The sequence below is a fragment of the Sciurus carolinensis genome, chromosome 11, assembly GCF_902686445.1.
Source record: "Sciurus carolinensis chromosome 11, mSciCar1.2, whole genome shotgun sequence".
NCBI classification, from domain to species: domain Eukaryota; kingdom Metazoa; phylum Chordata; class Mammalia; order Rodentia; family Sciuridae; genus Sciurus; species Sciurus carolinensis.
In genome coordinates this window covers 9,329,626-9,862,367 of record NC_062223.1, presented here as the reverse complement: position 1 = coordinate 9,862,367, position 532,742 = coordinate 9,329,626, and the positions used below count along the sequence as shown (strand labels likewise).

General features: G+C 47.5%; 22 protein-coding genes, 1 long non-coding RNA gene, 2 other non-coding genes and 1 pseudogene across 47 annotated transcripts; 14 read left to right on the top strand and 12 right to left on the bottom strand.

Moving 5' to 3' along the window:
• Window positions 1-10,296: 10,296 nt before the first annotated feature.
• C11H11orf68 (chromosome 11 C11orf68 homolog) lies at window positions 10,297-12,508 on the bottom strand. Of its 4 annotated transcripts, none has more exons than XM_047516921.1 (3): window positions 12,336-12,372; window positions 11,944-12,043; window positions 10,297-11,666 (listed from the first exon to the last, which is right to left on the bottom strand). In XM_047516921.1, exon 3 carries the CDS (start codon window positions 11,663-11,665, stop codon window positions 10,910-10,912), a length of 756 nt encoding a protein of 251 aa, XP_047372877.1. In that variant the 5' UTR covers window position 11,666; window positions 11,944-12,043; window positions 12,336-12,372; the 3' UTR covers window positions 10,297-10,909. The 4 variants fall into 4 exon arrangements, with proteins under 4 accessions (XP_047372877.1, XP_047372879.1, XP_047372875.1 ...); XM_047516923.1 differs by having other exon boundaries at window positions 10,297-11,669; window positions 12,336-12,354; XM_047516919.1 differs by lacking the exon at window positions 11,944-12,043 and having other exon boundaries at window positions 10,297-11,669; window positions 12,336-12,508.
• A 215-nt stretch (window positions 12,509-12,723) lies between these two features.
• Drap1 (DR1 associated protein 1) lies at window positions 12,724-14,984 on the top strand. Its single transcript, XM_047519653.1, has 7 exons — window positions 12,724-13,000; window positions 13,243-13,315; window positions 13,401-13,494; window positions 13,774-13,893; window positions 14,003-14,096; window positions 14,326-14,414; window positions 14,760-14,984. The coding sequence occupies exons 1-7, from the start codon at window positions 12,959-12,961 to the stop codon at window positions 14,863-14,865; spliced, it is 618 nt and encodes a 205-aa protein (XP_047375609.1). The 5' UTR covers window positions 12,724-12,958; the 3' UTR covers window positions 14,866-14,984.
• Window positions 14,985-39,943: 24,959 nt separating this feature from the next.
• Window positions 39,944-51,303, top strand: Tsga10ip (testis specific 10 interacting protein). The gene is given in 11 exon segments (XM_047517485.1): window positions 39,944-40,053; window positions 40,134-40,389; window positions 40,391-40,652; window positions 40,655-40,864; window positions 41,027-41,062; window positions 41,065-41,142; window positions 41,145-41,163; window positions 46,898-47,068; window positions 49,799-49,898; window positions 50,108-50,232; window positions 50,724-51,303. Coding segments are annotated over 10 exon segments (1,320 nt in total). The 5' UTR covers window positions 39,944-40,053; window positions 40,134-40,197; the 3' UTR covers window positions 50,851-51,303.
• Window positions 51,304-52,079: 776 nt separating this feature from the next.
• Window positions 52,080-61,470, top strand: Sart1 (spliceosome associated factor 1, recruiter of U4/U6.U5 tri-snRNP). Of its 4 annotated transcripts, none has more exons than XM_047519049.1 (20): window positions 52,081-52,460; window positions 53,876-53,933; window positions 54,419-54,474; window positions 54,961-55,087; window positions 55,203-55,308; window positions 55,558-55,635; window positions 55,747-55,846; window positions 55,933-56,075; window positions 56,193-56,399; window positions 57,276-57,400; window positions 57,482-57,615; window positions 57,700-57,833; window positions 59,062-59,235; window positions 59,316-59,426; window positions 59,640-59,727; window positions 60,126-60,216; window positions 60,310-60,445; window positions 60,999-61,088; window positions 61,186-61,307; window positions 61,387-61,470. In XM_047519049.1, exons 1-20 carry the CDS (start codon window positions 52,148-52,150, stop codon window positions 61,403-61,405), a joined length of 2,412 nt encoding a protein of 803 aa, XP_047375005.1. In that variant the 5' UTR covers window positions 52,081-52,147; the 3' UTR covers window positions 61,406-61,470. The 4 variants fall into 4 exon arrangements, with proteins under 4 accessions (XP_047375006.1, XP_047375005.1, XP_047375004.1 ...); XM_047519048.1 differs by having other exon boundaries at window positions 59,047-59,235; XM_047519050.1 differs by lacking the exon at window positions 61,387-61,470 and having other exon boundaries at window positions 52,080-52,460; window positions 59,047-59,235; window positions 60,310-60,405.
• Window positions 61,471-80,787: 19,317 nt separating this feature from the next.
• Eif1ad (eukaryotic translation initiation factor 1A domain containing) lies at window positions 80,788-83,777 on the bottom strand. 2 transcript variants are annotated; one of them, XM_047519079.1, is made up of 6 exons: window positions 83,298-83,777; window positions 82,369-82,542; window positions 82,125-82,233; window positions 81,923-82,031; window positions 81,716-81,760; window positions 80,788-81,105 (listed from the first exon to the last, which is right to left on the bottom strand). In XM_047519079.1, the coding sequence occupies exons 2-6, from the start codon at window positions 82,453-82,455 to the stop codon at window positions 80,961-80,963; spliced, it is 495 nt and encodes a 164-aa protein (XP_047375035.1). In that variant the 5' UTR covers window positions 82,456-82,542; window positions 83,298-83,777; the 3' UTR covers window positions 80,788-80,960. The 2 variants fall into 2 exon arrangements, with proteins under 2 accessions (XP_047375035.1, XP_047375036.1); XM_047519080.1 differs by lacking the exon at window positions 83,298-83,777 and adding an exon at window positions 83,078-83,251.
• Window positions 83,778-83,805: 28 nt separating this feature from the next.
• Banf1 (BAF nuclear assembly factor 1) lies at window positions 83,806-85,462 on the top strand. Its single transcript, XM_047519083.1, has 3 exons — window positions 83,806-83,961; window positions 84,659-84,797; window positions 85,161-85,462. The coding sequence occupies exons 2-3, from the start codon at window positions 84,675-84,677 to the stop codon at window positions 85,305-85,307; spliced, it is 270 nt and encodes an 89-aa protein (XP_047375039.1). The 5' UTR covers window positions 83,806-83,961; window positions 84,659-84,674; the 3' UTR covers window positions 85,308-85,462.
• A 10,029-nt stretch (window positions 85,463-95,491) lies between these two features.
• On the top strand, window positions 95,492-97,095 carry Cst6 (cystatin E/M). Its single transcript, XM_047519082.1, has 3 exons — window positions 95,492-95,843; window positions 96,458-96,583; window positions 96,916-97,095. Exons 1-3 carry the CDS (start codon window positions 95,604-95,606, stop codon window positions 96,997-96,999), a joined length of 450 nt encoding a protein of 149 aa, XP_047375038.1. The 5' UTR covers window positions 95,492-95,603; the 3' UTR covers window positions 97,000-97,095.
• Window positions 97,096-130,197: 33,102 nt separating this feature from the next.
• Gal3st3 (galactose-3-O-sulfotransferase 3) lies at window positions 130,198-137,615 on the bottom strand. Of its 3 annotated transcripts, none has more exons than XM_047517653.1 (3): window positions 137,467-137,615; window positions 133,819-134,125; window positions 130,198-131,840 (listed from the first exon to the last, which is right to left on the bottom strand). In XM_047517653.1, exons 2-3 carry the CDS (start codon window positions 133,941-133,943, stop codon window positions 130,670-130,672), a joined length of 1,296 nt encoding a protein of 431 aa, XP_047373609.1. In that variant the 5' UTR covers window positions 133,944-134,125; window positions 137,467-137,615; the 3' UTR covers window positions 130,198-130,669. The 3 variants fall into 3 exon arrangements, with proteins under 3 accessions (XP_047373609.1, XP_047373608.1, XP_047373610.1); XM_047517652.1 differs by having other exon boundaries at window positions 133,819-134,122; XM_047517654.1 differs by having other exon boundaries at window positions 133,857-134,122.
• A 3,496-nt stretch (window positions 137,616-141,111) lies between these two features.
• Window positions 141,112-156,485, top strand: Sf3b2 (splicing factor 3b subunit 2). 3 transcript variants are annotated; one of them, XM_047519253.1, is made up of 22 exons: window positions 141,112-141,280; window positions 141,436-141,482; window positions 141,785-141,862; window positions 142,582-142,821; window positions 143,042-143,089; window positions 144,244-144,361; window positions 145,382-145,491; window positions 145,803-145,899; window positions 146,068-146,159; window positions 146,953-147,168; window positions 147,316-147,453; window positions 147,615-147,695; window positions 148,080-148,307; window positions 149,148-149,297; window positions 150,078-150,167; window positions 150,275-150,382; window positions 151,618-151,725; window positions 152,004-152,146; window positions 152,230-152,331; window positions 155,582-155,681; window positions 155,770-155,955; window positions 156,267-156,485. In XM_047519253.1, exons 1-22 carry the CDS (start codon window positions 141,151-141,153, stop codon window positions 156,336-156,338), a joined length of 2,682 nt encoding a protein of 893 aa, XP_047375209.1. In that variant the 5' UTR covers window positions 141,112-141,150; the 3' UTR covers window positions 156,339-156,485. The 3 variants fall into 3 exon arrangements, with proteins under 3 accessions (XP_047375209.1, XP_047375208.1, XP_047375210.1); XM_047519252.1 differs by having other exon boundaries at window positions 143,039-143,089; XM_047519254.1 differs by lacking the exon at window positions 143,042-143,089.
• A 1,368-nt stretch (window positions 156,486-157,853) lies between these two features.
• On the top strand, window positions 157,854-338,654 carry Pacs1 (phosphofurin acidic cluster sorting protein 1). The gene is made up of 24 exons (XM_047516147.1): window positions 157,854-158,438; window positions 304,113-304,200; window positions 311,324-311,413; window positions 312,080-312,205; window positions 315,543-315,687; window positions 315,949-316,040; window positions 316,123-316,203; window positions 318,670-318,729; window positions 319,564-319,724; window positions 320,090-320,183; window positions 324,898-324,978; window positions 326,989-327,104; window positions 327,249-327,384; window positions 328,309-328,413; window positions 329,040-329,146; window positions 329,769-329,923; window positions 330,109-330,219; window positions 330,967-331,069; window positions 331,515-331,557; window positions 333,661-333,703; window positions 333,957-334,092; window positions 335,659-335,885; window positions 337,094-337,213; window positions 337,299-338,654. The coding sequence occupies exons 1-24, from the start codon at window positions 158,089-158,091 to the stop codon at window positions 337,412-337,414; spliced, it is 2,886 nt and encodes a 961-aa protein (XP_047372103.1). The 5' UTR covers window positions 157,854-158,088; the 3' UTR covers window positions 337,415-338,654.
• On the bottom strand, window positions 176,907-176,980 carry Trnas-uga (transfer RNA serine (anticodon UGA)). Its single transcript has one exon. It is a non-coding gene; the product is annotated as a tRNA-Ser (tRNA).
• LOC124958331 (ubiquitin carboxyl-terminal hydrolase CYLD-like) lies at window positions 217,656-222,747 on the bottom strand (annotated as a pseudogene).
• Window positions 232,274-235,339, top strand: LOC124958274 (uncharacterized). Its single transcript, XR_007103862.1, has 2 exons — window positions 232,274-232,686; window positions 234,404-235,339. It is a non-coding gene; the product is annotated as an uncharacterized LOC124958274 (long non-coding RNA).
• A 9,162-nt stretch (window positions 338,655-347,816) lies between the features above and the next one.
• Klc2 (kinesin light chain 2) lies at window positions 347,817-357,388 on the top strand. 6 transcript variants are annotated; one of them, XM_047516477.1, is made up of 16 exons: window positions 347,819-348,038; window positions 348,769-349,007; window positions 351,325-351,555; window positions 351,658-351,727; window positions 352,377-352,599; window positions 353,095-353,182; window positions 353,292-353,393; window positions 353,481-353,654; window positions 353,769-353,868; window positions 354,495-354,544; window positions 354,641-354,708; window positions 355,157-355,265; window positions 355,358-355,516; window positions 355,591-355,715; window positions 355,931-355,988; window positions 356,393-357,388. In XM_047516477.1, the coding sequence occupies exons 2-16, from the start codon at window positions 348,780-348,782 to the stop codon at window positions 356,474-356,476; spliced, it is 1,869 nt and encodes a 622-aa protein (XP_047372433.1). In that variant the 5' UTR covers window positions 347,819-348,038; window positions 348,769-348,779; the 3' UTR covers window positions 356,477-357,388. The 6 variants fall into 6 exon arrangements, with proteins under 6 accessions (XP_047372435.1, XP_047372433.1, XP_047372432.1 ...); XM_047516476.1 differs by having other exon boundaries at window positions 347,819-348,070; XM_047516475.1 differs by having other exon boundaries at window positions 347,820-348,038; window positions 348,733-349,007; window positions 356,393-357,387.
• Window positions 357,389-358,161: 773 nt separating this feature from the next.
• Rab1b (RAB1B, member RAS oncogene family) lies at window positions 358,162-365,383 on the top strand. Its single transcript, XM_047516480.1, has 6 exons — window positions 358,162-358,279; window positions 359,905-359,977; window positions 360,244-360,339; window positions 360,435-360,530; window positions 363,844-363,975; window positions 364,068-365,383. The coding sequence occupies exons 1-6, from the start codon at window positions 358,266-358,268 to the stop codon at window positions 364,260-364,262; spliced, it is 606 nt and encodes a 201-aa protein (XP_047372436.1). The 5' UTR covers window positions 358,162-358,265; the 3' UTR covers window positions 364,263-365,383.
• Window positions 365,384-366,229: 846 nt separating this feature from the next.
• Cnih2 (cornichon family AMPA receptor auxiliary protein 2) lies at window positions 366,230-371,947 on the top strand. Its single transcript, XM_047517548.1, has 6 exons — window positions 366,230-366,583; window positions 370,010-370,078; window positions 370,497-370,544; window positions 370,789-370,901; window positions 371,003-371,146; window positions 371,319-371,947. Exons 1-6 carry the CDS (start codon window positions 366,503-366,505, stop codon window positions 371,344-371,346), a joined length of 483 nt encoding a protein of 160 aa, XP_047373504.1. The 5' UTR covers window positions 366,230-366,502; the 3' UTR covers window positions 371,347-371,947.
• Window positions 371,948-372,318: 371 nt separating this feature from the next.
• Window positions 372,319-376,764, bottom strand: Yif1a (Yip1 interacting factor homolog A, membrane trafficking protein). Its single transcript, XM_047517110.1, has 8 exons — window positions 376,501-376,764; window positions 375,636-375,847; window positions 375,378-375,482; window positions 375,168-375,246; window positions 373,457-373,514; window positions 373,142-373,297; window positions 372,617-372,710; window positions 372,319-372,521 (listed from the first exon to the last, which is right to left on the bottom strand). Exons 1-8 carry the CDS (start codon window positions 376,529-376,531, stop codon window positions 372,375-372,377), a joined length of 882 nt encoding a protein of 293 aa, XP_047373066.1. The 5' UTR covers window positions 376,532-376,764; the 3' UTR covers window positions 372,319-372,374.
• Window positions 376,765-378,870: 2,106 nt separating this feature from the next.
• Tmem151a (transmembrane protein 151A) lies at window positions 378,871-385,815 on the top strand. The gene is made up of 2 exons (XM_047515772.1): window positions 378,871-379,090; window positions 381,257-385,815. The coding sequence occupies exons 1-2, from the start codon at window positions 379,016-379,018 to the stop codon at window positions 382,586-382,588; spliced, it is 1,407 nt and encodes a 468-aa protein (XP_047371728.1). The 5' UTR covers window positions 378,871-379,015; the 3' UTR covers window positions 382,589-385,815.
• Window positions 385,816-396,040: 10,225 nt separating this feature from the next.
• Cd248 (CD248 molecule) lies at window positions 396,041-398,598 on the bottom strand. Its single transcript, XM_047517425.1, has one exon. It carries the CDS (start codon window positions 398,565-398,567, stop codon window positions 396,261-396,263), a length of 2,307 nt encoding a protein of 768 aa, XP_047373381.1. The 5' UTR covers window positions 398,568-398,598; the 3' UTR covers window positions 396,041-396,260.
• An 8,806-nt stretch (window positions 398,599-407,404) lies between these two features.
• Rin1 (Ras and Rab interactor 1) lies at window positions 407,405-414,662 on the bottom strand. Of its 2 annotated transcripts, XM_047517315.1 has the most exons (10): window positions 413,890-414,662; window positions 413,580-413,760; window positions 413,384-413,498; window positions 413,229-413,301; window positions 413,041-413,132; window positions 412,165-412,902; window positions 411,616-411,921; window positions 411,222-411,353; window positions 410,940-411,085; window positions 407,405-410,133 (listed from the first exon to the last, which is right to left on the bottom strand). In XM_047517315.1, the coding sequence occupies exons 1-10, from the start codon at window positions 413,970-413,972 to the stop codon at window positions 409,657-409,659; spliced, it is 2,343 nt and encodes a 780-aa protein (XP_047373271.1). In that variant the 5' UTR covers window positions 413,973-414,662; the 3' UTR covers window positions 407,405-409,656. The 2 variants fall into 2 exon arrangements, with proteins under 2 accessions (XP_047373271.1, XP_047373272.1); XM_047517316.1 differs by lacking the exon at window positions 411,222-411,353.
• A 265-nt stretch (window positions 414,663-414,927) lies between these two features.
• Window positions 414,928-422,290, bottom strand: Brms1 (BRMS1 transcriptional repressor and anoikis regulator). 4 transcript variants are annotated; one of them, XM_047517319.1, is made up of 10 exons: window positions 421,955-422,078; window positions 419,069-419,214; window positions 418,902-418,992; window positions 418,595-418,722; window positions 418,388-418,467; window positions 418,206-418,302; window positions 417,597-417,689; window positions 416,424-416,488; window positions 415,736-415,775; window positions 414,929-415,405 (listed from the first exon to the last, which is right to left on the bottom strand). In XM_047517319.1, the coding sequence occupies exons 2-10, from the start codon at window positions 419,205-419,207 to the stop codon at window positions 415,398-415,400; spliced, it is 741 nt and encodes a 246-aa protein (XP_047373275.1). In that variant the 5' UTR covers window positions 419,208-419,214; window positions 421,955-422,078; the 3' UTR covers window positions 414,929-415,397. The 4 variants fall into 4 exon arrangements, with proteins under 4 accessions (XP_047373277.1, XP_047373275.1, XP_047373276.1 ...); XM_047517320.1 differs by lacking the exon at window positions 421,955-422,078 and adding an exon at window positions 421,815-421,834; XM_047517318.1 differs by lacking the exon at window positions 421,955-422,078 and adding an exon at window positions 422,138-422,290 and having other exon boundaries at window positions 414,932-415,405.
• A 237-nt stretch (window positions 422,291-422,527) lies between these two features.
• Window positions 422,528-424,833, bottom strand: B4gat1 (beta-1,4-glucuronyltransferase 1). The gene is made up of 2 exons (XM_047517317.1): window positions 423,641-424,833; window positions 422,528-423,400 (listed from the first exon to the last, which is right to left on the bottom strand). Exons 1-2 carry the CDS (start codon window positions 424,694-424,696, stop codon window positions 423,209-423,211), a joined length of 1,248 nt encoding a protein of 415 aa, XP_047373273.1. The 5' UTR covers window positions 424,697-424,833; the 3' UTR covers window positions 422,528-423,208.
• A 433-nt stretch (window positions 424,834-425,266) lies between these two features.
• Trnas-gcu (transfer RNA serine (anticodon GCU)) lies at window positions 425,267-425,348 on the top strand. Its single transcript has one exon. It is a non-coding gene; the product is annotated as a tRNA-Ser (tRNA).
• Window positions 425,349-434,818: 9,470 nt separating this feature from the next.
• Window positions 434,819-444,018, bottom strand: Slc29a2 (solute carrier family 29 member 2). Of its 2 annotated transcripts, none has more exons than XM_047519242.1 (12): window positions 443,078-444,018; window positions 442,773-442,854; window positions 441,328-441,488; window positions 441,018-441,157; window positions 440,510-440,644; window positions 439,821-439,918; window positions 439,581-439,665; window positions 438,688-438,830; window positions 438,316-438,421; window positions 438,137-438,222; window positions 436,750-436,979; window positions 434,819-436,137 (listed from the first exon to the last, which is right to left on the bottom strand). In XM_047519242.1, exons 1-12 carry the CDS (start codon window positions 443,104-443,106, stop codon window positions 436,026-436,028), a joined length of 1,407 nt encoding a protein of 468 aa, XP_047375198.1. In that variant the 5' UTR covers window positions 443,107-444,018; the 3' UTR covers window positions 434,819-436,025. The 2 variants fall into 2 exon arrangements, with proteins under 2 accessions (XP_047375198.1, XP_047375200.1); XM_047519244.1 differs by having other exon boundaries at window positions 436,750-436,949; window positions 443,078-444,016.
• Window positions 444,019-497,280: 53,262 nt separating this feature from the next.
• On the top strand, window positions 497,281-513,511 carry Npas4 (neuronal PAS domain protein 4). 2 transcript variants are annotated; one of them, XM_047515795.1, is made up of 10 exons: window positions 497,281-498,933; window positions 506,222-506,382; window positions 508,452-508,811; window positions 509,550-509,701; window positions 509,876-509,978; window positions 510,097-510,370; window positions 510,552-510,661; window positions 510,982-511,117; window positions 511,244-512,682; window positions 513,375-513,511. In XM_047515795.1, the coding sequence occupies exons 3-10, from the start codon at window positions 508,637-508,639 to the stop codon at window positions 513,401-513,403; spliced, it is 2,418 nt and encodes an 805-aa protein (XP_047371751.1). In that variant the 5' UTR covers window positions 497,281-498,933; window positions 506,222-506,382; window positions 508,452-508,636; the 3' UTR covers window positions 513,404-513,511. The 2 variants fall into 2 exon arrangements, with proteins under 2 accessions (XP_047371751.1, XP_047371752.1); XM_047515796.1 differs by adding an exon at window positions 503,800-503,911 and having other exon boundaries at window positions 506,222-508,811.
• Window positions 513,512-519,939: 6,428 nt separating this feature from the next.
• Window positions 519,940-522,955, bottom strand: Mrpl11 (mitochondrial ribosomal protein L11). The gene is made up of 5 exons (XM_047518182.1): window positions 522,731-522,955; window positions 522,339-522,434; window positions 521,624-521,717; window positions 521,358-521,517; window positions 519,940-520,223 (listed from the first exon to the last, which is right to left on the bottom strand). The coding sequence occupies exons 1-5, from the start codon at window positions 522,851-522,853 to the stop codon at window positions 520,118-520,120; spliced, it is 579 nt and encodes a 192-aa protein (XP_047374138.1). The 5' UTR covers window positions 522,854-522,955; the 3' UTR covers window positions 519,940-520,117.
• Between the last annotated feature and the right edge of the window lie 9,787 nt (window positions 522,956-532,742).

Here is a 532,742-nt window from a genome sequence, read left to right as displayed (position 1 = left end):
TATTTACATGGTGCTGAGAATCGAACCCAGTGCTTCACACATGCGAGGCAAGTGCTCTGCCATGGAGCCACAACCCCAGCCCCTGCAGCCCAGTTTATCTACTTTCCCCTTGGGTGTTCACGCTTCCAGTATAAAATCTAATGATCAGTTACCAAATTCAAGATAATGAAGATTTATTCCTATGTTTTATCTCTTAAAATTAAGGCATCGATGAAAGTTTAGCATACGTACAGTAAAACACACATGTCCAACGTGTTCAGCTCAATGACTGTGTATAAGACAGGACATTTCCAGCAACAGAGAAAGCTCCTTGTCCCTCTCAGGGTCACCACTCCCCACCCACAGGTATATATGTAATTTATCTATTTATTTATTTTTGTTACTGGGAATTGAACCCGGGGGCAGGGTGCTTTACTGCTGAGCTACATCTCCAGTCCTTGTTTTTTTTTTAGATGTTGGTGGACCTTTATTTTATTCACTTATTTATATGCAGTGCTGAGACTCAAACCCAATGCCGACAATGTCTCAAGATAAGTTGCCCAGGCTGGACTTGAATTTGAGATCCTTCTTCCTCAGCCTTTCAAGTAGCTGAGATTACAGGTGTACCGCTGTGTGCAGCTTCAAGGGAGGTTTTTGTTTATTTATTTATTTTTAATTTTTTTTGTTGTTGTTAATGGACCTTTATTTTATTTATTTGTATGCAGAGCTGAAAATCGAACCCAGTGCCTCACACATGCCAGGCAAGTGCTCTACCACTGAGTTACATCCCCAGCCCCAAAGGGAGGTTTGTTCATGTTTTCTCCACCCCCCCCCCCCGTGGGTTACAGGTGCATACCACTGCACATGGCAAAAGCTTAACATTTTTTGTTTGTTTTTGTGGTGCTGGGGATTGAACCCAGGGCCTTGTGCATGCAAGGCAAGCACTCTACCAACTGAGCTACATCCCCCAAAAGGAGGTTTTTAAATCATGAAAATGCTCACAAAAGAATTTTAAAATTCTTAGGCAGGAGAATTGCAAGTTTGAGGTTAACCTGGGCAATATAGTGAGATCCTATCTTTTTAGATTTTTTTAAATTTTAATTTTCAAAATTTTTTATTTGCTCTTTTTAGTTATACAGGACCATAGAATGTATCTTGACATGTCATACATACATGGAGTATAACTTCAAATTTTCATGGTTGTATATGATGTGAAGTTACACAGGTCAGGTATTCATATATGAACATAGGAATATTATGTCTGATTCATAGCGAGATCCTATCTTAAAAATAAAAAGGCTGGGGATGCAGCTCCGTGGTAGAGGCCCACTGGGTTCAATCCTCAGTATGGCAAAAAAAAAAAAAAAAAAAAAAAAAAAAAATCTGATCATTTCACTCTCAACTTTGAATGCCTCTGAGCTGTGGCAACTTTAGAATTACCACACAAAAGAACCTGAGGCCTAGCCACAGTTTGCTGTGTCCTGTGTTCTTGTAGATTGCATGCTGATTGGGGGGCTGGGAGGGCAAAGAGGGGTTCCTCCTCACTGAGCATTGACCAACCAGGCATGTTCAAAGTAATTGATTTAATCCTGTGAAATAGATCATGATCTTATAACATGACACCCATTTTACAGATTAGGAAATGAAGGCACAGAAATTAAGTAACTTGCTAAAAGCCACAGGCCAAGGAGTGAAAGCGCCCAGAATCCTTCACATGAGATTTCAGGCCTTCTCAAACCTGGTGGACTTCCACTGACTGTGGCTCTTTAAGTTCCCACTCACACTCTGCCCCGGCCTTACTGCTGGACTGAGCTTCTCACCTTTGCACAGGTTGTTCCAACCACCCAGCTGCCCTTCCTCACCTCTGTGCGCCAATCCTCTAGCTCTGCACCCAGCCCACTTCCTCAACGAGGCTTTCCTGAGACCCAGCCTAGGTTAAATGCCCCAAGCAATACACTTCCCTGGTACCGTGGAGGATATTACTGTTTTCCCCCTGCCCAGAATGATTTTTAAGGGTTTTCCACTTTGGAGAGAAATATGTGTCTATCTATCTGTATCTATAATTTGTATTTCTCAAGTTGGTGATCATGAAAAGGAGGTGTGGAGAAGAAAGTATTTTGAAACATGACCTTTTGTTTTGTGTTTCTTTATATTTACAATTTTCAGTGACACTTCTTTTTTGACTAGGTAATACATTTACATATATCAAAATCCCCTTTGCTACAAGGTGTGTTGGGTTTTGTTTTATACGGGTAGCCTGTTCTAAGACCTGTTTTATTCCTTGCTTTTATCTCTCTCTCTCTCTCTCTCTCTCTCTCTCTCTGCAGTGATAGGAATTGAACCCAGGGCTTTGCACATGCTAAGCAAGAGTTCTACCACTGAGCCACACACCCAGCCCTGCTTTTGTGTTAGTGTATTTTTGTTTGTTTGTTTGTTTACTGGCACTGGGGCTTGAACCCAGGGGTGTTTAACCACTGAGTCACATCCCCAGCCCTTTTTAAAAAATATTTTATTAGATACAGGTCTTGCTGAGTTGCTAAAGGCCTCACTACGTTGCTGAGGCTGGCTTTGAACTTGAGATCCTCCTGCCTCAGCCTTCAGAGCTGCTGGGATTACTGGCTAGTAACCATGCCCAGCATGTTTTTGTTTGTTTTGAAAAGCTTACCACTTAGTCTGTATAGATCCTCTCTTAAAATTAAAAAAAAAATAAATAAATGAATAAATAAATAAAGGGAATGAGTCTTAAAAAAAAAAATCCAGTTGTGGTGGCACACACCTGTAATCCCAGTGACTCAGAGGCTGAGGCAGGAGGATTGCAAGTTTAAGGCTAGCCTCAGCAACTTAGTGAGTCCCTTAGCAACTTAGCAAAACTCTGTATCAAAATAAAAAAATAAAAAGGGCTGGGGATATAGCTCACTGATAAAATACCCTTGGGTTAAATCCCCAGTACCAAAAAAAAAAATAATAATAATAATAAAATAAAAGGTCTAGGCACAGTGGTGCTTGCCTATATAGTTCCAGTTTCTCTGGAGCTTGAGGCAGGATCACTGGACTCCAGGAGTTCAAGACCCATCTGAGCAACATGATGAGACTCCATCTCAAAATCAGTAAAACAAACAAAAACTCTACTTGGCTAAGGTTTGCTTTATAGTCAATGGAATTCATACTTTTTAGTACACTCGTTATGTGTTTTGATGGATGTATATGCCTGGGTAACCACGTTCCAATCAAGACAGAGAACATCTTCATCCCCCCCAAAAAGAGTTCTCTTTGCCCCTGTAGTCAGTGCCCCCATCCCAGGAAATCACTTGACTCATTTCCATGGCCATAGACTAGTTTTGTCTCTTCTAGAATTCCACACCAATGAAATCACACGGCACGTGCTTTTAGTGTGTGGCTTCTGGCTCTCATCATCAGGTCTGCGAGGCTTCTTCATGCTGTGTGTGGCCCCACACACGATTCCTTTTCATGACCGAGTAGTATCCTGTCACCTGGGTATACCACAGTTCTTAAACCCATTAGCCTGAATTAACCGAATGAAGAGTTGAATGGAGCCAGACCTGGGGACGGGGAGTGGAAGGGATTATAGAGACTTCATCCTGGCCCCCAGGCACTGAGAGCCCAGAGTGATCAGACACCAAGGAGAACAGTCCTGGGAGACGGCACTGGGGGCAGGAGCCAGAGAGCGCTTGGGGCATTCCCAGAGCACCCCCTCCCGCAAGGAAGGATTCTTTCCAACTGGGGTGGGGGTGAGTGGGAGAAGATTTCCTAGCAGAGGAGGCCTGGGGGTCAAGGGAGACATTCCTGGGATTGGCGACAGCGGGTACAAAGGCCTGTGGGTGGGCTGAGGGGAAGGCCTACAGTGGCTGAGGTCCAGGGTGTGCAGTGGAATGTGTGTTGGGTGATGAGTCGGGGGCTGGGCTGGTGGGGCCTAAGCCAGGGCCTTTGAATAGCTCTCTGAGGAGCTCGACTTGAGCTGGGGGATGAGGAAACCCAGGAGGGGTGTTTGAACAGGGTTGTTGGCTGGACTCTGGGGAGGAAGGGATAGAGCCTGCTGCTGAACATAGAAGGTCTTCGTGGCCTGGCCATCCAGGTTTTTGGTGGTCAGGAGAAGCCATACGGTAAGGACAAGGTGCTGCAAAAAGGGGCAATAGTGGCTGGGGTTGCTGTCACGACTGGTTTCATCATGGATGCAGACTTCCTCCCAAGTCTGCAGATGCTGGCTAACCACATGCGTCCAACCCTTTGCTGTCCCCTGAGCCTCAGGCCACCCTGTCATGAGGCAGTTGAGGATCTCCATTCTCCAGAGAGGGAAAGGGGCTGGGCCAAATGCTGCCAGGCATCAGAGCAGCTCTAGAATCCCCATTCTTGTCTGGGGCTCCCTTTTCTGCACCAGCCACCCTCCAGTCAGGGCACTGGGGTGTCTGAGATCTGGTCCCAGTCCTGGCTGGGTCTCCAATTTTTGTGTGACTTCAGTACAGTCCTTTCCCTCTGGGAGCCGCGGTGTCTCCTTTCTGCACATCAGTTGATCATACATACCACAGTCCCTCAGACCCAGGGTTGGAATGGAGCTCTACAGAGTGAAGGTGGCCAAAGGCGCTCACCTCTGCTGCAGTCTGAGTGGCTCGAGAGGCAAAAGGGGTTAGCAGCATGAGATAGCCTGGCCACATAACAGGGCTGCGGGAGCAGCTTCCCCAGAGAAGAAACCAGGGACCATAATCAGACTGAGGGCTGGACAGGGGCACCTCAGGCATCCTCTCGCACCCATTTTGTAGACGGGAAAACTGAGGCTCAGAGAGTAAGGGCAGACCTGCCGTGTGCCGGGCACTAACTCGCTTCGCTTCTCACAGCCCTCCTTTTGTTAATGAGGCTTCCTGGCTGGATAACCTGGACAATTCCCTAACTTCTCCAAGCCTCAGTACATGATTTTCAGGGTTGTTGGGAGAATAAATGAGGTGAGGCGTGGACAACGCTTAGCAGGGAATTCCCACGGTGAAGGAGCCCTAGATGTTTTCAAGCATTTTCTTGCTGTCATGTTTTGTGATATATGGACCATCTCCCCTGAAGACCTGTCTGCTATCAGTGTCCAGGATGGCCATGCCCATCTGTCCTGGCCCCTTTAGTGTCTTAGAGTGGTTTCCACTCACTGAAGACCCAGGCCCAGGATAACTGGAGCCTATCACCCAATTCTTGGGCTCCTCCTAAACCCTCAGACCTACGGCTGCCCCCCACTTCCTGTCCCCAGGCTCCTAGGAACCAGGCCTGCTGTTCCCTGAGGGTGCCAGCTCCTGCTCTGGGCCAAAAGTGGGATGAAACGATTGTCCTAGGATGAAAGGCTGGCGGGCCTGGGCCGGGCCAATAAACGGCCCCACCCGAGCTGGGAGGACCTCCAGGTACCGGTGTAAACTGAGTCATGGGGGGCCGGGGGTGAGTCATGTGAGCAGGGGCCAAATGGGACAGAGCTCTCCCTCATGGGCTCCTGGCCACACCCCAGAGAGGCACAACCCTCAGCTCCCCCCTGATACCCAGCAGGCCCCTGACCAGGGCAGAGGGAAGCAGAACCAGCCCAGTCTCCCTGCGGGACAGGAGCCTGGAGGCTGGATAATCAGGGTGCATGTGTGTGCATGCGAGTGTGTGTGGAGTGTGGTGCGTTGGGGGAGACAGGTGGTGAGACGAAAGGGAGGATCTGACTTGGGAGGAAGGGATTGGGTTTGGAAAGGTGTCGAAGTCCTGGAGAGACTGGGGTGGAGGGGATGACGCTCTGCCCTCTCCTGGCCTCTGAGGGTTGGCTGGCTTTTCTGTGGGAGTTAGCTTTCTCCCTTTGGTTGGGGAGGGGAGAGCCAGGACCTGGTGCAGGACTTATCTGTCCCCTAGGGTTCCCAGGGGACAGAGCTGGGGACCAGAAAAACCAATTCAGTCTTCGCCTCTAGGGGCTAGAACTGCTCAGGGCCCGGGGCAAAGCCTCCTGCTACAGAGGTGTGGATAACACTCCTGGGAGTGGTGGAGGCTGCCAGAGTATTTCTAACCTTGACCTTGGCCAAACATCTCTTGTCCTCAGTTTCCCATCAGTGAAAGGAGGGCTGTAAGAGTGAAGCGATTTAGTGCCCAGCACACAGCAGGTCTGCTCTTACTCTCTGAGCCTCAGTTTCCTCACCTATACAATGGGTGAGAAAGGATGCCTGAGGTGCCCCTGTTCAGCCCTCAGTCTGGTTATATAGTATCTTGTTTTCTTCCATGGGGAAACTGTCCCCAAAGGCCTGTCACCCTGCCTGACTGGCCCTCTGTCTAGCCTGGGGTTTGCTATGACTTACCGGGAGGCCAGTAACCAAGAAACCATGGGGTTGGTGGGCTTCTCAGCCAGGTGCCCTCAGGGGATACCTTACCCTTACCCTTGTTGCCTGGGGGATGCACGTCAGAGAAATGGGGAGTTTCCCTTCTCAGATGAATCAGCCTTGTGACCCAATCCCCATCCTTGCCAGGGCCCCTCCCAGTCGCTGGGAGTGGGGTGCAGCTGCCCCGCCGGGAAAATCCCCCAAATCCTGCCAAATCTCTGGCTGAGTGTCTCCAACTCTGTTTCCTGTCCTCCTTATTCTGCCCACCGTGTCCTGGCGGGAGACAGGGGTGGGGCAGGGTCTCCCCTTACTAGCAACCCTCCTGGTGCCTCCTCTCCAGGGCTGGGGGTTAGCAGAGTGTGGTAGAGAGGACTGTATGTGTGAGTGGGTGGCACGGAGGGTCTTCTTTTCCTGGCTTCAGGCATTTTCCCCTTGGTTTTGTAAAAGGGGCGTAGCACAGGGGCTTGTCCAAGTTTAGCCAGCCTACCCCAAGCCTAGCCTCTTCCCTACTCCACATTGACAGAACCCAGCCAAATAAAGCGGAGTCCCTTGCCAGCCTGAGCGTGGCTTCAGGGAGCTCTTGGCCTACAGAGGAGCAGTCCTTCACCATAGGCCCTGGGGACCCTTCTTGCCTGGTGGTTGCCTTTTCTGAACCTTAGTTTTTTCATCAGAATTAAAGGGAATCTCCATTTGTCTTTGCCTGTCTCCCAGATGTCTCTGAGGAACCAAGCTGGGTGCTTTACCAACTGATCCGAAGCCCTTGGCAGATCTCGTTGATTTCTGCAGTGCTCATTCAGTATCACTTTCATATAGCGAAAGCTCAACCATGTAGCAGGTGCTCTGGAGCACGATGACCGGGTCCACATCTTGGCTCTGACACCTACTGTGTCCTTGAATCAACTACTGAACTTCTCTGAACTTGTTTTCTCTTCTGCAAAATGGCCATAATAGCCAAGCCAAATGAAACTGTGTGAGGTAATCCAGGTAAACACTTGGCACAGTACCTGGCTCTTGTCAACAGAATGAGGACACTGAGGCCTAGAGACAGAGAATGACTTTCATTCAATCACACATTTATTGAAGAATGTTTATTGACACCCCCACTAGGCTGGGTGCTGCTCTTGGTACTGAGGATACCCTGGAGGATAGGTAAACTGCTGCCACTGTCCTCAAGGGATCCAGGACACACGAATGGGAGCCACAAAGCTAGGTGCAGTGGCACACACCTGCAATCCCAGTGACTTGGGAGGCTGGGGTAGGAGGATGGCAAGTTTGAGGACAGCCTCAGTAACTTAGTGAGGCCCTGTCTCAAAATGAAAAATAAAAAGGGCTGGCAATGTGGCTCAGTAGTAGAGTACCTCTGGGTTCAAAAGCCAGAACCAAAAACAAAAAACAAAAAAACAAAAATCCCTGTGTGTGGTGGCACACGCCTATTATCCCAGTGGCTGGGGAAGCTGAGGAGGATCGTGAGTTCAAAGCCAGCCTCAGCAAGAGTGAGGTGCTAAGCAACTCAGTGAGAAGCTGTCTCTAAATAAAATACAAAATAGGACTGGGGATGCGGCTCAGTGGCCAAGGGCTCCTTAGTTCAATCCCTGGTACCAAAAAAAAAAAAAAAAAAAAAAAAGATGGGAGCCACAGGTGGGTGCCTGTAATGGGAACCTGGGAATGTGCTATAGCAGTTGGGGTGAAGATAGGTGGCAGAAAGTCTGTGGAGATAACCCCTGAGCCCATGGGTCTGAGATGTGGAGTTAGCTAGGAAAGTGGGTGAGGAACAGGCATGCCCATCAGAGGATATGGCACGAACAAAGGCACAAAAGTGGGAAAGGCCAGAATGTGTGCAACAAAACCATATGCAGCTTACAATTCCAGAACAAGGACGAGAAGGGAGCGGGGGACAGAGACCGTGGGAGGGGACAACAGAAGCTGGATCTGAGTTAATTACTTCCCTTAATAATTCATGGAGGGCTTGGGTTGTGGCTCAGTGGTAGAGCGGCTGCCTGGCAAGTGTGATACCCTGGGTTCGATCCTCAGCACTGCATATAAATAAGTAAATTATAAATGTCCATTGACAACTAAAAAAGTATTTTAAGAAAACTTAAAATTTATGGAGAGCTAGACTCGGGGCTGAAATTAAGGCACCGTTTCTGGCTTTGTGGAGCGCACAATCTGGGTATATGACTTAGGGACACCAACCAGGTCTTGTGATCAGGGCTGCACAGTCAGTGTTCTAGTAGAAGGAAGGCCTGAGACCCAGTGGGCAAAGGAAGTGCCAGTTGGCTTTGGTGGAATGAGCATGGGCAGGTAGGGGTGCCTGAAGAAAGCCAGGGCACTGACGGCCTGATCGATGGCAGCCCAGGAGAGTGGACTCCTGCAGGCTGTGGGGCCAAGGAAGGACTCTGAGCAGTTCAGAGACATGGGCAACTGCAGCGGTGGCTGTAGACCTGGAGATGTGGGAAGACACGACGCAAACTACTGGTCATCGCCATCGTTTGGCAGAGACGGCGAGGAATGGGCCGGTGCAGGGCCATGGGGACAGAGGGATGGAGAGCAGGGATGAGTGTGACAAGCTTTCTTATGGGAGTGCCAGGGCTGCCCGCATCACTTGGGCATCTTTGTGGCACCCATGAGGGCCTGTCCAGAAACCCCCAAAACCTTGGCCCACTTCAATCAAACACAAAGCACTGATGGTCTGAGGTAGGCAGGGCACCGGGTTCCAACTCAAAAGCCAGTTCTGGGGACTTCCCAAGGTTGGATTGAGGGGGACCCAGCCCTGGGGAAGCTCAGGGTGGGGAGGAAGCTGGGGAGGGGGTTGAGCCAGCATCTCATGACTCAGTCACTTCCACCCAGTCAGCCCAGTGGCATCTCCGCTCCCCTGCTCCAAATTCCAACTTGGTGAGGCTGCTGGAGGCTGAGTCAGCTCCTGCACGGCACGAGAGCAGCATCCAGGACGGTTCCCTGCCAAATCCCCTGGCCCTCAACCAAGGCAGGGCCAGGCGCAGAGTTGGGGAGGCAGGGGATGCAGGAGCCAGGCTTCCAGAGGCTACAGCAGCTCGAATGGAGCAAGGTGGCCCATGAGATTGTGTGAGTGAATGTGCTTTGTGGGTTGTGAAGCATTAACACAGGCAAGATTTTCTCCTCTAGGTCCAAGACCACACTTTGCCTGAGGAATTCAGAGAACAGGACACACATCCCAGCTCTGCCCCACTTAATGGATTACCCTGAGGAAACTCCTTTCCCCTCTTGACCTCAATTTCCTTGACCACAGGATTGGTGGTCCCTTTAAAGAGGTCATGAGACTTAAATGATGTAGATGGAAATGCTTCACGAACTGGTGGCTTCTGTGATGGTCAGGATGATACAGATTAGGACACATGGCAAACCTCTGGAGACACCATCAATGGTTGTACAGGTTATTCACTGAGACCATCCAGTCCAGAGTGTTGAAATCCAGCACATCCTCTGCTTGCCAAATGGTGTGCCTCAGTCTGGGACTGCCAGAACCAAGAAAACTCTTTTCTCTAAAATACACAAATGCACCCTGGGGAGTAGGAGTGGCCCCTTGGGACTTCCGGATTTATGGAAAAACTGATTCTAACTTTTTAGGTGCAGAAGAATTAGGGCTGGCTTTACAGAAGTTCTCAGAAAGCGAGACCACTGTTGGACACAGTGGCACACACCTGCAATCCCTGTGACTCAGGAGGCTAAAGCAGGAGGATCACAAGTGCAAGACTAGCCTCAGCAACTTAGTGAGACCTGTCTCAAAATAAAAAAACAAAAAGGGCTGGGGATGTACTCCATAATGGGTTCAATTCCTAGTACTGGAGGGGGTGTGGGGGGAGAGGGAGAAGGGAGATCATTGTTGGCAGTGAGGCGTATCTTATTACTGGGCAGGAGTGGGTTACAAGGGGCAGTATCTCCTGGCCCAGCCTCTCCCCAGCAACCAAGCAGTTAACCACTAAGACAGTATTTTAAAAAACACTCAAGACACAGACCCAAGCTGGGTTTTATTGAAATGCCAGGAGCAGGCACATGTCAAGGTAGCCAGAAAAGGGAGGAAGGTGTGCAGGCTTGTGAGAGGGCAGGGAGGGCCAGGCCCCATGTTGTGGCCCTGTATCCTCTTTCTGCCAGGGGATCAGTGGGCACAACTACCCTCCCAACAAAACGGCATCTCAGTCCTGCAGGGTCCCTGCCCCCTGGACTATGATGGTTCCAAGGAGAGGGAATGGAAGCACTGTTTTCCTCCTTGAGAGGGAGGAAGGAAAGAAGGGAAGACTTCAGGAAGGGAAGGTGTAACTGGGGTCGGGGGTGGCCAAGGAAGGTTCTCTTCTTGAGTATCTGCACCCAAACTGTGATCCTGGGCAGTGATGGGAGCAGCATGAGGGCCTGGCCCTCAGGGAGCCAAAGCCTCCAGTTTGTCGGGGCTGGAGTCAGTCCTGAACAAAGGGCAAAAGTTCCAGGGGACTGAAGATGCAGGAAGTTCCCAAGTAACCTAATCCTCAGAGCTGCGGGGGCTTGGCCTTGGGACAAGGAGGAGGAAGACAGTTGAGTCCATCCTCAGCAGGGTGGGGATAGAGGACAGTCTCCCCCATTTGGCCCTATTAAGTCAGTTCCACATTGTTGGCACGGTCCAGCACCCGAGAGCCACGGGAACTGCCTCCAAGCTGGAAACGGCTCTCATAGAGAGTAGGGCAGAGATGCCAGCGATTGGCCCGGTAGATGCCCAGGTAGGTGTAGACATCTGGCTTGTAGGTGAGCAGACACTTAATGCCTGCCGCACGGATGGCCGAATCTGCCTCCAGTACACCCAAGCGGTCCGTAAAGTCATCCGTGTAAACACAGATGACCTGGCGCCCACCCTCCTTGGCCCGTGGGCTCACCTTGGCCACCTGAAGTCGGCCCTCAACCACAGCCCGGGCAATGCCAGCCCAGGCATGGTCCAGCTTGAAGCCAGGTGCCAGGTGAATCAGCCACTTGCCTGAAAGCACATGGTGGGTGATGGCCAGCTGGCGCAGGGTACCTGGTGTGATGGGCCGACCACTGTTCTGCAGAGCCTCCCAGGCTGCCTGCAGGCCCTGTACGTCACCTGAGTTGGGGATATAGCCCTGCCCATAGGCTGCAATCCAGCCCACAGGTTCAGAATTGGGTGAACCGGGGTCCCCATAGCGTGTGACTTGGGATGGTGGGTACTTGGCCAACCAGGCATCCAGTTCAGCAGCAGGTGTAGTTCGGGCATCAAACACCAGCCAGGGGTCCATGTCAGCTGCCATGGCCTCAGCAGCCAGGTGCTCAGCGGTGAAGCCATCCTCCCGGCCACCTGGAGAGTCCTCCTCCTCCAGTTCCTCACCTGGCTCCATCCTGCTATGAGGGAATCGAGTCAGGGCAGGTCTGAGACAACGAGGCATACTGGGTCCCGGTGGTACAAAGTACTACATAAACTGTGTGGCCTTGGGCAAGACTTAACATCGCTGTCCCTCATCTTACAATGAAATAATAACTGGTCCTGTCCCGTGGATTTGTTTTGAGAATTAAATGCCTGAGGTGGAGTGGGCCCTAGGTAAGCTACTGTTATTACTACTCTCACCGCTTACAGAATAGGTAAGCTCAGCGAAAAGGGACTTGCCCAAGGTCACACCTGTAGTGAGTGGCGGAGAGGAATGTGAATTCAGGTGTGGGAGCAAGCAGCCCCAGCAACACCTCCTGTAGAGACCGGCTGGGATCCAAGACGCTGCGATCTAATGGACAGAAGCAAAGAAGCGCAGGTTCACGCAGTCCCCCAGGTAGGCCCAGGAGGGCGTGGCCTCCGGGGAAGACGTTCTCGGGAAGGCTTCAAGACAGGGACATTGAGGCCCTGAGAGGCCAGAGTGACCTGTCCGAAACCAATGGGCGGTGCCCGGACTCGAACCCGGGCTGGATAGAACCTGCGGGAGAGCCAGGCTCCGGCCCTGCCACGCCCGCCGCCATTAGCGCACTCGGCCCGAGAAGTGCCCCCACCCAGCCCTGCCCCTCCCGCCGCTCCGCAGTCACCTCCGGCCTTCGCTGCGTTCGGCGCCGGCCCAGCCTCGGGCCCGGCTCCTCTCCTGCCGGGGCTCCGCGCCGCCGCCGCCGCCGCCGCCGCCGCCGCCGCCGCCGCCGCCGCCTCCGCCGCGCCCCGCCCCCGCCACGGCAGCCGCCGCCGCCGCCATCTTAGCGCCCCGCAGCCTCAACAACAACTTTATAGACAAGCGCAGCCACGGGGCGGGGCCACCGGGCCCGACCCGCCGGCTGCGGGGCGGGGCCGGCGGGAAGGGGCGGGGTCTGACGGGGGGGCTGACCCTGGGGCGGAGCCATCGCGGGAACCCAGGGAGGGGCGGGCCTACGGGGGGGCGGGGCTAACGTTCGCTCTTCTGGCTTGGGGGCGGGCCAGAGTGGCTGGTCGGTCGAGCACCGACGCGCACCGCCCGGGAGGCTCTGAGAGCCGGGCGCTTGGGCCCTGCGAGCGGCGTCTCGACAGGCGGCGCTAGGACCCCGTAGGGAGCGGCGGGGGCGGAGCGGGCGGCACCAGGACCCGGGGGAACCGCGTCGGGCGGGCAGCGAGCAGGCCCGGAGGCCCGGGGGCCGGAGGCTGCGGGCGGCGGCGCTGGGCCCGGCGCAGCGAGAGAGGCCCGGAGATGCCGAGCAAGAAGAAGAAGTACAACGCGCGGTTCCCGCCGGTGAGCACGTGGCTTGGCCCGGCGGGAGCAGGCCCGGGCTCTGGGGAGGCTCTGGCCCCGCCGGGCCGGGGGTGGGGGCGGGCGCCTCTGGGTTTCGGGACCTGAACGCCCCGCCCCCTTCCGTGCCCTCCGGGCCTCCGTGTCCCCCCTCCCGCCCCCTTGCTCCCGGGATCCCTCTCGTTCCCCCCGGCACCCTTTCAGGGACCACCGCGACCGGGTCCGAACTCTGCCCCCTTCTGTAGGCGCGAATCAAGAAGATCATGCAGACGGACGAAGAGATTGGGAAGGTGGCGGCGGCTGTGCCTGTCATCATCTGTATCCTGTCGGGGGCTGGCCGGGTTGAGGAGCCTGGGGGAGGGACCGGGCGCCTCCTTGCCGCGTTCTCCTTGACACCACTCAGCCCGGGCGCTTGAGCTCTTCCTGGAGTCGCTCTTGAAGAAGGCCTGCCAGGTGACCCAGTCCCGAAACGCCAAGACCATGACTACATCCCACCTGTGAGTGGCCACGGAGCTGAGAGGGACCCGTAGGAAGACTGTGTCTTGACAGGGAGGGGGGATGCTGCTGGAAGACCAGTAAGACTCAGAGACTGGTGGAGGAGAGTTTGGGTGTTCCATGCAGGGGGAACAACCTGAGCAAAGCAGAGAGGCTGTGGTGGGGTTGGGGAGAGCATTTTCTAGACTCCTCTCCTGACATCCAGGGCTCCTTGCTTCCCTGGCCGAAGGACTCCGTGTTTGGGCCCCACTGAAATGCCTTCCCCTCCCCACCTCTTCCAGGAAGCAGTGCATCGAACTGGAGCAACAGTTTGACTTTTTGAAGGACTTGGTAGCATCAGTGCCTGACATGCAGGGGGATGGAGAAGACAACCACATGGATGGGGACAAGGGTCCTCGCAGGTGGGGACCAGGGCCAGGTGTATAGGTGGGGAAGGCCAAAGCTACAGGTGCTGGGGGGCAACCAAAGAGGGAGAAGACCTCTGTGCAGATGAATTGTACCTTCCTGCAGGGGCCGGAAGCCAGGAGGTAGTGGCCGGAAGAATGGTGGGATGGGAAGCAAAGGCAAGGACAAGAAACTGTCTGGAACAGACTCAGAGCAGGAGGTGAGTGAGGCCTCAATCACCTGTTCTGTCCTGTGTTGATGAGAAGGGCAGCCTTGTGCCAGGTTGAGCGGACTGAAGGTCTGGTCTCATCCTCATCTGTGACTTCTTGTACCCCGTATAAGTTAGCTTTGGGGGTCTGTTCCTGTCCCTGCCACTCTCAGAGATCTGGGATCCCTGCTGATGGGCCCATGGCTTTTCTTGTCAACTCTGACCTCTGCTTTGCTCACAGGATGAGTCTGAGGATACAGATACTGATGGGGAAGAAGAGACACCACATCCCCCACCCCAGGTCAGCCACCCCTCTGCACACTTTCAGAGGTAAGCAGCCCAGGGCATCAGGGGGGAGCTACCAGACTCCTCAAGATCACTTGGTTTTCCCAGTGATCTTCCCTGGCCACTTGGTGTGTTGGTTGTAGTAGGATTGGGGGATGGGAAGGGAGCAAATAGGAGTGCTGAAAGGCATCAGACTGTTTTCTGAAAGGTCTTGTCCCTGCCTTGGTCAGGGGCAGCAGATGGAGCCTGGTCAGGGGCTGTTCTGGGCCCTTCCCTCCTTGGGATTTGGCTCTCCATGGTCCCAGAGGGTGGAGGGTGGGGTGGGGCTCAGTGGGTCAGGATGGGCATGGGAGCAAAGCCTGATTTTCCCTCCTGCTTTCTGCCCTGCAGCCCTCCGACCCCCTTCATGCCCTTTCCCTCTACTCTGCCTTTGCCCCCGGCCCCCCCGGGCCCCTCAGCACCTGACGCAGAGGACGAAGAGGACTATGACTCCTAGCACCCTCTGCCCCCCAGGCCATACCCCCTTTTAGTCCGTTTTAGTTGCTCTGGGGGGAAGAGATAAGATGGAACTGTTCTTAAATTTATTAAAAAATAAATAAACAAAAGGGAACATCAGTGTCTTCTCAGCCTGTGTTCAAGGCTTTGTGACTGTTTTCCCATCCACTCCATTGCCTTCCCACACTCAGGGACCTTGGTAGGTCAGGCAGTGGCTGAATTATGTACGTGTCAACTGGGGAGGCTGGAGGCCCCAGTTGTGCCAGGGTGGCACCAGGGATGCTGACAGGAGTGGGGAGGGTGGTCTAGTGCCCATGTCAGGACTGGATGTATTGGGGGACAGCCTATCTGACGTGCTGTGACCTGCTTTTCTCTGTACTGCTGTGAGGGGACAGGCAAGGCAGATAGAGATTGGACCTTGAAAACTGTGGGGCAGGATAAGGCAGAGGCACAGAGCTCAGCAGACCCAAGGCTTGTTTTGGCCTTAGACAAGACTTGACTTGGGGGCTAGAGAGAGGGAATTATTAAAGACAACTCCCAGTTTTTTTTCTGCAGCAACTTTGGCCATTCTCTAATGGACCTGTAGGACAGGTAGGAGGGAGGGACTGGGCAGGCCACCAAAGCAGATAGGAGCCATCAGGCCCACGGCCACCTCGCTGCTTCTGGAAGGAAGTGGTCAGCTACCTGATGCTGCAGAAAAGGATGTGGTGCCTGCAAGGTGTCCTTTAGCTTCAGGGGAACCTTCACCAGAGCTGCTTCAGTGCTATACTAATTCTTGACAAAGGAGCAGGAATTGAGATGAGAAGCTCTGGGTGAAGAGGGTCTGTGCTTGGGTCTGTGAGGCCACTGAAGGAACAGGGTCTGGGTTTTGTTTGTTCTTATTTTGGTGATATTGGGGATCAAAACCAGGAGTACTTAACTACTGAGCAACATCCCCCAGCCCTTTATATTTTTTTTATTTTGAGACAGGGTCTTGCTAAGTTGCTGAGGGTCTCACCAAATTACTGAGGCTCCCCTCGAACTTTCAATCCTCTTGCCTCAGCCTCCCAAATCACTGGGATTATAGGCATGTTCCACTGTGCCTGGCAAACGTCTATTAAGTAACTAAGGGGTGGGCAGTTTATACAGCATAGATACACTAAACAAAGGGAATATTCATATCCTGGACTGACTGGAACAGACTAATAGGCTATTCCGCGATGCTACTCAGAATTGTATGCAATTTAAACTTATTATTTCTGGAATTTTCCACTTAGTATTTTCACATATAGGTTGACTGCAGTAACTACCATCATGGAAAGAAAAACCACAGGTGGGGAGAGAGATGTTAATGTGCAGGATTTCTTGTGTGTGTGGGGGCAGGGGGGGCGGTACCGGAGATTGAACCCAGGGGCACTTAACCACTGAGCCACATACCCAGACCTTTATTTTTTATTTATGTAATTTATTTTATTTATATATTTATATATTTTTATTTATTTGTTAAGTTGCTTAAGGCCTCACTAAATTACTGAGGCTGGCTTTGAATTGGAGAGCCTTCCAGGCTGTTGGGATTCTGCTGGGATTACAGGCGTGTGCCACCAAACCCAGCAGGATTTCATGTATGACTTACAGGCCCCCTAAAAGTTTTCCAGTGGGAGTAAAAAAATCGAAGCTGGGATCTTAAGGTTTAGCAGCAAAAGAGGGTGATTCACATGTGCTAGGACCTTTAAGAAGAGAGACCTTGGAGATTTCAACAAATGTAAATAGATCAGAAGGAGTATAAAGCGGCAAGAGGGGATGTTTAGTGGTGAGTGAGTGCTTGCCTCACATGAAAGAGGCCCTAGGTTCAATCCCCAGCACAAACAGAAATGCTGGGCCTAACAGTGTTTTGTTTTGTTTGGTATCAGGGATTGAACCCGGGGTGCTTAACCACTAAACTACAACCCCCAGTCTTTTTTTTTCTTTTTCTTTTTTTTGCTGAGGCTGGCTTTGAATTTGTGATTCTTCTGCCTGGGCCTCCAAAGCTGCTGGGATTACAGGATTACAGGTACACCACCGTGTCTGGCTCAGTTTTTTTTTTTTTTTTTTTTTTTTTAAGATGGGGGAAACAAGTTTCTAGAGAGAGGGACTGTGAAAAGAGAATAGAATTGGTGGATAGAAGTGGTAGGCCTGAGGCAAACCCCAGTGTGAAGAGGGAGTTGGTTTGGGTAGGGCATTGAGGTGCCCAGAGTTTTTTCCTGATGGTGGCTGGCTGCTCTGTGAAATAGAAGTCAGGGTCACCTGCCTTATGTTAGGAGACAAGGTGGGCTGAGATGGCTCCAAGGACAGTGGAAGGGGCTGCAGCTTGAGGCGTGTTGGTGTGGCACAGCTGGCACCATCTCTCTCTTACCCCAGCATGGGGTGTGTGCAATTCATGCCACACCCTGAGGTTGAGAGGTGGGCAGGCGCACCAACCTGGACAGTCACAGCACCCTAGCACATGAGAACCCTGGAAATTGAGGTGGGACCACTGGGAAGGGGTTTTGACAAGATCACTGTCAAGGATGACAGTGGCGGTCACACTAGTGTGGCAAAGCTGATGGACTGGGAGCTACTGGAAGGTTGTGCCACCCCAAGGAGCCATCCCGCCTGAGAATGACATCAGTGCCAGGGACAGAGCTGAGACGTTCCATGATAGAGACTTCTGATGGCATCTTAGCACCCGGATCTTGACCCTTCAGAACCTTGTGCATCTGGACTTCCTAATCACCCACCCAGACACCAGAAACGGGAAAGTGACCTCACTGAGAAGATGGTGACAGAGCTCGTAGTGCTGGTGGGAATGTGTGGGGACAACCACCTTGGAAAGCATTTGGCTGTAAAATATAGGTTTTCCCTGTGACCCAGCTGTTCCACTTCTAGGTATCTTACCAAGAGAAGTGAGGGCACTTGCCCACTAAAGACATGGGGAGTGTTCATAACCCTGGGAACAGCCCAGCACCCACCAAAAAGAACATGAGTAGATCCATGGCAGCCCGTGTGCCAGAAGAGCAGGGAGGAGCTGACCGCTATTCCTTCAGCAGGGGTAAATCTCGCAGATGTTAAGTTGAGCAAAAGCAGCTCAATGCAGAGTACACAAATGATGTAATTCATTTAAATGAAATTGATGGTGACAGAAGTTTCTTTTTTTTCTTTTTTCTTTTTTTTTTTTGCGGTGCTGGGGATCGAACCCAGGGCCTTGTGCATGCAAGGCAAGTACTCTACCAACTGAGCTATCTCCCCAGCCCAGTATAGTAGTTTCTTAAGGGTGGGATTTGGCTGGGAGGGGGCACAGGGAACCTTTTGGAAATACTGTATCACTCAAACTGCATAGTGGTTATATAAAAAGTTACATCCAGGCATATACTTAGGATTTGTGCAATTTTATGATATCCTCGTAAAAATTTTATTCATTTATTCTATCTACCTACCTACCTATCAAGAATCTATTGCCTGCCAAGCAGTGTTCTACGTAATGGTGATTATTACAAAGTGTTCTTGGAGTACGTTTCTGAAGGGGAAAGACAGATGATAAAGGCCAGAAATAGCATGTCAGATGGAGATTTGTGCTGTGCGGAAAATAAAGCACAATAAGGGAGGCCTGGGGAGTCCAGAAAGGGTGGCCCAGCATCCTGTTCAGGTCCAGTGGTGGCTCGAATGAGATGAGAGTGAGTAGGAGATCCCAGGGTGAGGAGCGAGTGGGCTGCCCCAACCATCTGTGGGGAGAGGGCTCCAGGCAGAGGGAACAGCAAGCCAGAGGTTGAATGGGTGGTGGCTTCTGTCGGTTCCTCTGTGGTCTTCTTCTCCCACTTCCTCAGCCACCAGCCAAGCCCTACTCAGGGCCATCCTGGCTGAGGAGTGTCTTTGTGGTGCTGGCAGCCCCTCGGGGTCCAGAGCTTTGTGGAGGCAGGAAGGGTGTTGGTGTGGGACTGGCCCCTGCTTCACAGCTGCCCAGTGTGCTGCTTGTCCTTAGGGCCCCAGAAACGAGGGAGGAGGCAGAGGGAGGAGAGCTGAGGAGCAGTGACCTCACCCACCCTCTCCCTTCCCTGTCTGGAGGGTAGAGATCTCTTCCCCTCTGGGCTCTACCGTCTACCCACCCTTCCCCTGTGGCAGCAGCTCCTTCCCTGTGCTGTTAGATCCCAGGCCATGATGGGTTCTCCTTCCCTCGAGGGGAGGTGGCTTGGCAAAGAGGCAGACACCAAGCAGACTGTGCATGGACCAACATGCAAGGAGGTGGAGTTAACAACCTCTTCCCCACCCTCGGCCGGCTGCTGTCCCTTCTCTGCTCCAGGACATGGAAGTGACCAAATTCCCACTCTTGGGCTGTAGGTCTTGAGATGGTGAGTGGCACCCATGATCTAGGAGCTCCACCAGTGTCCTGATCCCCCTCGCCATGGTGCAGCGAATTTGGTGACAGTGGGTTAGGACTCTCTCAGGGGGCTCCTGATAGCTGGGGAGTGAGCGGGGCCATGTGACCCTGCCTCCTGTCATCAGGGTGAACCATCTTTATTCTGAATCAGTCTTCCTGTTGTGTGTGTGTGTGTGTTCAAATGTTGATTTTTTTTTTTTTTTTTTTTTTTTTTTTTTTTTTTTTGGTGGTGCCAGGGATTTGAACCCAGGGCCTTGTGCTTGTGAGGCAAGCACTCTACCAACTGAGCTATATCCCCAACCCTCAAATGTCGATTTTGAAAGCATGGAATAAGGGCTAAGCTTTCTGCGATTCATGGGGGAACTTGCAAAGAAAAGGAAGATCCCACAAGACAAAGTCAGATGAACCACTTGCCAGTGAGGAGGTGGTAAAGGCAGTGTGGCGTCTTGGTGGGAATGGAAATGAGTGGGATGCTGCCAAGGGCGGCTGGCACCGAAGTGCCCCCGGCAGATCCCCTCTTAGGTAAAACCTCTCATTCATAGAAAGATGCGTCGTAGGCTTGTTAGGCGAGGCAGAGTGGCTGGGGAGGTGGACGGCTGGTCCTTGTTTCCAGCTGAGGAGAACCGCAGGGAGAAGGCTAAGAGGCGTGGTGGTGTAGGGGACATGGAAGGAGATTTCCAGCCCAGCACCGTTTGCAGAAAGGGAGAAGCAGCTGTATGCGACAAGCCTGTGTGTCTGCCACTTAGTCTGTGACCTTGGGCAATTGACTTAAGCTCCCTTACTTCAGTTTCCTTATTTCTACAATGGGGACAATAAGAGCATCTCTTCCAGGGACTGCAATGGCACACCCACAGTGCCTGGCATGCATCGCCTCCGATCAGTGTGCTCCCAGTTTCCCACATGGATGTGAATCAGTGCCTAGAAGGCAGATTGGAGGTGCCTAGGGGGCGAGCCTGGGGGCACTCAGTGGTAAAGGCTTATCTAGGATGCATGAGGCCTGGGTGCCCTCCTCAACACCATAAGAGGTGGGTATACTTTGCCTGTGACCTTCAAGAATGAGCTAAACCAGTTTATCATCAGGACAGTGCCCCAGAAGGGCCCGGTAAATGGTGGCCCTGAGCACCTGCTCACACTCCTGGGAGGCAAGTGCAGAAAAAGGCATAGCTCCTCTTCTGCCTGCATGCCAGTCCAGCTGGGCAGGAGGTGACAGGCAGGTAGTGAACAAATCTCTAACCCTTAATGCTGGGGTGAAGAGTGCTGTGAAGGGCTGGGGGTGTGGCTCCGTGGTGGAGCGCTTACCTAGCATGTGCCAGGCCCTGAGTACAGTCCCCAGCACCAAAAAAGCAAATAAATAGAATACAGGCCCGAAAGTGCTGACCTATTTGTTCTGGTAACCCAAGAGGGCAACTGTGTTGAGGCAGCAGCACCTTTGGGGAGGCAGGGGAGGGGCAGAAGTTCCTGTTTTCAGTCACAGATCCTCTCCCAACCCTCTGTCCTGTTATCCAGGGCGGGTTTCTCCATTCCTCTGGTTACTGGTGTCCCCTCAATGCCCCCCGCAACTCCTGGACCTTGCTGGGAATCACATTCGACATTGCTGGGAGGCTGATCAGTTTCAGGGTAGGGGGACCCATTCTGGAGCAAGGGCCTGGGCCCTGCATCTGTCCTGGGAAGGCCCTGCTGCATGACTGTCTGGTCTGTTCTCCTCAGGGTTGGGGTCCGCCCACTGCCAGGAGGAAGCCTACACCCTGCTGAGTTTAGCCTTGGCATGGTACTCCTTGTATTTAATTCTAGCTCCACTCTTCTTAGCCTCGTGTCTCTAGTACCCCAACTCTCTCTTTCAGTTTCCTTGTAAAATGGGCATCACAATTTTCCTATGTCATAGTGTTGTCCCAAGGATTTTGTGATTTTTATAAAGATCTGTTGGCTACCTGTTGCATGCAGGGCTTCCTTCTGGACTCCAAAGTTCAGCCCTGAACAAACCCAGTCCCTGGAGTGTTTGCACCCTTTACATTTTTTTTAATTTACTATTTTAATCTTATTTTCTTTTTTCTTTTTTGGTACTGGGGATTGAACCCAGGGATGCTTAACCCCTGAGCCACATCTTCAGTCCTTTTTGTATTTTATTTAAAAACAAGGTTTCACTGAGTTGCTTAGGACCTCGCTAAGTTGCTGAGGCTGGCTTTGAACTTGTGATCCTCCTGCTTCAGCCTCCTGCGCTGGTGGGATGACAGGCATTATAGGCATGCACCACCATGCCCAGCTCATTTTTTTTTTCTTTTTTTATTTACTATTTTAATCATTTTTAAGTGTGTAGTTTGGTGGCAGAAAGTATATTCACATTGTGGTGTGACCATGGCCACCATTCATCTCCAGAACTTTATTATTCCAACTGAAACTCTGTCCCCATTCAACAATGAGTTGGCCACCCCTTTCACCACAGTCCCTCTTAACCACCATCTGCTCTATCTCTATGAATCTGACCATCCCAGGTGCCTCCCGTGAATGGAATTGTATTTGTGCTTCCGTGACTGGCCTGCTTTACTTGGCTTATCTTTCAGGTTCTAACATGCTAGAGTTTATGACAGAATCTTCTGCCTTGTTAAGGACGAGTAATATTCCTTATACATATATATACCACATTTTATTTATCTGTACATCTATTAATTGAGACTTAGATTGCTTCCGCTTGTGGGCTTTTGTGAATAATGGTACCATGAATATGGTGTGCAAATACCTGTCTGAGTCCCTTTTTATTATTATTATTTTTTGTGTGTGTAGTACTGAGATCAAAGATACCCAGAGCCCCTTGTGTGCCAGGCAAGTTCACTACCTCAACCCTGAGTACCTGCCTCCAATTTTCTTGTGCATATATAACCAGAAGTGGAGTTACTGGATCACATGATGATTCTATGTTTAAGTTTTTGAGGAACAATCAAACTGTTTCCCATGACAGCTGACTGATTTACATTTCCACCAGCGATACATGAGAGTTCCATCTAGTCTCTTCACATCCTCACCAACACTTGTTAATTTCTATCTGTTTCATGTTTTTATATTTATAGGGATTGAAACCAGGGGTGCTTACCACTGAGCTACATCCCCAGCGGGGGGCTTTTTTAAAAATTTTTTATTTTTTATTTTTATTTTTTTTTGGGTGCTGGGGATCGAACCCAGGGCATTGTGCTTACAAGGCAAGCACTCTACCAACTGAGCTATCTCCCCAGCCCCCTTTTTATGTTATTTTAAGAAATAGGGTTTCACTGAGTACCTTAGGGCCTCCCTAAGTTACTGAGGCTAACTTTGAACTCACCAGCCTCCTGCCTCAGCCTCCTGAGCTTACAGACATGTGCTACCACACCTGGCTTCACTGTGATTTTAATTTGCATTCACCTAATCGTTAAGGATATGAAACACCTTTTCCTGTGTTTATTGGCCATTGGCCATTTGTATAATCTTCATTAGGGGAATGCCTATTCAAATCCTTTGCCTACTTTTAAATTGGGTTATTTGCCTTTTTTATTGTTGAATTGTAAGGGCTTACATATATATACCTATGTCTATCTATCCATCTATCTTTCTGTAGAGAGAGAGGATGTGTGTTCAGTGCTTCTACTGGAACCCAGAACTCACACATGCCAGGCAAATGCTAGACATGCCCAGCCCCATGTTCTTTATATCCTTTGGATACAAGTCCCTCGTATGATTTATGATTTGCAAATATTTTCTCTGATTTTATGAGTTGTCTTTCAATTCCTTGATGGTTCAAAGCACAGAAGTCTTAAGTTCTGATGAAATCATATTTATCTATACTTTTGTCACCCATGCTTTTGGTGTCAAACCTAATGAACCATTGCCTGGTACAAGGTTGTCAACTTTTTTTTTTTTTTTTTTTGGTGCCGGGAATTGATCACAGGGTCTTGTGCATGCTAGGCAAGCACTCTACCAACTGAGCCATATCCCCAGCCCCTGGCACAAGGTCGTGAGGATTTAATTCTGGTTTTTACTGAGGGTTTTATAGTTTTAGCTCTTTTTTTAAAATTAATTTTTATTGTGAACAAATGGGATACATGTTGTTTCTGTTTGTACATGGAGTAACAGCATACCATTTGTATATTCATACATTTACATAGAGTAATGATGTTTGATTCATTCCGTTATTTCTTCCTCCCCCCCACCCCTCCCACCCCTCTTTTCCCTCTATACAGTCCCTCCCCTTCCTCCATTCTTGCCCCCCTCCCACCCCCCATTACGTGTCATCATCCGCTTATCAGTGAGATCATTCGTCTTTTGGATTTTTGAGATTGGCTTATCTCACTTAACATGATATTCTCCAATTTCATCCATTTGCCTGCAAATGCCATAATTTATTATTCTTTATGGCTGAGTAATATTCCATTGTGTATATATACCACAGTTTCTTTATCCATTCATCAATTGAAGGACATCTAGGTTGGTTCCATAGTCTGGCTACTGTGAATTGAGGAGTTGTGAACTTTTATGTGGCTGTATCTCTGTAGTATGCTGATTTTAAATCCTTTGGGTATAGGCCGAGGAGTGGGATAGCTGGGTCAAATGGTAGGTCCATTCCAAGTTTTCTAAGGAATCTCCACACTGCTTTCCAGAGTGGCTGCACTAATTTGCAGGCCCACCAGCAATGTATGAGTGTACCTTTTTTCCCACATCCTCTCCAATATCTATTGTTGCTTGTATTCTTGATAATTGCCATTCTAATTGGGGTGAGATGGAATCTTAGTGTAGTTTTGATTTGCATTTCTCTTATTACTAAGATGGTGAACATTTTTTTCATGTTTGTTGATTGCTTGTAGATCTTCTTCTGTGAAGTGTCTATTCATATCCTTAGCCCATTTGTTGATTGGGTTATTTGTATTCTTGGTGTAGAGTTTTTTGAGTTCTTTATATGTATTCTGGAAATTAGTGCTCTATCTGAAGTATGAGTGGCAAAGATATTCTCCCACTCCGTAGGCTCTCTCTTCGCATTGCTGATAGTTTCCTTTGCTGAGAGAAAGCTATTTAGTTTGAATCTATCCCAGTTATTGATTCTTGCTTTTATTCTTGTGCTATGGGAGTCCTGTTAAGGAAGTCTGATCCTAAGCCAATAAGGTGAAGATTTAGACCTACTTTTTCTTCTATAAGATGCAGGGTCTCTGGTTTGATTCAAGGTCCTTGATCCATTGTGAGTTGATTTTTGTGCAGGGTGAGAGAGAGGGTTTAGTTTCATTCTGTTGCATATGGATTTCCAGTTTTCCCAGCACCATTTGTTGAAGAGGCTGTCTTTTCTCCATTGCATATTTTTGGCACCTTTGTCTACTATGAGAAATTGTATTTATTTGGGTTTGTGTCCGTGTCCTCTATTCTGTACCATTGATCTACCTGTCTATTTGGTGCCAATACCATGCCGTTTTTGTTACTATTGCTTTGTAGTATAGTTGAAGTTCTGGTATTGCGATACCCCCTGTTTCATTCTTCCTGCTAAGGATTGCTTTAGCTATTCTGGGTTTCTTATTCTTCCAGATGAATTTCATGATTGCTTGCTCTATTTCTGTAAGGTATGTCATTGGGATTTTAATTGGAATTGCATTGAATCTGTATAGCACTTTTGGTAGTATGGCCATTTTGACAATATTAATTCTTCCTATTCAAGAACATGGGAGATCTTTCCATCTTCTAAGGTCTTCCTTAATTTCTTTCTTCAATGTTTTGTATTTTCATTGTAGAGATCTTTTACCTCTTTGGTTAGATTGATGACCAAGTATTTATTTTTTTTGAGGCTATTGCAAATGGAGTTGTTTTCCTCATTTCCCTTTCAGCTGTTTCGTCGCTTGCGTATAAAAATGCTTTAGATTATGTGTGTTGATTTTATAGCCTGCTATTTTGTTGAATTCATTGATGAGGTCTAGAAGTTTTCTGGAGGAGGTTTTGGATCCTCTAAATATAGAATCATGTCATCCGCAAATAGTGACAGCTTAAGTTCCTCTTTTCCTATTCGTATCCCTTTAATTTCTTTAGTCTGCCTAATTGCTCTGGCTAGAGTTTCGAGGACAATGTTGAATAGAAGTGGTGAAGAGGACATCCCTGTCTTGTTCCCGTTTTTAAAGGGAATGGTTTCAGTTTTTCTCCATTAAGAATGATGTTGGCCATGGGCTTAGCATAAATAGCCTTTACAATGTTCAGGGTATGTTCCTACTATCCCTATTTTTTCTAGTGTTTTGAGCATGAAGGGGTGTTGTATTTTGTCAGACGCTTTTTCTGCGTCAATTGAAATAACCATATGATTCTTATCCTTAAGTCTATTGACATGATGGATTACGTTTATTGATTTACGAATGTTGAACCATTCTTGCATTCCAGGAATGAACTCCACTTGATTGTGGTGCACAATTTTCTTAATATGTTTTTGGATACGGTTTGCCAATATTTTGTTAAGGATCTTTGCATCTATATTCATCAAGGATATTGGTCTAAAATTTTCTTTCCTTGATGTGTCTTTTCCTGGTTTGGGTATGAGGGTGATATTAGCTTCATAGAATGAGTTCGGTAGGGTACCCTCCTTTTCTATTTCCTAGAATATTTTGAGAAGTATTGTAGAACTTGGCTGAGAATCCATCTGGTCTTGGGCTTTTCTTGGATGGTAGGTTTTAATGGCTTCTTTTATTTCATTGCTTGATATTGATCTGTTTAAATCGTGTATGTCCTCCTGGTTCAGTTTGGGAGGAGCATATGTCTCTAGAAATTTGTCAATGTCCTTCGGTAATTTCTATTTTGTTGGAATACAGATTTTCAAAGTAGCTTCTCATTATGTTCTGTACCTCAGTGGTGTCTGTCGTGATATTTCCTTTTGCATCATGTATTTTAGTAATTTGAGTCTTCTCTCTCCCTCTCTTTGTTAGTGTGGCTAAGGGTTTGTCTATTTTGTTTACTTTTTCAAAGAACCAACTTTTTGTTTTGTCAATTTTTTGAATAGTTTCTTTTGTTTCAATTTCATTGATTTCAGCTCTGATTTTAATTATTTCCTGTCTTCTACTACTTTTGCTGTTATTCTGTTCTTCTTTTTCTAGGGCTTTGAGCTGTAATGTTAGGTCATTTAGTTGTTGACTTTTCATTCTTTTCTGGAATGCACTCCATGCAATGAATTTTCCTCTTAGTACCGCTTTCATAGTGTCCCAGAGATTTTGATATGTTGTATCATCGTTCTCATTGACCTCTAAGAATTTTTAATCTCCTCCCTGATGTTTTTTGTTATCCATGTTTCATTCAATAGCATATTATTTAGTCTCCAGGTGTTGGAGTAATTTCTGTTTTTATTTTGTCATTGATTTCTACTCTCAGTCCATTATGATCTGATAGAACACAAGACAGTGTCTCCATTTTTTTACATTTCCAAAGGGCTGCTCTGTGGCATAACATAAGGTCTCCTTTCGAGAAGGTTCCATGTGCTGCTGAGAAGAAAGTGTATCCACTCGTTGATGGATGGAATATTCTATATATGTCTATTAAGTCTAGGTTATTGATTGTGTTATTGAGTTCTATGGTTTCTTTGGTTGGATTTGTTTGGAAGATCTATCTAGTGGTGACAGCGGTGGTGTTAAAAGTCGCCCAGAATTATTGTGTTGTGGTCTATGTGATTCCTGAAATGAGAAGGATTGTTTGATGTACAGGGATGCACCATTGTTTGGGGCATAAATATTTACTATCGTTGTCTTCCTGATTTATGGTTCCCTTAAGCAGTATGAAATGTCCTTCTTTATCCCTTCTGACTAACTTTGGCTTGAAGTCCACTTTATCTGATATAAGGATGGAAACCCCGCTTTTTTACTGAGTCCATGTGTGTGGTAGGTTTTTTCCCATCTTTTCACCTTTAGTCTGTGGATGTCTTTTTCTATGAGATGAGTCTGTTGCAGGCAGCAGATTGTTGGGTCTTTCTTTTTAATCCATTCTGCCAGTCTATGTCTTTTGATTGATGAGTTTAGGCCATTAACACTTAGGGTTATTATTGAGAAATGATTTGTATTCCCAGTCATTTGGCTTATTTTTGGTTTTTAATTTGGCTTGGTTTCTCCTTTGAGTGGTTTTTTCTCTAAGGTAGTTCCTCCCTTTGCTGACCTACATTGTTGTTTTTCATATCCTTTTCCTGGAATATTTTGTTGAGAACATTCTGTAGCACAGGATTTCTATTTGTAAATTCTTTTAACTTTGTTTATCATGGAAGGATTTTATTTCATCTTCAAATCTGAAGGTTAGTTTTGCTGGGTTATAGGATTCTTGGTTGGCAACCATGTTCTTTCAGAGTTTGAAATATGTTGGTCCAGGCCCTTCTAGCTTTTAAGTCTGGGTTGAGAAGTCGGCTGATACCGGTATTGGTTTATCCCTATATGTAATCTGATGCTTTTCTCTCGTGGCCTTCAAAATCCTATGTTTATTTTTGTATGTTATGCATTTTCATTATAATGTGCCTTGGTGTGGATCTGTTGTGAGTTTGTGCATTTGGTGTTCTGTAAGCCTCTTGTATTTGATTTTCCATTTCATTCTTCAGGTTTGGGAAATTTTCTTATATTATTTCATTGAATAGGTTGTTCGTTCCTTTGGTTTGTATCTCTGTGCCTTCCTCAATCCCATAATTCTTAAATTTGGTCTTTTCATGATGTCCCATAGTTCTTGGAGATTCTGTTCATGATTTCTTACCATCTTCTCTTTTGGGCGACTTTATTTTCAAGATTAAATATTTTGTCTTCATTGTCTGAGGTTCTGTCTTCCAAGTGATCTAGTCTGTTGGTGATGCTTTCCAGTGAGTTTTTTTATTTGGTTTATTGTTCCTTCATTTCAAGGATTTCCGTTTGTTTTTGTTTTGTTTTTTTTGAGAATCTCTTTCACTTTGTTGAAATGATCTTTTGCTTCCTGCAGGTGCTCTTTCAGCTCATTGGTATTATCATTCATTGCCTGCATTTGCTCTCTTATCTCATCCTTTGCTTCGAGAATCATCTTAATCATGTATAATCTGAAGTCCTTTTCTGACATTTCTTCTAACATACTGTCATTGGATTCTATTAATATAGAATCTAGATTTGTTTGGATCATTTTCTTCCCTTGTTTTTTCATGTTGTTCATGTATCTTCCCCTCTACCAGTGCAGATCTGGGGTATTTCAGATTTCCCCCTATAGGATTATAGTGGCCTTATAGGTTTCCAAAACCTTCTATTTAAGAGGAGATCAATATTAGCAGTGCCCAATTCAGACACTATGCAATCCTAGACCAAATAGCCCCTATGGGGACAATAACAAAATTGTCATAATAAACAGAATGAGTTAAAATATTATCTTCAGTAAAACAAACAGATTTGCAATAAGGTCTGCAGTTTCTATGGAGGACAAAGAGGATGCAGAGGGATGTAGAATGTAGCTGTTAATGGGATAAGAAAAGAATATACAGAAGTTCTAGATAATAGAAAGGGTGAGAGTGTAATCAAAAGAAATTGGATGTTAGCATGCAAAAAAGGGAGAAAGAGATTCTGAGGGAACAGGTAAACAAAAAGAAAAGAGAGCAAGAAAAGTAAAGAAATAAAACTTAAACTTCTTCAATAAGGAGAAAAAAGAAAATCTACAGTATAACGGTCGTATAGAATGAAACCTCCCAGTCTTCAGTAGCCTGATGCATGATAGGTACCTGACAATGAGCTTCAAGTCTCCATTAGGTGGCTCAGGATGGGATTTGTCCCACCTAAAGATCGGAGTTAGGGCTTCCAGGATTATCCAAGATGGCCGCTCTGGCTTCCAAATGTGTTGGCAAATGGGAGCTGCAGCTCAGGGTTGGACGTGGTCAGCTGGAGGTCCTGGAGACGGGATGCAGTTGCCCCGGCAAGGGTCCTGGAGGTCGGGTGTGTCTGGTGTGGTTGTGGGATCCTGGATGCCGGGTGCAATCTGTCGGTCTGGGGTCCTGGTGATAGGACGCAGTCAGTTGGTCTGGGGGGTCCTGGCGGCAGGGAGCAGTCAGTCGACGTGAGGGCCCCAGAGGCAGGGAGTGATTGGTTGGGCTGAGGGTTCCTGGAGACGGGGCTCAGTCAGTCTGGCCAGGGGTCCTACTGGGCCTGGCTGTTGTCTCAAATGGGGGCAGCCACGTGTAATCAAACCTGCAGGTACTGTAACAGTGAACTTCCAGGCAGCAGCAGGCAGCTGGTGCTCCACTGGCAGTTGGCGATCAGTTTGCTGACTGTTGTCGGAGGATCGGGAGGTGAACCTTGAGCGTTTGGGTGGATGGATAGGAGTAAGGCAGGCGATGGACAGTCGAGGGGCAGGCAAATGGCAGATGATAGACGCCTGACAGTGATCATTCTGCTCTCGATATGCTGGCAGACTGCAGGTCATCACAGCAGACAAATGGGGTAAACCCAGGGGATCGATAAGCAGCAAAACTGCCTCATCGAGAAACAGATATCCTCTGCTTGAAACCGGCGTTACTGAGCGACAAGAAACGCAGCCTCCCTCTAGTTCGCCATCTTGGATCCTCCTAGTTTTAGCTCTTTCATTTAGGTCTGTGATTCATTTTGTGTCTATTTTTGTATATGGTGTAAGGCAGGGTCTAACTGCATTCTTTCGCATGTGGATATCTACTCTGAGCACCATGTGTTGAAAAGATTATTCTTTTTTTTTTTTTTAAGGGATAGAAGTTTTTTTAAAAATATTTTTTAGTTATTGATAGACCTTTATTTTATTTATGTATGGCACTGAGAATTGAATCCAGTGCCTCACACATGCTAGGCAAGTGCTCTGCCACTGAGCCACAACCCCAGCCTGAAAAGACTATTCTTTTATCTCTCTTGCTTTTTATTTTATTTTATTTTATTTCCGTACCAGGAATTGAACCCAGGGTTGCTTAACCTCTGAGCCACATCCCAGTCCTTTTTATATTTTATTTAGAGACAGGGTCTCACTGAGTCGCTTAGGGCCTTGCTAATTTGCTGAGGTTGGTTTTGAACTCACATCCTCCTACCTCAGCCACACCAGCCTCTGGGATTACAGGAGTGCGCCACTGTACCTCGTGACTATTCCTTTCTCATTCAGTAGTCTTGACAAGAATTAACCATACATGTAAGGACTCTTATTTCTGGATTCTCAATTCTATTTCATTGATCTGCATTGATCTGGATCATGGTAGTTTTGTACTGTTGTTTTCTTTCTTCTTTCTTTCTTTCTTTTTTTTTGTGGCACTAGGGATTGAACCCAGGGCTTCAAGCGTTCTAGGTAAGCACTTGACCAATGAGCTATATGCTCAGCTCCTCAGCACTTTTTTTTTTTTTTTTAAACAGGGTCTTGCTAAATTGCCCAGTCTGGCCTCAAATTTGGGATCCTCCAATTCTGCCTCAGTCCTCTGAGCACTGGTGCACCCACATGTTTGACTTAGCTTTGTACATTTTGAATTGAAAAATGTGAGTCTAACAACTTTGTTCTTTTTAAGGATTCCTGGGTTATTCTGGGGGCCTTTGAATTTCCACATAAATTTTAGGATTAGCTTATCAATTCCTGCCCAACCTAGCTGAGATTTTGGTAGGGTCTGAGTTAAATCTTTTTACAGCAATTGCCATCTTCTGATTTCATTTTTATTGATGAATATTTTCTTACTAAGAATCACATTTTTTAACATATACATATATATGTATAGATATATACATGTTTGGCTGGGTACCAAACATGTGAATTTTACATTGTTGATTTGAATTTTACTGAATCCTTTAAAAAGTTTTGGACTTTCTCTGGCACATTAGTCAAAATACTTGTGGTTAGTTTTGATCATTTCTAGATTAGTTTTGCGGAGCTTGGTGACACACATCTGTAATCCCAGCTACTCTGGAGGCTGAGGCAAGAGGATTGCAAGTTTGAAGCCATCCTCAGTGACTTAGTGAGACTTAAAAAAAAAAAAAAGTGGTGGGGGGCTGGGGATGTAGCTCAGTGGTGGAGTGCTTGCCTGGCATGCAAGAGGCCTTGGGTTCAAGCCCAGTAAAAGCAAGGCAAGACTTCCAGTCCTGTGTGAGCACTCAGAATCTTTATTTCCAGCTCTGTAGTAATTGTTCTTTTTCTGAAAGGTGTTCTTATCTAGCTTTCTGGGGTTTTAACCTTTGCCTTGTGTAGATTAGACTCCTCCTAACACAGGGTTGGGTGGGGGCCTGGCAGGATTTTGGAGCTCTGTTTAAGTTCCTCTTATGTATCCTGCCTTACAAATGATAGCTGCCCTATGCATTCCCAAGCTCCCTTCTCTCTCTCCCTAATTTGGTGAGACTGGGGGACCCCGAAGCAGGCAACTGATTCCTAGGCAGATGGTAGATGTACTCTGGACAATGCAGGGCTTACCTCTTTTCTTTTCCCTTTCTAAGGGCTCATAGTCCTGTGCCAGCTGTTGTCCGATATCTGAAAGGAGTTGTTTCCTGTACTTTGTCCAGGTTCTTTCTTGTAAGTGGCCAATGCGTTCTCTTATTTATTTATTACTTATTTATTTTTTTTGCAGTACTAGGGATTGAATTTTAGAGGTGCTCTACTGAGCCACATTCCAACCCTTTTATTTTTTTAATTTGAGATGGGGTCTTGCTAAATTGCTGAGGCTGGCCTGGGATTACAGGCAAGCCACTACCACACCTGACTCCAAGGGGTACTTTTTGTCCTGCTTATTTACCTATGGCCAGAATTGAAAGTCCTCCCTTCTTCCACTCCCCAAGTTCTTTACCTGGCTCTCGTCCTAGGTTCTTCGCATGCCATGATTGGATTGTGGTTGAGTGAATGTGTTTTGTCCCCCAGTTGGATTGTGACCGTCTACAGGGCAGGGGGCCTGTCTGTTTCATGCTTGTGTCTCTAGGGTGTGTCACAGGGCCTGGCACGTGAAAGTAAATGATGAGCATATCCTGTGTGCTGTTCTTTTCTGCCCCTCTTCCAGGCCATGGCAGATCACGCCTCTGTTTTTAGAGTGCTGCCCCCTGCCCACCCACTCCAACCACATGGCACCTCAAGGACTGTTGGTCAGGGTCCCTCCCTGGTTCCAGTAATTGGTCCAGGGGTGGCTGTGAGACTCAAGATAGGACATGTCAGAGTCCTTCCTGGGGTTTTTCTACCTGTAACCGAGAATACTCTGTCCCCTTTGGTGGCCAAGGTCCAAGCCTGCAGATGGCATAGGCAAAGGTTCTCAAGCCTCTTGATCTAGACAGAACTGAGGTCGGCAGCATTCTTGCCCTTTTCATCTCTGATAAAATAAAATAATCATTTATTTCATTGTTTTGGGCTTAATTTATTTCTGTCAGTTGTTTACCAAAGGTACCTGATTACTACAAAATCAGTACTGAATCTCCATATATTTGCTGAACGAATTGAATAAATTGCACATCTGCCTTTTTCCCTGTGCACCTGAGGTGGCTTCCAATAAAAAACATAGAAATAGTGAATTAAGAATGTGAAATATAATTCGAAAGAGGAAGTGAAGATTAGGATCAAGAGCCAGGTGCGGTGGTACACACGTGATCCCAGCAATTCCAGAGGCTGAGGCAGGAGGATTGTTGAGTTCAAGACCAGCCTCAGCAACCTTAGCAAGGCCCTAAGCAACTCAGTGAGACCCTGACTCAGAAAATAAAAGGGCTGGGGATGTAGCTCAGAAAGGCCCTCTGGGTTCAATCCCTAGTACCAAAAAAAAAAAAGAAAGAAAAAGATTAGGATCAAGAACAAAGCTATGTAATATGCAGTCCATAGAAGCTTGTAAGATGTTTTATTAATTGAATATTAAATTTGGCTTTGAGCTTCCTGGCACCCAAAGCAAAAAGAGAGCTATAATAATTTTCTTTCTTCTTTTTTTTCCTTTCTTCCTTCCTTTTTTTTTTTTTTTTTTTTTTTTTTTCAGAGCAAAGCAGACAGAATATACAGGTTCCTCCGTGGAAATTAAATTGTTCCTAGACTTTAGTGTCAAAGGCAAAGTTTAGATGGGGCTATGGAGGAGATACTGAGTGATGTGGTATACTGAGACCAACCCTAGCCACAGTCCACCAGCCAGTCTGTAATGAGTCTCCCACAGTGAAGTCTAGCCTAAAGAACCAGTAAGGTTGCTAAATTCAGTCATTAATTCTCAGTTGCCTTGCCTTGACCTCTCTTAGCTCTTGTCAGACTGGGTCCAGGCCCCTCCTGTTTGCAGTCTCTTCACTGGGTTGGGAGCCCTTACTCAAACTGGCTGTTCTTTTCTGTTCCCCATGGCCACATCTCCCTGACCTCTCCTGACCCCTAATAGTGTCAGGCCCAGCCTCCATCACCGACCCCTGCTCTCCTTTCCCTTCCTTACATCCGTCACCCAAGTCCTCCAGTCTGTCCTGGGAAAGTTCCTGGGACCTCCACTTTAATTTCTCCTTGTCTCTGATGCCAATCCAATAATGACACAGTTTTGAGAAAAAAGGAAAAAGGTGGTTTATTGCTTTGCTAGCAAAGGGTTGTGATTCTACCCGTCAGCCGGAACAGGGGATTTTTTAAGAGGTGATTCAGAGAAAATGAGATGAGGGAGGAGAGATCAGGAAGAAGTTTAGGGAAAAGAAGATCAGGGAGAAAAAAATCTGGGAGAAGTTTAGGGAAAAGGTTGGGAAAAAAGAAAAAAACACATGTAAGTTTCAAAGCGACAAGGGATATAGTCAAAGCATCAAGTGAAACCCTGTTATATTGGCAGTCAGAGAGCACAAGGCCATGACTGTGTCCTGCTTCCTTATAGTTCTATGATACAGGAAGTCAACTTTCTGTTTAACGAATTTCTCTTAAAATACCTGGTTTTTGTGCAATAGCCAAATCTCTGAACTTCATTTAGATGAAATATTCTCTACCTCCTTGGCCATTGCAGCCCCTGATGATGAGTAAGGGAAATCAGATCTGCCCAGTCCCTGCCCCAGATCCCCTCCCTGCCACAACCTGGAGAGTCCCCTTCCATTGCTGTGGGGGATCCTGGGGAGGCAGGAAGGAAAGTGGTGATGAGTGTTTATTTGATTGGCACTGGTGGAATGTGGTGTCTCTCTCCGGGTGGCTGTGTTTAAAGCTGGTTTCTGCCCTGTGGATGCTTTTAGGGGTTCCTAGAGCTCCTTCATAGATCCCCGCCCCCCATGCACTGCAACTTCTGAGAAACATCAGGGCCTCTGTTTCAACTCTTTTCTTCTGAGGTCAGGCACACCCAGACCCACTCTACTGGGCCCTCCGGCAAGACAACCAAACTCTGTGGACAGGACCCCTTTTTACATTATTACTGGTCAGTTCCCCACTGGGCTGCCGTGTAACTGCAGCGTCCCCCAACCCCCACAGCTTTCAGGCCTTTGTACCAGATCCAGGATGGGAAGGCAGCTCCCCTGTTTCCAGCTCCAGCCCCAGGACAGAGCAACACAGTTGCCCTAGTCAATCTCATTACCAACGTCCTCCTTCAAAATTCATCCTTGATCTCTTTATATTCTTGAGATAGATAAGAGTTTCAAGTAACAGAATGAGCTGGGCCTGGGAGTGCGGACTGGCAATCCCAGCTGTTTGTGTTTCTAAGGAAGGAGGATTTAAAATTTGAGGTCATCCTCAGCAATTCAGCAAGATACCGTCTCAGAATAAAAAAACAAATAAAGGGTTACGGTGGCTGGGGATATAACTCAGCATATCCTAGCATGCACCAGGCCCTGGGTTCAATCCCCAGGGACCACCTAAATAATAAATAAATAAATAAATAAATAAATAATAAATGGTTGGAGATGTGATAGGGCATCAGTGGGTTTAATCCCTAGTGCCACCAAAAAGAAGAAGAAGAGAAAAGGGGGGTATTGGGATGTAGTTTAGAAAGTTTATAGGCCCTGGTTCAATCCCTGGTACCACAAAATAAAATTAAAGCCCAAGTTTGAGGCCAGCCTCAGCAATGTAGTGAGACTCTATCTCACAATAAAAAGGCCTGGGAATGTGGCTCAATGGTTGAGTGGTCCTGGGTTTCAATCCTCAGTACAAAAAAATTTTTATTTTAAAGAATGGAAAAATGGATTCTGTGCTAGTTTTGCATGTCAACTTTACTGGATTAAGGATATGTAAAGTGAAGAGATCTCTCTCTCTTTTTTTTTTTTTTTTTTTTCCTACTACTGGGAATTGAACCCAGGGACACTTTACCACTGAGCTACATCCCCAAACCTTTTTTTTAAATTTATTTATTTTGAGACAAGGTCTCAGCAAGTTGCTGAGGGCCTTGCTGAGTGGCTGAGTCTGGCCTCAAATTTGTAATCCTCTTGCCCCAATTCCTAAATTGCTGGGATTACAGGCCTGTGTCATTGTGCCTGGTTTAGGTTCTGTGGCCTTGGATTTATACCAGTGGTCCCCAGGTTCTCAGGCTTTTGGCCTTGGACCTGAGTTGTGCCACTAGCTTACCTGCTTCTGAGACCTTCAACTTGCTCCAGCCATGCTGCCTGTGACCAACCAGCAGATGGAGGGTCTGTCGTGGAACTTCTGGTTCTGGATTGGTTCTGTCTCTCCTTCATACAGTTCCTTCTGTTTTCTTTAAAATGCTGCATTTTGGCCCCTGGCAGCTCATCTTGGAATTCCCGTTCATTCTACCTGGAGGTGGCAGTGGCAGTTTCCAATCTCTTGCTCTCCATCACCTTACAACAAACCCAGAGCCTGGCCCCATGGGTGGTGCATGCCTGTGTCCCAGTGGCTCCTGAGGCTGAGGCAGGAGGATCTCAAGTTCAAAGCCAGCTTCCACAACTTAGCGAGGCCCTAAGCAACTCAGCAAGACCCTGACTCTTAAATAAAATATAAAAAAAGGGCTGGGCTGGCGGGGGGGGGTGTTGCTGTGGCTCAGTGGTAGAACCTAGCAGCATGAGGCACTGGGTCCATTCTCACATAGAAATAAATGAATAAAATAAAGGTCCATCCACAATAAATGAATATAATATTGAAAAAAAATAAAGGTCCATCAACAACTAAAAAGTTTTTTAAAAAAGGGCTGGCGATGTGGCCCAGTGGTTAAGGCACCCCTGGGTTCAATCCTGAGTAACCCCCGCCAAAAAAAAAAGATAAACCCAGGATCCTCCCAAGCCTCCAGACCCTCTATAACCTGATCCTTGAGCCCCCAGAGAGGTTTAAAATACCAAAACACCAAAGAATATTACAAATAACTGTATATTAGTAAATATAAAAGCTTAAGGAAAGTGAATATGTTCTAGAAAAATGTAAAATGCCAAATTGGCACAATACAAAAAAACTTCAATAGATCCTTCACCAGTAAAGAACATGTATCTAAGACTCCAGTGTGCAGAGGCCCCAACAGACACTCTTAGAGGGACTTCCACCAAGAAGTACACGGAACAGATGACCTTATCTTATACCAGGTTTGTTCCAAAAGCCAGGGAATGAGAGAAGGCTGCCCAATTCTCATTTGATTCCTGAACCAGAAAGAAAAGAAAACAGCTTCAGGTTGTAGACATGAATGTTAAACTATAAGCTAATAGAATAAAATATAGGAGATTGCCCCCACTAGGGGTGGAAAAAGGGACTTGTCAAGACTCCACAAAATGGGACATAGTTCAGTGGCAGAGCAATTGCCTAGCCAGCACTGTCAAAAAAAAGTTAAGGAAAACCGCACCAATACAAAGCCTATCCAAAAATTTATGGATCTGACTCGATTGATATTACGAATTTCTGTTCCACAAAGACCCTCAGAGACAATGTGGACAAATGAGTATGATCCAGGGAATAAAGAACTACAAGTCAGTAAGTAAAAGACCAGAAATACAATAGAAGAGTTGGGGGTGTGTCTCAGTGGCAGAGCATGTGTTTAGCATGTACCAGGCCCTGGGTTTGCTCCCCAGCACTGCAGAAAACAAGCAAAAAACTGACAATAGAGAAATAGGCAGTGGATATGAACCCCAACTCACAGAAAGCTTGGCCCCCCCAAATTAATGAAGATGTGGTCATAGAAGTAATCAGAGCACTTCACCCGACATTACCAGCAAGAGCCAAGCACATGTATATGCCTGTAATCCCAGTGACTTGGGAGGCTGAGCAGGAGTATCGAAAATTCAAGGCCAACCTCAGCAACTTAGTGAGGCCCTAAGCAACTCAGCAAGACACTGTCTCAAAATAAAAGAACAAAAAGTACTGGGAATGCAACTCAGTGGTAAAGCACCCCCTGGGTTTCAGTTTTCAATGCCTATTACCAATGTGTTAATATATATAAAACATATAACATGTGTGTGTGTCTATACACACACACACACACACACACACACACACACACACATATGGCAAGATACCATTTATAATCACAGGGTTGGTAAAAGTCCACAAAGTGAATTATAGCTAACATTTGCAAGACAAATGTAGGCAGACAGAAAGCCATGATCACTTGGGCAGGGTATACAAAATGGTATAGCCTTCTCTGGAGCAATCTGAAATTTGTTGTCTGTTCATGCCAAGTCCTCACACTCTGGTCCCTGATAAATAAGCCAGGGAATTTCTCTTGCCAGTGTCCCAGAGAGGCGTGTATACAAGGTCCTTTTCCGCACAGTGTCCTTTGTGGTAACAGGAGTTTGGGAGCAATCCTTGGCATTTCCCATCAGGAGAGTGGACTAAGTGACATGTCACAGAGGAAAGCCAGAGAACTCTGCAATAGTCAGAACCAACACAGGCAGATGATTGAAAACACAGAGTAAGGAACAAAAATGAGATCTGTACCATTTATACAACTAAGAACACGTTATACCATTTATATAAGCTAAAAACATGAACATATAAAAACAGCTAATCATCTGTAACTGGGATGGGAATGGGGATCAAAGCTGAAGAAGAAAAATACAAACCAAACAAAGGGGTGGCCTTGCAACCCGGATGCTTGTGTCGTGCCATATGAGACTAAGGAAGAAAATGAACTCTGCTCTCTGCTCCTGAGGACCAAAAGAAAAGGCGACTGCAAAGGACATGAACAGGCTACTGGTAGAGAAAGCACAAGTGGCCCGTCAAGAAGAAAAGTACGACGAGTCTTACAATAATGCAGGGAATGCAAGTTACATAAGAATATTTTTCATGTATGTGTCAGATTAGCAAATATTTTGAAAGATTATAATACAAAAATTGAGGCCCTTTGCTGACTGATGGAAATCTTACATTGATTAAGCATCAGGCAGTAATTGGGCACTGTGAAACGTAAATTGCTTAGAGGTGCTATCTTGCAGAAATACCCTGTGTACAAAGACACATTTGCGGAAGGACATGCACAGCTGCCCTGCCTGTAGGAGGGAAGTAGTGGAGCTGTGCCCACGTGTGCCAAGAGGAGATGGTCAAGTACATTACGCTACTTATGGTATGAAACTCCAAGACGACGGTAAAGACGGGCGGCTCTGTGTGTACTGACATGGCAGGGACTGCTTGTCCCACACACTTCAACCAGGACGTTCTGCCAACCTCAACAGCGACAGTAACAGTTGTCATAATAACCCACTTTTACCTAGTGTGTCCACCTTTGTGATTTCATTTAGTCCTTGAAACACCTGAGCTGGGCTCATGACCCAGTTTTGTAGGGTGGAGAAGTGGTCACAGGCCTGATGGTTCCCTGGACCCTGCTGAACTCCCCACCCCCTAGGAAGTAGGCCTCACATACATACTGACCCCACCTGGCTGTGCTTTTTGACAAGCCTTGAAACTGAACGAGAAACTGGTGCCATAGAGAGGCCTGGAGGACAGTTCCAGGGCTGGCAGATGGAGTGGGGGATGGAGCCCAACATGCTAAACACCCATCAGCAGTTGGTCAGGGCCAACTCGGAGAGGCCCACACAGGACCTGGGGCCTAAGTCTCCAGAGACAGCCACAGGGGCTACTGGAGCTTCTGTCAGGCTTCTCCCAGGCAGAGCAGGTGAGGGAAGCAGGCCCAGTGGGAGACTTCCGGTGCCCACAGGCAGGCCTGGGCTGGTGTGAGGCTCTTGAGAAGCCAGGAGCCTGCAGCTGAGGTCTGGGTGACCTCAGGTAGGCCTGGGTGAGAGTATGGGGATCACTGCAGGGGGAGGAGGGTTTGGGAAAGAAAATTAATTCCTTCCATCTTGGCTGTAGGAGGTCCAAGGCCCTGTGGAACATTCAGGAGAACTGTTCTTCATTTTTTTTTTTTTAAAGCATTTATTTATTTTTTCTTGATTAATTGGTCCTCCTTTAAAATTTTTTATTTTTAAATTTTTAAAATTTTAACTGACATAATAATTGTACATATTTATGGGCACAATGACTGAATACATGTAGACATACTGTAATCAGCTTTCTGTCTCCTTAAACGTTTATCATGTCTTTATTGAGAATCTCAGACCCCTTGGCAGCAGATTATGACAAATCTGGACCTGGAAATAGCTCCATGAGTGGCAGGTCCTAGTTTCCACAACTTAACAAAAGCTGTGTGACCTTGCTCTTGGACCTCTCTGACTTTCTCCGATCTGTTTTCCCCATATGCATGATGTGGTGATAGCCCTTGGGAAGGCTGAATGTGTTGTTGCCACCCAGTACCCAGCACAGGGGCCTTGCTCACTTGGGCTGTATTTTATTATGAAGATGGGGGTTAGTCAGGGTTAGAAGGTAATGAGGCCAGCCAGCGTTCACAGAGGAGGCCCTTGGGGAAGAGCAGAATGATCCAAGAGGCTGCTCAGAGTTGGCCCCTCTCCTGTCCCCTGCCCAGGGGAACCTGGGGAGCGATGACGATGTGCCCAGGCAGGGCCGGCCACAGAGGTCTCAGAGCGCAGGGCAGAGGGCAAAGAAGGACTGCGGACCCCATGGGCGGAACAAGAAAGGACAAGCCTCCGCTGAGGCTGAGGAGTAAGAGTTGGGGATGGGGTGGGAGGGATGCTGGGGGCCAGGAGGATCCTCACCCTGACCCCTGCCCTCTCCCTCTTCAGTCTCTTCCCCACTCCTCCCCGGAAACCTTCCTTCCCCTTCCAGTGGGCCTGGGAGAACTTCATCATGGATGGCCAGGCTCTGCCTCAGACAAGCTTCCCGAGGACCCTGGCCACCAGGTCCTGCCCTCGTCCCCAGCAGTCCCCCAGCACAAGTCCAGGCGCAAAGTCCATGGTCAGCCTCCCAGAATCCCTTGATTTCTGCCAGAAGGTGGAGATGCAAAATCTGGAGAGGAGACAGCAGTTGGGGGCCTGGGGTTGGCATCCTCCTCCCTCCTGGCAAAGGAAAGAGCCAAGGGCTGGATCTGCCTGGCAAGTGTGGCCTCTGTCTGCCTGGGAAGAGCTCAGGATCGGAATCAGAATCTGAGGAGGCTGCAGAGCTGGAAGGCCTGGGTGCTGAGGAGGCTGTGAGGGGTCTGGGCCCTGGGGAACTGCTCCAGATCCCCAGGAGGGGCTCGATCTGGGAGGAGGAGCGGTTCTCAGAGGCTGCCGAGGAGGCCGAGCAGTGGGTTACAGCGCCACCCACAGGAGGAAGGGCAGTTCTCGGAAAAAGGGTCAGAATTCTGGAGAGGAGGCTTCTGAAGAAGGGGGGCTGCGGCACCAGGGCCAGGGGAGCAGCTCCAGCTTCAACAACTCCAGAGGGTCACAAAGGGGAGTGTCCAGGGCCAAGGAGCTGGAGGGGCCCTGGGACCTAGAGAAGCTGCACAGGCGCTTACAGCAAGAATTGAATTGTGGTGAGTGCACCTGCCAGACCTGGGGAGAAGGGGCAGGAGCCTGGAGCCCGGGGCCTGGGCCAGGAGTTCAGACAGGGCTGGGCCGTGCTGTGGGAGAGGTGGGGGACCGGCTGGCAGGCCGGGAGAGAGAGGGTTTCCCTGACATGGTTTTACTGCCAATAGGCCCCCAAAAGCAGTCCTGGAAGTCTTTCCGGACTGCCTCCAACCGGAGGGGAAAGCCCATGTCCTGGGAGACAATGGAACTTTCCTGTTTGCCAGTTTCCCTAATCGCACCTTCCACAACGACAGGAGGCCACCAGGTAAGGGGGAGAGCCAGCAGGTGGGAACCAAGGGCAAGGAACGGAGAAGGGGCCTGATCTCCAAAAGGTAGTCCCTGCCTACTCATGCACTCCTCATCCACCCAAGGATCAGCCTTTCTGCTCTACGGATCATCTGGTGATACATCACCCATCTACCCACTTGTCCGTTTTTTTTTTATTTAATTTTTTTTTTAATTTTTACACACTGCATTTGGATTCATTGTACACAAATGGAGTACAACTTTTCATTTCTATGGTTGTATACAATGTAGATTCACACCATTCATGTAACATACATATACCATAGGGTAACACTGTCTGTCTCAGTCTACTATCTTTCCTTCCCCCACCCTCTCCCACCCCATTTTCCTCTACACCATCCAAAGTTCCTTCATTCTCCTCTTCCCCATCCCCTGCCAGCCTCCCTGGTTATGTATCATCATCCACTTACAGAGAAACATTTGGACTTTGGTTTTTGGGGCTTGGCCTGTTTCATTTAGCATGATATTTCCAACTCCATTCATTTACCAGCAAATGCCACAATTTTATTCTTCTTTATGACTGAGTAATATTCCATTGTGTATATATACCACAGTTTCTTTATCCATTCGTCAATTGAAGGGCATCTTGGTTGGTTCCACAATCTAGCTATTGTGAATTGAGCTGCTATAACATTGATGTGCCTGTGTCACTGTAGTCTGCTGATTTTAAGTCCTTTGAGTATAAACTGAGGAGTGGGATAGCTGGGTCAAATGGTGGGTCCATTCCAAGTTTTCTGAGTAATCTCCATACTGCTTTCCAGAGTGGCTGCACCAATTTGCAACTCCACCAGCAACGTATGAGCATGCCTTTTCCCCCATCCACGCCAACACTTATTATTGTTTGTGTTCTTGATAATAACCATCCTAATTTGAGTTAAGTGGAAATTTTAGGGTGGTTTTAATTTGCATTTCTCTAATTACTAGGGATGATGAGCACTTTTCATATATTTGTTGATCACCTGTTCTTCTTCTATGAAGTGTCTACCCAGTTCCTTAGCACATTTATTGATTGGGTTCTTTGAATTTTGGTGTAAAATTTTTATGTTCTTTATGAATTTTGGAGATGAGTGCTCTGTCTGAAGTGTGTGTGGAAAGATTTTCTCCCATTCTGTAGGCTCTCTTTTCACATTGTTGATTGTTTCCTGTACTGAGAAAAAGCTTTTTAGTTTGAATCTATCCCATTTATTGATTCTTGCTTTTATTTCTTGCGCAATGGGTGTCTTGTTAAGGAAGTCTGGTCCTAAGCCAATGTGATGGAGATTCAGGCCTACTTTTTCTTCTATTTTCATTCAGTTTTTTCTTTTTTTCTCTTTTTTAGGTGGTGCCAGGATTGAATCCAGGGCCTTGTGCATGCTAGGCTCTGCCACTGAGCCACATTGTCAGCCCCCATCCATCTTCTTTTTTTTTTTTAGGGGGGTGCCAGGGATTGAACTCAGGGGCGCTCATCCACTGAGTATTTTATTTAGAGACAGGGTCTAACTGAGTTGTTTAGCACCTCACTACTGCTGAGGCTGGCCTTGAACTCTCAATCCTCCCACCTCCTGATTATATCCTCTGTTAGCATCCATCCCCACTGTTCATCCACCTGTCTGTGTCTGTCCACTTTGTCAACTGTCTATTGACACAAGCCACTTCCCACTCATTTCCCGTCTTTTCTTGTATTCATTCATTAACTAAGTGATTAGCTAGGTGATTAATATAACAGATATTGAGTGTCTACTCATGAATCCTCAGGATATATAGAAAGACTTGGCACAGCTGGGCACCTGCAATCCCAGCAGCTCGGGAGGCAGAGGCAGGAGGAGGATCGTGAGTTCAAAGCCATCCTCTGAAACTTATTGAGACCCTAAGCAACTCAGTGAGACCCCATCTCCAAATAAAATACAAAATAGAGCTGAGGATGTGGCTTAGTGGTCGAGTGCCCCTGAGTTTAAACCCTGGTACTGTAAAAAAAAAAATTAAAAAAAAAAGAAAAAAAGACTTGGCCCTGAGAAGCTCAAGGTCTGGGAAAGGAGACAGATGAGTGTTTACGTCAGTTCAGGCAGACAGTTCTACACTTGGGGTTGAACAAGAGGCCATGGAAACAGAGGGGAGAGACTGGAGGCTGACAGGGGGCTGTTGGCAATGACTATGTGAGAGATGGTTACCTGAACCAGGTAAGCAGGTGAATGGAGAGAAGGGAATCCACTTGAGAGATATATAAAGACTGGCTCAATGGGAGACTGGCTAGAAGTGGCATCAGAAGGCAGGGAAAATTCATTCAGCATTTTTATTAAAACACCTCTCAGTCCTTTTTAAAAAATGTACTCAGCTGACAATTTAAAATCATATCTATGTCTTTGAATTAGGTCTACACTGTGACATGACTAAGTCAAGCTGATTAAACTATGCATTATCTTACTATTTTCCAAACACTTAAAATTTACTCTTGTAGTGGTTTTCAGGCACACAATGCATTATTTACTGTAACCACTATGTTGCACAATAGATCTCCCCAGCCCTCCCTTACTCCCAGATCCCAGCCATTCCTGTCACACTCTATGAGGACAGTTTGTTGTTGTTCTTTTAGATTCCATATGCGTGAGATCAGGCAGTATTTGATTTTTCTAAACCTGGATTGTTTCACTTAAAATAATGTTTTCCAGGTTCCACCATGTTATTCCAAATAAAATTTCCTCCCTTTTAAAACTGTATAATATTCCATTATGTGTATATACCACCTTTTCTGTATCATTCATCTGCTGATGGACCCTTAGGTTGATTCCATATCTTGGCTATAATGCATAATGTTACAGTGAACTTGGGAATGCAAATCTCTTGACAAAATGATCTCCTTCTTCTTCTTTCTTTGTACAGTGGATTGGACCCAGGTGTGCTTAACCACTGAGGCACATTCCCAACCCTTTTTTGTATTTTTCTTTTTTTTGGGGGGTGCTGGGGATCAAACCCAGGGCCTTGTGCTTGCAAGGCAAGCACTCTACCAACTGAGCTATCTCCCCAGCCCTGTATTTTATTTTGAGACAGGGTCTTACTAAGTTGCTTAGGGCCTCACTAAATTGCTGAGACTGACCTTGAACTTGCAATCCTCCTTCAGCCTCATGAGCTGCTTGGATTATGGGCAAGTGCCACCGCACCAGGTTTCCTTTTGATATGTACCCAGAAATGGAATTGCTGGAACATGTGGAAATTCTGTTCTCAATGTATCTTAGGAATCCATATAGTGTTTTCCATAACATTTTACTAATTATATTTCTGCCAACAGTATGCAAGGTTTCCCTTTTTTCTGCACCCTTACCATCCTTATTATCTTTCATCTTTATGATAAAAGCCATTTTAACATGTGTGAAGTGATACATAATTGTGGTTTTAATTTGCATTTACCTGATAGTGATGTTGAACATTTTTTCTTTCTTTCTTTCTTTTGGGCAGGGAGGGTACTGAGAATTGAACCCAGGGACGCTCAATCACTGAGCTACATCACCAATCCTTTCAATTTTTTATTTGGAGATAGGGTTTCACTAAGTTTCTGAGGCTGACCTTGAACTTGTGATCCTCCTGCCTCAGCCTCCTGAGTTGCACTGCTTCTCCTGCTGAAAAGTTTTTCATATACCTGTTGTTTATTTGTTTGTAGTTTTTTGGGTTTTTTTTTTTGGTACTGGGGATTGAACTCAGGGGCACTCCACCACTGAGCCACATCTCCAGCCCTATTTTGTATTTATTTGGGGACAGGGTATCACTCAGTTGCTTAGCACTTCACTTTTGCTGAGGCTGGCTTTGAACTTGTGCTCCTCCTGTCTCAGCCTCTCAAGCCACTGGGATTACAGGTGTGGCCACCACACCCAGCTCAACACATGAGCTTTCTGAGAGACATTCCAGATCCAAAGCATAATATAGGGTTTGCCAATGTTTTCTCCCATTCTGTAGGTTGTCTCTTTACTCCTGATTGTTTCCTTGATTGTGCAGAACATTTTAGCTTGATGCAATCTCAAGTGTCTATTTTTGGTTTTATTGCCTGTCCTTGAGAGTTCCTATCCAAAATATCATTGCCCAGACCAGTATGATGTTTGTTTTCTTCTCATAGTTTTACAGTGTCAGGTCTTATGCTTCAGTGTTTAATCCATTTTGAATTGCCTTACGTATGTGGTGTGAGATAAAGTGGTCTAATTTAATTCTTCTGCATGTGGATATTTGGTTTTCCCAACACCATTTATTGGAAAAGATTGTCCTTCTCTCATTGTGTGTTCTTGGCATCTTTATCAAAAATCAATTGACCATAAATGCATGAATTTATTTCTAGGCTCTGTATTCTGTTCCATTAATCTATATGTCTGTTTTATTCCATGCTGGTTTTTTTTTTTTTTTTTTTGGTGGTGCTGGGACTTGAACCCAGGGCCTTGTGCATGCTAGGCAAGCACCCTACCAACTGAGCTATATCCCCAGCCCTATTCCATGCTGTTTTAATTACTATTGCTTTGTAGTATATTTTGAAATCAGGTAGTATGATGCCTTTATTTTTTTGTTTATTTTGTTTTTTTTTCCCCTTACAATTGTGTTGCCTCTCTGTCTTTTGTGATCCATATGAATTTTTATTTTTGAATTGTTTCTCTCTCTTTTTAACTAGGAATTGAGCCCAGGGGTGCCCTACCACTGAGCTACATTGCCAGCCCTTTTCCTTTTATTTTTAAATTTTGACAGAAGGTCTCACTAAGTTGCCCAGCATGGCCTTGAACTTACTATCCTCCTTCTTCAGTCTTCTGAGTACTTGGGATTACAGGCACAAGCCAATAAGCCACTGTGCCTGGCAGGATTGTTTTGTTTTTCTTTCTGTGATGAACATCATTGCAATTTTTTTTGGGGGGGGGGTACTAGGAATTGAACACTGTGTGCTTTACCACTGAGCCACGTCCCCAGTCCTTTTTACTTTTTTATTTTGAGACAGGGTCTTGCTAAGTTGTTTAGGGACTCCCTAAACAACTGGCTGGCCTTGAACTCGCAATCCTCCTGCCTGAGCCTCCAGGTGGCTGGGATTTCAGGCATGTGCTACTGCGCTAAGCATGTCATTGGAATTTTGATAGAGACTGCATTAAATCTGATTGCTTTGGGTAGTGTGGACATTTTAGCATTTGAAAAAGATCTGATTGATAGGAAGGAACTGGCCATGAGCTCTGGGGAAGAATATTCCAGATCTGTCCAGTGGCTATTTATTATACAAGCATCCACATCTTTCATCCGTCTTTCTACCCATTGATCCTTTCAGCATTTCATTCCTTTCCCATCCATTCATCCTTCTGTCTTTTGCCCATCCAACCAAATGTGCCTCAGACCTTATCTGGCAAATCCTATGGGATAAGGGGTCAGAGAGAGAGTGACATTGTCCCTTGCCTGTGAGGGAAGGTGAGCAATGTGGGAAGGCCCCAGGCTGTGTGTGAGTGGCTAGGCAGGTCTGGGCACAGATTAGAGTTGGGGCTTACTGCTGGGGTGTAAGGAAAGGCCTAAGCTGGGCCGGTGGCCAAATGGCCAGATGCATCCTCCCTCAGGTCTGACATTCATGACAAACTTGTTTCCTGGGACCTTGGCTCTCTGTGCCCCAAAGTCCTTCTGTCTGGCCCTCAAGCCTGGTATGCTTCCTGGCTTGCCCTCAGGTTCCTGGTGCCCGTACTTCTTCCCTCCTCCCTCTTCCCTACCCCACACAGAAGCCTGCTGCAGAGCTGGGAGCGGCAGGAGCAGGAGCAGCAGCAGCAGGCTGAGCTGCGCAGGACTCGGGAGCAGCAGGTCCAGCAGCAGGTCGCCCGCTGCCTAGCAGCCTACGCACCCCGAGGGGGCCGGGGACCCAGTGCCACCCAGCGCAAGGTGGAGGAACTGAGGTAGGAGCCAGAGAAGTTGTGCTGGGTGTCAGGTTGCAGGACCCCAGGGCAGCTGGCCAGGCCACTCAGCAGCATTTTACAGATGACTTTTTTTGGGGGGGTCGTGGTGCTGGGGATCAACCCGGGGCCTCAGGCTGACTCTACCTCTGAGCTCCATCCCCATCCCTGCATTTTACAAATGAAGATAGTGAAGTGGTGGGAGGAGGTGGGGGATCTTGGTCCAAGGTCAACTAGTGAATAAAAATAACAACCTTCATCTGTCCAAAGCTCAAGGTTAAAATGTTTTGCATGCATTTATTACACTTCCCAATCTTGTTCTGATTTCCAGTGCCAGATATGCTTATTATAGAAATTTGAATATCACAAAAATAATTAATGTAGAACTTGGTCCTACTCCTAGAGACAACTGCTGTGCATGGTCAGGTGCACTTTTATTCTCTTCATATGTTTTAACCATTTTTCTAAAAAGCAAGCTCATGAGTCAGGCCCATGAAGTAGGGAGTATCACTACCCACGTGGTCCTACAGACGAGGAAACGGAAACCCAGAGAGCTTAAATGATTTGCCACTCTTGAGTGAGCAGCAGAGCTGGGTTTTCGACCTTTGCAGTCATTCACCCACCCTGCTATGCTGCCCTGTGCCCAATCTTTAGGGTAGGGCACCAGATGGTCCCCCAAGAGCCCAATCTCGTGAAACAGAGACGGTGAACGGTTTGACCCATGCCACTGACCAGAGTGCCTGTGGGCTGCAGCTGGTGTCGGGGCGGTCCTTTTACCCCTCCTCTCTTGCCCATGGTGAGTGGGGTGCTGGGGAGAGGGAACAGTGTTCTTGCACTGCAGCGGGGTCACTAAGGACTCACCTACCCTCTGAGTCTTAGTCTTGTCACCACAGCCTTAGAGATGAGGAAATGGGCTGTGAGAAGTCAAGTGTTTTAGGGGTCCTTGGCCAAAGATTGCCAGGCCTCCTTAATCATTTGGTGTTCGGTGCTGTGGGAAATGTGAGATTCAGCTCCAAACAGCACATGCCTTTTTTTCTCACTTGAGAGATGAAGGCATAGGCAGATCTTTCCCTGGCTGTCTCCCAGCCTTACAGCCTTGGAAATGCTGTCTGAGTCAAACTGGGGACTCTACCCTCCCCAACAGGGGCAGGCACAGAAGAGGTGGCCTTCTGGCAGGGAGCTATGTCTTCCTGTCATTCCAAGATAACAGACAGAGGGCTGGGCTGTAGCTTAGTAGTAGAATGTTTGCTTAGCACGTGTAAGGCCCTGGGCTTGATCCCCAGCAGCACAAAAACAAGCAAAGACAAAAAAACAAGTTAACAGGCCTGACATCCACTGGCACCACGTCCTTTTCTCTTGGGGCTCCAAGACATGGGCTTCATGTCATTTCTACCAAAAATAGCATAACATATCTGGGGAAAAGCTGGAAGCTGTGGAGCAAGCCTGTGTTCCCAGATACTTGGGCCCAGGAGTTTGAGAGCAGCCTGGGCAATACGGTGAGACCCTGTTTCAGTACAACAATGACAACAAAATTTGCATTTTAAAAAGCAAGGACTGGGGTTGTGGCTCAGTGGTAGTGTGCTCGCTTAGCATGCATGAGGTCCTGGGTTCAGTGGTAGTGTGCTCGCTTAGCATGCATGAGGTCCTGGGTTCGATCCTCAGCACCACATAAAATAAAGGTATTGTGTCCATCTACAACTAAAAAACAAAGTATTTAAAAAAAAAGTATACAGCAAGAAAAATGCACACCACATCATGGAAAAGAGAGATACTTAATGCCAGCTTGTGACACCCCTCCCCACCAACTCGGAACTGCTATAATTCCCTCTTGAGTGGGGAAGACTCATTTTGCAGGAACTTGTGTTCCTGGCCATGTTTTTCCCAAATCCACATCTTTTTCTCCATGAGGGAAGGTTCCTTCCTGGCACCTGGCCCAGCAAGGCAGCCATGGGGCCAGAATACTTGCCAGAGAGCCCAGCTTGTGGCAAGTCTCGTCTACTTCCCTCTCCTGTCCTGTCCTATCCAGGGACTGCCCCCACATCCCGTGGGTTGTCTAAGGTGCTTTCCTGAAGGACACAGGGTTCCATGCGGGGTGTGACCAGAAGGCCCCTTCTACCAGGATGCTCTTCATGACAAGCAGTGACATTTGGCTAGTTGAGCAAATTGCTGACAAGTGCAAACCCGGCTTTTGTACATGGCAATGGCTATGCCAGTGGGGCCCCGATGATTCAGGGGTTTCATTTGCAACACATTTCTCTGGTTTCTGGACCACTTCCTGAGCTGTCTGCTTATAAGGAACACCGCAATCACTGCCAAGCCTGGAAGACAACGCAGAGCCCAGGAGGGGGACTCCTCAGTCACACGGCCAGCAATCACAGCATACTCCCATGTGAGAACAGAGGGAGAGGCTGTACAAGCAGGAGCTGGGAAGCCAGTGCTGGCCCCTTTCCCTTGCAGGTGGCAGGGACAAGGAGCAAGCCCTGGCTGCAGAGCCTAGTCGGTCCCTCACTTCCCTGCTGCCTAACCCTGGATAAGTCCTTGACCTTCCTGAGCCATCCAGTAAAATAGAGCAAGTAACTCCCACTGTGGCAGACCTGGGAAGGAGTCCAGGGCCAGGATATGAATAAAGGGCAGGGCAGGGAACTTTATAAAGTCATCAGTGTGGGCAAGCAGGCTGTGGACAGGAGATGGGTTGTGTCCATGATTCAATCCTGAGCCCTATATCCCCCACAGGCGCCAAGAGCGACAGCGCTTTGCTGAGTACCAGGCAGAGCTGAAGGGGATCCAACACAGGGTGCAGGCCCGGCCCTTCCTGTTCCAGCAGGCCATGCAGGTGAGGGCCAGCATCTGTCAAAGCAGACAGGTACCAGTGAGATGGAGCCAGCTGAGTGGGTGGGTAAGCTAGGTGGAAGTGGGGCACTCAGGTGGGATCTCTGGGCTGCTACCCCGCCCCCGGGAACCCTGAGACTCCCATTACTAAAGCTCTACAGTGGCCTCTGCAGCCCTGATGCAGAGAAGGAACCCCCACCTCTCTCTCCTCAGGCCAATGCCAGGCTCACTGTGGCCCGGCGCTTCTCCCAGGTGCTTTCAGCACTAGGAGTGGACGAGGAGGAGCTGGTGGCTGAGACACATAAAAAGGATACAATGCGAGCCTCCAGGAAACCCAGGTGAGGCCACCTGGATAGTCAAGGACTGGATCTGCAGAACTACTTGGGACAAGAAACCAAGAACAGCCTTTGGGCCCTGCAGAATCTCTTCATGTCACTTGGGAAGGCGGGGCCGGGGTTATTGTTCCCATTTCCCAATAGAGGACAGAGGGGCAGGGCCTTGCTTAAGGACCCAGGAGGGAATAAGCAGCCAGTCCAGTCTGGGACTACAGCTTTCTGAGCAGCTGCACACCAAACCCCCTGAGGGGCTGGTGCCACACAGGTCATCCTGTGCATACTGTCCCTTACACCTTAGAATAACCTGGTACGGAGCAGGGATTATGAGGCCCACTTTGCAATAAAGAAAATTAGACACAAGAAGGGGAAGTTACTTGCCCAGGGTCACTCAGCAAGCTAGCACAGGTGCTGGTTTTGAACCCACAGGGTTGGTGGTTTCCTTGGGCATGGGGTGGAGGCTGTGGAGCCCACTGGCCTCCATCTGTGTCTTTAAGGAGCCACAGGTCAATGGGGGTGAGAATGGAGCCCTCTTCTCAGAGCCCCCCAAAGACAGAACCCACCGGCAGCCATCCTGACAGGCACTCTTCCCCCAGCCTGGACAGAGTACTGTCCCCAAGATGAAAATTAAAGGTTTTATGGTAAATACAGTGTGGGATTTCTGGAGGAGCTGGGGAGTGAGACTGTGGGTTGGGAATAGGTGGCAAGTGGGTGGGGCAGCAGGCTTAGTTGTCCCCACATTCCCCCAGCAGCTCTGGCTGTTTTTGCTGCCCCCACCCTACACAATCAGCCCTGCCCATGCTTCTGAGTGGTACATCTCAAAAAGCAAGAGCTGAGACTTCTCCATCCTGTCCGTCAAATTCAAGTGTGAAAAGAAGCTGGGCGCAGTGGCTCATGCCTGTAATCCCAGCTGCTAGGGAGGCTGAGGCAGGAGGCTCTTGAGTTCATAAGCCAGCCTCAGGAACTCAGTGAGACCCTGTCTCTAAATAAAATATAAATATTAAAAAGGGCTGGGGATGTGGCGGTGTGGTTAAGGGCCCATGGCTCAATCCTCAATACAAAAAAAAAAAAAAAAAATTGGGGGGAAGGGTGTGAAAAGTTTAAAAGGTTCCTGTTTTTGAGTACCCACAGTGGGGATGGGGGTGGGGCTTTAAAAGGGAACACAACACATCCTAACATGCTGAGATGGGTCACATGGAGAGTCCACAAATGGAGTCACTGTAGGGACTGTGTGTATTGGGCTTTTAAGTCCCATTAATTTTAAATTAAAATCCTTCTCCTAAAGTTTAAAAAAAAAGAGAAAAATGAATTAAGTGCACACAGAGATGTGTCCAATGTTGCATTTAGTTTCACGGGGTTTACAGGTGCACAGAAGCTCATCTAGAGCATCTCAGCAGTTCACAGAGCAGGAAAAAAAAAAAAAAAAACAGTGAACGGGAGAGCAGCGTTTGCTGACAGTACTGGTATGGGGGTTCCAAATTGGGGCCTCAAAAGAGGAAAACATGCTGCGTCATCTAACACCCCAGGGAGCCCACTAGAAGGGCGCCCGCTGGTGAGGAGGGAGCAGCCTGCAGCTGGGGGAGTGCAAGCAGCAGGTCAGGAAAAGGTTTCCAGTTCGTGGGTTGCTGATTCACGAGGAATGTAGGTCCCTCCATCTGCGGTTCGGTATTCTGCTGGAGAGGCTGACTCCAGCAAAGAGGGGCATGCGCACAGACGGCCGGACCCAGGCGGGCGCTAAATGTGCAGTCGGCCCCGATTCAGACCTTCCCATGAGCCTTTGGGGCAGACTCCCATGCGAACGCCGGAAGCAGCCGCTCTTGGTTTCCGGCAATAGGACTGCGGCAGCCTTGCGACCCGGAAGTGTTCCCATTTTGCGTCGTCGGGGCTCGGCGGCTGCCCGGCTCCAGGCGGACGAACCACTATGGGGTCGTCAAAGAAGCACCGCGGAGAGAAAGAGGCGGCCGGGACTACGGCGGCGGCCGGCACCGGGGGCTCCACCGAGCAGCCGCCGCGGCATAGGGAGCACAAAAAACACAAGCACCGGAGTGGCGGCGGCGGCAGCAGCGGCGGTGAACGACGGAAGCGGAGCCGGGAGCGTGGGGGCGAGCGCGGGAGCGGGCGGCGTGGGGCCGAAGCCGAGGCCCGCAGCAGTGCGCACGGGCGGGAGCGCAGCCAGGCCGAGCCCTCGGAGCGGCGCGTGAAGCGGGAGAAGCGCGATGACGGCTACGAGGCCGGTGAGGGCGGGGCCTGCGCGGGGCGGGGCGGGGCCCGGGCGCGGCGGCGAGCGTGCGGGAGCGCGGGCGCGCGGGCGCGTACTCGAAGCCCGCCAGGCCCGGCGCTCTTCACCTGCGTTTGCTGAAGGGTCTTCGTAGGGTTGTGGGGATTAAAGGTTGATCCCCTGCCCTGAGCCCCAGGAAGACCAACGACTTCTGTTTCCCTCCTGTGTCTTTCATGACACAGGCCTTCAAACAAACGTGGGGTGGGGAGGTTGAACGATTGGATGAAGTGGTATCAGGGTGCACTGAGGCAAGAGAAAACCTGGTGTCGGGGATCACGTAGGACTCATGGTAGAGACATGAGGCAGTAAGTGGGCTGGGGTCTAGATTCGGAAGGACCCCATGCTTTATGCCCTGTCTGCTAAATGGTAGGGAGCCATAGATTTGAGTTGGGGACTGGATCAGTCAGATTCTTATTTTGTGAAGACCACAACATTGAGAACTTGATCAAAGACAGGACTGGAGGCCCAGGAGTCAGGAGGGTTATAAACCCACTAGGTGGGGACTGATGGTGGTCTAAACCCAGAATATTGCTCGGAGGGAGTGATCAACAATGTTAGACACCACAGGGAATCAAGCAAACCCAGAACTGACAAGGAGACAGGTGACCTTGGAGAGGGTGAACCCAGGGCCCATGTAGAGAGAGAGGAACTTGGGTGTGTTAAGTGGAAGTAGGCTGTGGGGATGGGGTTTCAGGAAAGGATGTGCTCCTAGTGGCAGCTGATAGAGGATGCTGCATCCAGTGGTGGTCAGCTTCTCTACATAGTGTTTAGTGAATTTGTTTGCTGTTTGTGACGTGTGAGGGAGGTCCAAGATGCTGTTATCAGTGTCCCAAACACATCACACAGAGGAGGCACCAGTGTTTTTCAGTTGCACGAATCACATAGAGGTTGTGGTCATGCTGCAGGCAGTTCCTGCTGTGTGGGATGAAACAGACCCAGCAATGATGGACTATGCTAGGGTTCATAGCAGAATGGTTAATTCTGATCAGTAATTGAACAGGGCTTCATGAAGGAGGTGATGTTTTGATCTTTGTATTTGGATAGGATTTTTGTCAATGAGAGCAAGTCCAGAGGACAGTTTAGGTTGAAGACAGAATATACAGAAGTGGAGAGGGCAGAGTGAGGGGTGCAGAAATTTGGACCTCTTGGGTCAGGAAGGGAGGGTTCATGGAAGAGACAGGTATCTGGCAGACAGAAACTTGGGTAGAGAGCTGCTGGGGAGCCCAGAGAGGAAGAAGCTGCTCCTGTTTTCTGGTGTTCCGCAGGCTCAGGTGCTGGCGAGGGCCCTCATCTTTGACCCTGCACCTGGGGTCAGTGATGCTGGCTTCCTGGCCCCGTGCTCAGCCCCTGCCATGCCTCTTATTGTTCCAGCTGCCAGCTCCAAAACTAGCTCAGGAGATGCCTCATCACTTAGCATCGAGGAGACCAAGTGAGTACTGTCTCCTTCATGCTTCTGCTTTCTTCTTCTGGGGCACCACATTGGATAACAGTCTCACACTAAAGCAGGCCAGGTGGAGTTGGAAGGGTCTTGTGGATCATCTACCAACCATTTGAGTTATAGAAGGAGGAATTAGGAAGCAGGAGGAAGGGTGGCATTCACTGGATGGGGGCAGTCAGGACTAGCACCCATATTCCCTGGTTGGGAGACCAGTGCCCTTTCCAGTGTCCAAGGCTGCCCAGGTCAGGGTCTGTGTTTAGGTTCCTAGAGTTACTCATTCCCATCCTAATTTCTACTTCCCGTTTGTCCAAAAATGCATATGGTGCCCCATTTCTTGTGAGTTTTGTTTTTGTGGTGCTGGGGTGGAAACCCAGAGTCTCACGCATGCCAGGCAAGTGTCTTACCACTGAACTACATCTCCAGCCTGACACCCTGTTTATTTGGCAGCCCCTAACTCTAGTATCTCTTGTCCTTAGTAAACTCCGGGCGAAGTTGGGGCTGAAACCCTTGGAGGTCAATGCTGTCAAGAAAGGTAAGCGTAGGGCTGAGGATGGGGCCAAGGGAGGGATGGCAGCCATCTGTAAGAGTCTGTGGAGAGAATGGTGTAGAGTATAGAGGCGGCACCACTTGGTGGTCGTGTGTGCATATTTGCCAGAGGCACCAGGCCCCTCCTTGCCATAACGGGTTCACTGTGGTATCTGCACTCAGGCTGGGAGGTGCTCTTAGACGGGCTGAGACTTGCACAATTGCTGCAGAGTGACTGGGATGTGCGAGATTGGTTTGTTTGTTAAAATAAAACCACGTGACTTGAGGGGCTCTGGAAAGCATAGAGGGTCCTGTCGTGCTGCGCAGGGTGACACAGGAGTGTGGGATGGAGCGGGGGCAGGGAGGTCAAGTGTTCTTCCCCCTCTCCTGGCCCCTTCTGGCCCCTGAGCTGGAAGGGGGCAGGGTGAGTGGCTCCCTCCTCTCCCCACCAGCCATGGGCGGGCATAGCCTCACGTCTGGGCCCCCCTTCCAGAGGCGGGCACCAAGGAGGAGCCCGTGGCAGCCGATGTCATCAACCCCATGGCCTTGCGACAGCGAGAAGAGCTCCGGGAGAAGCTAGCAGCTGCCAAGGAGAAGCGCCTACTGAATCAGAAGTTGGGGTGAGGGGTCCCCACCAGGGATGGGCAGAAGAAGCTGCCATCCTTGCTGCCTTGTGGGTTGGGGTTGGGGAGCAGGTGCTGGGTTCCCCTGAGCCTCACTCCCTGCCCTCCGCAGGAAGATAAAGACACTGGGGGAGGATGACCCCTGGCTGGACGATACTGCAGCCTGGATCGAGAGGAGCAGACAGCTGCAGAAAGAGAAGGATTTGGCAGAGAAGAGGGTGAGCAGCAGGGTAGCTGGGGGTGGTTGCTGGGGGTCTCTGGGGGCTGCCAGGACGGTGAGTCTGGGACTGAGCCTTGAGAGGTGAGATGGCTCAGAGGAGGGGGATTCATGGTCGGACATCTGTTTTAGATCATCTGCAGCTTGCCTGCGAGGCCTTCCCTTTTTGCACTCCCTCTTGTTAGAATCCTGGGTGTTTTCTGATGATACTGAATGGCTGAAGGTCACAGGCCACTCCTCTGTCCCACAGGCAAAACTGCTGGAGGAGATGGACCAAGAGTTTGGTGTCAGCACTCTGGTAGAAGAGGAGTTTGGGCAGAGGCGGCAGGTAAGGCCGCAGCATCTGGGGAGGGCAGGTTGGTGGTGCTGCCATCTTGGTGCTGGGATCCCCAGGTTGGGTGAGTTACTGCTCCTAACTCAGCTGGACCTTCCCCCTTAGGATCTGTACAGTGCCCGGGACCTGCAGGGCCTTACTGTGGAACATGCCATTGATTCCTTTCGAGAAGGGGAGACTGTGATCCTCACCCTCAAGGACAAAGGTGAGCCTGCTGGGGTGCTCTGGAGTGGGGCTCAGACACTCCTGAGCCAAGGGCAGGGTGAGTGGCCACTGCCTCTGCCCTGTCAGGTGTGCTACAGGAAGAGGAGGATGTGCTGGTGAACGTGAACCTGGTAGACAAGGAGCGGGCAGAGAAGAACGTGGAGCTGCGGAAGAAGAAGCCCGACTACCTGCCCTACGCAGAGGACGAGAGCATTGACGACCTGGCCCAGGCACGGCAGCAGGGTGGTGCACAGGGCGGGACCATTGGGCCTAGGGTGCTGAGGAGATGGGCTTCCTGGCTTATCGGGAGCCACCATGGGCCCCAACCTGCACCTCTTGCCCTGCAGCAAAAACCTCGCTCCATCCTGGCCAAGTACGATGAGGAGCTGGAAGGCGAGCGGCCGCACTCCTTCCGTCTGGAGCAGGGCGGCACTGCTGATGGTCTGCGGGAGCGGGAGCTGGAAGAGATCAGGGCCAAGCTGCGACTGCAGGCTCAGTCCCTGAGCTCGGCAGGGCCCCGGCTGGCCTCGGAGTACCTCACACCCGAGGAGATGGTGAGTGCCTCTGCACTTCGTACTGGAATGAAGATTCTTGTGCCCCTCAGGCTGCAGGCTGCCAGCTCGCACTCGGGGGAGGTTGTTGCCACAGGGCTGGGTTCCTGGGTGGGTGGTAAATGGCAGCCCTGCGGGAGGTGCTGGGTGTTGATGAACAGGGACTGTTGAGCCAGATGGACCTGAGCTTGTGTTCCAGCTCTGCCATGCAGCCAGCTTGTGCCTCGGGTGAGTCATTAACTGAGCTTGGGGTGCCCCTCTGGAGTGGTGATGACAGCAGGTGCCTCTCCAGGCTACTCGAATAGCAAAAATGTGAGTAGATGATAATTTTAGAGGCTCACGTGGATTTTGTACTTAGAGAGACTGAACAGAGGCAAACAGCTGGTGTGGTTGGCGTTTTGGCTAAGTGGGGAAGAGTCCTGGAGCCAGACTGCCAAGGCTTCGAGTCCTGGCTCTCCCACTTAGGATCTGTGCAACTTTGGGCAGGGTACTCAACCTCTCTGACCTCATTTCCCTCATCTCACAGTAGAGCGATAATAGCACCCACTTCAATGTTGTATATATGGGAAGTACTGGGGACCATGCTTGGTACAAAATAACAGTAAAAACGTGGTCACTGAGCTGGGCATGGTGGCAGACACCTGTAATCCAACAAGTCATGAGGCTAGGACAGGAGCAACTCAAGTTCAAGGCCAGCCTTAGCAACTCAGTGAGACCTTATCAAAATATAAGATAAAAAGGACTGGGGATGTGGCTCATAGGCAGAGCACCCTGGGTGCAGTCCCAGGTGCAACTGAAAAACAAAAAATAGTAGTCATTGTCAAGGTCTCGTGGAGGCCTGCCTTCCCCCTCCTCGCATCTCTCTCCTTTTCTCCTCAGGTGACCTTTAAAAAGACTAAGCGGAGGGTGAAGAAAATCCGCAAGAAGGAGAAGGAGGTGATGGTACGGGCAGATGACCTGCTGCCTCTGGGAGACCAGACTCAAGATGGGGACTTTGGTTCCAGGTGGGCTTAAATACAGAGGTGGGCTGTGAGGCCTGGGCCAGCCTGGGGCCCACACTCACTAGAGGGGCCTCCTCCTTCCAGACTGAGGGGCCGGGGTCGGCGCCGAGTGCCCGAAGTGGAGGAGGTAGCCCCAGAGGACGAGGAGAAGGAGCCTGTGCCCCAGCTCCCGCAGTCAGATGACACCCGTGTGGAGAACATGGACATCAGTGACGAGGGTGAGGGACTGGCCAGCAGCACAGGGCGGATGGTTTGGGGACCAAGGAAGTGGTATGAACAGGTGTCTTCCATCTTCCTGCTAGAGGACAGTGGAGCGCTGCCATCAGGGTCGCCAGAGGTGCTGGAGGAGGACGAAGCGGAGCTGGAGCTGCAGAAGCAGCTGGAGAAGGGGCGCCGGCTGCGGCAGCTGCAGCAGCTGCGGGACAGTGGGGAGAAGGTGAGGCCGGCGCAGCATGTCTGTGAGAGCCCGTCCCCGTGAGCACACGGCCTGCGTTAGCGGGCAGCACTGCATCCTTTCAGGAGTCTGCTTGCTCGGAGCCAGGTCGGGAGCAGGTTTCTGGCCTTGGTGGGGCTCCTGCCTCTGCTTTCCTGTGCTCACTGTTGGGTGCCTGCTGTGAGTGAGGCCCTGTTCTCAGGGCTGGGCTTCCTTGTCGAGCAGGACAGCCCCAGGACCCTGTTAGTGTGCAGAGGACAGCAGTGACCTTGTGAGCACAGAGGCAGGCAGTAGTTTCTAATAGTGACGAGAGCTATGCAGGGTAAGAGGAGGTAGCATGAGGCCAGTGCTCAGTGGCATTTGAGCCGAGGCCTATGTAACCTAAGGAAATTGAGACAGCAGATGTTCTCAGAAGTGACCCTGGAGTGCTTGAGGCCCGGGTGGACTGGGGCAGGGAGTGAGAGAGCTGAGGTGAGAGGTCAGCGGGGTCAGCTTGTGTGAGGCCATAGCCTTTCCTGGCCTTGCAGGGCAGTTGCATGAGGCCAGACTGGCAGAAGTGGACATGGTGGACATGCAAAATCTCTCAGGAGCTTCCTTTCCTGCAGGGGGCTGCAGGGTCAAGAGAGAATTTCCGAGAGGAGAAAGAGTAGGCGTGTCCTGTGTGTGTGGCCAGGCATCTGACTGACAGGAGGGAGGCAGGGGTGCAGGTCCCTGTGTTGGCTTGCTGGCTTCAGTGCCTGCACATTCATCTTCTCAAGGTACCTGCTTTCTTGGTGAAGCAGGAAATGAGAAGTCAAACTGGGAGTCAGAGGGGCTGTCTGACTGGCCTGGGGTTTCTGGAAGTGAGTCCTTGAAAGGGGAGTTGATTAGTTGTGGCGTGGGTGGCAGGAGGGACCGTGGAGGAAGGCACACAAGACTGAGGTACTGCACGAGGGCTTGGGAGACGGGTGGATACAGGCCTGGTGAGGAAGGCACATAGAATTTTGTGTGTTAATGCAAGGGGCAGTATGGGGTGGTCTGTGGATTTGGAGCAGAAGAGTAACTTAGTGAGATAGGTACAGAGTGGAGAATGGACAGATGAGGCCAAAGAGGAAGAGGAGACCAGTTGGACAGTTCAGTGTGGGCTGTGGAAATGGCTTGCTGCGGTACCCAGGGAGGATCCGAGGGTCCTGGGTCTTGGTGGCATCACCCCAGAAACTTCTGGGTCTGCCCACAGCTGCTCCCTCCCCAGGTGGTGGAGATTGTGAAGAAGCTGGAGTCTCGCCAGCGGGGCTGGGAGGAGGAGGAGGATCCTGAGCGGAAGGGGGCCATCGTGTTCAACGCCACCTCGGAGTTCTGCCGCACCCTGGGGGAGATCCCCACCTATGGTCTAGCTGGCAACCGGGAGGAGCAGGAGGAACTCATGGTGGGTCCCACAACCCCCTCTGCTCTCAGCCACAGGCCGGTGCTCAGGGGAGCCTGGGCTGACCCTAACTTCACACTCAGGACTTTGAACGGGATGAGGAGCGCTCCGCCAATGGCGGCTCAGAATCAGATGGAGAGGAGAACATTGGCTGGAGCACTGTCAACCTGGACGAGGAGAAGCAGCAGCAGGATGTGAGGATGGGCAGGGCGGGGCTGGAGGGGCACCGATGTCACTCATGCCCCAGGGCCCCCATCTCCTCGCCCCTGGAGTGGCTCTAGGGCTCCAAGGGGCTGCAAGGGTTTGAAGGAGCCTGTCCACAAGGCCCACGCCCTGTGGGGAGTGACCGGGGGACAAGGGCTGAGAGGAGCCCGGGTGGCTCACTCACGCCCCGCATGTCCTTCCAGTTCTCCGCCTCCTCTACCACCATTCTGGACGAGGAGCCCATCGTGAACAGAGGACTTGCTGCCGCCCTGCTGCTCTGCCAGAACAAAGGTGCGGGCTGTGCCCTGGTGGAGGTGGGGTGCAGCATTCTCTGGTCCCCTCTGCTGCCTCTTGCTCAGTCCCAGTGCCACAAGCGCTGGCCCTTGAGCCCCTCTCTGCTCACTTTGGTTCTGGGCAGTCAGGGTAGCGTCTTTCCCTTTGCTGTGCCTTCAGGACTCCGGGTCTCCTCAGGAAGGAGTGAGGCGAGACTGGGCCTAGATCCCAGCCCTGCCATTTCCCGGGTGAGGGCCTCTGCTCGCTTATGCCGTGGGCCTGGCCACCTCACCCCCTTCAGCAGGGCAGCACATCTCCAGTGCCCACATGCTGGGGCACCTGGCTGCTTCGGGCTACTCAGAGCTGGGCAGTCTGGGCGTGGGCAGTCTGGAGTCTCATAGCCCCTCTGTCCCCAGGGCTGCTGGAGACCACAGTGCAGAAGGTGGCCCGGGTGAAGGCCCCCAACAAGTCCCTGCCCTCAGCCGTGTATTGCATTGAGGACAAGATGTGAGTGGGAGCAGAGGGGTGCGGGCCGTCAGGGAGCACAGGGAGTGGGTGACCGACCGGTGGTTCCTACTGAGCCTCTTTGTTTTGCTTCAGGGCCATCGATGACAAGTACAGCCGGCGGGAGGAGTACCGAGGCTTCACCCAGGACTTCAAGGAGAAGGACGGCTACAAGCCTGATGTAAAGATCGAGTATGTGGATGAGACAGGCCGAAAACTCACACCTAAGGAGGTGCGCAGGCCCCTTTGCAAACAGGGCCTGGCCAGCGGCAACTGGGTCAGGGAGATGCCAGAGCGCACTCAGGGGCCTGTCTTGCTGCCTGCTGGCTGGGGTCCTGGTGAGGTGGTAGAGTGACCTAGTGAGATGGGTTTCTGGCCCTTGTAAGCTGAGCACAGCAGTCCCCTCCCAGCTGGCAAGAGGGTCAGACAGGCTCCTGCTGCAGCCGAAGCCCCCAGGCCTCAGGGCCGCCATCCTTGGGGGCAGTGTCCCGGCTTCTGATGTGGCTCTCCACCCTGACACTCACTGGGTCCAGCCCTAGCCCCACATAGCAAGTCTCACTGCAGATCCCCTCCCTCGCAGCAAATCTGTCTCCAAGACTGTGTCTCTGCTGGGTCCCTTGTCGTGCCAGGGTCTGTGCCCTTTTCCCCCTTCCCATGGCCAGGCCTGGCCCTAGGCTTCGAGATTCAACACCCCCTCACCCTCTTGGGAAGCTCCTCCCCAGTACAGGTGGCCCTGGCCTCACCTGCAGTCCCTGCAGCTCCTGGTGCGTGCCCTGTGTTCCCAGGCTTTCCGCCAGCTATCCCACCGCTTCCATGGGAAGGGCTCGGGCAAGATGAAGACAGAGCGCCGGATGAAGAAGCTGGATGAGGAGGCGGTGGGTGCCCCGGGACATGGGGACTCTGCATCTGTGGGTGCTAGGGGTGACATGTGGGCCTGTTTGCACCCCCGTGCTAATGGTCCCCTGCCCACAGCTCCTGAAGAAGATGAGCTCCAGTGACACGCCCCTGGGCACCGTGGCTTTGCTGCAGGAGAAGCAGAAGGCCCAGAAGACTCCATACATTGTGCTCAGCGGCAGCGGCAAAAGCATGAACGCGTGAGTGGGCGGCGTGTGGCAGGCGGGGCGGGTGAGGGGGCTGCTTCCCTGGAGCCTCACACCCCTCTTCTCCCTGCAGGAACACCATCACCAAGTGAAGCTGGCTTCCCCCTGAGCCCCTCCCCAACTTTAATGTTAAATAAAGTTCCCTCCTTATTTTTTCCTCCCTGGTCATGGTGCAGATTCCAGGGTTAGACCCAGGAGGAGGGGTAGTTGGTACCCTCAGGCAGCCTGGGCCGCTTGCTCACCATCAGCTGTGTGACTCAGGCAAGTGGCTGAGTCTCTCTGAGCCTCCAATTCACTCATTCCCCTGGAATTTGGGCATCAGCAGGATAGGACAGATCCCTGAACACATGAGACTTAGGGTCTGGCCTCTCTGCCAGTTAAGACCCAGTCATCAGATGGCACAACTAACTGAAGAGATTACAAGAAAGAACTAGCCTGGATCCTCGCAGATGGTCCTCTACCTGCTCTTGGCCCCAGCCAGCCAGAGAAACCAGTGTGTTCTCTGCCTTCTCTACTTGGTGTGGTGGCACAGGTCCTACTGCAGAGATGCCCTCACGCCTTCTTGGTGGGCACTTCCTGATACGACGTGGAAGGTGTTTTAGAGACTTGGTTCCCCAATGTCTCCAGGGCTGCACAAACCCTTGCCCTGTAATCTCCCTAGTTAGACGGTTCACAGGCTGGCCCAGGCCTGCCCAGCCTGGTGGGGCAGGGATTGAGTTCTGTGCAGGGTTGATGGGCCACTGCCTGTGTCCACTCTTTTGGGCCACCTCAGTCTGTGCCTTGTCCAGGGCCAGGTTGGCTGAGCCCAGGGCACTGGAAGACTTCTCGAGCACCATAGCTGCACCAGGAGAGGTAGGGTTCCTGCTGGGAGTGAGCCCTGGGGGGAGCCTAAGCCATCCACAAGGCACTTGAGAGCCCAGCATCCATGGAAGGTGACCCAGCTGCTACCTCAGGAGTCAGAGAAAGTGGGTGCCCTGCCCCCCAACCCCCCAGATACATTCCAGATGGGTCACAAATTTTAAAATAAAAGAATGAAACCAAAAAATAAATTGAAGAAAATCATGAACTTTAAAAAAAAATAATCTTGGAGTAGAAGAATGTAAGTAAGGGACAAAACCCAGTTGCCTTAAAATAAACCATTGGTGTTGGACAATGTGACTTCTGTGTTACAAAGACCCAAGCAGGCAGGCCACTTTCTTTCACCCTGTTTCAAACTCGGGTTCTGATTTACTTTTCCCATTGGCTGTCCCTCAAGATGGTGCCCGTGGGGTTCACCTGGTGGGTCTAGGATTGGGGGAATCAGTGCTTCCAGTGTTCAGGACTGACAGTCTGGTGTGTCTGGCTAGCTGTTGAAGTTCATGCCTTGTGTTCAGGAAATGGACCATTAGGCAGCTTTATCCCAGGCCCAGTCTAGGGCCAAGCTGGCTCCAGAGTAGAACTTTCTGGCCCTGGCCACTGGACAGACTAAATGGCAAGTCAGGGAACAGAAGGGCTCCCCAAGACACCCGAGGGGCTCCAGATTGGTGCATCCTGTGGCTCTTGGTTCCTTGACTGGGGACTTGATCTTTTTTGATGTACTCTACCCTACTCCCTAGGCTGTGCCCAGCCCAGGTGCCCCAAGGGTAGGAGGGGGCTACTGAACCCCTAGGGCAGGCAGGACCCAGCTCTGCTTCTCAGCATTTGAGCAAGGCTAGCAGTATTTCCCCTGAACCTCAGGCTCTTGGGTGCCGTGATGCTGGAGTGCTGGCCCTGGGAACGATGAGCCTTTGGGCAGGGATACCAGGTGAGCCCAGTGGGAACTAACATAAGCTTGTGCTTTTCAATTTACTACTGTTTGTTCTTGGACAAGTTACTCAGTTTCTGTAAAATGGGGGCCATGATTCCAGATTTTTCAGGCCGGTATACAGCATAGTTGAGAATTTTCATCTTTGTTAATCAACAAACATTTACTGCAGGACTGCAAACTCAGAGGAGCAACACTAAGGCTGCCAGGGCTCATGGGGCTAGGGCCTGAGGGGTGGGCAGCCCTTGAACAGGGTATAACCAGATGGGGTGGGAGGAGACCTAGCCCCTGCCTCCCCCATGGTACCTCACAGAGAAGGCAGGAGGTTGAAGGGACTCAGCCACATCACATAATACCCATCTCTGCTCTTGTGAGTCTTCGGGCATGGTGATGGGAACCCCAGGACAGGCCAGCTGGCCAACACCGGTGTGGCCTTTGTTCTTTGCAGCCACCTTGCTCTGAGATTCTACTCTCCAAGCTGGGCCTACCTACTGCCTAGTTCCCCCAGACTTCTTAAGTCCCACAGCCTGGGGCTCTAACAAGCCAGCTGTGACCCATTCTGTGTTCCCTTCTGGTTAAGAGACACTGTTTTGGTCAGTACTGTTACTGCTGTGACCAAAAGCCCTGATGATTTTAGGAGGAGAAATTTATTTTGAGGGCTTGCAGTCCTTAAATAGCTGACTCCATCCCCTGGGGCCTGAAGAGTGGCAGAAGAGTGAGGTGTAGGAAAGTGGCCAGGACGTGGCCACCATAAAGCAGAGAGAACGGGACAAAATATACATCCCAAAGGCACACCCCTACGACCCACCTCCTCCAGTCACACCCTCCCTGCCTACCGTTAACACCCAGTTAATCCTTGTCAGTGGATTAATCCACTGATTAGGTTAAGACTCAAAACCCAATCATTTCACCTCTAAACTTGCATTGTCTCACACATGAGCTTTTGGGGATACCTCATCGCTAAAACCAGAACAGATACTTATTAAAATATATACAAATAGATGAAACAGATACTTACTAAAATATTATACAAATAGATGAATGTGATGCTAGTTGGAATTTTAAAATCGCTCCAGTGTATCTAAATAAAACAAATCTGAAGGGGATTAGGGATATTAGGCAAAACTAGCAAGATGTTGATAAACTAAAGCTGGGTGACAGGCATGAGGGGATTCATTGTTCTATTCCATCTATTGCTGAGTTATGTTTGAAGTTTTTCCGTTATAAAACTTTGCTTAAATAGAGCAAAAATATTGACTTAGCAATAGAAAAATGTTCAGATGTTCAAAGATGTGAACAAGAATATTCACAACAGCACTATTTATAACAATCCCTGTCTCTATCAATGGAAAGATGGGTAAGTGTTGGATGTTCACATGTAGCAGAATTTGATTAATCTCACAGACACAGTATGGTGCTAACGAAGCCAGACCCAAAACTACACATGGTCTGCTTCCATTTAGTATGAGAATAGGCAAAATTATTTTCTACTATTAGAAATTAGAACAGTGGCTTGGGACATAAAGACCAAAGAGGCAGCCACCTAAGACTTGATTCTCCTACCCTCCTCAGATCCCATGAGTAAATCTAGAAAATCCCTTTTCTACTTAAACAACTTTCTATCATATGGAACTAATAATTTCTGTCTTGCTTTGTTTTTTCTCCTTTTTGAATGATTGTTTCCCCCTCTGATGCTAAAGATGGAACCCAGGGCCTCTTGCTCATGCTAGGCAAGCACTCTGCTCCTGAGCTACATACCAGCTTTTTTTTTTTTTTTTAATGATTGAGTTTTTTTTTTTTTTTTTGGCGGAGGTGGGGGTACCAGGGATTGAACTCAGGGGCACTCGACCACTGAGCCACATCCCGAGTCCTATTTTGTATTTTATTTAGAGACAGGGTCTCACTGAGTTGCTTAGGGCCTCACTTTTGCTGAGGTTGCTTTTGAACTTGAGATCCTGCTGCCTCAGCCTCCTGAGCTGCTGAGATTACAAGCATAAGCCACCATGCCTGTAAGTGGCCAGGGACCACTTTCATTCTCTGAGTTTATCTTCCATAAACCTCATGTTTGCTCAGTCTGGATGCCTTTCCTTGTTCTGGGTGGCCATCCTGGCTCACACGGCTGTGTTGAGGTTCAAAGCCGCTTCACCACCAGCAATTCTCTGAGGTCCAAACATCCCCAAGACAGAGTTGGCCTCACTCAGCTGGGCTTAGTTCTTCCTGCAGGCCCCACACTGTCCTCCCTGAACTCTGGACACCGCTCATGCGGTCAGTTCCTGCAGTTTTTCAAAGTCCCTCAGACTATCATTCAAGGTCTGGAGGCCTCTGGCCTTAAGAGACCTTTCTAGTTTCCTTCCTCCCCGACCCTTGCCCAGCCTGGACACAATGCCTGCTCTTTCTCAGACCCTGGGCTTTTTCCTCTGGGGTGGGAGGCGGTCACAGAGAGAATATGTGTCAATATGTGCTCGGCCTTGGGGAGGGATAAGCAGAGGAAGTGTCCCCCACATCACTGATTTGTCAGCTCTGGCCATAATGAAAGGGACAACCAAGAAAGCTGAGGGCACTTGGTCAACAGTCCTTGCTGAAGCCCTCTCAGCAAGACAGGTGTGGGTAGAGACTGCAAAGAGACCTCGATCACCAAATGCCAGACTATGGCAGACATAAAGCAGCTGGGGGCCCCATGTGGGAAGGATGGCACTGTCAGAGAGGAGACAGGTGAGGAGAGGCAGGGAAGCAGGAATCGGAACGCTACTGAAACAGTGTGGTGAGGAAGCCTGGAGAGGGGGAGGACCCTGTCAGAGATGGTGGTTCTTAGGTCTTCTCCCAACATGCCCTCCAAGGGACACAGAGGACAACTGAAAGGATGCATGCCATTGTCTGCTGCCATGAGTCCCCTGCACCCCAGTTTGGGTACAAACTGAAAGAAGTCCAGGCAGGACAGTTCCCTACCCTCCGGGCACTCCCCAGTCACACACTCCAGGTTCAAAGTGCTGGAGGGGAGGGTGTGTCCCCAGACCTTTCTGATCATGCCTTAGTAAATGAATTCCTCTTGAGTATGTGGAACTTGAAGCCAGTTGTAGAGTCTACCAGACACCCCCACTTTCCCTCTGCATACTGACCACAAATCACAGAGTGCTTTGACCATGCTTGACCTGGCCAGCAGCAGGGTGTCCCAGCAGGCGGAGCCCAAGCCAAGCCTCGAACATTCCCAGGTTGTTTTTGCCCAAAACACTGAAGGTGGTTTCAGGTTGGCATGGAGCCCAGTCCTTTAAGCCTTTCCATACACTCCTTTGTCCACTTGCTCAGTGGGTACAGAACCGGCACTGAGGAGTCTGACCACACCCTTTTGAAATGTAAACGCCAGGCTTCAGACATAAGGCCAGAGATGCCTGTGAAAAGAGCCGGTTTCTCTTACCACTTTTTGCTTCTGTAAATAGGCTTCCTACTAGAATCTCCTCCACCACCCCCACCCAAGGCCTTCTGTCATGGAGACTAGAAATTTTATGACAGAATAGCCTATAAATGTTATGAGAAACTGTGGATTAGCACTCAGCATTTGGAGTTTGCTCTCCTCTGGGCCCACTGGTGTGAAATTTGGAGTTCTGAGTGCTGCTTGCTGCTTCTGAGCAGCCTGTTTCCTGCAACAGCAGAACACCCTTGCCCCGGCTGTAGTGCCCTGTGAGCAAGGACCCTAATGGAGGTTTTGGACTGCTCACCCTGGTGTGTTCGGTTTCTTTTTGGGAATTCCAACTAGCCCCATCTCAGGAAGTTTTGAGGCACCCTTTGTGGAAATTCCCCTGCCACAGCTTTTGGGATGATACCACATTAGGGTTCAGCAGTTGCTGTTTGGGGCATCTGGACCCTCGGACTGGCCTGAGATTGCTGTTCCCTTGTTGCATAACGGGGTGGCATGTCGCAGACTTTGCTGGGCGGGTGTGTTTATTGTGGCCCTTGCTGGTTGTGTCTACTAATGCTGGCTGAATACTTTCCCAGAAACTGCTTGCACCTCCTCACATGGGCCAGGGTCACAGTTAGAACCAGGAGGAAAAGCCAGCGCTCTGCCCATGCAGGAGGCATGAGAGTAAAGGATACTCCACGCTATCCAAGTGTTAATGACCTGGACTGCTTAGTAACAAGCATATCAGGTGACTGGCACCTCCTGAGGCACTAGCACAGGTTAAATAACAAAGCAGACATTTTAGCATCATCAGAATCTATTACAATCACTGAAAGAATTCATGGAGAGGTTTCTAAGATTTTTTTTTCATATTAGAACTTGTAGCCAGTGTATTAACTACAGATATAAATGAAAAAGAACTAGAATCAGATTCAAAATCATAAAAAATGGCATTAAAAAACAAATGCTGAACAGGGTGTTATGGCTTGGATCTTGGGTCTGTCTGTTGCAGTACTGGAGACTGAACCCAGGGGTAGGTACTTCACCACTTCTCTACATTACAGTTCTTTCTTTTTTTTTTTTTTTAATATTTGTATTAGTTGTTGATGAACCTTTATTTATTTATTTGCATGCAGTGCTGAGAATTGAACACAGTGCCTCACACATGCTAGGCAAGTGCTCTACCACTGAGCCCCAGCCCCAGCCCCTCTTTTTCTTTTTTGAGACAGGGTCTTACTAAATTGTTGAGGTTGGCCTTAAACTTGAGATCCTCCACCTTAGCTTCTCAAGTTGCTGGGATTTGAGGCATGCACCACCATGCCTAGCTATGGTTTGGATCTTAATAGTCCATGAAGGCCATATGCTAAAGGTTTGGTTCCCAGCCTATGGCACTGTTGGGAAGTGGTGGAAGCTTCAAGAGGTGAAGCCCAGTAGAATTAACAACTTAAGTTGTTAGGTCATTGGAGGTTGCCCTTGAAGGGGATGCTGGTCTCATTTGCCACATGCTCCCTCTATGATGTACTGTGCTGCCACAGGCCCAAAGCAATGTGTCAAGTAACCATGGACTGAAAACAAGAGCTAAAATAAAACTGTCCTCCTTTTAAATTGCTTATCTCAGGTATTTATCACAGTGATGGAAAGTTAACACAAGGAGTTTAAAGGAAATTAAAACTATGGGCTGGGGACGTAGCTCAGTGGTAGAGTGCTTGCCTAGCATGTGCAAGGCTGTAGGTTCCATCCTCAGCACTAAAAAAACAACAGGAACCAAAGCAACAAACAAACAACATGCTTTACACCTTCCAGAGGGCCTTGGATTCTTTTGCAATATGCCAAAGGATCAAACTTAACATAATATGAGGCACTAGTGGTGTCCTTTTTGTCACACTCATGATACTCTGACAATGATGCTCCCCTGAGGAAAACTGCCCATGCTTCTTTGCAAACTCCTGAAACAGATAAGTAGAGATGGTTGGACTTGAAAGAAGACAAAATCTGGGGTCCTTGACCCAAGGAACTTTCTGGGGGATGCCTGGGCAACTACTACAAATCACGTGCTGACCTTCTGTCTCCAACTATAAAGGAAGGGCCTACCCATTTGGTTTCTTTGGATATTGAAGCCAGCATAGTCCACATTTAAGATTTTTCTAAAGCCTCTGTACTGGGCCACCAGACAAGAAGTCATGTCTAAGTGGACTGCTGTGACAGGAAGCCTTGGGAGATCAGGAAGCTGTAAAGCAGGCCCTACCACTGAGCCTTAACTCCCTTAGCCCTGTGGAATTATATTCTCAAAGCTGACTGGAGTCCTTGGAAATTATATGCTGCCAGTACTCACTGGCCCTGGAACTTCCCATGCTACTGAGAAGCATATAACCTGTAGAAGGACCCACATATATTCCCTATTCATATATATATGTGTGTGTGTGTGTGTGTGTGTGTGTGTGTGTGTATTTAGTTGGCAATGGACCTTTATTTTATTTATATGCAGTGCTCAGAATCTAGGCATGCGCTCTGCCACTGAGCCACAACCCCAGCCTTCCCTATTCTTGTAAGAGAATCTGAGCACACAGCAGATTTCAACAGCCAACACCTGCCACTCTTTCCTGGGTTTGAAACTTGAACTGTCTGCACATGGGCAGGTGGGAGCAACCCTGCAAAAAAGCCTGATGGAGGGATGGGAAACACCCTGGTGCCTCGCCTCTCAGGGAACCATCCCAGAAGGGCACTGACACTGGCTCCCAGAGTTCTCGGCAAGGAAATTTCCAAAAGTCAAAAACAAAAAACAAAAAAACAAATACAAGGACTTTTCTGGTAAGGTTGCCTATAGCTTAAACCCCTGAGAACTGAATTTGAGCTGAAATAAAGAACACGACAGACAGGAGCCACCACAGGAGGGCTATAGCTGAGGAATGAAAGAGTGAACTAGAGGACCACACAGAACATCTTGCAAGAGGAAGAACTAAAGATATGGAAAATGTAAGAGCAACGCCAAGAGACATCAAGGATAGAAGGCAAAGGTGCTAATATTCAGATAGCAGGAATTTTAAAAGGAAAAATAAACACAGAGGGAGAAAATAAACCCCCTGGATCAAAAAGGCAGAAAAAGTGCCAAAAAAGGAGATAAGAGGAATCGCCCACATCACCACATTACAGAACTTGGGAATATCAGGGAAAGCTTAGAGAGAGGGTGCCGCATACAAATGAAGGAGCAGGAGCTGACCTTAGGTTTTCCAGCAGCAATACTAGAGCAGGAAGACAAAGTTGTTTTTAAACCACTACAGGAAAAGAATTTAGAATCTAGAATTTTATATACACCCAAACTGTCATCAAATATGATGAATTAGTTCCAAAATGCCAATTATAACAATAAGTTAAATGGATTAAATTTATCAGCTAGAAAGATAAAAATAATGATTCAATTCTTAAAAATCTAGATACATCTAGAAACATCTCAAGCATGGGTGTGCCCAGATGAAAAGGGAAAGGATAGAAAAACACTTGTTAGGCAAAAAGTACTAACCAGAAGAAAGCTGGAGTAGCTGTACCAACACCAGATGAAATAACCAAACAAAAGGCCAGGAGCGGAGAAGCGGCTCCATGATCACAAAGGCCTCCATTCCCTGAAGGAGACAGCAACTCTTGACGTGTTGTGCTTAGTAAAACAAACTCAACTGCATTAAACAAAAGTTGACAGGCCACAGGAATAACTCAGTCAACCCACCACAGGATCCACGGCTGTGTATTCACTAGCCTGGCTGTAGTTGGAGCAATCAAACATTTGGCAGGAATCTTAGGAACTGTCTTAAGAGAAACTCTCCTACATTACAAAGAGAGATGTGCGAGAATGTTCACAATGGCAGAAGTGTAGGAAGAACACAAAGGTGGCAGCAGAAGAGTGAGGGGATAAAACATAAAACTGTCCCCCAAGGCAGCATTATCCCATCAAGACAAATGAATCTCAGCAATGTACAGCAATATGGAGTTACAGTAATATGTTAATGAGAGAAGCCAGCCCTCAAATGTAAGAGTAAATTATCTTTTTCATCAAGTTTAAATACAGTTTTTCAAAACTGTGTGTGTGTATGGTGCTGGGGATGGAACCCAGGGCCTCACGCATGCTGAGCAAGCGCTCTACCACTGAGCCACACCCCAGTCCTGTATATGTGTATTCTTTTTAAAGGTTTTTAAAAAATCAGGCTGGGGTGTGGCTCAGTGGTAGAGAGCTTGCCTAGTGTGTGAGGCCCTGAGTTCCATCCCCAGCACCACACACAAATACATATGTACATACAGATACAGAAAAAACATAAAAAAGAAAATGAGGGTAGATGGAATTCAAGAAGATGGTTACCTTGGGCCTTGGATAAGTTAACAGAATGGAATGGGTAGGGCAGGTGGTGGGTAGAGGACATGTTGTTGGGGTTATTGTTAAAATCCCAGTTCCCATGAAGGTGACTGCAACATTAAACATAACCAACTAATTCAATACAATAACTTATTATATTTAAATGTTTATTTATTTTAGTACCAGGGTTTGAACTCAAAAGGTGCTTAACCACTAAGCCACATTCCCAGCTTTTTTTATTTTTTATTTTGAGACAGCATCTTGATAAATTGCTTAGGGCCTCACTAAGTTGCCCAGGCTGGCCTCAAACTTGTAGCCTTCCTGCCTCAGCTTCCCAAGATGCTGGGATTATAGGAGAGTGCCACCACGCCTAGATATGTGTGTGTGTGTGTGTGTGTGTATACATATATTTGGGGTTTTTTGGGGGGATGTCAGGGATTGAACTCAGGGGTACTCGCCACTGAGCCATGTCCCCACTCCTATTTTATTTTTTATTTAGAGACAGTGTCTCAGTGAGTTGCTTAGTGCCTTGCTTTTGCTGAGGCAGGCTTTGAACTTGTGCTTATCCTGTCTCAGGCTCCAGAGCTGCTGGGATTACAGGCATGCACCACCTCATCTGGCTTATTATATTTTTAAAAAATAAAAAGGAAATCATAATGTAATTAGAAAAAATAATAAAAATTATTATGATTGGCTGAGGAAAGAGGACTGCAAATTCAAAGCCAGTCTCAGCAAAACCAAGGTGCTAAGCAACTCAGTGAGACCCTGTCTCTAAATAAAAAATACAAAATAGGGCTGTGAATGTGGCTCAGTAGTAGAGCACTTCCTTGGCATGTGTGAGGCCCTAGGTTTTATCCCCAGCACCTCAGAAAACAAAACAAAACAGAAACAAAAAACCCTGGATACTTCACATCCATCAAAGGAGTCCTTATGATAGTTTGTGTGTGCCTTGATTCCAGCTACTTGAGAGGCTGAGCCAGGATTATTTGAATCCAGGAGTTCAAGGCCAGACACAGTAAGACCCTGTTTCTAACAAATAAAAAGTCAAAATAAAGCCCCAATGTATAACTAAAAAGCACCAATAAGAATAAATAAAAGCCCAAAACAAAATAAAAACTCAAAACAAAATAGCATGTGTTGGGGGCTGGGGCTGTAGCTCAGCTGGTAGAGTGCTTACCTAGCATGTGTGAGGCACTGGGTTTGATCCTCAGAACTGCATAAAAAAAATAAGAAAGGCCAGCAGAAGCATTTTTTTTCTTTTTTAAATAGCACATTTTGTCAAACACATGGAGAAACTGGGACCCTTGTGCTCACTGGTAGGAATGTAAAATGGGGGAAACAGAGTGGTGATTCCCCAGAACATTAAAAATAGGGATGGGAGGTTTCTCGGGCCAAAGAGGAAGACTGAACCCAGGCCACAGTCACTCAAGCACTGATGCTCCTTCAACTCCACTGCCCAGAATCACTTTGAGAACCAGGTGGCAGAGGACAGCAACTCTTCCAGGTGGACAGTGACCTCCAGGTGCACTCGAAGGGATAACATCCTGAACCAGCTGACTGTGGTGCTGACTCGGTGGCACTGTCTACAGCTTGCACTGCCCTGGTGGGGTCTCCTTCCCCCTAAGAAGCCGAGCGGACCTGGGGGACTTGGGTAGGCATCAGTAAATGTGCAGACTTGGAAAAATTAAAATACAATTACCATCTGACCCAGCAGCTGCACTTCTAAATAAATATACACAGTCTTGAAGAAATGTCTGATGACCCATGTTCACAGCAGCACCATTCACAAGTCACAAGGTGGAAGCAACCCAATGGCCACCAATGTGGGAGTGGACAAACCAACAGTGGCCCATACATATAATGGATTACTCAGTCTTAGAAAAAAAGGACATCCTGACACAAGCCACACATGGATGAACCTTGAGGACACTGTGCTAAGTGAAATAAACCAGTCACAAAAAGACAAATAGCATGTGATGTCACTAACCTGCACTACCTAGTCACTCAGAAGCAAAGCAGAATGTGGGTGCTGAGACTGTTGTCAGTGGGTATGAAACAGTTCTGAAGACTGGCTGAGCCACAACACAAATGTCCTGAACACTACTGAATTATACACTTAAAAAGAGCTAAGATGGAACAAATTATTGTGTATTTTACCACACCTAGGAAGAAAACTAGAAATCAACACTTAAAAAGTGGCATCAAGGTAAACTAGCCTTTTAGCCTACAAGGGTTAAGACTGCCCTAGCCCCACAGGCTGCTTGGTAATTACAAAGGGAAAATAATAGTGCCTTACAGGTGTTTTAGTCAGCTTTTGTGTCGCTGTGATCAAAATATTCAACAAGAACAACTTAAGAGGAGGAAACGTTTATTTTGGTTCATGATCAGAGGTCTTAATACATAGGTGGTCAACTCCATAGCTCTGGGCCCAAGGTGAGGCAGACCATCATGGGGAAAGGGTGTGGTGGAGAGAAGCTGCTTCCCTCAAGGCAGCCAAGAAGCAGAGAGAAAAGGAAGGGTCCACAGGGAAGAGGCACCCTTTCAGGGCATGCCCCCAGTGACCCAGCAGCTCCAGTCACATCCTACCTGTCTACAGTGACCACCTAGTCTGTCCAAACTAGGATGGACTGATTAGGTTACAGTTCTTGTATCCCGACCTTTCACCTCTGAATAATCCTACATTAACAAGAGCTTTTGGGGGAATACCTCACATCCACCATAACATCAGGGAAACAGTCTAGAAGCCATCTCCTTTTTTCAGGTGATTAAAATCAGTTTCTCCTATAACCAGACCTCTCATCTTGGATACCACACTTTTATACCCAGAGGTGCAGTAAGACCTCGATCCTGTGCTGTTGGTGCCAGAAATTTTTATCTCAAATCTAAGTATGCAAAAGCAACCATACAAATCCAACACAGGATATTTCAGAAGGGTGACTGAACTTGTTGAAATAGCCAATTTTATAAAGAAAAAAGTTAAGGGGTCTGTTCCCAATTAAAAGCAACTAAAAAGATGTTAAACTAAATAACAACTCTGTGTGCACAAACAGAACATGGCAAAATGCTCTAAGCTGCTCACCCTGTTGAAGGTATACAGACATTATTTTACAATTCACCTTTTATTTAGATTTGAAAATCCTCACCCTTGGTTTGGAGAGGAAAAGCTGAACATCTAGGAGCTAAACATACAACCATAAGTGTAGGGAAAAGAACCACAGATTAAGCCCAAAGGGGTGCAAGTGGAAAAATAAGACAAGAGCAAAAATTAACAAAATAGAGAAAAGCTACCAGTGAATGAGAATGAAGGCTAAAAGTTAGTGCCTTGAAGAGACTAATACTGAACTTCTGCCAAGAGTGACAGGGACAACAGAGAAAGCGCAAATGATACTTGATGTGAAAAGGAAATAACTTTGTATAAATCAAATTAAAAACATAAGGCAAGTCTACAAATAACTTTGTGCCAGTGGATTTGAAGCCAGAGTTAAAACAAGAAAATATGAAAGTATTTTTCTTTGAAAATATAACTGACTCAAGAACAGGAAACCTTACTAATCTATCACCCTAAAAGTTAAGTTCAGGGCTGGGGGGTAGCTCAGTGGAAAGGCACCTGCCTGGCACGTGCAAGGCCCTGGGTTCCATTCCAGTACCACGAAAACAGAAATCTAGGTCAAAACCTAATCACAGCCTTAAGAAATGCCAAGTTGGTTTTACAAAGTTTAACCAAAAAATTTTAGAAATGCACAATTCCAATCTTTCTTTGGTGGTAATAGGGACTGAAACCAGAGCTTGTACATGCTAGGCAAATGCACTGTACCTGAGCTACATCTCCAGTCTTTTTAATATTATTTAACCTAATTTGCTTTGGTGCTGGGGATTGACCCAGGGGTGCTTTACTACTGAGCCACAATCACAGCCCTTTTTGTTTTTTGAGACATCATCTTGTTAAGTTGCTGGGGCAGGCCTCCCAAACTGGTAGGGTTACAGGCATGGACCACCACACCCTGCTCTCCAACTCCTTCCATGAGGTTGATATGAACTGGATGTTAAAAAGCAATCAAGGGCCATACACATCATGAAAAGCTTAAACTATTTCCCTTAGAAGTATTACATTTCCCCCAAGTATCAGGAAGTTGAATTCAGTAATATAGAACAGACAAAAAAAAATCATGACTATTTTTGCCAAGAAAGCAATGTTTTTTGTCTTGTTTTTTTGAGATGGGGGTCTCACTATGTTGCTCAGGTTGACTTGAACTGGTAACTCAAGCTTCCTCTCCAACAGCTGGAACTACAAGTGTGTGCCACTGCACCTGCTTATAAGAATGCTCTAACATGAGAAATGTCAAGAAATTTCACCACATTTACAGATTAAAGAAAAGCCCCATGTGGTATGCTCTGGCTGCTATTATACTCCTTGGTGCTTCTTCACAGGTAGCTGGGTGACAAAGCAGGAACATAAGCTTCCTACGTAAGGGAGACCACCAGGAGTGACCTGGTTGTAAAAGTTGTTCCTGACGTGATAAGAGGTACAGGGATCAGAGGCCCCAGAGTGTCAAGTACCATGCCAGGAAGGGCCAGGACCATGAGGCCACAATGCAGGGACTGGTCAAAGCTTCAGGGGGAAGGGGCTCTTAGGTCACTCAATGCATTCTGGGAGATCTAGTCAAACATGGTTGGATCCCACCACAAAGTTGGGAGAACAGAGGTGGAATTCAGCTTCAGAGAATGACAGAGAAAGCAGCACCCAGAATTCAAGGAGGTTCCCTCCATCAGGATTTTGTAGCTACAGTCTACAGGAATGAAATGTCTGATAAAATAAAATGGAGAAGTAGATAGTAAAAGAGTTTAGGGGGTGCTGGGAATGTAGCTCAGAGGTCAAGTGCTAGCCTAGAGTACACAAGAGGCTATTAGGTAGATCAGGAATCACCGAGCAAGCTGGAGAAAAAGTAAGATCAAGTGTATAGATATAACAGCAAAAATCTCACACAGACACAGCCTGTAAAGTGGGGAACAGTGGAGTAATTAAGAGGGAAAGGCACAGCCTCAAATACGTTAGAAAACTGAAACGCACTACCTATATAACCTGAGAAGCTAGAAACAAGCAGAGAAACTCAAAGAAACAGAAGGAAAAGGCCAACAAAAAACATACCTCTTGCAAAGCCAAAGAAAAACAACACAAAGAATCTGAAACAGTTGTTGGTTCTGCCTGCCTGAACCCCCCCCCCCCAGTCTTTTTTGGTAACCGTACTTCTCTATTCTGTGGGAAACACACCATACAGGTCAGGTGTGTTTCATTCTTCTCTCCCTGGTCCTGGCCACAGCAAGTGACTATAGCAATGTCAATCTGTCTTCTCTGATTCCCAAGGATCATCAAGCAAGGGCCTCTGTCTACAAGAGCTGTGTATAAACTCGAGCTTCCTACAGAAAACATCTGCAGGAGGCAAAGGAAATTCATCAAGCAGGAGCCAGAGACAACTGAGATGGCCCTGAGAAATACTGGCCTCAGAGAGATCTGCCTCAAGCACCACTCCTCAGACATCAGACCAACAGCCCTCACTAGCTTCTGCTAATGAATGTGATTTTGTCATTTAGGTAAGAGGTCCTAAATAATACAAATATTATGCATATTTTTCCCCAAAGCTAAATATTAATGAAATGTGCTATCTTAACATGACATAAATAACCAAAACTGACTCAGGATAGAAAAACTTCAGTGGGAAGAATGCAACAGAATATACTAAAAGGCAAAGGTCTGCCCCTAAAATTAAGGAATCAAGCCTGATTTGACACTCTGAACACACCTCATAAATAAGTCCTACCAAACTCTGAGGAAACAAATTCCTGTTCCATAAATTACTTAAGCCTAAAGATGATGTAGTGTCTCCAAACTCATTCTACAAAGTTAGCATAATGCTGAAAGCAAAATTCAAGAAAGAGCTCTTTTTTTTTTTTTTAAGTGAAATTAAGCCATTGGTTGTGGCTCAGTGGTAAAGCACTTGCCTAGCACCTGTGAGGCACTAGGTTCAATACTCAGCACCACATAAAAAAATAAATAAAGATAGCATATTCATCTACAAATATAAAAAACAAAAAGAAGAAATTAAGCCAGGTGTGGTGGTATATGTCTGTAATCCTAGCAAGAGGTTGAGGCAGGAGGACTGCAAGTTCAAGGCCAACCTCAGGACCTGAGCAAGGATCTAAGCAACTCAGTGAGACCCTGTCTCAAAAGAAAAAATAAAAAGGCCTGGGGATGTGGCTCAGTGATAAAGCACCCTTGCTCAATTCCCAGTACCCATCCCCCCTCCCAAAAAAATGCAATTGGCCCAGGAACACAAAAATCTTAAATAAGTAAATAAATAAATAACATACTGAATACTGCAAAACTAAGCAGATTTTGTAACTGGGCATAGTGGCATACACTTGTCTCAGTCCCAACTGTTCAGGAGGCTGAGGCCAACCTCAGCAACTCAGTGAGGCCTTGTTTCAAATAAAAGGGGCTCTCAGGATACAGCTCAGTGGTGGGGTGAACCTGAGTTCAATTCCCAGCACTGAACAATCCAAACCAAAAAATAAAAATAAGCAGGGTTGCTGGGCACGGGTGCACAGCTGTAACCCTAGCAGCTCAGGAGGCAGGAGGACTGGGTTCAAAGCCAGCCTCTATAACTTAGGCCCTAATCAACTCAGCAAGACCCCATCTCTAAATAAAACATAAAAAAGAGCTGGGGATGTGGCTCAGTGATTAAGGACCTCTGGGTTCAATACCTGGTATCAACATTAGGAAACCTATTAAGCGAGTTAGTACATTAACAAAATAATTTGATTATCTCGATATCAAAATTCATCACTGTTGGATAAAGTGGGGGAAAAACTTGTCAGTAAACAGAACAGAAGGAAGCCTTCAGTCTAATGAAGGTAATCAACCAGATGCCTGAAGCAAGGGTCCCATCTCATTATGAAACATGAGCACCATTCCCACTAAGAAACAATTAAAGGTGCCATTAGACACCTTGGAGGCCCTGGTGTCTGTGACTCACAAGGAAAGGAAACAAAGATAAAGGATGAGGTAGAGGGTTAAAAAAAAAGCTATTAGCAGTATGACTTGACTACCTAGAAAGCCAACAGAACCAACTGAAGAACTACTAGAACTAATGAGATCAATTAGATTCATGAAGTGAGGAACAAAGCTTTCCTATATGCGATAGTCAGAAATGTCATTTCAAAAGATTCCATTCATAACAAGTAACCAAGAATTTAACAGAATTTCTAAGACTAAATAAAATTAGAAACGTAAAAGGCCCATATGAGAACACCCACACCTTACAAAAGAACACATACACCTCAGTCCTGGATAGGAAGATTCAAAACTGCTAAGATAACTGCTTCTTCCTAAATCAGACTACATGAAACTATGCCAATGAAAATCCCAACCAGAATTTTACATGAAAAATTAGCAAGCTCATTCTGAAGTTCTATGTAAGAGAAAATGCAAAATGGCCAAGGAAGGGTCCCAAGCACATGGCAACACATGACACAAACACATGGATTCACAGATCAGGCGTCTCAAAGACAGATCCATATACACGCAGGAGACGTGGGTCTGTTTCCCAGGCGAGCCTCAAACTCACAATCCTTTTGCTTCAGCTTCAGCTTCCTGAGTGGATGGGATTATAAACACGTGCACTGCACCCAGTTTGCAGAAATTTTTTTAAAAAGTACTTCCAATGAGGAATCAATGATTCAATAAATTTTATAGGGACAAGTTAATCTTCTAGGGAAAAAAGGTAACTCTCTACAGCCTATAAAACACAAACTTCAGATGAATTTCTGTATTTGTGTACACAAATATAGCTTTAACTCATCTGGTTTTTGTATACACATGTAGATACATTTTATACATGTAAACACATGTGTATTTAAAGCCACACTAAACAGAAAGTGTGTAAGAAGCAGATAAATGAGGTGGAAGCTGGAGAGAATGTTGGGATCAGTATGGGTTCTCCTGGTTGCTTCAGAAATGAGATATTCTATAGCATGTGTTGCTAACACCTCCAGTCATGAGCAAAAAACCTTCCAAAAACAAAACAACAGAGTCCTTAAGGACCACTCCAGAGGACAAGGTCCACTGGCTTACAAGAGGAGGTAAAACAGGAGCACACTCGCAAAGCTGGCAAAGGCCACTGCTTCTCCATGAAGCATGAACCCATAACTAGTAGGGGAGGGGGTACTGAAGTTTTGAAAGAAACCCCAGAGTAGGGCTGGGGATATAGCTCAGTTGGTAGAGTGCTTGCCTAGCATGAAAAAGGCCCTGAGTTCAATCCCCAGCACCACCACCAAAAAAAAAAAAAAAAGGAACCCCAGAATAGACCTGCTGGGCAGTGCTGTGTCCAGTGAAGCTTGGAATGATGAATTTAAAGCATAACCAGTGAGCCAGGTTGGCTGCTTTCTGGCCCAAGTGCCTGCAGTTCAAGCAGAGGTGAATGATGGCAGGAATATTAGGTTTGGAGAACAAGAATAAAAAACTTTCATAGAGATAGTTGAGAAAGTAAGACAGGTAAATGTACAGGTATCTAAATTCTGAAAGAACTGCAATATTTAGTAATGTCAGAGGTTCAGGGAGTAAGTAGGGGGATAGGAAGCAAGCCAGAATAGAAGACTAGGACATTCATGAACCAGGGGCTCCATTGTGGGATATAAAAAATGACTCAACAGTGAAGACTGAGTCAGGATGTGGACTCTTTTATATAAGTATATTTTAGTTGCAGGCAGACACAATACCTTTATTTTACTTTTATGTGGTGTGGAGGATGGAACCCAGGGACTCATGCATGCTACGTGAGCACTTCACCACTGAGCCACAACTCCAGCCCCAGGATGTGAGCTCTTTGATGCCTAAGTCAATGCCAATCATAAGGAGGAAAGGAGAGCCAGAGACAAAAGAACCTAAGAAGTGGGATGACATGGTTTCCAAGAGGGTCAATGTCTACTAGGGAGACTGAGGCAAGAAGACAGCTCAAGTCCAGGAGATCCAAGGTCAGTCTAGGCAACACAGCAATGCCCATCTCACAAAAAAAAAAAAAAAAAAAAAAAAAAAAAAAAAAAAAAAAAAAAAAAAAAAAAGAAAAGAAAAGAAAAAAGGAAAAGAGGGTTATGGGGAAGTCAGAAGGAAGCCAGCAACCCTACTTTTTGGTGCTGATGCACAAAGGGTGAGGGTGAGGGTGAGAACACAGCCTCCATTTAAAAAGTTATACGACAGTCTGGGACACCCTGGTGTATTCTCACATTCCTGTAATTCTAGTTACTCAGGGAGCCTGAAGCAAAGGGATTGAAAATTTAAGGACAACCCCAGCAATTTAGCAAGACCCTGCTTTTAAAATAGAATTATACAGGGCTGGGATATAGCTTAGTAACAGAGTACCTGCCTAGCATACACAAGGCCCTGGGTTCCATCCCTAATACTGGGGTAGAGGTGTCAGGAGATGGTAAAAGCAGAGGTTTGCTGCCACAAAGCAGATGTTCTGGAGGTGACGAAAAGTTAAGGGTACAAGAAAGATGGTCTAACTGGGGATGCACAGCAGATGAGCAGTCCAGTGGTAAGGAATAACTAGAAAGGCTGGGGAAGAAGCTGACAAGGCACCATGGGATTCATCCAGAGCATCTACAGAGGCAGGCGGGTGGGCACTAGGTCCTTCACTGCAACCTTGAATGCTTATATCGGTGTTAACTGCGAGCAGGCTAGCAAGTGGGACTGTTCCTAATTGTTAAAAACATGCAAGGAGGCACAGTACAGGGCCTGGCACTTTCTAAATGCCCAATAAGCGTGTATGACTGAATCACCCGGGAAAGACTCAGTCAGCTCCCATGTCCTCCCCAGTTCTGGCCACTAACCACTGGCCTCCACCAAAAAGCAGGTTTGTACTTTACCATAAGTCTCCCTCCCCACAGAGAGTCACTCAGACACCAGTACAAGTCACCACCCACCAGGGGTTTAATTTTCCTAGGACAAAAGATCAGTTCAAGAGTGTCCTGCCTTGTCCCCATCCAGGGGTAAAGATCTGCAGGGCACCCTGGGAATGCCCAAGCCCAGAGAAGCCTGGGAGTAGTCCCTGAGCAAGTAGAAAAGTGGGTCCCAGAGTCTCAGGCCACCTCTTCCTCTTCACTCTCCTCCTCACTCTCATGATACTGTCTGCGATTGGTGTTAACAAAGAGGTCAGAATCATCTTCAGAGGCAGACTCTTCTCCTGACGACTGTGGCTCAGCTGGGAGTTCTGGCTGAGTCTGTCTGCATGGAGGAAGCAGAGTCAGTCCAACACCTTCTGGGAAAATCAAATCTGTAACCAAGGAGTCCCCCAAAAGGACCATTTGGCCAAGCAGTCACACGCGTAGGTGTTTGAAAAGGGAGCAGTCCCCATCCCCCACTCCCCCCCCCCAAAAAAAAGAAAAAGAGAGAAAAAGTTACTTAAAAACCACAAGGAGGGACAGAGTCAGAAGAGTCAGAGCCAACAGTGGGAAAACTTGGCCAAGAAGACAAACACTGTCCCCCACCCCCAAAATTTGTATGGCCATTGGCTTCAGTTAGGAATGAAAACAATTCTACTAATACTTACTAGGCCCACATTCCATACCAGGTACTATACTAAGCAACTTTACTTCTCACAAAGCTCCTACTTTATAGTCTTAAGTGCCTATAGTCACTTAGCTGTAAGTGGTAAAGACAGGCGTTTAACCCAGGGCATCTAGCATTCAAGCCATATTCACAACCACATGTTCTGTCACATGTTTAGGAATGCTCACCAGGTACCTTACAGAGGGAGAAAGGGAGGCTCCACTTTCTCCTGACACACGGGTGAGAACCCCTATTTTCTCTTCCTACTCTAAGGCGTGCTCCTCACCTGTTCCTGTTGTGTTTCTCAGCCACTTCAGAGAAGGCCTCAGGCCTGTGCCAAGAGAAGAGCCAGGTCAGAGAGGAGAGAGAAACCTCTCAGCAAAAGAGCTGTTTCCAGCTATCCCTGCCAGGGATGCCATGTTCTTCCCACTCCCAAGTCCCTAGCTAGGAAGTCAGTGCCCCCCAGAAACCACAAAGTCAAGGGGCACCCTACCAAAGGCCCTCCTTCTGCAGAGAGCGCACATGGTCCTTGCAGAGAACAAAGGAGATCTCAGCCTTCACCTTTTCTCCCTCTTCAATGGGGTCAACAATGAGAAAGTCCCCTATAGGTGAGAAAAGGCAAAATAGTCATGCCTGCAATGGGGAGCCAGGGTCACAAGAAATGGTTTTGTCTCCCAGAAGGCTGCCTTTCTCACCTCTCTTAATCCAGATGTTCTTGCGGTACTTGGATGGCATGCTCACCAGGAAGCGCTGCCCTTGGGCCGTCTCCACCTCATGCAGATTGTTCCCTGGGGTCCTGAGTACCTGGTCCAAGAAAGACCAAGAGACAGTCAGCTTCATCAATCACAAACACCCTCTGAGTTGCACTGCACTGAACCGCAGGGGTCCTATGGAGCAGAGAGGTTGGGAGCAGAGCATCCTGTGCCCAATGCCACTCACCCTCACGATCTGTTGCTGGTCAGAGGGCACCATGTGCTCCCCCAGCACCTCCTTCACCACATGCTTCCTCTTGGTGGCCTGAGACATGCTGGGTCCTGTCCCAGGGTGGTTAGAAACCAGAACACCGTCAGCTCCTCTTCCTGAGTTCTTTTGATGACAGTTTCAGAAGCCAGACTGTATGAAGATGGGAGGGGCCTTTTACTGGAGAGTGACAGTGTCCTGGTTAAGTATTCAAGGTCTCACTGCCTGAATTCAAATCCTGACTTGGCTATTCCCTGTTTATCATTTTAAAAAATTTTTATTTATTTATTTTTGATACTGGGGATTGAATCTAAGCGTGCTTTACCAGTGAGTTACATCCCCACCTCTTTTTCTTTTTTTTTTGAGATGGGTCTGGCTAAGTTGCTCAGGGCCTTGCTAAGTTGCAGACGCTGGCCTCCAATTTGGGATCATTTTGTCTCAGACTTTGAAGCTGCTGGGATTACAGGCCTGCTGCAGCAAGGGGTGCCAACTTTTCATTAACAAACAAACAAAACTGTTCGACTTCTCTATGACCCAGAGAAAACAATAGCTAACACAACACTGCTATAAAATGAAATAATGAAAATGCTCTCAGCATCGTGTATCTTACACAAGATGACTTCTGTTATCAGAAGTACAGTTGTGGTCAGAACTATACACGTTTCAGAGAATTTGAGATAAATTGTACCTTCCTCGACATGATTTACTACCACGACGGTCCAAGCCAGAAGGAAGTGAAAGGTCGAGGTGAGCAAGCTTTGTCTGCGGCAGTTGCTCCATTTGGGTACTCAGAAGACGAGAGCTTATACCGCCCAAAACTGATGGTTTCCAAAGGAAACTCCGACGTGCCTCTAGTTGCCATCTCCTGTCCTCCGCTCCCTTCACCCGGAGGAAAGACCCACACTTACTCGGTGGCCCTCGGTCCTACGAACTCTTCACAAGCAACCCTGTTTTCCGGCTGGACGCTGAGAGCGGCTCACTGACGACTCGAAATTTCAAAGCCGCGCCGACGAAAGCACAGAAATGGGACTGGCCGGTGATCACCCAGGAACAGCAGTTCTGGACTCCAGATCGCTGGCGTCCCCAATTTCCGCCAGTCCAACTCCAGGGAGGACACTCGTCCGAATAGGACCCTGCCGTGTACTTCCGGCGCGCTCTCAGAAACCTTCCGGCCGCCCTTCCCCTGCTTTGTCCGTTCCTTTAACTTGTCCTACCGCGAGATCTGTCAGACCTAAGTCCTTGAGTTCTAAGTACCGGGCAATGGAGAAAGGAAGTATCCTGTTCGGAAACTTCTCTCCTTCAGACTGGAAGAGCAGCCCCGAAAGCAAGACCACAGAGGGCAGCGTGCTTTACAGGAGGACCAAAAAGGAGCGGCTAGTGTGGACATGATTAGACCTGGGGCGCCCCAACTCTATGGTTCCTCAGCGGCTAGAAGTGCCCAATTGTTTTTTTTTTTTAAGGCGGGTCTAGAGGCGACCCGGAAGCGGAAGTCGAAGAAAGTTCTAGTGGCTTGAGGTATCGGCGGGAGCGGCCCATTGGAGAGAGCAGCCGTTACAGGAGCCGGAGCTGCCTGTGAGCGCAAACTTCCGAGCGGGTCCCCAGCTGGAGACCGGAGGGAGGGCGGGGAGGAGGGGAGGAAAGGGACCCCGTTGCTGTGGCGAGCCAGGGAATGCATCCTAGGAGAGGGTTCGGCCGCGCCGCGGGGAGGAGCGGCGCGTGTAGCGTGGGAACGGCGGCGCGTGGAGGGGGCGGGGCGGCGCGCGCTGGGGGCGGGGCGAGGCCGGCGGGGCGAGGCGTGAACCCCGCGGGGCCGCTGGGGCGGGGGTCTGCGCTGCGGGCCTGCGCCTTCGCACTGAGTGCCCTGTAGAGGGCAGGTGAGGTAGAGACCCTGCTTTGGTTTTTCACACCACGTGGCTGCCCCGGGCAGGGTCAGTGTCGTCTTCCCGCAGCCAAGGTCACCGAGAGGGTGACAGCTCTAGGGCGGGCCCTGGCTCCCGACTCTGGGTATCTTCCTCCTGCCCTGCGTGCGCCACCTGTTAGAGCAGGAGGGTATTTCTATTGGGACTGTACCGAAACCTAGGTCCCCCAGGGAGTGGAAGATATTCTTTTCCGAATAGTGGGCGGTTATCCCTGACCCTCAGTTTTCTCTGTGAAAGGAGGGGATTCTGATAAGCTACCGTAGTGGCCTGGTTTCGTCTTAATATGAGATTGCTTTCGAACCTTTGGGAGCTCAGGTCCTCAGCCCTAACTTTTTTCTTGGGATTCCCAGATTAAGCTCGATCAAGATGACAACCTCCCAAAAGCATCGAGACTTCGTGGCAGAGCCTATGGGGGAAAAGCCAGTGGGGAGCCTGGCTGGGATTGGTGAAGTCCTGGGCAAGAAGCTGGAGGAAAGGGGATTTGACAAGGTGTGGGTTGGCTACATGTACCAGGGGAGAGCTGGGGGCAAGAGACTGCGATTTCTCAGGGCAAACTGGGAGTGGGGGAAGCGAGGGGGGAGGAGTAGACAGTGGTGGATAATCTGAAGTGACTGGCCACCTGGGAGAGATGAAGTAGGGGCAGAACCTGTCCTGCTTTATGAGCTTGTGTGCTCTGAATGTCACAAAAGTGGCATTGCTCTCCCATCCAAGTACCCAGCAAGGTTAACCCTGCTGAGCTTCAGAGGCCAGAGGGGATGTGGCACAGTCAAGAGTGGTAAGGTGGAAGACAGCGGTCTTGCTCTTATTCCCACAGCACTCAGCAGCATGCCCTTTGTTTTGCCTGTTTTGCAGGCATATGTTGTCCTTGGTCAGTTTCTGGTGCTAAAGAAAGATGAAGACCTCTTCCGGGAATGGCTGAAGGACACATGTGGCGCTAATGCCAAGCAGTCCCGGGACTGCTTTGGGTGCCTTCGAGAATGGTGTGATGCCTTCTTGTGATGTTCTCTGGGGAGCCCTCTATCCCCAGCCCCATTATCAAGTCTCCAGAGTTTGCAGCTGAGTGGGGGCTCCTTGTCCTCTACAAAGGAAAAGATTGCTGTTGTCGTACTCCAGGGTCTTTGGGAGTTCTCTCCCCTCACCATTTCAATCTTTTTGGAATTTTTGCTCTTGCATGCAACTCCCTTTCTCTTTCCCCTGCCAGTTCCATGGAAACCATTAACCAGCTTTTCTGATTGGATTCCTGGCCCCTTCCCTCACCCCCACCTTTACCTCTGGTCTGTTTGATGCCATTTGGCACCTTTTTTTGGCATAACAGTCACTGTCCTTGTAAAGTTTTTTAGATCAATAAAGTCAGTGGCCTTCACGACTGGTGTTGTGTGTTGAAAAGTAAGTGGGCTGAGAATTGCCTCTTCACCAGGGGCTGACTTGTGTGCTGCTCTACTTATCAGTGCAGATCGAAACTGACAGATTGGCTTCCCACTCCTAGAGGGTAGCTCCCCTACCTACATGAGCCTTGGGCAGGTGGCTTGGAGTGTCCCAATCCCTGGATGACGTGGGAAAGAGTGTGGGTTGATCTCTTCCTGGGAGCCAGGTAAGCTGTGGTGTGCCAGATGTCACTCAAGTCAACAGCTAGGCAGCACCTGGTGGAAAAGTCAGTGGGAGTCAGGTACCAGGAAGAGGGTGGACTGGATGTGGGTAAGAGTTCATCTACTGATCATCACATCATTTCTCATGTCCTCAGAAGCATGGGCAGGGCTCTTGCTATCTGCCCAGCTGTCTTAGGGGGAAAGGAGTGTGGGAGTTACACTTGAATTCAGTATATTTAGGTCCTTTTCTCTCTTGTTTTCTTGTCTGGGGATTGAACACAGAACTTTTCATATACTAGGCAAGCACTTTACCACTAAGGTACGTCCCTAATCCATTTTATTTTATTTTTGGGTACCAAGAATTGAACTCAGGCACTTAACCACTGAGGCACATCTCCAAGTTCTTAGATTTTTAGACAGGACCTCACTAAGTTGTCCCGGTTTCAAATGGGCAGTCCTCTGCCTCAGCCTCCTGAGTTGCTTTGTGTGACAACATCACACCCAGCTTGGTCCTGTTCTTTCTTGGGACACTTATGCACCTGTCCTTAAACTGAAACTTTTACAGTTTTTTCCTTTCATGGTAATAAACCATTGTTTTCTTTTCTTTTTTTTTTTTTTTTGGGGGGTGCTGGGGATCGAACCCAGGGCTTTGTGCTTACAAGGCAAGCACTCTACCGACTGAGCTATCTCCCCAGCCCCCATTGTTTTCTTTTTTAGAAGTGAAGAGACTTGGGACTCAGAAGTTAATTTGCCCATAGACTTGTTGCTGGGAAATAGCAAGGCTAATACAAGCTTAACTTGGTCATGTCACTTAGTCACTCTGAGTCTCAGTTTTTCCACTTAGGAAATGAGATTGTTGTAGGGACCAGATGAAATGCTAGCTATATATAACCCATTTGTGCTTGGCATTCATCTCTTCAACAGACCATCATTGAACAGTGACTTACTTGCTGTATAAATAAAATGTCCACCCAATCTTTACTGGCTGAGGAGGCCCAAGTGATGGGCCTTAAAACAAATAGGTAATATGAGTTTTCAGTGATCTCAGGATAGTGAAAAATTAAGAGAAAGTTGACAAAAGTACATTGATATTAGAAATTCCATTTAAAATTGTAGAGTGAAGAGAGTGGAAAGGATATTTGTAAAATTATAAAGAAAGAACCTTACCCAGGGCACATGGAACTGTGGGCAAGAAAAAAGTAGAAACATTAGAAAAACTGGTAAAAGACATAAAAGGCAGCCCCAAGGAAATATACCCTAACATGTGATAAGACTTAATTTCATAGTAATCAGAAAAGCAGATGCCATCAACACCCACCCAATTGGCAAAAATCTTAAAAGCCAGACCATAACAAGTGTTGAGCAAATGGAGCCACAGGAACTCCTGTGTTGGTGGCAATGTGAATTACTGTGAGCACTCTGGGAAACACTTGGACATTATTTTGCAAAAACTGACACACCCTGTAAGCCAGGAATTCCACTCTCAGGACTGCTTCTCAGAAGCTCCTGAACACCTGCCCCAGGACATATGTGAATGTGCATAACTGTCTTGATTACAAGAGCCCCCAACAGGGTACAACTTGTGGCTCTCAGTGTGGGGGATCAATAAGTAAGTCAATAAAGCTGCTCTGTGGTGAAAAACCAACAAATCCCAAAAATGGGAAAAGGGGAAAAAAAAAAAAAGAGATGGAGTCCACTCATGAAGTTGAGTGAATTCTTGCTTAGGGATCCCTACATAGATGGTAAAGCTAGAAAGAAAATCAAGAAACTAGGTATAGTGGGGGCTAGGGAAATAGCTCAGTTGGTAGAGTGCTTGCCTCACATGCACAAGGCCCTGGGTTCAATTCCCAGCACCACAAAAAAAAAAAAAAAAAAAAAAAAGAAACTAGGTATAGTGATGCAGGCCTGGAGTCACAGCTATTTGGAAGACTGACTCTGGAGGATTGCAAGTTCAAGGTCAACCTGGCAACTTTTAGGCCCTGTCACAAAAATATCAAGAGCCATTACTGCACAAAAAAGAAAAAACCAAGGAATGCTTATAGCAAAAGTTAGTAGTAGGTCGGTAGTATAGCTCAGTGGTGGAGAGCCTGCTTAGCTTGTGTAAGACCCTGGGTTCCATCCCCAGCACGGGTGGGGGGGTTGGAGGGGAGTCAATACAAAGAAAAATCAGTGGGGGGGGGTTTGATAGGGGAAGGGCTTGGTAGTGGGAGTGGCACTTCCGTCTCAACCTGTGAGGTGGTATTGTAGACGTTGGCTATTAAATTGAGCAGGGGTCAGGTGTAACTCAGTGGTAGCGTTTGCCTAGTGTGTGTGAGACCTGGGCTTGATCCCAGCACTGCGCTGCAAAAAAATTATTTTACTTGAACATGTGTGTTCTTTGGTGCCCTTAATGTGTATCAGCTACATTTCAGAATAACAGAATAAAAGGAAAAGCAAAACTAAAAACCGGAGGATAGAACAATGATCCCGTAAGTGGCACACTATTGTCTATAGGAATGAGGGTCCAGTCGAGGCTGCATCTGGGCAGGATGAATAGCCCACTGTGGAAGAGGTACCAGGTGGCTGCAGTCAACAACAGTACAGGCAGAAGCACATCCTCAAGGCACAGAGTAAAGTGCAGCAGGCCAGGCCAGAGAGGTTGCTACCCAGGTGCCAGGTGAAGGGGGTGGCAAAAGCACAAAAGTACTTTTTTTTTTTTCTTTAAACAGGGATTGGACACAGAGGTGCTTAATCACTAAGCCACATTCCCCAGCCCATTTTTGTATTTTATTTAGAGACAGCAGCACTGAGTTGCTTAGGGCCTCACTAAGTTGCTGAAGCAGGTCTTGGAACTCATAGTCCTCCTGCCTCCACCTCCTGAGCCACTGGGATTACAGGTGTGCACCATTGCACCCAGCCAAGTTGACATTTTTATACAATGTTTTAAAAATGGATGAATGCCAAAATCCATAACAGACAAAATAACTGGATTTCAAAGAGAGGATCCAACCCTGTATACCAACTCGCCTCTGCCACCTCTCCCTGGTCCTTGTTAGACAGGGCTAGAAGGGATAGCAGCCATTCTTTCATATTGGCTCCAGATGCAGGAGGGTGTGCCCAGGTGGGTCTCAACCTTTTGCCTGGCCCAGGCCTCTGCCCCCTGCCTCACATCCCACCAGAACCCCTTTCCCACCTGAGGTCTGGGTCCCCAGCTCAGAGCCCTGCCTGTGCTTGGGGCAGGGGGAGACAGTGGAGGGAGGGGAGGGGGGCATCCAGGCCTGTTTCCCTGGCCCTCCTCCCATCCCTGGCCTTCTCCCCAGCTGGTGGCTGGCATCAAGTACTATCTGACGGTGGAGATGGAGAGCACAGCATGCCGCAAGACCGGGGTCTCTGGAGACCACGTGGACCTCACCACCTGCCCCCTGGCCACTGGGGTGCAGCAGGAGGTAACAGCACTGTCCCCAGTCCTGGCCCTGCACACAACCTGAGGCCCTGGGCTTGTCCATCCAGAGCTGGTCTGGCTGGCCAGGCAGAGACCTAGTTGAACCTGCCCTGCCTTTGGGTGACTCAGTTTCAGGCCTGTGTGAGGTGCAGGGAGGAGGGTTGGGCTTCCCTGTGTGTGGAGAGCTTGCTGGAGAGACCTGGGATCTAATCCCATCATCGGACTGTGTGTCCCTGGGGCCAGTGGTTGCCCCTTTCTGGCCCCAGAGTGACAAGGTAGGCAGAGGGCTGGCTCCTGGGAGGAGGCTGGCTGGGCTCAGCTCACCCCTTCCCGTGGCCTGGCTCTCCACAGAAGCTGCGTTGTGACTTTGAGATCCTTGAAGTCCCCTGGAAGAACTCTTCTCAGCTTCTCAAGCACAACTGTGTGCAGCTGTGATCTGCCTCCCGGTGGGAGTGGGTGGGAGTGGGCACATGGTGGAGGGCACCTCAGGGCCACCAGCCACATCTGCTACAATAAATCTCCAGCACTGCTTCTTGCCTTGGTTTCTTCTGTATGCTGCACTCCCCACTTCCCACCGAACTCCTGATGGCTCCAGGCATTCCCCAGCTGACAGGGCACCCATGGCACCCCAGGGGGGCACTGTCCCAGCCCAAACAGCTCAGCCCTTGAATCTGGGGACCCCCAACTTTCCAGCATCACAGACACAGGGAAACAAACTCTGGAGTCCCCAACCATAGACTCTCAGTAGCCTCAGGTGAGGGATGGGAGACAAAGTCACAGAAGCAAGATCATGTCCCAAGAGTAGCCCTGGCAACAGTGTCTGTGAGCACTCAGAAGGGCAGCCTGTGGCCTGCTCCTCTCAGCATCTGGGAGGAGCTCAGGTATGCATGTGGGGGGTTCAGCCCAGGGGGTCCTGGACACTGAGCTTCCTGCCCAGAAATGTTCCTGTGCCTAAGTGTGGCCCAGCATGGGCTGCCTGTCCTGCACAGCCCCTGCTGGCCAAGAAGCCATGAGGTCAGGACATGGCCTCTCACATTTTCACTGGTAGGACTCCACCACTGTGTTCCCTTGCAAGACCCCTGCAAGGGAATGGACGTGTAGCCCCAGAGAGAGCAGGCTCGGACCTGTTGCCCACAGCAGGGACAATTCCCACAGGAAGAAATAGGTTTGACTGAATGTCACTTAAAGAAAATAGAGTTGCAACAATTCTTGCACAATTGAATTTGTGACTGCAATGCATTCTCTCTCTCTCTCTCTCTCACACACACACACACACACACACACACACACCTATAACCCTCCAACCTGCAAACATTCACACCCATAAAACCACAGGACACACTTTCAGATGTTCCCAGACACTACAGACATGCCTGCAAAAGCACCAGTGCCCACCTAGAGACAGCAACTACCCAACAACGCAACCTAGCAACTCAGAAGCAGGCCGATCACAGAAGCAGCACCTTAAGGCAGCTTAGAGATGGGTGCACAGACCCCATCACTAGCCAGAGCCCCATGTCCCCACCTGGGCTGTTCCTCAGATGTGCCAACTTACACTCAGGACAGGGGACAGTAACCTGGTGCCTTGAGGCACTGGGTGCTGCAGTGTGAAACCCAGGCTGGCAGCACAGGGGTGGTGTGGGGAGCACCCCAGCAGCCACAGACAATAGGTGAGTTTCAAACAATATTGAACAAATGAAGCAAAATATACAATGGGATGATTCTGTTTACGTAAAGTTAAAAAGTAAATTCTTGCTTAGTGATCTCTATATAGGTAATAATACTAGAAAGAAAAGCAAGGAAATGTTTATTGCAAGTCAGTAGTAAGCCTGGTATGGTGGCAAACACCTATAATACTAGCTGCTTGGGAAGCTGAAACTGGAGGATCACAAGTTCAAGGCCAGCCTCAGCAACTGAGTGAGGCCCCGTCTCTAAATAAAAAGGCTGGGGGCATGTCTCAGTGGTACAGTGCTCGTCCAGCAGGCAAGACCCTGGGTTCAATCCCTAGTATGGCAAAGAATAATAATAAAGAAAAAGTCAATTGTGATTATCTTTGTGTGATAATGGAAGGGCTTGGAGGTGGAGTGGCATCTCCATTTCTTGACCTGCGTGGTGGAAATACATGCATTGACCCTGTAATTACTTGTTTAAAGGAACGTGTATCTTCTGCCCTGTTTTCTGTGTTAGCTACATTTCAGAATAATAGAAGGATAAGAGGAAAACCAAAAATAGAGAGCTGGGGATAGAATGATTGTGGGACAAAGTGGACAGGATTGTCAGTAGTAGGAATGAGGGTTCTTTCAGACTGAGTCTGAGCAATGTGTGGCTCAGCTGGCAGCTTCCAGGTGGCCAGAGCAGGGCCTACTGTGGTTCTGCTGCTTCCTGGGAGGAGCCCACTGAGATAGTAGAGCAGCCTTCTCTGGAGTCTGAGACCATACTACACAGTATGGGTCCAGGCACACTCACAGCCTCAACCTTCGTGTGACACTGTCACATGCCTGGTGTGCTTAGGCAGGGGTTTGGTAGGGCCACGGTCTCTCCACACTCAGCCATGACATAGCCAGCTTGTTGCCATTGAACAGGAAGGTGATGGAGACACTCTCCCGTTCCACAAAGCCCTTTCTGTGGCTCTAGCCCACACTGGTTGCCTCCCTGGTTCTGGCACTGGGACCCTGTGGGACCCTGTGCAACATGCTGTCTACCTTGTTTCCTCATCGTTTGCCTTTCCCTGGCTCACCCATGAGCTTTGTCATGTCTTCCTTGGGGCTTGGGTGGAGCTCAGGACAGATTGGTAGGCCAGGAGCCCTTCATCTGGGCTCTTTTTATTGTACCCTCACACAAGTTTCTGGATCAGTCTTAGGGCAGTAGGGGACAAAGGGCATCTAGAATATACCTTGTGACAGAGTGGACTCTCAGAGGTTCAGCTCGACTCAGTTAATAGGCCTCAGTTAATAGGACTCAGTTAAAGGGACCGAGGCCTGGCATGCTGGAGAAAGCAGGCCTGGTCGGGGAGGTTTAGGAGTCAGAGCTTCTCAGTCAGTGCTCAGGTTGGCTTGAACTCCTGCTAGCCTGGGGTCGTCAGTGGGCCCAGAAGTCAGCAAATATTTACCCAATATACCCCCTGCCACCCCCACCCTCTGCATCCAACCACAGCTTGACCCCTCAGTTGCTCTAGTCCTCAGTGCTCAGATCTGGCCTGGAGCTTAGGATGAACCCCAGTGTCCTGAGGGCTTCTTCCTGCTCTCCCTAGAAAGGATGGGACAAACAGCCCAAGACACCCCCCCCCCCCGCCCAGAGGCAGCCCAGATGGAGTGGAAGATGCTCAGTTGGTGCTTATGGCTGTGGCCCCCCTTCAGGGTTCCCCTCCCTGTAGGCACCAGGGCTCTCTCTGCTGCCATCGCTCCTGGCTTCGACTGATGATAACCTTGAAGAGCCAGCCAGGCGTGGTTCTGCACAAGATCTTCCCTTGCTCACCCAGTGATCTGGAGCCAGTTGTTCCACTGCTCTGGCTTCCGTCTCCTGGGACCAGCCAGTGAAGGGCTGTGAAGATTCCACCAGCTGAGGAGCAAAACCCCCTGGGCCCTGAGGGGAGCGCCTCCATGGAATCACAGGTGTCCTTGCCAGAAAGCCTTCTTTCCAGGATATCTGTGACAGGGCAAGGGGAGCAGAGCCCTGGGGAGGGAATGTCCTTCACCCAGCTGAAGCCTCAAGGAAGAGGGATCTGGGGCCAGCAAGAAGGTTGCCAGGGTAAGCCCAGGGTGAAGAGGTTGTCAGAGGCCTCCCTGGTCATCAAGACTCATCAAGCCATGGACAAGAGAAGGGTGCTGTGAGCAACCTGGGTTGAGATGCCTGGGCCACAGAAAAACTGGTGCCTGTGTCCCATGGCCAGTGGGATGGCCAATCTCAAGCTCATGCTTGGCCCAAGGCTTTTTCTGGAAGCCAGAGTGATCCAGACAGGATGGAGCCTGGGCTGCAGGCTCCTTTCCGGATGAGGTAGACCACCTTCAGGAAGCACCCCCACTGCAGAGCAGCCTGGTCTCAGCACAGGACATTCCTGGCATGTGGGTGCTACTCCAGGTCCTACCACTTCTCCTTTGACCCCTCATTTCCTCTTTATAGGAAGAGGTAATAATCACTACTCTGCAGAGTCACTGAGAATAAGAAGATGTGGCATAAGGCCTAGCATGTGGCAAGAGTCCAGTGATAGTTAGTTTCCCTCTCCTCCCCCTCTTTTCTCTCCAGACAGCATTTCTAGTCAAGTGATTTCAGATTAGCTCTGATTAATTCATCTGCAAATGAGGATAATACTACCTCAGAGTTTGAATAGCAATCAGTGAATGAGAGGTCCTTGGAAATTGCTAGACTGTAGTGCCAAAGACTCATTGGCATTAGCACAAAGAAGTGATGGATAGGGTAGGTGACAGTAATGGGGGACCCACTGGTTCTTGGTGGGTCAGAGATGGTGCCCTTTTCAAGGGAGCTGTGAGAGGTAAGCGTGACCATGACTGAGCTCCCTGGTGGGAGAGCAGAGTTGGGGGAGTCCAGGAAGCTCCCTGCTTCCTCCCACCTCTCCTGTGGGTTGTCCCATACCTCTCAACTCATGGACCCTGCCTGGCCAAGGCCTCCTCATCAAGCAAAGCTTGGGCCAGCTCTCCCACAAACTGAAGTCTTTCCCTTTAAGACCGAAACCTGAACCTGTGACAAACTTGTGACCCTTTCCTTGGAATCCCAGGGAGGTAGCAGTTTGTTTTTCATAGCTGGACAGAGGTGAGGAAGGAAGCACACTGACAGCTGGACTGGGCATTGACCATGCTCTGGCCTGAGAAATCACTTCCTCAATGGCCTTGGGATTCTAGAATTGGGGAGGGGGAGATACTAGATGTCCACTTATGATACTCATCACAATAATAGTGCTAGGGGGATGGCATACACCTGTAAACCCAGTTGTTCAGGAGGAAGCTGAGGCAGGAAGATCTTAAATTCAAAGCCAGTTCAAAGATCTTAATTTCCACAATTTAACAAGACCTGGTCTCAAAATAAAAAATAAAAAAAGGTTTTGGATGTATATCAATGGCAGAGCAACACCGCCCCCTCCCCCACTTCAATCCCCAGTAAGTAACAAAACCAAAACAATAATAGCTACCCCTCACCAAGCACCAACCATTTGCCAGGTACCATAAGCGACCACCTCCTCTGAGCCCCACTGCCAAGATCTCAGTGTCCCAAGGACGAATGCCCTAGCTCTCCACATGTATCATAGCATAAACTAGTAGACCCTAAAGCACAAAGGATTCCAACAAAGTCCAGGCCTGTCCTGTGTTGACTGCTTCAGTCATGTTTTTTCTATATTAATTACTGAATTCTTTCAAAAAGTTGTGGGATCCCTAATGTTGCTGGTACCTCTAGCACTTGCCCAGTGTGCCTATGGGAGATTCGGTCTGGAGACACTGGCATCAGAACAAACTTAGGAGAAAAAAGTCACCTTTTTTTCAAGATGAGGCTCTGGGATGTTGAGTGACTTGTCCAAGGTCACCCAGTCAGTAAAATGGCAGCAGGTATGACAGCCCCTCCTTCTGATCAGTTCTTACCCTTGGGACTCAGTCTGGTTTAGGACTACAGAGATCTTAGAGCTCCAGGGCTCAAAAGCCAGTGTCTCCATTTATTGGCGATCAGCTGCTGTCTGTAGGCAAATCAGCTGCTCCCTTCCTGTTAACTCCTCTGCAAGTGGAAACACTAGCAATTCCCACTTGGTGCTGATTGTGAGTTAAATTAACACAGGCTCAGGGCAGTAATGTCTCCTACTTACCTGCTGTTTGTATAACATCTGGCCTCTTCCAATTTACTTGTATTCGTTCAAAGAATCCTCACAATTCCCATTTTCCCAAAGAGGAAACTGAGGCAGTGAGAGGTTAAGTAACATCTCCAAGGTCACACAGCCAGGAAATGGTGGGACAGTAAGAGCTCAAACGTAGGTGCTTGTTGGTAGCTCAGACTGGACAGCCCTCCAGTGAACTGTTCCTACAGTGGCACTTGTCTCTGAGGGCCGTCGCTGTGCTCTCCCTTGCTGGAGGGGAGGGCAGTGCAGCATCCTGGCACACGGAGGTTCTCTGCCCCCTCGTCTCTGCCCGCAGGACCTGGGGGAGGGGAAGGCGCGGGCTGTCCCCAGGCACCCTGCCCGGATCCCAGCCGCGGGGGCGCCAGCCGGTGCGGGCGGCGGGCGGGGCCAGGCGGGGCCGCGTAGCCGGTAAAAGCAGCGCAGGCTTCGGTAGGGCACCGGCACTGGCAGCCATGGCACGTCCTCACCTCCCGCTGACAATGGGCCTGGCTCTGCTCGCGCTCTGGCTCCTGGCGCTGTCCCCCGACGCCCGCGCCGATCCGCGGGGCCGCAGGACCGGAGAACGCAGGGACCTGGCCCCCAGCGACCCGCAGGTGCAGAAGGCGGCGCAGGCAGCTGTGGCCAGCTACAACATGGGCAGCAATAGCCTCTACTACTTCCGCGACACGAACATCCTCAAGGCGCAGAGCCAGGTGAGCTTGGTGAAGGAACCCCGCCAGGGCAAGGCGCCCGCCCAGGCGCTAGGTGAAGGGGATGCCAAGGCCACAACCAATACTGCACACAATACTTTTTAAATTTTTCATTTATTCGTTTGTTTTTTGTGATTCTGGGGACCTGAGGTAGGGCTTTGGGCATGAGGTAGGGTTTTGGGCATGCCAAGCAAGTGCTCTACCACTGAGCGCACCCCAGCCTACTATGAGTGCTCTTAAAATTAAAAGAAAAATCCAACACAAACCAAATTTCAGAGTCAGAAAGAGTAAATACAGAGTTCCTTTCATTCATCTCCCCCTGGTCCCTGCCAGATGGGGGCAGAGGGGAGGCAGAGGGGACAAGTCAGCAGGCAGTCTCTCCCTGGTGACTGCCCCAGTTTTGGGAAGGTGTGGCCTGGTGAGTCTCAGCCTCCTGCTGGGCCCAGGCCTCTGCCCCCTGCCTCACATCCCACCAGAGCCCCTTTCCCACCCGAGGTCTGGGTCCCCAGCTCAGAGCCCTGCCTGTGCTTGGGGCAGGGGGAGACAGTGGAGGGAGGGGAGGGGGGCATCCAGGCCTGTTTCCCTGGCCCTCCTCCCATCCCTGGCCTTCTCCCCAGCTGGTGGCTGGCATCAAGTACTATCTGACGGTGGAGATGGAGAGCACAGCATGCCGCAAGACCGGGGTCTCTGGAGACCACGTGGACCTCACCACCTGCCCCCTGGCCACTGGGGTGCAGCAGGAGGTAACAGCACTGTCCCCAGTCCTGGCCCTGCACACAACCTGAGGCCCTGGGCTTGTCCATCCAGAGCTGGTCTGGCTGGCCAGGCAGAGACCTAGTTGAACCTGCCCTGCCTTTGGGTGACTCAGTTTCAGGCCTGTGTGAGGTGCAGGGAGGAGGGTTGGGCTTCCCTGTGTGTGGAGAGCTTGCTGGAGAGACCTGGGATCTAATCCCATCATCGGACTGTGTGTCCCTGGGGCCAGTGGTTGCCCCTTTCTGGCCCCAGAGTGACAAGGTAGGCAGAGGGCTGGCTCCTGGGCTCAGCTCACCCCTTCCCGTGGCCTGGCTCTCCACAGAAGCTGCGTTGTGACTTTGAGATCCTTGAAGTCCCCTGGAAGAACTCTTCTCAGCTTCTCAAGCACAACTGTGTGCAGCTGTGATCTGCCTCCCAGTGGGAGTGGGTGGGAGTGGGCACATGGTGGAGGGCACCTCAGGGCCACCAGCCACATCTGCTGCAATAAATCTCCAGCACTGCTTCTTGCCTTGGTTTCTTCTGTATGCTGCACTCCCCACTTCCCACCGGACTCCTGATGGCTCCAGGCATTCCCCAGCTGACAGGGCACCCATGGCACCCCAGGGGGGCACTGTCCCAGCCCAGACAGCTCAGCCCTTGAATCTGGGGACCCCCAACTTTCCAGCATCACAGACACAGGGAAACAAACTCTGGAGTCCCCAACCATAGACTCCCAGTAGCCTCAGGTGAGGGATGGGAGACAAAGTCACAGAAGCAAGATCATGTCCCAAGAGTAGCCCTGGCAACAGTGTCTGTGAGCACTCAGAAGGGCAGCCTGTGCCCTGCTCCTCTCAGTATCTGGGAGGAGCTCAGGCATGCATGCGGGGGGTTCAGCCCAGGGGGTCCTGGACACTGAGCTTCCTGCCCAGAAATGTTCCTGTGCCTAAGTGTGGCCCAGCATGGGCTGCCTGTCCTGCACAGCCCCTGCTGGCCAAGAAGCCATGAGGTCAGGACATGGCCTCTCACATTTTCACTGGTAGGACTCCACCACTGTGTTCCCTTGCAAGACCCCTGCAAGGGAATGGACGTGTAGCCCCAGAGAGAGCAGGCTCGGACCTGTTGCCCACAGCAGGGACAATTCCCACAGGAAGAAATAGGTTTGACTGAATGTCACTTAAAGAAAATAGAGTTGCAACAATTCTTGCACAATTGAATTTGTGACTGCAATGCATTCTCTCTCTCTCACACACACAGACACACACACACACCTACATCCCTCCAACCTGCAAACATTCACACCCATAAAACCACAGGACTCACTCAGATGTTCTCAGATACCACAGACATGCCCCCCAAAAGCACCAGTGCCCACCTAGCAACCAACTACCCAACAACGCAACCTAGCAACTCAGAAGCAGGCCGATCACAGAAGCAGCGCCCCGAGGCAGCTTAGAGATGTGTGCACAGATCCCATTACTAGCCAGAGCCCCATGTCCCCACCTGAGGGTGTTCCTCGGATGTGCCAACTTACACCCAGGATAGGTGCCTTGGAGGTTTTGTCAGCAATGTTCAAGCCCAGGGATGGCATGGAGAGGGCTCTGGCAGTCCCTCTCTGCTGCCCACAAACCCTTCTTTCCAAATAAGTCCTATATCCCACCTGTTCCTGCCTGGGCCTCATCCAGTGGTGGGACCTTAGGAGCTGCAGTGCCAGCTCCTTGCCTGCTGCTATGGGGGTCACACACGGGTGAGGATGGAGAGTTAAAAAATAGATTCTGCGTCCCACCTCATCTGAGTAGCTGAGGGCTTGACAGGGACATGAGGAATAACATCAGCCCTGTTCCTGCTGGACCCTGCCAGCTATGGCAGCCCAGACAGCCAGGGTTGTGTGTCTGGCTTGTAAATGCTCCATGTGACACCAAGTAGGAGGCTCCTACAAGGGGCCAATGCAGGGTAGGTGACAGGAAATGCTTGTTGAATGAGTTTGTGAGGTCCTGGGGTGAGGCAAGGCGCAGGGATGACTGCCTAGTGGTTTTCCATCCCTGGAATCTATGCCCTAACCCCAGATGGCATTCCTCTGCACAGTCTATTCCTGAAACTTGGGCAACCTGTGCCCTCTGCTAGGCTAGGGAGGGTGAGCTGCTTCTGTCCTAAGGCACTGGGGCTCCACCACTGTCTAGTCCAGCCCAGAGGCAAGGGGTGGTTGTCAAAACTGCAGCACCCTGGACTGACCTCTACTAAGAGTGAGATAGTTGTAGACAGTGGAAGACCCCAACCCTGGATGGGAGCCCCCAAATTCAGGCTTGACTTGAACTAGATTCAGTGCTAGGTCTGCAGCGCCCAGCACAGGCTAGCCCAGCCATGGCCACAGTCTGTCCAGGCTGAGGATATATGTAGGGGATTCTCCCAATGCAGCTGGTCCATCCCACACACTCCTGCCCCCACCTGCCCAGTCTCCTCCACCCTCCTCACTGAGGCTCTGTAGTCTAACCCCAGGCAGGGGAGGGGATGGCAATGACCTCTGACCCAATATCGCCAAGGTTGGTGTCCTTATACTAAATGCTCACGGCGCTGCTAGGTCTGAATTTCTGGGGTCTGAGCTTTATTCCTGGAGCCCATTGGTCCCCCAGGCCTTGATGATGTTGGGTTGTTCCAGCCTGTTCTTTTTCTCTTGACCTATGCACCAGATGGGCCTTCCTCCTCTAAATGGACCACTCCTCCCTCTGCCCCTTACCAGCACCACCAGTCCCTGAGCCTGGGCCACTTTCCGCATCACCCTCTGGCTGTTGCCAATGCCCTTCTGGGCTGAGCTGGGATGCTGGGCCTTGGAGAGGGTATCTAAGAACACCCTACATGTGCAACACGCATGCCCACCTGCATGCTCCCCTGAGGCATCTCACAAGTCCCCTTGCCTGGTGTTTTGCCCAGCCAATGAAGACACAAGATCATCTGAGGTTTAAAAACTCTATTGGGACCCAACTCCTTCAGGGCCCAGACAATCATTATGGCAGAGTTGGAGATTTGTCCCAAAACCCCAACCCTGGGAGGGGGCAACTTGCCAGAGGCTCTGGTCTGTATCTGGTGGCACTCTCTGGGGTCACTTCTTGAAGTCCTCCTCTCCAGCCTGTTGGGGGTAGGATGGAGTGCGAATGAGCCAGGGCCAGAGCCTGCCTTCCCCTACATCTGTGTGACCACTAACTACTCTGGGACCACTGCTGGCAAGAGTCCTAGGTGCCCCCTCCCCTATCCTGCTCCGTTCACCTCAAATGCCGTGTCGACAATCTCATCAATGACACACGCCTGGGAACGGAACTTCTGCTGCTGATGTTCCACCCCAGCCACCAGCTGCAGGAATTGAAACTGGAGCTCCCGCTGCCTGAGGGGACAAAGGGGAGGGCTGGCCTGGCCTGCTTGGTAGCAGGGGTCTGGGCCCCCAGTGCCTCCACATGGCTCTTCTCGCCAGTCTCCCCCAAAGCTTACATCACCCAAGTCCTCCTTTACTGTTTTGTTTCTTTTTTAATACCCCGAACAGCCCCAGGCCTGCCTGCCCCAGGAGGGTGCTGGCATTCAATGGCTCACCATCCCAACCATCTGATTACCCATTCCTTGACCCATCTGATGCCCCTGCATCTAACCCAAGCCTCTTCAGAGACCCACTTAACCACCCATCTAGCTATCCAATGCACCCACCCACACTCATCTACCCCTTCCCGACCTGGTCCTCCCTAGATCGCCCATCCATGTACACCTCGACGTACTGCGTGGTCAGCCATCCACCTAACACCCATCCCTCTACCCATTCACTCGCCAGCCCTTCTACCCCATTCATGGTCCACTAGACCTTACCCATCTATCCATCAAATACAATGGAAACAGTCACCTCTGTACGACACTCCAAGGACGGAGATGAACAAGCAACAGACTTTGTCCCCAGAGCCAGAGCACTGACCTGCTCTGGTTAAGTGTAAACACGGGGGGCCAAGCGCCCTCAGAGGGAAACCTCCCCCAGCACTGAGGGTCCAGAAGGCTTCCGAGGGACTGTCACTGAACTGAGTTTGGAAGACAGTTGGTATGCCAGGTTGGAGCAGGGAGCATGATTGTGGGGCTTGGGGCAGGCTTCAGGGAAAGATGTGGCAGGGAGCCGATGAGTTAGTTGAAGGTGCATCTGGGGGAGTGTCAAAGCAAAGTCAAAGGGGTCCAGAGGAGGAGGGAAAAGCCAAAATCACACCAAAGATCACCCTTGGTGGAAGGGACCAGTGGGGATGGTATCCCCAAGGAAAGTGTCTCAGGGGTACTAAAAGCCAGACTGGGGTGATCAGGTGCTGGAACATGAAGGATGAACAGGAGAGTGCCCCAGGAGATGACTGGAGCCAGGATTGGAACTCAAGCTCTCCCAATTCCTGGTCAACTGAGCCTGGCATCAGAAGAATCCAGAGAACATTCCAGGCAGAGAACAGTACAGGTAAAGGCCTACAGGTAGAGAAGTATGTGCCATGCATGGGAAAGAGTGTGGGCGAAGCAAGGTTGTGCCAGTGGGTGGTGGTGGCTGCAATGATACAAGGTTAGCAGAGGCCTCATCAGACAGGACCCCAGATGCCAGGTCATGGATCTTGGATTTTCTCTTGGGTGAGAAGAGCCCAGAGATGAGAGAAGGCAGGGCAGCACCTGGCTTTCAGACACAGTGATCTCAGGGAAGCCAAGTCTGAGAGCCAGAAAGCAAGAGCCTGTGCCAAGGACCCTAGTTCCAAACATGAGTCCCCAGCCACAAGTCCCCAACTGGCCTGGCCCAGCTAGCCACTCAGTGAGACAGGAATGAAGATCAACTGTCTGATTGCCAGGACTTTACCCAAGCTGTTCTGCCCACAATCCCTCCACCTGGCTTAAGTCTGTTCAGCTTCCAGGGTCCAGCATAGGTCCTTAGAGATGGGACCCTCAGGGACAGGAATAGAGTCGGTGTCTTCTTTGAGTCCCTGGAGCCTCACTGGACCTGGCCCTGACAAGGGTCCAAATGGTGCTTAAGTGAACAGAGGAGCAGAATCTCTGGGCAGGAAGGTCCCGCGGTGCAGGCAGCTCTGGTGGAGCCTGGGGATCACTCCTGGTCTGCACTTCCCAACTCTGTTCCACTCCCCTTGCAAAGGGGTGGCACTGTCCCTTTCCCTCCAAGCCTACTGCCAGTCCCAGACTGCCCCAGTTGACCCGAGGCCACCCCTCCCTCATCTTCTCACTTGTCGGTCATGGCCCCAAACTTGCGATCGATAAACTGCTTCCACAGGGTGGTCTCGCTCATTATCTCCTCAGGCTCTGGAGGAAGAGAAAGTGGGGTGGGGGGGTGAGTAGGAAGATACCTGGGTCTGCAGGGCGGAGGAACCCCAGTGTCACAGAGGTTCATAGAGCGGACTGAAGGTGTTTCCATCCCTGAGGCCCCAAAGAGGTTGCTTCTCCAGGCATGGAGCGTGTCCCTGTCCGGCTCTACTCCCTCTTATGTATGTTTGTGGTGCTGGGGTTGGAAACAGGGCCTCTCATGTGCTAAGCAAGTGCTCTACCACTGGGCTACAGCCCGGGCTCTGCTAAACGTTCCAGTTTTCCTGAGGAACCACTCTGCCCCTGGGAGGTTCATGTTGTCTTGCTTGAGGTCAGCCCTCCCCACAGTTCCAAGGATGTGTGAGTGCGGCCTGGCCAGTCGTAGGCTGCAATGATTGTTTCGAAACCAGGCAATGAGTCAACTGGAATTAAGCATGCTCATTTCTGGGATTTTGTTGGGACTCATAGGAGAAGACCACCGCTTTTTCTGCTGGGAGGGCTATGGATGTCTAAACTGTGAAGACTTGGTGCTACAGTTGTTGGTGGCCATTTTGCTACCACAAGGGACGTCTCACTCTAAAACAAACCCACACAGAAGACTATAGAGCAGATATAAAAGACCAAATCCTGATCATGGTTTGAACCCTGGATCAAGTCCTTCTTCTTCTTCTTTTTTTTTTTTTTGGTACTGGGAATCGGACCCAGGAATGTTTTGCCATGGAGCTGCATCCCCAGCCCTTTTTAAATTTTGAGACAGGATCTCGCTAAGTTGCTGAAGCTGGCCTTGAACTTTTCATCCTCCTGCCTTGGCCTCCCAAGTTGCTGGGATTATAGGCGTGCGACACTGCACCTGGCTGGATCAAGCCATTCTTGAAAACCCATGCACTCTCAACTTGTTAAGTAATTGGAGCCAGTTAATTTCTCTTCTCTTCTTCTCTTCTCCCTTTTTCTCTCTCTTTCCTTCTTTTTAAATAAACCACTCTAGACTATCCATTCTTGATAGAAAGCCCAGGTGAGGTGGCCCTGTGAATGATCCTAAGACTGGGATGCTACAGCTCAGATGTTAAAGTTCGGAGGAGGATCACACGTTCGAGGTCAGCCTCAGCAACTTAGCAAGGCCCTAAGTAACTTAGTGAGACCCTGTCTCAAAATAAAATACAAAAAAAAATGGCTGCTGATGTGGCTCAGTTGGTAAAACACCCCCAAAAATGTGGGGGTGCTGGGAATGTGGCTCAGCAGTTAATCCCCAGCATCATCATAATCATCATCATAATAATAACAATGATGAAGATGTTCTGAGACTCTTTCAGCAGGAAGCAAACCATCTGGCTCAAAACTAATACATCCAGGAAGTCATGTATGTAAAAATGAACACATATGGAAACTTCATTTTTGTACGTTCTCAATCTGGTCAAGAGAATCCAGACAAGTGTGTACAACCCTTAATGAAACCCACAAAGGCAGTTGAAACCATCCATGGAAGACTGACTTTTATAAACTTCCTAAGTTATTAATAGAAATGGGAGTTTGGTGAATCATAATTTGTCTTATTATTTGTTTTGCACATGGTTTTTCGAGAATGGACAATAGATTTAATTGGCTTTAGAAGATTGTCTCAGAGACCTTTGAACCCATATTCCAAACTCCAAAAGTCCTTCCATGTCATTAGGTTCTAAAACTCTAAAATTGAGTCTGTAATTCCGTGTCCGGCTGTGGAAGGAGGCAGAGTGGACAGAGAGACGGCCTCTGCCCCCAGGTGGTGCAGGGCCTGGGCAGCCGGGCAGTACCTGATTGCCTGAGCTCCGTCAATGAGTCTTCCAGCAGCTTCTCATGTACTCGGGCGGCCTTCTGGAGAGAAGAGGCCTCAGTCCTGCGGGACTCTCCTGCCCCATCCCTGCAGCACCCTGGGCCTCTCCTGTGTCCCAGGAGACCTGCCCCCCGTGTGGTACCTCCTGCTTTACTTTCTCCAGGCCTTTGAGCAGTGCTATCTGGAAGTTGTCCACGAGTACAGCGATCACCAGGCTGAGGAGGGGGACAGTGGGATGCTTTCAAGGGGGACACGAGGAGAGAGGTGTGACCAGGGTGAGGGGCTGGGGTGGGGGTGCCTGGGAGAGCTTGGCAGTGAGGCAGGGCCGCAGAGCAGGGTCCTCACTTGAGGAAGATGAAGTACTGGATGATGATGTATACCATGAGAATGGGGATGATGTACCAGGCGCCTACGGGAGGGGGAGGCGTGTCAATCAAGCAGTGCCCTCCCCTGGCTGCACCCCTACCAGCAGGTATCAGACGCCCCAAGTCACAGGTGGGGTAGCTGAGCCCTCCAGGTCTGCCTGCCCATCTCCTGCCCTGTGCCTACCCCGGGCCCTGTTGTCCATGTAGATGAGGGACCAGTCATCCAGGGTGAGCATGGTGAAGAGGGTGAAGATGGTGGTGAAGATGTTCTGGAAGCGCATGGGATCTGATTTTCGGAACAGTGCCCGCAGGACCACAGAGAAGAGGACTGGCCGTTTAGGACCAAACCAGGCTCCTGTTCCCTGCCCCAGTGTCCCCCCTTTCATCCCCGCAGCCCACACACTGCCCCAGGCCCGGGCACAGGATACAGAGGCAGGTAAACATGAGGGTGAGAATGGCCACGATAGATGGCAAGGAGTGGCCCAGCGTCCCTGTCACTTCCTGGAGGCTGGTCAGGATGCTGTGGGCAGAGGTGGAGAGGGAGGTGAATCAGTGGGAGTGGGAAGAGTTCTGGCTGCTGGCACCGAAAGGAGAGGGTCCCTGATTTACTGGTGACTTGGGAAAATCCTGTCCCTTCCCCAGAAAATGAAGAGATTGCTCCCAGGGATGGCTCCCACAGGAGGGTATGGCAAGCAGGCTGGGATCTGCAGCTGCCCTTGCCCCACGATTTGAGCAGGTCACAGTGGATTCCTTGGAGTGTTTTGTGTTTGCAGTACTGGAGATGGAACCCTGGGCTTGGTGCATGCCAGGCCACACTACCTCTGAGCCACATCCCCAGCCCCACAGTGGATTCCTTGGGGACCAAGGCCTGTGTCCCCTCTTCCACCTTCAGTGACCCTCCTCTCTCAGACCTGAGCCTCCGTAGTACTCGGATGGCCCTCAGGGCCCGCAAGCTCTTGAAGACCTTGAGGATGCGGAAGAGGCTGTGGTTGTAGAAGGAGAAGGAGAGGGAGTTGATCTGCATGAGCGCGAAGTCCAGCACGGCCATGAGCATGATGAAGAAGTCTGAGGTAGAGGGTGCGGCGTGGCAGTGGCCTCCCCGTGCCAACACCCGTCACTGCCCCTCCTTCCTCCTTAACCTCCTCCCCAGGCGGTTCAGTGCTGGCTTGCCCAGCCCCAGCCCCTACTTCACCCACCTAGATTGTTCCAGAAGTCGTAAAAGTATGCCAGGCCCAGAGCAATGATCTTGAGCAGGGCTTCCATGACGTAGATGCAGAGGAAAACGCAGTCCAAGACTAGGAAGTACCACTCTGTAGGGACACCAGGGGTTCGCTCAGGACCACCCCTAGACTCCCAGCTTCCTCCCTCTCCCTCTCACCACAGGGATCTCACACAAGCCCGAATTCCCAGACTCTTCCTGGCTCTGCAACTTAACCACACTACCTTCATTTTGTCTGTAAAATGGAGATAATAACAGGCTGCTTAACAGAATTGTCATGGCCATTAAATGCATTTCACAAATGCTTAGAGTAGAGCCTGGAACAATGACCATGTGGCGGGTTCTATCCTTCTTTCCGCTCCAGGTAGTTTACGCTCCATGTAGTTTCAGGGGCCAGCCTTCGCAGGCTTTCCACAGGCTGCTCCTGGACCTCCTTCTCCCAGGGCCACCCACACTCTGCCCACCCACAGCAGCATATTTAGAGCAGATGCGCCACCTGGTGGCTATATCTGTGAACAGCAAGTCTCCAGTTCAGTGGGTCTCCAGCTGACCTCAGCCATATATATATATATATACATATTCTTTCTGAATATATTACCTGAATATATCACCTGTCTCTAACACACTCGATGTCACTGACTTCAAAGGAAAGAGGATAAAGTGTGCTAAGTCATATAAATCTTCTGGCACTGGATGAGGCCCACCTGAGACCCTGGAACAACATCACTGGCTTCCTCCACGGGAACAGGGCCCCAAAGTTCTTACCACCCCGGATCTCCACTTCAGCAAAGGTCTGGGCTACAAGCATGATGCTGTTGAGGCAGACGACGAGGAAGATGAAGGTTTCAAAGGCCAGGGACTGGGTCAGCCTCAAGATCAGTCTCCGGAAGACCCAAATGAGGTAGCTTAATTTATCCCACAACCACTGGAAGAAGTCCGCAGTGTGCATCTTCTTGTGGGCCCGCGGGGTTCGGCCCACTGTAAGGGAGCCAGAAAGTTATGTCTCTGCAGGGGGCGGTGTGGGGATCTCAGGTTCCCTCCCAGACTGGTTGGGGGTTATTGTCAACCCTGCCTGTTGGCCTGTTGTCCACTCACTGGTAGCACTCTAGGGTAGTCCTGTGTTGGTCTTGGACCAAAGTCCTGACTCCCTTCACACCTGGATTTGGAGTGACGAGTGGATCCTGAGGGTTCCTGCCGCTAAACCTCCAACCTTTCTTTGCCCACTTTACAACTCATGCATGGAAACCCTGACTCTTACCACCCCATCTTCTTGGTGAGCCTCCCTCTCCCTTTGAGATCCTACTGAAACATCTCTTCCTCCTGGCTGCTTATACTGCCCCCATCCAATAAGATACTCACCTCTCTTTGCTGGGTTGTTGTAAGACTATTGCCATATTTATTGAACTACTAGGAACCAAGTCTGGAGATGGTGAGTTACCAGATAAGGTCCCTCCCTACCCTCCAGTGGGGCCCTCATTCAGGCACTGGTTCCCAGTCTCAGCAGCTCATAGTTTAGTGGGGGAAAAGTGGACACACAAATGCCACAGAGGTACATGTTGTGAAATGGAGGATAACAGGCTCCAAGCACTGGATGGCCTCTGGTGGGCTCGGTGACCACCCTCAGCCTCGGAGCCCCCTTGAGAGCAGGAACCATGCTGGATTCTTCCCTATCCTATCAGGACCCAGGCACAGTTGACAAGAGGTTCAACATATGAGAAGAAAATATGTGAGTGAGTAAAGCAGAGACTGAATGAAGAAACACCTTGTGGCCTGCAGAGGTGCAAAATGCACGTAATAAAGGGTGGGATGGTGAACGGTGAGAAGGGGGACTAGCTGGCCACAAACAGATGCAGGCAAGGGCCCAGCTTCCTGAGGTGTGCCAGGTCAGACCTGGCTGGTCTGGGCTGGGTGGTGGGGTCTCGGGTGGGGAGACCCAGAAGAGACTCACATTTGCGCTTCTGAAAATGCTCATCGTCGCTCCAGCTCTCTGTGTCTTTGACGCTGCCGGGGTGAACTTTGCTGGACTTCCGAGAAGGAGATGAGTAAAATGTGACATGGGACTGAGTCATGCTGTGTCCCAAGCTTCTGGTGTGTGTTGCAACAAGTGGGTGGGCTGCTGTATGAGAAAGGGAGGTGCCGGCCAAGCTGCGGGACTTGTGTGACTCTGCGGTTGGTGATGCACTCCACCTGTGCTCCCTGTGGTGCTCACTAGGGTACTCCCTGTGTTGGTAACCACCAAGAGGATGTGCACCAAAGAAGATGGACCCCTCAGAGGTGTGGTCAGAGAGGCTCTCTCCATAATAAGGATATCTTCCCTGCTGGTAATAGTCAAAATCGGGGGGCCAGCCATATTGGTGGAGTTCATATGGATAGGACTCTTCCGGGTAGAAGATGTCACTGGGTTGGTAGGGGCCACCAGCATAGAAGGGTTGTGGCACACCATGGGGTTGGTAGGAAGGCACAACATGGGGATGGAGGAAAGGCTCACCACGGGGATGGACGGAAGGCACACCATAGAGAAGGTGGGAAGGCTCGCCATGGGGATGGCGGGAAGGCACACCATAGAGATGGTGGGAAGGCTCGCCATGGGGATGGCGGGAAGGCACACCATGGAGAAGGAAGGGAGACTCGCCATGGGGATGGCGGGAAGGCACACCATGGGGAAGGAAGGGAGACTCGCCATGGGGATGGCGGGAAGGCACGCCATGGAGATGGTGGGGAGGCTCGCCATGGGGATGGCGGGAAGGCACGCCATGGAGATGGTGGGGAGGCTCGCCATGGGGATGGCGGGAAGGCACACCATAGAGATGGTGGGAAGGCTCGCCATGGGGATGGCGGGAAGGCACACCATGGAGTAGGAAGGGAGACTCGCCATGGGGATGGCGGGAAGGCACACCATGGAGAAGGAAGGGAGACTCGCCATGGGGATGGCGGGAAGGCACGCCATGGAGATGGTGGGGAGGCTCGCCATGGGGATGGCGGGAAGGCACGCCATGGAGATGGTGGGGAGGCTCGCCATGGGGATGGCGGGAAGGCACGCCATGGAGATGGTGGGGAGGCTCGCCATGGGGATGGCGGGAAGGCACGCCATGGAGATGGTGGGGAGGCTCGCCATGGGGATGGCGGGAAGGCACGCCATGGAGATGGTGGGGAGGCTCGCCATGCGGATGGCGGGGAGACTCGGCATGCGGATGGTGGGGAGACTCGGCATGCGGACGGTGGGGAGACTCGGCATGCGGATGGTGGGGAGGCGCACCATGGGGATGGTGGGGAGGCGCGCCTTGGGGATGGTGGGGAGGCACGCCATGGTGGTGGGTTCCACCATGGTGCTGGGTTCCACCATGGTGCTGGGTTCCACCGTGGTGCTGGGTTCCACCGTGGTGCTGGGTCCCACCGTGATGCATCCTACCACTGTAGTGGTGCTCATCATTAAATTGGTCCACACCATAAGAAAGTTGAGAATGGATGGTGCCATGGGGGGGACCCACACCAGGAGGTGAATAGTGGTGAGCCCTGCCGTGAGAGTGGGCCTCCTCTCGGTGGTGGGAAGGATAGGAGTAGGGATTTTCAGAGTCTGGATGGTGAGATCCACCATGATGATGGACTCCGCTGTGATGGTGGGACTCACCACGGTGGTGGGACCCCTCGTGGTGGGCTCCACTATGGCCTGGCCGGTGGTATGGGACTGATGAGTGGGGGCGAGAGAATGGATCCAAGTCATTGTGAGTCTTTTCAGTCATTGAGAGTTGATCCAAAACTGTGCTGGGGACCGTGGAATGAAGAGAGTTAAAGAGTCAGAACCAATAGGTCCCCTCCCTGGATTTCTCTTCTCTCCTAAGCTGAGCTCAATGCCAACTGTGGCACTAGACTTCTAGGAAGGCCTGACTCTTCTCTTGGAACTCCCCTCTCTGTGATGTCACTAACAGGTTTGGGCCTCATTTACAAAAACCTCTTCCTGGACTATTGTTCAGAATCAAGAATTATTATGGGGCTGGGGTTGTGGCTCAGTGTTATAGCACTTGGCTAGCATATGTGAGGCACTGGGTTCGATCCTCAGCACCACATAAAATAAATTAATTAATTAAATAAAGGTATTGTGTCATCTACAACTAAAAAAAATTAATAATAATAAAAAGAATTATGTCTAATGCCTTCATTGTAAAATAAAGAAACAGATCCAAGGTGACCTAGTCAGTCAATTACACCAAAGAAGACCAGGCAACGACATTGCTCCATCACTCATTTTAGATCAACTGCTGGCATAATGAACTTCATGAGGTGTTCTAGTTCTCATCCCACTTACAGACCAGTTGGCTCTGGGGTTAAGACTGACTCCCCTATAAGTAGATGTGTGACCTTGGGCCTATTGCTTAATTTTCCTATGTCTCAACTTCTTCCTCCATAAAATGGGAATAATAGCACCTACTTACAGGATCAAAAAAAGTTATGTAAAGTTTATGCTAACAGCATAATGAAAGTTAGTTGCCGTTTTAGTCATCTTTTTCATGACTATAACCAAAAGACTGGACAAGCATAGTTAGAGGAGGAAAAGTTTATTTGGGGGCTCACAGTTGCAGGGGTCTCAGTCCATAGATGGCCAACTCTGTTACTCTGTGCCTGAAGGGAGGCAGAACATAATGGCAGACGGTTGTGGCTGAGGAAAGCAGCTCAGAATTTAGCAATCAGAAAGTAAGGAGAGCTCTGCTCACCAGGGACAAAATGTGACTTCCAAAGTCCTACCCCCATGACTCGCCTCTTACAGCCACATACTACCTGTTTACTGTTGCCAGAAAATTAATCCATACCAGTGGATTAATCCACTGATTAGATTAAGGCTCTCATAACCCAATCATTTCACCTCTAAACTTTCTGGGATTGTCTTACCCATGAGCTTTTTGGGGACACCTCAGAGCTAAACCATAACAATTGGTATTATATTCTGTCCTTGATCACTGATGTTGATGGAAACAACTCTTTGGGGCTATTAGCAAAATACAACTTTCAGTCAATATTTGTTGAGGACCTACTTCACATTTAATTTGTGCCTCACAATTACCCCTCCTGGTGAATTTAGTCATCCCTTTTTACAGAGATATGTGCAGTGGCTCGGAGGGTATAAATTAGTTTCTTAGTGAAAGTGTAAAATCAGTGCTGTCCAAATCCAGAGTCTCTTCTCATTACCATCATGCTGTTCTGTCTTCTGCAAATCCACTGCACAGCTTGTCCTAGGCACTGAATTCACTTGTGCACAACACAGCTCTCCTGGAAGTTTCCAGGTCATTCTCTTGACTATATCTGCTTCCTGAGTGTTTGGTCGCAGCCAAGTCCACAGGTATTGGGTTCTGTGTGATGGAGGGACACTCCTCTCTCCTAAGGGAGCTCCCTGTTTGGTATCAGCAGCAGACCAGGAAAGTTTGTGGCAGAAATGATCACTGACCCATGAATCCCTTCTCCTCTTCTTCCTGGGCACAGTCTCCCACCTTGAGTGTGTACATGTGCCACGCACATGTGTGTTTTTGTTGCTGGGATGGAACCCAGGGTCTTGTGCATGCTAGGCAAATGCTCTACCATGAACTGTACCCAGCTCAGAACGTGTGCCATATACAGCTGTGGTTAACAGGCAAGAGCAGAAGCAATGCCAGCAACTTCCTGGTCTTAGGTTTGGACCACTGGGCAGGTGAACCTCTCTTTTGCTTCCTATGGGCTCAAGAACAGGTCTAACACGGAGGCAGGATCAACATTCTAGGGCAGGACTTCAATTGAGCATCTGAGGAACCACAGTATTTCCTGAGACATCTCTAGACTGAGGGTTTTATATTGTGCTTAGAAAAAAATAATATTTTCAAACTCAAGAGATGCAACACTTCTGGTGATGGACAGCCATGGAGCTACCTCAGAAACTATTTGCTGGGGATGGTTCAGCCCCGACAACAGGAAACAGTAGGAATGTCTCATTTGGTTGAGTCCTTTCTTGGTTTCTCATGAGATCAGACATCTGGTAGCAATCTGTGGACATGTGCTGCCTAGGGAGGAAATATTCTCACCCTCCTGAACTTCCTCCCTGATCTTCCCTAATGCGGGGATGACTGACTTATGGAAGCAAACTAACTCTATTGGTGTGAGAGAAAATCGGCAGAAAATTTCCTTCTAAAGCAATGATTTTACATGTGTGACTCAGTTGCCTCCCTACCACTTTGGCGCTGATGTCAACACAAGAAAACATGGATTCTGCATTATGGGTGAATTTTCTTGTGATGATTTGATCATTTTTGCAAGTTTCTTATTCAGTCATGCCTTTCTTTTTTTGTATCTGTGGGGTTTTTTTTTTTGCATTTGTTTTACCAAAGGATCTAACAGTTCAATGTGGTGATTTTAAAATGTAAGATGTAAAATGGAAGCAGGAGTTACTTTTTAAAAAATGAGCACAGTTTTTGTATATGTTTATGGGTACAGGCTGACATTTCAATACTTGTATACAATGTATGATGGTCAGATCAAGGTAATCTGTGTATCTATCATCTCCAACACATATCATTATATCATTTCTTTTTCATTTCTTCTTTGCTTTTCTTCCCTGTGTGTGTGTATGTGAACCCAGTGCTGCTTAACTACTGAACCACATCCCCAACACTTTTTCATTTTTTATTTTGAGACAGGGTCTTATTAAGTTGCATAGGGCCTTGCTAAGGCCTTTTAACCCTCCTACCTCAACTCTCCCAAGCCACTGAGATTACAGGTGTGCACCATTATGCCTGGCTGACACATATCATTTCAATGCATTGAAAACATTCCAAATTCTCTCTACTAGCTATTTTGAAGTATTCAATTAGTTGTTGTCAATCATAGTTACCCTGCAATAATATAGAACATTAGAAATTATTCCTCCTGTCCAACTGCACCCATTTTCCTATCAACCATGCTCTCTCCATCCCCTACCCTGCTCCCAAGATCTGGTAACCACTCTTCTATTTTCTACTACTTTAAGATCAACTGTTTAGCTTCCACATATAACTGAGAATGTATGGTATTTATTTTTCTATTCCTGACTTACTTCACTTAACATGTCCTCCAGTTCCATTAATGTTGCTACAAATGACACAATTTCTTTCTTTTTATGGCTGAATAATACTCTGTTGTATCTGTATTTTTTAATTCATTCATCTGTTGATGGACAACTAGGTTGATTCTGTATCTTAGCTATTGTTAATGGTGCTATAATAAACATGTGAGAACAGATTCTCTCTCTGTGCTTGGGATCAAACCCAGGGCCTCATGCATGCTAGGCAAGAGCTCCACCCGTGAGCTTCACCCGCAGCTGACACTTCTCTTGGACATTTTGATTTCAATTCCTCTGGACATATACTCAGTAGCAGGATTGCTGTATCCTCTGGTAGTTCTATTTCTAGTTATTTAGTAAACTCCATACCATTTTCCATAATGACTGTACTACTCTCCATTCCCACGAACGGTGGGTGACAGTTCCCATTCCTCTGTATCCTCGCCAACTGCTCTAGTTTGTATTTGGGATGTGCCCCAAAGCTCATGTGCTGAAGGCTTGGTTCCCAGTGAGCAGTGTTCAGAGATGAGAAGTGGCTGGATCAGGAGGGCTCTGACCCCAGCAACAGCTAAGCCAATCAGTGGTTCATGACTGATGGCATTTCCGCAGGACGTGGGCCCTGTGGAGAAAGTAGGTTACTGTGGTGTGCCCTGGAAAGGTTCTTGTCCCTGGACACTTCCTATCTCTCCCTGCTCCTGGTTGCCATGAGGTGTCTGCTCCAGCACACCCTCTCCACCTCTCTACCATGGTGCTCTGTTTGTCCACAGGCCCGGAGCAACCAGCTAACCAAGAACTGGAACCTCTGAAAATATGAGCCAAAATAACTCTTTGCTCCCTTAAGTTGTTTTTCTCGGATATTTTGTTGCAGTGACAAAAACCTAACTAACACACCAGCATTTGTTATTTGTTTTCTCTTTTATACTAGCCATTCTAATGAGGGCCAGATGGTATCTTGTTGTGGTGTTGATTTGCCTTTCCCTGAAGATTAGTGATATGAGCACTTGCCTATATGTTTATTGATTATTTGCATATCCTCTCTTTTTGAGGGGAGGCGGGTACCAGGGATTGAACTTAGGGGCCCTCAACCACTGAGCCAGTCTTATTTTGTAATTTTTAATTTATAGACAGGGTCTCACTGAGCTGTTTAGCACCTCGCTTTTGCTGAGGCTGGTTTTGAACTCATAATCTTCGGGTTTCAGCCTCCTGAGTCGCTGAGATTACAGGCGTGCACCACGGTGCCCGGCTGTACGTTTCTGTTTCTTTCTTTCTTTTTAACCTTTATTTTATTTACTTATTTTTATGTGCTGGTAAGGATTGAACCCAGTGCCTCACACATGCTAGGCAAGTGCTCTCCACTGATCTACAACCCCAGCCCCTCATGTCCTCTTTTGAAAATGTCTGTTCAGGTCATATTTCTCTCTCTCTCTCTCTCTCTCTCTCTCTCTCTCTCTCTCTCTCTCTCTCTCTCTCTTTTGGTACCAGGATTGAAACCACCAGTGTTTAACCACTGACCCACATCCCCAGACCTTTTTTATTTTTTATTTTGAGACAGGGTTTTGGTAAGTTGCTTAGGGTCTCACTAATTTGCTGAGGCTGACCTTGGACTTGCAATCTTCCTGCCTCAGCCTCCTGGGTCACTGGGCTTGCAGGCATGTGCCACAACGACTGGAAAAATCTTTCTGTTTTTCTGATGTAGGCACTAATTGGTATGAACTTCCCTCTTAGAGCCAGGCAAGACAGTGCATGCCTATAGTTTCCTGAATCTATAAAGTGACTTGTCTGTTACTTACCCAAGACTTGGAAAGTTTCCAAATAATTATTTAATTAAATAGGTTTTCTATGATTTTTCCCCCTTCTCTTCTCCTTCTAATAAAAGCATAATGTAAATGTTTGCTCATTTGATGATGTCCTATAAGTCTTGAAGACCTTCATTCTTTTTATTTTTTATCTGACTGTATTATTTTAAAATACCTATTTCTAAGTTCAGCAAGATTTTCTTCTTCCTGATTGATTCTGCTGTTGAGGCTCTTGACTGTATTTTTAAATTTCATTTATTGATTTCTTGAGCTCCCAGACTTCTGATTGTTTCTTTTTTATGATCTCTCTCTCTCTGCTGAATTTCTCACTCACATCATGAATTCTCTTCCTAATTTTGTTGAATTGTCTGCCTGTGTTTTCTTATAGATTGTTGAAGTTCATTCACTTGAATGATTTGTTGGGCAGGTCATTAAATTCATTTTCTTTGTGGTCTTTTGTTAGATAGCTCTCATGTTCCTTTTGAACACATCACACTATCTTGTTTGTCATGCTTCTTGTGTCCCCACATTTGTATTTGTGCATTGGGGGGGGGTCAGTTGTGTCTGCCAGTTTTATAGGGTGTCTTTCTTAGTAAAGACTTTCTGCTGACAGTGTTTCCTAGGGTGTTGATTGGTACATTGCTTTGTCTTTGGTCTTCGGGCACTTTAGTGTGGTCGCTTCTTCAGCTGTGATCCACGTTGGCCATGTCTGTGAGTTCTTCAGTGATCTCGGCTACAGGAGTTGTGGAACTGCACTGCTAGCGGGGATGCAGCTCCTTCAGCCAGGACAGGTTTGCTGGCATCTCTGGGTATGGTGCACCTGGCTATAGGTGTGGGGCACCCATCTGTTTCCATGGGTCATGTGAGGCAGGCTCAGTGCCCTGGGCCCAGGTGGGTGCAGCACGGTATGCCTGGAATCAGGGTGGGGTTCCTGCTCACGTCAGAGGCTGTGCAGGTGACTCTGCAAGGGCTCCAGGTGCCGACCTGCTCAGGAGGCCTGCCAGCTGCTCCCCAGGGCTGAGCGTGGGTGGACGGGGCCAAGTGTCCAATTCAACAGCTTCAGTGTGTTCAGCTTCTCAGAACAGGCTTTTAAGTTGCTTCTTGGGGTCACAGGAGGACATGGAGGGCCATCCAGTTGCTTCCAGGGGCCTTGGTGAGATTAGCCACTGAGGAAGGACTGCCCAGCTGCCAAAGCTGCTTTTGTTTTTGTTTTGTTTTTTTGTGGTGCTGGGGATTGAACCCAGGGCCTTGTGCATGCAAGGCAAGCGCTCTTCCAAATGAGCAATATCCCCAGCCCCCAAAGCTGCTTTTGTTGAATATAGAATAGTCTTTGGCAGAGGGTCGTATGACCCAAACTCCTGCAGTCCTGGTGTGATGTTTCTGTGCGGGCTCGCCAAAGGAACTACATGATGTCTTTGGCTGACATCTAAATCAGGCACCTTCTAACATCCAAGTGGTACAGCATCTTGCATCACAGCCTGGACTTTTGCAGAGACTTTTTAAGATCTTAACCTGACACCGTCAGATTTACAGGTTACCCAGTAAATGAGTCAAAACAGCATGACCAGCAGGCATGGTGGTGCCTACCTGCAATCTAACAACTCAGAAAGCCGAAGCAGGAGGGTCACAAATTCAAGACCAGCCTCAGGAACTTAGAGAGACTCTGTCTCAAAGTTAAAAATAAAAAGGGCCAGGGATGTATCTTGGGGGTAGAGAACCCCTGGATTCAACCCCAGTACCACAAGCAAAGCAAAACAAAGAAGCAAAAACAGCATGACCAAATGTGTACCTGTTGGTTCCAAAATCCAAAAGAGACACCACACATTGCTTCTCTTTCTTTGTGGTATATGGTGGAAGGACAGCTGGTCCTCACTTTAGAAATGATATTCCACATCCCCAAGATCTCTGCACCCCTAGAATGTTTCCTGATATGGCAGGCCCCTAACTTTCCCTGGATTCATCTCTGCTTCTCCGGCATGCATATAACTAAACCATCTAAGGGTACTTGATTAAAAAAAAATTTTTTTTCAGTTGTAGGCAATACCTTTATTTTAATTAATTAATTAATTAACTTATTTATTTATTTATTTTTGTGGTGCTAGGGATTAAACCCAGCTATATCCCCAGCCCTAATTTATTTATTTTTATGTGGTGCTGAGGATTGAACCCAATATCTCACACGTGCTAGGCAAGTGCTCTACCACTGAGTTACAGCCCCAGCCTGGGTACTTGCTTTTTCCTGTTCACAGAGTTCAGGGTTCCTCTGGACCTTGCAATTTGCAGGAGAATGGCATGACTGAGGGTTGGGGTGGGCAAGATACCAAAGGTGTACTGTTATCCCCACTATTTAATGCAAACAGTATGATTTTCCAGACCCATGGGACTTTTTACCACCAAGCCACTTCCCTGGACTTCATGGAAATTTTTTCCTCCTTTGGTACCAAGGATTGAACCAAGGGGCGCTTAACCACTGAGCCACTTCTGCAGCCCTTTTTATTTTTTATTTTGATATGGCGTTTCCCTGAGTTACTTAGGGCCTGGCTAAGTTGCTGAGGCTGGCCTTGAACTTGTGGTCCTTCTGTCTCAGCCTTCCAAGCACGTACTACCATGCACACCACTGTGCCTGGCTGCATATCCTCTTTTGAGAACTGTCTTTTCAGGTCATTTTTTTCTCTCTCTCTTTTTTCTTTGGTACTGGGGATTGAACCCAAGGGTGCTTTACTACTGATCTACACCTCCAATCCTCCTTTTTAAATTTTGAAATTGAGTCTCACTAAGTTGTTAAGGCTGACCTTGAATTTGTTATCCTCCTGCCTCAGCCTCCCAAGTTGCTAGAATTACAGGTGTGTGTCACAGTGCCCAGCTTCCAATAAATTTCTTAAAAATCAAGAATTACAGCTGTAATTGTCATCATCAAGTCACTGTTTACTTTTTCACCTTGAAACAGATGAATTATAAAGTGATAGAGTTGCAATAACCACAAGTGCACCTCTGAAGTCCTTGATGATATTAATTTCTACTGTTTCTCCAGGGTTATAGTATTGCTTTTCCTTATAATTTAGCAGGGGTGGGAGGTCAATTCTGGGATTTCTGCCTGGACTTTTTAAAACCACAATAGTCCACACTGCATTGTTGAGAAGTCAGTGGGAGATTCTGCCTGCTACTGAGTATTTATCTCACAATAAATTTTCAGACTAGGGAAATACAGCAGCAGCCTATGGCCCTTGGGAATTGGTATTTAATTTGTAAAGGTCTTTGGTGCTAATTGGTTTCTAGGGGTAATAATATTGAAATTAATTGCTGAAGCTACAGTAAATTTGTTCAGTGTCATGTTAACTAACTCAAACTATATTTCTTAGGATTCTCTTTGTTGTATAGTTCTGAGTCAGTGTGGGTCAAAGTGACATTTTGTACAAGGTTGGAAAGTGGAAATAAAACAGCAGTCATAGAAGCTGAGTGTGGTGGTGCATGCCTGTAATTCCAGCCTCTCTGGAAGCTGAGGCAGGAGGATCACAAGTTCAAGGCCCACCTCAACACCAGGAGTCATCTCTTTTTCTACTAAGGTTGATGTGGAGACAGCAGAAACAGGTGAGGCTCTTACACAGTGTTCCTTATTTGGCAGCTCACTTTGTTGGCATAGGGCAGTGGGTCCTCAGTTCTATGCCAGATCCTCCCTCAACTTCTGTGACTCTTGGTCCAGGTTCATGTTTAGCTCCATGCCAAAGTACCAGCTCCTCCTGCAGGTCTTTGAGTCATCAATGCTGGAGACTCAGCGGCACAGGGAGACTGATATGCATCTGGTTCACCCAAGGGTCCTAATATGTCCTCACAAGTTCCACCTCACATTGGTCCCAACTACTTACTTGCTGTCTTTAGGTTCCAGTACCAGATAAAGAGACAACAGTCTTATTCAGTGCTCGTACTTATGTATTATCCTGGTAATGCAACTTTTACCATATATAATCACCTCAGCAGTTTTGTTTCTCCAATTAGATCCCAACTAATACAGTAATTTTAGAAGATACATGTTTCAGTCACCACTGTGACTTAAAAAACTGACAAGTGAAAGCACCCAGAAACCACTCCGGACGCAGGAACCCATGCAAGAGATTTTATTAAGTGGACAGGCAGTGTCTCCGTGTGAGAGAGAAAGAGAGAGAGAGAGAGAGAGAGAGAGAGAGAGAGAGAGAGAGAGAGAGAATGGTGGGGGAGCCATTCTTTTTTTTTTGTGTGTGGTGCTGGGGATTGAATCCAGGGCCTTGCGCTTGCAAGGCAAGCACTCTACCAACTGAGCTATATCACCTGCAACCATTCTTAAGTAGTGGAATTTTGCGCACTAATAACAAGGGACCAATGGCTGGTGAGGAGGTTCATGGGCTAACAATCTGGGTTGTAAAGTGGTGTGGGGGAGGCAGAATAATGGTGGCAGCAAAATAGCAGATCTGATGCCAATAATAAGAGCAATTTTAGAGGAGGAAAAGTTTATTTGGGGGTCATGGTTTCAGAGGTCTCAGTCCATAGCCAGTTGGCTCTATTGCTCAGGGCTCAAGGTGAGGCAGAACATCATGGTGGAAAACTGTAGCACAGCAAAGTGGCTTGGGACATGGCCAGGAAGCAGAGAGAGAGAGAGAGAGAGAGAGAGAGAGAGAGAGAGAGAATATGTGCCCCAAAGGCACGCCTTCCACAGGACCCACAGCCACCACAGCCTCCAGCCATACCCTACCACTCAAGTTGCCACTCTGTGAATCCCTATCAGGGGATGAATTCACTATTGGGTCAAGACTTTCATAACCCAGTCGTTTCTCCTCTAAACCTTCTTGTGTTGTCTCACACATGGGCTTTTGGGGGACACCTAATATCTAAGATAAAACAATACATACATTATCATATTTCTTTCTTGAAGAGCCTTAGAATTTTCTCTCTCTCTCTCTCTCTTTCCCTCTCTCTTTCTCTTTTGGTACTGGGGATTGAACACAGGGGCACTTAACCACTGAACCACATCCCCAGACCTTTTTTTATATTTTATTTAGAGATGGGGTCTCACTGAGTTGCTGAGGGCCTCGCTAAATTGCTGAGGCTGGCTTTGAATTCACAATCCTCCTGCCTCAGCCTCCGGGGTTGCTGGGATCACAGGTGTGCGCCACTGTGCCCAGATTATTGATGTCTTGCCACTTTGTTCATAAAGGCAAATAAAGAGATGTCTGTGGTAGATGCCTTATCTTTTTTTTTTTTTTTTTGGGTGCTGGGGATCGAACCCAGGGCCTTGTGCTTGCCTTATCTTAACACAGTGTTTATGACAGGCGGGGCTTTGTGTTGGTTTTTAGCGGTGCAGTATGAGCACAGTAATCTAGAGCAGATCCTCTGCTTGAGAAGAGGAAGACAAGATGGTAGATTGATTGTAAAAATAGGCGCAGTTCTTCCTCTTCTCTGTCCATCAGCTCATTGTAATGTGACTCTGCAGCACCTATTTTTCCACCCCTCAAATTTGGACTGGCCTTGTGACTTCCAGTGTCCAATAAGCTGTGGCAGAAGTGATGGAGTGCCAATCCCAAGTCTAAGCCTCAAGGGAACTTGCTTACTTCCCCCAGCTCCCTTGGGTCCACACTTGGGCAATGAGACAGATTGCAGGGAGCACAGTTGCTCCTGAGTCATCTCGGGAGGGCCATCCTGAACTAGTCAGCCCCAGAAGACCTGCAAGCTGATTATGCTCCATTAAATTGGGTTTTGAAAAGGCATTAGGGTCAGAGGGGCATTAGGGGCAAAGAACAGAAGTGTGAATGGGCCTGGCGCCTGCTGGCAGTAGCATGCTGGCAAATGTTTGACATCTACCTCTCTCTGGCTAATTGTTACAGAAGTTGTTTGATGTTTTTGTTTTGGTTGATAAGGCATGTCAGAACTTCACTCATTTGTTGATGGTATGAACATCAATAAATGTTGAATCAAATAATAGTTTGGAGTATTGAAGAATATCACCCCCCACCCTCGTTTTGTGCTATTCACAAAATAATAGCTACAGGCATCACATACTTTTAAATTTAATCTGCATAATCAACATTTTCTTTAGTGGTTTTTTTATGATTTCTCAAAACTTTTTTGATTTTTCTCATTTTCTGTGTATAGTAACATCTCCTGTAACAATGTATTCACTATTTTTTAAAACAGGAGAAAATAGAGAATAGCCAATGTATATTAACCAACACTCCTAGAGAGAGTTTAAACATTCATGAACCAAAAACAAAATAAGGAAAGCTAATCTCTTCCCCATGATAGCTCAGAATAACCCCAAATAAACCCCAGAGAAAAGGCTAGGTAAGAAAAGCCCTTCTCATCTTTTTTTCTGGGGTGTTTAACCACTAAGCCACACCCCCACTGCATTTTTTGCATTTTATTTAGAGACAGAGTCTAGCCGAGTGGCTTAGGGTCTTGCTAAGTTGCTGAGGCTGATTTTGAACTCATGATCCTCCTGCCTCAGCCTCCTGAGCTGCTGGGATTATAAGCATGCACCACCGGGCCTGGCCCTTCTCATCTTAAGAACAGAACTGAGCTGGAGATGTAGCTCAGTAGTAAAGCCCATGCTTAGCATGCACAAAGCCCCGGGTTCAAACCCCAGTACCAAAAAAGAAAGGAAGAGAACAGAAAGTATACATGAGACAATTTTGGGAGAGTTCAGAAGCTTCTGGATCTTGCCTGAAAAGGAAAAGCATCTAAGGAGTATTTTGCAGATAAGGTAGAGAACAGTTCAATGGTGCATGAAAGAGGCTTGAATTTTTTAATGTAGAGACACTTCTGTGAGCAGTAACCAATTCAAAGCCTTCAAGTAGCTGCCAAAGGATTCTGGTTGCCCCCAAAGTCCTTGAAGTGAACTCCTCATTGTAACCACCCCCACAGGAAGCCAGAGGAGGTCTGTGCCTACCTGGTCACATCCTGTGTTCACCAATTCCTGCAGCACTTGGTGGTTTACTTCTGCAGCCATGGAAGTGCCTGATTGGCAAAAAGGCAACAGGGAGTATCTGATTTCCCTTAGTGCTTCTGATCTGCTGCTGCCTGGTGGCATCCTCGCTCCCCAGGACTTTGTCGTCCAGGGAAGCGTCACTGCTCGATCCCACAGGCAGACCCTGAGCGGAGGACTTGGATGGCTGCTTTTACTCCACATGGATCTCTTGTAGTCACTGCCGGTTATTCCCAGAATAAACTGTGGCAGGAAAAATCTTTGGCCTCATTGTTCGTCCAGTTTCCTTCGACCATAAATACAATCTTCTCAAACCGTTTTATTATTTTTTTAAAAAAGTCAATAGTAGCAGTTAATTGTAAACAGACTTTCATTACAATTTTGTTCTGAGAAATTTCTTTCTTCCAATTTTTGTGATTCCTATAGAGAACCTAAAATTCTCCAGAGTCTTTGTTTTGAAGACCACCCCTCTCTTCTGGGGCATGGTTTACACCTGCGGACTGGGAGACCAGGCGCTGGTGGCCCCACAGGAGGAAGTGATAGGTTTTGTGTATTTATGACCTTTGTTTCTTTTTTGTGTGACAAAATCTTTGATTTTTTTTTTTTTTTTTTATGTAGTGCTGAGGATTGAACCTGGTGCCCTCACACATGCTAGGTGCTCTACCACTGAGCTACAAACCTGCCTGTGTGAAAAAAAATCTTTATTTTTAAATGATTATCAATTCACCAAATTAGTAGTTCTTAAATTCTATTATCTGGTAATGTTGAGTAAGGTAAACTAAAAACAACCCAAACAAGTAAACTTAGTATTCGGTGTTCTTAACCCTTTGCCAGAATAGATGATTTCAAGGCTGACTTTGCTTCATACAAATTACAAATAACTATTTACTACCTTTGCATAGGTAAAGCCCTGACCTTCAAGAAAGTGTGAGGTAGCAGGACGTGGTGGCACATGCCTGTAATACTGGTGATTTGGGAGGCTAAAGTGGGAGGACTGCAAGTGTGAGGCCAGCCTCAGCAATTTAGCAAGACCCTGACAACTTAGTGTGACCCTGTCTCAAAATAAAAAAATAAAAAAAGAGCTAAGGATGTGGCTCAGTGGTAAAGTCTATGGGGTTCAGTTCCTAGTACCAACAAAAACAAAACAAACCAAAACCAAACAGAGTATATGAGAAAAATTCTTTAATCCCTTTCTTCAAAAATTACTTTTTCCTATTAGGTCTAAGAAAGAGGGCTAGGGATGGAGCTCAGTGGTATAGCACTTGCTTAGCAAGTGCAGGATCCTGGGTTCTATCTCCAGCTCTGCAAAAATAAAACTTCCAGGAAAAAAAAAAAATCCATAGGTTCAAGAAAGAAAAAGTCAATATTGACATGTATGTTGCTTGAACTGGAAAGCACAGGAAAACAAACCACAAGCACTCATTAGATTTCTAAGAAATATAAGGTAAAAAGATGAACATTTGGATAAATACTAAGTACAAAGAAGTTAAATGTGTTACTCTGTAGAATGTGGAGGAAACTACTGTATAACACACAGAATTAATTTGGTGCCTTTCATAAAAGTGGACCTTAGCTTGCCCACCAGAGCATTTAAAATGCCAATCACAGAACAGGTGCTTTTTTCTACTCCTGTCCTTTGATGTGGTAGCTGAATTTCTGGCTGATGGCACTGACCAGGGACAAGAGGTCTGCAGGATGGTCATCTTCTCCTGGGTCTCCTTCTCCTCTTCGGAGTTGCAGCTGCCATGGGATCCCAGGGCCACCACCTCCTTGGCCTGGAGCAGATGGCACTGTTCAATTTTAACCCGAGTTTCTTTGGCCTGCTTCAACACGTGTTCTTCAGCTTGCTGGTCTTGGACACTTCTGCCCCCACTTCTCAGTCTGTAGCAGCTGCTGGATCCCCTGTGACTGACTGGCCATGGTTGGGGCCACTTTTGTTCTTTGTTCCTTATTCTTTTTCCTTTTTTTGGTCTTGTTACTGGATTGAACCCAGGGACACTTAACCACTGAGTCACATCTCAGCCCTTTTTATTTATTTGCTTTTTGTGACAGAGTCTCACTAAGTTGCTTAGGGTCTCACTAATTTGCTGAAGCTGGCCTGAAACTCGTGATCCTCCTGCCTCAGCCTCCAGAGTCTCTGGGATTACAGGAGACTCTGGTCACCACGGCCAGCTATTTTTGTTTACAATATGATTTATTTTATTTTAAGATTATATAATTTAATTTTTAATAATGGTTGTGTTCAACAACCAGCTTGCAAGATTCAGCTTTAAAGAGTCAGGAAAAGTGTTTGCCTAGCATGTATGAGGCACTGGGTTCGATTCTCAAAAAAAAAAAAAAAAAAAAAAAGTCAGTAAGAGTCACACCTGACATATTGCAGCATTCAGGGGATGGTGGCGGAATCCTGTGTGGCTGTGGTCTGGGGGTAACGAGAGCTACAGGTGAAAGGTCTTTGGGGGTCAGATCAGGCTGGGCCTTGTGGGTATTTGATTTTGAATCCTGTGCCCCATGTCATGAGACATCCTATGAGATTGGAATGGGGGCGGAGCGTGGGGGTTGGAGAGGCCAGTTCTGTTCTGCCCTTTGCCCCTGGAGGTGCCGGCACAATCCTTGGGGAGAAGAGAGATGGCAGCCGGGCTTCTCAGATTCCGGCAGCACTGCTGGGTCAGAGGAGCTAATGTTGGGTCTGGGGGTTGAGAAAGGGCTGCTGCTCTCCCTTCCCTTCTCTTTCTCCCCTTCACTCCCTCATCTGGATGGGGCCAAAGGTAGCCCTTTCCTCAGGGCCCTGCCCTGTAGTCCCTTTCACTGCTCTGGCCCATTCTGGGAAGCTGCCCAATTGTGTTGGCAGATCACCAGCTTCTCTCTGTGCCCTGCCCTGCCCCAGGCTCCCAAAGCACTCTGCTCCCCTCCCACTCAGGGCCACTCTCAGGAGGCCTTTAAAGGACTGCTCTTTAATAAGGAGGCCGTGGGGACGGCTGGTTGTATGGGGGCCATGCAGTGTATTCTGATGGTAAGAACTGCCGGCAGCAGCTGGGCTGGGCATCTGAGCACTCTGGTTTCTGCTTCGGCTCAGTCTTTTCCCCTCCTGGGTGGGCCAGGGCACATTGTCTTTTAGCGCCTCAATTTCCTTTTTGGTAAGTGTGTGGGGGGGTAAAGAGTAACACCTAACTCACATATTGTTGTAAGATTCTAATATATTAAAATACATGCCCATAGAGAAAAGCACCCAGTACGTACTAAGTGCTCAATAAATGTTAGCTAATATCATTGTTCTTAATTTTTAAAAATATTTCTAAATTGTAGGTGGACACAATACATCTATTCTACTTATTTATTTTTATGTGGTGCTGAGGATCAAACCCAGTGCCTCAATGTGCTAGGCAGGCGCTCCACCACTGACTGAGTCACGGCTCCAGTCCTCATTGTTCTTATTTTTTTTCCCATCAACAACTTCTTTGTTCTTGTTAAAGGACCTTCTTCTGGCAGTGTGTGCAGTTTCTCATTTAAGGCCTTCCCCTGCCTCCCTCAGCGACTTCTCCTTATCTGTAACAGAGGGCCTCAGGGCACACTGCCATGCTAAAAACTGCTGCTGCTGGCTGAGATAGTGACCAGCTCAACTCTGGGGCAGCCTCCCTTGCTGCTCATCTCTGGTCATTCCACTTATTCCAGAACAATCTGAACTTCCTCCTCTCCCTCCTTCTCCTTCTTCTTCCTCAAATCTTTAAAATCTACCTTCAGATTTGGCCCAGCAAATGAAGTTGAGTGACATATGATGGCCAGATGAATAATACGTAGATGCATTCAGACACTATCAGGAGGGGGCTTCTTCGTCTGATGTGGGGGCAAGGGTAGACCCCAAGGTGAACAGGGGCTCTGGGACTCCTTGGTCCAAACATCTCCAGTGTCAGCTACAACCCAGGGAACAGGCCCAGCCCCTGGGGCCCCAATGCCCTGCAACAAAGCTCCTTCCACCAACACACATCTGGTGCTGGCCCCTCTGGGCCTACCCTGCAAGGTTCTAGAGCTTTAGAACCAAGGTGGAATGTGGACCCTGCCTCAAGGAACTCACCCTAGGTCTGAAATAATAACTGAATAATTTTCAGAGGAGTTCATCTGGGGTGGGGAGAGCCTCTGGGATCAGGAGGTAATTGACTAGATGAGGGAGATGGATTAGTGTGTTTTGCAAGAAGAGATGGTACCTGTGGCAAGAACCTACCCCAAAGTAAAGAATGTCTAAAATGTTCATGGTTCCTTATTTTACCTCAAAACATGACATTTATTCAAAGAATTTGTAAAGAGGAAAAAGAAATGACAAGATGTCCAAACCTAAAGAACAAATAACAACTCCTTAGCCCAAAGGATTAAACCCTGGCTAGGCAAAGTAGAGCAGGACAGCCCTTGTCAGGTAAGCCGGTGACAGCGAGGGACATGTCCTCAATGGAGGTGTTGTAGAAGGTCTCAATGTGTCCCTAAGAGTCCCCTTGTTTTCTGTCACCATATTAGTAGCAACATGCTTATGGCCAAAATGTCCACTGTATAGATTTCCTGACTAAAGAAAACTGCTGAGGCCAGGTGCAGTGGCGCCTGCCTGTGACCCCACTTGGAGGCCTGAGGTGGGAGGATTGCAAGTTCAAGTCCAACCTGGACAATTTAGTGAGATCCTGTCTCAAAATAAAATAAAAAGGGCTGGGGATGCAGCTCAGTGGTAGAGTACTTGACCAGCATTTATAGGTCCTGGGTTCCATCCCAACAAACCATAGGCAGAGATGGCAGGGAGGCGGCGAGAGGTTCACGTCATTAAATCAGTCAAGAGCTCATTCCAGTTATTCTCTCGATGATGCCTTTAGGTTCCACTGGAACAGGGCCATCATCTCTGGGCTGGGAATCTTGTCTGGCTGACATGACCCTTAGAAATCTTTCCAGGCATGGTGACATGCACCTGTAGTCCCAGCACCCAGAAGCAGAGGTGGAAGGATCATTTGAGCTCAGGAGTTTGAGACCAATCTGGGCAACACAGCAAGACCAAAGTAGTTAATCTTAACTTTCAAGCATGTCATTCAAGGTCTCTCATAAGCTGGTACTGGCCACTTAGAGGGCCCAGTGTGTAAGTTAACTGTCTGTAACAAAGGTGCTGTAACAGCTACCTGAAATAATCAATTTATAAAAAAGAAACCTTTATTTTGGCTCAACAGTGGTGGAGTTTCAGCTGTTGAGTGAGTGGTCCCATTGTTTGGGGCCTGTGGTGAGGCAGCATGTCATGACAGGAGTGTGTGGTGGAGCAGAGCTGTTGACCTCACACCTGGGACATGAAATACAGAGAGGAAGGACCAATGTCTCCTTTGAGGGCACACCCCCAGGGACTGGAAGATGGCTCAGTAGGCCTCATCTCTTAAAAGGTCTTCCACCACCTTCCAATAGCACTTGGGATTTGGGGGGCATTTCAGGTCCAAACTACAGCACCCACATCTCTGTCTCACAGTGCTGTCTTTCCCACACCGCGGCCTCTGCATAGACTGTTTCTTCTGTCTGGAGCAGCTTCTGCCACAGTGTGCTCAGCTGGATCGTCCTTCCTCCAGGGAGCCTCTCCTGACCTCGGACAGACATTCCTGTCCTTCCATCCTCCTGTTGTCCCCCACACTTTTTTTCAGGGAGACTGGTGATTGAACCTAGGAGTACTTTATCACTGAGTTATATTCCCAGACTTCCATTTTATTTTATTTTGAAACAGCCTTGCTAAGTTGCTGAGGCCAGCCTCAAACTTGTCATCCTTCTGCTTCTGATTCCTGAGTCGCTGGGATTACAGGTATGCACCCAAGTCCCCTGGCCCCATTCAAAAATCAAGTTATTGCTGGCCCATATTATGCCTTTGGGCAAAGTGGAAAAATGCACCCCTTCCTCAAAATGCTGTCTTCCAACTGCTGGGAAACTCCTATAACAGATGTGCCAACCTGTAACATCTACCACGTATTAAAACTGGAGGAACCCTGAGGTGGCAACCAATGTGCCAGGCACGGTGCTAAGTGCCTTATCAAATACTGTCCCCAGAATGCCCTGGGGGAAACTTTTATTTCATGGAGATTGGCAGGGTGAGGCTCAAATGCTGAGTTCAAAGAATGTAGCTACTAGTGGTGGAGCCAGGATTTAAACTTAATAAGTAATTAAGCACTGATGCTTCATTACTAGGCAAAGTCATATCCATGCAGTCATTGCCTCCCAGCTGGCTGTTCCTACAACTGTTCCAGACCTTAGTGTCAGCTCCTTGAGGCAGGGTCCACATTCCACCTTGGTTCTAAAGCTCTAGAACCTTGCAGGGTAGCCCAGAGGGGCCAGCACCAGATGTGTGTTGGTGGAAGGAGCTTTGTTGCAGGGCATTGGGGCCCCAGGGGCTGGGCCTGTTCCCTGGGTTGTAGCTGACACTGGAGATGTTTGGACCAAGGAGTCCCAGAGTCCCTGCTCACCTTGGGGTCTGCCCTTGCCCCCACATCAGACGAAGAAGTTCTCTCCTTCGATTAAGTTTCTGAATGCAGATATTTCTGCGTTCAGAGTAGTGATTGCTACAAAAGTGGAGCAATATAAAGGAGGACCTGCCTGCCTGAGCACCTGGGAGGGTCAGGGGTGCCATCAAAGCAGATCATACAGGCACATTTGAGTCTTCCAGGCAGACCAAGGCAGGGTGAAGGATGTTCTTGCCAGAGATGCCACCAGAGGCTATGGCTGGTGGAAGAGGGATATAGTAGTAGACACCTTCTGCGCTTGGGGGCCAAAGGACACCTATCTTTGGACACATGACCTTGAGTCTAGGACAATCCTTTATTTCTGCTGAGCATCAGAAAGCCAGTTATGGCCTTGTACACCTCTAATTATTGCATTTTCCAGAGCTTTACTGGTAAAAAGTCGTGTGCTATATGAAATACTCCTTTCAAGCCCAGGAAGTGTGCTATGGTTTGGATGTGGTTTACCCTCTCCAAAACTCATGTTGAAACTTGGTACCCAATGTAACAGTGCTGAGAAGAGGTGGGGACTTTTAAGAGGCGACTAGGTTATTAAGAGGGATAAATGCCTCACTCATGGGTATGTGTTCTTGCTCTTGGGGACTAGCTTAGTTACTGTGAGAGGATGTTATTAAAGTGAGGCCAGCCTTGTGTTTTGTCTCTTTCTCTTCTGCCTGCACCCACTTGCCCTCTGCCATAAAGGCCACTGTAGAAGCCAAGCGGATGCTGGTGCCATGGTCCCAGCATCCAGAATCCTGAGCCACAATAAACTTCTTTCCTTATAAATTCCCCAGTCTCAGGTTTTTTATTGTGGCAACAGAAATTGACTAAGCTACGGTGTCATATGGCCTGCTTGCCAACCAACCATTGCAATCTTCATTGTCCAAGCAGGTCAACTATATTCTCTGTGCGGGGGGAAAAAGCTGATAGCAACATCTCAGTTCTTCACTTTACATTCTTTCAGGAGGTCCTGGGAGTCAACCTAGCCTGTGCCATGTGACTATTTGAATGGCACTATGCACAGCACTTACAAGCACAGACTCTGAAGTTACGCTGTCTGGGTTCAAATTCTAGTGGCTACTTTCTAGCTGTGTGACCCTGATGTCACTTAAAATCCATTTTCCACCTGAAAAATGGTGTCTATCTCACAAATCAATACATGCAAAGCCCTTAAACAATGGTGGGCATACAGTGGACCATGCTAGCTACCATTTTTATTTCTTGTCCAGATATGTCAAGGTAGCCCTGAAGAAAGTTAATAGAAGTTCTGATTCTCTACTAGTCTTAAGGGAAGTTTCATTTGAAAGTGCTAAATCCAGGCCTGGTGCAATGGTACACTCCCTTAGTCCCAGTGGCTTGGGAGGCTGAGGCACGAGGATCGTGAGTTCAAAGCCAGCCTTGGTAAAAAAGTAAAGTGCTTAACAGAATGAATCAAACACCATTACCCTATGTAAATGTATGATTACGCAAATGGTATGCTGTTACTCCATGTACAAACAGAAACAACATGTATCCCATTTGTTTACAATAAAAATAAATTAAAAAAAAAAGGCAAAGCGCTAAAGTAACTTGGTGAGACCCTGTTTCTAAATAAAATACAAAATAGGGCTGGGGATGTGGCTCAGTGGTCGACTGTCCCTGAGTTCAATCCCCAGTACCGCCTTCCCCACCCAAAAAGAAAAGAGTACTAGATCTGGATATTTTTTTTTTGTTGGGGGGTGGGATACTGGGGGTTTAACCAGAGGGCAATTTACCACTGGGCTACATCCCTAGTCCCTTCATTTTTTTATTTTGAGACAGGGTCTTGCTAAGTTGCTGAGGATGGCCTTGAACTTGTGATCCCCCTGTCTCAGTCTCCTGAGCTGCTGGCATTACAGGATATGCCACAGCACCTTGCAGATCTGGATTATCTTTTTGCGCTGAAGAAAACTGAGGGAGGAACGGTCCTCCTTAGAGTCAGGGACTCACTGGGAGAGGTAAAATTGGAGGTGAACACCTCCTTATCTGAAAATGATCCTCCTCCCAGCCTCTGTTCTGCCTAAGGCAGTGCTGTGTGCTTTAACCCTTAGTCTTTAATCTTTGCTTCCATGGTTGCTCCCATTTCGTTTTCTCTGGTGAGCTCCAGGAAGATAAAGGCCCTATCTACCCTGTTCACCATGATCTTCAAGTTACGAGTGATGTTCAGTAACTGATGCCTAATAAATGGAAAGGGTTGATTTGAAAAATGAGAGGCACTGAGGTGATCGTGGTCTGTACTGATGAGCCCAGTCAATCAAAGGTTTGAGGAGGGGCTGGAATGTAGCTCAGTGGTATAGTGCTTGCCTAGCATGTGTGAGGCTCTGGGTTCAATCGTCAGCACCACATAAAAATAAGTAAAGATCCATCAACAACTACAATTAAAAAATATTTTTAAGAAACTTAAAAAAAATAAAGGTTTGAGGAAAGTTGTGGGCCTTTGGGAGGGACAACTGGGAGCTTGACTAAGTCTGGGTCCCCATTTTCAAGGTTAGTCACAGTGCCTCCTAGACATCTGTCTCGTACTCAATTATGGGGAATACGGCTTTCAATGAATGATATACTGCCTTCACATTTTAAAGATGTTTTATTAAAAAAAAAAAAAGGAAAAAAAAAATCAAACGAACAAAAAGCCCAACCCAGGAACTCTTGGTCCTGGGAGTCTGGGAGCAGCTTAGGTTTGTGGGGAGGGTAGAACCTGGAAGACAGACAGCACAGGGGCCTCTGCAGCCCTGGGAAGAGTCAAAGCCCAGCCACACTGAGAAACAGCACAGCCTTTGCCCGGGGCTCAGCCCCACTCTGGGGCTTGCACTCATCCACTAGGAAAAGACAGGTGGTGGGGGGCTCAGCCCCCAGAAAAAAGGCAGGGCGAGTGCTTTGGGACGGAACTTACACCTCTTGTTAAAGTCACCAACCAGTTGGGAAGAAGAGGGTGGCCCAGGGCTTGATCGGGCTCAACCCACGCCAGGGAGGCCGGCTCAGATAGGAAGATGGGCTCAGGTGGGGAGATGCACCCCAAAATTCAGCGTGGGGCTCAAACTCCTGGGAAAGAAAGGGCCCTGATGGGACAGGGTGTGGGCTCTGGGAGACAGCTCACAGCTCAGGAGCCCTGGGGACCACGGGGGAGCGCTCGGATGGGCCGTGGTGGGGGATTGTCCAGGACGGGTTCAGGCCGGGCCCGTGTACCACCACGGCGCTTCTGCTTGCGCAGCAGGTAGTTCGAGTACTGCACCTCTGGCATGGCCAGCTTCAGGCAGGCCTCGGTGGCTGGGCCGGCACCGCCGCCGGGCAGGTCGTAGCCCATGATGTCCACCTTGCGGCTGGGCTGCCACGGCTGCAGCTGCTTGGTGCGGATCTGCGCAGCCGGCCGCAGCACCGGGTCATCACCGAAGCAACGGCGCAGAAGGCGCTGTCGGGCCTCGCGCAGCTCACGCGCCTCGCGCTCCACGCATGCGCGGCCTGCGTGTGCCACGCGGCGCCAGAAGGTGGCATTGAAGTGGTCGTAGAGACCCGCGTCGAGCGCGTTCCAGGCGCGGGCGGCCCGCGCCAGTGCTGCAGGGATGGCAGCCAAGCGCGAGCTGGCAGCGCGTGCGTTGAGCTTGGCATAGAGCACGTCGTCCAGGTCCCAGGCCAGCAGGCGCCGCAGCAGCACGAGCGACTCGTCGAAGTACTCCGCGATCATGACGAGTGAGAAGACCTCCTCCACCTGGCGGATGAGGCCTGCCAGGTAGGCGGCGTCGTCGCGTGGGCTGCGCTCGTTGTCGCCGCCCAGGTCGTAGGCCAGCGTGTTATGCGCGAACATGGCGAAGTGCTCGCCCGCGCGGTAGTAGGCCTCGGGCGCGCGCAGGAAGGCCTCGAGCGACGCGTTGGGCACGCGCCGGAAGGCCGGGCAGTACTGGTTGTAGTAGCTGAAGAGCGACTCGAACATGGCGGCCGGCTCGCGCAGGATGGTGACGTAGACGGTGCCCGGCGGCATGAGCCGCTCCAGCTCCGCGCGGTCGAAGCGCAGGTGGCTGGCCAGCACGTGTGGCGGCCGCGTGGCCGGATGCACGAAGTGCGCCGAGAAGTTGCGCGGGTAGCAGAACTGGTGCTCGCAGCTCGGGTGTGGCAGGGCCACGGTCAGGTTGTGGCGCTCGGCGAAGCGGAACAGGATGTTCTGCACCGTGGTGCCCGCTGTTTTGTGCGTCTTCAGGAAGGCCACCGTCATATGCTTGGGGCGCGGCGGCGACTCCCGCAGGGGCGGGCAGCTCAGAGGGAATAGCTTGGGGTACCTGCAGGGTCCGGGAATGTGTGAGAGGAGGGTTGAGGGGGCACGGCTTGCCCCCCAGCCTCTCCCTGAGCTTGATGGATGTGCGACCAAGGGTCCCAGCCTGGGCTTTATCCCTGGAACAGTAGAGGGGAGGGCTGCCTCTAAGATCGGCCCCATGATACCAGCTGGCCTCCTGTTAGCGACACGCTAGTGTACTCTCCTCCTCTTAAGGTGACCGGACTCATTCACGCACATAAGGAATAGAACAGGGCAGAGATTATCGGATGTCACTTCAGGTTATATCAGAAAAAGGCTATGGCTTCTATCTTGGTGGGTTATATTCCCCCTCCCACTCTCTCTAGGATAACTCATTTTGGGGGTAGCAAGCTACCACATTGTGTGCAGCCTTACAGGGAAGTACACGTGGCCCTCAGTCCATCAGACTGCCCAAAGAATTGAAGCCTGCCAAACCACGTGAATTAGCGTGGAAGGGGATCTCTTCCAGTCAAGCCTTCAGATGAGGAGCAGCCCTGGCAAACTCCCTGATTGAACACTCATGGAAGACCTGAACCCTCAGAGGTACCCAGTAAGCTACACCTGGATTCCTGACTCACAGAAACTGAGAGAATAAATGATGTTTTCATCTGCTAAGTTTTAAGGTATTTGTTTATGCAGAAGTAGAAAATGGAAGGGACAAAGGCCCCTTAAGATCCTGAGGAATCCCACTTACAGATGTAGAAACTGAAGACCAGAAGACAACTCAGTCACTAAATCTAAATCCTCTTGCTATCTTTCTCATTTTACTCTTTAACTGGTTGCTCACTTTTCAGGTGGGGGACACTAGGGCTTTGTAGCAATCCATTTGTTACAGGTTTTTTTTTTTTTGTTTGTTTGTTTTTTTTTTTCCTTGCTGGGGATCGAACCCAGGGCCCTGTGCTTGCAAGGCAAGTATTTTACCAACTGAGCTATCTCCCCAGCCCACAGGGTTCTGTTAAGATCTCTGGAGCCTCAATCGTACATTCAGCAATTTTTTTGAGCATCTACTATGTGCCAGGTGCTCTTCTATGCTCAGGAGATATAACAGTCTACAAAACATACGATACTCCAACCCTTCATGATGTATTTATTTCTGTTCCTCCTTCCTGAAACAGGGGTGTTTGGGATGACTGGTGACCTATAAGGTTGCTGCAGGTTTTGATTCACTCACCTGTTTCTCCTCTGCCATTCTAAGATCATGTAATGAGGGCAGTGTGAAGCAGCTTAGAGAACACCATTGAGATTTCCTATCTGTGGCTGCTTTGGGCTCAGGATAATGGCTCCACACACATAAGAACAGCAAATCATTTGGTTCACACTGTTTATGCTACTCTCAGGGGCAGGCCATGTAGAAAATGGGAAATTGAGGTCTGGAGAGGTACAGGGACTTGTTGAGTTCACAGTAAGTCAGGAGCAGGGACAGGGTTCCCATCAGTCACTACATGGTACCTTGTATCAGGGTGACTAGGGTTGCACATATCATCATTCCCATTTTATAGGTGAGGAAACTAGGGCTCAGAGAAGTGAGTGGCTTTACCCAGAACAAGAGAAGTAACGAGAAGTTATGTGCTATCCACTGGAGCAGCACTCAGCTACCATGCTGTGGGAAGGGTTTGGGCTGAATTCATATTGTAGCTAACTCTGACTCTGTGACTTTGAACAAGTAACTCAATCCTTTCAGGGAACACCAGTCCCTGCCTTTGTGGCTACAGAGGACATGTATGGAAAGCACTTCCAGAGTAGAAGAAAGGAGCAAAGATTAACAGAAGGACTCTTTGGCCAGGTAGAAGAATGGGAAGCGGAGGCCCAGTTATTTTATTTTTATTTTCAGACAGGGTCTTGCTGGGTTGCCAAGGCTAGCCTTGAACTTGCAATCCTGACTCAGCATAGCTGGCATCACTGACCAGCACCCCCTTCCCCACACCCTTGGGGCCCTTCCTCTCACGGAGGCCCCGCCCACTTACCAGCTAAGCTGCGCCCCCTGGTGGATGAGAAGACTTACAGTGCTGCACCCCAGCACCAGCAGCAGAATTTTCCTGCGGCTCATCGTCTTGGTGGCCTGCTGCAGGCGCTGCAGGATGGGTGGCATGTTGGAGTCCCCAGCCCTGGACCAGCCAGGGCCTCGCTATCCGGGATTCCCTTCACTGGCACTCATGGGGGCTCATGGGGCTCTGGTAGCAGGGCCAGTGTTCCCAAGAAGCTTGGCAGGAGAAGGAGGCAGACAGGTTTGCAGTGGGCAGAGGAGATGGGCTCCAGGCCCTAGCAGGACTGCTGCAAAAGAGAGCTCCAGTGAGTGGGGTGAGCAGGCAGCCAGGGCAGATCAAGTTCCTGCCTCCCGTTAACAAGACCAGCCCCCTCACTGTGGCAGGTGAGTTGGTCTTGGGTGGAATTACAGGCTCTGGTGTGTGGCCAGCCCTTCAGACTGTAGGCACTCCTTAGCCCTTGTCTCTCCCTCTCCACCTGTCCCTAACTTTTCTTTGTCTCATGGCCATTTGTTTCTGTCTCTACAGCATGTGGCTCAGAACCCAGAAGTCTCAGCTCGAGTTCGGCCTTCCTCCAGGACTCCTAGCTTGATGGCTTCAGCTGAGGGATGGGCCTGGCCTCCCCAAAGACCAAGCCACTGACCTCCTCCTCCTCAAGCCTCAGTCAGTACTGCAGGCTTACTCTCTGCTCTATCCGTTACATATGCTAACTTAATTCTCACTACTGTGCTAACATACGTATTAAACTTTATGGATGAGGAAAGTGAGGCTCTGAGAGGTGATGTCACTTGTGTGTGGTCACATAGCTGGTAACAGCAGAACTTGGACTCTAACCTACTCTTTGTGGCTTCAAAGTCCATGTCCTTCAACGCAATAGTGTGCTGTTTCCATAAAAACTGATTTTTCCATCCCTGCTCTGGTTCTGGCATTTCTGCACACTTCTGAGCCCTAAGCTCTCCTGGCTGGGCTCCTGACCTGAGGGCCCAGGACCAATAAATTCACAAGGGAAAGTGGGACTTGAATCCTGGAACCCTATCTGGATTCCATCCCCAGACACCTGAAACCCAGGTGGCCCTATCAGCTGTCTGCAGTGGAGGTGCCCAGCAAAGGCAATAGGGTGGCAGCCTGGGAATTGGTAGGGGGATGGGGAGCTCAGAAGTGGCTCCTCCTTGTCCCTCTGCTAATAATCTTCAGCAGGAGGTGAGCCTTTATCCCAGGTGAGCCACAGGAGTGAGAGGCAGTAAAAAGACCTGATTTCTGGCCAATCTACTTTCCCCGCACAAATGCTTTGGCTCAAGGGTAGCACAGCTCTTGGCAGCCCAGGTGGAAAGTCAGCTTCAGCAGTCATGCCTATCCCCAGGCTAGGGTGGGTCTCTGTCTCACCCCACAGGCCTGTGTCCAGGTTCAGGTTCAGCTTCAACCCTCACACACACCCCTCTGTAAAGGGGAGGGGCAGCCTGAAGCGTTATGGTCATGTGCATGTGTGTGGATCTAGGACACCTGGGTCCCAGGAGGGGTGAGGTAATGAGAAAACCCTTTTGATCATCACTGACCTCCAGGTCTCTGGGCTTGTCTTCCAATCTCTCTTTTTTCCCTCCCTGGCCCCCATTAATCCCGGATTACATTTAAACCTGTTTGGGTGAAAAGATGTCCTGGTTATGCTTCCTCTCCTCTCTAGGCCCCAACACTTGCTTTCTTCCACCAGCCTGCAGACAGACTAATCTGCCTGGAGCCTAGAGGGTGAAAGGTCTAGCCACAGAGGGCAACCCAAGGCCTTCTTTAACTTTTTAGGGATTGCTGGGGCAGAGGAGGGTTGGTACAGCTGGGTCGGGCACCCTGGAGGAGGAAGCCAGAGCTCTTGGCCATATCAGGTGCACACCTTCTTCTCGATGTTATATCCCTGCTAGGAGGACTTGGTGACCAAATGGGAGTTTCCGAAGGAGTAAAAGGGAGGCGGTAAGTCTATTTCTACCTTTGCTAAACTCACTGAAACCATTCTTATTTTTCAAGGGAATCTGTGCCTGCCAAGGAGGTCAAATCTATAAGGAACTATAGCAGGCCTTTCCCTGGCCACACAGAAAGAACGACAGGGGTGTCTGGTGCCCCTTCCACTCCACCCCTGTGCCTTTCCACACTCCCTCCATCTAAGCTCTGGAAAACCAGCCAGACCCTGGTTTGAGGCCTTCCTGGGGATGGGACATCGTCAGTGCAGGAATTCCCTGGACACCAGCCCCCAGTGATGGGTGCCAGGGTCTGTTTGGCTTCTGTCAATGACAGCTCATCACCTCCAGATACAGCCTGATCTATTCCTGAGCACCCACCCCCACCCTGCAGTTCCAGAGTTCTTCCTGGGACAGTGGGATCACCCTGGCACCAGTGTGTTCCTCAGCTCACCCCTCCCCCTCCTGTTCTGTGCTGTGATTTGTGCTGCCCTCCCAGAGTGCATGGCACATTTTTCTCGGTGACAGACCTTCAGGTATTTGAAAGCAGGAACCCTGTATCTGGGTGGGCACTTGGCCAGGCAAAACATTCCATGTCCAGAGAGAGTGTCCACTTGGACACTGGAGGAGGCCTGCCTTTGCTCTGCCAATCACTGCAAGATGCCTCTTTTGGAGATGGGTTCGGGGCAGTGAGAGCCAGGAGGGGCCACCTGGGTTGGCTTTCCTTCCAGTCTCGAGGCTGGTGGGTGCAGGTGGGTGGTGGTGCTACTGGACCAGGCTTTAGAGCAGTGAGTGAGCGGCCTTGGCTCCTGCTCACAGATGCTTCAGATGACTCCCCAGTCTCCTGGGTCTTCTTCAGGGAGAGAGATTCCCTCCACCATCCTAGGCAGGTCAGGGTGCCAACCTCATCAGAATATCAGTGCTAATTTTAGTCAGAACAGTCTACTTCAGGCTGCTGCCCAGTTTTGCAAATTGCTTTCTTTCCTCCAGAGAACTGAAGAAGAGATGGTATAGCCTGCCAGAGCTTTGAAAACTGGCCTAGGTGCCCACCCACTCCCAAATGAGCCCTTTCTGCTCTGTCCCCTCCAAGCTTCAGAGTTGATACTGACACACTTAGAGGAAGGGGTGCTCTGAACTGGACCGTTTGGATCTGACCTCCCAAAGACCTGGAAACAACTCCATCCTGACTTGGGGAACTGGCACAGCCCAGTCGGGAGGGAAAGTGACCCAGGGCCCCACAGAGGAAGGGGAAAAGGCAGCAGAGGGGTAGCACATTAGTGGCCCAGGAGATAGAATATCTTTTCTCCTCCCTCCTTTTCCTCTTCCCCTCCAGCCTGCACCAGGTCCCCCCAGCCCCCTCTCCCTGTCATCCACCCCCGCTGCATCCCTGCCTCTGAATTCCCTTCATCCTCCTTTCTCCATCACTCCCCACCCCCACCCCACTCCCATTCCCTCAATTTCATCCCAACCTCTCCCAGAGACCAGGACAACGAGATCTGGTCACTGTAGGAAAAGGCCAGATTCGCCTTCCCACCCGGTCCTTGCACTGGGTAGAGCTAGGGTAAAGCAGCTCCTCCATAGGCTTCCCGGGTACTAGGCCCCCAGGACACTCCGCCTCCCCTTCCTCCCCATCCAGTGCGGTCCACTCCGCTGTCGCCCCCAACCCCAGGTCGGCCACTGCAGTACTCACACCGCGTGGGTTGGCCGGGTCTCCGACTGGGGATGGCTCTGTTCGCACCAGCCCCTTGTCCCAAAATCTGCACGATCCCAGGGCGCTGGGGGCCCTGAGCTCAGAGTGCCGGTAGCTCGCCTCGTTGCAACTGGATGGGATCAGGTGGCGGAGTCTGCAGCTCGGCTCTTCTCGGCTCTGCCCGCCACCGCCCCCCATCTCACACCGGAGGCGGGGCAGGGGAGGGCCTGGCGGGCTCAGGGGAAGGGGAGAGGAGAAGGAGCAGGGAGGGGAGGGGGACTCCTGGCTGGCTGGATGCCAGATGGAGCGCACACTCTCCGGCTGGCATCTTTGGATGCGGGCGTCTTTCACTGACAACCATGCAGAGCTGGACACCGACATGTTCAGCTTCCTTTTCTCACTCTCCAGAAAGGGAAACTGAGGCTGAGAAGGTGCCTGTATACTCTGGCTTTCCTGGGCACCGTTGGTCATCCTTGGGCTGGTGGAACTTTTATCCAGTGTGGATTAGGGAGCAGGTATACTCACAGGCACCCACCGGCTCCCTTCCTACCTTCTCCCTCTTCTTTCCTCTTCTAGTAGAGAAAACTCCATTCCTATCTGGTCCCTGTGCCCTCTCCTCTTCCCTTCCAGCCTGCCTTCCAACCAACTGAGGCAGCCAGGACTCAAGACCCCCTCACTCCTGACCATGGTTTTATTCAGACTGGGGCCTGTGCCCAGGCAGCGTCAGCAGGACTCCAAGAGCCCCAGTTTAATCCTGGTTCTTCTATTATGTCCCAGAATTAAGAGGCAACTCCTTGAGGTTCTGAAATGAGGAGCTGTCCTTGGATCTGCACTACATGTGAAAGATCCTTGGGGACTTTGGTTTTTTGCTCCTACTTGTGCAACCTGGGCAGTGGCACCTCCCACAGCCATACCAGACCCCAAGGGTCTCTTGTTTGGTTCTGTGACTGGCATAAACCTTTGCTTTACTTTATGTTCTGGGCAGGGACTCTGGAGCAGGGGCAGCCACCTAAAGCTGGAACCAGAAGGGTCTGGTTATCCACTTCCAACCCGCTCAGGCAATAGGTAGGTGTCATGTAAGAATGCCTGTTAAGGAAGAGAAGGGAATGGGGAGTCATTGCCCCGATTTGGCCCTTGGACATGTCAGTTTCTTTCTGTCCCTCAATCTTCTCCTCTGCACAATTTTGGGGAGTTCTGCCATCCTGTCTGCATGCCAGTACTATTGTGATAAAATGAGGCCCCACTTGGTGGGTCCCTTTCTGCTCTAGCTACTTTAATTTCTCATCCATCAGCTCTTAGATATTCTGCCTTAGAGACACCCCCCCAATCCCATTCCTGGAGCCTCCAGCCTCAGATGACCTTCCCTGTGTGCTCTGGTTACAGGAAGCAGAAAGAGCCTTCCTTTGGGCAAGGAATGTTCCACCTCAATGAACTGACAAACTGAAGGGAAGGCCATCACTGTTCTTCTATTTCTGTCCTTTCTGGCTTTTTCTTCCCCTTTGGGAGTGGCAGCAGGAGCCTAGGCAAGTTATGGTGAGGCAAGAGGGAAGGATCAAGGTTTGGGTAGGGATGAAGAGAATTTCCCGGTTAGGGATAAGACAGGAGCCAACCTTTCCTAGCTCAGTCCTTTCCTCTGTCTCTCAAACCTTGCCTTCCCTGCATCTGTTGCTTCATTTTCTCTCCCTTGCTTCCAGCTATTTCTCTTTCAGGGACAACTGGTGAAATGGAGCTATGTTACCAGAATTTTAGGGCTCTGGGATTCTAGTCTAGATTCAGTCACCCATACCAAAATGCCAACAAAAGATATTAACTGCAGTGAAGACAGGAAAGGAGCTTCAATCAGTGTGGCAACACTAGGAAGGACAGAAGGTCTAGAGAACTAAGATATGTTTTAGTGGGGGCTAACAGGATTTTTGAGGTTTTATAGAAAAGGGGAACAAAGGCAAGCGTAGGGGGTTGCACAGCTGGGGGAATCTGCATAGTAGGCAAAGCAGAAAAACTTGGTCTGGTTGATCATTATCTCAGGACTGGCTCTGCAAAGTTATAAGGGGACGAAGGGGACAATTCAGTTCATATCATGAGATGACTGCTCTTGCTTAGGGGGGCAGTCTCAGTTCTGTCCCCGGTAATTGCTCCTGGTTGGACAGGGATCTCATCATGGGGTGACCTGTCTGAGAGCTTGCTTGTGAGTAGTTTCAGTCCCTTGTGATAAAGATGTTTATTGATCACGCCTGTTGTTCCTGGAATCCAAAGTAAGTTCAGGAGGGAGCGACTCAGGAGAACTCAGAAGGAAAAAAGTCAAAAAGTTAGAGAGGAGCAACATGGAGTTAGGTCAGTGACTGGGCCCACCTTCAGGATAAGTTGTGGGGAAAATGAGACCATTTTGCGTTTTCCCTATCCTTTACTTTGCACACACAAACTCAAACCTGCTGTCATCGAGAGGGCAGAGCTAGTGGCAGAGTTTGGGAGAGAAAATGTTGACAGGGAGAGGTGGAAGTTGGGCAAGCAAGGATCACCTGTGGAAGGCAAAGGGTCATCTACTAAAGTCCCGAGTTTATTTTTGAACAAATAAATATGAAATTATGTTATATATGTACATATCCATATATATACATACATATATAATAATTTTTTCTTCAAGAAAAACATGTATTCCCCCCAGTAAGAATTTATTAGGTGCCTTTTGGATACCAGATATTGTGAGACAGAAAAAGATCAAGTCCCTGATTATGGTTTTTGGGATGGAGGTAGGGAGAAAGAGCACAAGAAAGATTTTAAAACGAATGGTGGGTCATGCAGGGTGTTGGCGCGCACTTGTAATCCTAGCAACTCGGGAGGCCGAGGCAGGAGGACTGCAAGTTCCGAGAACTACCTCATCAATTCAGCGAGACCTTATCTCAAAATAAAAAGTGCCGCCCCTCTGTTCAATTCCCAGTACCAAAAGCACCCTTGGTTCAAATCAACCGAACAAAACATCCCCCAAACGAATGGTGGAAAACTGAAATGTATTATGGGAGCTCCAAGAAAGGAACGTAAAGCGGGAAGAAGGTTTGGCGGAGAAGACGTTTGAGCTTGCTTGAAAGGTGGAAAAAGGGGTTTTAGTGTCGCGCTTCCTCTGGGTCTGCAGCTGGAGCTCAGCCCGAGCAGGCCCGCTCCTCTCCCGGCCCCGATCCCCTTTCAGCCCATTCATCCTTGCCTGCGCCAGGGGTGGGCGGGCAGACAATCAGACACTGTTTTATCACAGGCATCGGCTCCAGTCTCCCGCCTGGCGCCCGCTGGGGAACGAGTGTCTCCGGGACGCCCTGGGGACGTAAGTGTCCAGGTCTCTCGCGCCTGACCCGGGCATCTGGCCGAAAGACTGTCCTTGCTGGGGCAGTAGAGACCCCGAAAGCACCCGCTGGGGGTGAGGCAAGCCCTCCGCGCCGCCCGGCGCGGGTGTTCCGGAGCTTAGGGGAGGTTGGCTCTGCAGGCGTTGGACCCGGAGCCAGCAACCCGTGGACTACAGCTCCCAAAAGGCTTCACGACCGAGCCGCCCACAGCGGACGACCAGGGGGTGGGCCTCAACCCTAACCGCCTTCCAACCACGGAAAGGACGTGGCGTACGTCGCTGCCGGAAGTTCCGGGAATTAGGGCCCGAGGCTGGCCCAAGCTTCCGGGTTGGTCGCGCGCCTTCCTGTAGCTAAGATGGCGGCTGAGCATCCCGAGCCTCCTAAAGGGGAATTACAGCTGCCGCCACCACCTCCAGGGCACTACGGTGCCTGGGCTGCCCAGGAGCTTCAGGCCAAATTGGCAGAGATCGGAGCTCCGATCCAGGGTGAGAAGCGTGGGAAGGCCTAAAGGGGGTTTTGTGGGCCTGCGAGGAAGCGGGTTAGCCGGTTACCCGGGAGACGCGCGGGCGAGGGGTGGAGGCGGGCCGCTGGGGGCCTGCGGGGCCCGGCTGCTTCACTGATCCTGTACTTTGCCTTGCAGGGAGTCGGGAGGAGCTGGTGGAGCGGCTACAGACTTACACCCGCCAGGTAAGTGTTAGAAGCGGGACTTCAGGGTAGGTTGAGCTTCTGGAGGCCTTCAAGACCCCTCAGCGCTGGGTCTTCTTTCTTGATGTACTTGGGCACAGCGAGCAGGGTCTTGACATTTTTGCCAGCGCTTGCCTTGCCTACTTTGTCGTAATCACTTTTATCTGTATTGGTTCTCACCAGTGCCCTGCCCAAAATCTGGTGGACAGGCGCTGGGTGAATTTTGCTGAGTGACTGGGAGAGAATGCCGTTTAGTGTAATATTTCTTCTTGAACTGATCTAGAGCCCTCTTTTATCTTTTGCAGACTGGCATCGTGCTGAATCGGCCGGTTTTGCGAGGGGAGGATGGGGACAAAGCTGCTCCCCCTCCTATGTCAGCACAGGTAAGGGCATTGTTCCACTTTATAGCATCTTTTTTGCTCAGGGTAACCCCTCCTCTCTTGCATCATGGTGGGTATGCAACTTGCAGATTGGGCAGGGAGGTCCTGTGATGACAAAATTGGGAGCTTTTTTTCTCTCCTTGGAGCTGATATTTGCCTCCTCCTTCAGTACCTGCTCCTCCAAATTCCGTCATTCAGAATTCAACTTGAATGTCTGTAAGCCCGACTTGATTCTCCCCCAGACAGAAGCAGTCACCTTTTTTGCTCCCTCAGGGACGACTTCCATGTTATTCAATGAGACATTGAGAGATAACTCTTTGATTTGATTATATACTTTCTGCTTTGGGGTTTGTGATGCCCTAATGCACTGGTTTTTATTTATTTCCTTCCATGTCCTTTTGAAGCCAGGATTTGGTTCCCTCCAAAGCAGTGGCTCTGACCTGGGATCCTTTGGTCTCTGTGTGTGGAATGAGGAGTTCCTGAGCCTTCTGAAATTAAATGCAAAATCTGAATTATGATATTTTTTGAGGAAAGAGTTGATAGTTTTCTTTGGTTGATGCCTTAAAATTAACCTTCTTGTGATTGCTATGGAGCATTCTGTTATGGAGTAATATATTATTAGAATTTGAATATGAGCACCTGTCTTATGGTAGATTCCCAGCAAATGTTTGTAGCATGAATAGGTAAATGCTTCCTAGTTTATGGTCTGATTATCTTCACAGCTCTCTGGGATTCCCATGCCACCACCGCCCATGGGACTTCCTCCTCTGCAGCCCCCTCCACCACCCCCACCACCTCCACCAGGCCTTGGCCTTGGCTTTCCTATGGCTCATCCGCCAAATTTGGGGCCCCCGCCTCCTCTCCGCGTGGGTGAGCCTGTGGCACTATCAGAAGAAGAAAGGCTGAAGCTGGCACAGCAGCAGGCGGCATTGCTGATGCAGCAAGAGGAGCGTGCCAAGCAGGTAGGGTAGGTGGAAGCCTGTGCTTTGGCTTCATTAGGTCCCTGAAGGGGGAGTGGAGCCTCAGAAAGCTGGATCCTGGGGCCAAGGCTTTCGGGAAGATCTGGGCCAAAGATTAGAACATAGGTCCAGGACTGGAAGAGGACTATAGGAAGCAAAAGTTGTGGCAGATTGGCCTGGGGGGTCTTGGTGCTGGTATGAGCTTGTTTTCTTTTTTAAGCAGGGAGATCATTCATTGAAGGAACATGAGCTCTTGGAGCAGCAGAAGCGGGTAATAACCCTCCCCCTAATCTTTGACCTCATGGTCCAGTCAATAGGCTGTCAATTATTGTTTAGTGTCCAAAAATGAGGTAAATCTCTCAAGTTTTCCTTGGAGGCTACCTCATCCCTAACTATGTTCCAGTATCTCCCAAAGAATTCCATTTTTCCTATAGTCCAGGTGTTGACAAACCAACCTGTGACTTGCTTTTGAGTGGTCTGTGAGCTAAAAATTATTTTTATATTTTTAAAGTATTGTAAGAAAAAAAACCTCAAACCAAGAATAGATAACACAGTTCATATAGTAGCCCAAAAACCTAAAATATTTATTCCGTGGCCTGTTTCACAAAAAATTTTTTGACTTCTACTAGTCTTACATGACATAATTTTAGGTACTTTGGAGAGGATTCTGGGGGTGATTTAGTTCTTTGTATGGAATTTAGACTAAATGTGATACGTATAAATTTGGAAATGATGTAAAAGATGCTCTGCCCCAGATTGCGTTATATTGGTTGTTATTTAGTAAATTAATCAGAAGTATTAGAAAATAAGCATTTAAAGCAGCAGGTAGGAAATACTCATGAAGTACTGGCTTTGCCCACTTTGGCAAATATTAAGGGGTATCTATAAGGAAAGAATTCAGCCGGGTATGGTGGTACATGCCTGTGATCCAGCTACTTAGGAAGCTGAGGCAAGAAGATTGCAAGTTTGAGGCCAGCCTTGGCAAGTGCAAGGTCAACCTCAGTTAACTTAGACCTTGTCTCAAAAAGTGAAAAGGGCTGGGGATGTAGCCCAGTGGTAAATCACCTGAGTTCAGTCCTGAATACTTAAAAAAAAAAAAAAAAAGGAAGAAAAGAATTCATAGTTCTTTCTAAAGAACTTTTGGGAAAGAAAGCTCTCATTGAAAAATATAAGGCTGCATTTAGCTAAACTGTAAATTTTCTTCTAGGAACCAGAAACTTCCTGGGGGTTTCCTTGGTGTTATTCTCAGGGATTGTCTGTTGTGAGAAGAGGGTGCTTCTATTTTGATCAGTAGTCTTGAAGTGTGAGGGTGGAGGGGTCGTCAGAACCTGGGTGTTTCCTCCTTGTTCTTCTCAGGCCTATCCTGGCTGAAACAGTGCATATGGCATTTTCAAATGTGTCTCCACTCCTGCTTCCCTCCTGTAGGCAGCTGTGTTACTGGAGCAGGAAAGACAGCAGGAGATTGCTAAGATGGGCACCCCAGTCCCTCGGCCCCCACAAGACATGGGTCAGATTGGTGTTCGCACTCCGCTGGGTCCTCGAGGTAAGATCCTGGAGTGGCAGGGAAGAGCAAGGAAGGTAATGTAAAAGTTTTAAAAACCATTTTTTTCCCTCTGGTGTTGGTGGTTGAATCCAAGACCTTATGCATGTTAAATATGCGCTGTATTACTGAGCTATTGTTCCAGTTTCTGAAAAAGTTTTTTTAAGTACAGTTGGCCCTCCATATCTGCTGGTTCTGTATCCAAGCATTCAACAAACTAGGGATTGGAAATATTTTAAAGTAATTTGCTGTGATGGTACATACCTGTAATCCCAGCTACTTGGGAAGCTGAGGCAGGAGGATTGCAGATTTGAGGCAACTTAACCAAAACCCTGTCTCAAAATAAGAAATAAGCGAGATGGGGATGTAGCTCAGTGGCAGAGTGCTCTGGGTTCAATCCCCAGTACTGCAAAAACAAAACCCAAAAAACTTGATTTCCAAACGTGTTCCGGCTTTTTTTCTTATCTTTATTCTCAAAACAATATAGCATTACATTGTATTAAGGGTTATAAGTAATCTAGAGATGACTTAAAGCATATGGAAGGGTGCATGTGGGAAGGTTGTGCATAGGTCATACACCGATACTGTGCCACTTTTTAGAAGGACTTGAGTATCCTTGTATTTTGGTATTCATGTGGGGTCCAGAAATAAATTCCCTATGAATACTAAGAGGCAACTGTATATATCACATTTAAAAGGTATTCATGTAGTAAATGTACAGTTTACTGAATTTTCAAAAACAATACACCCATAACAACCAATACCTAGACCAAGAACTAAATTATTCCCAGCACACCAAAAGCACTCCTATGCTATGGTCATTCTCTGCCTTGGAGGGTAATCATCACCCTGACTTTTAGGGAAGGAATTACATTATTTTTTGAGGGGGGTTGATGCTGGGGCTCAAATCCAGGGCCTCACACAACACTCTGTTGCTGGGCCACATCCCCAGCCCTGGAGGTAATTTTTTAAAGAGGTGTTTTGTCTCTTCTGACATTGGACTTCTTTTCTTCCTTCTTTCAGTGGCTGCTCCAGTTGGCCCAGTGGGTCCCACTCCCACTGTTTTGCCCATGGGGGCCCCTGTTCCCCGGCCTCGTGGTCCCCCACCGCCCCCTGGAGATGAAAACAGAGAGGTGAGACTAATGATTCCTTCCTAGGGACAGCAGAGTGTAGGTTTGGAAGGAGACTATTTCAAGTTTTTAGAGGATTTTGTGAGAAGATTGCAGGGGTGGATTTAAGGTCTGAGTGGGAGGGGAAGCCACCCTTGCTTAGAGTATGGTTAGGGTAGGGCAGAGGGATCTGGGAGGCATTTCTGGTCAGAGTTCTGAGTTGCTGCCCGCTGTCTGCTGTTTACGTCACCAGCTGGTAGCTTTTGTAATACCAGAGGTGAAAGTTAGGAGGAAGGGCACTGATTCAGTCCCTCTGACTGGGTTGTCTCTGGCAGATGGATGATCCCTCAGTGGGACCCAAGATCCCCCAGGCTTTGGAAAAGATCCTGCAGTTGAAGGAGAGCCGCCAGGAGGAGATGAACTCTCAGCAGGGTGAGTGTGTTAGTGGGTCCCGAAGCTGCAGCCTATGACTGTGTCCTCTTCCTTTATCCTTTCCCTCAGAAGGCTTTAGAGAGTGACTGGATCTTGGCAGAGTGAAGTTACTATGGGCAGGGCAGGGGTACTTTGAGAAGACTTGATTGCCTCCTTCCTCTCTGACAGAGGAAGAGGAAATGGAAACAGACACTCGCTCATCCCTGGGCCAGTCAGCGTCAGAGACTGAGGAGGACACAGTGTCCATATCCAAAAAAGAGGTATGCATTGGAACTGGGGCTCAGATTCCAAAGTAAACTCATTGTAAGTGTTCAGTAAATAGTATCTTCTGTTGTTTTGTGCCAATTCTTGGTGGTGGTGTTTTTTTTTTTTTTTTTGTTTATTTTTGCCTTTTGATACCAGGGATTGAACCCAGGGGTGCTTAGCCATTAAGCCACATCCCAGCCCTTTTTAAAAATTGTTAAAAAAAAAATTTTTTTTTTTTTTTTTTTTTTTTTCACATAAGGGAGTTTATTAAGCAAACAAAGTGTCTCCCTGCAGGGTAACAGAGAAAATGAGAGGAAAAGAGAAAGGAAAGAGAAAGGGCGTGCGCTAGAGAGAGTGGAAAGCGAGGAGGAGAAAGAAAGCAAGCGAGTAGGAGAGAAAAAGCCTGTTTTTAATTTTGAGACAGGGTCTCACTTAAGTTGCTAAAGCTGGCTTTGAACTTAAAGTCTTCCTGCCTCAGCCTCCTGAGCCACTGGGATTATAAGCATGTGCCACCGTGTTGGCTCAATTCTTTTTCTCAACTTCTTGCAGATATTTTTAATTTCATTGCCATAAATCCCTTTAAGTCCTCAGAGCTTGCATGCCTACATTTTAGGTTGAGGTTCTGAGAGGTACAGTAACTTACCCAAAGGCACACAGCTTGAGGGGCAGAACTTCGGATTCTGTCCCCAAGGCTTCTTTACAGCTGCTTCATGCCTCCTTGGGGAAAGACTGAGCATTGGATTATTTTTAGGGTGGGGATGGGCAGGGTGCTTGAATTCTCTGAGTTGGTTTTCCTTGTCTTGATAGAAAAATCGGAAGCGTCGGAACAGAAAGAAGAAGAAAAAGCCCCAGCGGGTGCGGGCAGCATCCTCGGAGAGCTCTGGGGATCGAGAGAAAGACTCCACCCGCTCCCGAGGCTCTGACTCCCCTGCTGCTGATGTTGAGATTGAGTATGTTACTGAAGAACCGGAAATCTATGAGCCCAACTTCATCTTCTTCAAGAGGATTTTTGAAGCCTTCAAGGTAGGTGGAGCAGCAGGCTCTGGGGGTGGGGGGCAGCAGGATGGGCTGGTAGACAGGGCCAAGGAGGCAGTGTTTCAGTGAAGGGTTCAGGAACGGGATGGGGGCTGGTTCTGAGGGCTGGGGTTTCCACATCGTCTGCCTCCTTAGCTCACCGATGATGTGAAGAAGGAGAAAGAGAAGGAACCAGAGAAACTTGACAAGATGGAGAACTCTACAGCCCCCAAGAAGAAGGGCTTCGAGGAGGAGCACAAGGACAGCGATGATGACAGCAGTGATGACGAGCAGGTCGGGCCACCCCTTCCTGGTGGGAAACAGGAACAGGGGTGGGGGGCAGGCATCTATCTTCCTCTGGGACCATGGTGAACTTCTGCAGGGCTTCCATAGCTTATGAAAATGGGTGGGCTGGACAGTGGATTCCTTGCTCATAAGGGATCGTTCTGTCATAGGAAAAGAAGCCAGAAGCCCCCAAGCTGTCTAAGAAAAAGTTGCGCCGAATGAATCGCTTCACTGTGGCTGAGCTCAAGCAGGTGAGACCTGAGGTGGCCTAGCAGGCCCTGGAGCCTGACTGGTGACCATGGGAGGTATTGCTTTGACCCTGTCGGGGAGGTTTGGGTGACCTGGATTTGGGTCCTGTGAGGAAGAGAAAGGAGAGCCCGAGGTCTCCTTTGATCTTGTTTGGAGGTTCTAGCCAGGGAGCAGCTACCATATACCATTAAACTAAGAGTAGTTCTTCTCCATTAGGGAAGGTCATCGACTGCATGTGCAGCTTCAGAAGGAGGAAGGGGGCACCTACCTAGACAACCAGATGAGCTGGATTAACCCTGGCTATCAATGGGTTGACCAGTGTCGCAGACAGATGGCCCTCACATCTGATGGGGCTTTCTAGAGATATGTTGCTGTGTGTTTTCCAGCTGGTGGCTCGGCCTGATGTTGTGGAGATGCATGATGTGACGGCCCAGGACCCCAAGCTCTTGGTTCACCTCAAGGCCACCCGAAACTCAGTGCCTGTGCCACGCCACTGGTGTTTTAAGCGCAAGTACTTGCAGGGCAAACGGGGCATCGAGAAGCCCCCCTTCGAGTTGCCAGACTTCATCAAACGCACAGGCATCCAAGAGATGCGGGAGGCCCTCCAGGAGAAGGTGAGGGGCCTGGCTGGGGAGCAGACCTGTGCTCAGGCACCCGTGGCCTTCATAGCAGTCAGCTTCAGAACTGGATCAGGTTCTCCAAACACACTGACTTGTTACGAGTCTAATCCTTTTTCCAGTAGAAGTCAGCATCATATAGGTGCACTGTATACACCTGGCAGGAAGCAGGAGGGGAGGGACATCGGGAAGCAGACCTCAAGCCCATTCAGAACATTTCCCTTGCCCCTGGTCTAGGCCTCCTTTTTGAGTGGCTGTTTGCCTTTCCCCTTCTACCTTCACTTCGCTGGCTCATCTGGTGACTCCTTTCCCTGATGTACTTTGTGGCTAGAGATTCATAGTAGTTGTGTAGCTTCTTTAAGTACTTGGAATAAGTACTCATTACTTCTGGGACAAAACTGGAGGAAGTGCCAAAGTACGCAGTGAAGCTGCCTTCCAGTTAGCCTCTGCTCTCCTGGTCCTCTCCAGGGGCAGCTAATGAGATCTGTCTCTTGATCAGATGGTTTAACAAATAGTTACTGACATACAAAGTGGAGGCTGATTTCATATACTAAATCTTACTCAGCATGGATTATGTGATCTTATTTTTTTGGTGCTGGGGATTGAACTCGGCCTTAAACATGCTGATAAACACATGCTCTACCACTGAGGTACACTGAGCTCATTTAATTATATAATTTTGAGGGGTTTGAGCAGGAAGGATTTTGGGGACTTTCAGAGTGAGATAAATGAGATCAGTTTCCCTTGACTTCTTTTGGGAGTTGGGAGCCAGATCCTCTGCCAAGCATTGAAGTTTTTGATTACCTGTCAATTCATGACTACTGCCATTCTCCACAGGAAGAACAGAAGACCATGAAGTCAAAAATGCGAGAGAAGGTTCGGCCCAAGATGGGAAAGATTGACATTGACTATCAGAAACTGCATGACGCCTTCTTCAAGTGGCAGACCAAGCCAAAGCTGACCATTCATGGGGACCTGTACTATGAGGTTCGGGAATGGGGTGGATGCACAGCTCAGTCTTGGGGTCATGACTTTGTAACTGTTGGTTGGAAGGGCTTTCAGAGCTGGTTTACCAGCCTCAAAATTGCCCACTAACTACCCTTGGAGGAGGTGGAGTTTGAGATTATAATGAGATCTTTCTTGAAGAAGAGATGCAGATCATATCTTTTTATTTGGTACAGGGGATTGAACCCAGGGGTGCACGACCATAGAGCCACATCCCATACAACCTTTTTTATTTTGAAACAGTGTTTCACTAGATTGCCCAGGCTGGCCTCAAACTTGCAATTCTCCTGCCTCAAACTCTCCAGTTTGTTGGATTACAGGTCTGTGGCACTGCACCTGGCTCTATCATGTCTTTGAAGTGATAATAATAGTTGGTGGCGGGTGGTTTAGGAACAGAGGTACCAAGTGGCAGGTACTTGTGAGAAAAGTTTTTTTTTTTTTTTTGTTCTTGAAATATGCCTCAGACTTCATAGAATGTCTGAGGCAGAAGGATCTTGGAGATTATCCTGTTGAATGCTCTCTTTCACCAATGAGAAAGCAGGTCCTGAAGTTGGCCCTGTGCTCACAGTGGGCTAGTGACAGTCACATCTCCATTCCTTCCCCTACTGTGGCTGGAATCCACGTGGGAGCCAGGCGGCTGTCATGGGATTTTCTATCTGATGTGGATTAGGACTTCTCATCTCTCATCTCCCATCCCTGAGCCATCAAGCTCCCAGTATGTGTCTGGCATTCCTAGTACAGCATGCTGTGCTTTTTCCTCAGGGGAAGGAGTTTGAGACACGACTGAAGGAGAAGAAGCCGGGAGATCTGTCTGATGAGCTGAGAATTTCCTTGGGGATGCCAGTAGGACCGGTGAGTATTGTTAGCTGGCTGGGAGGCAGGGAAGAGGGTGGGAATTGGGACAGAAAGGAGAGACAGGATAGTTAGGCGGATAGTAGCCTGTTCTCTTTTTCCTGCAGAATGCCCATAAGGTCCCTCCCCCTTGGCTGATTGCCATGCAACGATATGGACCACCCCCGTCGTACCCTAACCTGAAAATCCCTGGACTGAACTCACCCATCCCGGAGGTGGGTATTGTGCTTACTTTCATTCTTGACTGCCTGAATTTTAACTGAGCGATGGTTGTTTTGTTTTCCTTCTCTATAACTACTGTGTTTAAAAAAATAACAATAATAGTTTTTGAGTTTTAAAAATATGTGACATGTTTATTGTAAAATATTCAGTTAAGCCGGGCACAGTGGCAAACGCCTGTAATCCCAGCGGCTCAGGAGGCTGAGGCAGGCGGATTGTGAGTTCAAAGCCAGCCTCAGCAACAGTGAGGCGCTCAGCAACTCAGTGAGACCCTGTCTCTAAATAAAATACAAAATAGGGCTGGGGATGTGGCTCAGTGGTCGAGTACCCCTGAGTAGTTCAGTCCCTTGTACCAAAAAAAAAAAATTGGTCAAAGTCGACAGATAAAAAGATGAAAATAGATAAATGACAATTTCACCAGTGTAAAATAACCAGATTTGCTAATGTTTGGTGAACAGGTTTCCAGATAGCTCTCTGATATATATATATATGGATAGACAGAAGTAATTTTATCTCAATAATGGCATAAAATTTATTATTTTCAAATAAAAAGTCTTCAATTAAAAAGTATTAAAAGGGCTGGGGATGTGGCTCAGTGGTGGAGCACTTGCCTAGCATGTGTGAGGTGCTGGATTTGATCCTCAGCACCACATAACAAATAAAGTTATGAAAATTTTTTTAAAAAGCATTAACAGACAACAAAGTCATTCAAGTGAAAAAGTGGTATTGTTAAACTTCAGATAAAACTATCTGTCCCCTAAATGAAATAGATGCTAACCAAGCCAGCTTTTCAGAGTTAGGAAAAATTAGTAAGAATTTGAGGTCCTGGTTTTTGTTTTGTTTTGTGTTTGTGTGTGTGTGTGTGGTGGTGGGGATCAAACCCAGGGCTTCATGCGTGTTAGGCAAGCACACTACCAGTGAGCTACATTCCCAGTCCTGGAGTCCTGGTTTTTAAATTCCCCCATTTGGTTTTAGACAGCACAGACAGCACCCTGAAGGAGGAGGATTTTAGCGTACTCTGTCTCCTGTCTCCACATTGTTTGCCTTCAGAGTTTTGGTGCTTTTAATTTTGCTTTCTAATGCTTTATAACATTTAATTTTATTCAGCATTCACAATTTTCAGAGTTCCCAAATATGAGTCCTGTACTTTGCAGTGTGGCTTTTCTCTAGCGCTTCGCCATGTTTCTCTGGAACATGGGAGTGGAAATGATTTATGCTATCTCTCCTGCAGAGCTGTTCCTTTGGGTACCATGCTGGTGGCTGGGGCAAACCCCCAGTAGATGAGACTGGGAAACCTCTTTATGGTGATGTGTTTGGAACCAATGCTGCTGAATTTCAGGTATGGGCTATGGTCTGATGAGCTCATTTTACTTAATGCCAAGAAGGTTAGAGAGAATTGACCAAAACATCATTATCAGGGAACTGGGTATTCTGAAGTTTCAGTCCAAAAAAGTACATGTGTTTTCCTGAGGGGTAAGAGAGCTGCCCACTAGACTGTGAGCACTGTGTAGGTAGGGATTATTGTCTGTTTACTCTCCTAATCCTTCAGTTTATAAAACTTGGCACATAATAGCTATTTTGTAAACATTCATTGAATGAATGAATGATCTCTTTCAGACCAAGACTGAAGAAGAGGAGATTGATCGGACTCCTTGGGGGGAACTGGAGCCATCTGATGAAGAGTCCTCAGAAGAAGAGGAAGAGGAGGAAAGTGATGAAGACAAACCAGATGAGACCGGCTTTATTACACCTGCAGACAGGTGGGGGACCCTGGAATCTGCCTTCCCAGGTCCTGTCTTTCTGTGGGGGCGTTTTCTTTACTCATGTGCTTCTTTCTTCCCAGTGGTCTCATCACTCCTGGAGGGTTCTCGTCAGTTCCAGCTGGAATGGAGACCCCTGAACTCATTGAGCTGAGGAAAAAGAAGATTGAGGAGGCAATGGATGGGTGAGGAACCAGGCAGGCAATGAGAGGACCTTCACTTCCCTTTGGCCTCTGGGTTGCCTAGCTGACACATGAAATGACTTCTTGGTCCATCATCATCTTTGTTCTCCTTTTCTGTTTTCCTCCTGTCTTTTGGATTAATTGTACATTTTTTTCTGTGATTCCATCTTACCTCCTTGGTTGGCTTATTAACTGTAAGTCTTTGTTTTGTTATTTTAATGGTGGTTTTAGGGTTTATAGTATCCAGCTTTACATGGTTACCTTAAAGGGATATTATGCCAGTGATAGTATTGAGAACTTAAGCAGCATACCTCATTTCTCTCCTATCTTTTCCACCTTGTGTGATCATACATTTTACTTTTACATGGGTTGTAAATCCTGTGCTAAATAGTTACTATTTTTGTGTAAGTAGTTCACTATCTTTCAGAGATTTAATACATGAATCCGTGTAATTATCATCTCCAGTGTTCTTGGATTTCTTGTTGTCTCTTCAGCATTCTGTCTGGTATCATCTTCCTTCTGTGTGAAGGTTTCCTTTAACATTTCTTGTGTGGGTCTATTGGTCATGAGTTCCTTCTGCTTTTGTAGTCTTAAAGGGTTCATTTGTGTGGATTTTGATTTTGAAAGTTTCTGTTGCATGTAAGAATCTAGGTTGACAGGGCATTTTTCCCTTTCAGTACCTTGAGATGTTCCAACATCATCTTTCATGCATTGTTTCTGATGAGACATCTACTGTCATGCTTACTGTTTGTTCTTTGTATATAAATTGTCATTTTTCTCTGGCAGCTTTTTTTGGGGGTGGGGGACACTGGGGATTAAACTCAGGGGCATTAGACCACTGAGCCACATCCCCAGCCCTATTTTGTATTTTTATTTAGAGACGGGGTCTCCCTGAGTTGCATAGCACCTCGCTTTTGCTGAGGCTGACTCTGAACTCTAGATCCTCCTGCCTCAGCCTCAGATGATGGGATGCTGGGATTAAAGGTGTGCAACACCACGCCTGGCTTTCTGGTAGCTTTTAAAGTGTTATCTTTATCTCTAGTTCTGAACAATTTGAGTATGATGTGCTTTTTTTTTTTTTTTTTAATGTCTCTTTGCTAGGGTTTTGTAGAGTATCTTAGACCTGTGGATTTATAACTTATAAATTTTGGCAAAAAATTGTCTGTTATTTCTCCTGTTGCCCTCTTTTCACCTCTCCTTTAGCAACTCCAATTGTACATCTAATGGTCTCTTGAAATCGCCAGCAACTGGTACTGTTCACTTTACAAGAATTTCTCTTTTTCCTTTATTTTAGAAAGTTTTTATTGCTGTATCTTCATGTTTGCTAATATTTTCTTTTGCAACTTCTATACTGACATTAATCCATTAAATGTAGTTTTAATCTCCAGAAGTTTGATTTGGATCTTTTTATATATCTTGTCTCTTATTTAACTTCTTGAACATGTAGAATGTACTTATAGTAACATTTTAATGTATTTGCCTACTAATTAGCAGTTCTGGGTTGATTTCAACTGATTGACATTCTTATTATAGGTTGTATTTTCGTGCTATGCCTGGTAATTCTGATGGTTGCTAGGCTTTATGTAATTTTCTATGTTGGGCCCATATTCCTGTAATCTTCTACAGCTTTGATCAGGCATATAGTTATTTGTGAACAGACAAAAATCCTTCAAGGTCTTGCTTTGGGGACCTTATTAGCAGGTCTGGAGCAATGCTTAGTCCTCCCCCAGGACTCCCAAGACTCTTCTGCATGCCAAAAGCCCTGTGAATCCAGAGGTTTTTCCCTCTGGCTTGTGGGAATCATTACTATTCCCCATTCTAAGTTAACAAAAGGCACTGTTACTGCTGATCTTTTTGGATGGTCTCTTCCCAGTTCTCACATGCATATGCTCCTCATCACTCCGCTGAACACCTGAGTAGGACTTCTGCAATCTCCAGTTGTGTCGTGCAAACCCTGGCTGCCTTGGTCTTCCTGGACCTTTGACTTTATCACAACTCATGGCACTGTCTTAGCTCTTCTTGGGGTCTCCCTTCCTTGTTTTGTGGCAGCTCTTTTAGTGCAGTAAGCTGGGGCAGTCGATGGGTCCATCTTGTTTGTTTTCTGTCTCATGAATCACTGTTCTTTGCCCCATGTCTAATGTCTTAAAAAACCACTTTCATATATTTTGGTTATTTCAGGTAGGAGGATAAATCTGATCCCTGCTTCTCTTTCTTATCAGGAAGTAGAAGTCTCAAGCTTTGTATATTCAAGAAAGAAAAACAAGGGTACTGTGGACAGAATTGTCTTGAGGAGGGATTGGGTAGGGTGCCTTTAGGTCTTGGTAAGAAGTTTGGATTCATTCAAATGATGATCAGGAACCTCAGGGTTCTTTTTTTTTTTTTTTTTTTTTTGGTACTGGGGATTGAACCGAGAGGTGCTTTACTGATGAGCTACATCCTCAGATGTAGCTCAGCTTTTTATTTTCTGAGACAGGATCTCACTAAGTTGCTGAGGCTAGGCTTGAATTTAGGATCCTCTTGCTCCAGCCTCCCAACTCTGAGATTATAGGTGTGTTTTACTGTGCCCAGCTGGAAGCCTCAGGTTTTCAGCAAAGAAGGGGAAGAATCTGAATTCGATGTTTACTCTGGTTGTTATGTGTAGAAAAAGTCACCTTCCAGGAGAAGAGGTGAGGACAGCATGGTCTAGGGTGACAGTGGTAGATTTGTTACTGTGTTCTGAGTATAGTCTTCTTTTTTAAAATTTTATTTAAAAAATTTTTTTAAAGCATTTTTTTTAAACCTTTATTTACTTATTTTTATGTGGTGCTGAGGATTGAACCCACTGCCTCACACATGCTTGGCAAGCGCTGTACCACTCAGCCCCTAGCCTCCTGGTGGATGGCCTTGCACACTTGGGAAGTGCTGCAAGTTGCGTACATTAGAAAACCAGGCACCACTCTCTCCAGGAAACTTTTAGCCTCTTTGGCCTTTAGCCTTCTTTGTGTGTGGGAGTCCTTATCTCTGATCTCCTAACTTGACTCAGGAGACCCCTTAGCTCAGTCTCTATACCTCTGGCTGTATCCTGAAATCAGTGCTGTGCCCCATGCCACCCCAACCAAAACCTTTCTCATAGGCTTCCGTGAATGGCAGAAGCTATATATCCAGGGATCTCAGAATCTAAGGATCTGAGTGGAGGTGCCACCTATGTTTCTTTTACTTCCCCTTCGGGAGACCCTTTGTCTCTTTTTGGGCTTGACCTCATTGTCCTTTGCAGAAGTGAGACGCCTCAGCTGTTCACTGTGTTGCCGGAGAAGAGAACAGCCACTGTGGGGGGAGCCATGATGGGATCGACTCACATTTATGACATGTCCACGGTGAGCACTTGGAGGATGCTGCTAGTGGGGCTGGAGTTAGAACCTCTGAAACTGTTTGGAGATGATAATGCCCTGATCTCTCTTCTAGGTTATGAGTCGGAAGGGCCCGGCCCCTGAGCTGCAAGGTGTGGAAGTGGCCCTGGCACCCGAGGAGTTGGAGCTGGACCCCATGGCCATGACCCAGAAGTATGAGGAGCATGTGCGAGAGCAGCAGGCACAAGTTGAGAAGGAAGATTTTAGTGACATGGTAGCTGAGCATGCTGCCAAACAGAAGGTGGGAATTCCTGGGGCACTGGGTGGGGGAGGGGAGACCTGGGGAGCAGGGGCTGCCTTTTCCTGTGGAGTTGTGCCCTCTAGTGGTGAAAGTTAAGGCACACTTAGTGCCTGTCACCTCGCTTCCTTAAAGTTCCTCCAGTTGGTTGCCTTCTTTAAGGACTATGACACTGAGGCAAAAGGAGGGAAAGGATCTGAGGGGGAAGTGTTTTTCACACAACTTCTATGTCTGTCAGGCTGTCCCCTCGTTTGGGTTTGGGCATTAGGGTGGTTTAACCTGTTATAACCTTTTTTTTCCCCCCTCTCCTATAGCAAAAGAAACGAAAAGCTCAGCCCCAGGACAGCCGTGGGGGCAGCAAGAAGTATAAGGAGTTCAAATTTTAGGTCCCCCTCACACCGCCAGATTTCTTTTAGGCTCTTTGGATGCCTGGGCCTCATATGTGGGTCCCTAAGAACCAGTTCCCCTGCATTCATTTCGTGTACTTATTTTAGAACTGTTTTGTAAATAAAGCTGTTTCCCAAGGAAAGAGATGGCTGTGTAATACTCCTGACGCTCCCTCATCTCCTTTTAGCCTCTTCCTCAAGAGGACTAAAAATATCGACTTCTTACAACCATTGAGCTGCCCCAGAGACCAGGGGCAGGTACTTGGCTCAGATGCTGCAGTGCACAGGTGGTAAAGCCAAACCTGTATTGAAATTGTACATGTTTTACCACCTATACCCCACCCCCTTTGGTAGGGAAGCTCTGGGGGAAGCACCTCTAGGTCTGGTTGACCTTACTACTTTGCCCTTGGGGAGTAAAAATAGCCAGCTTAGCGCCCTGGCTGGGCTGGGGAAGCAACAGTGGGCTTGGGAAGTAGGCCAGGCCAGGCCTTCCTAATTGACCTTGTGGAGGAAAGTCCAAGCCCTTACCTGTGAGAGAACATAGCTCAAAATCTAAATTGCCCCGAGTCCCTGGAAGCCCCTGAATTCATCTGACACTAGTGCTGGGGTGTTGTGAATGTGGCGTGGGAGCCTGCATTCTCAAGGTCCTCCATCCTGAGAAATCTTCCTGGATCAGCCCTGGATCGAAAGGCATTTGCTGAGCTCTGGGTTAAGGTGCCTCTGTTGTATTACGTGGGAGGTACCAGAATACTGGTCTTCAAGATGGTTTCCTGGAGCAGGGAGTAGGGAGATTCCACCCAGGACAGGGTCACTGAGCTATTGAGCTAGGCCTTGAACAGAATTTGAGTGAGAACATACTGAGGCATTTTAAGGCTTTGTAATGAGGATTCTGGGAGGGAGGGGAGCAGTAGAGGAAGGAGTAAGGTGGTGGCAGACGGGCCAGCCCAGGGCTTAGCTCCAGCATTTGACCCCGGAGGGCCTTTAGCACTCCACGTCTCTGAGCCCCTGCCTACTACCTCGGGGCAGAACTTCTAGCTCTCCGGGCGCCTGAGGTGCTGGCCCGCCGGCGCTGGTCTCCACCGACAGCTCCCTTGGGTGGTCTGGGAGAAAAAGCCCCAAGGCCATAAAGTTGGGATCAGGGGCGGGGGGCGAGCCGCTTCTGCGCCGCGCGCGACCTGCGGCAGGCTGAGCTGTGTTCGACGCTCTGCAGACCTCGGGGGCCAGGCGCGCTCCGGCGGCAGCCCCCTCCTGGCCCGGACCGCGCCCCGGAAAAGCGGGGTTTCCGCCAGCGGGGCTGCGGCTGCGGAGCGCGGGGAGTGGAAAAGGCCCGGCGGCCGCAGGTCAGCGCAGGGGCGTCGAGGGCAGGCCCAGCGCGCGCCCACCCAGGCTCCCGCCCCGAGGGGTGGCGAGGGCGCGCGCCCAGAACCCGCCGGGCGCGAGCCTGCTCCCGGGTCCCGCCCCTCGGCGCTGGGTGGGGCTGCGAGCCGGGACTCCCCGCCCCCTCCCCGGACACGCCCACCCAGTGTCTCGGCCGCGCGGGCCGCAACAGGCAGCGGCTGGCAAGCGCGAGGACCGCGCGCCGCGAGGCCCCGCGCGTGCGTGCAGACTCGCTGGCGGCCGCGCTCGGCCGCGCGGGCTGAGAAATCGCGCCGAGCCCCCGCCGCCGCCGCCGCCGCAGGGGAAGCCTGGGAGCCGCTCGGCGTCGCCTCGGTTCGCGTGAGCCCCGCGCCCCTCGACCCCCAGCCGGGCCATGGCGGAACGCGGAGGGGCCGGCGGTGGTGCCGGAGCCGCCGGGGGCGGCGGCGGCCAGAGGGGCTCTGGGGTCGCGCAGTCCCCGCAGCAGCAGCCACCGCCGCAGCAGCAGCCGCCGCAGCAGCCGACGCCCCCCAAGCTGGCCCAGGCCACCTCGTCGTCCTCGTCCACCTCGGCGGCGGCTGCCTCCTCCTCGTCCTCGTCCACCTCCACCTCCATGGCCGTCGCGGTAGCCTCTGGCTCCGCGCCTCCCGGCGGCCCGGGGCCAGGCCGCACCCCCGCCCCGGTGCAGATGAACCTGTACGCCACCTGGGAGGTGGACCGGAGCTCGTCCAGCTGCGTGCCCAGGTGAGCGGCGAGCCGGTGGGACCCGGGGCGGGGGGCCGCGGGGGCCGCGCCCGCAGTGCTGGGCTGTGACAGGCCCCTGCCGCCGCATCCCTCCGGGTTGCGTCGCCCCGCGGGAGCGTCGCCCCCAACTCTTCCCCCACTCCCAACCTGTCCCATGCCCGGGCCTGGCTCCGGCCAGGCCTTCCAGGACTCTGCCGCGGGGACCCGCCCTCCCCCGTCAGCCCCACCTTCTGCCTGTGCCGGGACCACCCTCTTCCCCTCGGCGAGCTAGCGGGCCTTCTGGACCCAGCCCAGGGCCTTCCCTTGCTGGGTCTGCCGGAATCCGGCCTTCGCACCATCAGTTTCCCCGAGTAAGTCACTCTTCCTGCCTCGTCGGCGCCCCTGGGCTGTACATATGTTACACAGATGTGGTGGAGATGGCTTTTGATATTCTTATTTCCCAATATGTTCGGCATGTGCCAAACTCGGTTGTCACCTCTTCCAGGTAAAACCCATATGGTAACCCTTGGGGCTTCTAAGAAGTCTTCAGTGCACAGTTTCACCGGCCTCCAGATCACCCCCTTCTCTGCCGGGACTCCGTGCTTTTAGCTTGGAGTTCTATTGAATGTGTCCCCAGGTGTGTTTTTCATCCTCTCCTCCCCACTGGAAACTGGTCACAGAATCTTCCAACCCTGTAGGGCTCCATAAAATGACTGTCTGGATACTAAATTCAGTCCATTCCTCTCTTTGTTGGAACCATCAGGGGACTTTCCTTCCATCAGCAAAATATGCCTGGATTTGGGAATATTTTCTGTTTCGGTATTGGCAAGGCGATCTTTCTGCAGTTCTTTGGGAACAGTGTGCCGCGTCTTAAAGCTTACTCTGTGAGTAGACAGCCTGTGGAGCTGGTTTCACCCAGCAAGCCCATAGAAGTGCCTGGAGGTGTTCTTTTTGGCACCTCTAAACTTAAGTTGATTCTGTTGGACTCTCTTCTGACTCTTTAGTCCAGCTGTGGCAGATGGATGTATAAGAGAGGGAGCACAATGGGGTTCCATCCTCAACTCTGTTTAATATTTTTCTTTCTTTCTTTTTTTTGGTAGCAGTGATGGAACCCAGGGGTACTCAACCACTGAACCATATCCCCAACCCTTTTATTTTTTATTTTGAGACAGGGTCTCCCTAAGTTGCTTAGGTCCTCACTAAGTTGCTGAAGCTGGCTTTGAACTTGCAAACCTCCTGCCTCAGCCTCCCAAGTAGCTGGGATTACTGGTGTGCACCACCGTGCTTGGCTAATTTTTTTTCTTTTTAAAAATCCCTTTATTTAGAATATTATCATATACACATATGCACACATAAATATAGGATGTGAAAAAAAATTTCAGGCTAAGAAATAGAGCATTACCCCTTCTGTCAAAGCCCATAGGGTGCTCCTGAACCTTATCCCCACCTTTTGCATTCCAAGGTAAGCACTCTTCTGAATTGTGTTTATCATTTCCCTTGTCTTCCATTCGTTTGTACTTTTACTACATATTTGCATCTCTAAACAATATATATAGTTCTGAATGTTTTTGAAGTTTGTAGAAATGCTGTCATACTTTATGTGTTCTGTGACAGTTTTTCTTTTAATTCAAGCTTGTAAGAATCATGAATGTTGTATGAAAACTCATTTTAAATATTTTCATTAGTGGATTTTTTTAATTCATTTTTATTGTATAGTGGGTTTTATGTTGTATGAATGAATATAATTCTCCTGATGAACATTTAAGTTGTGTCCTGTTTGTAAACATGAGCAGTGATGCATACATATTTTTGTCCAAGCCTCTAGTGTTTTCCTTCAGATTTCTTTTGGGCATATTTATACAGAGGGTAGAGTTGCTGCTCATGTGGCATAGATCTGGAACTTTAGATAACGCCAGGCTGTCCCACTTGACCCTCTACTGTTTATGCCCTTTGTGCTCAGCACTGCACTGATTATGTTTTCTTTTTTCTCTGTCCTTCCTTTTGGAAAATAAGTTTAATTTGCTTTGGCCAGAGCCTTAGCTCAACACCATACCAAATGAGAGCTTATCCTGGAATGATGTGCCTATTTGTCTTGAGCAGGACTCTTTGTCTATATTGTGCAAGTATTTGAATTCACCTCTTTAAACATAAAAGCTCTGTGCCTCTTTCTGCAAAGGCCTACTGTCAGTCAGCCATGCTTGCCCACTCTTCCTTCACATCTATCACTGTGGTTGTTGACATTTGGACAGCTGCCTCCTTTAGCTTGTGAGGTTGAAAAGGCATGAGTTGACTGATAGGGAACTGCCACAGAGGAGGACAGATAAATTCAGTGATCATTGTTGATTTTTGGTCTGACTCTAGATTTCTTAGCCACTAAAAAGTACATGTAATGAATTTTAGCCCAAGAAACAGGCAGGCATCCTAATGAGATGGGCAGTGATTAACGCCAGCTTGTTGTGAGAGGCTTAAGATGGCTTGTTTTCTCCTGCAGGGTGCATGCAGTTCTGTCATGTTTACTGACCAGTCCTTGAACTTGTCCGCTGTCCTGCTCCAACTTTGTTTCTGGGCAATGACCCTTGTGCCTCCCAGCTCCTTGTGAAATACTTGTGCTCCTTGGAGCATGCTGCCACTCTGGCTTCAGGATGGAAAACAACACCCAGTGGTTAGGAAAATGGCCTGCTATTGCCCTTCCAAGGATTGAGGTTTCCTGGGTGTACCTGTTCATGTTGTTTAGAATATATTGGCAATGTGCAGGTCTATATGGAGTGTAACTAACATTCTTGTGTAACTCCATGGAGACACAGATGTATAAGCTGTAGCCACTTAAGAAATGTTGTAAATCTGATGGTGGATCTGAGTTTTGGTGTGCATAAGAACATGAGAGTCAGTCTCTACCTGGTGCAGAGGAGAGGGGTTGAGTAGTCAAGCGTTAAGAAGGTCACATTTCTTTTCTTAATGCCTGTGAGAGTATAAAAAAAGTTTCCTTTATTAGATATTTAAATAAAGATGAGCATCGTAGGGGCTAGGGTTGTAACTCAATAGCAGAGTCCTTGCCTAGCACGTGTGAAGCACTGGTTTGATCCTGAGCACCACATAAAAATAAGTAAATAAAATAAAGGTACTGTGTCCATTTACAACTAAAAAAAAATAAATAAAAGATGAGCATTGTAGTTGTTTCTCACATATGTGTGTGCCCTTTTCTAATATCTACTAAATTCTCTCAGAATCCATAGATTTTTAACTTTTTTAAAAAATATATATATATATTTCTTAGTTGTAGGTGGACACAATGCCTTTATTTTATTTTTATGTGGTGCTGAGGATTGAACCCAGGGCCTCATGTATGGTAGGCAGGCACTCTACTGCTGAGCCACAACCCCATCCCCAATTTTTAACTTCTTCTTTTTTGGGGGGGGGAGGGGGTGCTGGGGATTGAACCCAGGGCCTTGTGCTTACAAAGCAAGCACTTTACCGACTGAGCTATCTCCTCAGCCCCAGATTTTTAACTTCTTATAGATGAAAAGCATACTTAATAGTTGACTTTAAAATGACTTAATCAGAGGTATAGTGATGCATGCCTGTAATCCCAGCTGCTAGGGAGGCTGAGGCAGGAGGATCACAAGTTTGAGGCCAGCCTTCTCAACTTAGTGAGACCTTATCTCAAAATAAAAAATAAAGGGGCTGGGGAGAAAAATAAAAAGGGTTGGGGATGTGGCTCAGTGGTTCAGTACCTCTGGGTTAAATCCCCAGTACCAAAACAAACAAACAAACAAACAAATAAATAAATATCAAAAAGGTTCAGTGGTAAAAAGTGATCCTGGATTCAATCCCTAGTTTGAAAAAAAAAAAAAATAATTGCTCCATGCATTGCCATTTTTACCAGAATTTTTTTAAACAGGAAGATTAACACATGTCCATGGTTAGAAATTCAAACAGTATAGATAGATGGTAAGTGTGGAGGGTAAGCCCCCTCTCCCTGTTCTCATTCCCCAGAGGTAATCCTTATGAAATAAAGTTTCTTGTAAGACTTTATTACAAGAAGGCAACTCTGCTATGAAATGCATAGTGTCAGGAGCTGGCATTGTTTCCCTCTGTGCTAAGTCACCTGCTGTGGCCCAGTGCTGCACAGTGGTGTGCTATGGAGACTAGATAGCATGCTGCCCGATGTTATAAGGAAGGGTTTTAGAGTCTCATTATTGATTCCTTCTCTTCAGCCTTTAGGTGGTGGGATTCCCCTGGTGCTATTTTCTCTCTTTGATTTGCTGTGGGAAGGAGAGTTAGAAAAATGGTTAAATTTTACAAGTGTACAATATTTTCTTTGTGGCATAAAAGTGATAGTTAGGAGACTGACTTGTTCTCTGCCATGTCACTCAAACCAGAGCACCTTTGTCTTTCAGTACAAGGCACATTTGCCTATCTTTATCTTCATGTTGTACTTAGGGAAGGAGTTGAGTAATTATCAGTCACATTGCTCTGAGATCACTTTAAAAAAAAATGGTACTGATGTTAATTCTTATTGGACAAAAGTGTTAGAGCCAGAGGAGGTGGCTGCCACAGCTGAGCTGGCATGCCTGGCCTGCTGTAGAAGTGTTCTTTGTATGAAAACACTTGGGGCCAGTTGCTCCTGTAACCACATAAGCACTAGGCTAGGAGAGACTTGCTACTGCTCTGACTGTACACCAAGACAGTCTGCTGTGCTTCAGTCTTTCCAGTCATTGATTGGGAATACTTTTACTTACCACTCACTCTAAGATGTGTGTGAAATAAATATAAAATAGGACTTTTAGAGCCATGAGAGTGAGCCTTACTTAAATGATAAATATAAAGTAAATGTATTTGATCAAATAAGAGAGAGCTGGTGCCATGTCTATTATTTCCCTGGCATTAAAAGTCTTCAAAGCTTGTTTGTACCCTAGGAGATTTGAATTTCACATTGAGAGTGTAGTAATAGAATATCCTTCCTATCAGAGTAATATTATCCATTGTCCCTGTAGAACATCAGATTCCTTAAGTCAGAAAGAGAATGACTTTCAGAGTCGGTTTTACATGTATTGATTTACAGATCTTTGGGACACCTCAGTGGTTATGTGATTTCTGTTTAAACTAGTTATCCAGTTTCTTAGCCAGCCAGCTGGTTGTGGCTCCCATTGTCAGCACTTGCCAGAGGGAGTTGCAAGTCAGAATGCTTGGGCTGTGTGTCTTAACTCCCTTACCCTGGGGGACTTGTCCTACACTGGACCTGAAGGTGTTGATGCAGACTGAGGCAGGTCTGGTGGGTCCTTGGCCTGGAGGCATCTGTGTCATCACATTCTGGAATCACTTTGGGGACGTAGGGTAACTGTGGGAATGATTTTCAAGTGTTGGTCTTTTTCCACTTAGGGTTTGAAGTGAGATTGAGGGCTCTTGAGAAAAGGCAGATTTTGAAGTTGGCCTTAGAACTTCTTTTATGTGACCCTGAGCTTGGTGGTTGGATTCCAGATTGGCAAGCACCACTGGGATCCTTCCTTCTCTAGGCTTCGACCCAAGAGTAACCAGCACAGTGAGAAGGATTTAGAGAACCCAGAGGTATGTGGCAGCACCCACCTTAGAGTGATTCCCTCTTACATTCAGGGGAAGATGTCTGTTTAGAAACGTGACTCCCACCCAGGAGAAGCAATTTGAGAAGCTGAGGCAGGAGGTTTGCAAGTTCGAACCCAGCCTCAGCAACTTAGTGAAGCCCTCAGCAACTTAGCAAGACCCTGTCTCAAAAATAAAAAGGACTGGGGATGTGGCTCAGTGGTTAAGCACCCCTGGGTTTAATGAAAGCTGGCTTATAGTCAGCACTCCCATAGGGGCAGACCTGTGTCTGGCATCTTTACTTTGGGAAGCAGTGGAGAAGGCAAATAAATGACGATACATTGCTGTGTAGTTTATATAATTTCTAGAAAACAGCTTCTTAAAGCATTCCATCAGGCATTCAGTTATGTCTTAGGATCATGAGTTGCTTTATCTTTTAAAGCTGTGCTGCCTAGGGTAGTAGTCATTAACTATAGGGGGCTACTTAATTCGAAATTCACTTCCCCAGTGCACAGGTCCCTTTTGTGTCACCTGGGTTATGTGTGGCTAGTGGCTTCCATATTGGACAGGGCAAATCTAGAACACGTTAGCACCACATAAGGTCCTATTAGATAACAGAGGAAAAAACTACCTGAGTATTTCTAGTATTAATATTTATGGCTTCTTGAGAAAATTCTTGCAAAGTGTTCATCTAACAAGGGATTAATATCCAGAATATATCAGGAACTCAAACAGTCCAACAGCAGAAAAACAAATAATCAGACTAAAAAGAGGGCAAATGATCTGAACAGATATTCCTCAAAAGAAGACATACAGATGACCAATAAGTATATGAAAAATGTTCAGATCACTGATCATCAGGGAAATGCAGATCAAAACCATGAGATTTCCTCTCACCTCAGTTAGAATGGATAGTGTTAAAAAGACAAAAAATAACCAATGCTGGTAAGGATGCAGAGAAAGGGGAACTCTCATGTGCTGTTGGTGGGAATATAAATTAGTACAGCCATTATGGAAAACAGTATGGAGGTTCCTCAGAAAACCAGAAGTAAAACTACTGTATGACCTAGCAATTCCATTACTGAATACATATCCAAAGAAACGGAAGTCATTACGTGCAAGAGACATCAGTACTTGCATGTTTATTACTTGCATGGGATGTGAGGCACATCCCCAGTCCTTTTTATTTTTTATCTTGAGACAAGGTCTTGCTTGTGTTGCTGAGGGCTTCACTAGCCAAGATACAGAAATAACCTAGGTGTCAATAGACCGAGGAATGGTCAAAGAAAATGTGGTATGTATACACAACCAAAAATTATTTAACCATAAAGAAGAATGGAATCTGTGATAACATGGATGGGACTGGAGGACGTAATGCGAAGTGAAATTTGTTGGGCACAGAAAGACAAATACCACATGTTCTCATTTATATGTGGGAGCCAAAAAAGTTGATCTCTTAGAAGCAGAGTGTAGAATAATGGTTTCCAGAGATTGGGGAGGATAGTTAGTGGTTACAGGGTGCAGTTAGTGAGAGTGATAACTTTTTTTTTTTTTTTTTTGTACTGGGGATTGAACCTAGTGGTGCTTAACTACTGAACCACATGCCCAGTCCTTTTTATTTTAAATTTTGAGACAGGGTCTTGCTTATTTGTTTAGGGGCTAAGTTCCTGAGGCTGACCTTGAACTTGAGATCCTTCTGCCTTGGCCTCCCAAGTCACTGAGATTACAGATGCCATCATGCCTGGCAAGAGTGATAGCTTTTAATGTTCTGTAGCACAGTAGAGTAACTATGGTTGACAACAATTAAGCATATATTTAAAAATAGCTAGAAGTCTATGCCTAATAGAGGAGAAAGTAGGCCCAAATCTGCATCATATTGACTTAGGACCTACTTCCTTAACAAGACTCCTAAAGTGCAAGAAATAAAATAAAGAATCACTAAGTGGTATGGATTAATTTGTTTCTCAACAAAGGAAACAATAATGTGAAGAGAGAACCTACAGAATGGGAGAAAATCTTTACCACATGTACCTCAGATAGAGCACTAATCTCCAGGATGTATAAAGAACTCGAAAAACTTAACACCTGGGCTGAGGATATAGCTCAATTGTTAGAGTGCTTGCCTTGTATGCACAAGGCCCTGGCAAGCTCCAGCACCACCAGAAACAAAAACAAAAACAAAAAAAACCTTAACACCAAATAATCCAATCAATAAAGGAGCTAAGGAACTGAACAAACACTTCACAGAAGAAGGAATACAATCAATCAACAAACATAAGAAAAAATGTTCATCATCTAACTCCAGTCAGAATGGCAATTATCAAGAATACAAGCAATAATAAGTGTTGAAAAGGGTGTAGGAAAAAAGGCATACTCATACATTGCTGGTGTGACTGCAGATTGGTACAACCACTATGGAAAGCAGTGTGGAGATTCCTAAGCAAACTTGGAATAAAATCACGGTAGAACCACCATTTGACCCAGCTATCCCACTTCTTGGTTTATACCCAAAGGACTTCAATCAGCATACTACAGTGATACAGCCACATCAATGTTTATAGCAACTCAGTTCACAAACTATGGAACCAACCTAGATGCCCGTCAACAGATGAATGCATAAAGAAAATGTACATATACACAATGGAATATTATTGAGCCTTAAAGAAGAATGAAATTATGGTATTTTCAGATAAATGAATGGAACTAGAGAATATCATGCTAAGTGAAATTAGCCAGTCTCCAAAAACCAAAGACCAAATGTTTACTCTGATAAGTGGATGCTGATCCATAGTGGGGTGTGGGTAGGGAAGAATGAAGGAATTATGGATTATGTAGAGGGGAGTCAGGGGAGGGGTGGGACAGTGGGGATGGGAAGGACAGTAGAATGAGACAGACATTATTCCCCATATACATGTATGATTACATTACTGTTGTGACTCAACACCTTGTACAGCCAGAGGAATGAGAAGTTATGCTCCATTTGTGAACAATGTGTCAAAATGCATTCTACTATCAGGTATAACCAATTAGAACAAATAAAAATGAATAAAAAGAAAAAAGAGAAATATCTAGAAGACAGGAATTTCAGTGTTCCCAAGGAAATGAAAAAATGTTTAAGGTATTGAATATGCAAGTTATCCTGATCATTATACATAATATTCATGTATTGAAACATCACACTGTACCCCATAAATATGTACCATAAATATGTGTCAATGAAAAATTTTTTAAAAACTAAAAAAAAGAAATTAATAATCCTTTGTGACTAGACTGGGAGAAGACTTTTGGAAGCTTGTATCTGGTCTAGTCTCCTCTGAACTTTGCCCCATGAACCTTTTTCCTTTACCAATTTTGCTTTGTATTCTTTTGTTCTAATCTTAGCTATGAGTACATCTGTTTAAAAATATGGACTGAGAATGTAGCTCAGTGGCAGAGCATTTGCCTAGCATGCACGAGACTCTCAGTCCCATCCCTGTACCACCAAAACCAAAATAAAATAAAAGAATATGTTTTTTTCTTATTCACTTAATTAATTGGAATAGTTTTGTCCTCTTCCAGATATTCCTTTTCTTTGCTATTTTGGGGGCCCCTGAGGTGGTGTTTAGTGTTTTCTCCTCAGACATCACCTTTTGGTTTGCTCTACTTCTTCCTGTCTGTCTTTGCTTCCAGATGGCAGCTCTGCTATTTGTATCCCACAGTTCTAGGTCTTAGTCATTATCTATTGAAAACTGACTGAAGGTATTGACTCCAAAATGGTTTCATTTAGTTTGATTCTATTCTGTTCTGTTTTGAGGTACTAGCAGTTGAACCCAGGGGTGCTCTATCACTGAGCTACACACTCAGGCCTTTTTAAATTTTTTAATTTATTATTATTATTATTATTTTAAATTTTTTATTTTAAGACAGGGCCTTGCTAAGTTGCCCAGGCTGGCCTTGAATTTGCAATCCTTCTTCTTCAGCCTCCTGAATTACTGGAATTACAGGTGTGCACCCCTGCGCCCAGCTTCAGCATGTTTTTTAGGTGGTGGAATTGTGTGTGATTTTAATTTTGGCCTTATTATTTTGGTGATTTCTAAAAATTCTACAGTAAATATGTATTACAGAGAAGATCAGTAAGTAAATATTTTAAAAATATGTATTCACTTTGTGAATACTGTATACTAAACATTATCAAACTCTACACTTTAGAAGGGTGAACTTTATGAATTTTGTATCACATTAAAGCTGTTAAAAAAAATAAAAGGGCTAGGCACAGTGGTACACGCCTGTAATTCCAGTGGCTCTGGAGATGAGGCAGAGGATTATGAGTTAAAGCCAGCCTCAGCAACTTAGCGAGGTCCTAAACAACTCAGCGAGACCCTGTCTCTAAATAAAATATAAAAAAGGACTGGGGGACTGGGGATGTGGTTCAGTGGCTAAGTACCCTGTGTTCAAACCCCATACCAAAAAAAGAAAAGTACGTATTTAGTGAACATTGGATGAGAAAATGGGGGAGGGGTAATGCTTCACCCCACTTGTTAACCTTCCTTTCTTTGTTCTAGAAGAGCTTGTTCGTTTATACTGATGGCAAAATGGCAAATGGAGAATGTTCTAGACTGTTACCTGCTTTCCTTGCATTGGGTAGATGAGGTATAGGTGGATAAGTGAGTGTTGATGAAGGCTGATTGATTTATTTAATGTTGTGCAGTTCCTTTTAGATGGTGAAGTATTTAAGATGCACCAGAGGTTAGACTATTTGAGTTTAGTTCTAGCTTCACCAGTTTTTCTGATCCTTTAATATTGTACTTCCTGTTTCTCTTCATAAGTAGTGATCCTTGTCAACTTCAGGTAAACCTGGGTTTCATTTGGCTTTTAAGCACTTTTAGTTTTAGTTCTGTAAACAGAACTTCACCAAGTAAAGTGACAGGTTATTTTGGCCAAAATATTTTTTAGACTGTGTACATTTCAGAAATTGCACTGTGGGTAATTACTTGGTGCCGTTTTTGGTAACCCAGTTTGGATATGGGAGATAAGAAAGGGGTGATGATGAAACTTGCTTCCTTCAGTACCACCCGTTCCTCTCTCTGTAGACAGCACAGCTCCTCCATGACAGTCCATCTCTCAGGACATTCCTGGGTGCAGGGTTCTTCCAGATGGCATCTTTTGCTAAACTGGTTCATGGACTGTCTCTGAGGAGTTTTAGAATGGTTATTGTGCTTAGGTATAGGAAGGTATATTTTCTTTCAAGTTATTCTCCAAATCAGTGCGTGTGTGTGTGTGTCTGTCTGTCTGTCTGAGTTTCTTTCGTTTCTCTTTTCATATTGAGACAGTCTTCCATTCTTTGTTAAAAAAAAAAAATCTAGGACACACCAGAAACTTAGGATACCACTCGTCACCTATCCCTCTCTACTGACCTTTTCCTGTGTCTTGCTGAAAAACACTGAAAGGCTTCCAGCTTTGGCAAACAACTTTCCCTCCTGTGTGCTGGCTCCTCTCAACACAGTGCACTATACTGCTGGTTCTGCCCTTCCTCTGCCACTCTGGTCTCTCCCAGAAGGTAACCACTAGTGGCAGTTCAGAGTGATGGAGTTTTTGTTTTTGTTTTGTTGTTTTGCAGTGCTGGGGATTGAACTCTGGGCCCCACATATGCTCAGAATGATGCCCAAAAAAGAAAATCAAATCCTGTCATTCCCCTCCCCATAATCTTCAATTTACTCATTGAGCAGATGCTGACAGACCAGCTGGCATGTGCCACAATGAAAATCCTTGATCTCATGGAGTTTATGTTCTAGTGGGCAAAGAGAAGAGATGCCATCAAATAGCATCTGTCATACTTAGAATAAAACCCCTTTTTATGTCTTAGGAGACACTTTGTGATGTGGCCCTTCCTGTGGCTCTGACCTTATCTCTGCCATTCTCTGTTGTTTACATGACTTTTGGTGAGCTGGACCTGGTCATGATCACCCCTTCCTTAGGGCTTTTGTCCCTCCTGTCCTCTCTACCTGTTGTTCTTAATTCCCTGTACGGTGGCCCTGGTCAGGTCTCAGCTGACCTGCCATCTTGAAAGGCTGGCCTTACCTACCCAGTCTGTTCAGAGTTGGTGAAACCTCTTCACAATAACTTACTGTTAGATGAAATAATTCCATTTATTTATTTAGTTACTATATATGTGCTCAACAGATAACATGTGTCAAGTTAATGACACTGATTTTCCTATAGTGCCTGTTGATTTGCAATGTTTTTTGAGTGGATATTGATTATATACAATTTATTCAACAAATGTTTACAAGTATTTCTGAGTGGCAAATGATCTAGGTGCTGAGGAGGATAGCATCAAGCAAGTTGATAAGAGTCCATTTCCTCCTGGAGTGTACTTCGCAATGCAGAGAGACAGATTATAAGCCTTTGAGCAACCAGACCTACAATAAGTGTTGGATAGTGAGTGAAATAGACTGTGAAACAGGCGGGGAGTTGGGGGAGTCAGGGGAGGCTGTTGAGAGGGGCTGGCCAGGAAAGGCCTCTGCTGGGTGATGTTTGAGCTCATACTGAAGTGAAGGGAATCTGATGAACTGAGCACATTCTGTATGCCATAGTAGCCATCAGAGGCAGGTGCTCACATCTCTACACAGAAGGGAAACCCAAGGCCCTGTGGAGGGAAGGCATTTTTGTAAGGCTACAAAATTTAGAGGTTGGTGGAGCTGGGAATTGTCTGACATCAGAGCGTTTCTTTGCTTAAACTTGGTACCCCAAGTCCTGTCTGGTTCTCATAGTTGACAGGTAATATTGACTGCCTTATCCATTGTCAGTTGGAAGTACAGGCAGTGAGAGGCTGCATGGCACAGAGGTTGTGAATGTGGGTTCTAGAGCCGTCAGCTTGGGTTTGAATCCCAACTGTTTATTATGTGAGTGGCCTTGGGCAAGTTATTTAATCTAATGCTTCAATTTTCTCATCTGCAAAATGGGCTTAACTGTTATCCCTATCTCACAGCATTATCATAAGAGTTAAATTAATACATGTATTAATTGTGTGTGTGTGACATAGAAAACACTTAATAAGTCTTATACTTTTGTAATTCCAGTTACTTAGGAGGTTGAACCAGGAGGATCACAATTTTGAAGCCAGCCTGGGCAAGGTAGTGAAACCCTATCTCAAGATAAAAAATAAAAAAGACTGGTGATGTAGCTTAGTGATAGAGCATCCGTGGGTTCAATCCCTAGTACTGCCCCCCCAAAAGCAATTAATATTAGCTCTTGCTGTCTTGCCAATTTAGTCTTTCTGTCCCCCCTCTCTTCAAGAAAACCAAAAAAATCTGCTATCTTTCTAGAATCAGGGTGACATTCTGATGAACTCAGTGGGGTGATCACAAGGTCTCAGGTTCACCTTAAAGCACAAATACTGCCAAGCCCCAAGCTTATTAGATGAGAAAGTCAAAGCTAAATATTTTGGTCTGAAGCAGTGACTGGGTCTGGATCCTGTTTCTACATCCTGCCCACTTATGTGAACGGAAGAGATGGTGCAGGCCCCACCTACAAACCACAACTTTGTTTTGAGGCAGCTTGACTTGACAGCTTCCCTATTCTACCTGCTGACTTCTTTAGCTCTGGTTTGGCAGCCACAAGAGCAACTAAACCAGTTTACAGTTCACTATTTATTGCCCATAAAAGTAGAGCAGCTGCTAGGAAAATGAGGATTTAAGTGGAGTCTTTTTCTCTTGTCTCCTTGAGTTTTTCTTTTTATGTCTCAAACTATAGAAAAACTCTGTTTTCCTCTTACATGAGAAACCTGATAATACTTTTGTGGCCTCTCCTGAAACATTTGGATCTTTGCGTGAATATTAATTTTCCTCTTTAATGATATCAAGACTTTATTTTTCAATTTTGGTGAAGATCTACAAACGTATTTGTTTGTTGCTGGTTCTTCCTTAAGAATAAATGACATACAAGCTGAACGTGGTGACACATGTCTGCAATCCCAGCCATTTGGGAGACTGAGGCAGAGGATCACAAGTGGGAGGCCAGCCTCAGCAACTTGGTGAGGCCCTGTCTCAAAACAAACAAACAAACAAACAAATGAATACATAAAACACAGACTACCCTTTCCCTGATTCTCAGTCATCGTGATGAACAGGATCCTCCTGGTGGACATGAAGGTCTAATGAGTAGTGTAGACTGGTACGTGGAGCATAACTACTTTCGAATTGTATTTGCTTTTTAGTTATGTTTTCCCTTATTGCTAACATCATGTCCTTTCTCTTTTGTTGCTTCTAATGGGCTGAAGAACCAAACAGTTGAAAATGTTAAGAATGACTAGGCTCTGAGTTTGAGGGTAAGATAATTAACAGTGTAGCCTGAGAATGGGAGATTGGGAGGGGTTGTTGTAGGGAAAAGGAGCGGGCAGTTTTGCTTACCTCCTGGTTTGGGCTGTGTTCTAGAGAAGTGGGAATGTGAATTTGGGGAGGTGTTCTTCCTTCTAAAATCTTAGGGAGCCACAGCCGGGTAGAAGATGGTTTAGAGATGCAAGTCTCATGTGCTTGTGATGGGCATGTGGGGGCTGGTGGATAGAGCCCTGTGTGGTTGGTGCAGTCAGTTCTGGTCTCTGCTGGGCCACTTGCTTTTGGTTCTGCTATTTTAAGGTGAGGCTGCCTTTACCCACTTCAGTGATATGTTATGAAGAAAAACAGAAGGCTTGTGGAGTGTTTGGGCATCCAAATCCATGGACAACTTGGGTGCTGTCAGTGAGACCAATGAGCATAGTGGTACAGTGTTTGTCCTCTGGTAGACCTCTGGTGGTGGTCATTTTTGTTGTCTTCATAGGTAGGTTTTTGTTGGTCCTTTCAGTTTGTGGACAATGGAATGTGACAGTGCAATATACATTAAGCCCATTGTTTGATAAACTCACCTCCTCAGACACTTTAAAGCATGTGGAGAGTGGTCTGCTGCATTCTGTCATCCCTGCCAGGCACTGCTTTTGCTATGGATGAAAATGAATAAGCAACTCTGGAAACCAAGGTCCTCTGAGAATATAAAAACTCTTGTGGCTATTAATGGACTTAATTGTATTTCCTCTCTGCCACCAAAATGTGCAATAATTTTGTTTATGCCCCTGCTTTTAATGGGTAGAGTTGCTCATTAAATGTGTGTAATATCATTACCACTTTTTTTTTTTCATAACTGGTAGTATCCTCTCTAGCTTTCCTTTAAAAAGAAAACTTATAATGAAGATTAGCTGTAATGTTATTAAACACTGTCCATTAATTCCCTTGATTGACTTTTCCCTCCATAAAGAAGGAAAGGATATCTTACTGGGGAGCAGACTTGAGTTGGGAATGAAGATGGTTTCCTAAATCCAAGATGAGGCATAAGGTCAGTTTGGTAGGTTCAGGATTTAGGAAAGTGATATGTTTACTTATACTCCAGAAGGGTGTCATTCTAATGCAGCATCACTGATAAATGAATGCCAGTGTGATGGGGCTTCATCTTAGTTAAGTCCATTTAAGATAATATTTATAGAGGAATGACCTTAGGATTGTGACTCTCTTTGTTTTTTGTCATTTAGGTATTTTCTCCTATTGTAGTATATATGAGGGGAAATGTCAGCAAATGTCTTTAAAACCATTATGTCAGAAATGCTTTGACTTTAAAATTTGATTTTTCATTTGGCTTTATCTTGCCATTTGAATTTCTGTAAGTCTCTAATTCGTCTCTGCTGGCTTCTACTTGGTTTCCTCATTTAGTCAAAAGACACTGAATATACATTCTGTGCCAGTCACTGGTACGTATACTGAGCAGAGAGCAGTGAACAAATGCAAAAATTCTAGCTCTCAAGGTTGCCTGCTAGGGACAGGGTAGACAGCAGACAGTAAATAAGTGAGTGAGAAAATGACAGAGTGGGTCGGTGGGAAAAATGAAATGGGAATGTGGATAAGTGGGCAGGAGGGAGAATACTGCAGTTAAACAGTGTGGTCTAGAAAAACCTCAGAAGGTGATCAAGCCAGGTGGAACACACAGGAATGCAAGCCAGGTGAATTTATGGGAAGAGCCTTCCCAGTAGAGGGAACAGAAATGCTGGTGGGTTCCAGGAACATCCAGGTGGCCATTGTGGCTGGAGCCAAGTGAATGAGGGATTGAGTAATAGGAGATAAAATCATAGGTGTAAAGGAGACTGGCTTTTGGTTTTGCACTGCTGGGAACTGAACCCAGGGGCCTTTCTGTGCTAGGCAGGTACATAGATCATATAGACAATTGTAGAACTCTGGCTTTGACCTGGAATGAGATGGAAAATCATTAGGGGATTCCCCCCACCACTGGGGACTTTGAGCCAAAGAAGAGGCATAATGATGACACCCACCTAAAAGAATCACTGGCCTCTGCAGAATCTCCGTTAGAGAAGGATGGGGGCAAGCTGGGAGGTGTTGTGATGGTCTGAGTGGAGCTGATAGAGCTTGGACCTGGAGCCGGATGGGGCAGATGAGGATATATTGTCAGGTCTAAAGGATTTGCTTTGTGGATTGGATTTGAGGTATGGCAGAGCACAAGTTTTCAAGGATGATTCTAAAATGTCATTTAATTTCTTTGTGTCTGTCTTCTGTTTTTCTTCCTTAGAGCAATATTGTCATTTATCTTAGTGATGTTACAAGAATGAGATCTGTTTAACAGGGCTCTGCAGAGTTTTTTGCAAGTTTGTTTCCACTTTTGCCATTTATAATTAGTTGGAAATAAATTTCCTTGAGAATTTATTGTGTGATGGAATAATCCATAGGTTGATGCCTGATTGTGTTAAAAATCTAGGTAAATTCTTTTTATGCTTTAGACCAGATGAAGCCTTTGGAGCAGCTGAGAATTGACATCCCTAATTATTCTGCTGTTATATTTGCTCTGTGTGCTATCTGCTCTTGTTTATTGGATGGTTTTTGAAGAGGTGATCTATTGCGGAAACTGTTGATTTGTGGCTCAAATCTTTTGTCACCAACTCAGTAAAACTAAAAAGTCAAAAAAACATTGTTGGTCCCCTGCCCTCACTCCCAAAGGACTGCTTTGCTATAGCAGAACTACAGGCCTATGTGCAGAATCACTGTTAGATTCTGTCTGTGCTCCCTAGGAGCTGCTCTATAAGGAGAAATCCTGCTGCAGAATGATCTAATTTGTGTAATCTTGAAGGTGGAGCTATTTTTGAAAGAGAAGAGAAAAATAATGGAGTCTTTGCTTGTGAATTCCAAACTGGAACTTAATGATTTAAAAGGAAAAGGACTCCTTTAGATCTTGTAACTTGAACTCCTATTTCCATTCTGTTCTGCTCACTATGTCTAGATCAATTTTATGATAGATATACTTAGGTAATTGCTCTGGAAAATGGCAGCTGGCTTTTACTTTTATTTTTTACATTTTAAATAAGTGTATAATTGTACTTTTGATTTGGGTAATGTGAGTTGCGTAAAAGAACCAGTTACCAAGTTCAGAAATGAGAATTCTTTTTACAGTTTCTACTGATATGCTGATGGTTTGTAACTAGTTCTCAACCCTGTCAGATTCTATGGCACTGTCTCTTTTGAAATGGAATTCCTTGATAATAAAGTATACTGACACATCTACAAGGCAGTAATTGCAATATAAAGGAAAAAATAGGACGTAATTTGTAGTGAAGTATGTATTTCTTTATGTATATTCTCAGAAGACATGTAAATTCTAACATCACATTGGAAACCATAGCCATTTGGTGCTTGCAGATAGAAACAGCTTTACCTTTGTGAACATGACACCTATAAATAGACATTGACACAGGTATATTGCATTGTTGACTCAGATGATATGTGTCAGTGCCATGGGTGGTTTGATTTTCTAAAATGATGAATAAATCTTCATGAAGTTCTATACAAAGCAGAGTAAAATCTCCTCTATTAACATGGCAGTTACATTCCTGGAAAATTTACTGGGTTAAATTGTGGAAAAATACTTTTTTCTCTACGCAGTCTCTTCATTTGCAGATATGTTTGGTAGGGCTAAAGGCAGATTTGTTATGAAGCCAGACTTAAATTTCAGGGCTCTTCACATTAAAGGTTGCTTCCACACCCCTGTACTTGATGTAAGCAACAGCTTCTCATTGAGGTGTCACCTGCACTCAGAAAAACGTACATGATGAGTACAGCTTGGTAGAGTTTTGCAAACTGAACATACACACACATCTAGCACCCATGTCAGGAAACTGGATGTTACCAGCACACCTGAACATCACCACACGCTGTTCTGATCACCGCCTTCCCTCCACCCACAATAACCATTATCCTAACTTCTGACAGCTAAGTTACTTGGCCTGCTTTTGTATTTCAGTGTATACATTTGTATCTGACTTCTTTGGCTTATCATTGTGTCTGTGTGATCCATCCACATTGTCCTGGTTGCTGTAGTCCATCTCTTCTGGTTGCTGCATAGTATTCTGTGTTGTGATGCATTGCAGTTTCTTTAACCATTCTGCTGTTGATGGCCATGTGAGAGATTTCCAGATTGGAGCTATTTCAAATAATGCTACTGTGAAAGTTCTTGCACCTGTCTGTTGGTGACCTACGTGCTCATTTCTCTTGAACACATAACCAGGAGTGGAATTGCTGCATTGTAGATTATGAGTCCATTCAGCTTAGCAGTGAATAAAAGTTGCTCTTGGTTCACATCTCCCAGTAGTTGATATCTTCACTCTTTTCCTTTTGGCCATTGGGGGTTCGGACTGTGGAATTGCTTAGAATGGTTTCTCCTGTGATTTTCATTTCTTTCCCTGCTGATGTTAGAGTACCTTTTCGTGTTTATCACCAACCATTTGGATATCCTCTTATATGAATTATCTGTTAAGTCATTTGCTTACTTTCTTATTGAATCTCTCTGTTTCTTATTTACTTGTAGAAGTTTTCTTACACATCATCTCATGCTCTGTGGGTGGCTCTTTTACTCTCTCAGTGGTGTCTGTTTTTTTGGTACTGGGGATTGAACCCAGGGCCTTGTGCTTTCAAGGCAAGTACTCTACCAACTGAGCTATATCCCCAGCCCATCTGTAGAGTCTTTTGATGAAAAGAAATTTCTCATCTCATAGTTAAACTTATCAACTTTCCCCTTTATGTTTGGTGCCATTTATGCTCCGTTTAAGAAATCTTTGACTGTTCTAAGATCATGAAGCTGTGTTCTAATACTTTTTTTCTAAAGCTTTATTGTTTGTCTTTCACAGTTAGAGTTACAGTTCATCTGAAGTTGATGCGTGTATAGTATAAGTAGGGGTCAAGAGGCATTTCCCCCAGTATGGATGGTCAGGTAACCCTGCATGATTTACTTAAGAGATCATCCATTTTCTACTGTACCACATTACCCCTTTAATCATAAATGCTGTGACATTTGCATGTGGTTCTAGTTTTAGCCTTTCTGTTCAGAACCGTTGGTCGGTCTGTCTGTTCTTGTACTAATATCTACCCCCTCATCTCAGTTACTATATCTCATGACAGCCCCATTACCTGGTGGCATGAGTTTTCCAGCTTTGTGCTTCTTTTCTTTTTTTGGTACCAGGGATTGAACTGAGGGACACTGAACCACCGAGCCACATCCCAAGCCCTGTTTTTGTATTTTATTTAGACACAGGGTCTCACTGAGTTGCTTAGTGCTTCACCATTGCTGAGGCTGGTTTTGAACTCTCAGTCCTCCTGTCTCAGCCTCTGGAGCCGCTGGGATTACACATGTGCGCCACTGCTCCAGGCTCTGGCTTCTTCATAATTGCCTTGATTAGTCTTTTATTTATTTATTTTTTTAATACCAGGGATTGAACCCAGGGGTGTTTAACCACTGAACCACATCCCCAGCTCTCTTTGCTTTTTATTTTGAGACAGGGTCTTCCTAAATTGCTGAGGCTGGCTTTGAACTTTAAATCCTCCTGCCTCAGCCTCTTGAGTTACTAGGTTTACAGATATTTGCCACCACATCCAGCTTTACTAATCTTTACCTTTCGTATTTCCTTAGAAATGTTAGAATCAACTTTTTGATTTCCTTAAAACATTTTTTGGGGTTAGGGGTATTGTGTTTAGAGTTGCATTGTATATATGGATTAATTTGGATAAAATTGAAGTCTTTAGAATGTTGAGTCTTTAAATCCATGGACAAGATGTGTTCCTTTATTTTTTTAGGTCTTATTTAATCTTTTTTTTTTTTTTTTTTTTTACATGTTTAGCATGAAGTATTCTCTGTCTTTCTTTAGAGCTATCCTCAACTGTTTGGTATTTTTAAATCCTAGAGCTAATTTAGTAACTGTGTTTTTTGTATGCTTTTTCTTCCTGAGGACCCTCTAACTTGCTTAAGCTTTAAGGCCTACAAAACCCGGTTCTGTCCCTGGGTGGAATATTTTCACTTAAATGAACGTGAGAAATAATGTGGGAAGCTATCTCCTAATTGTGTGGACTTGAAGGTTCTCGTTTGGGTGGATGTCTGGCATTATAGTTTGTTTTTTTAAGAAAAAGGACAAATAAGGTTTATTGCTTTGCTAGCAAAGGAGAAGCACAGGGGACTTCTGTCCCAGAGACTGTGATTCTGCCTATCAGCAGGAACAGGGGGCTTTTAAAGAGGTGATTCAAAGGCTACATTCCATATGTTTTCTGTTGGAGTTGTAATTCTCCTGTTAATTTGGGAGACAGTCATTTCTGAGATCTTCTGGTGCCATCCCCAAAGTCTGAATTACTTCGTTCCTATGGTGGGTGTGTGCTCAAGGACAGGTAAATCTGCCTAAGATTGGGAAGAACGGTAATCATGTTTCCCATGAGTATTATTGGTTTTTATGCTTCTGAATGTCTGTGAAGTTCCCAACTAGTGGTGATGGTCCAGGCAACACCTTGGGGACATTATCACCACCATCACTCCGTGAGACTCAACGTTTTAGAGACATGTACCCTTATTACATCTGTTAGGGACTGTTAATGTAAGTGTGGTCAAATGTCCTCTAGTGTTAGACTTTTGTTTGTTTGTTTTAGGAAGGGACCTGAAGCAAGCCAATAATTTCAATCTATACCATCTGTAATCTTCTAGACTTTGAAAATAAGCAAATGATTAATCTTCAGGGACTTCTGTTACTAGGCCTGCTGGTAGAAGAGATAGAACACAGGTCTTGGGGGGTCACAGTAAAAATTGTGATTTGGGATCAGTTGCCTTTGAGCTTTCATCTTCTAAACAAAATGGAAAAAAAATATCTGGCAGATACTAAGAGTTGTTGGGAAAAAGAGATGACACAACTTACACATGTGTTATAAGTCTTGAGAATGTTGCAGAAATACCATTGGTGTAAATTCATGTACTAGCTAACTGTTCTGTGCTGGGACTGTAGGACAGTTACCAAGGCAAAACTTGAAAGTTTGGATCTGCCCAGTTTGGTGTTATTTCAGTATGGGCACTGTGACCATGACTTAGGGAAGTGGCATCTATTTTTCAGAAGTGTGTGTGGGTTTATAGGATGATAACAGGAGCACTAGTCTGTTGGGATTCCTGTGACTTAATTTGAGTTTTGTAAACGAAGCGTATGCAAATCACTCACTTTTTATTTCTTTTGTGTCTTACTACTTAGAAGTGATTTGAGAGTTAAGATAAAATCACTAAGCACTTTTATGTTCCTCAGTGAAATGTACTATAGTCATATGGATGGTTCATTATTACAGTTAAGTTACCAGGCTGGGAGGGATTCAGTGGTAGAGCACTTGCCTAGCATACACCAGGCACTGGGTTGTATCCCCAGCACTAGGGGTGGCATAAAGGGGAGAAAAGAAAGGTAAAAGAAATTCTCATTCATATGAATTCACTTTAACTGTCTTTTTAACCAGTAGATTGAGAAACCCCTGGTGAATTAATGGATGAAAAGGTGATAGACCTTGGAATGTAAGCTTTGAGGAAGGAAGGATATATCTTTGCATTTTAATGTGAATTATTCTTAATACTGATAAGACTGAGTTTCAGTGTGATTCCCTCCTAGCCCTTAGTCTCCATAATCAGTGTTACTTTGAAAAGCAGCTTCTTGTACACAAATGCTCTTTTTAATTGCATTTTGGCTTTATTTAAAGTTTCAGGATTTATTTCCCTTTTTTCTTTTTTTGTTGTTTTATTCCTCCTGATAGTTTTTTTTCTCGTTGTTGTTTTTTAACATTTTAAAATTTGTTCTACTTAGTTATACATGACAGTAGAATGCATTTATGCATTTTGATAAATCATACATAAATGGAGTACAATTTCTCATTTTTCTGATTGTACATGTTGTAGGATTGCATAGGTCATGCAGTCATATATGTATATGAGGTAATAATGCATATATTTTTAATCAAAGTTATATATATATATATATATATTTCAGAGAGTCAAGTGGTTCTACAAGGTGTGTTTAGCAATAGTCTTTATTTATTTTTGCAATACTAGGGATTGAACCTAGAGGTACTTTACTACTGAGCTACATCCCCAGTCCTTTTTATTTCTTATTTCAAGATTATAACTTGCTAAGTTGCCTACATCCCCAACCCTTTTTGTTTCTTATTTCAAGATAAATAACTTGCTAAGTTGCCTAGATTGACTTCAAATTTGTGATCCTCCTGCCTCAGCCTCCCAAGTCTTTGGGACTACAGGTGTGTACCACCAAGCCCAGTTGTTTGACTTTTAAAAAATCATTGCCCTGTTTTCCCAGTAAAATTATAATTTGGTTAGATTATTATTCAGAATTTTTATCATTATGACCATAGAAAGGTGAATCATTGTTGAGCCATGTAATAAACTGTGATTTTTTCCTTTCTGGCCCACTTTAAATTTTTCCTAGTGTTAATAATTGCCTTTTTAGTTTTCTTTATTAAGAGCTATACTTAAGTACATAGTTCGTTCCCTGTGCTATTGTAATCGCTGTCTCTGGTTAACACATTTAATTATTAGATAGCCACAGAAGCACTGAGAGGCTAGAAAACTTGCCCAAGAAGGCAACACAGCTGGAGTTCAGACCCCAGTAGCTGGCTCCCCAGTTTGTGCCCTTAACTACTGTGCCAAACTTTGTCTGTTTTCTGTTAATTGTACATAGCATTTTGTTTTATTGAGGTGAAATTTAAATGCAGCCAAATCCACAGACCTTAGGCTTAAGATTTAACTTCCGACAAACAAATGCAGCCATGTAACCAACACACCAGTCAAGACAGAGAATGTTGGTTTTGCTGCCAGTTAGTCCCTCACAGCCAATTATTTTTCCTGTTCTATCAAATCTATCACTATAGATTGATTTTATCTGTTCTTGGACTTTGTGTGGATGAAATCACATAGCGTATATTCTTGCTTTGGTCTCTTTCCAGACTCAGCCATGTTGTTGCATTGTTACCAGTTCTTTCTTTTTTATTGCCAAGTAGTGTTTCATGGAAGCAGATTTGTGCATTCTCTGGTTGATGGACATGAGTTGTGTGTATCAACTCATAGACTTGATGAACATGAGTTTTTGCTGCTGTGCACATTCTTGTTACAAATCTTTTTGTGGGCATATATTTTAGTTTCTTTGGGGATGAATATAGGAGTGAATGGTGTTCAATGGTGGGTCTTAGAGTTAGGTGCATGTTTCACTTTGTAAGAAACTGCCAGCCTATCAAAAGTGGTTTTATCATTTACATTGCCTGGTATGGATGGAACCTGTGACTTGCTCCTTACTGTGCATGATTATGTTACATCAGATTGTAATACCATCTTGCTGGCTTTGGAGAAGCAAGTTGCCATGTTGTGTGTCCATGGAGAGGGCCATGTGGCAGGGAGTTCTGGGCAGCTTCAGGCCCACAACCAGCAGGAAACTATGGCCCACAAGAACTGACTGCTGCCAACACCCACGTGAGCTTGGAGACATATTGTCCTGGCTCAAGTTGTGACTGAGACCAGTCCCAGCTAGCACCAGGTTGTGATCTTATGGAACACCTGTCTGATATATAGTTGATGTATTGTTTTAGGCTACTAATAAGTTCGTGGCAATATTGTCATGCAACAGTGGACATCTAATCATAATAATATGTAATAGTAGTAATATAACTTGCAAGGCCCTGGGTTTATTTCCAGTACTGAAAAAAAAGTAGCAATATACAAAAAGTTCCTATTGCTGTACATTTCTACCAACATTTAGTTTTGTCATTCATTTTCATTTTAGTCATGTTAATGGGTATGAAATTGTCAGCTCCTGGTGAAATGACTAATGACATTGAGTATCTACTAGTTGACCATTTGGATACTTGTCGTGAAGATCTGTTCAAGTTATTTTTTTTTTCTATTTAAAAAATTGGTATGTTTGTCTTTTTGTAATTTATTTGTAAAAAGTTCTTTATATATTACAGATCAAGTTCCTTATCAGATGTAAGAGTGTTAATTTTTGAATAAGAGGTGTCCTTCAAAAGCTCCTGTAAATGCTAGAATATTTGGGGGCAAAATGATTAGATCATGAAAATTGTGACCTAAACAGTCCATTCTAGTTTGTACCAATTAACTGGGTGGTAACTGCAGGCAGGTGGGGTGTGACTGGAGGAGGTGGGTCACAGGGGTGTGTCATGGAAGGGCACATCTTCCCTGGTCTCCTTCACCTCACTCTCTCTGTTTCCTGGCCACCATGAGGGGAGCAGTTTCTCTCTCCGTTGCCCTTTCCACCAAAGTTTGCCACCTCACCTCAGGCCCAAGTGATGACCATGGAATGAACCTCTAAACGGTGAGCCTGAAATAAACTTTTCGTTCTCCAAGATGGTTTTGTTGGCTGTTTGGTCACAGTGACATAAAACTGACTAACACAAAGATCGTTAGTCTTTTCCTATCATTTTTGTCCTCAACGGTGTTATATACAGGTTGATATGTAAGATAGCTTCCTTAATGTTGCCTACAACGAGGCTTAGGTCTTGATTTCTTGATAGAAAGTAGGATAAAAGTGATTCTATGATATTCCCAAAACACCGCATCCATAGGCACAATGCTAACCAGCCTGGTTACTAGTGAGATTCTCCTGATTGCCTGGTGGTGTTGGTATCTGTCAGGTATCTGTTTTCTTGACTGTAATGTCATTGTGCCCTTCATAACTGACAAGTGAATTGTGTGCAGACAATTTGAGGCTTAACAGCTGTCAGCAAGAATGTCCTGCCCAAGTTCATTGCCACTGTTCCATTGCCCAGTAATTTGTTTTGTTTTGTTTTCCCATATTTCTTCTCCATTTATAAACTGACCTTCTTCTTTCCAATATGGACTCATGGATTTTTATCTTATTTGCAGGGTTGTAATGGATTACTATCATTATCTATTTCAATGCCCAAATTACTGCAGAGCTGGCCGTTTACCTGTTATCTGTCCTAACCTTCTAATTTTCTAGCACTGATGTTCCAGGTTTGTTGCATGCATATATATATATATATATATATATATATATATATAATATATATATATTATATATATATATAATTTATTTGGTTTTTTTCTTCTCTAACTCTAGAATCCACTTTTGCCCTAAAATAGTCCTGGGTCTTTTAGTGGAGGATGGTAATGAGAAGCTAGTATCTGGGAGTTTGTTGTGCCCATTGCCATGGATGGCATTGCTTCTGGGACTCTTAGTAGAGCCAGGAAGTGAAAGTCTGTGTACAGTACACATGCCCGCAACATGGAGTCACTTCTTTCTATGTATGTCTTTAAAAACCATGAGTTCAAACTGATACCTTCAATTCCAGTATAACATCCCAGGGTTCCCTCCAATCTTACCCTTTTGTGCTTGCAAACACCTTTTCCAAGAGGGAGAAATATGACTTTCATTATCCTCAATACTTTTACTTACTTGCCCATTGTACCTAGCCTTCTAACTACTCTGGTCTTTCCACCTGCCACATCTGCACACCCTGTGCACCCCTGCCCCAGCACCCTGTATCCTTGAGCACAGCCGGTGGAAGCAGGAGAGCAGACAGGTGGTGAACTGCTTACTGATGACTCCTGAAACAACAGAGATGCAGGATGAGAAGCAACCCAATTTATTCAGTTAATCTCAAATAGTATTTATTCCTGTTATCTACTGTTGTTAAAAAAAAGCCACTGCAATATATTTTCATCCAAAATAAGCACATTACTATTTTGCATTGCTCAGCAAGGAGAGTCAGTTCTCTCTTTCACCCAGATGTTCCTGGGGCCATGCAATCATCTGCATACTCACTTATTCAGCAGTTGGCACCTCCCCTGGGACTGGTGGCTTTTCCATGTGGTGAGTTCCCAGGGCCAACATCACAAGAGTGAGCCAGGTGGAGTCTCACCTCTTTACCTGGCCTGGGTCTGCTCATTGAGTGCCAGCCAGTAAGGCAGGCCTGTTCAGGAGATGAGACTTGCTCCCACCTGTTCATAAGAAGACTGTCTAAAATTTTGTATATATGTTTTTAAACTGCTGCCAAGTTATAACTTTTTTTTCTGAATGACTGGAAGATTCTTTCATTTATACAATTGAATTTGTTCAATACTTTTAATTCAGTTTTCATTTGATATATTTGTTTGATATATGTATCTTTATTTGATATATGTATATATGTACGTTTTGCCATACGGGATTTGAGCCCAGGGGCACTCTACCACTGAGCCACATCCCTAGTCTTTTTATTTTTATTTTTATTTTTTGAGACAGGCTCTTGCTAAATTGATGAGGGTGGTCTTGAACTTGAGTTCCTTCTGCCTCAGCCTCCTGAATCATGGGATGACAAGTGTATGCCACCACGCGTGGCTTAATTAATTTTATTTAAAAGTTTAAAAACATTTATGTCTACTCTTACTTAAAGACATGAAGGATATATTATTTGCTTAACTCACTTAGTGAAGTCTCTTGTTTTTCTTTTTTGCTTGAGTCACTTCCCCCTTGCTCCGACACTTTCCCTTTTTGTATCACCGGTAACTCATGCATGTATTTTTCCTTATTTTTCTCCATTTTTGTAAAATGTGGAATACCCACAGTGGGTTAGGGATATCAATTATAAAATGGAATCTCATTAAAATAATTTTTTCATTTTGCTTTTCTCATAGAATCCCTTGTGGAAATTCCTGTGAGTGAGGTTTGTTCTAATTTTTCTCTTTTTGGTGGGTGGGGGTACTGACGATTGAACTGGGGAGCACTTGACCACTGAGCTACATTCCCAGCCCTGTTTTTTATTTTATTTAGTGACAGGGTATCACTGAGTTGCTTAGCACCTCACTTTTGCTCTGCTTTTGCTGAAACTGGCTTTGAACTTGAAATCCTTCTGCCTCAGCCTCCCCAGCTGCTGGGAGTACAGGTGTGTGCCACTGCATTCGGCTTCTAATTTGTTCTTTTTAGTGACCACACATAACTCTGTTTTCTAATTTGGTTATTAGATCATGAAGGGATGGGAGACTAGACTCAGTGAATTAGAATAGAGAGGGGCAGCTTTCAGGGGAAATGAAGGAGATGAGGGAGAGAATAGTACAAGATATTCTTGGGGTTCTGGACCCAGTGTGCCATCAAGGAGACAGGGAAGTGTTATGGGGCACAACTTAAGAACAGATCCATCATCACTGAGAAGTCCAAATTTGAGAGTCTTTTTTAAGCCGGCTGGCTGACTATCTCTTACACAATGCCCCCAAAAAATGGCTTTTGGGAGAACATCCCCGACCACAGGGTTGTAAGGGTTCTTTACCAAAATTCACATCAATCATAAGTGTCTGTTGCTATGATTTTAAATTACAAACTAACATCATGAGATCATTGACAGAGGGGGAAGTGGATCACCTAGGCACAAACTAAAGAATGGTTACTAATAACCACACAATTACTGTTTACATGGTACATTGGTTAGGAGCAATAGGAATCAAAAGAGAGCAATTTTTTTATTACATAAGAATTGTCGGGGCTGGGGAGATAGCTCAGTTGGTAGAGTGCTTGCCTTGTAAGCACAAGGCCCTGAGTTCGATCCCCAGCACCCAAAAAAAAAAAGAATTGTCATTTTGTATTGTTAAACATATCACATTAAGTAACTGATGATGGGTACAGAGGCGGGGTGTGTTCCCATGGGAGAAACTTATTTCCTACATAACTTGGAGTCTCAGAGCAAATTGGAGTCTGTTTAGTCATTTCCCTTATAATCTGGCCTATAACATTCTCATGGAGCCAGATCTGTCAGCCCATCACAGGAAGTTGAAAAAATGGTAGTGGGATGGTTTATTGGTTTGTTTTAGTGGGGAAAATGAGTGTGCTTGAATACATTGACATTATCTTCTAGGCCATTGGAGACACAGGCACAAGTCAAGGGTAGGGACTGGATCTGGGGAGAGAGTGCCCTGAGGGAGAGCTGTGTCTTGCTTGGTATTAGGTGCTCTTGGTGGTGGACCCAGCAATAATGGAGTTCTTCATTCTAGGCGAGAACCTGTGTATTTACAGTGAATGCATTAGGGTCTGTTCTTTAAAAAGCTATCCATTTTGAGAATCAGCTTTTATCTTATTTTATATAATGTGGATTAAGGGATCCTTGTGCTAAAAATAACATCATGAGTTTGCTAGTCTTTCCAAGGTACTTAAGGGGTTTAAAATTCAAAACCAGAGCTACCTAACTGGAACTTCCATGATCTCTTCTCCAGATAAACCAACTGAGGCTAGAGTGGTAATTAGCCTCTTGAATAACTGAAGAACTTTTTTTCTCTTCTTTTGTTAGAAGGAGGATTTGTAGTAATGGATATCAAATAAGTAGAATGGACATGTGATTCCAGACTTTTGTGTGTGGTGCTAGGGATAGAACCCAGGGTCTTGTACTACCAGGCATGCACCTTACCACTAAGCCGCACCCCCAGCCCAGACACATGATTCTGATGGAACTGTGAGCAAGGCCAGCCCTTAAGACACTTGAATTCCATTGTGGGGAGGAGGATATTATTTAAATGCTGGTGGCGTTAGAATCAATAGTGGAGAATAATTATGCCATCTCCTTTTTAGGAACAGAAGTCTTATTTTCCACATGCCCTGTTGGTTCCAGAAAAGTTGAAGGAAATGACTATTTCTCTACTTTTAGGTTGGATTACTGAAGCTCAGATCTGGAGATGACCAGGAGCTCTATATAAATAGTACAGAAGTCAATAAAGTCCTTAAGATATCCTTTTGATCAGAGCAGGAAGTAGAGTAGAAGATGTTCCTGTTGTTTTCCCCTCTAGTCTGTTTGACTTTGGTCTGTTTTCAAATAACTGGACAGAACTTGAGATGCCCATTCTGTGTGAAGTGCACTGGGAGTTGCAGAGATGAGGCCCACCCGGCCTGTTCTTGAGCTCAGTGCTCTGCAATGGAGAGCATATTGACAAAAGTAGTGACCAGATGCATATGCTGAAGTTTATAGGGAGAGGGACTTGAATTCCTTCTTAGAATCTGGCTTTTGAACTAGATTTTTTGTTTTCAAGTTTTTGTTGTGGGGGATTTTTTAAATATGCAAAAATAGAGAAGAATGTATAATGAATCCCGTGTACTCATCACCCAGGTTTGTCATCAGCTCTGTCAGTGTTTCATCTGCATTTCTGCCCCCTGCCCCCTGCCCTTGTCCCGGCTCCCCAGGAAATCCCAGACATAACAGTTTCAATGTCTATCTCCAGAAGATGGGGGCACTTTAAATAAGTACATAACCACAATACCTTTATCTTCTAAAAATAATTAATAGTTAGCTCTTAATTATCTAATTTATAGTCAATTAAACTGACTTTTTCAAAGAGAAGATTCTAATAGGTGGTGATTGGGAAGAAGGAATTCAGGGAACAGCAAGTGCAAAATCAGAGAAAGTGTGTAAGTGAGAGGAAGTAAAAGTCTGATTTAGAGTTGTGGCAGTGAGTATGAAAAGGAAATTGCAACTATGAGTCACCGCAGAGGTAAACTTAGTGGAATTTTCTAATTGAGGACAGCATTCCTTCTGTTTCTGGCAGCAGTGTTTGAGTGGTCATTTTGAATCATAGAGTACAGGGACAGCAAAGTATGGCTTTCAGACCAAGTCCTGCTGTCCACCACTGTATAAATAAAGTTTCATTGGAACACAGCCATACCCATTGTTGACACATTGTGTATGGCTACATTCACCCCACAGTGGCTGAGCTGAGTAGTTGCAGCAGAGACCCTATGACCTGCAAAGTCCAAAATTTTTACTATCTGCTGGCCTACTCCAGAAAAATTTCGTCAAGCCTCAGTCTAGAAGAACTTGGGCTCTGGGTTTAGTACTGTGCTGCAGCTGTTGATCAGAAACAGTCATGGTTTTGTGATAACATTGTGTAGGAGTCAAAAGCCTGGGGTTGTGTTTTGCTCTGTCTTTATCATTCACTCCAGCTGAGGAAATGAGTCTCTAGGAATCTCTTTGCCAGTTTGTTACTTGATTTTATTTTGTGCTTTGTCTTGCTCCTCTGCTGGAAAGAAAGCTCCATGAAGTCGGGGTTTTTTGTGTCTTGTGTATACTACTGTATCATCAGGGATTGGATCAGTGCCATACAGTTAGTAGACACCCAGTAAATAATTGTTGGATAATAAGTGAAATCCTTTAGTCTTTTTGTTTTCTTCTACATTAGACCCATTTGGAGCTTCTTGGGGGTATAAGGGTGATATATTTTTAGGTGGCAGGGATGCCATTATGTAAATCTGTGGTAGTTCTCCCTTAACAAAGTTTAGAAAACTGTTCCATCAATACAATAGAGTATCAAGCAGCAATGAAAACTCGTAGCTATGAAGACTGTAGAAAAATGATTATGGTGTGTCTTAATCTTTGCACATTACCTCTCTAAAATACATGCGAATATGGACAAAACCTGGAAAACAAAGCAGAAATGAAATCATTGTTTTAAGACACTGGACTTTTTGGTGATTTTTTTTCTCTCCAAGATTTTCTTTAATACTAAGACTGACTCATCCTTTCAGTTATGATTTTTAAAATATATAAACTTCCCGTGCTTCCCCCCAGGTTCACACCCTCCTGCATGATGTCCAGAAACACAACTTAGAGTGTGGAGCACAGTCAACAATGACCACTGGGCATGGTGATGCACACTTGAGATTCCACTGACTCAGGAGGCTGAAGCGGGGAGGATGGAAAGTTCAAGGCCAGCCTTAGTAACTTAGCAAGATCTTATCTCTAAATAAAACAATAAAAAAAGGACGGGATGTAACTCAGTGGCAGAGCACCCCTGAGTTCAGTCTCTGGTACTTGCCAAAAGCATGACGCAAGGATGAGAAATTGGATATTAATATAATATATAATATGCTAACTTATTATAATTAGAGATTATATTAAATCTCTAATATTGGAAAGATAGATGAGCATTATGGGCAGACATTTTACTTCATCCTGCAGTATAAAACTACCATGCACTTCCCAGCAAGAAGTGTGCCTGTAAGCATCCTTGGTTGGAGTCTGATTTGTTTATAGGCTTTTGTTTAGACAAAAGCCCCAAGGTGCTCCTTCTGGCTGTCTTTCTCATGGTGCCATACAAAGCCAGCATTTTTTACCAGATGCAGTTATTTGGACCAGTCATTTAGTTTTCTTCCTATTTTAGTTCAGCCTATCTTTAAAAATGTGAATAAATCTTTTCTTTGTACTTCAGTTTCTCAAAGTACAAAATCATTGTTCTTTGAATATCTTCTAAGGATGTAGTAAGTTTACAATGCTTTTAGTTAAATATTGAATAGGTCTTTGTTTTTTTTCTAGCAAACTGCATCGCTAGGATATACATACATTGCTTTTAGGCTTCACACAAGCATTCTTGCCAGGGGCTGGAATTCTGCAGCACAGAATACAGAAAATTCTGCAGTTTCAGAAGCCTACTTCTTAAGGCAGTATTACCTCCCAGGGTTAACAAATGGGAAGATGATCAAGCACCTGCTCTCATTTAAATGAGAGTAAAACCCAGGTCCTCCCAGTGGCCCTCAGGAGTCTCTGTGAAATGACTCCATGGTTGATCTTGCCACTTCCTGCTCTGCTGCACGTGCCTGGTCTTCTTCCTCAGAAATCTCAGATATGGGGTCATGGCCTCAGTCTTTTTTTTTTTTTTTTTTTCTTTCCTTTTTTAAATGTAGATGAACACAATACCTTATTTTATTTATATATTTTATGTGGTGCTGAGAATTGAATCCAGTGCCCCACACATGCTAGGCAAGTGCTCTGCCACTGAGTTACATCCCTAGCCCATAGCCTCAGCCTTTGAACTGCCCCCGCAGGTAGAGTCACTGTTCTTTCTTGCCTCTTCTCAAAGTGCCATCTGCCTTCCCAATGAGGTCTTGAACTCCCCTTGCCTGCCTCCCTACTGCTCCATCACAGACTTGCCAACTTCTCACTGCTTCGTAATTTCCTTATAGATCATGTGTATTGCTTACCATTTCCCCCACTTCCAGGTGGAATGGAAGTTCCACGAGGGCTAGGATTCTTGCTGGTTTTGTCACTGTTGTATCCCCAGTGGTTAGATTGGGATCCAACCCATAATAAGTGCTTGGTAGATGGACAAGATGGCTGGAATGCATGTCTCCCCTTCCTCTTGGGATTTTCTTAACTTATGTGATTGTTACCACTGAGTCGCATTAATAACCTCAGTGGTGCTTTGTTCCCCCTCTAATGAGCAAGAACAAAATGTTTTCTCTGGGTTCTTGGTGTAGCTGAGAAAGGATAGAGATTTCAAGGAAACATTTTAGGTACGAAGAGCAGTAGAGCAGGTGGTGCAGAGTATGCAAATATTAAATAGTCCCACTGGTGGTGTCTGACTTCTGAATCTGTACTTGCGTGATTGTATTCTAACCTACCCACATTTCTACCTTCAGTGGGCCAGTGCTGACCTTGCCTGTGTATCATCTCATACCCTGCTCTTTCTTGTACATGTGGCAACTGTCAACAGGACCAAGACAACACCCATTTGCTATTTTGAACCTTGTTATTCTACCCAGGCTGCTATAACAAAAGACTGTAGACCAGGTAGCTTAAGCAACAGACATTTGTTTTCTAACAGTTCTGGAGACTGAAAGCCAAGATCGGTGCCAGTAGGGTTGGTTCATGATAAGGCTGCTCTTCCTAACTTAAAGATGACTGCCTTTCTGCTGTGTCCTCAGGGGGCCTTTGGACTCCTCACGCAGGTGAGGGAAGACAAATGGGGGAAGAGAGAGAGAATGAGAATGAGAGAAAGCAAGCTTTGGCATCCCTTCTGTTTATAGGGACACCAGCCCATCAGGTCAGGTCCACTTTAGGACCTCATTTATCCTTAACTACCTCCTCAAGGCTCTGTCTCCAGATACTGCCACATTGGGGATTAGGGCTTCACATGAAATTTGGGAGGTTACAATTCAGTCCCTAAAACTGCTGTTTCTTTGACCAAAACAAATAACTAGGTTTCAGGTGAGATATCTCACACAGGTAGGATGACCTTCATTCACTTTTTCAACTAGCATTTATTGAAAACCAACTGTGTGCCACATTCCCAGGCAGATGCAGGGACTGTCTTGGACCCAGCCATTGTGAAGCTCACAGCTCAGTAGAGGAGATTGAACGGGTAAAAGCTGTGGAAGAATTGTCTGTGCCAGGGGAAGTTTCCTTGAGAAGGCTATGCAGGATTCTTGTGGTCTGTAATTGACCATACAGTAGCAGATGAGTCACATCTTCATGCACACAATCATGAGAAGGCAGAGCCTGCAACTTAGCTTAGCCTCTTCCTGGGTCTTTACCTGGCCTTACTCTTCAGTGGTATTCATCCCCCTCCCCAGTCTTTGCCTTAATATTTACTATGTCATTTCAACCACCAGTAGCTTCACCTTTTATTGAAAGCTGAATCTTCAGTCCCTGTTCTCATCCTAGCTTTCTGCACAGAAGTTCCTGGTGCTAAGTGAAAAAAGCTGTTCCTGGCAGAGCCTACCATTTTCCATCAATAATTGATAAAAGAGGGTGTCAGCCAGCATGGGCACTCTTCATGAAATTGCAATTACTGATTCAGTTCTTACTATTGTTAGAAATACCAGGGTACCCGAAGGAATCAAACAGAAATAGCTCAGTAAGGCAAACTTTACTTCTGCAGAAGGGGCATGCTACCAAAGGATATTCAGCAAGCAAGCACACTTGGGCGATCAGTCTGCCTGTTTTTATCCCTAATGCAGCACCACCCCTTGCTCTGAAAGGAGGAACTTGGAGTTACAGTCTTTGTGACTGGCTTACGTTAAAATTGCAGAGAACAAAGGGAAGGGCTACAGTTGAATCTCAGTTGAGGTGGTTATGATTGGATCTTATTTCCCAATTAAGGTTAATACTATATTCTAAAAATGGACCACCAAACTTGCTATTTCTCACACTATGTAAAAAGTACAAGTGATTTGATAAGTGTGACTCCAGAGAATTCCTTATGTAATAAACCAATATTTCCTATTCCTTGGAGTGGGAAGATACAGATATCATTAAGTTTGTTCGGGTTGCTTTAATCCTGTTTGGTTTTCCTGCCTGTGCTGGGCATGTTTATGAGAGTGTAATTGATGTCTCTAACAGTATGAAGAAGTATCATTGGTGACCCATGGTCCTGAATGAGTGAAAAAATGCTCCATGTATGCATTAGTGCTCCATGACCCGTTTGCCAGCTATTGACACCTTACAGATACCTCCTGGCATTAATGGCATGTCTTGACTTTACAGCACGCTCCAGAACAGACTTGGAGTCTGCGGATACTCTCTGATCCTTCTCCCTTCTGCATGTTCTTTCCCAAGCATTTGTTTATGATGTTTCTTATCCTTGGGTTGTAAACTTCCCAGATAGGTGACCTGCCATGTAAGTGACATATTTTAATAGTGTTTGTAATTGCATAGTAGAAACTTATTAAAAGAAGTTTTTAAATCTTTCTTCTTTGTTGTTACTCTTTACTTTCTATGCCAAGTTTGCTTGTGCATTCATCCCTCTGTTCCTCCATCCTTCCATCCATCTCTTATTGGGCACTTACTTAGTTGTTCATTCTTGCATAACTGTCTCAACTTGACAGTTGCCCTGACCTTAACAAATTGGATTTTTGTTTTTTTGTGCTGTGTGTAGGTGTGTGTCTGTGTCTTCTTACACTGTTTTTCTTTTTCATTCTCATGTGGAATAACTTCTTGTGCTCCAAGAGCTTTGAATTTCAATTACTGAAGTTAATTTCTGCAATATACTCTTCCTGACTAGCTTCCAAGGTTTACCTGCTTTTTTATAAATAGGTCCATCACAAAGACAGTTATGTAGATAGGAAATAAATGTGCTTTCCTCTTTCTCAGTACTGTGACTGACTCATTGTAACTTCAGAAATGGAGAAAATCTCAGACAGTGCTGTCAAATAGAAATATAGTATTACTTTAAAAAAATTGCCACATATTTACTTTTCAAAAAATGTTTTATTGTGATGTGACTTATACCATGCAGTTCACCCGTTAAAAGTGTGCAGTTCTGGGCTGGAGTTGTGACTCAGTGGTAGAGCACTTGCCTGGCATGTGTGAGGCCCTGAGTTTGATATTCAGTATCACATATAAAAGATCCATTGACAACCAAAAAAAAAAAAATTTAGAACAAAATGTTTTAAAAGAAAGTGTGCAGTTCTATGGTCATGAAGACTTTAAATTTTTAATAGTTTTATTAAAAAAGGAAAAGGAACAGGTGAAATTAATTTTTTTCATCCTCTTCGTACTCCTTTTTTAATTCTAATTTATTTTTATTGTAAACAAATGGGATACATGTTGTTTCTGTTTGTACATGGAGTAACAGCATACCATTTGCGTAATCATACATTTACATAGGGTAATGATGTTTGATTCATTCTGTTATTCCCCCCCACCCCTCCCACCCCTTTTTTCCCTCTATACAGTCCCTTCTTCCTCCATTCTTACCCCCTTCCCACCCCCCATTATGTGTCATCATCCGCTTATCAGTGAGATCATTTGTCCTTTGGTTTTCTGAGATTGGCTTATCTCACTTAGCATGATATTCTCCAATTTCATCCATTTGCCTGCAAATGCCATAATTTTATTATTCTTTATAGCTGAGTAATATTCCATTGTGTGTGTGTGTGTGTGTGTGTGTGTGTGTGTATATATATATATACCACAATTTCTTTATCCATTCATCAATTGAAGGGCATCTAGGTTGGTTCCACGATCTGGCTATTGTGAATTGAGCAGCTATGGACATTGATGTGGCTGTGCAATACAGATTTTCGAAGTAGCTTCTCATTATGTTATGTATCTCAGTGGTGTCTGTTGTAATATTTCCTTTTTCAACATGAATTGTAGTAATTTGAATTTTCTCTCTCCTTCTCTTTGTTAGTGTGGCTAAGGGTTTGTCTATTTTGTTTACTTTTTCAAAGAACCAACTTTTTGTTTTGTCAATTTTTTGAATTGTTTCTTTTGATTCAATTTCACTGATTTCAGCTCTGATTTTAATTGTTTCCTGTCTTCTACTACTTTTGCTGTTATTCTGTTCTTCTTTTTCTAGGGTTTTGAGCTATAATGTTAGGTCATTTAGTTGTTGACTTTTCATTCTTTTCTGGAATGCGCTCCATGCAATGAATTTCCTCTTAGTACCGCTTTCATAGTGTTCCGGAGATTTTGATATGTTGTATTGTCGTTCTCATTGACCTTTACGAATTTTTTTATCTCCTCCCTGATGTTTTCTGTTATCCATGTTTCATTCAGTAGTGTATTATTTAGTCTCCAGGTGTTGGAGTAATTTCTGTTTTTTATTTTGTCATTGATTTCTATTCTCAGTCCATTATGATCTGATAGAACACAAGGCAGTATCTCTATTTTTTTGCATTTCCTAAGGGCTGCTTTGTGGCATAACATATGGACTATTTTCGAGAAGGTTCCATGTGCTCCTGAGAAGAAAGTGAATCGGCTTGTTGATGGATGGAATATTCTATATACGTCTGTTAAGTCTAAGTTATTGATTGTGTTATTGAGTTCTGTGGTTTCTTGGTTGGATTTTGTTTGGAAGATCTATCTAGTGGTGACAGCGGTGTGTTAAAGTCACCCAGAATTATTGTGTTGTGGTCTATTTGATTCCTGAAATTGAGAAGGATTTGTTTGATGTACAGGGATGCACCATTGTTTGGGGCATAAATATTTACTATCGTTATGTCTTCCTGATTTATGGTTCCCTTAAGCAGTATGAAATGTCCTTCTTTATCCCTTCTGACTTAACTTTGACTTGAAATCCACTTTATCTGATATAAGGATGGAAACCTCTGCTTTTCTACTGAGTCCATATGTGTGGTAGGTTTTTTCCCATCCTTTCACCTTTATTCTGTGAATGTCTTTTTCTATGAGATGAGTCTCTTGCAGGCAGCATATTGTTGGGTCTTTCTTTTTAATCCATTCTGCCCGTCTATGTCTTTTAATTGATGAGTTTAGGCCATTAACGTTCAGGGTTATTATTGAGATATGCTTTGTATTCCCAGTCATTTGAGCTTATTTTTGGTTTTTAATTTGGCTTGGTTTCTCCTTTGAGTGGTTTTTCTCTAAGGTAGTTCCTCCCTTTGCTGGCCTACATTGTTGTTTTTCATTTCCTCCTCTTGGAATATTTTGTTGAGAATATTCTGTAGCACAGGCTTTCTATTTGTAAATTCTTTTAACTTTTGTCTATCATGGAAGGATTTTATTTCATCTTCAAATCTGAAGGTTAGTTTTGCTGGGTATATGATTCTTGGTTGGCAACCATGTTCTTTCAGAGCTTGAATTATGTTGTTCCAGGCCCTTCTAGCTTTTAGAGTCTGGGTTGAGAAGTCAGCTGCTATCCATATTGGTTTCTCCTTATATGTAATCTGATGCTTTTCTCTCTCAGCCTTCAAAATCCTATATTTATTTTTGTATGTTAGGCATTTTCATTATAATGTGCCTTGGTGTGGATCTGTTGTGAGTTTGTGCATTTGGTGTTCTGTAAGCCTCTTGTATTTGATTTTCCATTTCATTCTTCAGGCTTGGGAAATTTTCTGATATTATTTCATATTTCATTGAATAGGTTGTTCATTCCTTTGGTTTGTATCTCTGTGCCTTCCTCAATCCCAATAATTCTTAAATCTGGTCTTTTCATGATGTCCCATAGTTCTTGGAGATTCTGTTCATGATTTCTTACCATCTTCTCTGTTTGGGCAACTTTATTTTTGAGATGAAATATTTTGTCTTCATTGTCTGAGGTTCTGTCTTCCAAGTGGTTTAGTCTGTGGGTGATGCTTTCCATTGAGTTTTTTATTCGATTTATTGCTTCCTTCATTTCAAGGATTTCCTTTTTTTTTTTTTTTTTGAGAATCTCTATCTCTTTGTTGAAATGATCTTTTGCTTCCTGCAGTTGCTCCTTCAGCTTATTGTTATTATCATTCATTGCCTTCATTTGCTCTCTTATCTCATCCTTTGGTTCGCGAATCATCTTTTTTTTTTTTTTTTTTTTGGTGGTGCTGGGGATCGAACCCAGGGCCTCACGCTTGCAAGGCAAGCGCTCTACCAACTGAGCTATCTCCCTAGCCCCATGAATCATCTTAATCATGTATAATCTGAAGTCCTTTTCTGACATTTCTTCTAACATACTGTCACTGGATTCTATTAATATAGAATCTAGATTTGTTTGGATCATTTTCTTCCCTTGTTTTTTCATGTTGTTCATGTATCTTCCCCTCTAGCAGTGCCGATAGAGTTCCCCCTATAGGCTAATAGTGGCCCTATAGGTTTCCAAAACCTTTTCTTTAAGGGGAGATCAATATTAGCAGTGCCCAATTCAGACATTATGCAATCCTAGACCAAATAGCCCCTATAGGACAATATTGTCATAATAAACAGAATGAGTTCAAATATTATCTTCAGTAAAACAAACAGATTTGCAATAAGGTCTGCAGTTTCTAATGGAGGACAAAGAGGATGCAGAGGGATGTAGAATGTAGCTACATGGGATAAGAAAAGAATATACAGAAGTTCTAGATAATAGAAAGGGTGAGAGTGTAATCAAAAGAAATTGGATGTTAGTATGCAAAAAAGGGAGAAAGAGATTCTGAGGGAACAGGTAAACAAAAAGAAAAGAGAGCAAGAAAAGTAAAGAAATAAAAACTTAAACTTTTTCAATAAGGAGAAAAAAGAAAATCCACAGTATAACGGTCGTATAGTAATGCAACCTCCCAGTCTTCAGTAGCCTGATGCATGATAGGTACCTGACAATGAGCTTCAAGTCTCCAGTAGGCGGCTCAGGATGGGATTTGTCCCACCTAAAGATCGGAGCTAGGGCTTCCAGGATTATCCAAGATGGCCGCTCTGGCTTCCAAATGTGTTGGCAAATGGGGAGCTGCAGCTCAGGGTGTGGACGTGGTCGGCTGGAGGTCCTGGAGGCAGGATGCGGTTGGTCAGGCAGGGGTCCTGGAGGTCAGGTGTGTTTGGTGTGGTTGTGGGATCCTGGAGGGTGGGTACAATCAGTCGGTCTGGGGTCCCAGTGATAGAGCGCAGTCAGTTGGTCTGGGGGTCCTGGTGGCAGGGAGCAGTCAGTCGATGTGAGGGCCCCAGAGGCAGGGAGTGATCGGTCGGTCTGAGGGATCCTGGAGAAGGGGCTCAGTCAGTCTGGCCAGGGGTCCTATGGGGCCTGGCTGTTATCTCAAAATGGCGGCAGCCACGTGTAATTAAACCTGCAGGTACTGTTGAAATTAATTTCAATAATTATTTACTGCAATATATTTAAAAGATTTCAAGATGTAATCAATCTAGAATAATTTTCTGCTGCTTTAGTTTTAAAGTTTAAGTTCACTAAAATTAAATAAAAATTTAAAATGTAGTTTCTCAGTCCCCACTAGCCGTATTTTTAAATGCTCAGTAACCACATGCAGCCAGTTACTGCCCTGTCAGAGCTCTAGATGGGCAGTTTTGTTGTAAGATAATTCTATCTTAGAAAATGGTAATGTGTGACATGCATATTTTCTGTTTGGAGATGATAGTTTATGACTATTTCTCTGTTGGATCATGAATCAAAATTATTTGGCTGACATAGTTAAGAGCCAAGTGTTATTTTTTCTGCATTGGACAGGGAGAGAGGGGACACATGATACAGAAGTGTCTTCCCCAGAGTTACTCAGAAAGGGTGGAGGAGTTGGCAGAAAGCTTTACTTGCATACACACTGTCCTTATCACATGGATGCACTTCCTGATATTAAGCACCTCCTTTTCACATTCCATCTAAGTACCATAATTTTACCTTTTGTATCTGGTTTGTCCCATGAAGCTTTTTAGTGCTTTCAAAGAGCAAATAAAGGAATCATGTTCTCTTTTTTTCTGGTCTATATTCTGCTCTCTGTCTTCTGCAGGTCTACTTTTTCCTCCAGACTCTATCACAGGTTTAAGGATTATTAAATAATTGGAAAGTATGAGAAGCAGTAGCATCTTCAATTGTGCAGAGACTTTGGAGTCAGTGCTTACTTGGAGCTACCAGGAGTGGCTGGAAGGTTCAGACCCTCAGCCAAGGCAGACAGCGACTATAATGTGAAGCCTCCAGGAAGAGTTTAGCAGTTTGCTTCTGATGCATTTAACTGGTAAGCATGTTCTTTAGGAGAACAGAAGATATATTCACTGTTCAGTCAAAAACCAGTACTGAATATGTTCAGGTTATTTGGTCTTCTTCCAAACTGTGTCATTGAATTGGTTTAATTACACTTAAAAAATCATTTGAGTAATATGGACCTTGAGAGCTTGAGACTCCAGCTGCCTTAAGGACTCAGTTTGGCACGCTCTTCCTTGGCCATTAGCATTGTCTGCAGCTTCTCTCCTACAAAGCTGCCTGTGCTGCCAGCAGGCACAGCAGGACCCAGTGGAGGAATGGGAACTTTAGAGATGCCTAGGCCAGACGGACAGCTCCTCTACAACTCTCCAGCTGTGTTGTCTTGATTAAGGTATATGACACCTCTGTTTCTTTACTGGTCAAACAGACATAACAGTTTGTACTTCACAGTGCCAAGATGAGTAAATGAGATGGCACATAGCGATCTCATAAGGTACTTAGCAATGTAACACAAGTACCTATGTTATTATGCTTTTGTGAACTGATCTGACTAGACATTTCTCCAAAGAAAATGAGCCAAGCACATGAAAACATGCTGAACATCATTAGCATCATGGGGATGCAGGTGAGAACCCACAATGAGATGCCACTTCCTACCCACTAGGTTGGCTGTAATCTAAGCACATAAGCAGATATGTTACATCTGGCATGATACAATAGATAAAAGCAGGACTTAGTGGGAATGTGAGTGGGGCAGCTGCTTTGGAGAACAGTCTGGTGGTTCCTCAAAAGATTTATCAGACTTTAATCCTAAGACCCAGCCGTTCTGCTCATAGGTATTTGCCTAGGAGAAGTGGAAACACATCCACACAACACCTCTACATGAATGTTCCTAGCAGCATTATTCATAGTTGCTAAAAAGTGGGAACAGCCCAGATTCCATCAGTGGATGGATGGGCAGATGAAATGTGTGCATCCATACAGTGGAAAATCATCTGGCAGTAAAAGAGAATGAAGGACTGATACATGCCACAGCATGGATGAACCTTGAAGATATTTGCTGAGTGAAAGAAGCCAGACACACTTATTTGTATGAAATGTTCAGAGGAGGCAGTCTCTAGAGACAGGAGTCAGATTAGTGGTGGCCAGCAACTGGTAGGGTGGAGGGGAAATAGGGAGTGACTGCTAGCTAATGGGATTTCTCTTTGGGATGATGAAAATGTTCTAAAATGGCTTGTGATGATGGTTATACAACTGTGAATACACTAAAAATGATTAAATTGTCCACCATTTTAGTGAATGCATTGGTTGGCATGTGAATTACCTCAATGGAGTGGTGTTTTTAAAAAAGAACCAGGGCTGGGGAGATAGCTCAGTCGGTAAGCGTAAGACCCTGGGTTTGATCCTCAGCACCACAAACAAAACAAAACAAAACAAACAAACAGAGTTTTCCAGTTCTAAGCTCATCTTGGTTCTCTTCCTTTCCACATTGTTTTCTCCTTATTTTCCTTCTTTATTCCCCTCCAGTAACACTAGAAAGAAACAAAAGCTAAAAGCCTTTCTATTTCAGTGTACAGTCTTCTTAGTTCAAATGTTTGTGCTCTCCTGACCAAGCCTACCAGTCACACTGTATGTTGCACATTAAAAATGCAATGTGCAATATTAGCTCCTTGTAGATTTAAGTCTTGAAGTTCTCATTAGACAGTGAGACCCTGGAGAGAGGAAATATCAGATTTAATCAGGGACTGTGCTTCTGTGTATGCACATATTCTTTCATTGAATCCTCAGAGTAATCCTGAGAGTGGTGTTGATTCTGAGGTCCATTTGTAAATCGATGTCCTTTACTACCTTTACTATTACATTGGTCCATCTTTATGTAATGTCTGCAGCACAGTAATGCACAATCATCTGGTCTGCATGTTAAATATTTGTGTACGCTGATGCTCCTTCAACATTTTATTTTCTGAAATTCTGTAAGAGAGAAATGGAAATATATTGCCAGGGGGAGTATAGTCTAAACTCTGCCTCCTACAAACACAAATTTTCCTTGACATCTTATTTTTTAAAGTATTTTCATTAGTTATAGATGGACCCAATACCTTTATTTTATTAGTTTTATTTTTTTTTAATGTGGTGCTGAGAATAGAACCCAGTGCCTCACACGTGCTAGGCAAACACTGTACCACCGAGTCACATCCCCAGCCCAACATCTGATGTTTAATCTTGAAAAACTTTGTGAATTTCAGCATTTTACTCTATATGTGTGTATATTCAAAATATAAAATTCATTCTCCCACCCATACCCTGAACTCTAAATAAAATTGATGTATGTTGTGTGACCTGGTATGAGCCTGGAGTACTGTTAGAGTGCATGTGCACTAATTCTAGAAGCCAAATTGTGTGTCAGTTTTCTTTTCAGCTTTGGGTACTGTTACCTAGTGCTATGTCCAGCACTGACTTCCTCTTAACACCAGATTCACTCTAGCACCTGTTTGACGTCTGTACTTGGATTTGAACTTAGTCTCTCAGACTTAGCAGGACCTGAACAGAACTCTTGATTCTCTTCATGGCTCTAAACCTCTCCTTGTCTCCTTCTCAGTAACAAACTCTATTATCTGCCTAGTTGCCTGTTTTAGTCAGCTTTTTCACTGCTGTGACCAAAAGACCTGACAAAAGTAATTAGAGGAAGAAAAGTTTATTTGGTGGCTCAAAGTTGCAGAGGTCTTAGTACATAGATGACTGACTCCATTCCTCAGGGTCTCAGGTAAGGCAGCACATCATGGCAGAAGGGTTTGGTGGAAGAAAGTGGCCAGAAACATCACATCAAGAAGCAGAGAGAGAGAGAGTTCTGCTCAACAAGGACACGATATATTCTCCAAAGGCATGCCCCCAGTTACCACTATCAGGGTATTGATTCACTGATTGGATCAGGGCTCTCAGAACCTCATCATTTCATCTCTAAACCTTCTTGCATTGTCTCACATCTCACATCTAAATCGTAACACTGCCCAAGCCCCCCAACCTATCTCTTGTATACCTGCCATATCTACTCCATCGGTAAGACCTGTGGGTTCTAAACTACCCTGTCTCTCACATTCCTCTCCCTGTAACCCAGGCTGCCCCGTCTCACCTGCTTCAGGTGGGAGGCCCTGCCTGATCTGCTTCTGTTCTCTCTACAACTCTCTGCACAGCCCATTGAGCTATCTTTTAGAAATGCAGGTCTGATTTCACTCTCCCGCTTAATTCCCGTCAATAAAACCCAAATTCTTATCATGACCTACAAGATTCTGTTTGGCCAGGTCTCTGCCTTCCTCTCCAGCCACATCCTTACCCTGCAACCTAGTTCTTTGCTTTTCTACCCCATGCCTGCTTTCTGCACCTTGAATAGAAGTTCAGTTTCTTTGTGCCTATTGCAGTTTCCTCTGCCTGGAAGGCTGCTTCTCAGAAGATGTTGGCTTCATTTCATTCAGATCTTAGCTCAGGCAGACTTTTCCTGACCATGTGTCTAAGTTAGACGTGTGTGCCACTACTCACTTTCTTTCTTTTTGAACTTTTTTCATTACATACCACATCTGATGTGATCCTCATTTATTTTTCTTTGCACACCCCTCCCCAGTGAAGAATGTACATTTTTACAGGAGAGGGATTTCTTTGTTTATTACCATAGCACCAGTGCCTGAGCAGCTCCTGGCCTACAGTAGGCCCTTAAAAAGTATTTGTTGAATAAATGCTTTCTTTTCTTCTTGGGCCCAAGGCCACCAAAAGAGTTGGAGTTCTGGTGACCTGAGAGCATTATCTCGCAACACTTAGCAATGGGAACATGTCTAACAACTGTGTCCTTAGTGATTTTGTCATTTTATGAACATCAGGTGTACTTAGACTAACTAAGGTGGCTGACTGCAGGGTTACTAGGCAATATGATCCTGTGGGACCACTGCCACAGATGTGGTCCTTTTTGACCAGTGTTGTTTTGCCACACATGACTGTATGGGCAGTCCTCAGTTAGGCAATGAAAGTTATCAAAAACCTTGGGTGCCTTACACATTCACAGCTAATCTAGTCATGATAATCCCAAACTGGAATCCACCTAAATGTCTGTCTATGGATGAATAGACAGATTGTGGTCCATGCGGTGGAGTTGTTACTTGTACTTGGAAGAAAGGAAAAATGGACTCACAGCTCCTCACAGATGAATCTTAAAACATTGTACTGCATGAAGGAAGGGCTGGCACAAAAGAGCCAGATCATCATTCTGCTCCTGTGGAGACTGGAAAGGGCACGCGTTTAGTCTATGTGGACGCAAAAGTGCTATCTAGGGCCTGGGATAGAACACAAGAAAATATGTAGGGCTATGGAAGTATTCTGTATCTTGAAATTGGTGGTGACTACACAGTGCGTGAATTTGTTAAGACTGACTAAAACATAATTACACTGGGTTCATGTTATGGCATAGGAACTATATCACAGTAAAACTGAAAAAAATTCCACAGTGCCTGACGTGGAAGTGTACTTTGATTCCTTTTGTCTAGTTGGCTTGCCCACTTCTAGGGCAGGTGTCTTCTCTTCTACTCGAGGGTCTCCTGACTACCTGCTGGCTCATCCTGGATGCATTTACATTCCTGTTTCTGAATCAGTACTGACATCCTTTGGGACTCTTGTCCTCTGTCCCTCATTGGCAGGATACCTTCCCATTTGCAGTGTGTGGCCTACCTTCAGTTGTGCTGTAGGATGTGCCATCGAGGATGGCTGGGTTTCAGTACCAAAGAGTAAGTACTTCCATTCTGAGTGTGGCCATTTCACAGTATGATGAGGAAAAAGTTTGCCACATGTTTAGCATGACAGGAAGACATCAGGCATATGCATTTTAAACTCTCGGGTCTTTAGATACGGTGGTAATTTGAGTGCTCTGCACATGCTCACCCCTCAGAAATCCTTCTCTGTGCTTGTGATTCATCCTGTCACTGTCAGTGACTGTTTTAGGCTGAGCTAAAAACTGCATTGAGATGTGGATGAATATCAGACCTGTGTTCATCTTTTGATTTTCCTTTCTTTGGCTCGTAGAATCATCCGGTTCTTTCTTCTGTTATTAAAACTATTTTACAACAAGTGATATGTGACTACAGCCTCATAAAATGCTGAAGCAATACTTAGAATGTGGTGGGAAAATTGATTCCCTCCCAATTCCCTACTTCTTTCCCCACTCCAGACAAAAAAAAAACACTATTAAGAGTTTGGCAAGGCTAGGCACAGTGGTGCATGCCTGTAATTCCAGCGACTGGGGTGGCTGAGTCAGGAGGATCGAAAGTTCAAAGCCGGCCTCAGCAATTTAGCAGGGCGCTAAGCAACTCAGTGAGACCCTATTTCTAAAGAAAATACAAAATAGGACTGGGGATGTGACTCAGTGGTTGAGTGCCCCTGAGTTCTGTAATCCTAGTTGCTTGAGAGGCTGAGGCAGGAGGATCATGAGTTTAAAGCCAGCTTCAGCAATTTATGAGACCCTAAGCAACTCTATGAGACCCTGTCTTAAAATAAAAAATAAAAAGGGGCTGGGGATGTGGCTCAGTGGTTAAGTACCCTTGGGTTCAGTCCCTGGTCCTAAAAAGAAAAAAAGTTTTGGCAGATATTCTTTCAGATCTTCTCAGGATTTATATGCAAAGCGTATATATATGCATGGATATATCTTACATAAGCAGGATCACTCTGAGTTTTCAGTTTGCTCTTTTCACACAACTGCACATCTTGGGGATTCTCCGTCTCTGTACTTCTAGGTCTGTCTCATGCTCATTAGTGCCTGTATAGGACATAGAATGGATGAAACAGCATATTTAACAAATCCCACTAAATGGAGAGTTAGTTTACTTCTCACTTTCACTCTGTCAGACAAAAAGTGAATTTAGACTAATGTAAATAATTTGTTTTTAGTTTTTCGTTACTTATTTATTAATTTATATAATTACTTGTATTACATTTTTTAAACAGTCTGTTGGGGTGACAAGTCCCTCACTGATATTATAATATTGAAAACCTTTGGAAGAAAAGGTTGCTTCGTAAACTCTTTGGGGGTGTGGATTGTTGTTGATAAATTTTTTTTTCTGGTATTGGGGATTGAACTCAGGGCCTCGTGTGTGTTGGGCAAGTACTCCACCACTGAGCTGCATCCCATCTATTCTTACTTAATTTTGAGCCAGGGTTTCTAAGTTGCAGAGACCAGCCTGTGATCCTCCTGCCTTAGCCTCCCGAGTTGCTGGGACTGTAGGTGTGCACCACCCATAACGGGCTAGTCAATGCACAATGCTTTATTAATGTTGTGTTTCAGGGCCTTCGCTTTAGATATGATTATAAACCAACAGGCTTGCAATCTGTTACAAAATCGTCTCACAGATTATACCTCCTTAGTTCAAAAGAAGCATACATCTGTGGTCTGGAGCTAGAGCCGTGGCCTCTGGTGGTATCATTTGGAATCACCAGTTGGTTGTAATGGATACTCTAGGTCAGCATTTTCTTGTGAAGCTGGAGTCAAGAATATGTGGAAAATATTCTTTCTCTTTCCCCCTTTTTAAATTTGAAATCCTGGTAGGACATTAGTACATGCATTGATGTGGAACTTTCTGCCAGCTTCTGTGGATGACCATCTGTTGCTAGTTTATTAGTGTTCAGAATACTAGAGCTAAGGATGTTTCTTCATCCTCTTGTCCCGTATTCATGGAGATGCACAGGTGTGAAAGATTGTGGTGCTTCAGCAGAATTGGAAAGTTGTACTTCTGCAGACAGGTTGGGGTCTCTCCAAAGCCTGTGCCTTCAGTGCCTTTGCTCAGCTCTGCTGTTTCACAAATGGTGAGGTGGGGGCAGGCTGACACTGTTTCAGCCACACAAGAAGGGCCAGAGTGGCCCTCTGGTAGGTTTTGACTGCCTCTTTGTTATGAAACCATCAGACCCGGTTTGCTTTCACATCAGCTGACCTCAGCGTTACCCTCACCTTCCTTCCTCCCTTCTGTTTTTGGTGTTTGACTTGCCTTTTGATTGTCAGTAAACCTCGGTGTGAGGGCGTTGCCATCCACAGAAAGTACTACGTTCTCTGGTGGTATTAGTTGTCCAGGCTTTAAGCTTCCTTCCTTTTAAACAATATAGGCAGCCTGTTGTGTGTGAGGGTATAAATTTTTGTTAACTTTTTAATTTATTGTGATTAAAGTGGTTTTTAAAAGAAAGCCATTTCCTCTACTTAAAACTTACTTGGCAAGACAGTGGAAACCCTAGAACCTTGTTGCAAAGGAGTGTGTAGCCGTCTGTTAGGAACGTGTCTGCTGGGATCCAGTGGCCACTTCTCTGTTCGTGTGCAATTAGACATCTTCTTGGGGACAAAGCAGGGGCAGAGTTGATGAGCAGGGGCTTGGGGTATCAACTCAGTCTACTGGCTAACCTTGAGGCATTTCACATTGTTCCTTTGTCATTAGATATTAAATATTTGTGGATAAATGAGATTCTGTGGATTTAGTGGATGAATGGAAAAGGTTCCATTTTCCTCCCAGAAGGAGTTTGTCAGGATAAAGTATTGCATATTATCTTTCTTAAGGATGACAGATCCTAGTAGAAGTACCTTTAATTAGAGTAAAGCTCTTAGGAGACAGAAAGTTCATTTAATAATTCAACAAATACTTACTGAACATCTGTTACATACCAGGCATTTTCTGGATTTTGGGAATAGAGTGATAAACAAAATATTTGAATGTCTTCTTTCATGACACAGAGATTTGAGCTAAGGAGACATATTTAGACAACACAAATAGAAGACAGTATGAAGTGTTAGTAATTTGTGCTGGGCAGGAAAAATGTGAAGTGGGAAGACAGACAGGAAGTGTTGAGGGTCATCACGTGGCTTAGGTATTACAGCTGGTTTCCCTTCGTAAACTACACATTTTATTTTGTGCATTCAAAAATGTGAAGGGAACTAGAGTACCCAAGGGACCTTGGCTTGCAAAAGGTTAAATACTCTGTGTGGGAGGGTCCTCACTTCACCCCCCAGTGTGATTAAGAGGTGTCTATTTTCTTTTTTATGCTTTATGTTATAATGATGTGGTAGACTTTTCCATGTAGATTTTCATATTATGTGTGGTAATTGTGATTTTTAGGTTTTCTTGAATTATTTGAAGCCATCACTCACTTTGAGACTGGTGTTGTAGGTCAGGTTTTCTGTTTGTGTTCTGCACAACTCTAGGGTACCCTGGAGCCTTTTTGGGGACTCTCTGGCCATCTTAAATTTATATTTGAATCATTCTCATCTAGTTTTCTCCAAACAAGCCAGTCAGATGCCTGGCCTTGAAGGATGTATAGTAAGGAGCAGAGACAGGGGTTGCTGCATGTTTATGGGGCAGAAACAACAGGTTGTTGACAGATGCAGAAAGTGGGTTAACCACTGATTTAACCCCTTCAGTGTATGCTACTGAATCAGTATGAAGACCTTGAGCCCATGCTAATGTCTGTATAAAAATGATAAGACTTTTTTCCCAGTATGTGGCACGGGATCCAGCATAAACCCAGCACCTTATCCATGCTAGGGAAGTGCTACCCACTGAGCCGCATCCCTCGCCCCCAAGCCCCCAAGTTTTTCTTTTTTATTTGGTCAGCTAAGAATACACAGACTAAAGAACAAGTAAAACATCATTTACCCTTATTAGTGGAGAGATGTAGACCGTTGAACAATCAGCCACAATATGTTATGGTTAGAGCTAGGATAGAGATAGGCCCAGGTGTTGTCGAGATCACCTCAAGGGGATAGCTCCTGCACCCGTGCACCAAACTGCTTGAGAAGGGCTGTGCTCACTGCTTTTCTTTGTTCTCTTCTGATCGCAGCACTTTGTCATTTAGTGAGGTGAACTTTCCAGCCCACCACCTGCTGCTGGATATTCTGTAAGGTATACCTTTCTAAGATGTTGAAAAAGAGCCAAAGGATAATATTATGCCATATGTGAAAATTATGTGAAATTCAAATTTCTGTGTTCCAAGTTTATCACAATACAGCCACTCTCATCCCTCTGTGGATGGTCTGTGGCTGCTTTCTCCCTACTAGCAGTAGAGTTGAGCTTCGTCAGAGACCGTAGGGCCCACAAAAGCTAAAATATTCAGGCCCTTTGGAGAAAAAGTTTGCCAACTCTTGCTTTAATGCTTTTTACTGCCCTACTGAAATGCAGAAGGCTGAAATGATGGTATTCTGTCGAGGAGAATGCAAGACATCCTGGTACTCTTCTCTTAACTGTTGCAAGTAGTACATTGGAAATATCTGAAACTTTTCCCTCCCTCCCTCCCTCCCTTCCTTCCTCCCTCCCTCCTTCTCTCCCTCCCTTCCTCCCACCAAAGCACAGTACACACACACCTTCATGCACTTACAGCCTTTGACCTCACTCTCGTCTGTTTTCACTTTGGTTATGGGAAACATTTTAATAACTTCTCAAAAAAGAGGGTACCTGAGTCAAAATGACCCCAGAATACTTGCCTAAAGAGCAGGAATTATGAGGTCCTCTCTTAGGTGTGTGTAAACTTGCAGGACATTAGAACCATCCTTTAGCCTCTCTTTAGGTCTCTTAGATGGCAGGTTGATGAATCAGTTCACTAAATCATCTTTATGTAGCTCAGTAGAGGTATCACTGTAGGTGGTTGGGGTGACCTGGCTCTGTCACTTTCTACCCTGTTGACCTTAAATAGCTTATTTAAATTTTCTGAGCCTCTGTTAACTCATCAGAAAACATGGCTATAATAGTGACCTTATGAAAATGAAATAAGATCATGTTCTTAAATCTGCTGGCATTGCTGGGTACCTGTTTGTCTTGGAGTTGTTGCAGACAAAACTCAGCCTTTGTGCATTATAGGCAAGCCTCTAAGGGACATTGGAGCCCACTAGTAGGTGTTTATTGTAAACTATGAAAATTATTGTGACTGTGAACCCTTCCTTTGTATTATAAGAATTTTTTTTTTTTTTTTGGTACCAGAGATTGAACTCAGGGCACTTGACTACTGAGCCACATCCCCAACCCTATTTTGTATTTTAATTAGAGACAGGGGGTCTCACTGAGTTGCTTAGTGCCTCACTGTTGCTGAGGCTGGCTTTGAACTCGCGATCCTCCTGCCCCAGCCTCCTGAGTTGCTGGGATTACAGGTGTGAGCCACCATGCCTGGCTTATTGTAAGACTTTAAAAAGTAAAGGTATCCCAGTAGTTTGTTTTAATGTGTGATTGATAGCCCATCATTGTGCATTAATGTCTTTGCATTTAATGTTAATGTGTTTGCTAAAAACTGTCTTCCTAAACACTGAGTAATTTAGACCAAGACCTCCAGTGGCTGGGAAATTCTAGCTCCTGTTTTAACTCAAATTCAGGGGTGGAAAGAGTGTCTTTTCCTGTGAACATGTTCAGTCACATTATCATTTTACATGCTCAAAGATGATGGGAAGAAGAGGTTTCATTTGTCATGTCATCTCCCTTCTGTATTGACTACTTTCTTTCCTCTCCACCTGTTTTCAATAATTTATTGAACTGTTTAATGAATAATTTTAATTCTCTCTTGGAAGGTTAGTTTTGACAAGACAGAGAAATTCTAATGTTTGCTTAGCATAATTGTTGATAGTTTAGAGGAAACATGCTTCTAGGGACAGTGTTAGATCATCAGTGAAAACATTGCATTGTTTTAGAAAAGTATTTATGTTTTAGAGAAGTTTTTAAATTTTTCATTTTATATACAAAGAACTATACAGTTGCTTTCATTGGATTTCATTTTCTTGGATAGTCCATTCAAGGAACATCCCTGCCTTAGTGAAGTCCCCATCTCTGGCAGCAAAACCCTGGTGGCACACCTTGAGTCTGTGTTTCTGCATCAAACCAGGCTGTGTTGAGCAGCCTCGGCAGGGGCATTGGTGGCTTATCTTGCTTTTAGGGATACAGCAAGGCAAAAGACTTTCTGTTTTTTAAAAGTTTTCCATTGATCTTCTTTTCTGAAAGTCTACCAAACACTAATTGTATACTCCATTTTAAGCAAACTCATTTATGAAACACCTGTGTTTATGACTTGCTCAATGAAAAAGATGGGGCCCCTTTAAATAGCTAGCCTTCCTAGTAGAATGAGCATAATTACTTGAATTACATGAAACTGTGTAAAGTCAGATTGATGCAGAGTAAGCTGGACATGTATATATCATAGTTAAGAACACAGGCTTTGTAGTCATGTAACATAGTTGTGATTCAAAACCTGGTTTTGAAATTTACTTAATAGCTATCTATAATCTTGGTCTTTTGGTTTCTCATGGGAATAATAATACTGAGGTCATTTTGAGGTGCAGTCATCGCTGTGAAGTACTGAACTTGGTGCCAGATGCATAGAAAGGGCTTCCATCATTTTCACTGTGGGTGGGTTATTTTAGGTCTGTACAATGTGTTGCTTCCTTTGGGTGTAGAACTGAGGCCTATGTCTCTCAAGCTTCATTTTATGCTCTCAAGCTCCAGCTGCAGTGAACTAGCAGTCCTCCTAAAGTTTCATGGCATCCTTACCCTCTCTACATATGCCTGTGCTCTGTCTGCTTAGAACAGCTTTCTTGCCTCTTTTTCCCCTACCTTATCCTTCAGAGCCCAGTCTGAGGGACATTTCCAGGAAAACTTCCCTCACGCCCAGCCATGTGCCTCCCTGAAATCCCATGCCCCTCTGCTTCCCACCTTGCATTGTAAGGAACTGCTTACTTGTCTCTCCGTGAGACTGGGAGCTTCTTAAGGGCAGGCATTCTGCCAAGCTTTGGAAAAGCTGTCCACATACTATCCTGGAGCAGAATACAGTGGCACTAACAAGAGACACATCAGAGAAGTCCCTTTCTAAGGCGGTAATGTGTTGAAGTTGCAACTGAAGGGTGTGTGTGGGTCAGCCAGGTGAAGAGGGGAGCATCCAGGTGGAGAGCATTGCATGACAGGCCTGCTTTGAGCAAGTGAAGTAGCTTCTCTGTGCTTTAGTTTCCTCATTTGTAAAATGGAAGCCTCATACCCATCAGGGTGTGTGAGCATGAAGACTGTGTTTCAGGTTTCCAACCAAGGAACAGGAACTGTTCCTTTGTATGTGTCTCTGTTGTCTCTGAAACGTGGATGGTTTCCACGTTTTGACTGCTGTGAATAATGCTGCTGATGAACACTGGTGTACAATAAGTTACTGTTATTGTTATTATCATTGTTGTATTTGTGCTGGGGATAGCATGTCCTGGTAAGCATGTGTTCTACTACTGAATGGCATCCCTAGTCCCATAAATAATTTTTTAAAATGCAGCATTATTTCATTTACACACACATCAAATCTTATTCCAATTAAAATTCTATTTTTAGCATCATTTGCTTTAATGAAATTCTAGTATTTGAAATATTTTGAGACTACTTTGATGTTTAATGGGATGTGAGCCCATATCAAAGAAAATATAAACCAGTTAAGTCAAAGGGATCTTAAAAGTAATTTTACTCCATCTTCTCTCTCTCTCTCTCTCTCTCTCTCTCTCGTACTGGGGATTGAACCTGGGGGCACTTAACCACTGAGCCACATCCCCAGCCTTTTTTCCTTTTTTTTTTTTTTTTTTTTTGGGAGGGGTACTGGGGATCGAACTCAGGGCCTTGTGCTTATAAGGCAAGCACTCTACCAACTGAGATATCTCCCCAGCCTTTTTTACTTTTTGAGACAGGATCTCACTCAGTTGCTTAGGTCCTTGCAAGCTTGAGATCTTCTGCCTCAGCCTCTTGGGTTGCTGGGATTATAGGTGTATACCACCATGCCCATCTACTCCATCCTCTTTTGAAGATATTCTGGATTCAGAATGATTTTCCAGGATCAGAGATTTAAGTCATTTTAAATAATTAAAAGTGAATGAAACTATACATTAGTCACAAATTCTAGGAGAGTTTCCACGTGTGTCTTTTGCCTTGAGTCCTGTACTAACCAATATCTAACTGGTTATGTGAGCAAAATGAAGTGGAAAACTAGGATAGTTTAGGTATCCAAGTCATAGACGAAAATTTCTGCAGTTCAAAGTGTCTGGACAACTTTAATACTTGTTTGAGGTATTTACTTTTGTTTCACGATCTGCTTGGTGTGTTAGTTTTCGGGCTTTCCAGTGAATTCTGTTCCTTGTCTAGCTTTCTGGTTTCTGTTAGCAGTGCACACCATTGCCGCTGGTTAGAGAAGAGGCAAGGTCTTGCCCTTGGAGAATGCACCAGACCTGGGTGAGCCAGCCTGTTTGTGGCCTTTGCTGTTCCCTTGACTCCTAGTAGTCAGGTGTTTCCTTGCTCTGAAACACGCCTGTGTTAGTCTTGAGAGATTCAGAGCTGGCGACGAGTGATCCCTGGACAGGTAAATCCCAGTGGAACCAGAAAGCTGGGTCTCACTTTCTTTAATTAGAGCCAACTTAGAAGGAGATATTGAACTGAAAAGAACACATCAGTCATTGGAAAGCGTTTTCAATTACTGGTCTATCCATATTTAGAATTCTTGCAATCATTTCCACTGTATGTAACACTGAAATCCTTTGTGGTTGTCTGCTGCAAAAATGAATCTTTGACCCAGCGACTTTAAATGCTTTTGACACCATTGGGAATTTTGAGAATTCTTAATTTAATCTGCACTTGTCCTGGGTGGGGAGGAGTGAGGGAGAAGCCATAGCCTTTGCATGGAAGGGTGTACTGTTTATGGGTAAGCAGAGGGGGTGTGTTTCTGGAACTTCTTTTACCAGGTAGTGATTATTAACATGATAAATGCCATGTTGTAACTTTTATTTCTGGAGGCAGTAAAGAACCAGCCAAACACAGAGATGAGTAGGAGGTGACTGGCACCCCAGGACCCTGGAGTTGTTTGTGCAGCCCAGTCCCCAGGTGCAGAATGCCTTGTCAGTGGGAAGGAAGAAGCGCCTGGCTCCTACTGCTAATGGCACTGACCTCCTCAGTGATGGTACCTGTACTTCTTCTCTTCATGGGCCCGTGGTGAGGTTGAGATGGAAACCACTTTTCTCTCCCTTCCCATCCCAAACATCATGTGCTGCTGCTTTACCTTAACTGGTAAAGTGATTACTTGGCTCTTGTCAAGCTGGGACTTGTCCTGCCAGAGAACAGGAAGGTCACTTCACCACGCCCTTTGGTTCCCTGTGTGCAATGACAATAGCCGTTTCTCTCAAAGATTGTTAGTGTTCAGAGGCATAGTCCTCCCCAAAGGGAAGGAGGAGGCTGTAGAGATGCACGTGGCTCAGCAGGTTTTCCAAATGGCTGGGGTTTTGAGTGCAGAGCCTTCCACTAGACCACCACTCCTCTTTCTTCTGTGTTGGTGCCTGACCCTACCAAGGGTGGAGCAGGGCCTCTTCTAGACAGGGCTCGCATTGTTCCCGCAAGTTGTCTTGTGCAGGGCATTTGTGGGAGGGGTAGAGTAGGAGTGTAAGACTGAGTTTCCTCTCTCAGTGAGCTAAAAATATAGCTGGGGAGTGATGACAAGCACAAAAAAATGAGAATGTCAGTGTATGTTCTGCATATAACTTCACAAAAGTGACAGGTGTAATATAATGAATAGAACCAGCAAAGTGTAGTCATCACTTTGTATCTGTGGGAGATTGTGGGGGGTTGGTTTCAGGGCCCCCACCAGAAATCAGAGTCCCTGGATGCTCAATTGCTTCATTTAAAATGATGTTGTATTTATATATAGCTTATGCACATTCTCCTTACTCCCCCGCCCCAGTACTGGGAGTTGAACCCAGAGGCACTCTACCACTGACCTGTATTACCAGCCCTTTTTATTTCTTTTTAAAATTTGAGTCAGGGTCTTGCTAAGTTACCTAGCTGTCCTTGAACTTGCAATCCTCCTGCCTCAGACTTTTGAGTTACTAAGATTATAGGTGTTGCCACCACACCTTGGTCAGACTTTTTTTTTTCCAAATTAAAAAAAAATTTTTTTTTTTGTATTGTACTGGGGATTGAACCCAGGGATGCTTAACCAGTGAGTCATATTCCTAGCCCTTTTTATTTCTTTCTTTTGAGACAGGGTCTCGCTGAGTTGCTGAGGCTGGCCTCAAATTTGCAAACCTCTGCCTCAGCTCCCCTGAGTCACTGGGATTACAGGCATGCACCACTGTGCCCAGGCTTCCAAATGTTTTTGATCCAAGGTTGGTAGAGCCCTTGGATGAAGAACCCATGGATGCAGAGAGCCAGCTGTGTTTCAGACAGTGATTCCAGGGTACTTGTCCTTTTGTAGGGTTACCATCGCGTGGAATCAGTCTATTAAACAGGATTGGTGTCCCATTATACTTTTCTAGGTTAAATGGTCCAAATATAGCATAATAAATACTTTTATTTGTAGTTGAGGGAAAAGATAGTATTTTTCAAAAAATGAGAAAGAAAAATAAATATGGGACATCATACATGTCTCCTGATAGGTGTACACGATACCACCTGTAAAGTTTTCTTGCTGACTAAAATACAGCCTGAGGGGATGAAAGGGACAGAGAAACTTTTTTGGAAGGGATGCAATCAGCAATTCCAAACTACAGGAGCCTTCACCCAGTTATTTCATCAAATAAATCATAAGGGGAAAAGTCTCAAAGATAAAAAGAGATCTAAGAGGTGAATGAACCAGTAATCACATGCAACTCTGTTGCAGACAAGCAAAACGAAGAAAGGAGCATGCGGTCATCTGGAGTGTGGCTCAGCAGCAGAGTGCTTGCTGGGCAGGGACAGAACCTTGGGTTCCATCCCCAGCACCACACAAACAAAAGCAAAACAAAAAGAGGGAGATGTCTTGACAGAAGAAAGATCAATGGTTGCCTGGAGCAGGGCAAAGGTGCCACCTGGCTGCACAGGGCAGGATAGAAATACCCATATCTTCATATGGTGGTACATACATTGAAATTCATCAAACTGTTCATAAAATGGGTACTTTCTTTTCTTCTTTCCTTCCTTTCATCCTTCCTTTCTTTCTTTCATATTGAACCTAGAGCCTCATTCATGCTAGACAAATGCTCTACCACTGAGCTACACCCCCAGCCCTTGTGTTTTGTTGTATGTAAATTAATTTTTCTGTAATTAGGTTGGTTTAAAAATTGATTGAAAATCAGTAAAAAGCTGGGGTTGTGGCTCAGTGGTAGAGCTCTTGCCTGGCATGACACTGGGTTTGATCCTCAGCACCACTTACAAAAATAAATAAAAATAAAGGTATTGTGTCCATCTACAATTAGTTAAAAAAGGTTTTTATGTCTTGTGTACACAGTGTTGAATCAGTTATTTCAGAGGCTTGATGCACCTGGACCTGATTTGTGCTGGGTTTCAATTTATCTGATTTGGGCTACATCTCTGTTGCCTTCCCTACTTAACATAAACTTTTATCATTTGAACCTCTGACTTTGCGTAGTGTCTCCAGTGTTTCCTTGTAGCCATAGAGCAGACTTGAATTTTATGTTTGTTCATGTCTGTCATCTGAAAGGACATGCATTTTGATGCTAGAAGAAATGATGTGAGCCAATCATGGTGGCTTGTGCACATAATCCCAGTAACTTGGGAGGTGGAGGTAGATGTAGGAGGATTGAAAGTTCAGAGCCAGCCTCAGCAACTTAGTGAGACTCTAAGCAACTCAGTGAGAACTTGTCTCTAATTAAAATACAAAAAAGGACTGGGGATTTGGCTCAGTGGTAAAACACCCCTGGGTTCAACTTTGGCATATACACATACCCGCCAATTAAAAAAAAAAAAAAAAAAAAGAAAAAGAAAAAAGAAAGAAATGATATGAACTGAGGATGTGCCTGGGTGATAAGAGTACTTGCCTAGTATGCGTTAGATCCTGGGTTCAATCCCCAGCACTGCAAGCAAACAAAATAATGTGAGAAGGATACATACCCATTTATAATTTATTGAACATTCAGTTTACTGCATTATAATAGTCAAGAACTAAGAATACACTTGAACTGAAAAGAGTCCTTTTGGATTCTAATTTTTATTTATTTTTTTCATCTAGTTTACCAACCAGTCAACATTTATTGAATGTGTTCTTTACACCAGCCACAGTGTTGAGTTCAGGGCTTAATGAGGATGAATACGATGCAGTGCAGAGCCTTACTGTAAGCATATCACTCTAGTGGGATGATAACTGTGTGTACCCATAATTTCAGCAGTGTAATAGATGCCATGGTAAAGGTGGGTGCAAAATCCAGTGGTGGCCACATTTACACAGTGACATTGCATTATGACCCCTTCCTGCCTCAGGCCTCCCTTGCCTGTCAAATCACATGAGTCAGTGGATAGTGTCAGACAGTTTGGCAATGGCAGTTAGAGCAAAACCTTCCTTTTGCTCTTGTAAATTTGTTATTTTTCCTTCTAGATCTCTAGTGCAGAGTTAAGATTTTGATATTCTTCAGTTCATAAAGCATAGTGAATTGTAAAGTCCCTCTCATGTACTTTTTGTTGTTATTTTCCCTCATTTCTCCCGTTCCCCCTGTCCCCATCAGCATCTGCTCTATTGTATTTAGTATATATGTCTGAATCCTCATGTGTTTTGTAAGTTAATATAAATAGTAGTATGTTGTAATTTTCATGCTGATTCATTTTCATTCAAAACTATATTTCTGGGGCTGGGGCTGTACCTCAGTGGTAGAGCGCTTGCCTAGCACGTGTGAGGCATGGGGATGGATCTTCAGCAACATAAAAAATAAATAAAATAAAGTCATGAAAAAAATTTTTAAAAGTATTAACAGACAACAAAGTCATTCAAGTGAAAAAGTGGTATTGTTAAACTTCAGATAAAACTGAAGTTTTATCAGCACCCCATGGAATAAATAAATAAATAAAGGTATTGTGTCCATCTACAACTAAAAAATTAAAAACTATATTTCTAAATTTTATCCATGTTGTTCTGTTTAAATGTTGCTTTTAGCTACAACTGGCATTGTATTTGTCACTTGTATTCACAGCATGTTATTAATCTGTCCCCTGCTGAGGGACACCTAGTTTGTTGTGGCCCCTGCCCTGCACACAGTGCTCTTACCAACAACCTCATAAGCCTTCTTAAGGACTTGCACAGGTTTCTCTGGCTAACTGCAGCAGGCAGCCCTGCTGGTCCCTGAGAGCTCAGCTGGTTCTTCTCATGTAGTTCTCAGCGTGTCATTGCCCCTCCCTGCTCTGCATCAGGCAGTGTGGTCACCGGGCATGGTCAGCCGGATTGTCCTTTCTGTGGCTGTGTGTGTTGTTCCTGGGTTGCAGCTCCACTCACTAGCTTTGCAGCCAGCTTTGGCATCTCTTTGTGATCATGCTCTAGCACCTGGTGGCAGACTTAGTAACTACGTTTTGAAAGTGTGAATGGTCTTCAGGGGCAGAACCTCAGTGGCCTACTTGCTACCAGATGCAGGGGTCACTTTTGGTTCTTCTGTGAGAGGAAGGCAGCTATCGTTTCAGAGTTTTGGGTTTGAATCTGGCTCTGCTGCTTATTTTTGAGACTTTAAAGATAGTCACTTTTCTTGCCTGGGAGTGTTTTTCATTTACAGAATGGAGATAACAACACTGAATTGGCATTTTGTGAGGAATTATGTAAAGTAACTTAAGAAGTCTCCCCTGAAACACAGCAGATCTCCAGCAGCACCAGGGTTGCCTCCCTAAGTTTTGAAGCTTGTTGCCTACCATGGCTGCCTCCTAAGCCCCAGGTATCTGAAGTAAGAGCAATATTTCTAACATAGGTTCTGTTTATTAGTTTGGGTACATTATATAAAATCAGCCAATATTATTGAAATTTCCCAGATGACTAACTGTTCCTTCTGCTGAGGGAGGTGAAAGCAGCCAGCAACCAGGAATGTCACCAGTGGTAGTGGGATGTACTCTGTGGAGTCCTGAAATGACTAGACCAGTTTTTGCCCTTTTCCTTTTTTTTTTCCTCCATAAAGAAGAAACATTTTTTTACATTCTCAGTGGACTAAAGGAGGTTTTAAACTGTTAACGATTAAAATTTTATTTTTTTTTAAATATCATATGATCAGCACACTTAAAGCTTCAGGTATTAGTAACCTCATTTAGGCTTCTTAACCAACACGAGCATATTTTCTGGAGTGCAAAATATTTCTTATTTAATACTTCGGTAACATAAAAGCACTTGGTTTAGAAAGAGAAATCCTTTTCTGAAGGCCATACCCACAAAGATACCCACAGCCAGCAACAGTCACTGGATAGAACCACCAGTGTGAGGAAGACATAACTCTGCAGTCTCTGCTCTACATTTTCACCTCATGAGGTGACCCTGGTTACTGAACTGGCTCATGGTTGGACTCCAGCACATGCACATGTGCTCATCACAGAGAGATCTGCATGCACAACCTTGGGTTCTCCTGGAGTCCAAGGAATGCAGATCCTCCAGAGACATCTTCAGGTATGCTCCCTCCTTTGGGCAGGAATCTCTTGGGAATGTTGAAGTTGTCTGACCACATGCTGATCAGCCATGTTGCCAAGAAGAGCCAGGCAGAGTCATCCTTTTTGTACTTCACTAAAGTAGCCAAGTGGCTTGTTCCTATTCAGAGAGCAGCAAAGTGACTCTATCTTCAGACAGGGAAGTAGCCTTGTCTCCAGTCCCAGGCAGGTAGATTTGTGGGAAGTGGCAGTGGGTTATATTTGTGATTCCGCCTCTTGGGATGAAGATGAGTGTTGTGGGTTTATCACAATGCTCACACATTTAAGCCCTCTGCAGATCCTGCACTGCCTGGGAGTATCTGCAAGTAAATCTGTTTTATTTAATTCCAGAGAAGGAAACATTTTAAAAATAGTTTTAAGTCTTTTCCAAATTGAGGCATCTGGATAATCAGAACTGATAGTGCCTCTGTGAATTTCAGGTTACAGGTCATAAAAGACCATTCGATTAACTGCTGGATTGTAGGAACTCCAACTTTCTCATTTTTTTCCCCCATAAAAAAATGTGATAGCAGTCTTCTACTTTTTGACCTGATAATTTTATTTCATTTTTTAAAATTTATTTTCCATGTGTATTTTTTTGATTGTCAGTGAACCTTTATTTTTTATTTACTTATTTATATGTAGTGCTGAGACTCGAACCCAGTGCCTAACACATGCTAGGCTACTCTACCACTGAGGTACAATTCCAGACCAGCTAATTTTATTTTTAATAATGATTCTACCCTTAAGATGAACAAGATATTTAAGAGTTCTTCAGGATCTTTTTATTCAGAGGTAAATCCTGATAATAGCCTCAACTTTTTCAAATATTTTCTTCAATTTAGTAATTTTTGTGGCACACACATAAACCGTATATTTTCAGAAGATTTACACTTTCTGTCCTCAGTGGCTCTTGAGATTCACTATCATATTCTACATCATTCTTTGCTTTGGCTCTGAGTAAGTATCCAGAATAGAATCAAAAGCAAATAAGCAGAATAAGGTTGAGTCTAAGTAACGAGAATTACTTAACAAGAATTAGTGACCCTGGATACCTTTTTTTCTTTCCAATCATTATCTCCAAACCCTTTTCCATTTTTGATGGTGTATTTTCTTCTACTGCTTCACTTCAAAGGCTAGAGAGTTACAGAGTTGGATCTGGTTGGAAACGGGCTACAGCATACAACCTGGAGTCAGGCCTGCAGCTCTTCAGCTTAACCATTAGTGCCTTCTTCAGGGTACAGGTGAAATACTGAGTGTCCCTAAAGGTTCCACCAACACAGCCTGCACATTCATCTTCTGGTTCCAGTCCAACTGACCAATCCAGTGAGTTACCCCATAGAAGGGAGGATTCTCTTTAACTTCAGCCAGCAAGCCCACTTCCAGACCATGTGAGTTACCAGAAGATATAGGCAAGGGCCCACTGTCTTGGACAGGTGAATTGTTTAGCTCTCCCATTGCAGACTGTGACCAATGTTTCCATTGGCATTGGGTATCTTTGTCAGGCTGAATGGTTGAGAGTGAAATCTGTTCTCTTTGGATTAGGAGTTAATGAAGTTGTGGGGGTGGTGAAGAATGTCTCAAGTGTGGAGATAACTCCATTAGTGACCTGCAGAGTCTTCTGTACCTGTAGCCTTTGGTTTATTATGACTGATGGACCTTTATCCCCTATACTTCTTGACATAAAGGCAAGTTTTGGAGGTCTTCTTTCCTGTGTCGTACTATCTAGGATAATACTGTTGATGTGCAAGAGAATTGTACTTTCTGTGCTTGCAAAACTACAAAGCTGTATTCCGTCACAGTTGCCATATCCAGATCAGCAAAATATCCTAAGCTCTCTTTTCCTGGCAAAACATCACAGAGTATAATTTTTCCAGATTCTTTAGTTCTCCAGCCTTTAAAGAACCTCTGGAGTTTGTTTCCCAAGGGGGGAAGTTCAGCCTGCATGGTGTACACTAGCCAATCCATTGTCATCATCTTCTATGATTTCCAGCTTATCCAGTGCAACAAACACACCACAGTCTTCATCACACTGAAAGAGCTGTTCCTTTCGTACACCCCTGTCAGTGAAACCTTCACCATGACCTTCTTCCAGCGGTTCTGCTACAAAGAGTATTCCTGACATTGCCCTTTCTGCTAGCAAGGGTCCTCAAAATGCACAACTCCCAGGACCTTCTCTTCCCTAGACCTCAGCTGAACTCACAGGGCAGCCCGTGTGACCTGGAGGCCTTGGCTTAGTGACTTTGTTCTTCTTCTTTTTTTAAAAAAATCTTTATTTTATTTATATTTATTTGGAGATCCAAGATGGCGGACTAGAGGGAGGCTGCGTTCCTTGTCGCTCCATAACTCAGGTTTCAAGCAGAGGATATCTGTTTCTTGGTGAGACAGTTTTTACTGCTTACCCAACCCCTCCTGTTTACCCCATTTGTCTACTGCGGTCACCTGCAGTCTGCCAGCATATCGACTACTTTTTGAGTGCAGCTTGCTCTCTGTCTGGCGCCTACCATCTGCCATTTGCCTGCCTCTTGCCTGTCCATCACCTGCCTCTGACCTACCCATCACCCACTGAGGTTTACCTGCCGATAGTCTAACAGCAGCCAGCAGACTGACTGTAGACCACCAGTGGAGCTCCAGCTGCCTGCTGTTGCCTGGAAATTCACTGTCACAGTACACGCAGGTTTGGTTACATGTGGCTGCCACCATTCTGAGATAACAGCCAGGACCTGTAGGACCCCTGACTGGACTGACTGCACCCTGCCTCCAGGATCCCACAACCAGACAGACTGCACCCCACCTCCAGGACCCCTGCCTGACCAACCACACCCCACCTCCAGGACCTCCAGCCGACCATACCCACACCCTGTACTGCAGTTCCCTATTTGCCAACACATTTGGAAGCCAGAGCAGCCATCTTGGATAGTCCTGGAAGCTGTATCTCCCATCTTTAGGTGGGGCAGGTCCCATCCTGAGATGCCTGCTGGAGACTGGAAACTCATTGTAAGGTACCTCTCGTACATCAGTTTACTGAAGACTGGGAGGTTTGACTACTATATGACTGTTATAGTGTAGATTTTTTTTTCTCCTTATTGAAAAAGTTTAAGTTTTTATTTCTTTACTTTTCTCCTCTGTTTTCCTTTTGTTTACCTGTTCCCTCAGAGACTCTTTGACCCCTTTTGCATGCTAACAACCAACTTCTTTGGATTACACGCTCACTCTTTCTATGATCTAGAACTTCTGTATATTCTTTTCTTATCCCATTAACAACTACGTCTTATACCCTTTCCCATCCTCTTTGTCCTCCATTAAAAATTGCAGACTTTAATTGCAAATCTATTTGTTATACTGTAGATAATAATTAAACCCATTCTGTTTATTATGACAGTATTGTTAACATCCTCACAGGGGCTATTTGGTTTAGGACTGTATATTGTCTGTACTAGGCACTGCTAATATTGATCTCCCCCTTAAAGAAAAAGAACTGGAAAAAGATTAGGGTACAAAAGATTAGCCTATAGGGGGGAAACTGCAATACCCCAGATCTGACTGCTAGAGGGGAAGATACATGAACAACATGAAGAAACAAGTGAAGAAAATGATCCAAACAAATCTAGATTTTATATTAATAGAACCCAGTGACAGTATGGTAGAAGAAATGTCAGAAAAGGAGTTCAGAATATACATAATTAAAATGATTCATGAAGCAGAGGATGCGATAAGAGAGCAAATGCAGGCAATGAATGATTATACCAATAAGTAGTTGAAAGAGCAAATGCAGGAAGCAGAAGATCATTTCAACAAAGAGATAGAGATTCTCAAAAAAAAAAAAAAAAGGAAATCCTTGAAATGAAGGAAGCAATAAACAGAATAAAAAACTCAATGGAAAGCATCACCCACAGACTAAACCACTTGGAAGACAGAACCTCAGACAATGAAGACGAAATATTTAATCTTGAAAATAAAGTTGCCCAGAGAAGATGGTAAGAAATCATGAACAGAATCTCCAAGAACTATGGGACATCATGAAAAGACCAAATTTAAGAATTATCAGGATAGAGGAAGGCACAGAGATACAAACCAAAGGAATGAACAACCTATTCAATGAAATAATATCAGAAAATTTCCCAAGCCTGAAGAATGAAATGGAAAATCAAATACAAGAGGCTTACAGAACACCAAATGCACAAACTCACAACAGATCCACACCAAGGCACATTATAATGAAAATGCCTAACATTCAAAATAAAGATAGGATTTTGAAGACTGAGAGAGAAAAGCATCAGATTACATATAGGGGGAAACAAATACCGGTATCAGCAGATTTCTCAGCCCAGACTCTAAAAGCTAGAAGGGCCTGGAACAACATATTTCAAGCTCTGAAAGAACATGGTTGCCAACCAAGAATCGTATACCCAGCAAAACTAACCTTCAGATTTGAAGATGAAATAAAATCCTTCCATGATAGACAAAAGTTAAAAGAATTTACAAATAGAAAGCCTGTGCTACAGAATGTTCTCAACAAAATATTCCATGAGGAGGAAATGAAAAACAACAATGTAGGTCAGCAAAGGGAGGAACTACCTTAAAGGAAAAACCAATCAAAGGAGAAACCAAGGAGTCTGAACCTCTCTTCACCATTGGTAATTGCCAACAGTAACTGTGTGAATTGTTTGTTTCTACAGTATCCATTTTGTTAACAAAGAGAACTGCATGAGGTCGTTCTAGTCTTTTTAATCCCCACCTGATTTTTATTGTGTTTTGCAGAAGAAACCCTCAAGTGCCCCACAGATGGTCTTGGATATAATTGTCCTATGCTCCCCTTTGGTTGTTTAAGGAACTTCTGTGTCTGTCTGTGACACTGCATTCTTAAAGAAGCTAATCAACAAAATTCACTCTTCCCAGTAGTGTGAAGTAACTTTTTCTTTGCTCATAAACCTGGACTCATTGTGATAGTAACTTCAGAACATAAACTCAGAAAAAGGAACCACTAGTAAGTTTGTTGTAAAATCACAAAGGATAAATCACTGGCAGTCCCAAAGTGTATTTTTAGCAATTTGTTGTCCACATTGTAAAAAGACAGCAAATCCAAATGCCTCCAATGTGTGGGCCCTGCTTAGCTGAACCTGCTACCTCAGTTTTCACCCTTTAACTTTTCTGTCCTCCTTTCCTCAGTGTGTCTCTTGACCTTCCTGTCTCCTGCTGCTTAGTTCTGCTAGTGGCTGCTGCAGGCATTGCTGTTGATTGACACTAGGGCCAAGGATCTTGCTAATAACCCTTATGCTTTTCATCAAACAGCCCATAGGATCGTGGGTTACAAGACAGCATATGTGAGAGATGTCATAGGAGTATTTTTACTACCAGTCCTCTCTAGAGGCCTCAGGCCTTCTGAATGAACAGTTTGGCTTCTGCGTATTGTTTGTGTTAACTCGAAAGATTCAGCAGAGCTTTCACTGCACATCTATTACTTAGAAAAATATTAAACAGAAAAAAAAACTAGATCAGCAAGAGAGTGGATACTTGTCCTGGTTAAGTGCGACAATGAGCCAGACATTTGATTAGCTTCCTTTTTATTCAGGTGCCTGCTGTGTGCTCCGTGTTTAATTCCTCAGAGATATTTAAAAAACAGCTTTAATGTAACCATAAAGCATTTATTCTTGAGGTATACATCAAATCGTCATTGCCATCGCCTGAGGTTTCTCCCTGCCCTGGCCTGACATCCCTGTTAGCTTAATTCTTTTTGTGGGGTGGGGGGCACTCTGTACTGCTGCCTGGGACCTTGCTGACGTCCCCTGAACTTCAGCAGCAGGAATTCTGTGAGGGGTTCCTTCAGCTCTTCCTTCCTTACTTCTGGATATCAAATGGTACACCCTGTCATGCCATTTCTGAATTGGATAAGCAAACATAGGGACAGATGGTAGACTGGTTATGAGGATATGTGTGCGCTTGTGGTAGAATTTTTTCTTGGTTAATGTGGCTTTAAAAGCATTTCTAGTGGTTTGTAGTTTGATATTTTATTCCAATTTGGAATTACCCTGTAAATATGAAAGTCCAGTGGGTATTTTTCCCCACTCACTTAGCACTAGCTGAGGTGTCCTGGCTGAGGGTGCCCTCCAATGGCCCATGTGGAACTTGGTCACAGTGTCACACTCTTGTCCCTCCCCAGCTTTTGCTCACTCTTGGGCTTCTTGTTGGCCAAGTGCCGACGTTGGGGATCATCCTTCTTATACCCTCTTTGAATTTCTCATGTCCTCTAATACCTCCAGTGCTCTTCATTTGTCCTCCCCACTCATTCTTTTCATTATACTTTTGAGCAAAAAACGTACCCCAATCACAGCTGTACATATCCCGGAGAAAGGAGACACCAGATCTATAGGAGAAATTAGATGACCCAAGAAAGAAATAGTGTTGCGACCTTGAGAGCTTCTGAGATGTGCAAGGGGTTCCCCAGAACCCTTACAGTGTTGCTCACCTTCTCAAGCTAAATTTGCTTTGTCTTAAGCTTTAGAATTCAAGGCAAGTAAAACAGTTCTTCAAGTTTATTTTCCTCTTAAGCGATTAGAATTCCAGTGTATTTTGTGTTTTATACTCAGAAAGTACGCTGACTCTGGGTCTCCCCACCCATCACGGGTGCAGTGTGTGCCAACAGGTGGCAGGACCAGCCACTCTGTCCTCAAGTTCAGGGTCTGCCCTGCCAACCTGCAGCTTAGCTTCTGGAATATGTCCATTTGTTAACTGAATTCTTATACTATTTATTTGTGCTTTTTAATTCATTATCTGTAGTGAAAGCAACACAGATATATAATCTCTTATGTGGTTTTACAACAAAGAATCACCCTACTGAGACCCCTTGCTTAGCCCTCCAGCCCTAGTTTGTTCTTCCAAAATTCAGCTTTTACTTGCAGAAGCTGAGGAACTTAGGGGAAGAATATGGATGAAACAGACTGCCCAATTGCACTGCCACGAAGAAAGCTCAACATACTCCTGTTTACAGTGGTCATGGCTCAACAAAACATTCAAATCCCCTTTTTATCTTTTCCTTCAAAGAGCACTGTATTTACAAATAAAAAGTTAAGAGTAATAAGCGCCATAGTTTCCAGTCTTTTTAGAGGTGTGAGCACCTATCATTATTTGATTTCATTCTCCCAACTTTTCCTAAGTACTTAGATAGTCTTTGAGATAGAATTACATCATTTTACCATTTGAAGCCTCTGTGGTTTTGTAGTTGTTTCCTGTCTGACATAGTTATCCATTCCAAAAACTCCTGTTACCAATTTTTACTCCAAAGACTGGGTCATTTTTCCCTCTTCGAATTGTGAAACCAGAATCAAGTCTGAACACCAGTTGAGGAGGACGGAGACTTTTATTTTTGACCAAGAACCGGTGAAGTGGGAGATAAACTCCCAAATAAGTTTCCCACCCCTTGGGGATCAGGAGGTTGTAGATATAAGGTAAAAGAAATGAGAGGGAAAGATTGGCTAAGAAAGGAGAGGGATTGACACATCTTTTATTATAATGAAGTCAGAGGTGGTCTGGCAATAACTGTGGTAGCCAGCCCGCCTGAAGAGGATCTTCTGTCTTGTATGCAACTTGTCCTCAAAGACAGGCAAGATTGGGAATGGGTAAAATATTCAGCTAGGCCACCCAGTTAGTCCAAGACCAGGGTAATGGTCTCTGAAAGTTGGCCATCTAGCCTTGGCCCAATTCTTCTATGCAGCAAGAACTCAGGATTTTTTAAAAAGGAGGTCCATTCCATTTATGGGCTGCCCTAATTCTAAGAAAATTCTGTGTGCTCAACTGAAATTTAACTCATGGAAATTTTCACCATAAGTCCTGATTCATCTATTTGTAGCAACAAATGACTCTGTTGTCTCTTTCTCTCTGGATGCCTGTATTAACTTTTCATCCATCATTTTGTGACCAAAATACATGACGAAAACAACTTAGAGGAGGAAGTTAATTTTGACTCATGGAGTCAGAGGTTCAATCTGTGGTCAACCAACTCCATTGCTCTGAGCCCAAGGTGAAGCAGAACATCATGGTGGAAGAGCTTGGCTCAGGCTGTGGCAGCCAGGAAGCAGAGAGAGAGGAGGAGCCAGAGGAACAAGATATAATCCCCAAGGACACATCCCCAGTTGCCCCATCTCCTTCAGCCACATCCTACTTGCCTACAGTTACCACCCAGTACAGTAGTCTTTCATATCACTAACCCATCAAGCCTTCTGGTAATCTAATAATTTTACCTCCAACCATTCCTTCATTAACACAGTTTTTGGAGGACAGCTATATCCAAACCATAACATTGCTCTTCAGCCATTGAAGGGCAGCCTCGTCTCCCTGGTATCTCCTGGCTGAACTTGGCCCACTTTTCTCTTGGCTTATGGGGGTGGGTGGGTGGTGTTTGAAAATAGCCCTATTTCTTAGTGAGTTGCAAATTTTCCATTTGTCATTTGTCTTCAGGCATTCTTTACAGTGGTGTTTGCCATGCAGAATTTTTTTCTGTAATGTAATAAAATCTATCCTTTTTTTTTAAATGACCTCTGGGTTTTATTCATGCTTTTGGATTTTGATCACAGTTAGAAAGGCCTTGCTTACTTTCTGACTGCTTAAAAAATATTTTATTCATCTTTTCTTCTAATGCTTACATAGATTGTGTGGGGGCTGTGTGCATGTTTAAATCTTTAATCCATCTAAAATCTGAATCAAGAGGTGAGATAGGGATTCAAATTAATTTTTTTTCCAACCAGCTACCCAGTTATTCTTTTTATTCATTTTCTGTCACTGATTCAAAATGCTGTTTCATTAAATTTCTGACATACTTGGATCTAGTCCCAGGATTTTTCATATGTTTTGATGTCAAGCAAACCATCACACCTTCACTATTAACATTTTGAGCCTAAATGTAAAACTTTATATATGTGTAATCTAGTTAAATGTTCAACCTGCCACCTGATCTGTCAAGGTGACCTAACTGTGATTTCTTGCAGTGGCAAGCTTCCTCCTTTGCCACCTGCAGGTTAATACCCATCTTTTATGTCATTATCTAGACCATTGACCAAAAGAGTGACAAAAACTTTGGCCAGTGTGGGACTGTCCTTTGCATTCTAGTAGAGAGCCCTCATTCCTTTTTCCTGCATTAGAAATGTAGCATGAAACATTAGAACTAGTGCTTTAAATCTCTGTATCAGTTGTAAGACTAAATCTAGGTCATCTAATAGAATGAAGAGAATGAGTAGAAGGGTCCCTTTTATTTGTTATTTCCCAAACTTCAGTGTGAAAAGAAATAACCCCAGAGCCTCATCAGTAGGTCTGCATTTCTAATGAATCTCTGGGCTGTGCTGATGCTACTGGACCATTGGCTACCCTAAACCTTGCAGGACTGAGACCAGGGTAGTAGCTCTGGAGAGGCCCTGGGTCCATATCCAAGGAGGCACTGACTCTCAGGCTTGTGCACAGGCCAGTTTGCCTCATCCTAATCCCAGCCACAGTGTCTGTGTTTCAGAGTTGTTAGAATTACAACTGGTGGAACTACTAAACAGAACTCTTGAGTTGAGATCCTGCTATCTAGTTAAAACAGGTTCCCTGGGTGAACCAGAGCTTGATTCAAAAGGGGGAGTTCTGACTTCTATAGTTAGTTTCTTAGATATGTCATGTTGTGAAACCAAAGCTTACAACCTGAAGATATCATAGTACACTTACCTTTAGTTTTGATGATTTGCTTGAGCTAATATTTGGCTAAACCCTAATATGAGCAGTGGTTATGCAGTTGGTGCCAGACCACAGAAGTAGGCCTGCTTGAAATTGACAGAACCAACCCTGTCCTCATGTACATGGTTTTCGCTCAAAATCCAACTATTTTATGTTGTTAAAAGCTTAATAGAAGGCACACCATTCTGATGTATGTGAGAATCTCCTTGCAGGTCCCCGTTCATTGGATCTGGGTGGGCCTTGATTCTGCAGGGCTGACTGGCCCTGGGGGTCTTCAGCTGTACCCTACAAACAAGGAGATTTTTGACTGATCTCTACTTGAAACGTCTTCCTAAAGTTTAGAGGATTTTGGTTAGGAATGTTTGGAGAAGTTCTTGGACTTCCCCAGCACACAGTTGCTTCAGTGACCAGGTCGAGCAGTGCATTCTCAACTACTGGTGGCCAAACTTAGGCACTGCCCATCTTGCAGCTGCCGCTGAGGCTGGGAGAGCAGTGCTCAGGGACCATACCAGTGTGTGTTTAAAAACCGGGGAATGTGTGGTACTTACATGCCCCCAAATCAAAAGATACAGAAAGATCCACGGTGAATAGTGTCCTCACCTCCACTCCCAGGTCTGCTGGGGTCGCAGTTTCCTCTCACCCCCAAACTGTCAAGTTACTGTACAGCTCTTGATCACTTCCTTGTGTATCTTCGTAGACATTTTTATGTATATACAAGCAAATATGAATTTGTATCTAATTGTATACATTGTATCTTATCTTTAAAAATTAATGCTAGCACACGATGGATGTTGCTCTGTATCTTGATTTTTCTTTTTTTCATTCAGCAATTAATTCTTGGGAATTTTTCCATATATCAATATAAAGAACTTTCTTCGATTTCTTTCAACAGCTTCAATACTATCTTACTACATGGATCTACCACAGTATAACTAGAAATTTATTTACTGATCAACTTCAGATTGTTTCCAAACTTCCAATTATAGTGCTGCAGAGAATATATTCATGTTTATATTTTTATGTATATTATGTATTTTGTTACCTGTTACTCAGCAACATTATTTAATTTTTTAAGTCTCCCCCATCCCAGTAACAGGAATTGAACCCAGGTGTGCTTAACCACTGAACCACATCTAGCCCTTTTTTATTTTCCATTTTGAGACAGTCTTGTTAAGTTACTTAGAACCTCACTAAGTCACTGAGACTTGCCTCAAACTTGCAATCCTCCTGCCCCAGCCTTCTGAGTCACTGGGACCATAGGCATGCACCACCTCGCTCATAATTTTTAAGTCTTAACATTTTATTTTCCTTGAACTTCTGATATGTTTAATACTGCATCATTATTTTTGTGTCTTTAAGTACTTTCTTGGTGGGTTTGGCAAGTGTTGACTTGTTCTTAATGTAACATTAACACTAAGCATCTGCTCACACAGTTGTCCCTCACTTACCCTGGGGTATTGGTTCCAAGACCTCCTTTGTATACCAAAATCCATGGATGCTTAAGTCCAGTATATAAAATGATATAGTATTTGCATATAACCTATGTGTATCCTCTGAATGCTTTACATCATCTATAGATTACTTATAATACCTAATACAGTGTAAATGCTATGTAAATAGCTGCAATACCATATTGGTTAGGGAATAATAACAAGAGAAAAAGTTTTATGTGTTTAGTACAGACATAATTTTTTTCATGGAAAAAAAAAGTAATTTTATTTTGTGCTACTAGGGATTGAGCCCAGAACCTTGCACATGCTAGGCAGGTGCAGGTGCTCTGTCACCCCCTGAACTATATCCCTAGCCCTTTTTATTTTTCATTTTAAGACAGGGTCTCACTAAATTTCCTAGACTGACTTTGAACTTGAAATCCTCCTCCTCAGCCTCCTGAGTAGCTGGAATTATGGGCGTATGCTACCTCACCCAGCTTTCCTGAGTATTTTTTATTGCAATTGATTGAATCCATGGGCATGGAACCTATGGAATGGAGGGCTAGCTGTGTGGGGGTTCCCTTTCCATAACCCAGGTAGAATGTGTTCATTTCTTAAGAAATCAGCATCTTATTAAAAAGGGAAAAAGGAGATAATTGCTGTCCATGTAAACCTGATGCTTTTACTAATTCACAGATGTTAGTTTAAACCAAAATGTTGCTCCTGAGAAACAGGGCAGGGGGGCATGCTGCCATCTAACTCTGTTTGTCCCTCAAGAGAACTAGGATAGTGTGCTAAGGATGCACATAGGTCATATGCAAATACTGCATCATTTTACAATTTTACATTCTGACCCCTTACACGTTAACCACCTTCATTAGAATACCCAAATCCATTAATGATGTTTCTATCTGGCATGCCATCACTGAGAAAACAAAATGAATCACAAACCAAGTTTTGCCTGCAAAGATGTACAGTCTATCCAGCAGGGACAGTAAAAGAGGCTGTTTTTCCTGATGCAGCTTTTTAAACCGCAGTCAGGTGGTGCTATTAATGAAAACACCAAACAAAAAGGGCGATTTCCCTCCCAAGCAGTGCTAGATTATAGCAGGGTTGTGTCTTGCAATTGGATTGCATCTTGTAATCAGTCCCGCCTTATCAGTGAACACTGCTTGTAATGGACCGCTGGCTCCAGGAGACTTGGGGTTATTTGAAACCTCTTGCTGTCTGGAAGAGACATCATCTGTTGCATTTTCACCTTCCTCATGTATTCTTATCCAAGCACTTTATTTTTTATTTATTTTTTGTTTTTTGGTAGTACTGAGGATGGAACCTAGAGGATGGAACCTAGAACTTAGTGCATGCTAGGCACTGAGCTACATCCCAGCCCTTTTAATTAATTAATTAATTAATTAATTGATTTTATCTATCTATCTATTTATTTATTTATTTATTTTTTGTGGTACTGGGGATTGAACCCAGGGCCTTGTGCTCCTGAGGCAAACGCTACCAACTGAGCTATATGCCCAGCCCCCCCCTTTTAATCAATCTTTTTGAGACAGGGCCTCATAAAATTGCCCAGGCTAACCTAAAACTTAGGATCACTGCTTCAGTCTTCTTTTTAGAAGCTGGGATTACAGGTGTGCATCACTGTACCCAGCTCTGAGCATTTTAGAAGCTGTGGTGTTACTGGCCTTACTTGTCCTGGGAAGGAAGGCCTTCAGGAACAGATACTGAGTACTGTGGGTGCTCAGTATCAAACACACTGTGGGTGTGTTTGATTGTTTTGTAGCCAGGACCCTGTGTGTGCTCAGCTGGATTGGATTTGGTTGGTTCCAGTTCCTTGTTAGTGTAATTCTTGCTCTTTCCTTTTGCACTTGCCTGTCCAGATGAACCAATAACCCAGAGAGGAAGTGGATGGAAAATGGAACATGGCATGATGTTTACTTAGTTTGGGAAGCCATTTGCTATTGAAGATGTTTGTGATAGAAAAAAAAATGCTGTCAGTTCTATGAGGTGCATGATCAGGAAACTTGGTCAGAAATTCTTGATTATTGCCTTTTCTTACTTACTGTACTTAGCCTTTTCTTGGGCCCAGTCCTTATCAAAGAAGGCGAAGACTAACAGTAGCAGTAATGCTTGTTTGCTGAATGGCAAGAGCTAGCTAGCTAATCAGGTGGGATTTTCCAGTTTTTGTAGGGTAAGGCACAGTAGCATGAGTCATTTCTATAACAAAGAAACTATCATATCAAAGGAGTGAAGAAGGGTTTTTAGAGAAGGGGGAAATAAAACTGGACTTGTAGCATGTACCAATAGAAAGGGTGAGAGTGTAATCAAAAGAAATGGGATGTTAGCATGCAGAAAAGGGAGAAAGAGACTCTGAGGGAACAGGTAAACAAAAGGAAAAGAGAGCAAGAAAAGTAAAGAAATAAAAACTTAAACTTTTTCAATAAGGAGAAAAAAGAAAATCTACAGTATAACAGTTGTATAGTAATGCAACCTCCCAGTCTTCAGTAGCCTGATGCATGAGAGGTACCTGACAATGAGCTTCAAGTCTCCAGTAGGCGGCTCAGGATGGGATTTGTCCCACCTAAAGATCGGAGCTAGGGCTTCCAGGATTATCCAAGATGGCCGCTCTGGCTTCCAAATGTGTTGGCAAATGGGGAGCTGCAGCTCAGGGTGTGGACGTGGTCAGCTGGAGGTCCTGGAGGTGGGATGTTGTTGGTCAGGCAGGGGTCCTGGAGGTCGGGTGTGTTTGGTGTGGTTGCGGGATAGTGGTGATAGGGCGCAGTCAGTTGGTCTGGGGGTCCTGGCAGTAGGGAGCAGTCAGTTGTCGTGAGGGCCCCAGAGGCAGGGAGTGATCGGTCGGTCTGAGGGATCCTGGAGACGGGGCTCAGTCAGTCTGGCCAGGGTCCTATGGGGCCTGGCTGTTGTCTCAAAATGGCAGCAGCCATGTGTAACCAAACCTGCAGGTACTGTAACAGTGAACTTCCAGGCAACAGCAGGCAGCTGCTGCTCTACTGGTGGTCGGCCATCAGTTTGCTGACTGTTGTCGGATGATCGGGAGGTGAACCTCGGGCGGTGAACCTCGGGCGGTGGGTGATGGATAGGTGTAAGGCAGGCGATGGACAGGCGAGAGGCAGGCAAATGGCGGATGATAGGTGCCTGATAGTGAGCAATCTGCACTCAAAAAAGGCGTCCATATGCTGGCAGACTGCAGGTCATCACAGCAGACAAATGGGGTAAACTGCCTCACCAAGAAACAGATATCCTCTGCTTGAAACCGGAGTTACGGAGCAACAACGAATGCAGCCTCCCTCTAGTCCGCCATCTTGGATCTCCCTCATGTACACATTTACGTGGGATATAGGAGAGATCAGGTATCCAGCCCTCAGAGGCTCCTGTGTGACTTCAGGTGCTGTGGAGAGAATGTGGGACAAAGGGAAAAGGAGAACAAAGCACTCAAGCAGTTTTCTTTCAGATGAGACTCAAGGTAGGACCTGTGTCTGGTTCTGAGATAAGACATGAGGCAAATAAAGGTGCTTGGCTTATTTTTAGACCTACAAGTGTACTGTATAACAACTTAGACAGCTGGATGTAAAAAATGTTCCTTCTCCTTTCTAATCTCACATTCGACTTCTAGTGTCATGTGGTGACTTACAGTGTAACATCATGTGATGCCCTTGAAGAAGAAAGAGGATTTAAAAGTAGCCAAGGACAGTCAGGACTTCAGTAGTTAGTAAGAAGTCAGCAAATCTCTACTTAAAAATCAACATTATAGAGGAATGCAAATTAAAACTTTATGAGATTCCATCTCACTTCAGTCAGAATGGCAATAATCAAGAATACAAGTAACAATAAATGTCGGTGAGGATGTGGAGGAAAAAGTATGCTCATGCATTGCTGGTGGGACTGCAAATTGGTGCAACCACTCTGGAAAGCATATGGAGATTCCTCAGAAATTTTGGAATGGAACCACCATTTGACACAGCTATCCCACTCCTCAGCGCATACCCAAAGACTTAAAATCAGCATACTGTAGTGATGTGGCCACATCAACATTTGTAGCAGCACGATTCACAGTAACTAAGCTATAGAGACAACCTAGGTGCCCTTCAACAGAAGAATGGATAAAGAGAATGTGTTACATATACACAATGGAATATTACTCAGCCATAAAGAAGAATAAAATTATGGCATTTGCTGGTAAATGAAAGGAACTGGAGATGATGGTGCTAAGTGAAATAAGCCAATCCAAAAAACCAAAGGCCGAATGTTCTCTCTGATATGCAGATACTAACACACAATGGGGGTGGGGAGCACAGATAGAAGTTCATTGGTTTAGACAAAAGGGAATGAAGGTAAGGAGGAATGGGAATAGGAAAGACAGTAGAATGAATTGGACAAAACTTTCCTATGTTCACATATGAATACACAACCAGAGTAACTTTACATCCTGTACAACCACAAGAATGGGAAGTTATACTCCCTGTATGTATGTCAAAATACACTCCATTGTCATGTATATCTAAAAAGAACAAATTTAAAAAAAGAAAAATAAAATTAAAAAGGAGGGGAAAATCAACAATAGCTGGGCCTGGTGGCGCAGGCCTGTAACCCCAGTGACTCCAGAGCTCGAGACAAGAGGATCACAAGTTCAAGACTAGCCTCAGCCACTTAATGATACCCTGTCTTTAAAAAAAAGGACTGGGGATGTGGCTCATTGGTGAAGCACCCAGGGGTTCTATTTTATTGGAGATAGGGTCTTGCTGAGTTGCTTAGGGCCTTGCTAAGTTGCTAAGGCTGGCTTTGAACTTGTGATTCCCCTGCCTCAACCTCCTAAGCTGCTGGGATTACAGGCATGTGCCACCATGCCCACTGAACATTGACCTTTTCATGATTCATTTTCTTTGCCCCACCCCATCTCTGTTCCTATCATATAATGCTTTGCACATAGCAGACTATAAATATGTGCACTTTTTAGAGACATATAAACTAGTAGCTACTCCTCACAGCAGCTAGAATCCAGTACAGCAGTACATAGTACAGTTCTTTGATTATCCTACTCAAAATGACCAGTGTGTTTCTCAAAACAAAGCAAAACACAAGCACAAATGAAGTGCTCTCCTTTCGTATCTCCCTAGCAGCCAAATGAGAAGAGACTGAGTCCTGCTGACTCCTAGGCAGGAAAAGAATTCAGTTTTTAGGAAGAGAATTCCTGCTTCTCACCAGGCTACTATTTTTCTTTAGTTTCATGTTGTTTCTTTTTCTTTCATTAAAATAGAGGAAACAAAACAAAACAGTCCCAGACCTTTCTACTTTTTTGGCATGGCTCTTACATGCTGCATTTGGAATGTTTGACCTAATAAATTTCTAAACATGCCAGGCATTGTGGTGCACACCTGTAATCCTACAACTCAAGAGTCTGAGGCAGGAGGACCACAAATTCAAGGTCAGCCTCAGCAATTTAGAGAGGCCCTAAGGAACTTAGTGAGACCCTGTCTCAAAAAACAAAAAGGACAGGGGATATAAATCAGTGGTATATTGCCGCTGGATTCAATCCCCAGTACCATTTTTTTCTCTAAAGACAATTAAGACTTTGCCTTGGCCTCCCTTCCTTTTTCCCTTCTCTCCCTCCCCCTGGCAGTGTTGGGAATCAAAGCCAGGTCTTGCCCTCTACCACTTGTGCCTTCTACTACTGAGCTAAATCACCCCCCAAATCGTCCTTTAAATTTTTCTATTGCTTTCAAATGCTTTGTACATAGCACTAGGCTTTTAAAAGTAAGTTGTTATTTTAAAAAATTAAAAATGTAAATGAACTTGTAAATTGCTTCTGCTGGATTAGAGATTTCCAGTAAAAGAGATGGAATGAAGTGTTCCCTCAAACCCTTGCTCAGACAATGAGAAGATATGCAGAAACATAAGAAACAATGGAAAGCTCCCAGAAGTTCTCTGCAGAGCCTAGTGCAGCAAGACTTGCAGGTCTGTGACTTTTGTCAGAATGTGTGCCACCCACCCCATGGTGGCTTCAGGAATGAAATGGCCATGGAAAACTGCATGGTAAAGATGCCAGAGGCCAGAGAAGAGAGGTCAGGGTTCAAAGTGCAGAGGGAAACTCAAGTCCTGAAGGCAGGACCGAGGCCCAACTGTCCGGTAGAAACTGCCCAGATCTCTAGTTGACTGTTAATAAGCTCACTCCAGACAGACAGGGCAGACCCCAGGAAGCCCAGCAAAACACACAAAAGTAAAAACCAACCAGCCAACTAAAGAAATAGGAAAAAGTGATCACAACCAAGAGAGGAATCTACCCTTGAAAAAAACTAAACCAGATGAGATATATGTTTAATGCTTTAAAAAAAAAAAAAACAAAAAACACTGTGTGTTCTTTGTTCTTAAGCTCAGGCAGTAGAAAACTGAAACCTTAATGACATGGGGTGTCAAAGGACAGACCCTGAGACTGGCAGCATAGCTGGAAAATTAGGGGGGAATTACACACACACACACACACCCACAAACCACAGTGTGAGCTCCTAAATCTGAGTATAAGCTGCTTGAATCCATGACTGTCTGCCAAATTACAGGTGCAGGGGAGACCCCAGGATGCCAGGCTAAAACAGCAGCAGCTAGAAGCTGCAAGATCTGAGCCATAGTAGCCGCAGCTGCATACCACAATTTGCAGTTTGCATTGCAACAAGTTAACTGCCTAGATAGATCCTCAGAAGTGAGGACACAATAGGATCCAGAATATGGCAGTGTGTTGTGTCCAGTTTTCAGTTTATAAGTGCTAGATATGTAAAGAAACAGGAAAAGTGTAACTCATACGGAGGAAGAAAAGCGATCAATAAAAAGCGACTCCTAATGTGTATGTGGGTAGATGCTGGATTTTGCAGTCTGACGTCTAAGCAACCATTATACATAGAACTGGCGAATTTTAGGCAAATGTGATAAATAAGAAAAAAATAAGTGATTAGAGAAGTTGTAACCAAGACATGGAAACTGAACATGAAAGTTATAGAGCTGAAATAAAATAGTAACTAAATTTTTAAAATCACAAATGTGCTCAGCATCAGGGAAAAAAACCTGTGCTTGAAGATAGATCAGTGAGAAGTACCCCACCTAAAGAAGAGAGGGGAGAAACAGTTACAGAAAAGTGAACGGATCCTGAGACCCCAGGGGTAATATCAAATATCCAGGGCAACTGAAGAATAGGAACAAACAAACAAACAAATTGGAAGAAATAATAGTCCCCAAACATCTCAAATTTGGTAGAAAACATTAATTTACAGATTCAGGATATTCATTGGAGTCTATCTTAAGTACAAAGAAAAAGCCCTCACAAGCACATCATAGTAAAACTGGTGAAACCAAAGGTAAAAAGGAAATTTTGAAAGCAGAGGGGGATGACACAGTATCCCAAAGCCATTGACTGAATTCTCATTTGAATCCTTGAAGACCCAGAGACACCGGAGTGATTGAGTCAAATACTGGTCATTAGTGGGTCTCAACCAAGAACTTAAGATTCAGAGAAGCCATTTCTCAAAAACGAAGGCTAAATTTAAAATTTTTCAAATACATGAAAACAGAAATTTTATCACCAACCTACTTAGACTAAAGGAAGTTTGGGGGATGAAGGGAAATAACATGTAACTCACACTTACTGGAAGATATGAAGGCATTGGAAATGGCAGATAACATGGGTAAACTAAGACTATATATGAGGAGTTGGGGTGTAGCTCAGTGGAGTACTGCTTGCCCAGCAGGTTCCAGGCCCTGAGCTCAATTCCCAGCACCATAAAAAAGAAAAGGAAAAGAGACTATGTATTTTTTCTTCTCTCTTCTGTTTGTAAGACATGATTTTAAAGCAAGCACTATGGTGCTAAGTTTGTAATGTAAATATAGATGTACTGCAATAGCACTAACGTGAGGCAGTGTAGATGGAATTTTTTTGTTATAAGTTTGTATATTTTACCTGCTTTTTGCCCCCACTTCCCCCAAGAGACAAACTTTAAATATAAGACACAGGTTGAGAGTGGAAGGATGAAGCATGTAAGCATGATAAGAAAGCTGAAGTGGCCGTATTCACAGACATCAAAATCAACTTCAAGGCAAGAAATATTACAAGTGATAAAGAATGACAATTTAGCCAGGCATGGTGGCACAGGCCTGTAACCCCAGTGGCTGGGGAGCCTGAGGCAGGAGGATGGCGAGTTCAAAGCCGGCCTCAGCAACTAGCGAGGCGCTAAGCAACTCAGTGAGACCCTGTCTCTAAATAAAATAGAAAATATGGCTAGGAATGTGGCTCAGTGGTTGAATTCAATCCCCCATACCCCACCCCCCAAAAAAAGAATGACACTTTCTAATGATAAGGGAATCTCGGCCTCAGGGAAATGCAGTAGTCTTCACTGTGTCTGGCCCTAATAACAGAGATTTAAAACAATGAATCAAACTCATGTCAAGGGGACAAATCCCCAAGCAATATTTTCTTTTTCAGTAACTGATCAAAAAGTGAAACAAAAATCAGTAAGGATATAAAAGATCTGAGGACACTATAACTAACTTAACTTTTTGTCACTTGTAGAGCACAGTATAGAACACTGTCATTTTTTAAGGTATGTGAATCATTAACTGAGATATTAGCCATATGCTGGGTCATGAAATTAATCTCAGTGGAACTGACAGGCATGATATCTTATTGTTCCCCTTCCCCATAAAGAATTAAGTTGGAACTGGGGTTGTGGGTCAGTGGCAGAGCACCTGCCTAGCACATGTGAGGCACTGAATTCAATCTTCAGCACTGCATAAAAATAAATAAGTAAAATAAAGGTATTGTGTCCATCTACAACTAAAAAAATATTTTTAAAAAACTAAGTCAGGAATCATGAATTTTAAGATTCCAGAAAAGCTCCACATTTTTTGGAAATTAATTCACTTTTAACCTAGGGATCAAAGAAGAAATCATCCAGAAAATTAAGTAATATTTTAACTGAAGTATATGAAAATTTAACATTCAAGCTTTTGGGATGCACCTAAAGTACTGCCTAAAGGAAAACTTACAGGTTTAAGTACTTAATGAAAAAACAAAAACATAAAAGGCCTAAAATTAATGATATAAATTTCTACTATAGAAAGCTCAAAAAAGGGGCTGGGGAGATAGCTCAGTTGGTAGAGTGCTTACCTTGCAAGCACAAGGCCCTGGGTTCGATCCTCAGCACCATTAAAAAAAAAAAAAAAAAAAAAGAAAGCTCAAAAAAGAATAAATTAAACCTAAAGTAGGTAGGAACAGAAATCCTTGACAGAGAATACAAAGAAAAAAAATCAATGAAACCAAAAGGTGATATTTGAAAAGATAAATACAACCAATAAAACACTAGTTAGAGTGATCTAAGCAAAAGAGAAGTCATAAATTATAAGCATTGGAAGTGGAAGCACCACTACAGATTTTCCAGATGTTTGAATATAAAATGTTAGGAAAATTTATGTCAATAGTTAAAATGTTAAATGTAGTTAAAATGGTTAAAATGAACAAATATCTTGAAAGATACTAAGGACCATATCTGACACAGGAATCCGAATTTAAATAGCACCATATGTATTAAATACAAAAAATTTCTAATTAGAACACTTTTCACAAAGAAAAGTTTGGTACTCGATGGTTTCTGCTGAACATGCACTGATCCTGTACCAGTTTCCCGAGAAGTGAAGAAGGAGCCCTTCTTAACACATTTGAAAGCCTGGTATTATCTGATGTGGAATGAAGCAAAGACAGTACAAAAAAGAAAACCACAGATCTGCAACCTTCATGGACGAGCTGGACTATCATAAACAAATATTAGCAAATGGAATATAAATATACAAGACTATAGCACATTGTGACCAAGTTAATCCTGTTAAGCCCGTTTTACATATTGTAAGATTGGTTAGATAACTGAAAATACATCAGCGTAATTCATGATACTGACAGAAGAGAGGAGAAAAACCAAGTGATCACCTCCATGCTCTGTACCCAGGACTGGGAGCAGAGCAAGGATACCTACTCTAGCCACATCTATTCAATATTGCACTGGAGTGTACTCCATACAATAAGGTAAGAAGGAGAAGGAAAATAACACAAGATAGATAAGGAAATAGAATTATCTGCCAATTGAATAATCATGTTTGTAAAAATTTATAAATAATTTATAAAAATCCGTACCAGCTGGGCATGTTGGTGCATGCCTGTACTCCCAGCTACTGGGGAGGCTGAGGCAGGAGAATGGGCAAGTTCTAGGCCAGCTTCGGCAACTTAGTGAGACCCTGTGTTTCAGTCAGTTTTCTCACTGCTGTGACTAAAAAAACTGACCACAATTTTAGAGAAGGAAAAGTTTATTTGGGGCTTATGGTTTCAGAGGTCTCAATCCATAGATAGCTGGTTCCATTCCTTGGGGCTTAAGGTGAAGCAGAACATTATGGTTGAAGAGTGTGGCAGAGGGAAGCAGCTCACATGGTGATCAAGAAGCAGAGACTCCACTCGTCAGATACAAAACATACAGTGCAAAGCCTCGCCCCCAATGTCCACCTCCTCCAGCCACACGTTACCTGGTTTCAGTTACTACTCCGTTAATCCCATCAAGGAGATCAATTCACTGATTGGGTTAAGACTCTGATAACCCGATCATTTCTCCTCCAAATCTTGCATTGTCTCACACATGAGCTTCTTGGGGACACTTTACATCTAAACCATAACAGCCTGTCTCAAAATAACAAGGCCTGGGAGTGTAGCATGGTGGTAAAGTACCTCTTGAGTTCATTCCCCGTATCCCTGGAGCAAAAAAAAAAAAAAAAATCTATTAGGATTAATAAGTTAGTTTACAAGGTTGTGGAATACAAAGTCAATTTAAAAAATATATTAGCTTGTATTTAAATCCACAGTAACAGATGATTGGACATTTAAAAATATATATATATCGTTCCAGGCTGGGGTTGTGGCTCAGTGGTAGAGCACTTGTCTAGCATGCGTGAGGCACTGGGTTCAGTCCTCAGTGCCATATTAAATAAATAAATAAATAAATAAATAAATAAATAAATAAATAAATAAAACAAAGGTAGTGTGTCTACCTACAACTAAAAATAAAAATATTTGTGTGTGTAGTTCCACTTACCATATATCATCCAAATATATGAGGTACTTAGGGGAATTGCATAAAATGTGTGCAACCCTATATAATATCACTAAGCCATCAATTTTCTGCAAATTGATCTTTGGATTTGGTACAATCTCAATCAAAATTTCTGCTGTATTTTTGTTACAGAAATTGGCAAGCTGGTTCTAAATATACTTGGAAATGGTAAAATACCTAGAATAGGCAAAGATAGTTTTTAAAAGAGCAAAAATTGGAGAACTGCCTTACAGTAACCATAAAGCTGTGCTACTGGTGAACAGACATAAAATGGAAGACGATGGAGTCCACAAATAAACCCACACATTTATGGACAATTGATTTTCAGCAAAGGTGCCAAGGTAATTCAATGGGAAAGGAAGATCTTATCAACAAATGGTACAGGAACATGTGACTATCTGTAGGGAAGAAGATGAATATTAGCCCTTACTGTATATCCTGTACCAGAAAATCTACTTAAAATGGATTAAGACTTAACTTCTTCTGGAAAAAAAAGCCTAAGAAAATGTTGGTGTGACCTCTGGGCATGAAAATTTCTCTTAAGTAGGATACAAAAGCATGTACCATAAAATAAATAAATTCTAAATTGTATTTTACCAGAATTAAAAATGGAAAGGAAAAGGAGGCATGCCACAATATGAGAGAAAATAATTGCAATTTATACATGTGACCAAGGATTGGAAAGAACTCACAACTTAAAAAGATGACCTTATTTTTAAAAATGGACAAAATATTTGAAAGGATATTCACAAAGTAAGATAAAACAATGGCCAGGAGCTACTCAAAAAGATACTTCATATTAACCATCAGGAAAAATCAATTAAAACTACAGTTAACTACCACTATAAATCCCCCAAATGACTAAAATTTAGAAGACTGATAATACCAAATATATGTAACAAATGGAACTGTCATACTCTCCTGTTGAGACCATGAAGTGGTACAAGGAACTTGGAAAACAATTGGCAGTGTTTTTAAAAGTTATACATACACTTACTAAAAACTACTAGATTACTAGTAATTCCACTACTAGACATTTACCTGAGAGACAGAAAAATGCAGAGACATGCATGAATATTCACTGCAGCATTATTCATGTTAGGCAAAGACTGGAAACAGCCCAGGTGTTCATCAACAGGTGAATGAACAGACAAATTGTGGTATACTAATACAAAGAAATACTACTTACCAATTAAAAGGAACTATTGATATATACTACAACATGGATCAGTCCCAAAAATACATGGCATGAAAGAATATATATCCAAGGATGTATATATTGTATCATTCCACTTATATAAAAAGTGAAAGATACAAATCAATATATAGTGACCTGAGAGCAGATCCAGGATTGCCTGGGGCTTGGAGCAGTGGAAACTGATCACAAAAAGGCACAAAGGAACTAATTTTTAGGGGTGATAGAAATGTTTTGTTTATTGATAATGGTGATGTTTATACTTGTATGTTCGGGTATACTTAATGTTTATTTATAGATTATATGCCCCAATAAAACTGATATACAAAAAAACTTTCCACTATTTATAGAAGACCAATGAATATTCATTCATTAACTAGTTATTACCACTTAGGTTACTTATTCTATTTTTCAGAACCTCTGCTTTATTCAACTATCAGTTTCCTCTTTATTCTTTTAGGAGGAATGTTCTATTCAACTATCAGTTTCCTCTTTATTCTTTTAGGAGGAATGTTCCTATCCCAAATTCTGGTTACTTTTCTTGGTTTCTTAGTTTCTTAGGTTGGTGCATGTTACCCCATTGTGACCAAGGACAGATGAGCAGAAGTCTTCTGGGAGGAACTTTTAGAAAAGATGATACATTGAATTGTTGCGCCTCTGACTCTACTAAAATGACAGTAAAGGAATTTTTTTTTTTTTTAAGGCAAAAATCTCCAAGGATTAAGAGAATGGGAGAGGAGATAGCCACGGACTAGAATATTACCCACAAAATTTTTGAAAGCTGAAATGTGGGTACACATATGATAAGTAACTTAGGATTCAATGTTCTCGGCTCCTCCAAGGCTTTTCAGTGGAGGAACCTAGTTGGAAGTGAGCTACTTTAGATTAAAAAAAAAAAAAAAAAAAGGCAGTGGTCTTGGATAAGTTCAGAATGTGGAATTAAAAACAATTAGAAGTTTGAATGTGGAAGAATGAGAACCCCAGGCCACCCACCCTTGTAGGTCACTACCCTTTCTCCATTCCTGCCTCAAATGGGAGATTTCATATCAGGAGAAGTTAAAAGAGAGATTATGTATGTTGAAGTCAGGTCTGGGGGTACCCTCATATAACTGAGGGTGGGAGCCTGTTTTTCTTACCCCAAAATAGTGAGGCTTAAGTGCAAGTCTGCATATTCAACCAGAAGACATTCCAATCACCTTCTCATCTTGGATCCCAGCATCCTGGATGTTGGGCTTTTCATACCATTTCTGCCCCCAGGAGACTTGGAAAGATTTGTCTCAGAGAAACTGACCCCTCCTGGGCTCCTAGAACACTAGTTTATAAACCCCCTAAGCACAAGATTGGAAAATTCTTCTCTGGGGAAATTGACTAGCCTATGGAAAACCCCATGACATTTAGAGTTTCCTATCCCATCGAGTTCTGATGAGGTACAGCATTCAATAAGCTGTGCTCATACACATAGAATTTCTAGTTAGCTCTTCAGCACCCCTTTTTTTACATGAGCAAAATGTAAGAAACCCCAGACATTTGAAAAAAACCTGTACCCAGAAAAACAAATTTCTCACAAAGGTAAGCTATTACATCTAGGAAACAAGAACAGAATGTTATATAAAGTAGCTATTAAGGGATGTTCTTGAGAATTGAAAATATCCCTAAGTGAAGATTGCAGTAAAGAAGTTGAAAGATAAAGTTGAAGAATGGAAAGTAAAACAAACGGTTGATTAAAAGAAAGGACAAGAGAGAACAAATCCAATAACTGACTAATAGAAGTTCTAGAAAGAAAGAAAAGATGAAGGACAGAACATTATTAAAGAAACAACATGGGGCTGGTTTGTGGCTCAGTGGTAGAGTGCTTGCCTAGAATGTCTGAAGCACTGGGTTCAATTCTCAGCACCACATATATGTGTAAATAAATAAGTGTCCATTGACAACTAAAAAAATTTTTTTTAAAAGAAAGAAGGAGTTTCAAGCAGAGGATATCTGTTTCTTTGTGAGGCAGTTTTTGCTGCTTATCGATCCCCTGCTGTTTACCCCATTTGTCTGCTGTGGTGACCTGCAGTCTGCCAGCATATGGACGCCTTTTTTGAGTGCAGATTGCTCACTGTCAGGCGCCTATCATCCGCTATTTGCCTGCCTTTCGCCTGTCCATCGCCTGCCTTTCACCTATCCATCATCCAGCGCACGAGGTTCACCTCCCGATCTTCCGACAATAGTCAGCAAACTGATCGCTGACTGCCAGTGGAGCACCAGCTGCCTGCTGTTGCCTGGAAGTTCACTGTTACAGTACCTGCAGATTTGGTTACACGTGACTGCCGCCATTTTGAGACAACAGCCAGGCCCCGTAGGACTCCTGGCCAGACTGACTGAGCCCCGTCTCCAGGATTCCTCAGACTGACCGATCACTCCCTGCCTCTGGGGCCCCTCACGTCAACTGACTGCTCCCTGCCGCCAGGAATCCCAGACCAACTGACTGCGCCCTATCACCACGACCCCAGACCGACTGATTGCACCCGGCCTCCAGGATCCCATAACCACACCAAACACACCTGACCTCCAGGACCCCTGCCTGACCAACTGCACCCTGCCTCCAGGACCTCCAGCTGACCACGTCCACACCCTGAGCTGCAGTTCCCCATTTGCCAACATATTTGGAAGCCAGAGCGGCCATCTTGGATAATCCTGGAAGCCCTAACTCCAATCTTTAGGTGGGACAAATCCCATCCTGAGCCACCTGCTGGAGGCTTGAAGCTCATTGTCAGGTACCTATCATGCATCAGGCTACTGAAGACTGGGAGGTTTCATTACTATATGACTGTTATACTGTAGATTTTCTTTTTTCTCCTTAAAGAAAAAATTTAAGTTTTTATTTCTTTACTTTTCTTGCTCTCCTTTCCTTTTGTTTACCTGTTCCCTCAGAGTCTCTTTCTCCCTTTTCTGCATGCTAACATCCAATTTCTTTAGATTACACTCTACCCTATTATCTAGAACTTCTGTATAATTTTTCTTATCCCATTAACAGCCACATTCTACATCCCTCTGCATCCTCTTTGTCCTCCATTAGAAACTGCAGACCTTATTGCAAATCTGTTTGTTTTACTGAAGATAATATTTGAACTCATTCTGTTTATTATGACAATTTTGTTATTGTCCTCATAGGAGCTATTTGGTCTAGGATTGCATAGTGTCTGAATTGGGCACTGCTAATATTGATCTCCCCTTAAAGAAAGGGTTTTGGAAACCTATAGGGCCACTATAAGCCTATAGGGGGAAATCTGCAATACCCCAGATCTGCACTGCTAGAGGGGAAGATACATGAACAACATGAAAAAACAAGGGAAGAAAATGATCCAAACAAATCTAGATTTTTATATTAATAGAATCCAATGACAGTATATTAGAAGAAATGTCAGAAAAGGACTTCAGATTATACATGATTAAGATGATTCTCGAAGCAAAGGATGAGGTAAGAGAGCAAATTCAGGTAATGAATGATAATACCAATGAGCTGAAAGAGCACCTGCAGGAAGCAAAAGATCATTTCAACGAAGAGATAGAGATTCTCAAAACAAACCAAACAGAAATCCTTGAAATGAAGGAAACAATAAACCAAATAAAAAACTCAATGGAAAGCATCACCAAAAGACTAGACCTCTTGGAAGACAGAACCTCAGACAATGAAGACAAAATATTTCATCTTGAAAATAAGGTTGACCAAACAGAGAAGATGGTAAGAAATCACGAACAGAATCTCCAAGAACTATGGGACATCATGAAAAGACCAGATTTAAGAATTATTGGGATTGAGGAAGGCACAGAGATACAAACCAAAGGAATGAACAACCTATTCAATGAAATAATATCAGAAAATTTCCCAAGCCTGAAGAATGAAATGGAAAATCAAATACAAGAGGCTTACAGAACACCAAATGCACAAACTCACAACAGATCCACACCAAAGCACATTATAATGAAAATGCCTAACATTCAAAATAAAGATAGGATTTTGAAGGCCGCGAGAGAAAAGCATCAGATTACACATACGGGGAGACCAATACGGATAGCAGCCGACTTCTCAACCCAGACTCTAAAAGCTAGACGGGCCTGGAACAACATATTTCAAGCTCTGAAAGAACATGGTTGCCAACCAAGAATCATATACCCAGCAAAACTAACCTTCAGATTTGAAGATGAAATAAAATCCTTCCATGATAGACAAAAGTTAAAAGAATTTACAAATAGAAAGTCTGCACTACAGAATGTTCTCAACAAAATATTCCATGAGGAGGAAATGAAAAACAACAATGTAGGTCAGCAAAGGGAAGAACTACCTTAGAGAAAAACCACTCAAGGGAGAAATCAAGCCAAATTAAAAACCAAAAATAAGCTCAAATGACTGGGAATACAAAGCATATCTCAATAATAACCCTGAACGTTAATGGCCTAAACTCATCAATCAAAAGACATAGACGGGCAGAATGGATTAAAAAGAAAGACCCAACAATATGCTGCCTGCAAGAGACTCATCTCATAGAAAAAGACATCCACAGACTAAAGGTGAAAGGATGAGAAAAAAACCTACCATGCACATGGACTCAGTAAAACAGTGGGGGTTTCCATCCTTATATTAGATAAAGTGGACTTCAAGCCAAAGTTACTCAGAAGGGATAAAGAAGAACATTTCATACTGCTTAAGGGAAACATAAATCAGGAAGACATAACGATAGTAAATATTTATGCCCCAAACATTGGTGCATTCCAGTACATCAAACAAATCCTTCTCAATTTCAGGAATCAAATAGACCACAACACAATAATTCTGGGTGACTTTAACACACCGCTGTCACCACTAGATAGATCTTCCAAACCAACCAAAGAAACCATAGAACTCAATAACACAATCAATAACCTAGACTTAATAGAATAAGTCTATATAGAATATTCCATCCATCAACGAGCCGATTCGCTTTCTTCCCAGCAGCACATGGAACCTTCTCGAAAATAGACCATATGTTATGCCACAAAGCAGCCCTTAGGAAATGCAAAAAAATAGAGATACTGCCTTGTGTTCTATCAGATCATAATGGACTGAGAGTAGAAATCAATGACAAAATAAAAAACAGAAATTACTCCAACACGTGGAGACTAAATAATATGCTATTGAATGAAACATGGATAACAGAAAATATCAGGGAGGAGATAAAAAAATTCTTACAGGTCAATGAGAATGATGATACAACATATCAAAATCTCTGGGACACTATGAAAGCGGTACTAAGAGGAAAATTCATTGCATGGAGCGCATTCCAGAAAAGAATGAAAAGTCAACAACTAAATGACCTAACATTACAGCTCAAAACCCTAGAAAAAGAAGAACAGAATAACAGCAAAAGTAGTAGAAGACAGGAAATAAAATCAGAGCTGAAATCAATGAAATTGAAACAAAAGAAACAATTCAAAAAATTGACAAAACAAAAAGTTGGTTCTTTGAAAAAGTAAACAAAATAGACAAACACTTAGCCACGCTAACAAAGAGGAGAGAGAAAACTCAGATTACTAAAATTCATGATGAAAAAGGAAATATCACGACAGACACCACTGAGATACAGAACATAATGAGAAGCTACTTTGAAAATCTGTATTCCAACAAAATAAAATCTACCGAAGACATTGACAAATTTCTAGAGACATATGCTCCTCCCAAACTGAACCAGGAGGACATACACAATTTAAACAGATCAATATCAAGCAATGAAATAGAAAAAGCCATTAAAAACCTACCATCCAAGAAAAGCCCAGGACCAGATGGATTCTCAGCCAAGTTCTACAAGACCTTCAAAGAATAACTCATTCCAATACTTCTCAAAGTATTCCAGGAAATAGAAAAGGAGGAAACCCTACCAAACTCATTCTATGAAGCTAGTATCACCCTCATACCCAAACCAGGCAAAGACGCATCAAGGAAAGAAAATTTTAGACCAATATTCTTGATGAATATAGATGCAAAGATCCTTAACAAAATATTGGTAAACCGTATCCAAAAACATATTAAGAAAATTGTGCACCACGATCAAGTGGGGTTCATCCCTGGAATGCAAGGATGGTTTAGTATCCGTAAATCAATAAACGTAATCCATGATGTCAATAGACTTAAGGATAAGAATCATATGGTTATTTCAATTGACGCAGAAAAAGCGTTCGACAAAGTACAACACCCCTTCATGCTCAAAACACTAGAAAAAATAGGGATAGTAGGAACATACCTGAATACCGTAAAGGCTATTTATGCTAAACCCATGGTCAACATCATTCTTAATGGAGAAAAACTGAAACCATTCCCTTTAAAAACGGGAACAAGGGCTGGGGAGATATCTCAGTCGGTAGAGTGCTTGCCTTGTAAGCACAAGGCCCTGGGTTTGATCCCCAGCACCAAAAACAACAACAAAAAAAACAAAACAAAACAAAAAAAAAACGGGAACAAGACAGGGATGTCCTCTTTCACCACTTCTATTCAACATTGTCCTCAAAACTCTAGCCAGAGCATTTTGGCAGACTAAAGAAATTAAAGAGATACGAATAGGAAAAGAGGAACTTAAGCTGTCACTATTTGCGGATGACATGATTCTATATTTAGAGGATCCACAAAAACTCCTCCAAAAACCTTCCAGACCTCATCAATGAATTCAGCAAAATAGCAGGCTATAAAATCAACACGCATAAATCTAAAGCATTTTTATACACAAGCGACAAAACAGTTGAAAGGGAACTGAGGAAAACAACTCCATTTGCCATAGCCTCAAAAAAAATAAAATACTTGGGAATCAATCTTACCAAAGAGGTAAAAGATCTCTACACTGAAAACTACAAAACATTGAAGAAAGAAAATGAGGAAGACCTTAGAAGATGGAAAGATCTCCCATGTTCTTGGATAGGCAGAATTAATATTGTCAAAATGGCCATACTACCAAAAGTGCTATACAGATTCAATGCAATTCCAATTAAAATCCCAATGATGTACCTTACAGAAATAGAGCAAGCAATCATGAAATTCATCTGGAAGAATAAAAAACCCAGAATAGCTAAAGCAATCCTTAGCAGGGAGAGTGAAACAGGGGGTATCGCAATACCAGAACTTCAACTATACTACAAAGCAATAGTAACAAAAACGTCATGGTATCGGCACCAAAATAGAAAGGTAGATCAATGGTACAGAGTAGAGGACACGGACACAAACCCAAATAAATACAATTTTCTCATACTAGACAAAGGTGCCAAAAATATGCAATGGAGAAAAAACAGCCTCTTCAACAAATGGTGCTGGGAAAACTGGAAATCCATATGCAACAGAATGAAACTAAACCCCTCTCTCTCACCCTGCACAAAAATCAACTCACAATGCATCAAGGACCTTGAAATCAGACCAGAGACCCTGCATCTTATAGAAGAAAAAGTAGGTCCAAATCTTCACCTTGTTGGCTTAGGATCAGACTTCCTTAACAGGACTCCCATAGCACCATAGCAAGAATCAACAGCTGGGATAGATTCAAACTAAATAGCTTTCTCTCAGCAAAGGAAACTACCAGCAATGCAAAGAGAGAGCCTACAGAGTGGGAGAATATCTTTGCCACTCATACTTCAGATAGAGCACTAATTTCCAGAATATATAAAGAACTCAAAAAACTCTACACCAAGAATACAAATAACCCAATCAACAAATGGGCTAAGGATATGAACAGACACTTCACAGAAGAAGATCTACAAGCAATCAACAAACATATGAAAAAATGTTCACCACCTTTAGTAATAAGAGAAATGCAAATCAAAACTACACTAAGGGGCTGGGGAGATAGCTCAGTCGGTAGAGTGCTTGCCTTGCAAGCAGAAGGCCCTGGGTTCGATCCCCAGCAGCAAAAAAAAAAAAAAAAAAAAAAAAAAAAAAAAAAAAAAAAACTACACTAAGATTCTATCTCACCCCAATTAGAATGGCGATTATCAAGAATACAAGCAACAATAGGTGTTGGAGAGGATGTGGGGAAAAAGGTACACTCATGCATTGCTGGTGGGGCTGCAAATTAGGGCAGCCACTCTGGAAAGCAGTGTGGAGATTCCTTAGAAAACTTGGAATGGACCCACTATTTGACCCAGTTATCCCACTCCTCGGCCTATACCCAAAGAACTTAAAATCAGCATACTGCAGAGATACAGCCACATCAATGTTCATAGCTGCTCAATTCACAATAGCAGATTGTGGAACCAACCTAGATGTCCTTCCATTGATGAATGGATAAAGAAACTGTGGTATTATATATACAATGGACTATTATTCAGCTATAAAGAATAATAAAATTATGACATTTGCAGGTAAACGGATGAAATTGGAGAATATCATGCTAAGTGAGATAAGCCAATCTGAAAAATCCAAAAGGTGAATGATCTCACTGATAAGCAAATGATGTCACATAATGAGGGGTGTGGGGGGGGCAAGAATGGAGCAAGGAGGGACTGTGTAGAGGGAAAAGAAGGGTGGGAGGGGTGGGAGGGGTGGGGGGAGGGAAAAAATAACAGAATGAATCAAACATCATTATCCTGTGTAAATGTATGATTACGCAAATGGTATGCTGTTACTCCATGTACAATCAGAAACAACATGTATCCCATTTGTTTACAATAAAAAAAGAAAAAAACAAGAAAAAAGAAAGAAACAACATAAGAAATCTCCCTAGAAGTTAAACTGTCAGATTGAAAGGGCCACTCAGTGTCAAAACTGAAAAAAGCAAGTGAAAAAGATCCTCAACAAAATATTATGAATTAGAACAGGGTAACAGAATTTTAATGTACAAAGAGAAAAATCACATAAAAAAAGATTTAAAACAGGTGTCATTAGACTCTTAACAACAGCACCAAAATCTAAAAAATGGAAATTTATCCAATCTATAATTCTGTACCCAGCCAAACTGTCAATCCACAGTGAAAATAAAGATATTTTCAGAAATGCATCATCTTAGAAAGTTTATCTGCTGACTCACTTTTCTCAGAACTTCAAGAGGATAAGATCTTCCAAAACTAGAAAGTTAAAAGAAGACCTAGAATCCATGGAACAAGGGATTCAACCCAGGATACTAGGGGAATGCTGAAGGTATTGGTGAGGGAAAGTCCGAAGGTGACAGCTGTGCAGTTATTGTGAGACCAGATTGTAACTCATGGCCCAGAGTTCCAGGAGGGATGTTTTCTCAGAAAAATGGAACTGAGATCATATAATATGTTTTATTGATATGTTCAAACATTTTTTAGAAGAGGAAATCTAAGAGTTTTTCAAAGTTATATAAAGAAAGAAATACTATATACCACATGGTCAGACAGGATAGCATTTACATAGGCATACTCATATAAATACTGGATAACAGTTTAACAAAATATTGCCATATGATCTTTGGAAGGAGGAATGCAGGGCAGCGTGCATCTCTTTTCTGGTGTGGGAAAGCTAAATCTTCATTACATACAGATAATGTCTAAAATTGAAAAACTTGGATACAACCTTTATTTGAGTGTTTGCCATTCTTTATTTATTGTTTAGGTTAATTTGAAAGATGAAGGTAAATATCAGGAGAGTTGAAAGGGGTGACTGCTGAAAAGTGGGGAAGGGTAGAAAAAGAAACTTGTTTGTAGGTGAAGGCTTGTGGCACCATTTGGTCTTTTAATTACAGTAGTGTTCCCTCATCCACGGTTTTGTTTTCTGTGGTTTCAGTTACCTACTATCAAGCACAGTCAGACATATTAAATGGAAAATTTCAGAGACAAACAGTTCACAAGCTTAAAGTTTCATGCTGTTCTGAGTAGCATAACCAGATCTCATGGCGTCCTGTTCATCCTGTCCAGAGTGTGAATCATCCCTTTGTCCAGCATATCCAGCTGTATATGCTGCCCATATTTTAATCACTTAGTGTCTGTGTGAACTCTCAGATGGATTTTAGCAGCATCACAGTGCTTGTGTTCAAGGAACCTTTATCTTACTTAATAATGGCCCAAAACACAAGAGTAGTGATGCTGGCAATTCAGACATGCCCAAGGTAAAATGCTTCCTTTGAGTGAAAAGGTAAAAAGTGTAAGAAGATGTTTTGAGAGAGACCAGAGTCACATGGATTTTATTACAGTGGGGAGTACTGGAATATACACCTGCTATTTTGATACAAATAACAAATACATTGAAAAGAGAGAGAGAGACCTGAGGAAGGGAGTCACTTACTGCCTGGGGGCGGGGGAAGCTGGTATGTGGTGGGTGATGGTGATGCTGACAGGAATTGCAGAGGTCTTTGTGTATTTCTGCATGAGATGAGCCAGTGTGCCCAGGGAACAACGAACGGCCTGACTCTTACCTTCACATACCTGCTTCCAGAGTGAAATTCCATAGTTAACTTTTAAAGTTTACATGAGTATTTGATGTTTTTTAATCCATTGCCATTGATATTCTTTTGAATATTCAAATACCACATCTTCGGTCACTGAAGTCCCTTCAGAGCATTCACATGACACCTTTGGTATGACCTCAGTAATCATTGTTATCATCCTTGCATTCTGGTATGACAGGATTTTTCTGGGTTCATCTTCTATATTTGCTATCCCAGACAGACTAAGTAGTTATCCTCTTAGAGAAATGGTAGGCAGAAGTCAGAGTTGTGGGTATGCTTATTGCATCTGAGATGGACTGCTTCTATGTATTCTCTGTGGTCAGAACTAAGGATTATTTTTAAATCCATTTGTATGTAGATAATGAAAATTGAAGTTAAAAATTGCAGTTGTAAGCTTATTTTTAAATTTTTCTTTTCTGAAAATTTCATGCTTAAGTGACATGAACATCTTCACATTATTTATTTGCTTTATCCTACCTATACACATATACATATACACATATTTTTAAAATAACATCAGTTACTAACAATACATTTTATCAGTAAAGGTTAGGGTTTCTTTGCAATTCTTTTTGCCCTTAGAATATTTCGCATTTAGAATGAGACTACAGCGCTCAACTTAGAATAGCCAAGAGTCCCCCCACCCCAGCTAGGGAGGGCTCTTCGCCAAGGGACATGACCACACATTTGTTTTACCCCTTTTGTTGATTTCCCAAAGATCATTCTCTCATGTGAAAGATGAGAATTTAATGTGTAGCCCATTATTTTCTTCCTTCCCACCCTGTCATGAAAACTATACTTTTATCTTCAGGGAGTTTTTGTTGTTGTTGTTGATAGTGGTGGTAACTTTTATAACTTTCAATGTTTTAGTTGAGCTTCCATTTCACATCCCACTAATGCTATTACCTAGTTAGTTTTTCTCTTCCCTACTTAAAGTTGAAAACAATAAATAACATGTATTTATCATATAACTATTATAGCTATAACCCTAAATCTGAGTACTTCTAGTACTACGTTTTCTTCATTCAAAGGAGAGTGTTCTTAGAATAAAGATCAAATGGCTTCTTTTTCATAAGTTTTATCAGTAACTTAGAATCATGTCATATTTTACCTTCATGTTTAGGTGATTTCTATTATGGCTTTTTTTGTTTATTTGCTTTAAACCCCAAGATTTTTAACTGCTTTTATCCGCAGAAGAATGATAGGTCTATATGATATTCTCAAGTTTCTTTTTAAACCTCTCATCTGTACTACTTATTGCATGAATTCCCGTTTTTATCCAGAAGTTTCTGTCCGTAAATTTCCTCCTTCCTCCTAGCTGACCACTCCGTATGTGAGCCCGTGATAGAGCTGTGATGACAGATCTCTGAAACCCCCACACCTTCGTTTCCTGCCAGCACTCCTGCTGGTTCTGGTGAACACCATTTGTTTGTTAATCCTTCCAGAGTTAACTTTTAGCACATCCCAGAGGATGCGTACAAGTTCTCCTTTTGCTTCTGCTATCACATGAATGCCCTCTGCTGTGTTGTGTACATTTTCACTTGTTATTCTGCAGATCTTTTCTTATCAGGACAGAGAGCTTCCTCACTTACTCTTACAGGCACATTTTCATCATGGAAGGGTGTTTTAAGTTTTCCAATCTACTGCTATTATGATCAACGTCGATCTGTAAAATAAATTCCTAGAGTAGAAACAGTGAGTCAAAGAGTTTATGATCTGGGAAGTGGGTAGAAATTACCGAATTATTCTCTCTAGGTGTGTAACAGTTTACATTCCTACTCGAGATGTACTGTTGCCTGTTTGCTACAGCCTTGCGGGAGTGTGCAGGATTTTCTCCTCTCCAGAGAGGGATACTTACTAACCTGATGGTGAAGGACAGCAGTTGTTTAATGTTGATGAGTCTGATGTGGAAGATCACCCTACTTTTACAAAAACAATGGAAAAAGATGCAAGGAAATATGCTAACCGATTAAGGAATTAACCACAGGACCTAATTAGAAAAAGACTTGGCAACATGCCCAGCTCATCCAATGGCAAAGGGAGAGAATATTCTGCATTTGTGACACTGTTTAAAACAGAGTAATTTAATGCCCTTTAATCTGGGCTAGTATTGTCCAATTAAGAAGGCTGTTAGAGGAAAATACTGAGATTTTTATGCTTAATGGGGGAAGCAGATACTTTTTCATCCTTTAGTATATTTACATTGGATGGTTTAATTAAATAAACTGCACATTTCCTGTTTTCTTTCAAACCACTGTGGCAGGATACAGGGAGATTCAATAAGAGGAGGAAAGCCCCTGCCCTCCAGCACGGTGAGGGCTCAGGCTGCAGAGCTAGTGGGGGAGGGAAGGTTCCCCCGGCCCCACCCACCCCCGCTGTCACACGCACTTTCTTGGCATTAGAGCCCTCTAGCGTGGGCATGACTGGCCTTAATGCCCACGATCTCTGATTTAGGCAGTGAACACAGTTAAGAGTAGACGCTACCACCCTGGCAGCCACCACTAGCTGTGAGACCTCATGCAAGCTACCCAGCGCTGCGCCTCAGTTTTCTCCTCTACAAAATGAAGATTACAATTATTTAGAGGATTCAGTTAATGTAGGTAAATCACATAGAGCAAAGTCTGAGTCATTGTTATTTGGTGGCATTATTATTATGTTGTACCGCCACAGACTTATACTTTTCTTTGTTTGTTTGTTCAAAAGAATATTTTTCTAGGCCAGGTGTGGTGGCACATGCCTGTAATCCCAGCTACTGGGGAGGCTGAGCAGGGACAGCAAGTTTGAGGCCAGCCTGGGCAACTATCTCATAAAAAAATAAGAAGTGCTGGGAATGTAGCTCAGAGGTACACCACTTGTCTAGCATGTGTGAGGCCCAGGTTCAATTTCCAGTACTACAACAAAAAACTATTTTTTTTATTACAAAATTAATGTATGACTGCTGCAGGGAATGTGTGCTATGTAGAAAAGCGTTTCTGTAACCTTTCCTCTGATGGAACAGCATTAGCATTTGTCGCATTATCTTCGCTGCAGTCTCACCTGTATAGTGCCTGCATGAACTGGGGCCTACCTACCAGTCTGCAGGTTTGTATGGACTGGCTTTGTATTCTCGTCCCGATTCCAATCTCCATCCATCTCTAAGATGTGAGTAATGGACTCATGTATCCAGAAGAAAGCAGGCAAAGTTAAGAGGTGTGTTAAGTGTCTGCCTTTGCTCTTACTCCCCCTTGCGTGGCCAGGGAAATAGAGGATGCCAATAGGACTAGTGAGAGGGTTAGGCAGTCCAGGAGTGACCCAGGGAATAAAATCACACACAGATGATCTGCATGAGCTGCAAAAAGCTTGGCTTTAGAAAAGGTACTAGAGCAGACAAAAGGAACAAGAGTAGTCATAACAAGCCCAGAGGAGGTTAAAACTAGATGAGATGGAGTCTAAGTTCTCCTTGACTTATTGGAAAATAATTCTTCCCTGGCGATTGGGAAAAGGTTAATAGAGCCATGGTTTAAAACTCATTTAGAGGGGGCTGCAGTTTTAGCTTAGTGGTAGGGCACTTGCCTAGTATTGTGAGGCACTGGGTTCAATTCTCAGCACCACATAAATATAAATAAAATAAAGATATTAAAAATATAATATTATTTTTAAAAACTCAATTAGAGTCAGATGTGGTGAGCAACTCAGAAGGACGAATCAAGAAGATCACAAATTTGAGGCCAGCCTCACAGTTTAGAGAGACCCTGTTTCAAAATTTTAAAAGGCAGGCATGGTGGTGCATGCCTGTAATCCCAGGGACTCTGGAGGCTGAGGCAGGAGGATTGCAAGTTGAAGACCAGCCTCAACAATTTAGTGAGACCCTAAGGAACTTAAGGAGACTCTGTCTCAAAATAAAAAATAAAAAGGGTTGGGGATGTGGCTTAGTGGTAGAGTGACCCGGTATTAAAAAAGAACAAAAACCTCAAGTAGGAAATAGGAATGTCATTATTGTGGATAATAGTAATAATAAAACTATCCTATTAATCTAATTCCATTGGGACAATGAATAAATTCCCACTTAATGCTCAACCAGATAGAGATTCAATTGCTGCATTTCCTTCCTACAGAAAAACTCTTGTTCTGATTTGCAAAATAAATAGGTTAGGGAATTAGCATTCTCAGCATCAAGGGATGCACTATTGACTTCCTTTAAATAAGAGCTTTTCCCAAGTCAAGTTGAATTCTAAGAATATGATGAATGTCATGAGAAGCACTTATTTTGGGAGCCCAGACAGATGTGGCTTCAGGTAGTGAATTGGATAATGGCCCCCAAAAAGGTAAGTTCCAGCCTGGCATGGTGGCACATGCCTGTAATTCCAGCAACTCAGGAGGCCAAGACAGGAGAATTGTATGAGCAATATAATGAGAACCCCAAACAACAACAAAAAAACTGTAGGGAATAAATTTGGGATGGGAGAAATAAAAATAAAATGATCACTTTTGACAAAAACAGTTCTGACGGGTATCACAAAATGACCCTTTTTATTTGAAGCTCCAAGAATATTGAAGGATGTGTGTATCAGGCAGATATTTAAAGATATCCAGCCAGGCACAGTAGTACACATTTGTTATCCCACTGACTTGGGAGGCTGAAGTAGGAGGATGGCCAGCCTCAGCAACTTTGGCAAGACCCTGTCTCAAAATTTAAAAAAGGGCTGGGGATGTAGTTCTGTGGCAGAGTCCCCCTGGGTTCAATCCCCAGTACCCTAAATAGATATATAAAGGTAGTCATTAAATTTACTATTAGAGAATGACTAAATAATTAAAAATGATACTTGCAAGTAAGGTTTATTTCATATTTAGAAGAACTTGGTTGCCGTGCCTCTTTGACAGTATCTGGTAGAATCTGACCTGATGCTTTTCTTCCCAGTATCTCATTTGGTGCCAGCCATTAACAGTTACTTTGAGACCACACCTGGTTTATTTTTGTTTTGCCTCTAGCCTTTTTGATACAGAGCTAGATGATTTTCAGATCTGAGTTCTGAAGTTCCTAACTCATGATTCTTGTTCTCAAGGTGGGAGATCTTTGAGTAGACAGGTGTGAGGCCATAGCGGGGAGAGATCCCCTAAGCTCCTTGGTTCTTAGGTGGGCTCTTTGGACTAGGCAGCCAGTACAGGAGCTGGCCAACAAGAGAAAAGCAGAGCAGTTTTATTAATTTTACATGCACATAGAGATGTTCACAAAAGAGCCAAGTCCAAAGAAATGACCAAAGTATGATGCTCTTCCATTTTAGTTGAAGAGCAAAAAATTTGTCAAGGGATGACAATAAAAATGGGTACCTGGACTAGGGCAGTAACTTCTGAGGATGTCACTAAGAGGATATGGGCGGGGATGGGGAGCAGATTTAGAAGCTAGTGAAAGTGAAGGGTCACTTCAGAATTTTCTTTTTTTTTTTTTTTTTCACAGTTCATAACTGTTCATGTTCTTTCTTTCATAACAAAGAAAACAGGCAAAAGATATGAACAGGATTCCACCAAAGAAAACAGGTCGCAAACACACGAAACAATGTCAACATCACAAACGCGCAGGGAAACGCAGCTCGAACTCCACGCTTGCTGATGGGGCAGATCCTGAAGGACCACAGCAAACACCCGCAAGGATGTGGAAGAATGGAATCCCCGCAGACCCGGGGCCTAGGCAAAGCCTACGGCCACCCGGGCTCACAGCCTGGCAGTTTCTTAGATAAACATTCACCTACCCTGTGTCTCAGCACTTCATCTGAATCACTGACACAAAAGAAGCCAACATGAATATGTTGCGTATTGTACACGCTCACAGCAGCTCTACTTGCATTAGCCAGAACCCAGAATGACCTAGGAATGGACGGATGGCGTATCCTCAGGGAACATACTACTCAGCAATAAAAATGAACAGCTCACCTATCAAGGAAGAATCTCAAAATAATTATGAATGAAACTAGGAAACATTTTTGTGAATCAAGTCATGTGAAGTCCTGACAACACACCTAAGACATCAGGGGAGGCAAAGCAAAGGCCGCCTGAAGGCCAGGGGCAGGAGCTGGGCTAGCAGACGGCATGAGGTAGATCAGAGTGACCAGCATGCTCACGGAACGACCGCAGCGGCAGTCTAGTGGTTTACGGTGAGGTCTGGTAACCCTGTGTTAACTCCGTCTCTTTCGTGATGACCTTGGGGGGGACAATCTTGCCTCAATGGCAGAAAACATTAGTGACCACTTCTAGACGGTTGGTCACGGAGCCACCATGTTGGAGCACGGGATCTCCCTCCCTCTATGCCGGTTCTCCTGGCCTATAAAGCAACGACCTTTAGGTGAACACTCCGGAAAGGCTGCTGGAGTGGGGGACACACAGCCCTGGGACCCGGGGACCTGGGGACCCGGAGCATTTCTGCACGCCTCAACCCCACACCTGCACTGGAACACGTCCAAGGAGCCAGTGTCCTCTGGTTTGCTGCGACCTCCTCTACTTCCCATCAGCCCAGGGTTTCTGTCCCAGACACGTTCCCCCTGGCCCTGTGCTGACAGCGGCATGAGCCTACAGAACGGTGGGGACCAGGTCCTCGACTCCTGTGCAGCACCCAGAGTGCAGACTGCTCTGTGGTGCAACCGTTCATGCTGTTCCCAGAAGCACTGGGAGTGGTGGGACTTCCTGCCTCAGGGTGTCCCAAGCCCACGGAAAACCGTGTCACATGCTCCAGGAGTTAGGGCCATACACCCTGGAGCTCTGCCTTGGGGGCCCGGGTGATAATTCATATGAGGCCAAAGCTAGGAAGGGAGCGGTCCTCTTTCATTACACCCTGACTCTGAGGCTTGAGGGTATGCCACCCCCTGCCCACCCCACACCACAGCTGTTTAATGCTGGCAGAGACCAATTCCATTTTCAAGCCATCTCACACTGTGAATAGAATCCCAAGATCACAGGTGGCTTAGACAACAAATAACATTCCTCAAACCAAACCAAGTGAGGAAGGTAGTTCCCAGGCTAGTGTCCTAGAGACTGGAAAAAAACCTGATGGTGTCACAAGAAATGTGTTCCTGAAAGAGTCCACTCTTATCAGGATCCCTGGTGCAAAATGGGTTAAGTTCATGCCCCAGCTTGTCAGGGAGAAGGGAATGTGGGCTGACCACTTGTACCCCCAGCAAAGGGAGAGCAGAATCAGCTTCCCTGACATGCTGGCGTGGTGACTGATGCAGCTGGACTTGGCAGGTGGAGGTGCCATGGCTTCTGAGGCTGTCGGAGACATAAACTGCACAGTTGTGGAGCCAAGGAAGTGTAACGCAGCTCCTCGGAGCTTCCACGTACCTGAGCTTACGGGAAGCTGCCCACCACGCATCTTCAGATGCTGGGCTTCAAGCTGGGTAGGTAGCTCACAGGTGGTCTCCCCAGTGACTCCACTAAAGGAAAAGTGCATACTTCCTAATCAGCTAAGACCCTTCTCCAGTGTGAACTCGCTGGTGTTGAATGAGGACAGATTTGCAGCCAAAGGATTTCCCACACTCAGTGCACTGATAAGGCCTTTTTCCAGTGTGGATCCTCTGGTGTTGAATGAGGCTGGAACTTTGGCTGAAGGCTTTCCCACACTCGCTGCATTCGTAAGGCCTCTCTCCAGTGTGAACCCTCAGGTGTTTAATGAGGTTGGACTTGCAGCTGAAGGATTTCCCACATTCGCGGCACTCAATAGGCCTTTCTCCAATGTGGACCCTCTGATGGTTCTTAAGGTTGGAGCTATGGCTGAAGGATTTCCCACATTCCTCGCATACATAAGGCCTTTCCCCGGTATGGACTTTCCGATGTGAACTGAAGCTGGAGCTTTGCTTAAAGGATTTCCCACACTCCCTGCACTCATAGGGCCTCTCTCCAGTGTGAAGTCTCCGGTGGTGGATGAGGCTGGAGCTGCGACTGAAGGCCTGCCCACACTCCCTACACTCGTGTGGCCGCTCTCCAGTGTGGACCCTCTGGTGGTAAATGAGGCTGAAGTTCTGGCTGAAGGCCTTGCCACACTCACGACACTCGTAGGGCCGCTCTCCAGTGTGCACGTGCTGGTGTTGAATGAGGTTGGACCTTTGGCTGAAGAACTTCCCACACTCCCCGCACTCATGCGGCCGCTCTCCAGTGTGGACCTTCCTGTGGCTGTTGAGGCTGTAGACCTGGCTGAAGGCCTTCCCGCACTGCCCGCACTCGTACGGCCGCTCTCCAGTGTGCACGCGCTGGTGGATGGTGAAGCTGGAGCAGTAGGCTAAGAGCTTCCCGCAGGCACTGCACTGGAAGGGCCTGTCTTCACTGTGGACCTTCTGGTGCTGGACCAGGTTACATCTGCGTGTGCAGGCTTTCCCACACTTGCTGCACTGAAAAAGTCCTTCCCTCCCGAGGCCCCTCTGGTCCTGAACGAGTGCGTCTGTGTGGCCAGCGGCTTTCTTGCAGTCTCCCCAGGGGTGGTGACGTTTTCCACTGTGAAAGGTCACCCCACACCTGTCACTGGTGTTTGGCTTCTCCCCTGTGCGAGTGGCCTGTTGACAGGGAAATCCCGTGCTGGGCAGAAAGCCCTTCCCAACCTCCTTGCAAGTAAAAGGCTTCCCTGACTCATGGGTCATGCAGCTCTTTATAAATGAGGCTCTGCCCACGTCACCTCCAAAGGGCACCTCTTTAATGTGCTGCCTCTGATGCTCTAGAAGATCTGCAGCAAAGTGGAACTGTCTTCCACATGTGCCTGGCTTCTGCCCGTGGTGTGTTCTGTGGTGCTGCGCCAGCTGCAGCGTGTTGCTCAACACCAGGCCGCACATTTCACAGGGGCAGGCGTTCTGGGACAGAGAGTCTTCTCTGAGAGTCATGACACGTGGCAATCCTACAGAAACGCTGGGTTCAGAAGGTACCACCTCAGCTCTACTCCACGCAGACCACCCAGTGAGGACGTGAGTGCCAAGTTCTCCAGCATCACATCGAGGTACAGGTGTCTCTGAGCCTCATCAAGAAGATCCCATTCCTCCCAGGAGAAGTACACAGCCACGTCTTCAAAGGTCACACTGCCCTGCGCAGGTTCCATAAGGTCTGGAGCAGCCGTGGGCACCTGGGCTTCCCGGTCTCCCCGCCCCGCCCAGGGCCTGGCCACTAACCTCTGCTGACCGCTGGCCCCGGTGCCCCAGGCCCGGGTGCTACCTCCGCCCCGCCGCGCGGCCTCGGGCGGGCTGCATCCCTGGCGCAGCGGGCGGACGCGCGCTTCCTCCACCCACCAGCCTCGGGCCCGCTTTCCACGCCCGCCCGCGCGGCGCCTCCGTTCGGGACGCCCCCGTCCAGCGCCCGGGCCCCGGGCGCCACTCCGCGGCCGGCCACTGCGGGCGCGGGTCTAGGCCAAGCCTGTGCCCTGCAGGACGGCGAGGACCCCGCGTCCCCGCGCCCTCCGCCCGCGCCCGCACCCGCCCGGACCGGGGCCCAGGACACGGCGCTCACCCCGGCCGGGCCCCGCGGCGCGGCCGCCTCCATCGGACTCTCCCGGCGCGGCACCCGGGCGGCGACCGGGCGCTGCCGCCCTCGCCCGGCGTCATGGGCCACAGCGCCCCGACCCGCGGGCCCACCTCCCGCGCCTCCTCGCGTGTCGCTCGGGCTTCAGCGTCGCACACAGGACTGACAGAACCATCCCGGGGGCCGCCGGAGAGGTCGCCCCAGAATTTTCTTATTCAGGTTTGTTGCAGCCCGAACATCAGTCTCTGGTAATGAAAGCTATTTTCCTGCCTTGGCATGTGAAGGATGTTGCTCCTAAAAGAATCCTAAATGGCTGACTGCATGTGGGGAGACAGGCCAAGTGGCCCTTCGGAAGTTCCAGTTCCTCCAGCGACTCCACCTTGAAAAATTGGTATGCCAATCTGGCATATTTTGAGGTGGCACCTCCTCAACTTGAGGGGAGGTTCAAGACATACTATAATTTGAAACCCGTCGTTTCCAACAGTTGAATAAAGGCTTTTCCACTCTGTCAAGTGCTTTATCTGAAACATCCTTCCCCCCTCCCCCAGCATCTTTGTTTATCTTGCAAAATATGGGTCTTGCCTTGGGGCAAAATGGGCAGCAAGATCAGAGAGAGATGGAATTACCTCTGGACAGAAAACCAGCTGCTTACACAATACTTCTAAATGCACCATTTAAAGGTAAAATGGCAAGTTGTTCTGGCCCCCAACATGGCCTGCCTTTTAAAATGTGAATTGTCTTTTGTAGAGAAAGATGCTTGAATCCAAATTCCTCTGTTTTGCTGCTTTGTTTACATATGGTGGGAGTATGCCAGCAGCTGAATGTTGGGGGAGGGTTAAAGGAAGGAGGGAAGTCAGGCAGAAAGGGAAGGTGCTGGAATAACAGGCTGGTGCCTCCTTTTTGGCTCTTTAGTTCTAGTTTCTGCGAAGCAGCCACATCCAGAGGTGATGCCTCCAGAACGTGTGGAGAGGCAAGAGCGTCGCACTTGGCCTCTGCCGCACTGTGCTGCTTTCCAGTTTCACAGGTTTAAAGAAGCCCTCCATATGTTTGATGCGGTTTGTCATTCAGGTCTCTACAGGAGAAACGCAGATGACTCCTCACCCATAGGCTTTCAAAAGCAGCCTGGGGACCCTGGGGTAGTGCCGCAGGGCAACATTGGGACCTTTCTGGCTACTTGAGGGCTGTACACTGTCTGCTGGCATGTAGTTCTGAAGACGCTGCCGGAGCTGCTCTTAAACACATTTTAATGAATCTTTTGTTGATTTATTACATTCACATCCCCAATCACCTCTCTCCCCTGTGACCTCCAGTGAAACTTCACTTCTCTCTTACCAGGGGACCCTGAGACCCTCAGCCCCAGCACCTTGGCAAGCAGCGGAGTGCAGGGCTTGTGCACAGTAGACCCACATGCTAGTCCTCCCAGATCCACGGTTCCCTCCACTGTCCTACTGCTCTTCTCCAGCTTAAAATCCTGTTCTCCAGCCTCAACTTCACCACAGCTGCACAGTGGTATTTCTGAGGAGAAAGGACCCTTCGGTCAAGCTGAAAGGTCTAGAATATGGTCGCCAATATTCTCCATTTCATCAAATCCAGCGATGGGCTTTCCTGTCCTCATCTCATTCCACCTTCCTAAGTGTTTTCTTCTCCAAGTTTGCGATAGTTTGTCCTTTGGGTCTTCCCACTTCACTGGCGCCTGTCTTCTCTTCCAGACTTCTGAGACCTGTCCTTGGCCTTTTCCCTTTTTTATTAGAACTCTGCTCTGGGACCTCTCAGCCAGTGCCATTACTTTAGCTGTTTCTGCTGTGAGGACTCAATCTGCACCTCTACCTTGATCTTTCCATTCATCTCAAGACTCAGTTAGCTACCTACTCTAATGTTTACTCTTTGGCCCTGTCCACCCCAAAACTTCCCCCAGTCTCCCTTATCTCATTAAACAGTACTGTCCTCTCTCCACCCTGTTGCTCAAGCCAGAAACCCAGAAATACTGTGAGAAGTGTCCTTTTTCCCCTACACCCTGTGTTTGATCCACCAGCAAAACCCTTGGAGTCTGCCTGAATGTTCCCAAATCCTACCCTGCATCCAGCTCATTACCTCAGGCCAGACTTGCCTCCTGCCTTACCTGGGCCACAGCTACCACCTCTTGACTGCTTCTCCTGCTTCTGCCTCCCTTTCTGGGGTGCATTGTGTACCCCCTCCCCAGAGACCTCCCAGGAGTCACTGTGTGTCGTCCACTCATTTGCAGTTCTGAAGCCTCCATGGTAAGCAAGATCAAGGTCCTGACCACGGAGCCTCATACCTCCTACCTCATCCTACTCGCGGGCTCCAGGCCTATTGGCTTGCTCCCTTCTTCAAACAGTCCAGCTTCAGTTTACTCATGCCCCATCCTCTCCTTTAGAGTTTACCCCACGTCTGTGCCCTTACACAATTGGTTGACAAGGGCTGGGGAGTAGCTCAGGGGTGCAACACTTGCCTAGCATGTCCCAGGCCCTAGTTCCATCCCCAGCACTGCAAAAAAAAAAAAAGACAAAGAAAAAGACCCCAAAATTGGTAGGTTATTTTTATGTGGTTTTGAATTTGGTATAGTCTAACATGTTGCCTTCTGCACTCCCCCTCCCAAGTTATGTTTAGAGATGAGTTTCTACTGCAGTGCAAGCTAAGTTTGCTTGTTCTTATCGCTGGGCATTCGGTGGTGTGACCATGCCCGTGTTTCGAGCGCTCCCTGGTGGTGTGCATTTGGGCTCTGATGAGCACAAAGCGAGCACTGTCTTGGATGAGGGTTACATGTGCCGTCAGTGTCAGCAGTGCTTTTGTGCATCCCAATCCCCTGGCAGCCCTGTAAGTTGGTGTCATTCCAGCAGTCACTTAGCAGATGAGGAAGTGGAGGCAGAGGGAGATGGAGTGGCTGACCCACCACCACCTAGCCGACCAGTGTGTTTGCTGGGTCACGGACTTCACAGATTGCAGGGTGGGCAGATGAAGCCTAATGGTTTCTAAAGTGACTACACAGTCAGTACTCCCACCACAGTGTGTGAGTTCCCATTGTACCACGTCTTCACCCACACTTCATTTTGCCAATTTTGTGGGTGTAAGATGGTATTTTGATTTCCGTTTCCATTCCCTGATTCTGAATGAGGTTGATCATATTTTTGTACATTTATTAGCCATTTGTGATTCCTCTCCTAGAAACAGGAAACGTCTTTTCATGTCTCTTACCTGCCTTTCTATTGTTTGTCAGTCTTTTTCTTATCAAATTATAGTTCTTTGCTTCCTAGACCCTTGTCAGTATTATGATTTTAACATCTTTTCCAAGTTAAGCCTTGTCTTTTGATTCAGCATATGTGTCTCCTATTGAATAGAAATTCCTGATTTTCGTATAGCTGAATTTCTTGTTTTCAGTGTCTTGTTTTTAGAAATCCATCCTTTACCACCAAATCATAAGACTGTCATCCCATATCTCTCAGGGAATCATTTGCATTTCACACAAAAGTATTTGATGGACCAGGGAATATTTTATTTTCTGTGTGGTGTGAGGGTGAATCCAGGCTTCCTTTTCCATATCATGGTTTGTCCTGTTCGTAGGTTAGTGAGCACTATCTTTTTCCTACCAAGGTTCTGTGTATTTGTGGAATTGTTTCTGGGCACCTTCTTTTGTCCGTTGGCCTACTGTAGTTCATAGATACCATCTGACATCAACTACTGCTGCCTTCTGGTAAATCCAGGCACCTGATAGACTGATTTCTATACCTGTTTCTCTTCTTCAAAAATGTCTTGGTTTTTCTTAGTTCTTTTTTCTTCATTATAAATTTAAAAAATGTATCACATATGGAGAATCCTGGTAGAATTTTGAGCCAGGGTCATGGTAACTCTGTCTGGAGGAGAGTTGATTTTTTTTTTTTTTTTTTTTTTTTTTTTTTTTTTTTTTTTTAGTATTACCAATCATTTATTTATCGTCACGTAACACTTTTTTTTTCTTTAATTGTAAACAAATGGGATACATGTTGTTTCTCTGTTTGTACATGGTGTAAAGGCATACCATTTGTGTAATCATACATTTACATAGGGTAATGTTGTTTGATTCATTCTGTTATTTTTTTCCCTCCCCCCCACCCCTCCCACCCCTCTTTTCCCTCTATACAGTCCTTCCTTCCAACGTTCCTGCCCCCCTCCCTAACCCTAACTCTAACACTAACACTAACCCCTCCCACCCCCCATTATGTGTCATCATCCACTTATTAGTGATATCATTTGTCCTTTGGTTTTTTGAGATTGGCTTATCTCACTTAGCATGATATTCTCCAATTTCATCCATTTGCCTGCAAATGCCATAATTTTATCATTCTTTATGGCTGAGTAATATTCCATTGTATATATATACCACAGTTTCTTTATCCATTCATCAATGGAAGGACATCTAGGTTGGTTCCATGATCTGGCTATTGTGAATTGAGCAGCTATGAACATTGATGTGGCTGTATCTCTGTAGTATGCTGATTTTAAGTCCTTTGGGTATAGGCCAAGGAGTGGGATAGCTGGGTCAAATGGTGGTTCCATTCCAAGTTTTCTAAGGGATCTCCACACTGCTTTCCAGAGTGGCTGCCCTAATTTGCAGCCCCACCAGCAATGTATGAGTGTACCTTTTTCCCCACATCCTCGCCAACACCTGTTGTTGCTTGTATTCTTGATAATCGCCATTCTAATTGGGGTGAGATGGAATCTTAGGGTGGTTTTGATTTGCATTTCTCTTATTACTAGAAATGTGAACATTTTTCCATATGTTTGTTGATTGCTTGTAGATCTTCTGTGAAGTGTCTATTCATTTCCTTAGCCCATTTGTTGATTGGACTATTTGCATTCTTGGTGTAGAGTTTTTTGAGTTCTTTGTAGATTCTGGAGATTAGTGCTCTATCTGAAGTATGATTGGCAAAGATTTTCTCCCACTCTGTAGGCTCTTTCTTCGCATTGCTGATAGTTTCCTTTGCTGAGAGAAAGCTTTTTAGTTTGAATCTATCCCAGTTATTGATTCTTGCTTTTATTTCTTGTGCTATGGGAGTCCTGTTGAGGAACTCTGGTCCTAAGCCGACATGTTGAAGCTCTGGACCTACTTTTTCTTCTGTAAGATGCAAGGTCTCTGGTCTGATTCCGAGGTCCTTTATCCATTTTGAGTTTAGTTTCGTGCATGGTGAGAGATATGGGTTTAGTTTCATTCTGTTGCATATGGATTTCCAATTCTCCCAGCACCATTTGTTAAAGAGGCTATCTTTTCTCCATTGCATATTTTTGGCCCCTTTGTCTAGTATGAGAAAATTCTATTTATTTGGATTTGTGTCCATGTCCTCTATTCTGTACCATTGATCCACCTTTCTATTTTGGTACCAATACCATGCCATTTTTGTTACTATTGCTTTGTAGTAGAGTTGAAGATCTGGTATTGCGATACCCCCTGCTTCACTCTTTCTGCTAAGGATTGCTTTAGCTATTCTGGGTTTCTTATTCTTCCAGATGAATTTCATAATTGCTTGCTCTATTTCTGTAAGGTACATCATTGGGATTTTAATTGGAATTGCATTGAATCTGTATAGCACTTTTGGTAGTACGGCCATTTTGACAATATTAATTCTTCCTATCCAAGAACATGGGAGATTTTTCCATCTTCTAAGGTTTTCTTTAATTTCTTTCTTTAGTGTTCTGTAGTTCTCATTGTAGAGGTCTTTCACCTCTTTTGTGAGATTGATTCCCAAGTATTTTATTTTTTTCGATGCTATTGTGAATGGGGTAGTTTTCCTAATTTCTCTTTCTGAAGATTCATCACTTATGTATAAAAATGCATTCGATTTATGTGCATTGATCTTATATCCCGCTACTTTACTGAATTCACTTATGAGTTCTAAAAGTTTTCTGGTGGAATTTCCTGGTTCCTGTAAGTATATAATCATATCATCAGCAAATAGGGATAGTTTGAGTTCTTCTTTTCCTGTTCGTATCCCTTTAATTTCTTTGGTCTGTCTAATTGCTCTGGCTAGAGTTTCAAGGACAATATTGAAAAGAAGTGGTGAAAGAGGGCATCCCTGCTTTGTTCCAGTTTTTAGGGGGAATGCTTTCAGTTTTTCACCATTTAGAATGATATTAGCCATGGGCTTAGCATAGATGGCCTTTACAATGTTAAGGAATGTTCCCACTATCCCTATTTTTTCTAGTGTTTTGAGCCTGAAGGGGTGCTGTATTTTATCAAATGCTTTTTCTGCATCTATTGAAATAATCATGTGATTCTTGACTTTAAGTCTATTGATATGGTGAATTACATTTATTGATTTCCTGATGTTGAACCAACCTTGCATCCCTGGGATGAAACCCACTTGATCATGGTGCACTATCTTTTTAATATGTTTTTGTATGCGATTTGCTAAAATTTTGTTGAGAATTTTTGCGTCGATGTTCATTAAGGATATTGGCCTGAAATTTTCTTTCCTCGATGTGTCTCTGTCTGGTTTAGGTATCAGGGTAATATTGGCTTCATAGAATGAGTTTGGGAGGGTTCCCTCCTCTTCTGTTTCATGGAATACTTTGAGAAGTATTGGAATGAGCTCTTCTTTAAAGGTTTTGTAGAACTCGGCTGAGAACCCATCTGGTCCTGGACTTTTCTTTGTTGGTAGGCTTTTGATGACTTCTATTTCATTACTTGAAATTGGTCTATTTAAATTGTGTATGTCCTCCTCGTTCAGTTTAGGCAATTTGTATGTCTCTAGAAACCTGTTGATGTCTTCGAAATTTTCTATTTTGTTGGAGTATAGATTTTCAAAATAGCTTCTAATTATGTTTTGTATTTCAGTCGTGTCTGTTGTGATATTTCCTTGTTCATTTCGAATTTTAGTGACTTGGGTTTTCTCTCGTCTTCTCTTTGTTAGTGTGGCTAAAGGTTTATCAATTTTGTTTATTTTTTCGAAGAACCAACTATTTATTTTGTCAATTTTTTGTATTGTTTCTTTTGTTTCAATTTCGTTGATTTCAGCTCTGAGTTTAACTATTTCCTGTCTTCTACTACTTTTGGTGTTGGTCTGTTCTTCTTTTTCTAGGGCTTTGAGCTGTAGTGTTAGGTCGTTTGTTTGTTGATTTCTACTTCTTTTGTTGAATGCGCCCCATGAAATAAATCTTCCTCTAAGTACTGCTTTCATAGTGTCCCAGAGATTTTGATATGATGTTTCTTTGTTCTCATTTACCTCTAAGAATTTTTTAATTTCCTTCCTAATATCTTCTGTTATCCATTCATCATATAATAGCATATTGTTTAGTCTCCAGGTGTTGGAGTAATTTCTGGTTTTTACTCTTTCATTTATTTCTAACTTCAATCCATTATGATCTGATAGAATACAAGGTAGTGTCTCTATCTTCTTGTATTTGCTAACATTAGCTTTGTGGCATAATATATGGTCTATTTTAGAGAAGGATCCATGTGCTGCTGAGAAGAAAGTGTATTCGCTCTTGGTTGGATGGTATATTCTATAAATGTCTGTTAAGTCTAAATTATTGATTGTGTTATTGAGATCTATGGTTTCTTTGTTCAATTTTTGTTTGGAAGATCTGTCCAGTGGTGAGAGAGGTGTGTTAAAATCACCTAGTATTATTGTGTTACGGTCTATTTGGTTTCTAAAATTGAGAAGGATTTGTTTGACATACATGGATGAGCCACTGTTTGGGGCATAGATGTTAATGATTGTTATATCTTGCTGATTTATGCTTCCCTTAAGCAGTATGAAATGTCCTTCTTTATCCCTTCTGACTAACTTTGGCTTGAAGTCCACATTATCTGAAATGAGGATGGATACTCCAGCTTTTTTGCTGAGTCCATGTGCATGGTATGTTTTTCCCCATCCTTTCACCTTTAGTCTATGGGTATCTCTTTCTATGAGGTGAGTCTCTTGCAGGCAACATATTGTTGGATCTTTCTTTTTAATCCAATCTGCCAGTCTATGTCTTTTGATTGATGAATTCAGGCCATTAACATTCAGGGTTATTATTGAGCTATGATTTGTATTCCTGGTCATTTGGTTCATTTATTTTATTTTATTTATTTATTTATTTTTTTGACACGACTTGGTTCCTCCTTTATTTGACAGTTCCTTTAGGATAATTCCTCCCTTTGCTGATTTGCTTCTTTGTTTTTTATCTCTTCCTCATGGAATATTTTGCTGAGAATGTTCTGTAATGCTGGCTTTCTTTTTGTAAATTCTTTTAGCTTTTGTTTATCATGGAATGATTTTATTTCATCGTCACATTTGAAGGTAAGTTTTGCTGGGTATAAGATTCTTGGTTTTCTTTCAGAGCTTGAAAAATGTTGTTCCAGGCCCTTCTAGCTTTTAGGGTCTGGATTGAAAAATCTGCTGATATCCGTATTGGTTTCCCCCTGAATGTAAATTGGTTTTTTTTCTCTCACAGCCTTTAAAATTCTGTCTTTATTTTGTATGTTAGGTATTTTCATTATAATGTGCCTTGGTGTGGGTCTGTTGTAATTTTGTGTATTTGGAGTCCTATAAGCCTCTTGAACTTGATTTTCCATTTCATTCTTCAGATTTGGGAAATTTTCTGATATTATTTCATTGAATAGATTGTTCATTCCTTTGGTTTGTTTCTCTAAGCCTTCCTCAATCCCCATAATTCTTAAATTTGGCCTTTTCATGATATCCCATAGTTCTTGGAGATTCTGTTCATGATTTCTTACCATCTTCTCTGTTTGTTCAAGTTTCTTTTCAATGTTAAATATTTTGTCTTCAATATCTGAGGTTCTGTCTTCCAGGTATTCTATCCTATTGGTTATGCTTTCTATAGAGTTCTTAATTTGGTTTTTTGTTTCCTTCATTTCAAGGATTTCTGTTTGGTTTTTTTTCAATATCTCTAACTCTTTATTGAAATGGTCTTTTGCTTCTTGTATTTGCTCTTTTAACTGTCGATTGGTGTGATCATTCAATGCCTGCATTTGCTCTTTCATCTCATCGTTTGCTTCCCTGATCATTTTAATTATGTACATTCTGAACTCCCTTTCTGTCATTTCTTCTGCCATTCTGTTGTTGGATTTTATTGATGTAACATCTAGATTTGTTTGGGGCATTTTCTTCCCTTGTTTTCTCATATTGTTCAGGTATCAGTGGACCGCTAGGATATTGCAGATTTCCTCTATTGACTTATAATGTCCCCGAAGATTGCTAGTATGTCCCCTCTTATCCTTCAGTAGCCTGAAGTCTTGGAGGAAGTTGATAATGTGGTGCTACACAAGGAAGCTGCCTCTCTGGGGGTGGTGACCTTCAGGTGGGGTATATTCCCTGATAGTGGGCAGAGGTGCCTCCACTTGTTGACCAATGGTCATCCAAAGGGGAACTAGGCTGCGGGCTAAGGCGAGGCCTGTTTGTGCCTGTGTCTCTGGTTTTACCATCCTTGTGGGAAAACCTCACCCAGCAGGGAAGACTCACCCGGTGGGGAGGTCTCGCTGGTCAGTTCCCCTCCTAGAGGTTCCCCTCAATCTACAACTACCGCCTGGGCTGGGCTGTCTTCCTCTGCAACGTTCCCAGGGGCCCGGACCTACCTCCTGGGACTGGGAGCCTCACCCTTCACAGACGAGTCTCCTTAGGCTGCCTCTCCTCAGAGAATCTGCCCGCAGTCCTGGAAACTTCGCTCTGCCCTAAGCGTGTCTCTGTGCTGCTCTTCCAGCAAGAAGCCGCCTAGGTCCTGGGACCCTGCTCTGCACCTAATTGCCTGGCTATGCGGCCCCCCCTCTGAGCAGCCACCTGGAGCCCCGTACAGTCACTCCGAGTCCCAGCGACCCACCACACACCTCTTCCTCCGGACACCCGCCCAGTGTTGCCACGCAGTCACTAGGAGTCCAAGCAACTCACTTCGAGTCTCCTCCTCCTGCCCACCGCCCGAAACCCTAGGCAGTCACTCCAAGTCCAAGTGACCCGCCCCGTTCCTCCTCCTCCTCTGGGTAGCCCCCCGCGTGTTCAGGAGCGGTCGCTCTGAGACCAAGCAACCCACCGTGCTTCTCCTCTGGGCAGGCCCCTGGTGTTCAGGAGCGATCGCTTTGAGTCCAAACAACTCACCACTTGCCTCCTCCTCTGAGCAGCCACCCAGAGCTCTGATGCAGCCACTCCTAGACCAAGCGACCCGCTGTGCTCCTCCTCCTCCGGGCACACCCCCCCCCCCCCGTGTTCAGGAGGGGTCACTCTGAGTCCAAACAGCTTGCCGCACAGCTCCTCCTCTGTCAACCGCCTATAGCTCTGGTGCAGTCACTCCGAGTCCAAGTGACCTGCCGTGCTCCTCCTCCTCCGGGCAGGCCCTGGTGTTCAGGAGCGATCGCTCTGAGTCCAAACAGCTCGCCACACAGCTCCTCCTCTAGGCAGCTGCCCAGAGCCCCAGTGGTTGCTCCGAGTCCAAGTGCTGTGCTGAGCAGCCTCCTCTACGATGCTCCCAGTTGTCCAAGTTCACTGCTCCAGCGGGGGAGGGGGTGTCTCACCGGGCAACTCTACTTCACAAAGTTCCCTGCATTCCGGGACTACCGCCCCATCCGGGACGCCTCCCCAAAGGAAGAGACTCACCTGGCGGTTTTGAGTTGGTCCCAAGTCTCTCACTATCTCCTCTTTTGAATCCTGAGTCCTAGAGCAACATGAAATGCAGCCACCCTCTGGTCCGCCATCTTGAAACGCCTTCCGAGAGTTTTAAAAATATTTTATTTTAGTTGTATATAGATACGATGCATTTATTTATTTATTTATTTATTTATTTATTTATTTATTTATTTATAATGTGATGCTAAGGGTGCCTCACACATGCTAGGCAAATACCACTGAGCTACAACTCCAGCCCTGAGAATTGAGCTCTTGATGCTAGAGTTTCCCTTGTGTGTGAGCATGGCATCTCTTTCACTGTTTACTGTCTCACAGTGACTTTTATATATGTGTGACATATCTTATAATGCCATGTAGGTCTTGCACATCTCGTGGGAGTAGCTACTTAGAGTAGTGGCTGGGAGCACAGGCTCCAGGACCAACCTGCCTGAGGTGTTTGCAGTGGTGCCATCTTGGGTGGATCAACCTCCTGGTGCCTCCTTTTCCTTGTCAGAAAAACAGGCTGTTGAGAGTTCCTGCTTTGTAGGGCTGTGTGGTGAATACAAATCAGTCATTAGCTATTTTTCCTGCTTTGTAAATTATATATATTTAAAAATTTTTTTTTCTAATTCTTTGTTGCTATTGTCTAGAAATGCAGTTGATTTGTAGAAATCTGGCAATCTTGTTAAGTTCTCCTTAATGCTAATAATGAGAATTCTTTTGAATTTCCCAAATGAACTATCATATATCAACTTGCAAATAATGACTTTCGTTTCTTTCATTTTAGTCTTTTTTTTTTTTTTTTTTTTTTTTTTGGTGGTGCTGGGGCCAGATGCATTCTAGGCAAGGACTCCACTGCTGTGCTGCCCCACCGCCCTTCCATCTCAGTCTTTATATGTTCATGTCCTTTTATTCTCTTCCAGGGCTGCCTGGGGTCTTGATGACAGCATAACCTTGAGTAGAAATGGGAATGAGGAGCCCTCCATTCCATTCCAAGTTATCCTAACATTTTACCTTCAGTGTTTGCTGTAGATGTGAGGTGCTTATCTTTGTTCTAAGGAAGACTTTTTCTCTCCAAGTTTGCTAAGAGCATTTTTCATATATGATGTTTACTTTTACCAGATTCTTGATGTGCATCTCTATTGGAAGGATCACATGTTTTGTCCTTTTATCTGTTAATAAGAATTGCACGCAAAAGTTTCCTAATATTAAAACATCTTTAAATTCCTAGAATAAACCTAACCTGGGTCATGATGCATTTTTAAAATACATTATTAGATTCAGTTTGCTAATATTTTGTTTTGAAATGGTTAATGAGATTGTTTTGTAATTTTTCTTTCTTTGGGTATTAAAGTTATGTTAATTTTATGAAATGAATTGAGAAATGTTCCTTTTTGATCCTCTGGAAGAATGTGTATTAAGTTGAAAATCTCTCTTTGAATGTTTGGTAAAATTTACTTGTAATCATCATCTAGAACTGATGTTTCTCATTTTTTTTTTTTTCCTTCCCAGTACTGGGAATTGAACCTAGGGGTGCTCTACCACTGAGCTATATTCGCAGCCCTTTTCATTTTTTATTTTGAGACAAGGTCTTACTAAGTTTCAGAGGGTGGCCTTGAACTTGTGATCTTCCTGCCTCAGCCTCCTGAGTCACTGGGATTATAGGTGTATACCACCAAACCCTTCTCTAATGTTTTCTTCTTCAGAAGAGTTTAAATTACTGATCAGTGTCTTTAATAGTTATAGAGTCATTCAGATGTTCTCTGGCTTACTTAATAATTTGTTACATTTTTTAGGAATTTGCCTTTTGTATCCAGGTTTCTAACTTTACTTACATAAATTGGTTTGTGACATACTCTCATCTTATCTGGAGTATGCCCCTTTAAAAACAATTTTAGGTTTCTAAACTTTATTAGTCTTCTAAGACTAGTACACATTTTATGAAATTTGCTGTTGTCCTACTTTTTTACTTTTAGATTTAGGGGCTTCTTTCATTGTCCTTTTATTTTTCACTTTTAATGACTGCTCAATTCATTAATTTCAGCACCTTTTCTGATGTAGCCACTGAAGATTATTATTTCCTTTTTAAAATAATAACAAAATTAAGTTCCCTCCAAAACTGTTTAAGTGACATAGCACAATTTTGATACACAATATTTTAATTTTTAGTTCTCAATATTTTCTGGTTTCTATTTAGGATTTTTTCTCTTCCTCCTCTTCCTCCTCCACCTCCTCCTCCTCCTCCTCCTTTCACTGGGCATTGAACCTCAGGGGTACTCCACCACTGAGCTATATTCCCAGTCCTTTTTGTTTTGAGACAGGATCCTGCTGAGTTGCCCAGGCTGGCCTGGTACTTGTGATCCTCCTCTTCCTTCTCCTCCTCCTCCTCCTCCTTATAGGTGTGTGCTACCCACCTGGCCCAAGAGTTCTTTACTATGATGTTTTATATTTTCAAGTGTATTCTCTTGAACTTAATGTTCTGACTCATCTTCTGCCATAACAGAATACCACAGACAGGATAATTTTTAAACAATAGCACTTTATTTGGCTAACAGTTCTGGAGACTGCGAAGTCCAAGGTTGCCTGGCTGCATCTGGTAAGGGCCCTCTTGCTGCATCATGAAGTGGTGAAGACATCACAAGGCAAGAGAGGGCCAAGTTGGCTCTTATAACACACCTACTCTCCTCAAGACCTACTGTCCACAATAACAGCCCTTACAACCCCTTCACCTCTTAAAGGTCCCATCTCCCAGCATGGTAGCATTGGGAATTAAGATTCCAGCACAGGAACTTTGGAGGGGGGCACATATTCATACCATATCACTTCTTATTTCTGCTTTCTAACTAAATTGCATTTTTAAAAAATATTTTTTATTGTAGATGGACACAGTACCTTATTTTATTCATTTGTTTTTATGTGGTGCTGGGGATCGACCCCAGTGCCTCACACATGTGAGGCCAGTGCTCTTACCACTGCTGCAACCCCAGCCCCTAAGTTGCATTTTAATGAGAAAAACTAGTTATCATTTTACTGATTTTTTTTTTGAAATTTGTTGTTAACTTGCTTTATACATAAGATCTTATATATAAGATTGATCTTATATATAAGATCAACTTTTAAAAACATTCCATATATGTTTGTGGGGGGAAAGTATGGTCTCCAGTTGTTGGGTTCAGGATCCTGTATTGTTCATCAAGTCAAGTAACTGAAATCTCACCAATATTTTTCTGTTTTACAGTTAATTACTGAGAGAAGTATGTTAAAATATGCCCCTCTGATAATGAGCTCCTTACAGTTACTACTGTCTTCTTATACTTCTGGCAGTTTTTGTGGCATTTATTTTTAAGCTATTTTTATTAAGTATAGGTTTAGAATTATCTGGTAAACTAGTGATTCAGTCTCTTGTATGGCTACTTTGTCTGGTATAGATAGCATTATAACAGCTTTCATTGATTATGATATACCTGGTATAACTCATTAGTCTTTTATTTTAGGTGACCTCTAATGAAAAACATAGGGGTAGAATTTGACTTTTAAATATAATCTGTCTTTGACCTTGAGGGTTTTGGATTTTTGTCCTTATCCTCCTAATTCATGCTGTCTTTTTTTTCTTTTTTTTTTTTCTTTCTTTCTACTTCTGTGTTTCTGGGTGATTTTTTTCTTTTTCTTTTTCTTCTTCTTTCTTTCTTTCTTTCTTTTTTTTTTTTTTTTTTTGTTCCAGGGATTGAACCCAGGAGTGCTTAATCACTGAGCCATGCCCCTAGCCCTTTTGTATATTTTATTTTGCAACAGGGTCTCACTAAGTTGCCCAGACTGGCCTGGGATTTTCGATCCTCCTGCCTCAGCCTCCTGAATAGCTGGGATTACAGGCGTGCACCACTGCACCTGACTCACCATTTCTTTTTCTATCCTTGAACTTCTGGACCATTTTCTTATTTTTACAGTATGTCCTTAACAAATTGCATAAATATGTAAACTGATTTGTATAGGCCTTAGAACACTAAAGAAACTTCTAGGGCTGGGTTGTCAAATACCCTGTACTTTTTGCCTTCCTTTTTCTTGGACCATTCACTGGGGGACTCCAACTGCTGAGTCATGAGATTACCTAGCAGCCCAGGAGATGTCCCATGTGGAGAGGAGTGGAAGCCACCTACTGTCCCCAGTATTAACCTGCTACCCTTGTAAGTTAGCCACCTGGTATGTGGACTCTGCAGCCCTGGCCAACACCTCTACTGTGACCTTGCAAGAAACCCTGATCAGGGCCACCTAGTTCCAACTGCTTTTGAATTTCTGACACATGAAGCTGGGAGATGATAAATGTGTGTTATTTTAAAACATTCATATTGTTATGTAGCAACAACTAATATACATTAATGAGTCTTTTGGTGGTAAACTGTTTCTGTTTATCTGAAAGTGTTTTTAATTAACCCTCATTCATAAAATGTTAAACCTATGTACAGAATTCTGTATTCACAATTATTTTCTCTCTGTACATTGAATATATTTTTCCATTCTTTTCCAAATTCATTATTGCTGTTAAAAGTCCATTGTTAGCTAAAAGATTTGTTGCATCCAGACTATATAGAAAACTTAACACTCAGTAAGATAAACAACCCAATTTAAATACAGGCAAAGGATTTGAATAGACATTTCACCAAGTAAGATATGCCAAATAAACACATGAAAAGATGCTCAACATCTTTAGTCATTTGAGGAAAGCAAATTAGTCATTAGGGAATTGCAAATTAAAACCACAATAAGATACCACTTCACATTCACTAAAATAGCTGTAATCAAAGAGGCAGACAATAACACAACTACCTCCGGAGGACGTGGAGAAACAGGGGCCCTTGTTCATTTCTGGTAGGAATTTAAAAGACCACAGCTGCTTTGGAAAGTACTTCAGCTGTTTCTTCACAAGTTAAACATAAATGTACTCTGTGGCCCAACAGTTAGTTCCACTGGTAAGTACATACACTAAGGAAGTGAAGAAAGTTCCTCACAGAGACTAGGAGGTGAGTATTCAGAGCATTATTTTTCAAAATAACTAAAAAGTGGGCACAGCCCAAATGTCCACCAACTGGCAACTGGATAAACAAAGTGTGGTGTATACATATGATAGACTACTGTTCAGCAAGAAAATGAATAAAATATTGACATATGCTACAAATAGATGAATCTCCAAAACCTACTCAATAGAGGAAACCCAACATGTATTGTGGGGTTCCATTTATATGAAGTGTCCAGAAAAGACAATCACACAGACAGACAGCAGGTTGGCTTCCTGGGGTAGAATTGGAATGGGGATTTGCTGTAAATGGGCTCAAGGGATCTTATTTTGGTGATGGAAACATTCTAAAACTGTATTGTGATGATGATTGCACCATCTGGCAAATTTACAGATTATTGAATTGTATACTCAAAATAAATGATTAATATAATTGTAAATCAAACCTCATTAAAAGTTTTTTTAAAAGTCAGCTGTCAAGGTTGAGATGTAGCTGGGTTCCATCCCCAGCATGCCCCCCTGTGCCCTCCCTGCAAAATCTCCAAAACTAAGCTGCCCTGATTGCTTCTAATCTGCCTTTTTTTCTTAGGGAGCTTTTAATCCTGTGGTGTTCCAGATTCCCAGTAATATGTCTGAATATGGATTTGTTTTTGTTTACCTCTTTTTGGATTTGTTGGGCTTTCTAAATCTGAGAATGAGTAAATTCTGGAAAGTTTTTACTGTTAGCTCTTCGAGTAATGCCCCTTACCTAAACTGTTTCTTCTAGATCATTGTATTTCGTATCTAACTTCTGTTTGCCAGGTCTAACTGTAATATTTGCTGCCTCACTGCCACTCTGCTACATTTTGAGATTTCTTCAGATCTGCCTAATACTTTACCAAGTCCCCATCTGCTCCATTGATCAGGGGGTCATGGAGTATGCTTATGGCTTTCAAAGGTCACATGCTTCTCCTCTTGTGCCTGGGGTGAGGGTCTCCAGCACCTCCTACAGGGGTCTCAGGAGCTCCTGAGTGCCATGCCAAAGCCCACCTGGGAACCACTGCCCCAGGGTATGTTTGCTCCCACTCCACTACCTCTGCCAGGCCTTCCCACCAGCAGGGTTCAGTTGCTGATTATTCTAATCCTATCACCTGATGTTGTCACAATGATCATCTTTTGCCAGTCTGGTGAAAGTGAAATACTACCTTGCAGTGTTTTTTGTTTGTATTTTCTTTATTACTAATAAGGTTGAACATATTTATGTGTTTATTTGCCATTTGCTTTCCTTTTCTCTTCAGAACCTACCCTGTATTTTTCATCCACAACTCAAGTCCCATTCTATCTTGTAAAAATAAATTTTTATTTGAAGTACTTGTTAGGGGGTCAAATCAGCCATTCTCATTACATGTTTTTATTTGAGCAGTAAATTTGACATGTAAGAGAAAATGTTTGAAACTAAAAACATTGGTGAGACCTTTTGTCGATTTTATTTATCTTATGTATTTATTTTAATGTGGTCTTGCTATGTACCCTGGAAGTGATACTCTGGTTGGCCAGGTCTATAGGCTTGGGCCACCACTCCTGACCCTAAATTTTTTAGAGTGTGTTTCACTAAGAGGCATTTTTGTGGAGGCACACTGTGTTCTGTCTGGTGCAGCATCAGCATACGTAACCATCTTATGAGAGGGAACCTTTCTCATAGACTCAGTTTCTGTTTATTTAAATCTCATCTCTTTGGCCCACGGTTTCCATCTGTGAACTGGCAGTAGTACCTTCAGCTTTAGTTTTCTGGAGTTCTTATTGTCTGTTTGATCTTTCTGTTTCTTTCCAGTTGTATAAATGGGCTTTGAGGGGCAAGGGTGTTGCCAGTGGTTAGCACTTGCCTATCACGTACAAAGCAACACCCCCACCAAAAAAAAAAAAAAAAAAAAGATTGGGCTTCAAGGTCATTTTACTGCAGATACTTTTTCTTTGGTCCTTTAATGAATTCTGGCCCTCTGAATCTCTTGCTGTTCCTTTCTCTTTTGGGTATTTTTTAACTTATGAATTTTTGAATGAGTAAAGAAGATAGTACAGTGACCCCCACCTCCCTGTCACCCAGTTTCAGTAAGTACTACCTTTTAAAAAATGCTTCTCCTAAAATGAAAATTGGGATTTTTTAAAATGAGAAAATAGAGATTTTTTAAAAAATATAAACAATTAAAAAAAAAAAAAAACTTAAAGAAGAATTTTGAAATAAGATAAAACTCCCATGGCCAACAGTGACCACTGTGCCAATTGTTTGAACAATTTTCATTTGTGTGACAATTGAGTGTGAGATTTAACAGAAATGAAATCATTCCATAATTATTGCATTATAATGTGTTCCTTTCCATTTAATATGTGAAACTCTGTGTTCTTTGTTGTAAATACACCTTGTTTCTTACATGAATATAGTTTATATTAACCAGTTCCCTATGGGACTGTTCTGCTTATCTTTTTAGGTAAATTCCTAAATGTGGATTGCTAGCTAAGAAGGTATGAACCTTAAAAATATTTCCACCTCGTAAGAAAAAAATGAAAATTGCTTGTGGTTTTCATTCCTACCAGTGACAGACGGAAGTGCGTCTTCCTGAATCCCGCCCACCCAGGGCACTGTGGCTCTTCACATTTCCAGTCTGGCTGTCTGTGTTTATTTGACCTGGTGAAGTTAAACATCTGCTTATATTTTTTCACCACTTCTTTATGTTCTTTTGTCAGTATTCTTTGCCAGTTTTAATTATGGGATGTTTGTTTTTTCTTACTGATTTTTTTTTTCAGTTTTTAAGATTTTTAAGTCTTACCGTGATCATTGTTTATCATTATTTTTGTGCTATAGAGAAATTTTTGGTTTCAAATGTATTGATCACCTCCTTTGTGGGTTATGATTTGGCATCATACCTAGAAAGTCCTCCCCAATCCCATCCATATTTTCTTTCTTTCTTTTTTTTTTATTAAAATATTTTATTTTTACAGACACATTTTGATTCATTGTACACAAATGAGGTACAGCTTTTAGTTTCTATTGTTGCACACAATGTATATTTACGCCATTCATGTAATCATACATATATATATATGTATGTATGTTTCATTCTACTGTGTTTCCATTCCCACCTCCTCCCACCCCTTTTTCCTCTACACCCTCCAAAGTTCCTTCATTCTTCTCTTCCCCTCTGCCACCCCCCATTGTTATATATTGTCATGCACTTATCAGAGAAAACATTTGGCCTTTGGTTTTTTGGACTTGGCCTGTTTCACTTAGCATGATATTTTCCAACTTCATCCATTTACCAGCAAATGCCATAATTTTACTATTCTTTATGACTGAGTAATATTCCATTGTGTATATATATATACCACAGTTTCTTTATCCATTCGTCAACTGAAGGGCATCTAGATTAGTTCCACAATCTAGCTATTGTTAATTGAGCTGCTATGAACATTGGTGTGGCTGCATCACTGTAGTATGCTGATTTTAAGTCCTTTGGGTATAGGCCGAGGAGTGGGATAGCTGGGTCAAATGGTGGATCCATTCCAAGCTTTCTGAGGAATCTCCATATAGCTTTCCAGAATGGCTGTACCAATTTGCAACTCCACCAGCAATGTATGAGTGTGCCTTTTTCCCCACATCCACGCCAACACTTTTTATTGCTTGTGTTCTTGATATAGCCATTCTAATTGGAGTTAGAGGAAATCTTAGGTTGCTTTTCATTTGCATTTCTCTAATTACCAGGGATGATGAGCACTTTTTCATATATTTGTTGATCACCTGTATATCTTCTTCTGTGAAGTGTCTGCCCAGTTCCTTAGCCCATTTATTGATTGGGTTGTTTGTATTTTGGGTGTAAAGTTTTTTAAGTTTTTTATAAACTTTGGAGATGGGTGCTCTGTCTGAAGTGGGTGTGGAAAAGATTTTCTCCCACTCTGTAGGCTCTCTTTCCACATTATTGATAATTTCCTGTGCTGAGAAAAAACTTTTTAGTTTGAATCTATTCCATTAATTGATTCTTGCTTTTATTTCTTATGCTATGGGGGTCTTATTAAGGAAGTCTGGTCCTAAGCCAATATAATGGAGATTTGGGCCTACTTTTTCTTCTAGTTGGTAAAGGGTCTCAGGTCTAATTCCTAGATCCTTGATCCATTTTGAGTTGAGATTTGTATAGGGTGAGAGATAGGGGTTTAGTTTCATTTTGACCACATATGGATTTCCAGTTTTCCCAAGCCGTTTTTGTTACTGTTGCTCTATAGTATTAAGGTCTGGTATTGTGATACCTCCTGCATGACTCTTCCTGCCCAGGGTTGCTTTGGCTATTCTGGGTCTTTTGTTCTTCCAGATAAATTTCATGATTGCTTTTTCTGTTTCTATGAGATATGTCATAGGGATTTTAATTGGAATTGCGTTAAATCTGTATAGCGCCTTTGGAAGTATGGCCATTTTGATAATATTAATTCTGCATATCCAAGAACAGGGGAGATCTTTCCATCTTCTAAGGTCTTCCTCCATTTCTTTCTTCAATGTTTTGTAGTTTTCAGTGTAGAGATCTTTTACCTCTTTGGTTAGATTGATTCCCAAGTTGGTTTTTTTTTTTTTTTTTTTTTTCAGGCTATTGAGAATGGAGTTGTTTTCATTTCCCTTTCAGATATTTCATCACTTATGTAGGAAAATGCTTTAGATTTATGCATGTTGATTTTATAGCCTACTATTTTGCTGAATTCATTGATGAGGTCTAGAAGTTTTCTGAAGGAGTATTTTGGATTCTGTAAATAGAGAATCATGTCATCAGCAAATAGTGACAGCTTAAGTTCCTCTTTTCCTATTTGTATTCCTTTAATTTCTTTAGTCTGTCTAATTGCTCTGGCTAGTATTTCGAGTACGATGTTGAATAGAAGTGGTGAAAGAGGACATCCCTGTCTTGTTCCTGTTTTTAAAGGGAATGGTTCCAGTTTGTCTCCATTAAGAATGATGTTGGCCATGGGCTTAGCATAAATAGCCTTTACAATGTTCAGGTATGTTCCTACTATCCCTATTTTTTCTAGTGTTTTGAGCATGAAGGGGTGTTGTATTTTGTCAAACACTTTTTCTGCATCAATTGAAATAACCATATGATTCTTATCCTTAAGTCTGTTGACATGATGGATTATGTTTATTGATTTATGGATGCTAAACCATCCTTGCATTCCAGGGATGAACCCCACTTGATCGTGGTGCACAATTTTCTTAATATATTTTTGGATACAGTTTGCCAATATTTTGTTAAGGATCTTTGCATCTATATTCATCAAGGATATTGGTCTAAAATTTTCTTTCCTTGATGCGTCTTTGCCTGGTTTGGGTATGAGGGTGATATTAGCTTCATAGAATGAGTTTGGTAGGGTTTCCTCCTTTTCTATTTCCTGGAACACTTTGAGAAGTATTGGAATGAGTTATTCTTTGAAGGTCTTGTAGAACTTGGCTGAGAATCCATCTGGTCCTGGGCTTTTCTTGGATGGTAGGTTTTTAATGCCTTTTTCTATTTCATTGCTTGATACTGATCTGTTTAAATTGTGTATGTCCTCCTGGTTCAGTTTGGGAGGAGCATATGTCTCTAGAAATTTGTCAATGTCTTCGGTAGATTCTATTTTGTTGGAATACAGATTTTCAAAGTAGCTTCTCATTATGTTCTGTATCTCAGTGGTGTCTGTCGTGATATTTCCTTTTTCATAATGTATTTTAGTAATTTGAGTTTTCTCTCTCCTCTTTGTTAGTGTGGCTAAGTGTCTATTTTGTTTACTTTTTCAAAGAACCAACTTTTTGTTTTGTCAATTTTTTGAATTGTTTCTTTTGTTTCAATTTCATTGATTTCAGCTCTGATTTTAATTATTTCCTGTCTTCTACTACTTTTGTTGTTATTCTGGTCTTCTTTTTCTAGGGTTTTGAGCTGTAATGTTAGGTCATTTAGTTGTTGACTTTTTATTCTTTTCTGGAATGCACTCCATGCAATGAATTTTCCTCTTAGTACCGCTTTCATAGTGTCCCAGAGATTTTGATGTGTTGTATTATCATTCTCATTGACCTCTAAGAATTTTTTTATCTCCTCCCTGATATTTTCTGTTATCCATGTTTCATTCAATAGCATATTTTTTGCTTTTTTTTTATTGTAAACAAATGGGATACATGTTGTTTCTCTGTTTGTACATGGCGTAAAGGCATACCATTTCTGTAATCATACATTTACATAGGGTAATGTTGTTTGATTCATTCTGTTATTTTTTCCCTTCCCCCCACCCCTCCCACCCCTCTTTTCCCTCTATACAGTCCTTCCTTCCTCCATTCTTGCCCCCCCAACCCTAACTCTAACCCTAACACTAACCCCTCCCACCCCCCATTATATGTCATCATCCACTTATCAGCGAGATCATTTGTCCTTTGGTTTTTTGAGATTGGCTTATCTCACTTAGCATGATATTCTCCAATTTCATCCATTTGCCTGCAAATGCCATAATTTTATCATTCTTTATGGCTGAGTAATATTCCATTGTATATATATACCACAGTTTCTTTATCCATTCATCAATGGAAGGACATCTAGGTTGGTTCCATGATCTGGCTATTGTGAATTGAGCAGCTATGAACATTGATGTGGCTGTATCTCTGTAGTATGCTGATTTTAAGTCCTTTGGGTATAGGCCAAGGAGTGGGATAGCTGGGTCAAATGGTGGTTCCATTCCAAGTTTTCTAAGGGATCTCCACACTGCTTTCCAGAGTGGCTGCCCTAATTTGCAGCCCCACCAGCAATGTATGAGTGTACCTTTCTCCCCACATCCTCGCCAACACCTGTTGTTGCTTGTATTCTTGATAATCGCCATTCTAATTGGGGTGAGATGGAATCTTAGGGTGGTTTTGATTTGCATTTCTCTTATTACTAGAAATGTGAACATTTTTCCATATGTTTGTTGATTGCTTGTAGATCTTCTGTGAAGTGTCTATTCATTTCCTTAGCCCATTTGTTGATTGGACTATTTGCATTCTTGGTGTAGAGTTTTTTGAGTTCTTTGTAGATTCTGGAGATTAGTGCTCTATCTGAAGTATGATTGGCAAAGATTTTCTCCCACTCTGTAGGCTCTTTCTTCGCATTGCTGATAGTTTCCTTTGCTGAGAGAAAGCTTTTTAGTTTGAATCTATCCCAGTTATTGATTCTTGCTTTTATTTCTTGTGCTATGGGAGTCCTGTTGAGGAACTCTGGTCCTAAGCCGACATGTTGAAGCTCTGGACCTACTTTTTCTTCTGTAAGATGCAAGGTCTCTGGTCTGATTCCGAGGTCCTTTATCCATTTTGAGTTTAGTTTCGTGCATGGTGAGAGATATGGGTTTAGTTTCATTCTGTTGCATATGGATTTCCAATTCTCCCAGCACCATTTGTTAAAGAGGCTATCTTTTCTCCATTGCATATTTTTGGCCCCTTTGTCTAGTATGAGAAAATTCTATTTATTTGGATTTGTGTCCGTGTCCTCTATTCTGTACCATTGATCCACCTTTCTATTTTGGTACCAATACCATGCCGTTTTTGTTACTATTGCTTTGTAGTAGAGTTGAAGATCTGGTATTGCGATACCCCCTGCTTCACTCTTTCTGCTAAGGATTGCTTTAGCTATTCTGGGTTTCTTATTCTTCCAGATGAATTTCATAATTGCTTGCTCTATTTCTGTAAGGTACATCATTGGGATTTTAATTGGAATTGCATTGAATCTGTATAGCACTTTTGGTAGTACGGCCATTTTGACAATATTAATTCTTCCTATCCAAGAACATGGGAGATTTTTCCATCTTCTAAGGTTTTCTTTAATTTCTTTCTTTAGTGTTCTGTAGTTCTCATTGTAGAGGTCTTTCACCTCTTTTGTGAGATTGATTCCCAAGTATTTTATTTTTTTCGATGCTATTGTGAATGGGGTAGTTTTCCTAATTTCTCTTTCTGAAGATTCATCACTTATGTATAAAAATGCATTCGATTTATGTGCATTGATCTTATATCCCGCTACTTTACTGAATTCACTTATGAGTTCTAAAAGTTTTCTGGTGGAATTTCCTGGTTCCTGTAAGTATATAATCATATCATCAGCAAATAGGGATAGTTTGAGTTCTTCTTTTCCTGTTCGTATCCCTTTAATTTCTTTGGTCTGTCTAATTGCTCTGGCTAGAGTTTCAAGGACAATATTGAAAAGAAGTGGTGAAAGAGGGCATCCCTGCCTTGTTCCAGTTTTTAGGGGGAATGCTTTCAGTTTTTCACCATTTAGAATGATATTAGCCATGGGCTTAGCATAGATGGCCTTTACAATGTTAAGGAATGTTCCCACTATCCCTATTTTTTCTAGTGTTTTGAGCCTGAAGGGGTGCTGTATTTTATCATATGCTTTTTCTGCATCTATTGAAATAATCATGTGATTCTTGACTTTAAGTCTATTGATATGGTGAATTACATTTATTGATTTCCTGATGTTGAACCAACCTTGCATCCCTGGGATGAAACCCACTTGATCATGGTGCACTATCTTTTTAATATGTTTTTGTATGCGATTTGCTAAAATTTTGTTGAGAATTTTTGCGTCGATGTTCATTAAGGATATTGGCCTGAAATTTTCTTTCCTCGATGTGTCTCTGTCTGGTTTAGGTATCAGGGTAATATTGGCTTCATAGAATGAGTTTGGGAGGGTTCCCTCCTCTTCTGTTTCATGGAATACTTTGAGAAGTATTGGAATGAGCTCTTCTTTAAAGGTTTTGTAGAACTCGGCTGAGAACCCATCTGGTCCTGGACTTTTCTTTGTTGGTAGGCTTTTGATGACTTCTATTTCATTACTTGAAATTGGTCTATTTAAATTGTGTATGTCCTCCTCGTTCAGTTTAGGCAATTTGTATGTCTCTAGAAACCTGTTGATGTCTTCGAAATTTTCTATTTTGTTGGAGTATAGATTTTCAAAATAGCTTCTAATTATGTTTTGTATTTCAGTCGTGTCTGTTGTGATATTTCCTTGTTCATTTCGAATTTTAGTGACTTGGGTTTTCTCTCGTCTTCTCTTTGTTAGTGTGGCTAAAGGTTTATCAATTTTGTTTATTTTTTCGAAGAACCAACTATTTATTTTGTCAATTTTTTGTATTGTTTCTTTTGTTTCAATTTCGTTGATTTCAGCTCTGAGTTTAACTATTTCCTGTCTTCTACTACTTTTGGTGTTGGTCTGTTCTTCTTTTTCTAGGGCTTTGAGCTGTAGTGTTAGGTCGTTTGTTTGTTGATTTCTACTTCTTTTGTTGAATGCGCCCCATGAAATAAATCTTCCTCTAAGTACTGCTTTCATAGTGTCCCAGAGATTTTGATATGATGTTTCTTTGTTCTCATTTACCTCTAAGAATTTTTTAATTTCCTTCCTAATATCTTCTGTTATCCATTCATCATATAATAGCATATTGTTTAGTCTCCAGGTGTTGGAGTAATTTCTGGTTTTTACTCTTTCATTTATTTCTAACTTCAATCCATTATGATCTGATAGAATACAAGGTAGTGTCTCTATCTTCTTGTATTTGCTAACATTAGCTTTGTGGCATAATATATGGTCTATTTTAGAGAAGGATCCATGTGCTGCTGAGAAGAAAGTGTATTCGCTCTTGGTTGGATGGTATATTCTATAAATGTCTGTTAAGTCTAAATTATTGATTGTGTTATTGAGATCTATGGTTTCTTTGTTCAATTTTTGTTTGGAAGATCTGTCCAGTGGTGAGAGAGGTGTGTTAAAATCACCTAGTATTATTGTGTTACGGTCTATTTGGTTTCTAAAATTGAGAAGGATTTGTTTGACATACATGGATGAGCCACTGTTTGGGGCATAGATGTTAATGATTGTTATATCTTGCTGATTTATGCTTCCCTTAAGCAGTATGAAATGTCCTTCTTTATCCCTTCTGACTAACTTTGGCTTGAAGTCCACATTATCTGAAATGAGGATGGATACTCCAGCTTTTTTGCTGAGTCCATGTGCATGGTATGTTTTTCCCCATCCTTTCACCTTTAGTCTATGGGTATCTCTTTCTATGAGGTGAGTCTCTTGCAGGCAACATATTGTTGGATCTTTCTTTTTAATCCAATCTGCCAGTCTATGTCTTTTGATTGATGAATTCAGGCCATTAACATTCAGGGTTATTATTGAGCTATGATTTGTATTCCTGGTCATTTGGTTCATTTATTTTATTTTATTTATTTATTTATTTTTTTGACACGACTTGGTTCCTCCTTTATTTGACAGTTCCTTTAGGATAATTCCTCCCTTTGCTGATTTGCTTCTTTGTTTTTTATCTCTTCCTCATGGAATATTTTGCTGAGAATGTTCTGTAATGCTGGCTTTCTTTTTGTAAATTCTTTTAGCTTTTGTTTATCATGGAATGATTTTATTTCATCGTCACATTTGAAGGTAAGTTTTGCTGGGTATAAGATTCTTGGTTTTCTTTCAGAGCTTGAAAAATGTTGTTCCAGGCCCTTCTAGCTTTTAGGGTCTGGATTGAAAAATCTGCTGATATCCGTATTGGTTTCCCCCTGAATGTAAATTGGTTTTTTTCTCTCACAGCCTTTAAAATTCTGTCTTTATTTTGTATGTTAGGTATTTTCATTATAATGTGCCTTGGTGTGGGTCTGTTGTAATTTTGTGTATTTGGAGTCCTATAAGCCTCTTGAACTTGATTTTCCATTTCATTCTTCAGATTTGGGAAATTTTCTGATATTATTTCATTGAATAGATTGTTCATTCCTTTGGTTTGTTTCTCTAAGCCTTCCTCAATCCCCATAATTCTTAAATTTGGCCTTTTCATGATATCCCATAGTTCTTGGAGATTCTGTTCATGATTTCTTACCATCTTCTCTGTTTGTTCAAGTTTCTTTTCAATGTTAAATATTTTGTCTTCAATATCTGAGGTTCTGTCTTCCAGGTATTCTATCCTATTGGTTATGCTTTCTATAGAGTTCTTAATTTGGTTTTTTGTTTCCTTCATTTCAAGGATTTCTGTTTGGTTTTTTTTCAATATCTCTAACTCTTTATTGAAATGGTCTTTTGCTTCTTGTATTTGCTCTTTTAACTGTCGATTGGTGTGATCATTCAATGCCTGCATTTGCTCTTTCATCTCATCGTTTGCTTCCCTGATCATTTTAATTATGTACATTCTGAACTCCCTTTCTGTCATTTCTTCTGCCATGCTGTTGTTGGATTTTATTGATGTAACATCTAGATTTGTTTGGGGCATTTTCTTCCCTTGTTTTCTCATATTGTTCAGGTATCAGTGGACCGCTAGGATATTGCAGATTTCCTCTATTGACTTATAATGTCCCCGAAGATTGCTAGTATGTCCCCTCTTATCCTTCAGTAGCCTGACGTCTTGGAGGAAGTTGATAATGCGGTGCTCCACAAGGAAGCTGCCTCTCTAGGGGTGGTGACCCTCAGGTGGGGTATATTCCCTGATAGTGGGCAGAGGTGCCTCCACTTGTTGACCAATGGTCATCCAAAGGGGAACTAGGCTGTGGGCTGAGGCAAGGCCTGTTTGTGCCTGTGTCTCTGGTTTTACCATCCTTGTGGGAAAACCTCACCCGGCAGGGAAGACTCACCCGGTGGGGAGGTCTCGCTGGTCAGTTCCCCTCCTAGAGGTTCCCCTCAATCTACAACTACCGCCCGGGCTGGGCTGTCTTCCTCTGCAACGTTCCCAGGGGCCCGGACCTACCTCCTGGGCCTGGGAGCCTCACCCTTCACAGACGAGTCTCCTTAGGCTGCCTCTCCTCAGAGAATCTGCCCGCAGTTCTGGAAACTTCGCTCCACCCCTAGGCGTGTCTCTGTGCTGCTCTTCCAGCAAGAAGCCGCCTAGGTCCTGGGACCCTGCTCTGCACCTAATCGCCTGGCTATGCGGCCCTTCCTCTGAGCTGCCACCTGGAGCCCCGTACAATAGCTCCAAGACCCAGAGACCCGCCACACACCTCTTCCTCCGGACAGCCGCCCGGTGTTCCGACGCAGTCACTAGGAGTCCAAGCAACTCACTTCGCGTCTCCTCATCCCGCCCACCGCCCGTAGCCCTAGGCAGTCACTCCGAGTCCAAGTGACCTCCCGTGTTCCTCCTCCTCCTCGGGATAGTCCCCCGGGTGTTCAGGAGCAGTCGCTCTGAGACCAAGCGACCCACCGCGCTCCTCCTCCAGGCAGGCCACCGGTGTTTGGAGCGGTCGCTTTGTGTCCAAACAACTCACCACTCGCCTCCTCCTCTGTCAACCGCCTGTAGCTCTGATGCAGTCACTCCTAGACCAAGTGACCCGTCGCGCTTCTCCTCTTCCTCTGGGCAACCCCCCGGTGTTCAGAAGTGATCGCTCTGAGTCCAAACAGCTCGCCACGCAGCTCCGCCTCAGGCAGCTGCCCGGAGCCCCAGTGGTTGCTTCGAGTCCAAGCGCTATGCTGAGCCGCCTCCTCAATAGCATATTATTTAGTCTCCACGTGTTGGAGTAATTTCTGTTTTTTATTTTGTCATTGATTTCTACTCTCAGTCCATTATGATCTGATAGAACACAAGGCAGTATCTCTATTTTTTTTGCATTTCCTAAGGGCTGCTTTGTGGCATAACATATGGTCTATTTTCGAGAAGGTTCCATGTGCTGCTGAGAAGAAAGTGAATCGGCTCGTTGATGGATGGAATATTCTATATATGTCTTTTAAGTCTAGGTGATGCCTAGAATTGAGAAGGATTTGTTTGATGTATAGGGATGCACCATTGTTTGGGGCATAAATATTTATGATCGTTTTGTCTTCCTTATTTATGATTCTCTTAAACAGTATGAAATGTCCTTCTTTATCCCTTCTGACTAACTTTGGCTTGAAGTCCACTTTATCTGTAATGAGGATGGAAATCCCCACTTTTTTACTGAGTCGGTGTGCATGGTAGGTTTTTTCCCATCCTTTCATCTTTAGTCTGTGGATGTCTTTTTCTATGAGATGAGTCTCTTGCAGGCAGCATATTGTTGGGTCTTTCTTTTTAATCCATTCTGCCATTCTACGTCTTTTGATTGATGAGTTTAGGCCATTCACATTCAGGGTTATTGAGATATGATTTGTATTCCCAGTCATTTGGGCTTATTTTTGGTTTTTAACATGGCTTGGTTTCTCCTTTGAATGGGTTTTCCTTTAAGATAGTTCTTCCCTTTGCTGACCTACATTGTTGTTTTTCATTTCCTCCTCATGGAATATTTTGTTGAGAATATTCTGTAGCACAGGCTTTTTATTTGTAAATTCTTTTAACTTTTGTCTATCATGGAAGGTTTTTATTTCATCTTCAAATCTGAAGGTTAGTTTTGCTGGGTATAGGATTCTTGGTTGGCCACCATGTTCTTTCAGAGTTTGAAATATGTTGTTCCAGGCCCTTCTAGCTTTTAGAGTCTGGGCTGAGAAATCTGCTGATACCGGTATTTGTTTCCCCCTATGTGTAATCTGATGCTTTTCTCTCTCAGCCTTCAAAATCCTATCTTTATTTTTGTATGTTAGGCATTTTCATTATAATGTGCCTTGGTGTGGATCTGTTGTGAGTTTGTGCATTTGGTGTTCTGTAAGCCTCTTGTATTTGATTTTTCATTTCATTCTTCAGGCTTGGGAAATTTTCTGATATTATTTCATTGAATAGGTTGTTCATTCCTTTGGTTTGTATCTCTGTGCCTTCCTCAATCCCGATAATTCTTAAATTTGGTCTTTTCATGATGTCCCATAGTTCTTGGAGATTCTGTTCATGATTTCTTACCATCTTCTCTGGGCAACTTTATTTTCAAGATTAAATATTTTGTCTTCATTGTCTGTCTTTCAAGTGGTTTAGTCTGTGGGTGATGCTTTCCATTGAGTTTTTTATTCTTTTTTTAGAATCTCTATCTCTTCGTTGAAATGATCTTTTGCTTCCTGCAGTTGCTCTTTCAACTACTTATTGGTGTAATCATTCATTGCCTGCATTTGCTCTCTTATCGCATCCTCTGCTTCACGAATCATTTTAATTATGTATATTCTGAACTTCTTTTCTGACATTTCTTCTACCATACTGTCACTGGGTTCTATTAATATAAAATCTAGATATGTTTGGATCATTTTCTTCCCTTGTTTTTTCATGTTGTTCATGTATCTTCCCCTCTAGCAGTCAGATCTGGGGTATTGCAGTTTCCCCCCTATAGGCTAATCTTTTATACCCTAATCTTTTTCCAATTCTTTTTCTTTAAGGGGGAGATCAATATTAGCAGTGCCCAGTACAGACAATATACAGTGCTAAACCAAATAGCCCCTATGAGAATGTTAACAATATTGTCATAATAAACTGAATGAGTTCAATTATTAACCTCAATATAACAAATATATTTGCAATTAGGTCTGCAGTTTCTAATGGAGGACAAAGAGGATGTGGAGGGGTGCAGAATGTAGCTGTTAATGGGATAAGAAAAGAATATATAGAAGTTATAGATCATAGAAAGGGTGGGAGTGTAATCAAAAGAAGTTGGTTGTTAGCATGCACAAAGGGAGAAAGAGTCTCTGAGGGAACAGGTAAACAAAAGGAAAAGAGAGTGAGAAAAGTAAAGAAATAAAAACTTAAACTTTTTCAATAAGGAGAAAAAAAATTCTACACTATAATAGTCATATAGTAGTCAAACCTCCCAGTCTTCAGTAACGTGATGTACAAGAGGTACCTGACAATGAGTTTCCAGTCTCCAGCAGGTGTCTCAGGATGGGACTTGCCCCACCTAAAGATCGGAGCTAAGGCTTCCAGGATTACCCAAGATGGCCGCTGTGGCTTCTAAATGTGTTGGCAAATGGAGAGCTGCAGCTCAGGGTGTGTTGGTTGGCTGGAGGTCCTGGAGGCGTGGTGCAGTTGGTCATGCACGGGTCCTGGAGGTGGGGTGTGGTTGGTCTGGTTGCGGGATCCTGGAGGCAGGGTACAATCAGTCGGTCTGAGGGGTGTTAGTGTGCAGTCAGTTGGTCTCGGGGTCCTGGTGGCAGGGAGCAGTCAGTCAGTGTGAGGGCCCCGGAGGCATGAGTGATCGGTTGGGCTGAGGGATCCTGGAGGCGGTTTGCAGTCTGGCCAGGGGTTCTACAGGTCCTGGCTGTTATCTCAAAATGGTGGCAGCCATGCAGTAACCAAACCTGCAGGTATTGTGACAGTGAATTTCCAGGCAGCAGCAGGCAGCTGGTGCTCCACTGGCGGTCTGCGGTTAGTTTGCAGTTGGACGATGGGGAGGTGAACCTCTGGCGGTGGGCGATGGATAGGTGAAAGGCAGGCGATGGACAGGCAAGAGGCAGGCAAATGGCAGATGATAGGCGCCTGACAGTGAGCAATCTGCACTCAAAAAGGCATCGGTATGCTGGCCGACTGCAGGTGATTGCAGTAAACAAATGGGGTAAACAGCAGGGGATCGATAAGTAGCAAAAACTGCCTCACCAAGAAACAGATATTCTTTGCTTTATACCTGAGTTATGGAGGGACAAGGAATGCAGCCTCCCTCTAGTCCACCATCTTGGATCCCCATCCATATTTTCTTCTGGTACTTTTATGACTTCTTTACTTGCTTTTTTTCTACTTAGAGCTTTGATCTGTCTGAAGTTTACTTTGGTGTAAGGAGTAAGGTAAAGATCCATCTATTTTTTCAGACAGCTGGTTTTCCAGTACCATACTGTCTGTTAATCAAGCACTTTTTCCTGCACACAGTGAGGTTCTCTGTGTACTCAGGCCTGGTCTTGGGCTCTGCTCCCTGCTCTGCGGCTCTCTGTTCCTTTCCCAGTACTGTGGTGTTTGATTCCTCTGGCCTTAGAGTACATGTGCACATGTACCCTATGAGTAGAAGGTACTAGAACCTTCTTTACTCTCCTTTACCCAGAAGTTTCTTGGGTTTTGTTATTATTACTATGAAAAGTTTAAAATCTACTGAAAAATAGGCTAGAGAAGGGTATAACAAACCCCTGTAGTGTTTTTCCTAGATTGAAGATTTGTTCAGGTTTTGTCCTAGTCCTAGTTACATCATCCTTTTTTTTTTTTTTTAAGTATTTTGAAGTTAGTTACAAATTCATTTCTCCTCTGAGTACTTTAGTGTGTGCCTGCACTTGCTTTTCAGTTACCCATTATTATTGGTCACCCTTCCACTGCAGAATCTTGATTTTTCTGTATTTTCATATTTTCTTAATGTTTCCACTAGCTTTTTGGTTAACTTTCTTGAGATCCATTACACAGTAATATATTACCTTTTATGCCATTTATTTCCAAATATTCCAGCCAACTTTCTAGGGAATTTTTACCTAAGTAGTGGAGATAGGTTCTTATCATTATGCTTTTCTTTTTTCTTCTTTCTTTGTCAGTACTGGGGATTGAACTCCAGGATGCTCTACCACTGAACAACATCCCCAGTCCTTTTTATATTTTATTTTGAGACAGGTTCTTGCTTAGTTGCCGAGGCTAGTCTTGAACTTGTAATCCTCCTGCCTCAGCCTTCCAAATCATTGGGATTACTGGTGTGGTCACCCCACCTGGCAAGATAGGCCTTTTTATTCTTCCTGTCTTCAGAAGGAATATTCTGGTCTCTTGTCTATGCTATTTATAGAACATATATACTTTAAAATTGATGTTAAGAATGTATTTTTTATCACTTTTTTCCTAAAGACCTTTTTTAAAATTAGGAATATGTTCAGTTTTATCAAATGTCTTTTTCAGTATCTAATAAAATAAGTATATTTATGTTTTCTTTTGAACTAATTAACATAATAACATGTATTAGTAAGTCCCTACTATTCAACCATCCTTGCCTTGGGAGTGTCCCTTGGGCATATTTTTGTTTTTATATACTTAATTCTTCCTTGTCCTGGTTGCTTGTTTGGTGCTGGATCTAGGAAGGTTTTCTTTGCTTGTTTTTGTTCTCACCAACCTCCCCTGCCTGGATCACTGGAGCACATGGGTTGAGGAGTTATGGTGAATGACTGTTGGGAATTTCAGTGCCTGGGGTTTGTCAGAGGCTGGTAACGGGGGGGTCTGTTCAGCTAAGGCGGAGGCTGAGGGATCTCATGACATCTTTGAGCACATCTGACACACCAGCCTCTGCATGTCTGCAGATGTGAGCTTTTCACATTCACCAGCAGTTCCATGTTTTAGTAAAGGAAGCTTGCACTTGAGTCTCTTCTGCAGTCTAAAGGAGCTACTTTGGGCCTGAGAATTTTCAAGTCTGGTTTTACCATGTGAGGCCCCATGCATATTTGAGACTTGTCTTCTCCTCCAGAAGGCTGTCATCAAGGGCACTGTAGAGAGAAAGAGGTTTTGTAAATGTTCTTGGTCTGTGTAAGTAATCGGGTGTTGACATCCCCAAAATAATCCTAAGCCGAGTAGCTGAACATTCAGGGTGTATGTGACTCGTGGGAAGTCACATGCAATGGCCTGGGACTGAAGCATGCCTAAGCATGTTTCTTGGTTCTGTTTTTTGTTTGGCTCCAAGTTTTTTTCTCATTCTTTGGTGTTCCCTCATTTGAACAATTTTGGGATTAAAAATTTAATTGCTTTGTTTTTGAAAAATCTTTAGGTTTACTGATTTAAAAATAATCATACCTTAGTTCATTGTTTCACAGTCAAGATCATACTGTTTCCTGTAAAATAATGAGTTTCAGTATACCCATGAATTGAAGTAACTTCATAAGCACACTGCCCCAAAATTTACCTGCTTGTGCTATTGTTGTGGAATAACAGCCTCAGACTGTTAAAGTGCCTGTTAAGGTAGAAATTTCTACACCAGAAAACTTCTAGAACTCATAAATGAGTTCGGCAAGGTAGCAGGATATAAAGTCAATACCTATACATCAAATGGATTTCTATACATAAGCAACGAATGCACTGCAAGAGAAATTAGGAAAACTACGCCATTCACAATAGCCTCAAAAAAAAAAAAAAAAAAAAAAAACTTAAGGTAGAAAGTTCTGGAAACAAAGTGTTGCTTTCACAAAGGAAAATCTCTCCTGTGATTTTTTTTTTTTTTCTGTTGATCTGTGCCCTTTGCTGTGCAGAGGGAAAGCAGAACTTATCTTTCCCACCTTGTGATTAAATTACTAAGGTGGAAAGAACAGGGACTTGCTCATGTGACAGCCATTTTTTGATATGACAAAGAAATAATCCAGGTCACTTGTCTTCTGTTCTTGCATTTATCTGTTTGATCTCAAAAGAATGTTCATTTTCATTCAGAAACTGGCTATCCAATCTTTTATTTCATCCAGATCTTTCTTTGTCCTTCTTCCCCTCTTTTATGTCCACGTCGTGGCCGCTCCACTATTGATTGATGTGCTGTGGTAAAGGAGATGGGGACAGACTCTCTCTTGCAGAGCATCTCTAGTTTTGATTTACACGGAAGTGGGTTTGAAACAATGGCAAAATGCAGACTGAGGATCATTTGTAGATGTCATTTAAGGCAATTTCTCCTTTACCTTATAGTCAAGCACAAACTAGAATAATTTAGGAGGTTTCAAGGTCCTTGTCATTATATTTTTGTCCCAGTTATCAAGTTGGCAGCCTGACTGCTTCAGATTTCATCTGATGGGGTCTAAAGAAAACAGTTCCTTGAGAGAATCTGTTTGTGACCAAATACCTCCCCAAAGCTTCTACCAGCTCCTGGGTGACCTCCTTTATGTAAGTTAGCACTCCCTATTCTCTGTCACCTTCGTTGGCTAAGTCACTAGTAGACTAAGATCCTGTCCTCCTAGCTAAGTTATAAGTGCTCAAAGGCAGAGAACATGTGGTTTTTTCCTCTGCATTGCTCTGCTCCTGGCACAAAGCTCAGCAAAGAAAGTGTCCTCTTAATGAGTGGAGGGAGCTTGTGGGGTCTCCATCAGGGTTGCTCTGGCTCTGGCCTCCTGGTGGCAGTGGGAAGCCCTCTGGGGTAGGAAAGGGGGCTTGGGTGCAGGAAGAGAGGGTCAGACAGGCCAGGCCCCCCCGCCTGTTTAGCAGTTACCTCACTGCTCTTCCAGAAGGTTGATCATGAAGCAGAGCAAGCCAGAGGAAAGCCAAAACAGCGAACAAATGGAGATGGAACCACGGTCATGACTCTTAAGAGTAGCGCTTATGCATCCTGCCAGTGCCAGGCCCTGTGCTGCCAGGTACTCTCTCAACCTCCATCACAGTATCATCCAATAAGATCTCTGTTGGTTTTACTTTACACGAAAAATTTGAGGCACAAGGGTAACCAAAGAATACCCCACAAAGGAAGCAAGGGGTAGCTCAGGAATCAGCCAAGATAAAGAAGTCAGGACCTCTCCAGTCGATCAGGGGACCATGACCTGCTCTTCGGTGGTGGTTTTATTAGTGAGAACCCTGACTCAGGTTTCCAAACAGAGATGTGTTGGGTTTTGTTTTTATTTTTACAATACTGGGGATTGAACCCAGGGCCTCTGAGCCACTCCCTCAGCCCTTTTTATGTTTTATTTTGAGACAGGGTCTCACTAAATTGCTGAAGGTCTCATTAAGTTGTCCAGGCTAGCCTCAAACTTGTGGTCCTCCTGCCTCAGCCTCCTGAGTTGCTGGAATTACAGGCTTATGCCACCGCATCTGGTTCCAAAGTGGAGTTTTAAAAGATGATAATAAATGACATCATTTTCCAAGTGCCTTGGGAGAGAGGAAAGTTATTTTTGAGCCAAATGACCTGGAATGCATCCTGAAAGCCTCTGAATTGCTATCCTGAAGCCTTCTCTTTTACTTCAAAGGCAGATCATTGGCTTCTTTGAGTTCTGGGGCACTTTCACCAAAGGTCCAGAGGTGGGTCGGCTGGAGAACCCAGCCAGTACATTTTGTGGGAAAGCCTCTTTGTGTAGGGAGTCTTGGCTAGGAGTGTTCCCCTGTCTGAGGAGGCTGCAACGGCGTTCCAGAGGAGCCTTCAGTCAGTACCCGTTCCCCAGCTGTCCCAGGAAACCGACTCTCCCACTGCAGCATGAGCTTCTGGGTGAGCTCCTAGAAATGTGGAAGGCCAGGCAATTGGTTCTCCTGGAGAAGACCTCTTTTCCCTTCAGGTTTTGAGATATCTTTCCTTCCTTCCTTTCCTTTAAAGTGGACTCTGGGAATAATTCAGCCATTGATTCTCCTAAAAGTGTGTAGGAGCTTGTGATCTTGCACTAACTAGAAATCGCTTCCTGGTGTGTTACTCAAGGATAGGTTGTCCTGCTTTAACAGAAAAGCCCCAAATAAGAGATTTATATAAGATAACTCTTTATTTCTTTCTTACATAAAAATGAGAAGTCTAAAGGTAAACACTCCAGGACTGATCCAGCAGCTCCTGTGGTGTCACCAGGGATCCTAACCCCTTTTCTAATTCACATTCCTGGCACATGGCTTGAATTGTCATGGTTTCCTCATGGCCCTAGTTAGCTGCTGGAGCTCCAGCCATCAGCTGCATCACAGAGCAGAAGAAAGGACAAGAGGGACCCCTGGCAGGGGAGTAAGCTCCCTTTAAAAAGACCTCCCCAGGAGTCCCATCTAATCCTTCTGCTTCTATTTCGTTTGCCAGATTTTAGTCAGCATCTCACCTTCCTGCAAAGGAAGCTGTCCAGCGAAGTCTTTTATTTCAGAAAGCAATGTGCTCAGCCAAAATTTTGCTTCTCTGTTATTAATTAGAAAGGGAAGAAGAAATGGTAGGTAGGCAGTTAACTTCTAAATACACTGGATAGAACCTTCCTTTAGGAAACAAACAAAAAACAGTTTTGTTGAAGTATAATTGATACATAATAAACTGCACATATTTCAAGTGTATAGTTTGATAAGTTCTGAGACATACAGAGCCTATGAAGCCATCACATACTTAAGACAATGGGGACATATCCATCACCCCCAAAGTGTTCTTTTATTACTGTTCCTTCCCACCCCAGCCCTGTCTCAGGGGTCTCTAAGACCAGCCCAGGTTCAGGATTCACCAGGAAGACTCATAGGACCTGGAATCCAGTCACACTCACAGTTGTGGTTTATTTCAGTTGTAGTTTATTTCTTGGGTTCACCAGGCAGGGGCTGTTGAGCATCTCTTCAGACACTCATTTCTCTAGCAGTGAGACACCGCAGGCAGGGAAGTGGTGTCTGGAGAGACCTGGTGCTGCTGAGAGAGTTGCCCTCTGCCTTCTACATGCCAAGATGACACACTGCACAGAGAAAGCAGGTGTTTGCCTAAAACGTTGGTAAAAGCAGTTCAGGTGCAGTGAGCTGCTTGCATGGATTCTGGAATAGCATCAACCCTCCCCAAACCCAGGGGCCCAAACACCTGTCACAGGCCAGTCATATGGGTAGCAATCTGTGTTAACTCACACACACCCCATCCTCAGACCACCGCAGATGACCTCCTGTCTCTCTCTAGATTAGCTTCCATTGTCTAGAATATTGCTGGTACCTTTTTTAAAAAAATTATGCATATTTTTAGTTGTCAATGCACTTTTATTTTTTTTAAATGTGGTGCTGAGGATCGAACCCAGTGCCTCACACATGCTAGGCAAGCATTCTACCACTGAGCTATAACCTCAGCCCCTGTTGATACCCTTTTGTGTGCTCTTTTCACTCAGAAAATTATTTTGAGACTCATGTTGGTTTGTTAGCAGTTCTTATTGCCAAATGGTATTCCACTGGGGTGTTCACAGTTGGTTTATCCTCTCATCTGTTGATGGACATTTGGTCATCTCTAGTTTTGCAGGGTTTGTTTGTTTTGCAGTACTAAGAATTGAACCCAGGGGTGCTTCACCACTGAGCCACATCCCCAACCCTTTTTATTTTGAGACAGGGTCTCACTGAGTTGCTTAGGGCCTCACTGAAGCTGCTATGAACGTTTGTGTACAGCTCTGTGTATAGGCGTATGTATTTCCTTTTGGGTAAATGCCTAGGAGTGAAATAAGGTTTTAGAAAACTGCCACACTTTTTTCCAAAGTGACCATATAGTTTTGTATGTGTGTGGGGGAGTTCCATTTGTTCCACATCCTCACCAACACTGGGCGTAATCAGTCTTTTAAGTTTTAGACATCCTCTAAGTGTGCAGAGGTGTCCCATTGTGATTCTCATTGGCATTTTCCTAATGACTGATTGTGTGAACCTCTTTTTACCTGTGGACCTTGATTGGTGGAGTGCCTGATCATAACCTTTGCTTATTTTTTTCATTGATATATGTTTGTTTTCCTACTATCACATTTTGAGAATTCTTTGTATGTTCTTGAGACAGGTCCTTTATGTTTCAGTTTCTAATTATGTGTTACTACTATACAGAAATACCATCATTTTTGTATATTGACCTTGTATTGTTACTTTTTAAAATTCATTCTATTATTTTTAAGACTTCATCACATTCTCTACATAGATGATCAGACTGTTTGAAAATAAAAATAGTTTTACTTCTTTTATTCCAATTTGAATACCATTTGTTTATGTTTCTTGCCTTCATGCCCCAATTAGAAACCTCCTTTGCAATATTGAATAAAAATGGTGAGAGTAGATGGTCTCGGCTTGATCCTCATCTTAGAGGGAAAACATTTCATCTTTCACCAGGAAGGCCCTACCTTAGGTACTCTCATGGATGCCCTTTATCAGATTGAGAAAGATCTGTTCCTAGTTTGTTATGAGTTTATCAAGAATGCATACTGGATTTTTCAAACGATTTTTCTGCACCTATTGCAATGATCTACGTCTATTCTTTTCAGTGTTTTAACATATTGAATTGATTTTTCTAATGTTACACCAACCTTGCATTCCCATGATAATGAAGAATTTATTTAGTCAATATGTATTATTCTTTTTAAATATATAACCTAGAGATGGCTTACATGCTGGACTTTCTACTCAGTGGCTCCACTCAGAAGTCCAAGAGACATTTCACACCTAAGATGTCTCAACCTGAACTCTTGATCTTAAACTCCCCAGACTGACTCCCTCCTCCATCTCAGTTCATGATAACTCCCTTTCCAGGTGTTCAAGCCAAAACCCAGGTGCTCACCTATATCTTCACAATGTACCCAGAGTTCAAACTGCCATGCCTCTACCACCGTCCCCTCCAGACCACTGTTAACTTTCCCCTTCCTGCTCTGCTCCCTTCCTTCTACCCCTAGTAGCACAGCTAGAATGAGCCATCTGTGCCTGTTCCCTACCACCTCTCTCTCCTCCCACAGCCCCATCAGTTGGTGGTTTTCTTATTACATTCAGGATATGTCCCCTGCTTGCTCTACCCACCTGTAGAAGAGACTGAAGGGATCACTGATCTGTTCACACTCTTTGCTCTGTGGTGATTGAATCTTGGTCACAGCATCCTAGGAACTTTCCTGAATAATTGTAAAATTAAAATTATTTTCAGAATGAGAAAAAAAAAATAGAATGATCTAATTAATGTAAAACACACCATCAGGTGCCTCTAGTGTAGAGCTAGTGATGCCCCATCTCTTGCATTGTGATAGTCAAGTCCTCATTCTGACTTACAGAGCCACGTGACCTTACTCTGTGGCTGGGGTCCCTCTGGCCTTGCCACACCTGGTGTGCAGGCAGACCTTGGAGCATGGCCCCTTCCTCCACCGGGAGCTTCCCTGGGAGGCCCACCAGCCCGCCGTGCCTCCTAGGCCTCAGCCTGCAGCCCCTCTCAGCTCTGATTTCAGTCTTCCTGCTACACATTTTTCTTCATTATTATGCTGATGGGTTGTTGACTGTGCCCTTTCACTAGAATGTGAATTCAACATTCAAGGACAAAAGTTTTTGTTCTGTTTGTGGATGGATCACAATTGACTGGAACAGTACCTAACTGGTTGCCAGACAAGCAAAGCAGAGTAAGAGCCCTCATTCTGGTCTGCCTGCCTGTCTCCCTGTCTTTCTTTTAATTCATGTACAGTTGGCACACAGTGGGTACATGGGTTTTCAAGATAAAACTCTGGGTTTTTGCTCGTGTTTATACCCACGTGACCACACAGGTGTCACTAGTTACCACAAAGAGGTCCATTGTGTCCCTTGGAAGTCAGTGTCTCCACCTGCTTCAGTTACTCTGTCGCTGTGTGTTGACCTTGCCTGCTCTGAACTTCGTATGGATGCAGTCTACGGTGTGCAGGCTTGTGCCTGACTCTGGGCTCAGCACCCTGTTTTTGACAGTCATCTGTGTTCTCACGTACCTCAGTAGTCTCTTCTTGTTCTATTCCACATTTTAATTTGCCCTTTTTTCTGCTGATGGACATGGAGATTCTTTCTATTTGGGAGCTATTATGGTGAAACTGCTTTGAACCTTCTTGTGCCTATCTTTGTGGTCTGTGCCTTGGTTTCACCAGAGTCCTCTTGGGGGCTGGGTGAGAGGAGGTGTGCGTGTAACATCTAGTCGTGAACTTCCACACAGCTTTCTTTTACCATTTTGTGCCTTAGCAGCCACATATGGAATTTCTGGTTGCTGCACATGTTCATCCACACTTGGAGTTATTGGCCTTCATAATTTTTGTGTAAAATTATTTACTGCTGTAGAAAAACTGATCTAAGCAGGATCTCATCAATGTCAAGTGTCAGGACCCCTCAGACCTTGAATGCCTCACTCTTAAGTGCATTAAAGGAGCCTGCCAGTGGTATGTGTACTGACAGAAGACCTTGATGGGCATCTAGTTCAGCCTCCTAACCCTGAGACACCTCAGTCACAACAGCTTACCTGACTCCTCAGCCTGAGAACTGTAAGAAACCCACAAAAACCACGCCGGACATGGGAAATCACATAAGGGAGTTTATTAAGCAAACAGAGTGTCTCTCTGCAGGGTAAGAGAGAAAATGAGAGGAAAAGAGAAAGGGCATGAACAAGAGAGAGTGTGAAAAGCAAGGAGGAGAGAGAAGGAAAGTGAGTAGGAGAGAGAAAGCATGAGAAAAGGTGGCGGGGCTATGCTTAAGCAGTTGAATTCTGCCAGGCTAACGGGATACTTGCAAGCTGACTGATGAACCAGTAGCTAGCTAGGATGTTCACAGACTGACAAGTAGTTGGGAGGCAGGGAAATGGCTGCAGCGGAAAGGGCGGGGAGAGCAGCTTTCAGACTGACAAGCTAGGTTGTGATTCAACATAAAGGGCAGGGGAGCAGCTTTATATTACATTACAAGAACTACAGCTAAGAGTCTTTCTATCAATTGTGTGTAAATGTCAGGTTTTAGAGAAAATTTAAATTGGGCTCTAGATCAAGAGAGGCCTACATTTGCACCTTGGCTCAACTACTTTTTGTGTGACCTTGGACAAGTTTCTTAATTCTTCCCTGCACCCTTAATCTGTAAAATGGACATAATACGTAGCCTTTAGAATCATGGTGAAGGTTAGATGAGTCAGTGAAATGCAGGGCAGCTGCTGGGGCAAGGCAGGTGTTTAATGAGTGGCAGACTTGTTCTTATGCTTTGGAGAATTAAGACATTTGAGGCCTCAGATCTCCTTGAGTCATATGTTAAACACAAACAAAAAACTTGTCAAACTGATTGCAGTGGTAGTAAAATCACTGTGTTGGGGGCTGGGGTTGTGGCTCAGTGGTAGAACGTTTGCCTAGCATGTGTGAGGCATCCTCAGCACACATAAAAATCATAAAAATAATAAATAAAGGTATTTTATCTATCTACAAATAAAAAAATACACACATATATGTATATATACACTTTTTTTTTTAAACAATCACTGTATTGAGTTTCATTTCTAAGCCAACACTAAAGACATCCAGTCCTGCTATTGACTTACCTAAGGTACTAGATCTTTCCTGGTTCTTGTTACCATTAGGTGCTGAGGTGTAAAGGTTTGTTTGGTCTGCCATGTGTTCTTCCTTCCTAACATAATTCTGCCGTATTATCCTACAATATTTCATGTATCAGGTGAGAGGAAGGATGACCCAGAGCCCTGAGAGACATAGGAGAGCAGCGGAGGGGGTGCAGTGTAAGTAATGGACGTGTGTCCCAGATTCACTCCTGGGAGTCTTTTGTCTTGCAGTGAGTTTATTCAGCACCAGCAGATCTGTCTGGAGGTGGAAAATGTTTGCTTACGAAACCATATCAGCAGCATTCGTAATTAGCTGCCTCAAAGGAGAAAGAAAACTGGGCACAATCAGTTGCCATTTGCTGTCCCAGTCTTGTTCCCTTTCCTTCCTACCATGAAGGTGCGACTGTGTTTCTTAGTCACCAACTCTGTGAACTGTACTGATCCACTTGGCATAGGGAGAGCCCAGTTCCTGCAGGGAGGGGGCAGCACACCTCTGCTCTGAAGGGAAGAGAGAGTTTGGGATGCTGCAGGCAAGAGGGGGAGATTTGGAAGGCAAGTGCATGGACCCACGTGGCTCTGGCTGAACCAGTGGGAGGGATCCAGAGGAACCTGGGCGAGAGAATGCCACCTCTGACTGAGGAATGTTAGCTGGTAGGAGGCTGCTGGAAGAGGTGACTGGGCTTCAGGTGCAAGGACGGACAGCAAGAGATGGGTCCAGAGAACCACAGCTGGGGAAAGAGCAAACATAAACAGAGTGATTCCCAGGTCTTATTATGACTCCGCAGCAGCATCCTTCAGGTGTCCCTGTTCTCTGGAACCTTGCCAAGGAGATGTCTGGAAGACCTTAGCTGCTGTGACTCAAAGTGAGAAGGAGTGCCCAGATCTGCCTCCCAGCTCCTGTAGGAGGACAGGGTGACCCTGCCAGGAGGCAACCACAACAGGCAGGGGGTGGGCCTATCACTGCTAGTCAAAGGCAGTTTCCTGATGTGGCCCTGCAGGTTTTCTGGAGCAAAATTCATGTGAAAGTGAATTTGTGACCATGTAAATCATGTCCCACCAAGTGGTGGTATCTGACATGTTCAGTGGATTATCACCGTGTTGTCAAAACTCACATGTATGGGTGGCACACACCTGTAATCCCAGCAGCTCAGGAGACCTAGACAGGAGCATCATGAGTTCAAACCCAACCTTAGCAATGGTGAGGCACTAAGCAATTTAGTGAGACCCTGTCTCTAAATAAAATACAAAATAAAGCTGGAGATGTGTGGAGTGGTTGGGTGCCTCTGAGTTCCAAGCCTGGTACAAACAAAACAAAGCAAAACAAAATCATCTCTGAAGGTTTCAGGTATGCTTAGGTGGTAGGTAGAAGAAGACCTGGTTAGGCAAATAAATGTCTCCCACCCCTCCCTGTCCTCTGCCACCCTGAGCATGTTGGCTTCAGCTTGAGGTAGATGGGTTTGCACAAAGGTACGTGGAGTGATGTGCCTTTGTTCACTTTTCAAGTATACAAGTCAAATAGAGGGACACACTTTTGCTGAAGGGGAACTCCGCAGACTGAGAATGGCCTCCTCCCAGCAGACTTCCTTATAAGTTCCTTGTATTTGACAGGGTCTTCTTTCTCTTTGTTTTTCCAGGCTATTCAGCTTGACCCTGAAGAAGCTCGTCATGCTAAAAGAAATGGACAAAGATCTTAACTCAGTGGTCATCGCGGTGAAGCTGCAGGTGAGTTGAGCAGTGTATGCTTGGAGTCGAGGGAAGCTGGGTGGCCAACTGCCCAGTGTCAGGGATTCAGAAAATCCCTTGGAGCTGCCTCTCTCTCTTCCTCAGCTAATCTCACAACCTTCTGAGTCTCCTTCTGCCTTAGCCATGGCACTCACCTCCTTACAACTTGCTTTCTCTGTCTGAGGAACACAAGTGCCCTTCCTGTCTGCCAGGGCCCCTGAGAGAGGCCAGAGTGTTGTCTGAACTGCTCAGCGATGACTAGGGTGGCTGTTGCCAGTTTCTTAGTCCTGCGACTTTTAGGTTGGGCAGCACGTTGGAGTTTTTCCATATGGTTTAAGAAACTGGCGGTGTAAAATTTGCTGGGATATTTATCTTCTGGACAGTCACATTTAACTCCTTATACTTAATTACACTTAATTCAGCATTCTCAAGGAACTCAAACACTGCACCCCTAAGCATTCCTGAATTCAGGGCAGGAAGGAGGAGAAATAGCGTCACAGCCTGGAGGAGCTTTCCTATTGCCAGCCAGTCACCATGTGGCAGAGCTAGACTGGAAACCAGAGAGCACAGTTCGTGTTTCGCTGAACTCCATTCCCAGGTCTTCCTTCATAGACAGATCCTTTCTATTGATGACTCCCTGGAGCTTAGTGAGATTCCGAAGTGCCTCTGCAGTCGTTAAGTAATGACTGAATTCTTCAGCTTGAGGATGGTGCACTTACTGAATCACATTTATTGAAAAATGATGAGCTAAATATGGCAAGTCCTAACTAACCGGAATGTTTTGTTAGCTGGCTTAATGGTTAGGCAACAGTTTGTTGTACTAATACTATCTCCATTAAAATCCCCATCCATAGCCCTCACAATGTAGGAATCATACATTGAGGTCCTCGGGTTCTGTTGGTCCTCAAAACTTAAATGTTTTCATTGCTCATTGTGGATTTCTGCATGTCCCACCTTTATATTCTTTTTTATATATATATATTTTAGTTGTTGATGGACCTTTATTTTTATTTTTATATGCGGTGCTGAGATTCTAACCCAGTTCCTCACCCATACTAGGCAAGTGCTCTGCCACTGAGCTACAACCTCAGGACCCTTATATTCTGATTCCCTATTTTCATACATAGTTCCTCCCAAATCTGTGACGCATTCCCTGACACTGTGTTGGAAAAACAAAAGTGGGAAATGATGTGAAGGGGCAGCTTTTAGTATCTTGACCTCCTTTCCTGATTTTGTCCCCATTTCTAGGTCACAGGCAGTGTTCCAGTTTTCAGGAGTCGTTTCCTTTGCTAAAGGCTGTTGTTTTCCCTACATACACTGTTGGTATGGTTTTCAGCATTCCCTGTTACTTTTGCCTTTTCTGCAGTTAAATGCTTTCACCAAAAAAAAATATTTATTTCCCAATTAGATATTTAATATTCTATAAAATTTTAAATTACACTAAGAACTCTAAATATTCTGGATTTTCTTTTATTACTTTACTTCCAAGCAACTGAAAGTAATTACAGATATTATTGCATTCATTTATTTAGTCACCTGCTTATTCATTTAATTTAATAATTACTTGCCAAGTCTCTCATATGTGCCAAATATTGTTCTAGGCACAAGGAATATAGGGGTTGAGGGGAACAGACAAAAATCCCCACCTTTGAGGAGCCTAGGGCTGAGAATAAAGCTCAGTGAACTTGTCTGGTGAACTTGAAGCCCTGCATTCCATTCCCAGCACCGGAAAGAAAAAGAGTTTTGTGTTCTAGTAGAGAAACAGTGCTCAAAATGAGGTCCATAGACCCTTAGATCCCTAAGACACTTTTCAAGGAGATAGGAGGCTGGAGCTATTTTCTCAGTAATGCTGCTTTGTTTGCCCTTTGCCCTGTCTTGACACTCGCTCTAAAGGCACAAGAGCAATTGGGTAAAATTGCAGCCCAAATGCACCAGAATGCACCAGCAGTCATCACCCTGTGGGTCCCATGTGTTAACCAGCTTTCCATCACTGCCACAAAATACTTGAGACAATCAGCTTGGAAGGAGCAAAGATTTATTTTATCCCATGACTTCAGGGGTTTCAGTCCATGGTTACTTGACCCTATTGCTTTTGTGCCTGTGATAAGGTAAGAGCATGCAGTAGTGGGAGAGGAAGAGACCAGCGGCCCCCATCCCCTGCAAGGGCATGCCACAGGGACCTGACTTCCTCCCAGGAGACTCCAGCACATCAGTAGTGCCACCAGGGATCCAAGCCTTTCACTCACGAGCCTTTGGGGGACACTCATCCAATCATACACCACATGCAAACATAAGAGAAAGCCAGCTTCACTTAAGAATGTCCCTATGGAAGCAGTAAAAACTGCTGTTACTGTCACCCGTCCCCAATGCACATTTGTGTGATGCTGTGATGAAACGGGCAGTGTACATGGGGCATTTGCAGTCCACAGAGAAGCACAGTGACACATGCCTATGAACTATGCTACTTTTTCACAGGACACCATTTTTTTACTTGAAAAAATTGTCAAATGGGTTGTTGAGACTCAGGTATTTGCAAGGCATCTCAGTTACTAGCAAGGTGAACCTGCGGCTTCAAGGAAGAGCCCAAGGATCATTGCCAACAATAAAACTTGAGCTTTCAAGGGAAAATCAGAATTCTGAAAAAACCTGCCTCAGTCCCTGTAAGTCTAACAACTTCCCAAGTCTTAAAGACTTTTTGAAGAGAAAAGAGGTGGCATTAATGATCTTGAGTTTTAATGTTGTATAAGGGCACTTGTCTCTTGCAAAGGATTTGCATAACTGAGTAAATCATCATTTTCCAAATGACCAATGCTTGAGGCTACGAAACCAAGCTGGATAAAAGATCCATTCAAAGAACAGACCAGTGGATTGGATTTTACTATTAACTTTCTATCTTCAAATAATTTAACTGTACAAAAGAAATGCAGGGCTAGTACAAAAAGTTCCTATATCCCTCACCTAGTTTCTCCCAGTATTTATCTTTGTCATATTACATTTATCAAAACTAAGAAATTATCATAACTGGGCACAGTGGTACACACCTGTAATCCCAGGGGCTCAGGAGGTTGAGGCAGGAGGATCTCGAGTTCAAAGCCAGCCTCAGCCACTTAGTGAGGCCCTAGGCAACTCAGTGAGATCCTGTCTCTAAATAAAATATTAAAAAGGGCTGGGGATGTGGCTCAATGGTTAAGTGCCCCTGGGTTCAATCGCCAGTACAAAAAAAAAAAAAAAAAAATCACAGATTTCATTCTGATTTCCTGCTTTTTCCATTGATGTCCTTTTTTCATTAATTGAGTGGCCTTATTGATATGGTTTAGAATTCTACTTTGCAACTAACCTTTAAGATACCCCATGGGGTTGCGGTTGTGGCTCAGTGGTAGAGTGCTCGCCTAGCACATGTGAGGCCCTGAGTTTGATCCTCAGCACCACATAAAAATAAAATGAAGGTATCATGTCCACTTACAACTAAAAAAAATATTTAAAAAAAAAGATACCCCATGGACTAGGGTTGTGGCTGTTTGGTAGAGTGCTTGTCTGGCATGTGTAAGGATTCAATCCTCAGCAACACATAAAAAAAAAAAAATAAAGGTATTATGTCTATCTGCAACTAAAAAATTTAGGGGAAAAAAAAAAAGCTACCCCATGAGCCAGGCATGTTGGTATGTGCCTGTAATCCCAGCAATTTGGGAGGATAAGGCAGGAGGATCACAAACTTAAGGCCAGCCTCAGCATCTTAGTGACACCCTATCTCAAAAAAAATAAAAAGGACTAGGGTTGTAACTTGGTGATAGAGTGCCCCTGGGTTCATTAATTAAAAAAAAAAAAAAAAAAAAAAAAAGCTATTCCTTGTAGGGTTTGGGTGTAATATCAAAGAAAGATAAACTGTAATCTATACTTACCAGAAAAAAACTTAAAATGTTTCTCCTTTTTCCACATACAAGTCTGGATTTTTTTTTCATCTACTCCTCCAAACCAGTATTTTTCAATAAATGGAATACACAAATGGGCATGAGAACCCACCCTTCATCTATGAGGCCGTACATTAAAAAGATTTGCAGGGCTGGGGAGATAGCTTAGCTGGTAGAGTGCTTGCCTCGCAAGCACAAGGCCCTGAATTCGATCCCCAGTACCTAAAAAAAAAAAAAAAAAAAAAAAAAAAAAAGATTTGCAGAGGTCTGGGATTTGTAGCTCAGTGTTAAAGCGCTTGCCTAGCATGTGCTAGCATGTGTGAGGCTCTGGGTTTGATCCTCAGTGCCACATTAAACAAACAAACAAAGGTATTTGTCCATCTACAGTAAAAAAAATAAAAATAAAGATGAAGCAGAAAAATGTGAAAATAAACAAATTACAGTATTGTGTCCATCTATAATTAAAAAAATGTTTAAAAAAATATTTGCAGAAATGTAAATCATAGCATCTCCTTCATACACTGCTACTAGGAATATTAAGTAGTACAGCCACTTGGGAAAACAATCTGATGGTTCCTCAAAAGGAACCTAGAATTCCACTTCTGGGTTATACCCAAGGCACATGAAAATACAAAGTCTAGCATGCCTCTGTCCATAGTAGCACTGTTCACAGTAGCTAAAAAGTGGAAACAACCCAAGTCCATCAACTGGTGAGTAGATAGATAAAATGGGGTCTCTTCTTAGGTTTGAATATTGTTTGGCAATAAAAAGAATGAGATAGATCCATGCTTCAACAAATATGAACCTTTAAAACATTATGCTAGCTGGGCTGGATGCAGTGGTCCATATCTGTAATCCCAGAAACTTGAGAGGCTGTCAGGAGGAAGGCAGGTTCAAAGCCAGCCTCAGCAACTTAGCAAGACCCTGTCTCAAAATAAAAAATAAATAAATAAAAATAAAAAGGCCTGTGGGTGTGGCTCAGAGGTCGAGTACTTGCCTGGCATGCAGGAGGCCCTGCACTACAAAAAAATGAAACAAGTTAACAAAAACATTATGCTAAGTAAAAGATGCCAGTTACAAATGACCACTTACTGTATGATTCCGTTTATATGAAATGTCTAGAACCAGAAAGTGTGTATAAAATATATGAAAAGCCCCTCAATCAGAAAGTAGGTAAACGACTGCACAGGGCAAGAGAAGAGAGGGGGGCGGCTGGGACAACTGAGGATGCCTTTGTGGCATGGTGAGAACATTCTCATTCAGTGCTGATGGTTACATGACTCCAAATGTGCTAAAAGCCATTGCATTATGTGCTTTAAATGGGTGAATTTTATGGTATTTGAATTATATCCCAATAAAAATGTAATTTAAAAAACTATGCCATCTCATGAAAATATTTTGGTTTTGGAAAATATATTTTTCATTAAAATGTATGTTTGTAAATACACAATCCATTATGTTATTATGAACTAATACATATTTTTTAATATCTGCTTTAACTCATAATATGGTAAATATTGATATCTAAACAAAGCTGTTTGGGATCCTTAATAATTTTTAAGCATGTAAAAAGTTCCAGAGACCAAAAAATGTGAAAATCATTGTAGTGAAGGGAAAGAGATAATAAGCAAAGTAAGTGAGAAGATGATACATAGTCATTCCTTGAAATCTGATCTCTTCTTGAAGGTACCTTAGAAAGCAGGAGCCTGTATTTCATTTTTAAATGGGAAAAATATCCATGCATTTTCAGACATCCAAGAACCTCAGCCAGCTTCCTCAGATATCACCGCACCACTCTTAAATATCTCTATGATAGTCCACCAAGAATTTTTTATTTTAATCAAGAAGAATTTAAAATACCTGTAATTTAATTTTAAATACATTAATACTCATCAATGGGTGTTTTTCTTTTTAGCAGGGTACCAGGGATTGAACTCAGGGGCACTCGATCACTAACTGAGCCACATTCCCAGCTCTGTTTTGTATTTTATTTAGAGATAGGGTATTACTGAGTTGCTTAGCACCTCGCTTTTGCTGAAGTTTGCTTTGAACTTGTGATCCTCCTGACTCAGCCTCCTGAGCTGCTGAGATTACAGGCATGTGCCACTGTACCCAGCTAATAGGTATTTTTAATATGCTGTAACGGTGCTGTAGTACTAAATACAGATGGCTTTGTTCTGTACTGTAAAAGATTTTATAAATGATATGTAAAGATAACAAAGATAATTTTGAAATTGGACCCAAATTGGTAGTGCCCCAGATACCTTAAAGAAGCAAATACTGGGGCTGGGTTGTGACTCAGTGGTAGAGCACTTGTGAGGCACTGGTTTCAATCCTCAGCACCACATAAAAATAAGTTTTAAAAAAATGGTATTGTGTCTATCTACAACTAAAAATTTTTTTAAAGTCGGGGGGAGGGGAAGGAGGGAGGGAGAGGAGGGAGAAAACAAATGCTGGAGCCTATGACAGCTAAATCTTGCCAGGTGCCAGGCACATGCCTATAATCCCAATGGCTCAGGAGGCTGAGGCAGGAAGATTGCAAGTTTAAGACCAGCCTCAGCAACTTGTGAGGCCCTATGCGTTAGTGAGACCCTAACTTAAAATAAAATACAAAAAAAGGCTGGGGATGAGGCTCAGTAAAGCACCCTGGCTTTAATCCCTAGTACCAAAACAAAAAGAAAGTTAAATCTTTGGGAAATAGTGGAAAGATGAGAATAATCATACACTGTGCTTGAAAGGGGCCAGACTGCTGTGACCTACCTCCCCATGCACTGCTGCTCCCTGCCGTCTGCACTTGCCAATTCCTTGTGGCAAGGTGATTATCCCAAATGTTCAGATAGTGCATTTGGAATAGAAATGTTTGCAGATGTGTATAGCACATATTTGGATGGTGAAAGTCCAAATAACAAGGGCTGTTGCTATTGGAAGGTGAGATGTCCTGTGTGAAAAAATGTAGGCTAAGGGGTGAGGAGTGCTGGGTGGATGAAGTTAGCAAGTTGCATGTGGTGGTCTGGAGAGCTCGAATGGAGAAGATGCACAGACTTGGAGGGAGTGAGTTTTGCATATACATTCCAGGTGCCTGGAAAGCCAGTGGAAAGCTCTGCACAGGCATGGCTTGGATGTGCCAGGCTTGATTCAAATATGTACAGCTAAAACTGGTGAGATGTTGGGAGTGAGATGTTGTAGTCTTTAGGAGTTGTTTTTCTTGGTTTCAGGGGTCAAAAAGAATACTTCGCTCCAATGAGATCATCCTGCCAGCTAGTGGCCTGGTAGAGACCGAGCTCCAGTTAACCTTCTCCCTTCAGGTAAGAATCTTCTAGATTTTCAGTCTAACATGCCATAGCCAGTCTTTTCCCCAAACAGTGCTTGAACCTGGTCACTGTTTTCCCCAAGAGCAACCAGAGCCCATCTTGGGCAGGAAAGAACAAAAGTCACCTACCTACCTAGAGGTTTACGGCAGAGTCCAGAGAAGTACTCAGTCTGCCACAAGGGGGTGCTCAGACCAGATAGACTGCTGAGATGTGCGCTGCAGCTCAGTCTTCTTTTCCCTCCCCTTAGATACCGCAATAGCCATTTACTGTGCCCTGCCACCTACCCACCACTCTCCTTAGTAACCCACAGCACACAGCCCAGCAGTCTCCTGTTACCCTCCCCTTGGTGATTCCCATCCTCCTCCTCCTCATCCCCTCAGCACTTCTCTCACCGTAATCCCAGTAGCCCACTTTGAAACACGGGGAGGAAACCTGACCAGGAGCAAGGGAAGAGGCAGTTCTGAACCTGTGTGGAGCCCAGAATTGTTGGGGAGCCAAGCACCAGGCAGAGCTAGCCCCTCCATCACTTCTCTGTCCCCTGACCAGCCCCTGCATAGACAGGAGAAACAGAAGCACACAAGGGCTGTGTCCTTTAGCAGGGCCCCAACCCCGCAAGACCTGGTGGCTTGGCAACTGTCTGGATTCTGTTTGTGCTCCTAGTACCCTCATTTCCTTAAGCGAGATGCCAACAAACTGCAGATCATGTTGCAAAGGAGGAAGCGGTACAAGAACCGGACCATCTTGGGCTATAAGACCTTAGCTGTGGGACTCATCAACATGGCAGAGGTGAGCAGAGAGCAATCTCAAACTTCTGACCTGTCGGTCAGAGAACCAGGAGATGTGCAGGGCCCAGCTGTCCATGCCCAACATGTGATTTCCCCAGCCTGCTAGCAGGTGTTCAGTTTTACTGTGTAAGTTAATTATTTTGTTTAAAATTCAGGGCATACCTCTTTTTTTAAAAAAAAATTTTTTCTTAGTTGTAGATGGCCACAGTAACTTTTATTTATTTATCTATTTATTTATTTATTTATTTATTTTAGTTGTCATTGGACTTTTATTTTTTTTATTTATAGGCAAACCTGAGAATTTAACCCAGTGCCTCCTACATGCTGGGCAAGTGCTCTGCCACTGAGCCACAACCCAGCCCCTTATTTATTTTTATGTGGTGCTGAGGATCAAACCCACATGTGCTAGGCAAGTGCTCTACCACTGAGCTACAACCCCAAACCCTGGGTATACCTCTTTTATCAATTACTTTCTTCTTCACAAAAAGCTTTTTCTTTAACTGTTTTGTTGTTGTGGTTGTGGTTGTTTGAGATGGGGGTCTCACCTTGTTGCCCAAACTGGCCCCAAACTCCTGGGCTCAAGTGATTCTCCCACCTCAGACTCCAAAGTAGCTGGGACTACAGGCTTGTACCACTTTATCCAGCTGTAACTTTAAAAATAAATTAATTTCATTATGGAAAAGTTGAAAGAAAAATATGAAGAATTTTTGTGTTCTAAATTCACCAGCTTATTTTGTTAGCATATTACCACCATTACCTCATTATCCTCTGTGTCCCTTATGTGTATCACTTTCTTTTCCAAACCATTTGAGACTAAGTTGCAGGCAAGGCACCCCATTGCACATTAGTGGTAGTGCACTAGGTTAATTTCCTAAGAACAAGATGTTCTCCTACCCAAGCTCCATGCCACCATAATAATCAGAGCTGACACCATGCTGCCCCGGCCCCCAGTCAGGTGGTGCTGAAGTCTCAGTAGCCTCCAGGGGCCCAGAATCTGATTGAGGAATCCAGGTGGTGTTTTGTTGCCGAGTCTCTTTGACCTCTTTCAGTCCGCAGAGTCCCCAGATTTTCCTTGTGTTTCATGATCTTTCTGTGTTTGAGAGTCCAGGCTTCTTACTTTATTGAAGGTTCTTTGGTCAGGTTTATCTTGCCATTGTCTAAAAATTAGGTTCAGTTTGTGCATTTTTTGGCAGAATTACCCACCTAAGTAGGGTTGCTGCACAGTGTTCTTTTGTGCCTTGACTGGTGGTAATAACTTTTATCACTGAGCAAAGATGGTATCTGCCAGGATTTTCCACTATAAAATTAATGAGTACTTTGTACTTATTAACAACAAATATTCTATGTAGAGTTATTTTGAGGCTATCTGACTATCTTTTTCACCAACTAGTTTTAGCGTCTATTAATAATGCCTGCCTGAACTGGTTAGTACTTTGATGCTTGCTGAACTGTAACTATCTAGTCCCACCCTTCCTCCTATATTTCCAGTTGTGTCTGTAGTAAGATGGAGCATTCCCTTCTCCCCTATTTACTAATTGATTTACTTATTTGTATCAGTTATGCACCCTGGGTTTCTAAAAGGACATTTATTTGATGGGGTTTAATATGCTACTACCTTTTTTATTTTGATGTTCCAGTTGTCTCAGATCTGGCCAGTGGGAGCTCCTGAAAGCTGGCTTCCATGCTCTTTTTGATATGGCCCTTCTTTTTTTTTTTTTTTTTTTTTTTTTTTTTGCGGTGCTGGGGATCGAACCTAGGGCCTTGTGCATGCAAGGCAAGCACTCTACCGACTGAGCTATCTCCCCAGCCCTCCTTCGTTCTTTACATACTTTACTTTCTGGCACAAAATATTCCATGCTCATCTTGTTCTTTCCCTAACCCAACTCTGGAATGAACTCATTCTCTGAGAAGTCCTGGGTTTTTGTAGTGGAGAATAGTATTTTAAAACCAAAATGTGGGCTGGGGATATAGCTCAGTTGTTAGAGTGCTTGTCTCACATGCACAAGGCCCTGGGTGTATCCCCAGCACCACAAAAAAAAAAAAAAAAAAAGAAAGAAAGAAAGAAAGAAAGAAAGAAAGAAGCCCAAGATATGCTGGCTTCCCTGAGTAACCTTCATTACTCCCACTGTGCCTCTGCACAGGGAAAGCTGGGAAGTACACGTGTGTGCGCGCGCACATGCGCGCACTTGCAGACACACCTGTGCCATGTTCCTTCCACCTGACCTCTTACCGTGAGCACAGAGTGGTAGCTTCAGTTCCAGCCTCACCTGTGGACTTTCCCAGCTGTCCCCTTTCACATTTCTAACTGCCTTCTCCAGCAGGGAGAAGCAGGCTCATTTTTCTCAGCACTTTGTTGCTTGTGCAGTTCTCTTAAGTGCCAGTGAGTCTCCTCAGCCCTAACAAAGGCTGAGGAGCCTCCAGTCAATTTTTTGTCATTATTGTTATTACCAGGGATTGAACCCAGGGATGCTTAACTTCTAAGCCACATCCCCATCCCTTTTTTCAATATTTTTATTTAGAGACAGGGTCTCACTGAGTTGCTTACGGCCTCACTAAGTTGCTGAGGCTACCTTTGAATTCATGATACTCCTGCCTCAGCCTCACGAGCTGCTGCTGCAAGTTAGTTTTAAAAATTATTTTGTACTTTAGTAAATTAAATAAGGAAAAAGTTTGTGTCCTACTAGAATATGTGAGATAGTCCCAACCCATCTTTCTGTCCTTTTCAGGTTTTGTACCAGAGTGAGAGATTGGGAGTCGGTGGATTAAAGCCAACACTCCCATTTCCCCCACTATGTCAAATCCTGCCATTTCCCTATGTTCTGTAGCCCTTATTCCTCATTGCCAAAGTCAAATGACCACCACTTGTAGGATGGGCCCCACCAGCCTTGAGAACTAGTTTCTCTGTGAAGTGCTTAAGCTAACATGCAGTCCTAAGGATTAGCAATCATTTTCAGTCTCAGATCTGGATTAGTATCTCTAAGTACATGGCCTTGACCAGTGATTGGCACTTTTGGAGATAGTTTTTTTGGTTTGAGTGTTTTATTTTGTTTGAGATAGGATCTTACTACATTACCCAGGCTGGCCTCAAATTCCTGGGCTCAAGAGATCCTCCTTCCTCAGCCTCTCATGTATCTGGGGCTACAGGCACATGCCACTGTATCCAGCTTGGCAATAGTTTTAAAGTAAAAGTTTGAAGGCAGCAGGAGTCCAGTAGGTGTGGACTTGGAAGTGAGAAGGAGAATGTGCCCTTGTTGCGGGTTTGCATGCTCATTTGTACTAATAAAAACAACAACCCTGTAACCCGCATGAAGGTGCTTCCATGGCCACTCTGCTTGCAGGTGATGCAGCACCCTCACGAAGGTGCTCTGGTGCTTGGCCTGCACAGCAATGTGAAGGACGCCTCAGTGCCAGTGGCAGAAATAAAGATCTACTCGCTGTCCAGCCAGCCCATTGATCATGAAGGAATCAAGTCCAAGCTGTCTGGTGAGATATATGCAGTGTCTAGGGACCCCACAGGAGATAAGGGTGCCTGTCCCCTGATATCTGTCCTGGGAAAGCTGAGCAAGGCCTTCCTGAAATGTGTCCAGGCAAGAGAAGCTTGGAGATCGCTGGAAATACAGTATGGCCATGGCCATGGCCTCCCCTCAGTTCCTCTGCAGCCCATTTCTGCTGCCTTCTGTTCATCCAAGTCTCTCAGGTGGATGTTCCAGGACAAGGCTGTCTCACTCAAGTTGTCTGTTCCAGATCGTTCTCCTGATATTGACAACTATTCTGAGGAGGAGGAGGAAAGCTTCTCATCAGAGCAGGAAGGCAGTGATGATCCCTTGCATGGGCAGGTAGCTTCCCACAGCCTTTTCTGTGGAGTGTCTGGAAAGCTTCTGGAATTTCATGGCCTCGTTCCATCCCCTGTCCACTTAGGACCTGTTCTACGAAGATGAAGATCTACGCAAAGTAAAGAAGACCCGAAGGAAACTGACCTCAACCTCAGCCATCACGAGGGTGAGCCACCCAGGTCCTGGGCATGCTGCAGCTGAGACTTTCCTCTGGGGTGGGAGGGGAGTGGTACATTTAGATCTAATGGGGCTTTGAAAATCTGTCAGCTCGTGGTTATTCCATCAAGATTCCCATGCAGCCCCAAGTCCCTACCCCGCTGCCCACAAAGAGTCAGCTTGGTAGGAAGCCACCATGGCAGTCAGAGCAATGCAGGCTCCAGGTTGCAGTACAGAAGAAAGGCAGAGTGCACTTGTCAAGAGTTGGGAACAGATGCAGTGCTTCCTCAAGGAGAATGCCTCAGACCCCTCACTTGCCCTCTCCAGGAAGGTGCTACAGAGAGAAGGCTAGCTTTCTCTAGGATTGCGGCTGGTTGTCCTTTACTAAACTTGCCCAGAAATAATAAGCAACTGCCTGCAAACTCCAGAGCTGTATTCACATTATAGTTCCTGCTTCATGGATCTATAACCCTAGACAACAAATTCCTTTGGATTATGTCTCCTGCAGAAGGTTTCTGCAACAGTCCCTCATTTTTGAGAAATTCAAGTTCAACACTGAGAAGCTAAGACCTGAACTTTCCAGGGACCTCTGACTGAACCCAAAGGCCCTATGCCAGCATGCAGGAGTCAGGAATGCCAGGGGATTTTAGGAGAAAAATTCCCAGTTTCGTTTTCCCCAAAGGCATCCTGATTCTCTTTGAGTGCAGAGCCAGCCTAGGGACTGACACCCTGAGAATGAAGGTCCCTTCCCCTTTGGGGTGAAGCATAGACCATCCCTTCCAGAGGTGTGTCCAAGCCTGGCAGCCCACCATAAAACAAGGCTATCACCTCTGCAGGCAGTCTCAGGAGTCCCAAGGGCCTGTGTTTCCATATAAACCCTCAAGACAGTGACCTTGATTTCCCCTCCACATCAATGACTGGGGAACGTGAAAACTGCTCCCTTATCCCAATGTAGCTAAGCACACTGGCACCCAGAGCCCCAACCCAGCCCCTCCCTCCATAGCCCTCTGAGAAGGTAGAGTGACTGAAGGGTCCCTCCTTGCCATGGCTCCTTGGTCTGGACTTTTCTCTTTCCTGCTCTGTAGCCACAAGGAGGCCCACACGGAGGCCCCTGGGATTTCTAAGTCACCTCTTCTTATGTTCCCTGCCACAGCGTCCCCCAGTATACAACCAGAGATCAGTTTCCCTGTTGACATCCTCCCTCAAAGGTGGTTCTGGATGTGGTAGACACTCTCCAGTTGTGTTTCTGGAGTCTGGGCAATTGCCCTTGGCTTCTCTCTCAACCAAGAGCATGTTCTAGATGTTAATCTGTGTGCTGTGCTGACTGTCTTAAGCTTCTCTGTCATTGTGAACTCAAGTTTTTTCCCTGCTGCACAGGCCCTTTCTACCCTCTTTGAAGGCCTGTCAGTCTTATTTGCAAGTCAGTTGTATCCATCCCCAGTTTGAGTCTGTCATTCAGGTAAGAAATACTTACGGCCACAAGCTAAGTCTGGAGCCCCAGCAGGAAGCAGAGATCAGGGAGGCTGGTCAGTGCTGTCAGGGAGCTTAAGTGTCTGCTTACACGGACTCCTCTCTGCATGTAGCTACAACACAGCAGGATGGCAGTGTGAGGCAGAGCTTTACATAAGGGGAAGGCAGCCACATCTTAGTGTCTCCAGTGAGATGCCAAGAGATGGCACATACACCATCACCAAATAGATTTGAGGACTGCTTGTGTTCAAGGCAGAAGACCCGGGTGCACAGAGGCAGTGTGGAACTGTGCAGTTTTCTCCAGGCATCAGCAGCAAGCTGCCACTGGGCTGGGGACGAGGTGTCAAAAGGGTGAGTGAGGCTAGAGACAGGCAGGACCAGCCTGGGATACTGACAGACCTGACTCCTAAGCCTTGTTCCAAAGGAGAGTGGGCCAGCTAAGATGGGGTAATACCTCTGGAAGGAATAAGACGGGACACTGGCCAGGTGGGAGGAAGGACGCTGCAGTGGCCCCAGGGAAATGCTATGGTGAAATGCTTGGATGGAGGCAGTAGTGTCACAGGTGGAAACCAGATGGCCGGAATGGGCCCATGTGGACTTGAGGGGGAACTCCAGGTTTGGACTCAGTAACTGGGCAGGTTGGGATGTCACTGACAAGGATGGCACAGACAGGAAGAGGACAAGCGTTGTTCTAGTGTTGAGTGTGTGACAAGGCTGTCACCAGAGCAAGGGATGGGCTGGCACTGCACACTTGGGAGTTGTTAGGGTGCAGCAGAGAACCTGGGGACAGATGGAAACTGCTCTCCCAGCTATGCACAGGACGCTGGGAACCGTGCAGTGATTGGCTGTGCTTGGGTCTGTCTTCCCAGGGAGGATTCAGTGCCAAGGCCAGGAGCCCTCTCCTGTCCTCTCACTGTTCCCTGCAAGGATGGGCTCTTGTCTGTTGCCTGGGATTGGCCCACCAGTAGGTGTCATTTGAAAACTACTGTGCAATTTGTCTCCACAGCAACCTAACATCAAACAGAAGTTCGTGGCCCTCCTGAAGAGGTTCAAAGTTTCTGATGAGGTACGGCCCCTTGCCCCTCGGGTGATGGTGAGTGGAATGTCCGGAGTTCCTGCCTTGTTCCTGTAGCACTGGGAGTCCATCCCCTTGCATGCCTAGTAAAGTACTCTAAGGGACAGGGAGGCTAAGCGAGAGCTTTCCACTCCTGAAAAGAGAAGGAAAAGCTTCACACCATCTGTGCAGCTTCACAGTGTCTGAAGACGGTAGCACAGTGGTGCCCAGCCACTAGTTAATACCAGGCCCCTGGCCTGGGATGTCAGTGACAAATCCAGCTGCTGCTGTTTAATTTTCTCTCATCCCCCAAGGGGAGCCTCAGTGAGCAACAACCTGTGAGGTGAGAATGTCCTCAGTGGTCAACTCTTGAGCCACCAGGATTTGACTGCTGATAGAAAAGCCATCTCTTCTGGGTTGTTCTGGGATGTCCTAGGGTTCTACACAGGCTTCTATGGACTGAAAAAGGAATAATAATGAAAGTTGTTGGAGAGTGGGTCTTTGTCCTTCCGTGGGCCACAGAGGAAGGCAAAACTAGCCCACGCAAACCTGGCTTCTGGGTTTTCTTGGCCCATTTCTTGGGAAGGTCATATTAGCACTCAATTTTCCTCCTGGTGCAGGGTTCTAGTATAGATGACAGGGAGACCTGAGAGGGCCAGGTAGCCTTACCACATCCCTGCTCTCAGGGTTGGACATCAGGAATATTCTACCAAGTGTGACTCTGACATGTCCCTTTAGAGAGCACATCCAGGAGGCCAGTCAACATGTGGCCCAGAAGAAAGGAATTGCTACCATAATTGTTAACAGGAAAAACACCAAACTCAAAGATCCTTTTTCCACACACAGGTGGGCTTTGGACTGGAGCATGTGTCCCGGGAGCAGATTCGGGAGGTGGAGGAGGACTTGGATGAGCTGTATGACAGCCTGGAAATGTACAACCCCAGCGACAGTGGCCCCGAGATGGAGGAGACAGAGAGCATCCTCAGCACCCCAAAGCCAAAGCTCAAGTGAGACCAGAGCTCCTGCACAGCTGCTTCCTAACACCTTTCCTCCTGTAGCCATAGTGCCCCTGCCTCCCTCACTATTCCCATCCAGGGGATCTTGGCCTTTCATCCTTTCTGAACCTCCAGCTCCCAGGCAGAGATCACTTTTTGCCTCTAATTAACAAAATTCCTAATTGGGTTCTCAGGAAGTCCCTCCACCCAGGTGCCATTCCCCGCCCCCACGGCATCCTTCCTCACTGGGTGGGCTTCCTAAAGCCCAGGCTGTCGATCTGCCTTGAGCACTGGCTCTTCTTGGCTCTTCTTGGCTCTCGTGAGCTCTGTTCTGAGCCACGATGGCCACTAACCCCACCTGTGCTTCTTTGCTGCAGGCCCTTCTTTGAGGGGATGTCGCAGTCCAGCTCACAGACGGAGATTGGCAGCCTCAACAGCAAGGGCAGCCTCGGAAAAGACACCACCAGCCCTGTGAGCAGACCAGTGGCAATGAGGGGTGGGGAGAGGACTCTGGGTCCTCTACTTCTCTGAGCATGGCTCCTTTGAGACCTCAGTAAAGTGGCCTTAGTTTTCCTCATGCTAGCCTTGGCTGGAAGCATAGTACTCTGAGAGTGTTGCTGTGTCTGATCAGGTGTTTTTTTAATCTGTTCCTGCTGTGACATGGCGCCTTCCCTTCTATCTCCAAACCTTTCCCTCCATGTCCTTTAATGTCTGAGAGTTTGTGGCATTTGGCCAAGGGGAAGTGATTGTACCTTCCAGGCTGGGAAAAGAACCAGTCTTGAGGGGTGGAGGGTCACATGGTCTGTCTAGGACACAGTACCTAGACCCTGCTGGGTAGAGAACTTAGGCGGGCAGAGCCCTAAAGGATGTAGAACGTAGTGAGGAAGAGGAAAGGGCTGTCCTGCTGTGGCTTCCAGTGCCCAGCTGCAGGACCCAGCAGGATCCTAGGGTGACGCTGCCCTCTCAGGCCTAGAGAAGCTGTTCTACCCTTGGTTCACACCTAAAGGCAGGTGACACTGTGTTGTTGCAGAGCAGAGCTCTGGTTGCTATGCCAGAGCTGTGTCTTTTCTGCAGATAAGAAGAGCCAGATCCTGTAAGTCCTCCAGTTCTTGCTGCTTTAGCAGCAGATGAGGGGTGTGGTCACCTGTCCACAGAGGGAATACACAGCTCACCCTGCAAGTAGTAGGCATTGACCATGAGGAGATGATCTGAAGCTGCCAGGCGCACCATCTCCCGAAAGCATGCTGCTGCGTCCTGCATGCGCAACCACCAGTGTCTCCTGGGGCTTCTGTGGCTGCTATTCTGCCTGCTGCCACCAGGTGGCGCAGTATTCCAACTTATCCCTCTTCCCAGGCACAAACTGGCCCACCAAGAATGGCCTGGCAGGGTTTTAAAAGATAGAGGAGGGAAAACTGGGGTCCACACCAATACTCTTGCTACCAACAAGCTTCAGGCCTGCCTGGCCACCAGTGTCCCCAGTGCCTCCCCAACTTTGGTCCATGGTGATCTGGGCCTGAGGGGTCCTCACTTACTGTACTGCTTGCATGTAAGATGTGGATCAGAGCTCCTTTTCCTCACAGGGAGCTGCTGAATGGCCCTTCTGAATTGTCACTGTTCTTGAGGACAGACCCTTGGCCACAAGAGCCAGATTCCATCTTAAACAGAAGGTGTAGCTCTTCTAGGAAGAAGCATGGGGCCTGCTGAGAGAGGGCTGCTACACAGTGCTCTGCAATGTGGGACCAGCGCTCACCCGGCCAGTGCCAGGGGACTGAGCACAGCACTGACATTTCAGTGGTGGTGCTAGTGCTCCCTGTCACTCGGACATTAAGAGGAATTAATTTATAACAACAGAAGCGTTCCTGGATTGATAGAATTTTACTGTAGGTTCTGCTTTAGTCTCAGTTACATTGTTTACAACATTTTGAGAAAAAAATTATTGGATAGTCTGAGCCCAGATGTCTTATTTGTAGGATAGAGTTGTAGGCAGAGGAGCCCATTGGTTCAGAAGGCCATGGAGTATCAGTCTACAATGTGACGTCCTATATAGGCAAAGATGCGTTTGTGCATGGTGGAATTTCTAGGTATGAATCATGACTCCACTGACTATAATCTTGGTCAAATTCCCAAGCCTCCGTTTTCTCATCTACAAAGTGCGTGTCAAGAAACATGCCTCGCGAGGCCACGTGGAGATGCAGTGAGATCATGCAGGTCAGACCTCTAGTCAGGGCTGCTGATTGGTCACTTTGCTGCATGGGGACCTGCAGCAAGTGTAAGCTGCTGTTGCTTTTATTATCATAATTCCTTAGAGCCATTTCAGTTTTGGACTCCTAAATTTGATGGAATTTAGATGTCTTTTACATAAGTCCTTCAAACTCTGGTTCCTTGGCTAGACCTCAGCCTTGCTTTGCTGCTCCCCAACTGAGAGTTCTATTTTGAAGAGCCCCATATGTCTTGATGTGGGTGTGGAACTGTGGGATCCTCTGGTAGAGAGGCAGTTTGGGAACAGCAGAACAAGCCTGTGCTCTTATGTGGAGAACTTCCGGGTGGATTAGGAGAAACATGCAGTTGCGCATGTGTAGGGACTGTCTGTGTAGCTGCTGCTTCACGTTGGTGGCTTCTCGTCCCTACTGCTGAGCATTGTCACTGTTTTGGTTTTGCTTGTTTGTCTTTTGGGGGTTGTTTTGTTTTGTTTTGTTTTTTGAGGCACAGGAATCAAACCCAGAGTCTCGTACATACTAAGCAAGTGCTCCATCACTGAGCTGTGTCCTCAGCCCCATTTATTCATTTTTTTAAATTCTCTTTTGTTTTATTTGTTTCCCAACTTCTCAGAGGATTTTTGTTTATCACTAGAACCAGAAGGAATTTCTACTGATACAAATTATTACAGTTGTTGAGTTTTCTGAAGGCTCAGCACACAGTAGCAACATAATTTGGTTCTCTATGCTGATAACAGTAGGCCCTGACAGTTCTTCAGGAAGCTGACCCAAGACACACTGCCTGCTGCTGGGAGCTGCTGTTTCCCTAGCACTGTCAGTAACGGTGTTAGAAACTAGTGTTTCATCCTCCCACCTGCAACACACACACTTCCTTAACAGCTACCATTGCCTATGGGCACATGCTATAGTCTGCAGGGACCTTGTCCCCTCCAGTGCCTGTTAGGCAGACACAGCTGGAGCACTGCTGGGCTTCCTGAGTCCTGGGTTAAAAAAAGAAAGAAAAAAGAAAAAAAGAAAAAAACCCTAGGATTTATCTTTATTGGAGCAGGGACAGAAGCTTGGAGAAGCTAGTGGGGATTCTTGCCCTGTGATCCCCCTCACTCAAGTGCAAACTTTTCCTTTATAATAAATCTCTCACTCTGCTAACCTTAAAAAAAAAAAACAAAAAAACAGCAAAAAGCTAATGGGGGTTACATCTCAATAAACGCTGCCACCTTGCCATGGAAACATAGCAGGGTAACAACAAGGCTACTTTAAAACCCCCAGTGGAACTGCGTTCCCTCCCTAGTTCATGCTGATCCTGATGTGAATGGGAACTGACATCAGCAGGCTGTTATGGGATTCTAGACTTTATTACAGTGGCTAGTCATGTTGATAATATACAAATAAACTAGCTGTACAACCTGGGGCAGCCTGTTCTGCATGACTGTGAGCTGTTACCCAAGACACACCCTCTCCAGCCCTGAGGTCATGGGGTCTGGCTAGCGAGCATGGGATTCACCTTGTAGATGGTTTTGAGCAGCAGCTCTCCACTAGGTGATTTTGTCTGCTAGGGGACATTTGGCAGTGACTGGAGACATTTTGGATTGTCATCAGTGGGGGGCTGCTACTGACATCTGTGAACGGATGCCAAAAGTGCTGCTAATCATCCTGTGGTGCACTGGACAGCTGGCCCCACCAAGACTGTTGGCAGAGCTGAGGTGGAGAACCCAAATTTACAGAGTGACACAGGAAGCCTGCTTCTGTGGTCTTTGTTCATTAGTTTACCCAGTGACCTCCTAAATGTATTGGCCTGATGTTCCTGGTTTTATGTCATTTACTCAGAGAAAGGACTTTGAGTAATTGAGAGGAAGCAGGATAGCCTTTATATTTTTCTTCCTCCTTTGGTTCCTTAGTAGAAACAAAAGAAATCCACTGAGGCCAGTACCTTCCCAACATCCATGACCCACAGCATATGCTGCTCATGTCTGCGGCACTGCTGTCCACATAGCCAGAAGTGATATTACCTAATACAAAATATTTGGTTACTTATTCGTATCTGCAAAATAAACCTTCAGTACTTATGAGAAATGCTGATAAGAGTTGGGGATGAATGGAGAATTAATTCACACCTACGTGGCTTCACACTGGGCATCTTTTTGCTTAATATACTCTGTTAGAAAGTTTTCTGGGTGTTTCCAACAATCAAAAAGCATTGGGCAACCAGGTGTGGTGGTGCATACCTTTAATCCCAGTAACTTGGGAGGCTGAAGCAGGAGGATCACAAATTCAAAGCCAGCCTAAGCAGTTCAGCGAGCTCCTGTCTCTAAATAAAATACAAAAAAGGGCTGGGGATGTGGCTCAGTGGATAAGTGCCCCTGGGTTTAATCCCCAGTCCCAGAAAAAAAAAAAAGCATTGAGCACCAGGTACAGTGGTCACTACTATAATCCCAGCTACTCAGGAGACTGAGGCTAGAGGATCTCAAGTTCAAGGCCAGCCTCAGCAACTTAGCTAGATCCTGTCTCAAAATTAAAAAAAAAAAAAAAAAAATGACTGGAAGAGCACCCTGTTTTCAGTTTCAAAATCAACAGACCCAACCCATAAGGTTCTCCCTTCTCTGTTAAGCAGAGGAAGCCCCCATATGTCCCTTTTAGACAGAAGTGTCCTCTGAATCCAGGGTCAGAGACTGTATGAATCCAATTGCAAAACCATCTAACTTTGAGCTTCTCTTCACTAGTGACATCTTGTGGGAGTCAGGATTTCTGAGTCCCACATCTCTCTGTGTCATTGACTTAATGATTAAAAGAATAACTGACCCCTCTGAAACTTCATTTTCACATAAATATACTCCTCATAAGATAAGAGCCCTAAAGATGTTCTGAGGTTGAATATTAACTAAAAGTGTTTTAAGCCTCTAGGGACCTAGTAAAACAAGTTAGAGTGATAGTTATTAGGACCAGGGATAACTAATTATTGTCATTTTTTGCAGATGGAATTGGCTACTCTAGAAAAAGTCAAATCTACTTGGATTAAAAACCAAGATGACAGCTTGACCGAAACAGACACTCTGGTACGTCCGCTTCTCCTTCCTTTTTCAGCTCTTTGGAATAGCCTTTGCACCTCTGGAAGTAACGGCAGAAAGACCCTTTTCCTCCTGAAGTCTTCATGCGTGGGATGGAGCTGACCCTAAGATCAGCTCATTTTCCACATTAACAAACCAGAAATGTCCCCGTTCTGCCCTTTAATCGGAGCTGATCTGAGGATTGAACAGGTTGGATAATTTCTGTCATTTACTTCCAAAAGGTGATGACCAGTATCTTCCCCTGAAAGCCTGTTGCTTTCCCTAGTGTGTTGCTCTTTCAGTGGCCAGGCCGCCCACAACGTTAAATCTCCGAGTGGCTATTGATCACTCCTACTCTAGGAGTCGTGGGGCTGCCAAGGGTCAAGCCAAAGCCCTAGTGAGATGAAGTGGAGTCGACCGGGGTGACCCCCAAGTGAGCCTTGAATTGCACCTGCATTCACCATGTACCTGCTAGTGCTAAGCACAGAGGACACAAAGATCCTGAACATGGCCTCTGCCACCAAGTCCCCCTTTTCAGGGGGTGCCACCTGTGCACACCTGGGGCAAGGCTCTGTGGAGGACCCTGGAGGTGCAATGGGCTGCACTCTGAGAAGTCATCTGAGCTGGCCTTGCAGGACACCCAGCAGTTCATCTAACGGGACGGGAGGCTGAACGCTGGGTGGGAAGGAGAATGCCGTCTGATGTGCCATGTCTGAACCTCAAAGCGAGACCTTCTGGTGGTTGAATGGAGTCCACAGAAGTTATTTTAGACTTATGTTTACTCTCGTAAATAACACCACATTGAGCATCTCATGCATGAAGGAACATTAGGTTTGAATTTATAATGCACTGTACTAACCTGTACTTGTTAGTTCACCAGCTTCCACCCTTACCCACTGTGGTCCATACCGCATGTGACTACTGTAAGTGATCATTTCAAATGAAATTCTAGTCATGTTACTTCCTGATTTAAACTCACCAATGATTGATACTATCTCAGACTAAATCTTAGCATTGAGAGGAAAAAAACAAATGTCAACAGAAGCATGCAATAAGATTTCATTTATCCACATAAATCCACATTATCCACATTCATAAACAGGCAAAACTAACCAACTAACCTATGATGGCAGAAATCAGGGTACTTGTGTGGGAATGGGAAAGGGCATGTGGAACCCTTCAGGTGTACTAGAATATTCTGTCTTGGCCTAGTTAATGACTCTTGGGGCTATACTTGCATAAAAATCAAAGTTTATGATAGGGATGTAGCTCAGTGGCAGAGCACTTGCCTAGCATGTGCCTGACCCCAGGACCTGATCCTCAGCAAGGCCAGGGCATCAGGGAACTTGTCATCCCAGGGCCTTATGGAAGACTGACTTAATGCCCCGAGGGCCACTGGAGCAGCGCAGAGCTGTTTGTGCCGTTAGTAGTGTCCTAGGGGAACTGCCTTGAGCTTTAGGAGAACACCCTGGAGTGAGCAGACAGGATGGTTCAGAGAAGGAGGTGAGGCTCCTGAAGATTGTTGAAATGACCCAAGAAAGACAGAGGCCTGGACTCAGGGTGGGAGGAGGCGGCTGGGTGGAGAAGGAAGTGGGGACTGCCAGGCAGGTAGAGGATGACTCTGACCAGCATGAGGAGACCGCAGACCTCACAGAGTCCGTAAACCTCAGGTCCTGCCCCGACGAGGTGTGAGGTGCCACCTCCTCATCTGGGAGCAGGGCTCTTCCACTTCCCTGAGGAAGGCCCATCATCAGGCACCCCTCCATGTGCCAGATACCCTCGTGGGCATGGAGGGCAGAGCTATATGGGAGCAGATAAAGCCCAGCACAGTGGAAGGAGCAGTTACACTGAGTAGTCACAGTTTCTCCCTTGGTGAAGGAAGAGTTTTAGAGCCATGTTTCCAGGAAGAGAGTGGTTGAATGGCTCTGGTGGTGGTAATGGGCCCTGGCAGGCTCTGCGGAGCTCCTGGATGGTCATCAACAACAAAGGGTAACCTTCGTTTCCCTTCCTTCATGGCAGGAAATCACTGACCAGGACATGTTTGGAGATACTGGCACAAGTCTGGTTGTGCCAGAGAAAGTCAAAACTCCCATGAAGTCCAGCAAAACAGATCTGCAAGGTTCTGCCTCCCCCAGGTACACCAGATTGGAGGGAAGCAGAGGACACAGACCTGTGACCATGCTTGGCACAGACTCAGGGACCTATGGAGGGTGAGGGCTGGCGTAACTTGGGGGTTGGAGGAGCTGCTTAACTCCTCCCCTCCCACCCCTTCCCCTCAGCAAAGTGGAAGGGACACATACCCCCCGGCAGAAGAGGAGCACACCCCTGAAGGAGCGGCAGCTCTCCAAGCCCCTGAGCGAGAGGACCAACAGCTCTGACAGTGAGCGCTCGCCTGACCTGGGCCACAGCACACAGGTATTGCAGGTTCCCAGTCAGACCGGGCCCTCCAAGGTCACCTGGATTCTCATCTCCTCCTCGGACAGCTAGATGGAAAGGAAAGAACACTTGAAATGCCAGGAGTGGAAAATCTTGATGAGACACCTAAGTGAGAGGAAGCCACCATGTTTCCATCCACTGCTAGGAGGGAACCGGGCTTTGTGCTGACACGTGGGAAGCAGTCATCTGTTGCAAGGGTTGTGCAAGCTATTCCTAGGCCACTCCCAAGCCTGAGAAGAAGTGGGAAGAAAACAGACCTCGGGGCATGTGTCCTCTCACTGAAGCAGTGGTGTCAGAGCTGGGAACTGGCATACCGCATGGTCTCGCTGTTGGAGTTAGGCAGTCAGCCTGTTCATTTCCCTGATAAATATGAAAAGTCTGTGTCAGTGGGGCTTCCTGAGTTTGACACTGTTACATAGCAGCAAATGAACCTGAGACCAGAAAAACCCAGTCCGTGGGGTGAGGTCTCGTCCTTCTGGGTTCATCACCACCTCTGAAATGCAGGACAGTGGGTCCCTTGCAGAGCCTGCTGCCACTGCCATTATTTCTCTCCCCACTGCCCTCCTTGCCATTCCCCCAAGTACCCCTCTCCACACTCATTCCTCTGCTCCTGGTACTGAAACTGCCACTGCTTCTGCCACCCTTTCATGAGAAGCTAGTGTGTCCCCAGCCTGCAGGCCTCCCCTGTGACTCCATGCCTGGTGTGTTGCAAGTGTGCCCTCCAAGGACTCTGCTTGTCTTTCCTCCTCCTCTCCATTTTGGTCAAGCCCATGTGAGCCTGTCCCTTTCACAGATCCCTTGTATCTGCACTCTCTGAATATGCCAGTGCCAGGGGTTCTCCCCACTTCTGGCTCAGCTGCCTGTAGCGCCCTGGCTGTGCCTAACAAACGCCTGTCCCTACAGATTCCAAGAAAGGTGGTTTATGACCAGCTCAATCAGATCCTGGTGTCAGATGCGGCCCTCCCAGAAAACGTAATCCTGGTGAATACCACTGACTGGCAAGGCCAGGTAAGGCATTGAGGACCCCGTGGGGCTCAGCTTGTGCCACCTGAAGCAGCACACAGGAAAGCAGGGGAGTGACCCAACTCCCAACCCCCACCTGGAGCTAAGCCCTACTTCTGTCATTATCCAACCTATGTGATCTTCAGGCTCTAACTTTGCTGTACCTCAGCTTCCTCGTCTGCTAAAAAAAAAAAAAAAAAGAGCAAGCATTGGGTCTGGCCCAACTCCCAGGTGCTGGCTGTGTGGGGCAGCCTTTGTGAAGCACCAAGGACTCCAAGATGGCCAAAGCTGCCCCTGGCTTCCATAAAGGCAATTTAGCAGGGACAGTGCAGCCCTGCCTGTCCCCTCACCCCTGTCTGCCCTGTGAGACACTGGTGCCAGGGATGTCTGGGGTGCGGACTATGCTTGAAGCCCCTATATCCTCCCATCTTCCACCGTCAGCCTGTCTCCTTGGGGTGTGTCCCACCCTCTCCTAATAAGACAACCAGGAAACCTAACTGCCTCTGCCCAGCCTTGACCAGAACAACAGAGGACAGTAGCCCTGCAGCTCTTCCTGGGTCTTGTTTGCCCTCTCAGCTCCTGTGGGGAGTGATGTGGCCTTACCTGCAGCCCTGCCCCTTTCCTTTCCCCAGTATGTGGCTGAGCTGCTCCAGGACCAGCGGAAGCCTGTCGTCTGCACCTGCTCCACAGTGGAGGTCCAGGCAGTGCTGTCCGCCCTGCTCACCCGGATTCAGCGCTAGTAAGGACTCCAGCTTCCTCTGTCCTGTGCTTTTGGAGTTCTTCCACCTCATTCTCCCCCATAAACCAAGCAATGGTAGGACCTCCTGGCCTGCAGTGCTGGGCTATGTGTTTGGGGCAGTGGCAGCAAGCTGTAGCGCCTGATATCATGGTAGAATATCAACTCCTGAGCCACCTGCCTCCCTGCCCAGACTCCTGCCGCACCTTGACTTGCCCCAGCAAGAGGCAAGAAGAAAGAACCCAATGTTCTAAAGAGACCTTTTACTCTGTTCCCCTGGCACAACATCTGCTTGACACCCAAGTGTCAGCACTCTCCCTTTCTAGGGCCTCCTTAGAAAGGCCTGGAGTCCCTCCCACGTAACAGAGAATGAGGAGATCCCAGATGTTGGGGCCTGGAACCATGCAGGCTTCCCAGGTGGCACTGCCAGCTTGTCCCTGGTAGCCCCAGCTCTCCTGTCTCCTTCATTGGCAGCTGCCTGCCTCTAGACCAGCGCTGTGGCTTGCTGCCTCCCTGTATTGCTTTGCTTGTTGGCTTCCTTCTCCCCGTGGCTTATTGAGATGATTGAAGTCAAAGCTTGGGACCTTCCCTGAGTGTGGCATGCAAAGATCCCCTTTCTTCCCAGCTGCAACTGCAACTCCTCCATGCCGAGGCCAGTCAAGGTGGCAGCTGTGGGAGGCCAGAGCTACCTGAGCTCCATCCTTCGGTTCTTTGTCAAGTCCCTGGCCAGCAAGACCTCTGACTGGCTGAGCTACATGCGCTTCCTCATCATCCCCCTCGGTAAAGTGGGGCAGCACCCAGGAGGGGTGTCAGCCACCAGCAGCTCCATCTCCTACAGCAGGGTGGGGGTTGGTCCAAGGACAGGAGCATCAGGGAGACCAAAGGCCCAGGCCATGGCTGGGGACAACTGCTGCTACCTTTTCATTCGCTAACCCATTCACTTTCTCTGGTTTTCCATCCACCAGGTTCTCACCCTGTGGCCAAATACTTGGGCTCAGTTGACAGCAGGTACAGCAGCACCTTCCTAGATTCTGGCTGGAGAGACCTGTTCAGCCGCTCAGAGCCCCCTGTGTCAGGTAAGGGAGCCTCCACCAGAGCTGGCATCTGGGTCATAAGACAGTACAGCTGAGGGGGGCTTTTCCTCCCCAAGGCCCCACATCCTGTTGCTTGCCTGTCTACTTCCCTGGTGAGTGTTCATTAAGTGCAGCTCCTCCACTTGGGGCCTTCCCAGCTGCTGTGCACCCTGCTGCTGCTCAGCCCCTTTTAGGTGCAAAATGTAAGAAGTAGGAGAAGTCACTGAGCAGTCTCTTGATAAGTAAGTGACACTGTACCAGCTGGTATTTTCCTGCCACCCAATGAAATTAACGGCATCAGAGCAAGGTTGCTGTAGACAAAAAGGACCACCTTTTGGTTCACAGTTCTTCAGATTCAAAGGGGTAGCAGGGCGTGCTGGTACACTCCTATAATCACAGCGGCTTAGGAGGCTGAGGCAGGAAGATTGCAAGTTTGAAGCCAGCCTCAGCAACTTAGCAAGGCACTAAGCGATTTAGTGAGACCCTGTCTCTAAATAAAATATAAAAAGGACTGGGGATGTGGCTCAGTGGTAAAGCACCTCTGGGTTTAATCCCTGTGCCAAAAAAAAAAAAAAAAGAAAAAAGAAAAAAAATTAAGGGGGTGGGAGAAAATAAGTAAAACCAAGATCTTAGAGCTCCTTCTCCATCTCAATTCCACGGCCCTTTCCTGGGTCTTAGGAGGGCACTTTCCCAGGGTTCATGGGTTACCAGCCAAAATGAACAGGCCCATCCCTCCTGGCTTTTTTGCAGAGCAACTGGACGTGGTGGGACGTGTGATGCAGTATGTCAATGGGGCAGCCGCCACGCACCAGCTGCCTGTAGCCGAAGCCATGCTGACCTGCAGGCATAAGTTGTAAGTCTGGCTTGGGGGTTTCTTAAAAACAGTTCAGGTGGGCTCTGGGAGCCCTGAGAGCGCCTGCTGTTCACATTCTCCTTCTCCACACCCCTGCTCCTGTCACAGGAGCCCAAGAACATTCGCGTCTTTTACCTCCTCTCTTGCAGGCACTCCCCTCCTCAGCACCCCACGTGGGCCTGGGCCTGAGTTAGTTACTCCTCTCTCAGTACCAAAGCAGCCCATCCGAGGGCTGAAGTCAGCTGTGGGGAGCGGGCACTGTAGTTTGCACAGTCAGGTCTTTGCCCTAATTCTGTGTGCTCCACATGTACAGTGAGTAATAGACCCTCCTCCTGACACTGAGATATCACGTAAAGACGTAGCCTAGTGTTCTGGACTCCTGTGCACCCAGTGCTCCGCTGAGTCACATCCGCTAACCGTAAAGCTTGTCTGTCTCTCCCAACAGCCCTGATGAAGACTCCTATCAGAAGTTTATCCCCTTCATTGGTGTGAGTATTGACTCCTGTCCTCTGCACCCCATTCTCATGGGGACAGATTTCGCCCCTTGGGACAATATCTTGGCAATATCTGGGTACATATTTGGTTACAACAGCTGGGAGCGGGGGTGGTCCTCACATCTAGTGGGGTGAGGCCAGGGATGCTGCTGAAACTCCTGTAGTGCATAGGGCACAGTGGAGACAATGTGGCCCCAAAGGTCAGTAGTGCCAAGGTAGAGAAACCTTGGGCCAGGACACATACTAGACTGTTCTTTTTATTTATTTATTTTAAATACTGGGGATGGAACCAAGGGTCTGTGCTTGCTAGGCAAGTATTCTACCACTGAGCTACCCTAGCCTTGGGCTGTCCCTTTTAGGGTCCTCCTTTCCCCAAATCATTAACTGCCCCTGTATTCATCACTGGTGTCTCCTGCTTATTTGACCAGGCCCTGAATTTGGAGCCTGTGAACCTCCAGAGTGACATCCAGAACATGGCTTCTGCAGGCTCCAGGGACAGGAAATAGTGAAGTGTGGTCTTCTGGGCAGAGGTCCAGGAATCAGAAACTTCTGTCCCCAGACTCAGATGGACCACTGAGAAGAAGGTCTCTTCCTCTGCTTAGTCAGGAAAAGCCTTTATTAGTGAGTTTTGCAGTAAAGGAAGAACTCTTGGCTGCCTTCAGTGTCAGGTGTTGCTCTGTTCGTTGGTGATAGTTGGGCCCCAGGCACAGACTGCCCTCGCTAGTTAGAGGCCCAGAGGAGACAGAACATCCCACGGAAGAGGACCAGAAACTTGTGTTTCTACTGCTGAAGTGTTCTGACTTCTCTTTCGAATCAGCTTATATCTTTTCCTGTAATCTCCTTCAGGATCTTGCATAGCTTTAGGGAAAGGAGCAGTGCAGATGGGCATGCTTAGCTCCCCACTGTCCCTGACCACTGAATGCTCAAGACTCTGGGTGTCCTACGTGATCTTAGGTGGTGGAATGGGCAGCCCTCCTCAGGCTTCTGGGACTGCTTACACAGCCATGCTGATGCAGACCCTGGGACCCTGGCCGTAGCCCAGGATAGCATTTTGACTCATGCCTTCATGGAACTGGGGGTTGCTGCTTGCTCTGGTCTCACAGCCAAGCAAGAGATAAAATATTTTTTAAAATGCCTTGGGGGTGTAGCTCCGTGGTAGAGCACTTGCCCAGGATATGCCAGGTCCCGGATTCCATCCTGAGCACTGCAACAACAAATAAAGGTTTTAAAGAGGAGCAGTGCATGCCTGGAATCCCTGCAGCTCAGGAGGCTGAAGCAGGAGGATCACAAGTTCAAAGTCAGCCTCGGCAACTTAGCAAGACCCTGTCTCTAAATAAAATGTAAAAAAGGACTGGGGATTTGGCTCAGTGGTTAAGTGCCCCTGGGTTCAGTCCCTGGTACAAACGAAACAAAGGAGCTGGGAGTCTCACAAAATGCCAGGAGAGCAAGGTAAGACAGGAGCTGTGTCCAGGAAGCCTGGAGTGCTGGCTCCTTGACTTCGTTCCTCTCAGTCTGTGAATGGCAGCAGTGTTCTCAGAAGCCTGGCAAAAACTGCTGCCACCTGCAGTCCCCTCCACTCCAGCAGCCCAAGCCCAGCTGCTCCTCTGACCCCATCTGTGGCTCAGACCACAGGAGATAGTAACCAAGTTTGCCTCTAGCCATGTCCTTTTCTGACCACTGGAGGGCTCCCTCTGTCCTTTCTAGAGTTGTCCGTGGAGAATCTAAAATTTCCGAGATGGCCCCCTCATGGGCACTCCAGATTCCAGGAAGGCAGAAAGGGGAGGGCTGGTGTCTGCCCTTCAGTCTGTTCAGTTGGCTCACACACAGCATGGCCACCATGAGACGCCTGTCCTAACAGAGGTGGAGCTGGCTCACTTGGACTCTGTGTGATCTTAGAATTGAGGGCAGGGCATTGAGTTACACCCCCAGTCCCTGGACGAGGGTTTTTTCCATCTCTTAAGCTCTGGGCTGCTCCAGGCTTGTAAAGAATTTCCAAGCTTATGATAAAATTGTGTGTGATGGCTGTGGTGCTGGCCCTATTTCCTGGTGGATCAGACTTGCCTGAAGGACTTAACAAGCATGGCTTCCCTCCTCCAGGTGGTGAAGGTGGGACTGGTTGAAGACTCACCCTCGACTGCAGGTGAGCCTGGGCCCCCGGGCTCCTCTGGGGTGAGGTCATCTCACTGGTCAGAAATTGGAGGTGCTGGGTGTGCTGAGGAAGCAGCCTGCTCAGGAAGATGTGGGCCTCAATGCCCGGCTGTGTGGGAGGGAGGCAGGAGGAGCCCAGGGCCCAGGAGGAAAGCAGGACCACCCCTCAGAAGAGCGGCCCCTCCCTCCCTGCCATCAGCAGGTGAGGATGGCTGCCTCTGACTTACAGTGTTCATCCCTGACAGGTGATGGGGACGATTCACCTGTGGTCAGCCTTACTGTGCCCTCCACATCTCCACCCTCCAGCTCAGGCCTGAGCCGAGATGCAACAGCCACCCCTCCTTCCTCCCCATCCATGAGCAGTGCCCTCGCCATTGTGGGGTAAGCTCAAGCCAGACCAGTCTGTCCGGCCCTGTCCTTCAAGCCAGGCCCAGCAGCCTGACTCTTCCCAGGCACAGACACACTGACCTGAGAAGGTCACACTGGTGAGAGAACTCAGGCCAGTCACCAGTCACCCAAGTCATTGGACAGCCAAGTGCAGTGGGAGGCATTTCTAGCCAGGCAGGCCCTTTATGTCTGGAAGGTGTGGGTGCAGGTGTCTTGTGGGACTCGCTGGCATGGCAGAAAAAGCATGGCGGTGGGAGGGAAGCGCAGCTGGGTGCGAGTGACTCTGTCCTGTGTCCACTGTGCTGGCGTGAGCAGATTACTGAGCTCCAGTTTTGTCTGCGTGTAGTGGAGGTGAGCTGGCCACCTCAGGGGACTGTTGTGTAGCTTAAATAGGAACTGAGTATCAGTTGGGGCACACTGTGGAGTAGTGGTGCCTCGTGTCACTTGGTCCAGTGGCTCCCAGGCCCGGCTTGCACTGCAGAGGCAGCAGAGACCTCATGACTGTGGGACTGTGGGGTGTGGTGAAGTCTTAAGACTCTCAGGTACATAAAGCCTGGCTGGAGAGCCAGGGAGCACTTTCCTGCCAGGCCTGAGGAAGAGCAGGGGGACGAGAAGAGGCTTTCAGGTGGTGGCCAGGAGCAGAGAGCAGCTCCCTTTTCCCCTTCTTCTGCCTACACCTCTTTCCTTTCCCTAACGCACCTGAGAAGGATGCACTGGCGAGTAGCTTTTCCAGAAACTTTAGTGACAGTGGCACAGCCCTGGAGCTGGCGTCCCCATCCTTTCCTCCCACCCTCTCTCTCTTCACATTGCCCTTCATGGACTTCTGGTTTGTCTGGAAGGGACAAGGTAGGAAAGGGACCTGCTGGTTCCAGGCTTCCGGGAGGCCTGAAGGTTTCTGTCCAGCATGAGTCTGGGGAACCTTGGGTCCAACCCCTACCTCAACCTCCTTTCTCATACAATATAAACTTGTTTCTTTAATGGAACCACTAAAATGAGGCAGAAAGAGAAATCAGATGACTTTCATAGCCATGTGCCTATTGTGTCTACCGCCTTATTTTAAGAAAACATCAGCCCTTTCCCTGGGAGCTAAAATTATCACTGAGCCAGAAGTGCCCTATGTAAGCGAAAGCACAGGTCAGCATCCCCCTGTTCTGGAGCTGCTCTGGAGCCGCCCTGGTGCTTCTGCCACCTGGCCTCTCCAGCCCTCTGCCTGGTCTGGGCCCTGACTTTGCTTTGCTTACTGGGCACATGTGTGCATGAGTGTGCATGCCTCTGCGCACACTCCTTCACAAAGCTCCCTGCCCTGCTTCTCTCAACCTGTGACGGTTTTATTTGGTTCCTTGCTGTGATTTGGGCCTTTCTCCTCTGCTGGTTTTCTTCTCAGAACAGCCTGATTCTCAACACCCACATGAGCTGATTCTGTGTGACTGGAGCCACTCAGCTTGCCTTGCTCTCCATGTCCTGTTCCAGGAGGCCAGCAGCCCTTCTCCCCCACTTCTGGTCCATGTAGCTGGGTACTGAAGGCAAAGCTGACCTCTTGTTTTCATCTCCTTTCTCTAGGAGTCCCAATAGCCCATATGGGGATGTGATTGGCCTCCAGGTGGACTACTGGCTGGGCCACCCTGGGGAGCGGAGGAGGGAAGGTGACAAGAGGGACGCCAGCTCTAAGAACACCCTCAAGAGCGTCTTTCGCTCAGTACAGGTTTCCCGTCTGCCCCATGGTGGGGAAGCCCAGCTTTCTGGCACCATGGCAATGACTGTGGTCACCAAAGAGAAGAACAAGAAAGGTAAAGTGCCATAAGAGGCCAGAGAAGTGCAGGGGCCACCAGGCCTCCCTCCTTTCTTTTAAGGTCTGAAACACAATTTTGCTTCCAGCTGGGGTCTGGGGAAGCTCAGTGGTAGAGTGAACAAAGCCCAGTATGGCAAAAAGGAAAAAAAAAATGTCTGTGGGTGGGGTGCATGTAGCAGAACACGAATCACGTGATCAGCCTGGGGCCCAGTGAGACACCCCACCTCCCCTGTGGGACAGTGCCATACCTTATGTAATGCAGGAAACTGAGGTCCCAGCTGCTGAGCAGCAGCACCTCAGGGGCTGAGACCCTTGCTGCTGCAGAGTTTCTGACCTTTGCCCTTAGGGTTGGACTGTGGGACAGGAGAGCTGTGTCCATGCCCCAGCCCATGGTCACCGTGACCCATTGAGCAGAGCATTCACATCCAGCACAGAACAGCTCTCCAGAGAAGCTTCATGAGCAAAAGGACCTAACTATTGTAGGAATTAAGGGGAATAGTCCCTCCAGATAAGAGGCCTGGCGTAAGGCCCTGGAGGCAGAGTTGTAGGGCTGGGTCCTGTGCTCTAGAGAGTGAGGCAGGAATCTCCACAACCAGGCTTCTGTCCAGGCAGCTTGCCACTCTTCTAGCCAGCTGGAACTCCACAGCTCCAGCTGCACACCTGCAGTGCTGAGGACCCTGCCTCCTGGGCTGGCAGAGCAGATGGGCCTCTTCCTGTGCATCTTTCCACCCTGCCAAGTTCCCCAGGGGCTCAGACAGGAGTTGTGCCAGGCCCACGGCCAAAACCTGCAGACTGCAGCACAGGGAGGGACTTGCCGAGGGCCGGCAGCTGAACAGTGCCCTCTGTGCCCTTAACCCTCTTCCTGGGGCCAGGGTAGAGTTAATGCAAACACCTCCCCACATCACCTCCTTTGCCATGGGCTCAGCAAGCCCCAGATAGGGAGCTAGGCCCCTGACCAAGGTGCATAGTACATTCCAGCTAGAAGGGACTTCAGAGACCATCTGGTTCAGATGAAGACAGCCCCAGGGAAGAGTGCAGGAATGTGCAGGTCCTGGCCCACGGCTTGAGCCAGGCAGGCAGGGAGGAGGACAGGCCTTTTGCCAAATTACCTCCCCTTGCCCCAGGAAGGAGGAAGCACTGGGGTGGGGAGCAGAGAGCTGGCTGTTTCCCAGGCTGCAACAGAAAGCGTTTCTGCTGGCCTTGCAGTTCCCACCATTTTCCTGAGCAAGAAACCCCGGGAAAAGGAAGTGGATTCTAAGAGCCAAGTCATCGAGGGCATCAGCCGCCTCATCTGCTCCGCCAAGCAGCAGCAGACTATGCTGAGAGGTGCAGTGATTTTGATGCTCCTCCCCAAGGGACAGGGAGATGGCCTCAGCTACCCCGTCACCTCCCACTTCCCTCTTACCCCCAGTGTCCATCGATGGAGTCGAATGGAGTGACATCAAGTTCTTCCAGCTGGCAGCCCAGTGGCCCACCCATGTGAAGCACTTTCCAGTGGGACTCTTCAGTGGCAGCAAGGCCACCTGAGGCCCTGCCTCCTGGTTACTTTCCCTCCTGGCACTGCCATCCAGCCTCACCGCCTGCGGGCAGGGGGAGGCCAGCAGGCCGGGCTCAGCACCCCTTTCCTGGCACTGGGGCCAGCCCTTCACGTGCCCAGTCCTAAAGGACACTGCCACTGGGGATGCTGCCCTCCCCTCCCCACTGCCCATCCCTGACAGCCCCTGCTCCCTCCTGCTCCAGCCCCAGGCAGCTGGGTTCTGTCTTCTGGTGCCCATAGTCCCTGGAGGCCTTCCTTCTCCTGGCCCCACCTCTTTCCCCCTGTGGCACCAGTTCCCTTCCTGGAACTGTGGAATCCTGGTCCACGATGGGAGAGCCCAGGCCTCCCTGCCCCCACCCCGGCCACTGGGCTCTCATTTTCCAAGGCCAAATACCACTCACCCCACCTGCCCCCCGTGGGGCAGGCCGGGGCCACTCCCCACTCCCCACTCCTGTAGGGACCTCCGCCTGCCCATGGCTTCCCAGTGGAGCGTGAGGGGCAGCTGAGTGATGCAGTGTGTTTCTGGAATGGAGGGGCCTTCTCAGTCTCCCCCGTGCACGACTTCCTACCCCCGCCCGCCCTGTCCCTGTGTATGTCAGGTTTCCTGAGCGTTTCTTTGATTCTCTGCACGGCCAGTCCCTGGGTTGTTCACGTAACCCCCATGTGCCATCTGTCCCGTGGCTTCCTCCTGCTGGTGATGCTCTTCCCTCAGCCTTCCCACCCCTCTACCCAGCACAGCCCAGCTGGGCATGACAGGTGGAGGCAGACCCTTCCTCCTCCGGCCGTGTGTCTCCCTTTCCCATGTCGACTTGTCTCCCTTGTCCTCCTCCATCCTCCCTGTCAGGGCCACTGGGCACAGGCCTCTCCACCAGGTCTCCCCTCCAGCAGCCTCCTTTCCTCCCTCTTGTCCCTGTGGCAGATCTGAGCCCTTCCTCAGCTTGCTCCAGCTGTTCTCAGGAGAGGCTGAGGGCAAGGATGCAGAGCCACACCCAGGCTCCACGCCACTGGCACTCCAGAGCTTCTCCGTCACCCTCACTGCTCCCTAGAAGTTGTGGCACAGAACTGCATTTTGAAAGTGTTTTCTCACTGTCCATGCCTCCCCAAAGTCCTCCAGCCCTTCTCCAGGCCCGGCCCTGCTGACCAGAGCATGTCCTGGGCCCGAGGGTGGAGGGGAGGATGGGGTGATGTTGGATTTTTCATTCAATAAACTGGTGATTTCTTACCAACTGCCTTGGGCTTCTGTGCCCGTGACTGTCATCTGGGCCGTGCACCCCCCTCGGAAGGATGCAGTCCATGGGTGGAAAAGAAGTGCACTCCCACTTTCTCCATTATGGAAATCGGTGTGACGGTGTCTCGCCCAGCCTGGGCAGGCAAAGGTCAGAAACAGGACTGATTTCCCACCAAACTCTGCCCCTCCCCCTGTCCCCAGTCCCCAGCCTGCCTCAAGGCAGTGGCATGTGCAGGGACAGTTTCTCACCTCTGAAAGTCGGAGGCTTTACAAAGGGGTCTCTGCCTCTTCAGGTGGCAGGGTTGGGGCTGGGGTCCATCTTACGAGTTCATAGCCACTGGTCCTGGTGCCTGGGTCTTCCCCATGCTTCCAGGACTGAGACCTGCACACACAGCCTCCTGGGAAGAAGTGCCTAAAACTGAGGGCTCCCAGGAGCATGGACAGAGAGTGTCTTTCACCCTGCAGGGTATAGCCCAGGGGTGTGGCAGCCAGGTGGGGCAGGCTGTTGCTCGCCCTGTGGCCATGTCCTAACTCAAGTGTCCCTGGGACCCAGCTGTGTGGTTCTGTGGGAAACTTCCTGAGCCTAGAAGAGGACAGGGGTGCTACCACAGGGCAGGGTGGACAGTGGACAGCTGCATGCAAAACTCTTCAAACAGGCTGTCTGGTCTCTACTTCTTCCCACTCCCCTCAGGCTTTACTCCTCAACCCCAGCCAAAATTCCCTTGCCAGAGACACAATCTGGATTTCCAAATCCAAGGTACAGTGTTATCCTTTGACCTATCAGCCTTTGATGCAAATAATCATTCCTTCCTTGAACTTTTCTCCACTGGGCCTCAGACTGCTCTCCTCCCACCTCACTGGCCTTTGCCTTTGGACCTTCCCTCCTGCGTCCTCTTCAGCCTAGGAACTCGAGAGCTCAGGGCTCTGCCTTTCCTCTCACCCCAGCCTCCATTCCCTGCCCTAAAGGGAGCTTGCTCTGCCTCATGGCATGAGCTATTCTCTTCCAGGAGACCTCTCCCTGCTACAAGTGGAAGGAAACTCCACTCTGCAGTTGCCAAGGGTGAAAACTTGGGAATCCTGCTTGACTCCTCTTTTTCCCATTCCCAACATCCAATCTGTCAGCCATCCTGGGCTTTCCCTTCAAGACGAATTCAGAAGCCAACAGCTCCTCACCCTTCTCATGGTCAGGATTATCCCTTGTCTGGATACAGCAATAGCCCTGTTACCTCTCTGATTCTGCCCTGCTCTTCCTGCCCTCTATTCTTCACCCAACAACCAGCCCTTTAACGAATGCTGCAGCTGCCTCTCTCAGCTCTAGGTCCCCATGGCTAATCACTTACAGACATGAATGCCCATAGTCAGCTCAACCCTTATCTGGTCAGAGTGGGGGCTCCTGGCTCCCAGTGCTCCTCCCCCTATCTCCCCAATCTTGGTGAGTGGGACCAGCATCCATCCTGATACTCAAGCCAGAAACCAACTCATCCTGCAGGGCCCCTGCTCCCAACTCATCAGTGACCCCTATCCATTCTGCCGCCCAGGCTCTGTTCCCAAACAGCAGCACCTCTCCCGGGTTAGAGCCCTGCAGTGCCTCAGTATGATGCACTGAGTGTGGCACTTCACCTCTGAGGTCTTCTTCCTAAAACCTCTAACCTCAGGCTAGGCATAAGAAAATCATCGGGCTAGGCACAGTGGCACATGCCTGCAATTCCAGCGGCTTGGGGGGCTGAGGCCAGGAGGATTGTGGGTTCAAAGCCTACCTCAGCAACTCAGAGAGGGGCTAAGCAACTCAGGCCCTGTCTCTTAACTAAATGTTTTGAAAAGGGGTTGGGGATGTGGCTCAGTGATTAAGTGCCTCTGGGTTCAAACCAAAAGCAAAACATCAGACAAATCTGGCTGAGGAATAGTCCACAGAATACCTGACATGTACTCCTCAAAACTCGGATACCCTGGGGTATAGCTCAGTAGCAGAACATATGCTTCATGTGCCAGGCTCTGGGGTGGGATATAGCCCAACTATGTCCTTCAGGCCACAGGGCAGGCAAGTGGACAGCTGTCACCTCCCCCAGGCACTTACCCTGAGTCACGTGACCCTGCCCATCATCACTGCCTTCTCTCATCACTGGCCTAAACTCTAGTTTCTCCTCCTGGCTTGAAGGACCACTCCTTTTCCTTCTGCTCTAGGCAGCTTCCCTATGGTCCTCAGAGAGGCTTTCCCCACCTCCCAGAAGCCCAGTTGTTGTCACTCTCTCTTGGCTCTTTGTTCGGTCAGAGTTCACTGTCACCTGCAGTACTTTTGTGCCACTCTGAGAAAGAGCGGGCCCTTAAAACTATTACTAGACACACAAATCAGCTGAGTATTCAGAATTATTTCTTTCTTTTTTTTCCTGAAATGGGGTTTCACTATATTGCCCAAGCCAGTATTGAACTTGAACTCTTGGGCTCAAGTGATCCTCCACCTTAGCCTCCCAAATGCTGGAACTACAGGTATGTGCCACCATCCCTGGTAGGAACCAGATTTTTTTTTTTTTTTTTTTTTTTTGTAGTTGTAGATGGACAGCATGCCTTTGTTTTACTTTTTTTTTTTTTTTTTTTTTTTTTTTTTTTTTTAATGTGTTGCTGAGGATAGAACCCAGTGCATCACACATGCTAGGCAAGCACTCTGCCACAGAGCAACAGCCCCAGCCCAAGGAGCCAGATTTCAAACCCATGTCTTCCAACTCCCGAACACCTCAACCCTCCACACACCCAGCAGTTACCAGGTTCCTGCTGTGGGTCAGCTCCTGTCCCAGGTATGCCAACACAAGGATGCACATAGGGCTGGCCCCCACCTCCACAAGAACTCTAAGGCAAGCAGGGCAGGCAAGTGGACAACTGTGACACAGCACTACAGGTTGCATGGGAGGCTCAGGAAGGGCATCTAATCCAGCCTGGGAGGCATCCAAGCCATCCCAAGGAAAATGACACCTGAGTGGTATCTTAAAGATGCCTGACAAGCCAGATGTTCTGGCACAGGAACCAACATGTAAAAATCAGAGAGACAGAGAGAGTGAAGTCTACGCTGAGAACCACACACGGTTCAGTGAGGCTGAAAGGCTCTGGGGATGGTAAGTGTCATGCAGAAGAGAAAAGAGCCCAGGGTATGAGGACCTTGAGGCTATCATTATTACTTAATATTAAGCTGAGTGCAGTGGCTCACACCTGTAATCCCAGACTCAGCAGGCTGAGGGAGGAGGATCAAGTTTGAGGCCAGCCTCAGCTATTTAACTAGACCCTGTCTCAAAAAAACAAACAAAAATCTAGGCATGTGGTAGAGTACTATGCCTAGCATGCATAAGGCCCTAGGTTTGAGACCCTAAAGAAAAAACAAACAGTATTACCTTTTTCTTGGTTGTTTTTGGTTTTTTTTTGTTTTTTGTTTTTTGTTTTGTTTGTTTGTTTGTTTTGTTTGTTTGTTTGTTTTTGACACCAGGGATTGAATCCAGGGGCACTGAGCCACTTCCCCAGCCTCTTTTTATGTTTTATTCAGAGACAGTGTCTAGCTGAGTTACTTAAGTCCTTGCTAAATTGCTGAGGCTGCCTCAGCCTCCCAAGCTGCTGGGATTATAGGCGTGTGCCACCATGCCCAAGAGTATTACTTCTTATTACTATCTCAGAACAAAGACTGGGCTCTTGATCCTGAGATAACAGGGAGCTGATAAAGGGTTTCAGGCAGAGAAAAGATAATGGAATTGAGGAAGCTCAGTTGGCTGTGCCCACAGGAGGACACAGGACTATCTCCAGACCAGGCAATAGTTCAAGGGCTGTTGCAGCATGTTTTAGTCAACTTTTTTGAGGCTGCGACCAAAAGACCTGACAAAAACAACTTTGAGGAAAAAAAGGTTATTTTGGCTCAGTTTTAGAGGTTCAGTCCATGGTCAGTTGGCCTCCAAAGCACTGGGCCTGCAGTGAAGCGGAACATGGGAGAGGGCACGGCAGAGGAAAGCTGCTCAGTCCGTGAAAGCCAGGAAGCAGAGAGCTCTGCATACCAGGAACAAAATGTAACCCCCAAAGGCAGGGAAGTAGGCAGTGACCTACTTCCCCTAGCCACACCCTACCTACCTACAGTTACCACCCAGTTAATCCATATCAGTGGATTAATCCACTGATCGAGTTAAAGCTCTCTTAATCCAATTGTTACACTGGAACATTCTTGCATTGTCTCACATGTGAGCTTTTTGGGGACACCTTGTGTATAAACCATAACAGTGATTTAGAAACAGTGTGACAAAGACATAGACTAAAGGAAGGGTAGAAGGGTGAGAGAAAAGTTACATAGGCCTGAGAGTGACTTAGGAGGCAGAGTTGACAGGTTTGCATGGCTGATTAGAAAACAGGGCTGAGAGAGTCAAGGACGGGACTGGCTGTCTGCCCGCAGGACGAGCAGATGGTGAGGTGTCCCTGTGGATTTGGACAGGAGATGGTGGGCAAGGCCGTGTTAAAGGCATGTGTGCTGATCCACAGGGAGTCCGAATATCTGGGTCTGCTGAAGACAGAGAGCTAATGCCAGGGAGAGGGCAGATCACCCTGTGCCACTCTGTCCAACCATGGAGGCTCCTCCCGGCACACCGCCTTCTCAACACTCCCTGCTGTTCAGACTCAGCTTTCAGTCTCACCTCGCCTGTTGCTCACTTCATCCTCAATGTGTTTTCTCTTTGGCGACACTGTAAGCAGAGACTCCAACTCCTTGATACAGGGTCTGTCCAATAGTCAGATTGGTGGGGGGTGGGAATAAATAACTACAAGAAACAGTGTCTGTTATGTACAAGGCTTTGTGCAAAAACTTTGTGCCTTTTTTTATTTTTTCATCTAACAAATGGAGAAACACAGTTTTGATCTTGGCTGAGTCTGACCCCCGTGTGGCCGCCCACTAAGCAGGGCAGGGACCTTTCTATCCTGGCTGGGAGGGGACCGATTTGCTGTATGGTTGCTGAGACAGGAACCAGGGACTGACTCTAAGGAGACGCATGGGCAGACTTGATCTTGGCTCAGTGGTGGAAAGAACCAACAACTCTGGAAGTGGGGAGGCTCCTCGGGAAGAGGGGGACATAGCGGTCTTTACTGAGCAACCAATCTTGAGCACTCATGGGTGAATCCACAAGGGTTTCAAAGAGGATGAGATTCTTGAAGAAACTGCCCCCAGTCGCTCAAAGCAATGGAGGGAAGCTACCAGAGGAAAAAAGCAAGAAAGAAAATTTCAGTGGGATGTGTGCTTCTGCGGATCTGAAGGGACAAGGTAGAAGCAGTGGGAATGATCTTCAGGGAGAGCACTGAATATCAAAAGTAGCAAGAGCATCCCAGGCATGGACAGGGGCAGGGGGCTGCTGAGTACTGCAGAAAATGGCAGTAGGAGCTGAATCACCATCAGGCACTGGTTTCCTCCTCCTATTCTCCATTTACTGAGCACCCAGCAGCAACCTGGCAGGAGACCAGCGGCTGCAGAAATGCAGGACTGAGCAGGGTGAACTAACAGTCCTTCCCTCTGTAGATGCACAGTGTAATCCTCAGAACCAGATGAAAAGCAAGTGACTGAAAATGTCGAACACATACAAGGTTAAGTGCTGAAAGAAGATAAGGGCATGAGAACTGGCAGGGGAAGGCCCAGCCCAGGGATGCTAAGGAGAGGCACAGCAGATCCACAGAAAGCCAGCCGTCAAGGGAGACTGGAAATGGCTCTACCTACCTGAGAAAAGGTGATAAAAGGAATGTGCTTCATCATTAGGCAGAAAGAAAGCACAGGTAAGGAGGCCGAGGTAGTAGTGTGCATACCTAGAGTGCCATGCGGCACATGGGCACCGGGTGCCTCTGCCCCCAGATGAACCTGCCTCGGGCTGTGTGGGGGTGTGCACCTGTACTTCTGCATGGGTGTGAACATGCAATTTGGTCCCAGTTCTCTTGATCTCCACTCTGTGTGTTCAGTCTCCCTTACACACTCTGGGACAAAATAATCTGCACTCTAGATTTGAGAGGGTTATAATGGTCATTGAGAACAGCAGGATAAAAAATGAGCCCCTACTCTCTCACTTGGAGCAGATGTTTCCCCTCCCTGGGCCTCAGTTTCCTCACCTGTAGAACAAAAGCATTCAGACAGCAGCTTTCAACCCAGGGAGCACATCACAGGAACCAACGAAAGGTTTTAAAGAAGAGTTACCCGGGGACCATCAAATCTCAGTCTCAGAGACAAAGTTCCAACAAAGTTCCTTCCCAAGGGCTTCTGAAACCCAGGCTTGCTAAGGAAAATAAAGGTGCCCTGGCTCCACATTCTCCTCTCCCTGTGAATCGGACATGCTGGCAAGTTTGGGGCACAGTCATGATGGAGTGCACAAATGTGCTTCTCAAACTACAGCCAGGGCGCCCCTTGAAGACAGGGCCAATGTAGGGGCTGAAGGATAACAGACGCCAGGTTCCTCAGGGACTCTACAGGAAAACAGACCAGATGAAATCGACAGGGACAAATGAGCAGGGCCCTGATACAAGTAGCATAATCAATGGAAATAGTAAACTTGTAACAGAGGTTCTTCTCTGGAGTGGGCTCTTGATGACCGAGAAATGCATTTCCCAGCAACTTGTGTGTATGCCTTTTGAATGCTACATCATGTGATGTGAAAGTATAAACTAACTGGGAAGAAAAATCATTGGCAGAAGTACAAGACTGAGAACAAGCTCAATGTGATGGGGTGGATGTATCTAGGGTCTTAGCCGACCACAAGCTTCACCTGTGATGGCTGTCAATGTTAGCCTGAATTTCAGTTTCATGGGTAGAAAGGTGGCATGGTGTTTTATGTTTTGTTTTGCGGTGCTAGAGATCAAATCCAGGACCTCACACATGCTAGGTAAGTGCTCTGTCACTGAGTTACAACCCCAGCCCCAGGGGTGGCATGCTTTTTCAAAGGAAGACTGTCTCTCTGTAGTCAGTACAATCCATTCCTTGTCTGGATCATTGGACCCTGGATACAGCACCACTATTTTAGCAAGGTCTGGATTGATAGAAAGGAGAAATCAGGATGGGGAAGGATTGGGAGATCACAGTAGGTCTGGGGAAAGGGAAAGATTCCAGCCCAGGTAGAGAGAAGACTGGGTGAGACAGCATCCTGACTCCAAGTCTCTTCATTGGCTAGAGGAAGAAGACAAGCTGCGGGCACTACAGGAAGGCACTTTGGGGGTTAAGGAAAAACTTTCTAACAGAAGACCACTCCTCTGTCAAAGATTGTGCCTTTGGGATTCCAATACCCCCACAATGCTAAACCTAACGAACTCTAGGAAGGGAACACTCCTAATTCATAGGAACACCCCAGATCTCCTGTACGCACCAGGCCTCATTGTAAAGCTTTTGTCCCTTGGGGAGGTCATCCTGCTATCACCTCCTAGTGCTGTCAACCTAGAAGTGGTGGGGACAGTGCTGAGTGGGGAGGGAGAGATAACAAACCAGGTTACAGAGAATCAGATCAGAACTTGGGCTTGGAGGGAGTCAGCAAGCCCAGCAGGTATGTCCTTCTAACTTTTTTCTCCCATCCAAGTACTATCCAGGCCCGACTCTGCTTAGCTTCCAAGATCAGATTAGACTGGGGTACTACCTATAGACCTTCTGACTTTTTCTAAACCAATTTTTACTGAGCCCTGCTGTGTCTCCACCAGTAGCTGCACTGGAGTGAATAAGAGGGCAGCTTCTGGCCTATACTGTAGTGGGGGAAGCAACCTACAAGAAAAATGTTAGAAAGGTTGATTCTAGACAGTTAGGTGGATGCACTGCAGGGAGTGGAGGAATGCACTAGAAGGGACTGGGAAATTGAGGAAGTGACTTCTAATCTAAGTCCCAAATTATAACATCACCAACCAAAGATGCTCACTTCATCTTGATCATTGGTCAACAGCATGTGCTATGGAGTTCATCTGAGACAGTCAGGGGACCCCCATGAACAGCAACATTCCTTAAGATTAAGAGAGAAAAACTTTGAGGGGGGGTGAGACAAAAGGGCAAATGCACTCCACAGCCCTTAACTCATAGTTTGTGAACAAGGAAGAGCTCTGCTTTCCCCACCCTCTCACTCTCAGCCTTATCCACCAAGAAATACAGGCACATAGTTAAGGTCGGGACATTCTCACCATGACAAGGACAGATAACATAAGGATAAAACTGATGAGTCAAGGAAACAGTAAATTCCTAGGACCCTCAATTTGTTACTTCACCATGTATGCCCCACCCATGTGTCTCTCAATGGTCACAGCTACTCATCCTTATCAGAGGCAAAGTTCATGCAGGACGCAGCATCATATGATATATGAGATGTGACATTTGGTGCCAGGACAGCTGGCTGACTACCCCTCCCACAAAATTGAAGTGTTCCACTCAGAAAAAGAAAAAAAACACCTTTTGAAATGCACTATTAACATTCCTAACTCCAGCCCACCCCTACCACCCTTTCACATGAATAACACTAGCTCTGTGTTCTGAGAGCCACTTCTAGGTTGACACTCTTGGTCAGCGCTGCGTCTCCCTTCTGCTGAAGCAAGACGTCCCAATAGTCTCGATCCACTTACAGCTGTGCCTTTACCCACTCACCAGGCCGGTAACACACCCAAAGGGGCACCGACGCCCGCCAGTCCCTTACCACACCTGTCCCCCTTAGGGCAAGAAGCAGACCTTCCGTTACCTACAGGGACATGGCCAGTTCCCCTGTGGGGATCGGGACACATCTCTAGGTATAAATGATCATCTCAGACCTGTGAGATGTGGATCACAGCAGCACCCGCTACAACGGGTCTTTGTGAACGTCAGGGTCATGCACTTAAGGTGCCGACGCGCCCAAGAAGTGGCAACTGCTTCAGTAAATGTGGACTGTCTCGCTTTGGACTCCTAGGGGTCCGGGTCTTCTCCCTGTGCCTCGGTTTCTCCCTTAGTCTCTCAGGCCGCCGTGATGAGTGCGTTCGGGTTCACAATTTCCCGAGTCCCTCACCCGAGCACCCCCGCGGCCTCCGGCGTTTCACAGCCTCGCAGCGACCGAACCTCAGGCAGGGGCAGCAGCTGCCAACCTGCGCGGCGAGCAAGCCCAGCCCCGCCCCGCCCCGCCCCGCCCCTCGCTGGCCCCGCCCCGCCTCAGGGCGGCCGAGCTCCCGGAACCCGCCCGGCCCGCATGCTCCTTTAAGGCAACTCGCCCGCGGAGGAGTGTTTCGCCCCCTCCGACCGCGGCGAGGTAGCTGCTTCACCTTTAAGGCGGCGCGAGGACTGCTGGGAAGGCCGGCGGGATGGAGGCAACGGGACCGGCTCACGGTCACGGATCCCGGTGAAGCGGGGCGGGAGCCGGAGCCGGAACCGGAGCCGGAGCCGGAGCCGGGCGGAGCCGGAGACGCAGGTCGGCGCGGGCCGATCGGGCCAGGAAACCGGGTCAGGCCCCAAAGGGGAGGGGCTGCGGACGGCCTAGGGGAGGGGTCGTCGTGGGCGCGGCCTTCTGGAGGACCAGGCCAGCCCGCGGGGAGGGGCGCGGTCCTGGGGGCCGGGGGCGGGAGCTGGGCCTTTCCTCGGGAGGGTCTGCAGGGCGTCGCGCCAGCCTATGGGAGGGGTCGTCGTGGGCGCGGCCTGGAGGAGCCGGTCCGAAACCTGAGTTCTCGTTACCCGGAGGGTCGCCGTGGGAACGGCCTGCCCTGGGGGAGGGGCTCTGCAGTTCGGCCTGCCTGTGGGGGAGGGGCGTCGCAGGGGCTGGGGCCGGATCTCTCGCAGGGGCCGGGGTCCCCCGCACCCGGGTGAACCCCTACGGTCTGCGAGCGGCCCCCTGATCCGTGTCTTGATTGGAGAAGTTCTGGGAATGCCCCGAGACAGGGCGGCCTAAGCCAGCCAGAGCTGGTGGTCTGAGTCGGAATCAGGGTCCAGCCTCACCGGCCGCACCGCATTGCGTCTCCCTGGACGAGACAAGCCTGGCGCGCCCCCTGTAGGCCGAGCGCGGGCACGGTGCAGGCGGCCGGCCGGGGGACCCCGACACCCCAGGGACCCAGGCGTCCGGGGACCGCCGGTGTTTACCGAATCTGGGGTGGATGGCGGTGTGGCCGTAGGCCCAGTGTCCGCCTGCCCACCCTTTGCCTTCACAGGAGGCACAACCATGGCCACGATGGTGCTTCCGCGAGAGGAGAAGCTGAGCCAGGATGAGATCGTGCTGGGCACCAAAGCTGTCATCCAGGGACTAGAGACCCTGCGTGGGGAGCATCGTGCCCTGCTCGCTCCCCTGGCTTCTCATGAGGCCAACGAGGCCGAGCCAGGCTCTCAGGAGCGCTGCCTCCTCCTTCGCCGCTCCCTGGAGGCCATAGAGCTGGGACTCGGGGAGGCCCAGGTAGGTCATTCTGGGATGCTGAGGTGGGAGGTCATGGGAGGGATTGAGCTTTCAGGAATTCCGGTAATGTAGGAACACAATATGAGCAAGGAACCGAACCACCTGTCCCCTTGAGCCCCGTGTTAGGACTGCAGTAAGTATTTTTTGAAGACACGAAGTTCAGTTTGGAGACCTCAGCCTGCCCCAGGAGACCTTGAGCACCTTCACTCCCACCCAGAGTCCTATTCCTGGTACTCCTCTACCTAACTGAGACTGGGTAGGAGAACAGAAAAGAAATCCTTAAGAAAATACCACCCCCACCGCCGCCATTCATCCTTCCATTAATTCTTTATTATCTGATTTACTATGTGCAAGGCAACAAGTCAGTGCCAGGGATACAGGGTGCAACAAGGCAGACAAGATTCCTACCCTAGTCTAGTAGAAAAAGAGAAACAGATAATGGTAACAATTGTGATAAATTCTCTAAAGAATTGAAAGCAAGATCTTGTGATAGTTTATAGTCAATGGTCTTGTCTAATGGTTAGGCAAAATTCCTCTGAGCAAAGGACATTTAAACCAAGACCCGAAGGAAGAAAAGAACCAACCTCCAGAAATAGGAGTTGGGGGAGAAGTTGCATGCATAAAGGTCCTAAGGTAGGAAAGATCTTGTGAGGGAAGTGAGAGATGAACTGTGTGACCAGAGCTTCATGGGAAAAGAGAAAGGGAGAAGGCAGGAGACAGTCATGGTCATGTTAGTTTGGGTTTTATTCTCAGGAAATCAGGAAACCTTTGGAGGGCTCTAAGCAAGCTGGAAACATAGTCTTAGGTTTTAAAAACTCCCTCTGATATGGAGAATAAACCTTGTGGGGTCAAGTAGCTTGTTGCTAGGAAGCCACTGCTGGAATTCAAATGAGGGAAGACACTTGGACTTAAGGGATGGCCATTAGGGTGGAGAGAACGGGCCCAGTTCTAGATGTTCTAGAGGTAGGTTCAGCAGGATGTGGGGATGAAGTAAGGCAGAAAGAAGAGGGGGCAGCATAACTCAGATTTGTGGTAGAAGCAAGTTCAGGGACAAGAGCGCCTGGGTGGGTCAGGAGTTCTCTTTTTTCCCTTGTAAATTGGGCTGCCAAGACCATTTGCAGACAAGAGTTACAGGAGGCATTGAGACTTACAAGGAGTTAGACTCTCTGGGAAGGCCCCACCCCTGTACTGGGGATTGAACCCAGGGTGCTTTACCACTGAGCTACATCCCAAGCCCTTAGTTATTTTTTTTATTTTGAGACAGGGTATTGCTAAGTTTTGCCAAGGTTGGCCTTGAACTTGAAGTTCTTTTGCCTCAGCCTCTCAAGTTGTTGGGATTTACAGGTGTGCACTACCATACCTGGCTCTGGAAAAGGTTTTGTTTCCCTCAGATATTGACCAAGCTACTGCCTAGCTGTGTGAATCCTGGGCAGACTGAATCATCTTGTTTTCTTGACTTTAAAATACAGATCATGGCCTCTGCTGTATGTACTTTCAGGCTATTTAGGGAATTTTTTAAAAGCTAGTGGTTATGAAAACACTTGTCACTTAAACATTCACTAACCTACTAGAAAGAGCAGGATCTCACACTGCCTGGCCCTCTGCAAGGGCAACATATCACCTCCTTAGTTGACTGTTAGGTGCAGAGATGGCCATATGGGTCCACGCCCAGTGTCTTATAAGCCTCACACAGATGGGGAACAGGAGGGCACAGCAGTGAGGCCAAGTGTGGAGCTGAGGCAGAAGGGAAAGTGGTACCAGGAAGAGGCAGACCATGGGTAGAGAAAGGAGGATGGAGCCCATGCTAGGTCCCAAGGCAAGAAGAGCCTGGAAGCTCAGGAAGGGAATAGAGATTGGGGAGAGGGTTAGGGAGTAGGGCTAAGGTTTCTGGATTTCCTTACCTGCCCCTGTGGTTCCCCAGACCCTCTGGGGTGTGAGGGATCCTCAGCAGAACTTGGGATGAGGCCTTTCCGTCACCTTTCAGCCACTTGTCTGGGTTCTTTGGGCAGGCACCAGTCCTGGGGCAGGAAGCAGTGGGACAGTGGCTGTGTTTGCAGAGGGTTAAGTACAATCCTCACTAGAGACAAAGGAGAGTCTGGTATCTCAGGGATTCCCAAAGGAATCATTCAGAGACCCCCTCCTGGGTTTAAGCTTTGGACTATGGGACCTAGGGGAGAAACTTCCTTGAGTAGGGGGAGGACTCCCAGTCCCAAGGCCCTGCAGTTCTTCACAGGCAGAGCCAGGCCTAGCTCTTCACGAGCCCTGGAGTCCCAGGAGGCCCAGGCTAGTGCTCTGATGCGCATCTGGCTGACCACAGGTGATCCTGGCACTCTCCAGCCACCTGGGTGCTGTGGAGTCAGAGAAGCAGAAGCTTCGGGCTCAGGTGCGACGGCTGGTACAGGAGAACCAATGGCTGCGTGAGGAACTGGCAGGGACGCAGCAGAAACTGCAGCGAAGCGAGCAGGCAGTGGCCCAGCTGGAGGAGGAAAAGCAACACCTGCTGTTCATGAGCCAGATCCGAAAGCTGGATGAGGATACCTCCCCCAATGTGAGCCCTAACCAGCCAGGAGACTGGGGCAAGTGAGGCAGCTGGGGACATCTGGCTGCCTGTGCCTCCCTCCCTGACACTTTGTCCCATTTTCCTTCCCAGGAGGAGAAGGGGGATGTTCCCAAAGACTCTCTGGATGACTTATTCCCCAACGAGGATGAGCAGAACCCAGGTACAGATGGGCAGTTGGCTATGGGTTGGGGGAAGGAAGAGTTAGGCTAATTCCTGGACCTTGGGACCCAGAAGTCACAGGAAATGGGGAGGGGTAGCAGCCTTGTTCTTTCTTGCCTTGTTTTTTTAATCACATCCCAGCACATTAGTGCTTTAAATGCAGGTCTTCCCTGGTGCATCTTGTACCCTCTAAGTTCTGCCAGGAGCGGACATCAAAGTTAAGAGCTCTGGAGCCACCAGGCCTAATTTCACCTGCTCTGCCACTAACTCTTCTGAGGCCAAGGTAGAGTTTCTTTTCTTCTCAGAGCTTGCTCTGAGGGTCAGAGGAGAGGCAGGAAGGCTAGTGCCCAGCCAGAGCTGTGCTTGTCTCTCTCAGGATGTTGAGTACCCAGTGAAGCCTAACTTTGCAGATGCAAAAGTTGAGGCTCAGAGGTTAGGGAACTTGCTCCAGGACACACAGCTTGAAGTGTTGGAACTGGGACTCTACCCACTTCCTCTGGGGTAACTAGGCCTATTCTACATATGGAGAAACTGAGGCAGAGGTGAATGACTTGCCCAGGGCCACATGTTAGGTGAGTCAATGCACAGCCAGCATGTGCTAGCCCAACCTAGGGGCAGATGGCACATCTGACCTGCCTGTGACCCTGAAGCCCCTAGCCCTGGAGGAGGGGATGTGGCCGCTCAGCATGGAGGCTATGAAATACCAGCGCGACTACGTACCCTACACAACCTGGTGATCCAGTATGCTGCCCAGGGCCGCTACGAGGTAGCTGTGCCACTCTGCAAGCAGGCGCTGGAGGACTTGGAGAAGACATCAGGCCATGACCACCCTGATGTGGCCACCATGCTGAACATCCTGGCGCTGGTCTATCGGTGAGGGCCCTTTTAGCCAGTCTTCCATGGAAGCACCTGCATCCTTCCTGACAGCCCCAGCCCTGGGTCACTAACCCTTAGTGCTTGCTGGGACCAGGACTTGGGCCCCAGAGGCAGCTGGGCAGTTTAGAGAGAAGGTCTTCATGGGGTGGGGCTCTCAGTCTAGTGGAGAAAAGAGGTTTGGGCACAAGCAGGGAGTTGGCCCAGCTTAGGTGCCCAGCCTTGAGTAGGGGCTTTGTGAAAAGTGAGTTGGCCCAGAACACAAGCAGTGTGCACTTGAAGGTTGGGGCCCTGGGCACCAGGCAAGGCCATGGTGAGTTGTGAGTGAATCACCAAAGTACCCAAGTGACTAGAGGGCTGGGGCTACCCAGGCTTCCCAACGCTTTGAGTCACAATCCCATCACGTCACTCGTCAGTGACCACAGGGATCATGGGCCCCTTGGGACAGGCCTTGGGCTGGAGAACAACGCTAAGCATGTTCCTGCTTGCTACCAGGGACCAGAACAAGTACAAGGAGGCTGCCCACCTGCTCAATGACGCCCTGGCCATTAGGGAGAAGACATTGGGGAAGGACCACCCAGCTGTGAGTGAAGGGCATGGGCAGTGGGGAGTGTCCTCTGCTCCCTGCAAGTCCCAGAGTCCTTGCCAGGTGGGGCCCTGGGTCAGGTCCCTCCGTGTTCCCACCCCCACAGGTGGCTGCAACACTGAACAACCTGGCAGTTCTTTATGGCAAGCGGGGCAAGTACAAGGAGGCTGAGCCGCTATGCAAGCGGGCCCTGGAGATCCGGGAAAAGGTGGGAGCCAGCAGGGTTGGGGCTGGGCAGGTAGGAGACTGGCCCAACAGCCCTCAGCCCAGCCACTGGCCCCTTCTCTCATCTCAGGTCCTGGGGAAGTTTCACCCAGATGTAGCCAAGCAGCTCAGCAATCTGGCCTTGCTGTGCCAGAACCAGGGCAAAGCAGAGGAGGTGGAATACTACTACCGGAGGGCACTGGAGATCTATGCCACCCGCCTTGGGCCTGATGACCCCAACGTGGCCAAGACCAAGAACAACCTGGTACCCTGGGGCTGGAGTCTGAGCCTGAGAGATGGAGGGTTGGGGACAAGGTGGAAGAACAGGGAAAGCCAGGCTCCCTACCTTCTCTCATTCCCTGGGTCCCTGCCTCTCCAGGCTTCTTGTTACCTGAAACAGGGCAAATACCAGGATGCAGAGACTCTGTACAAGGAGATCCTCACCCGTGCTCATGAAAAGGAGTTTGGTTCTGTCAACGGTGAGTCCATGGCCACCATGTGCCTCCAGCTCATCCAGCACATGCACACTCAGTCATGAGCACTTCGGATTCTGCCTCTACTGGGCAGGCCCTTACACCTGGGGTCTGACTGGTAGCCCAGCCTCACGGGTGGATGGTGCACACACACCTAGCTGACAGCCACAGCTGTGAATCTTGTGGCAAGCCTGGTGCTCTTGGCTCAGTCTTCCCTTTCTCTACCAGGCAACTCCTACCCATCTTTGGGGCCTGGCCCAAGTGTTCCCCCTTCTAAGAAATCACCTTCTGGCCCCCTATCATCAGTCATTTCCTGCTCCCAGGTCTCTGGAAACCTGGTCCATCTTTTAGGCCTACCACGTGTCTTGGGCTGTGGTCCTAGTTATATAAAGGTCAGTCCTCCATCCTTGCTTTGTGCCAGTCACAAGCCTCTGGATGCAAGCCTGTGTCCTGCTCATCTCTGTCCAGAAGAGAGTCAGTGATGATTTGGGTCTGATTTTTGTTCATTTATTCAACAAAGCCAAACCCTTGTTCTTCCCGGGTACCCCCATTTCTTCCCCAGAACCCCCAGTCCAGCCCCTTCTAGAGAAGCCTGTGCAGCAGGCTGGTGGTAATACCTTTTCTCCCCCCAGGGGACAACAAGCCCATCTGGATGCATGCAGAGGAACGGGAGGAGAGCAAGGTAGCTCTGTGAGCAGGACTGGGGAAGGCCCAAGGCTGGGATATTTGGAGGGGAGGGCCTCCTCCCACCTCCCCAACTGACTGGACTTTCCCCCAGGATAAACGTCGGGACAGCGCCCCCTATGGGGAGTATGGCAGCTGGTACAAGGCCTGTAAGGTTGACAGGTGAGGGCAGGAGTATTAGGCTGGGCTTAGAGCGGGTAGCAGGAAAACTGCATCCAGGGTGGGATGAGGCCCAGGCTCCACACTCTGTCCTCTCAACCCCTAGGACACACACCTCTCCTCTGCCAGCTCACCTTTCAAGTACCAGGTCACAAGCCACCTGTCTCAAGGAGGCTTTCTGCACCAAGACAGTCTAATTGTCTTGTTCCTCCGCCTCCAGCTTTTGGTCTTGGTGGTAATATCCCATGAAGGCCTAGGACCAGGTTCCCAATCCTGGGGTGATTCTCCCAGGACAGGAGACTCCAGTGGACCTAGCATAGGACTGGACACATGGGAGGGGCTACATTCTCATTGACTGTGTGGTTCCTCAGTGCTCAATGTGGGCTAGGTGCCAGAGAGGCCCTGGGTCAGGGGGATCATGGAGTTTGAGACTTCTGTTGTCTGTCCACAGCCCCACAGTCAATACCACCCTGCGCAGCTTGGGGGCCCTGTACCGGCGCCAGGGTAAGCTAGAAGCTGCACACACCCTGGAGGACTGTGCCAGCCGCAGCCGCAAGCAGGTGGGGCTCCATACAGGAGGAGGGCGGATGGGGACCTATGCTGTGCTGTGTAAGTTCCAACCAGGGCCTTGTGCTCCCTACCCCTTTCTCAGGGCCTGGACCCTGCAAGCCAGACCAAGGTAGTAGAACTGCTGAAAGATGGCAGTGGTGGGCGGGGAGACCGCCGTGGCAGCAGAGATGTGGCTGGAAGTGCTGGACCCCGGTCTGAGTCTGACCTTGAGGAGACTGGACCTACAGCTGAGTGGAGCGGAGTGAGTGTGGGGACTGAGATGGGCTGGGAGTCTGTGTAGCCATCGCAGCCTAGAGACTGACCTATCACCCTCAGGATGGTAGTGGCTCATTGCGGCGCAGTGGCTCCTTTGGGAAGCTCCGTGATGCCCTGAGGCGCAGCAGTGAGATGCTGGTGAAGAAGCTGCAAGGGGGCGGCCCCCAGGAGACCCCTAACCCCAGGTGAACCCCCACCCAGGGTCAGCCTCTCCATAACTACCCAACAATCCCAGTTAAGCTCATGATCTGAATGCATCCTGCTGGCCTATGGTGACCTTCCCATCCCTCTCAGGTGCTACCACTACCAAATGTGCTCCCCCTCCCTCTTCCCAGCCCCAACCTGACTTCTACCCCACCAATCCCACCATGGGCAAATCCCGGTCATCTTTTACCCTCAGAATGAAGCGGGCCAGTTCCCTCAACTTCCTCAACAAGAGCGTGGAAGAGCCAGTCCAGGTAGGGGCAGAGGGTCTTTGGCACTGGGGAGCTGAGGCCCAGGCCCCTGCCCTGGGTCCCAAGTCTGCAAGTGCTCCTGCCCAGCTTCTCTTGGAGTATGTCTCTTGACCAAAAAATGGTTCTGTCCCTGTCCCCAGGCCTGCTTTGGACTAGACAGCAGGGAGAGAGATGAGAACACAGCCCCTGCCCTAGGGTGGACATGTACAGGGCCAGTGCCATCACAGTAACTGTGGAGGCAACAGGAGTGCCTGGCATTGGGGTGTGGCCTTGGGCCAAACCTGCCTCTCCCCAGCTTGTGGAAACAGGCTGTGTCTGCTATGAAGGACTGACTGGGTCAGGCCCTTGGGGCCTGGAAGCACAGTCCCAGCAGCATAAGGCTAAGTGACCTACCCCTCTGCCCACAGCCTGGAGGAACAGGTCTCTCTGACAGCCGCACCCTCAGCTCCAGCTCCATGGACCTCTCCCGACGAAGCTCCTTGGTGGGCTAATCCTGAAGGGGGAACCAGTCATCAGAGCCTCCACCGGGCATAGCCCCTACCCCAAGCCCTGCGCATGGGCCTGCTGCTTGTCCTGCCTGTCTCTCCCAAGAACCCCCGTCTTTTCTGTTCAATCTCAGGGTAATCTCTCCCCTTGTCATCTCAGCCTGAGCCCTGGAGGCCGGGCCTGCCCGTCCCAGCTCTACCCTTATTTATTCCTTCCAGCAGGGCCCCCTCTTCCATAGGTCCCAGGCCAGCGGGAAGGGCTGGCTGGAGTCTCCAAAATAGACTCGGTGGCCCGCCCTCCCCAGATCCCGTAACCGAGAACACTAAGCACCTGCCAACCCTTCAGCACCCCTGTTCTCCTCGACCCCCGACCCTCCAGCCCCCGGCCGTCGCTTCTGTATATAGAGAAATAAGTTATTGGCCGCGCCCCGCCCCCTCAGTCCACGGTACTCCCTGGGTTTCCCTTCGCCCCGCCCTTCTCCAGTGGTACCGCCCAGGCCTTAATCACCCCCATTCCGCGCGGTGGTATCTCCCATGCTCCGTGTTCTCAGGAGCGGCGCCTCCCCAAAGGGTTGCCTGGACCTCCTCCCGTTTCTGGCCTCCGAGGGATGCGCTCTATCGCGCCTTGCCCGGTGCCCAGGACTGAGGGCTTGAGCCCGAATCCGTCCTCCATCCGCCGGGATCCCGGCCTTATGCACTGCCCCTCCTGCCCGGCCCAGACCAGGCCCCGCCGGTTGAGCCATTCTGCCACGCCTCCTCCCGCGCCCGCAGCTTCTCGGGAGGGCCGGTGACAGCCCCCGGTGGCAGGAGAGACTGCCCCAATTGAGGGGTGAGGCGGTCGCTCTCTATTTTCAGATGTTGCTGTAGAAATAAAGACGGTTTGAATCTGAACCAGGCTTGTTTTAAGGGGGAAACCCAGAGCCTCACAGCGTATCCAGGTTGTGGGGGGCGGGGCCGGAGAGGCCGCGTGTGAGTGAAGTGTGTTTATGTGTCGCATACCTCCTACGAGGCGGGAGCCCAGATACTCTGCCCCTATCCCGGAACTGTATGGGGGTGCCACAGGGGCAGAATTTCTAAAACCTTCACCTCGGGGGTTCTGAAGAGCTCAGGGCTTTGATAAGTTTTGCACCTTAAGACGTTTAATCTTAAGTGAGTTTTCGGGGACTCGATCTCCTATGTACCGATGCGTAAGTTATGGGGCTGGGGATGTAGCTCAAGGGTAGAGTGCTTGCATAGTCATGCACAAGACCCCGGGTTCCATCCCCAGCACTGCGTGAAAGAAATGGTGGTGACATCCTGCTGGGCCTCGGTACGGCTAGGAATGCACAGCACACGAAGAACCCTGGATAAATAAAATTTTACTGCTCCTCTGCAAACACGCACCTTCTCATTTAATGTTCACATCCTGCAAGATAGGAGGGTGAGGAGGGCTGCCTCCCTCATTACGTGAAAAGTGCAAAATTGAGTTTGCACCAGCGAGTCGCCGCCGGGCTCGGAGCTTGCTTCTCCCGCAAGGTCTGTCCAGGGAGCGGACTACCAGCCCCAGAAGGCAGTGCGCCGGCGGCGACGGGAGCACTCGACAGCTGGGTCGCTCGGGATTAGGCCTGCGCAGCGGCGGCGAGTCGCACACTCGGAGAGACTACAGGTTCCGGGAAGCAGTGCGGCGCGGCCCAAAAAAGAAAGGTTTGCGCCTGCGCGGCGCGGGCGGGGCCTCTGGGGCGGAGCGGCCACCATCTTGGAACGGGAGGCGGAGCAGAGCTGACTGGGAGCGACCGAGCGGGCCGCCGCCGCCGCCATGAACCCCGAATAGTGAGTGAGCCCCGCCCGCGCCGCCCAGCGCAGCCTCGATTCCGAGTACGGGGCTATACGCTTACCGGATTGTCTGGCCTGGGTCAGGACGGCGCAGCGCCCCCACATCCGGGTCCCTCTTCCGCTGACCCCCCCCACATCCGGGTCCTGCCCCTCCCCCCGTGGGCCCCAGGACCCCGGCTCCACACCCCGAGTCCTGGCACCTGGAGCCTAGGGGCGGCGGCACCGAGGGGCAGCACCTGGGGCCGGGAGCTCCGGTCCTACCAGGCCTTTTCGTCAGGTGACTTCCGCAGCTCCAGTCTCCCCAGGCCTCAGTTTCCCCACCTGCTGCTTGACTACAGTCCCGGTGGTTTGCAGCCCGTCAAAATAATTCCAGATCCCTGGTTCAGACTAGGGCGCTGTAGGTCCGGCCGTGAATCCTTCTGCCCTTCGTTTTCTCCTGGAGTCGGGCTCCCCGGGCTGAGCTGACGCGGAAGGCCCGGAGCGCCGGTTGGTTCGCGTCCCCTAGAGGTCCTCCCCTCCGGGGCTGCCGCCTTGCCCTTGCCTGGGTCCCACTGTCCTGTTGCTCCTGGCAGTTCGTCCTTTCCTGCCCTCTCACCTTTGCTCAGCCCTCCAGTGCCACCGTCACACCTTTTCCTCTGTTGTCAGACTGTGGAGAAGTTTAGGGGAATGTGGAATTTGCTTTTCCCTTTGCAGTGGGATTCTGTAGTCCTTAGACTAACTGCTCACTTCTTGGTCACCTCCCCTACGGATGGGTGGACCACATCTCATGCCTTACACTTCTAGTTTTCCCCAAATATCAGTTATTTTCTTCCTCTTTTGCCACTTCCTTTTTCTCCTCCAGCTCCACGTCTCAGATTTCCTTGGGGAAGGGTGAAGCTCTGAGCCGGATTAGGAGGGGGAACAGAGAAGGGAACCGGCAGGCCCTCACAGAGACTGCAGTATGACAGGCCTGGTTTCAAGTCTCAGAGTTGTCAGCTGTGTAATTTAGGGCAAGTCACTTCCCTTCTTCCACCTCTGATTTCCCCATTAGTTGGAAATAAGGACACTCACTTCTTGGACTCTCAGGGTTCTAGCAAGAGATGCACTTGAAGTACTGTGCACAGAGCCAGTCACAGCTCAGTAAGTCCTAAGTGCTGTTATCATTGCCACTTGTTGACCAACTCTTGTCGGTGACTTCAAATCAGGCTCTTTACATTGCTTTTTCACTTATTTGGTTCTGGGTTAGGCCCTAGCTTTCATTTCTGGGGCCTTCACTGCCTAGCTGGGCACACCACAGGGCACAGTGGGGGTTCCCTAAATAGCTACTAGTGAACAGAACCACAGTTTGTCAGGAATCAGGGTAGGACACCCAGCTTTGTCACCTGATAGCAATTCTTGACAAGTCATGTTCCTCTTTGTCTGAGTTTTCTTTAAAGTGGGATTTCAGACTTAGCAAGCTGATGGTGCTATGGGTTAGCTTATTTTGGGGGGTAGGGTGTTCAAATCCTCAGAACTGGTGAGCACCATAGTATTCCAAATCAAGTCATGCCTTATGGTGTGGGGAGATGCTGTAATAGTGACTTGAGGATGATGGCAGCTGGGCTTCCTGCCTTCCTTCACATCTTTCTGTCTTTTCTCTCCAGTGACTACCTGTTTAAGCTACTTTTGATTGGTGACTCGGGCGTGGGCAAGTCATGCCTGCTCCTGCGGTTTGCTGTGAGTAAGAAGCCTCCCATGCCATCTATCTGGGGTCCTGGCTGAGGACTGGGGCAAGGAGAAACAGGGACCCAAGGATGAGGTTGCAGGACGTGCCAGCAGTGCAGTGCATCTGACTGAACAAGAGCACAGGGTTGGCAAGTCGGGGTGCTCAGAATAGGGGCTTGGCAGCTAGGAGCCCAGCCAAGGCAGAGAGCTGGAGGGAGGATCTCCAGATGGGAAAAGGCCCGTTCACCAAGGCCTTTTCACTGGCCCCAACCTTCCAGGATGACACATACACAGAGAGCTACATCAGCACCATCGGCGTGGACTTCAAGATTCGAACCATTGAGCTGGATGGCAAAACCATCAAACTTCAGATTGTGAGTGTGACTCCTTCCCAGTCCCTGGGACAGAGGCATGTGTCTTGGAAGGGGAGGACTCAGACTGACCTGCCCCTCTCCCTACTGTGTCGTAGTGGGACACGGCGGGTCAGGAACGATTCCGGACCATCACTTCCAGCTACTATCGGGGGGCTCATGGCATCATCGTGGTGTATGACGTCACCGACCAGGTACTCCTGGACCTACCCTCCCCAGCTTTGCCTCCCTGGCTTTAGATTTGGCAGGGGAGGATGGGGTTGGGGGGAGGTACCAGGGATTGAACTCAGGAGCCCTTGGCCACTGAGCCACATCCCCAGCCCTATTTTGTATTTTATTTAGAGACAGGGTCTCACTGAGTTGCTTAGCGCCTTGCTGTTGCTGAGGCTGGCTTTGAACCCACAGTCCTCCTGACTTAGCCTCCAGAGCCACTGGGATTACAGGTGTGCGCCATAGTGCCCAGCTTGGCTTTCGAGTTTGACTCTTGCTTTTTACTCTTCTGCCTTCTCTTTGCTGATGCTTTCTGGAAAGGGGAAGCATTTATATTCGGACTCATTTCACAAAGAGGGAAATGGCTACAAAAATGATCCTCTCGAGGCCCTGCTGCAGGGTCTTGGCAGAACCAGGTCTCACACTTACCCTCCCCGCCACCTCATTCTAGACCTTCCAGTCACCTGTGTTTTATAGGGGTTTAGTCTGCTGGTTGGCCACTGTGCTGGGCTCATGGCTTCCTGTGTGAAGATGCTGTGGGGGAACAATTGAAGGGCCTGAGATGAGGAAGTACGGGAGCTCTAAGCTCAGGGTCCAGTGTAAACAGAGGACCAAGAACCCTGTGTCTGCTATAGTGACTTCAGTCACTTGTCACTAGCAGTCAGAATCAGTCCTACCATATCTTCTACCTTACAGAATGGGTCGCAGCCCTAGAGTTACTTTTTTTTTTTTTTTTTTTTTTTTATTTTGGAGAAGGAGTCTTGCTATGTTACCCAGTCTGGTCTCAAACTCTTGGGTTCAAATGATCCACCTGCCTCAGCCTTCTGAATAGCTGGAACTATAGACTATAGGAATGCACAACTGTCTGGCTTCAAATTGCCTTTTAATGCAAATAAGAGATCTGTGTCATGTTCCCATCTTACAAATGAGGACCTGGGTTCAGGATGGTGAGGTGACTCACTTAGGGCTCTTCAGCTTGTTCGTGGCAGAAGCAGAAAGCCTGGTCTCTGGATCCCACCTGCTTTATTTTTTCTACCAAACCTTGTTTAATAGGGGCCAGGCCCTGGAGACATGGGACAGCTCTGGGCTGGGAGAGTTCCTGCTCTCAGGAGCAATAGGGCCCCTCAGCTCACCAAGGATTCATGCCCCTGCCCACCACTTATTGTGGACAACAAACTGGGGGTAAGCTGGATGAACCTAGGCCCTCCTGACTGACTGCCAAATGTACTGGCCTTGTTTCACTTCTCATCCTCATTGACCTCTTGTAACTTCAGGCTCGATTCTCATCTCTTTTCTTGGAAAGCGTACTATTGATAGTGTCCCCATCTTTTGCTGAGCACACACTCATATCACTGAATTCCATCTCCAGCCCCTTCAGCGTTTTCTGTGGTTTATCCTGTCTTGTCCCCCAATTCCTTTTTTCTGCTTCCCAACTCTGGCCATGGCTGCCTCCTTACTGTTCCACAGGGTTCTGGCCAATTCTTTGATTTGACTTCTGTCTTCTGTGGTTTTTATGTCTATTCAGCTTCCACTGTGGATGCCCTCCTTTGTGCCTGTGCTTGTGCTGGCACTTGGTGTCTGTGTTAATTCATATCTTCACAATTTTACCTAGTTAACTAAAGGGTGAGGTCTGTTTCCAGATGAGGAAATGTACTTGGAGAGGTGTTGAATAACTTGACCCTGATCTCCCAGTCAGGAAGGGCAAAGCTAGGGTTGACACCCAGGGTTCCTGGCTTTAAGGGTGACCTTTTCTGCCCTTGATACCTCTCCTTAGCCTCTGACATCTGCAGAGGCATAGCCTCGTATGTCCAGTCTTGGCCTCATGTTCTCTCACTGCATCCTCATCTTTGTAACAGAATCCCTGTCAGAAAACTCTTCCTTCCCCCATCCAGTCAGTCTCAAGGCCCCTCTATTCTCTCACCATCACGTCTTTCAAATTTGTCCCCTCATAATAATAGCAGTGATGAAGATAATAGCCTCTCTTGCTAATTAAGCACTTGTTATAAGACAGGCCTGTATTCATTCTTTCATTGCAAACAACAGCTCTGCTGCGAGATACTGTTTTATTCAAAAAAAGAAACTGAGGCTCACAGAGGTCAAGTGACATATCTAAAGTCACACAGCAAATTTCAAAGCCAGGGCTTCACCCAGGATGGTCTGATGCTAGGCCTCTGTGCTTCCCCTGCGGCACTCCACATCTCATCATCTCTGGATTATTGCAACCACCTTCCAGTTGGTCTTCATCTTCTTGCTGATTTTCTGTCCTCCACAATCCTCCCTGGACCATTTTTTCCAGAACTCAGGTGTGATTCTGCTGCTTCTGTGAAAGAACCCCCACTGGCTCCTGGTGTTCCCAGTCTTAGCCAAGAAAAGACTCTTTGAGCTCTGGCCTGCCTGCCCCTCTCCTCCCCCACTTAGGGACTGCATCCTGGTAACATCACACTTCTCCCCACTCCCTAAAGACACCATGCCTTCCTGTTCTGTGACTTGGCACATGCTGTCTCCACAGCTGGCATCTCTCCTGCAGAAGGCCATTTGGTACCTACAGGCTGAGGTCAGAGACAATCCTGGGGCCCCCCAGCTCCTGCCTTCCATCCTATCTTGCCATTGTGTGTGTCCTGTTCTGTTCCTCTATTGTCCTCTGAATGCCTTAGGGAAGGCTCAGGGATGAGTTCTCTCTTTGTCCCCAGTGCCCAGCACAGGGCCTAGCTTGGAACATGGCAGGAAGTATACAAGAGAGTCCAGTGTGAGAGCATCAAGACTTTGTCCCCTAAGAAGGGAAACAGTTCTAGCTTAAGCACTTACCTAGAAGTTCTGTCTTTTGTCTGACTTGGAGATGGGTCTCAAGCTGCTGGGGGAGTCTGAGGCCCAGTGATGAGGATCTTAGTGCCAGAAGTAGGAAAAGAGTTCAGCTCTGCATCCTCAAAGGCCAGGGCCTCCCCTTCAAGGACCTCCACCTTCCACTAGGGTCCAAGCCTTCAAAACGTACAGGGATTTTAAGACTTACCTGCCTTCTCACTCTAACCTGCCTCTGTCCTGCTGCCTTTGGCTCTCACATGTGGTTAGGCCAGGGAGTGGCTCAGAGAGAAAGCTGGGAGAAGCAGAGCTGGCTGGCTGGCAACCGGGCTGTGCTGGGCCTGGCTTTTGGGGCCCCAGATGGAGAAGGGCAGGAGAGGGGGCTTCTTTCTGGATTCCTGAGCCCAGGGCTCCTGTCTTTCCCTGAAAGGATCCTTGTTTACAGGCTTGGGGAGGGGTGGGAGTTGGGAGCTCAATAACTTTGGACCCTGGGCCCTCTAGGAATCCTATGCCAACGTGAAGCAGTGGCTACAGGAGATTGACCGCTATGCCAGTGAGAATGTCAATAAACTCCTCGTGGGCAACAAGAGCGACCTCACCACCAAAAAGGTGGTGGACAACACCACAGCCAAGGTGAGCAGGCCCAGGCCAGGCCGCCCAGGGGTTTGGGGTCTGCTGCCTCTCACCCCTCTCTCCTCTCCTCCTCTTTCCTCTCCCCTTGTCAGGAGTTTGCAGACTCCCTGGGCATCCCCTTCCTGGAGACGAGTGCCAAGAATGCCACCAATGTGGAGCAGGCGTTCATGACCATGGCTGCTGAGATCAAAAAGCGGATGGGGCCAGGCGCAGCCTCAGGGGGTGAAAGGCCCAACCTCAAGATTGACAGCACCCCTGTGAAGCCAGCTGGTGGTGGCTGTTGCTAGGAAGGGCACTTGGGGTGGAACAGGAGGGGGCACCTTCTCCAGATGATGCCCCTGGAGGGAGCAAGAGGCGCCTCCCTCTGCCTCTCTGGGGGCACTTGAGTCTGTGGCTTTGGGGTGTCCTGGGCTCCCCATCTCCCTCTGGCCCATCTGCCTGCTGCCCTGAGCCCCAGTTCTGTCAGGGCCCCCAAGGGAGGACATGCAGGACCTGTGGCTTGGGTGGGGGCAGGGGCAGGGGCTGCTCTGCTGCTGCCTCTAGGTACCTTGAAAAGATGCCCCAACCATGCACCTTCCTTTGGAATGAGGGCTCTGTCTGTCTCCCCACCCCCATGTATGCTGCACTGGGTTTCTCTTCTCTTCCTTCTCTCCCCACCTTTACAAGAGCTAAGGGCCCCCCTGGCCTTTGCTGCCCATGGCTGTAGTCAGTGCCTGGGGCCAGGAGTGTCACCAAGGAATCCAGGACCTGGGATCCAGGGCCCTGGGCTTGACCTCAGGATGGACACTGGGGTCACAGGGGCCAAGCAGCCTACTCTTTCCCTGTCTCCCTCCACCCCTCCCACACTCAGCTCAAGCCGTCCAGCTGCAGGGGCGATACAGCACGGCTAGGGCAGGTGGGCGGGTGGCTGCGCTGGGCCTATGTCTTGAGCCCATAGGGAGCCTGCTCCTGCCTCCCTCTGCCCTGCCAGAGGCAGGCCCATGTGCTGCCTGCCCACCGTGCCCCTTTGTCCCTGTGGCAGGCGGAGGCGGAAGGCCCACCGAGCCCAAGGCCAGGCACCAGCCTTAACCCTCACTCTGCCAGCACCTCTTCCCTATCCCTGAGGCAGCACATCAGGCTTATTCTCCCATCCTCAGAGCCTAAGAGGGCAGAGCCTCATCCCGTGTTGCTACTTCTCTGGGAAATATGGGTGCAACCCAGAGTTGGGGGTCTCTCTGTTCACCCCCTCCAAACCCAGGATCCTGACCCCCCTGCCCTCTGGCACAGCTTCTTCCTGCAGAAAACAAATCTGGTCTCTTCCTGAGAAGCCATGTCCCTTGTGCTGTCTCTTGCCTGTCCCACCCACGCTGTGCCCTCCCCTCCCGCTTGTATTTAAATCCCTGGGCTGCCCCTTGGGTGGGGAGGCCCTCTCCCAGGTTCCCCTCTGGTGTCATGTCAGGCATTTTGCAAGGAAAAGCCACTTGGGGAAAGATGGAAAAGGACAAAAAAAAAAAAAAAAAAAAAAAAAAAACCAATAAATTTCCACTGGCCCTCAGGTGAGCTGAGGGTTTTTGCAAGGAAGTTGTGGTGGCTGTGTGTGGTCTGTGGTGGGAGACGTCTTGGGGTGGGAAGTGGAACTGGATCTCTGTGTGGTGGGGTTCACAGGGGTCTTGGCTTGAATTCTTTGTCCTAGGGTTGCTGTCAAAAGACCTTGACCCACATACTGGGGCCAGGAGAGCTGCCTGCTTTTGCTGCTGTGGGCTGTCCCCAAGGGCCCAGCACGGATCTGGGAGGCAGGCAGGCGGCCATCAGCGAATACCTGGTTAGCCACCACCAACACCCACGTGGGCACTCGTCCAAGACGTGGAGTTGGGCAGAGCCAGGGTCAGGGGGCCTCCGTGTACTCCAGACATACCCTATCGCACCTGACCCGTACCGCTACCAGCCCGGGGGTTCAGCCCCCTCTTGGGTGCCTCTACCCTCTCGGACAGTGATGAGTGCACTTTGGACCTCAAGTCTGGCTCCCGCGCTGAGCGAGTGCGCTGTGTAAGGGTAGGGGAGCATGCTGGTCCGAGTGGACCGAGGGTGGCCGTGGTGGGTTGATTGTGTGACGGTGGCAATGATGCACGTCCAGGTCTAGGCCTGCGTGTTCCCGGGGGTACGTGGTGGTGGGCTCTTCCGGGCGGGGAAGCGGGCCCGGCGGGCTCGGCGCACAGAGCCGCGGCCCCGCCCGAAGCCGCTGCACGGCGGCCCCGCCCCCGGCTCCGCCCCGCCGGCTTCGCGGGCTGGAGAGCGAGGGAGCCGCGGGCGAGGGATCGCAGGATGAGCGATCGCGGCCCGGGCAGCCGGCAGCGGACGCGCCCCCCGAGCCCACCGGCCCGCGCCCCGCGCCCCCCAAGGCCCCGCGGCCCGGGTCCCGGCCGCGCCGCCCGCGTCCTCCAAGCCCCTCGGGCCATGCCCGGTCGGCCCTAAGCGCGGGCCGGGGGGCGTCCCCTTGCGCCCAGATCCCGCGCTGGCGCCCCCCGGGCCACCGCCCGGCGCGGGGGCCATGGCGTTCACCTTCGCCGCGTTCTGCTACATGCTCACCCTGGTGCTGTGCGCCTCCCTCATCTTCTTTGTCATCTGGCACGTAAGGCTGGTCTGGGGCTGGGGGCGGGGTGGGGGGCAGGGGGCACACGGAGCGGAGGGGGCTGGGGTGGATGGCCTCAGAACCCCGGCGAAACTTGGAGCCTCTTCTCCACTATCCCCCATCCGTCGGCTCCTGTTCGCCCCCATTAACACCCCCCAGCGTCGGCTTCCTTCTCCTTGGGGCCCCCTTTCTCCGCCGCCCCCGCCTGTCTGTGGATATGGCAGTCGGTCTCTGACCCCCGCTCCTCTGACCTATCCAGTGGTGGGGTGGGGTACGGAATTCTGGAATTCTTTCTCCTTATCCTCCTGCCCCCTCAATCTAGCCACCCCCGTTTGTCTGTCAGGCAGTTTGTCTGTCTGTTGCTCCCCCCACCCTTTGGGTTTTTCCAGCGGGAATGATGAAGCCGGTTGCTATGGCAACTGCATCTGTTTACAGGACCCACATATCTCGGAGCCAATTAACCCTTTCCCTTCCCAGCGCCCTCCCTGACCAAGGAGCAAAAGGCTCTAAGTAGATCCAGAAACCTGGTTCCCACCGCAGTTCATTTTGGGTACCCCCCAGTCCAGATTTCCTCTCCACTTCCCAGCTTCCTTCCTGTTTCTGCTCCCACATCCCCTTTGTCTTGTGCTTACCTCCCTGGTCTGCCCCTAACCCTGGCCTAGCTTCACACCTGGTTTTTCAGAATGTCCCTGTCTCATCCCTCATCCTGCTTTCTGAGAGGGTCCCTCTAGCTCATCCTCTCTGGGGCCCTCTCCTCAAGGGCCTTCTCTTCTGGGCCCCCTTCCCCTCACTTCAGAACTATTGATCAACCTCCAGCTTATTGTTGGGGTCCAGGTCCCCCTTTTCAGCCCTCCCTCCTCTGCCTCCTGAGGTTTCTGTCCCACCGGGATCCCCTCCAGGCCTGTCTGTTGCAGCCATTGGCACCTTCTGCTCTCCTTCAGCACACACAGCCCTGATCTTCATTCCTTCGGGGGTCCTCTTACCCCTCTCCAACCTTCTCCCTGTACCCCTTCCTGTCTTCCTCTCTCCCTCCCCTGCCTCTTTCCTGCTCTTCCTACTTCCTCTCGTTTCTTTTTCTGGGACCTGCTGCCTGCTCCATGGTTCTCCTGCACTCTCCTCCCAGCTCTCCCTTTGCCATCTGCCTTTCTCTTTTACTCGACTCTGCTGCACCCCTACTGTAAGAGGAATGAGCCCCCACAGGCACGTCCAAACCTGCACCCCCTCTCCAGCGCTCTCTCTCCCTGTACCCCCTCTCCAGTGCTCTCTCACTTTTGCTCCTCTTTCATTCTCTGGGTCTCCCGGTGGCTATTTCTTTTTTCTCCCTCCTTCCTTCCCTGCAGGGCCATGGACAGTCTTGTGGGATGGGAGGAGGAGGAGGACTTGGGTCCTAAGGAATGGGAGGAATTGGGGACCACAGCCTGGGGAACACAAGGCTAGCCAGCTGCTAGAATTCAAGAAGCCTCCTTTCAGCCCCCTGCCCCAGGGGATTCTCAGAGTCCCTTCATCCTACACACCTGTATCAATTCAGGCTCTGGGTGGTTCTGAGGGAATCAAGAATGACTAAGAATGACTTTGCCCTTGTGGAGTGCCCTGGCTGAGAGGAATATCCTGAGTTTTGAAGTAACATCTTTGTTTATTCAAGAAATATTTATAGAGCACCTACTATGTGTGAAGCAGTGTTTGCTCAGCCATTTAACTGGGTGATCTTAGCAAGTCATTCATCTGGAGTCGGTTTCCTTGCCAGTGAAGTGCATTAGACATCAGTGCCCAGAGTGAAGTCTGTTAAGGGGTGGAGGGGGCAGGAGGTATGGTCCTTGATCCAAAGCTGGTAAGAACTAGAACCTTTCAGGGCAGGACCCCAGATCCCACCCCAGCCCTTGAACCTAGGTCTCACTGGTTACTAGGCAACCCTGGTGGTGAGTGACGCATGTCAGCTGTCACCGTGGGGGATTGTTTGTTCCGGGGGGGGGGGGGGGGGGGGGGCTGAGTCAGCGCCAGGCAGCCTGGGGGGTGGGAGGTGCGACACCGGCTGCCTGCTGGTGGTGCCAGCTTGGGGGCAGACAGACGGCACCCTTCCGCTCCCTGTTGGACCCTGTTGCTGTGCCTATCAGGCGGGCTGCTGCCCAGAGTCAACAAGGGGTTGGGGGAGGAGCTCCAGATGGCCCCAGCTCCCTCCAGGAAGCCCATGTTCTTTCCCTCTGAGCTGTCTGGGGTCTGGGATGCTTGGGGGTGGTGGGCCTGCTGCCTAATCCTAGGCCTGGAGCTGAAGGGAGGGGACCCCAGCAGCTCCTCTGCCAACTTCTCCTAGGTCTGGACTATCATCTCAAACACCTGCTCCCCTCAGGAATTTCCCACCAATGAGGACATTGCCATCAGCCAGACACCCCAACAGAAGACACCTTGGGCCCCTCTGTCTTAGTGTGCACTCTTTAGAATCTGGCTTCTGGAGAGCTCTAGAATCTGTCTGCACCTCTCCATCTTCACTGTCACTCTCCTCAGACCAGCAAGAGTCCCTCCTCAGACACTCAACAGTCCCTACACTGCTCTGGCCCGAGTATGACAAAGTGATCCAGACTTATAACTCTAGAGACAGAGTGGCCTTGGACAAGATACTTAACTTCTGTCTTAGCTTCCTCATCTCCAAAACAAATGAAAATAATACTAGCACTTAGTCATTAAGGTTGTGGCAAACTGTGAGCTAATAAATGAAGCCCAAGGGATGGGAATCTTGGTTAGCCACCTGTGCCCACCCCCAAGACCTCAGCCTGACCACCCTACTCTGCTGCTTTATAGCCACCAAGGACTCGTCTTACTCTTGTGGTGAAGGCCAAACTCCTGGGTCTGGCCTCAGGGGATCCATGTCCAGCTCTGGCCATCTCTCCAGCCCCGACTGGCACCATTCCCTCCTTTCTTCCCACTCCTCACACTTTCACCCCAGCATCTGAAATGCAGCTTCTTGAATGTTCTTTCAATCCTGTGCCTTTGTACCTGCTATTCCTGCTGCTTGGTCTGCTTTCTCCCATTTGTTCACCAAATGCCTACTTAAGAGTTAGCCCCATCACTCCCACATGGGGTCCTCCTGTACCCTGGGCCTGGATCACTTGGAATGTAGTTCAGACTTCTGCCCGCAAGCAGGGGCTGTGTCCCTGGTGCTCAGCACAAGGCCTGGAGAAAAGAGGCCATGTCTTGGAATGTCTGGGAAGAGGACGTAGTGAACTCCACCAAATTGGGCATCAGGACACGAGGATTCCATTCCAGACAGTTGTGTGACCAGGCCCTGCCCCTACCTGGGCCTTAGTCTATCCATTTTGCAATAACCTCTATCTGGCCCGGTCCTCGTGTACAAATTCCAGTCCCAGGGAAGGACTAGTGTGGGAGGCCATCAGTTGCTGCCCTATCCCTGACGGGCACACGCCCATCCCCCAGATCATAGCCTTTGACGAGCTGCGGACCGACTTCAAGAACCCCATCGACCAGGGGAACCCAGCGCGGGCAGTAAGTGATACATGTGCTGTGCCGAGGTGTGTCCGTCCGTCTGTCTTTCCATTTGTCGCGGGCGGCTTGCGGGTGGGAGTGGGGGTCGGGAAGGTGGGGGTGTGGTGTGGGGGGCCTGCGGCCATGCCCCTTCCTTGCTGTCTCCGCTCCCAGCAGACACCTGGCGCGGGTTTCGGGCTCGGGTTCCTCCTGGCGGGGCAGCAGTTGCCAGGCTCTGAGCTGTTGCCGTGGCGACGTGGGTGAAGGCCCCTCCATGGTGACGGTCGCCATGGGGACCGCGCGGCCGCTTCCGTGCGGTGCCGAGGATGCAGTAGAGACTGCTCTGCCGCCTCCTGGCGGCCGCGTGCGAAACGGGAGGGAAGCGTCCCAGAGCCTGCTCTGCTGCCTTCCCCATGGCGGCCTTTTCCTTCCTCCACAGCGCGAGCGCTTAAAAAACATCGAACGCATCTGCTGCCTCCTGAGGAAGGTCAGTGTCAGGATGGGGCAGGAGGCTCCCAGCGCAGCACTGCCCCCACTCTGGCCCGGAGCCAGGCCCTCCTCTTTGGACCTATTTGATTCACTTTACCACCTGAGCGGGTGTGGGCGGCCAGAGGCCTCTTAGCCTTGAGTTCGTGGTGGGTTGGCACCTCCCAAACCCCAGCCCCCTTCTGCCTTGAAGCTTGGGTCTGTCCTGGCATCAAACTCTTGACTTTTCACCCTCGCTTCCCCAGCTGGTGGTCCCGGAATACTCCATCCATGGCCTCTTCTGTCTGATGTTTCTGTGTGCAGCAGAGTGGGTGACCCTGGGCCTCAACATTCCCCTCCTCTTCTACCACCTCTGGAGGTGAGGGCAGCAGCTGCCTGGGGGAGACAGATGGGCGCTGAGGGCTGGGTGCAGGAGGCTGGATGGCGGTGGGCAGGCGCTCAGGCCTCTCTGGGCCCCAGGTATTTCCACCGTCCTGCGGATGGCTCTGAGGTCATGTATGATGCGGTCTCCATCATGAATGCTGACATCCTCAACTACTGCCAGAAGGAGTCCTGGTGCAAACTCGCCTTCTACCTGCTCTCCTTCTTCTATTACCTGTACAGGTGAGGCCCTGCCCATGGCAGTCAGAATCCAGGGAAGACATGTTCTAGGCATCATGCTTCCAATCCCAAGATCCTGCCCCTTGAACTTGAGGACTGAGGGCAACCCAGGGTGTGACCGGGTGGGTGGCTGGACTTGCTCAGGACTCAGGCTCACTGCCTCATCTTCCCACAGTATGGTTTATACGCTGGTGAGTTTCTAAGGGGGAAGCCGGCCAGGGAGCGAGCCCAGAATGGACCGGACGCCTGTGCACCCCCAGTCCTGCCTCTCGGCCGCAGAGGCCTCAGTCCTGGGGAGGGAGGGGGCACTGGTGCCCCCAGCCTCTCCAACCCCCAAACTGCTGCTGCGGGGACCCCCGCCTTCAGAGCCCTCCCCCTTGGACTAGGGCCAGGCAGAGCTCTAAACAGGGGCAGGGGCTCCTCTGCCAGCCTGTAGTCAGGCATGGCAGTCAGTCCTGGAAGGGGTGGGACTTCGGCCTTGTCCATTTCAGGGGGGAAAACTTGGGCCCTGCCACCAGGCAGAGCTTGACCCTGGAAATTCTGGGCCGCCCCCCTCTGCCCTTACCCTGAGGCTCCCCCTGCAGGTGGGGGCACCCGCACTGGGAATGAGCAGGCTCAGCAGGGGGGCAGCCCCACTCCTAGTCTGCCCTCCCCCAACCCCAGGCTCTCTCTCCAGCCCTGTCTCCACTTGCCCTGACCCCAGCCCACCTGTCTCTTGGACCTATTTTCTATGTCGCCTGGAGGAGTCCGGCACCCCCTCCCCGGCCATTTGTGACAAAATATGAATAAACTACTGCAAACACATGGGCCCCAGTCTGCTCCTGAAAGACCTGAAGAAAAGGGGGGGGGGGGCTAAGGAGGGGGTGCCTCAGAGCAAATTCCCCAGCACAGCTAATCTTGCCCCACTAGCCCAGGCCCCACTGGCAGCCCCGTCAGGTGGATCAGAGGCCTTCCAGGCCTCCTGGGCAGCTGCCATTTCTGTCCTCACTTTCCCATCTATGTATACTGAAACCCTTCCATCTGCCTTTCACTGCAGTATCAACGCCACAACTTCCAGGAAGCCCTCCTTGGGTCCATCCTCTTCCTAGACAGCCCTAAGTTGGGTCCCCTGGACAGTGCAGAGGCCCAGAGGTTGTAGCTCTCCCTCAGGCCCCAGAAATGAGGATCACACCAAGTCAAGGAAACCAAATTTTCAATGTATGGAAAAATCAGTGCCATCTGGGGCTAGGAGTCATCGGACCAGGTGGAAGGTCAACCAGTATATGATGAGGGGCTGGAAGGCTGCAGCTCCCAGAGTCAGGTAGAGCTGGAGACGCTGCCGAGGGGCTGGGCCCCCCACACTGTCAGGGCCCAGGGCTGCTGTCCGCAAAGAGCGCACCTGGAAGAAAGGAGCGCTGAGGTTGGGTCAGGAGGGGAAGCTTGTCCCCAGCTCTGACCCAGGTGAGGAGACAGGAAGGGCAGCCCCAGACTCACGATGAAGTACATGAGTGCAGATGAGGTCCAGGCCAGGGCCACATAGTAGCCATCACTGCCAAACAGCAGCCCTGTGAGCACACTGAGGATCATCCTGGGGGAGGCAGGCATGCTGGTGACCCCCGGTCCAGGCCTGAGATTGGCCCTGCTAGCCAAGGCCCTGGGCCCAGCCTAGACCCCACCCACCACCATAGCCCTTTACTCCCAAGCTGTCCCCACAGGGACCCAGAATCAAAATGGATTTATAAGGCCCAAGACCTGGATATGAGACTCCTCTCTCCTCTGTGCTCCCAAGGTGACTCCCACATATCTTCAACATCTAAAAGGTCACTCACTTCCTGGGATGACTGCTGGGAATAGCAGTCCCTCTAAGAGTGGAGCTAGTGGCTAAGGTAGGGGAAGGACATGTACGGAGTCATTCTTCAGGGCTGTAGCTATACAGACCTAGAACCCAGGGCTGAAGGCCCCTCCTCCAAGCCCCCTCCACCCAAACCCCTCCCCACCCTCCAGCCCAAAGATGCTCACCCTACGTATTTGTAGCCGCTGTAGGCCAGTAGGTGGAAAGTGCTCAGTTCACTGCGCACGGTGGCCAGGTAGAGGCCCAGGAGCAGAGCTAGTACCTCCATCACCACCCACACCAGTGCTGTGCTTGCACACAGGCCCAGCACCTCTGGAGAGAACCTGTGGCCATGGGAGGGGACAGGTCAGAACAGTCATCCTGTGGCAGGTAAGGGTGAGATGAGCAGCTAGGGCAGCAACAGGTGGGCTGGGACATGGCACAAGTGCTCTAGGGAGGTGGGGAGATGAGCCAGGAGGGAGGAGAGGGGGGTTGGCACAGACCTTTTCTGAATGCCCAGTGCCATCCCAGCCAGCAGCACGTAGGTGATGAAGGCCATCGCTGCCAAGAGTCAGAGGGAGGTCATCAGCCTGCCTTCCTCATCCAGAGCTTCCTTGTGAGGCATTCAAGGCTACTGACCCTCCAGCTGCCTCCACAGTTTTCCCTGTCTACATATCCCAACAAGGCCCAACCTCCCCTTTTGGCTTCCCAGTACCCTGCCTAGGTTCCCCTTCTCCAACAAGCCCTCTCCTTGAGTAAATGCCACCTGCATCTTCTCCCAGAACCACAAACCCCTCCTTCTCCCCTGCCCCTGAGCTAGGAAGCTTGTCAGAGTTTCCTGCTGTATCTCAGAAACTACATCATGGTCTAGGCACAGTGGCACACGCCTGTAAATCCCACCTGAGGACCCTAACGCAGGAGGAGCACAAGTTTGAGGCCAGCCTCAGCAACTTAGCAAAACCCTGTCTCAAAATAAAAAGGGCTGGGGCTGTAGCTTGGTGGTAAAGCACCCCTGGGTTCATCCCTAGGACCCACCCCCTAAAACACATCATAAGCCAAGGCCATTGCACAGCCCAGACAGGACCAGCCTGATTTCTTGCAAGACTGAAATACAGGTTCAGTGAGACACCCAGGCTGTCTCTAGAGTCCAGGGCCACAGGATGACCTCATCTTAGCCATTGGATGAGCTCTGACCACCCTCACAATACCAAGAACTCCAAGTTTAACCTTAAGCAGTTTTCATAAGACCTCAGAGCCAGTGGGAATGGGGTTCAGCACCAATTTAAATTCCTGTCTCCCTTGAGGCAGCAGACTGATGTGCCTCCCCAAAGGCAGTACCTGGTGTCAGCAAATCAACTCTGCCACCTATACCATGTGGTCTCAAAGATACTGAAGTCCCTCTGAGTCTTGGCTTCAACATGTAATTTGGGGATGCCAGTGCCAGCTTTATACAGTGGCCATGAGTGGCACATAGAATGAAGGATAGAAGAACCTTTGTCCTTCCTGGGACACCTGGGTGGGCTGCCCTCCCTAGCAGCTCCTCTGGGGACTGGCCCCTCTGGAGATATCCTCCCCAGTGTGTCCACTCTGGACCTCGTCCTCTGCAGTTAACAGGACAGAGAAATCAGCAGCAGAGCTGGCCAGCCACAGCACAGTGTATTTGGCCTGAAAAATGTCATGTGAATAGGCAGTTGTAGGGACCCAAAAGGGAGCAATTGCTTGCTCAAGGGGTCAAGGCAGCCTTCCTGGAGGAGGGGATGCTGGAGTAGGCCTTGGAGGACAAGTACTAACAATAATAACAGCTAGCATTTACTGTGGGCTCCTGTGTGCCAGGTGAGATGCTGAGCACACATCTCTGAATCTCCACAACAATCTTTTGAGGTAGGGGCTGCTACCATTCCTGCTTTACTAAAGAGTGCAAGAACCAGGCTAAAGTCCACAGCTGGAAATGGCAGGGCAAAGTGTAAGCCCAGGGCTCCAAGCTAAAGAGGGACATGGTCCAGATTAAGAAGTAGAAAGGTCACAAAAGGGTGCTGTGGGGACACTGAAGGCATATTCAGGAAGTTTCTTACTGGTCATTTCACCCCATCTACCTGGGTTGTAGCAACCACAACACAAAAAAGCACCAGAAGCAGATACTGGATCAAGTTAAGCCTCTCTCTTCTTGCTCATGCCTCAAGGTACTGTGTCTCCCTGTCCAGGTCAGAGACTCACTAGGGATGTAGAGGTCAGGGGCGTTGAGGTCTTGCCGTGGGGGCAGAGGCACATCACGACTGTACTTCACTTCCCAGTTCTGGCAGTGGTGGCAGTGGCCAGGTCAGAAGGAGAGAGGGAAAGAGAGAAGGGGGTTGAGGTCTGTTCACCAGATTCCGGGGGTGGGGGACGGGGAGGGGGCACTGCCAGCTCACCTGGTAGGAAGCTCACCTGGTGTGTGTAGGGGAAGATGAGCAGCCCTAGCTTCTTGGCCACATAGGCTGTGTCCACAGCGAAAAAATACTTGAGTTTGTTCACAGACACAAAACGGTGTAGCTGGGAGGGAAGAGAGGAAGCTGTGGAGGAGCCACATCCAGAGCCTGAGGGTACTCCTGTGTGCTCCTTCCCTGAGGACCACTATGAGGATCAGGTGGGATCCCAGCCCTAGTCAGAAATCCTGCCACCCCTTTCCCTGGGGGCAGACCACACCTCCTTGTGCACTATGTCCTTTCCATGAGATGCGATGGAGCTGCCATAGGCCATAGCCACGTTGGCCATTGGGTCCCCAAGCAAATGGTTGACACTGAAGGCCACCTCGGCTCCTGGGGCTGGGTATCCCCCAGGTTGGCTGGAATAACCACCGCTTGTATCATCAAAGAGGGGAGGGGAATCAGGAGCTGCCCGGGCCCTGTGCTTGGAACCTGCGAATTTGGAAGTACTAGAATGGGTGAAAGGAATACCATACCACAACCCCAAACCCTTCCCTTTCCTCTGGCTGAGGAGCCCCATGTGGGACCTGGGTGCACACGGCAGTCTGAGGGAAAACCACGCTGTGTGAAGGGCAGCTAATTCAGAAAGAACTCTGATGAGGAATCCTTTGCGGAAAGTCCTTTACTATACGTAGGCAAAGGAAGAGAGCCTGGAAGTAGCTGTCCACCTGGGGTTTCTTAGGGGCTCTCAATCGAGTGGTGGAGAGTGAGTAGAAGTTGCTGGGTGAAGATAAATGGAAAGACATCCCTGCATGAACAAGGGTAAAAAAAGCGACAGCTGGCTATCCGGAGGGACTGAGCAGTAATCAGGGACCTTGACAGGGTCATGACAGGGAAAGGAAGTTCTGGAGAACCCCGGGTCTGACGTGGAGATCCCAGCTGTGCTATCACCGCCCCATCTCAGGATTGGCCAAAAAGGGCGAAGTCTGGGACGCGTTGAAGTCTTGCAGGGCAGAAACCCAAGTGACATCCCATGCCCTGGGCAGCGGGCACGACCGCCCCTCTCCCTCAGGGTGAGCGGGCCACGCCACTGATTTTCCTCGGGTCGGCCAGGCCGCGCCCCGCCCGTCCCACACCCCACGCACCGTGGGCTCCGTAGCCCGAGTGATAAGCCATTGCTGCGACGCTCGCTCTCCCTGAGGGACGGCTGCGCTGCCTCGTGGGTACGATTACTAATAGAGCCGCTGCTTCTCTCCCGGGGCACCGACTGAGGTTACCCAGCGGCCAGACACGTCCCGGAGCTGGCCGACTGCGGCCGCCATGTCCGTAGCGTCATCCTCCGCCTCCTGCCATTGGCTCTTAGGGGGCTTCGGTTCTCCTCTCCCTTCTCTCAATTGGCTACTGGCGAGCCTTCGCTAAAGCAGATTCGGCGGTCGCCAACTTCCGGTCGGGGGATAGGCGGAGTGATTGGAGGCGCTCTCGGATTGGATAGTGGGTTTGCTAATTCACTGCGGGAGTAGCCAGTAGGTAGACGGGTGTCGTGAGTTATTTCCGCGTCTGCGCAGTGGAGCACTGGACCCTCGCTCTGCCACGACTGCACCAGGAGGAGGACTCAGCAGGAGACTGGCGGCTGAAGTCAGGCACCGAAGCTTCATTAGTGGGACGTATTCCAGGAGGGAATTGGGTAGTCGGGTTCAGACCAATCCCCGCCCCTGGGGACGCCTGCTCGTCCCTCTCCCTGTTCGCTTTCCTCCTTGTCCCTCATCTTTCACCCAATTCTGTAGCGGAGCCCCAGCCGACCAGGCGGTGTTGGTAGGAGGCCGAGAGTCCCAGAATTCTGACTCCTCCTCCCGCCTCCCACTCCTCCTTTCTGTGAGGGTGCTGTCCACTGTCCAGTGCTGAAAATGCTCTCCGGCCTCCTTCGCCATACTGCGGATCCACAAGAGCCTCTGCTGGGAGGGCTTGGGATTTGGAGCCATACGCTGCGCGCGCATATTAAAAAACCGAGACCCAAAATATCTGAAGTCCCAGAAGTTGAGTAGTGTAGGTGGTGCAGGATCCTGCACTGGGTCTGTCACATCGACTCTCCAGTGGTCCAGCGGATTTGGGGCAGAGGCATGCTGATCTATTTTCTCCTGAAGCTACAGCTGAAACTCCTGAGTCATTGTTGGTCCTGTGTTCTCAAAGCGAGCCCCCCAAACCTCGCTTGTCCCGGGGAATTCTTTCTGTTCACTGAGGTTCTGACCACTCCCACCCTCCCTGGAGATAGTCTTCAAGGGCCTCCTTCTCTTCAGGCATTCCTTTCTAGAGAGTATGATCAGACTGAGACCTGCCCCTAATTAGCTATCTAGTGACCAGACTCAACCCACAATAGTCCAACCTCTTTGCCTTTGACTAGAGGTCCCTTCCACTTGGGATGCCCTTCCCCCTCATATCCATTTTTCCAAAGCCTTTAGGAGTCAGCCCAGCTCTTGGCTCAGAGAGACAAAGAGAACAGAGGTTTGGAGGCCAAAGCCCGGGATGTAGGTGCCCTCTGGATACTTCCAATTTGCCCTGGATGTAGATGCTGTGAGGACAGAGCCTTCATCACTCTCCACTCCTACCATTGTCTCCCCAGGCCCAGTAGTTTCATATAGAAGACACCCAATAAACATCTGTGCCCCATAAATAAATCATAAATAAATGGATGAAACCCTGGACCAATCCTTTCTCCTCTCTCTGTCTCTTATTCTCTATTATGTCACCTTTAAATGAGTGGCCCTTTGCTTAAACACCGTCCCCCCCCCCAAAAAAAAAAAAAAATAACTCACCCAGCATTGCAGCTTCCTATATTCCATGCACTGATCTAAGCTTGGGGACAAGACCCAACCCGAAGCACAACTGTGAAGATCTGAGGCCCTTAGGGGTCAAGGAGCAGTACTGGGACCTCATGTAGGTGGGAGTTAAACCACCAAGGGCAAATCCCACAGGGCTTGATGAATGCTTGTGAATTGACTCCAACATCTTTCCATCCCCATTTCTGAGATGGAAAAATTGAGTTTGGGGGTGGAGCATGCTACCCCAAGGTCTTGCAACCTAGGGGTCCCCATGTCCTAATCCCCAGCTCCCCTCCTAAGAGGGGCCTAGCGCCACTGCCCAGCGGATGAGGCTCACGATGCCTATCTGGATAGTAAATGCCCCAACAAGTGAGGCTTTCCAGGATGGGTTGTGGGTGGGCTTAGCTCTAGGCTTACCCCTTAAAGATGGGATCCTGCGGGAGCCCGCACACCTTCAAGATTCACCTTCCTGGTTTTACAGCCCTGGGAAACTCAGGCGCCATAGAGCAAGGACTTGCTCAAGGTCGCAAGCGCTAGAGCGACGGGAGGAGAACCCAGGAGTCCGGCAGCCCAGTCGGCTTCTGGGGGGCTGGGGAGCGCCCGCGGTGCCAGGCGCTGCCAGCGGCGCTGCCGGTGCCGCGGGGGCGGGGTCAGCGGAGGGCGGGGCGCCGGGCACCGCCAACGCCGCCGCCGCCGCCGCCGCGGCGCTCGGGCTGGGGCTGGGCGCACTCCCTCCGCGGCCGCCGAGCCGAGCGGACGCCCCTCGGGGCCGCGCCGCAGCCCTCCGCGCCCCCCCTATCATGCCCCGGGCCCGGGCCGGGGCCGCCGGAGCAGCCAGAACACCATGCCCGAGGGCGGCTGTGGCGATGGTGGGGAGGTGCCTGAGCTCATCCCTGACGGCGAGCCGCTGCGGGAGGAGGTACCGGCGCTGTGTGGTGGGGACCCGAGCCGGGGCTGGAGCGCGTGAAGGGGACTAGCAGAGGGGGTGACCCCCAGGAAGGGGGTTGAGGAGCGAAGTCCTGGGGCCCCTATGGCCAATGACGTCATTGGGGAGCCCGCATTCCGGCTGGGGTCCCAGACCGAAGGACTGGCGAGGGGTAGAGGTGGGGCGGCTTGGCAGGAAAGAGGGGAGGCGACTCCCGCCCTCGGCGCCCCCTCAACTGTCCTCGCCCGTCCTGTGACGTCAGCGCCTGGCCCCCACGCGTTCCCCTTCCGCAGCACAGCCAGGGATGCTGACTCCCACCCCCAGGGCCACAGGGCCAGGCCCCCAGCCCAGCCAGCCGCTCACGAGGTGCCAGGCGGTGCCTGCAATGCAGCAGCAGTGACAGGGACTGGAGGTGGGGGAGGGAAAAGGGCAAAGAGAAGGGAGGCGGCCTCGGTACCCCTTCTCCTTCCTTCTGGTGAGGCCTAAGGGCCACCCTGCTGGAATCCCAGGAAGACCCTCCTCTGCCCTAGCCAGGAAGATCTGCAGGGGCCCTGTGCCGCAGGAAGAGGGCTGTGGTGGCCAGTGTGTCCGTGCGTCTGAGTGAACGTAGCATGCCCATGTGTGGGGTGTGGGAGAACAGTGGCGTGTATGTTCCCTACACCTGGGTGGGTGGGACACGTGTGCCCTGGGGTCAGGTGAGGGTCTGCTGGGTCCCTTGGCTTGGATCTTTGCCCAGCAGTGCGTGTGCATGCCCTGGCACTAGCGGGCCTGAGGTGTGGCATGGAATGCCCGTGTGGGTGTCAGGTTACTGCAGAGGTGGGGCATGTGCAGTGTGGTCAGGTGAAGGTCTGGTGTATCGTTAGGGTTTGGAGAGTATGTGAGGCGCAGGTGCATGCGTACGTGCTGTGGTGGTAGTGGTGGTGTGTGTGCACCTTGATGTGGTTGTAGGGATTTGTGCTTTAGGGACAGGGAAGGACCTGGCATTTCTTTGATGACAGGCCACGTGTTCCTCCTGGGGATGGGTCCGTGATGAACACTGGTTGGGGGCATGGATGAGTGGTGTGTGTCCCGACTGTGGGGCTGGGTGAAGGTGTGTACCTGTAGTGCAGGAGCAGGCTGCCCTGGGTGGCACTGGGGACAGTGCTTCTGTCCTTAAGGCTCTTTTTCTTAAAGCCCTACATACTTCTGCTTTTTAGCCTTCTCCATTCTTCCAACCCTCTTGTCTCTCCGTTGGCACCTGGGATGAGGTGGCCAGGCTGGTTGCCCTGCCCAGGAGGTGGGCCAAGCCCTAGGGCCAGGGAGTGGCCCTGCTGTCCAGCAGCTGTGTCCCTCCCCCTCCCTCAGCACAGATGGGGAGTGGAGGGCGGCCCTCCATCTACTCCCCACCCCAAGACTCACACCTCCTCCGCTGCCAGCTCTCCCTCTTTCTCACTGTCTTAAAAGCCTCTCCAAGTCTCTTGCTGTCCCTAGTGGAATAAGGACCTGAGGGAGTCTCAGAGTAACAGTAATAATGTTTATTCCCATGGCCAGACTCTATGCTAAGATCTTCACACATGATCTCCTTCAACCCTCACAACCCCAGGTTTCAGGTGAGGATATTGAGGTCCAGAAAGGATGAGGGACTGGCCCAAGTTATACTGTAAGTGGCAGAACCAGCATCAGATCCTGGGCTGTTAAACTCCAAAGTTCATCCTGCTGAACCCTTGGGCCCCTGTGAGGCTGACCTCCCAGACCACAGGGCCAGGAGTCAAGGCCCAGAGAGGGCAGGGATGTGACCAAGTCCACACAGCAAATCAGGGCAGAGCTGGAGCCACCAGCACTTAATTTTCTCAGTAGCCAACATGGGAGGTCCTTTCCTCCTGGCAGGAATTGGTCTGTTGTTCCTAGTGCTTGTGACTGAGAGGTAGCAGGGCACAGTAGAGGACAGGCTCAAAGCTGGTGGCCTGGGTCTGGACCCTGCAGCAGCACTGAGCTGGCTAGAAGCAAGGCCTGAAGCAGTTGGCTTAATCCCTTGGAGCCTCAAGTTCCAGTTCGATATATATAGTGGGTCCTGGGCACCACCTCCTTCACCGCCTAAGCAGGGTGGGTTTAAGCAGGGTGACTGGCCCAACTGTGGGCTCCATCCTGACTTCAGCCTCCCCGTCTCTGCCTGCCTTGCAGCAGCGGCCCCTGAAGCAGTCCTTGGGAAGCTCCCTGTGCCGAGAGTCGCACTGGAAGTGCCTGCTCCTCACACTGCTCATCCATGCTTGCGGGGCTGTAGTGGCTTGGTGTCGCCTGGCCACTGTGCCACGTCTGGTCCTGGGGCCTGAGGCAGCCTTGGCACGTGGGGCAGGGGGTCCGCCACCCACCTACCCGGCCAGCCCCTGCTCGGATGGCTACCTGTACATCCCACTGGCCTTTGTCTCCCTCCTCTACCTCCTCTACCTGGCTGAGTGCTGGCACTGTCACGTGCGGTCATGCCAGGCACCTCGCACGGACGCCAACACCGTGCTTGCTCTGATCCACCGGCTGCAGCAGGCACCACCCTGTGTCTGGTGGAAGGCCACCAGCTACCACTATGTGCGGCGCACACGCCAGATCACCCGCTACCGCAACGGCGACGCCTACACCACCACGCAGGTCTACCACGAGAGGGCCGACAGTCGCACTGCGCGCGGTGAGTTTGACTACTCGGCCCACGGTGTCCGCGACGTCTCCAAGGAGCTGGTGGGCCTGGCCGACCACGCGGCCACGCGGCTGCGCTTCACCAAGTGCTTCAGCTTCGGCAGCGCCGAGGCCGAGGCCTCGTACCTCACGCAGCGCGCGCGCTTCTTCAGCGCCAACGAGGGCCTGGACGACTACCTGGAGGCCCGCGAGGGCATGCACCTGAAGGACGTGGACTTCCGCGAGTCCCTCATGGTCTTCGCTGACCCCCGCAGCCCGCCCTGGTACGCGCGCGCCTGGGTCTTCTGGCTGGTGTCGGCGGCCACGCTGTCCTGGCCGCTGCGCGTGGTGGCAGCCTATGGCACGGCCCACGTGCACTACCAGGTGGAGAAGCTGTTTGGCGCCAGCTCGCCCCCTCCAGGGGCCATGCCCAGCGGGCCGCCTCTCTCCCGTGTGGCCACGGTGGACTTCACCGAGCTCGAGTGGCACATCTGCTCCAACCGACAGCTGGTGCCCAGCTACTCAGAGGCTGTGGTCATGGGCGCCGGCTCCGGCGCCTACCTGCGCGGCTGTCAGCGCTGCCGCCGCTCTGTCAGCAGCAACTCGCTGCCCCCTGCGCGGCCCAGTGGGCCCCGCCTGCCCTTCAGCCGCAGTCGTCTTTCCCTGGGCGCAGGAGGCCGGGCCACGCCAGGGGTCTTCCGGAGCCTGAGCGGGGGGCCACTGGGGCGCCGTGGAGAGGACACGGAGCCCCTGGAAAGCCCACCGTGCTACGAGGATGCCCTTTACTTCCCAGTGCTCATTGTCCACGGGGACAGTGGCTGCCGGGGGGATGGGCAGGGTGCACTCTGAGAGTCCCAGAGCCACACCCCTCCTCACCATGGGCACAGAAACCTGAGTAATTGTCCAAAACACGAGGGAGAACAGACCAGCCACACAGGAGGGGTGGGATGGGGTGGGGTGGGGGTTCCCTAAACTACAGCAGTGACCTGTATCATTCAGGGGAAATGGACGCCACCTATGTTGAGTCTATATTCATCCCCAGCATGGTTTCCCCCACTACCACCTTCCACTCCCTGAAATGGCAGATGATCAGGCTTGGGGGTTCCTTGCACATTGGGCAGGGAAGGAAGTTTCCAGAAAGGCTGGAATGGAATGGGGAGCAGTCCTGGAGACAGCAGTAGCCTACAACAAAGGGGGGCCGGCTGGCTCCTTCCTGCCCTGGCTGAGGCCACGCTGGGAGCCCTCCAGCAACACAGAAGCACAAAGTGGTAGTTTGGGGCTATGCCCAGCTGGGTTGGCCTCCCCAAAGACGAAGAGCTGGAGGTGGCAGCACCGTGGCCTTGGCCCCACTGCCCACCCAAATTCACACCACCTTCACATGCTAGATCTCTCCCTGCCTGCCCTGTCACCTCCGCTCAGGGGCAGTTCCTGATCCGACCCTGCAGTGCAGCCTCCTCTGGGAGCCGGTTCTGGGAGCACACCCTCGCCCACCACACCCTGCTCTTCTCCCTAGTGTCCACACACCCTTCTCCCACCCAGACCCCTCCCCTGTGACCCGGGGCTCCACTCCTGCCTCCTGAAGTTCATGATTGCCTCTGTTGGCCATGCCCACACCCCTCCTGTCATCTCTCCCCAGGCTTCTCTCTTCACCTTCCTGATGATCCACGGGACACATGGGGATACGGGGCATCCGAGGGGCCCTGGCCCTGGCCACTGCCTCTTGGACGATGCCCTTGCCTTGCCCTTCGTGGCCCTGCTTTTCCCACAGTGGAGCCTGACCCAGGGGACACCGTCCCTCCCCCAGGGAGGAGAGAGTAGTCCCTTCCCTTCCAACTGGGGCTTCCACCCCCTCTCAGGGGCTGGTGGGGGAGGGAGGAGGCAGAGAAGGTGCAGATTAAATAAAGATATGAAATGGAAGGGCTTCTGTGCATTCCTGAGTGGTGGGTTCAAGGTCACCACTGCAAACATGATGGGTCATCCACCCTGGGTCAGGGTGTGATGTCGGGTTCTGGGAGGGGATCAAGATTTCGACTGCAGCATTCTCAGGGGCAGGATGAAAGGGACCCACACTGCCCAGCCCTGAGGATTTGGAGACTTGGTCATTTCTTGTTTGTTTGTAGTGCTGGGGCTGGAACCCAGGGCCCATGCTGCTGGGCTCCTGCCCCAGCCCTGAGGCTCAGCTTTGAGTTACCCTGAGCAGATGACTCCATACTGCCTTGGGGTCTGGATTCCCCCCACCCCTTGTCCCTCCTGCTACTGGGGCACTCTGCCACTGAGATGCACCCTCAGCCCTTAATTTTTTTATTTTAGGATAAGGTCCAGACTGGCCTCGAACTTGTGACCTTCCTGCTTCAGCCTCCCAACTCACTGTAGTACAAATGACCACTGTTGACCCAGCACCTGGATCATTTCTAAGGCACTGTCCAAGGTGGCCCCTCCTCCAGCTCAATGGAAGATTCCATTCTGCTGTTGGGCATGCTGAGGACAACAGGAAGAGCCGTGACCTGTGTCTCTAGTTCAGTTCCCCTGGTGGCTCCTGAAGTTATTACCAGTCTTGGGGATGGGCGCTGAACAGGTTGGAGGACACCACGCTTGAATCCATCAGCCCAAATTGGGGCGGGCCAGCATTCGATCCAAAAAAAGAGAATAAGGGGCAAGGGAAGGGCCTCACTGCCTGAGCAAGCTCAGAAAGGAGCTGGAAATGGCATCTTCACATGTACGGCTCTTTGGGGTGTTTCCTGGGCAAGGCCACTGGGCTAAGGGGCAGGCGTGAAGAATCCACCCAAACCAGCATGGCGCTGTCCCTCCTTGAAGAACAGCCGCCCTCTTCTAATTTATATAAAGGCCCACAAGGGCTGGAAGTGGCCCCAGAAGGGCACTGAGAAAGGGTGGGATCTCCCCAAGCAGAGGCAGGGCAGAAGGTGTTCTGGGCCAGGCCAGTGCCTGAACAGTCCTGGGAAAGGGCACAAAGCAGCGTGCGCTGAGAAAGTAGTAGAGAGCCTTGGAAGAGTTGGCTGTGGATTCCCTACCAAACCCCAGAATTTGTCTTCAAAGTGGGACAAACTAGTGGAAGGTAGTTGGGAAAGGGAAGTGATAAGGTCAGGGCTGCATGTTCATGTTTGGGTGTTTAGCCAAAGTCCAGCTGCCTGATGGCCCCGTGAGAGGACGGAGTTAGAAATCCGAGCCTGCCCTGTGCCCGCCCACTCCCTCACTGTGGGCGTGAAACCACCTCTTTGTTCAGAAGTAACTTAGGTAGTGTCCAAACACTCAAGAAGGCTGGGTTGGGAGCCAAGTGCAGTGGTGCACCTCCATAATCCCAGCCATTTGGGAGGTTGGGGAAGGAGATGGCAAGTGTGAGGCCAGCCTGGGTAACTTAGCAAGACCCTGCCTCAAAATAAAAAGGGCTGGGGATGAAGCTCAATGGCAAAGTGCCCTTGGGTTCAATTCCCACTATCAATTAATCAATCAACAAAATATTTTTTTAAAGGTGCAGAGGGCAGGGAAGCAGATGTGCTGGCTCAGCTCCTTCCTGCAGGGAAGGTCTCCCTCTTCCATCATTTTGCTCTAACCCCATAATACTGACTGCTTTTTGGCCACTGTCTATTCTCCTCCCATCCTCAGCAATAGAACCCCAGATTTACTTAAGATGGTGTGACTGTGTGACTTAAATCTAGGATATGAGATAAAAACAGACAGTGTTGGAAGGGATTGCCAACAATGCTCCTTGAATTAGAGACAGTATTGGTGAAGACTATTTTTGTCCTCTCTCCATCTTGCATGAAGTCTGGAATGCATATATGATAGCTGGAACTCCAGCAACTGTCTTGGATCAGAAGGTAACCTTGAAAATTGTAGCCATGTGCTGAGAATAGCAGAACAAGAAGATAAAAGATCCTGGTTTCTGATGACACCACGGGAGCTTCCATATTTTATCTGGGTTGCCTATTTCAAGATGCCATCGAGAAAGAGAAGTCAAATTTTTGTTTGCTTAAGTCACAGTTGTTTTTTGTCTATAATTACCAGCAGACTTTATTAATTATCTGTGCTGCATAACAAATTATCCTAAATATAGTGACTTAAAACAGCAGTAATCATCATGGTCTCCCCTGGTTTCTGTGGGTCAAGAATTCAGACAAGGCACAAGGATTGCTTATCTCTGCTCCCCAATGTCTAGGGCCTCCACTGGGAGACTGGGGAGCTGGGACTGGGATCATATGAAGGTGTATCCACTCATGTCTGGCAGTTGGTACCAGCTGATGGCTGAGGGCTAACCATGCTGGACGCTGGTCAAGCACACAGGGCCTCCCTATGGGGTTGGCTTCCTCATAAGCATGGTGGCTGCATTCTCAGGACAAGTACTGAAAGAATGAAACTATCGTTCCTTCTAATAAGAAGCCACACAGCAGATTTTGCCCCTTTCCATTGGGCAGTCATTACAAAGGTCCACCCAATTTCAAGAGGAGAGAACCTATGATCCAACCTTTTTTTTTTTTTTTTTTTGGTGGTGGTGGTACTGAGAATTGAACCCAGGGTCTTGTGCTTGCAAGGCAGCACTATACCAACTGAACTATATCCCCAGCCCCTGATCCAACCTCTTGATGGAGGTTTGTCAATGTCACATTGTAAGAATAGCATGTGGATGGGAGATATTAGTACCATCTTTAAAAATGCAGGCAGTTGGGCTGGGGTTGTGGCTCAGTGGTAGAGCACTTGCCTAGCATGTGTGAGGCACTGGGTTCAATTCCCAGCACCACATATAAATAAATAAAATAAAAGGTTCATCAACAGAAGAATGAATTTAAAAAAATGCAGGCAGTCAATTGCCAAGCCAATTGTCATTCTTAACTGATGGACATCTATACAGTAGTCTGCATTTTAACTTGGTAGTACTGGGCGTTGGACCCAGGGGTACTCTACCACTAAGGTAAATTCTCAGCAATTTTTATTTTCTAATTTTTTTTTCAATTTCTTGGGAAGATGCTATCTTCCCAAGTCTCCCAGGCTGACCTTGAACTTGTGATCCTCCTGCCTTAGCTTCCCAGGTAGCTGGGATTACAGATGTGTGCCACCACCAACTTCTTCATGATGCTGGTTTGAGGGAGGAAGGCAGTGGCATGTTAGATGTGGGCCAATTGGGGGCAGAGTGACCTGCTCAGGTCATTTACTTGGGCCTTCAGGCCTGCAGTAGGTTAAAGGTGGCCACAAATTCTTTGTAAGTCCAGCCTAGCCTCCTGGCAGATTCAAAGCCAGGTGGAGAACTGAGGCCCCCAGCCAAGAGCCACAGAGGCCTGCAGCCTCAGGAGTCGCCCCGAGTGAGAACAGCAGATCCCAGCCCAAGTTGCTGACCTCCAGAATGGTGAGAAATAAGACATCCCTGTTGTTTTAAACCATTACATTTTGGGATGATTTGTTACTTGCTATAGTCACTGACAGAGGCCCTGGACCCTCATGAGGGAGAGCATTGGGTGGAACAGTGGGGGAGGGAGAAGGGATCGAAACCCCCCTTGTTTGGAGGACAGGTGCCATCTCAAGTCTCCTGATGTTTCCTGTTCACATTTTGGGCCTCTTTGGGAACCAACCTCAAGCCAGGATGCTCCATTTAAAACCGTTCTCAAGAGCAGGGTGCGGTGGACAGGACTGTACTCCCAGTGAATCAGGAGAGTAAGGCAGGAGGATCACAAGTTTGGGGCCAGTCTGGGCATCAAGGCAAGACCCTGCCTCAAAATAAAAAATAAAAAGGTCTGGGGTAGCTCAGTGGTAGAGTACCGCTGGGCTCAATGTCCAGCATCACACCCATAAAAATAAAACGAACCCATTCTCAAGAGGAGAGCTTTCTCCTGAGCAAGGGTGCAGGTCCTGGCTCCCAAATCCCAGAGGCCTGGCCTCTGCTGACTGAGGCTTGGCCTGGGCTGCATGCAGCATGCCCAGAACAGAGCCCTGGGTCCCAACTCCCACCCGTGCCCATGCCACTCCTGTCCTCTGTCTCAGTAAATGGCACCAGCCGGTCAGCTGCTTCGACCAGACGTCTGCATGGCAACCATTCCTTCCTCTTCCTCCTCCTGCTTCTTTTTCAGCTGTTTGGTTTGGTTTGGTTTGGTTTTGAGGTACTAGGGATTGAACCCAGGGGCACTCTTCCACTGAGCTATATCCTCAGCCTCAGCCCTTTTTCAAATTTTTGTTTTGAGACAAGGTCTCAGACTGGCCTCAAATTTGCAATCCTCCTGCCTCAGTCTCCTGAGTAGCTGGGATTATGGGCATGCACCCAGTGCTGAGGCCACCACCCACCTGCGACCACTCCAACTTCCCCTTCTCACCACCACTTGCCTCACAGCCCACTCCCCCAACTCCAACTAGATTATTATTTTTAATTTTAATTTTTTTTTTTAATTTTGAGACAGGGTCTCACTAGGTTGCTTTCAGCCTTGCTAAGTTGCTGAGGCTGGCTTTGAACTTGTGATCCTCCTGCCTCAGCTTCCCGAGGCACTGGAATTACAGATGTGTACCACCACACCCAGTCCAACTAGATTATTTTGAAGATCTAGAAGTTGTCACGTTTCAGGCATGATCATCTCCTTCACCACCCCTCATGAGATCAGTCACCCAGGATTCTACCCACAAAACACTGCTCTAGACTGCTCCCACCTCCTGGCCATCCCAAGCCCCCACCCAGCTTGCTCCAGACCCCTGGGGCCCCTCCCCCATTATTCAGAGTAGTGGTGACTTAGAAATGAAATTCCATCTCCAGGACTCCAAGAGATGGTCTCAAGTGACTGCTGGTTGGTCACCCCCACTGTGTCTTTCACTCAGTTCCCTTCACTGTCCTTTCTGCTGCTCACCATAAATTATGATTATTTGGGACTTTTTTGTTTTGTACTGGGGATTGAACCCATGGATGTTTAACCACTGAGCTACATCCCCAGTCCTTTTTATTTTTTATTTCAGGATGGGGGGTCTCACTAAATTTGTTGAGGCTGGCTTTGAACCTGTGATCCAGCAGCCTCGCTCTCCCAATTTGCTGGGATTACAGGTGTGCACCACCAAGCATGAGTTGTTTTTTTTTAATGTTTCTTTTATGAGAATTAAAGTCATGGGAGGCAAATGGCTATTGGTGCAGATCCTTGAGTTAGAGGGAATCCTGACTCTGCCACTACAACCCTTGGTGACCTGGGCAAGTCACTTATCTTCTTTCTGCCTCAGACTTCTCATCTGCAAAATGGGAGATAACCATAGACTCTACTTCAGAGGGCTGACATAGGGTTAAATAAGATACTACGCCACCATGCTTAAATCAGGGTCTGCACAGGAAATTCACTTATGTTTCATATATACTTTTTACATCTAGCCTGCAGGTAATTTGATAGGTGCAGAATTTTCCACTTGTACATCAGGTGGGCACACAAAAGCTTCAGGTTTTGCAGCATCTTGGAGTTTGGATTATTGGATGAGGAATGCTCAACCTGTAATTGCGAACAGGCTTTCTCTCTCTCTCTCTCTCTCTCTCTCTCTCTCTCTCTCTCTCTCTCTCACACACACACACACACACACACACACACACACACACACACACACACCAGCAGCCACAGCACAATCTCTGGCACACAACCGGTGTCCAGTGGATATGAGTTGAGTGAGTTCTGAGAGCTTCCCTGGGGTTAGCTGGGCTCAGGGGTGGAGTAGTGGAGCTGCTCTTGTCCTGCAGCCCAGACCAGCAGAGGGAGCGGTCCTTGCTCCCCCACGCCTGAAGGACAGCGCTTCTGATCTTCAGTTCTTGGGCCTGAGAAGGGCTCCCAGGCGTGAGGTGCCTCCCAAATCCTGCAAACCATGGAGCTCTGTGTTCCTCCCTGGATCCAGGTCCCAGGCCCCCAGATGCTGGGAGCTTCTCTGGGTGGCAGGCCCTGGCAATTTTTACAGATTTCACCTTTCCTCTTAGGTCACACCCCCTGCCTTCCGTTCCCCAGGGCCCATCAGAATGCAGTCAGTACTTGCTGAGTGGCTCGGGTGTGTCGGGAAAGGGAAGGAGGATGGGTACCAAGCTGAAAGTGGGCTGTGTCTTGAGGATGGGAAGGAGGCTGCCGCCCCTGCTGGGCACAGGCCAAAGCGCCCGGAAGTCAGATTCAACTCAAAGCCGGAAACACAGATGGGATAAGTTGGTAACTGCACATCAAGTGACAGCTCTGCATCTGCTCCATGGACCCCTTTCTGTCCAGAACATCAGCTGAGACGAAAATCGGCTCATTTTCAGTAGCCCAAGGTCACACTCCAAAAGACAGATGTAGTTTTCCTTTCTTTGACTGCTTTTTGTGTGCTTGTGTGTGGGTATGGTACTGAGAATTGATCCCAGAGGAGTTTTACCACTGAGCACATCCCAAATCCTTATTTATTTATTTATTATTTTGAGACAGTGTCTCACTAAACTGCTTAGGGCCTCACTAAGTCACTGATGTTGGCCTCGAACTTGCAATCCTCCTGCTTCACCCTCCCAAATCTCTGCAATTTCGGGTGTGCACCACCACATCCAAACTCTTTGCCTTTAAAAAAATGTTTTTTAAACTGACCAAAACAAAAATACTTCTTTTTTTTTTTTTTTTTTTTTTTTTTTTTTTTTGGTCAGGCATAGCAAACATACTCACAAGTAGAGAACATTTCACAACAAAACCCTATCGACCACAGGTTCTAACATTGTCAATGTCATGCTCATTTTGATTCATTTACTTTTTTAAAAAAATCCCTGATATTATTTCATGCCTACATTCTTCAGGATGCAGCCTTTAAGAAAGTTGAGGGAAAGCCCAGTGCAGTGGTGCACACCTGTAATCCCAGCAATTTAGGAGGCTGAGGCAGGAGGATTGCAAGTTCAAGGCCAGTCTAGCAACTTAAAAAGACCCTGTCTCGAATGAAAATTTAAAAAGGGGCTGGGGATGTAGCTCAGTGTTAGAGCACTTGGCTACTATGTGTCAGGTTCAATCCCCAATACCAAAACAAAACCAAAAAATTTTCAGTACAATAGTTTCAATTTATGTGTTTTGAAAGCACCACATATCATAAGACAATTATATTTATAAAAATTACAAAAGTATAAAGACTAAATATTTTAATAAAGATCAAATTGAAACTTTTAAAAATTATGAAATGAATACATGATCATTTAGAAACTCAAACATATACAGACATACATGGACTGCCCTCCTCTACTGCCTGCTTCACTTGGTACTGGGGATTGAACCCAGGGGAGTTTCAACACTGAGCCAAATCCCCAGTCCTTTGTGATATGGTTTGAGTGGGTGACCTCCAAATTTGTGTGTTAAAAGTTAATCTCCAAATTCATATGCTGATGGTATTGGAGGTAGGGTCTTTGGGAAGTAATTAGGGTTATGGGAAGTCATGAGGTTGGGGGTCCCATGGTGGCTTTATAGGAAAATAAAGAGAGACTCAGGCGAGCAGCTTACTGTCTTCCCATGCGACACCCTCCACCATGTTAAGCTGCAGCAAGAAGGCCCTCCCCTGATGCCGGCACCTTGATTTTGGACTTCCTGTCCTCCAGAACTCCGAGCAGAATGAACTTCTAATGTTCATAAATACCCGAGCTATGGTGTTCTGTAATAGCAACAGAAAGCAGACCAAGAAAGTCTGTTTCCCAAGTCAAGTTGGAAAACCAAGGGTGGGTGTGTTAGGCCTCACTGTTTGAGGTGGCAGTGCCGGTGGTTTCTGGGACTCCTGGCATTGTGCATATTCAACCTTGACTCTGTTTTGAGCTCCTGATTCAGGTATGGGAGTTTTGGGACAGTCCACCTGGATGACCTCCTACCTATCCCAAACTCTACCTATCCCAAAGCAACTCCCTCAGCCCACCCTCTAGATCCCAGTACCTCCTGCTAGGCCTCACCACCTCTCAACCTCATTACATTAGGAATCACATTTCAACGTGAGATTTAGCAGGGACAAAACACGTCCCAACCACAGTACTGACGGTATCATGCTGTCTCCCCAAAGCGGCCTCTCCTGCGTCTACTCCTCTGTGAATGGAGTCACCCAGGAGACAAGTAGAGCCCCACAGTCACTGTTGGCCTCTTGTCCACACTCAGTGAGCCACTGGGTCCTGTTCATGTCCCTTCTCAGTTTTGCTCTCTCCTCCCACTCCAATGTCTCAGCTGCCAACACTCAGGTCTCCATCCTCCCTTGCCAGGGCAGTGCCCTAAGTGGACTCACTGTGCGTGATTGCTGCTCTCCTCCTGGTCACTTTTGTATCCTGATCCCTAGTGGAGTCTCACTAAATACTGGATAAATGACTGGACAGATGGATGAATGACAAATTACTGTGGCTATAATAGCTACTAGAGTATCCCCATTTTTCATATAAGAAGGCAAACACAGAGCCATTAGGGAATTTGATGAAGTTTCCTCAGTCATTAAGTAGTGGCACTGGGAGCCATCCGAGGCCACAAGATGCAGACTGCTGGCTCTCCCCAGTGCGCTGGTAGGCCTCCGGGTGAATCCTCCTGAACCCATGGAAACCACACCAAGCCGTGGGCTGCCAGGTGTCCTGAAGTCGCAGCTCACCGGGGCTCATCATCCAGATCCCAAGTTCATGTCTTATTTAATCGCATCACCCACCCAAACCACATGTGACTAACTTCCTGGGAGAGGAAGGCTGAGTCCAGCGACATCAGCCTCCCTGAGAGTCCAGGCTTGGAGCCTCACTCCTAAGAGCCAGCTGCTAGGAGGAGGGCATTTTGATTAGAGACATGGCTGTCAGGTCTGGCCTGGCTCTGACAGCCAGGAGCGAAGATCCCAGCATCTGCCTGGGTCAAGCCTCTGCTTCCTCATCAGGTCAGCCAGGGTAGATGGCTTGACTCAGGCAAGTACCTTCACATGTCTGTAAATTGTGACAAGAATGGCATTTACTAAGAATGGAGAATGTTATGGATTTTAGATGGATCAAGACATGTAGGGCAGGGGTTGTGGCTCAGTGGTAGAGCACTTGCCTAGCATGTGTGAAGCACTAGATTCCATCCTCAGCACCACATACAAATAAATAAATAAATAAATAAAATGTCAATCAACATCTAAAAACTATTTTTAAGAAAAGACGTAAAACCCTTAGAATAGGATTGGACAAATTAAGTACTTCAAGTATTTGCAGTTATTTTCATTTCTTTGGCACCAAATCCTACTGCCATTTATAGTGGGAAGAACTCCACTCTCCAGGCCTGAGGTCGTCCAGAGGCGGCTGTGGGCAAGGTTGGCAGGCATGCTCCACTTGGTACTTAGCAGGTGACAATCCCCACTCCAACCCAGTCTGTCCCAGTAATGCTCCTAGCACTGAACCTGTCTCCTGCCCTCCTGAGCCCCCTCTACAGTGAAGGAGTGACCCAGAGAGAACTTTCAGATGTGAGAATGAGCACTGAAAGAGAGGTCTGAAGCGCTGCTTGATGTCAACGTCCCTTGAAGGGAAGCCATGACCCCTTTGGCTTTCACACAGGGCCTCTGACCCAAACCCACACAGCCAAACCAGCAGCCTAGGGAAGCGGTGGAGCGGTGGCTGGGGAGCAGGGAAAACCAGCCCTAGGAGTGCTGCGTCTCCAGGTGAGAAGCTGTGCTTTCACCCTGAGAACAAGGATTCCTGGGACAGAGTCAGCCAGAGTCCCACCAGCCACTTTAAAGACCATGTCAGCCCATGTGAAGACCCCTTGGGGACGGACTTCCAAAAATGCCTATGCTACCAGGGGAGGAGAGGGAGTCGGCGGAGTTTTAAGTAACACAAACATTTAACAAATCAAGCAGCTAATTACTGAGCAATTAGTATGCTCTAGGAAAAAGGCCGGAGTAAGGCCTCTCCCAGTGGCTGTAAGTCCGCGGTGCCAAAGACAGGTGGCGCTAAAGATTCATTCACCGACGCCATCTGCCAGGCTCTCCTCCGTCCAGAGAACGCGGAATCTGACGGATCCGGTGAGTATAGGAAGGAGAGGGCGCCAGGACCGAGTTTGGGGCATCCTGGTCAAAGACTAGCGGGTCTCGGCATACCCTGAAGCGGGAAAGCGAAGCAAGCCCCCGAGTGGGCGGGGCTCGCCTCCCAAGAAGGTGGAGCCTAAGCGTGGGTGGGGTTGTGCACTAGCAAGAAGCGGGGCCTGAGAGAGAGGCTGGGCCTCGCTCTCTACCTGGACGGTATTTGTGTGCAGTTTGTGGAGACTTTAAGGGGCTGTGGGAGGCGGGACTTGTGGGCATCTTCAGTGGGCGGGCCCCAGAGGAGGGGCTCTGCTAGGTGAGCCGTCACCTGTGTGAGGGCGGTAGCTGTACCTGGCGGAAATTCTCTGGATCCACAGGGTGGAGGGGCGTGGCTTGTAGCTGGGGGCGGAACCTGCGGGAGAGTTGAAGGGAATTTCACACATTTCCTTGGAGGGCGGAGTTTGCGTCGGTCTCTTCTGGGTAGAGTTAATATATCTGCTGTAGAGTCCCAGGTTCTGTGAAGGCCGGAGCTTGCTGTCGTGTTAGGGCAGATAATTGCGTGAGACCTCCGGGAAGCCAGGACAGGCAACTGCGGTCTGCCGATCAAGTGAAGGAGGCGGGGCCTATGGTGTTGGTAGGCGGGACCGATACAGTAGAGGGGAGGGGCAATAACTCTGCGGAATCTCTGAGCTGGCCGGGGGACAAGGCTCGAGGCTTTGGGGGCGGGGCTCTGGACCGCTCCCTAAGGGGTCTCTAGACAGCAGGGGTGGGCGTGGCTCATGGCTTCAAGGGGCGGGGCTGATAGTGCTGGAGTCTGGCACTCTGGGTTGGGCGGGGCCTGAGAGTCAGTGGGCGGAGCCTGAGACACAGCTCTCGATCTGGGAGGAGCCGGGACTCGGAGCTAGCGGGGGCTCTGCCCTGGGAGGCTGTCTGTTTAGGCCCGCACGCAGCTCCGCATCTGGTGCTCATTACCGGATGACAAAGAGCCGGCTCTGGGCCCCCTTCCCTGTTCCCATCCCCCCTTCGACTGCAGTACATTTAACTCCTTCGTGCCCCCGGGGCGTTCTGGAACCCTTGCCCTGGGTCACCTGAGGGAGCTCCAGTCCTTTGCGTCCCGGGAGATCTTGTCATTCCCCAGTCTGCGCCCGCACCTCCTTCCCAGACCCAGGTGTCTGAGCAGCCCTGCGGCCCCCGGCCCCATACAGCAAACCTCCCTGGCGGCGTCTTGGAGGTTAAAAACTGGGCAGGATCTGGCGGGGGCGTCTGGTTTGAGTTAGGGGAACGTGAGAGCGGCGACCAGGGGCGGTGCATAGCCTTCCCTCCGCCCCCTCTACGACCCCCCGGTTAGTCCACAGCTCGGACCTTTCCTCTCCGGGTCGCCTGGGGCCCAGTCCCTGAGCCAGAGGGTGTTATAGCGCTCCAGGTGGAGAAGGGGCATTGGACCACCCCTCCTCGCCCGCCCGGGTGGTGGTGGCGGCTCTGCCCCTTCCTAATTAGAGGCCCCAGAGACTGAAACTAAAAAATTATAGAGGCAATGGGAACCGGCGCCACCCCGGCCCCAGGTCCCGCCCCCTCCCCCCAAGGCTGTGAGCCCAGGATGAAGGAGGTTACCCCACACGCTGTGATCTTTGACCTGCCCATGCTCCAGTTCCTGGGACACTGCAGCCCTGATCAGCCTGCGCCCTCGCTCAAGCTGGGCCCTGCTGAGTTCTCTCAGACCTGGCACCAACCCCATTCCACATGTGAGAAGAGGAAAGTGGGGTCCCTAGCTGCCCTCTTACTTCTCAGGCTGCCTGCGGAGCTGATCTGGGATCTCTCTTGGGTTGGGCTCTCTTCCTCATCCTAGCTTCCCCAGAGCAGAAAGAAGGAGGAGACGCCAAAAGCACCCACAAGCCCAGGGCAGCAGCATACGTGGGTGACCCCCTGAATACCAACCCCCAACTCTAGGCAGACTTCGGGGATGGGGAAAGTTACCAGAAACTCATCCCCTAAATGTCCCCTCACTTCCCTGAATGACCAGCCCCAGAGGCTACTTTTCCCCCTAAATCCCAGTTTGGTTCCAGTTCAACAGAAGCCCTCATCTCAGGATGCTCCGCCAGATTCAGTCCCACCTTCTTGAAGTTTTGGTAAGAAGAGGAACAATTATAGAATTCTCTCCGTGCCAAACCTCAGACTCCTGGGCTTGCTTTGCAACTGTGGGCAAGGCTCTGCCCTCTCTGGATTCCTCCTTCCCCGAGAATCCCAAAGCATACTCTCCCTTAAGGGGGTCTTACCTTACCTAGACAAACTGAAGGAAGAGCCATTCCTTTTTGTCCTGAGTCCTCCCAGAACCCCCTCAGGCATCAATGGGGGCCAAGAGCTTTGAGTGAGGTTGGCACCCCATTTATTGGAGAAGACCCCAGCACCCACCCCCTGAAGTCCTGAGGGCCTTGGTGTGTCCTCTACCATGAGTGCTGGACCCGGTGAGCAAGAAGCCTTCTGTCCAGGTGGTAGCCCCCCGTGGGTCTCTGGTGCAGCCCCAGCCATGTGTCCAGCGCATGTCCCTTCCCCCTACCCTGCAGGGGACATCTGTGCCCCATCACACGCTGGTTCTGCAGGTCTGTACCCCTGTGAGGCTGCCTCTGGGGGCCATGGGTTCTGTTGGGCCTTTGTTCCCGGCATGGGTGACCCAGCGATAGCAGTCAGTAATACGCTTGTTGGGCGCATGGGGGCCACAGCGGGTGCAGTACACAATGCCCAGTGCAAGCAGGACAACCAAGAAGACACATGTGGGCACAAGGAGTGCCACCAGCAGCCACCGGTCATCCCTTTGGCTTCGACCTGCCAGACCAGCCTCTGCCAAGGCTGTTGGGGCTGCCGTAGGTGCCACTGAGGGCAGCCACAGGGCCAACTTGGGACTGGAGCCACCTTCTCTTGGGACTTGGGGGGCTTTGGAATGGACATGTGTAGGGATGATGGGTGAGGTCTGGTTAGTAGGGATCTGAGGAGGGAGGGGAGTGGGGAGAGCTGGGGGTTGGGTGACAGCAGGCACAGGGATTTGATGGGCAGGGGTCACAGGGGACCTGGAGGTGGGGGGCAGAGAAGGCTGGACAGTAGGAATGATGGACAGCTGTGGGGCCTGGGTTCTGAGGACTAGGACATCTGGGGCCAGAGGAGATTGATGGGCACTGGGGGTGGTGTCAAGAGGGGTAGGGTTAGGTGGGATTCTAGGAAAATGAGTGGTGGTCTGGGTATCCGCTACCTGGGTGTTGGGAAACATGGGGGAGTGGTGGCCAGGGAACAGTTTGGGATATTTGGCTGAGATCATGGGAGGTTGGTGGGCGGGGGGCGGTGCTGGGTAAGTGACAGAGCTAATACGGGGCTGGTGGGAAGAGGGCAGATCTGGATAGTTGGTTTCAAGCATGGGGAGCTGGTGGTCAGGAGGCACAGCTGGGACCAAGGGGGGCTGAAGGGCAGGGCTCAGGGGTGGGTAAGAGGCAGAGATAACAGGGGTGTGGCGGGCAGAAGGCAGTGTGGGACGTGTAGCAGAGACTACCATGGGCCGGGTGGCAGAGAGCACTGAGGAATGGTAGGGAACCCTAGGGGCACTGAGCGGGGGTGGCCAGGTGGGCTCCGGGTAGGGTCTCCTGGGCTCTGGGTTCTCTGGGAAGCTGGGTCTATAGGCCAGGCCAAAATCTGGTGGCTGTGTAGGCTCCATCCACAGGATCCCAGGCACCTCTGTCCAGCCACCATCGAAGACCTCCCAGGCCTCATCTTCATCCTCTTCCTCCCCATCATCCAGCAATTCATCTGCAAGGTCCTGGGAAGCCCTGGCGCCCATGGCCCCTGCAGGACTGCAGCTGATGCCATCCGCCTCAAGCTCGTGACCCTCACTGCAATAGCACTCGAAGCCACCAACGTAGTTGACACACATCTGCTGGCACACACCGGCAATCTGGCACTCATCCGTGTCCACACAGCGGTGGGGCTCATCCTCTGCTGGTCGGAAGCCCAGGCGACAGTGGCAGCTGTAGCCTTGTGGCCCCCCAGGCTCACACTGCTGCTCACAAGGGGCCTGAGCACAGGGGTCCTCGCAACTGCGCCCATCTGCTGCCAGCCGGAAACCCTCTGAGCAGCGGCAGGACACATGACCATCTACCTCCTCCACACACTCGTGATCGCAGCCCCCGTTGTCCGGGCCACAGCCAGTCCCTGGGCAGAGGGGCCCAGTCTGGGACCAGCCCACACCACCCTCAGGCTGATTCACGCACAGCAGAGAGGCTCCCCTGCCAGCCTGGCACTGCACGGCAGCCACGGAGCCGAAGGGCAGCCACTCGAACTCCGTGGAGACCAGGTGGAAGGGTGTGGTGTAGACGACCGGGCCGGCCTGGCCAGCTTCCTCTGGCAACGCGGGGCAGGCACCCTCGAAGCCAAACTGGCATAGGTAGCCGTCCACCGGCAGCGTGCACGAGCCCTCTTTCCAGCGATGCTCACCACTGGCCTCAAGGGCCACACAGCGCTGGGCCGGGCAGGGCCCTAACTGGGCTGACTGGCCCCAGTTGGTGAAGGCCGTGTCCTGGTCTCCCGTGGTCCACGTGAAGCCGCGCAGTGGCCGCTGCTGCTGGCACTGCCGGGCCTGTCGCTGCAGCCCGATCCACAGCAGCTTGTTGGCGGGGCCGGCGCCCACCAGGCTGTCCACGCGCCGGGCCTCCTCGGGCGTCCGCGGCGTGGCCAGGTCGCCCCCGAGCTCGCGGCAGGCCCGCCAGGCCTCCAGGAAGGTGCGGCGTTGCGGGAAGAGCGCGTAGCAGCTGCCGGGACCGCAGGCGGCGCGGGGCTCGACGTCCCAGGAGTCCTGGCCCAGCGCGGGCACCGCGGCCGCCCAGGCCAGCAGCAGGCGCAGCAGCATCGCGACGCCCCCCGACTGGCCGGGCCCGGGCTTGGGGCGGCTCTTGACAGGGGGCGGGCCTGGGGCCTCCGGCGGGCGGGCCGGGGGCGGGCCCCGGCGGGCTCAGCCCTTGTAAGGAGCGGGCTGGGGCGGCTGCCAGCTCCCTGCTCCCGCTCCCCCGGGGCCGCGGGAGCAGGAAGCAGTGGGGTGGGGGTGCTGGGGTGGGGGCGGAGGAGGGGAAGAGGCACAGTTAGCCGGCGCCCCAGGGCCCCCAGGCGGGGAGTCCGGGAGAGGGGGACCGCCTGCCCAGAGGCGGCCGAGCCTCCGAGAAACCCCAGCGAGCGCCAGCTCAGTCCGGGGGCTCCGGGCCGTGGGGTGAGGTCGCTTGCCAGACACTCGCAGAGACCCGAAGCAGGACACACCGGGCTCAACACACCCCTGAACGATCTCACAGCCCACATGCTCCCGCCACCCCTTTCACGTCGCACGTGTGCGCATGCTCCTCTTCCCTCTCCCCACGCAAGAGCAAGAGCACGCTCTTGGAGCAGGGCGCTGCGTGTCTGCCTCAGACAGCCAAGCCCTTCACCTCACTGCAGGCCCGCGCGGGCCGGTGCACCCCTTCCCACACTTCAAGAGTTCACCCGACGTGCTGCACCCCTTAGGTGCACATTCAAAAATGGCGAGGCATCCTACGTGGCCTAACCTATCAAGTCCCTGGAATCCCTGAGCGGCCCAATGGAAGCACCTCGATAACCCAGGCACCGGCATCCCCAACCCCTCACTTCTTCACTAGCCCCTTCCTCCACTCCCCCCACCCTCAAGCTTTCTGGCTCCAGCTGGGCCAGCTTTAGGGGGCGGGGAGCGAGGGGGGCAAGGGCTGCCTTCCCTTCACCCCTGCTCAGCCTGGGGCCCTGGGAACCTGGGCCTAGAGGGGGAGGAGGCGGCCCCCAAACAGGAAATGCCTCTCTGGGCTCCTGCTGCAGGGTCCTGAGGGTTAGGGGACTGGGTGGGGGCTGGGCTGCACTCTGGGTGACAGGACTGGTTGGGAAGGGACCAGTGCACAGCCATGTATGGGCACAGGGCACACAGTGACACATTGCATGCATATGACATAGGCATCGGGTTGTGGAGCCCTTCCTGCCCCCAGGGCCCCACTGCTCAGGCCTGGTGGGGGTCCTCTTCCTGGCTCTCCTGGAGGCCTCTGGAGGCACATGAGCCAAGCCCATCACCCAGGATGGCCCCTGGGAGCTAGCTGAAAGATTAACCCATGCACATCCACTGTATTCTTTTTTAATTATTTGTTTTATTTATTGTTTTTAAAGAGATGGGTTTTTGCTATGTTGCCCAGGAACATCTTCCTTCAAACTCCTGGGCTCAAGCGATCCTCCTGCCTCAGTCTCCTGAGTAGCCAGGACTACAGGTGTGGGACTCTGGTTGAGCCTCTGTATTTTTAGCAGACGTTTGAGTCTGAGGTGAGGAGGTGGAGGAGGTTTTGTCCCTTCGGACACTGCCCTAGTCTAGTTTCCCATTCTGCTGCTGATCTACTGTGTGACTTTGGGGGTGTCACTGACCCTCTCTGGGTCTCCATTTTTCTTATCTACAATAGAGGAATAATGGGTCCAGATCTTTTAGCTCAGCTAGGCTATTGTGTCATAATATTCACTATTTGCAAATGTGCTCTGTTAGCAGTGAGCATGAAACGAGCTTTAGTTTTTTGAGCAAATCTGGGTGAGGCCTTAAAGACCGAGCCAGTCTCTGAGAACCTGGGCTTCTGAAGCACATGCTATTGCCTGGAAGTTCCTTCTTGCAGGGTGCACACCTGTGAAGCACATAAAATTACTCCCCTTCTCAGGAAAGAAAAGTCAATATGGTGCAGTCCAACCTTCCATTGGTCTAGGTCCAAGCCCTTGAGCTCACCCTTGACTCCTCTGTCCCTCCCACACCTACATCTAGGCCCTCAACAGCTCCTGTTGGATCCAAAATCTGAGCGCTTCTCGCCACCTTCGCCACCCAGCCCTGGCCATGCCACTAGCATCTCCCCTCTAGAGTTTCACATGCCACCCTCCCACTCCCGGCCTCCTATCTTTCTACTGTCCTCTCCACCCTGCCAGAGGGATCCTTTTAAAACGTAGGTCAGGGCTGGAGATGTAGCTCAGTGTTAGAACACTTGACTAGCATGCATAAGGCTGGGTTGAGTTCACAGCCACACACACACACACACACACACACACACACACAGAATAGATCAGCCAGGCATGGTGGTACATACCTGTAATCTCAGCAACCCAAGAAGCTGAGGTGGGAGGATTGCAAGTTTGAGGCCAGCCTCAGAAACTTGGCAAGACCCTGTCTCAAAAAAAAGAATAAGAAAAAAAATAAAATAAAACCTAGGTCAGATCTGGTCCCTTCCCTGCTCAGAACCCTCTGAGGTCCCCATCCCACTCAGAGGAATGGCCAAAGTCCTTGCCGTGTGATCTGCCCCTAAACCACTCATCCCACCCCTTCCCTTCACTCCCTCTGCCGGCTCCACTGTGGCCACTGTGGCACCAGGTACCTGCATCAAGGCATCTCCCCTGGCCCCTGCCTGGAGCACTCTACCAGCAACATCCAAATGCCCTGCTTCTCCACTTCCTTCAGGTCTCTGTTCAAGTGTCAGCCCTATCACCCCCCACCCCATTCCACAATCCCAGGGGCTCCCTGGCCCCCGATCTTGCTTTTCCCCCCCATGCACTTACTACTCTGACAATATATATATTTACTTGTTGATTTCCTTATGACCTGATTCCTCCTAGCCAGAGATTCTCAGCCTTGATGTTACTGATATTCAGGGCTGAATAATTACTTGTTACAGAGTCTGTGCTCGGCATTGCTTAGCAGTGTCCTTGGTTTTTGCGTTGACTTTGGTAGCATCCTTCTATTTGGGACAATCCAAAATGTCCCCAGCTGGGTGTGGTGGTACACGCCTGTAATCCCAGTGACTTGGGAGGCTGAAGCAGGAGGATCGCAAGTTCAAGGCCAGCCTGAGTCACTTGGAGAGTCCCTATACAACCTAGAAAGAGCCTGTCTCAAAATAAAAACATAAAAAGAACTACGTTTGTGGCTCAGTGGTTAAGTGTCCCTGGGTCCATTCCCTGGTAACCCCCACCCCCACAAAAAGAAGTTTCCAGACATTACCAAATGTTAACATCATGTCAGCGGAGAACTTCCCCTTGGAGACTGTGAGCTCCGTGATGGCAGGGATGTCCTCTTCCCAACTGTATGCCTAGAGCGTAGAAAACCTGGCCCATAGACGCTGCTCAATAAGGGTTTGTGGAATGAATGAACAAGACTCCAATACAGGAAGAGCCTGGCTCAAGGAGATGAACTGTGTGAGCTGGGATTCCACCTGGAAAGAGACCACTTGCTCCCCACACTTGCTGGTCATCCCCATGACATCTGATCATCCTAGAACTGGGGAACCCTGTAAATAGGAAGTCTTTTTGCATGGAGGAAACTTTGCATGAGGCCTAGGGAGTCTCAGAACCACTTAGTGGTAGGACTTAGACTAGAACCAATGTCTCCTGATTCCTAGGTCAGTTCTCTTTTAACTGTAGTGCCCTGTGGCACTATTTGAGCAGAGACTGGGAATTAGGAATGACGTCAAGAAATGGAGTTTGGAGGGAGGGAGGCAGACCAGGAAGAAGGCACAGCCTGGATGGACGTGCTGAGGCAGAGAGCTCAGGATGCAACTGGAGAACACAGGACTCCACTGGGCCTGTGGCAAGAACATCAGGAGGGACAGTGAGGACTGGAGAGAGGCTATCAGGAGGGAGTAGAGGCCTGGCTTGGAAGCTGCCATGGGGACAGAGGCATGATGAGAGATCTCCATGGATGGTGTGGTGGGTGGAGGGGGGCGGGAGGCCAGGGACAGTTAGGAGGCTGTTGCAATAGTCTGGGAAAGGGGAAGGAGCTGGCTGGAGAGCAGGGCAGCAGGGCGGGCCGGGCTGGGGGAGGCAGCCTCTGGAGGCTCCTTAGGGGCGGTCCTGAGCCTGGTCCAAGGGTGTGGTGAACCCAGTCATGATTCGGGCAATGGCCAGTGCTGGGGCGTCTAAGAGGAGGTTGCAGGCCATCTGGCAAGTGGGTGGGTCAGATCAGAGGTCAGGACCCCAACTGCAGTGGGGTCGAGGGGTTGGGGGGCAGGCAAGGGAAATAGGAAATAGGAGGAGGAGGATCAAAGGCCAAATTCCAGATGTACTAGCTGGGCCTACTTGCCAGGGAGGGAAGACGGAGTAGGATGGGTCCTGGGGAGCAGGGGAGGGGCATCTCTGGACTCAGCAAAGTTAAAAGGTTTTGTGGGTCAAGAATGGGACTTGAAGACACTCCTGGACGCCTATGTTAGGAGGGTTCCTGGTACTCACTTGTCTCCTCCAAGTTGGGAGAGGTAGGTAGGAGTTCCCGAAGAACTTCCTGCCCTTGTTGGGATGGGGACACAGTGAGAACCACTGAAAGATCCGAGGGTGAGGAGCTGGAGACAGGGCTGGTTGGGGTCTTACTCTTCCTGCTGAACCTGATTGACCTTGGTTCATCCATAGCACAGAGATGTTGATTGATGCAATAAATGCTTGGGGATATGTGGGTGGGGATGTGGATGGTCATTTGGATGCACAGGTGGGTGCATAGGTGGGTAGAGGCATGAGTAGATGCATGAGTGGATGCAGGCTTGCATGCATGATTGCATGGACGCATGTATGGAAAAATGGTTAGGAGGAAGTGTGGGTGAATGGATGGGTGGGTGGATGATGGACAGGTGAATAGATGGATAAATGTAGGATTATTAAGTGGAGGGGTGTGTGGATGATATTTAGATGCATGGTTGGATACAGGGACACAGGTAAAAGTTGTAGGCCCTGATTCATAAGGAGCAGTCACGATGGTACGTGCCATGCTCAGAATGTATAGCCCAGGAACATGGAGCAGCTTGGGCTACCACTCCAGGGATCAAGTGTGAATCTTCCCCTGATACTACACAGTCTTCCTTTCTGTGGGGCCTGAGGTCAATGCAACTCCCAGGCTTGGGGAGGGGGCCATGTACCTTCCAAGCTCAGGACACCAGGCTCAGCTCACATTACGGGTCAGGTGGCTGGGGTTCCCTGCTCTGATCATGGCCCACATGGGGAGTGCTCGCCCACCTCAAAAGGGGCATGAAAACAGAAGCCCAAGACCCCAGAAGGAGCCTTGGCCTGCAGCTCCTGAGGCAAGCAAGAGGCAGATGGTGGTTTTGGATACACTGTGTGGGCCATTGGTGGAGCGGGAAGGCTGCCTGCAGAGGGGCTGTCCTGGAGAAGGCCCCATGGAACAGCCAGGGCGGGGGGTCGGGTGTGGTTGGGGGGCGCCCCCTGGGCCGGGCCGGCGTCCTGGAGAGCCTTGGCACGCCAGGCTGCTGAGCCAGCGCATTGTTCTGTGTACAAGTCACCTCCTTGCCTTCTTCTCCTTCTGTCCCATCCCCCATCTCCCTCCATGTCTAAATTCTTCCCAAACCAATCCAGCCTTGGGGCTGTCAAGAGGAAGGGCTGAAGGGTGGGCGGGAGGCGCCTGGTCTTGGGTGGGAGCCCGAGGGGAGGTGGGAGTGGCGGAGGGAAGGGAGCCCTGGCAGCCTCCTCCCAGTCTCCACGTGCTGCGCCACACCCCGTGTGCTTCTGGATAGGCGAGCCCTGCAGGGAGGGGCCACGCTTCTGGGGGGATGGGGTGGGAAAGCTAGGCTTGGGGGGCAGGAAGATGGGGTGCAGTCCCTCCTCAGCATCCCCAAAGGTGGTGGTGCCTTTGCTCTGGAGACAGCCCCATGTTTGTGGGTGCATGACCATGTGCTCGCTTGCATACATGCATGCATGTGTATGTGCATGTATGCATGCAGGTCTGGCATTGCTGTGGACACACACAGCTGGGTGATGTGTGTGTGTTAGTCCACACCTGTGCCCACAGCTGTGTGAATGAAGCATACGGCTGTCCCTGGATTGCCCAACCTGGTCCCAGCTGGAAGCCCCTTTCCCTCTCCTGGCAGATGCCCCACATGAACATCTGGCCACATCTGCCCTCAAGAAAGGGAATCCTGAACCCATGTCAGAGCTAGAAGGACCTAGACTTGCCCCCGCGTGCAGGCAGCTCTTCTCAAGGACACAGGTTTCTTAGCGACGTGAGGGGTACCTGTGGGAGTGGACCCTCCCACCCAGGCCTGCCACCTGGGGTGACCAATTTGTCCCAGCTTTTTGAGGACTTTCGGGTTTCAGCACTACAAACCTTGTGTTCTAGGAAGCCCCTCAAGCCTGGGCAAGTGAGATGGTCGGTCCCATGACCTCCTTCCCCAGCTACCCGAGTCCCAGCCTCCCACCCACCCCCCACTTTCTCCGAAGGCTCTTACTTTCTCTTCTCTTCCTGTCAACGCCTCCTCCTCCTGCCCCCTCAGTGTCCCCAAGGATCTCTGCATCTGCCATCTCTCCCTTTGATTGCAGTGTCTCTGCCTCCCTTTCCTCTCTCTCCCCTGTCTGGGGTCTCTAGCTCTCCTGTTGGTCTTAGGAGTTTCCCTGTCTACTCTCCTGCCCCGAGGATTGTCACCAGGGTTTGGAGACTGTCTCTCAGTGCTTTGCCTCCTTCTGTGTTCCCCTTGTCTCTAGGGTCTCCCTGTCTCTGTCACAGAGCCTCTAGCTCACCACCATCCCTGGGTGGTCCAGTCTTTCTCCTCTCTCCCAGCACTGCACCCCCAGGGCTGGCTGGGGTGGGAGCCAGGTCTGGGGGCTGTGACCAGGCCCGGAAGGAGAACCAAGCAGACATGATATTTATGTTGGGACTTCAAAGGGGAGCACAGGCCGCGGTGGGGGTTGGGATACTGAGAAGCAAAAGCCAGACTGAGGTCAACGCAGGCCCCTCCCTGGTGAGGGTCTCCTTGGTGACACACACCTCCCTGTGGGACATGGAGACCCAGAGTAGGGACAGAATGGGTTATTTTGGTGCAGAGTTCCAAGAAAGGCACTTCCTGCGCCCTTGCCCTGCCCCCAGCCCCATCCTTTCTTCCTGTCACCCTGCAACTGGGTCTGGACACCCTGGGCCCCCACCTCCTCTGAGCATCAGCCCGGCTGGGGAGACAGGAGCGGCTCTGGGGGTAGCAGAAGCAGAGGGCTCGATCTCAGCAGGAAAACATCCTTGGCGCTGGTACAGCCGTGCATTCGGTCTCTGGCACAATCCACGCCTGGCAGGGCCCTGTGGGTCTGTAACCCTGTCAACCCCAACAGACTAAGTTAGGCAGCCCCAGCCCCTTGGGACTTCTGGAGTCCATTCATGGGCTGCCTGCCTGAGGGCCTGAGGGGCCAAGATGGGCTGTGAAGGTCACCCCGTCCCTGCTCCCCCCAACCCCGCCCTTGGCCTAACCCCTGCTAAAGACACCCAGCTGCTGGGCTGAGAAGGCTGGGGCCTGGTGGCCGGGTGGGGCGTGCAGGGCCGATTGTCTCATCCTGCAGCTCAGTTCTGGGTCCTAAGCGCCTCCCAGTAGCCGCACCCAGTAGGCACCCCTTCAGGCCAACCCCTCAGGAAACCCCATCCCCAACTAAAGGCTTGCTCTAGATCCAGGACTCTCTTAAAGCCCACCCAGGCCCCCGGAACCCCAGTCCGTGAGCCATGCCCCCTCCCAGACCCTCCCGGCCCTGCCTGTGAATCAGGCAGGCTGGAATCTGATGAGCTCAGGCCTCCCCACCCAGCGATGCCGGCTTCCCTTCTGCCTCCTGCTTGGCCAGTGGGGTCGCCACACCCCTCACGGGGGTCTTCCCAGCAACTCACAGCCCCCTCCAGGGTCTACCGGGGGCTGGGGTAAGGCAGGGGTAGGCCAGGTCTGGGAGGGCTATTAGTCAGGAGGGGGGCTCAGCCGCTTGGGCAAGCTCAAAAGTTAAAAAAAAAAAAAAAAAAGTCTGCTGTGAGTGCGCATGTCTACGTGTGTGAGGGTGTTTGCTCTTCCAGGACTCAGACAGTAGGCAGGGGCAGCCTTGTGCTATATCAAAGTTGTATGTATGGCCATATCTGAGGGGGTGATGTGGGTGTTGGTGGCAATTCTGCACTGGTAGGCCTAAGCATGTGAGGAGATCCTGTGTGGCTGATCACTAAGGTCCCTGTCAACTTGTCCCCATGGGTGCTTGGGTAGTCTTGTGCCTGCTGTGGCTGGCTGGGTATTACCGTGTTGGAACGTGGTCAGCGAGTTACTGTGTGTGGAATTATGGCACTGAACATGGGTCACAAGGCCACTGCAGGGTGTTAAATGTACTGAGGGTGGGTCAGGGTGAGCCTCAGTGCATGCTGTCCACCCCAATCCTCCCATAGGCCCTAGCTCCTGGGCTGATGGGGCTGTGGAACCTGGGACAGGGAGCCCCTCCCTCACCCCTCTCCTGATCTGCTTTTGCAGGATCCCTACTCCCCTCCTAGTGCCAGGCGGGGGCATGGGTCCTAGGGTCCTCTGAGTCTCCCACGTATAGACTCTGTGCAGAAGGTACCTGGAGTGGGGCTAGAAATGAGGTGTGCACACCCCCTGGTGGCAGTGAGGAAGCATGCCACCCCAGGAACAGAGGAGCCCTCCTGGCATAGTCACCCGGATCTATCATTCCACACTGTGCCACATATATTTACTAAGCGCCAATTCCGGCCCAGGCATTGTTCTAGGGCCCCGGAGATTTAGCTGGGAACAAGGCCAACTTGGCTCTGGCACACTGGTGGAGGAGACAGACAATAAACAAACTCACACAACTAGGGTGACTTTAGAAGTGATAAGTGCAACATTTCCAAGCAAGGAAATGACAGCTACTCTCCGCAGAGTCAAACATCAGGCCAGGGTCCCAGCCCTGCCCTGTAGCAGTGGACACTGGACAAAGCGCATGACCTCAGAGACTTGGCTTCCTCTTCTGTAAGGACGAGGGTGGTGGCAGGGGCCGTGCAGAACCCCCTAGAATGCAGTGGGGTTTAGCCTCCTCCCAGATCACAGCATGAGGAAGGTTTCACCCGCCTCCTTGTGGCTGGGGCTGTGGTGCTTGGTGTTTGGTCTACAGGGGACACAATATATTATTGTTGAGTAAATTAGTCTTTCTGCGTTGGAGTCCTTTGTCTTGTAATGAGCCAGATGCCTCGAGTTAACCCGTTTCCTCATCTGAAAAATGGGGATGACTCTATCCTAGACTGGCCTCCCGTCTCCTGCCCTGCCTGAAGCCCCTGCCCCTTTATCGTCACCTTGGTCATGCTGATGTAGCCTGGACCCCTGAGCAATGGGAGAACCAAAAGTGCCAGGAAGCAGGCAGACTCGGCGGTGCCCCCATGAGGCACTGCTCGAGGCATGCGGAATTCCAGGCCAGGAACTGGGACCGAACATGGAAAGGGCTTGCAAACGTTCGAGTCAGGGGCCCAGAAGCCTCTGACTGTTCCTTAGACCCGCTCCACCTCTGGCCCCATAGGCTCTCTAGCATCCATGCAGACATTCCAGGTCCCTTCTTTGGGACAGAGCTTGATGCATCTTGTGTTCAGTTCCCAGAACCTCCCCTCCAGTATCCCCAGGGTCCCTCACTCCTAGTTTCAAACTTCAATCAGGGGATGACATTTATTGAGCACCTGTGGGGTGCTCAGCACTATAAGGCTCTGGGGCCAGAGGTGGAGTACGGGGAAGACATACAGCAGAATAAAGGAGACTCCCTACTAGCAAGTAGCTGGGTGGGGGGGTGCAAGTGGGAAGCACTTCTGGGACCTAGTGAGGAATGTTGGGAGCCCTGCACCTGAGCTACATCTGGGTCATCTGAAAGCCAATGTCCACAATTTTTATTTCCCAGTTGTCACGTCTGACATGTAGGCTAACGTCCCTTTACTCAGCACCTTGGGGGTTGTCTCTGAGGCTCATTGGGGCTCTCCTCCATCCGGGGACAATACTTTCCTGAGCAATGGCCAGTGAGAGGCTGGCCTCACCCAGACCCAACTCTGAGGGACCTGAGGGCCAGTAGCTTCAGGTCCTGTGCTGTCCCCAGGCTGTCCCACAGCGACAGGGGTGAGGCAGAAATTGCTTCTTGCCCTAGGCCCTCAGACCGTCCTGTGGCTCTCGGCAGCTCTCTGGGTTGTGCACGCCCCCTGGTGGTTGGTGATCAGCAATTTTCTTTGCTTACGTGCGCAGCCTGTTCTGGGTTTCTCTTTGGGCTGCCTTGGCCTTCGGGGCTGATTTGCTGTGTGATGTCTTGCGAGTTGCCTTCCCACACCTGGGTGGGGTCGAGGAGGACATAGCCTGCCTGCTCATAGAGTTTTTGTGAGGACCAAAAGATTTGATGCAGAGTAAATGATTTCTAAGTCCCCTTCCCATCCTGGAAGCTCATGGGCCACTGGTGGGCATTATCTCCCACGAAAATTCCCTGGGGACGCCAGAGTTCTCGGAGGACTTCCAATTTTGGGAAACGATTAAAACAAGGGTACTTTCTCCCTGGGACCTAACACCTGTGCAGGGGAGGGTCCTGCCTGAGAGGGAGCAGGTGCCTGAGTGAGAGCGGTTAGGGCTGCTAATGCCCACCTCCTTTCCCCTGATAAGAGCTCTGCTTTGCAGCAAAATCATCCATTCGGGACCCCTGGGAGAAGGGCAGGATAGCAAGAGTGTACCCACTTTGCAGATGAGGATGCTGAGACGGGGGAAGCCGGTCCTCTGGGGGACCTCTGCTGCCTCCCTCAATCCTTCCCACACCAGGCATGGGTGGAACTTTTCAGGGTCCCAAAGTCCATAGCAGCCCTGCCTGTGCCCATGGGGAGCACAAAAGGAGAAAGGAAACCGCCCACGTACCACGTGGGCATCAGATGGATCTGTTTCCTGTGGGGCACACTTGCCCTTGTAGGCTGGGGAGAAGAACAAGAAGCAAGAACCTCCTCAACTTTACTCTAGTCACTCAGATGTGGCCAGTCTCCCAGCTCTCTGGCAGGTAAGCTCACAGAGGTAAGTGCCAGTCAGAGGTGGTGGCAGACACCAGAGAGGGCTGGGTGGGGTGGCCCAGAAGGCTGTGGCCTTGGTGTGTGGGGCTGACGGTTCTGAAGACCTTCCCCACAAGCTCAGAGGCTTCTGCCCCGGTGATGATCCCGACCCCTTCTAGCTACTCCTCTGCTGCCTGGCTCCTGCAGCCTCTGGCTCTCCTGAATGCACAAGGTCCCCCCCAACCTGACCCTCTCCCTGCTCAGCAGTTGTCTCAGACTCTCCCACACTGTCCCCGGGGCTGGCTTTGGCCTCTGCAACTCCATCTCCCTGGCCCCCTTTCTCCTCCTCCTGGCTCCCTGACTCTGGCTGCTCACTGCCTGCTCCCTCTGCTGCAGCCCCTGGGGTCCCAGGTCGCTCCCGGCGGTAGACCAGATAGCCGTCTGTGGGAAGCCTGTGGGCCAGGGCTCCGGGCTGCAGGCGGTGGTAGTTCTGCTCCTTGTATAGGAATAGGCCAAAAGCATCCGGCTGGCTCACTCGGAACTTGGTGGCACAGAGTTCATTCAGAGTGGCGACTGAGGCCCCAGGAGGCACAGCTAGAGTCTTGGAGGTGCAACCGCTGCTGGGATCCTGGTAGGCTACTCGAAGGAGGTGCTGTGTAGGAGGAGAAGCAAAAACAAGTACTCAACGCTCTCTGGTGTGCATGTGGCTGCAGAGAAGGCTACCTAGGGACGGGGTGGGTGGCATGTACCCAGTGGTGGAACAAAGGGCAGAAGCTTTGTGAACCCTGAGAGGGTCTCAGGGCAGGGGGAGTGTGGCTGAGCTAGTGGGTAGTGGCAGCAGGTGCAAGGCCAGCCCAGCAGGGTCCACAAGCCTACAGGGACACTCAGCTGGGGCTTACTTTGTGCCCTAAGCATCCATCCCGCACTGACACTTCATGGTAGAAGAGGCACCCATTTCACAGAAGAGAAAATTGTGACACAAAGAGTAACTTGTCCAAGTCCTCAAACCAAGAAACAGCAGAGCTGGGACGAGCTCAGGTCCTGGCTAGAGTCTGGACTCAAGCAAGGCTGGGAAGGGTGAAGGATGGGGCGGTGGCCAGCTCTGGGGACACTCAGGCCAGAGTCCACATGGATTCAGGGACTGAAGCCTGAAGACAGAGGATGCAGAGCCCTGGCTGGGGCTGGGTGTCCCTTTCCTTTCCTTGTTTCAGTTTCTTCATTTGTAAAATGGGGATAATAATGGCCCCATCTCAGTGCTTCTGTGAAGATTCAGGGAGGCTCAGTCCAGTGCTGGGCACATGGGACCCACTCCCTCGAAGGCTGGCTTTGACATTCAGATAGGTACTGCTCCTATTGCAGTGTGACAGAGGACTAGAGGGGACTGTGCTGGGTGCTGTCAGCTGCACAGTTGCTCTGGGTCTCACCAGTTTGGCACAAACAGTGTGGAGGGCCTCTTACCTGGAGGGTGGCAGGCAGGCGGCGCTGCTCCCAGAGGCTCAGGGAACGCTGCAGCTCTTGGGAGGGGTTGAGGGGGAGGCTGTGGGCCTGGCCCAGGCTGCTCAGCAAGGCCAGGCTGGCCGACAGGCTGGTAAGGTAGTAGCCACCTAGGACACACGGGGGCAGAGTGTAGCTCAGGCTGGGCATGGGGCGACCCGCTCCCTTGCCCTGCTTCCTTAGGGTTCACCAAACAGCTAAGACCCCTCAGCCCACTCCTACAGAGAGGGTGGGTAGGCCCCTCACCCTCTCCAGTGAGCAGAGCTGGCTCCAGCAGCTCCGACATGTATTCAGCTTCCAGCAGGAGATCAGGAAGGTCACACTGGGCCAAGACAAGGCTCAACAGTGGCAGGAACTCATCTGCACCTGCACCCTCCCCTGTACGGACATGGGAAGAGGACGCTTAGGATGGACGCCTCTCCTTCTCTTAGAGTGACCCCCCTCTTGGCGCTCCAGTCCAGACAGTGGGATGTTTTAACAACCACAAAGGGCTGTGGGGTGCTCTCTCCCCGCTGTGGGCCTCCGTTTTGCCATCTGAGATGGGAAAGTTAGATCTGTCTCCCCTGTTGTGCCACTCTCCCTGGGGGGCCTGCTTCAGATTTGCGGGGCAGGACAGGGCGAGGCAGCAAGGGGGCCATACCTGCTTGGGTCCTCAGGGCTGTGTAGAGCAGCTTGCAGGCCTGCAAGAGCCGCTGGACCTGGGCCCTAGGCGAGTAGGAGCGGAGAAGCTGCAGGAGCTTCTGGCGCACCTGCTCGGTCTCCGCAGGGGAGGGCAGGCTTAGGTGGGACCCGAAGGCTCCAGGGCCTTGGGCTCGGGCCAGGCGGAGGCCCTCAGCCAGGCGGCTAAGGGAGCCATCTGCAGAAAGCCGGAGCCGCAGGCGGGCTGCCAGGATGGGCCGGAGAGGCTTGAGAACTGAGCGATGCAGCGACTTCTCCAGGACGTGTTCTGCGGGAGGACGGGTGGGGGTCAGGGAGAAGGGCAGAACTGCAGGGGAGCAGGGTGAGCCGGGCGAGGGGCAGAGAGGCAGGGAATGGCACACACTTGAATGCTGCCGGAGACAAGGGGGCTCAGAAAGCAGCAGAACAGTAGCGGAGAGCCAGGTGGCACCAGGCGAGGAGTGGGGCAGTGGGGAAGGACCGGAGTTCCGGAGGGCCAGGGCTAAGCTCGCAGGCCAGGCTGGGCCCTTACCCAGCCTCTCTGGTGGTAGCAGCTTCTCAGGGCCCAGCTCTGTGCTCAGCATGGCCCGGGCCCGGCTCAGTGCCTGGCGGATGCCCTGCAGTTCCTGGGGCTCAGGGCTGGCCCGCACCTGGGTCAGTAGGTCCTGCACCAACTGGCCCACAGCCGTGTGTCTGTCCTGCATCAATGCTGCAGCTGCTCGGCCCACCTGCCGCTCAGGAGCCAGCAGGGAGCAGAAGGCAGTGCTCATGGACCGGAGCAGAGGCCGGCGGCGGCCAAGGCCAGGGGATGTCCTGGGGATCCCCTGGGACCCTGCTGGCCCCTCTTCCTCAGAGCTGCTGGGAGAGCCACAGTCCACCTCCCGGAGGGAGGGCAGGAGTGGGAGGACGTGGCTGGTGCCCCCAGGCACACGGTACCCCACTGAGCTCTCCCTTCTCAGCAGCTGACCAGGGGGCAGCCTTTCTGGGTGACTGGGGGCCGCCCCTGGCAACACAGGGACTGGGGGAGGTGGCACAGCAGGTGGAGACAGGGGGCTGGAGGTCTCCGTGGACACACGCACTTTGAAGCTCCTCTTGAATTTCTCTCGCTTGGTGGGGCCCAGGTCCCCGGGGAACAGGGGATTGAAGAAGCAGAGGGCAGCACCAGTGCCCTGGTCCAGCTCCTGAGGGGATCGGGCCTTCAGCCGGGGCAGAGATGGGCCTTCGGATGGGCCCCACTGAGCCTTGGTGTTGAGAGAGGAGCTCCAGAACTCTAGGGACCAGAAACAGATGGGGCCTCAGGGCAGGGTCGGGAGGGTGCCCACAGGCAGGCTGTGGGCTCTGGTGCCCTCCCTTCCCCTTCTGGCCTCAGCATGTCCATCTGTGCAACAGGTGGCAGGGGAGCCCTTACCAATGCCCAGATGGGAGATAGCCTCCAGCTCCTTGTGGGTGGCTGCCTGGTGGATGGCTCTGGGGAGCCGCAGCGGGAGAAGAAGGACGTCTCTGAGACCAGAGAGGGGAGCAGAGTCAGGTGTGAGGGATCTCACAGTAGGGCGGGGAGGACAGGCCATCCGGTGCAGGGTCTGTGGGCAGACTCACTGGGTGTGGCAGTAAGCGCAGATGAGCTGGACAAGGTCGGGGAACACGAGGGCTGAGCCCTCCAAGGAGACGCCTGAGGGATGAGAGAAGTGAGACCAGAGAAAGCTCCATCTCCCCGCTTTCTAGCTCCTTCCCGCCAGGCCCGTCCCTCTTACCATCAGAACTTTCCTGGATGTAGTGGCTGGAGACGAAAGAGGGACCACTGGCTTCTGGTAGCCGCACGCACAGGGTCTGGCACTGGCGAGTGTTCGATTTCCGCACCAGGAACGTCTGTGAGGGGCAGTCCGGTGGCTCAAGACCTCAGAGTTCAGCCCCTTTCTCCCCTCTCAGTTGGTCAGTCCCCACACTCACCCCTGGGGGCTCGGTCCTCAGCACATGCAGTGCGGCTGCTGCATTGGCCCGCAGCTGAAGCCACACAGGCCGGGTGAGCAGCAGGCGCTCCCGCAGGCTCACAGTGCGCGCCGGTTGCTGGGGCCCACCTGTCCGCCCCCGGCTGGCGTCTGGTGTGTCATATTGAGGGTCCTGGGCTGGCCTGGAGGCAGGACCCAGACCTGAGCAGGAGGTGGGGGGGCTTTGCCCACCCCTTCCCCACTTCTGGGCTTCCCACCTCCCCTCCCAATCCCTCCCTGCCCCACCTGGCTGCCCCTCCAACTTCACTAACTTTTCTCTCTCCAGGTGTTCCGGAGGAAAGCTCAGGCAGGGGGCTCTGGGAGGGTGTGTTCCTGGTTCCCTGGAGTCTTCCATGGCTGGGAGCTCCTTTGGTTTCTCTCAGACTCAGGAAGAGAATCCAGCCCCCAAGGCACAGGCGCGCACATTCCCGGTGGTGAGTAACACTTCCTGAGGGCGGTTCGCCCTGTCACACCCCGCCCGTTAACTCTTGTGTGTCCACTCCGCCTGGCCAATGACAGCTTCCTCTCTGTGCTAGTCCCAGGTTCAAGGGGCAGGGATCCCTTCCATGTCAGTGTCACTCTGGGGGCCCCAGCTGCAGGGCGCCACCTCCGCACCGTGCTTCCTGCAGCCTGCCAGCCTCCTCACACCATGAGGCTGGGTGGGGAGGGGTTAAGAAGAGCCGGCTCTGTCCCCACAGGCGCAAGCCTCGCCCTTGGGTCACCTTAAGTCTGTGGTCAGTTGCTCATCTGTCCCTGCCTTGTGGGTCAGCCTTGTGGGAGAGCACCCCCTACTGGTCACAGATGACTCATTTCTGAGTCTAACTTGGGTTTTGGGATTTCAGGTTGCCATGGAGAAAGGATGCTGTGTCTCCATGGAAACTAACCCCTTTGCTTAACTGAGGTTCTGGGGGTGGTTCTGACACTCAGTGCTAACCAGGGGGAGTGTGGCTGTGAGGTCGTCAGCACATGGCGCTGCCGCCGGCTGCCTCCCACGCACAGGCCCTGCCAGCCTGCCTTGCCAATCTGCCAAGCAACTGGGGCAGGTGCAGACATGACCCGGTCTTTAAGCACGTGTACCAGCCCCTTCCTCACCAGGGGCCACGTGCTTCTCATGCTCTGCCTGAGCCACATGTGGCTTCTGACTCCAGGTCCACCTACCTCCCCCAGCCTGTACCCAAAGCCAGGGTACCCTAGACTGCAAAGACCCCAGAAGAGTCTGTCTCAGGTGCTCCCCAGGGAAGCCCTGAGTCCCTTGCAAGGTAAATCAGACACACATGGGTCACACTAGAGTCCCAGCAAAGGTTTTAATTCTAGTCCTCAAAATCTGGGAGGCAGACACCAGGAACAGCCCTGAGAAAACCTAGGGGGCCTGGCTATCACCTCCAGCTCCAGCCAGAGTGGACAGGCCCCCAACATATCATTTCTTGCTCAGTTCCCATGCCATGGGGCCCAGCTCCCTGGCTCAGTGGAGAGGTTGGCAGGAGGGGTGTTGCTTTGGCTTAGGACAAGGCCTGTTGTCTTTGGAGGACAGAGGAGGTTTATCTTCACGAGGGGGAGGTGGTAGGCTCGTCAGAGATGGAGACAACAGTCTCGCCTGGCCAGGTCAGCACTGGGGCCACAACTGTGCAGGCTCTGAGGAGGGCAGAAGGGGGCCCAGCAGCAACACTGGAGAGTGGTCTGCATAGCCCCAGGGGTTTGTCAGTCTGCCTATCTGCTGGAAAACGTGAATCCTGGATGTGGTGCCAGCTGTTCCGAGGGACCCCTTGGCTGTGAACAGCAGTCATGGTCCTGGGGGTTTGAGGGAAGGGGAAAATCACTGGGAGGAAGTTAAACTACAAAGGAGGCAGCCACTTCCTTCAAGACATTGGGTGCCTCTCTCTTGAGAGCCTTCATGCAAGGGGCTCTGGCCTGCCCTGGTCCATCTGGGCTGGGGGCTCCATCCCACCTGTCACCCAGTTCCATCAACCCAGAGATCCCTACCCCGGCTCCTGCTGTACACACTTCTCAGACCTAGATCAGGCCACTGACTGACACAGCCAATGTCTTTCTCTGGGCTCCTCTGCTGGAGGCCAGGCTGCAGGGCAGGATGGCAAGAGGAAGGACACCCTGAGTTCTTACCCTCTGCTTTTCTCTTCTGAGGCGACACTGCTGCCCGGGCCTGGGTGGTGAGAAGAAAAGCCCCCCTGAGAGCCTGCCTCCAGCCTGGCAAACCCACTACACCAGCCTCTGAGGCGCGGGGCTGCCCAGCGAGCTGTGCAGAGCAGGGGAGGATGGCCTTTCTGGGCAGAGCTCTGAGGTCTTATCAGAGGCGCAGCGAGCCCAGTGGCCTTCCCTTCCTCCCTCCTTTCTTCCCATCGAGCTTCCTGGAACGAGGGGCTGGCAGATTGCATGTCCCTCCCTCCAGGGCAGCCTGGAGCAGGAGGACCATGAGCTGCCACAAAGCCAAGGCACCTGGGCTGAGGTAGGGGGTGCCCAGGGGTGAGCAGAGAACTCCTGGGGTCCTCAGATACCAGAGCTGGCATCTAAGCAGGGGACCTGTGCTGCAGGCCCTGCCGAAGGTAGGATGGGGACTCAGGTAGGAGTGGAAACCACCTTTTTCTTTTTTTTTTTTTTTTTTGACACTGGGGATTGAACCCAGGGGTGCTTAACATATTTTTACATATTTTTTGACACAGATTCTTGCTAAGCTGCTTAGCGCCTTGTGAATTTGCTGAGGCTGGCTTTGAACTCGCGCTCCTCCTAGCTCAGTCTCCTGAGTTGCTGGGATTACAGGCGTGCGGAAGCCACTGCCCCAGCACGGACCCACCTTTTTGATAGCCGTCCAGTCCTCGAGGATATCAATCTCCTGCAGCATGTACACGATATAAGGGCCTGCAACAGGGTCAAGGAAGCAGGATGGCTGATGGAGGGGCAGGTGATGGCAGCTGTGCTGGAGGCTGGAGTGGCAGTGCCACCCATCCAATGCTCAGGGTAAGAAGTGTGTGGACACTGTGGAAGGGTCCCCAAGAGTCTGGGTTTCAACACAGCCTCTGCCTCCTACCTCAGGGCCCTCTGGTTGTCAGGGGCCCACACAGCCTGTTTCAGGGTCCACCAAGCTCCCCTACCCCACACCTTCACCTCTCATCTCCAGGCCAGCTGGCAGAGGCCCATTCTACTCTCAGGGGCCCTGTTCCTTCTGTCTGGCCATGTCACCAACTGGCTCCTCAGTGGACCTTTTCCCCTAAGGGCAAATTCTGGTCTCTTCCAGGCTGAAAGTACCCTCCTGTGGTCTCCCCACTGTGCTCTGCACTGGAGGCCTCCTCACTTTCACCCCCCATGGCTCCTTGGGAAGTTTCAGCCTTCCGGGTCCCTCACTCTCTGCCCCCATCAGCACATGGCTGTAAGGCCAGGGCTCTGACTGCATGGGAAGGGGTGTCCAGCCCAACTCTGCTGCCCTGTGCAGGTGGGTGGAAGGCACGGTAAGCTCAAGCCTGGGGCTCCAGGCTGAGGGTGGGTAGAGGCAGCAAGTCCCTTCTGGGACCTGGGCACCTCAAGACAGGACACAGGTGCAAAGGAGCAAGAAGCACAGGGAGACCAGAAGAGGTTTCACAGAGGAAGCCTGTGGGCTGACACTGAGAAGGCAGGGACAGGCAGGAGCGCTGAGTGGGAGCAAGCGAGGCTGGGGAAGCCCAGGCTGCACAGGGCCCACGCTGGGACTGTCCAGAGCGAGCCAGGGGCGTCAAAGGATGATCCTCACTCAGAGTTACGGGCAGTTCCTGAGGTGAGTGTTCTATTTTTCTAGGGTCCATATAGGCCAAGGGGACCCAGCATCCCCAAAGAAGTTCCTGACAGCTGGATGGGCTCAGGCACAATCACATGACACCAAACAATGACTGTGTTTAGTCCGACCATAACTCATGTCCCCTTCAGCCCTCTTTCTGGAATTTGGAGCCTGCCTGCCATCCTGTCCAGTTTTAGGCCACCTTGGGTAGAAGGATACCAGAGACGAGAGGTGCTTTCTTCCTCTTGCTGGGTGGCAGCGAGTCCCAGGTCTTTGAGCTGCTTCTGGCATGCAGTTTATCATCCCACCACTCTGTGCCCCCAGACTCAGAGTCAGGATCAGGGTGAAGGTCCATAGGCCACTCCCACCTCTGTGGCTTCTGTGTCCCCCCATGGGCCAGCTTGGCCTCCCCTTCCTTCCCCATCACCACCCAAGGCAATGGACTCAACCCTAGGCTTCGGACTGCTCAGGTCCTGACTGAACAATGGTGGGGCTTGGGGAAGCGGCCACCACCCTTCAGTGAGCCTCAGTTCCAATTGTTTAGTAGAGAGTGGAATGAAGACAGCTCCTGCCTCTTCAAGACCCCTACGAACACAGGTGCTGTGGCTACTGTACACGTGGGCATGTCAGAGGAGCGATCCCCCATTTTAGAGAGCAGGGAAAGGGGACCCACTTTGCCTGAGCCCCCATTGTGCTAGGCACTGGGTTGAGCCCTTCCAGGCCTGGTCTTACTCAGGTCCAAGAGACAGGCCCTCAGACCCTCCCTTGTGCAGCCAGGGAAGCTGAGAGAGGGAGGGGTGGGCACAGGCAACTGGGTCCTGCCCTCACCGGAACTGATGTCCAGACTCTGGCGGTCCTCCTCCAGCCTCTGGATCCGCTCCTGCAGCTCCCCCTGCAGTGTGTCATACAGCAGAAGTCTCTCGCTCTGGAAGAGGCACAGCTGCTCAGCCAGGTGGGCCCAGCTGGGCCCTTGGCCTTGCCCATCCTCCACTGGCACGCAGCTGGCTCACCTCCAGGTGCTGTCTGGCCCCCTGAAGCTCACACTCATACTTATTCCTGATCACGTCCAGGCAGAAGCCCTTGTAGATCCCTGTGGAAGGAGGCAGATAGGCCCCTGCTTGGCTGCTAGAACAAGGTGAGGCAGGGCAGGGATGAGAGCAGAGGGGGACAGAGAGCTGTGGGTTCCAGGAGGGGAATGGCACAGAATGGCCACAGACCTGCCACCTGAATGCGAATCTTGAGGCTCCGCTGCAGCCCCCCAAGAGGTTCCGTGTACTCAGGGGCTCTCTCAGCCCCCACCTCCTCCAGCCGCAACCGTAACTGACTCAGTCGCTCCCTGAACAACCTGGGAGGCGAAAGGCAGCTGAGCACCACTGGCTCCTCCTGTGTGAGCCCTTGCTCTTGGGCAAACACCTGCTCCCCCACAGGCCGCTCGCGGGTGTTCGTCACTCTGGATGAGCACCAGCCCCACAGCCTCCTCACCCCAGGTGAACCAAGACCAGCCTGCGGTGTGCCCGCACTCACTTCTCCTTTAGCTCTGAGAACTGCTTCTCCAGGTCCAGCATCTCATTGACACACTCGCTGCGACGCCGCTCATAGTCCTCGTCATCCATCTCTGGGAAAGAGGCCAGTCAGGGCCGGCTCTGGAGGGGCGGGCGGCTACTCCTGTGCGCACCTGTGTGGGGGCTCACCTGAGCTCTCCTCCTCCGACTCAGTCTGGCTACCGCTGCGTTCCTCCTCACTCTCTTCCTCCTCCCCATTCATCTCCGTGGCGGAATCGCCCTCTGCTTCCATCTCTTCTGTGTCTTTACTTGGAGGCTGGACAGGCATCTGGGCTCTGGGAGTGGGAGGGAGTGAAGCATCACTCACCAGTGCCTATGGCTCAGAGCAGGACAGATGCAAGCAGGGAGTCGAGCTCAACTGACCCCCAAGGGGGACATGGGCCGGGGGCAGTGACTAGTCTCACCACATGAGGACAACGCTGGGTGGCATTGGTACCTTTTGTAGGAGACTGGAAATCCTCTTGCCCTTGGATGCTGACGACAATCCCAATTATAATATTGGCAAAGGGTATGATCCACTAATGGAAGAGGTCGGCGGTAGCTTCCCACTGCTGACAGGACTTGGCCCAAACTTCTAAGTGGAGCTTTCAAGGGCCTTCATGGATTGGACTTGAACTACCAGTTCAGCTCCTTCATCTCATCTAATGGTTGTTCTCATACTCCCCCTACTCTCCCTCCCTCTGCCCAGTTTCCCTAGGACTCCCTTAGCTTCTCTTCCTGAAAACAATCAACAATCCTTGTCTTTTGCTGGTCTCTGGGTCAAATCCCGTCTCCTTGTTTCCTCTGGGACCTCAGTGCTCCCCTCTGTGTCTTTAGTTTCTCCCTCTTGGCAGGTACTATGGTTCGAACGTGGTCTCTCAAAGTTCATGCGCTGGAAACTTAATCCCCAGTGCAACAGTGCTGAGAGTCCTGTCCTTTGGATCCCTTGAACCTGGACTCTTCAGTCTCCAAACTCCAAGAAATAAATCTCTGTTCTTTAAAAATGACCCTGTCTCAGATATTGGTATTTTCTTTATTTCCTTTTTTTATGTGGTGGTGCTGGGGACTGAACACAAGAACTTGTGTGTGCTAAACACAAGCTCTACCAATGACCCACACCCCCAGCCCTCAGGTATTCTTATAGCAGCACAACAGACCAAGATAGCAGGCTCCTTCCCATGGAACTTTGGATGTGCTCAGATATATTCTACCATTAGGAAAGAGCGGAGAGGTTGTGGGGTACAACTCAGTGGCACAGTCCTTGCAGCATGCTCGGAGACCTGGGTTCCATCTCTAACACTGCAAACACTAACCCTTAACCTTAGCCACACCAATATAACTGCTGCATTTTCCACTTCATAGCTATGCATTTCTAGGCATATGTACACTTGCTGTTCCTACTTTACCTCTCACTCCTTTTATCTGTCTGTACCTGTCACTCTCACTGAAACTGACCCTGTAGAGTTAACCAATGATTCCTTGTGACTAATGGCCAATACTGTTCAGTGGTTATCTATGTCGACCTTTCAGGACATTGAACACTGCCAAGTATTCCTTCTTTTATTCATTCATCTAATATTTATTGAGCACCTAAGATATGTTAGGTACCATCACCTACTCTGGTAGATGTTAGAGTACAACTGTGATAGACAGTTTTTGACCTCAAGAAGCTTACAAATTCCTGTGAGAGGGGGCAAAGAAGCAGACCATTACTAGAATATAAGGAAAGTTACACACTGGGGTCTATGGGAGGGGCATCTAGTCAGGATCTGAAGCTTGCTGTAGCAGTAAGGACTTCCAGAGGAAAACAGACCAGATAGGGTGGGGTGTTGCGCCGACTGAGAAAGGGAGAACTGCAGCAGAGTGAGTCAAGTGCAAAGACCCAGACATAAGAGAAGAGGAGAAAGGGATGAGGCTCTGCACCTCAAGACCTGGGATAGAGAGATTCCATCATCAGCATATACCAAGTTCCCCAGGTCACAGTAGGAGGCAACCAGCAAGGCAGAATGTGGGGGTAAGAAGGGATCTGTGATGGAACTCCCAGGATCAACAGAAGGGCAGATAAGAGTCCTCAGCAGAGAAGAAAAAAACAAAATTCATGGAAAATTTAAAAAGGAAGGTGCAGTGATAGTGCCCAATGCTGCCAAGAGATGGCCTGAGAGGAACATTAAACATTCCTCTCCACAGATCATCTCTGCAAACTGGGGGCTTCTATTTCATTGTGATGTTCTTCCAGCTTCTCTGACAGCTGGCTGCTCTGTAAGCCTTTAGGGTGATAGACACCACTGCCTCCAGGAAGCCTATTTGTTTACTTCTCCTATTTGTCCATTCTCAAGTCTCTCCAGTGAGTGTAGGAGCCATGCCAGGTCAGGGGCTCCTGTGCTCCTTCCTGGTGCAGTACTGGCTCACTTGACCACTCGAACGATTTTCAAAAACAAAGTAACCAAAATAAACTTTGGCAGTGCAGGGATTAGCTTTTACTTCTTGGAAGCCCAGGTGCCTGTAGTGGTAGCTAATGCTCCTTGACACCAAGTCAAGCAGTTTTTGATGCCTGGCCTCGGAGAGAACTCAGTCACATTCCTCAATGATTTCACCAATGCTCTGAACCTGACCTGAAGATCTAGGTTCTCCAAACCGGTCTCATTTTTCTCTTTCTTACGCTTCAGTTCCTAGCACTGACAATTCCTCTTCGACGTTAAATGTATGTACATTGTAAAGACTCACCGTATGTGTACTCTCTCTTTCAGAAGCAGCTCTCCCCCTCAGCTGACTCTGATTATGAGTGCGTTAAATTAAGTCGCAACCTCCCCCTCCTCAACCCAGGTGAAAAAGGTGATAACCACTCCTGCTCTGAGAGTTGTAAAGATCGCAAGAGGCAAGGGATGGAAAAGCACACCGTAAAGCGCGGCGAACAGCAATTTCCAGATAGTAAGCTCCTGAGGGCACGTCCCCGGGGAAGGCGGACCCCTTCCCACAATCGCAGAGGCCAACTCAGGCCACTCCACGGCTCTCCAGCAGCCTCCCGCCCCGCTCTACCCTCGGATGCGGCGGCGTGGGCCAGAGAAGAGCTAGGGGCTCTCGGCCGTCGGCTTCGGTCCCACGGCCCCGCGCGCGTCCGGCCGGTTAAGTCTCTGCTTAGGCTCCGGAGGAGAAGATTACGCCATCCCGGACCGACTGACCGGAGAGGTCAAACCAGGCACCGGGCGTAGCAATACGCACCGCGGGGACTGGGGCCTCCGGCCTCACGTCCGAGGTTCCCTGAATCGTGCCCGAACCTGCCAGTACTGGCGGCTGCCGCCGGGCTCCCGGAACCGCAGCGCAGGTCCCTCTTCTCTAGGAGGCGGGGCTTGTCGGAGCTTCCGTGTGCGTCATCAGGAGGCGCCGGCCGGGGGAGCTCACAATTGGACCGCTGGGGCCGAGGCATGCTGGGATACCGCGGGCTGGTCTCCATAGCAACCCACCGACATTCACGCAGGCCTTCGGTTAGCTGGGAAGGCCCTAGTGGTTTCCTTGCTTTGCTGTTGGCGCCCCTGGATCCGCGGCCACCTCCCCCAGGAGAGCAAGGGGAGAACCCTGGGCCCCCCAGCTCAGGAGAGTAACGAAGCCAGCTGTGGGTGTGAACACTCGTTTATTTACACATTGTCATCCGAAAGCAAAAACCCAGCCCAGCCTATGGGAGGGTACAAATCTGAGACTGTCACTCATAGAGCCTGCGGACCCTTCCCTCTTCCAGAGCCCCCAATGGCGGGGGCCTGGGAGAATCAGGAAGTTTAGAATTCTGTTAAAAATTAAATTGTATGCTTTCATCCGATTTCTTTCCAAAAGGCCAGTTTCATTAAGTACTCCAACTTAACTCTGTACCATTCATACTTTTTGCTTTCCTACTACCCATTCACCCAAAATTGTTAATAATTATAACAATAATAATAACAACAAGAATAATACTGTAATAATATTAATAATACTTCACATTTGTACGAAGCTTACAGAATGTTTTCACATATAGCATCTCATCTGAGCCTCCCAACAGTTCTGTGAGGTAGGTATTCTCACCTCCCTTTTTACAGACGGAGTAACCGAGGCTCAGAGAGGTAATGGGATTTGCTCAAGGCCACACAGCTAGTTAGTGGTAAAGCTAGGACTTGATCCTAGCACCCCATATTCAAGTCCAGTGTTCCAACACCACAGCTACCTCTGTAAAGTGGAGTGACATTTCTTACCCCAGTCAGGCCTGAGGGGCAGCCTGAGGAGCCAAAGGCTGAGACTTCTCAGACTAGGGGAGGGAAGGACTCAGCAGCGGCGGGGAGAGTTGGGGTACTTGGCCTTCAACTCCTGTTTGAACTGGCGGTAAAGGATCTTATTGTGCTGATTTTCAACCTCCTTTTGGGGATGGAACTTCAAGGCTTCTTTGAAGCCCTTATGAACCAGGAAACCTTCGTTCAGCACCTCAAAATCAAATCCTGCTACGTGCAGCTCACAAGCCTGTAGAGAGAGAAATAGGCAGGTCAGCAAGTTTAATGACATTCCCAGGGCTCAGATGAGCATTCCTAAGGCACACTCAAGCTTCCTCACCCTTCTGGAAGCATCTTGTGGAAACTGCAATCCAACCATTTCCCAGACTAGGATCTCCCCTACTTCACTGCCTCCCTTCATCCAGGGCCACTCCATCCCTGACCTCACCACCCCTCTTACCCATCCGCCTGCCCTCTCCCTTTTAGGCACCTGGCTGATTCGATTGAAGCCGTACTGCCGAAAGCGCTCATCAAAGGTGGGCACCTTGCCTCCAGCCACGTAGAATGGCTCCCAGGGGTCCTGCCAAGGCACCACATAGGCAGGCCTCAGCAAGCTCTCTTCTGGCAGGTTAACCCAGCGGGAGTAGTTGGTGGGCGCCTGGCAAGGCGTGCACAACCCATAATAAAAGGGCCGGACCTCGCCCACTTGGTAGAGCTGCAGCAGCTCCGTCTTGCTCATGGGCATGCGGCGGGCCCTGCGGATCTCAAAAGCAGGCACCACTAGTGCGGTGCCCCCCCACTGGTTGCTCTGATCCAACATTTCTCGCAGACCTCTCCACAGTCCCTCACTGGGCACCATGTCCACGTCGATCACCAGGGCATAATTGGCTCCCTCCCGAGCCAGATTCCTCAGCAGGTTATTGGGGTAGGAGACGTTGGTGCCTAGTGCATAATTAATCCCCGGCTGGGCTACCCGGGCTAGCTTGTCGAAGACCTCCTGGCAGGAGCGCAGCAGGGCAAATTCCCCTGGCTCCCGGGGGTCGGGAACTGCGGCCTCATAGCGCGAGGGGCACACCAAGTGCATGGCGACCCTGGCGCGCATGTCGGGGCAGTGGCTGCTCAGCGCGTAGGCCAGCACCGTGGCCAGCTGCGCTTCCTCCTTGGTGGCCGCGAACACTGACACGGACAGTGGACCTTCCCAACGCTCCAGCAAGCCGGACAGGTGCAGCAGGTTGTCCACGCTGGCATGCGTAGCCAGGATCACATCGTTGGGGTCCATGGTGGTCTTCAGTAGGCCCCTGTAGACGCGGTAATCACCGCTGGCGTCCAGGACACCTCCCGAGGCCAAAGCGGTGCGGAGTTGAGCCTTCACCTGGTCCACGGATCTCGGGGAGGGCGGGAAGAACTCAAAATATTGATCCTGCTCCTCCTGCCCATGCAGTCCGGACAGAAGCGACAGGTAGAGCAGCTGTAGCATCGCCACCAGCATGAGCGCGGCCAGCAGCAGCTGGTAGAAGGCGCACCGGATGGCGTAGGACATCTGCATGGTTCTCGGGGCTTGGGACACGCAGCAAGGACCACCGGCCGCAGACTGGGCCAGCAACCGCAAGCCCGGATTTACCGCAGCCTGCCGAGCACCGCCGAGGCGAGCCGAGGCGAGCCGAGCCCCGCGCGCAGCCCCGCCCGCCGTGCGCCCGCCCGCCCCGGCGCGCGCCCGCTCGCCCTCTGCGAGAGAGGAGGAGCTACTGCACCCGCCGCCCGCGCCGCGCGCTGTGCAGAAGCCGGACCTGCCGGTCGCCAGCCGCCCGCCTCTGGCCCGGGACGCGCACCCCTTCCTCCGGGTCAGTGCGCAGCCCCTGGACCAGCGGGTTCTGAAATCCAGGCGCGCTCGCCCCGACTCAAGAAGGGGAAGCGGTGGCAGAACTAGGCTGTATTTTAGTGAAAGGTGGTGCGGTTGCAGACTGAAGCGGGCCGAAAGGAAATAAAAAAGCTCCTTTCCACAGGGTTTCTCGCTCCCCTGGGTCCTACCAGGTTGGTGCCAAGAAGTGGATGATGGAGGCACGGAAGTGCGGATGAGATGAGAGATAAGAGAATGGGGAAGAAGCGCTGCATGTGGGACGAGGTGGCCGAGTGGTTAAGGCGATGGACTGCTAATCCATTGTGCTTTGCACGCGTGGGTTCGAATCCCATCCTCGTCGCATCTGTTTTTACAGGGAAGATTTCATAATTTTCTGCATCCCCCCTGCCTGGGGCAGCGAGTTGAAGAAAACTGAATTCAAGGATGCTGGTGGAATTCGGTCCAAGTTCCTTCCTCTCCCCTGTTTGCCCACCATTGTCTCGAAGTGTTAGAACTTTTGTGGGCCAGGCCACTGGTGTACTTTTCCTTCTCTGTAGTAAGAGGGCTCATGGGTGGGTAGCATCTATGACTGGCACTGAGATTCCGGCCTGGCCGGAAGTCGGCTGGATGGGTTATCTTGGTGAGGGTTATCTGCAGGAGTTAGAGAAGCCCCCACTGTAGGTGTCCCCTGTGGTAGGGTGTTTGATCATTCATTAATTTCTCTCTTCAGCCTACTGATTGCCCCCACTTCCCATCACCCTCCACGGTGGTGAACTCCTGCCCACAGCCCCCACCCCAGCACATACACTCTTAAATCCAAGGCCTGGAACATTCCAGCACAACCACGCTACATTGAAGGCACTTAATGCTTGTGGATTAGTTGATCAGTGGGCTCTTGAGAAGAGTCAAGAGGTTGTGGAGAGGGGCAGGCACCTCCACTGCTTAACCAATTAAATATAATAAATGCCCCGCCTTTCTGGCCACAGTAGGAGGGCCCCATGGGATGGTGCACTGTGAATCTTGAGAAGGGGCCTTGGGGACAGACTGGGTAGGGCTTCAAATGCCAGGATGAGGTGTTTGACTCGCTGTCTCATGGGCAGTAGGGTGTCAAGGTTGTGGATCACAAGGGGTAGAGGCCAAGAGACAGAGAAAGGAAAGCCCTTCAGCCCAGGCCTTGCAAGTAGAAGGCTCAGAAGCCAGATTTGGTGGCATGTGGGTTTTCTTGGAGCTACTCAGTGTTTAAAAATGACAATTCAAATCACATTAGTGGTTAATTTTGGTGAATGAGAGATTTCATGTAAAATCCACGTTTTTGTTTAAATTCTGGGAGATCCGTCAATGCCAGGCCTGCAGGGTGACCATCGGCCAGAGCGCCAAGACTGGCTCCCCCTTTTGCTATCCTAACAGTCTTCTCAGTCTTGCCTCCTCCCCGTGTACCTGCAGCCCTTCGAGCATTTGAGTTTTCTCTGCAGTGTTCCCACAATCCCCAGTCACTACCTCCATTGATGAGATTCTCCTGGTCCTCTGTCCACAACCCCGCAACACCATACCCAAAGGTAGGCAAATTATCCTGCATTTTTATTGAATGAATAAGATACTTATGAAGTGTCTCAAGGCCCCTGGTCTAAGGGAAGACTTTAAAGTGATGAATAGAACTTGGTGAGGTGTCAAGATCAAGGAAAGCAACATTGAAGGCCCAGAAGGTGACCAAGAACATGTGGGCAGAGGCAGCTGGCTGGGGAGAGGGATTGGTTGTGGCAGACAGGAACATGGGAGATTCAAAGACTGGTGTAAATGACTATAAATGGTGGATCTGCTGGTGGCTTTACTGCAGGCCAAGTGGCAGGGCACTATGTCCTCTGGGTCCTGGGGAGATTGGGTTTGTCAGGGTTCTCTAGAGAAGCAGAACCAATAGAGAGGGAGAGAGAAAAATCTTGATAGAATGATTTTTTATGAATTGTGATCTTGAGGCTGGCAGGTCTAAATTGTGCAGGGCAGGCAGGCAGGCTGGAGACCCAGGAGAAGCCGAGGTTGCAGCTGAAGTGTGAAGGCCACCTGGAGGCAGAATTCCCTCTTCCTCAGCCTTTTTTCCTTAAGACCATCTACAGATTGAAGGAGGCCCATCCACACTGTTGAATGTGTGATATTATGATATAATAAGAAATATGTATTTGGTCTCTGTGCCTCGCTTCTTCTGACACAGAGCTCCTAGATCCCTTGGAATTTCCTGGGTGATTGGTGCAACTTCTGTTCTAATGAGAAAGTCTTGGTGGGTTCCTGAATAACTTGGATCCAGGACTAGTTGCCAGGGGAATCAGTTATGTGATTAGATGTTTGGAACTTTCAGCCCCTCCTCCCACCTCTAGGAAGTCAGGAGAGGGGCTGCAGGTTGAGTTGATCACCAATGGTCAGTGAGTCAATGATGCAATCAATCATAATGAAGCCTCCATAAAAACCCAAAAGGACTGGGTTCAGGAATTTCTGGAAAGCTGAACACGTGAAGGATCCAGGAGGGTAGCATACCTTGCCCCAAGAAGATCTGGATGCTCCACCCCACTCCCCCATGCTATGCCCTGTGCCTCTCTTCCATGTGACTGTATCTTTTGCAATATCCTATACAATGAATAGGAGAATGTCTTCCCCTGAGTTCTGGGAGCTGCTGTAGCAAATGAATTGAACCCAAGTAGGGGGTTGTGGGAACCCTGACTCACAGCTGGTCATCAGAGTAAAGGTGACAACTCACTGCCTGTGATTGGTATGTGAAGTGGGGGCAGGCTTGTTGGACTGGACCTTCCACCCCTGGGATCTGCCACCATTTCCAGGTAGACAGTGTCAGAATCACATTGAATTGTAGCAAGCCCAGCTGGTGTCCCCTGGAGAATTGCTTGGTTGGTTTGTGGGGAGACTCCACACATTTTGGTGACTAGGTGAAGTGTTGAATTGAGTGTGATAGTAGAAAGAAAAAAAAACTGGTTTATTTCTTCCTTCAGAGAAGGAAATTTACTTTACTCAAAGTCTACTGATTTAGGAGCTGGGGTGTAGCTCAGTGCTAGAGTGCTTGCCTAGCACGTGCAAGGACCTGGGTTTGACACCCTGCACCACACACACAAAGTCTACTGATTTAAATGTTATCTCATCTTAAAATACACTCATAATGACAGCTAGACTGGTGTTTGATCAAATATTTAGGTGCTGTGGCCTAGCAAGTTGACACAAAATTAGCCATTTTAAGACGCTTTTGCTCTCTGACCCGTGCTTCCCCCCAGCTCCAGTCATACCCCTACAGATCTTATTGGCCCCACAGATCCCACCACGGGCCCCTTTCTGGGCTGGTTTCTGATGTCTACACCACCCCACTCCACCCCTCAAGAACCAAGTCAGTTCTGTCTCAAATTGGACCATTCAGAGATGGGTGTCTGTCAGGTGAGACCCCCTTCCTCCTTCCCTCCCTCCCTCCCTCCCTTCCTTCCTTCCACTAGGGATTGAACTCTGGAGTGCTTCCCCACTGAACCACATCCCCAGTCCTTTTTATTTTTTATTTTGAGACAGGGTCTTGCTAAGTTGCAGAGACTGGCCCTGAACTTGCCATCCTCCTGTCTCAGCCGTCCTAATAGCTAAGATTATAGATGTGGGCCACTGCCTGGCCCCAGCTGCACATTTCTGTCCCCAGTCAGATGAAGGCTTGATCGAGACCTTGAAGACAGTTAACCAGGCCCTTTAAATGGCCCATGGCTATAGTTTCCTCATAAGATATGAGTCAGTTCAGACAAAGGGCTTTGCCCATTCTGAAATTTCCCAGCTACCCCAGGAGGGCAGTCTGTTCATTTCCCTTCCAGAATGCCCTCAGACTGCACAGCTATGTGGCCTTCAGTGGTCAGCTTCAGGATTTCCCAACTCTCGGTGTCCCTCTACCTGGAAGGAGTCCGCTGTCTCACATGCTGGAAGGGACAATTATTGTCTGAATCAAACAAATTAATGTTTGGCTACTTCTTTACTGTCCCCTGAGGCACCCTGGGGAATCTGGAGCTGCTTTTCTTGGGGAGCAGGACAGAAGACTGTAGGTTGGAATTCCAACTCTGCTGTGCGGTCTTGAGCAAGATAGTTAAGAAAAAAATCTTTTGAAAATTGAGGTGAGAGGGTTGGGGAGGTGGCTCCATTGGTAGAGCACTGCCCTAGCATGCAGAAAGTTCTGGGTTTAACCCCCAGCACTGCACTATTAAGTAATTAAATAAATGTTTTAAAATTGAGGTAAAATACATATAACATAAAACTAACCAGTTTGAAGTGTGTATGTCAGAGACAGTATATTCAAGATATTATGTAGTTGCTGCATTGTCTATGGATGTTTATTTTATTTATTTACATGCAGTCCTGAGAATCAAACCCAGGACCTCACACATGCCAGACAAGTGCTCTGCCACTGCACCACAGCTTCAGCCCAAAGGTTTGTAGTTTTAACTCCTATATCAGGTCACTGTCCTATATTGGTTAGTTTCTGCCTATGCTATAAGATAGGGATCCAGTTTGGTTCTTTTGGATGTGGGTATCTAGTTGCCCCAGTACCATTTGTTAAAGGGACTATCTTTCTCCACTGAATGGCCTTGGAATCATTGCCCAAAATCAATTAACCATAGATATATGGGTTTATGTCTGGTTCTGCAATTCTATTCCATTGGTCTATATGTTCGTCCTTATGCTAGTATCACATTATTTTGGTTACTAAAGGTAGGGGACAAGTTTTGACATTGGGAGATGTGAGTCTTACAACTTTGTTCTTTTTCAATATTGTTTTTGGCTCTTCAGGGTCCCTTGCAATTCCATACGAATTTCAGGATAGGCTATTACATTTTTGCAAAAAAAAAAAAAAAAAAAAAAGGCTGTTAGAGTTTTGATACAGCTCATATTGTATCTATATATCACTTTGGCTAGTGTTGCCATCTTAACAATATATATCTTCTGATCCATGAACATAGGATGTACTTTCATTTCTTTAGGTCAACTTTAATTTATTTTAGCAACGTTTTATAATTTTCAATGTAGCAGGGCGCAGTGGTGCACGCCTGTAATCCCAGTGGTTCAGGAGGCTGAGATAGGAGGTTTGTGAATTCAAAACCAGCCTCTGCAAAAGTGAGGTGCTAAGCAACTCATTGAGACCCTGTCTCTAAATAAAATACAAAATAGGGCTGGGGATGTGGCTCAGTGGTCAAGTGCCACTGTGTTCAATCCCCAGTACTAAAATAGTAATAATAATAATAACAATAATAATAATTTTCATCTTTTACCTCCTTGGTTAAATTCGTTAGTAGGTATTTTATTCTTAGATCTTACTAAAGTTGTTTTCTTAATTTCCTCTTCAGGTTGTTCATTGCTAATATGCAGAAATAGAACTTATTCTAGCATGTTAATATTAAATCCTGTAACTTTGCCTAATTCATTTATTAGCTCTTATAGATTTTTGTGTGTATTCATGAATATTTTCTACATATGTATGTATTACATGATCTGTGACTAGGTATAGTTGATCTAAGAGTGTCTTAATTTCTTTACTTTTTTAAAAAAATATTTTGTAAGTTGTAGATGGACACAATCCTTTTTTTTAACGTGGTACTGAGGATAGTTTTTATGGATATAGAATTCCTGGTTGATTTTTTTTCTGGCATTTTATATCTCATCCCACTGCCCTCTGAGTATCATGGTTTCTGCTGGGAAATAATCTGTTACTTTTATTGAAGAATGCTAGTGTAAAAAGTTGCTTCTCTCTTTGTTTTGACTTTTGATAGTTTGGTTATAATGTGCTTGAGTGTGGCTCTCTGTGTTTATCCTCCTTGGTCTTTGTTGAGCTTCTTGAATATGTAGATTCATGTATTTTATCAAATTTGGGTAGTTCTGGCTCTTATTTCTACAAATATTCTTACTGCCCCATTTTTCCCTTCCATGGGACTCCATGGATGCATATGTTGGTCCACCTGATGGTATCCTACAGATTGTAGGCTTAATTCACTTTCATTCATTTCTTTCTTTCTGATTTCAAACTGTATGTTTTTTTCAAACTGGAAAATTTTGATTGACATATCATCAAGTTAGTAAGTTAGCTGAATCTTTTCTCCTTCCTTTTTTTTTTTTTTTTTTTTTTAGCATGACTGGGGATTGAATCCAGGGGCACTCAATCACTGAATTACATCCTTTTAAACATTTTTCTTTTTAAATTTTGAGGCAGGGTCTCACTAAGTTGTGGATATTGGCCTTGATCTTGTGTTCCTTCTGTCTCAGCTTCCCAAGTAAACTGAGGCGTGATTACAGGCATGCACCAACACACTCAGCTGCTGATTCTCTTCTGCTTGCTCAAACTGCTGTTGAACCTTGAATGATTTTTTAAAATTTCGATTATACTTTTCAACTCCAAAATGTCTGTTATTTATTTATTTATTTGGTACTGGAGCTTAAACCCAGGGGTGCTCTACCACTGAGTTACATTCTCAGTCCTTTTTAGTTTTTATTTTGAGACAGGGTCTTGCTAATTTGCTGAGTCAAGCTGGGCCTCAAATTTGTGGTCCTCCTGCTTCAGCCTCCTGAGTCTTTGAGATTACAGGCCTATGCCACTATGCCTGACAATTTGGTTATTTTTTTTTTCTAAATTCTGTCACTTTGCTGGTATTATCTATTCTTTTTATTTTTTTGAGACAGGTCTCATTATGTTATCCAGGCTGGCCTTAAACTACTCAGCTAGTCTCCTGCCTCAGCTACCCAAGTAATTGGGACTACAGGCACATGCCATCACACCCAGATGATAGTCTCTAGTTTTGATATATCATTACTCTGGTTTTCCTTAGCTCTTCGAGCATTTTTAAGAAAGTTGGTTAAAAGTCTTTGTCTATTTGGGTGCGGTGGTGCACACCTGTAATCCCAGCGGCTCCGGAGGCTGAGACAGGAGGATCATGAGTTCAAAACCAGCCTCAGCTAAAGCAAGCTGCTAAGCAACTCAGTGAGACCCTATCTCTAAATAATATACAAAAGAGGGCTAGGAATGTGGCCCAGCAGTCAAGTGCCCCTGAGTTCAATCCCTGGTAACCTCCCCGCTCCCCAGAAAAAGTCATGGCCTAGTGAGTCTAATATCTTTTCTTCCTTAGAGACAGTTTCTGATAACTTCTTTTGGGATTGCTCCATACCTTCTGTTTTTTGTGCATGCTTCATATTTTTTTGTTGTTGAAAACTGAAGATAGTGAATATTAAAAATTGGTAATTCTAGCAGGGTGTGATGGCATACACCTGTGATCTCAGCTACCAGGGAGACTAAGGCAGAAGGATTGCAAGTCCCTTAGTCTCAGCAATTTAGCAAGGCCCTAAGCAACTTTGCAAGACTGTTTCAAAATAAAAAGGTCTGGGGATGCAGCTCAGTGGTAGAGTGCTGTGGGTTCAATCCCCAGTGCCAGGGGCGGGGAGTGGCGAGGTGGTCCTGGTGTTCCTGCCGGGCTCTTGGTCGTGGTCCTGTCGTGAGGTGAGGCGGCTGTGGGCAGCACTTGGTCCAGGGCGGGTGTGCACTACCCCGTTGGGCATCGAAATAGCTGAACGCCACTAGGTCAGCAGTAGGGATGTCATCACCGCGGGTACTACATCTGGACTCTTGAGCCTCAGTGCTGGGCTGCTTTCGGGAGCAGTGGTGACAGAGCCAGAGCCTACCCCAATCCCACCTTACCCAATAGAGAACTCAGGAGATAGCACACTTCAAGCTCAGTCCCCCTTTCCCAATGCCAGGCGGACCCAGCCCTTCACGCAAATGCTTTGCAGCTCCCACAGGACAAGTTACTGTGATCCTTATTCCTGAAGAAACTCGAAGTAAATGAATATTTCAGAACAAAAAAAAAAAAAAAAAAAAAAAAAAAAAAAAAAAAAATCCCCAGTGCCAAAAATTTTTGTTTTGGTAACTCTAGAAATCATATTCTTCTCCCTCCTCAGGGTCTCTTTCACTATTTGTGTATGTTATAAATATTTGTTTAGCAACTTTCAGAAAATATTTTTGTAAATATTGTATTCTTTATCATGTGTGATCTCTGAAGTCTCTGTTCCTTTAGCTTATGACCAGCTAGTGTTTTGACAGATGTCCTTGAATCCAAAGAATTGAAAAAATAAAAAATGAAAAGAAGAGCTCTTCCAGTATTTGCAGATTTTCTGTGTTAGGGTTGTCCTTCAACATTTAGCCAATCTGTTTAAACTCTGCCTTAGCCTTCACTTCCAACCTGTGTGAACCTGAGGATTAGCTGGAGGGGAAAGCTGAGGGTCTTCTCAGGTCTCTTCTGAGCATGCGTTTTTCCCTAAATGCACATGATTTTCTAAATTCCCTGATATTGGAGAGAGCTTTTCACTTCCCCAGGTTTTCCTCCCAGACTTTTAGCGTGTCTGTTGTTTGCCTCATCTGTAATCTTTAGGACAGACAGCGTGGGTGGTGATTTGCTTTTCAGTGTTTTGGAGGACTGCGCTCTGAATAGAGGCCTTTCCATCCTGCGATTTCTGAATTAGGTAAGTGCCTAGCATTAGTCCTTCAGGTAGCCCTCAAGCAGGTCAGAACAGGTAAACACAATTCTTTTAGAACAGGGTGTGCTCTGCTTCTTCTAGAACCAAGGACCGGGGTCCTCCACTGGGAATGCTATCTTCATAACTGCTGACAGCCCCAGGAGTTGAATGGGCAAGGGAAGTAAAATGCTGCAGACCTCATTTTCTCCTCCCAGGCTGTAGGAACAGCCTCGGCCAAGGCCTCTTTGCTTGTCCCTTCTTTGTGGTTCACTGTCCACATGCAGCCACAGGGTCTAAAGCACAGCTCCGAGGGTGTCATCCAGCAGGCTCCAGCATTGCTTTTCCTTGATTGCAATATGAAGGTCAGATGCTTTGACCTTGTACATAAGGCCCTTCATCATCTGGCCCCAACTGCTTCCATTTCATCCTCTCCTCTAACCCTCCCTCGCCCCCAGGGGACCGTCATCAGAAGTCCCCACAGTAATTCCATGCTCATGCCTCCCACACTCCCTGGCGCCCCTGATGGAGGTGCCCTGTCTCCATCTCAGCCCAGCGAACTCATTCATCCCTCCAGGCCCAGCTGGGGAAACAGCTCCTCCAGAATGCCTGCCGGGCCTCCCCAGGGGGATCAATGGCCACCTCTCCGGGACCGCTGTGTCACGTGCTCCTGCAGGCCTACTATACGGTACATTCTGCTTCCCATGGCTTTGGCAGTGTGGACTGCATCCCCTGTACTCCAGGGTCTCCAGACCAGCCAGGGCCTGCCCAGGGCAGGTGTCTCTGAACAGTGGTCAGAGGAATGAACCCTTGCTTGGGGTCTGCCCTGTGGTTTCTGGGCAGGTGACCCATGCTGGCTCAGCACCTGCTTTGTAACAAGCGCTTAGTGAATGTTGCCAAAGGCAGGTGGGCAGGAACGCGTGCTCTTTTCTGGGCTGGGCAGTTGGTGCCGATGGGTGAAGGGGAAGCCAGCTCTTCATCCATCCTGAGAACTGGCTGGGCTGTCAAAGCCTGCCGGGGCTACACTTCTAAGGAGAAGCCCTGGTCTGGCAGAGGATGCAGGTGAGAGCCCAGGATGAAGGAAGGGGACAGCTGTCCATCCACAGGTGCTCCTCCCAGGAGTACAGGACAGGGCTCCTTTTGGGGCCAAACCTCTTTGTGGTCATGTGGTTCAGAGGTGCCCAAACAGGGATGCACACCAATCCCTGCTCCTCTCAGGGCCTGTCCTCTCACCTGTCAAGTAGGCAGTGTTATCCTCACCCCACTGGGCTCAATGTGGCCAACAGAGCCAGCTGCACTTTGAAAACAGACTCCATGAATGCATCGTACAAATGAACAGGGCTGTAATTAGACCCAGGAGCAGGGTCCGAGGGAGAAACAGGGCGAAAGGTGGAGAATGTGCTTAGGGCTCCTGTCCCAAGTCCCTTCAGGAAAAGAAGCAGGTGGTGGGCAGGAGGGACAGCACCTTCAGGGAGGGTGGAGATGGGGACTGTGTTCCAGCGCTATCATGAACCAGTCCCTTCCCCTTTGGACTTGGTTTCCTCACCTGTTCAGTCAGGAAGACATAATCCCTGTCCAGTTCCTTCCCAGGGCCTCAGTGAGGCTCAGTGAAGGAGTGGGTGTGGAAGACTCTTCACAAATGGAAAGTCCACTGTATGCAAGCAGGCTAACTGCTTTTCTGGAAGCCAGGGCCAAATGGGTTCTGGGAAGTAGGAACAGTAAATGTTGGCCAAGAAAAATACTGTATTAACTGGGCAGTGCAAACCTGTAATCCCAGAGACTTGGGAGGCTGATGAAGGAGGACCGCAAGTTAGAGGCCAGCCTCAGCAACTTAACAAGATCCTGTCTCAAAATAAAAAATAAAAAGGGCTGGGAATGTAGCTCAGTGATGTCCCTGAGTTCAATCCCCAGTACAGAACAAAATAAAGCAAAACAAACAAAAACACCAAGGCTCAGAGCCGAGTCCTTGGAGTAGCCTCAGATCCTTAACACCTCTTCCTTCATGCTCCCCTCAACTTCTCAACTTCCCTGGCACCCTTTGTCCTGGGTGGGAGAAGGACATTGGGTGGCTGGGGCCCAGGACAAGGAAGAGCCCCTGCCCTGGGAGCCCCACCTCCTGCTTTGACTGGAGGGCTAGGTGGCATCAGCCACACCTTCAGCCAGGCCTGCTGGCAGCTCCGCTCCTGGGTCAGGGTCAGCAGGTGGAGTTCTTGATTAACAGACGCAGTCTTGATGGTGGGGGAGGGCCCTGGTCCTGCACCCTCTTTTCCCGATTGCCACCCTTCCATGCGGTCTTCTGTGTCTAGATGAAGTCCATTCTCTGTGAGGTGTGGAATGATCAGAGGTGGATTCTGTTTTGCAGAACCCCATGTAGCCAGTGGCCAGGGATGAAGAGTGGCTTCTGCTGCCTCCTGGCACCTGCTGCCAAAGGCCTGCCCAACAGGCCTGAGCCCAGCTGGTCATCCCTTCCAGGCTGGGTCTCAGCTCCAGGGAACGTGCTGAGAAGAGGCTGCCAGGAGTCCTGACGGGCCCTTCAGAGCAGGGCCTTGAAGAGGAAGGAGAGAGAGGCTCCGCAGGAGAGTCCCAGGGCCAGGAAGAAGGTCATGAGCGCGCCAGCCACCTCCCTCTCATGTGGCAACACCTGCCTGGAACACAGAGGAACAGGAGTTCTTAGAAAATGCTGGGCCCAAACCTGGGGACAGCCCTGAGGTCCCCACCTGTCCCTACACAGGACACCTGAATTCCAGTCTGTGACCCCACTCCTGTGTTCCCATCAGTAAAATGAGGCCACTGGACAGACATCTCTCAGGGCCTTTGGGGACCAACATCATAGGAGTCTAGATTCCACAGCCTTCCTTCTTGACAAAAATGCCCTGGAGCTGGTTCTGCACGTCACCTGACTCTCCTGAGATTCTCAACTCCATTGCCCCTAGAGGAAATAGCCCATGAGCCTTGCTTTTGAAAAAACCTTAGCTCCCCTTCAACTGAGAATCTTGGAGCTAGATGGGCTCTAAGGGAGGACAGTTACCTATTTATTTATAGATAGGGAAACTGAGGCCCCCCAACAGGCCCCAGAACCAGTGCCTGAGGCCAGCTAGCAGAGAAGGCCTGACCCACAGGGTGGCGCCAGCAAGGCATGGACACAGCTACCAGGGCTGCCCAGGGCAGGCCAGCTCCCTCCCTTGCAACTGTCCCTCCTCAAAGGGCCAAGCCCTCGCAGCCCCACCCCCAGCACCCGCCCTTCCCTTCCCCCAGACCTGGGCGCCAGGCACATGGTGAGGGACACCAGGTAGCCATTGGAAACGGCGAAGAGCAGCATGAAAGTGATGAAGTAGGCGTCCTGAGGGAAGAGGATGGGCAGCCGGGCCCGCTCGGGCACGTGGCACAGCATGAAGAGTGGCACAAACAGGAAGCGCAGGCACACCAGCAGGGGCAGCAGCCGGCTGTCCTCATCTGGCTGTGGCGCAGGCTCGGGTGAGTGGGGTCCCTCGGGACACCCGTAGGAGAGACCCATCAGTTGCCCCCTGACCTCCTCTGCTGAGAGCCAGGGCTGAGGCCTCTAAGGAACAAGGGGCTGGGCCATGGCCACCCAACAGCCAGTACAGGTGTGGGGCTAGCCTTGGCCTCTCCCTAGCTCTAGCTTGGGCTCTCACCCAGGCAGAATTGAAGAGGCCTCAGACAGGATCCAGGGCTTTCCAACTTAGTTCCCCAGGGCATCCCTAGGGGTTCCATGTGCCCTTTAGGAGCAGAAGGGTTTCTTTTCCTTTAAATTTATTTATTTTTATTTAAAAAAAATTAATTATAGATGGATACAATACTTTTTATTTTATTTTATTTTTATGTGGTGTTGAGGATTGAACCAAGTGCCTCACACATGCTAGGCAAGAGATCTACCACTGAGCCACAACCCCAGCCCTCTTTTCCTCTAATTTTTTAATTGGCACATGGAAGTTGCACATATTTATGGGATACCATGTCATGTTTTGATACAGGTACACATCTAATGCTCAAATCAGGGTTAGCATATCTGTCTCTTCAAGCATTTATCATTTCTTGTTGGTAAAAACATTCAAAATCCTGTCTTCTAGCTTTTATGAAATATACCACACAGTATCATCATCTTAAGCTACCCTGATGTGCAACAGAACCCCAGAACTTATTTTTCCTATCCAAATATAACTTAGTACTCCACATCCAACCTCTTCCAGAGGGGTTTCTGAGCAGGACAGGACGCTGGCAATCTGGGCCCCTCCCACCTGGATCAGAGCAGTTCTGCTCTGCTGCATTTATAATGTCTCCTAGGGAGATTTCACTTAGCACCTTGGCTAGAAGCAATTTGGAAACAAGGAACTGTGTTCAATCCCTCACCAGGTATAGGAAACTCGGTATGACATTCTCTGAGTATGGAGGGCTGGGCCCTGGGCTGGACACTGGGGACACAGGCGTTGACTATGCATGGCTTCTCCTTTAGAGAAGCCCAGTCCAGGCTTACCTATGCCAAGGGCCAAGTGCTTACTGCTACTTGGCAGGTTCTTCCACTGCCAGACCAATTGGACTACTGGAAAGTCACCTGCAATTTCATGCCCTCTGGTCCCCTAGCTGCTTCCCATAAATTGGCAGCTTGTCCAGCCCAGCGGTGCTCACCCACAGGAAGTACGAGGTCAGACTCCGTCCCAGCCAGTCCATGATGTTGAAGAGCAGGAAGCAGCAGATAGGGTTGAAGAACTGACCTGGGGGAGACAAAGGGCTGGTGGCTCACCCTAGTCCCTGACTCTCCTATCTCCCCTTGGCTCCCCCATCCTCCTCTGTACCCCAACACTCACTCCATTTCCCAGGACTGGTGGAGCTGGTCACCATGGCTGTGATGGCAGGGAAGACCGAGAGGGTGACTGTGAAGACCAACACAAGGCACAGCGCCGTCAGCCAGATCTGGGAGCCGGAGGCAGGAGTGTGAGTGGGCAGGGCAGCCCCGGCCAACACGAGGCCCCCAACCTTCTCACTCCAGCCCTGCCCTGGGGCAGGACACCTGGGGCCTGATCCAGCTGTGTCCCTGACCTGCTATGGCCCTGTGACCCTGGGGTGGACAAGTGAGCACTAAGACTCTTCGCAGCTGAAGAGCCTCTGGTGGGGACTGGAGAGGGTGTCCCTCCCTTCTACCCCATGAAGGGTGGTTGGGGGTTATCTCCCTGCCGTACCTTCTGGAAGACAATGAAGACTGAAGGTTTTTCTGGCTTCTGTGGCTCATCTAGCTCTGGCTCCAGCTCCGGCTCCTTCTCAGGGTCAAGATCTAGAGTCAGGGTTGCTGTCTGGGGGCTGTTGGGAATCCCATTCTTCTCATCTGGGGCAAGAAAGGAGTGTGGGGTCCTGTGGTCTAGGTCAGCCCGGAAGGAGGAAGATTCCCAGTAGTTAAAACAAGTGACCCTCCTCCAGTCCAAGGTGCGAGTAAAGGGAAGTAATGGTGGCAGTATGCCAACTATGTATTAAGCACACGCGTGTGCCAGGCAACGAGTTAAGCGTCTCATTGCCTGCCATTGCTCTGCAAATGAAGAAACAGGCTGGAGGAGTTAAGTGGCTTGGTGACTTGCCTAAGGCCACTCAGCTTGGGTGTTGTGAAGCCAGTATTCAGACTTGGGTGCATCTGAATCCAGAGCTTGCCTGCAAGAAGCTCCACTGCCTCCCCACTTTTCTGTTTTCATTTTGGATACTGGGGATAGAGCCCAGGAGCACTTAACCACTGGTTATAGCCCTTTCTGAGTCAGAGTCTCGCTAAGTTGCTGAGGCAGGCCTTGAACTCAGACTTCCCATTTTATAGAGCAGACAACTGAGGCCCAGAGAGCAGCAAGGCATGACTTTAATTTCAGAGTTCGCTTTGTGATCTACCTGTACTCACCCAAGCTCCTGGAGCAAGGCACAGTGATGCATGCCTATAATCCCAATGACTGGAGAGGGTGAGGTGGGAGGACTGAAAGTTTGAGACCAGCCTCAGCAATAAAGCAAGACCCTGTCTCAAAGTAAAAAAAAAGGGCTGGGGAAGTGCTCAGTAGCTAAGCACTGGTGGGGGTCTTCTTGGCAAGGCCCTGGGGCTTACCAGACTGGAGGAGCTCAGCTTTGGTCTCCAGCTCATGCACTGGGGACCGGGAGGGCTTCTTGGCCAGGTAGTAGCGGGCAAACTCCTGCAGAAGGATTGGGAAATATCAGCACTGCCTGAGTGAGGTGTCTGGATCCCTACCCACACCACTGGCTTGGAGGCCAGGACACCCCCCTGGCTGAACACGGGTCCTGTCCTCTCCCAGGGCCTTAGACTCGGGGCTCTGAGATGCAGGCTCACCAGGTGCGGTAGGCTCAGGTAGCACACGACGGACATGAGAATACCCACACAGGGCGTGACAAAGTATCCCAGAGCAGAGGTCTGGGCATCCACACCACCTGCAGAGGAGAGGTGGCTGGTCCCATGGCTCCCAAGGGTCCTCTAACTCCTGTCCTCCTTCCCCAGGGCCTTCTCAGGTTCATCTCCTAGCCTCTTCCCTTTCCTTCACTGGCTGACTGAATCTCATACAAGGCCCCAGAATGGCCCTTCATCCCTCTCTCTTCTGTACATGCCGTTTTTGTTGAGCACCTGTTATGTGAAAGAGGCTTTCTCTTAGTGCAGGCTCAGTACAATCTCAGCATAATAATCATTTATGTGGGGAAACTATGGCAGAGAGATTAAATGCCCCATCCAACGCACCCAGCCAGTGAAGGGTGAAGTGGATTAAAGCTCGAGCCCACCTCAAACCCATCCCCCATCCCTTAACCTCAACCTGCTGGCATGTGCCACTGTCACACCAGGACCCCCTCTCCCGGTCATTCTCCCTCACTGCAGAGCCCAAGAGCCTGGCTGCCAGGCCCAAGCCCCAAGTCTCCACCACTCCATCACCTCGGTCTCTACCCGGAATCCAGGCACTTCCTCCTGCCCACCCTCTATAACCCCAAATCTCAGAGGCCACCCCACACCTCCAGCCATCCAAGTCCACTCACTGGCCATGGACATGAGCATGGCGAGGGCAGCGAAGATCCCAGCCAGGCCCTGGCCACTGAGGAAGAGGGTGCTGTAGGTGGACGGCATGGTGCCCAGCTGCCCAAAGAGGCTGCCCTGCAGAACTGCACAGAAAGCTGAGGAGAGACAGGGACAGGGCCGCCACTCAATAAGGCAGCCTTAGGGCTTCCTGGAGGAGGCCTTGGCAGAGGGCAGGGGGACTCTGGACCTGACTGGGCAGGGGGGAGCTGTCCTGGGGACCCTGGCATTCTGCTGCAACACACCCCATTCATTGCTCTTCTGAAGTGCAGCCACTGGCCTGTGGGGCTAGGTGCCAGGAGGCCAGCTCCAAGGTCACCGTGGAGCCTGGGAAAAAGGGCTTTTCCTCTCCCTCTGGGCCTCAGTTCCTCTATCAGAGATCCTGGTGACAGGGGTGCTCTCTTCTCTTCTTGCATCTCTTGGGCCCTTCCTATTACAGGGAGCAGGCTGGGGTGGGGCGGAAGTGCTCACAGTTGATGAACCAGACGGAGGCCATGGTGATGGAGAAGAAGGGCCCAGGGTTCATGTCCACCTTCACCAGTGCTGCTGTCAGGGCAAAGAGCAGCAGGATGCCCAGCAGGCTGCCCAGAATGCGCACCGTCTCAGGGATGCTGAGGGTAGAGAGCATTGGGTGGGCCCATGCCAGGCAGGGGGTGGTGGGCAAGAGGTGCTGCCAGGGGCGGGGCAGTGGGCTGGGAGGGCCAGGCAGGTGGAGCAGGGGAAGGATGGGAAGTCTTCCTGGGCCCCGATGACACCGTCTTGGCAAGGGCTAAGGTCTCACCACTGGTACAGGAAGGAGTTGAGGAGGGTGAAGAGCAGCAGGGGCAGCTGGGACAACAGTGTCACCCAGTTGTTGAAGTTGAAGGTGTCTGTGGGGCCTGTGTGGTTGGTGCTCAGGGTCCCAGCTGTGCTGTTGACCACTGCCAACCGCCCCTGAAAGTACTGCCAGATGGGGAGGAGAAGTAAGGTTAGAAACCCCCTGGTCTGTCCCCTCACCCCCTCCCAGGTGTGTGACTGCTTGACTAATGTCTTTGGGGATACCTGCCTTATCCCTGCATTGTCCCCAGCACCTGCACACAGTGGGAATGGCATAGTCGTGCACCAAACTGAATGGCTGAAGTGTGGAACAGGGCCCAAGCGCTAAGAACCCCCAGCTCAAGCCACGCTGCATCTCTGGATCGACCACCTCTTCAGTGCCCTGGTCCCCCCAGCAGCCTCTGGATTCATTCATTCCATGGGTATTGAGTATCTACCAGAAGCTAGGCTCTGGCTTAGGTGCTGACCTCTTGCACTCCCCTGTCACTTCTCTGCCTAAGCTCCATTCACCTTCTCCCCCCACCTCCCTAGTATGTACAAGGTAAACCCCAAGTGTTTGGAACAGTATTTAGGACCCTGCAGTATCAGATCCTAGGCTCCCTTTTGTGTCCCATCTCTTGTTCCACCCCACTGAGCACCAGGCACCCCAGGCTCTGGATCTTTCTCTGGACAGGCCCTTGCTTGGTCAGAAATGCTCTCTTTCCCCCTGACCACTTCTCTGTCCTCCAACTTTGCCTGCTCCACTCTCAACTTACAAATCCTCTGTGAAGTAGAAGGAATGTGCTCCCTCCCTGAGACCCACAGTACTCTGATCCAAGCCTGGGAAGGCACGTGTCATGTTACATTATTAATAGCTCTGACCCATCTTATTCTCAAGACCAGGGGCTGATTCATCTTTGGGTCTCCCCCATCCAGCACAGAGCACATCTGCACTGAATATAATAACCCAGTCCTAAAAAGAATGAAAACTCCACACATCTGCTTTCCTTTAAGAGAACCAACACTGAGGCTAGAGCCTCCCTCTGTCATGGTTTCCCTTTATCCCCACTGGCTGGTCCACAGTAGGTGCACATTAAATGTTTGCCTAATGAATTAATGTAATTAATTCTACTGTAAAGAAAACCAGAGGCTTGGATAACCCACTTTTGGAATGACTGGACCAGAAATAACGACAGAGGAGGTGGGTGGGTAGCTCTTTTGCTGGTTACAGACCCCCTGAGCTGGTGGGCATTCCCAAGTTTGGCCTTCCCAGCCATGAGAGAGGTATTTCTTCTCTCTGAGGCTCGGTGCTTCCGCGGGCGAATGCGCATACTGAGGAGTTTAAGGCGGCGTGGTGTAAATTAGGCTGGTGAGCGCTAGTCCGGGGCGGCTGGAGGGACGGAGGGTGTTGTGGCCACCGGGCTGTCTCACCGGGATGGCGGTGATGAAGAAGTTCCAGGGAAGGAGGGTGCCCAGCCCCAAGATGAAGAAGCTGATCCCGACCAGGTGGTAGCTATGGGGATCAGTGAGAAGGTCACCCCGAGGCCTCCCGCCGGGCCGCCCCTCCCGCCTCCCAGGCCATCCCTCCGGAGAGCGTACTACAACCCCCATCACCCCCGCGCAGCGGCCGAGGGAGTCGGCTGATGGGAATTGTAGTCCAAGCCATCTTTGGGAGCGGGATCGTTCTGCCCACCGCCACGGGCCCCGGCACGCACCGCACCGGCTTCCCAGCTCACCTGTCCTGCGGGGCGTCTCCTCGCGCCATGGCCTGGGCAACGGGATGCACCGGGATGGGAGCGCAGAGGGAGGCTCCACCAGCTCCTACGCGCGGCCGGAGGCCCGGGACTCGAGGCCGCTGGGACTTGGGTGTGTGTGGGGGGTTGGATCTCCGCGAATCCGGGAGCGGGCGGCGGGAGGCGGGGTGGGAGCCCCCGGAGGATTTGTGCGGGTCTCAAGCTCCGCAGGCTTGGACCTTGGCTCCGCCCCCGGGGCGGGGACAGAGGGTCTCACCACAGTCCCGGTGCCCAACCCACTGGCTCTTCTGGGGCGTCAGACCGCGCCCTACCTGAGGGTCTCCGGACCCGCCAGCCTACAACGCGCGTGCGACTTGGGGCGGCTGACCCGTGGGGTCTCGGCGCCGCACCTCTCCGCAGTCGCCGGCCCTGCCCGCGGGCGTCGGTCCAGGAGCGCTGCGGCGGGGGAGGGAGGGAGAGGAGCGCCCCGCCCCCTCCCCCGCGGAGAGCTCCGCGGGCCCCTTGCCCCGGCCTTTTCTCTCCTCGCCCGCTGCGGGGTGCCGCCAGAGCCGCGCTTGCGCCCCCAAACGTTGCGGCGCACACAGGGCACCTCTGCAGAGCCCCCTCCCAGGGCGTAACTTGAGCAGGGCCAGTGCGCGGGAAAGCAGGAGCCACCGCCTGTCGCAGGCGGTCCTACAGGCTGCGCGGAGCTGGGTGCCCCCGGAGGCCGAGGAGCGGGCCGGATGCCCATGCTGGTGGAGCCCCCAGACGGATCTGGAAGACAGTCGGACAGACTGGCCTTCTCCTCCAGCGGGTGCCTGGGGAAGCGCCCGGCTTTGGGGCGAACGCGGAGGCGCGGGTCCAGCTGGGGCGCCGGGCGGGCTTCCCGGCGGAGGTGAGGCGGAGCCGCGTCGGGGGCCCTGAGAGGCTAAGCAGCGGCTGGGAGAGGAGGGTGCCCCGGGAGCGCTGTCCCTCCCCGCGCCGCTGTGAGTGCTTAACTACACTGCCTCGCGGTCCTTCAGCACGTCACACCGAACACGAGGGTGCAGCCTCATCCCGCCGTTTTTTTCCTGGGAAAACTTTGAAAAGATTACAAACCATTGCAGTTTCGAAATTAGTTTGCTTGTTCTATCTCATAATGTATGAATGGGTGTGGTTTCTCTGGGTTACTGGAGAAGCCAGAGGCTCTAAAGCACAAATTGTTTTCATGAGAAACGACATTTTGTAACCATCTCCAGATTACTTGTGTTTTTCCTCCAGCCGACTGTGGATCTGTGGGGCAACCACTCTGCCGGTCGGGTTCACTTTTTATGGTTACCATCCGTACCCCGCCCCCCGCTACGTGGTCCATCGCAGGTGCTGGATAAATGTTTGGTGACAGATTGGATTGCAGTGATATGCAGGGTGTTTAGGGAGAGCAGGGACAACCTTGGATTTTACTGAAAGAGAAAGTTACTCTCTTCACTTTCTTCCAATCCTCGGAATGCATCAAATGGGAACGTTTCAGTTCACTCACGTTTTGAGAACCTTTTAATCCCCACCCCACCCCCCACAGGGACCTCAGGACATCTCTTAACAATTCTATCTAAATACAAGTTGATAACTTTAATTTTCCTTATATTTAATTTCTACTTCTTTTAGGGCTGCACATACTGATTTCCTATTTATAACAGTGATATAAAGTTTTCTTTGAAAAAAAGATGTTTGTTTATGAAAAACGAATCATTTAAAGAAAACAATAAGTGTGACTGCAGGTGAGGACTGCCTGTCTCCAAGGCAGGAAGTGAAGAATGGAGTTTGGGGCAGCTATGCATTTGTGAAGGGAGAGAACAGCCTGTACCGAGACTGGGCACCGGAGATCGCTGACGCATATACAGACCGGTGCCTTTGGCTGGCGCCTGAGGAGGCGGCAGAGCCTCTGCGACAGCAGGCCGAGGACTGAGCCAGGAGCCGGGATTTCAATTCACAGGCGCAGTCCTTCTTGTCATAAGCCATATTTTGTTACTACCCTACAGTGAATTTGTGAACAGCAAAACCCATCCACAAAAGATTTTCATGTCAATATAATATCCCAAGTGTGCTGCAGAAGATAAATAAAGAAAAGCTTTTAGGAATAAAATAATATGTATGTGACTATGTTAACACTCAGACACATGAAGCGGTCGGAGGCTTGGCTCCTTTTTATAAAAACAACAGCTGCAAATGCACGTGCCATACAGGCATGTGCTGAAACCAGTAGTTAAAGATCACTAGCTTGCTGATGATTCTGCAACACTGACGGAATCTTGGCGAAGTTCCTAGCAAAACAAAGAGCAGCTGTCCCTCTACAGAGATAGTAGCTGAGTTACTGGAAAGTGCTGTGCATATTTAACCTTAAAAATAATACATTGTATCCATATGTCAACTGGACTTACAGTCTAGGCTTAGAAAATTATCAACATGGTTTTAAAAATTAAAGAATAGATTTTATTTTTAGTACAGTTTTAGATTTACAGACTATGAGCAAATACTACACAGCTCCATGTATGCCCTGCAATCTGTTTTCCACTATTATTAATGTCTTATGTTAATGGGATACATTTGTTACAATTAATGAACAAATATCCACACAGTATTCTTCACTAAAGTCTGTAGTTTATATTGTTTCTTTCTTTGGGTGGAACATTCTTGGGTTTTAACAAACACATCCTGTCTTGGCTCCATTATGACAGTGTCATGCAGAATAATTTCACCTTCCTAAAATCCCTTGTGTGCCACCTGTGCATCGTCCCTCCCTGCCATCCCCTGAGTACCTAGCAACCACTGCTCTTTTTATGTCTCTGTATTTTGGCCTTTCCAAAATGTCATATAGTTGGAATCATAGCATGTAGCCTTTTCAGACTGGCTTCTTTCACACCTTATAGACACTTAAGGCTCCTCATGTCTTTCCTGACTTAATAGTTCATTTTTCTGTGTTACTAAACACCTCATTCTGTGGATTACCACAGTTGGTTTATCGACTCACACATTTCAGGACATCTTGGTTGCTTCCACTTCTTGGTGATCACAAAACTTCTATGCATATTTGTGTACAGATTTGTGTGTGTGAGAGAGAGAGAGAGAGAGAGAGAGAGAGAGAGAGAGAGAGAGAGAGAGAGAGAGAGAGAATAAGTTTCCAATTCATTTGGGCAAATACCCAAGGGCATTGGTGCTAGATCGTATGGTAAGATGGTTTAATTTGGGGGGCTGGGGCTGTAGCTCAGTGGTGGAGCACTTGCCTTACACATGTGAGGCACTGGGTTTGATCCTTGGTACCACATATAGAATAAAATAAAGATGTTGTGTCCAACTTAAAAAAGTTCTTGTAGTTGTAGATGGACAGGATGGCTTTATTTTATTTATTTATTTTTATGTGGTGCTGAGGATCAAACCCAGTGCCTCACACATGCTAGGCAAGCATTCCACCACTGAGCTACAGCCCCAGCCCCTAAAAAAAAAATTTTTTTTAAGATGTTGTCTTGTAAGAAACTGTTAAACTCTCTTCCAAAGTGGCTGTACCACTTTGTGCCCCCACCAGTAATGAGACAGTTCTTGCTCCACATCCTTACTGGCATTTAATGTTGTCCATGTTTTAGGTTTTAGCCATTCTAATAGATGTGTATCATACTTTTTTTTTTTTTTTTGTACCGGGGATTGAATCCAGGGATGCTTAACCACTGAGCCACATCCCCAACCCTTTTAAAAATATTTTATTTAGAGACAGGGTCTCACTGAGTTGCTTAGGGCTTCCCTAAGTTGCTGAGGCGGGGCTTGAACTCAAGATCCTTCTGCCTCAGCATCCCAAACTGCTGGGATTACCGGCACGAGCCACCGCACCTGGCTCATGTATGATTTTTATTCATGCATTTTAATGGGTTTCATTGTGGCATATTAGTACACATGGATAATATACCACTTCCATTACCTTCCTTTACCATACCCTTCTCCTACCCTGATCCCCCTCCTCCTACCCTGATCACCCTCCTCTTCTCTATTAGTCTCCCTGTTACTTTCATGTTGTCTTTCCCTCCTAGATTTCACATGTCAGGGGAACATGCAATGCTGGTCTTTCTGAGTCTGACTTCATTTGCTTAACATGATGATCTCCAGTTCCATTTTCCTGTAAATGACATGATTTTCTTCTTTATGGGTGAACAATACTCCATTGTGTATATAAACCACATTTTCTTTTTCTATTCATCTGTTGACAGGCTCCTGAACTGATTCCATGACATGGCTATTATGCATTGTGCTGAAGTAAACATAGGTATGCAGGTATTGCTGTAGTATGCTGCCTTTAATTCCTTCTGGTGTATGCCCAGGAGTAATCCATCTGCATCACATGGTGGTTCCACTTTAGTTCTTTGGGAAACCTCCATACGGATTTCCACAGTGGCTGTACTAATTCATATTCCCACAAGCAGTGTATGAGGGTTCCTTCCCCCCACATCCATGCTTGCATTTATTGTTTTTCGTATTCTCTAATATCTTGTTTTAACTTGCAGTTTCCTGATGACATGTGATGATGTGCCTTTCTTCTTATGCTTACTGCCATTGGTAGATATTCTTTGATGAGATGTCTATTCAGGTCTTTTGTCCATTTTCATTTTTATTTTTTTAAGAAATGAGGTCTGGCTTATTTCCTAGGCTGGCCTTGAAGTCTTGGGGTCAAGTGGTCCTCCTGCCTCAGCCTCCCAAATAGTCATGTGCCATCACATCCAGCTCTTTTTTTTGCCCATTTTTAAATAGGGTTGTTCATTTTTTAAAAAACTGGTAAATAAAATTGTACATATTTCTAGGCTCCTGCAAGATGTTTGATACATGCATACAGTTGTATCAAGTTCACATAAAGATAAGCACATCTCTCTCTTCAAACATTTATCATTTTGTCATGATGAAAACATTCAAAATCTTTCTTTGAGCTTTTCAAAAATATACAGCACATGATTGTTATCTATAGTCTCTTGTCGTTGAGCCTTAAGTTTTCTGTCGATTTTGGAGTACTACCCTCTGTTGGATTTGTGTCATGTGAATATTTCCTCCCAGTGTGTGCCTGACCTCTTCATTCTCTCAACATTCTTTTTAAAATGAATGAGTTCAAACTGTCAAATTTTTCTTTCATGCACCAGGTTTTTGATGCTATATCTAAACACCAAGATCAGTCATTTATGCTCTGAAGTCTTCTAAATGTTTTCTTGGTTTGCATTTTGGCTTAAGATCTATTTTGAGTTTATTTTGTGAACAATATTTTTTCCTCTGTACGCGAATGCCCAGGGAGTCGCATTAAAAACTGGGCAGGAACTGGGCATGGTGGCACATGCCTGTAATGCCAGCAGCTCAGGAAACTGAGGCTGAAGGATTGAAAATTTAAAGTTAGCCTCAGCAGCTTAATGAGACCCTATCTCAAAATAAAAAGTATAAAAGGGCTGGGGGTATGACTCAGTGGTAAAGCGTCCTGAAGTCATTTCCCAGTTAAAAAAAAAAAAGGGGGTGTGGGCAGGACACCAGTCAGTTTTTCCTTGTGTGAGACTGTCCTGTGCACTTGAGGGCAACTGTTACTCCTGACCTTACCCACTAGTGACCATTACCACCCTCTCCTTCACCACTGTGACTACTAAAAGATCCCCCAATGCAGTATCACCCTTGTGGGTGATATTGTCCTTCCAAAAATTATCTTTTCCCCTAAAAAAGGAGACAGGGAAGAAATCTATTCAAGTAAGCTGTTCGAAGGTCACTGTGATTGCTGATTTGCCAAGAATGCATTCATCCTAAATATGTTAGCTTACCATTACTGTAACAAAACATCTGAGATAATCAAGTTAATCTTAGCTTCCAATTTTGGAGGTTTCCATGGTTGGTTGGCCATGTTGCTTTTGGACCTATGGTGAGGCAGACCATCATGGTGGGAGCATTGGGTGGAGGAATCTGCTCACCTAATGGCAGCCAGAAAGCAGAGAGAAGAGGAGGGAGCTGGGACCTAAGAGCCCCTTCAAGGGCACAGCCACAATGACCTAACTTCTTTCTACCAGGTCCCACCTCTTAAAGATTCCACCACCTTCCAAAAGTACCATGGATGGGGACTAAACCTTTAGCACATGGGCCTTTCAGGGACATTCAGAATTCAATGTACAGCACCAAATGATTTTTTTGTTTGCTTGTTAATTCAAACTTGACATAAGTACAACTTGCTTTTTAAAAATCTGACCATTTTTTGAGATTCATTCATAATGATAGGTGTTACTATTGGTGCACTCAGAGTTTACCAACAGATAGTGGTCCACATTTTCTGACTTGTTGGATACACGTTGCAGGCATATAGCTTGTTTTCACTTGTATTCTACTATAAGCAATGCTACTCTGAATGACACGGTACCCTTGACTTACCTACCCGGTTCAGAATTGCCTGTATACAGGGTCTCAGCAGCAGCACCATAGACATTTGGACCAGGTAATTCTTTCCTGTGAGGATTGTTCTGTGCCTTGTGGGATCTTTAGTGGCATCCCATGCCATGCAGACTAGATGTCAAGGGCATCTGCACCCAACTTGTGGTAATCAACAGTATCTCCACATGTTACTAAATGTCCCCTGGCGGCAAAATTGCTCCATAAGACTCAAAATCCTCTTTTTAGGACGTTTTGTAGAAGTGTTTTTATTGTTGCTATTATTGTTTTTATGGTGCTAGGATTGAACCCAGGACCTCAAGCATGCCTGGCAAATGCTCTGGCACTGAACTGCACCTTGGCCCTGAGAACACATTTTGAAATGCATTTTCATGGTCCCAAAAGATATTTTGCAGGTAACATAATCTGTCAACACAATGTTTTAAAACAATGATAATTCCATAAATGTGACACAAAGGAAAAAATAGATGAAGGAAATTTATACTAAAATAGTACTTTAGTGTGCAAATCTTCGGGCACTACTATTCTAAAATGAAGTTTTGCTGTCCATCTGTTTCTCATGAATGCAGTTATGTGTCATAGAAGTAGGAAGATCAGAAGTCAAGTCAACAGAGGGGAAAAAAGGAAGAGGACAGTGGAATGACCCAGGTGAACTGCAGAGTAAAAAGGACACAGCTTGAATAAACAATGTCTTATTATTTGTGTGTAAGTGAAAGGGGGAAGTGACCTTAACCAAACTCTGAATATTGTCCCAATTAAATTGTAAAGCTGTCAAAGTAAAGAAAATGAGAAGCTGTGGTATTTTACCTGAGCTTTATTTATGAACTGAGTGTCAAATCCCTTCCTGATGTGATGATAGGGATCTGGGATAGTGATGAAGTATCTCAGATGTGACCCCTGGGATTTTTGTTTTCTTTTGCAGTGTTGGAGATTGAACACAGGGTCTCACGCATGCTTGGCAAGTGCTCTGCTACTGCGCTAAGCTCTTTCTCCAGCTTTTATTTCCTGTTTTCTGTTTGGTTGTTTTGAGATAGGGCCTTACTCTGTTGTCCAGACTGGTCTTCAACTCATGGGCTCAAATGATCCTCTTGCCTCAGCCTCTTGAGTATTTGGGACTACAGAACTGGCCACCATGCCCAGATCTGTCTCCTGTTTTGAAATCTCCTGTTTTGCATGTCTATGGTATGTAAAAACTTGAAGACAGTTATGTCTTTTGGTGCACAAAGAGGAATATATAGTGTGGTCAGAAAGTCAGGCATTCATATATGAAATTGTAGAGCTGGTTAGGTAGATTTCTGGGAATAGTATTTAAGATTTTTTTTTAAATCCAGGTAATCTCAAAATAAGTAAATATTTTATTATGTAATTTCATGTTATAGATCTTTCCTTTTCCTATTGCTTAGTACATTGAGCTTTAATTCAGTTATGCTCCTGGGGACTATAAACTAAGTCAAATGATTTCCTATGGTGAAGGGGACAAATCCTTGGTCTTTTTCAAGGCTTGGGACTGTGTTTACTCTTTCTGCTTTATAGATTTATTAATTTCTTACCAGATTCAGTGCACCTACCCTCAGTGGCTACCTTCTAATCTACTCTAGGCTGGGGCACTTGATTACCGGCTTGTTATAATTAGGAGTAAAATAAAAATAGCTAGGTTAAAAGCAAGGAGGTTTCAAAGCGTGAAATATGTATGCTCCAGATTATCTCTTCTAATTTTTCAAGGTTAAGAAAATACTAAGTGGTTTTATTTATTTATTTATTTGGTGTCAAAGATTGAATCTAGCAGTGCTTAACCACTGAGCCACATCCCCAGCCCTTTTATATATTTTATTTAGACACAGAGTCTCACTGAGTTGCTTAGGGCTTCGCTAAATTGCTGAAACTGGCTTTGAAATTGTGATCCTCCTGCATCAGCCTCCTGAGCCACTAGGATTACAGGAGTGCGCCACCATGCCCGGTTTACTAAGTGGTTTTTAGCTGAGTTTGCCACATGCCACCTGAACTATTACCAAATTATAAACGAGTGCAGTACTGAAGGCATCATGGCGGGTGCTGCTTTGAAACGTCACCTGTCTTAGCCAGGATCTGAGGCTGAAGCCGGAGCTTACTGACATCGGGGCTCTTGTTCACTCCGCTCAACGGGGTTCCACCAACTCAAACACGTCCAAGTTGCAGCTCAGAACTGGGGAAGGCAGCTGCTGTTAGTACAGGAAGGAGTATGGGCCAGAGGGTCTCCTAGGTCCCTCCCAGGTCAGATATTCTGCTATATTCTGAATGCTGCTAAGTCTTGTGTGCAGAAGCTGGGGGTCAATCCTACTTCAAAGTGGTTTCCGGAAGTGGGTGGGAGACCCAGTGAGATGCGACTCCTAGAAGCTTTGAGTTAGATCCACCCTTGGGTGTTTCTATATTTAATTTCTATATTATAATTATTTTATTGGTTCTTTTTATGTCATATCATAGTTGTATATGATAGTAGAATCCATTTTGATAAAGTTATATAAGCATAGGATATATCTTATTGTAATTATGACCCCATTCTTGTGGGTGGACATGATAGTGGATCCCTGGAGTCCCTTAATTCTAATTCACAACAGGGAGACTCTTCTTGGTTATTGGGACTCTCTGCAAGTCCACTGTGTGCCCTCTTCTGACCAGCTGTGTGGTGGGGGCTGAGGGCCATGACATCAGGGCACCTTCCAGCACCCAGGGAGCAGTGACTTGGCAGAGGCCAGACATCTGTACTGTATCTTCTGATGTTGGGATGAAGGCCTTCAGCTTTTTCTGAGCAGGCACAATGATGGGATGGAAAATCCCAGCTCTGTCACTCACCAGCTCTGCGGTCCTGGGCAAGTCACTTCACTTTCCAGGGCCCATTTATTCAATCAGAATAACAGCACTCAAGTTCTGGCAGCCAGAAGTCCAAAATATGAGGTGTAAATAAGGCTGAATCCTTCTGGAGTCTCTGAAGAAGCTGCTGGTGACTGCAGGCAATTCTCGGCCACATCAGTCCCACCTCTGCCCTGTCTTCTTGAGGCTTTCTCTCCTGCGTGTCTCCATAGTGTAGGTTCTTATCCTTGGGTTCAAATATTTTAAAACATGACTTTAATAATATGGAGTACTTTTAAAGCAACCTTTGTTAATTAAACAATGAGACCCCAGCATTTCATTCATTGCTACTAATTAATACTATTTTGTCCTAAGTCTGTTAGTGTTATGGGGCACAACTTAAGAACAGACTGATCACCACTGAGAAGTCCAAATTTGAGAGTCTTTATTAAGCTGGTTGGCTGACTGTCTCACACAATGCCCCAAAAAATGGCTATTGGGAGAACAGCCCCGACCACAGGGTTGTAGGGGTTCTTATACCAAAAATCACATTAATCATAAGTGTCTGTTGCTATGATTCAAAATTACACATTAACATCATGAGATCATCAACAGAGGGGAAGTGGGTCAAAATGACCCTTACCTAGGTACAAACTAAAGAATGGTTGCTAACATCCACACAATCACCGTTCACATGGTGCATTGTTTAGGAGCAATAGGAATCAAAAGAGAGCAATTCTTTACTACATAGGAGTTGCCATTGTATATTATTAAACATGTCATACCAAGTAACCGATGATGGGCACAGAGGTGGGGTGTTCCCATGGGAGAAGCTGATTTCCTACATAACATGGAGTCTCAGAGCAAAATGGAGTCTGTTTAGTCATTTCCCTTTGGAGTCTGGCCTATAACATTCTCATGGAGTCAGATCTGTCAGCCCATCAAATTCCCCACTGGTTTTATGTACATAATCAAATCATTGATTCATTAGTAGTGTATAGATGATTGTAGTGAGTGTGCAATCCCATTAGCTTAACAGACTGGATTCTATCTCTAATATATTTAGTTGAACAGTTTATCATGCCTGGCCTGATTAAAAGTCCCAACATAACTAGGATGAGAAGTCTCACCATTGTGGTTATTAGAGTAGTTAACCAGGGGGACTAAGAGAACAGATTTTGGTACCAATTTTTCTGAGGTTTTTAGCTTTTTTTTTTTTTTTTTTTTTACTTTTTTGAGTCTTCTTTTAATCAAAGGTAAACTATCATGAATGATCCCTGAGAGGTTAGTATAGAAACAATAGGTTTCCCTCAAGGCCATACATAATTTTTTTATTTTAAAAACAGCAAATTTAACCCTCCTTTGTTTTGTAAAACTACCTCCGAAGGTGAATCAAGGGAATTTTTCAGTGATTTACAGAGTTTTTTAACTCACTTAAGTCCAAATCTATTTGTCTTCTTAAAGTTTTGAAATTCTAGTTTCCAGTAATCAGGGCAGTGGTTCTATAGCTGTGGAGCCCGCTGTACCTATTCCCACTAGGAGGGGAACTAAGACAGGGGCCGCTTGTTTAGATATTAGTCCCAATTTTTTTTCTTCCCTCTTTATCATAATAGTACACCTGGGGAATGATGTGAACAATAACACAAAATTTACCCCATTTGGTAATCTCAAAAAGTTGAAGGGCTAAGCATGGAGTTATTCCTGACATAGTTCAAGCAAGAGAAAAAACATGTTTAACATTTTTTTCAGTCTTATCTTTAGACAGTGGTTGGGGTCTCTGAGGGCTGTTCATTTTTCTGTTGTCTTGACTCAGATGTGATGAGTCCATGTTGTGAGAAAGGTCCCTTCCATTTTAGCCAGGTGTTTGTCCTTTCTGGAACAATTTGATGTAGACATAGTCTTCTGACTGAAATGGGTGTTGGAAATCAGTGGTCTCTTGGGGCTGGTTCTCTCATAAGTTGAACCTGTTGGAGAGACTTAACAACAGGTTAGAACAGGAGTAGGTTCTTGGTAAGGGTGGAGGAAGGGCTCTGGAAGCATTAACATTTTAATCTCTCAGAGGTTATTTGTCTCCAACTTTCTGGACCTAACTGGCCCTTATTTTTGTGATTTAACCCAATTTACCTATCTATATTGACTGTCTTTTAAAAAAATTCTTATTATTACCCCTCTAAGTTTAGGAACTTTTTACTGCTGTAAGGAAAAAGGGCGATGACCGCTCTTGCTGCTTCGAGCTGAGAGGGGGCGATGTGGGGTGGGGCAAGCAGTAAAAAGTTCCTGTTTAGGGGTAAAAATCTTGTTCTATGAAAGAAACAAAAAAACCATGAGTACAAAATAAATAGCATCTGGAAAATGTCAAAGACTATCATGAAGCTGATAGAAATTAATAATCTCTTACCAGGAGGTGGAAGAGCTGAGACGTTGTTTACATAAAAAGCCCTAACAAAGTCTTACAAGGCTGGAGAGGATAAGGCCATAATTGTAAATCTTAACACTGTTGGAGTTATCAGGAATGTAAACACAACATTTAGTTAAGTTACTTAGTTATCTGATTTTTGTAAAATATCTTTTTACTGGCATGATATTTTTGTTTAGTAGAGATCCCTTTATTTTCGTTACTCAAGGCTGGAGAATCATACTAGCAAACATTGATTAAGTCTACCTGTGTTGGAAGTTAGAAAGATCTGTAGACCTTAAACAGACTAAAAACTTATAACTCTGGCAGTTTTTTTATAATTATCAGGCATTTTTGTCTAAGAATCTTTTTGTCACCTTTAGTTTTACTTATTTTGGGGGGGCTAACACAAGTGTACATCTCAAGTTACATTAAAATAACCATTGTTTAGTTTTTAAAATGTCCAGGAATGACTGTGTTTTGGTTTTAACTGTTTTGCTAGGTGTTTAAGATCAAGTTGGTCAAATTGACCTTGTTCCTATCTGCTGTTAAGAGACAGCTGAGTTCCCACAGGGGTCATTCTTGGGGAACTTGAGAGCAGCTTCTTATCTCCTTTAGTGCCATTCACCTGGTAGGGTCTCCTTGGCTTCCTTTGGAAGCATTAGGGATGTCTCCCTTTCCCAAGGACCTTCCTCTGCAGTGGGTGCACTGATTGGCTTCTTATCCTCTTGTGGTCTCATTAATCTCCCTGATTGGAAGGTTGTGTGGTCCAGAGTTGCAAAGCTCCTTAGAGAAGTTCTCTTTTTCTCTGGGTTTAGGCTGACTCTGAGGGCAAGAGCCAATATTATATTGATTCTCTTGACCCCTTTATTTTAATCTCAATTTTTAAGTTTTTTTTTTGAAATTTTTTTTATTGTAAACAAATGGGATACATGTTGTTTCTCTGTTTGTACATGGTGTAAAGGCATACCATTTGTGTAATCATAAATTTACATAGGGTAATGTTGTTTGATTCATTCTGTTATTTTTTCCCTTCCCCCCCACCCCTCCCACCCCTCTTTTCCCTCTATACAGTCCTTCCTTCCTCCATTCTTGCCCCCCTCCCTAACCCTAACTCTAACCCTAACACTAACCTCTCCCACCCAATTTTTAAGTTTTGATCTTAAACATCCAGCATGTAAGAGTATTGGGTTTTAACTTTAATGTCTATGACTTTATAGTTATTTACCAACTTTTATTAAACTGGGATCTATATTATCTGTCCTATAGGTGATGGCTTATTATCTCAAATTAATTTAGATTGTTCTTGAAGCAGTACCTCTGTAAAACATTACTCAGTCAACAGTTACAGAGTTTACAAGGAAAATAGAAAATGGAATTAACAACAGTAAAAACATATTTAGTTGTGTAATAGCTATCTTAAATTTTGACTGAGCTAGATATTATATCTACTGTTTGAGATTACAGTAATTTTACAACAAAAAACCAATCATTGAACATAACTTTAAGTGAACTGAAGTCTGACTTATTTTGGAGCCACTGTAACATGTAGTAAGGTGGGAGGCAGAACCTTATCTCAGGTAAGGCAGGGCTCTTCATAAATATATGAATGTTAGTTAACACAGTATTATATTACACCTAAAGTATGAATCAAGGAAAGCTGAGAGAGCTTTTAATTTTCCTTTTGTGTAGTAAAGTGGCAAAATGCATTTCCTGTTTCATGATATTAACCTTTAAACAGATTACACTTTAAATAACAGTTGATGTTTAACCAGAATTGTACAAACCCTTATTTTTAAAACTAATTGCTCTACAGAATAAAACTTAACAGATACAATGTTAGGAGTAAATTAATGTTTTAAGAATTATTGGTCATTTTAGCGAATAGACTGAAATTTGGTTTATATCAGTACATTAATATTTGGCCTTAGGAAAAAACCTTGAATAGTTTTAACTGTTGTGTTACTTATATATACACATAAACCTTTTAAAATTTACCCTTAATTAATACTTTTTAATCACTTAATTAGACACTCTTGTTGTTTACTTAGATGTATTACAGCCTTATTTTATCACATAAAGACTTTTTTATCTAGAAACATTTTTATTAAATATATTTTTATATCTAAAACCTTGTAATGTTTTAATCTGTTGATCCCCTTTTTAAAATTTATATTTTGAAACAACCCTTATAAATTTCTGAATTCAGATAAATTATTCCATTTTAATCCAGTGAAATACTTTGTTACTTACAGAACTCTATTTAAATACAGTTGAAACTTTTGGACCCTTTATATAGAATAATACCTGTTAAGACTTTTAGTAATCATGTTTTTAGTGATAACATAAAGTAAATTTAAACCCTTTTTTATTTACCAATTTATGAAAACACCAAAAATGTTTTAAGTATGTTACCCTGTGGAATTTAAGGAGTTAAGAGTACTTGATGTTATATTTAACACTTAGCATTTTAACTTTTTAAACCAATCAGATGTCTCTAACAAACACATCCACGATCAATCCCATATATGTTAAATCTAATTAAGTTATTTTTTAAAAGCCAAGATATCAGAGAATTGTATTGAGCTGTATCAGTCATTTCTTTCCTGTTGAAGAAAAACCTAGAAACAATGGATATTAGACATTTTATAAAACTAACACTTTATTTATTTTTTGACCACCTGGAAACAAAACTGCTAGTAACTTGAAAGTCATATTTTTGTTTACCCAATTTAAAAACCTTTTAAATTATGTAAATCAAAAACATTTGGATCCATTTTTTAAAATTTTAATTTATGAACTCATATGCCAATTTTGGTACCAAATATATGTAGACATGACAATACACCAGTGTACATATACATAAAATAAACAGAAGGACAAAGACCTTATAGCTTATTTTTTAAAACCCATTAGATTGAGAGTTAACCCTTGTAAACTGGCCTCTGAATGAAACAGAACATTAAGAAAACCTTATAGTTGTATAAAATAGGTCTAATAAAAAATTAACTTAGGCGCACCAGATTGAAATTATGAGCTCAAAAAATAGAATTTTTAAAAGTCTTTGACTTCCATCCTGATGTAGTCCCTCTCATCAGAGATGAAAAGGAATTAAGAGAATATAGACAAAGGTTATGCCTTATCCCTCCCTGAAGGAGTTTCCCAAAGAGACAGCAAGGGAGCTGCTTCCATTGGTCTCCTTGGGAGAGCCCCCTCAGGTTGGGGTCTTGTTCTAAACCGGTTTTTCTGGTCTCCTGGATAGCAGCCATCAACATTTTAGCCTGGCATCTTGGTGGACCAACTCCAATAGTTGGAAGTTCCAATTGGCAGCAGCAGTTTACATTTTAATGTAAGCATTAGTGAACATGGTTAAAAACCTTTTTAACCATTTTTTTTCCAAATTTGACTACAAAACATTTGATCAGGATGTTCAGGCTGCCCAAAGACAATTTGGTGGTACTCTGAGGGGGCCATCAGACCTCGAAAGTTGGTCATTCTCTCTCACAGAATTTAGAGAGAGAAAAGACATCGCAGTGGGTTCCGTAGTCACTGACTCTCTTCTGGAATTCCTGGAAATTAGTTAACATGCACTGGAGGGGAGTACATGACTGACATGAGGGAGACTGACCATGCTTACACTTAAGGGCAACAAAAAAAACAGAAAAGGACAAACAAACACAGAACAGATAAAACACCAAAGACAGGGACAAGTGGCCACTCCAGATTCCAGACCAGAGGGACTGAGCAACGTCTTGCCAGTCCCCGACTCGGGAAGTAATGCTGTGTCCAGCCTTCTTCAGAGTCCCCAGATGTGGATCCACCAGAAACAGACTTACTGGTTCCCCAGGGGTGCGGAAACAGGTGACTCTCTCGGATAATTAGTTCAGTCCTGGGGCGGGGCTCCACAGACCGGGCAGCCTGGGGCTGAGGAACGGCTCTCAGAGGCCTTGCCCTAGAAGCAACACTGTGGCTTCTCCCCTCCGCAGGAGTTTCCAGGTCAGTGGTGAGTGGTGGTTACCCACCTGGCAGCAAGGATCTCGCTGGGGCCTCCAAATGTTATGGGGCGCAACTTAAGAACAGACCGATCGCCACTGAGAAGTCCAAATTTGAGAGTCTTTATTAAGCCGGCCCGCTGACTGTCTCACACAATGCCCCAAAAATGGCTATTGGGAGAACAGTTCCAACCACAGGGTTGTAGGGGTTCTTATACCAAAAATCACATTAATCATAAGTGTCTGTTGCTATGATTCAAAATTACACATTAACATCATGAGATCATCAACAGAGGGGGAAGTGGGTCAAAATGACCCTTACCTAGGTCCAAACTGAAGAATGGTTACTAACATCCACACAATCACCGTTCACATGGTACATTGTTTAGGAGCAATAGGAATCAAAAGAGAGCAATTCTTTACTACATAGGAGTTGCCATTGTATATTATTAAACATGTCACACCAAGTAACTGAGGATGGGCACAGAGGCGGGGTGTTCCCATGGGAGAAGCTTATTTCCTACATAACATGGAGTCTCAGAGCAAAATGGAGTCTGTTTAGTCATTTCCCTTAGAGTCTGGCCTATTACATTCTCATGGAGTCAGATCTGTCAGCCCATCACAGTTAGAAGGACACTCCCTCAGATTTCCTCCAGTCTATACTCACCACTGGCTTTGTTGCTTTTGTAGCAACCACACTGCTGTGAGAGAATTTGAAATAAGCATAGCTAGAAATGCTCTGGCACATTATTTAGTTCCTTTGAAAGAAGAGGACTGAAGTCATAATTGGATCACAAACCTTTCTGAAGGAGGTTGATAAATCACGTTTGGGTTTCAAATGTTATCTTCTGCTCACTTGATGCTTATATGTTTTTTCTTTCTTTCTTTCTTTCTTTCTTTCTTTCTTTCTTTCTTTCTTTCTTTCTTTCTTTCTTTCTTTCTTTCTTTCTTTTTTAAAGAGCCAGGATCTTATGCTGTTGCCTGTGCTGACCCTGACTCCTGGGTTGGAGTGATCCTCCTGCCTCAGTCTCGGCAGTAGCCGGGACTACAGGCATGTAGCTTAACTCTCCTTGTTTAACATTCTGTATCTGTTCCAGAGGGATTCATCACCCTGACCAGTGCTGTAATTTCATTTTAATCCTTAAATCTGGTCTTTGTGTCTTTAAAATTGTTTCCAAAATAGAAACTCTTCAATCCCTACAAAAATGGAAACTGGAAATTCTCTACAAACATGACACTGTGGTTCCCATTGTTCAAGTGGGCTTGGTCTCCTTTCTTAGCAGGTTATTATTATTATCTTTTAGTTAACAAGCTTCATTTTTTTAGAAAAATGGGTTCACCCCATTTTGGGTTTCACCACAAAATTGAAAAGCACAGAGAATTCCCATGGGCTTCTGCCGGGCACGCACACCACCTCTCCCATTATTGACATCCTCCTGTGCAAGACTGGTATGTCATGACAGCCAGTGAACCTACACAGACACATAATTATCACTCAAAGTCCACAGTTTAGAGTTCACTCTTGGTGGGGTACATTCTATGAACTTTGTTTTTTGTATCTTGTTTTGGTGCTGGGGACTGAACCCAGGGCCTCTTGCATACTAGGCAAGCACCCTACCACTGAGCTACTTTCCCCCTCTATTGTATTACGTTGATCTATCTGTTCTTTCATCCATACCACCTGTCTGATTACTGAAGCTATATTAGGTTCTTAAGCTGGGTCATGTCAGTTCTCTGTCTTTGTTCTTCAACATTGTATTGACTGTTCTGGGTCTTTTGCCTCTCTGTCTAAACTTTAGAACCAGTTTGCTGCTATCCCGAATAATATCCTAGAATTTTGATCAGCATTTCATTAAATCTGTAGAACAATTTGCGAAGAAGGAACATATTAACAATATTGAGTCTTTCAATCCATGAACATAGAATACCCTATCCCAGCCAGCAAGATGTTATCCAACTTTTTGTTCTTAACCAAACTGTAGGTGAAAAATGATACCTTAGTATAATTTTAATTGATATTTATCTTTTTTTTTGTGGTTAAGCAACTTTTAATAGTTAAACTACATGGAGTTCTTCCTTATAAAATATTTTAAGTCAAAATTGACAATTTTGTATGGTTTGAACTAACATATTTACTAGTAGTGGTGCACACCTGTAATCTCAGCTACTCAGGAGGCTGAGGCAGGAAAATGACAAGTTTGAGGCCAGCCTGGGCAATATAGTAAGACCCTGTCACAAATAAAAAGTCAAAAGGGCTGGGGGTGTAGCTCAGTGCAAGAGAGCTTGCCTAGAGTGCTTGAGTCCTGGGTTTGATCCCTGGTACCACGAAGAACAAAAACATTAGGATATTTAAAAGCCTCTTTTCTCAGCACTGTTTTTGTTCTTTGCCTGTTTTTCTATCAAGTTGTTGGTCTTTCTTCTTCTTCTTCTTCTTCTTCTTCTTCTTCTTCTTCTCAAGAATGAATAGTAGGAGATATTTGTATTTTGTGGAAATCGAACTTCTGTGTGTCATTTGAATTGTGAATTTTTCCAGTTTGTCATCTAACTTCGCTGATGGTAGTATTTTAATGTAAATTTTTTTAAATGTTTTCTTTGTCACTTGATTAAGGTCACAATTGCTAGATTTATCCACAATAAAATTATTCAGGCCCATCCTCCCGCTTCCATGCTGTATTCTTTGGAAGCCAGCGAATAAGTTCAGCTCCAAAGGAGAGTGGGACAAGCCTCTACCTCCTGGAGCAACTTAGTAAGACCCTGTCTCAAAACAAAATGTCTACAGGTACTATTTGCAATTCTTTTATAAGTAAGGAAGATTAGTCTCTTCTTCCCTATTTGTCTGTTTATTCACTTATTTATTTATTTTTTGGGGGAAGTAGCAAGGATTGGACTCAGGGGCACTCAACCACTGAGCCACATCTCCAGCCCTATTTTGTATTTTATTTAGAGGCAGGGTCTCACTTTAGCACCTTGCCCTTGCTGAGGCTTGCTTTGAACTCACGATCCTCCTGCCTCAGCCTCCAGAGCCACTGGGATTACAGGTGTGTGTGTCACTGCACCCAGCCACCCAATTATTTATTTAAATGGCTGTGGACTTTGTGTGTGTGTGTGTGTGTGTGTGTGTGTGCGCGCGCGTGAGGGCACGCATGTGCACATGTGTGAATATCTACATACTTTGAGTTAAAATCCAATGCTATGTTATTTACTTTGTTGCTCAAATTGTTCCAATATTGGCTCCTGGAAGTTCTTTCAAGTTGACTCACCTGTCCCTGTTATCATGTTTTCTGCTTTCCCGTACTACCAAGGGCTCCAGTCTCACCTTGGATTTCCTCCACCCCACCCCTGAGCAGTCATCCTCTCAGGAACCTGCTTTCTCTCATTAGAGAATGGTCCCTGAGAACCTGAGTGATCTTCTAAGGATGAAAGCTGGATTATATCCATTTCCTGCTTATGCTTTTGGATGGCTGCCCACTGTGCAGAGCGAGAGCTGAGTCTATGCCTGGCCTGCAAGATCTTGCCTGGGGCAGGAGGATGGCAAGTTTGAGGCCAGCCTGGGCAACTTAGTAAGACCCTGTCTCAAAATAAAATGTCAAAGGGATTGGGGTGGCCTTTTCAGCAACTCTGACTCCTTCTGGAATGTTCCTTCTCAAAAAGGTCTTTCCAATCCCAAATCTCATTAGACCTCCCTGTGGCAAGACCCAGTATTTTTCCTCATGTGGCAAATGGTACCTGGTAGTCACCAAAATCCTTTCTCCTCTTCTTTGATAGTAATGAACTTGCCACTGGGCATGTGATACCATCTACACTTCCTCTCCAATCCTCCCTTGGGGTTGGACTTGACCATATGGCAAGTTCTTTCTAGTGGAATTTGACTTGGGGTGACATGTGCCACTTTTTGGACTGGCCCATGGACATTCCTATGTGTGCCCTCCATGCTGAGGGCAGGAATGACCCTGTTATGTAAAGTGTCCCCCAAGATACTGTTAATGCAGGAATATTCAGAGGTGAAATAATTAGAATGTGAGAATTATAACCTAATCAGTCCATCCTAGTTGGACTAATTGATTGGGCTAATTTGGCGGCAACTGTAGGCACGTGGGGTGTGCTTGCTCCTGGAGGTGGGTTATTGAGGGTGCACGTATCCTGGAGGGCCTCATCTTCCCTGTCTCTCTGCTCCTTGGCTGCACTGTAGTGAGCAATTTTTCTCTGCCTTGCTCTTCTGTAATGATGTTATGCTTTATTGTGAGTCCAGAGCATTGGAGTTGGCTGACCATAGACTGAATCTCTGAAACTAAACCCCAAATGAATTTTTCTCCTCTAAGTTGTTCTTGTCCACTATTTTGGTCACAGTGACAAAAATCTTATGACTGCAGAAATTGTTACCAAAAAGTGGATGGATAGTCATTGCCTTGACTAACCTGACCATGTGGTTCAAAAGTCTTTCTTTTTTAAAAAAATTTATTCTTGTAGTTTTAGATGGACAGAATAACTTTATTTGTTTATATTTATGTGGTGCTGAGGTTCAAACACAGTGCCTCACACGTGCTAGGCAAGCGCTCTGCCACTGAGCTTCAGTCCCGACCCTCAGAAGTCTTTCAAACTGCTTTGTGAGAAGAGTTTGGAAAACTTCTGAGAGGCAGTCTAGAGAAGCCTTAGAATGTTGTAAACAGAGCTTAATGGATGACTCTGGTGGGAGCTGGAAGATCAGAATGCCTATAAGAATGTGCACAGTAAAGACTGTGCTCAGGAGGATTGAGAGAGGAATAGAACTCTACTGGAAATTGGACTGGAAGCCATTTGTGTTATATTCTGGCCAAGAAGGTGTCTACATTTTGTCCATGTCCTTAGACTTTCTATGAGACTGAATTTAAAGGTGATAGACTAATTAATTGGCAGAGGAAATTTCAAGGTAGACAAGCTCTCAGGCAGTGGCATGAATATGCTGCTGACTTCTAGTCAGTTTTACTGTGAGAATCGGGAGAAAAAAAGAGAGAAAAGATTTTAAAAACTTTCAGTTTGACCAGAAAAGTGCATGTAAAATGGAGGCTAAGACAGGTATGGTTGTGGAAGAGATTACTGCTATTAAAGAGAAGTTAAGTACTCTGCACAGAGACAATAGGAAAAATGACTTGAAGGTATCTCCTGAATTTATAAGACTATAGGCTCCAGAGTGTAGAAGTGAAAACTCCTTTAACAGACCTTGGGGGCACCCAGCTTGCACAGGAGTACCTAGAAAGTTGTTTCCCAGATTTGTTTTATCATGCTTAGTCACCCAGGAACTCAGTGGCCATTGCAGCTATGGTCCAAGTAGGTCCAGCTACTGCTTGGGCTGGCAGCAGACCTCCATGTCATGCTGATTTTTTAGGAATGCAATATGCTGGAATTAGGGGGTCATGGAGGTTTCTACCAAGATTTCAAAGGAAGGCCTGGGAGTTCAGGCAAAGTGTGTCAGGATGACAGTCTTTGCGGGCTGTCCCTGAGAGGGTGACACAGGAAGCTCTGAGCCATGAAGGTGAAGCTGAAGCTGGAGAGGACAGCCCAGGAATTAAAACATGGCAGTACCGTGGACTGTATGCCAAAAAAAGCTGCTGCTACAGAGAGAACCAGGATAAGAGAGAGGCCATGTAGGCTCAAGTGGCAAGGTCCTAGGGGCAGGGATACCCAAAGCCTTTGGAGAACACATCTCTCCATCATGTGTCCCGGGTGCCAGATATGGAACTATAGGACTTATTTGGTTAAATTTCTGTCTTGCTTTGGTCCATTCTTTTTATGTTCATATTCCTCCCTTTTGGAATGGGAATGTTTACTCCGTGCCAGGGTATACTGGATATATGTAACTTGCTTTGATCATTACAGGAGTTCATAGCCAAGAGTTTTCCTTGAGTCTCAGATGAGACTTTGGACTTGGACTTATTAGACAATGCTGGAACTTTAGTTAAGACTATGGGGACTCTTAGAGATGGGCTAAATGCATTTTGCATTGTGAGATGAACATGAGCTTTTGGGGACCAGGGGTGGAATGTTATGATTGGATATGAGGTATTCCCCAAAAGCTTCTATTAATGCAGGAATATTCAGAGGTAAAATGTTTAGATAATGAGAGCTGTAACCTAATCAGTTCATCTAAGTTTGAATGGACTAACTGGGTGATAACTGGAGCAGGTGTAGCATGGCTGGAGGAGGTGAGTCACTGGGAGAATGCCCTAGAAGGGTTGATCTTCCCTATGACCCCTTCTCTGGTCTCTCTGCTTCTTGACTGCCATGCAGTAAGAAGCATTCCTCTGTCTTGCCCATCTACTATGATGTTCTGCCTTATCTTGGGCCCAGAACAATGGAATTGGCCAACCATGGACTGAACCTCTGAAACCATGAACCTCAAATAAACTTTTCCTCCTCTAAGTTGTTCTTGTCTGCTATTTTGGTCACAGTGACAAAACAAAAAAAAAGAACTACTACAGGCCCAACCAGATGATCCCAGGAGCAGCATTCAGGTGGGTGTCAGGGTGCTTCAATGACAGTACTGGGCAGGCAGCCCCACCAACCGGGACCCTTGGACTAAACTGCTTTAAGAGGAAGAATCACGCTTCTGGGGCCTATTTGTTTCTGCAGCTTAGCCTATCCCAGTGTAAACACCTTCTAGTTCAGTTTGAATGTGTTCAGTGGTGAGCAGCAGAAAGGCTGAAGGAATAACGGAATAAAGGAAGGCCTCAAGTCTGAATGGAAGAGTAAGTTTCTTATGCACGTGGCATATTCCAATGACAGCCCTTAGAGACATGGAATTAAATATCCACCCTCACAAATGCAGTACCAGGAACTTTCCCAAGATTGCAAGGAAGAAAGGGAAATTTTGAAGCTCCAGAAGCAAAGAGGCGCCTGAGCTCCAGCGGAGCAGCCTGTGAGCTGGAAGGTTGGTGGCCCCAGGGAGCTGGCCATTAGAGCCTGGGTGTTTTGTTATTTTCCTTTTAGTGACTTAAAAATGTCATCCCCTGAGCACTTAACTGTCTGCTAGTCACTCTTCAGAGCTCTTTACCGGCACCTTCTCATTTAATCATCACAGCCTTAGGAGGGAGGTGCTGTTAATGTCCCCACTTGATTTGTGAGGAACCTGAAATTAACAGAAAAATTAAGTCACTTGTCTTTGATCTCATGGCTGGAAACAGATAAAGCCAGGACTCAAACCCAGGACACCTTGCTTTCTGAGTCAGTGCTCTTAAGTACCATATTACTACTATATGCCAGGGTTTTAAGGAGAAGGATAAGTAAAAATAGGAGTGATGGTCCCACATGCCTCCACCAAAACCCGTGCATCCTGTGACCCAGCAGGATCCTGTATTAAGCCAGAAAACAGATCTCTGTTCACCTTAGTCCATTTTCTGGTGCTATACCAAAACACTCAAGGACAGGTAATTTACAAAGATTAGAGGTTTATTTAGCTCACAATCTGGATGCTGGGAAGTCCAAGAGTGTAGCCTTGGTCTCTGGTGAGGGCTTCTTATTACATCATAACAGCAGAAACATCACATGGTGAGACAGCAAGGTGCATCAGAGAGAGCTCATAACGTTTTTCTGTGAATAGATGAATCCATTCCCAAAAGCCCCATTTCTCAAACACCATTAATAGGTGACTTTTGGGGTTGTTTCCAAAACATGGATTCCAGGGACACATCTGAGCAATGTTTCTGCTGCTTTTCAAGCTGTTGATAGCCCTGCCAGTTCAGGTCTGGGGGAGGAGGTTTAAATTCTTCTTACCCACTATGTTCTTTCCTTCCGAAGAACTGGGTGTTGTAATATTACCATCAGGTTCTGCCCAAGGAGACAGGAATGCAGTCCCCTGTGCTCTGCCCATCCTGGGAAGTCCCCTGTGAGCCAGCAGCATAATGGCTATCATGTGGGAATTGGTCACCTGAACTACTATTAGCAATATGCTCAGATTTCTCCTTCCGGATCTGCATTGTGGCATATGCGGAGAGGAACAGAGATCAGGAACACTACATTACAGGTGGAGCATCCCTAATCCAAAAATCCCAAATCCTAACTGTTCCCAAATCTGAGACTTTTTGAGCATAGACATATTGCCACAAGCAGAAAATCCCACATCATGAAACATTGTTTCATGCAGAAAATCATGTGAAATTTTATATTAAGTTGCCTTTAGACTTCGAATAAGGTATATGTGAAACATAAATGAATTTTCTCTTTAGACTTGGGTCTCAGCCCCAAATATCTCATTATGTATATACAAATATTCCAAAATGTGAAAAAAATTCCCAAATCCAAAACACTTCTGGTCCCAAGCATTTTGGATAAGAGATTTGCAACCTGTATTTCACATCCTAGGGATCCTCAGACCCACGTCATTCTTGTGTCCTTCAGTGTAGAAGTCCCTTATCTCATAGCATAATCATCACCACCACATAATCATTGTGCCCCCACTTTCTTTTTTTTTTTTTTTTTTGATCCAAAAGTTGGTTTATAACCTTTCGTTGCATAATCACTGCATGGTATAATTTCATTTGCCAGGGGTATAGGCACGGGTTTCTGTTCTCGTGCTCTGTGACTTGTGAGTATATTTCCGAAGGCTGACTTGCAAGGCTTGTTTAGAGTGTGCAGAACTAATGGTGAATACATCTTATATCAGTGTCCCTCATGTGAACCACGTGTCAGATACCGATGCCAAGGACAGTGACCCAGAAGCTTCAGATACAGAAGATTACATTTGTAAGTCTGTAATTTGTAACACTGTAGTAAATTTTCTCAAGTGTAATATTTCAACTATAATGCACAAATCAATAACAACTAATGTGTTAACTTTTTTTTTTTTTCAGACAGGAAAAATGTTCACTCAACTGTCAGGAAGAAATGATGGGTGTGGATTTGGACTTTTCTATTTTAATGTATATTCATGAGTATTCTTGTGCATCCTAATCTTGCACCAAAGATGGTTTACTAATAAACAGTTTTTAAGTAATACCAGCACAGTTTTTTAAAAAAAGAGTTTCGCATAATGGTCACACCCCACTTTTTTGAAAAAAAAAAAATTCACATAAAATCTGCAAAAATTATGCAGTGAAATACAATATGACTCCACAGACACAGGAAGGAGCCTTCAGATTACAGATGGATGGCGGGAAAGGGTGTCAAGAATTCTACAGTGATCCCCTTATCACAGGTTTTGCTTTTAATAGTGTCATTACCCAAGGTCAAACCTGGTCCAAAAATATCACATGGAACATTCCAGAAGTAAAAATTCACATTTTAAATCGGGGACTACTCTGAGTCATGTGATGAAATCTGGCCCCGCTCTGCTCCATTCTGCCTTGGACATGAATCATCCCTTTGTCTAGTTCGTCCACCCTGCAGAGGTGAACTCATAGGTTGGCCACTTAGCAGCAATATTGGCTACCAGTACAGCATTGCTGTACTTGTGTTCAAGTGTTTCTTATTTTACTTAACCATGGCTACCAGTGTGCAGGATTAGGGATGCCAAGGAGGCACCTGGGGCACAAAACAGGGAGGGACAGATCCACTATGGAGCCAAGTGGCCACGCTGCAGAGCACATGGGAAAGAAACACTACATATATGTCATTTGGTACAATTTTAGGTCTCAGGTGTCCACAGGGTCTTGGAACATATCCCATGGGTAAAGGGGGACTACTGTAATTTCTTAACCTCTGCCTATTAACTAAAAAGTCATCTTGTGCCTGGAATCTCCACAAGGGGGCAGTCAGACATTTGCTTCCAGGCTTCCCAAGGGTGAAAGCCTTGGTTTTCAACTTCATGCAGGAGCAAAAGATGAAATCCAGGCTTTGAGCAAAAGGGGATAAATTAGAAATGAGGCCCTGGCACAAAACTAGGACCCTTGGAGGGCTGCGGTCACTTTATAAGGAAGGCCAATAAACTTCCCCTGGTTTAAGGAGGCAACCAGGAAACTTGGCTCAGCTGTGACTGTGGCTGGGAAGAAACAAGATTCCTTGATGTCCAGCTGGGAGCCCAAATCAGCCCATTACATGGGAAACTCAAGCTAGAAAGAGGTTGTCTCTCTGCCTTGGGTGCTGCTACAGTCTGAATATTCATGCCTCTCCAAATCCATTTGTTGAAACTTAATCACCAGTGCAATGTGTTAGAAGGGGAGTCCTTGGGAGATAATTAGAGCACAAGGATGGAGTCAAGGGTGAGTGCCAGCATGGGTCTGTTTCCTGTTGCTATAACTGAATGCCACAGACTGGGTAATTTATAAAGAAAACAGGTTTATGGAGCTCACAGTTCGGGAAGCCCAAGAGCATTATATGAATATCTGCTTAGTATTTGAGGGCCCTCTTGCTGGGTCATGACATGGCGGAGGACGTCACATAGTGAGACAGGGTGAACCAAGAGAACTGTTTCATGACAAAGCTGCTTCCATGATAACCACTAATCCATTAATCTGTTAATCCATGAATGAATCAATCCATTCATGCAGTCAGAGCCCTCATGACTGAATCACCTCTTAAAGACCTCACAATGGGGACTTGGGGGACATGCAAATCATGGCAGTGCCCTCATAAAAGAGGCCCCAGAGAATGCCTGCCCCTTCCACCAAGAATGTGCCTCCCATGGACCGAAAAGTGGGCTAGCCAGATGCTGAATCTGCTTTACCTGGGCGGTAGGCTTCCCCGCCTCAGGGCCACGAGGAATGAATTCCTTATTTATAAGCCCCGTCTATGGGATTTTGTTCCTGCAGCCTGAACAGACTAAGACAGCAGCCATGAGACCGGGAGGGTGGAACCGAGCCCCTCCTAGCAAGCTCAGGGACAAGTGAAGAAAGAGCTTCTCGTGGGCCAGCGCAGCATGCACTCCAGAGCATCCCTTGTGGTAGGAGGACTGCTGTTGTTACCAAACCCAGGTCCAGAAGCCAATCCAAAGATAAACCAGCATCCGAGAGACAGAGCTGGGGAGGAAGGCTCTATTCAGAGGCCATGGAATGGAGAAGTGGGGTTCTGCTCACAGATCAGCCTCTCAACTCTGGGGGTCGAGGGCTACAGATACAGGATGGGAGGAATGAGGGACGGGAACAGGCTACCAAAGGGGAGGACGTTCATGTCTTTCTGGGAACAGGCAGAGATTTTCCCCTGAGGTGCCACGTCTTACTACTCCCTTCATGGCCTGGTGTTTCTGGTATGGCGGCTGGTGGTGTCTTTAGCCCTGATGTGGGAGGAGAGCAGCTAAGCATGTCCAGATGCAATAAACCTGTATTATAGTTCTGGACAGAGAGTTTCTCGAGTGTTCAACATGTCTACATGCAGTGCTGAGTAAATGTGACTCAAAAGATTAAAGCAAAAGGTTAGGTGTGGAGACCAAGCCTGTAATTCCAGCGGCTTGGGAGGCTGAGGCAGGAGGATCTGGAGTTCAAAGCCAGCCTCTGCAAGGTGCTAAGCAACTCAGTGAGATCCTGTCTCTAAATAAAATACAAAAGAGTGCTGGGGATGTGGTTCAGTGGTCGAATGCCCCTGAGTTCAATTTCCAGTACCAAAAAAAAAAAAAAAAAAAAAGATTAAAGCACAAAAGAGAGACACAATGTGAAGACAGAGACACCAACCTGTTCATCCAGTGCCTGTCACCCATCAGACAACTGCAGGCCCAAGTGAAGAGTCTGTGTTTTCAGCAGAAGCAGAATTTGGGTCCCTGAAAAGTAACCAAGGCCACCGTTAATCATCATAACCCACATGTCAGAGGTGTGATCTATGTAGAGCCAGCTGGGACAGTAAGAACATATTGCCAGCTTCATAACCTCCAAAGTGAGTGACTTCTAAGTCAAATGAAGAGCAAGTGAAACTAGAGGGGTTATTTAGCTTTTCCCCTGGGAATATTCCAATTTGGATTTATACCTCAAAGTTTCAATCCCCAAGGCAATAGCACTGGGCTGGTGGAGACTTTGAGGGGGGCCTAGCAGGCGATGGTCAGGATATAGGGGCACCTCCTTTGAATGGATTCTTGCCCTTCTCATGGCAGAGGGTTAAATCTCACAGGATTGGATTTGTTCTCTCAAGAAAAGACTGTTACAAAGTGAGGCCAACCCACCTCATGTGCTTGGCCCTCTCTGCACACAGCATCCCATTTCTGTTTCTACCCCATGTTGTGACAGAGCCAGGGGGCCCTCAACAGACACCGCCAGCACCATGCCTTTTGGACATTCCACTTACCAAATTCATAAGACAACACAAGCCCCTTTTCTTTATATAGTGCCCAGCAAGGGGTATTCTGTTATAGCAACACAAAATGGACTAAGACAAAGACTTGTAACAAGGTCCTTTTCAGCAATTTAATATTATTTCAATGTTACCTTGTTAAAACCTTAAGGGTTACTTTACACTGTTGGAATATTGTTTTTGAAATTCCTCTTAGAATAAAAATGAGAGAGAATAAATAATGACAGATTGAAAAAGAACAGTGAAGCGAGACTTGTTGTATAGAATAAAAATATCCAATACTGTGACAGTATTGTGTCAACCAAGGTTCAATCAGGAAATAGAATCCACACAGTAATTTGAACACGGAAAGTTTAATATAGAGAGCTATCGCCAGGGAATCAACTAGTAAAAGTTAAAGGGAACTCTAAAGAACAAAGAAATGGCACACACAGGAAGCAGCCACTACCCTGAAGGCAAAGATAAAGCATCCAAGGAAAAGTCTCACCCCAAGATAGGGACCCAATGCCAGTGAGACAATGCTGCAGCCTAACACTTTCTGCAACACTGCAAAGCTACCCCGGGATATGCCAGGGGCAGCTGCTGGCTGCTGGGCGCTGCTGGCCACTGTGTGCTTGGGAAGTGGGCATTGGAGACTGGTCTCAGCAGGAGCTGGTCAGCACTGAAACTGTTTCGCATGGGCCAGATGCTACCAAATGCTGTGCCCTGAAGAAGTGTGGAATGGAAAACTTTCTGCCCAGGAGCTGGATTTTGCCATGGGCTCTGCAGGGGGAAAACCTTCCTCTGGAGGTGTCTCTTCAGTGCCCTCTGTTGGTAAGCCTCAGGACAGGATTTCCCAAAAACAAGCTTATGAGGACAACCCAGCCTGAATCAAGAGTCAGATCCTGAGCCCAAAGGGGAAAATCCACTGGTGGAGCAAGGAAATTGCTCGTTGGCCTTCTGTGCTAGGCTTCAAAGATGGCTGAGGAAATAAAGTTACATTTTTAATTGTAAGCACTGTCCTTTTGGTGTGAACCGATTCAGTAGTTGATGACTTACATGATCTATTTTGCCTGCAGAGATCAGACCGCAGGGATTTGCAAGGGATGCCAGAGTTACAGTAAGAAAGTGGTAGATGACTGGGGGGACCCAGTGGCAGGTGGGATCGTGCCAAGATCACTTTCCAGTTGAAGCAGAGCAAAAACATCTCTGCCACCTCTGGAAAAAGCCAAGGTTCTGATTCACTGGGAGATGCTAGCATCTCTTTCTTGGACTTCATGACAAATAAACTCCTACCAATGTGTCTCTTGCTGTTTCCATGCCAAGGTCACTGGGGAAAGTAGAAACTGGGCCCTAGTGATTGACAGCTGAGGTTAGATGGTAGCATCAACAGCTGAATGCTTACAACCCCCCTGGGAGGTGCAGTGAGGATGCCCCCGGCTGGTTCAATCAACCTCAGTTTTCTTTCTGAAGTTTTCCTCTTGAGAGGCATGAGCACCTGGAAGGCTTTTCACGTCAGTCCCAGGAAACAAGAAGACAGAGTCACAGCTCCCAGGGATTTCTTCTGTCTTCAGAGCCTTTGGAATTAGGCTTCAAACTTGAATATGCGTGTACAAAGTTTTCATCATTACACAAAGACTATGTTATCATCTTTGGAGTAAACCTCTATGGAAAATGGCACAACTGTCACCCTCCTGTCATGTCAACAGTATACTGTATTGTGGAGTGCCATCTATGGCTAGAAAATAAAAACCAGGCTTGGTGAGCTACCAGACATGGAAATCTGGCTCTCAGGAACTGGCAGCCATGAGAGACTGTTCCGGTTTTCCTGGAGTATGTGGTTTCCGTGCAGTGGCCCACCGCCGGAATGTGCACGTCCTAAATGTGCCAGATGACCCGCTAGAACAGAATGGCTTGCTTAACTCCACCCGATCCTGTTTCCCACGTAAGAGGCTCCTACTAGCCCCGCTTTGATCTGTACCACTATAAATAAAGAGAGCATGGGCTTCTCCATTGTGAGCCAGCACTTTTAGCACGGAGCACGGCACAATCCATCAGGCCCCTGATTCAAAAGAAAGTTGTCTCTTGTGGTTGTTTTCTATTAAATACATTTCTTAATGATTAATTTATAGGTGGCCCATCCCTCCGACAGGAACCCTTTCCCTCGCCCACGCAGGATGTGCGGCTGACTATATACAGCATTTTTGGTATGTGGACCAATGAATCCTGAAAACAGTATGTTGGGGCTGGAGCTTACTCAGCTCGGTGGCAGATGCTTGCTGGGCTGTGTGCATGAGGCTCTGGGCTCAATCCCCAGCTACACACATGCATGCGAACAAAATCAAGGACACTTTTCTATTTTTAAAATCAGAAAAAAATAACATTCTTACGTTTATAATTCAAACTAAACCTACACTGCAAACATACAATAATCAAAAGAATGGATATGAAACAGAAAACCTAATTATAAGCTGTACAACTTTTAAAAGAAAACCTGGAAGAAAATACTTGGGATTTTAGGTGAAGGACAATTTTCTTAGATATAACACAAAAAGCATAACCCCTGAAAGAAAAAAATAATAAATTGCACTTCAATATTAAAAACCTTTGCTCTTCAAAGTACTCAATTATGAACATTAAAAAGACACAAAATGAGAGAACATATTTGCAAGGCAAAATAAAAAAATTAGGATCAAGAACAAATAAAGAACTCATAACTCTCTAATAATAGTCAAATAACACCACACAAAATGGAGAAGATTTGAAACGATACCTCATCAAAGAAGATATACAGATTATAAATTAGTAAATAAAATGTTCTCAAGGGCGGGGGACACAGCCTGGTGGTAGAGCTCATGACTAGCATGCCCAAGGCCCAGGTTCCATCTCCAGCACTGTTCTTATTGAGTGTTGGCTGTGAACGAGCAGTTGGAACTCTCATACACTGTGAATAAGATTTTTAAATGGTTCAATCATTTTGGAAAAGCAATGCAGCAGTTCCTTAAAAAGTTAAACACACAATCCAGCCTTTCCACTTCTAGATATAGATCCAAAGAAATGAGGACAGATGTCCAAACAAGGACTTGCACACAAATATTCATCATAGCTTTATGTGTAAGAGCACAAAAATGGAAACAAGGCAAATACCCTTCAGCTGACGACTGGGTCAACAAATAATAATTCTCACTTTTTTTTTTTTTTTTTTTTTTTTTCTGGTACCAGGGATTGAACCCATGGGTGCTTAACCACTGAGTTACATCCCCAGCCCTTTGTGTATTTTTCCTTTTGAGACAGGTCTCACTAAGTTGCTTAGGGCCTCACTAAGTTGCTGAGACTGGTTTTGAATTTGTGATCCTCCTGCTATAGCCTCCCAAGTGGCTGGGATTACAGGTGTGTACACTGCTCCTGGCCATACTTCTCAGACTTAAAATGAAACTTTGATACAAAGTAGCAATCAACAACAAATGAATTGAAGAGATTACAAATCCCAAAATAAATCTAAGTGTGCCTAGGACTTTTAAAATTTTACCTATAGGCAAATGCACTTTTAATGTAGTTTTATCATTTTTTAAACCAATGCATAGGCTCTTGGAAACTCTACCGCAACTCAGAAGAGCCCCTCACTCTAAGAATTTGCCTCCTGCTGTTATTTTGTAGCCAGTCCTTCCCCTCCACCCACAGACCTCTCCAAACACAGGTCTGTTCTTGAAACTGGAAGTTTTGCCTTTTCTGGTATGTCATATAAATGGAACCAATAACATGAAGTCTTTGGGGTCTGGCATCTTTCACTTAGCATAATGTGTTAGAGATTAAAGGATAATGAGGTATGCCATTAAAACATTAGTAAATTGTCACATTGTGGAAGAATGTAATTGGGCAAATTATAAAAGGAGTATGATCTTTGATTCAGAAGCCCCTGAAACCTGTTCCCTCTTGTGACACCAGATGGCAGGAAGATATCAGAGGTTGCTAAGGTCATGTTCAAAGACCTCAGGTGCTGACCTGAAGAGGCCAAATATAGGATAATATGAACTAAAAATAAGAATAACTATTGCAAAAGATTGAAAATCATCAAATATGTTTAAAGTTATGAGATCATATGATTTTTTAAAAGTTTTATTTAATTTTTAATTAGTTTTTGCAGTGCTGGGGATGGAACCTGGGACCTTGCATATGCTAGGCAAGCGCTCTATCACTGAATTACACTCCCAGCTCCTCTTAGTTTTATCTTTAATCAAAAATGATTGTATTGTGTGTGGGGGGAGGGATAACAGAATGAATCAAAAACTATTACCCTGGGTAAATGTATGATTACACAAATGGTATGCCTCTACTTCATGTACAAACAGAGAAACAAGATGTATCCCATTTGTTTACAATAAAATCGAGTTAAAAATGGAAATATGAATTTATGCAAAGATTGTTAATAAACATATGAACACAAAAATGATTGTATGTATTTATTGAGAACAGTGTGACATTTTGACACATGTATACACTGTGGAATGATCAAATCAGGGAAATTAGCATATCTATGATGATATTTTTAAAAGAAACTGAGGGTCATTGGGTGATATGATAACACTTCTTTATCTCAAAAACTGGTAAATAAATGAATCACACATTTGCCTTGTCTGCATATAATCTGTGCCATTGGGCGACCACAAGTCTTGGCACTTGGTTTTCTTCTCCTGGGTCAGTCTACAACTCTGCACCTTTGAGACCTGGGGATGGCACTCTAGTTTTAAAGTCTGGAGTCAACCAGGAAAGATAGGGATGGAGTCATTGCATCTTCAGTGGCATGGAATTTGGGAGTTCAGGGTACTTTGAGTGACCTGATTCCTTCTTAATGTTGTTACTGAAGTTCTTGATTATCCCAAACTTTCTCAATCAATGTCCTAGATTCCACATTAAAGACCTGGAAATGGGTATGAATTCTAAATATACTGCGTCTAATTTTCAGCTGTACCAGTAGCCACAGGGGTAGGAAAAAATTCTTACAGGGCAGGTTTGGGAGTTGTGGTTCTATGTCCTGAACCAAGAATTAAAAGCCCTGAGCGTTTAATTTTCTTTAAGCCGTGAAGGGCAGTTAAAAGCATCTGACTTCTCTTCACATGATATTGATTAATTTCAAGAAGAAAAGTCATCACTACAGCAGAGAAGCTCAGGAGACACTGCCTTAATCAATCGATCAAGGTTAAAATCACCGGTAAGCCAATGAATCAACATCATGTACTCATACTTCTGAAACTTGAATCTCTCACCAGAAAGTTCTTTGAGTTTTAAAGACAAGAACTGCCAAAATAAGTGTGAGGCTCTGAATTGTTTGCCAGGTGAGGCAGGTGGACCCATTCCTCCTCCCCAAAGAATCCACATCCTAATCCCCAGAGCCTGTGGTTATGTTCTGTTATGTGACAAAAGGGACCCTGCAGATGGGATTAACTTAAGGTTCTTGAGATTGGGAGATGATGCTGGATTATCTGGACAGAACCAAAGTAATCACCAGTGTCCTTATAAGGGGCCAGAGTCAGAGAGGCCTGAGAGATATTCCTCTGCAACTTTGAAGACTGATTAAGGGGCCACACCCAAGGGACGAAGCGACCTCTAAAAAAAGGAGGGACACAGATGGCACTCTGGATCATTCAGAAAGCACACATCCCTGCCATCTTAAGAGAGACTTGCTTTAGACTTCTGACCTCCAGAACTGTCAGATCATGAATCTGCCTTAAGTCACTTCCTCTATGATTATTTGTTATGCTCAGCTTTCTGGGATTCCAGTGGAGTCTGAACCAAGAAAAGATTTTCCAGCCAAACTAGGCTGCAGGCCCAGCTCTGTGCTTCTCAGCCCCGGACCTCAGTTAATTGCACAGTGGCAGGTGGAGGAATTGTCTGGAGCTTGCAGCAAGGCTGTGCAGGAGAATTTCTCTGTTGTTGATATTTTCAATTAACCTTTTAATTTTAAGATAATCATGGCTTCACATGCAATTCAAAGAAATAATTCGGAGATCCCGTGTGCCCTCTACCCAGCTTTCCCCGACGATAACATCTCAGGCTAGACTATCGGGCAACATTGCATGAGGATATTGACACTGATCGTTAAGGCACAGAACTTTCCATCACATTGAGACTCCTCAGGCTGCCCCTTTATGACCACACCCACTTCCCTTCCCCAGTCCTCTTTTCCAGCATCCTTAACCCCTGGAAATCACTGATCTGTTGTCCTTTCTGTAATTTTGTCATCTGGATATGATACAAACGGAATCATACAGCCTATAACCTCTGGGGACTTTTCACCCAGGTCACTGTTGCATCAGAAGATCATTCATTTTCTTTACCTAGTACTAGGCCATGCTATTTACTATTTAATGGATTGGTTCTCATCACCCACTGAATGACATCTGGGCTGTTTCCAGTTTGAGGCTATTCCAAATAAACATGCTAGAAGCCTTGTTCACAGGCTTGGCGTGGACCTGTTTTCACTAATGCCCAGGGGTGCGATTGCTGGGTTCTGCCTGGTAGCTTCATATGTAGTGTTTCAAGCGGCCATCTCCATTTTCCAGAGTGGCTGCACCATTTTACATGCTGCCAGCACGTGCTGCCAGCACGTGACCCTGTTTCTTTGTATCATTGTCAGCATTTAGTGTTGTCTGTGATCCATTTTGAGTCCACTTGTGCCTAAGGCATGAGACTTAGATTGCAGCTCAATTTTTGTCTATGTCTGGTTGCTACAGCACCAGTGGTTAAAAAGGCTGCCTTTCTTCCATTGAATAGTTTTTGAACTTTGTCTGAAAGTATTGGGTGTATTTCTGTGTGTCTGTGTCTAGGTTTTCTATTCTAGTCTGCTGATTCCCGTGTCTCTCCCTCTGCTGATATTGCAGCCTTCTTTACAATAGCTATGGAATAAGACTTGAATTCTTAAAATGACCCCTCTCCATTAATTTTTCCAAAATGGTTTCAGCTATTCTGGCTTTTTTGACTTTTCATATAAACTTTAGAATAATCTCATCTATAGCTGCAAAAACATCTTTCAGGATTTTGATAGGAATTGCATTAATCAATTTGGAGAGAACAGACATCTTTGTTATGTTACTCTGTTATCTCCCGATCCATGAATATAGCACATTTTTTCATTTATTTAGCTAAGTTTTATCCCCCTTCTTCTTGTTTACTTTTTTAATTTTTTACTTTTTTTTTTTTTTTTTTGTTTGTTTATTTGTTTTTTGAGTGCTGGGACCTTCACCCAGGGCCTCACACATGCTAGGCAAATGCTTTACCACTGAGCATACCCTCAGCCTTTTCTCTATTTATTTACATCTTTGATTTCTTTCACAAGATTTCTGTAATTTTCAGACTGTACATAGTTTGTTAGATTTTGTGGAGAGCAAATGAGCCCTGGTTGTTGACTGATCCTGCAGTGTAGGCAAAACCAAGCTGGGGAAAATGTTCCTTGCCAAAGCCAGGATGTGTGAACAGCCTTAACACTTGACTCTGACATCAATAGTTATCAGACATTTCAGTATAACGGGTTTTCTGGGTACCGCAGGAAAGCTGCAGGGTGTTCCTAACACTAATAGGATAGCCACAAGATGCTTCTAACTCTGTAACTTTTCAGTGCACAAAGAAGCCTCTTATTTTAATATTCCTTTATTTTATTTATTTATTTTTATGTGGTGCTCAGGAGCAAACCTAGAGCTTCATGTGTGCTAGGCAAGCGCTCTGCTCCAGAGTTACAGCCCAACCCACAAAGACGCCTCTTGATAACTCACAAGCTTTAGACAATGTACAGAGCTTCTGTGGTTTCACTTCCTGATAATGAGACCCTGTGTACTAAACATGCTTAGCTAGTTCTGGGTCGCTGTTCCTCCATCCTAGGACGGTGTCCCACCTGGCCCCAGCTGTCTTCTTAAAAATTCTCTGTGCTTTTCTTTGTCTCCATGTTTTTCTTAATCTCCTGTTGCCCCTCTTTGAGATCCTTTTTTGTTGCTGCATTGGCTGCAGCAAGAGTTATATCTATTTCTTTTTTGTTTTGAACAATTGTACTTAAATTCTGTGTTCATGGACAGTATATGGAAATACAATTGATTTTTGCACATTGAGCTTAGCTCCTGAAATTTGTCACTTTGAACTTGTAGGAGTTCTGCTTTATAGATTTCTTGGGATTTTCCTATATAAATAAACATGTCTTCTGCAAATAGGGACAATTTTATTCCTTCCTTTCCAATCTTTATGCCCTTTATTTCCTTTTCTTGCTTTATTGCAGTGGCTAGAACTTCCAGCACTCAGTTGAATAAGTGGAGGACCTGTTATGGTTTAGATGTGAAGTGTCCCTCCAAAAGCTCATGTGTGAGACAAATCAAGAAGGTTTAGGGATGAAATGATTGGATTATGAGAGTTTTAACTCAATCGGTGTATTAATCCCCTGATAAGGATTAACTGAGTGGTGACTACAGGCAGGTAGGTGTGACTGGAGGAGGTGGGTAATTGGGGGTGTGCCTTTGGGGTATATATCTTATCCCTGGCAGGTGGAGTCTGTCTCTGCTTCCTGATCACGTCCTGAGTTGCTTTCCTCCACCTCACTCTTCCGCCATGATGTTCTTCTGCCTCATCTTGTGCCCAAAGGAATGGAGCCAGCCTTCTATGGACTGAGACCTCTGAAACTGTGGGCCCCAAAAGAAACTTTTCTTCTTCCAATTGTTCTTGTCAGGTCTTTTAGTCACAGGAGTGAAAAGTCTGAAAAAAACAGGACCTAATGCTCTTGTCTTTTTTTCAATCTTAGAAGTCATTCGGTCTTTTTGCCTTTAAGTGCAATGTTATTAACTATAGGATTTGGGGGGGGATGTTATTTATTAGGTTGAGGGAGTTTCCCTCTGTTCCTATTTTTCTCAGTCTTTATTGTGAATGAGCTTTGAATTTTGTCAAATATTTTTTGTATCAATAGATATGATCATGTAATTTTTTGTCTGTATTATGGGATGAATTCTGCTCCCCACCTCACCCCAAAATTCATGTGCTGAAATTCTAACACCAGAATGATCCATAGTTTAAGATACAACTTTAAAGAGGTAATTAAAATGAGGTTATTAGGATGGTCCCTAATCCTTTGTGAATAATGTCCTTATAAGAAGATGAAATCTGGACACAGAAACACACAGAGGAAAAATGATATAAAGACTTAAGGAGAGGGAGGCCCTTAGAATCAACCTTGCCAACACCTTGACCTTGCACTTCTAGCCTCCAGAACTGTGAGAAATACATTTCAGTCGTTTAATCCACCTAGTCTGTGGTCACCATGCCCTCTTCAGAAAACAAGAAAAGATTGCTGTCTTGCTCTCAACCCTGGGCCAGACCAAACACCTGATGATATGACATCAATGACCATCCAAACTCGGATGCCCTTAAGGAACCAGGGTTGGACTGATCCACCAAGCCACAGCTCAGACATACAAAGCCATTCTCTATCATCAAGTGCAAGTTGTGTCTGTGAGCTCACACTCAAAGGTAGCCTGAGCACCTGTCAGTCTAATGAGCAGGGAATTCACTCTTTCCGTTTCCCTGTACATTCCCTGCATGGCCACATACTGCTCAACCCACATCCACGCTGGAGATGGAGAGTTCTGAGCCTGGTAAACAGAGGGTTCTGCCTGAGATGCTACACCAGTTGGAAATGAACTTCCATGGTCTTACCACCAGTGCCTGGGTAGCCCTAAACCACAGTGGGAAGGGACAACTCCAAATGGGTAATTTTGAGGGACACATCTAGTTCACTTGGTTTTGAAAGAGGTCTTAACTATAGTGCTGTATTTTTTTTGTACTGAGGACTGAATCCAGGGCTGTGCCACTGAGCTAAATTCCTACTCCTTTTACTTTTTAAATTTTATTATTATTATTAGTAGTAGTAGTAGTAGTAGTACTGGGTATTGAACCCACGGGCACTTAACCACTGAGACACATTCCCAGTCCTTTTTTATAGTTTTTATTTAGAGACAAGGTCTTGCTGAGTTGCTAGGGCTGCCTTTGAACTCTCAATCCTCCTGACTCAACAAGATGCAGACCCTGTTTCAAATAAAAAATAAAAAGGGCCAGGCATAGTGACACATGTCTGTAATCCCAGCAGCTCCAGAGGCTAAGTTGCTGAGAACCTCGCTAAATTCCTGAGATTGGCCTCAGATTTGTAATCCTTCTGCCTCAGTCTCCCAAATTGCTGGGATTACAGGTATGCACCACCATGTCTAGCCCTTAACCACAACTCTATCTGAGGGCAGTGGATGCCAAGTTAGCTATTATGAGAGGTATTATTACTTTAAGAGTTGAGAGCATGGATTTGAAACAACTGCCTGGTTCAAATCCTGGCTTTGTTACTGCCCATGTGACCTTACGGAAGTTATTAAAATTTCTGTACCCCTTTTACTTCTTTTAAGTGGGTTGATACCTCATAGAGTTGTTGTGGTAGCTACCTCATAAAGTTGTTGCGCTGACCACTGATTTGCATAGATAGAGTACCTAGATTAGTGCCTGGAACACAGTGAGCTCTGTGACTTACCTACTGTGAGGAGACGGTGATGATGGTAGTGGTGGTGGTGATAATGATGATGAGGTCTGTTGGTCAGGGATTTGGAAGGAACAGGACTGAGGAGTCACAACTAAAAGTTCTGGCAGAATCACTAGTAGTCCAGACCTTTTTAGTATTGAAAACCTGGGTCACCCAACCAGGGAAAGACCCCTGCTCAGCCATGGTGTTTGCTAAAGGCAAAGAGAACATGAAAAGGGTCATGAAGACATGCAGCTGGAGGAAGAACTACTGCCCTGGGCCTGTGGTATAAATGAAGATTCCAGTAGGCAACTAATGCTTTCCCCCTATTGTGCAACCAACGTGGCTTTTCTTCCAGTCTCCCTTTCCTAAGGAAGTAGTTCTCAACCAAGGATGATTCTGACCCACAGAGGGCCTTTGGCAATGTTCGCAGACATTTTTCATTGTCTTTTTTTTTTTTTTTTTTTTGTACCAGGTATTGAACACAGGGACACTTAACCACTGAGTCACATCCCAGCCTTTTTTTTTACTTATTTTTTTATTGAAACAGGGTCTCACTAAGTTGCTGATCTTGTCTTGAACTTGGCAATGCTCCTGCCTCAGCTCCAGAGTCACAGGATTACTGGGGTGCACCACCACCACTGTAGCACTCTTCCACTCACCCTCGAGCATCCAGCCACATGTGCCTTGGCTGGGAGCGGCATCTGGTGGGTAGAATCTGGGGAACTAAACATTCTACAGTGGCAGCAACAGAGGTGCCAAATACCGATGTCCTCTAAGTTGAGAACCCCTGATAGAGGGTGTGTGAAGGGTGGTCCATATTTTAGTCCATATATTACAGGGTATCAAAATGGAATTGGGATTGAGCCAAAGGAGGACTTGGGCCTGATGACAGTGGGATATTGAGACAGCTGTGTTCCCTGTTAAGAAGAGAGTTAGTGCTTTGAGAGTTCTCTTATGTTGGGGCCATGGGGTCGTTGACATTGCCAGATGTTTGAAAAGGAGACAGTGGAGTAACCAAGGGGTGGAGTCTGGCAGACCTGGCAAGTTGGCCCGCACATCATCTTTCCCAACCACCTTCTGGTGTGATTTCTTGTTCTTCAGAAACACACTCCATTCCCAGACTCTCACAGTGAGGGTTCTGGGTGTGGCTTAGCTCCACTCGTGTGAGACCTGGCTGAGTCCTGAGACACAGGGGTGGACCTGAGCTCAGAGGCATCTGTCTGTCTAGGCAGAGTATCAGGCACGGCATCCAGAGCCAACAGCTCTGATGTGGAAGTCTTACTCCACTCTTGCCAGCCAAGGCCGTGCCTTCCTAGAACCCTCAGTCTCCATGGCAGCCTCCCAATCTTGGCCAAAGTGGTGTCGTTCCAGAGCCAGCAGTTGGGACACAGGATTTTCCTGACCTCAGTGGAGTTAGCAGTATCCTGGAATGGTCAGCTCTGCAGGGTTGTTTTTGAATGTAATTTCTAGAAGCCCAATTGAGAGCTTATTTCTTTGGGTCTTCCAATTATTTTATCAACACAAAATACCTTGCAGAATCCCTTAATGCTAAAAACTGTTATAGCAGTAATAGCAATAATGCTAAAAACAGTAATGGAATGCTGATACAGCAACAAATGGTGTCCATAGGCAGAAAGAATTCTACTTATCCATGAGGAAAGAAAATGGAAAATCCGGCAAAAGACATGAACATTCTAGAGTGAAAAGATATGAAAAGCCTATAAACTTGAAAACATATCCAGTCTCATCATGATCCAAGGAAGCATGAAGGGTAACCACAAATGGACACCTTCACATCCACCAGATTGGCAACTTTTTAATTTTGCAATACTGGGGATTTAATCCAGGGCTTCATGCACAGGAAGCCACACACCCTGCCACTGAGCTGTATCCACAGCCCCAACAATCTTTTTTTTTTTTTTTTTTTTTGGTGCTGGGGATCGAACCCAGGGCTTTGTGTTTGCAAGGCAAGCACTCTACCGACTGAGCTATCTCCCCAGCCCCAACAATCCTGACAATATAATTGTAGGTGAGTTTACAGAGCGACTCTCATAGAGTTCACAAATATACATCAATGTGCTGTAGGGTGATGTGGCACTATTGATGATATTGGACACTTTTCTTAATACCTGAAAACCCAATAACCAACTCCGCAGTCGCCCTGAAGCAGGGCCTCCCGGCATTTCCTACATAACACTACAGAGAAAATGATATCATTTTATCAGCTTATTGGGTAAATGGAGGAGATGACTTGCAGGAGCGACAGCTGGTCAGGCCGCTCTGGACATACCACGTCCCACTCAGCCATCCCCAGGGCTGAAAAGAGCCATATCCTGGCACACCCGTGCTCAGATGCCACTGTTCCCTAGAGACACTGTTGCCCTTGTGCATTAGGAGATACACACAGGATGTTCCTTAGCGGCCATGCTCATGATGGCAGGATGCTGGACCGCACTCCCCTCCAGCAGCAGCTGGACGCAGCCATGCACGGCTTAACGATGGGGCTCTACCCTGAGAAACACGTTGTCAGGCAATTTCCTCATTGTGTGAACCTCATAGTGTGCTCAAAGACAACCACAACGTTGCTAGGCGATATGGTCTTATGGAACCACCTACAGAGAGTCGGTCTGTCATTGGCTGGAATGTTGCTGTGCAGCACATGACTGTGTGTAAATAAAGCGTGGTGTGTTCATATAAGGGAATGCCACAGGATGAACATGAGTGGTGGGGGTACAGGCACCCAGGACGCAGGGAGTCCCGTGCTGGTTACCAGTGAATGTCCGTTCTTCGCCTTGCTTTGCGTTAAAGGAGCTGGACGCTGGATGCTGTCACTGTTTCCTTTCTGTCAGCTGGATCACTGGGCCAACAGGGGAGACACTGAAGGGACACTAGAAGGGGAAGAGGCTTCTCCTTGTGGTTCCTGTCATTTATCCATTTTTCTACCAAAACGCAGCCAGCAGGTGTCTTTGCAGGTGTCCTAGACTCCAGCAGGTGGCCTTCTGCTTCTTGGCCCTGGCCTCTGGCACCTCAGTGGACTTCTCTACCCTGCAGTGGGCCACAGCCAACCCCTCTCCAGAGAGGTCTGAATTTCTGCCTTGGCTGGGTTTAGGGGGGGCTCCTCCCCCTTCCTTTCTTCCTTCCTTCCATACTTTTCTCCGCCTAGAGGTAGCTGCAATTCTGACCCTCTAAGGGTCTCTAGTAACCCTCTTAGTCCTTAATCCTTGCTTACTTGTTTATGAGTCTCTGTAGAAATCACTGGTGTGGTTTCTATCTCCTGATTGGATCCTGATGGATACAACTAAAAAAAATCTTGAATGAAAAGCACATTGTAAACAAAAACCTAGTGTGCCTGAATTCATGTAAGATTGGAAAACAGGCAAAACTAAGCAATGTATTGCTCATACATATGTGATAAAAGCATAAAGAGAGTGACTAACCAAACCTCAGAGGATTAGCTGTCTCTGAAAGGGAGAACAAAGATGGAGGCTCAAAAGTACTCATAATATTTAATTTCTTAAACTGAGTTGAGTACACAAGAATCCACTTCCTGATCATTTATACTTCTTGCATTGCTGTATTTGTGTATAATTTATTTTTTTAACTTTCATTTATTTATTTTTTTCATTAACTTTTTTGTATAATTTATTTTATAAAATATATTTTTAAATGGCAAATTCCATCAGCCCACTGTGTTAATACATCAGAAAACCTATATGAAATGGACAAATTAATAAAATCTATAATTTAGAAAAAAAACTGAATTTAAGAAGTAGAAAAGCTTGAATAGTCCTTAACCATTAAAGAAATTGAACTGGTGATTTTTAAATATTGCCACAAAGAATGGACTCTGTCTAATGATATTACAGGCGATGTATGTGAAACTTTCAAGAAGTAGATTATGCAAATCTTAAACAAACTCTTTTGAAACATGCAATCTTAGCGAACATTCTCCAACTCATTTTATAATTCTGATGTAATATCAATACCAAAGCTTGCCAAGAACAGTGTAAACAAGGAAAGGTAGAAGCCAGGATCGCTCGTGAATATAATGCAACATTTCTAAACACAATATTAATAAAATGAATCTGGAAGCATGTGAAAAAATATAATGCATTTGGACCAGATTGAACTTGTCCCAGGAGTGCAAGGACAGTGGGTTGAAGTGGTCACAGATGCTTTGACATGCCTACCATCAACTACTGAGGGTCTGCATGACTTCCCCCGGAGTCTCAGTGCTTTACAAGCAGCAGGAACACTATGCCAGTTTCCTTTCCTGAAAGGCTGGCAGCTCCACGTCTTGTCACTTGAGATTGCTGCTGGAGCCCGATCTGCCATGGTCAGAAGCCCAACGGTTCTGCTGGAGAGGTGGTGTGGAGGAGGGGGCCGGTGACTTCAGCCTTCCAGGCATCCCTGCCAAGGTGCCAGCGTGTGAGCGAAGTTATTGAAGTTATCGTGGACTCTCGAGGACCACATACCTGCTGAATACCAGAGTGACCACCCACGACCGGGTCAACACCGCAGGGAACAGGAGGCAGCCAGTTCAGCTCCGTATCCCCAGCCCTCACAATCATGAGGAATCATTCTTGCTTTATTCTATTAAGCTCTGTGATACTTTACTATGCAAATTGTTAAATAGATTGCCAGAACAGGTGTTTTTACACTGGAAAATACGTGAGGGAAATTCATTATATTACTGGACAAAATGATAAAATTCTCAAGATCATGTAAATAAAGATACAGAAGCTGGGCATGGTGGCACACACCTGTAATCCCAGGGGCTCAGGAGGTTGAGGTAGGAGGATTGTGAGTTCAAAGCCAACCTCAGCAACAGGCACTAAGCAACTCAGTGAGACCCTGTGTCTAAATAGAATATAAAATAGGGCTGGGAATGTGGCTCATTTGTCAAGTGTCCCTGAGTTCAATCACTGGTACCTAATAAATAAATAAATAAATAAATAAATAAATAAATAAATAAACAAACAGAAAATGCATTTGTTAAAATTCAGCATCTCACTCTTGATTTAAAAAAAACACTCTTAGAAATTCTTAGGGAAATAGAGATTTCTTAACCCAATAAAAATATCTACGACACACATGCACATACACACACACACACACACACACACACACACACACACAGAGCAAACTAAATGAATGGAAATGTTGAAAGTTCTCACTTTGAAATCATGAATACCAGTGCTATTATTGCTGGGCACAGTGGTACGTACCTGTAGTCCCAGCAACTAGAGAGGCCGAGGCAGGAGAATTAAAGGTTCAAGGCCAACCTCAGCAACTTAGCAAAGCCCTAAGCAAGTTAGTGAGACCCTTTCTCAAAATAAAAAATAAAAAAGGCTGGGGATGTGGCTCAGTGGTAAAGTACCCCTGGGCTCAATCCCTAGTAATATACAAAAAAAAAAAAGAAAGAAAGAAAAGAAAATTTCTATTATCTTTACCTCAGTTCAACATTACACAACACAGAAAAGAACATAACCATTGGAAAACATACAGAATATACGAATTATTAGATTTAAAGAGGTAGTTTGGCAAGGAGATTGAATAAAAAATCAACATACTCTGTCACCATGATTCTCTGCACCAGATTTTTAAAAGACTGAAAATGCCATGTAAAAACGATGCCATCTGCCGGTGGAGGTGGCTCACTCCTGGAATCCCCGTGGCTCAGGAGGTTGAGGCAGGAGGATTGTGAGTTCAAAGCCAGCCTCAGCAACCACGAGGGCTAAGCAACTCAGGGATACCCTGTCTCTAAATAAAACACAAAAAATAGGCCTGAGGATGTGGCCCAGTTGTCAAGTACCCCTGAGTTCAATCCCCGGTGCAAAAAAAACAAAACAAAACAAAACAAAAAAAACCAACCAACCAACCAACAAATAAACAAACAAAAACCCCACAACAAACAAAAAAAAGATGCCCTGTTCAACAGCAAGGAAAACGACGCACACAAGAGGAGTTCTACACACAAAGCGCCAGTCCTCGTGTGTCAGTGTTCACAGTGCCACTTAATAGAAGAATCGCCCTTTTCTGCTTTTTGCCACCAATTTCCCTAGCTTCTAGGAAGAGTCCCCAAGAAGCCTAAACGCTCGCATCACCATCTTGCACTTGAATCCCGGTCATCTTCTGTCCTCTGAGACCCTTCCAAGCGCCCGCTGGACTGCCTAGCCCATCACCCCCAAAGCTACTGCCACGTCTGTCCCTAACCAAAGTGGGACATCCACCAAGGACCCTGCTTCCCCGCAGCCTGGGCGGGCAGGGCTGCTGTCTGCAGAGGCAGACACCATGTTCTCCATCTCACGCTCCTTCCCTCTTCGGCCTTCCAGCTCTGACTGCCAGGCCATCAGATGACACCCTAAGTGGTCAGGTCAGTGTGGGACTAGCTCGGCTCACCTGCCCCTGCCCCAATCCACCGCGGAAGTGATACCACCGTTTACCGGTGACGAGTTCTGCTCCTTCTAATGTTGAAGATTGAACACTAGAGAAGCACGCCAAGGCAAGCATATTAAGCAGGTTTTATTTAAAGGTAATAATGCAGACTTCTCCCGGCAGGAAGAAGGGGGCCATGGCCGATGTTCTAAAGTCCCAAGAAGTGAGCGCACCCTCCATCTTTTATAGGTTAAATTCTCTTTTGTTCTCCAGTCCTCTCCCCCTTATCTCTCCTTCCTGCCTACGTGACTAGGCCTGGTTTTGCATTAAGTGAGAAGCCATGGGCAGGGGGAGGGCCGAGGTGATTCAGGCAGGCAAGGGTCCAGGGGGCATTAATTAGCAGCTCCTTGCTTGCAGTCCTTGATAAAGGCAGGTAAGTTTGGTAATCAATGGGCTCCGGAGATCCTTGACATTCCATTCTTCCAGGGGCAGTCTCCAACTTCCAGAGGCAGATGGTTTCATGGCTTCATTTCCTCGATTTGACCCGACCCCCTATTTCTACACTAACTACCTGTCCTTAACTCTGGCTTCAGAAGGAAAAGCGAACTCTGGGAAAATCCAGCTCCCCTCCTGCTCTGTGGGGCGCCGGTGGCTGGAAGTGACCGGAGCTCACACGGATGCTGCCGGTCTCGCTTCGCAGCTTCACACCTGCAGCCAGGACCCTCGGGTAGAGGCTTCAGGCTGCCCGGCAACTGCCCTCCGCCCTCATGGTCCATTCCCTCCGTGCTCCTAGAAAACCCTGTCTCAGGTTCCTTCTCTCTCTTCCACCCTCCCACCTCCCCTCCATCTCAGCTAATGACCTTGACAAAATGGAAGCAATCAGAATTTCCACCGACTTGGTTTTCACCTACACCCACCAGTGCACATTCTTCCTGCTGTCTAAACCACCAGGCGCCTGCCCAAGGCCGGTTCTCCGCTACGGTTCCTCATCCAGCATGTTCTCATCTCAAGCAACTCTCTCCTTTTTCCTTCGCTGATTGTTGCCTCCTACCTACCTTCTCCATCAGCACATAAACACCTAGTTCCACCCGAAAAACATGCATTCTTGGCTGGTGGCTATGCCTGTAATCCCAGCGACTAGGGAGGCTGAGGCAGGAGGCTCACAAGTTCAAAGGCAGCCTCAGCAACTCAGGGAGTTCCTGTCTCTAAACAGAATATAAAAAAGGTCTCAGGATGTGGCCCAGTGGTTAAGCGCCCCTGTGTTCAATCCCTGGGGTCGGGGGAAGGAGGAAAAAGAAAAAAAAGTCTCCCGATCTCACTTCCCTTATCACCACTGTCTTTGCTCCATTTAGCAGGAAAAAAAATTATTGCCACTCAATCTCCAATTCCTCTTCTTCAATTCCCTCTTAAACCCACTCCAACCTGGCTTTCATCTCAGCACAGGGAAGGTCATCCAAGTCCTGAATCCTCATTTCTCAACTATTAGCAAACTTGGCATGCTGGGTTACTCTCGGGGAATCCTTTCCACTTGCTTTGCTTTGCTTCCTGTCTCACCAGGACCTCCTTCCGGCTCTCCTTTTCCAAACCTCTCTCTGCTTCCTCATATTTTTAGGTCTCTGGCCTTGAACCTCCTCTTTCCTGTCATACTCCAGATTTAGGCTTTATACACCAGCGTCTCCTCCACATTTTACATCTAGTTCAGCTCTCTCTCCTAACTCCATTTTTTTTTTTTATCCACCTTCCTCCTGGATGTCTGCCCTTGGGGTGTGTGTGTGTGTGTGTGTGGGTGTCTCTCTCTCTCTCTCTCTTTATCTCTTCCTCTCCATCTCCCTCTCCCCATTTGCCATCCATGGGTTTGAAACCAGAGGCAATTTACCATTGAGCTACAGTCCCTGTCTTTTTAAAAAAAATTTTAAATTTTGAGACAGGGTCTCAATAAGTTGCTGAGGGTCTCACTAAGCTGATGAGGCTGGCCTCAAACTTGTGAACCTCCTGCCTCAGCCTCCTGAGTCACCGAGATTAAAGGTGTGCTCCACCATGCCCAGCTACCCTTGGGTTTCTAATGGTCAGTGTCCAATGTTGACCTCTTAACTTCCCCACAAACTCAGCGCAAATGCCATCATTCTGATTGCTCAGGAATCATTCATGATTCCTCTCTTTCTGTTTTTCCAAATCCCATCCTTCACTAAATCCTGTTGACTCTGCCTTCAGAAAAGGCACAAACTGGGTCACTCCTTGCATGATTCAATTTCTCAGCCGCCATCCTGGTTAGGTCACCACCACCTCTCCCCCAGATTCCCGCAGTAGCATCTGTGGCTGTCGCTGCTGCCGTTGGCAGCTGGGGCTCCGTTCCCTTCCTTCCCAGCTTGTAGTGGCCTTGCACATCCCCACTTCCCGCCTGGGGGTTAGCTGTGACTGTGAGTCACTTTAGCCAAAGGAAAAAGAGCTGACGTGTTGCATGATGGGCCTGTGATGTGGCTCAGAATACATCCACGATGCTCTGAGCCACTGAGAAAATTGCCTTCGCAGCCCATCCTAGCAGAAATATTCCTTGGAGTTCTGCCTTGGCCCAGCTGGAACCTGTGGCCTGGCTCAGAGATCGGCTGTCCATGGGGAACCAGTCCCCGGGCCTAGGAGGAGGGCTTCTCTTGGCACGCAGTAGTAAAACCCTTACCTCTGGGACATGTTATTCAATCCAGGGATTTTGATGGTGCATATGCCATCCCCTGTGTTGGAGTAAAAGTCCAACTAAGGATGTGGCTCCCAGTAAATCCTTTTAAAGGGGCAAAATGGCCCTTGGCATGGATTTCTGCCTGGGCTGGAGGGAAGGAGCCTATGCCCTTTTTGGCTCTTCTGCCTTCTACCGTGGGAGGATATGGCATCCAAGGCACCATTTGGAAGGACAGACTGGGCCTTCACCAGATGCCAAACCTGCCTTGGTCTTGGACTTCCCAGCCTCCAGAACTGCACAAAAATGAATTTCTATTATTTATAAATTCCTATCTCAAGTGGTTTGTTATAACAGCACAAACTGACCTAAGTTTTTAGGAGAGTTAAAGGGTCAAAAGCCTGGACTAAAAGAGAGCTCATGATTGTGTCAAGACTCAGGGCAAAACTTGGGACTCCTCCCCATAGTCAATGGACTAAGAAAGTAACTCATCCTCAAAAGAAAATATATTCCCCAGGATCCACTTCTGCTCCGGCCAAGGAGCATAGTGTAAAAGAGAGAATTTCCCAGAGATCAGAGCGAGGAGCCACAAGAACTATAAGCAAGGAAGCTGCTCTAGTTTCAAGGCCCGGTGAAAGACCGATCTTCACCGGGAGAAAGAGGCTCCCGGACCGAGTGGGCGTGTTTGTTGATTGGAATGGTCCCACCCCCGCGCACCACACAGCGGATGTGGGAGAGCTAATAACCCATCTTCTGGTTCATGGGTCTCCACATCGCTGTGTCGAACCCCTGAAATGTGAGCTGGATGTGGTCTGGCCCGTTTTCCACGGAGGAGGTGCGTGTGTCCTGTGCACAGCAAGGAGCGAGTCGCCTGTTGGTGATCAGCTTCTCCTCCTCCTGGGCAAGGGTGCGGCTGCACTTCGCTGCCCCTGTGCGTGGCCACATGACTTTCTCTGGCCCAGGGGACCGACATGAGTGGAAGTGACATGCAGCCCTTCTGGGCAGATGTCCTTAAGAGGACCGGTCTTTCCCGTTGTGGTGCTGGGTTTGAATGTGTCCCCCGAAGTCCCCGTGTGGGAAGGTTAATCCCCACGCAGCAGAGGCAGAACCTCGAGGAGGTCTGAGGCTCTGCTCTCAGGGTCATTAACGATGTTGTTGTGAGAGTGCGTTTGTCAGAAGAGTGAGCTCCGCCCCCTCTTGCTCCTATGCCCTTTCCCTCTGCCTTCCATTATGGGATACTGCAGGACAGAGGCCCTCACCAGACGTGGACCTCTTGACCTTGGATTTCCCAACCTCACTAATTATAAGAAATAAAGAGTTCATAAACTCTCTGATGTTAGATGGTCTGTTATCACATCACCAAAGGGGCTAAGATATATGGCCACCAAAGATCTGTCAAGTGATGGAGACTCTTCAGCCTGGGTGAGAGGTGTGGAATGGAGCACTTTATCAATACAAATAGCTTGAGCAAGAGAAACACCTTTATTGTTATAAACAACGAAGAATTGTGAATTATTTCTTATGAAGTGTAACATGACCCACCATACAGTCTCCAAACTTGGCAACAAGATCCTCTCTACCATAATCCACTTAAAATCCAACCTCAGAGTTCCCAGTCCCACGAACCCGATCTACTTTTTATTTTTTCATAAATTAAGCATCTTCTAATATTCTTATACATTATGCCCATTGTTTGGTCTACCTCCTTACTAGAAAATAAACCTCTCAAGGACTGAGAGCTTCATCTAGTTTGTACACTCGCAGAATAGCAGAATATAGCATAAACATTTTCTTTTTTTTTTTTTCTTTTTTGTATCAGGGATTGAACCCAGGGGCACTTAACCACAGAGCCACATCCCCAGGACTTTTTTTCTCACTAAGTTGCTCAGGGCATTGCTAAGTTGCTGAGGTTGGCCTTGAATTCTTGATCCTCCTGCCTCAGCCTCCTAAACTGCTGGGATCACAGGTGTGCACCACTACGCCTGGCTTAGCATAAACATTTGTTGAATGAAAGAGTAGTGTTTTCCCTTTGTACACAGTGGGTCTTGCTTTGCTTTGTGTTTCCTGTGGCAGCCCACAGGAAACATCCTCTGTGTGTTGAAATCCACTACAGCAAGGATTCCTCCTGTCACGTGATACCTCCTTTCCTCTGGGATGTGCCACATTTTTTGATCTATGAGTTATTTTTATATAAGTAAAGGTCACTCTCTATCTTACAAAAGTGCAATATGATATCTTTTCATGTTTTCCTATTGCATTATTTGCTGACTTCCTCCTTGGGAACATCAGTTATGTTGGATTTTATTTATCATTTCCTCTACATTCATTTTACATTGCTGTTTCTTCCTTTTTTTCAGGAATGGACAACTTCCTCACTTTCTAGTCAATCAGGAAGGATTTGTGGGGGAGAGGATTGGTCAGGGTCCCAACAGAAAGCAGAGGACACACTCCAACTGGAAGAACAGGATCATCAACAAGGTGTGGGTTTAGAGAGGCAAAGGCCAGACCAGCAATAGTGGAGGGCCCTCGCCACACCTAGGCCTCAACTCACAGAGGGTCCTCTCTGGAGAGATGCCAACCCATGGCAAACCAGCAGAGGTGGAGCCAGAGTGACTGGGCACCTCCACCTCACTTTCCTCCTGCCTTCCAGTCTCCTGCCAACATTGACCACATCACCTGCCAACAAAATGGTGTGGCAGCCCACTGACACCATTGCACAGACGGCAGCGCCCAAGTGGAGCAAGGTAGAGAAGGGTGGAGAGAAGGTGTGGAAGTGCGAAGGAAAATATCCAGTAATGGTGATGTTGAGGGGGACTTCCCTCTCTTTTAAGAAAGAGACCCAGGAGTAGAAAGACCTGCTCTCTCTTCCTCCGGATATTGTTGTGCAAGGTCACAAGTCTTGGAACTACCAAAGTCAACTTGCTCCCTTCCAAGGGGTAGACCACACCCCAAGCCCAGCAGAACAGACAGATGGAACAAAACTCCAAATCAATCGCCCTTCTTCTGGATTTCCCTGTATATGAGATACTACATTTAGCCATTCTTAAGTCACTTCGAGAGGGTTTTCTGTTCCTTGCAGAACTCATGGTGCATGGGTGGTGGGGGCTGAATGGAGCAGCCTTCTAGCTGCTATCTTTCTGAATGTCTGCGGATTCTATTTTCTCTATGGGTGGGCAGCAGTTGTGAAGTCCGATAATAAAAATCCAGAAACTGTTTAAAATATGTTGGGAAAAACTAATGCTAGGGATGAATGGGATAATGACCTTACTGTAAATCAAAGTTTGAGCAGCCATGATTCATTGTCACTGTAATTAGCTGTCACAGAGAAACCACGAGGCCTGTGGTAGGCTAACGGCCCTCATGGACCCAATTATTGCCTTCCTGGACCTGCACCCCTCGCTTTGTGGCAATGTAGTCTTTTCCAACTCTGAGTCTGAGCTGACCCTGTGGCTTGTGTGATCAACAGAACATGGAGACAGTGACACTATGCCAGTCTCATACCTTGGCCCCAAAAGGCTTTGTATGCTACCTCTCTCTAGGAACCCTGCCACCTCCATGTGGACAAGCCCTGTGGACTAGACTCTGAAGGAAGAGAGACCAGTCCCCTTCCAGATTATGCTAGAACAGCCTAGAGCCAGCTGACCCCCAATGGTGAGAGACTGCAACCAAGATCAGCAGAGTTGCCTACCCAAGTCACAGCTGACCATAGTACATTAAGTGAACACATCTGAGACCAGAAGAACTGCCCAGCTGATGCACAGACTTGCCTGCAATAATAAATGGTTAGTATTTGAAGCTACTGTGTTTGGGGATTGTTTGTTACAAAGCCATAGCTAACTGATACAAGACCTTAAGGACTAACCAATTGGAATGGATACAGTGCCACAAGGATTGACTCAAAGGACGATAGAAATAATATGGAAACATTTATCTTCAACCAGTAGACTACCTGTACCATGTGAAATAGTGTTGGCTTGTAAGAATTTTCTAGAGATAGCTCCAATTGAAAATGTTCCTGAAATAGTTCTCAGGTAGAAAGTAGAACTAACTAGCCATGGAAGGTCACAGCTGAGGCCACATCCCTGTGTCCCTCCCCCTCTCGTGTGAAGTTAAAACCTTGAGCGTGGAGTATATCCCTGGAAGTCCCTAGGGGACAGATGTAGGATGGGTGGGAAACTACACTTGGACTCATAACCTGATGGTGAACCAGTGAATAGACTGGGAATTTACCAACTGATTCTACTGAGGTAGCCTGTGGACTTCCTAGAGCCACTGCCACTGCAGAGAACACTAATGCTGGCAGGCAGGGAGGGTCCATATGACACCTTTAAACACATTCCGAGCCAGGGAAACTGTAGTTAGCATCAGGAAACAATCCAGTATCACCTAGTAGCTGAAAGAAATGATAGGAAAAGGCCACCTGGGGACACATCCAGGGAGTCTAGATGAAGGTCACTTCTGGATGGATTTCTCTAGCCCTTTCTACTTTGCCAGAATGGCAACAAATCCTACTAAGGAGGGAACACAGAAGAGCCATCCAAGATGAAGCAGAGATGGCAAATGAGTTGGCATTCTCTTTGGTAGGGCAAGATGGTCACTGACAGACATTGAAGTCCAGGATCTGGTAAGTGTATTTATTTTTTCCCGCCTGAGGGGCCGGGGATTTGAACCGTGGCCCTTACGCATGCTAGGCAAGTGCTCTCCAAAGCGAGCTATTTTTTCAGTGCTGTTAAGTGTATTTAGTGTCACACGTGGGGACCAACATGCCCTGTAGCTGATGGTTCACTGAAAGTTCCCCAAAACTCTAAGTCACAATGGCAGCTGTGTCTTTACCTGGAGCTTTATAAATGGTGACCACAGCCCCTTGGATTCCTTTGGTGGTTTGTACCAGAACCACTGACATCCTCAAGGGTGTTAGTTAAGAATAACAGAGAAGAACGCAGCGGCAACAAAGGCATGTGTTTTGAATCTCCACTTAAAAACAGCAACTAGATAACAAAACCAAAATCACATGTCCAAAGTTTACAGCAAAACGGGGCAGTAATGTACACTGGGATGTCCCACATGCAAGCTGGAGAGAACAAATCACCAACAGCGCCAAAGACTTGCATGGAGTCAGCACCTCTGCAGGAAAAACAAGGGAGCAGTAGACCAAGAACAGACACTGCCTGGGAAGTAGGGCAGGTGACTCAAATCAGCAAGCAGGAGGAGGCAGCCTTTCTCTCACCCCCACAGGAGAGGAATGCTAGGGGTCCACCATAGGCAGGAGGGTTCCATTTAAGACAGCAACACCAAATACAGCACGTAGTAGATGCAAAATTATAGATAGTCACGGAAGGAGGGAAGTCACTGGGGCACCCCACTTCTGTGAACACTCAAAGCCCTAGGGGAGAGGGGGGACTTCCTGCCCCTCTCCTCAAGTAGAACTGTGGCTTGCTAATGGAAGAGTGGCCCCTGAAGAGCTCCTCACTCTCTCCTACAGAGGAGAAAGGTGGCCCAACTCCTTCATTCAGTCGCCTCATCCAAAAAATCCCTAGATCGGGTTTCTGGACTAGGGCTTCATCTGTGACTGTCTGAAATATTCAGCATTGCCTTTCACTTCTCTGAGTCTTCTTATCTGCAAAATGGATTTTTTTTTTTTTTGTACCAGGGATTGAACCCAGGGGCGTTTAATCACTGAGCCACATCTCCAACCTTTTAAATTTTTTATTTTGAACAGGGTCTCACTAAGTTGCAAAGGGCCTCACTAAGTTGCTGATGCTGACTTTGAACTCGCAATTCTCCTTCCTCATCTTCCCTAGACGTTGGAATAACAGGTGTGCGCCACCGCGCCCCGTGAAACGGGAATAATTTTAATGCACACTGTCCTGCTTATCTCGAAAGAATGTGAGGTTGATCATTAGTGACCATGGGTAAGGAAGTGAGGGGTCATGAGCGCTTCACCCTCTGTGATGATGAATTCAACAGCCCATTCTACCCCTTCCTGCTGTGGGATCCTATGCAAGTTCCACTTAGCCTGTTTCCCTCACCTGGAAAATGGTAACAGTATTCTGCATTATGGCGTTGCTGTAAGAGTGAAATGAAATGACACGGGAAAAGAGCTTAGTGTCTCAGTGCCTGACACTCGCGAGCGCTCACTAAACGTTAACTACGAATATCGTTTAATATCTTTCTGAATTAAAGCTCTGTTATGAAGGTTGTTGAATTCTTCTATGCTCTTCCCTCTCTCAAACGCCAGAGGGCGACATAGACGGCGACACTCCCAGTCACAACACTCCTGAGGCAGGGCCTTCGTCGGCCACGCGGTGGCGCTAAGCCACTGAATGTCTGTCTCCCCGCAGGCCTGGGGAGCAGAGAACTGACCCTGGGAGGAGATGCGGGTAGAGGGGAGTCCTGGAGGCCGAGGAGCCCTGACCAAAGGACCTGGGATCCCCGCGCTGAGCAGGTCCCGGGTTACCGGGACGCAGTAGGATCAATGGAGAATGAACGAGTCCTGGGGCCTTTTTGGAAATGAGGGCTCCCCTTCCTCCAGGCCGAGTCTGCATCCTTTCCCCGGGCGGGGGAACGCCAGAGAGGGAGGGAGCGAGCGTCCCTGCGCGCTCCTCTGCTTGCTGCAGCTCATTCATCCGCGGCCGCGGCACGCCGTTGCCATGGAGATGTGATGCAGACGGGGGGCGGGGGGAGGGAGGCCCCGGGTGACGTCCGAGCTCCTCGCAGCTCGTCTCCCGCGGCCTCCCAGTTCTTGCCTATTTTGGAAGAGAGCCGCAACCCTTCTGCTGATGCGCGCGCGCTGGCGCCTTTTTAAGGCAACTGGCGGAGTGGTGGCTCCGCCAGAGCCCGGGAGCTGCCCCCGCCCCCGAGCCGCGAGCATTGGGCGGGCGGGCCCCGGGAAGACCCCGGCGCCATCTCCCCGCCCCCCCCCATCCTAGCGCCCTCCACCACTATGGGGACATTCAACCAAGGAGAGAGGAGGTCCTGCCCTTGCCCCTCGCCCAACCCTACCCCCCGAACAGGGGAGACTCCTGTAGGAACCTTGGAAGGAAACAAGATGCCAGGCCTAGCGCGCTTGGGGATCCTCTGGACAAGGCTACAGAGTGACATCGCCAGGTGAGGACTTTGCTGCCCTCTGGGCGACCCTTCAGCTTCCAGCCTTAATCTTTTTCTCTTTGGGCTCAGTCTAGAGCCAGATTAGGATCCCAGGAAGGTCCAGTCCTCTCGTTAAACTAAAAGGGAAACTGAGGCTCAGAGGAGAAGAGTAATCGACCAGGGTCACAGGGCCAGAGCTGAGGGAGCCTGGCTTCCCAGCCAGAGGTCAAGACCCTGTTCCTTAACGCTGAGGATAGCTACACTGTGTGGCTGCCTCATGCCGCCCCTGCCCTGCACCCCGCAGAGGGGTCAAACAGCTCTGCCCAGCACTGCTGCCTCTTCCTCCCCAGCACAGCACAGATCCTAAGTGCGCTTTCTGGATCAATGTTCACTCTGGACAAGCTTCTGGTTCCCACCGACTCCATAATCAACCAAACAAGTTGCTACTTACAAATGTCTGCTTCCATTGACGGCTTCCTGTAGCCACCAGCTTTCTGGAACTTTCTGAAATCAGACCTTTCTCAGATTGCTGGCAAGTGCCAGTTGGCTTCCAGATGGAGACTGGCCTGCTCAGAACTGGCAGGGCTCCCCAGAGCCATGTGGACCCAGGCCCTGGGACCCCTGCCTGTTCCTGACGACACCGTCCTCTCCCTCCAGCACCGAGGAGGTGTTTGACAGGGACCACAGAAGATGGCATGAAGTGCGTGACAGTTCTCAAGGAGCTTCGTAGGCTCCAGAAATCTCCAGGCCCCACTCTGAACCCAGAAGTGGATTTGATCAAGTCCAGCACTTGTGGGCTCTAAGTTTAGCCAAGGAGAGAGTTTCATGCTCTGGAACAGTTAGCCCTGGAGCCTCGAGTGGCTCTTCCAAGGGTCATAGACTTCAATGCACAGAAGGGGAAACTGAGGCAACCCTCAGAAAGACACAGTTTGCCAAGGTCATACAGCAAGTCATTGTGGTTTTTGCTGAGACTAGGACCCACAACCAGCATTCTGGTCCCAGGCTCTTTTTCTGCACCTTGACCCCAGATGCCAGCCTTTGAGACACGTGCAAGGTCACTGCATTATGAGCCAAAGACCTGATTCAGAATCCACCTCCCCCAAGTATGACCATGTCACTTGGATCACTTCGTTGTCTGCGCTAGGCCTCAGTCACCCAAGACAGATGACCTCTAAATAGCTCCTGCTCTAATTGTGTCTGGATTCTCTAAAATTGGGTGTTCAACCAGGCTGTGGGGTTTCTCAGTGACTGGCTATAGGACACTGCAGAGGGACTTGTTTTTCACCAGACTGAAGCTAAGAAATGCTGGAGATGGTAGTTCAGTCACAGGCTGTGTGAATTACTCTGAGGATGACCTGGGGGTCAGCTTTGCACTTTGGACCCCATCGGACCCCTCCAATGGTGAGTCCCCTGAGAACTTGGCACCAAACTGTAGGAACAACCCCAGATGGGTTGGGTTTAAAGAAGGGAAATGCAGGTCAGTATGGCACTTGCTTCCCCCTAGTCTTCCCAGGCCTGGTCTCCAGGGACCCAAGGTGACCCTGCTCATCCAGGGCTGAGAACTTGGTCTGGAAGACTTCAGACCCTAGGGGACATGGGCTCATCCCCATCTGAAACTGGGTCTCAGGGTTGAAGTATTCTACTTCCAGATCCTGAAGGTACTGGGCTAGGTGGAACCTGTCCCAAAGATGCCTGGAGTGACAGGGTGGGAGGCAAGTGGTCCAACCTTCATTCATTTTGCAAATAGGGAAATAGAGGCCCAGTGAACAGAAGGGGCTTGCATGACACCCCCAGAGGGCTGGTGGCAAAACAAGGACCAGAATCCACGTTTCCTGATCCTCCTGTCCAGGACTGTTCCACTGCATCAAACAATCTGCTGACATCCACGCTGAGCTCACCTCCTCTTCTTCCCAGAGCTTTGAATCTTTGGCAGAGGGCGCCTCTGCCCACCCCTGCCGGGGCTGGGGGCGATTCGGGAGCTTTCCCTTCAACCAGATGGTTCTTTCCTCTGCAGCTTCCTGGTGTCCCCTCCCGCCTACCCGGTGCTCATTCCTTCCTGGTTCCAGAAGCTGCTCCATCAACAGGCCACTGCTGCTCTTCCCTTTTTCCTGTCATTCAGCCAATTCTCTGCAGTTCTGGTGCTCACAGGGGTGCAGAGCCTCATCCTCCCTGCTCTTGGGGTCTCTCCTTGATCCCTCCTAGGGCTCCCCTCCTGCCGTGGCCAAGGCCTACTCTTCACCTCTGATCCCCTGACCCTAAAACCCCATCAGTCTTTCCTGGGGTCCCATGGACCATGCCCTGCAGACACCCTCTCTACTGGCCGAGGGCCAATGGGAGTAATCAGCCCATACATCAGAGGGGCGCTGTGAGGTTCTAGCAAGTTGATACCTGCACCCGGTACATAAGGCGCAGGTATATGCTGTGTCTGTAAGTGCTCACATCTCCAGGTGCACTCAGATGACATCATGGACAGACTTGAAGTGGAAGCCCAGGCAGCTGTGAATAGAAGGGGAGAGGGGAGGCACCCGCAGGGGGGCTTTTGGTAATGGGCATTAACAGGGATCATGAGGGTCCATCTGGGAACGAACATGGTTGGGTTGGCTTCTAGAAAGCTCGCCAGGGGAGCTCAGTTGCTGATCCTGAAGAGTGTGTTGGAGCTGAGCCCATTCTCCATTCCTGGACTTAGGGGGCAGCGTGGGAGGCCCACTGAGGCCCAGGGAGGGGTGCACTGAAGCCCAAGCACAAGCTGTTGGGGTCACTTTGTGTGCCTCCTTTGGCTTCCCCAGGACCCCACTGCCATCTCTGTCCTTTCTGGAGCTGCCCCAGCCCCCACTTAACCTACTCCATCTAGTTATCTCAGCGGAGCCCAGAACAGAGCTGCAAGGGGCCAGTGCTCACACTCGCCAAAGCAGCCCAGGTGAATCTGCAGTGCCTTGCTCAGGGTCGCATTTTTCAAGTTAAAATCATGACAGTTCCTGTCCCATCATCCAATACACGTTTTTGCTCCTGTATGCCTCAGACTCTGTTCGGAGCGTTTGAGCTCTCCGACTTCCTGCATTGAGCCCTTGATGCAGGGCTATCGTTCTCCTCTCATCTCTGTGGAACAGGTGGTAAACTGAGACACAAGAATTTAAGGGTCACAAAAACTCAGCCTAGAGCCTGATGCAGCCTTCACCCCCTCCTGCCTTGGGCCCCTCCAGCCAGCCTCTCCTCTCCACATAGACCACTGCTACTCCCAACACCTCTCCATGGCCCTTCAGATAGCCAAAGATGCCAGCCCACCCCCCTTTAAGTCTTCTCTTCTCTGAGTTAAATATCTCCACTCTTCCATCTTTTAAGCTTTTCTTACAAATATTTATGGGCTTCTTGCTCCATGCCAGGGAGTCACTGGTGAACAGAGCAGACCATTCCCAGCCATGTGGCTACAGGAGATCAACTCACCCCTGAAAAGAAGTGCAAAGCTGCTCTGGCAATAAGAGCTGGTAGAGGTGCAGGGTGCCTGGGAACCTGTGACCTAGGATTGGACTTAGGAAAATCAAGGAAGGCTTTCTGGAGGAGGTGATGTTGGAGGTGAGACATCAGGAAAATGAGATGAACCAGGCACAGGGGATGGCAAATACCACCCCATAGAGGGCAGAGAAGGTGCAAAGACAGCTTGCGGAGGGCAGGAGGCAGCTGGGCTCAGGCTGGAAGAGGTGGGTGGGGCATGGCTGCAGACCTGGGGGAGGTCTGGGTCAAGCCTACAAGCTCCTGGCCACTCCTCTGCTCAGGGCTGGGCCTGAGCACTCATCTCAGTACCATCCCAGCACAGCTGGAGCCAAACCTCCTGGTCCAGATGGGGGCTCTGCCCTCTGTGAACACACCCTTGGCCTCATTCGTGGCTGCCTGTCACTGCATAGACTTTCTCATGAGGCTGCACTCCCCAGTCCATCCCACCTACCCGGCCTGCCCAGCGCAGCCTGCTCCGCGGGTCACGGTCACGCCCCCAGCTCAAACCCCTCCCCTGCACGTACTCTGCCCTCGCCCCCAGACGCCCGCATGCCTGCCTGGCAGCAGTCTCCCCTCCAAGGCTTGCTGGAGTCCTCTCTTTCTCACCAGCCTGGAGGCTCTGGGCGCTCAAGGCCAGGCCTCTCACATCACCACAGAGTGCAGTCCCCGCTCAGCCCTCTGATGTACGTAGCCCGTGTGGCCTCAGCACCTCAGACCCTGCCCCATGCCGGCCATGCTGGGTGCTGGGAATATGGAAATCAGCAGCAGATGCTGGTGGGGAGACAGACAAGTGAGCATGGGTGACACTGGAGGATGTGGGCGGCATGGGGGGCTCTGGGGGCCCAGGGAGGAGGTGATGGCCCCAGTGGAAGACCAGCAGGGCAGGAAGGAATTCAACAGCTGGGGAGGCCCCTGGAAATGCATGCTTGAGGGTCTGTCTCTGACTCCCTTCTCCTGGAGGGCGAGGCCCACGCCCTCCACCCCACCTCCTCCACGCTGCTGTGCACTCTCAAAGTGTTTTTTGTTGTTGTTGTTGTTGTTTTGAGGGTCGATTTTCCTTTTCTCTTTAGAACAGGGGCCGCTCCTCACCCCACTCCTGAGTCCTCCCTTCTCAGCCTTGCCCAAAGACCAACCTCTTTTCCCACTCAGGTTCCGCTCTTCCCCCCCCACCCCCTCCACAGCTCTATGTCCCTCACCTCTCCCGTTCAGCCCACTCCCCCGTCCCTGACCATTTCAGTGTATTTGCAACGTCCACCCGCTTTACACGGGATTTGTTGATTTCATAACCATAAATAGATAAAATGTTCTGAATGCTTCCATGTGCTAGTAGGATTGAGGGAGTGATAGCATCACGAAAAGGCCTTAAGAGAAGAAAAACAGCCTGCCAGGATGCAGCTGGAGACAGCACAGCCGCTCGCTCAGAAAACCAGCTCCCCAGGACGTTTATGTTTTCCCTACATAGACACGGGACCTGGGGAGGGGATGAGAGAATCTGTCAGAAGACCTTTACGTGGTTTCAAACCCACCAATTCAAAAGAACAATCTAGTTAAAAACAAAGCAGAAAGACGTAGAAGTTGGGAAACCTGGGTCCTAATTCTAGATCTACCTCCTTCTCGCTGTGTGACCCTGGGCAAGTTACTTAACCTCTCCAAGAAAGTAGTGTAGAGATTCTTCCCTGTGGTAGACTGGAGGCTTCAAAAGGCCTGAGATCCCACACTACCATCATTTTCTTCCCATAAGGAAAATGTGTCTCTCTGACAATAACTTAATCACCAACTTGGGACAGATCCCTCTTCCCGAAATGCAGTCCTGAGGGCTGGAGTTGGGATGGGGTGGAATGCAGTACCCTGCCTCTTCTACACCAGTTCCAACTCATGTTGCCATGGGAACGAATGTGGAAGGCCTCATCTGCACACCCACAAAGGGGGCTAGAAGTTGACGGGAGCCTGGCCCACAGGGTTGCCCAATCTCTGTCCTGTAAATTGTCCTTAAGGACATTACTTCTCCATGGCACTTGGGAGAGAAAAGGGAGAGGAAATGACGGTTTGATATGCTCTTGGTTCAGAGAGTTTTCTGCGTGAGAAAGAGGGAGAGAAAAAGTGGAGATCTTTCTGGGCGAACTCACCTTCTACTCTAAGAATGGCCAACTTTTTCTGTAATGAGTCAGATAGTAAATATTTGGGGCTTTGGAGGCCATAGAGTCTGTGTTGCAACTACTCAACACTGCCATTGTAGTGTGAAAACAGCCATAGATGATAATTAAAGAAATGGTTGTGACTGTGTTTCAATAAAACTTTATTTACAAAAAGATGTAATGGGCCAATTCAGCGCGTGGACCACAGTGTCTAGGCTCCTGCTGTACCACATGGTGCAGGAGAATATGGCTGGATGGGGAGGCAGGAGCTGGGCTTAAGGCTCAGCATCACCAATGCCTGCTCTGTTACTTAAGTCATTGTCCATCTCTGATCCTTGCTTTTACCATCTCTCAAATTAGTATAATAATATCAGTCAGACTGGTCATGAGAGCCTGTCTAGCAGGTCAGTGAAATGTTTTCATCCCTCTCCTCCATAACTTTGAGTAGAGTTGCACCTGTTGTCCACCCCACCCCCACCAGGCCATGCCCTTGCCTGCTGAGGGTGGTGGCAACTTGCCAGAAGTGGGAGGTATCTCTCACAGAGTCAGATTCTTGGTCGGAATCCCCAGCCCTGAGTGACCCCATTTCTGTAGCAGGTCTAGTACAGGAAGAAATGAGGAATTCCTTCTTTCCATCTTCCAGTCATTTGGCAGGAGGATATAGTTCACTGGAGGGAGTACTGTGGCTTCAGTGGCCGGTGGCCAGGGCTTGGAGAAGGTCTCTGAGACTCAGGCTGGAACAGGAGTCAGGAGAGGTGAGTGTCTATGCTCCCCTAGAACATTCCCCTATGGCCCTAGTTTCCCTGGAGCTCAAATTAAACAGTCATAGCTGCAATCTAGTGACATGCAGCACCACCAGTTGCATGATGGATGTTGAGCCTTCTTGCCCACCCATCTGATCTGAGGACCACTGAGTGCTGGCGTCCTTTGTCATCTTTCCATCCTCTCTGAAGCCCCACCAAATGATTCATTTATGTCTCCTCTCTTCCTTTCCCTCTTCTCCTTCTCCTTTTCTTCTCTTCGCTTCATCCTTCTTCTTCTTTCTCATGGACATATTTATCCAGAGAACAACAGGGTATATGTAGAAGGCCCTCTGTCAAGATCCTTGCCCCAAATCTTCAGGAAACTGTCCAGGAGTCCCCATGCTATTCTGAAGAAACAGATTCCACAACCACCTTCCAATTCCTTCCCAGGAGGTCATCCTCCTGGAAGTCTCTGGAAAAGATACACCTCTTCTGTAACAGAGGTTGAGGGACGATGTCCCCCTAGTTTCCCAATAAAGCTATGCAAGACAGAGTCAAGGGATCCTATGGCCCGTTCTCGCTATAAAAAGGCCTTTTTCGGAAAAAATAATAAAGAAAGGAATCAGCCAATCCCTCCTCGATGCCATCACCTCTTCTTGGTGATTTTTCGGGGAAGGAGTGGGCGGGTTGCCATGGCAACAGATGCGAGCTCTGCTCAGTAAAGAAGGGACCTTGATATTTTTTTCTCTCTCATTCTCTCAGTTGTGTGTCTGTGTGTGTCTCTCTCTATGTGTGTATGTGCGTGCTACACATGACTGTGCCCACACCAGAATTTTTTTTTAGAACTAAAGAAAGCCCTTCTCTTCTCTCAGCTCCCCAAATATGGAGTGATGGAAAACCACTTACTCCTGCAGGCCAGGAAGGATCAGGATGGTTCCAGAGAAAGGGGAGTGCTCATGTGGGGTTCCTTTCCTCCATGTTTTTACTAGAAACTGCATGTGACAAAGAGAACTTTGCACACGGTTGGGGGGTAAGGACTGGAAAGAGAGGAAGATGCTGGGTGGAGAGAGGTGAGCAAAGGATAAATGGTGCAAGAGACCAACAAGGGACATTAGAGAGGGCAACAAAAGGTATACTGAACCTGGAGAAGCACAGTCCACACACACCCTCAGATGCTGAAAGGAGAGTAGACTCAGAGAGGGACACAAACACACAGAGAGACATACAGGAAACTGTAAATGTAAATATACGCAGGCACAAACAGAAGAACTATATAAAATATAGGAAGGTCTTGACTTTTTAAAAAGATGCACATAGATACAAACATCGGCAAATACACAGATTCACAGAGATACACACACAGCTACAAAAATACATGCATACACATGGAACCTGCAGACATGTTCAGACTAACAGGCTCAGATGCAGACACACAGGGATGTACAGTCTCAATCTAGGGAGCAAACATTCTGTGTGTGTGTGTGTGTGTATGTGTGTGTGTGTGTCACACACACATGTGCACCCACACACACTGGCTCCCTCTCTCAAATTGTCCAAGCATCCTCCAGTAATAGTGCATAACTGGGGATACTGCATGCTCATCCAGTAGGTTTGGCAAAGAGGCTCCTGTTCCTCTCCCCCATTCCTTCTACCCACACACCTGAAGCCCCTCTCCCACTTTCCAATAGCCCATGGACAATGATGCCCCCTCACAGGTTCCCAATTCTTAGTCTGTTCTGCTGCTGCTGCTGCCTGCCGCTTGGGGGGAGTGGGGTGACTCAGCCAGGCCAGGATGACTCACACTGACAGTATTTTTAGCAGCGGCCAGGAGCTCTCTAGCTTGCCAGCCGCCCCCCTCCTCCTGCTTGCTATTTCTGAACCGTCACTGGTGATATAAATAGCTTCTCTCCCACGGCCCGAAGCTGCTGCCAAGCTATTTTTGGTTCTGCACAGTTAAAAATAGTTCCACGGAGGTGGGAGGCAAGAGGAGTGGGAGCTGGCCTAGGGAGAGGAGACATACAGAGCTTCTCAACTTGAATCAGAGTGGGCGAACTAGGATGAGCCCTCCTCCGCCCCTCCCGTGTCCCTTTCTAGACCCTTCTTGCTTTCTGAAGTGCCTTCTCCCCAGTCCATTCTCCTGGAAAAATCCAAGGACTCTTCCCTTGAGCCCAATTCTCCTCCCTTGCTTACTTAACTTCCAGGACCCAGAAATCTTGGTCCTTAGCAACCCCCACCCATTTATTCTCAGACAAGAAGGGGTCAGCTAACAGGGGGCTTCACCCTGAGGCCTGTATTGACTTGAGCCCTGCTTGGCTGTTCCAGGTGGCCATAGTCAACGTGACTTGTATGGCAATCCTTTCAGCACCATGGACAGCGACGAGAGCACCATTCTTTCCTTGTGGATCTGCTCAGACTGCTGGAACCGGACAGGATCCGGTCAATAGACCGCTCTTGTTATGGAGGAGCGCCAAGAATGTCTCCCAGTCAGTAGATGACGAAAACAGGAGGCCTGCCCTGGGGAGTCCAAAGATGAGGGGAACAGAAACTTGAGGGAGAGGGGAGTAGGGACATTGGTAGTTAGAGATGAAAAATGCAACCGAGACATACATCCTAAAGGGGCCATCTCTCCAACATCCGGGTCCACAGTGTTGAAGACAGACACATGCACACCATTTCCCCCTCCTCAGTTTTGCCACTGACCTTAGGATGGTTTGTGTGGATGACCCAATCTCTGCCAAAATGGCACAGGACAATCAGGACAGGGTCTCCACAGCCTCAAACCCCTCTTCTACGACATCCTTATCCTTAGTTGTCTCTTCTCCTCCCACGTTGCTTGTCTTGCTATCACCTATTTCAATGAGGATTGGACAGTTCTTGACCCCAAACGTTTCTTCTTGGTGTCGAAGTTCATATCCACTGTTCCCGGGTGACTCTCTACAATCAGGCCAACCCTTCTCCCTCAATTTTTATGTGGCTTCATTTCCAGCCCCTCAGTATTTTATATATGACCCTGCTCCCTCAAATAAGTTTTCAGGTAAAAATGTCTTCTAGACCACTGCCTTCTCCCTTTATGGGATCCTGGGGATAAGAGAGGCATCCCAATTCCCCTGTAGAGAGATTCGTCTATGATGAATACAGAAAAAAGATAGGGGGATATAAAGCAAAGGCCACAAGATGTGGACACGACCCTGACAATGATAAAAGAAAGACGTGATGGAACAGAAGGGGAACCTTAGGGGGTTAAGGGGCGCAGGAACCTAGGACTGGCTCCCTAGCATGCAATAAGATTTAAAGAACTGATGGGTGGGATGTGGAGAGTTGAAGATGGAGAGACAGTGAGGAATCTTAGCGCCGAAGATGGGGAGAGGGTTGGGGGGAGGCGTGGAGGAGAGCCCGACCGAGTTAAAGGGTCCCTGGTAGGTGCAGCAGTCGCGGAGGACCCAGTACGGCCCCCTCGCTTCTCCGCAGCCTCCCCCTCTTCCCTGCGGGAGCCGCGGGGGGAGCTCGCGGAGCGGCGCGGAGGCCGCCAGGCCCCGCCCGCCGCCGCGGCTGCGGCGGAGGATTCCTGTCCTAATATGGAGCTGGGATTCCCCCGGCCCCGCCCCCGCCCCCGGCCCGCTGGAGAGATCGAGTCTCCCCGAGGGCGGGGGAACCGCTCGCTTTGGGGGCCGGCAATGCGGCGGGGGGCGGGGGAGGCCTGAATGCAGATCGCACTGTGCCCCGGTCCCTGCCTCAGTTTCCCTCCCATCAGTGACTAAGGTTAATTGATAGAGAAACGAAGAATCACTGAAGACTACAGCGTTGGTGTTTCTAATTTAAGCTGTGGGAAAATAGGACCAAGGCCAGATTCAACTGGTGCTTTTCCCACAGGACCCCTCCCCCTTTCCATCCCATCCTAGGGACTTAGACCCCCATGTAACTACCTCTGATAAATAGCCAAGGCGGAGGCTTGCGAAGGGGAAGGGAATATTAGTATATTAGTTCTTTGAAAACGGACAAGGGAATCCCAGACTGAGTAGACCCCAGGAAGGAATCCCAGGTGTGACCTATCCCCCAAAAGCCAGGGAAAGTCCGCGCCCCCCTCAACTCCAATAGTATCGTGACCTTTGCTGGCAAATGCTGAGGGGTATTTGCCAATGACCCTGTTTCTCCCCATTCCCTTATCTCCTTCAAAAAACTCGTTGTCGGTTTCAGCCCCTCCTTGCCCTCTGTGCTCTGCAGGGGTCTCCAGACCGCCCTAACCTGTGCCCTATCCCTTCCCCAAACACACTGGGAAGCCTAGGTCCCCACACCCCCGTTTCAGGCTTCTCCAAGGCAGCGCCAGGCTCTGCTCAGCTCCCGCCAGCCGCGGCCCCCTCCGCAGCCTGTCTTCTCCCCCTTCCCCCGCCCCCCTCCCGCTCTCGTTCAACGTCATGGGATGACGTCGGAAGCCAGGGAGGGAGGAGGAGCGCCCCCCCTCCCCAGTTAGCGGCTCCCGCTGCAGCTTGCTTAGCCCAGCCTCCCTCTTTCCCGCCCCCCCCCGTCTCTAAAACGAGCCCCCCACGCCTGGCAGGAGCTATATAAGGCGGAACGAGGCAGGCGAGGGGGGCAGCGCAGCCGAGCGGAGCCCAGGAGAGGAGAGAGAGAGCGAGAGCCGGAGCGAGAGACTGGGAAGCAAGGAGGAGGAAGCCGCCGGTGCGTCGGGACAGGAACGCAGGTGTTCGGAGCGCCGGAGCTGGAGCTCCACAGCCGGCAGTCATGTACCGCTCCACCAAGGGCGCCTCCAAGGCGCGCCGCGACCAGATCAACGCGGAGATCCGGAATCTCAAGGAGCTGCTACCTCTGGCTGAAGCGGACAAAGTCCGGCTGTCCTATCTGCACATTATGAGTCTTGCCTGCATCTACACTCGAAAGGGCGTCTTCTTCGCTGGAGGTGAGCAATCTGGGGTTAGCTACCAGAGACCCAAACTGGCAGGCACCGGGGACAGTGGAGCTGAGGGAACTCGCTGGGACTGCCGCCGCATGTCCAAGCCAGCATGTTGGAGAGCTGAGGAGAGAAGAGACGCGGGGGACTCGGGACTTCCTACTTTTTCCCCTAAGCTCTGCGTTCCAGACCTCACTTTAGTTTGGGATGAGGATTAGAGAGCCTGAATGGTGTCCCTAGAAACAGATTTATAGAAGGAGAAGAGCCAGGACAGAATGACTCCAGTCCCCCAACCCCAGCTCAGAGCACCCCGGGAGTCTGGTGAGGAAAGCCTGAGAAGTTGCAGGGACGGAACCGCCAAAGCCTGGGGAAGGGCAGCAGCGTTTTGCCATGCTGAAAGGGCTCTACTACCTCTCTGGAGCGCTGTCCGCGGTGCTGACCGCAACGTTTGCATGTGTGGCGCTGTCTGCGGTGCTGAACGCAAGTCCCCTCGGGAGTTCTGTCCATGGTTCTGACACCCAGGGCCGCTGAGGCTCTGGCCCCGCTTAAGAAGTGTGAGGGCTAGCTGGCTAGGGAGTTCCAGCAACAGGTCCCCTAGCCAAAAGCTGCCGACAGCAGGTCAACAGGTGTTTTCAGAGGCAGGACAATGAGAAATTCCTCTGGCTTCTCTGAAACTCATTGGGCCTTCCTCACTTCTGCTTTGCCAGCCAATCTTACCTTGACTCACCACATCTTTTCATCCCACAGGTGCTCCTCTGGCCGGCCCCACGGGGCTTCTCTCAGCTCAAGAGCTTGAAGACATCGTGGCAGCACTACCTGGATTTCTGCTTGTTTTCACAGCTGAGGGGAAGTTGCTATACCTGTCTGAGAGTGTGAGCGAGCACCTGGGCCACTCTATGGTGAGTACTGAGGGTTCCTTCAGCTCAGACTGGTATGTGGATTGGGTACAATGAACTTTCCACTCCTAAGAAACAGAGAGTTATTGGAGAGGGAGGGGCCCCACCCTGGAAGATGCTATGGGCCAAAGATTGTCTCTTGCTGTCTTCACTAATGGTCATCTTTCTTTCCCCCAGGTGGACCTGGTTGCCCAGGGTGACAGTATCTACGACATCATTGACCCAGCTGACCATCTCACTGTGCGTCAGCAACTCACCCTGCCCTCTGCTCTGGACACTGGTAAGAACCACCTTCTTCCTTCTTCAGTCCAGTCTCCTTCTGCTGCCCTATTCCACACCATTAACCATCTTTCTCAGCCACCCACCCTCTTAATAGATTTTTCTCTTTATCCACCTAGATCGTCTCTTCCGTTGTCGTTTCAACACCTCCAAATCCCTTCGGCGCCAGAGTGCAGGCAACAAACTGGTGCTTATTCGAGGCCGATTCCATGCTCACCCACCTGGGGCCTACTGGGCAGGAAACCCTGTGTTCACTGCTTTCTGTGCCCCACTGGAGCCAAGACCCCGCCCTGGACCTGGCCCTGGACCTGGCCCTGGCCCTGCCTCACTCTTCCTGGCCATGTTCCAGAGCCGGCATGCTAAGGACCTAGCCCTACTGGACATATCTGAGAGGTAAGCCCAGAGTTCTCAAATCCCAGGAGGAAGGCAGGCCAGAGATGATGGGACCATAGATTCTGGAGTCAGGGGTAGGGAGGATGGGATTTAGGGGGGAAGAGGACTTGGGAGGGAGTGTGATGCATGGGTTCCAAGCAAGGAAAACACAAAACTGACCTCACCCTTTTCACCTTCCCAGTGTCCTAATTTACCTGGGCTTTGAGCGCAGTGAACTGCTCTGTAAATCATGGTATGGACTGCTGCACCCTGAGGACCTGGCCCATGCTTCTGCTCAACACTACCGCCTATGTGAGTGTCCAGAGAGGCCAGGAACAAGACAGGGAGCTGGGAAAGGGGATAGGAGACCAGAAAAATAATGGGCTATGGTTGAGACTGATGTTGGGGAGATACCAGAGTAAACATCAGGGTGAAGGGTCAAGGCAAGAATAGAACCAGAGCTGGGGAACTCTGAGTGGCGAGGTCAAAGTGGGGAATGAGAGGAGCAGGTTAGGGTAGTCAGAAAAGAAGTTGCTGAGCTCCCTCAAAGCAGTGGAGAAATGAGCAAGGTGGGAGTTTAGGTGGTGTCACTTGATGGACAACCTAACCCTGCATCTCTTCTTTTTCCCCAGTGGCTGAGAGTGGAGATATCCAGGCAGAGATGGTGGTGAGACTGCAGGCTAAGCCTGGAGGCTGGGCATGGATTTACTGCCTGTTATACTCAGAAGGTCCTGAAGGTCCTATCACTGCCAATAACTACCCAATCAGGTGAGCTACAAAGGCAGGGACCTGGTAGCGGGGGGCAGCTGAGGTCTGCTTGGAGGAGATACAAATCAGAAAACTGCTCTGGGGATGGACACCAAACCCTTACCAGCTGCCTCCTCTTTTCTTCAGTGACTCGGAAGCCTGGAGCCTCCGCCAGCAACTGAACTCTGAAGACACCCAGGCAGCTTATGTCCTGGGCACCTCGACCATACTGCCCTCATTGCCCTCATTTCCTGAGAACATCCTCTCCCAGGAGCAGTGTTCGAACCCACTCTTTACCCAACCCCTCGGGGCTCCCAGAAGCACTGGTTTCCCCAGTACTCCTGAACTAGGTGTTGTCTCAGCATCAGAAGAGCTTCCCCGACCACCTAAAGAGCTGGATTTCAGTTACCTGCCATTCCCTTCTGGGCCTGAGTCTTCTCTCCATACAGACCTGAGCAAGGATCTTGTGTGTACCCCACCCTACACACCCCACCAGCCAGGAGGCTGTGCCTTCCTCTTCAGCCTCCATGAGCCCTTCCAGACCCATTTGCCTGCCCCATCTAGCTCACTCCAAGAACAGCTGACCCCAAGCACTGCAACCTTCTCTGATCAGTTGACACCCAGCAGTGCAACCTTCCCAGATCCACTAACCAGCCCACTACCAGGCCAGTTGACCGAAACCTCCGTCAGAAGCTATGAAGACCAACTGACTCCCTGCACCTCCACCTTCCCAGACCAGCTGCTTCCCAGCACTGCCGCCTTCCCAGAACCTCTGAGCAGCCCTGCCCACGAACAGCTGACTCCTCCCAGCACAGCATTCCAAGCATCTCTGAACAGCCCCAGCCAAACTTTCCCAGAGCAACTGAGCCCCAATCCCACCAAGACTTACTTCGCCCAGGAGGGATGCAGTTTTCTCTATGAGAAGTTGCCCCCAAGTCCTAGCAGCCCTGGTAATGGGGACTGCACACTCCTGGCCCTGGCCCAGCTCCGGGGCCCCCTGTCTGTGGATGTCCCCCTGGTGCCTGAAGGCCTGCTCACACCTGAGGCCTCTCCAGTCAAGCAGAGTTTCTTCCACTATTCTGAGAAGGAGCAAAATGAGATAGACCGTCTCATCCAGCAGATCAGCCAATTGGCTCAGGGCATGGACAGGCCCTTCTCAGCTGAGGCTGGCACTGGGGGACTGGAGTCACTTGGAGGACTGGAACCCCTGGACTCCAACCTATCCCTGTCAGGGGCTGGCCCCCCTGTGCTGAGCCTGGACCTGAAACCCTGGAAATGCCAGGAGCTGGACTTTCTGGCTGACCCTGATAACATATTCCTGGAAGAGACGCCCGTGGAAGACATCTTCATGGATCTCTCTACTCCAGACCCCAATGGGGAATGGGATTCAGGGGATCCTGAGGCAGAGGGCCCAGAAGGGGCCCCATCGCCTTGCAACAACCTGTCCCCAGAAGACCACAGCTTCCTGGAGGACCTGGCCACCTACGAAACCGCCTTTGAGACAGGTGTCTCAGCATTCCCCTACGATGGGTTTACTGATGAGTTGCATCAACTCCAGAGCCAAGCTCAAGACAGCTTCCATGAAGGTGAGTCCAGTCCAAAATTTCAAGAACTATGTCTCTGTCCTTCCAATGAACTGCAGGGTAGGATGGGGTGAATCGGTTCCCCTCTCTGTATGTTAATTTTGTTAAGGGGATGACATCAATCACCTGCTGCTAAGGGTAGTAGTGAGGGTAAGAAAAAGCAGGAAAAACTTAATATGGAAGTTTTTGATCAATTGACCTGGCAGGCGGGGTGTGGGATAGATTGCTATACAATCCTTAGGGAAGGTATAAGCTTCGTAACTCCGAGGAACCGAGATCAGTTACCACCCCATTTTGTTAAGTGAAGACAAAGTCCTGGAGTTAAAGCAACTGTCCTTAGGCCACACAAACATGACTGGAAATTGATTGGAGTTCTATTGATTGAGTTCTATCCCCTAAAGGGGACACAGAACAACAGTTTGTAGAGACTGGGGAAAGGAAGGGGGTGGTGCTGAGCTCTTGGCTCCATCATGGGTAGTTCCTTGCTATGGCCCCATCATTTCTAAAATTACAGCCATTGTTTCTCCATCTGTCTAAATGTCCCTTTATCTGCTGAGCCTTGGATCATTAGGCCAATGAGTCAACATATTTGAAGCCCATACTATATGCCAGCACTGTGCCCCTCAGGACGCTCTTTTCTAATAGGCCTGACTGACTCTCTCTCTCTCTTTCTCTCTCTCTCTCTCTCTCTCCAGATGGAAGTGGAGGGGAACCAACGTTTTGAATAAGTCTGTGACTTAACGTCGTCAAGTATGGCATATTGTCATCAAGACGTGGAGCCGCTCTCCACCCCCCCGGGACTGTTGGGGGGATTCTGGGGGCCAGAGGGGGATATATCTGATTTCCCAGGCCCTGAAGGATTTGGGGGTGGGGTGGGAGGGCAAGGGAGGGGAGCTTCTTTTTAAACTCAAGAGACTTCGAGCGATCCCAGTTTCCATTTCAATCTGTATTCACTCGTAGTGAGTTTCCTTGAATGCGATTTCAAGCGGAGAATGGGGGAGTCTCACTTCCCCCCGCGCTGCCCCATGGGCCTGGGCCAGTTCTCCACTCCTAGGGGCCATGCCACCCCTGGGCCTTGGTGGGGGAAAGGCAGGGCCCACCTGGGCCAGCCTGTGCCCTAAGGGGCTCTTGACACCCACGTAGAATTCTCTACACACCAGTAACGGGATTTCAATTCCGATGGACTCCGCCGCCCTGGCGGCCCTTCCTGTGACTTTTGCACCCCGCGCCTGGGGTGGGGGGTGCGAAGAGATGCTACGTTCCTTTCCGATGGAGGAAGGCAGACCTGCCGTCACACGTGTGCTTGCACGAGCGCGTGTACCTGGTGCGGGATCACCCGGCCGCCAGACCGACTGGGCCTGCCCAGACGGCCACCTCGTGGTGCTGTGGTGACTTTGTAGCCAACTTTATAATAAAGTCCAGTTTGCCTTTTTGGTACTTATAGTGTCATGACTGCTGTGAAAAGGGTAGGGTGGGAGTGAGAAGGTGGGGCCGGGGGGCCTGGGCCAGGAGATGAGCTCTGGACCTGCTTGGGCCTGGCATTCACCATACCCGCATCAGCCTTCAATTTGCATGGCCCTGTGGCACCTGCAGTATGAGAAGCTGGAGCATTTGGCTGAAGCAGATGCTACTCCCTGCCCTTGAGGTGCTTGGTGGCCAATCCTACAGGCTGCTGGGTTCTCCCTGCTCCAAGCTCAGTGTTCAGAGTGGGAGCAAGCAGAAAGCCTGGGCTGAACCCGAGGATGCAGCTGGCCTTGGCCCTGGACATGGTTTGCACACTTCTGAACATGAGTTCTTTCTTTGCCTGGTCCTGTGTGCAAGAAAGTGACATCCTTGTGGGGCCGCAAGAGCGATAGCTCTGTTATCCTTCCACAGGGCTTTCAGCTGACAAGCGCATTTACATCCCTCAGACACGGCACTAAGTCCTCTTTTCACTGATAAAGAAACCGAGGATCATAGGACAAAAGCAACTGGCTCCCACAGTTGCTGAGAGTCACAGGTGGGCCACACACCCACGTCATCCTCATCCTAGCCCTGGGTTTATTTTCTCTGCTTCCAAAGCCAGTGAACCACTGTCTCAAATTGTCCCATTCCAGGTTTCCCAAGAAGGGCCAGCTTATGCAAGAGCAGGGGCCTCTCCCCCAAGTACAGGATAGGAATCCCCTTCCTTTTATCCCCTCCAGGTCTATGAGGTACAGCAGAGTAGAACTCAGTGGGTCAAGAGAGGGAAGTTTTCAAACATGCTGTTTTCCTCCCACCTTGAAGGCCCAAAAGCCACAGGGTGTATGTAACTAGTGAGGAGAAAATGAAAAATAGGAGACAGAAAGACCTGGATTCAAATCTCAGCTCTACCCATTATTTGCTGAGTGGGTCCCAAGTCCCAGTTTCTTTGCAGGTAAAGTGAGGTGATAAAAATGACTCTTGTCTCCCAAAGATACTATTAGGACTGGATGGGGTCTCTTTTGAAGCAAAGAAGCACAGGAAAGACTCAAGTTGTTAAATTAAACCAGAAGACAATGGCGACCTGAAGGCTTATGGAAGCCTCTTTCTCAAAGAAATTTGACTCTAAGCTCCACACAGGGGCTGGATTCTAGGGACTTGGAAGACAGCTCTGAGAAATCCCCTAACCCACCTCTCATTCCAAAGTCCCTTGCTCTGGGGCCAGCCTCTTCCAGAGGGTCCCTTAGGTCCTAAGGACCTGTCACCCCTTTCCCTCCTTGGATGAGTCCTAGGGTGGAGCCTTGCCCTCTGCCTTCCTTGTGCATCTCTTCTCCATCTTGGACAGAAGAACTGTAGTAAGCCCAGAGAGGACCCTCTCTTAACTCTGCTCCATCCATAGCACGAAGCACAGAGCCAGCACATAGCAGGAACACAGGGAAGTATTTTGCTGAGAGGACAATTTCTGAAGCTCTGTCCAAGGGTTTGAGTTGAAAGTACCAATTTCTACTTTTAAAAAAGTGTTCCTGGGTTGGGATCATGGCTCAGTGGAGAGCGCTTGCCTCACACGTGTGAGGCACTGGATTCAATCCTCAGTACCACATGGAATGAATAAATAAAGGTATTGTGCCCATCTACAACTAAATAATAATAATAATAATAAAATAGTTCCTAAGTTCCCAGAGGACAAAGGGCTATAACTTTAAACTTGGAATCTTAGTGACCATGAGCCCAAGACACATTGGTGTTACATCTAAAACCGACCTGGCCATTAAAAACAAAGAAAATTTGAGGAGTTATCAAAGCCCAGAGGAACCTAAGAAAACATAATGAGGGAATGTAACATGGTATACTGAAGCAGAGAAAGTATGCAAGTTAGCAAAGAAATTTGAATAAGGTCTGGAATGTTTTTTAAGTTGTATATGGACACAATACCTTTATTTTATTTATTTATTTTTATGTGGTGCTGAACATGGAACTCAGTACCTCACTTGTGCTAGGCAGGCGCTCTACCACTGAGCTACAACCCCAGAACCAAATCTGGAATTTTTGTTAATAAATGTGTCAGTATTGCCTCATTCACTGTGACAAGTGTACCATATAAGATGCTAATAACAGGGGAATCTGGGTGTGGAGTGTGTGGGGATTCTGCCTATTGCCGCAACTTTCCTATAAGTCTAAATCTATTCTCAAACAAAACTTTTTAAAGTAAAAAAAAGATATTAAGAAATAAATTTTTTGTGTGTGTGAAAAAAGAAACACCACCCTGGCATTTGGTGGTGGTGGGCACTGGTAGAGAATCTGTTTTGATAGAAGACACCACATTCAGACCAAGAGATCCAGCCCACCTGGGCCCGAGCAGAAGAAAAGATGCAGAGCCAATGGCGCCACCTGCTGGAGAAGCACCACTGCTGTTCCATGTTGGCCTGGTCCCAGTGTCAGCATCAATTCTAACAGAGGGGTAAACTGAGGCTGAGGGATGGAAAAGGACTTGCCCAATGGCACTCCTAGAGTGGCTAAAGAAACCAGATCTGGGGCTGCGGGTAACTGCTGTCCTAGGAGCAGAACAAATGAGAAAGGGCTCAAGTTTGGAGTCATAAAGACAGCTCAAGTAGTAGCTCGGCCTGTTCATTTTCTTATGTGATACCTACATGTGCCAAGAGCAGAACTGAAAAGACAGACGAGATCATAGTGCTCCTCCTCAGGTTGTGGGAAAACATAACAAAAAGTAAAATGTCTGAAAGGAGAGCATGTGGTAAAGGAAAGAACCTGAGGGCTGTGGTAGAGTAACCAGTTCCATTTAAAGTTAAGTGACGTTGAACTGGGACCTAGAAGACAAGAAAGAGGAAGACTTCCAAGTCAAAGGAAAGCAAGAGGAAGGGCATTGAACAAGAGTGGATTTGATCTGTTTAAAGAATACAAAGGAAGCTGGTGTGACTGAATCACAGTAAGCAGGAGGAAGTGATCAGAGGGGAAGACTGCCAGAGCCTTTGGCCATAAGAAACTCAGCTGTCACTCCATGTGCGGTAAGAGTCCTGGCCCACTGTCCTGCTCCTTTGTTGCAATTTCCACAATTGTTAACTATTACTTTTGTGTGTATGTGAATAATTGTTTGTTAAACCTCTGAAGGCAGGAACTGTGTCCATCACATTGATAACTACGTCCTAAGTGGTGGCTGCTCAGAGCCAGGGCCTGACATGCAAGCTCAAAAACTGCTGGACAAATAATATTCATTAGAGCAGGGCACAAGGGCACACACCTGTAATCCCAGCAGCTCAGGAGGTTGAGGCAGGAGGATTGTGAGTTCAAAGCCAGCCTCAGCAACTTAGTGAGACCCTAAGCAACTCAAAGACCCTGTCTCTAAATAAAATATATAAAAAAGGGCGGGGGATGTGGTTCAGTGGTTAAGCACCCTTGGGTTCAATCCCTGGTACCAATCAATAAACCAATCAACTAAAAACTATTCATTATAAGTTGTTTGTAATTTTTCTGTGTGTGGAGGGGTACTGGGGATTGAACCCAGGGCGCTGAGCATGTGAGGCAAGCACTCTACCAACTGAGTTATATACCCAGTCCCATCTGTAATTTTAAAAAATGCAACCAATAAAATACCCAACAATTGAAGACTTGGCTAAATAAATTATGTCACCAATAAGACCGTATACAAGCCTTCATGGAAACTGTTTTAGTGGTCCAGCATGGTGCAGCGTGCCTATAGTCCTCGCACTCAGAAAGCTGAGACGGGAGGATCACTTGAACCTAGATGTTCAAGGCCAGTCTAAACAACATTAAAACAAAACAAAACAAACAAAAAAATGCTGGTCCTGGTGGTTCACACCTATAATCCCAGCAACGTGGGAGTCTGAGACAGGAGGATCACAAATTCAAGTCCAACCTGGGACACTTAATAAGACACTGTCTCAAAAACACAACTGGTTGCGGGTAGGGTAGTGGCTCAGTGGTAGAGGGCTTGCCTAGCATGTGTGAGGCACTGGGTTCCATCCTCAGCACCAAATAAAAATAAATAAAGGGTTTTATGCAATATAATACAAAAATAAAATTTTACAAAATAAAAAAATGGCTGGGGATGTGGCTCAATGGTTGATTGCCCCTCAGTCCAATTCCTGATACAAAAAACAAAAAGTAGACTACAACTGAATATGAAAATGGGCTCCTTTTTTGGTTGATTTTGGGGTGCTGCAGGTGGAACCCAGGGCCTCAGGTATGCTAGGCAAGTGCTCTACCACTGAGTTATGGCCCAAGACTCCAATCTGTTTTTAAAAATTCTTAAATATAAATACAAACAGAGAAAAAAGAATAGAATAGTCATTGACAGTAAGAGTACCTGGATGGTGGGATTACAGATTTTTTCTTTTTAAAATATTTCATTTTACTTATTTATTTTTATGTGGTGCTGAAGATCGAGCCCAGTGCCTCATGCGTGCTAGGCAAGTGCTGTACCACTGAACCATAACCCCAGCTCCAGATTTTAATTTTCTTAAAGGTGTTTTTCTATACTTACCAATTTTTGCAGTATAAAATGTGTTTAGCACATGCAGATGCCCGGTAAATGCAAATTTCTCTTCCACTCCTCTTAGAGAGGACAAGAATTCTCAACATTCTGAGTAACAGGGCAAACAGGGCCAAGGGCTTCCTGAGGACTTCTGGGGCAGGTACCTACTGAAGCTTTGCTTCTTTTGCACATCTGTGGCGGGAACCTGCACTAGTTCATGGTAACACCTCACCCAGAACCAAGTGCAGAAGCTTAGTAGAGGGCCGGGGTACAGTTCAGTGGTAGAACAGTGGCTTTACCTGCTGGGTTTCCTACTCAGCACTGCAAAAAATAGACAAAACCCAGCTTAACAGAGGAACTGGGAGTGACCTCAGGAACTGGGACGCTGTATGTAGTAACCTTGCCTGAGGCTGTGATCTGAAATCTCCTGCAGGGTTGTTTCTGTTGAAGTAGCATTTCTGAGAGATATTCCTAATGGAAAATAAGCAACACTCCCGAGTCCTGGCATCCTTTCACCCCTGGCAAGGGAAAGAACACAAGATCAATTGGTTGATATTCATTTATTTCGTGGTCCTGAGGACTGAACCCAGAGCCTCACACGTACCAGGCTAGGGCTCTTCCACTGAGCTACAGCTCCGTACCCAAACACAGGATGTCTAATCAGAAGGCTTGGCTTCTACTCCCACCTCTAGTGCCAACTCAGAACCTGAGTGCCATGGTTTATTCCCCAAAGGTTCATGAACTGGAGGCTTGGCTTTAAGTGTGGTAGAAGCTCTAAGAGGCAGAGCCTAGCCAAAAGTAACTAAGTCGTAGGCTCCACTTTCATGAATGCATCAATGCTGGTCTCTAGGAGAGAAGGGGTTGTGGGCTTGGCCCCTTCTGCATGTTTCCCTTTCTACTTGACCACATTGTGATGAAGCCAAGAAGGCCCTCACTAGACCCCAAAGCCATGTTGCTTGGACTTTACAGCCACCACCAAAATCCCGAGTCAAATAAACCTCTTTTCTTTATAAAGTACCCAGACTCAGGTATTGTGTTGTAATAATGTAAAACAGAGTAAGACACTGGGCAAGTTACTTTGCTTGGCTGAACCTCAGTTTACACATCTGAGGAGCTGCATGAAGACCCCTATCTACTTCACAGGGCAGCTAACTAATCAGTCCATGATGAGTACACAAGGCTGGGGGTTTAGCTCAGTGTTAGAGCACATGCTTAGCATGGATAAGGCCCTGGGTTTCATCCCCAGCACTACTAACTAAATAATTAAATAAAAAGTGCTCGTCCCCTTCCCTAGGATCCCAAGGCAGAAATTGACAGTATGTGGCAACAAAGGATGTTTATTAGGGACTGATCCCTTGATAAGAGATTTGAAAAAACACATCATTTGAAGTCAGGAAAACACACTCTCTTCCTTCCCCTAAGCACAGCCTTCTTGCTGGACCCCTTTCAGTTGCTTCCTTCAGACCCCTCCAGTGCAGAGGATAGGGGTCACTTCTTGGCAGCTTCTGCCTGGGCTGCCAAATCTGCCTCTTTCTGAGCAGCCAGAAATTCAGCTCGCTCCTTCTGGAAGGCTGCCAGCTCTTCTGCATTGAGGCTGCAGGTGAAGAAAGACAGATGGTCAGTGGCCAGTCTGAGGTGGGAGCTCACAAAGTCCTATCACCATCGCAGAGCCCAGCTGGCCGGGCCCCTTTCTCTCCCTGGACTTCCCAGCCTCCACACCTTTGCTGGTTGTTTTCTCTGCAAGGAATGCCACCCTCCCTCACAGCCCCCCAGCATTTTATCTCCTTCTTAAAGCCCTGCTCATGCTGTGGGGCCTTGGCCCTTGGCTGTATTCTGGCCCAGATTAGTTGGCCCTTCCTCTGTGGCCCCAACCATGTGCTCCTGAGGGCAAAGACAAAGTAAAGCTTTGAGATGAGTTGAGTCTATCTCTGCTCTAGGATCAACCCCATTCCTGGGAGATAACTGTCGGCCTTGGCATGGGGCATGACACGAACAGCAAGACACTGCTAAAGGGTTGAGGGCTGCTCATGTCCCTGATCTGGTCTGGGCCAGACATCGCCTATCCACCACCTTCCTCCAGGAAATAAGTCCTAAGATCATCAGAAGACCACTGAGGGGGACCCTGGTAGCCTCAGGATCAAGTCTGAATGTGGGACAACACAGAAGGTCCTTTCTGACTGGTCCCTGACTCTGACCATGTCCCCTCTGCCACTAGGACTACATTCCCACAATGCACTGAACTCTGCTTCTCTCTCTTACCTTCTACCTTTCATAGGGATCCTTCCACCACTTGGATCATCTGCTCCCAGTCCTTGCCCTCTTTTTCCTGGACTCTGCTCAGAGGCCACCTCCCCACAAAGGTACTCACTGATACACCAGGTAAAACAGAAGCCCTCCTCTCTGCTCTCAGGGCACCCATTGTTCTTTTATCAACAGTGACCATCTGGCAGTCTAAGGCTCCATTATGGTTCTCCCTCAGGACTCTGAGCTCCTGCACAGGGGGCCAAGCAAGACTCCCCATTCCTGGCTGTATCCAATGTCAAGAATGATGCAAAATACATACAAGGTTTTTAATAAGTGTATTCCAAATGAATGAATGAGGACTCAACTCAGACCCCATCCCCAAGAACCCAGGGTCCTTTAAGTCAAAAGTTAACTGACTACAACAGCCCCTCTCAGCTTGGACCCCAAATCAAGAGCTTCACACCAAACCTCCCAGGACACTCACTCCTTCACCACACGGATGCCCAGGGATCGGGCAGAACCAATGATGGAGCGGACGACAGAGGACAGGGGTACATCCTGCAGGGCGAAGGCATCATCCTGAGCTTTGACGCGGGCAATCTCATATATGTGTTTCAGAGTCACCAAGCCTGCCACCTCTTTCCCTGGGGGGAAGGAAAAGCAGGTGTTACTTCAGGTGTTACTGTCCTTCAGGCGTTACTGCTTTCTTCCAGAGCCCCCAGCACCTCAGGTGCCCACTCTGGCACTCACCGGTCTGCCGGGCCCCCTTCTCAATCCCAGCAGCTGCTTTCAAGAAGTAGGAAACAGTAGGTTGTCCAATCTTGATTTCAAATGTCCTGTCAGGCTTAACAGAATAAAAGAAACATGACAATCTATTCTGTGCCCAGGTCCAGGGAACTTCTAATGTCCTGTTCTTCCTTCCTCTCAATGTGGAACAGACCACAAAGCTATAGGGAAAAATAGATCTGCAGGAAACATCCCTGTCAACTCCATTTAAAGCCCAACTTCTTCGATGGAAGCCCCAGTGATAGAGGGACAAGGAGAAGAACTGCAAAATGACAGGACCAGGGAGGTTCAGAAAAATGTATGGTCTAAATTGGGCTTGGTGGGGCACACCTGTAATCCCAGTAGAGCAGGGAGGCGGAGGTAGGAGGACTGCAAGTTCAAGGCCAACCTCGGCAACTCGGGGAAACCCTGCCTCAGAATAAAATAGACAAAGTGGCTGGGGACGTCGCTCGGCGGTACTGCACTTGCCTAGCTCGCCTGAGGCCTTGGGTTCAACCCCCGGTACCAGAGAAGCGAAGGGGAAAAAGATACGTGGTCTAGTCTTCACTGTGTAAGCGGGGAGACCGGAGCCCCGGGATGGGAAGGTCCGCGCCAAGCCAGGGGCAGGGCGGCAACCGCGCGACCGGGCCGAGGGAGGGAAGCAGGGGAGCAGAACCAGGGACCCGTCGGTTCTCCGCACCTTCACAAAAATCTTCGTGGGCAGCGGGATGCCTTCCTTGATGTCCTTCGTCCTCTCGTTGAACTCCTTGCAGAACTGGTTGATGGAAACGCCCCGCTGCGCGGGAAGCGCCAGGGTCAGGCCGGGGCCAGGCGCCGCGCCCCGCCCGCCGCCGCCGCCGCGGGCGCCCCGCTCCCCTCCGCCGGGTTCGGCCCGCGAGTCCCGTCGGAGCAGGACGGCTCGTGTGCACCGCACCGCTGTCCCCCGCGGCGCAAGGCGGGGGCGGCGGGGGCTGGAGGGCGGCCCAACTGACAAGGCAGAGGCGGGCTTCGAGCCGAGCCCCCCGGTGGCAGAGCCCGCGTGCCGGCTCGCACTCTCCCGCCTCCCACACCCGGCTCCCGCCGCCGCTGCACCTGACCCAGGACGGGGCCGAGCGGGGGCCCGGGCAAGGCCTGGCCTGCCCGCACGATGGTCCGGATCACGCCGCTGGCCTCGGGCTTCTTGAGGGCCCGAGTGGCGCGGCTCAGCTTCGACATGGTGCAGGGATTTCGGTCTTAATTCACCTCAGGGCAGCACCAAAAGCGACGCTCTGGGCGCTGCCATCTTGGGCCAGAGGTCAAGGGTCCTCACGTTAGGCGAGGGCAAGGGAGGCCACGAAGGGAGCCTTGTTTCGGTCCTACCGTTCTCCAACCAAGAAGGCAGGCAGGGTAGCAGGAGAGAAGAAACGTCACTTGCCGCCTTCAAAGAGATCATCCGAAGGGTTATAATACACACGTTCCCCAAGGAGCGCGCACAGGCACTGCCTCAGACAGCCAAGCAGGAGAGCGGGGCCTCAATGCCCGCACAGCATTGTGGGTATGGTAGTTTCAAAAACCTTATGCAAGTCGTGCTGCTTGCTGCGCGCTAGAGCGCCATCTGCTGGACATGGGGATAATCAGGGTTTGAAATGAACCTGAACCCGGTGTGTTATTGGGAGTGGTAGTCTTTATTCCGTCAAGTGTTTCCTAAGGCTATGGTTACTACTAGTAGAGACTCTGGAAGCAACACCCCTGGTTGCGCCTCTTGCTGACTGTGAAGTCGTTCAAGCTAGTTAACTGGTACTGTTTTCGCCCCTGTGCAGTGGTGATTATAACATGTAGCACCTATCAGGATTGTTTTGAGGACAGACTGCAAAGTGCATTAGAACAGTGCCTGGGATCTACAGGCATGTGCTATTATTCTCTGTAAAATAAAGACAAAATTTTCCCAGAATTATTGCGAAGCTTAATGGGCCCAGAACATTCGATGCATCGCCTTTGACCAATAAAATTCGATACTGGTTTTTTTTTTTTTTTATGATACTGTTTTGTATCATTTAATTTTTTTCTGAGCACTTGCTACATGACAGGCGCAGTGCTAAGTGCTTTAAGGGCATTATTATCTCATTTAACTCTCACAATGATCTGTAGTAAATACTTTTATTGTACTCCTCTTACAAATGAGAAGGTGGAGGCACAAAAAAGAGGCCCAAAACACCTTAGTCTGTTTCCCTGCAAGGGTGGGAAACAAGTGTTGGGATTATCAGATTATAGACCTTGTGCCCTTAACCACAACTCTATACTGCCTCATCTCGTAAAATGAGATGAGTAAAACCACACTATAAACTGTGGGACATATAAATTTTTTATTAGGAATTCTTGTTGGATCTCCACTAATTAAATATGATTGTCCCTGCCTCTGAAGTTCATCAAAGCTTTCATGACACTCCGCCTCATTAGTCATCTGGAGGTGGGCTAGAAGAAATGAGGGTAGGTAGAAAGGAGACCCACAGGGAGGGAAAAGGAACTGTGATTTTGAATCTAAGAAGCTCCATGAGCACCTCATCTTTATACACAATCCTGTTTTCCTCCAGATACAAATTCTTAGAAGCCCTTAAGTCGAAGAGATTAATGCCTAAATAAAATGCTAGTTTAAATGTGCCAGTCTATTCTTTAGACTAAATAAAGCAACAGAAAAAATATTGTTAGAGGCCTATGATATGGGTATATTTCAAACATTATCCATTGACTGGATGGTATCAACCTACAGATCCTGAAAGACCAGACCATGGTGACCTGCGCTGTGCTCCCTGAGTAAGAGCGGAGCCCACCAGGCTGACATTCACGTTCACTATTTACGGCCTCCTTTAAAAATAAGAACCCACGACCCCAGAAGTGTGTCTCACTCACAGTCGCCCACACTTTCTCCCTTTGCTTTCATTCCTAAATAAATCTTGCTTTCCTTGTTTGTGCCTCTTTTGACGTGTCTTGAAATTCCTTTCTGTGACTTGAGTCAAGAATCTGTCAAGGCAGCTGGGCATGGTGGTGCATGCCTGTGATTCCAGCGGCTGGGGAGCCTGAGACAGGAGGATGGCGAGTTCAAAGCCAGCCTCAGCAACAGCACTAAGTAACTCAGCACGACCCTGTCTCTAAATAAAATACAAAATAGGGCTGGGGATGTGGCTCAGTGGTCGTGTCCCTGAGTAGGTCAATCCCCAGTACCAAAAAAAAAAAAAAAAAAAAGAAAGATCTCCCAGGGCTGCACTGGGGGTCTCTCTCCCTTCTGCCTTCTCAGACCACCTACCTAGTGACAGTTTCAAGACTCTGGAACAAAGCTGGCTCTTTGATTTACTAGCTGTAAAACCTCAGGCAAGTAAATTCACCTCCCTGTGCTTCTGTTTCCATTCTAGAAAAATGCAATGCAATAGTGCAGACTTCACAGGAAATCAGCTAATTGAGGTAAGGCTCCTCCAAGAGGGCTGCCCAGAGCAAAGCAGGCTGGGTCTGTTTCTTCGGCATGCGCGGCAGTGCCCAGCCCTAACTTGCGTGTTGATTTTTAAATAAATGAACACTTCTCAAGGGATCGGGAAGTTGGCCTGCGTGGCAGGTGATCAGGGAGACAGAGTGCAGCCTGAGGCAAGAGGGACGCCATTTCCACTTCCTGTCCAAGGAAGCACAGTTTTGATTATTCTGCCTCTTACAAGGGAGCAACTCCCCAGGGTACCTTGGAAATGTGTGAAGTCAGGGCGAGAGCCAGACGGGTGAATGGGGACCAGGTCGCACCCGTGAAGAACTATGGTCTGTGCAAGAGGGAGGTGCTGGGGGTGTTAAGCCCTGATATTTTGCAAAGGTCGTCCCAGCTCGCATGTGCAGGAGGGATTCGAGGAGGGTAAGGGTAGATGCGCGGAGGGCTGGAGAAGGGTCAAGAGGTGACAGAGGCTGGGACCAGTGAAGAAGAGGAGATCCATTCAAGAGCTGTTTAGAAGATAGAATGTGTTCAGTAAATGCTTGTGCAGTACGATATGAACCACAACTCACCGCTACCCTATAGGTGCTCCCTACAGGATACTTCACAGACGAGGAAACCAACGCAGAGAGGTTAAATCACTTCTATGTTATGCAGTGCTGATTTGAGTTTGGCTTGGCCCCTCCCAGATTCACGTGGATGCTAAATGGCCATTTTTAACAGTACAAAGTGGTGGAACCTTTAAGAGATGATCAGGCAGGAGGACTCTGCCCTCAAGGTTGGAACCTTATAAAAGGAGGAATTCAGCCCTCTTGCCCTTCTACCTGTGCCATGGATGACACGGCAAGAAGGCCCTTGCCAGATACTGGCTCCTTGATCTTAGAATTCCCAACCTCCAGAACTGCAAGAAATAAATCTCTGCCCTCTAAAAATTACCCAGTCTTGGGGCTGGGGTGGTAGTTCTGTGGCAGAGTACTTGCCGAGCATTTGTGAGGTTCCAGCATCGCAGCAACAGCAAAACTTTACCCCGTCTCAGAGATGCTGTTATTGCAACCCCAATTGGACTAAGACACACAGGAGAAAGTGGGCCAGTTTGGGATTTGAACCCAGACCCTCTGGCTCTAGGATACATGCAACTCATTGATGCTGTGATTTGAAGATGATTCATTCTCCTGATCTCATACAGGAGTTTAATCCCCAAGCATAATGGTACTAAGAGTGTGGATACTTAATCTGACTACAGTGTTCAGTGGTAGGACCTTCAGAAAATTATTAGAGTAGATGAGGCCATTAGGGTGGAGCCCACATGATTGAATGCTGGTGGTTTTACAAAGAAAAGGAGAAAGACCACATGGACACCGAGAGATACACATTCCCACCCAAAATGTGATGCAGCCAAAGGACCCCTCACCAGAATCATGCTATTTGGACTCCCAATCTCCAAAACAATGAACTAAATAAACCTCTTTTCTTTATAAAGTAGCCTGCCTTAGGTATTTGGATATAGTAATGAAAAGCTGACTAATACAAATTCTCCCTGAATGTCTCAAAAATCAACAGAATTAAGGGCTTGATGGTAATTTGTAGGGGAAGGGGAGAGAGACATGGGTGATGCCCAGGATTCTGGCATGGACACTTTGGGCAAATGAATGGCAAAGCCATTATACTATCAGGAACACAGGAGATATAGTTTTAGGTAGAGGGTGATGAAACAGGTGTGTATACATCTGTGTGACATTCAGATCTGGGCTGCAGACAGGAATGCTGGCATCTGTTGTCCTGGAGGGAGCACCAGGAGTGACATTGTCCAGGGTCAGAAGAGGTGAGAAGGGAACCCAACATGGAAAGAATGAAGAGAAGAGAGGGAAACGTGATCAAGGAAAACCAAGGAAGGAGCACCACCAAGTCAGGAGTGAAGCCACCTGAAGAAGGAGGAGGAGTATGAGGACAGGAAAGTGGGGAAGTGAGAACCAGACTAACACTGAGCCCAGACCCCCAGGAAAGGAGGAAGTCTGGGCAAGGAGGAGTGTGCAGACCCCATAGACGCAGTCTAAAAAGACCCACTGGGCTTCGAGGACAAGGAGGAAGGAGGGGACGGGGAGCTGGGAGACAGATGCCAGAGGCCCAGCTGGGAAGCCTGGCTGCTGCTGCCACCCAGACGGGCCCATGGATCCCAGAAAAGTGGCTAAGACTGGGGCTTAGTGGGTGGCTGGTCCCTTTCTCCTAGGTCCCAGCAAGACCCTGGGAAGGGACAACCTGTGTGGTGATGGGAGGCTAAGCAGAAATGCCTGTGTCCTCTTGTGTCAGAAAGACTTGTAGGCTTTGAGGGACATGGAGAGACGGGAGGAGCCACCAGTCCTGAAGCAAAAGGCGGAAGAGATAGAGCCATCTCAGGATAGAGGCCCATCTCCACGGGGACCTGTGTGAACAGATGGCACCAGGTGCCAGCAGCATCCTGCTGGGGAAAGGCAGAGAAACTCCGTGGAGACAGCATCACCAGCAAAGGACACAGAATCAAAGCTGAGTTAGAGAAAAATGAAGCTCTGTGTCTTACACACAGGAATTACGAACTGAGATTTGCATCCATCACAAACGATGTTTAGCTCCACACCTGGGACCCTGGGAACCCCCAGAAGGAACATGGAAGAACAGATGGAGAAGCAGGGAGGCCCAGGGGAGAAAGAGGAGACTGCACTCCCTTCCATGGGGATATGGAAAATCAGGGTCCCGGAATTGCCTGTTACTGGTTCATCCCCCACATTCTACCTGTTGCCAAGTCCTACCCAGGCATGTCCCCACAGCTCCTGCCAATTTTGCCATCCCCAGTGACTGAGGTCCAGATTTTGCCTCTCCCAAAACACACACACACACACACACACACACACACACACACACACACATACAAGGACCTGTGCGAACAAATAACCTCGGGTACCAGCTGTGTGACCTTGGGTGAGTCTCTTCACCTCTCTGCACCTCCCTTTTCTCAACTGAGAAATGAAAATAACAAAGATGGTATAAGGATCACCCTGCAAGTGTGTTTAGCTCAGGCTTGGATCAGGGCATGTTTAAGTAAATACCCTCCAAAAGTTAAAATATCCAAATTTAAAACGCAAAGTCCAGCTTCTAAGTTGTGTACAGTGGCATATGCCTGAGTTCTAGCTACTCAGGAGACTGAGGTGGGAGGATCTCTTGAGCCCAAGAGATGGAGGTTAGCTTGGGTAACAGAGTGTGACTCTGTCTTAAAAAACAGAAAAAGACAAAGTACAGTTTCTACTAAGTGCATAAGTCTGACTTTTGCACCATTGTAAAGTTGAAAAATTGTGACTTGGACCACTCTAAGTTGGGGGCCATCTATATGGAGTCCCTACCCACAGTCACACCAACTACACTCACCCTCACAAGAAACTTACCCTTCATTCCACAGCTGGCTCTTTACTCATTTATTTACCACTCCCATTAGATCAGGGCTTTTTTCAAACTAGGGTCATGACCCTAGTAGTTTGTAAAATTGATTTTGTGGGTTCAACCAGCATTTTCAATGCAATTAAGTGCAATGGAATAGAAAATGGCAAAATACATCACATAAATATATAAACCATCTCATGAAACCGGTTTCTTTGTGCACGTGTCTGAGTGTAGGTGTTGGGTAAAACGTCAAATGTGTTTCTTAACAAGGATCACAGCCAAAGAAGATGGAAAACCACTGCAGTAGCCCATGTGACCCTTAAAAATGATGTAATGGTTAATTTGAATTGTCAACTTGATGGGATTAAGAGATGTCAATGATTAAGAGGCCCCTGGGTGTGTCAATGAGGCGTGTCTAGGAATGATTGGCATGTGGGATAGTGAATTGAAGTGGAGCCCCTCCCTAAGCGTGGGCAGCACCGCCCAATAGGATGGAATAAAAGCTGGAAGAACAAGGAAGCAGATGCAGAACCAAATTCTGCTCTTCTTGAACGAGTCCTTGATTGCTGCTTCCATCGTCTGAGGATATCAAACTCCTAGTTCTTTACTCTTCCAAAGCGGACTCTGCCAGTGATTCTCCAGGTAGTTCCCAGGAGCCTTGGTCTCGGACTAGGGTAGCACTGTTGATCCTTCTTGTTCTGGGTCTTCTGTGTCTTGAACTGTGCAGCTGCTGGTTCCTCCAGCTCTCCTGCTGCAGACAGCCATTGTGGACTATCCAGCTTCTGGTCCCATAAGCCAATCTAATAAATGCCCTTTTCATAACCATACTTCTGGTTGATTCTGTTCCTCTAGCAAACCCTGACTAATACAAATGATGTCCATCATACCTTGTTCATTGCCAAATTTCCAGCAAATGGAAGGTGATCAGCCCAGTGCAGTTCAGGTTAGTGCCCCAACTCCATTCTTCTGTGGCCAGGGAATGTGTCACAGAGATAAGCATAATTCTGGGGGTGAGTCTCTGGAAATTGGGGAGGAACACTTTCACTGGGATGCCACGAAGCAGACACTTAATAACATTATTGATGAAGGGTAAACCAGGAAACTTTCAGGGTTTGAAGTTCTAGGGAGGGACCCTCTTGATCCACCCTGGCCGTGGCTGTTCCAGCCTCACCTGCTCCCTCTCCATCCTGGACTTTTAGCTCAAGCAAGTCCTGCCCATTCAAATTACAGCATGCCAGGGCTTGAGGAAACCAGCTCATCTTACTTTTGACGTTTTTATTATAAAATGTGATTTAAAAAGAGCTCTATACAGACTAAACGTACAGCTTAACAAACTGTCCTAAAACAAACATCCACGTCACCATCACTGAGAAGCAACAAACAGCACCTGGAATGGTGCCCAGAAAGCCCTGTACACCTTCCCAGCCGGACCACCAGCCTGATTTCCAGGGATTAACTTCGTTGGCTTTCTTACTTGTACTGCCCAACCGTGCATCCTACACTAGCTTAGCATTGGCTCCTCTTGATCTCAATAGAAAGGGAATCAGTGGATGAACTCTGCTGTTTGTCTTCTTTTACACCAGGTTGATGTTGTTTGTCCTTTTTAAAAAAATTTTTTTAATTTTTTGATTTAAAAATTTTTTCATACATGTATATAGGATAATAATGTCTGTCTCATTCTACCTCCTTCCCATCCCTACCCGCCCCACGCCTCCCCTCCCCTCATACCCCTCTGTACAATCCAAAGTTCCTTCATTCTTCCCTACCCACCCCCCAACTATGGATTAGCATCCACTTATTTGATAAATATTTGGTCTTTGGTTTTTTTGGGATTGGCTTATTTCACTTATCATGAGATTCTAGTTCCATCTATTTACCTTCATATGCTATAATTTCACTCTTCTTTAAGGTTGAGTAATATTCCATTGTGTATATGTACCACATTTTCTTTATCCATTCATCTGTTGAAGGGCACCTAGGTTGGTTCCACAGTTTTGCTATCATGAATTGAGCTGCTATAAACATTGATGTGGAGGCGTCACTGTAGTATGCTGATTGAAGCCCTTTGGGTATAGACCGAGAAGTGGGATAGCTGGGTCAAATGGTGGTTCCATTCCAAGTTTTCTCAGGAATCGCCATACTGCTTTCCAAAGTGGTTGCTCCATGTTGTTTTTCCTTTTCAATTTTCTTTTTAGTAATATCTGTATTGAGATATAACTTACATATCATGCAATTCACCTGATGCCAGACACAGGCACTTTGGCTTGGTGACAACAGAAACAAAAACAAGTCAGGCAAGAGGACATGCGGGCATGGCTTTTCTCCGGGCTTCTCCTGGAGAAGAGGGACACAGAACACTGTCAGGAGAGTGTCAGGCTGGCTCCTCAAACAAAGGGAGAGTTTTATTCGTGTGGCAGGGCTGTTTGCAAGGGTAGCCTGAGGTTTAGGGATCTTAATGGGCTGCAGGTACATTTCAAAAGTGTGTTTTTCTCCGAGGGCACTTTACTCAGAGGAAGCCATGGTGATCTTGGAGCCAAATGCTTGTTTTTCATCTGAGCGTAGTAACATCCAGAGTAAAGGTCTCTGCCTCGTGAGGAAGATGAGGTGCTGTACCTGTGAAGGGACTACACAGGTGGGCAATGCAAGAGAACAAAAATCATAGCAAGTAATATTTTAGGACTCCTTGGAATTTGTCATTTTAATGACTCTCCAACAGTTTTGATCCTTCATGTTGTTTGTCCTCGGAGAGTCATGGAGAGGGTATCCTGTCCTGAGGATGGCCCTGGTCTCCGAAGCTGATGCAAGCTTTTAATAACTGACAAGCTGTGAGTTAAGGCGAAGGAGCACAGAAAGTAGCCATACCCTCTTTCAGTGGCTGTCAGACCACGAGTTAAGGCACCAGACTGCATTTACCCTTTGTCCCTGTGGTGGTCTCTTAGTGTCTCCCACCCATTTAAAATGTACACTGGCCGTTTAAGCATCCTCACAGATATACAGACATCACCATGGTCAGTTCTGGAACTGACAAACTAATGATGTCACACAACAGAGGCACGAGGAAGTTTCCAAAAGTGCACAAAATTTTACCTTGACTTTCTAGGTTCTTGACTCTGTCACAGAAAAGGATTCAGGGATGTGTCAGGAGTGAGGAGCAGAGAAGGAGACTTATGATAAAGGGAAGTGCAGACGGAGAGTGAGCGATCGCGGAGGCCCTCCCTCTGTGACTGGCCTCCTTCATCAGCCTCCTGTTTTCAAGGTTGCCATATTTCAGACTAAGGTCTGTGCTGCTCGCCGCTCAGAGGCCAATATTTGGAAGAAGAGAATTGGTGGGAAGGAATCAGGTTTATTCAAGCGCCATCCCTGCAGAAGACAGAAGAGCTAACCACCCTCAAAGCTCCACTTTCAGGGATTCAGGTGCAAGAGGCTTTTCTATGGAGGAAGGCGGAGCAGGGCAGGAAGGCTCCATGGGCAGGGGCCTCTCGCCCAGGGGAGTTCCTTTTTTCTTCTCCAGAACATTACGAGAGACTTCAACCTCCTGGGGACAGCTCCTGTATTTCTTTTTAGACATTCTACTTGTCTGCAAGTTCAACCTTATAGCAAGTAATGTGCTTTGAGACTAAGGAGGGGTATTGCAAAGGTAATCAGGTGTTCTGGGTATTATCTATCTACAGAAAGATTTTTTAGCAGTTATCTCTCAACGATTAGGTGGGGCTTCTCTGTAGAATATAGGAAGTTGGGCTGGGTGCAGTGACACATGCCTGTAATCCCAGAGACTCGGGAGGCTGAGGCTGGAGGATTGTGAGTTCAAGACCAGCCTCAACAACTTAGTGAGACCCTAAGCAACTTAGTGAAACCCTGTCTCAAAGTAAAACATAAAAAGAACTGGGGATGTGGCTCAGTGGTTAAGTGCCCCTGGGTTCAATTCCTAGCACCAAAAAAAAAAAAAAAATTAGAATGTTGGGCAAAAGGGAGGAGATATAATTCTTGCAAAAGGATTGGGAGGGAGCAACAACCTTGAGGAAGGGCAAAGCACCTGGCAAGGACAACTCCAAAGGAGCAACCCTGTTTTGCGTTATCAGTGAACACTCTGTTCCTTTATATAACTGAATGCTCCATTGCATAGATATATTACATTTCATGTATCCACTCAACAATCAACGCACATTTCTGGGTTTTGGCTACTAGGAATAATGCAGTTGTCAGTGTTTGTGCCCGTGGCTCCGTGGCTATATGCCCAGGGGTGGAACTGCCAGG

Excerpts from the sequence above, each read along its gene's own strand:
- B4gat1 (XM_047517317.1), bottom strand. The coding sequence starts at position 424,696 with ATGCAGATGTCCTACGCCATCCGGTGCGCCTTCTACCAGCTGCTGCTG. Across the intron at positions 423,401-423,640 it reads GCTTCAATCGAATCAGCCAG|GCTTGTGAGCTGCACGTAGC; the intron begins GTGCCTAAAAGG and ends CTCTCTCTACAG.
- Pacs1 (XM_047516147.1), top strand. The coding sequence starts at position 158,089 with ATGGCGGAACGCGGAGGGGCCGGCGGTGGTGCCGGAGCCGCCGGGGGC. Across the intron at positions 324,979-326,988 it reads TGACCGAAACAGACACTCTG|GAAATCACTGACCAGGACAT; the intron begins GTACGTCCGCTT and ends CCTTCATGGCAG. Across the intron at positions 331,070-331,514 it reads CTGACCTGCAGGCATAAGTT|CCCTGATGAAGACTCCTATC; the intron begins GTAAGTCTGGCT and ends CTCTCCCAACAG.
- Cd248 (XM_047517425.1), bottom strand. The coding sequence starts at position 398,567 with ATGCTGCTGCGCCTGCTGCTGGCCTGGGCGGCCGCGGTGCCCGCGCTG.
- Yif1a (XM_047517110.1), bottom strand. The coding sequence starts at position 376,531 with ATGGCTTATCACTCGGGCTACGGAGCCCACG. Across the intron at positions 375,247-375,377 it reads TCTTCCCCTACACACACCAG|AACTGGGAAGTGAAGTACAG; the intron begins GTGAGCTTCCTA and ends CACCACTGCCAG. Across the intron at positions 372,522-372,616 it reads CTGCACTCATGTACTTCATC|GTGCGCTCTTTGCGGACAGC; the intron begins GTGAGTCTGGGG and ends CCTTTCTTCCAG.
- Tmem151a (XM_047515772.1), top strand. The coding sequence starts at position 379,016 with ATGCCCGAGGGCGGCTGTGGCGATGGTGGGGAGGTGCCTGAGCTCATC. Across the intron at positions 379,091-381,256 it reads GCGAGCCGCTGCGGGAGGAG|CAGCGGCCCCTGAAGCAGTC; the intron begins GTACCGGCGCTG and ends CCTGCCTTGCAG.
- Rin1 (XM_047517315.1), bottom strand. The coding sequence starts at position 413,972 with ATGGAAGACTCCAGGGAACCAGGAACACACCCTCCCAGAGCCCCCTGC. Across the intron at positions 413,761-413,889 it reads GAACACCTGGAGAGAGAAAA|GCCAGCCCAGGACCCTCAAT; the intron begins GTTAGTGAAGTT and ends TCCTGCCTCCAG. Across the intron at positions 413,302-413,383 it reads CATCCAGGAAAGTTCTGATG|GCGTCTCCTTGGAGGGCTCA; the intron begins GTAAGAGGGACG and ends CTCATCCCTCAG.
- Cnih2 (XM_047517548.1), top strand. The coding sequence starts at position 366,503 with ATGGCGTTCACCTTCGCCGCGTTCTGCTACATGCTCACCCTGGTGCTG. Across the intron at positions 370,079-370,496 it reads AGGGGAACCCAGCGCGGGCA|CGCGAGCGCTTAAAAAACAT; the intron begins GTAAGTGATACA and ends CTTCCTCCACAG. Across the intron at positions 370,902-371,002 it reads CTCTTCTACCACCTCTGGAG|GTATTTCCACCGTCCTGCGG; the intron begins GTGAGGGCAGCA and ends TCTGGGCCCCAG.
- Gal3st3 (XM_047517653.1), bottom strand. The coding sequence starts at position 133,943 with ATGCCACCCATCCTGCAGCGCCTGCAGCAGGCCACCAAGACGATGAGC. Across the intron at positions 131,841-133,818 it reads CAGGGGGCGCAGCTTAGCTG|GTACCCCAAGCTATTCCCTC; the intron begins GTAAGTGGGCGG and ends CGGACCCTGCAG.
- Sart1 (XM_047519048.1), top strand. The coding sequence starts at position 52,148 with ATGGGGTCGTCAAAGAAGCACCGCGGAGAGAAAGAGGCGGCCGGGACT. Across the intron at positions 53,934-54,418 it reads CTTAGCATCGAGGAGACCAA|TAAACTCCGGGCGAAGTTGG; the intron begins GTGAGTACTGTC and ends TCTTGTCCTTAG. Across the intron at positions 57,401-57,481 it reads GATGGGGACTTTGGTTCCAG|ACTGAGGGGCCGGGGTCGGC; the intron begins GTGGGCTTAAAT and ends TCCTCCTTCCAG.
- Cst6 (XM_047519082.1), top strand. The coding sequence starts at position 95,604 with ATGGCACGTCCTCACCTCCCGCTGACAATGGGCCTGGCTCTGCTCGCG. Across the intron at positions 95,844-96,457 it reads TCCTCAAGGCGCAGAGCCAG|CTGGTGGCTGGCATCAAGTA; the intron begins GTGAGCTTGGTG and ends CCTTCTCCCCAG. Across the intron at positions 96,584-96,915 it reads CCACTGGGGTGCAGCAGGAG|AAGCTGCGTTGTGACTTTGA; the intron begins GTAACAGCACTG and ends GGCTCTCCACAG.
- Drap1 (XM_047519653.1), top strand. The coding sequence starts at position 12,959 with ATGCCGAGCAAGAAGAAGAAGTACAACGCGCGGTTCCCGCCG. Across the intron at positions 13,001-13,242 it reads ACAACGCGCGGTTCCCGCCG|GCGCGAATCAAGAAGATCAT; the intron begins GTGAGCACGTGG and ends CCCCTTCTGTAG. Across the intron at positions 14,415-14,759 it reads CCCTCTGCACACTTTCAGAG|CCCTCCGACCCCCTTCATGC; the intron begins GTAAGCAGCCCA and ends TCTGCCCTGCAG.
- Slc29a2 (XM_047519242.1), bottom strand. The coding sequence starts at position 443,106 with ATGGCGCGAGGAGACGCCCCGCAGGACAG. Across the intron at positions 438,831-439,580 it reads AGCTGAGCTCCTCCAGTCTG|ATGAGAAGAATGGGATTCCC; the intron begins GTAAGCCCCAGG and ends TTCTTGCCCCAG. Across the intron at positions 436,138-436,749 it reads ACCATGTGCCTGGCGCCCAG|GCAGGTGTTGCCACATGAGA; the intron begins GTCTGGGGGAAG and ends TCTGTGTTCCAG.
- Sf3b2 (XM_047519252.1), top strand. The coding sequence starts at position 141,151 with ATGGCGGCTGAGCATCCCGAGCCTCCTAAAGGGGAATTACAGCTGCCG. Across the intron at positions 150,383-151,617 it reads TGAACTCACCCATCCCGGAG|AGCTGTTCCTTTGGGTACCA; the intron begins GTGGGTATTGTG and ends TCTCTCCTGCAG. Across the intron at positions 155,682-155,769 it reads ACATTTATGACATGTCCACG|GTTATGAGTCGGAAGGGCCC; the intron begins GTGAGCACTTGG and ends TCTCTCTTCTAG.
- Rab1b (XM_047516480.1), top strand. Across the intron at positions 360,531-363,843 it reads TGTATGACGTCACCGACCAG|GAATCCTATGCCAACGTGAA; the intron begins GTACTCCTGGAC and ends TGGGCCCTCTAG. Across the intron at positions 363,976-364,067 it reads TGGACAACACCACAGCCAAG|GAGTTTGCAGACTCCCTGGG; the intron begins GTGAGCAGGCCC and ends TCCCCTTGTCAG.
- Npas4 (XM_047515795.1), top strand. The coding sequence starts at position 508,637 with ATGTACCGCTCCACCAAGGGCGCCTCCAAGGCGCGCCGCGACCAGATC. Across the intron at positions 510,662-510,981 it reads TGCTCAACACTACCGCCTAT|TGGCTGAGAGTGGAGATATC; the intron begins GTGAGTGTCCAG and ends CTTTTTCCCCAG. Across the intron at positions 512,683-513,374 it reads TCAAGACAGCTTCCATGAAG|ATGGAAGTGGAGGGGAACCA; the intron begins GTGAGTCCAGTC and ends CTCTCTCTCCAG.
- C11H11orf68 (XM_047516919.1), bottom strand. The coding sequence starts at position 12,493 with ATGGCGGCGGCGGCGGCTGCCGTGGCGGGGGCGGGGCGCGGCGGAGGC. Across the intron at positions 11,670-12,335 it reads GAACGCAGCGAAGGCCGGAG|CAGGATGGAGCCAGGTGAGG; the intron begins GTGACTGCGGAG and ends ATTCCCTCATAG.
- Banf1 (XM_047519083.1), top strand. The coding sequence starts at position 84,675 with ATGACAACCTCCCAAAAGCATCGAGACTTCGTGGCAGAGCCTATGGGG. Across the intron at positions 84,798-85,160 it reads AGGAAAGGGGATTTGACAAG|GCATATGTTGTCCTTGGTCA; the intron begins GTGTGGGTTGGC and ends CCTGTTTTGCAG.
- Mrpl11 (XM_047518182.1), bottom strand. The coding sequence starts at position 522,853 with ATGTCGAAGCTGAGCCGCGCCACTCGGGCCCTCAAGAAGCCCGAGGCC. Across the intron at positions 521,718-522,338 it reads CCACGAAGATTTTTGTGAAG|CCTGACAGGACATTTGAAAT; the intron begins GTGCGGAGAACC and ends TATTCTGTTAAG. Across the intron at positions 520,224-521,357 it reads GGCATCCGTGTGGTGAAGGA|CCTCAATGCAGAAGAGCTGG; the intron begins GTGAGTGTCCTG and ends CTTCACCTGCAG.
- Eif1ad (XM_047519079.1), bottom strand. The coding sequence starts at position 82,455 with ATGTCTCAGGCCACCAAGAGGAAGCATGTGGTGAAGGAGGTGCTGGGG. Across the intron at positions 82,032-82,124 it reads GAACATCTGGATTAAGAGAG|GGGACTTTCTCATTGTTGAC; the intron begins GTGAGAAAGGCA and ends TCTCACCTATAG. Across the intron at positions 81,106-81,715 it reads GAGAAACACAACAGGAACAG|ACAGACTCAGCCAGAACTCC; the intron begins GTGAGGAGCACG and ends TCCTCCATGCAG.
- Klc2 (XM_047516477.1), top strand. The coding sequence starts at position 348,780 with ATGGCCACGATGGTGCTTCCGCGAGAGGAGAAGCTGAGCCAGGATGAG. Across the intron at positions 351,556-351,657 it reads ATGAGGATACCTCCCCCAAT|GAGGAGAAGGGGGATGTTCC; the intron begins GTGAGCCCTAAC and ends TTTCCTTCCCAG. Across the intron at positions 355,266-355,357 it reads CCAGCCGCAGCCGCAAGCAG|GGCCTGGACCCTGCAAGCCA; the intron begins GTGGGGCTCCAT and ends CCCCTTTCTCAG.
- Brms1 (XM_047517318.1), bottom strand. The coding sequence starts at position 419,207 with ATGCCTGTCCAGCCTCCAAGTAAAGACACAGAAGAGATGGAAGCAGAG. Across the intron at positions 418,468-418,594 it reads GATTCGCATTCAGGTGGCAG|GGATCTACAAGGGCTTCTGC; the intron begins GTCTGTGGCCAT and ends CTCCTTCCACAG. Across the intron at positions 417,690-418,205 it reads GAGTCTGGACATCAGTTCCG|AGTGGTGGGATGATAAACTG; the intron begins GTGAGGGCAGGA and ends CTGGGGGCACAG.